The sequence below is a fragment of the Camelus dromedarius genome, chromosome X (assembly GCF_036321535.1).
Source record: "Camelus dromedarius isolate mCamDro1 chromosome X, mCamDro1.pat, whole genome shotgun sequence".
Taxonomy (NCBI): Eukaryota; Metazoa; Chordata; class Mammalia; order Artiodactyla; family Camelidae; genus Camelus; species Camelus dromedarius.
The window spans coordinates 27,111,237-27,687,952 of record NC_087472.1 but is presented as its reverse complement, the minus strand read 5'-3'; the positions used below and the strand labels follow the sequence as shown (position 1 = coordinate 27,687,952).

At 37.0% G+C, this 576,716-nt stretch overlaps 3 protein-coding genes and 1 pseudogene across 3 annotated transcripts in view; 2 read left to right on the top strand and 2 right to left on the bottom strand.

Moving 5' to 3' along the window:
• The window catches only part of SLC6A14 (solute carrier family 6 member 14), a 22,711-nt gene extending 21,709 nt beyond the window's left edge, over nt 1–1,002 (top strand). The window contains exon 14 of the mRNA XM_010985847.3: nt 418–1,002. Within this exon, the coding sequence (XP_010984149.2) occupies nt 418–564 (147 nt within the window). The 3' untranslated portion in view covers nt 565–1,002. The remainder of the gene's footprint in view (nt 1–417) is intronic.
• Nucleotides 1,003–2,982: 1,980 nt separating this feature from the next.
• On the bottom strand, nt 2,983–4,145 carry CT83 (cancer/testis antigen 83). Its single transcript, XM_010985874.3, has 2 exons — nt 4,071–4,145; nt 2,983–3,291 (listed from the first exon to the last, which is right to left on the bottom strand). Exons 1-2 carry the CDS (start codon nt 4,143–4,145, stop codon nt 2,983–2,985), a joined length of 384 nt encoding a protein of 127 aa, XP_010984176.1.
• Nucleotides 4,146–234,629: 230,484 nt separating this feature from the next.
• On the bottom strand, nt 234,630–235,574 carry LOC105093946 (testis-expressed protein 13A-like). Its single transcript, XM_010985875.1, has one exon. It carries the CDS (start codon nt 235,572–235,574, stop codon nt 234,630–234,632), a length of 945 nt encoding a protein of 314 aa, XP_010984177.1.
• Nucleotides 235,575–565,734: 330,160 nt separating this feature from the next.
• LOC105093920 (ADP-ribosylation factor-like protein 5A) lies at nt 565,735–566,241 on the top strand (annotated as a pseudogene).
• Nucleotides 566,242–576,716: the final 10,475 nt, after the last annotated feature.

The following is a 576,716-nucleotide window of genomic DNA, read 5'->3' as shown; positions in this document are numbered from 1 at the left end:
AAGGCAGGCTCAGGAGTCAGATTTTAAATACACTTCCAAGGTATATATTGCTTTAGCGCCTCACCTGATTCTTACTATAAGGCCGGGATAGAAATGTCTGAGAACTCAGTGAAAGTACATTAAAGTGATGCTGTTGCTTGAATGGGGTCACGTACTTTCTTTTGAAATCATTTACATACTCAGCTATTTTGGCTTTGCAGGTAACACGATTCTAGTAACAATTAGTTAAATTTGAGTATCATTTGGTAGACAGTATATTAGGAATTTAGATGATCACTTTTTACTTTTTTATGGTTCTTATATCATTTTGATTAGCAAAGAGACTTAACACTCTAGAATGAAAATATAGTTTGATATTTGCTTGTTTATAGATTGCAGTATTTAAGATCTAAGATAAGCTTTTTCTTTTCTTTTCAGCGCTTTATAAGCTGCTGCAGACCAGCCTCTAACTGGGGGCCATACCTGGAACGACATCGTGGGGAAAGATACAAAGACATGGTAGATCCTAAAAAAGAGACTGACCATGAAATACCTACTGTTAGTGCCAGCGGAAAACCAGAATGAGTTCTCATCTTTAAAAATATGTGGTGACGTAATGTGATTGTTTTAGAATAGAGGGAATTTTTATTTATTTGTATGTCGAATAGAAAAATGTATATACTATGTTTATAATAGTATAATGAGCTTTTTTTCTCCATTTAAGCAGGAATGTAATATAAAAATGTGAAGCTACTACTATTTAGCAATGTGATTATTATATTTGTTTTAAGATTTTCTGTTAACACACACATAGCTGCCTCTATTTCATAATAACATTGTTGTAATTATTACCAGAATATTTTTTCTAATATATTGAAGGCTTTATTTTTGAGCTGGTTTATTTAGAAAATAGTTATATTTTCTATTATACATGTTTTTAACTATTAGTTGCTTACATTTTCTTAGCATACAATCTTTCTTTTCCATAAAGCGGGGAGAATAAATCAATATATTGAAAAGAAAGTGTTAAAATTGAAAGCCTCACTTAATTAGAAATGTCATACATATATGGAAAAAATGGACTGTGTATATAATATAAGGACTGTAGTTTAATACTTTTGATTCAAATGTCTAAACACTTCATCTATTTATTGCTCACTTTTTCTGTGAACTTAGTGGTTATATTCTTTATTTACAAATAGTGAACTAACACAGAAAAATAAGGATTCTATGGCCAGTAAGTGATTAATATAGAAAATGGAACCTGGAAGCGTTGAGTATTTCTTTCCCCACACAATGTCTTCCTTAGGTTATATTTGGAAAAAAACACGACCCATCTAATTTCTACTATTTAACAAAGTTAAGAGTAGTTCATAATACACTCTGAAACCTAGGTTTAATTTCAAATAGAACATGGGAAAAATACTAATGACACAATGGCTTCAATCAAATCTAAGAGCTTATGATTGAAATGTGTAGTCAATAGATCAAGTAGAATGATTTTGTCTTATTTGAATAAGTTACTACTTACAGGTGATAACTTATTTACACACTTAAAGGAGGTAAACTTGTCAAACTTGTCAAGAATGAGGGCAGCCAAATTAGAAAGTCCTATGTCCCAGTTTCCTTACAAATAATAATGAAAACATATTGTATCACCAGTAGATTTATACATTGATTATGTATCATTGACAATTCATTTAACATCACAGCCTAGCACGATGAACATTGCCTAAATATGTAAGAAACTTTTAGGTTATTCTTAAGTTTCTTAACCTGAGCTTCAGAGAATGTATGAAACTGATATTATATGTAATATTTTTCTATGTGTATGTGTGTATGCATTTTTCTAGGGAGAGAGTCCATAGTTTTCATCAGAATATCAAAAGAGATCTGTGACTCAAAAGTTTAAGAACTACATATACTACTGCTGGTTTTTTGTTCTTGGCAAATGAGTAATAAAATAATTTTAAGCCTTAATTTCTTACACATTTTAAATTCTTTTTCCTCTTCCTTTTGATTGAAGATTAAAGGAGTAAGGGATTAAGGTGTTTCTTTAATTTATACTGGTAATTTATTGGGGGGGGCATGAAGACAGGTGTCTAGGTAAGCCTTTAATTGAATAATCTCAGTGAATTATGTATATATATGATGAACCTGTGTTAGATATTTTGAGGGCTTTCTTAGATGGTAGGTCAAATGCTTAGTGAATTTCAAAAGATTGTTAATTCCTCAATTATAATGGATGCTATAAAATATTACTTGAAATAGATGGCTAACTACAGCTTAGAAATACTTCTTCTTAATTTTAATCCATATTACTAAATTACCTGCATTCTACCATTGTATTTTGGTGCTATTTGAGATGTGGATTTTTTACTAAATAGAGAAATGCATGCAATTTTCTACAGGTGACTCACACTTCTAGTGAATAATATCTAGTTGATGGGGGCAGAGGTGGTGCTGGAAAAGAAATCCATTTCAAGAGCTGACTACAAAGAGTAATTAAGAGTTTGTGGGACTGTATTTACAAGTGTGTAACGCACAGATCTTAACAGAGTGCCTGGCACATTTTAAGGTGCTCAGTGATAGAGCTTATTATTATTATCATACAGATTCAACAGTGGTGAGAAAGACTATTCTGCATGATGGAAAGAGTTCCATCAAGTCCCATTTACTTTAATCAAACTTGGAGACATTTACAGTATTGTAAACCATTAGAAAAAACTTTTTCACACGAGTGAAATTAAAACCACTATATCTCAACTATATTCTTTTTACTGTAGCTTATTAAAAAGAAAACAACTTTTGAACTCTTTCTCTGTTGTGCTTTCATTCTTTCCCCAGTAAAATATATATTAGCAATGTAATCAATTCTTTAAATGTGAGTAAGCAAATTGACAAATGTCTGGATTTTTGTATCTGACTTGGCATCCTTGCCCCTTTTAAATAATAATTCATTTGGCATAAACACATAATCAAATGAATCCACTCAGAGTGCCTTTAATGATTGCCTCCACTGTCATTACATTCTGTAAGGTTGTCAATGGATTTCCGGTTAACTAATGCACCATTTAAACCCTTAGTAATTAGGAATTGTTCCATTTCAGCCAGCTTGTATTCCACAATCGCGAGGTTTACCAGTATTCGCTTCTGCATGGCTATTGAGTGCGGGAAATTAATTAAGATATCCCGAGAGAGATGGTTGACTGAAAGACTCTTATCAGTATTGCTCTTAGTTGACCCAGTGGGAGAGGATGATCTTACTAGTGCAAGAGAGGTCGAATTTGATGACATTTCACCAGTATTTCTCTGTAAGGGAAGGAAATTACACATATGCAGTTTACTGACTGAGCTTAGCAATTTCTAAGTACTACCAAATAAACGACGTGCTTAGTCTTGGTTACCAAAATGAACTGATTTTCCTCCCCTAAGGGGATTAAAAATCTGTTGAATGAATACATTGACATGGAAATACGCCTGTCCCAAACAGACTGAGAAAAAACAAAACAAAACAAAAAAAACCCATGAAAGTAGCCTTTCACTGCCAAAATGCCATACCCTTGGCTTATCGTTTCTTAGGCAGTCCAGTAGGTCTATACTTAGACCCTGCCTGACTCTTGCCTAAAGGCACTTCACTTGCAATTTTATCACCAGGAAATCCACATTTTGACCTTAATTATTTGTGAATGCCTCACAAAGCTCTCATAAAGATAGCTTGAAAGGAAAATATAGGAGAGGAAGAGGCAAACAAACAATAGAAGCCAGAGAAGAAAGAAGGTCGAGATTCTTAAAATGGAAGGAGGTGGGAAGTGGCCACTTTCTGCTGTACTTTTCAAGTAGGTGAAAAGCTGACCATAATCACTTGGTAAACTTAGGGCTTTTTATAACATATTGTAGCTGTTGAACCACCGGTCAATATGAGGAAAGTATGGGGGTAAACACCTGGGGCTCTTTCAAAAGAAAAAGGAATAAGGCGACATCCTTTTACTCTTATTTTACTATCTTTCTGCTCTCTTAAACACCTCCCCACTTCCCACCCACGCACTCATCTGGCGTTATCTAATTCCAATCGCCCTTACACAATTTACCTGAAATAGGGTTTTCCAGAAGACAAACATAAAGGCGAACAGAACGCCGCTCACTAGCAGCAAAAGGATGCTCATGATTCTTCTTCGGCCTCTTCTCTCTTCTCGGGCACCAAGGCACTCAGCTGGCAGTTGGGAAGCAGGGGGCTGCTAGCCACCCGCACTCGGCAAGCCCCGGGCCAGGATGCTAAACGTCCCGCACTGCCTGGTGCAACTGGCAGGCGCGGCCACGTCCAGCTTTATATACTGGAGAGAGTGCGCGTGCGAGCGCATGCGCGCACAATTGAGCACGCAAGCGGGGGCGCTACGTCACAACTCGATGACGTCAAAACAGCCCGTAGGAAACCAGGTGGCACTTATTTAACCGCCCACCTGGTTATAGTAAGAGACGGTGGAGGAGTCTGGGATTTTCAGGAAGCTGAGACATGGTAGAAATACAGACTTCAAATCGATTAAATACAAGATTTTAAAAGTGCTCTCCCCTCCTCCCTTTTTGTTGTTAAGATATGTTTGGCTTTGCTGCAACCATTCTATTATTCATTTCAAAAACAAGTTCAAAAACAAAAGTAGAAATGCACTGTAAAAAGTAGTTACCCGCAAACTGTGAGTCTTGGCCAAATATCTCCCTCCTACTCCCACTGCTATCTTAGGATTCCCTCCAACCGTACTCCCATTATCCCAATGTTAATACACATTTGTGTCTCTGTACAGTTTAAAAAGTAGTTCCAGAGACATTTCCCCATTATTCTCATAATAGTTTTGTGCCCATAGGTATTGTTAATACTATGTCTACTTTTGGAAAGATTCAAGTTTTAAGTAAACTCATTTGAAACTAGTAGTAAAAGCAGGACTTGAATCCACAGAGTTGGGTCGTGAGATAATCTCTCCCATTCCCTCACCCCAATCCCCACCCCTAGGACCTCTACCTATTTTTGAATAGCTTTATTAGAAAATCTCCCTTAGAACTTTAATTTGAAAAGATACATGCACCCCAATGTTCACAGCAGCACTATTTACAATAGCCAAGACGTGGAAACAATCTAAATGTCCATCCACAGATGACTGGATAAAGAAGTTGTGGTATATTTATACAATGGAATACTACTCAGCCATAAAAAAGAATAAAATAATGCCATTTGTAGCAACATGGACGGACCTGGAGATGGAGATTGTCATTCTAAGTGAAGTAAGCCAGAAAGAGAAAGAAAAATATCATATATCACTCATGTGAAATCTAAAAAAAGAAAAAAGGCACTAGTGAACTCATCTACAAAACAGAAACAGACTCACACACATAGTAAACAATCTTATGGTTACCTGGGGGAAAAGGGGTGGGAAGGAATAAATTGGGAGTTGGAGATTTGCAAATATTAACTACTGTACATAAAAAGACAAAAACCCAATTTCTCATGTATAGCACAGGGAACTATATTCAATATCGCACAGGGAACTATATTCAATATCTTACAGTAATCTATAATGAAAATGAATATATGTATGTATATGGATGACTGAAACATTATGCTGTACACTAGAAATTGATATAATGTAACTGACTATGTCAATAAAATATAAATAAGTAAAAATGTCAAAATTTGTACATCTTTGTTATTGGCAAGAATGTGCTTATTCAATTATAAAATGCTGTTTCAAATGTCTCTGCTGCAAATTTATTTAATTTAATGGTCAATTTTCTGTATTTCTCTATGACTTCCCTCCTTTCTTAAGGATTTTTTTTATGTTTGCATAAAATACAAATCTACTCTTTTTTTCTCACCAAAATCTTGGTTTGTGCTATGAAAGAATGTTTCTGACAAGTCTGTTTTGTGAACAACTGTACTCAAAGAAAAATTTGCATTTGCCTGGTAGTGTTTTTTCCTGTTTATATAGGCAGGGAAGGTATTATTTTGAATAACAAACAGAAGGGAAAGGTGCTTTCTAGGTCTTTCCATCTTCTAATGAGTATTTCTTCTCTGGGTTTCTAACAACATGAGTTCAACTTAAAGATGCTAAAACATATATATAATTTCACAAGTACTATTCTTTATAAATAAATGTAGTCAATGAAAATTTCATGCTTTTGGTTATTGTTTAAGTATTGTGACTATCACAAAGTTTGTGAAATGTGAAATACTGATTTGACTCCTGAAATGTGAAAGATTATTGATATTTTTGAAATTAATTTCAAAAATATCTCAGAGACAATATTATATTGTAGAGTCTTGGCCAAATATCTCCTCACAATATATTATGGAGTGTGATTGTTGTTGGCAGCTTGATGGCACTGATAGAAGTCCTCTTTACCTATACAATTTCAATAATGGGATATCTGCCTCTTGGAGCAAGAGGGAAGATTAAGGGCAGTGAGAGGAAACAAGTCAAGAGGTAAGAGGTTATAGTTTTGTGTGTGTGTGTGTGTGAGAGAGAGATAAAGTGCACTGAAATTGTCCAGAAGAAAGGAAAGATGGGAAACAAGCAGCAAAATTTGCTCCTTATTGAATTGCCATTAACAAGCTAAACTGTGGCAGTCTTGTAGGCTCTCTTTATTTTGTAAAACTACATGGTCAAGACAGGAATTACAGGACTATCTTATTGTTGGGGGGTGATGAAAAAAGTATGTTTTCATCTTGAATTTCCCATTAGAATCAAGCTTATTTCATATGCTTACAGAATGTGGTTTTCAAGTCCACTTCATTCTTACACAAAAAAAAGACTACCCCCATCCCCACTACTGAATTAAAATTCCTAGGAGGTTGTAAAAGCTTTTGTTCGCTCCACATTTTAGAGATAAGACTTAAAACACTTCCTCCTCCTGAGACTTCAGTTTATACTAAAGTGTACATAATATCAATTTTCTAATAGTTTTTTAAAAAATACCTAGATTACATTTTATCTCGTGGAATTTTGCTGGCAGGAGGAGGTAAAATGAGAAAACAGGTTTAATGGAGGGGAAAAAGGATGCTGAGACATCAAGTATAAATTTTATGACCACTACACAATTTTACCCAAGACTTGAAATATACATCATACAATACTGAATTTGAAAATACCAGATTCCTTAGTCATTTGGATATCATATTCAAATATTTGTGGGCAACTTGGTGAATGTTTTCCAAGGCTAGTGTTTGAATATATGTGACTTTTACATTATAGTTGGATCATTGACAGTGTTTTTATGGTGATGGGAGTTAGGTAAATGCATTTTGTGACATGGTCAATTTATTTATGAATACAGTTTGCTATCTCTAGTAATTTGGACAACAACTGAATGCTTCTACGTTTGTTTATCATTTCATGCTTTTTAAAGCATCTTCATTTACATGATTTCATTTAATCCTCCCAACAACCCTGTGTGGTAGGTGGGGCAGGTATAATTCCCATTTTACAGTGAAGGAAGCTGGTGTAATTTAATTGCTTTGCTTAAGGTCTCAGAGTTAGTTGACTAGAATCTGGTCTCCTCAGTCTGGGTCCTGTCATCATATTGCCTTCATGTTTATTCTTGAATAGAGAATTACAAGTCAGATATTCTATGGTGTTAATTTTCTGTTCCTGTGTTGAAAAGGTAAATAAAGGGAGATACCTTCGCAGCATCTTACATACACATTAAATCTTTCAGTGGGTTCCCCATCAAGCTCATTGACAGATAACTCATGTCTCTAGTGATGAAACTGACAGAGGGAATATCAAATGTCCATGATGCCCATTATGGGCATTCTGCCATTGCTCAGGAATTTCTCTTGGGTATGCTATCATATTTGTCCACATTTATGACAATGTCATATATGCGAGGAAACTCTCCTTAACAAATGAGCCAACATAACAACAGAAGTAAGGCAACTGGTATTCAGAAAGTATTACAATGAGAAGGGTCTCTCAATGATCATCTAAGTCATAATTTTCATTCTGTAGTAATAAAATTTACCCTAATGTTTATACCATATATCTTTAACACACTTGGTTAATAGTCAGTGCAAGTGTATTTGAATAATGCCAAAAAGGTTGTATAAATAGTTGGTATAAAATCACTTATAACATCACAATGCTTGTTGGTGTCATTGTTTTCCTCTTTTGTCCTTTTCACTTTTACAGGTGCATGAAATACAAAGGAAGCTTGGTTGGTTGTTTCATTGGTTACTCATATAATGTTTGAGAGCACTCCAGTCAGTCTTTTTGAAAATTTTTACCGTAACATTTATTCCTTGTTTCATTTAGGTTTAGATTCAGCTGGAGCTGAGATCTAAAATAACAATAACTTAAACAAACAAAAATAGTTGATTAAGAGACAACAGTTCAGTGTGGACAGGGGAGATTCATAAATGTATCGGGAACCCTGATTTTATATACTCTGTTGCTTAGTTATCTTCAACATATATCTTCCATCTCATGATCCAAGATGGTTGCTGTACTGTTCTCAGTTGCCAGGCTGGTGGAAAAGGTGAAGGATGTGGCTCCTCTCTTATAAGAACATTTCCTCGAAGTTGCATATGATACTATCACTTTAATTTTACTGGCCAGAATGTAGCTATATGGGAAAATCTGGCTGCAAAGGAGGCTAAGAAATGTAGTATTTGTTCTGGGTAACAATATGCCCAACCAAAACTTATGGTTATGATACTTAGAAGGAGAGGAAGAAGAGTTATTGAAGGATGTCGATCAATTTCTGTGACACTGTCTAGAAGAGGGGATTTAGATTTTGTCTAGGATACCAACCCATCCTTGTACCCATAAGACACATGAACTCCATCATTTATGAGGACTTGGCTAATATGTGAAGATTAGGGAAAATGAGGGGGAGGACAGCAATCTGGCTTGTTTAGGATTCCAGCCCATCTACCTCTTCCACCCTGCCTTAATTGAAATTATCTAAAAATGGTTCTTCCCTTCCAATTCTTCTCCCAGAAGGAGTTCAGAGTACACTACACTTGTTCAGGTCCCTGTGACTGGGACCACCACATTAACCATTTATATGTTGATACTTTTTCCTATTAACTTACATAATTTTGTGCCGACTGCTATAAAAACAGAAGGACATAAAAATTTATTTTATGAAATTCAGTTAGGGCATATTTTAGAGAAATTAAACAAAAATGAACTAAGAAACATATGTTGAATTTTTTTCTTTCTTGATCACGCATTCTCTAGTCACACATTTCATCAACAGAGGGCATTGTAGCTTTATTTCATTTTTTTTGGTTGCTCTGAATTTTTCAATAATAGCTTCTTTTCATTTGGAATTGCACCATATTATCCAGGGGCAGATAAATAAGTGGTGTGTTGTATTTGTAAAATATAAGCACAGATCATTGATCTATGACACCATAATCCAGACTTCACTACATATAAATTACCATAGAATTTTGCTGAAAACATGCTCTTTAAAATCAATCGTATTTGAGTCAAAATTACTAGACTATATTTTTTCTTTGTTTTAAAAGAAAAAGGATAAAGACTATACATGTTATGATCAAACCTACTCTGAGACATTTTTTTTCCTCTCTATTCCCATATTACCCCTGATGTTGTAATAGAGGCAAAATAAAAAGATTACATAATCTGAGTGATGATGCTTAAATCTGGTATTTTATTTTCAGTGACATTGCTTTACTTTAAGTGACATTTAGAGCTTATTTTCAGTGACCTTTAGATCTGTAATATGTTCTGGAAAGTATTAAGGGACTTGGAAGAAAAACTGCTTTCAGCTTTTCTATTAAGTGAATGAGCTACATATCTATCTCAAATTGAGACTTTCACAATTCATTATGTTTGTCATTGAAACTTTGAAATGCCAACCTGAAATTTTTATTATAATATCATTTGCAGCCTTTTTATAACTTATAATAGTGGAAAATATTGATAATTGTTCTTAATATCAGTGGGAAATTTAAGAACAATACTGATTTTTCTAGTAACAACTATACTTGAGTTGCTAAAATAAATCAGTTTTTTAGGGGTGTGTGTGGGGGTTTGTGTGTGTAAAGTTATGCTTTATAAAGCAAACCACAGGATAAATCGGGGGAAAAAGAAACCTTGGAAACAACTCTACAAAAGGACTGGGGAGACTATTCATTACTTTACATTTATTCAACAAACATTTATTGAATACCAGGCACTGTTCTAGAACAGCAGGGATACAGTAGTGAACAAAACAGGCAAAAATCCTCCTGGAAGCTTATATTCTATTGGGAAGTTATATTCAAATTCCCAGACTGATTACTTATGGGTTTTTTTTTTTTCAGATTTCCATGGAATATGGAATAGCCAGTAATTTAAAAAGTCAGATCCTGGTAAAAGAGGAAAGCCTCTCTAATGCATTTTTTGAAGCTAACATAACCCTGATATAAAATCTTGCCAAATACAGCACAGAGAATTTGAAGACTGATTATCTTGAAATAAAAAAATTCTAGCACAAAGCACTAAGCAAATAAAATATGGACACTAATTAAAAAATAATATCACCAAATATAATTTATTTCAGAATGCTAGAATGACAACAGTAGGAAATCTTAGTGTTTCATTTCCATAGGCCAAAAGAAAACTGTAAGACTATCTCAATAGATGTCCAAAAGAAGCATACGCTAAATTTAAACACCCATTTTTAGATTAACAAAACTAAGCATTAATTTTTTTTAAAAGCCTAGGCATCAAAGGATAGGTCCTTAATAGTATGATACTGAGATGAAAACAATAATCAGCATCACCTATAACAGTGACACACTAGCGATATTACAAACAAGGAACAAGACAAACACGTACCATCACTACAGTCATTTAATAATGGTATAGAAATTCCGATAAATACAGTAAGAAGTATCTGCAGAGAAAATCTAAAAGATTCTACATGAAAAAATCTTAGAACTAATGAGTTTAGTAAAGTGCTTGGATGCAAAATAAACATCTAAAACAGACTAAAGAGCTTTCTTATATACTGATAATAACTCACTTGTTTAGAAAATATAGTAGGAAAATAAGACTACTTACATAATACACAAAATAACCCAGAAACAAAAAATAAAAAATTGGCTGAAGAAAATTACAAAACTTTACTGGGAGAGATACAAGATTTATGTAAATGTAGAAGAATAACATGTTCCTGGATAGGAAGACTAAACAAAATAAACATGCCAAGTTTTCAAAAATTCAGATGTAATTTTACTGTAATTCAGATAAAAATCCCAACAGGATTTTTGAAACTTGAGAAAATGATTTTAACATTCATCTGGAAGTTTTAAAACGTGAGACAGCCAAGACAGTTTTGAAGAACAAAAATAAAGAGAGGATACTTGCTTATGCAAGAACATTATCAAAGAAACACTTTTTAAAACAATGTGGTCTTAGAACAGGAATATGGAGACAAAGAAAAAGACTGGAAAACTCAGGACAAAGATGAATATTCTAATAGAAAATCAGAACATAAAAAGAAGATAAACAGTTGACAAAAAATTACAATAATAATGCTGAACCTAATTAGGAAAGAAATAAAAATTAAAATGAAGTATATGTACTTGACTAATATTTTAAAGATATTAATCATCAGTGATGATGACTGTGGATACTCTTTCTACCAATAAGAATGCAAATTTGCCCAAATATTCTCAAAGGCAATATAGCAAAATATATACCAACAGCCTTAAAATAGTCATATCCTAGTAATTCCATACCAGGAATCTATTCTAAGAAACTATTCAGAGATAGGGCCAAAGATGCACATCAGAAATGGCCATTTTTATTTAAGTAGTGAAAAACTGGAAGGTATTGACATGGCTATATATCAAATGCTGAAATGCTTACTATGTGATGTTACGTAAATAAATTAGTATATAAAACTTCATGACCCCAGTTTACACACACACACACACACACACACACACACACACACTACAGAGGGTAAGAACACGGAGGAGAAACACTGAGAGAGATGTATTACAAGATTAACAATGGTAGACACTGGGTGATGGGATTAGGAGAGATTTTATGTTCCTTTGAATAATCTGGACCCTAAGAATCCACCATTCACTTTAACAGACATAAAGATTTTTGTCATATTTCCTTGAGCCTTTTTAAAAGAATAAAACTTGCACATACGGTGGAAGCCCACTTCTTACCCTGAACCTATCTGAATATGCCCTTGCCTTTCTAGGATAACAACTATCCTAAAGTTAGTGCCCTCCATGTCCCATTTTATGCTAATACAGCAAAATGTTTCCATAAACCTTTTACAGTATATTACTGTGTTGTGTGATTTTTAAAATTTACAAATATTTTACCATTATATATAAATTCTTTTGTAACGTGCTTGATCATTCACTTTGTTTTGACATGTATCCACGTTGACCTTGTTCATTCATTTTACTGTTAAATAGAATTTCATTGTGTGAATAAAATTCTTTCCAAAATTGTTTTAACTATTCTCCAAGCCACAATACTTGAGAGAACCTGTTTCTACATCCTTCCCTAAACTTGTGCTATCAGACTTAAAGTTTTGGCAATGTGTTGGGTGTGAAAGATATTTATTTAAATTTGTATTTCTCTGATTATTTTTGAGATTGAATATCCTTTCATATGTTTGTTTATATTTATTTATTTGTAAATGTTTCCATTGTTAAAATTTATTGTGGTAACATCGATTTACAACATAAGTTTCAGGTGGACTACATTATATTTTTGACTTCTGTATACACTACAGTGTGCTCACAACTAAAAGTGTAGTTTCCACCTGTCACCATACAGTTGGCCACCTTTACCCATTTTGCCCTCCCGCCACACACCTTCTCCTCTAGCAACCATTCCTCTGTTCTCTGTATCTGTGTTTGTTTCGGTTTGATTTGATCTGGTTTGGTTATTTATTTATTTATTTGTTTGTTTGATGTTCCACATGTGAGTGAAATCATATGATATTTGTCTTTCTCTGACTTATTTCACTTAGCATAAAACCCTCAAGGTCCATCCATGTTGTCACAAATGGCAAGATTTCATCCTTTTTTTATGGCTGAATCATATATATGTCCATATATACCCATATATACATATGTATATACACATAAGATTGGGGCTGAAAGTCCCTGTTTTCAATCTGGCTTTCTCTGAGCCACCTAACCAGGGGTGTTGGAGAGCCTTATTGCAGTGTTGTGAGAGTAGATGTGTGGCTTCTCCATTTGGCCTTTGCTTTCATGGGTGGGGGTTAGGCCACATTTGTATGTGGTGTCTGAGTGTAGTAGACTCGTTATTGTCTAAAATTTTTTTGTCTTATTAAGCACCTTCTTTCCTGATCCTCTGGCTAGAGAGAATAAGTTTTATTGAAGCTTTTTTTTTTGTCTGCTCCCTTTGGTATTCATGGGATATATATACACATATACATCCACACTATGGACTTTTGCAACTAAGGAATGATACATAAGTATAACACTCAACCAATGTATCATTCCTTGGTTCCAGAAGTCTATCGTCAATTTGCTTTCTTCTCTACCTTCCAGAGACTTCATATATTTGTTTTATATACAATGTCCAGCATTTTCGGTTGTACTTAGCAGGAGGAATAGGGAAAATACATCTCCATCTTCCTGGAAGTCCCACCTTGTTTTTAAACTCCCCCATAGTGCTCATTGTAGTATAAGTTTTAAAAGCAATGACTAATAAGCTTTACTCATATATATGTCCACTTCTTTGCTTACCATTGCCTTCTGCATTTCCATTCCTTCCTTCCTTCCATTATATATAATCTTTAGTCACACTTTTTAGTTAGCATTTGTGAGTGGTAAACTCCTTCAATGTTTGAAAATGTCTTCCGCTACATTCACTCTTGAATATTTAGCTGGGTATAGACCCCTAAGTGGGCAGTCATTTCCCCTTAGCTGTTGGATGAATGATATCTACTATCTTCTTGTCTCTATTGTCGGTGATATGAAATCTGCTGTTAGTATGCTTATCATTTCACTGGAGGTAACATATCAGATTATTTTATACCTTTTTTCTTTGTATTTGATAGTCTATCAATTTCATTTAATTTCTTGATTGGAGCTTTACTCTTTCAACCTGAGTATTCACGTCTCCCTTAAATTCTAGAAAATCTTCCCTTATTTTCACTATTGTTTCTTTGCATTTTCTATTCTCTTCTTTTGGAATGCTTGTTAGATATCTGTCACTCATACTTCTATGTCTCCTAATCTCTCTGTAATAGTTTCTATCTCAGTTCTGAATCAATTTAGTTTTTAAACTTAGTGACTTTATTTTTAGTTCTAGAAGATTTATCTGATTATTGCACTTGTTTTAAAATTATTTCTTCTTATGGCTTTTCTTCCCTTTAGTGCATTTAATCACTTTAAATATATTTATCTTTAGGGTTTGGTTTACGTTGGGTTTTTTGGCATTGTTCCTTTATTTCCAGAGTACTGGTTGTTGTATCTGAACTTCTTAAGGACAGATTACCTAGTTGTGTGATTTGTGTTGTGTGTTTATTGTATGAGTGTGTGTATACACACATGCATGTTCATTACTGAGGCAATTTTTCCCTCCTGTGGAAGTTCCCGGCACTCTGATTTGTGAAGTTAGCTCTAAAAATAAGTTTTAGATTTGCTTCTGCTAGAGGCAGCAGGGGTTTCACACACTGGGAAGCAGATTTTAATGTTAACTTTTACCTGGCATTCCTGCTCCACGTGTGTGTTATAAATTCAGATACTATAGGAACATTCGTCACAAGCTTAAGGCTTTTATTTCTTAGGGTTTACCCTTCCTGTTTGTTTGCCATTCAGAGTCAGGAGAGAGAGTCTGTTTCTTTGTAGGTTCCCGGTCCATTGGGCAGAGGTATTTTCCCTCTAGTCCTGTATTTAGAGTGCAGTTTATTCATAGCTGTTTCTCTATGCAGGGCTCTCAGTTCCAGCTATCTGCCTTACGCAAGTACAAGGTCATGATTCCTTTTCCTTCAAGAGCCTTAAAAGCCTAACCCAAAGCTGTCAAGGCCCATAACTAGTTCAGATAGCCTTTAGGTCACTATAATACTAGCTAATTCACTTATCACTTTGGTTTTGAGTTCCTTCTACACTTCTGTCAGCTGGCAGATTTGCTTTCAAGATTCACTATGATTATGAAAATGGTTATGTTTTCATCAGCATTTATATGTCCTTAGAGCAGAGTTCATTGTTAGGTTTATTTGTTACATTGGTGGGACTAATATATACATTACTTTTTATACTTTTTATAGTTTAGGAAGTCATGGTTCTCATGTATTTCAGATAACATCGATTCCATGCAACATTCTGAGTGTGTCTGATAGGATTTTCTACTTACTTTAATGATCGTTCTAATTAAAGGTATGTTAGTTTTACCATGCACATTTCTCACAGGAGAAGGAGCCTGCTCTGACTCAGTCTCAAACATACAAACATACAGACGCATGCTCGACTACACAATGCTACAGAGGGAACTTGGGCTTTTAGGGATCTAATGCTCTTGCTAGTATAGGGCATGTCTGACTACACTCTTCATATTATTTTTCTATAGTGAACAAGTGTCACCGTAACATGTGTACCTGTGGTTAAAACAACCTGTGATTTTCTTTGTATCGTTTCCCAAATTTAGATAATTTATTTTCCCATGTGTGGACCTAACTGAGTTAAAATTACGCCTAGTGGATCTCTGAGGTTGTTCACCTCCACTTACTGGCCTAGATATCTAAAATTACTGGAGTGGTGCACCAAGCACACTTGCAAGTTAGAGAAATCAAAGTGAGCAAATGCAATGAGAAACTGGGAAGAATGACCAGAGCAGGTCACAAGCAGAAAAGAAAGGAGACCGATTACAGATAATTAGCTCATCAAAAGACTGGGAATTATAGCTGAGATGAAACTGAAACTGCCCCAAGCAATCTTCAGTTAGGTTCTCACGTGAGGAGCAGAGCTGCTGTTTCTGTTATCTGGAAAGCACAATCTCTACAAGATTGCAGATCACGCTTTAGACAAATTCTACAGATCTAGCACAGTTGATTATTTTTCCACCAACGCCTGCTCTGACCAGGAGAGGTTAAGCTGGATCCAGTGAAGGGATGGCGAAAGCCCTGACCTGAGTCACGTAATAAATTTGAAAGGAACTGCTGTCTCCTAGTCTCCACGTTAACGTCGCCTGGTAACTGCTGGAGGATAGACTGAATGCGAAAAGTGGTTTAAAATATGGGTATTTTTGACTTAGGAGAAAAACTATTTCAACTAAATTGAAGTCATTTCAATTGAAAAAACATCCCTGCTTATGATTATGACTGAATTTCATGTATGTTTTTAAATGCTAGTCCTTACGTTTTGCTTTATTTATTCAGCTTTAAGAAATGACTGTGGCTGACTGTATACAGAGAAATAGGAAATGCACCATAAAATGAGCTGGACTTTTTCCTTCCCATTACATCTTATTTATTTCTTGGTCTCTTTCAGTTCTAAAGCTGATAATGGGGACCATTATTCTGGACTCTATTTTAAGATCCGTCTATAGGCCAGTGGACTTGGAATCCCATTGTCATTATTGTTACTTGAATTTTACTCTGAATTATATTGTAATAATTCAGTAGACTATGTATTAAAATTGTACTCAAAAAAGCGTAGTCGAGCTTTAAAGAAATAAACAGTTAATGAAATTCTACAAATTGATAAGAAAATATGGTGAGGTTGAATGCTGGACAAAAATCTATAAACCTCCAAAAATAGTGGCTACCCATACTAAGTGAAGTGAGTCAGACAGAGAAAGACAAATATTATATGATACCACTTATACGTGGAATCTAAAAAAAATGACACAAACAAAATTATTCACAAAACAGAAACAGACTCGAAGACATAGAAAACAAACTTACATTTACCAAATGGGACAGGGGAAGGGGAGGGATAAATTAGAAGTATGGGATTAATATGTAAAATAAACAACAAGAATTTACCGTATAGCAAATGGAACTATATTCAATATGTTGTAATAATCTATAATGGAAAAGAATCTGAAGCTGTTCGCCTGAAACTAACACAATATTGTAAATCAATATAGTTAAATAAATTTTTAAAAATAGTGGCATATATATATATATTATATACATATATATATACTATCCTTTTAGCAAGTTATCTGTTTAAATTCACCTATGAGTTTTGAATGTTTGTTGCTACGTTTTTTGAATCAACTTTACCAAAGTTTAGAGATTTATTTGAAGACACAGTTTTAATCTTTACTTTTAGTAATATTATGTGCATGTGTGTGCACATTATTAAAAAATGAAATAACAAATGCTGTTTTCCCTCCTTCCAGAATTTAATTGCATTTGCTTGATAGTTAGATTTGTTTAAAAATCTTCACGCCCCCGGAGGATTTTTCAGCCTATCTATGTATGACTCTACATATTTCTCTAGTCACTAGGTAGGCACAATTACATTGTAGAAAGAACATAGTTTTTCTAGTCAGAGAATTAGTATTCAAATCCTCTTTGTTTCCATTGCAATCTTCATGACCTCAGGCCAGTTATTCAAATGACCTGAACTCAGTTTCCACATCCATAAAGTGGAGGAATTTTAACATCTGCCTCCAGAGTCCTCTATTTAGTAGGCTGGGCTGTTTTTATAAGCAAAGCATCTGTCTACTTTGTCACATGATTTGAGGGAGGCAATGATAATTATCCCTAAATATTTCTTCCATGGATATAGCTATAGCATTCAAAATTTCCTTATTATATGTACATATGAGTTACTGAAGGTTCATTTTAAAATGTGCATTTTTCTGAACAAGTTAAAACTTTTGAAGCCATTAAGGTAGTAAAAGTTAAGTTGATTGAAATTTTTTTCTGTTCTCTAAAATCCTGATATTCAGAGTGCTGTCCCCCAACTAGCAGGTGTGGGCATCATCCAAGGAGCTCATTAGAAATGCAGAAATGCAGCACCCCCAGCCCTGCTGAATGAGAATATGCATTTTAACAAGACCCGGGTGAGTCACATGCACATTCAAGTTTAAGCAGCCTTTATCTGAATGAGTTCTGGAGAAATGGGATACCTTTTGCCATGGGACAGTGGTTCAAATCTGGGCAGGGGAGAAGAGGAGTACTGTAGGAGAGGGCCTTGTACATTCAGATGATCTCAGGAAGACAAAGACCAAGGAGAGGAGACAGAAAGAGGGTTCCAGAGGGGACATGCAACCTATCTCACAACCCCCTAGGAGATAAATCCTTCTTGACAGAGAATTGGTAATCTGAAGGAAAAAAAAAACAAAACACAGTGAGAACAACAGAGAGAGTGCTTTAACGCTACGAGGATACTTTTCCTTTTTTATTTAAATCTTTACCGATTCCAAAGAACAATTTCTTCTGGGCTGATAAAATGTCCTAGAGGCCCTGGAACCACGAGCAAGTTTACATGTTAGTTCCCGTTCATCCTACAAAGCATAAAATGCCCGATCACTTCTGGGACATAAATCTAGGACACATTCTACTCTAAAAGCCTTATTCCTGAAAACTCATTAGCTTTGAACCCACTTATGAAAAGATATTTGATTTCATCCAGTCAATGAGACATATGTCTTTGTATAAATCAAAATCTTTTTGAAGTTTTAATAATCATTCCACTAATTGTATAGCAGGCCATTTTTTGCTCTTCTTTGAATTTTAGTTCACAATACGAATTAATTCCTTGGATGAGAACAAGTTAAAAATAACCACACTTTGGAAGTGACCTTTGGAAGGTCTACTTGAAGAATTGCCAAGAATTTTGTGCCCCAATGCTGTTTTCTCAGTGATTCACAGCATGGTGTCATCAGCACTGCTTCTGGAGAAGGCATATCATCTCCTTTGCTATTTGAAAATGGCTGGATTAGAAGTCAGACTGTGAAGTAAAATTGAGTGAATCACAAAAAATAGTATAGATTTTCTATTAATGAAAACAGTGTATATTGAAACCATATGGATTCATATATCTGTATGTCTAATATCTATAGCCATATTTATATTTATGGAAAACATAGATTGCCAATGCATACTTTAATGACTTTTATAGTTAAGGCAGAGATGTTCTGATAGTAGTACATTCACAGGCAATTTAACTCTTGGCAGAAGAGTAAAACTCGTTTCATTTTTTTTCAGCAAATATATCCTGTATCACTTACTTTGCCCAAATAGCTAAGCTAAGCATTATGGTGGGTACAGATTGTCTTAGAAAAAGACTTTATGTGGTTATAGTCTAGCAGGGGAGACAGGACATTCTACTACAATGCATGAGGGCTATGAACGAAATGTTTCTGGAGCCCTCAAGACAGTGGGAAATCAATTCCAGCTTGGGAGAAGTCCCAAAGCCCAATGGAAGGAGTGGCCTTGGAATGAAACCTTCAAAAACAACGTACAATTGTAATTGGCAGACATATGACGCGAGGGCATTCTAAGCAGAGAGAACAGTGCAGTATAGAGAAATAAAGGGGAAAGGCAGATGGTATTTAAGGAATTGCCATAGTCCTGTTTATATGTCGGGCAGCCGAGGGAGATAGGGTTGGAAAGGTATGTTGATCGAAATCTTCTGGAGAGCTTTTGATAATATTAAATTCCTGGGCCCCACCCTAAGAGTTTTTGATTCAAGAGGTCTGGGATGGGGATCCTAGAAAGTTTTCTATTGGAAATGCCTCCAAGGTGATCTGAGGCCCAGTATTTTGAAACCACTGAATTAGGGACAGATTGCAAAAGTAGACACTGAGGTAATTTAAGAAAGATTATTACTCTGGCCTCAATGATTAGAAAGGGTTGAGAATGGAAAGGTATAGGCAGGACCACTAAACCAAACACTGAGGTAATAGTCCAACTGTGAGGCAACAGCTTGTAAGTGTGGGCGGGAACAATGGAAACGTAAAGAAAAGCCCAGGTGTATGAGCTACTGCTCAGAAGAAGGATAGACATAGTGACTGAATGGAGGTAAGAGAAGTCCAGGAAGAAGACTAGATCCAGGATGACTGTGAAATTCAAGTTTAGGTGACTGAATGAACAGGGGTATCATTATCCAACTTAGAATAAAAAAAAAGTTAAGTAAAACTCTTTTGTGTGTCATTACAAAGAGATAACCTAATAATAAGCATTTCTTGACATCTATGACTTTAGGTTAATCTCCCTAGTATACAGTTTCATAGCATCCTGTACCTTTACTTGTAGCATGTCCTAAAGTGTAATTTTATATTAATTTGCATGGCACTTTGATTAATATCTGAGTGCCCTATTAGACCACCAAGTCCACGATGGCAAGGAACCACACTGCCTGGCAAATCATAGGAACTCCTACATTTTTTGTTGGTCCAGTTTTTCTACATGAGTGATTGAGTAGACAAAAACAAATGAATTTTTAAGTAACTCGTTGAGATTACCAGTATATATTACAGGTACAAAAATATTTATATAAGAAAGATTCACTGGTAATCATACATATTTTTATTCCAAGTACTTCGAAATATATAATGGTAAAATTAAGCATCTTCTCTCTAGTTAGTGGGATAAAAAAATTGAGTAAACTAGTTTTGGTGAAAGATTCTCTAGATGAGGTTATATATGCTTACTTGAGAAAGTAAAACTCAAAACATTTTAGAAGCTCTATCGGAATGTTTGCTTATTGTAAGAAAAGTATGTGCATAATATATTTGCTTTTATAATTCAAGATCACAGCATATGATTCTGTGTGAATTTTGGAAATTTCAGGTTGCCTTTTCTTAAAAAATAAAACAAAATTAGATAATGAGCCCACTCTTTGTTAAACCATAAGGATTTGGGTCTGTACACTACTACATCCTGCATGATCTAAAATTAAAACAACCCAGAGGAAATTTACAGAGGTAAAGCTCTTTTTTTGTTCAAGATCTACCTGATCCTCTCTCTTACTGTTGAATAATGCACCATTGTTCTTCCTCATTTTAATCAGAGGTGAAGCTAAAAGTGTTAAAAGACTTGGTGAAAATTCTACATTTAGTTAGTGCCAGAGCTAGACAATTAGAGGGATGGGACAATTAGGGATAATATTGATCAAATGTGTCTTGTATGTGATGATACTTTAAACATATTTCCATTTAAATGTCATGGCTCCCTTATGTGGTAGGTGTTATCCCATTTTTAGACCAAAAATTGAGGCTCAAGATAATGTACTTTTCCTGTGTCATCTAGTAAGTTGTGGAGTGTTGATCTATTTGATTCCAAACCCCATGCTTTTTTTCCCCACAATGCTTTGTTATAATTAAATAGCAAAACTGAAATTAAATAAACCAGGTGCTGCATTGTAGAGCTAATAGTATTTTATAATTACGCTTATTTGGCAAATTAAGGTAACAGACCAAGTAGAATGCCAAAAATAAGCTACCTCTACTTATAATTACATTATTCTCCCTCATCCAGGAATAGCTATATGGAAAACGCCTAAAAGCTAACAAAATTAAAATTTGTACAACTTTTAAAATTGAAATATAGCTGATGTACAATATTATATTAGTTTCAAGTGTACTATATAGTGATTTGACATCTACATACATTATGAAATGATCCCCATGATAAGTCCAGTAACCATCTGTTCTCACACAGTTATTACAATATTATTGACCATATTCTTTATGCTGTATATTATATCCCCGTGGCTTATTATTTTATAACTGGAGGTTGTACCTCTTAATCCCCTTCACCTATTTTACCCCTCCACCACTCTTTCCTCTGGCAACTACCCTTTTGTTCTCTGTATCTATAGTTTGTTTTCATTTTTGCTTTGTTTCTTTTGTTTTTTAGGATCCATATAGAAGTGAGATCATACGGTAATTTTCTTTCTCTGTCTGACATTTCACTTAACATAATAGCCTTTAGATTTATCCATGTTGTTGCAGATGACAAGATTTTATTTTTATGGCTGAATAATATTCCATTGTGGTGTCTATCTATCTATCTATCTATCTATCTACCTACCTACCTATTTATCTATCACAATATAGCCCATCTTCTTTACGCATTCATCTAAACCCCATGCTTCTTTACATGCTGTGTCCTAATTCTCCTGATTTCCACTACAGTGTTCTATACTGATCTTTTGGGGAAAAACAGAACAATTCCAGTAGAAATATTTTCATCCAAAGGGTGAGACTGTTCCCTCACTGTAAAGAGAATGAGAACTTGTATGATTTGAGCGACATGCAGCACTGACTCGGAAAGGCAGGCAAAAAAGAGGCAGAAAAAGGTAGCTCTGGGTAGACAGAGCAGAGCAAGAATCATCAAAAATTGGGGAAAGGTGGACTGGAAGTTGGCAGAGGAGTTGGAAAAGGCCAACTGTGGGTCACCAAAGATAACTCGGTCTTTGCAATTTCTGTCCTCTTCTTTTTCTCCAGATTCCTTTCTTTCTATTGTTGTGAAACATGTAACATGAAACTGTTTCTAAGTGTACAATTCAGTGGTATTTAGTACATTCACAATGTTGTGCAACCATCACTACGATCTAGTTCTAGAACTTCATCATCTTAAAAGAAAGATTCATACCCATTAAGCACAGATTCCTTTCTTTTTAAAGTCAAATTAGAAAGCAGCAGTACAGGCTGGGATAAAAACAGCGATAAAATCGCAAGCTTTCTGCTGGAAAAAAAAAATCAAGACCACCTCCAAGTTTCCCAGTCATTCAATTTCTTTTCTCTGCTGCAATGTTCAGGGTGGAACTATCTCTTGAAATCCAGCCCCGAATCAGAGGCAGCTATCAGAGAAACTACTCTCTCTGGTCAGTCCATAAGCACAGACTGACAGCTGGGATTTAATAAACCAAGTTGGTGAAACACTCATTCTTGTCGTGAACAAACAGACTACCATGCAGAACATGATATAAGACTGTTGGGACAGTGCACTTAAGTCATCAAGACCTTCTTTACCACCCAAGCACACGAAAACCTGACAAAACTTGGTATGTGTAGGTGGAGTGGGGAGGAACCTCTTGTAGTTATTGCTTAAAAGGAAGGAAAAGAAGTTTGCGATCAAATGTGAACACATGGTTTGGTGTTTCTAAACAAAAAGAAATAAGGAAGGCATTGAAAATGTTGAAGAAATACTGCACAGCAGTGTACAAGAGGAACAAAAGAGCAATGGAACGAGGACAGAATTGAATGAGGAAAGCTGAGGCATAATAGCTTAAGTTTTATAAAAAGCTTAATGTAATGGAAGCTACAACATAGTCCACTGGAAGCTTTCTTTAATGGAACAGAGCCATCCCGCCTCCATTAGAAAGAGAAAAAGAACCTAACTGATCATTGACTTTCTCCCCTAACATGCAACGCTCCATTCACAGTAACTGTGCAGGGTATTGTCTGCAGAAACCCACCAGATGGTCTGAGTAGAGAGGGAGAAGAAGCAAGATGATACGATGGAATACAAATCAGTCACTTTTATTACAGCATTGCTTGGAGTCTGATGGCAGTGGCAGACGGCGAAAGTTTTATTTAGTATGCATTCGATCTTGTTCCTTGGGGAATCAATTTATTTTGATATTTTACCTCAAACATCAAAATAATACACAGACCTGAAGGCTCTCAGCAGACTTGCTTAGTTTGTCCCCAGAATGGGGTCAGATCCAATCTCCCAGCCTCTCAGGTTACAATTCATTAGAAGGGAGAACAAGATGACTGACAATGTGAGACAAATGGACCAAAAGTTCTTAAAAAGAATATTCAACCATTCTGTGTACACTTCTTAGAAAATTTCAGTAGGCAGAAGAGAGAGTAATTTTGACTTCAACATGGCTTCAATACGTTTTTTTAATGGACAAAATAATCTTAAATATTCTGCTTTTAGAATACCAGCAAAGAATGTATTTCTATCTTCTCAGAAAGAATCATAATATAGGAACTGATGTAGTCCTCAACCTGAGAAAATGGGTGGGCTGAGAATTCGTAATACATTTTTCTTTAAAGACAACTGACAAGAGTACGTAGCCAGGTGAACTTCCAAGCGCAGAATGTAATGCAAAACTCAGTCTGGGGTCCTGGTTTTAGGTCATGAAGTTAAGGAATGAGAAAAGGGAGGGAAAACAAGAGATTTTCACCCTCTTTCCAGGGGGAATGATCAGTTCAAGGTAAAATTTAAATTTGGCAAGATTGGTCTTTGATTTGGGGCACATGCCAGTGTCCTCAGAGCCACATACACCTCAATGCCCACAGGCTGTCCGAAATAGTCCCTCTGCCCACTACTGTGGGATTCCAGGCAGGCCTGACCTGTTTCTTAAAATGCTGCAGGCTCCAACATTACCTATTTTATTTGCCATACTTTCTCTTTCAGACCATTCAATTTATACCCCAATGTCAAGAAGAAAACAATCTGCTTTAAGTCCCTCTTAATGCATGGATGATCAAGAATCCCTTTTTTGTTGGCATCCTTTAAGAGAATTCTTGTTAATCCAAGGACATCAGCAGTTAACAGACTTCATTTATCTTCATAACATGAGATGACTATATTCAACCAGTGTAGGCAAAATTTTTTTCTGAGCCAAAGGCCACCAAACAGGTTAGTTCTTCCTGAATGGTTATCTCTCTCAGGAGACATTTTCTCCAAGATGTTCCTGATTTTTAGCTTCTTCCTCTTTCGTTATTTTTGTATTTAAAAAAACAAACCTTTTTTACAGTGACATAGTGATTCCTGAGGAGCATTGGTGATAACACTGGTATTGAAGACTCTAGCAGAGCTAAAGCAGGGGCAGGAATAGCAATTCTGATTTGTAAGGCAGGTGTTTTAAAGCAGAGAAACTGAATGTATCCCCTCTCATGATCCAATTCAGTAGACTTCAAAATGAACTGAACATAAGAGCGAGACGTTTGCTCTTGTCTGACTAAATCCCAGTGAATCATCAGCAGTACAAAAACAGTATACACAGCATTTGACAATAATAAACTGTAGGATGGCAGAAAAATTTAACATATATCTTGTGTGAAACAGAAGTGTGTTTCCTCCATGGGGTGATTTTTGCTGGGATGTGCTGGGGAAAGTCATGAATAAGCAACATGAACATTATCACCTGAACACTCAATTGCAAGGGCAACACAGGTTTCATTGCTGGTATGTGCTACTGAGCAACGCAATTTGAAAATTTATCCAAGACTGAAAGATGAGCGATCAATTATAATTTATAGAAAAACATGATTGAAATTCATTTACTTAGCGTCCTAACCCTTGCCAAATCTTTAAATCTGTGGTATCAAATAGAAAGTATAGATGAAGAACAACATTAGGCAAGTAAGTATAAATTTACCACCCTGAGAAGCACCAACCAGGCAAGAGATAGGCCAGAGAAGTATGATAACTCAGAAAGTAAACAGGAATGAAAATATTCCCTCCAAATACCAATGGGTTTATTCGTTGTGAGCTCATCGATTCCTTAAGCATGGCCAGTTTTGGGGAGAATCCTATCCCAAATGGCTGTGCTCTGAGGACAGTTCTAGCTATTGTACACTAGGTGTTTCCCATCCCTTCTCAATGATGCATTTCTGGAGATTCTGAGTATAGGAAAATAATCTGGCTAATGATGGACAAAATATATTATGTTAATTATGTGCTGGGTTTGGTGGTAACTGTTTTATGTACATTATCTCACTTAATTCTCATAACCCAATGAGATAACATTTTAACATCTTTATTTTACAGATGAGAAAAATGAGACATAGTGAGGTGATGTCTTCCTCAGGTCACACAGCTGGTAAGTGGTGGAACAGAGACTGGAACTCAGATCTGCCCAAGCAAATTCATGCTTTAAATCCATGGTCTTAAAAGTGGGTCCATGCCTGCTAGCAAGCATGCAAGAAGATTCACTTGGTGCCAGAAGTTAATAATAAATTGTATATTTAAGAAAAAGCAAAAAACTAAAGTTTACCAACATCTAGCATTATAGGCTGACACAGGCACCCTCACGAGATCTGCATGTCAGATGGTCAAATACTACATGTGGTACATGACTTATTTCAGGGAAGTGCAGTCATTTCACTATGTGGAGGAGAAGGTAGTAGTGGGCACTACTGTCGCTTTTTGCATATTGTCACACATCACAATATGTGTGCTCATTTTAGTGCATTTCTGGATTATATTATACACTTTGGAATGGGCAAACTGCTTATTTAAGACAACTTTGGTGGGGGGAGGGTATAGGTCAGTGGTAGAGTGCATGCCTAGCATGGACAAGGTCCTGAGTTCAATCCCTAATGCCCCCATTAAAAATTAATAAATTTATAAATAATTTATTTAATAAATAAATAATAAATAACAAATAATAATAAATTAGTAAATTATTTAATAAATAAATAAATGCACCTAATTACCTCCCCCCAACAACAAAAAAGAAAACTTTGGTTCTAAGTAATACTAAAATGTAAGCACCAATGAACAAGAAAAGATGGGACTAACAGTTTTAATATCAATTTTTTTTTATCAGTCATGAACAGTAAAAATGATGGTACAAACAAATCTGATTGGACAACGGCCAAGATATATTTTCTGATTTTTCTGGAATCTATGTGAAATGCAGATGTACATCCACTATCATTAACAATGAATCCCACTCTAAATGGATACTGTCTTAAGCTATTAGCTGTTGATAGTATGAAGCCATATTGATTAGCAAGACATTAAACATTAAGCATTTTGAACATGAACATATATCCCTACAAATACTTCAGTGATATTTAAAATGTTTAAAAGTCTCCATGTAATATTTGATAAGATTTCTCTAAACTTAATCCTAACTATTTAGAAGCCTCTTTTGAAGTTTCTTAATATATGTGTCTATGTCTATGACATAAATATGAATATGTATATTAAGTGCACTATTTTTTAAACTGATTTGGGTGCATGATCAAAACTGTTTAGAGATCAGTTTTCTAAATCACTAATATTATGTTGTTTCTCTAGGGAAAATGAGGCTTAAAGTTGTTCTGTGATAGGATGTGTTAGTATTAAGAGAATGAAAACATGGCACATGTTTTCTCAATGGTCTATTTAAAACTTTAAAACTTTTAGCTTCCCCTTCAGTCCCTTTCATTTGTCTTATTCTACATAATCTTTAGTGTTTTTAATACAGACTTATGTGTCAGAACTACTCAAAAAAATACTGGAATTATAGTTTCATTATCCTATTTTCCTGAAGCAGTGCCTTCTGGAGCCTTATTTAACATATAAGTGAACTTGTCTACTATAGCAAGTTTGTAAAATCATATATTTTACCTTATTGTCTTTACTTATTTATTTCTTAGAGGTTGGTTTTCTGGGTTTCCAACTCTGTGAAACACTTATCAGCTGAGTTTCTTCAGCAATTGTGAGATAATTAGATATGACTGCTATATTAATACTTTTGTGTTAACATATAAACTATATTTGAAAGCATAATCTGGGTCATGCATATTGATTTCCCTCTCTCATGCATGACAAAGTCAACTAACTTCTTGAGCCAATTTCACTTAATAGCGTTGACGCTGTCATACACCTGCTGGCAGCTCCTTGAATTGCAGCAAAGATGCTTTGCGCTAGAACTGAGGTACAATTAGCAAGCTGTAAGATGGGCAAAACACACAGAGGATACCCAGATCACCAAGAGTAGATAAATCTACTAGGGCAGGACATATGAGGCAAGGAAGTGCAAACCTGGGGAGAATTAGCATCAAGGAGGTCCAGAGATAGACATCAGACAGATATACTGTCAGGTAAGAACCCATAGGCTCAGAAGAGACTGGCAGAAGGCAATCATGACTCAAAGCTAGAACTTTAGTACCTGGGGGCAAAACCACAAAACCAATAGAAATACATGATGCAAGTACTCTTGAAAATCATGACTGTGACCCAAATTCAAGAATTGGACCACAAAGGGAGAGCCTGAAATTACATAGTAAAGCAAAAACTGAGTTTACTGGAAGTAGGGTACACTTTCGTAATATTGGTAGCACTCGAGCTGGCTTGGTGCTTAGCTGTCAAGATAGGTATCTAACATCATATATTCCTTATGCTTCAGAGTCAGCAGGTGGGTTGGGGTTAATCAGCCCTAAAGTTGGGGCAGATGGGAAGTAGACTCAGGAAAGTATGGTAGGGACTTGCTAATCAGAGGAAGTGTCTTACTAATCATTGTTATGAAGCGGTGGCAAATTTTGTGGTTCCTTTCATTTCTATTTCCAAATTGGATTTCAACTGACAATGTTCAATATAAACGGGTATAACATCAGTCCGCGTGATGAAATCTAAATCTGTCAGTGAAACTGTATGTCCTGATGCACAGGTTGTATTAGTCGGAGTTCTCCAGAGAAACAGAACCAATAGGAGATATATTAAAGAACTGGCTCATATAATTGTAGAAATTGGCAAGTTCAAATCTGCAGGGTAGACTGGCAAGCTACAAAGTCAAGGAAGAGTTGATTTTGCAGCTCAAGTCCTAAGGCACTCTGCTGGCAGAATTTCCTTTTTCTCAGAGGATGGCAGTCTTTTTGTTCTTAAGGTCTTCAACTGATTAGATAAGGCCCTACTTGTCCACACACACTATGGAGAGTAATCTGCTTTACTTAAAATCTACTTATTTAAATGTTATGGTCATGTGTACACCAGAAATTGACACAACACTGTAAACTAATTCAACTTCAATGAAAAAATAAAAATTAAAAAAAAATTTAAATAAATAAGCTCATGTAAAAACTACCTTCACTGTACCATCTAGACTGGTGTTTGACCAAATATCTGGGTACTGTGGCTTAGCCAAGTCGACTTATAAAATTAACCATAATCCAGGAGTTCATATATTAATTTACTTCAACAAAATGTATTGCTTACTCTTTATTTGGCACAATGTGCTATGAATCAATTAGGATAGGTTGAGACTGGGTGTGGTACTACCAGTTATGGGGATATTGCAATATTCCAGGCAACAGGTAAGGACATGAAATAAGGCAGCAAAGGGAATGAGAATGGAGGAAAATGGACAGATAGAATATATTTAGAAGATAGACTTAGTAAGACCTGGTGTATAATTAGATTTGGGAGATGGTAAGGAAGAGGTATATGGACATTTGGATGGATGGAGATGCAATTCATTAGAAGAAGGAGTAAGTTATAGAAGATGAGTTTATTTTTAAATATGAGATGCCCTGGGACAACTAGCTGAAGTTATTCAGCGGGTAAGTGGATATATGTTCATGTGTATCTAGAGTTCTGGATAAGGATATACACTTAACTACTTGGTCAGGTCGAAAAACAAAGAATCATATTTGACCACCTACGCTCATCCAAACTAACAAAAATCCTGTCAGTTCAAACTTCGGAATCTCATCTGAATCTTTTAATTTTTCCCTATCTCACTGCTACCAACCTAGTCACCATCATTTCTTGCCTCAGTTATAACAGCTTCCTAACCGGTCTTTCTGCTTCTCTCTTTGAACCCCCACCATGGTCTATTATGAATTAGTCACTATGACTCTTAAAACATAAGCCATATCAATGAACCTGCAGGACATTATACATTATGAAATAAACCAGATACAGAAAGAAAAAAACCCTGCAGGATCTCACTTATATGTGGAATTGAGGAAAGTCGAATATATAGAAACAGAGAGTGGAACAGTGGTTTGCCAGGGTCGGTAGGTGAGGGAAATGAGCAGATGCTGGTCAGAGAGTACAAAACTGCAGTCATGTAGGAGAAATTGGTCTAGAGAGCTAATGTACAGCATAATGGTTAGAGTTAATAATACTATATTATATACTGGAAATTCGCTGAGAGTATATATTTCAGATGTTCTCGCCATACACAAATACTGATAACTATGGGAAGAGATGTTGTTTATTAGCTTGATGGTAGTAATCATTCTACTCTGTGTATGTCCATCAAATTATCATGTTGTATACCTTCAATATATATAATTTTTACTTGTAAAAAGTTTTTAAAAGAAACACAAACTATATCATATCATGCCCTTGAAGAAAATCATAAAATGGCTTCCCATTTCACTCAGAGTAAAAGGCCAGGTCCTAATAACTGCCTACAAAGTTTTAGATGAATGCCCCACTCCATTGCCTTAACTAATACTCTCCCCTCTCACTCTGCTCCCACCATATTGGTCTTGATGTTTCTCAAACCTGCCAGGCATGTGCCTGCCTCAGGGCCTCTGTGCTGTCTGTTCTCTCTGCCAGGAATATACATCCAGCAGATATCTACATGACCCACTTCCTCATTCCTTTCAGGTCCCAGCCCAATGCTACATTCCTACTGGCAACCTTTAGTGACAATCTTATGTAAAATAGCACCTTGATCCTTTAACTTGCCTTATTTTCTTATAGCATTTATCACCAATTGGTATATGTATCTGTACCTTCACTAACTGGAACATAAACTTAATAAAAGACTTTACTTTGTTTCCATCTTCATCTCCAGCATCAGATTCATTGAATATGAATAGTAATTGCAGTCACAAGAGTGGATGCATCACCTATGAGATCTTATAACATGAGAAGGGGTCCCAGTACTGAAAGAAGTCAACATTTAGGAAATGAATAGGAAAAAAACAATCCACTGAAACTGAAAAGTGACCACAAATGTAGAGAAGAGATGCTTGGATTACCAAAACAGAGGAAGAAGAGAATTTTAAAAAGGAAGGAAAACAAATGAAATGTACATAAGATACAACATAGTTTATATTTGCCATTTTTTCACACTCAATGACTTTTTATTAAAGCTATATGAGTAACTCTGAAAGTAAGTTTGACTAAAATTGCATCAAGACCACAGTTAATATTTACAAATTGTTTAGAATCATTTTATAAACTAGAAATATAGGGAGACTTAGTGTTCAAAAAAAATGGCAAGGTATTGGAAGTGAATACTTAGATTTACTTTATATTACAGTTGGAATCTTTTCAAGGAATACACTAGATTCAAGACTATATTTTAATCTCCGTGAATAAATAGAACTACTGAACTGTGAAATGACTAAGCAAATTGAAAAGTTCCATACAATTTTTTATTAGCTATAATGAGAGATTTTTATTATCTGTGGGATTCATAAAACCTTGCCTGAAAAATCACAGGTCATTTTGAGAGTGATCTCAGCTCAGCTGGGACAGGACCAGAGCATGTGTGTGTGTGTGTATGTATTGGGGGAGGCAGTAGAATTCCTATTGATAAGATTGACAGAGGGAGCAAGAGATACATGTATAGAGAAGGGACAGTTCAGGGGGCTGAGATGCGTCTCAAGAGGCAAGTTCAGGGATATTCCATACTGAGTCTGTGCATGCCACTAAGTTGATGAGTTTCTCTGAATTGGTTGTGATGGTGGTGGTGGTGGTGAGGAGCAAACAGGAAGGACAACATTTCCTCAAATATCCTAGGAGATGAGATACATAGCTTAGGTTCGCCAACAGAAATGAGTACATGAGCAAGAGAGGACAGTGTAAACTCACAGATGAGGCTGAAAGGGAAATCTGGAACAAGAACCAAGTATTAAAAGCTGAAAACACTGAGTAAGGCTTTACAGTAAATTACCTGAGCATAAGTGATGAATGAGATGTTGTATCTGTAATCTGACTATTCCACAGATAGTTTACATCCTGAGATTCCCTTGTCCTCTAGTAAAATATGTCCTAAACATTTATTTAGACATGATGTAAAAGGCACTGTGGTGGGCACTGTGGAGTTTCAACAGAAAAGTTCTTCACTGGGGGCTGTATTGTTTTAATACTTGCAAAATTAGCAAAGGGAAAGCTATGAATCTAAAGGATTTTGTCTTTGGACAAGAACTGGAAAAAAGTGGTTCCTACTCTTCCAATGGTCAAAGCAGAAAAGTACCTTCTATTAATCATTCTTTCTGTGTATAACATATTCTTGAATTTTGTAGGAGATGTAACTGATTTACTGATCTTGATCAGTCTGATCTTAGTGGGTTACAATTATAGAACTTTTGTTCTCTATCATCACTGCTCCTAACTATGCTACTTCTGATATCTCTTCCATAATAGGTGACAGATACCGTAAACCTATCTTGACCAGATGTCAAAGCTCTCTGGTCACTGTCTAATTTTAGGAATTTGAATAAGGCATGTGATTGAAAAAACTCCCAATACTGAATCTCATAGAGGATTCAATGCTATCTTCAGAGTGAAATCAGGAGACCTCTCTCAACACTGACAGGAAAGCCAGCCTCTTCCTTATAGGATTGGGAGACAGAAGGGAGAATAAGAGACATGGTTGGGATCACCTTACATAACAAGTCTTCTGTCAGCTGCTGGTGACTTCTAATATGTCATCATTGATGGAGTAACAGGATTTTCTAGGCTCTATGACAGTAATAAACAACAACCTTGTACCAAAATTAGCCTATGCAACCAACAGTATACAGCAGAACTGATGATATGTCATATCTGAGATTAGGTTCATAAAAGATTGTGGCTTCCATCTTGTGTAATCTCTCCGTCTTGGGTCACTTCCTTGGGGAAAACAAAATCTCAATTGCTTGCAAAAACAAAAGCAAAAATTACAAATAAAATTTTTCATTAATCTTACAAAGTCTTCTGGCGTCTAGGTGACTCTTCAGTTCATATTCCTCCATATGTTGGTTCAGCGTTTCAGGATGCTTCAGTCAACGTGGCATCTCATCAACAAACACTTCTACAATCACCACAGTGGGAAAAAGTAGGCCATGGCACCAAGAACTGGCAACTAAATCCTTCAATATAGAAGTGATACATGCTACTTCTGCCTATTTTGTTGGTCCATGCAGGTCACACCACATGGCCATATCACATAGCTTCAATGGGCAAATGTTCCACGTGTCCAGAGGTAAGAAGGATTTGAATATTAATGAATTATGTTAACGCCTACCACAAACATTTGTTTGTTGGTTGGTTGGTTGGTTTTTTGGAGAGTGGAGCAGTATACAGTGTACAGAGTGATCTCAGTGAGCCTCCTCTTTGGCAGATGGTATCTTAGAATCACACCCCAACCCCTTCTCTGGTTGAAATGTTTTCTCAATTTTTGGCTGCCTAGGTAGCCCCGCTGCATCTGTCTCTCCTGTACCATAAACTGCTTCGTGTGGACTCAAGGGAACTGCTGAAGTCCTTCGCTGTACACCCCAGTGCTATGGAGTACTGGGTAGTGATTTGTGTGAGGGTTCTTCCCTTCTTACCAAGAACCCCACACTACATTCCCTCCTTGCTCTGGCTGTACTAGCAAGCTCCCTGCCTTCAGACATTTCTAGTGCATCTACTTACACCACACAAACTCCAGGAGGTTCATGTCAGGCTCTGCTATGAGCTCCCTCACTTCCCTCCACGGGCGGTGCCACAGGCAGGCCGTAACAAGCATCATGCCCAGGACCGAGATACTCACCTCCTGTACCTGCAGGGGAAGGCGAGAGAAAAGCTGCTGTGACTCGCCTTTACGGTGCTTACTAAATGCTGGCTTACCTTACCTCTCAGCACACTTTTGCTCTTCTAGACTTTGGGAGTGGCCTGGGAGATTCTTTAGGCTAACACAGTCAGTTCAGCAGCTTCTCTATAATAACCAAAGGAGATATCTGGCCCCCATTATTGACTGGGCTTCGGAGGACCCCCTTACAATATGGACAGTTTAACCCTTCTTTGTTCTCAGCTTTGGGCTGCAGATATTAATTCAAAAGCAAAAAGAAAAGGCACCCTCAATATCCTCTTCCGTCAGTAGTTTTGGTGTATATTTTGCTTGCATAATCCTTAAAAGAAAGTTGAAAAAAAAATAGGCACTCTCTCACACATTTTTAAGTTAATATCTAAATTTTTCCCCAAGTTAAAAAAGCTACAAAGGATTCCATTTCTGGGCACACTGTAAATGTTGATTTTAAAATTTCAGAAGAAAAATGTCAAGCCTACATGAACAAGATGATGCACTCCCCATGCCTTGAAGATACTGCCACCTTTGCTTTATCTTTTTTGTTATTATTGTTGTATTGAAGTATTTGAAATAATTTTTATGACCCATATCATAATACACCCCTATGCTGCATTTCCACAAGTATGAAATTTTTATAAGAGAACCATAATGTAATTCTCACAGCGAACAAAACCAGTAATAATTCTGTGATAATCTGTTTCAGTTCTTTATCGTTGTGTGTGGGAGTCAGCCTCCAAGATGACTCCACATGAGCCCCACTTTCTGGTATTCAAACTCTTAGATAGTACCTTCCCACACTGTACCAAACTTGGCCTATGTAACCAAGAGCATACAGCAGAACTGATATGCCACTTCTGAGATTAGGTTAATAAAAGACTGTGGCTTCCATCTTGGGTACACTCTCCCTCTTGGGTCACTCACTCTGGGAAAAAAAAAAAAAAGCTGCCATGCTGTGAGCTGGCCTATGGAGAGGCCCACATAATGAGGAACTGAAGCCTCTGGCTAATAGCCAGAAAGGAGCAGGGGCCTGCCAACAACCATGTGAGTGAGTTTGGAAGCAAATTTTCCAACTCCAGCCAAACTCTGTAATGACTGTAGCTCTGGCCAACAGCTCGACTCCTACCTCATGAGAGACCTTGAGCCAGAAACACTGAGCTAAGCTCCTCTGAGCATCCAGCTTCTCAGAAACTGTGTAATGTAATAAATGTTTGCTGTTTTAAGTTGCTAAATTTTAGAGTAATTTTTAAATAGCAGTAGAAAACCAATACATTGTATAACACTACTCCAAAAACCTTAATGGCTTAAAACAACAAGGTTTTATTTATTATTTTTATGGCTCTGAAGTGACTGGGCTGTTCTTCTGATCTTGCCTAGGCTCATTCATGTGGCTGCATTCAGCTGACAAGCTGTCAGGGGGCTTGACTCATTAGGAACATCTGGGGTGGCTGGACCTTTCTCTTCACATGGACTATAATCCTGGTCTTTTGCAACAGCATGTCAATTTCAGGGCAGAATATTAAGCGACTGAAAGCAGAATTTTCAAGGCTTTCTCTTTAAGTTTAGGCTCTGGAATATATACAATGCTACTTCTATTATATTCTATTGGTCAAAACAATAGGGAATATCAAATTCAGGGAGTGGGGAAAAACCTGCCACCTTTTGGTAGCAGGAGCTATAATGTATTGTGGCCGTGTTTTCCAATCTACCCCAGTTTTCTTCTAGGCCCAATTATTTACATCCCTCCCTTGTATAAAATAGTTTATCTTGTCTCCCAAAATTCAAGTCCCATAATGATATTTGGCTCAGGCTCAAAGTCCTAATCTCATTATCTAAATCGGATCTAATGTAGATCAGACTCATTAGATGTAGTTCATCTAGTACATCTCTGGAGGTGCAGATCTTTTTGATCCTGAGACGTGTCAAGTAACAGACATATTATCTGCCTTCTTCAGATAAACCCAAAGGTGAGTCAAGGATAGGATTACTACACTAAATACTCTCATTCAAAAAAGGGAGGTCCAAAGGTCAACAAAATAGATAAATCTTTAGCTAATCTTACCAAGAAAAAAGAGAGAGGACCCAAATAAGTAAAATAAATGAAAGAGGAGACATTACAACTGATACCACACAAATGCAAAGGATCATAAGAGACAATTATGAACCATTATGTGCCAACAAATTGAATAGCCTAGAAGAAATGGATAAATTCCTAGAAGCTTTTGACCTACGGAGACTAAATCATAAAGAGATAGAAAACCAGAACAGATCAATTACTAGTAAAGAGATCAATTCATTAATCAAAAACCTCCCAACAAACAAAAGTACAGGGCCTGACAGTTTCATTGGTGAATTCTACCAAACATTTAAAGAGGAATTCACACCAATCCCTATAAATTCTTCCCCCAAAATAGAAGAGGACAGAATATTTCCAAACTCATTTTATAAGGCCAGCATTACCTTTATAACAAAACCACATAAAGATACTACAAGAAAAGAAAATTACAGGCCAATATTCCTGATGAACACAACTGCAAAAATCCTTAACAAAATATTGGCAAACTGAATTCAATACACCATGATCAAGTGGGATTTATTCCAGGGATGCAGAGGGCTCAACATCTGCAAATCAATCAATATGATACACCACATTAATAAAATGAAGGATAAAAATCATACGATCATCACAATAGATACAGAAAAAGCATTTGACAATATTCAACATCTATTCATGATAAAGACTCTGAACAAAGTGGGTTATAGAGAGAACATACCTCAGCATAAGAAAGGCCATATATGATGAACCCACAGCTAACATATTCAGTGGTGAAAAGCTGAAAGTTTTTCCTCTAAAATCAGGAACAAGACAAAGATGCTCACTCTTGCCACTTTCATTCAACATAGTACTGGCAATCCTAACCAGAGCAATTAGGCAAGAAAAAGAAATAAAAGGCATCCAAATCAGAAAGGAAGAAGTACAATCATCTCTATTTGCAGATAACATGACATGTATAGCAAACCCTAAGGACACCACCAAACAAACTGCTGGAACTAATCAATGAGTTCATTTTCATTTCCTGTACTTTGTCGTGCGCAGCTAGGAGAAGCCAACTGCCATGTTCAACATTCTGCAGAGACTTGTCCTTAGCCACAGCTTTAAGTTCATTTATGTATACTTCCTATTTTCCAAGTTTACTTGTGTGACATTTTGATATTTCTTCAGCTACTGCAGAACATGAATTCTCTTTTTACCAGATTCAAAGGGCAGCTCTTCACTGCCTTTACAGTCTTCACTAGCTATTTAGCATTCCTCAAGTCTTTACCAACAGATTTCTCACTGTTTTTCTAGCCTCTGAATGCTTTCTGATCCCATAAACAATGTCACATCTTTTAGTGTTTTATTACAACATCACCATGTTTCTACATAAAAATATCTGTATAAGTTATCTATTACTAAGTAATAAGCCACCCTCGTGGCTTAAAACAGCAAGATTTTATTTTACAACACCACATTTAAGACAGAGAACATATCCATTACCCCCAAAAGATACCTTTGTTCCCCTTTTCAGTCCATCCCCATCCTGGCCCCCAGATAACCACTGATCTTTTAGTCTATCACCATGGATAGATGAATATGTATTTCCTCCAGTTTCATGTAAATAGAATCATGTACTGTATACTCTTTTGTGTTTGTAATCTTTTTCTCAGCATGATTTTGATATTTACCCCATTTTTTATGTTCAAGAAACCCTATGAACACAAAGTAAGATAAATACTAGTGAAACTACATCTAGGTGCTATAAAATTGATGAAAATGATGGAGAAACAGCAAATCATAAATGCCTCCAGAGGAAAATAAAGGTAAATTGCCTCCAGAGTAATAACATTAGATGACAGCTGAATTCTCAATAGAAACAATGGAATTTTGAAATTCTTAAGATCATATTATCTGATCACAGTGCTAACGAGCTAGATATATTAAAATTCAAATATATAACTAGGAAATACTCATACATTTAGAATTAAGAAATATAATTATAAATAATCAAATGATAAAATTAAAAACATTTTGAGCTGAATGACAAAGAAATTTGAACATATCAAAATGTGTAAGACAGCCACAGATGTTTTTTAAAAGAAATTAATAGGAGTGACATTAGTGAGAAAGGTGGAATAAAGCCAGCTCAGTATCCACCCCTCCATAAAAATAACAAGAACCCTGGCAAAAAAAATTGTCAAAATAAACTTTCAAAACTCTGGAAATTCACCAAAGGCTTACAACAATCACAAAAGTGCTTAATCAAATAAAATGGTTGAATCTCTGTAAGAACAGTGAGCTTTATAGTATTTTAACTTGCATTATTTCCATCCTCCTCTCCCCAGCTCCATGAGAGTTTTGGAAATAACTGATCCACAATCATGGTGAAAATCAGCAACCTAGTAGTCATTGGCGTGGTCCAAATGGAGTTTAAACTTTTTCAAGGCCTCATTTTTAGCAAATTGTCATTATTTGACTTGAGAAAACCCCACACAAAAGGCTTATATTTATTTGATTGGATATATAGATATCCCAGTGCCATAAGCCTTTACCCTGGGAGTATTTGTCTAAAACAAGAAGTAGCAGTGATTTAAAATCACAGCTGCCTCATATTCTGATAATAGTGGAAGCAAACAACAAGCTCACAAAAAACAAGAAGGAAAAGATGAACATAGGAGGCTTTAAAAATCTTTGACTAATTTCTGGAAATCTAGAAGGCCCCACACACATGTGTGGGGCTGTGTGCATGCTCAGGGTAGTACATGCTCAGGAAAGGCCCTAAACAATCACTTCTGCTAACCGTGAGGCTCTGCACAAACAGGAAGTGAAGACTAAGGCAGAGTTGTCAACTGTCTGAGTGTTGCTGGTATGCTTCAGTACACACAAAGGGCTCCTAAGCAAGGGCATGGAGACTTACTGGTTCTAGGCATTTAACGAAATCTCTGTCTAGCCATTAATTAATCATTAAGATAACAAAGCAGAGACTTCAGAGGCCGTACTCAAAAATTAATACATGCTTTATAGAAATAATTCTGGAAACTCACTAAACAAACAAAACAATAACAATAACAAACAGGAAGGAAGGAGAATCTGACATACAGAATTACCATATTATAATATACAAAATGTGCAGTTTCCAATAAGAAAAATATGCAGCACTCAAAGAAACAAGAAAGTATGGCATGTTCACAGGAAAAAAAGAAATTAATTGAAAATGCCTCAAGGAAATCCAAACATTGGACTTATTAAACAAAGACTTTCAGTTAACTGTCTTAGGTATGCTCAAAAAATTAAAAGAAACCTTAGACATAGTGCTAAGAGACACCAGGCGAACACTGAATGAAGAAATAAATAATATCAATAAAGACAGAAATTATAAACAGGAACCAAAATGAAATTCTAGACCTGAAAAGTAAAACAAATGAAAGGATCATTGTTTTTGGTATCCAATCTGTCTTTAATTGGTGAATTTATTCCATTTATATTTAAAGTGTTTACTGATAATAAAGGGCCCATTTCTGTAATTTTGCTATTTGTTTTCTATATGTGTTATATAGTTTTTGGTTCTCAATGCTTCCAATAATGACTTCTTTCATCTTTAATTTTTTTCTAGTGTGCCATTTTAACTCCCTCTTCATTTTCTTTTCTGTATAGTTATTTTCTTAGTGATTTCAAGTGAATTGAAATTAACATCCTAAAATTTATAACTGTTTTGAATTGATATGAACTTAGCTTTAAAATCATTCATTAACTCTATATTTAAACATCTCTGCTTTCCCTTTATCATCACAAATTACATCTTGTTACATCATTTGACCATTAACATGGATTTATAATTATTGTTTTATGTATCTGTATTTTAAATTGTATAAAAAACCAAAAAGAGGTGTTACTAACCCAAAATATAATAATACTTACTTTCCAATTGTACCAGTCAGTAACCTTCTGCAACCAATTAACAAAAAAAAAATCTAAAAACGGACAGTAAAATTTATTAGAAATGAACAGACCCTGACAAAGCTACATTAGTATATTTTTCATAAGTTCTAGTCATTGATAGATTAAGTATACTGAATATTCATAAGGTTATAAAATTTGAATTATATAATCAATAAATATGATATAACAGATAAATATTTACATTTTATACTAACTTTACAACCAGGTATAAAATTATGAGAATGAAAATTTCTTTTACGATAACAAGACTATATAATTCTTAGAAATAAAAACAGGAAGAAATGTACAGAACTTAACATGGAGGACACTATAACACTTTACTGAGGGACATAAAGGAAGAATCAACTAAATGGAGAGATGTAAAATTACTCTTAGTTAGAAATACTAGCTGTCAAATTTCCCTACATTAATTCATGATTTAATGGAAGTTCAATTAAAATACCAACCTTCTTGGAAATGGAAAAAGATGAAGTTCATTTGGAAGAATATGTGCAGTAGATTAGACATGGACATATTTTTTAAAAGAAAAAATACGAAAGGATGTTCTTGCAGATTTAAAAATATATTATAAGGATACATATTTTGGAACTGGTACTGAAATAGGTGGATAAATCAGAGGAATATACTAGATATTTCATAAAGATACAAATAGGTATGAACATTTGATATTAATTTCTTAATTCAGCGAGTTTGTATTGATCTTTTCATGTTCTCCTATCACTCTTTAGGTACTGGGAAACAGAGGTTGAGTAAGAAGACAAAATCTCTGCCCACATGAAACATATGCTAATAAACCAGACAATAAACAAGTATATAGGTAAATACATAATTTCAGGTAAAATGAATGCTTTGAAGAAAAATAGGGCAGACTAAGGAGAGTGTGGTGGGTTTGAGTGGTATTTTACTTTAGATGGAGTGTTCAGGGAAAGGCTTTATGAATGGGGAACGTTTAAGTGGAGATCAGACCTGAGTAAAGGAGCAAGCCATGCTCACTGTCCAGATAAAGCAAACATTAAGGTCCTTACATGGGAATGAGTCTGGCATGTTCAAAGATAAGAGGAAACGCTGGTGTGGCCAGAGATGAATCTGAGAGATAGGGTGGCATTTTAAGCTGGTAGGACAAGTTTGTATGTTTCAATAAACTCAGTGGGGACACCTGGAAAATCATACCACTATAATTCCACAGGAATGAAACATTTCTTTTAAATTCTAGAAGAGAATACAGGTGGACACAAATTATTATGGGATGGGCCTGGACTTTCTAAGCATTGCATCACAGTCGTAATTCATTAAGACTGATAGATCTGTTTAAATAAAATCTTACAACTTCTCTAAGTCAAACACCACATAAATTGAAAAGTAAATAAATGAGAGAAAATATCTACAAACATAAATGACAAAGAATTCACATCATTAGTATAGAGTAAGGAAGCTCCTACAATTCCATAAGTAACAGACAAGTATACCAACCCAAAACAAAAAGGCAAAGGACACAACTGATGACAATACAAGTGGACATCAAAATGTGAAAAAAGAAAAAGTAATTTCCTTTTTTGACTAGGGATCAGTGTGTACAGACATCATGCATACTGCTAAGCAACAGTGTAAATCAGCACAATATTTTTGGAGAAAAGTTTGGCAGTAGTGTTTACCAAAGACCTTGAGGCTAAAAGGCATATTCCCCCTTTTTAAGAGGTAGTGGGAAAGAAAAACTGTGAATAATCAGAGTTTATAACTTGCCGTATTATATGAATTTGTTATGTGACTTTAAGAAAAGTCACACAATCGCTCTGCTTCCATTTCCTCATCTGTACCTATTCACAAGTATATATGTAAATGTGAAATGAAAAAGAAGTCTTTTTTAAATGCTATACAAATGCCATTTGGTTTTATTATACAGAATGATCTGGGGCCAACACCAGAAATGCTTTAAAAACATTTTTTATATAAATAGTTTTGATCTTTAATGACCAAAAATATTAGTCACGATCAATGTTTTCATATAATGGTTTGGTCTGGGAACTTCTTTCCTTAAAATATTAAAAGTTAAAATTAAAATTTTGACTCCCTTACTACTTGTGCAACGTTTAGGTCTTATTTGACTTTTAGAAATCTGAAGGCTTTATAACAACCTCCTGTGATTAATTTTAAAACACTAAATCTACTGAGCATAACTTAAAACCTTTTTTTCTTTGTCTTTCATAGACTCTGTAATGATGTGTAACTCTTTTTCAACTCATTTAGATTTTTCTGGGATTTGGTACCATCATGAGAGTTAGGCATTTTATCATTCCAGAGCCTGTAAATGATTCTCAAAGAATTAGTCATCTGAGAGTGGTACATTAAACTTCAGAGAATACAAATTTGATTACATTTGGCACTAACCAAATAAAACTCAACAAAGTAGGAGCCCCCAAAAGAGGCCCAGTGCGGCAGAAATATAAGAAAGCGGTGAATTAGCAAAATCCTTACCTTTCTCCTTTTTTACTCTGCAAGAGTCAGCAGCACCGGCCTCTAAAACAGCCAACAGACAAAACCTTTGATAGAGTGGGATCTCCATCTGCTTGGAAAGCAGAGGGATCTCTGGAGTTTTCAACAGAGTGATCTATAGATACTATGTCCCACATTTTCCCTACAATATTTTAAAAACCATACCTGCATTATTTTACAGGGTTGTTTGGTTGAGGATTAACTCCTGAATTGCTGTTGGGAAGGATGTCCCCATCGGCTTTTCAAAGATCTGTGCTTCTGAAAAGAGTTGTGTGGCTGAAGGATGAATCATCCAGCTGGATCTCTTTGTGATTTTCCCAGACAACCGTATGTAAGGGAGGAGGAAGGGGGAGGGAGGAAGTGATGAGTAGATATTGGTTAAGTAGGGAGAAGGATCTGGAGGATTCTCTCAAATCAAAATTAAAAATAGGAGAAACCAGAAATATGACTTTAGACCCCTGAAATGGAAGAGAATTTTGGCGTGAGGAGAGACTTTTTCTGGTGCATGCAGAGGGGTATGAAATAGGGAAGGAGTTTTCAGAAGTGGCAACTGCAATCTCCTGCTAACAGCCAGAAGGAACTGGCAAGAAAGCTCCTGGCTTCTCTTTTTATTCACATCTGTGAGTTCTGTATTAATCTGCAAATTTGCCTTAAAATAGAATTGTTTCTTCAGGCTTATAGGTAAAGGTGCAATCTGCTCTTGTATTTCCTATTCTAAGATTAAGGTATTTCTAACTTCAGTCCTTTCGTATCTATAATTAAAATGCTTCATGGTTGTAATTCTGGCTCTACCAGTAGAGGCAATGTCACCCATTTTATAATTTATGAGTATGCTGAAAGATTTAATTCCATTAAGCAAGATCATAAAAATCTGCTGTCTGAAGATATGATGCAGTAATTTGAAAGGAATTAAATATGCATTCCTGTTATAGCTAATAGAACATGGGTAGCAACAGTTCTTTGCAGGCTATTAGGAATGAGCTTATACATCTTACCTTTAGAATTTTGAAACGCAATGGCATTATTCTACTGACACACTGACTAAATTACCATGATGGCATTTGAGTTTTTTTAAGTCAAACTATTTTGCTCATGTTGGTTAGTGGAAGGGAATAATATTTTTATAAAAACGACAGAATGAATATTGGAAAGGGGGAATAGAATTCCAAGATATGTGGGAAAAAATTTAAACTCTTCTTTCTTCTAAATAAATGTACAGTTCCTGATCCAGAGGCATCACACCCCAGAGTCCTAAGAGATTTTATAGATGAGATTGTTCAACATGTCTGTTCATTATTACGAAGGGAGAAATACACCAAAAGATTAGAACAGGGAAACATCATTCCACTAGTCAATAAGAAAAAGAAATGGATCCTTTACAGAGTGATGGATATGTATTCAAGTTGGTGCATGAATTGAGAAGGAATTATGAAAGTTTGTAAGCTCTTAGAGGAAGGAATGATCCATCGAATTCACCATGAGGTCACCAAGAAAAATCATAACAGATGATTAATTTCCTTGATAAGGGAGACTGGAGAAATTCTATAGGCACAGACTACCCAGACCACAGTATGTCACTTTTCTTCACAGCTATCCTTTAGTGGCATTTGACACAGTTGACTACTCTTTGATTACTTCTTTTTTTTTAATTGATAGACAGTCTTTATTTGATTAATTAAAACTTTGATGATTATGTGGCTTTTATCTTAGGTGAGTTGACTTATTAGATTTTTAATTTATATTTTTAAAATTGGAATATAGTTGGTGTATAGTATTATGTTAGTTTCCAGTGTACTATATAGTGATTTGACACTTACATACACTATGAAATGATCCCCATGATAAGTCTAGTAACCATCTGTCCCCATACAAAGTAATCACAATATTATTGCCCATATTCCTTATGCTGTATATTACATCCCTATGACTTATTTACTATATAACTGGAGGTTTGTACCTTTTAATCCCCTTACCCTATTTCACCCCCCCCATCCACCCTGCCTTCTGACAACCACCTGTTTGTTCTCTGTATCTATGAGTCTGTTTTCATTTTGTTTTGTTTGGTTTGACTTTAGATTCCACTTATAAGTGAGATCATGTGGGATTTGTCTTTCTCTGACTGATTTATTTCACTTAGCATAATACCCTCTAGATCCATACATGTTGTCACAAATGGCAAGATTGCAGTTTTTATGGGTAAGATTCCATTATCTATGCAAACCACATCTTCTTTAGCCATTCATCAATCAATGGACACCTAGGTTGCTTCCATATCTTGGCTATTGCAAATAATGCTGCAATGAACATTGGAGTGCATGTATCTTTTTGAATTAGTGTCTTTGTTTTCTTTTGGTATTTACCCAAAAGTGAAACTGCTAGATCATATGTCAGTTCTATTTTTAACTTTTTGGGGAACTTCCATACTGTTTTCCACAGTGACTGTACCAACTTACAATCCCACCCTTTTCTCCACACCCTCAACAACACTTTTTTGTTGTTGTCTTTTTTGATGATAGCCATTCTGACAGGTGTGAGGTAATATTTCCTTGTGGTTTTGGTTTGCATTTCCCTGATGACTGGTGATGTTGAGCATCTTTTCATGTCTGTTGGCCATCTGTTTGTCTTCTTTGGAAAAATGTCTATTCAGGTCCTCTGTCCATTTTTAAATCAGGCTGTTTGTTTTTTTGAGTTGTATGAGTTCTTTGTATATTTTGGATTTTAACCCCTTATCGGATATATCATTTGTAGATATCTTCTCCCATTCAGGAGGCTGCTTTTTCATTTGTTGATGAGTTCCTTCACTGTGCAAAAGCTTTCTAGTTTGGTGTAGGCCTATTATTCTTATTTTTGCTTTTGTTTCCCTTGCCTGAGGAGGTATCAAAAAAAAAATACTGCTAAGACTGATGCTGAAGAGTGTACTATGTTTTTTTTTTTAATGAGTTCTATGGTTTCAGGTCTTACATCTGAGTCTTTAATCCATTTTGAGTTTATTTTTGTATATGGTTAGAGAAACTAGCCCAGTTTGATTCTCTTACATGTAGATGTACAGTTTTCTCAACACCATCTATTAAAGCAGTTGTCTTTTTCCCATTGTATATTCTTGCCTCCTTTGTTGTAGATTAATTGACCATGTAAGGGTGGTGATTACTTCTTGAAATAACTCTTGTTCCATAAGTCTACAGAATTTTTTCTACCTCTGACTGCTCCTTGCAAACTTTACAGTCTTCTTTTCCATATAACCCATATAAACTATACCCTAAAAGCTAGTATTCCTAAGTACTTGATGATTTGGATGGTTTTACTATTTAAATTCCTACCGATTAGCTAGTGATTCCCAGAGCTATATCTGAGTCCTAGCCCTCTCCTCTTGGTTTTGCACAGGGAGCTCAAGCTCAACACATCCAAAATAAACTCAATTATTTCACCTACATTTGCTCTCCTTCCTGAATTTCTTATCTCTATGAACTGTGCTGCTCAGTTAACAAAGTCAGAAAACTGGATATCATCCTTGACTAGTCTCTTGACAGACTCAATCCAACAAGATATATTTTTAGCAGAGATAACCACAAGATACTGCACTAAGACTCCCAAACCCCAAAAAGCATCCCAACAGTGTAAGTGTACACATTGCAAGTCACACGTGACTGTGCGGTCTTATACAAAAAAACCACTTCAAGTGCTTTTAGCTGATTTTTAAATTTAATATGCATCAGTAGTTTGATGTGGCTGCTGGAGAAGGTAATACTTTGTTAAACCGAATCAACAGAAGAAAATCTAGAGTGAGGAACGGATAAGTTCAGTCTGCTCTTAATGTCACACTTGAGTCATATGGCAGGGAAGTAGGACTTGCTGTGGAAGAGAGCAGTCATGCTCACTCACTATGCAAGAAATGGCAGGACTATTTTACAGGGCATTAAAGATCAAATGACCTCCAATGCTTTTAAAATTTTATTTCCTCTTCCTGCGTTACATTTTAGATTTAAAATAATTACATTTAATAGAAATTCACTTATGTTTTAGATTTTAAAAGTAATCATTGTATTTTGATTTTATGCAGAGGTATATTTGAGTGGTCCAAGTGGCTACTGATAAGACTCTGTGAGTCCATTTGTTTTCTGATTTGGGATCCATGGAAAGACCTCTATATGTGCTATTGAAAGGAAGACAATTACATTCAGAGCCTTCCCTTTTTCCCTTCTTAACCCAGTTTGCCTGAAGGCTGGTTTGAGGTGTAGATCTAATCAATATAGACCACTTCCACGTTGCCTCATTTAAGGAAAGCACAATAAATGGAAGGTATTGGGTTTGGAGACAGTCCTGGCTCATTTGCTCTTTATCCCCTTTTTGTGTCTTAGTTTCCTCATCTGTAGGAATAGGGGTACCTGCCTCAAGGGCTATTAGTCTTCAATGAAATGATACACCTGAAAGGACCTGGCATATAGGTCACATTTAACAAACACTGTTTTCTTTGCTTAATGGCCACAACAGCACTGGGAGGGGTGCGAGACAGTCTCCTAGTAGCAGTAGGAAGCCTGGAACCTGGATTACAACGCATCAGGGTTTCTCTTTGGTGCTTTGCCTCCTTCTGTGTTCCTTTCTCCTCACACTTTCCTTCCACTCAACCTTTATTTTAAAGATAGTGATTTAAAAAATAATGGAAATGCCTCATATATGGTCTCACTGCACATATTTGGACTATTTCTACTATAAGCAGGGCAACCGTTTGACTGTAAGGGGAAGACTGACTGTGAAATTATGAAATATGAGATGAGAAAAGTTGTGATGGGTGGGGTTGAGACGGGGCATAAAATAAAAGAAAATGGGAAGAATGTCAATTGAGTCAATGGATGAGAAGAGTCTGTTATAGGTCATTTAGGATGGGACAAATCTAAAGACAACGACATTTGGTAAGGTTAAGTATAGGAATCGCAAACAAGATTGATTGGAGCAGAAGGAAAGGCACTAGACAGGGAGACCCAACAGAAGGCTGATAGAATAATGTAGGCAGGGGATGGCGACAGCCTGACTGACGACATGTCTGTGGAAATGAAGACTGGAGGACAAGGTACACAGGATAATCTTCCACTGAGGGGGAGATAACAGATGAAGTGAATTATTATTTCAGACACTTGCTTCTGACACACATGACAGACTCTGACATGAAGGAGGCAGCTTTTTGCAGACATGGTCTGGTCTCTCTTGTTTCCTCTTGCTACCCTGAACTCCTTCAGTTTTACCCTTTGTGCTCACTTGAAGGCTTCTAGGAAAGGCAAAGAAGTGACTCCTTTTCCCCCTCTGCCAATTTCAATGGGTTACCCCATGTGTCACCAGTCAGCCTGACGCCATTATTTCCAGCATGTGGAGGGGCACAGAGACCAATCAGCCAATATAGGTCAGTTTGTATTATGTCTGCCTTGGGGCAAAATTGCATTGTCCCTGGTACCCAGGAGCTGAGGTCTGATTAATGGCTTCTATATTCAGTGCAGACCCACGGGGATGAAAAGGATTTGAAGGGCAGGAAGTCCAAAGTCAATTTTAGCTTTGGGATATAGTAAACTTCATTACTTTGTCACTTCACTTTTTTATTTTGGGAATTTTAAAAATATTTTCTTTCTTTAATTTTGTTGTTTTACATAGAAAGGAGATACATATACAGACAGAAGCTCAACACCATGACACGGTATATGATTAGCCTCATTGAAAGCCCACTTATCACAAAGCAGCATCTAAAATGAATGAAACAATTTGGAGGAAATACTTCCACTAGTATTTATACTCGAGAAAATTATTTTCCTGCTTCCAAAGGGATAAACAGGTTATGTTTCACACATAGGCAGACACCTCATTTTGGGTAGCACTCACTATACAGCCAGCATAGCCACTGGATCAGGGCTCATTTTTAATGATGGGGTCCATAAATAAAGCAAAGCACTGATGTAGGCAATAGATTTGAGTGAAGTTGCTTCTCCTCCTCCTCTTTCCTCTCCTTATTCTTCTTGCCATTGTGATTTCAAGGGTTCTCTTGCCTAAGAAGGGAGGAGTTTCTGTTCCCTGTTTTCTCTACAATGTCTGATATGGCCATAAAGTAGAATTTCCAGCTTTGTGGGAACAAAAATACTACACAGGCACGTTTAGGCTTTCACAGAACACCTCATCATAGGATGATTTATATGTAGAAAACAGTCCACAAACTTAAGTGTTCCCCTCAATAAGCCAAAAAGGGAAACAGCCAAAGATCACCGTTAAACACAAGACAATATGAACAGACACCTTATGAAAGGAATTCACCTTGCTGAGATGACAACTGTGACAGCAACTCCTTTGGTTCTACCTTTGAGATACCCTTTGTATGTTATCTTTCATTTTAATTCATATTGTTTCTGTTCCAATGTAGGCCAGGTAGAAAAGTTCTAATTCATTATCTTTTGCAAGGAGCTTCATATTAAAAGTGACAGAAGGCAACTCAAAGTACTGTAAGCCAAAATAAGGAATATTACTATAAGGATCCAAGGTGAAGGGTGCGTTCCAGCCTTATAAAGGATAGGAAGCAAGAAGCAGCATGCTATTAGGTAGTCTTCCTTGTGCTCTTTTTTCAGGCCACTTTCTGTTTGAACCACCTTCTCAAGTTTCATGGGTTCTTTTTAAATTCTTTGTGTCTGTTCCATGTTCTTTTTGCAGACTTAACCTTTTCTCCGTCTTCCTGCATAAGATAGCTTACCTACTGCTTGCAGGTTAGCATATCCTCAGTTCAAGCAATCAATAGGGAAGAGTATCTCTGAATACCAATGTCAAATACTCAGGAGAGAGCAATTTATTCCTATCCCTTGAGTCATGTGTCCAGCCTGGATCCATTGCTATGGTCAGAGGTGGGGGAGCACAGAGTCACAGAGTGTAAACTGCAAAGATTCACCCTCCTCCATATATGGAAGGATAGTTCTTGGGGTATATGCACTGACATCCCCAGAGATGCTTGCTACAAAAAAAAATTGAGATAAGAATCTCATTTCGGTCATTCAGCAAGCTGATGACACAATGAACATGGTGTTGGAGAAACAGAGTGTTGACCTGGGTAAAGGAGGTCTTTTTGGTAGTGTGATTATTGTTTTAACACTAGTTAAAAGTGTTTCAGTTAGTGTTTAAGTGTTTTTAATTTAAAAATTAAAGCACGAAAGAAAATGTAAAATTATATATTATAAAATGTAAAATTCCACACTTTTGGAAATGCATAAAGTAATAAATAAAAATCACTGCTACCCCTCCAATACATTCCCTATGCCAACAGACACACACACACACACACACACACACACAGGTATGCATTACACAGAACACTGGGTAGTAGTTTTATGCATCTGAAGAAGGCAAATAACCCCTGACCGTTGAAAGCGTTGGAAGATGGTATCTCTCCCATCGCTTATATGCCCACTTCTGTCAGGGTAACAACCGCCGTGAATCTTATAAAAGGACAATTTGCCCGCAAATTTATAGAGCCTTCTATTAAGACAAGATGACATTTTTGACTGACTTAGATTTCTTTTTTAGAAACTTTGACTGGCTGTGACCAGACAATAGATTAGAGGAGAAAATGAATTTAGAGTCTCAATATGAGAGGCAGCAGCAGAAGGAATTAGGAAGCGCTTCCTGTGGAACATCTCACATTATGGAAAGAGTTGGACTCCTTCTGTCCAAATATCCACTCGACATCTCTATTTCAGTGTCCCACAGATACCTGAATGCCACCGTGTCCAACACTGAACTCATCATTCCACCAAGACGCCACTCTTCACTCTCCGTGCCCCACTTCATTAGGTGGCACCACGCACTCAGCCCAACTGACCAAACCAGAAACCTGGGAATCATTCTTGACCCCTTCTTCTCCCTTACTGCCCAAACCCCTCCCCAAACATCCAGTTTGTCATCAGGATCTGTAAGGATTAGTCCAGGACATTTATCATCTCTTGCTTGTATCACTGCAATCACCTACTAACCGGACTCCTGGCATAGAATATTAGACCCTCCCCCCATACATCCTTTATACTCTAGCTAGAGTGATAGCTTCAAAAAAATAAAAATAACTGTCACTTAGCTGCTTAAAATCATTTAGTAACATCCTGCTTCTCTCAGGGTAAACCCTCAAGTCCTTAAATGGCTTTCAAAAGCCTGCGCCTGCTACTAACACTTACCTCACCAGCTTTATATTCCCTCCCCCACCCCAGTCCATGCATCCTATACTTTACTCAAATTCCATCATTTTGTATTTTCCCTAACACTAGCCACAGTGTCTGGCACGAATCAGGTTTCAATAAATGATTTTTGACTAAGTTAAGGAACCAAGTATAGTGTACAGTTATCCTGATACTTAGTTCGAGCTCTCTCTCTCTCTTCTTCTTCTTCTTTTTTTTTTTAACTATATTATTCTGCTAGTTATACAGGGCAGACTTCAGATTTTATGTATTTTCCTGCCCTGTGTCCACTTTTCTGCTACCTGATTAGCATATTTCAACACCAAAATAGTCCTACCTTTTAGGTCTTCAGTTCCAGGTTCATCCATCTGCATTTATCACCTCCATTCAAACAACAGTGAAGGGTTAGCCTGGAAACAAGGAATGAAACAAGCTCATCTCTTTGATCAAATCACATTATTATATATTATTTTCTATGTTTCCTGAGTTAGCATTAGTTGAAAGCTGTGCTTTTGGAGCAGAAATAAGATCATTCTGATTTGAACAAGTCCATGACTCCAATTGCCCCAGCCCATTTGTTATCTTGGGAGAATATTGGTGAGAGCTGTCTTCCGAACTTGAGTTCAGAGATTTCTGCATCTAATAACCAACTTCTACTACCTTTTCTTTGAGACTTGCTCCTAAGAAGGCCTGTGAGACTTAATGACTTCTTCCCTTCTCCTGTAGGAGTTTAATGATCTTGCAAATTATTGACTGATGGCGTATTATTAAACTTTTTTTTACAGATTGAAAATGTAAACTGGAAATGACTTTTAAAAGGCAATTCTTTTTCTTGCCTTCACAGCCCACGACCCTGACCAGCAGCCATGAATAAGCGTGGCAGTGCAGGCTGCCCACTGCACTTTGCTGGGCTCTGCCTCCCTTCCCTCCCCACGCAACCTTCTCCTCCCTCCTTCCATGTTTATATGGTGCCTTCATCTCCCCACTGTCACTTCCTGCTGCCTTGCCTTTTCTCCTTGCTGCTGTTTCTTAATATGATGAATGGTGCGTGCCTGTGGTGTTTGTACGTGTTTGGGGAAGAGAAAAAGCAATGATAAAAACAGTATCTTCAACCTATAGGAATTTGCAAGCTAAGACAGAATATATGTTTTTCCTCGTTCTGGCACAGAAAGAAGACATACAATCTAGCATTATGAGAGCTATGAGGAATCTTAGAGCACGTCTGGATTCTCAACGGGGCAGCTGAGGCTCAGAGACGTGAAGTGACTTGCATAAGCCGGAGCACAAACATGCCACATTTTTACATACAGAGGGCACAGCAAATACCTGATGTTAATATGGCAAATGCACCTTTTAAGTCAAGGGATGTTTCTGAGAATGAAGGTAAGATGAATACATGATTAGAGACTGTGTAAATAGTTATGAGAGTTCCATTTCAAAGCTTGGGTTCAGGGTAGGGAGTGCAGTAAAATTCCTCCACTGTTTGTGCCCCTGTTAAAATGCCCATGGCTGCCCTACACTTGCTTTGATACTGTCATGAGCTCTGCAGAAATGGCAACCATCACACTTGGAATTTCCCTGAGAGGACCTTGAGTTTCATAGAAGATGCTACATATATACAAACAATGAAAGAATAAATGTATAAGCAGGGTGACTCTACATCCTGATTTGCCTAGGACTGTCCTAACTTATGCCTGTTGTCTGGGCATCCGTTCTGGTCAGTGTGCTCTTTCACAATTAACAATGTCCCGATTTGAACCCCCCAAATTATATGATCAGTCTATTTATGAGCCACAATGGAATGAGAAACAGAATCCTCAACTTAGTTTCAAGTCCTCTAACGCTTCAGAACAGGTTGCACTTCTAATCAGAGCGCAAAGTGCCAAGAAACAATTTCTTATTAGTTGTCATAATCATAATGCACTTTATGCATATATATAATCCCTTCACTGGAGTCTCTCAGAGTGCTTTATGAAGCCTCACATTTGTGTAACATTTGTGATATTACTCCCAAATTACCGATGACATCTGTAGCAGAGAGGTTAAATGATCCGTGCAAGGTCACACATCAGTTTAGACAGTAGCAAATCTGGAAACATCATGGGCATTATAATTACTTAACACTGTAATAGTCCTTCTCTTTGCAGAGTAATTTCTTACAACTCTACGAGCTGGGTCAGCTTTATTTTAAGTGGGCTATATTTTAAAACAGAACCAGATAAGAGAAGTGTAACAAGTATTGGCAAATATACTCTGTAAAAATAACTGTGGTCTTCAGACTGAGACACAATTTCTTTTGGTGAGGATTAATCATTCTTCGAAGCCCCTAGCTAACACCATTCTTCCGAGGACCCCACCAGACAACCTGCTCCCTGCTAATCCACACATAACCTCACCCCTGCTTTACCTAGATAAGCTAGACCACCAAGTGGAAGTAGGTTCACCTTCTTTCTTGCACAGATACACTCTGATGCATCTTAGTCCATTCTTACCTCCTGGACAACTACATCTCATCCTGAAAGACTCAGCTACAGAAACCACTCATTTGATGACCCCAGGCTGTGTTGTGTGCCCCTACTCCATGCTTTCATTTAAGAGTAGAAATTAAATTTCAAGAAGTATTTTATGTATTATTCTGATATCTGATCCCTAAGAATCCTTCTAGGGCAGGAGAAAGCAAGAATCCTTTCCCATATTACAATTTGGTCTTGGTAAACCACTAATTCACAATATCACTATTAATTATGAATTATTTCTAGGCAGGAGTAAATTTGTATAATTATAATGTATATCTAATCTTATTAGATAAAGATCATTTGCAAATTGTGATGCCATAAAGCTCAGCTCAGGCAAAAATTTAACCAATTTAATATGAGGAAAATGTTTAAATAAATCAGTAGGTATATAAATCCTATCAATATACATTTGTTATCAAACACATGGAGGATGAAAAGGTTATTGTTAAGAATAATGACGACTCTGAGATTTTACCCTACTTGCAAGCTAACAAGTTAGCCTGCTACAATTTCACTGGTACTAACAGAGGACATGAGACTCTCGGATCAGAGACAAAGGACTTTCTTACTCACAGCACAGCAAGCAGCATGAGCAACATGTTCACCTCAGTTCCCCTTGCCCTCCCGACGAGAACCACAAGAGTAACACAGGGTGGCCCACATCATAGATTTACATCACATTGGAGGAATCCCATGCTTAAGAAGCTCTAATCATCTCTAGCTGGCTGCAAGCAAACCTGTCTCAACTTACTCCAGAGGAAGACATTATCTTTGTAATATTGGACAGTAAAGAGACCTGCCATTGGCTCTGGAGGGAGACACTATCTCTATCTTCCAAAGATATCTGCTATACAAACATCTCTGAAAGGATAGTTCAGAACAAAGACAACCGGTTCCTCAGGTCGCAAAACACACAGAAATGCAAAGATCCATGGAGAATTGTCTCCCAGCAGTAATTTATTAATCATATTTTTTCAAGTTACTATTTTAAAACCTGAAACTATAGTCCAGGTAACTTGGTTCTTAGCAGATCTCACCACCTAAGTATTTTTTTTTAAGTCTTTGGGCCCCAGTTGCCTTAGACAAGCTGTTTGTCAGTTACACTTTACATGATGGGTCCCCAGAACATTTAAATACTTGGTTTGCCTTTGGAAGGTCATGTAATTCTCCTAAAGGCACAATATGGCTAATGGCTTATATTAGTGGCTCTGCATGGGCCATTCACTTTCATTCTGACGATGCAGCTGTATCGCTGGTTTCACTGAATGATTTGAAATTGTTAGTCAAATTGCTTCTTTCAAAGGTCATGTTTACACAACAGCTGACATTTTGAGAAGGCATAAATTTGGAGATATGGGTGGAGATGTTAGTTTCTTGTTATAGAAATCCCTTGGTCTAATGCAGATTTTGACAGCTTTTCTTTTAACAGGCTTGGTTCTACTGGATCAAAGGCAGTTTTTGATGCAAAAGTCTTTTGATGGGTTGGCAGTGGGTTTTTGTCTGCTTTGGGCCCTGTGTACTTATTTAAAGGATACAGAGGCACACCTTATTACCGATCATTTAATTACTTACACGTGCCATTTTCTCTCTTGCCTTGTGACTGGCACGTGCTCTTTCTTCTTCTTCCTGGATCTTTCGAGCCCCTCTCCATCTCCTCTCCTTGACTTCAGTTCATCCTACTGGTTTCAATTTTAGAGGCGACTTCCTCCATGAAGTCTACTCTATTCCTCCAAATCTGGAATAAAGTTCCTTCCTCGATAATGTCACAGGCCAACCATGCTAACCTACATAATAGCACTGATCACATTTTCATGTACATTTTTACTTGTCTGAATTACCTGTTGGCCGTTGAGCTCCTTGAGAGCAGGGTACATAACCATTTTACTTCTGTATCCAGAGTAATTAGCACAGTGCCACAGAGTAGATAATGAATCAATTACTGTTGAATTGAAAAGAAATTATGAAGATCAATTTAGATAATGTATACACCTTGAAAGCTTGTTCAGCAATCCTAGTAGGTGTTCAAAAAAGCTTCCTTGAACTGAATTAAATTGAAGTGGTTATGATCAATTTAGATAATCTATGTAAGGTATTGAGAACAATGGCTTGTACAAATATGTATAATGATTTTAATACCTTTGTGGGGCCCAAACACTCTGAATTTAAAAGACTTTTAAAGTAATTTTGCTTTGAAATTATTTGTCTGTAAATAATTCATTTACTTGGGATTAACTGATTTTTCTGCAATCATTATACATACTTGGAAATTCTCCCATTTGAAAGAGAAGATCTAACTCATAAAATTTTTTCAAATGCAATTAAAATTTTATGAATACTAAATTTAACAACTAATGAAGTTGACTTAATACTACATTCTGTGGACATTTAATGAAGCATTTAATAATATTGATTTACAGTTTTGTCTTCTTAATTGGGTGCCAAGAGTTTTGATTTCTAATGCTGTGAACAGATTTTTTTAGGTCCTTGAAAAGCTGATAGTGCCTGGGCACCTTGCCTATAGTGACTGGTAAATAAAATCATCCTGCATGAAAAAGCACTCGGTAAATGTTTACAAATCAGAAGAAGGGAAGGTGGCAGAAACAGGTGTATGATTTTGACTCTAGGCGTTTATGGCTAAAGAAAAAATAGTCTCTATTGACCATACTTGTGGAAGACCTTTGAAATTAGTTATTTCTATATTATAAAAGTCTGTATATAGTTTACCTAGAGAATTGTCTCAGTTTTTCTTAGATAAGTGTTTTTTTCTTTTTCCTAAAGTGCTATGTCTTTTCTTTACCTAGTGAGCCCAGCCACCCAACTTGATGCTTTATGTAATTGTGTCTAGCATAGGTTTTTTCTAATATTGGCAGGTCCCCAAAGACTAGAAAAGCACATTATATGTGTATGTTACACGAAATAATGAATGAATTTTACTGTGAGATTTTGCTACTTTTGCCATATCCTGAAATACATAAATTTGTGCAATGACTTTTAAACCAAAAAGATACATGATGGTACAAAAAGATGCAAGTACTTATACTTTAGGACCCTGTGGATGAATATTAATTAAAAATCACTGGCATGTTATTTTTGGTTGATTTTATAATTTTCTTTTATATGAAACTGAATCATAGTCTCACTGAAATTTATTAACAAAATGGTGCATGTGGAACATGGGAAATAGAATTGTCATCTAACTTCTCATTGTAGATGAATTACTAACACTAACATAGTACAGCCTAATCCTGAACTTGCTGGAATACATTTTTGTGGCTGAAAACATAGAGCTTTGTGTAAAAATCAAGGAAACTCTAGTGAAGGATAAGATACTATCATTGTCTATGGTGACTCTTAACTACAAGTCTATAAACCAAAGGGTTATCTTTTCATAAGAATTTGAAAGAAAGATCAGTCATATTTCTGGTGATTTGAGTGAAGTCTTCTTAGAAGATGTCTATGTGTACTTCTTTACTGTGAATCTGTTTAGGGGAGAGAGTTCACGGACAGATAAATCTCTGCTCCTAAGTCCATTATCCCCATTTAGCTTAGTTATTCTACCCGAAACTCCATCAGTTGGGGATTCATTCAGGTTTCCCACAACTTCTCCTTAAAAGCGAAAATGCTTGTGAGAGGGACAAAGACTATTAGGCTTTCAGACCTTCCAGTACATATCACTGATATGATTGCTTCCACTTAGAACTCAACTGTGCTGCATGAGAGAACTGACAACTTTGGGTGGGAAACAAGTTGGTCATTTTAGAGCTGGAGCACAGTATGAGATAGGGCCAATAAGAGTGGACTGCGGCATGTTTCCCACAAGTATAATGTTAATATGACACTTTAATTTATAAATTATAGATAATTACATTGTAAAATTTTTATGTTGCTTGCTTTTTAAGTGAAGTATCAGTTAGTCCTGCATTTATTTACTACATTTAGTTACTGAGTTCTAAAAGAAACAACTACACCAGAAATGAACACAACATTGTAAACTGACTATACTTCAATTAAAAAATACTAACTAGACAAATATTATATGATGCTACTTATATGTGGAATCTAAAAAGTAATACAAATCAACCTATATACAAAACAGAAACAGATTCAGAGACATAGAAAACAAACTTACGGTTATCAAAGGGGAAAGGGAGACGGGGGGTATAAATTAGGAGTTTGGGATTAAACTACTGTACATAGATTAGCAACAAGGTTTACTGTATAGCACAGGGAACTATATTCAATATCTTGTAATAGCCTATAAAATAAAATAAATTTTAAAAAGAGAAAAAACTAACGAAATAAATGATAAAATAACTGTGTGTGAGAAAAAAGAGTGGAATGCTGCTGTGTATATGTTGGGGTGGGGGTGGGGGAAGGCAGTTTGGGACAACATGAAGAACCTCCTACTGCCTGACGAATGAGTCACTAGGTGGTAATGAGGAAGGGGTATGTAGAAAGAAGTGGAAAGATGACAGTGACAGCTTTTGTCTACTTTGAAATTTGACTTAGTGCCAACCCCTCCTATTGCATAACCCACTTGTATCAAGGAGAGTATCATTGGTGTAATAGTGCAAGTATGTTAAGGATGAAATAGGCTTTGTGGGTTAGCATGGGGGATGCTGGGGTCAGCGACTCAGATCACCTCCTTCTCCGTTTCATGATTGAAATACTCATTTCCCCAGCTTCTGGCAGTGTTCGCCAGCTGACGGCTTCCAGCTGACTCCCTCCTTGGGATCTGGCCTTGAACAAAGATCATTTCATCCAAATCGCTCCATCTCCCTAAAGTCAGCTTGCATGCCATGACTGGTCAGTGTGGACCTATAAAGGCCCTACCCCCTTGTCTCAGTTTGAGAGAATTCTGAGCAGCAGCCCAGCTCCGCTGCTCCCCACGGGGTGAGCGGAGGCCTCTGCTGTGACTGCAGCCCAATTCAGCTTCTCCCTCCGCCCGGTCCTGTCTTCCTCACGCCTCCCCCACAGACGTTCATCCTGCTCCTAAATAAACTTCCAGCAGCACATTTGTGCCTCAAAGGCCATTTCCCCGTGAACCCAACGTTCAACACTTAATTTGAGAACTTTACTACTTATAGCTATATTTTTAAGGTGAAATGAATTTCAGGGTTTGAACATAAAGTACAGATAATCTTTTGACCCGCAATCCATTTGTTTGTATTTTGGAAAGACAAACTCCTGGACCTTAGATCTCTTCCAAGAGTATATAAAACTTTTGTATTAATACATTTGATGAGCATGGCCAAACTGTTTTCAATGTAAAGCTCTGTAAAATTATCCTTATCGGTTTCTAGTAGTTTCTTTTCTATAACCATAGATCTTATTTCTTCTGTTAGCCCCATTTCCTTTGCCTTCTCTAATGCAGGCCATACTATCAGCCCTAATTACATTTATTAATCAGTTTCACACTGATGCAAGATGCGGTGTTCAATGAGCACCTGTCAGTGATCGAATCTTCTCGCCTTCCCTTTTCAAGCCTTTCTGAGCCTTCCCCTCCACGTCTTACCCCACTGCTTCTCACAGAATTAAAATCATAAAAATATTAACAACTAACATCTGTTCCACCTTGGATTAAAACCTGAGGTCTAAATGTAAATGTATATTAGCATTAGGGAACATATAAAGGAAGGAAGGAAGTAGGAGGAAAAGAAAGAAATTTTCCAGAGAGACAACTACTGCAATCCACACACCACACTTACACGAATTTAATAAAATGTGAGACTGTGTACAACAGAAATGTGCATGCTAATTATTTCACCAGTTGGGTTCACAGTAGGAATTCTAGAGATTACAAGGAAGAACAAATACTAAGAGAGCTAGGATGATTTTCTTTTCTCTTTGTGTTATGAGAAGAAACAAAGTCAATAAAATATACCCCATAATTTGTTAAATAGGGTTCTGTGCTGCCTCATTTTTTTTTTCTATTTCTCATGAAGAAAAGGCATGGGATGACATGAGCGAATTGATTTAAACTCATATTAAGTTTCATGTTATTGTACACTCATGTCATCACCTTGTGTCTATTTGTACTACTTTGAGGAATTCAGCATGTTGTAAGAATTAAGCTGATTTGCTTTTGCACACAAGTTTGTTTGGTATTTAATTACTGTTGAGGAGACTGAAATGATGACATGTCACAAGATGATCATTTACTGAAATCTGACATGATCTAGCGTGCAGAGAATGCGGCAAGTTTATTTGTGAGTTTGGAATCATGGTTATCAACAGGCAGGCCAGATGTTTTATGGGCTAAAAAGAGATACCATGGCAGTTTTAGTGAAATTATCTAAGTGAGAACACCCGCACTCCCACACTCCCTAGTTGTAATGGTGAGTGAGGATGCTTTGGTTCCATGTTATTAAGACAGGCACTGAAAAAAAATCCTACTCACATCTTTCATTCATAATATAGCACAGAGGAATAATGTTCAGTCTGAACTCTGGATGCAAAGTAGAGAAGGATAGCTATGCTATGGCATTAACTCAAATGAATGGTAGTTTAAGTGGGGCTGAGCAACATAAAGGCAGGAATATATGCATATTCAAATTACCCATCTGCACCATCTTCTTACACTTGAGGCATTTCAGCTCGCTTATTACCCAGGAACATTTTAATGAGGTGCTCACTCTCAGTACCTGAGCTAATTTGCTTTTCTCCAAAGACTACTTTTGATATGATTCTAAAAGAAAAATAAGAGAGGGCTGAATATTTCATTGGTATATTTCAGGGGAAAAGCCCTCTCTCTTCACGAACCATCTCAATAGGCGTAGATCTGTTATTGGCTAACGTGTAAGATGAATGCATGTGTCATTAAAAAGAGACACTTTAATTAGAAATAAGTAATATAAATAAGATAGGAAAACACATCTTCAAAATATCAGTTTTTATTGTTGGCTTGTTGATGTGGAAAGACTACAAAATGGTGGATGGTAAAAGATAGAGGTATAAATAAAAACAAACATATAAATCATGTCTTCCAAATATTTTATATGTAATACTAAACTTACACATTTTCAGAGCATTCAGTAAACTAATTAAACCATTATGTTTTTCGATTACATATTTTTAGACAGAGACAAGAATTTGAGAATTTTACCCCATAGCCTACCACACTCACCTCATCATAGGGAGAAAGATGACTCTAGTAAGCTACGAGCTTGAATTTTTGTAAAAATTATCAGTTTATATACTGTGGAATAACTGTATATAATAAATACTTTAGAACATCAAAAATGAAAGATTTTGGAACGTAAGTATGATTAATGTCTTTGCATGTTAAATTAAAATGTACAGACTTCTACAGTGCTTATGATCCCCATATGATAAATTATGTTTTCTTAAATGAAAGCTATACTCATTACATGCATGGCTTTTTCTTTCAAAATTTCCATAGATAAGAAGTATTTTCCCACATGATCTCACGTATAATACTAAAGTGTTCTAGACCTCAGTCTCCTCCTGTGTAGAATGGAAAATTTGAAAAATATTTGTTAACCTACTTTCATGTTTAAGACATACACGATTCTGATTCTTTAATCTTGATGTTTTTGCTTTAAGACAAATATTACATAACTAATGGATAAGCCCAGTGTTTTATTAAGATGCCATTGTTATTGTGATCCAGTACTGCTGGGAGAGACCACACAAAAGGATCCCCAAACCATTTTCCAACTTGTATCAATATTAATTCAGCAAAGAGAATGCTTTTGTAGAAGGAGCATTGTTTGTGGCAGTTCAGAGCCATCAGAACCCTTAACTCTGGTCAATTTTTTTTTTTTTTGAGAAAAGTTGTGGACATCTTTATTGCTTTTGGGAGGGTTTATATATAAACATAAATTATATATTTAGAATTATATAATTGTAAAGAGTGCTAGAAGGGAATTTAAGGATGATATAGTACACATTCCTAATTTTATAGACAGGGAATCTGAGGCTCAGAGATATTAAGTGAATTGCTACGAAACCAGTTGATGGCAAATAGGACTAGTTTGGTATTTTTTCAAGACACAAATGCCAGGTCCTTGTGGCTTGAATTTGAGTGCACCCTAAGAAATGTTTCAAATTGTTTGTTTTGCTTACCTTAATTCAGAGGCAACTTATCTACATTGCCAATATCCTTATTTTAAGGTATGCTGACAGTTTATTGGCTTTGGTCACTATATAGCACTTCAAGTTGAGACACCAATGATCTACCAGACAATTGTGTATGCTGCGTATTTTTGCACCAGATCATAAAATATATTCTTCATCCATTCATGTATGCATTAAGTGCACATTTATTTTGAGTGCCTCTTTTGTACAGTAAAAAGGTACATACATTTCAGAAGCAAAGAAATTTCCAGCACTGGGCCCCAAATTATAGTGCTAAACTTTAAAGGAAAGAAAAAAAACACAGTATGTTTCCAATCCCATCTATTTTTATGCTGTGAACACTCTTCTTGTACTATGTCATTAAGACCTTGTGCCTTAAAACTTCAAAAGGAGCTTACTGCAAGCAATATTTTACAACTTTATTTTACATTTCCTCCCGGTTCACCTTCCAAAATACACACATACATCATCACTGTTGGGCACCATCCCATGGGACAGAGGACACACAGGTGTAATGCTTCTTGCCCAACACAGAAAAAGGATGGCAAAAGAGGTCGTGAGGTCATCTCAAGAATGAAACCAGATGAAACAAAACAAACTAACTCTTGTTTTCTTTTAAACAAAGCCTCCTGGGTGTTTTTCTAGCTACAGAGAGAATCCAAAACATTAAATAGTTTAGCACTGTTTTTTAAAAAAAATACTTCTTTCAAAACGTCTCTCCCTAGGAGGTGAAAAGCTAGTCTGACTCCACGTTAGCAAGGAACTTCAGAAGGCAATTATTCAACTCAATCACAGGGTATATCCACATTGGTGACTTTACAATGTAACTTCACAGTTTTTCTTCAGGGCTCCCAGAAACTCAAGAATGAGTAGAAAAACAATCAAGCCAAAGGCACAGACTATTTTAATAACAGAGGAGCTGTCATTTGTTGAATGCCTATGATGTATCAAGCTTTCTGCTGGGCTTTTTCATATATTATCTTCTATCTTTACAACAAAACCACAAAATTGGTATTTTACTCTTATTTTCCAATTGAGAAAACTGAGGCTCAGAAAGTAAAGTTATTTCCTCTAGGCCACAGTGGTATAGCTGAGATCTGAAGCCGTGTTCATGTTACTCCAAAGTTCATTCTTATTCCACTGGGTAACCTTGTGCTAAATGTATATAGCTCTGAATATTTTTTTTTCTTGGCGGGAGGGAATGAGAAAATTTATTCGCTATTTCTCAGCCCTTTAAACTTCTCCATGACCTTAAGCATCTAAACCTGTCTTTCATAGTCCATAAACCATTCTTCCAGGCTGAGAACCAATTTATCTGGGCCTGGAAATTTGAGCTCCCTTCAAAAAGTCAGGTACTCCCTATCTCCTCACTTACCTTAGATTTCAGTTCACTTAAATTATTATGTTTGTTCTACTATTTCTAGTTTGAATAACCTTGAATGAGGTGACCAAAGCACATTACAAGGTTGAACATTTCTGGTTTCTTTCCAATCATGTAGTATTTCCCATCAATGATTTCCTCCTGCCATCCTTGGATGAGGTGCTACAAACACCACTGACTATTGACCTCAAAGACTGGAACAACTGATAAGCATTCTGATTCATCAACCATATTCTTTCCTGGGGAATACATCAGAGATAAGCCAGCTATTTCAGGGCATTTGATTTTTTTTTCAGAACTTTTAGCACAGGTAATGATATTTCTAACACTGGTGGCAGCTTATTGGCCATGGAGTGTTTAGTTTTCAAATAATTCGGATTTTTTTTTTTTACAAAATTATAGGCATATTGACCTGTATGCAATGCATTATATATGCTTGTATTTTAGGTATATGTTTACGAGAAGAAAACCTGAAATTGATTCTCACCAGCAAGTCCTCTCAGGGTCAATCAGTTCACCTTTCCAGAAATATAAACATAAAGCATGTTTAGCACCTAAGAAGTTCAGTTTTCCTTTAGGCTATGCTCTAAATAGGTAGTGATTCTGGCTATTCTAATGTTTAACTCTTCTCCCATCTATCATTGTACTGCCCCTTGGAGAGTAACCCCTTCTAAAATATCACAGTCTGGACTCTTTCATTATATAAAAAAATGTTCTCTCAAGTGTTATTATATTTGATTTCATTACATAAGTCTTTGAAAGTTCTCCTTTGGCCAAATCTTTTCCTCGAGAATGTTAATTTTCTTCCACAGTATAAATCAGTTTGAGAATCACCATGTGCTTGAATAAAGTAAATAGTAGAGCAATCAAAATACCAAAGTTTGTACTTTGGTCAATGAGCAGAAGAAATATTGTCCAGAAGTAAAGTAAGAGAGCCATGGTATGAGGATGTTAGACCTTGGAGAGCATCTCATCTTGCAGACAAGGAAATTAAGGACAAGATAGATGAAATGACTCACTCAAATCACAGGGTGAGTTTATTACTGAGCCATGAAGCAAACACATGTCCTATGAAAGCTGTTTATCCTACTATGTCACTTATTCTTGACACTCACTGTGCACTTAAAAATACAGATGTCTGGGCCTCAGTCCCAAAGACACTGATTCAATTTGTCTGGAGTGAAAGCAAGAAATCTGTATTTTTTAAGCGAAGAATAAGAACTACTAAAAGATATCATGGTGCCTCTCTAAAAATATAAACATAAATCACTGTCTTTGAGGCTATGATGGAAATGTCTGTTCTCCATAATGAGTCTAATGAGACCTTCTCTTGAGTAAGTACGCTGAAGGAATTACTACACAAACGGCATGGTTATAAAAGGATGTTGGGGTGCTGTCCCAGACACTTAAGTGACCAGCCTTTTGTTTATGATGAAAGGCATTCTGGCTTCATGAATCTCCATATTTTGTAGAAAATCATTGGTTATGCTTTATATCATCTTCAGGAAGCCACTGCTGAACCTCCCTTTTCCCAGTCATGCTTAGATGCCCCTCCTGTGTGCTGTCAGAGCACTCTGTGTTCACATGTACCATGGCAGTTACCATATTGCATGGAATTAAGGTTTTTGCCCGTTTCTCCCACTAGACCATGAGAAACTTGAGGGAAGAAATCAGTTATACATGTTTGCATTTCCGGCATTTAGCATATTTTCTAGGAGAGAGTAGATGATCAATACCTCTTGAACTGAACTGAATTTGGAGTCCTAAAAACACAATGATAATGACTTTAGCAAAATAAGATGCTGCCAATTCAGAATAGTTAAAGATGATGGAAAAGAGAGCCTGGTGCTGAAAGGACACAAGTGCAGATGCCTCTTCTATCCTCATGAGGAAAGGGTAAGATGTGTATCATGCCCTTGTACCAGTGAAGTTTACATATATGTCTCGTTACACGCTCACAATAACCTTCTGAAGTAGTTTGTTATCACTTCTAGTTGATGTACAAGGAAACTGATGCTTAGAGAAAGCAGCTAACTAACTTTGATGGGTTAACTAACTTACCCAAAGTCACCCAGATAGTGAATGGAGGCAGATTTTAAATTCAGGGGTTTTGGTTCTGCAACCCTTGTTTTCTTATTGTCTTTAACATTTCATCTTTTATAAAGTTCATTTATCATTCACGCTTCCCAGCATTAAACTCCAAGGAAAAATAATTCATTTAACATCCCCATTGTCAACCAACTTTTTAGCCTGTTTCTTACAATGCTGAATCCCCAGGGCTTTGAGTAGACTGGCATATAATAGGTGCTTAATAAATACGTGTTGAAACAGTAATGAATGAGTAACTAATACTTTGCTCTTAACTGACAGGGATACTTGCTCTTACTAACGCTTACTCCTGTCTATCACATCCCCAAATAGGTACAAATTTCTTACATAGAGTTTGTCACCAATGAGACATATTAAAGTAGTTGAAAATCTCATCCTGTAAATTACAACTTTGCTCTTCAGATCTTCAGATGTTTCTAGTCTTAGACTGTTAAGAGCCAGAGAGGAGTTACTGAACTCTCAATCAGTGCTTCTTTGAAAATAGAATTCTGGTGCCTTATTGTAAGGAACATCAAGGAGATCTTGTTACCCTAGTGTGAACATCTCATTGAGAGCTCATGTTGCTCTGGTTCCCCAGCATATTTAGACCTTCCTCTACAGACTCAAAAGTCAGGTCGGTATCAAAACTGCCTGGCTGAACTCTCCAGCACCAACATCACTAGCCAGGTTAACACCCATCTACCTCTCCCACTGGGCTTTTGTCCAGATTTAGTAGTTGGTCTCTGCTCTGCTGCAGCTATGTGACTCCCTTCTTGACTGACCACTTGTTGCAAAGGACCAAGAACACTTTTCATCCCCAGAAAATGGCCCATCAAGAGCCTGTTAAGATATTAGGCATTGGCCAAGTAGACTGGAATTCCAGGCTATTATTTTTCTTTGAGAGGAAACTGAATAATGAGCTCCTGAGGGAAAAAACTCTTACCATCTCTAAGGAAACTTCTGTAACCCAGGGGCTCCACAGCAGCCAGGAATCATCGGGCACATGGGATTCTGAATTTGGATAGCAGCAGAGAGTTGAGGGTCAGTGCAAGAGGCAACGTGTGAACTTAACAGTTGTCGCAGGATCATGAGAACACAATTTTAAATTCTGACTACATTCCAAGCTCCACAAGATGCAGACTGAGAAATGAAGGACAAACTGGGATAGGGAGCATCACTAGTGTATGACCTGCTTCTGTTGATACTGGCTCAGACACTGAGATGGGATGATTCTGCAGTTATGGTCAATTAGTAGGCAGAGCGCTGGTGGGGAGGTGTGGAGGTTCGAATCAAGAGAAAAGAAAACAGGCACTGACTAAGGCTCCATGCTAGTGTAAACCTAAGAAAGCTCTTGGGTATAAGGGCTTTTCTCCTTGCCTACTGACTCTTTGGGATGCTAAGTCCATATTTTTATGTCCACGATAAGGGGGTGAGTGAGGAAGGGCAAGACAGCAGTTTGGTTTGGCATTTAAATAAGGAATTACAGAGCTTCTATTTCTTCCCAAATAGAAAAATAAACAAATATGTGTGGCTTAGGAATTAGAACTTATCTAGGCTACCTTAAGCCTTTTCTGGAATGATACAGAGAATAATAAACAAAAATATAATTGATCACATTCAAAATCTCTTCTAAGGAAGAAAAGGATGAGAGGAAATTTAAAAGGTTGAACTTTCATATAGTGGGTATGCTAAAGAATATTTATAAAAATGGTTTTTTCACCTGAATATAGAAACAAATCTTTGACAAATAGAATTATTTCAATTTTAAAAATAAACCAAAATCTGAAGTTTTTTCACTACAAAACTACATTAATAAAGACAGTATAGTACTAGCATAAAGATAGATATATAGGTCAATGGAATAAAATTGAAAGTTCTGAAATAAACCCATAGGTTTATGGCCATTTGATTTTTGACAAAGGTACCAAAATATTTCAATGGGGAAAGAAAAGTCTTTTTACCAAATGGTAGGGAGACAACTAGATATCCACAAATAAAAGAATGAAGTTGTACTCTTATCATCCATACACAAAAATTAACTAAAAATGGATTGAAGACCTTAATATAAAGGCTAAAACTATAAAACACTTAGAAGAAAACATAAGTGTAAATATCCATGAATGTGCCTTAAGCAATAGTTTCTTAGATATGTCAGCAAAATTAAAATCAACCAAAGGAAAAAGTAGATAATAAATGGAACCTTATAAAAATTTAAAACAATTGTGTTTCAGAGAACACTCCATAAAGTGAAAATACAACTCACAGAACAGGAGAAAACATTTGCAAATAACGTGTTTGATAATAGTTCAGTATTCCAAATATGTAAAGACATCTTATAACTCAACAATAATAACAAAAATAATCCAATTAAAACATAAGCAAAACCCTTAAATAGATATTTCTCCAAAGATGGTTTTTAAATGGTTAATAAACACATGAAGGAGGCTAAACATCATTAGTGATTAGGTAAATGTAAATAAAAATAAAATGAAATACCACTTTACACGCACTAGGATAGCTAGAATCAAAAAGACAGACAGCAACATGCATTCATGAGGATGTGGAGAAACTGAAACAGTCATACATTGTTGGAGGGAATGTAAAATGTGCAACTGCTTTGGAAAACAGTTTAACAATTGCTGAAAAAGTTAAATATAGTTACCATATGACCCAACAATTCCATTCCCAAGAGAATTGAAAACGTATGTTCATACAATGATTTTTACACGAATGTTCATAACAGCATTTGTTCTTAATACTCAATAAAATGGAAATGACTCAGATGTCCATCAACTGATGGACACATAAAATGTGGCATATCCTTTCAATGAATTATTATTCAGCAATGTCCTTTAGTTGAAGGATAAAAAATGTGATATATTGTTTAGCAATGAAAAGGAATGAAGTACTGATACAGGCAGTGAAAATGAAAAGAACTAAATATGGATACAAGATCCCACATGGATGCACCTTGAAAATACTATAGGTGAAAACTAAGTGAAAGAAGACAGTCACAAAAGACCATTTGTTGTGTAATTCCATCTATATGAAATGTCAGAATAGGCAAATGCATAGAAACAGAAAGTAGATTAGTATTTGACAGGAGCTGGAGTTGCTTTTGCGGGGTGTTTAAAAGATTCTGGATAGTGGTGATTTTTCACACTATGAATATACTAATAAGCACTGAATCATACAGTTTAAAAGGTTAAATTTTATGCAATGTGAATTATATTTCAATAAAGATGTTATTAGAAAATATTGATGGCTCTCTGTAAACCTTGCCAGGAAATATAATGCATTCAGAATGGATCCTTGAATTTTTCAGAAACATTTCTTCATCCAAAACATTTGCAAAGTTTTCTTTTCACCTATCTAGTCCAAAGGAATATACATACATACATATATATGTATGTATCTATGTATGTATGTGTGTGTATATATATATAAATATATAAAACCAAGGGGAAAAAAATCCAGCACTTACAGAAACTTAGATGAAAATGAGAAGTTTTGTGTAAAAACTAGGACTGTCTTGTTATGAGCCACAGAAAAATCAAACTTGTTCATTTAACTTTTCGTGTTTCAAGGTCCCATTTGTGTTAAAGCAGTTGAGTCTGGTAACATAACTTGGCGTAACAGTCACTGGATACTTCAGAGTCCATTTAGAGGAAACTTTTTGTATTTTTAGCCTTTTATCTCAAAATGGAAATTATTTCAATGCTCCCTAAATCGGCTGGCTTTGTGAAGTTTCAGAGATGAAAGCAAAACACAAGAAAGAGAAAGAAAAAAATCATTCTTAGAGATGCAAGGGTCTTTCAGAGCTCTGGAGGCTGAACGGGGCTGTGTGTGTGTGTGTGTGTGTGTATATGTGTGTGTGTATGCACGCATATGCATACATAAGCAAAGGAGTGAATGCTGAAGCTACAAATCTCAGAAAATGGCGACTGAAAAAGATAACTTGGCAGAGCAGCATAAAAATAATGTCAGAGGACCTGAAATATTCATTTCTACCTTTCTGAAGGAACCTGTAAATGTTCCCAAAGAGGTTGATCATTGAGCATCACAGAACCAAGGCACAAAATGTCAGGAAGTTTCATAAATAGCAAGGGCCTATCATTTTCTTTCTGACTTTTTAAAACAAAGATGAACAAGACATAGGACATGTTCTTTCCTTAACAGCTTTATTGAAGTATAATTGATATGTAATAACCTGCAATAGTTGTATTTAAAGTGTTCAAATTGGTAGGTTTTACCATATGTTCACGCCTATAAAACCATTATCAAGACAGTCAAGACAGTAACAAACCAACAAATCCAACATTGCCCTTTTACAATCCCTCCTTAGCCACCCCACCCTACTTTCCATAACTCCCCCTCCTGCTCCCAGCAGCAGCTGCTAATCTGCATTTTGTCACTGTAGGTTACATTGTATTCTCTAGAAATTTATATAAATGGAATCTTGCAGAATCTATTCTTTCCTTTCTGGTTTCTTTTATTTGTATTGAGATTCATATGTATTGTTATGTGTTTCAATAATTCACTTTTTGTTGCCTGTATCACAAATTTTTATCATTTTACCTGCTGATGGACATTTAAGTTGTTTTCAGTTTTGGGCTACTGTAAATAAAGCTGCTATAAACGTTTGTATATAAGTCTGTGTGGACACGTGATTTCACTTGGGGGTTAATTAGTTTTTCAAAACTTACCAACTATTAATATGGCAATCAATTTATTTTGACTCGAAAATAGTATATTACGGGTTGCTTATTTTTTTTAACTTTAGGATGAATTTCTTTTCTATGAAGTTACAAGTTACATAAAAGCTTGTCACAAAATAACAAAACTACTGCTGTCTGAATTAACTCTATGTAATAATCTGTCAAATCATCAGTAGTACAATTATATAGCTGCCTTGTCAACAACTGTAAATTAATGCATTTTATTTTAATATATATTTTATGTTAATGGTAGGTATGTATCACTAAATGGTCAGCGATCTTTTCCCTTTACACTCTTAATTTCCTATCTTTTTCCCTTGAGATATATAATCTGTTAAATAAGGCAAAATTATTTGAAATTAATTTTTTTTGTGTGGAACCACAAAAGACCCCAAATAGACAAAACATTATCTTGAGACAGAAGAACAAAACTGGAGGCATCACACTTCTTGATTTCAAATTATATTACAAAGCTACAGTAATCAAAACATTACAGTACTGGCATAAAAACAACTATCGACCAATGGAACAGAATAGAGAGCCCAGAAATGAACCCATGTGTGTATAGTCAACTACTCTATGATGAGGGCACCAAAAATACACATTACTGGTGCTGGGAAAACTGGATGCATACATGCAGAAGAATGAAATTAGACCCTTAAGGAAAGGGTTTTGGAAAACATTTACTGATTTTTCTATCAGAAACCTATTGAGGCTCATTTCCCATATCTTTTCTTCCTTTTACCATGACAATACTTTATAAGATATAGTCCAATGCAGCCCAAATTAATATATATTGTGAGATCTTTTTGTGCCTTTTCATGAGGGTTTGGGATGCTTGAGACTAAAGATACCTTCACAATGTCTGCTGAATAAAGGAAGGGGGGAATGGTAAGAATTGTGTAGCTCACATCCGTATATTAGTATTAGTACATCTTTAAGCTTTTTTTTTTTTTTGAGGTGGGGGAGGTAACTAAGTCTATTTATTTGTTTGTTTGTTTGTTTGTTTGTTTGTTTGTTTCTTTGATGGTGGTACTGGGGATTGAACCTAGAACCTCATGTATGCTAAGCATGAACTCTACCACTGAGCTATACCCTCCCTCCCAGTATTGGTACATCTTTAAAGGAAGCTCTCAATAGATCTTTAATAATAACATTTTATACTTACTGTCTTGTGAGAAACCTCATGTGTGTTATGTCATACTGTGCTACAGTCCTCTTGAAAATCTCATGGGGTAGGTAATAGTATTATCATCTTTTTACAGAATGCTTAAAGGCTAGAGCAGTTAAATAGTTTGCTCTTAATCACATGGCTTGGAAAAGGCAGAGTAGGAATGGAACCTGGATTTGATAAACTGCATGGGTCATTCTTGAAGGAAGGGGATAATATTTAAACATTTATTATAGGTAAGAAACTCTGTTAGGTGCATCATAAAACTATGTCAAAATTTAATCATCATCATACTCCATGAAGTAAGAACCATTATGACCTCCATTTTGTATTTCTGTATATTTCTATAAGGAAACCAAAGTGCAAAGAGGTTTAGTAATGTATCCAGTGTTACATACACTGGGAGCAAGCAGAAGCCCAGGAAGCTAATCTGGATTTTCTTAGCCCTAGTCTAATGTTCTTTCTTCTGTGCCACATCTTATGATGTTCGAATTATCTTGAGAAGATACGGACAGCAATCCCCTTTGTTGTGCATTTTGGGATCAAGCTGGGCCTTGGCTCTCTGCTTTCTGCCAGAATTAGCAGTGAGATTTCTGGAGTTTGAATTTAGAGAATGGGGAGGGACAAAGTTGACTTATGTTTGTGATGCTATGCAAAGCACGTTGAAGTCATCTGAAATTTTTCTTTATTGGGCTCAAATAGACAGCGTTCTCTCATTTCAGCTTAAAATCATTGTAAGCAGAGAATAAATTCAATGGCTTTGTAACCAAAATCATCTTGAATATTCAGAAACCAAACACTTCTTCCTTTTGCCCACAATTCCAGAACAAACTCATGTGGCAGATTAGTAAAAGACCACAGAATTAAGTAAATCTTCATTTTTTTCTTTTCATATAATAGGCAATAAGGCAATATTATACTTCATAAAAAGGTATACCAGTGCTCAAGAAAATGGAGAAAAATATGAAGCTGAGAAAAATCTAGTAGGAAGGATCAGAGTTTAATTAACAATGATGTATGTGCATAGAATACCAATGTTATGATATTTAGACACCTTTGGTATCTCATGATAGTTGCTACAGTCTTGTTTAAAGAGATCTTCCATAATTTATGGCAATATTAAACTTGTTTAATATTCAAGACTATTAAAGAATTCTCAGAAATTGAAAGTTTTAATTATATTTAAATGTGACATGGAGTCAGTCCCTAAACCATCATTTTTGGAAAAAACAAAAGTTAGATCTAGAGTAAAATTGTTGAAGGAACTGCAGAGTTTAATTACATGAAGTCTATGCACTAAAATGTCCATTAACAGCCTTTTAACCTCAGAGAGATTTATATTATGTTCAGTTAATGATTTAATGGCAAGTCAAAGATCTTAACATTTCTTTTAATTTATCAAATTCTAGTTCTATTTTCTACATGTACAATGTATTGGTCTAATACATGTAATATCATTGAGATAATCATATTCTTATACCTCAGTTTCATCAAATATGGAATAATTATTTCAAATTGTTCAATGTCTGAGATTTGCATTTAAAATGCTATTTATCTCACTTTTAGAATTATACAAGGAATATATAATTATTGTAAAATTTAGAAAGTATAAACATTATGTGAAGAAGAAAAAAATCAAGCATCATCCCACCACTCAGAAATAATCCATTGTTAGTTTTAGTATATATCCTTTTCAGTTTTTCTATGTTTCTTATGTATTATTATAAAATACAGCTCTTTCTCCACACATAAGCTTGCATCTTGGCATTTTTCTTAACATGATACTGAATTTGCCTCTTCTTATTCACACTTAAGTCCACTCTGATCCAACTTTCCACCATTCCAATGAAACGGATGTACCAAATGAGCCCTTTTCTATCTTCATCTTTTCCAGTGACTCAAACTACACTATCTAATATGGCAGCCATTAGCCACATTTGGCTATTAAAATTAAATTAAAAGAAATTCAATTTCTTACTCATGGTAGACATCTTTCAAGTACTTAATAGCCACTCGTTGCTATTGGTGACTGTCTGACAGCATATTTTCATTACTGCAGAAACTTTATTTGGACACTGCTATTTCAGCAGCCTTTGACAAAGTTGTCCACTCCTTCCTTTCCAAGAAAGTTCCCCCTCCTGGCTTCTATGAAAACATACTTTCCTGATTTTCCTCTTACTTTACTGCTGCCTGTTCTTGGTCTCCTTTCCTGGGTCCCCTTATTTTCATCATAAAAATGTTACCATGTTCTAGATAATCCATAGACCTCTGTTCCTCTCACTCTGTACCCTTATCTTAGGTGATCACATCAAGTCCTACGGATACCCTTACTATGTAGAGTTCTAACAAATAAATGAGACAACTACATATATCCCAATAGAAAAATGTTTGAAGGACAAGAACATGAAATTCACAAAAGAAGGAAGACAAAAAGGTAAATCTGTGAAAATAAATTCCATATTATTAAAAATCAAATAAGTTTAAACTAAAAAAACTGTGGTGATATTGCTTCTATAGCTTCTCTATCAAATTGACACGTTTCTTTAAGACTAACTATCCAGTATTGACAAGGAATTGAAATTTTTCATACTTTGCTGCTGAGATTCTAACTTTCCAGAACCTTCAGGTAAGGAAATTAAATAATATGTATGAAAGGTCTTTAAAATACTTGTCAAACATGAAAACTTTGACTCAAAATTCCACTTCTATGAAATTATATTAAAGAAATAATTAGAAACTGGCATAAATTCAATGGAATCCATATGATAATGTGTTTGTTTTCTGTACAGTATTTTTATAGGAAGCATGAATTTATATATCTATACATATAAATAAAGTATTTGCTCAAACAAAGCAAAATCTATCAAGATTTGGCGATTGCCATCAAATAGGGTATCTACATAATACTTGTCCCACTCTTTGTCCACAAGTATGGTGTCCAATCCTCCCTTCAGACATGCCAGGGCTCGTCTCATTTCTGCTTCCCCCCACATACTTTACTTATGAAACTCCACCTCTCCGGATACAATATCTACCGCAGGCTTCCTGAGATGCTGGTAAGTGGAATTCCTGTATAAAGTACAAAAGAGTGGAGAGGGTGGGATAGTAGACTAGTCCTAGTCTTGCCCCAGAATGCAGCTTCCTTGAAGTAGAGAGAAGCCTATTCCATTCTCTGACTAGTCTGATCCTTGAGTTTAAGAGCCAGGGTACATATAAGCACGTAGAGATAAAGCATTCCTACCTTTTTACAGGTTGGCATGCTTAATCTAATTTACTGGTAAGTCAGCACGTGATTTTTCAAGCAAAGTTCCTGGTGATAGATTGTCAGTTAAAGATTTTGTTTTAGCTATTATCTTTTGGGGAGTCCTTATAAATATTTTGGTGGGAGATTGAGAGAGGCTGTACTAGGATTCAGTAGCCAAAAGCCATTATAATTTTAAAATCATGAACAACTGTTGATCTTTTTTTCTTCACTGTGAAAGCAATCTTTTAATATTATGGAAGTAGATATAATGATTATACAATTGTTAGGCATCTTAAATACCTTAGAGAAAATAGACTATAATTTTTAAACAGTTTCACTGAGATACAATTCACATATCATACAATCCACCCATTTAAATCTTACAATGAAATGGTTTTTAGTATATTCAGAGTTGTGCAACCATCACCATTACCCAGTTCCAGAACATCCTCATCACTCCAAGAAAGAAACCCCATACCCACTAACTCCCTATTTATCCCTAACCCCCAACTCAAGTTCTAGGCTACTATTAATCTACTTTCTGTCTCTACGGACTTACCTCTTCTGGACATTACATATAAATCGAATCACACAATATATGGTCTTCTGTGTCTGGCTTCTTTCATTTAGCACAATATTTTCAAGGTTCATCCCTATAGTGGGATGAATCAGTACTTCATTTCTTCTTACTGCTGAATAACATTCTATTGTATGGATATAAAATATTTATCAGTTGGTGCACATTTGGGTTGTTTCCACTTTTTGTCTATCATGAATAACGTTGCTATGAACATTTATATATATATTTTAGATATATGTTTTCATTTCTCTTGGGTATATACCTACGAGTAGAATTGCTATACCATATAGTAACTTTATGTTTAACTTTTTAAGGAACTGCCAAACTGCTTTTCACAGTGGCTTCGCCAATTTACATTCCCACCAGTGATGTAAAAAGGTTCCAATTGCCCCATGTTCTTGCCAAATATTTTTATCTTTCTTTTTTCTTTCTTTCTTTCGTTCTTTCTTTTTTCTTCCTTCCTTCCTTCTTTCTTTCTTTCTTTTTGTTGTTTTTGTTGTGTTTTGATTCTAGCCATGGTAGTGGGTGTGAAGTGGTATCTCACTGTGGTTTTGATTTGCATTTCCCTGATGACTAATGATGCTGACCATCTTTTCATGTGTTTCTTGGCTATTCATATACCTTCTCTGGAGAAATATCTTTTCATGTCAATAGAATATAATTTTAAAATTTTATGATATTTATTGTCAACAGTCACTGGTGAAAAGATATCTGGAACATATTTGAAAAATAAAATGCTTACTGCATTACATTTTCCTGTTTTTATTGCATTCTGCAGTTGTTTGTGTATTTACCAAAGCTTATCAGAAATACTGTGTGAGATTATTAGAAAACGTCCTAGTTTTCATCTTACATTCCTAATTATATCAGTCTGTCATAGTAGGACCACTTTATTTATGTTATTTAAATAAAAAGTAGGATCAATTTCCTTATTTCTAGAATTTTGAATTAGAAGGTACATTAGATATTATTGTGAATTTAAATTACAAAGTAACTTTAAAACTAATTTCTTAAATCAAATTCATTTTTAACCCAGGAGGAGACTGAATCTATATGTACCAGGATACATTTTTCTTTGTTTTTAATGATCCACTATCTTAAAGAGAATAGAGAAATTACTTGAGACAGACCGACATAATTTAATCTTAAATTTACTCAGTGCCTATCTCTATTAGGGAAATACTTTATTTCTACTACTTTCTTATTGTAGCCTATTTGTTCCTTCTCCCTCACTTTGTTGCTGCTAAGTCTAGAGGTCATCTTGATTGGGCCATGTGCTCTTACTACCCCCAAGTGGCTTCTAACCGACCTACAGCTGGACCCACTAATAATAAGGAACTTAACCACATTGAGAAGCAACTCATTTCGTATTTGGACAGCTTTGACCTCAAAGCAGATTATTTTCCTACTTCTCAAGTCATTCTGATTTAACAAAAGAAAATGAGGACAGGTTGTTTGAGAGGAAATTCCATTTTGATTGCAACTGTTCACAGCAAGGCCTAGAATGGAAGTGAAATTCTTTCTGCTCTTCCTTGCATACACATGCCCTTTAAGTGTGCTCTGAGGGCTGGCCAGTTGGCTTCATGGCCCATACTCTCTCCGTCTTCAATTTCTAGCCCCTCTCAGACCCACTTATTTGCCTTCTCAGTCCAGCCACTATCTCTGGCGAATAAGCAATCAGCCAGTAATAGAAGTGCTTACTTAGAGAGGAGAGGCAGTGTCCCCAACACTATTTTTCCAAACACCTTTCTAGCATCTTTCTTTGTTATCTGTTCTATGCAATATAAACTTTTTCACATTAATCAAATGAACTGTATGTGCCCCTCTAGAAATCTCTCTGCTGATTATTAGCCTCAAGTAAGAAATTTAAAATAGGATCCTTTTGATGGTAAATATTAAAGGAGGTGGAGGGAAGTATTTCAAATCACTCTCTGAATTCTTCTTAATATGTGGTTGGTGAACACAGCAGAAATTCAGTGGTTCATTATTCAAACTTGCGTGGGTGTGGCTGTGGGTGTAACTGTCTATGCTCTTCTCAATTAGCATTAAGTGTAGCGCACAAGAACAAATACTTATTAACTGGAATATTAATCTTTCCTTAGTAATAAAAAAAGTTTTAATCATAGCCTGGAGGATGGGGAATCTAGGGTCACAAAAATCATTTAAAACAAAAACTGAACTCATACAGAAGTTTGCTGCAGATATAAACTTCCCCTAGTGTGCTGTTATTCTAAGAAGCCTGCCTTCCTGTTCTGTACCATTCCCTGAAGGTGGCACCCTTTCCACAAACTAATTTCTCTGGACTCCAAAAAGTAGGCACTTCCATCTTGCCAATATACATAATACTGAAAAGGTCAAACCACTACAGAAAACCACCTTATATCACAGAAATCTATTAAGCAAGAAAATCAGATACTTTCTGCTCATCTCAAAGATGACAACAAAAAGAGAAACTGAGAGGAAAAAGTCTCATTGTATAGCTGCGGAATCAAACCTTTAACAAGAACCAGAAGAACAGATAAAGACGATTGTGTCTTAAAGACTCACTTTCATGCTTTCTCAAAAAATAAACTAAAATGCTTCAAAATTTCTGCCTGCTAATTGGACCTGTGAACCAAGAGGGGCGGTCAGGGCACAAAGAAGAGCATCTAAAATGTGAGTTTTTAAGAAGAAATTATCCTATAATTACTCTTGCTGTTCCTTGCTTAAAATGACCCTTTTCAGAGGTTCCACGTCTCCTTAAACAGTTCTGGGCAAAGAATAACATTTTAGTGTTTCATAAATGTCTCAGAAATGCCAAGTAGTGCAATTTGTTCCTGGATTTGCTTGAATTATGTACTTTATAATCAGTGAAAAAAAAATAAAAGCAAATCCAAACCTTATCTACTCTTGGAACTAACTGGGTATAACATGTATTTTGTCTGCTCTGGCCCACACAGGAACAAAATGTCAGAGGCCAGTTTTTAGGATGGGGAGTAGACATTATAACGTCGGGCTGCATAGACACAAACTTGAAAAGCCACCAAAACTGTGACTCAGGATATCAAAAGTTTGAGACCAATTTGTTTTGTAATAGCAATACAAAAGGGAACAAGGGTCTTCTCTGACAAACTCTGTATACCTTAGTCACAAATAATTCCTTAATTCCTGTAAGAGTGCGCAGTTTTAGCTCCACCACGACTGTGCAGAATTCTAAACCCTGACGGAAACCGGACTTCAGACTTCATAGGACCATTCTGGTTTTGAAATGAAGAATGAAGGCTGAGGTAAGCGTAGGCCTGCCTTCATAATGGGCAAAAAAACTCTATTTTCTTTCCATTTCATTCCCTTTACTTATGATTATGTATTTCGACCAGAGTTGGCAAACTACAGCCTGGGCAAAATCTGGCCCACCACCTGTTTATGTAGATAAAGTTTTATTGGAACACAGCCAAGCCATTCATTTATGTATTCCCTATGGCTGTTTTTGTACCACAACCTCATGGTTTAGTAGTTGCAACAGAAATTGCCTGGTCTGCAAAACCAAAAATAATTTCTTTTACAATAAAAGTTTGCCAATCCCATACTAGATTACAATATTCATGCCCTACCCTCAAGAAGGTAAGTTGCATGGCAGCATGGAATATATATATATATATATATATATATATATATATATCTTCCATTATTAGATTCAATAGATAGAAAAAAACTCTGTGAAGTTGCTGTAAAGCCTTAACATCTGTACTCATCTTGGTATGCACTGGGAACCAAAGTTCATGGACCAACACCATTGAGCGGATTCCACTCTGAGGAATGATGTTGTAGGTAGAAGAGATTTCAAACAGAAAGAAAACTAACCTGGTTTCCATTGAACAATAACATGTATTTTGGGCTGGTAGATGAGCTGGTCAATGGGTGCAAAACTCAAAAAAGAACGGATGAGAGGGAAGGGCCTGTTTGGGTTCAAAGAGAGGGAAAAGGGCCCAGGAAAAAGGAGAGCTGGCTGAAGTGTAAAGAGAAGAATAGTAGTTAAGAAATTCCATGGGCTAGGGACAATGTGTGATGACACTTTTAACTTGTTTTCTTTGTTGGGTTGTGCTAATTCCCAGACCTTCAATAGTGCGCTATACACAATAGCTGCATGTTGGTGGTGCTTGGAAACTAAGGCTGGAGAAGCAACTGAAGCAATGGCTTAACATATAAATCACATTTGTTTTCACAGTCCATGCATGTAGATCTGTCTTAGACTCTATGACTATGACAATGATGGTCATCATTTAGGAAGTACTTGGTGTGTATCAGGGACTCTGTATGCATTATCTTATATAATATTTACAGCCCTGTAATGTATGCACTATTATCATCATTCTCATTTCACAACAGAGCAATGAAGACTCAAGGTTTAATAACTTGCTAAAGGGAGATTTGTGGAAGCGGGGTGTGAATCCAGGTAGTGTGATTCCAGAACCTGGTGTAGAAGAAGCAGAATTCATTGTTTAATAGAAATGCCTTCTGTTTTTGTTTTATTGTGTTTTGTTTAGTTTTGTTATGTAACGATGGTCGGAATAGTTGCAGAGATTCTCTGATTTGGTCACAGCGCTACAAACACCAACTTTCCCCTACCCCTCCATCTTTGTGACAAAAAACAAATGAGTATCTCTAAGTACTAAATTCTCCAAAGGGTAAGTGCTGATTCAAGAGAAGATTTTGAGGAGGTGAAAATTAATAACGACAACTGCAGAGATAATGACAAATGCTTCAGAGAATGTGTGGGCATTAGATTTGGTCATCTTTGCTAGAGAAGTTTCAGTGGAAGGGTGAAACCTGATACCTAACAGTGGAAGGTTAAAAGAGAATGAATGTGCCAAAGACATCATGAGAGAAAAAAGAAATCTATAGATCAATATTCCTTATGAAAATAGACATAAAAATCCTTTAAAAAATTCTTGAAAACCAAATTCTGTTCCCTAAGACCAGGAACAAGACAAGGATGCCTGCTCTTCCCACTTCTATTCAATATTGTACTGGAGGTTCCAACCAGGGCATTATGAAAGAAAAAGAAATAAAAAGCATTCAAAATGGAAAGAAAACAGTAAAACTATCTTTATTCACAGATTTCATGAACTTATACCCCCAAAATCATAAGAAATCTGGAAAAAACGATTAGAAGTAATAAACAAATTCAGCAAGTTCTGAGGATACCAGAACAATATACACAAATTGTACCACTATATACAATTGCATTGTAATACAGACAAGATATTGTATTCCAAAGCAATTCCTACACAATGAACAATCTGACAATCAAATTAAAAGAACAATTTCATATAAAACTAAAAAGTGTGAAACACTTAAGAGTAAATTTAACCAAGGAGATGTAAGACTTACAAAAATTATAAAATATCATTGAAATAAATTAAAGACATGTAAATATAAAGAGAGCCCATGTTCAAAGACTGGAAGACTAATATTGTTAAGAGGACAATACTCTCTCCATTTATCTACAGATTCACAGCAAATCCTATTGAAATCTTAGCCATCCTTTCTTGTGGAAATAGACAAACTGATACTAAAGTTCATATGGAAATATGAATGGCAAAGACAATTTTGAAAAAAAAAAACCAAGTTTGAGGACTCACATTTTCCATTATGAAAATTTAAGCTCCTGGAATCAAGATTGTTGGTAGAGGCATAAGGATAGTGCTCTCTCATTCTCATTCTCTCTCTCCCTCTCTCTTCTATTCAACATATACATATACATATATATAAAATTATACACACACATACATAAATTTATATATATATAAAATTATATATATAATTACATACATATAAAATTGAATTCTTATATATGGAATAGAATTGAAAGTAGGAGATAAACCTACACATTATAGTCAATTGATTTTCAACAAGGATGCCAAGACAATCCAAAGGGGAAAGAATAATCTTTTCAAAAAATGATTCTGGGACAACTGGATATTCACATAAAAAAAAATGACTTTGGAACCTTACTACACAATATACAAAATTTGATTCAAATTGTGTCAAAGATGTAAATGTAAGTTAAAACTATGAAATTCTTTAAAGAAAATACAGGCATAAATCTTCATGACTTCGGATTTGGCAACTTTTTTTTGTTAAATATAACACCAAAAGCACAAATAATAACAACAAAAAAAAACCTAGATAAACTGGGATTCATTGAAATTAAAACTTTTGTGCTTTAAAATATAATAGGGAAGAACAAACCTGACTCCATATTAGATGTGCTCCTTTAGCTGTAACCCTGTGCTCTGCTTCCTGTGCTTAGTCTTGCTGGTTCTGCACCTTTTGTGAAAGAACGTTGCCTAGAGCCTGAAACAGGACAGCCCACTCTCAAGGCTCTGACCTTTAAGGGTATAACACTTTTCTATTCATATAGAGATAAAAAGTTGCAGAACAGAGAATATCATTCGTCTTGTTGGAGGTTTACAGGAACATTGTGACCTGGCCTTCATGGACACCTGCAAGAACAAAGGACTCTGACACCAAAAAGTTTGCAACAACCAACCACACCCCCTCCCCTTTTTAGTATAAAAGGAGGATGAATTCTGACTTGGTTTAGATGGTTCTCTAGGACAATAGTCCATCTTCCTGATCTGCTGGCTTTCAGAATAAGGTTGTTATTCCTTGCCCCAACACCTCGTCTCCCCATTTACTGGCCTGTCGTGCAGTGAGCAGAATGAGTTTAGACTCCATAACAAAAAGACAATATTTTTAAAAGTGAAAAGACAACCCATAGAATGAGAGAAAATATTTGCAAGTCATATATCTGATAAGGATCTAATATCAAGAATATATAAAGAACTCTCATAACTCAATAATAAAAGTACAAATAATTTTTAAATGGGCATAAGATTTAAATAGACATTTCTCCAAAGCAAATATACAAATATCTGCTAAGCACATGAAAAGATGCTCAATATCATTAGCCATCAAGGAAATGCAAATCAAAACCACAATGGGATACATGTGCACCTACTAGGTATGCCTATCAAAATGACAGATGATAACAAAAATTGGCAAGGATGTGTAGAAATTGGAACATTCCTACATAACTAATGAGAATGTAAAAATGTGCAGATGTTTTGGAGAACAGTTTGGCTGTCCCTCAAATTTTAAACATAGTTACCATATGACCCAGCAATTCCACTGCTAGGTATATAACCAAGAGAATTTAAAACGCATGTCCACACAAAAACATGTACACAAACATTCATAACAGCATTATTCACAATAGTCAAAATGTTGAAACAACTTCAGTGCAGTTAACTGATAAATGTATAAACAAAATATCGTATACCCATAAATGGAATATTATTCAACCATAAAAAGGAATCAAGTACTGATTTGTGCTATAGCATTGACGAACTTTGAAAATATGCTACGTGAAAGAAGCTAAACACAAAAGACCACATATTATATGATTATATTTCTATAAAATGTCCAGAATAGGTAATTAGTGATTGTGAAGCTTGGGGTGGGAGGGGAGATTGGGTAGTGACTGTTAATGGGTATAGGGTTACCTTTTGGGGTAATGAACACATTCTGGGTTGGACAGTGGTGATGGTTATGAATATATTAAAAACCACTGAATTGTATATTTTAAAGTGGTGACTTTTATATTATGTGAACTACATCTCAATTTTTAAAAAGGAATGGACTGCAAGAAAATGGGGAAAGTGCACATGTATTACAAGTTTAATCATTCTGAGACTACAATGTAGTAGAGAACTAGAGCAATTCCCCAATAGAAGACCAGGGTCAACTAAAAAATTACAAAATGAGGAAGCTTAGATATGTTCCAACAGGAAAAGAGAAGAGAGACCAAAAAAACAAACAAACAAACAAACAAAAAAACCCAAAACTGGATGGAGACAGAGAACGCACTTCTAACTGCTTATCTCTAACTAAAGTAGAGAATATTAGGGATGCATAAATGCATTTGGTTTCCTTTCTATATAACATCAGTAGCTACTGAGCCCAAATGGAGAAGAGTAAAATGATCCAATTAATCTTTCCACGTGTAATATTTTTGATACATGTGCATGACTTAGTTTCTTTATTACAAATGCACACAGAGATTTAACAGTTGCCATTTCATAATAGATATAAAATTGATAGCATCCAAATAAATGAAAATGAGAAGAATGGGTTGAACTGGGTTTATTAATTTTCCAATGTTGAAAGGGAAGGAAAAAGCCCTTGTAAATATTGTATGTTGATGCTGCATATGATAAAGGTAACACATTGTTATGTTTTCAGAATAGCAGTTTTTCTCATGCCACTTCTCAAAGTATAAATCATACATCATTTGTTTGCCTTGTAAAAATTTTTTTCCCCCTGAGAATGTGACATTTTACTGATTTGCCTTAAAGCTCCCTGGGGATGAGATGAGACCCTCTACAACAGAAAACCGAATCCAGAGCTGGAAATAGAACTTACAAAAGGATAGAGGAAAGCACAAGTGTAGCCTCAAAAGGTGCATCCTGGCCTTTTTCTGTACAGTTCCAACACTGCCTTTTCACATTAGTGATTTGACAAGAACCAGAGCCCAGAAATCTGTCCCAGTTCTGTACTAGGGGAAAAATAATCTTCCCTTCTAGGTTCTCCTTCTAGGAGACTGAAACTTCCCTGTAATAAAAAGACAGACTAACAAGAGAAAAACAGAAGTTTAGTAACATGTCTACCTCCAGTGTACATGGGAGAGACCCAGGAAAACTGAGTAGCTCCTGGAAACGGCCCAAGCCACCACCTTAAATTTCATCTCAAGCTAATGACAAAAGAAGATGTTGGTGGAGTGGGGATGGGGGTGGGCAGGGAGCCAGTTACTGGAGGTTATCAGGCAAAGCACAGTAAACAAAGGTATGGTTGTTATGCAGATTTAGGTAATTGCTTTCTCCATTGATAAGAGTTTCTAGAGATTGGGTCATCCTCCTCTTCCTGGTACAGCCAGGAAGACACTTACAATTGGAAATTTCCCTCATAAATGTTAATTTCTCTTACAAATGGGTAACTTTTACTCTGTTTTCCAGAGCTTCTCCTTTATCGGCTGTCTTAAAGAGAAATGGACTGAAATAATCCTTATGCCACAGAGGCATATTTTGGAGTGGCAAATTCTGCTCCTCTTCAGTTGAATGAGATCTGATCATGACAAATGCTTTAAGAAGAACCAGTGATTTTGGATTATCCCAAGGACAAAAGTTAACCAACAGATGTTCTTCATATGTTGAATATTTAAGCAGATGTCCCTTCATGTTCTTTTAAGGCTTCAGGCCATATAGAAATAGAAACAGACCCACTATCTTGTCTTAGATTAATATGTGCTACTATCAACAGGGCATTATGATAAACCAGCACTGATTGTGTAAACAGATTCAACTCTCTTCCCTACTCCCTCACCAATTATAGTCAATTAAAAAAATCTCTATGGTATACCAGGAGAGGAAGGTGGGGTAGTGGGCGGTGGAGAGAGAGAGATGGATTTTGCTTGTCACCGGAGATCAATTTAAATGGTGAACATTCTTGTTCTCTCACCCTATAACAGAGCTGTGTGGCAATGCAAAGCAATCTGTATGTGGGTGTGCTGCTATTATGTTTGTCCCAAAATAAGCCCAAATAGATTTGAAGCCATAGAATTTCAAAATCTTGAGAAGCTCTGAAAACTCAACAGGATTGATTTTTAAGAACTTCTGATTAAGAAGTGAGTTTTGTAAAACAGATTTCTGTCTAGTTTTAAAGACTCTCTGCTGTTTAACTATACTCATTTCAGACTAATCGAGTTTGGCATTTTGCTAATTAAAGTCATTTGGAGCTGAAGCACATTCTCAGAAATCTTAACAGACTGAAAATTCAAGGCATCTATACATTAATATCTTCATCTATTTCCTTAAATTTAGCTCTTTCTGATTATATTCTTGAACAATATATTACTCCACTGGTACTTCACTGATGCTCATTTGCGATGAATAATTTTGGGATTCAGCTAATGCTCCGACTGGCAGTCGGAGTGGGAGGCCAACTGGTTTTGGAGTTTTCAAAATTCTTTATTCAATGCCTTTTATTTATCAACTGGTATCATCCTTCTTCCTTCCCTCATATCTATCTATCTATCTTCATCATCATCATTATTATCTATTATCTAGCTCTCTCTCTATATATATATTATAAGTATATATATAAGTTTCAGGTGTACAGCATTATAATTTGACATCTATATACACTACAAAGTGATGACTACCACAATTCTAGTTGCCATCCATCACTACATACTTGACCTCCTTCACCCACATCTAACCCCCTTCCCCTCTGGTAACCACTAATCTATTCTCTATATCTATGAGCTTGCTTTTGTTTTATTTCATCTGTTTGTTTGTTTTCTTAGATTCCATATGTGAGTGAAATCATATGGTATTTGTCTTTCTCTGTCTGATTTAATTTTATTTAGTATAGTACCTTCAAGGTCCATTCATGATGTCACAAATGACAAGATTTCATTCATTTTCATGGCTGAGTAGTATTCAATTGTGTATATATACCACATCTTCTTATCCCTTCATTTGTTGATGGGCATTTGGGTTCCTTTTATGTCTTGGCTACTGTAAATAATGCTGCAGTGAACAAAAGGGCACATATGTCTTTTCATGGTCCTCAGGTAAATACCCAGATAGTAGAATAGCTGAGTAATGTGGTAGTTCTATTCTTAATTTTTTGCGGAATCTCCATACTGTTTTCTAAAGTGGCTCCACCAATTTACAGTCCTACCAACAGTGTTTGAGGGTTCCCTTTTCTCCACATCCTCTCCAACATTTTTTATTTCTTGTCTTTTCAACAACAGCCTTTCTAAGAGGTATGAACTGATATCTCATTGTGGTTTTAATTTGTGTTTCCTTACTAATTAGTGATGTTAAACATTTTTTCATGTGCCTGTTGGACATCTGTATGTCATCTTCAGAAATATGTTTATTCATATCTTGTGCCCATTTTTAAATTGGATTGCTTGTTTTTTGATGTTGAGTTGTATGAGTTTGTTATATATTTTGGATGTTAACCCTTATCTAATGTATAATTTGCAAATATCTTCTCTCATTCAGTAGGTTGTCTTTTCGTTTTGTTAATGGTTTACTTTGCTGTGCAGGAGCTTTTTAGTTTGATGTAGTCCCATTTGTTTGTTTTTTGTTTTGTTTCTCTGATTTTTGGAGTCAGTTTCACAAAAACATGGCTAAGACTGATGTCAACAAAGTTATCTGCTATGTTTCCTTCAAGGAATTTTATGGTTTCAGATCTTACATTCAAACCTTCAATTCATTTTGAATTAATTTTTTGTGTATAGTGTAAGAAAGTGATTTGATTTTATTCTATTGCATGAGGCTGTCCAGTGTTCCCAACATCATTTATTGAAGAGACTATTCTCCATTGTACGTTTTTTTGCTCCTTTGTCATAAATTAATTGTTCATATATGTGTGGGTTTATTTCTGGGCATTCGATTCTGTTCCATTAATCTGTCTGTTTTTGTGACAGTACCATACTGTTTTGGTGCCAGTATATACTGTTTTGATTACTACAGACTTGTAGTATACTTTGAAATCAGGAGGCATGATACCTCCAGCTTTGTTCTTTCTCAAGATTGTTTTGCCTATTCAGGATCTTTTCTGATTCCATACAAAGTTTAGAATTTTTTGTTCTAGTTCTGTGAAATATGCCATTGGAATTTTGATAGGGATTGCACTGAATCTGTAGATTGCTTTGTGCAGTGTGGACATATTAATAATATTAATTCTTCCAATCCATGAACATGGAATATCTTTCCATTTATGTCCTCTCCAATTTCTTTCATCAGTGACTCATAGTTTTCAGTGTACAGGTCTTTCACTTTCTTGGTTAAATTTTTTCCTGGGTGTTTTTCTTTTGATGCAATTGTAAATTGGACTGTTTTCTTTATTTCTATTTCTGATAGTTCATTATTAGTGCACAGAAATGGCACAGATTTCTGTGTATTGATTTTGCATCCTGCAACTTTACTGAATTCATTTATTAGTTCTAACAGTTTCTCATGGGAATTTTAAGGTTATATATATGTAGTAGCATGTCATCTGCAAATAGCAACAGTTTTACTTCTTCCTTTACTATTTGGAGAACTTTCATTTATTTTTCTTCCTAACTGCTGTGCCTAGGACTTTCGATACTATGTTGAATAGAAGTGGCATTCTTGTCTTGTTCCTGATCTTAGAGGAAGATCTTTCAGCTTTTCATCACTGAGCATGATGTTATTAGCTGTCAGTTTGTCATATATGGCCTTTATTATGTTGAGATACTTTCCTTCTATACACACTGTTGAGAGTTTTTATCATAAACAGATGTTGAATTTTTGTCAAATGATTTTTCTGCATGTATTAAGATGATCATGTTTTTTATCTTTCACTTTTTTAAAGTGATATATCATGTTGATTGATTTGCAGATGTTGAACCATCCCTGCACCCCTGAAATAAACCCCACTTGATCATAGTGTATGATCCTTTTAAAGTATTGATGAATTCAGTGTGCTAATGTTGTGTTAGGGATTCTTGCATCTACATTTGTCAAGGATATTTTCTTTTTTATGGCGTTGTTGTCTGCTTTTGGTATCAGCATAATGCTGGCTTTGTAAGATGTATTTGGAATGTTTTCCTCCTCTTCAATTTTTTGGTAGAGTTTGAGAAGACTAGGTATTAGGTCTTTTGTTGAATGTTTTGTAGAATTCTTTAATGAAATCATCTGGTCCTGGGCTTTTGTTTGTTGGGAGATTTTTGATTACTGTTTCAATTTCCTTACGAGTAATCAGTCTGTTTAAATTTTCTATTTCTTCATGATTCAGTCTTGGAAGACTGTATGTTTCTAGGAATTTACCCATTTTTCCTAGGTTGTCCAATTTGTTGGCATAATTCATAGTAGTCTCTTATGCTCCTCTTCTGCTCCTTTGTATTTCTGTGGTATCAGTTGCAATTTCTCATTTTTCATCTCTGATTTTATTTATTTGAGTGCGCTCTCTTTTTTTCTTGGTTGGTCTAGCTAAATGTTTATTGATTTTATCTTTTCAAAGAACCTGTTCTTAGTTTCACTGATCTTTTCTTTTCTTTTTAGTCTTTTTCATTCTGGTCTTTATTATTTCCTTCTCTTTACCTTTTCTAGTTCTTTAAGGTGTAAACTTAGATTATTTATTTGGGAGTTTTATTCTTTCTTGGCATAGGTGTATATTGCTATGAAATTCCATCTTAGATATGCTTTTGCTGAATGCCATAGACTTTTTGGCATGTCGTATTTCTGTTTTCATTTGTCTCTAGGTATATTTTGATTTCTACTTTTATTTCTTTGATGATCCACTGGTTGTTCAGTAGCATATTGTTTAATCTCCACATTTTTGTAGAGTAACCAGTTCTAAAGTGTCCATTTAGTTTTTTATAGATTCTATTTTTCTGTGTAATTAACTATTAATCTTTTCTTCCCTTTTTCCACCTTTTTCTCCATGTGCTTTATTTTTTTTTCATTTTTATTTTTTTCTGATTTTTTAACTTGGAGTAGAGTCAGTTACAATGTGTCAATTTCTGGTGTACAGCATGTTTCAGTCATACATATACATACATACATTCCTTTTCATATTTTTTATTATAGATTTCTACAAGATATTGAATATAGTTTCCTGTGTTATACAGAAGAAATTTTTTTTTGTAGTTTTTCTTTGTTCCATTCTTCTTCACATAAGACATCCTATGTAAATAGTAGCCTGTTGTAAGTTGATAGCAATTTAAATTTGAACACAGGACAAGTAGAATCTAATGATATGGTTAAAATATGTGTGATTATACTAAAATAGAGAAGAGAGAAGGAATGGGAAATAAACAAATTTGTAGAAATAATAGTCAAAATGTTTCCAAATGTTTCCTTATCCCATAAGATTCATAATACTCAGCAAACTCCAAACAGGATAAATGCAAATAAAAAACTTAGTTTCATCACAGTCAAACTGCTGAAAACTAGAATGAAAATAAAGTCTTCAAAGCATCTGGAGAAAAAGACATGTTATCTTCAAAAGAAGAGCAAAAAGATGGAGAGCTGACATTTCAATAGAAACTATGAAAGCCAAAAGCCAATGAAGTGACATCTTTAAAAATGCAGAAATACTTCTGACATAGAATTCTAAACCTAGGAAAAATATTCTCCAAAAATAAAGGAAAATAAAGGCATTATCAAAGAAGCAGAAGATAAAAGAATTCACTGACAACAAACCTATATTTAAAGAAATACTAAATGAAGTTCTTCAGACTGAGAGAATAATCCCAGAGAGAAGGAAAGAACAGCAGGAAGGAATGGAGAGCATCTGAAAAGGTACATGTGTAGATAAACTATTTTGACCCATTTTGGTACTTTCAAGCCCAATTTAAACTCTAAGGAGTTCCTTAAGTGTGAAGATCTAGAGTATAATAATATTAGGCTAGAAGTGACCTTTGAAACCATTTAGTCCAACTCAGCTTATTGGACAGATATGGTAAATAATTTCACAGATGAGTTAGTAATCTACTTTAATGATTCTAACCTTTCAGTCCCAAATGTTTTCAGCTCCAGGCCATTCACTAATTTTTAGGCCTCTAACGTCTCCTGGGAAAATCTGTTATTATCATATACAGCTTCTCATTACTCAACAGCTCCTATGCTGCCTGTGCCTGCTTAACTATGTAAGATTTTCTGCACTAAGAGGCTTCAAGATACAGACTCTAATCCTTTTGAACTGTATGGAATGTCAATCTGTTGTAATCTTTTGGATCCTGCATGATAGATCTTGTCTAAAGTAAATTCCACCTTTGTAGATGAACAGGTACTAGTGCTAAGGTCTCTTCCTCAGACAAGTTGAAGGTAGGCAGATATAATATTTTCTTGTAAAAGTGTTTGTACTTGGAGATTAAAGTGACGTTCTTATGTATTACTTATGGTAGCTAGGAGGGTATTGAACTATCAAAATCACAGCCCTGACAGGCTGCCCCAACCTGTCCCTCAGGCTGGTGAGTGGTACAATTTGATCAGTCAGTAACTAACATTTAGAATGTTTTATGCCATATAATATTGGACACAAAGGACCTTTTTTCTAATCTAGTGGTTTGAATAAAATAACGTTTTGTAAACCAGATGTTTCATATTTGTTCTTCTTTTGGATATAGTAAGTTTTTGCAAAGTTGACTGATTTTGACCAAATTTCACTCATTAATAAAAGCTATTTAATTTAATGTATTATAAATAAATAAACAAACAAATAAATAAATAAATAAATAAATAAATAAATAAATAAATAAATAAATAAATTTAAAACATCTATTTAATTTACTGTTTTGAAACTAAGTGGTAGCCAATCAACTTTTCATACGGACATATCCTCTATGACTTTACTGTCCGCAGTGCATGGAACCTCTATCCTTTGATAGGGCTGATTACTATCTTGGAAAGGACACACTGTCTGATACACTACCTGCTGCTATAGTTGCCTGCATTTCCCTAGTATATGAAACAGGTATCTAGCAGCCAAGGATCCTCTAATTCTGGAAAAGGTCTTTTTTAATTTGTTTCTTTTTGTGATCTGGACCATCACGGTGGAGGGGGTATCAATTATTCCTTCATTTAATGATTTTTTCCTACATCCTTTATTGAGAAAATGATAACATAATATTAGATATAGAGAGGTCATTTTATTTGTACATAAGGACTATCTGGATTCAAATACTGGTTCTGCTACTTACTAGGTAGTAAGTGAGATGTGGGGCAAACAGCTTTAACACTGTGAGACTTAATTTTCTCTTCCTGAAAATGGAAGTAGCTACTATAAGAACAAATAAACTATTGCCTAGTATTTACATTCCTGGGTAAGGGAGAGATTGAGACAGTATTATATACAAACTTTCAGTCTATGATTCTATGTGTATCATAGCAGGACTATCTTCTTATCCTATCATTTGAATGAAATAAGAAAGCCATAGGATTGGCAGAAACTGAACATCAATATTCATGATGCTTATGCATGGAGACAGAGCATTTATGGTATTTTCTTAAGCTGTTATGTCTGCTTTATAATGAATATCCCAGAATAAGCAATCGGCTAGATTTTTAAGTCTCCAAAGAACTATTCAGCTCTATGAATCTGTCTGAATTTAAATAATGAAGCTCTGCATGCACAAAAAGGAAACTCAAGGAAAAGGGAGTGAAGAAAATAGTGTGCTTATATGGAGACATTTTAAGAGCAATTCTCCTGCTTGTTAAAATCAAAAGTTTGCAAATTCACACAGAGATACATCTATGCCATAAATGATCATCAGAAGTCCAGTGAAATGAAATCCCCCTTATGCCTTCTAGGTCCTCAAAAGGGGCAAAGGTAAAGGTAAGGTGGAATTTTGGGTTCTAACTTCTGGGATGCTTCACCAATGTCTGCAAACAGATCTTTTAGAAATACTAGAGTTATATTTGAAGTCCAGTTGCACATTCTTTATATGCATACGGTCAGAGGGAGGCAGAAAAAAATGCAAGGAAGTGAATATTGTATTCAGCATGAAAATATCCTGGCTCCTTTACTCTTGAAAGGATCTTGGTCTAAGGTAATGTTTAATTGTAAGAGTAGAATTAACTCATAACCAGGATCCTCTCTATACGAGACTTTTTAGAAATACCTTTACGAAATGGACAGTGTTTTCTTAAGGATGTTGAATGTACATTGCATTTTCAACATTTGGAACTGCTGGATTCAAGGGCACAGTCAGCCTATGACAACTTAAAGTTAGCCATAAGTACATGGACAAAGGTTTATCTGCACTTTGAACAGAGAGCCCAATCTGAATGCTGAAGGTGAGTCCAGAGAAACCAAGATTCTGTGGGTCAAGGATCTTAGGTTCTAACAAGAAATCACAAGATAGACATTTCTCAGAGTTCTCTTCACCTTAGATAAATCCTACCTAATAACAAAAGTCTTGATATCTGGCATTCAGAGCAATTTATTTTATTCAAAGAATGCTACCACACACAAAATCTCATTTCCAAGTCTTCATTGCATGTTACGATTTTCAATATAATAAAAATTCAGGACAGTGAAATAACGTACAGCTTTCTTCTACCTGTAGCAGAAACCATTTACAGTAGCCACAGATAAAGAATACTCTCTTAGGTGCATACAACTACTCTTTCTTTTAGGCTGAACACTTCGGCAACGTGAGTAAAATTGTCTAATGGTTGAGTGTATGTGTGTGTGTGTATGTGTGTGTGTGTGTCTGATGTTCATAGCTTCATATTATTTTATTATTTATCACCATTACTTCTTTGGCTAGATTGTTCAAAGCCTTAAGATGCTGTATTTAGTAGTCTTTTGTGGAAATGGCCTAGGGCCGTACATGCCATTTCTAACCACTTAATTATTTTCATATATATGTTTAGCATTCATGTTTTCCCACTTAGGCACTTGACGTATTGTGAAAATTGCCCCTGTTCTCCTCATCTTAACAGGATTCTTGGCTTCTTAGGCCCAATATTTAACTTAACAAACATTACTGAGCCTTATAATTTTCCAGGCACTTAGGCTGTGATGGTTAATAAGACAAGCTTCCTATCCTCAAATAGCTCAAAATCAAACTGGAGAAACAAGCACATAGACATCTAACTAGAACACCAACACATAAAAGCACCAAAACTGTCCCAGTACGTTGAAAGTGCAAAATTAAATAGTAAAGTAGATTATCTTATTGAGTAAATTTTAAGAAATATAAAACTTTCTCTCATCACTTGACTTATCAATTACAGCTTAATACAACTCTGGTATTGTAAATACTCTTTTTTTCTAGTATGCTTCTTTGTATATTTCTGCTATGTTTTTCTTGGAATCAGATTCTTTTGAGAGTGATACAAGCCTTAGGACTCCAGGCTCATCATCTAACAATTCCACTAGGAATTGACTTTTCTCAGGTTCTCTTCAATACTTGCATTAGGAGCCCATAGTCACTATTAAGGTTCTCTTAGGGAACTGTTAGAGGTCATTTAAAATGAAGGTCGTCAATTTTTTTGCTAACTTCAAGATTAGCTCAGTTATTTTCAACATTAACTATATAATGGAATCACCTCAGGAACTTAAAAATGCTGATGCCTGCATGCTTCCACCTCCCCTCTCCCCACACACACACACACACACACACACCCCTTCCCCACTGGGATTCTAATTTCATTGGTCTAGGGTGCTGCCTGGGCACTAGAATTCATGAAAGCTCCCCCAGGTATTTCTAATGTGTACCCAAAGTTGAGAAATATTTTACTAATTCTATACTATTTCCTGTGATTTGCATACATTTTTCTTCCTCTATACATGACTGAAAGATTATAAATATTGAAGGATTGAAGACCTCCACCCGTATGCTCAGAGTACAAATATAGTTCATGATAAATTTCTCTCAAATTATGGGCTTCCTTGCCTTCTAATTTTGTGCAGTTATATAAAAACAAGTCAGCAAATTTTTTTTACACTCCTTCCACCAAGACTGGAAGTCTTTGCGCCTTCCACTTTAATTTAGGTTGACCTTAGTGATATATGCACTACAAATAGAATATAATGGGAATGCATGGTATGACAGAGCCATGAAGTTTCTGCCTGGTTCTCTTTGAGTAATCACACTATAAGCCCTGAGCCATCATATGAGAAGTCTAACCATCCTGAAGCTGCCATTCTTTGAAACAGCCAGATCATTTGGAGAGATTACCTACAGCAGTTTGGTCAGTAGTTCTAGTCTTCAAATCATTCCAGTTAAGATGCAAGACATATAAGTAAAGAAACTTCTAGATGATTCTTCTCTTGCCTACGATTGAGTCACCCAAGCCTGTGAATCTTCCCAGATGAAGTCCCTGATATTGTGGAACAGAGACAAGTCATTGCTGCCATTCCCTGCTCAAATTTCTGACCCACAAAATCATGAAAAGTACAGAATTTGGCACCTGGAAAGAAAATACTGCCAAATCAAATATGTAGCATTGGTTGTGGGACCATGTAATGCATAGAAACTGGAATGGTTCTAAGACTACTGATGGAAGCCTGATGGGCCTCAAGGAGATTGGCAATGTGGGATTAAAGAACAGTGTGGAAAATGTAACTGAAAGCTGGAAGAAGAGTCTTGATGTGTAGTGGCAAAAAGCTGACCAGAACCATCATTTATGGTTGTGTGGAAAATAAAAAATGTACTTATGAACTATTGATCTGGCTAAATATTTCCAGAAAGGATGTCAAAAGCATCAATTGTACTTTTCTTGTTAGCTCAGTATCATAAGACATGTTTAGAAAAGGCAAGCTAAAGGAGAAATTAAGTTTCAAGCAGAATTTATAGTAAAGAATCAATAATGATACATTTGAACATAAACCTAGTTATAACTCTTAGTTTCCTAATAGAAGGTTATCAAAGTAAGAAAGGACTTGCATTAGATAGATAGATAGATTTGTTATAAGGAATTGGCTCACATGATTATAAAGACCAAGTCTCAAGATCTGTGGTCAGCAAGCTGGAAGCCCAGGAGAGCCCATGACATAGTTCCAGTCTGAAGGCCAGGAGGCTTAAGACCAAAGAAGAGCTAATGTTTGAGTCTGGGCCTTAAGTCAGGGTAAAAATTGATGATCCAATTCAAATTCAGTCAGGCAGGAAGAGTTCCTTCTTATTCAGGAAAGGGTCAGCCTTTTTTTTTTTTTCCAGTTAGGCCTTCAACTGATTGGATGAAGCCCATGCACGTTAGGAAAGGCAATTGGCTTTATTCAGTCTATAAATTTAAATGATAAAGTCATCCAAAAGCACCCTCACAGAAACACTTAGAAAAATGTCTAACCAAATACCTGGATACCTTGTGATCCAGTCAAGTTGGTACATAAAATAACCATCACAGGGCTTCACAGCAAAGATCAAGTCCAAGGCACTATCAAGAAAACATCTCCTGATAAAGATGAACCATGTGTGTTACTGTGAAACATTCTTTTCTTAATCTCAGAGGTTTAAGGTAGCACCTTCTAACTCTTTAAAACATACAAAAGGGCTTAAAAGGAGATATAGTTGCAGATATCTTTGGCAAATATAATCTGTCACATGTCTATAACTTTTCTCCTGAGCTTTATGCTACTTTTCTGATCAACATCTTATTTTCCTACAATGGCTTTCCTTTGTATAATCACTTGCATTAATCACTTGTCAGTAACACAAATTGCTCTGCCTTTTTTAAAAGAACATAAACTTTAGAAAATCTTAGCTTCATTTTATAAAATGGTCAATCTTTTCCAGAATAAAGCAGTATAAAAGAGTAAAACCAATCCACAACATTGTTTTCATTTTGAACTCAAGCATATAATTAAAAGAACTAAAGTGTTAAAAATAACTAATTATATAATACTTTGTTAACTATGACATAAACAACATAAAAAGTCAATGTGTAGAACATTTTTCTGCAATTGGAGTTAAGTTGCTATCAGCTTAAAATAGGCTGTTATAACTTTAAGAGATACAATGAAAGCCTCATGGTAAACACAAAGCAAAAAATGTATAATAAATACACAAAACGATAAAGAGAAAAGAATCAAAATATACCATTACAAAAGTCATCAATTCACAAGAAAGACAGCAAGAGAGGAAGAAAAGAACAAAAGAACTACAAATCAGAAAGCAATCAAAAAATGATGATAGTAAATCCTTACTGATCAAAAATCACTCTAAATGTAAATGGTTTTAATTCTCCAATTAAAAGACAGAGCTGCTTGATGAATTAAAATGAATAATTAAAAAAAAAACAAGGCCCAACTATATCCTGCCTACAAGAGACTTACTTAAGGTGTAAGGACATTCACATTCACAGGCTAAAAGGGAGAGAATGGAAAAATATATTCTATGCAAATCAGAAACAAAAGAGAGCAGAGGTTGTAATACTTACATTACACAAAATAGACTTTAAGTCAAAAGCTGTAACAAAAGGCAGAGAAATCTCTTATATAACTATAAATAAGTCAATTCATCAAGAGGATATTATAAGTATAAGTATATATACACATCCAATATCAGAGCATTTAAATATATTAATTTTTAACAAATCTGAGAATAGCAATAGACAGCAAAACAATTAATAGTATAAGATGTGAATACTCCACTTTCAACAAAGGATAGATCATCCTGACAGAAAATTAATAAGAAAATAATGGACTTGAATGCCACTTGAGACCAAATGAACTTAACAGACACACACAGAACTTTCCATCCAACAGAAGCAGAATATACATTTTTTTCTCAAGCACACACAGAATATTCTCCAAGACATATGTTATGTCATGCTAAACTCTTAACAAATTTAAGAAGATTGAAATCATATCAAGTGTCTTTTCTAGTCACAATTTTATGAAATTCAAAATCAATAACAGGAGGAAATCTGGAATATTCACAAATATGAAGAAGTTAAACAACACACTTCTGAACAACCAGTGGGTCAAAGGAGAAATCAAAAAGGAAATCAAAAAAATATCTTGAGACAAATGAAAATGGAAACATGTGACATACCAAAGTGTATGGGATGCAGCAAAAGCAGTTGGAAGAGGGACATAAATGTACCAATAAATGACTACATTAAGAAAGATAATTTTAAACAAACAACTTAAATCTAAAGAAAAAGAGCAGACTAAGCCCAAAGGTAACAGAATAAAGGAAATAATAAAAATTACAGCCCAGAGAGAAAATAGAAAAGATCAATAAAAATAAGAGTTAGTTTACTAGAAAGATAAAGTTGACAAACTAGTTAAAAACTAGACTAAGAAAAAAAGAGATGATTCAAAATAATAAAATTATAAATGAAAGAGGAGACATATAACTGATACCACAGAAATACAAAGGATCATAAAAGACTACTATGAACAATTATATGGCAACAAATTAGATAACTTAGAAGAAATATATAAATTCCTAGAAACATACAACTTACTAAAACTGAATCATGAAGTAACAGAAAATCTGAACAGACCAATACTGAGCAAGGAGATTGAATCATTAATCAAATATCTCCCAACAAATAAAAGCCCAGGACCAGATGGCTTCACTAGCAAATTCCACCAAATATTTAAAGAAGAATTAATACCAATCTTTCTCAAATTCTTCCCCAAAAAATGAAAAAGGAGTGCTTCCAAATTTATTTTATAAGGACAGCATTATCCTGATAATTGAAATCAGACATGAACACTAAAAGAAAAGAAAATTAGAGGCCATTATTCCTAATGAACACAGATAGAAAAATTCTTGGCAAAATACTAGCAAATTTAATTCAAGAGCACATTAAAAGTATTATACACTATGACAAGTAGGATTTATCTCTGAGGTGCAAGGATGTTTTGACATACACAAGTCAATAAATGTGATACACCACATTAACAGAATGAAGGATAAAAATCACATGATCATCTTAATACATGCAGATAAAAGCATTTGACAAAATTCAACATCCTTTCATGATAAAAACCTTCAACTAAATAACTATAGAAGAAATGTGCCTCAAATAATAAAGGCCATATATGACAAGCCTACAGCTAACATGATACTCAACAGTGAAAAGTTAAAAGCCTTTCCTCTAAGATCGGGGATGAGACAAAGATGGCCATTCTTGTCAGTTCTTTTCAACAAAGTACTGGAAATCCTAGCCACATAAATTATAAGAAAAAAAGGATTACAAATTGGAAAGAAAAAAGTAAAATTACCTCTATTTTTAGATAACATGATATTATATATAGAAAAACCTAAAGACTCTTCCAAAAAACTGTTAGAACTAACAAATGAATCCAGCAAAATTACAGGGTACAAAATCAACGTACAAAAATCAGTTGCATTTCTACCCACTAACAACCAACTATCAGAAAGAGATTAAGAAAGCAATCTCATTTACAATAGCACTGAAACAATAAAATACATAGAAATAAACTTAATCAAGGAGGTGAAAGACCTGTACACAGAAAACTGCAAGACACTGATGAAAACATCTGATGAGGACACAAATAAATGGAAAGATAGCCTGTGTTTGTGGATTAGAAGAATTAATACTGTGAACATGTCCATACTACTCAAAATGATCTACAGATTCAATGCAATCCCTATCAAAATTCCAATGACTTTTTTTTTTACAGAAATAGAAAAAAAATCCTAAAATTTGTATAAAACTACAAAAGACCCAAACAGCCAAAGAAACCTTGAGAAAGAAGAAGAAAGCTGGAGGCATCACATTTCCTGATTTCAAGCTATACTACAAAGCTATAGCAATTAAAACAGTACTGTACTGGCATTTTTAAAAAGGCACATAGAGCCTAGAAATTAACTCACACATATATGGTTAACTAAATTTTGACAAGGACGTCAAAAATACACAATGAGGAAAGGAGTCCTTTCAATAAATGGTGTTGAGAAAACTTGAAATTCACATACAAAAGAATGAAACTGGACCCCTGCCTTACATTATTTACAAAAATTAGGTCAAAATGGACTAAAGACTTAAATTTAAGACCTAAAACTATAAAACACCTTGAAGAAAATATAGGAAAAATCTCCTTGATGTTGTTCTTGGCAGTGATTTCTTGGATAGATTTCTTGGATAAGACATCATATGCACAGGCAATAAAAACTAAAATAAACACAATGGACTATATTAAAATAAATTGCTTTTGTACAGCAAAAAAAAGTCAATAAATTGAATAAACAAACTACAGAATGGGAGAAAATATTTGCAAAACATGTATCTAATAAGGGATTAATATTCAAAACATATAAAAAAAAACAACTCATACAACTCAATAGCAAAAAAAGTAAGTAATCCAATTTAAAAATGGGCAAAGGATCTGAATATATATTTTTCCAAAGAAGACATATAAATGACAAATGGGTACATGAAAAGTACTCAACATCACTAATCATCGGGAAATGCAAATCACCTCACATCTGTTAGGATGGCTATTATCAAAACGACAAAAGAAAACAAATGTTGGTGAGGATGTGGAGAACAGGACACCCTGTATACTCTAGGTGGAAATGTAAATTGGTACAGTCAATTTGGAAAACGATAGGGCAATTCCTCAAAAAATTAAAAATAGACCTACCATATAATCCAGCAATCCAACTCCTGGGTATATAACTGAAGGAAATAAAATCAGTATATCAAAGAGATATCTGCACTCTCATGTTCACTGCAGTATTATTCACATAGCCAAGAGTTAGAAACAACCTAAAATGTCCTATGACTGATAAATGGATAGAGAAGATATGAAATATATATATTCAGCCATGACAAAGAAGAAAATCTTGCCATTTATAACAACATGGATAAACCCAGAGGGTATTATGCTATGTGAACTAAGTCAAAGACAAATACTACACAAATACTGTATGGTATCTCTTATATGTGGAATATTTTTTAAAAATCTGATTTCTTGGAAATAGAGAACGGAATAGTGGTTGCTAGAGGCTGAGGGGAGGGAAAAATGAGGAGACGTAGGTCAAAGGGTACACACTTTCAGTTGTGAATAGAATAACATATTTTGAGGATCTCACGTATAGCATGGTGACTATAATTAATAATACGGTATTGTTCGCTTGAAAATTGCTGAAAGCAGATTGGAAAGGATTCTCACACACACACACAAATCACACACACAAATCACACACACAAAGGGTTAACTCTGTGACATGACAGATGTACTAATTATCTTGATCTTGGTAATTATTCATATATATATAAAACCATCAGGTTGAACATTTTGAATATATTCAATTCTATTTGTCAATTATTCTTTAAAATTTTTGGAGTAAAAATAAAGTTTAAAGTAATTCCTCTCCATGATCCAAATCCCATTCTGTATTTTTCATGACCTAGGGCTCTAGAAGTCAAAATGTGACCAAAACTCCTAATTTAAGTGACTAACATATCACTTAAAATTTTAACATTTCAATGGCCTTAGAAAGTCAGTTGTTTTCAGGCCCATACAGACCAAAATGATTTCAACACCCAGAAAACATGAACATATTCTAGGTTAACACTCCTTTGCCCCCATACAACCCTGTGGACCCAAAGTTATATACCTTTCAAAATATGAGTGATTTCTGATAACAATAAAAATATTGTGATAGTATTTGCAAAAGTAATATGAAATTCTAGGAATTATTTAGTAGCGTACAATGTCCAGGATTCAATTTTCTCATTAAAGTGGATTTATGCTAAGAGTGAGGTTGCCTTGTGAAACAGTATCTTTCAAAGTGAGCTAGTTCCTCAGGAAATAGTGAACGTTTGAATAGCTTGGTATAAACTATCATTATTGTGGGCACATAAAGGATCATGTCTCTTTTGCTTGGTTGTAAAGCTGACATATAATCAGATGAGTGTACCTCAAATGCCTTCAATCACTCATTGTTTTAACATACATTTCTTTAGCACCTACCGTGGATTAGATACTGTGTTACATAAACACTAAGCAAAGATGAGTAAAACATGTCCCTTGTGCTGAGATGTTCACCATCTAGTGGGAAAGACAAACACCTTAAACAGATTTTAATATAATGTGTCAAATAACTGTGATGATAGAAAAATGCACACAATGCTATGAGAGATCAAAGGAGAAATATTTGTATCTTATGGAGATCAAAGATTTTTTCTTGGAGGAGATGCTATCTCAATGCAATCATAAAGGATGAATAAATCTAAGTAAAGAGTATTTAGTATTTTAAACATATGAGCTCACAGAAACAAAGACCTAGGCTAAAAGAAAGAAAAAATCATAGATTATGGGAAAATCTATAAGCACTTCATTGTTGCTACATTATAAAGTGCAAAACAGCAAGTGGTGGGTGATGAATCTTGAGTAATGGCTTGGGGCTAAATCATAAGAAGAGCCATATATTATATTATGGAATTTGGACATACGAGAACTCACTGGAAGACAGGAGGATGACATAACTAAACCTGCTTTTTATGTCATATTTCTTATCTTCATGCTTATCGCTTTACTGCTTATTGTAGTTATAGTTTCTTTTATTTTTTTTTGTCTTTTAATCTACATACTGGCTTATTTAAATAATCTTTAATTTTTACTATATAGTTGCTTTTCCTATTGGGATTTCCCCTTTCCTATAGAGTCTTACTTTTTCCATTTAAAGAAGGACCTCCAACACTTCTTTTAGAGTAGGTTTCGTATGGATGAATTCTTTTGGTTTTCGCATATCTGAGAAGTTTTTTGTTTCTCTTTCTATTCTAAATGATAATCTTGCTGGGTAGAATCCTAGGTTGTTTTTCCTTTTTGGCACTTTGAATATATCATACCTCTCCCTTCTGGCCTGCAAAGTTTCTGCAGAGTAATCAACTTACAACCTTATGGGGGGGGGGGGTTCCCTTGTAACTTTTTTTCTTGTTGCCTTTAGAATCCTCTCTTTATCTTTAACTTTTGCCATTTGTATTGTGATGTGTCTTGGTGTGGCCCTGTTTTGGTTCATCTTGTTCGGGACTCTCTGTGCTTCTGGTACCTGGTTATCTGTTTCCTTCTTCAGGCTTGGGATGTTTTCAGCCATTAATTTCTTCAAATACATGTTCAGTCCCCTTCTCTCCCTCTCTTCTCCTTCTGGAGCCCCTATAATCCTAATGTTGGCATGTTTAATGTTATCCCAGAGATCTTGTACATTGTTTTCATTTGATCTTGTAGATTTTTTTTTTCATTTGTCTTTCTTTCATTTTGACTGGGTGATTTCTATCATTCTATCCTCCAGATCACTTATGCATTCTTCTGTATCCCTTAGTCTGCTATTCATTCCTTCTAGTGTTTTTTTTTTTTCCGATACTGAATTATCTATTTTTGATTGATATTTTGATTGATTTTTTAGTTCCTTGTTAAAATTATCAGTGTTTAGATCAATTCCTTTCCCTAATTCAGTTAACATTTTAATTACCAATGATCTGAATTCTTTATCTGGTAAATTGTTTATTTCTGTTTAATTGTTTACTTTTTCAGGGTTTTTCTCTTGTTCTTTTAATTGAGACTAGTTCCTCTGCCTTTTCATTTTACCTAACTTTCTCTGTCTCTGTGAATTTAGGTGGAACAGTTCCCTATTATGGTCTTGAAAGGGTGTTTTTATGTGAGAACATCCTTATGCAGACTATGTGCAACTAATCCCTTTGGTGGGAGGGCTGGATTTGATGTGGATGCCAGTCACATTTTTCTTCAGGTTGTGCTAGCATCTGTCACCTTGGTAGGGGGTGGGACTGGAGATAGAAGAGCTAGACCCTCCCTACACAGGGTGTGAAGCAGAACATCCTCTGTGCTCAGTGGCTGTCACAACCCTGTCAGGGATGGGGTCTGATCCCAACTTGCTGGAGCAGAAGCCCTGAGGGTCAGGCTGGAGCTGGATCTGTTCCCTTTAAGTGTGTGTTTTTCCTTTGCCCCTCACCAGGAACTTTGCCCCAAAGGAGGGGAATGTGGAATCAAGTGGAGCTTGTGCACCTGCAGAGGTCCAATGCTCTGCCTGTGTAGGGGTCTGTAGCTCCAGTCAGATGTAGCCCACGGTTATGTCTTTTTCCCAGTCACGGCTGCCTGAGATCTAGTGCTGTACTGTGGCACGGAGTGACTGGGGCCAGAGCATTCACTCAGCTTGGGCTGAGGCACACAGCCAGGAGGTCACAGGAAACCTGGCAGGTGCACTGTCATCAGAAATTTGGGCTGCTTCTGGGCTGCTGCTTAAGCAATGGCCACTGCCCTACCTGAGCTCTGCCCCAGACCGGGTTACCTCTGCATCCCAAGGTCAAGCCTTTTCTCAGGTCCCAGCTGCCCTAGATTCAATGCTAAATGGTGCGTGGAGTGAGTGGGGTTAGGGCGTTTGCTGGGCTCAGGCTGGGGAGTGCAAAGAGCTGGTCACTGGAAACTCAGCAACTGCTAGGCAGACCTCTCTGCCTGCTTTGGGGGCAAGCTAGCACCCATGAGGGGTTGCAGGCTTCTCCAGCTTTTGTATCTGTCCCATTGGTTCACTGACCAACGAAGCGGGTTGTCTCCTGTGCACAGGACCCCAGGACTAGGACACCTAGTCTGTGACTTGACCTGCTCACACCCCAAGGTGGGTGTCTGCCTATGTGATCACCCTTTTCCTCTGAGTCCCTTCCCAGAGGCACAGGTCCCAACAGGATTGCTTTTCTTCACTTCCTACTGATTACACGTGTATCTTTCTTAGAGCCTTAGTTGGACAGGAGAACTTCTGCCAGTTTCCAGTTAGTTTTCAGTGAGAACTGTTCCACATGTACATGTATTTTTGATGTGTTTGCAGGGGGAGGTAAGCTCCACATCCTCTAACTCCACCATCTTGATCTCTCTACAGGTTCCTATTTTGGTGATCTAATGCCAATCCTATGTTAGGCAAAAAGGTTTCTATTTTTAGATAATCAATGATGACATCCATCTAAAATGATCCTCATTCTCATTCCTCAGCCTTGCAGCAACCCAGCAGTAGCAGTCGGGTCTCCTTTCTAACAAATTCTAAAGGGCAGCCATCTTGCTTCCTTCTAAACTTGCTTTTTAGAAAGATAATTCTGGCACCAGCGTGGACAGTAAATCAGAGAGGATTAAAATGGAGAAGCAGAGGAAATAATTAAGAGGCTTTTGAAGTAATCCAATTGGGGGATAATAGTAGCCTAGACAACAAGCGTGGAAATAAAATGAACAGAAGTAGAAAAACTCAAAATACATTTTGAAAATAGATTTGTAAATCTTTGTTGGTAAATTAGATGTAGAAGGTGAGTGTTAAAAGGGGAAAAGGCAGTAAAGAGTAACTCCTAGGTTTTAGCTTGGGAAAACAGGTGAAAGTGAACACCACTGGGGAGGAAGATACTTTCCTCTACACTTTCTGGTTCTTCTGGCTGGACTAAGAATTAAATCGGTGTGAGACAGATTAATATGAGAAAATCACACAAAAATTTAATAACACGTATACATTGGAGATCTTTACTGCAGAAGAGAAATGTATTTAATCATTTTTATTTCATATGTGCTAGTTGAAACCTTTAGAGCAGACATCGTAACTCAGAAGAGGCCACTAGACTGAGAAAACTATGGCCTAAGAGATCTCAGGGGCATACCAATATTTAAAAGAACAATGACCTGTGGTAAGAAACATAGAAAGAGTGGTCAGAAAAGTGTTAGAAGAAGAGAATAGTGTCTCAGAAACCAAGGAAGAAAAGAATCTCAATTGGGTCAACAGTGCTACACTGCAGGAACAAGAATTAGGAAAAACTGACAAGTGACTATTTTCCTGGGAAATCTATAAAATAGCAGGGAAAGAAGCCAGGATACAAAGACTTAAGGAGATATTTTTTAAACTTATATTTCCAATGATCCCTATTTTTACATATTTGTGCTCCTGCACCTCAGTTAGAAGGTGCATTTGTGAAAAAAAATCCAATAAATATTGGCATTTGAGCTTAGCAAAGGAAAGTGATGTATCAACCTTGTTTGCAATTATGTGTACATTTCTACGCACTCTGAGCCACATTATAAATGTGCTCAAAGCCACCAAGTGGCTAAATAAAATAAATATGCTCAAATGCTTTGGGTTTTGCAATCAAATGAATATTTTAAAAATTTGTACATACTGGCTTGTGTGTTGAAAATATTTATGATTAAATACTCATTGAAAGCTATACACCTAAATTGTAATTGTAGATCATTGTTCCTTTTGCAAATATCATAAAATAAATTTTAAAGTGAAAGAAAAAGATAAGTCACAGTGCCTGGCTTGATATAGCCTTGGTATTCAGTTGTATCTCCAAAATATGCTTTTAACACTAGATTTCCTTATACCAATATGAAGACGTTATCTAACTTATTTCATACTTTCTTAATCACACTCAGCTTCAATAGCTTCATTAGGTAACAAGATTCTCCACTTTACAACTTCTCTGACATGGACAATAATAAGAAAATTCTCTCTTGGTGAACGCTGGCATCCATTCATCACAGGATGTAAGAATGACATAATGGTAGGAATAGGATCCCATCATATCATTTTAAGAAATGTGTCTTCTAAACCAATTTCAAATATCTAGAAAGAAGTTTGTAAGTTTTAAAAACACTCAAAACCAATAATTTCCAATCGATTCAGTTATTTCAGTCTTTGTCCACATCCAGGTCTAACATGGTTAAGTACTACAAGAAAAAACCGAGAATGATGGTCTGCTAGGTAATAATGGCACTGACTATAGTAGGATGTTTCATAAATAATTATTAGTGGAAAAATATGAATTTGGTTCAATTAACGGTTAAAGGCTATATGAAGTTTATACTTGTCAACTTACCTAAAGCAGAAAAATTTCTTGGCGTTGTTCAATATTCACATCCTCAAACACAAATGCATGTTTGTTTGTTTACCCTTTATTTCACCATACACTATTATTACTTCATCCATAGTAACATGATTCAGTGAACAGACATTTGTTTAGGATTTGCCTTATTAGCTGTCAGCATGATGTCTGTATATTTTCATTACTTCTCTTTTCCTCATCTTTTTATATATTCTTTTCTTTCTTTTTTTATCTTCTTTTCCTTAGGGGAGGAGGATATATTAGTTGTTTCACATTTAATAAAATATAGTCCATCATAGCTCAATCCAGACAACTTGGTCCATTCTGAATTATTACTATCTCCACAAATACAGAAAGCAGAAAATGAATAAATACAATAGGCTTGTCTTCTGCTCTTCAGCTTCCTAAATTATGTTAGTTGAAGTAAAAATTACAACACAATCTAATGTGGTTCTAAATGTATGTAGTGGAAGTATTTAAAACAATTATAACAGAGGGAGGGTAAAGAGACATGAAGATGAGGCTTCTACACATCACTCAAACTGGAAAAATGATGGCACAAGTAAATTGTGATAAGGTATGGCTATAACATGTAATACCTAGAGATGATACTAAAAAAGCTATACAAAGATAAAATAATAGATACTTTGATATCGAATTCTAAAAATGTTGAGGTAACCCACAGGAAGGCAGGGAAATGAAAATAGAGGAATAAAAACAAAGAGAAAAAACAGAAAACAAAATAAAATGGCAGATATCAACTGTATCAATAATTACATAAAATGTAAAGATTAAAGATACTAATTAAAAGACAGAGATTGGCAAAGTGGATTTTAAAAAAAGAACCAAATTTTACACTGTTTACAAGAAACTCACTTCAAATGCAATGATATGTGTGGGTTAAAATTTAAAGAATGGAAAAAGATTTACCTTACAAATGTTAATCAAAGAAGCAAGATTGGTTATAATAATATCAACATAAAGTGGATTTGAGAGTGAAGAGGATTATCAGGGTGGTTTCCAGGAGCAGAAGGTAGGGGATGGGGGTGAAAATGAGTCAAGGAGGTCAAAGGGTACAGATATCCAGTTAGAAGATGAACAAGTTCTGGGACTGTAATGTGCAGCATGGTGACTATAGCTAACAATACTAAATTGTGTATTTTAAAGTTGCTAAGAGAGTAGATGTTTAAAGTTCTCACTGCAAAAAAAGATTGTAAATATGTGAGGCAATGAATGTGTTAACTAATCTTATTGTGGTAGTCATTGTGCAATATATGCATATATCAACTTAGTACATTGTACACCTTAAACTTATACAATGTAATATGCCAATTTTATCTCAAAAAAGATATGAAATAAATAAATAAATAAACATTGGTTCTCTTAGAAAATAAGTAAGTTAAAATGACTCCAAATGTACCTAAATGTTGTATTTAGCAGAAAAAATTCTAATTAAGGTATTATTAATATCTTCCTAGCAGCTATAAAATTAATACTGTACCTAAAATACACTAAACAAAATTTGATAGAACTTGAAGGATTAGAGACAGAGATTTTAACATCTATCTCTCAATAATTTATAGAATAAAGTAGGCATAAATCAGTAAAGATATCGAAGGCCTGAACATTACAATCAACCAATAGGATCTGATGTCTATAAATCACTTCCCCCAACAACAAAAAAATATACATGCTTTTCAAGTGTACATGGAACATTTTCCAAGACAGATCATATTCTAAGCCATAAAACAAATATAAAAAATTTTAAACAATTGGAATCACACAAAATTAGTTCTATGACCACAAATGAATTAAAATAGAAGCAAATGACGGAGGGAACTGGAAGATCTGTAAATATTTGTAAAGAAATGAACATAATTCTAAAGAACCCAGGGATCAAAGAAGCAATGAAAAACTATCAATGTTCGTGGGATAGAGTTAATGCTAACCATAAGATAAAATTTGTAATTTAAAATATTTATAATAAAAGTTGAAAGTTTTCAAGTCAGGGATCTAAACTTCTACCTTAGGAAGCTAGAGGACAACACTGCAAATTAAACTCAAAATATGTGGAAGGAACTAAGCGATAAAGATGTTGTATTGGTTTGCTAGGGCTGCCAGATCAAGGTATCATAAACTGCGTGGCTTAAACAACAGAAATTAATTTTGTCACAGTTCTGGAAGCCAGGAATTTGAGAACAAGGTGTCAGCAAGACTCGTACCTTGTGAGGGCTGTGAAAGAAGGATCTGTGCCAGGCCTATCTCCTTGGCTTGTAGATGGACAACTTCTCCTTTTATCTTCACATTGCCTTTCTGTTGTACATGTCTGTATCTAAATTTTCTCTTCTTATAAAGACGCCAGTCATACTGGATTAATTCCCACTTCATTTGAACTTAATTACCTCTGAAAAGTCCCTCTCTCCAAATATGGCCACATTCTGAGGTACTAGGAGTTATGACCTCAACATATGAATTTTGGAGGCTGTGAAAGGAAAATCAAAATGCAGTCGGTATTGCTAAGAGAGCTTGCTAAAACGGAGCCAGGAGGGCACTGAGGAAGTATGACTTACGCACATCTCAGCCCAGATGACCTCTGGGCTATTTATTATCTTAATGCAGGCATCTGGAACGTCTACCCAAGGTTCCAGAACCTTAAAGATACTTATTGGAAGTCTACCCTAAGACAACTAACTAATGACAGCCAACACTTAATGACAAGTATTTCCTTTCTTTTTTTTTTTTTTTTAACATTTTTTATTGATTTATAATCATTTTACAATGTTGTGTCAAATTCCAGTGTTCAGCACAATTTTTCAGTCATTCATGGACATATACACACTCATTGTCACATTTTTTTCTCTGTGAGTTACCATAACATTTTGTGTATATTTCCCTGTGCTATACAGTGTAATCTTGTTATTTCCTTTCTTATGTTAGAGTAACAGCCTCATGGCTTTTGACTTTATAAACCCCTGACTCTTTCTCTTCTCCAGGACACTCTTCTGGTTTTTCTCTTCTGGTTTACTCTTCTGTATCTCCCGGACTGCAATTCTTAAGACTTCAAATAAACTCTTATTTGCAGTCTTCTGTGGTTTGGTTTGGTTTTGTTGGTTTACAAGGGGGAGTACGCAATTCAGTCCATAACAGATGGATAATAACAAAATAAAAATGAATGAGTGTGAGGCAATAAGAAAGGCAGAGTGCGACTGTGCCCTACTCCAGAGCTTTGTCCCTCCAAAACAACGACTAAAATGCTAGTAAAAACTATCAACTTTTGCAGAATCTGGAATCTAGTCAAGAATTTACAATCATCAAGGGACACTTTAGGGAAAAAAGAAGCTGCTGCCCTATGGTAAGAGAGTGCTGTGGCATTTTAAGTGACCTACCTTCCATCTCCCACTCCCCAGATCAGCTCTGGCTGTAAAGCGGGGAGCCTACATGCCTGGGGCCAGTGGTTTGTGCAGAGAGGCAATGGGGACCATATTCTCAAAGAATTGTGGTTGGGTTGCTCTGTCTCGAGGCTCTCTGAGGAACTAGCACAAGGACTTGCCTTTTTCTTTTTTCTTCTCTGTTTTTTTTTTTTTTTAAACAAATAAAGAGGATTCCCAGGACTAAGGTGGCTTCCCAGGTGGTTTTGGCTGCCAGGCAGTGTTTGCTGAAAGCATTTAAAGCAAAAGTATTGGCCACAGCAACCTGGTGCAAGGGAATAAAAGCCAGGATAAGCAACAGACAGAGTAGAAAGCCTGAGGGAGAAGAGGCTGAGAAAGGAGCTACGAGGGGTGGGGGGGTACGGCTGTTAAAAGCTCTCTCATAGACTGGGCAGTAGAGAAGGCCAGCAGCTTGCCCGGGGCTGGATGCCTGCAGAGAAAAGGCCTGAGAAGACCCTGAGCTTTCACTTCTGCTGACCTCTAGGATCCTTGGAGCATAAAGTGAAGGTCAAGGCCGAGTTGTAAATGGCCTGGCTAAGCACTGAAGGAGTGCCTCCTAAACAGAGCCAACCTTGCAATATCTGGGGAAAATACTCTTTTTGTTTTGTTTCTCTTTTTTCCTTTATGTTTCTTTTCATTTTTTTTCGCTCCAGGAATTTAAGAAAACTTTGTCAGCATGCTAGCTGACCAAGAGCTGATAGGACAGAGGCTCTACTGGCACAGAGGACAGACAATAAAGATTTTACAAAACTGGTTTAGAAAAGTCACTAGGCAAACAAATAACAAAAGTCCCCGACAAACATACGGAATTGCAAGTGACCACAAATAACCAAAACAATCTTGAAGAAGAAGCAGGGCTCACAGTTCGGTATTTCAAAACTTACTACAAACCTACTGTATAGTACTAGCATAAAGATAGACATATAGACCAATGGAATAGAATTAAGTCCAAAAATAAACTCATACATCTACGGCCAACTGATTTTTGACAATGGTACTAAATCCAATCAGTGGGGAAAGCATGGGCTCTTTGACAATAATGCTGAATACTCACATGCAAAAGTATGAGGTTGGACCACATCATACATGAATTCTAAACAGTGTCATTTAATTTTGCCTGGTGTTCAACTTTATAAAGATGGAATTATGTTACATGTAATCTATGTCCTTTCCTCTTTTTGCTGAAGTTTATGTTTATAAGATTCATCCTCTGGCATGGGCTGAAATCAAGCTTTTTCTTAAATCTTTAGAGATAATACTGATTTATTTTACATTTATGATTATTCCATCTCTTGCTCTTTCAGTCTAGTCTCTTTTCTCTTTTCCTTATTGGCCTTATACTCTGTTTTTAACTACTTTTCACTCTGCACCATAACCCAACATTTTCCCATCAGTATCCAGAAATAGGGAAGTCCCGGAGTCTTTTCTGAACAACTAACTGGGAATTAAAATGTATATCTAGCCTTGACATTTATGTAGGGAAAAGATATCTCAGGCAACTAAGACAATGGCTTTTTTCTCTGTCCTCCATGATTGCAAGACCCTTATTAGATTGTAAAATTTCTATCAGTTAATTGTAGCCTTATTGGTCCCATTTCATGATATAACCATGCAGCCATTAGTGTGACTATTTCAAATATTTTAACTCAGAAAGGTAGTAAACCAGAAATCAAAACAATTGAAGAACATGTTAATTTAAATAGATTTGGTTATTCATCCAAATTAAAGAAATGTACCAAAGCTATAAAAGAGTTAGTTTACTGGCTTAATATAAATGTCGTAAAATAAAATTCAGGAATATAATGTCAAGTAGGGAAAACTGCCCTTTGAAATAAGAACAATGCTTCCTTTATCTCCCCATCCCCACAAAAAAAGTTAAGGGTATTTCATGCGTTGAAAGCATATGTGCACCTACATGCACTCTCCACTGAGCAATCCCATTCCACTAACGGATACAAACACCGACACTGACAATGAAGGAATAAAGACAACTTACATTTTATTGTTACTGAATTAGAAATGAGGCTCCACTCTTGGGGCCCTAGCTGAACCCAAAGCCCCCTGTCTGGTCAGTGAGTTTTTTCCCGCTCAGGTTTGTGCTGCCAATAATGAAACTGAGTTTGGTGCGAGCAAGGCAGGCTTTTATTCAATGGCCAGAGAATGGAGAAGGGAAGCTCATGCTCAAAAGGCTCATTCTCCCTGACCAGAGGTCAGGGGGAAGTTTTCATAGGGAAGAGGCAAAGGAGAGGGATGGGGCGGAGTCCAAAGTCATCTTAATTCTCGGAAAAGGCAGAGTTCCAAGAATCAGGTCCACACTTTCTTTCTATCCTTGTACAGGGGAGGAGATCTTGGTAAGGTAATGTATTATAATGTGTGTATAATAAGAAAAATGATGAACTTTAGCTGACTTTGTCAGCCATTTTGGATCTAGCCGGTTTGGTCTGGCTTTTTTTGGCTTCTTGTTTTCCTGCTGATAAAGCACATCTAGCCTATAACATTAAAGACAGTTTCTGCACCCAGGCTTGGGGCTGCATAGCATGGGTGACATCGTGAATTTGGATGCTTTAGAAAAAAATTGGCAAATTCACAAATGTCAGGATGTGTATTTTCAAATGGTTGTTGAAATGAAGATGCAGTTGGGACTAGCTAATCAATCCATCTGTCAAGCAATTGACTTGATTGATTTTTGTTTACTTTGGGATGTGTGTGTATGTATGTGCATGCTTAGATTATTTTTTTAATGACTGAATGAACTGATTATTATGATGTTATGCTAGACATATATATATTTCCATGATTAAAAACAAAATAAAACACTATACTTGTATTATGCAACAGAAGGTAAGTTAGTCAATAAAAGCATTTATTGAATAGCATTTCACTTGATTAATAATGGATGTTTACGGATCAATCGTTTTCCTTTTTATGTTGTCTTCTTGAAATGATCTAAAACAAGCAGACTATGATATACTCCCTCAGAGATTCTTTGCTCTCCAGCTAAAGACTGCCAAGGAACACATCTGTAGCTGAACAGGTTGGATTGACGACTCACTGTAGTGAGGAAGGAAGCACACCCAGGGGAACCATGGAGCATTTCAGTAAGAGGGTGTTAGAAAGAACTTGTTATGGGATTCTGGTTTTGATTAGGTGATTTCGGAGATGGGATATTGCCAAAAACTGGGGCAATCCTATGATTCGGTGTCACAATAAATCTTCTTTAAAGGGAGGACATACTAGGGCAAGGGTGAAACAACATTCAGTAAAGAAATAACATTTTGTCCAAGAGAGCATGTATACCGCATTTTGTAGGTGGCACAGTGACCTTGTTTTGGTCTGTGTTTAGACAATATTGTAAGTGGCCTTGTTTTGTCTCACTGTGCTGTGGTCTCAGAGCCACCTTGTCTGATGCTGGTGTTCAATGAGATAGTTTATGACACACAGAAGAACAACGCGGACAAGCTGTGAGTGCCAGGCCAGCTTCTAAAAAACCCCGAGGCCTAGTTTTGTCAGACCAGTACCCAGATGTCAGGGGCTATTTTTTTCTTTCTCATACTTTTGGATAAAAAAATACAGAATTGAAGATCCTGCTCTTAAAATAATTTTTAAGGATATATGATAAGAATAAAGACTCAGAGAAAGGAGTAAGCCGGCAGCACGAAGAATTAAACATGATGCTGCATACTGGTTGTAATAGTTTTTCATATGAGCCCTGGAGAGCCCCACCTCCAAACATCATACACATGTAAAGGCAGAAAAATTTTCTCTTCTTCCCTTCTAGTTGCTTTGACTGATCTAATAATTAAATTGATATAAGACAGATTAACAGAAGAAAAACAAACAGAAATTAATAATATGTATACCTCCTAATTTATTCCTCTCCAGTCCTTTCCCCTTTGGTAACCATAGCTTCTTTCCTATGTCCGTGAGTCTGTTTTTGGTTTGGTTGGGATTAACAGATACATACTACTATATATAAAATAAACAATAAGGACCTACTGTATAGCACAGAGAGCTATTCAATATCTTGTAATAACCCATAATGGAAAAGAATCTGAAATATGTATGTGTGTGTGTGTGTGTGTGTGTGTGTATATATATTTATGTATATGTATAATTGCTGTACACCTAAAACTAACATTGTAAATCAACTACACTTCAATAAAAAATAAATTAAAAAATGAGGTAACTCCTGATAAGGAAAAAAAGCAACATGTATATCTCCTGTAGACATTGGGAGACCCAGGAACACTCCCAAATAACCTAAACTGTCACCTTAAATACTGTCTTCAGCTAAACTGAAAAGAAGATGTCAGGAGTGGAGAGTCAGTTATGGGTGGTTTCTAGGAAAAACACAGTAAAGAAGGGTGTGGTTGTTATGCAGATTTAAATCATCACCTTTTCCATTGATAAGAGTTTCTAGAGATTTAGAGTCATCTTCTCTTACTGGTACAGTAAGGGAGACATTTATAAATGGAGATTTACCTTATAAATGTAAATGTGTCTTACCAGAGTAACTTCTACTCAGTTGTCAGAATCTTTTTAATGTCCGTTGTTTTTTTTTAAACATCTTATTAAAAAACAAAACAAAACACACACACACAGCTTAAATAATCAGTATGCCTAAGGCATATTTTGAGGTGGCATAATCCAGTCCCCTTCACATATACAGTCTCTCCAGCACTTTTTGTGCCAAAATATGTATTAGTTAGGGTTTTCCAGACAAACAGAACCAATAGGATACACACACACACATAACTGTATATATAATTGATAATATAATAAACAGAAACCTAAATTAAATACATGAGAGACCAGGAGGGGGCGCTCTCACGTTCTGTAAAGACAATTGATTCCTACAGGAAGAAGAAAGTCTTCTTTTCTTTCCTGCCAAAGACTCAGCCAATGAAAAGCCATGGACTCTTTGTTTACTACAGCCCTCCCAGCTTCCTTTTCCTCTCCACAGAAGTGTTCTTCCCTTGCTGTGCAGGGACTTGCAAGCAGCTCACCATGGTACAGACCCTGAATTGCAATTCTCTGCGGATTCCAAATAAACCCATCTTTGCTAGAGAAATATCTGGTAGTCTCTGTAATTTAGGTCAACAATATATAAAGAGATTTATTATATTTATTATAAGGAATTGGCTCATGGGATTATAGGGGCTAGTGAATATGCAATCTGCAGTGTGGGCCAGCTGGCTGGAGACCCAGGAGAGCTGATAATGCAGGGAATCTGAAGGCAGTCTGCTGGATAATTCACAAATTGGAAAGATTAAGCTTGCTGATAGTAGTAGATTCTTTTATGGTTATATTTAGCCTGAGAGAAGAAGAGAGACTAACATGGAGCAGACTAGGGAAAAAAAGAGAAAGTAAGATTTCAAGTGAAAAATAATTATTAGTGAACTCTATCTCTATCATTCAGAATCTATTTAAGCTTCTTTGAGCATCATGGTTTCCTCCTCTGGTAAGATCTCACAGGTCTGTGAAAGTGAGCAAAAATATACTATCCCCAAATATTCCTCTTTGGAATAAGGATTATATTGAGCTGGTTATTTTTAAGAAACAGCAGACACAGGAGAAGCTCTGAAAACTAAATAGAAGTTACTTTTTTGTAAGAGACATTTATATTCATAAGGGAAATCTCTCTTTGTAAAGATGTCCCTCCCTGTGTATCAGGAAGAGAAGGACTAAATCTCAAGAAACTTTTATCAATGGGAAAGGCGAAAACTTAAATCTATATAACAATCATATCAGTGTTTACTGTATTTTTCCTAGTAATCCCCCACAAATGACCCTGCCCTAACCCCCAAATCTTTTGTCTTTACTGGAGATGGTATTTAAGGTGATACTAGGGCTATTTCAGAGAGTTACTCAGTTTTCCAGGGTACCTCCCATGTATACAGGAGGTAGACATGTGTTTACTGAAAGAAAAAAGCACAACTTAAGAGCTGTGTGTTGAGTTTTATCCAGGATCTCCCTGAGGACTATAGCCAGGGAGAGAGACTCTCAGTTGCTCTGAGAAATGCTCTGCGGAGGTAGGGGAGAAGCCCGTTTATGAATGATTTTGGCTAGGGAATCTGTGCAGTCGAGCACACATCTCAGTAAGAGATTAGTCACGAGGATCAGATACGTCTGTGCTTTTCTATGTATGGGAAGCTGCAAGAATCTGGGTTCACTGAAATGTTTCCTGAGCTAGAGATATAGCTAACTATCTAAGGGGGTCTGCTTTTCCAAAGCACCGAGTGCCCCATCATGTTTTTTTCACCCTGAATTCCATTCAGGGTGCACTGTCAATCAGTGGCTGCAGTGACTAATGACTTAATCCTTGTAGAACTGGATGGTGAACAACATTTTTTTGTTTCACATATGTTGTTAAATTTATGTTCGTTTTTCTCCTGCTAATGTCTTCTGTTACAAAGGGGATCTCAGCTAAGAGGGTAGAAGGAAATTTATTTTTCCTCCTTTACATAGGAATGGCACAAAACTGCCCAAGGTCTTAAGACTTGCCTTAAGGGTCCTCACCGACAAACTCAGAAAGATGAATGTGAATGTGCAGTATTATGGGTCCTCTCCAAATTCCTAAATTTACACTCTCAGATTTTACCAAGTCACTCTCCTCTTTGCACACCTAATCTGGAGCCAAACAGACCAAGTTTCAAATTCCAGTCTTATACCAGAATAGGCAAATTACTCATCCACAATGAGCTTCGGCTCTCTTATTTAAAAAATTGGAATATATGATGGAGAAAAGGCAGTCTCTCCCATAAGTGGTGCTGGGAAAACTGGACAGCTGTATGTAAATGAAATTAGAACATTCTCTAACACCATATACAAAAATAAACTCAAAATGAATCAAAGACCTAAATGTAAGCCCAGATACTATAAAACTCCTCAAGAAAAACATAGACAAAACACTCTTTGACATAAATCGCAGCGATATTTTTTTGGATCCATCTCCTACAGTAATGGAAATAAAAACAAAAATAAACAAATGGGACCTAATTAAGCTTAAAAGCTTTTGCACAGCAAAGGAAACCATAAACAAAACAAAAAGACAACCTACAGAATGGGAGAAAATATTTGCAAACGATGTGACGAACAAGGGATTAATTTCCAAAACATACAAGCAGCTCACACAACTCAATACGAAAAAAACAAACAACCTAATCAGAAAATGGGTAGAAGATCTGAACAGATATTTCTGCAAAGAAGATATACAGATGGCCAAGAGGCACATGAAAAGATGCTCAACATCACTAATCATTCAAGAAATGTAAATCAAAACTACAGTGAGGTATCACCTCACATCAGTCAGAATGATCATCACCAAAAAGTCGACAAATCATAAATGCTGGAGAGAGTGTGGAGAAAAAGAAGCCCTCTTACACTGTTGGTGGGAATGCACCACCTGTCCATGAAGGTGAGCCAATGAAATATTGGCATATAGGAATAATGTTTTCTATACAGTATCATTCTGGATAATTTTTCTTACACAAAAATAAATAAAATATTAAGACTACCAACACTTTATAATAGTTTATGGCTAAGATGATTTAGTCTTTGAAAAACAGACAAATAGTAGCCTAAATGGTGGTTCATTAAGATGATAAAAACTATCTAAATAATGCTACAATAAACATCTGCTTTTGAACAATTTGTTTTTGTAACTCATCTGTATGATCTGGGTGCAAAATGCATCTTTAATGATAACGTAGTAATCTGGTACCTTTGATTAAAAGAAAAATTTATCACACCAATGGCATCACTTGACCTTTTTGTTTGTTTTGTTTTGGTATAGGAATAAAGCAAATTTAAAAAATAATTTGGTTTTGGAAATTTTATGATACTCCCCCTCACTCCCTAACCCCTGCATCTCTCTCTCCACTCACCCACCACTCTTGAGAATACCAGACAGCAACATACTAATCTTGCATGAAATCACAGTTTGCACTTGGCATTCTATGCAAATTTCTGCTTGCAACACAAGAGTGAACTTTCAGAAGTAGAGAAAGTTCAAGAGAGGGCAATTCAATCAGGATGGCAACAGACTTCTTCAAAGCAGCACTCTCTGGAAGCAAGGTCTTCAATATTTTGACAAAAAGTATTTCCAACCTGTAATTCTTTATCAACTAATTGAAAATATAGAATTTTCAAACGTACAAGATCTCAAATAATTTGCCTTCATTTTATTCCTTTTAAGTGAGCAAGGGAGGGACTCCACCAAAATATAGGAGGAAAGCAAGAAATAGAAATAAATGGGATCCAGAAAGGGGATCAATGAGAGAGACCAAGGCTTAGATAATAAATGGTCCAAACTGAAATAGAATGATGGAGGGCTCTAGGAAAGCTATCTCCAAGAAAGAGATAAAAGTAATAGATTGCCATAGATTGCCAATGATATTTGTATGTATTGAGAGGAAATTTACACTTTTGGAGAATGTCATAAGTATACACATTTTAAAAAGGGGGAACAAAAGGAATTTAGGGAAATGAAAATTGTAACAAGAAAAATGTGAAATTATTCTCAGTTCATGGATTAGTTGTGAATCTAATTTAATCATTATATGCATACCCCGAATGTGATCTAACTGTGCCAACAGATAACATTGGTGGACAATTTCATAATTAGCCTTGTGGAAGCATTTACATTTAATTATGACTTTAATAATTAATAAAAAAAAAGTAAAATACCACCCAAAGAGTTTAGCTCAGAATTTCTGGGTTTCCACTGACAAGAGTCAAATACATTTACAATAGAGGTCAAAGTCACAGAATCTTCTGGTCAGTCTGGCTCATGGTGATTTTGCCTTTTTAACTAAATACATTCCATATTATTTCTATATGATAAACAGATTTATTTGTGCTTTTATTTGCTTAAGAAAACAGAAATGAACTTTAGGATAGTTACTGTCTTCCTCCAGGGCCACTTGGCTTTGCCTTTGTTCTGTTCTTTTCTATATGTTTGATACAATTTCATGTAGAGGGGTTTATGTGATTTTTTTTGACTTTTGAATTCCAGAAAGCATCAATGGAACTGTTAAAGCATATGTAAATAGGAAGTTCATTTGCATACTTAAGCACCACAGAGCCAGGATATAAAAACACGAATTTCTTTTGTCAATATCAACTTGCATAAAATCAGAGACACAGATAAGCTGATTATTTAGAAGCACGACTGGTAATCCTGGGGACACTCTGTGTGCTTGTCCTTTGGTACAAGTAAAGAAATTACTAAAAATGTCCACACTTGAGGTTTTATGATTTTATACTGAAATATGAAAGCTTAGCCATGGATGAATTTCATATTCTAGGATTAGCACAGGAGGCAAAGAACAAAGAAAAATTTTGTTATTTGCATGATGGAACAAGTCACAACTCCAAATTTGCATGAGCAGGCTAGCCTCAAAGGTAGATATAGTCAATAATTAATCACCCACATGGTGTGTTGCACATAATTCATCCAAAACAGTCTCCATCTAGCAGTGCAGGGAAAAATAAATCCACACTAGCAATTCAATATTGAATATTATCTGTCACTTACATAAAAATCTTTCTAAAAATGAAAGGAGTTCCATAATTATTCCTAATTGTGAATGCTTTAATAAGATTTACTTCCTCTTTGACATGAAATATCGGTTGGGCATATGAGAGTACTAGAATACAGACTATGATATGTAGGGCGGGGTAAGGTGACAGGCAAAATGGGTGAAAGAAAAGTAAGAGTAGGGCATTAATAATATATTTTCCCTAATTTCATGATTTTATTTCCAGTTATGTTAAAAAAAATTCCAAAATGAAATGACAGTATAAATCATCCCAAGATAGATCATAGGGCTGGTTACATTATGATACAGACTTACATTAAAAAAAAAAAAAGCCATCTAAAGTCTAGATAGTTGTAAAGTGGCTGCAAATAGTGTCAACCATCAGGAAAATTCTTAGTTGGGTTGTATTTTCTAACCACATTCCTCTAGTCTACCTTCCCTCCTAACAGGAACCCTGCAAACATTTTCTGAGTTCTGTTTCCCACACCCTGAAGTTACTACTCTGCTGGACTAAACTAACCCCTTAAAGTGGATTTTTTTTTTTCTTCCTTTTCTTCCTCATTCAAATTCTACATATTCTTTGAAATTCGGGTCAGGTCAAAGTTTACTCCAGAGAATTAAGCACTGTCTTGCATTGTACACTGCTAATCTCATTTATGTTAATTCTGTAAGGGAGCAATATTTGCCTCAATTCTTATACATTCTTTTAGGCAGTTAGGAGGAAGGTCAGAGGTTCTTCCTGAGTCTTTTGGACCTTGATCATTTTCAGTTCAAAATAATCTGTATGCCAAAGAGACATATTTTGGGGTGGCAAATTTTGCTCCCCTATACAAACAAGTATTGTAACTTGAGTTTCATACTTAAAACAAAACTCTAAGGTGGTGAAATTAACTTATTAACTTACTAAAATGTGGCTATTGATATAAATCAAAAGGGATAACTGACAGGTACAAAATGGGTATAATCTTTAGTTTTTCAACTAAAATATCAGATGTATGTATATTTTTAACTTGAAGGTACTATTCTAAGTTAGGATTTATATAATTAAAGTTAGAAAGATGGTTAATTGAAGTATTAATAATAACACAATTCACTTCCCATTGCAGTTTGCAAAGTTCAAAAGAACAGTTTAATTAAAACTAAATTTAATTTATTTTCAAGAAAATTCCATTATGACCACTTCAGTGCTGTTTAACAGATGAGACAAAATTATATTAATGTGTTTAAGAAACTAATTCTATTTGAATAATTATGCTTTAATAAGTGAATAAGTACTATCTATGTGCCTGAAAAAACCTGGTCAAAATTTGTGTCATTCTGAAGGTCCTAGAAATATGGCTCAATAGCTCTCTGTGCTTCTCCTTATAGACACATTCTATTGGAAACTCCAATTCATAAGAAAAAAACATCCCCTACATCCTCCTGAATTTCATAGAATTTTTTCAAAAATCTTTGTCCTGGGGGGAGGGTATAGCTCAGTGGCAGAGTACCTGCCTGGCATGCATGAGGTCCTGTGTTCAATCCCAAGTACCTACATTAAAATAACTAATAAATAAACCTAATTACCCCCCCCCAAAGAAAACCCCAAAAAGAAAACAAAAAACCCATAAATAAAAAAATCTCTGTCCTAGCTTGGGATCCCCCAGAAGGTATCTCATGGATCAGTGTGTCAGTAGTTTATTGGAGAAGTGATCCCAAAAAGTAACAGTAAAGGAGAAGAGACGTGAAACAGAGGAAGGGAGAAAGTCAATACAGTGTTTTACTCAGCAGGTCCTGGTGTGAGTAACTGGTGCTCAGGCTTGCTTGGGACCCCTGGGAACAACCCATTTCTGTTGTTTCATTCAAGAGAGAGGAAGCTGGGGTATTCATCTTCCAATTCCTGTCCATTACTGGCTTAGGGCTGTATTAGTTTTCCATACCTAATTTAACAAGTTACAACTAATTTAGTGGCTTAAAACAACACCAACTTATAACTGTTGTTGTTGTTACTACTATTATTATTGTTATTAATCATCTTACAACTCTGTAGGTCAGAAGTCCAAAATGGCTCTCAGTGAGCCAAAAACAAAATGTCAGCCTGGCTGAATTTCCTTCTGGAGGCTCCAGAGGAGAACATTTCCATTCATTTCCTTTCATTTTGTTAGAGCAGGCAGATAGCTAGATATGAGCAGAGAAAGGGAGGCCAAATGGCGGAAAACCATACATCTTGTAAACAGTGGGGGTCCTTGGGCAGAAAGAGAAAATCAGAAACCTCAGGAATGATAAATCACATATTTTGGGGTGACAAGTGGCCTGGAGGCACGCACAAAATGGTGAGAAAAGGCAGGAATCCCTGGCATCCAAATGTAACCTTTTGCTCATTATGCCCTCATTACAATAAAATTAGCCTTGCAGATTAGAAGTACCCATCATGCACCGACACCATGACACTTCTGATCAAATAAGGACAAAAATCCCTCCTCTCCTTGGGAAGGTGGAGCTGGAATGGAAATCAGGGAATACAACCTCAAACCTTTCTCTCCCCAATGAATAGTCCACTCATTCATTTTTACACTCTATGTAACCAACTTGTCAAAGAAACTCAGGGCAGCTGCTCACCTGAGCCTGTCCGCTCTCCCCTTGAGAGTGGACTATCTATCCCTCACTTTTCTTTCTTGAGCTGTGTCTTGTCTGAATTCTCTCTGTGACAAGACAAGAACCTCATCTCTGGAAACAATTTTCCAGTTCTAAAGGTTTTCCTTGGCTCAGAGTGCACTTCCTCCACCTTTAAAGTCAGCAATGCTGGGCTACGTCCTTTTCACGCAGCCATCTCTGGTTCTCTCTCTTCTGCCTCTCTCTTCCACTTATAAGAACTCTTACGTGATTACATTATCCAGATAATCCAGGATACTCTTCCCAGCTCAAGGTTAGCTGATTAGAAACCTATTTTTTCCTTATTTGTGTTACCGAACATATTCACAGGTTCCTAGAATTAAGAATTGGGCAACTGTGGTGGGGAGAGGGGCATTATTCTACCTACCTAAAGGTTTGTTCCTCAGTCATTAAATCCCTATGCTCCTGGTCACCAAAATTCCTAAGGCAGTGAGTTATAGCTACTTGCAGCAGAATTCTCTTGGCATATAAGGGAATGATGGGTACCAAATGGATATGGATGGGGCACCAACCTTTTCTAATACAAATTCCTTAACTGAAACCCAGATCTTTTCAAAGAACACTATTTTACTTGTGCCCTTTTCCAACAGGTGTTATTAATCCCATCGCCCACAGGCTTCATGTCTTATATTTTAGTAACCCATTTGGTCCACTCTCTGTCCCTCTTTGTCCAGGTACCATGGTATGGTAGTAAAGAACACAGAGAACCTTAAATGCACATTACTAAGTGAAGGAAGCCAACTTGAAAAGGCTACAAACTGTATGCTTCCAAACACATGCCATTCTGGAAAAGGCAAAACTATGGAGACAGTAAAAAGATCAGTGATTACCAGGAGTTGGGGAGGGGGAGGAAGGGGTAAATATTTCTAGGGAAGCAAAACTACTCTGTATGACACTATAATGGTAAATACATGTCATTATACATTTGTTCAAACTCATAGAATTTACAACACCAAGAGCGAACCCTAATATAAATTCTGGACTGTGGGTGATAAGGACTTGTAAAAGTAGATCACTGGCTCGTATTTCCAGGTTGAAAGTAAATACGGCAGAAGTTCAGCTCCCTGCTGAAGTGGGATTCAACTTGCACATCATGTTGCCTCAGAGTGAAGGAGTAAGCTCAGCTTCCCACTGGACCTTGCTGAAAACAGGGGCTGTGGCGTTGTGGGGAGGGAGTGGGGGCAGAGTTTCAACTCCACTGCCTAGCACCATGTCTGACCTGCTGATGTCTGGTAGGTGTGGAGCTCCTCACTGGGCTTAGCTGACATGGGAATGGCAGGGGGTGAGGGGTAAAGCAGAACTGGAATCCCTACTAGCCTCTATTCACAGTCTTTTTTAGTCTTACTGAATCCAGTTGGAGATGGAGGCTTAGCTTGCTCTGGGCCCTGCTGATACAACGGGGAGGAGGTGAAGGAGAGTGGTGACTATCCCACCTTGCGTTACCTCATTAAGTCTCCATTGTCCATCAGGAGTGGAGGCTCTGCTCACTGCTGGACCCTGTTGAAACTGTGTGGCTTGGAAATTAGAGCACCACTATCTTCTGCCAGCTGGGAGATGGAATGACCCTGCAGTCCCACCTGGCTGGAGAATGAGAATTCTGCTATCTACTTCTGTCAGGCTTGGGAATAGGGTGGAAGATCAACTACCACCCACTCAGCCCTGCTGACACCACGGGGAGTAGTATGTGATTTTTCTGTTGGTGTCTGACTGGAGTACTGTAAGCATCCCCTAGACTTTCCCGTCATTAGGCCGTATTTTTTCTGGTCCTTTCACTAAGAGGAATAGGTGTTTCTTGGAACATTTTTTGCCTGTGTCTGGTGGCAGGTCCAGGTTGGAGGATTCTATAGCACCTTGTCCTTGATATATGGGAGGCAACAAGGAAACACAGAGAACTAATAACCATGTCATTCCTCAAATCCCAATGTCCCTAAGCAGCCCGTCTACTTTTTCCATCTTTCAGATCTCCCTATGCTTGTTTATTGTGCTACATCCAGAGTTTTTTTTTAATAGTAAGATGGAGGACATGGGAGGAATAGGGATACTCCATTTTAGCAGAAACAGAAGTTCTATTATATATTGTTTTAATTAACAAACTTCTCTACTTAGTGACTACTGAATGCAAAGCATCATGCTAGGTAAAATGAAGAAATTCAAGAATGCTAAGTCATGCTGTACACTGAAATTGACACAACATTGTAAACTGACTATATTTCAATTACAGTATATTTCAAAAAAGAATGCTAAGTCATATCCAATCCCTCTAGAAGTTTACAGTGTGTTTAGTGAGACTGAACATAGTGGCATAAAATGGAATACAAGGTTTATATAAGCACAACTATATGATGTAAAGTATTAAAACTATCAAAGTAGAAAGAGTTCAGTGTGGTCTGATGTAGACAGGAGGGAAAGTGCAACTTAAGCTAAGGATCATTATATTAAAAAGCAGTTTCATAACAAAAAGTTACTGATGCTTTGAAAGGGAATGATAGTTTACCACTATCCATTCATTGTGCTGTTGGATTACTTGTTTGGCTGTTTGTTGAATGGCAGAAGTGGCACAAGGTGGAGACAAAACAAGTCAAGGGAAGTGAAATAAATGCACCTTCAATTTATACTTTTATTTGGAGGACGTTCATATTATAAAAAAGCATTCTCTCTCCATGGAGTGATACCTGCCATTTCCTTGCATAGCCTCCCTACCTGCATTCCTCCTTCTCTTCCTGCCTCCCTTTCCTTTTCCTTCTTTCCTTTCTTCCTTCTTTCTATATTCATTCAACATTTGCTGAGCTCCTTTTATTGTGCCAGACACTATTGTAGGTGTACTGTATGAGATCCTTCTCTCTTGCAGTTTGTCAACTAGTAGAGAGATTAGCAAAGTCCACAATTAGCTACGATACCAAACAATATATATATAATTTTTAACTTTTTTTATTGAGTTATAGTCATTTTACAATGTTGTGTCAAATTCCAGTGTAGACCACAATTTTTCAGTTATACATGAACATACATATATTCATTGTCACATTTTTTTTCACTGTGAGCTACCACAAGATCTTGTATATAATTCCCTGTGCTGTACAGTATAATCTTGTTCATCTATTCTACATATGCCTGTTAGTATCTACAAGTTTTGAACTCCCAGTCTGTCCCTTCACACCCCTCTCCCCCTTGACAACCACAAGTTTGTATTCTATGTCTATGAGTGTTTCTGTTTACCAAACAATATATATTTTTAAATGCCATGTAGGTGGTCTAAAAAGTACATGCAGCAGGAATATGGGGGACAAGTACGATTTTCTATTATGCTTTCTGAAAAAGCGAGTATTTTACCCAGAATATATTCCACTCTCGTCTTCTCCCTGCCATCCCTCCTAACCTCTTGGCCCCAACTGTCATATCCATACTTAAATCTGCATTCCAAATGGAGATTAGTAATCAAGCGAGACCCAAAAATTTAACCCCACATTCCAGTAGCCAAGCTAAACATTTTTGGGAACACTACAGACTGAGGACCATGGAATACTGAAGGCAAGGTGATTAAAGCTTTTTTCCAGGAAAAGATGGGAGAAATGAAGTGACACATTTTAGCATCATCCCAAATTAATTTAGAATTTCTCATTTTATAGTCCAATCTCTCAAGTATTAAAAAAATCCTTCTATAAGAATTTGGTATGAAATGTTCCGTTCAGCCCAGGAGTGAAATTTTCCCTGCATTTGAGAAAAAGTGAAAAGAAAAACAACAGATGTTGAATTATAGGAATAAGAATTTCAGATGGTTTATTTTCTTTGGAATTCATGTAACTTTAGGACAGATTCATTTATTTCAATTACATTTTACAGATGGGTTGTCTGAGAAGAGATTCCTCCTGGGAATGGAGCAAAATGAAAAAAAAATCTGAGTTCTCTTCTGCTATGACTCTTCATGTCTTTGGGCAAGATCTTCCTTATGAATAGACTGTTTACTTTAGCCCACACTTCTACCAAACACAGGAGGGCCTCACCTCCATTCTGAAAGCACACAGCCTCTTAAATACCCAGCAGAATCAAATCCTTTCTACTCTTGGCAATCAAGTTTCCTTCTAGGCAGGTTCATGCACTGTCATTTTCTGTATGAGCTGCTCTTTCCATGAGAGTCAAGTTCATTTTAGGAAGAAAACATCTTGTGTGCCTTCTAAAACCAAGTAAACCATCTTCTCTTACCTATTCTTTTTTTTTTTTTTTTAAATAAAGAATTTTGTGAATAATCCTATTTTCAGGATGGAATTTGCTGGAGGCAGCTGTATAAATTCCAAAGATAGTTCCTTATGACTGTTCCCTCCAACTCCTATTTTTCTTGTGTGTTCTGGTATTCTTATTTGTCTTCTTTGGCTTGTCTCTCTTGCTGTCCTCTGTCTCTCTGCTTCTCTCTGTCTGCTTCTCTCTCTCTCTCTCTTTCTCTCTCTCTCTTAATTCTACTTTCTGATTCTTATTCCCTTCTACCAAATTATTTCTCTCTGTGGTAATTAGTCTTATGTGTGATATATACTTTCATTTAATTACTGAGATTTTTAAATTCAACATCCGAAAGATTGTTTTGGTCTTTTTCTACAATTTGAGAGGACTGGTGAATGAACCCCTTTCAGGAATCTCTGACCCTAGCAATAAGACTATATTTTAACCAATCTGTTCCTGTCTTTAAAAGCTCATTCAGTCTCATGGATTTGCTTATCTTCTCTACATAGTTTATCCTTAAGTTATATTTCTAACTAGTATTTATTCCTTAATTTCATTCCTCTTTTTTTCCCCTTTAAGTCCATTACATGTTTATTGTAAAATATTAAAAATTTTCATTAAAATATGATAGACAGATATACAAATGGGCAATAGCCAGACCATATATGAAAACAGAACTCTGACCCACAGTCTGCAGCAACCAGCCCAGGAGACCAACCCATTATCTACAGTCCTACAGTCATCAGCCCCGAAACCCTCTTGCTGTCTAAAAGTCAGGCTTGTAGGAAGTCAGACTACTATCTCTAACAACCAGTGCAGGAAGCCAAATGGTAATTCCTGTAACAATTTGTCCCAAGCAGCCAGGATTTGATTAGTAACTGATAGCTCCCCTAATTTTTGTCTCTACTTCTAACATAGAACCAACCAGAGAAAGACAAATACGCATTCCTGAGCAATCACACAGGATGTCCTGCTTCTAGTTAGCCTGCCTCCAGCTTCCCCATGCCAACAGCCTCCAATCACGGCATAACTGAAACTTCCCCTTTTGTCTGCTATGAAGCTGTCGCACTCCTCTGCCCGACTTTGAGTCTCTACCAAAAAACAAATGATGGTAGCTGACATTGCTATAACAAGATTTGAACAAACAGCTTTTACTCGTTCTCATTTGGTTAGTCTTCATTTACTTCTACAAAGTAATGGCCTGAAGGTCATCCAGAGGTGAGGACTCAGGGTCTTCTCAGCTCTTTTTAAGGCAGGTGTCCAATCTTACACAGGTCTCTGTCATAATACTTTATTCTACATTTTCTAGAATTTTATATAAATTTAACTGTATAGTATGTACTCTTCATGGCTTTTATTTTTTCACTCAGCATAATTATTTTGAGATTTACTCATGTTGTATTACTTGTTCATTCCTTTGTATCACTTAGTAGTATTCCATTATGTGACTGTACCATGGACTGTTTATTGACTCACCAATTGATGAACATTTGGATTATTTCAAATTTGGGGTTATTATAAATGAAGTATTATGAACATTTATGTATCAGTTTTTGTATTGACATATGCCTTTACTTCTCTTGGGCAAGTCAGTCCCCTGAGATCTTCTGAGTTTCCTCTCTGTGCAGCTCTCTCCACTCTGGTACCCCATCCTGTCTAGCTGCTTTGGTCTTCCCACACTCTCAGCTCCATCTCATCATCTCAGAGAATCCTCTGGGCTCTATCTGGGTTCTGAAATGGCATATGGAGGTCGAAGGTCTAAACATAGGGAGTCAGAACAGAATGATTTCTCTTTAGGGTCGCCGGGGGAGACAACAAGAACTTTCAAAGAAATTCAATTATGGGCAGGGGGTTAGTTAGCAGTGCTCTGCAGGTGAGAATCAGGGCACAACACTCTAAGGTAACTGTTGCAAAGTTTGCCACTTGATGACTACAGACTTTTTAGCACAATGGTTTCCTTATTCTTTCTCCTTGATTCATAGTCACAATAAATATGTGCCTTGAATCAATGTGCCAGAGTGCAAGTGAGCAGATTGTCGTTTTGAACAACCTACTGCAGAAAACAAAATGCCTCTGACAAAGACATATTGCTCCCTGAACTGAATGTCAGAATTTTATATTATGATTTTGATTACATACAGGCTCAATATTTATTTCTGTCAGGACTCATCTCTGAAATTATGATGGAAGTCCAAGGAATCCATTCAGTGGACAAAATATTTGTTTTCCATACACCTCATTCAAAGGGAATATTCAAATGTGTAAAAAGCTGACAAATTGTATTCTGGTTTGGAGGGGACATGAGTGATTCAGGTGTAATAAATGCATCTGCTCAGTAATTCCCTGTTGTCAGATAAAGGAGTATTAAAAACTTACTCATGGTCTAGAGAATCTAATCCAAATAACTGAAATAGTATCATCATTTGAGTAAATCTTAAAGCTTAGTACTAGGGAAGTAGAAGTCTTAGGAGAAACAGGATGCTTGCTTTCATATACTGAACGGCTGCCATGTGAAAGAGAGATTAAAATTATTTTATTTGGCTCAGGAGAGCACAGTTCATACCAATGGTTCAGAATTTCAAAGTGCTAAATTTGGTGTAGTTGGAGAAAGAATTTTCTAACAAGATTCTTCCATCTTGTAATAAGTTTCTTCATGTAATAATGATCACTTCTTTCACTCACAGATACTTTACATTTTCAAAGCATTTTTTCATTTTGATTCGTAAAACAATCCAGTGAAGTAGGTTAGGGAAATGGTGCCAGTGTACTGATTTACACCAGCTTGCAGGAGCCAATTTTGTGCATCTTTTCCTAAATCCATGCTCAATGTCTGTTAATAGCTTGAAATTGGCTATAATGGGAGTATTAACACCATGCAAATGGACAAAAGGTACAAATACTTACCTGTCCCCACCTCCCAGCCAGTTGCTAAATATTTACTAACACATCATTGGGTGAAGACAAATGAGGAGCCTAAGGCTTAGATCAGTTCAGTGACTTCTCCAACATCTAACAGCAAACAGAGTGACTGAATCAGCTATACCTTAGGGCAGGGGTCAGAAAGTTAATGACTGTGAGCATACATCCTGTGTTTGTGTGACTCTCAAACTAAGAAATGTTTTTTTTATATTTTAAAAGATTGAAAAAAAAGAGTATGCAACAGAGGATATATGTCATAGGCAACAGACTAAAATATTCATTATTCAAGCCACTACAGAAGATGTTTGCTGATACAGAACCTCAGCTCTATCATATTCCCTGTGGCAAAGACTGCGCCTTGTCCATCAAATTCCATTTTCCACGTCTTCTATAGTAATTGAGCTGTAGCTGGACCCTTGATTGCCTAGGTAAGCTATATTACTCAGCATCCCTCATGGCTAGGTGTGACTAAATGACTAAGCTCTCCCCAAAGGGATGGGCATGGAAGTGATCTGTGCAATTTGAGTGTCACTTTTTAAAAAATGAAGATTGCTCTTGGGATTACTATCCCTTTTCCTTCCTGCTGACTGGAAAATTTGAAGGTTGGAGTAATAATGTTAAAAAATACTTTTTGAGGATGGCAAAACTTACCTGCCAATGTAGGCTACTAGAATCAATTTGTGAAGCAGTCTATTCAGCCACCCAGGATTTTTTTATGGGAAAAATTTGTTACGTGAGAAAGAAAGAAATTTCTATTTTGTGTTAGCCATTATATTTTTCTATCTCTTTGTTATAGCAGTTTCACCTTTATTTTATGGCACATCCCTTTTCCCTGCCCAAGGCTCTCGGTTGTGGCCCTCCCCTGCAAAGTCCTCCCCGTTTCCCCTAATCTCTATTCAATGATTATTTAAGCTTAATTACTTTGGCTTAAGGCTATCAAATGCTGAAGCTAACACTTGAAACCAAATTGTGTAACTTCATTCTGATATCAAATAAGTATATGTGCACTGGAACTTAAATAAAAGGCTTAATATTTTCCTGGAGAAGAAAACATGGAAAATAACTTCAGCTAGTCTCTGATACGGTGCTTTCTTGATATCCATGTTGATGAGTAGAAAGGACATGCTCATACATTGTTCTTCCTTTCTGCTATACTGGACTTCCTCTGAGAAAAAGTGTAACTAAACTAGTTCCTGTTGTTAAAGCAGCCAGATAGTTAGATATGAGCAGAGAAAGGGGGACACAGGCAGGAACTGGGCAAAAAGGAGGGGCACAGGCCAAATGCAGGAAACCCTACATCATGCTGGGCAGACAAAGAAAAGCAGGAACCTAGGGACTGACAAGAAATCACACATTTTGAGGTAACAAGTGCCTTGGAGGCCAACAAAGAAAGGTGGGAAAAGGCAGGAATCTCCAGTGCCCGAATGTAACCTCTTGCTCATTATGCCTTCACTACAATAAAATTAGCCTTGCAGATGAGAAGTACCCATCATGCACTGACACCATGACACTTCCGATCCAGACTAAATAAGGACAAAATCCCTCCTCCCCTCGGGAAGGTGGAGTTGGGATGAAAATCAGAGAATATGACCCCAAACCTTTCCCTCCCCAATGAATATTCTGCCTATTCATTTTTACCCTCTATGTAACCAACTTGCCAAAGAAACCCAGTGCAGCTGCTCACCTGAGCCTGCCCGCTCTCCCCTTGAGAGTGGACTATCTACCCCTTACTAAATTCTCACTTTACTTTCTTAACCTCCCTGTCTCGTCTCCAAATCCTTTCTGTGATGGAAAGTCACCACTGGCAACAGTGTTATCTTAAAAGAGAAACCAATTCACTATACAAGGATTCCCTTTTCCCCACAACCTTGCCAGCATTTGTTACCCCTTGTCTTTTTGATAACAGCCACTCTGACAGGTATGAGGTGATATCTCATGCGGTTTTGATTTGCATTGCCCTGATGATTAGTGATGTTGCACACCTCTTCATGTACGTTGGCCATTTGCACACCTTCTTTGGAACAGTGTGTATTTGAGTCCTTTCCCCTTTTAAATTGGGTTATTTGGAGGGTTTTTTTTGCTTGCTTTTTGCTATTGAGTTGTATGAGTCCCTTGTATATTTTGGATATTAACCCTTTATTGGATATATGGCTTGCAAATATTTTCTCCCATTCCACAGGCTGCCTTGTACACTGTTGGTGAGAATGTAAACTGGTACAGCCACTATGGAAAATAGTGGCTCCTCAAAAAATTAGAAAGAGAACTGCCATATTATCCACCAGTTCCCCTTCTGGGTATATATCCAAAGGAAATAAAACCATTATCTCAAAGAGGTATCTGGACTCTCATGTTAATTGTAGCATTATTTACAATAGCCAAGGTATAGAAACAGTGTATAAGTGTCTGTCAACGAAAAAAATGGATCAAGAAAATGTGAATCAAGAATATATACATATATATATATATATATATATATATATATAGAGAGAGAGAGAGAGAGAGAGAGAGAGAGAGAGATTGGGAGAAATACACACCATACACTGGAATATTATTCAGCCTTTAAAAAGAAGGAAAATCCTGCCATTTCCAACAACATGGATAAACCTGGAGGGAATTATGTTAAGTGAAATAAGCCAGATACAGAAAGGCCAGTACTGCATGGTATTACTTATATGTGGAATCTAAAAAATTTTTTTTATTTTTTAATTTTTTTCAAACAATGAAATGGAGAGTAGAAAAGTGGTTTCCAGGGGCTAGAGGATAGGGGAAACAGGGAGAGGTTAGTAAAATAACACAAACTTTCAGCTGTAAAATGAATAAGGTCTGAAGATCTGATGTATAACAATGGTGACTACAACTGATAACAGTGTCTTGTTTAATTGTAATTTGCTGAGAGTAGAACTTAAATGTTCTTACCAAAAAAATGGGGGGATAAATACGTGAGGTGATGGATATGCTAAATAATGGTTGGGGGGATCCTTTCACAGTATATACATATATCAAATCATCATGTTGTATACTTTAAATATCTGCTTACAATTTTATTTGTCAATTATACTTCAGTAAAGCTGGGGAAAAAAGAGAAGCCAATTCAGGAGGCACTCCGAATTGCTTCTCTAATGATGAATATGAAAAAAAAAGGATCTTTGGTCCCAAATGAAACTTCAAATGCCTTAAAAGAGCTCACCATTCCAATTTTGCTCTCTGAGACCAATCTGTAAATTACATTACACCAACCTATAATGGATAAAACGTATTTAAAGTAAAGTCATGCTTGTTTAGACAAATGGAAAAAGACTTTTTGAAATGAGAAATGCAATTTCAATCTAATTTATTGAGACACTAAATCAATAGATTGTCCAAGTTGAACATGCACTTAGGCCAAACTTATGAATTCAAATTCTAATACTTCTAAGCCCTGTTCTGTTATCTTCTCTCTGGTTCTCGAAAATTGTCTTTGCTTTGCTCCCTAGTCTCTAGTTTGGTAGAGCTTGTCTCTCTCCTACTTGTTTTGTTTAGTTGTTTAATAGCACAGAGGATAGAATCAATAACTCTCTCTTTCTCTCTCTCTCTTTCTCTCTCTCTCTCTCTCTCTCACACACACACACACACACACACACACACACACTTTTTATGACTCTCTCACAAATACACACACACTTTTTTAAAAGGGCTTTGACTGGTCACTAAGGCATTAGAAACCTTTTTTACCTCTTATGCTCCTCCTACAAACTGGTTATTAAAAGGTACAATTTCTGTGATCTGGTGGAATATTACCTTATTTAAACCTGGAGCAGGGCTGTTATCAGTAGATTAGATAAGGGTACAAGACCAACTCCATGGAATTGGTCCTCTGGGGTAGCCATCATCAAGTAAGGCTTATCTGGACAGCAAAGAGCTAAACATCAGGCTTGCTTTAAACCAAGATCACTAGGAAAAGCAGGGATGAAATACTCATTTATCCCTTTATTCATTAAAAAATATTTATCTAGGGCTTACCCAGTGACATAGATTGAGCCAGCACCAGGAAGACAGCAGTGAAATAAGTAGGCATGGTTCCTGCCCTCATAGGACTTATCTACTGCCGAAAATAGCCTTGAACAAATAACAAGTGAGTTGAGTGTTATGAAAAGCAAAGCACAGGGAGCAGTGGGGTGCATAGCAGAAATATCTTCCTTTCTTTACATAACCTCTTTAAAAGCGAAAACATCTCTGGGATAGAGGTTGCAAATTATTCAGTCCTTAATTTACATTACTAGAATCAACTGTATTTTCTCGAGTGTAGGGATCAGGAGAGAATGAGCTCACAGTCTTTTGGGGTCAAGGAAACTGAAAATGAGGAAAATACTATATATGCTTACTTACTGGGGATTATGATCATCAGCTCAAATGCCAACGGTGAAGAAATTGATACAGTAGGTGAAGGAAGCTGGCTGAAGGTAAGACAATATGGTGCAGGAGTATGTGTGGTCAATATTACTAGATCTTTCAACTTGAAGAGAAGTCAGAAGTCCAGATTGCTGCGTAAAAATTCCCAATTATAAAATGTTGGCAGTTAATTCCGAACATGTTTAACCATTTAAAAAATTTTGTACTAAGCAACATATATCTGTCACCAGGATGTGACCCACGGTCACCACTTTGCAACTTCTGTTCTATATTATCATTAAGAGATTTGTGAAACGAAAGAGGTAAGGAATGGGAACGAAAGAACGGTTTTGAAGACAGCAAGGAAAGAAAAGTGATGTTAGCAATGGTTTACAAAGCTTCCAAGGTAAAACAGGAGAAAACTAACTGAACAGATTTCTTAAGCCAACAGCTCTCAGGAAATGCAGATTTGCTAGAGGTGCTAAAGGAAACATTCCCTCCCATACTCACTACTATTCTTACTTGTGTGTTTACAGTTTCATTGCTTCTTATTATAGTGTTACGTGTAGATGTATCAGGAAAACAGGAGCAACCACACATTATGGTTGTTATTGGCTAAAATGTAATAAAACAGATTTCTGTTGTTTAAGTCACCCAGTCTGTGGTATTTTGTTATGGCAGCCCTAGCCAACTAATACAACCGCAAAAAGCCATTTATTATAGTAATCAGATCTTACCTCCACCTGAACCACTAATGCGGGTGGACAAGTCAGAAAATGTGGGAAAATTTGAGAAATTGAGCACATGTGGTTGCTAGGGTTGTACCATGACAGATTTGATGGCGAGTTCTGTGGGAAATGCCATCTCTGCAAAAGCTTTTCCCTTCAGTGGACACTGCTACTTCTATAAGACCACAGCCCAGCACTTGGTGACAGGCTTGAGGCTGCTGTTGATGGCTAAGGTCATTGGTTGGGAAGATGAACTAGGAATGGAACAGAAGAGCAGGGAGAAGGCAGAGCCCTCTAAACTTTGCTCTATCCATCCATCACTATATCACTTCGACAAACTTCCAAGTATATTGGCTTCTGTTTCACTTCTGTCTTCCAAATATCATACTGCCAACTCAAACACAGAATCATATAAGGAAGAGGATTCTTGAAGACACAGCTCCCAGCTTCATTTGGGAGGAGTGGTGCCAAGTGTCTAACACACTTGCTTTCCCAGAACATATCATTAACGACATATTAGTTCATTTCATTTTTTGAACTTAGTAACATACTGTATGCACTCATCTATGACTTGGTCTCTTCACTCAACATTAGGCATCTGAAATCATCCATGTTTGTGCGTGCTACCAGAGTTGCTTTCTTTTTATTCATACAAAGTATGACATAACTTGTCCATTCTCCTGCTAATGTATATTTGGGTGGTTTTTCATCTCTGGCTACCGCAAAGAGTAGTTAAACAAACAATCCTTTACCTGCCTCCTGGCACTCATGTTTAAGAATTTTTCTGTGGTATAGACATAGAAGTGGGAGTCCTAGGTGTGTGCATTTTTGAATTTGCAAGATAATGCCAAATTAATTTTCTAAAGTAGTTTTTCAATTTTGAATCCCAATAGAAGTATATAAGAGTCCCAATTACTTCATTATCTTGAAAAAGACTTGGAACACTTGGGCTTTAAATTTTTGAAATATTTGAAATATAGAAGGCATAAAACTGTATTTCATGTGGCGTTAATTTTCAATTCCTTGATTACTAATGAAAATTAGTATTTATTAATATGATTTTTCAGCTTTGTTCTATATGAAATTCCAATCATATAGTTAGTGCATTTTTCTATTGTGTCATTTCGTGTTTTTCTCTATATTAAATCATAGGGATTATTTATTATGTCTATCCATCCTTTTGCAGTTACATGTGTTGCAATAGCTTCCTTAAATGTTTGACTTCTCTTTAAACATTTTGTGTTTTTGACGAACTGATAGCTTAAGTTTAATGCGATCAAATGTATCAGTCTTTTTCTTTATTGAATTTGCATTTTGTGTAAAGAAATCCATTTTTACCTAAGATCATAAAGACAGTTTTCCATCCATCCTCCCAAGAAAGAAGAAGGTTCTTTCAATTTAGGCCTAACATCTGATCCTCAGAACACCACCATTATTAGGTTTTTGTTTTATAGCAGCATCCCATGTTCATGTTACAAATATCTTCCAGTTAGTATGGCTGTGTGACAAATAAGCTCAACATTTATGATGTAAAATAATCACTTATTATGACTCATGGATTTCATGGGTCAGAAATTCACACAGGGGGAAAGTGGGGATGTCTCTTTTCTTCTCCACGGTACTTGAGGCCTCGGCTGGAAGATAACACCACTGGATGTAGAATTTTCTACACGCTACTCAAAATGACATTAGTCACTCCTATTGCCCTGGTAATATTTCTGCATCATGGAGGTGGCATTATGCTTGTGATGGGAACAGCTCCAGATTAAAACACCATAAGCCACCACTGTTCTTATCAAAGTTCAGCAAATTGTCTTGAGTAAACAATTTTTCTAATTGTTTAATGCTTTTGGCCAATTTCCAGAGTCTTCGAGTTTTTTAAAAATTAATTTTGACCATTTTCATCACTTTTTATGGACAGCACTGGCCAAGCTCCTCACTTAGCCATTCTGGAAGTCCCTTCCCCCTCTACTTTTCTTCACCTTCATTTCTGAAAGGTATTTTTGCTGAGTAAATAATCTGTGCTCTGCTATGTTATGCTTGTATTATTTTCAGTAAGAAATCTACTGTATTCTTATCTTTGTTTAGGCATAGATAATAAGATTTGTCTGTTCTCTAAATGCTTTTAAGATTTTCTATTTATCGGTGGTTTTAAGTAACTTTATAACATACCTTAGAGTCATTTTCTTCATTTTTCTTGTGCTTAGAGTTCGCTGATCTTCTTGAAACTATGAGTGAATTATTTTCATCAAATTTTGAAAATTTTAACCATTGTTTCCTCAAATATTCTTTCTATTCCCTCACTTTTCCCTCCCCTTCAAGGACTCCAATTCCACATGTATTAGGCAGCTTAATTTTTTTTATAATGTATTTGTGCCCTACTCATTTTTTCTCTCCTTGCTTCATTTCAGATAGTTTCTATTTTAACATTCACAAATCATTTATTTTGCAATGTCTACTCTGCTGTTAAATACCATTCAGTGTATTTTTTATCTTAGATACTGGGATTTTTATCTCTAGGAATTCTATTAGGGCCTATTTATGTCTCCCATGTCTCTATATAATACAGTATATTCATTTTTTTATCTAGCTTCTTGAAAATATGAAATAGTATAATAATAACTTTTAATGTCCTTGTCTACTAAATCTATAATATCTCAGCAGTTCAAGATCACTTATGACTGATAAATGTTTCTTGTCATTATGTTACTGTGTTCTTTATTCTTTCATGCCTCTTAATTTGGATTAGATAACAGACATTGTGAATTTTATCTCGTTTGGTGATGGAGATATTTTTGCATTATTAAAATGTTTGCATTATTAAAAATATTTTTGAGCTTTGCTCTGAGACTTATTAAGTTACATGGGGAAAGTTTGATCCTTTTGGATATTACTTTTATTTTTGTTAGGCGATGCTAAAGCAGTGTTTAATCTCGTGTTAATGTTTCCTGCTACTGAGGTAAAAACAATTTCTGAGTATGCTGTCTAATGCTCTGAATTATGAGATTATTCACTTTGTGTGGTGGGAACAGGCCTTGTGCCCAGCCTTATATAAGTTCTGGGGATTGTTTCATTAATTCTTCTGTGTGATTCTTTCCATCATTTCAGGTAGACACCTCACACATATGCACTGGTCAGTACTCAGCTAAATACTCCAGGATATTGCTTTGCAGAGCTCAAGTTCTCTCTTTGCTACTACATTTCACTTGGAACTCCAGTGACCTTGGCCTCCCCAGACTTCTAGCTCCATCCCCTCAACTCAAGGAGACCACGATATTCCACCTGAGACCCCTCATCCAATATAGCCTGGGAATTTACTCCAGGCAGTACTTGGGCAATATTATAGAACAAATTATTTGTTCCCTGATCCTTGGGAATTACTGTTCACCAATGCCCAATGTCCAGTGTTTTGAGAACTAATGTTAACATACTTTGGGTGGTTTATTTGTTGTTGCAGGTGGTAAGTTAACGATAAAAGTAACTCATATATTTACCTATGTATTCTTCATGTTTATTGCTCTATATTCTTTTATGGAGTTCTAAATTTTGATCTGATGTAATATCTCCTTCAATCTGAAGAATTTCCCTTAACTGTTTTGTATAATGTACAAACACTAACATTATGTTAAATAAGCATAAAATTATCTCTACTTTGGTTTGACTGGTTTTGGGGGGTTTTGTTTGGCTTTTATTTTGCCTTCTTTTTTGAGAGTATTTTCACTGGTATAGAATTCTAGGGTAACATATTTTTTCTTTCAGCACTTACACTGAAAGTCTCACTGTCTTTGGTGTGTATTTTTTTCCTACTCAAATACCTGCAGTCTTTTAAAAATTTCTCTTTCTGTATTCTGCATCTTTGGTTGATTAAATGATTTTCTGTTTGCTACTGGTTTTCAGCTATTTGATCATGGTATATTTTGGTGTTTTAGTTTTCTTTCTGCATGGTATTTGCTGAGATTCTTGGATCTGTGTTTGTACTTTTCATCAAACTTGGAAAATTTCAGCCATTATTTTCTAATTTTTGTTTTACTTTCTATTACTTGTGGTATTCCAGTTATATATATGTTAGCCAGATTCCCTGATGTTCTGCTAATTTTGTTCATTATTTTCTCTCACTGTAGCTAAGTTTGGATAGTTTCTATTTCTGGGTATTAATGAGTCTTCCTTTATTCCTCAGTATATAGCTTGCTTCTTTTCTCAATCAGTGACTTTTTCATTCTAAATAGTATACTGTTCAGCTCTAGAAAATCCATTTATAGCACTGACTTCTCTCATTATTTTCATGTGTCTCTTTTACTCCTTGGACATATTTATAACATCCATTTAAAATGTTTGTAAATTTCACTCTCTCTCTACTCTCTGGGTCTTTTCCTATTGACTTATGTCCATTCAAGTTATAGGTTACATTTTCCTGCTTCTTCAAATGTCTATTAACGTGAGTAGGATGCTTAAACAATGTGAAATCTTTTTTCTTTTTAACCAAAACATTTGTTGTGTGACTGACTAGAACTTTGCCAAGTACTAGAATTTGTTACCTTGCTTTGGCCAGTGTTGGACTGTTGTGACTGGCATTAAATGTCTTCTGGGATCAGCTTGATTTTTTTGAAGACTGTTTCAGGCTTTGTGGCATGGGTCTAAAGTGGCATCTAGTCTAGGGCTAGTTTAGTAGGATTACTAAAGCTTGACTCCGGTGGGATTCTCTACTGCACTACCTAGGTGCACGACAACAACCCCTTGGCCTGGCCAGCCCTGGGAAAGCGCTGGGAATCGTTCCTCTTAGAGCCATCTTATTCTCCTTTACCATGGATTTTCACCTTCTTCATGGATGTCTTGAGATTCTGCAACAGACTCAAGGGGTCACCCAGGAATAGTCTAGAACCTTTTCTTTTGAATAGCTTTCTCTTGTTCCCAAATTTTAGGTACCTCAGCCTTTCCACATGCCAGTATCTATCTTCTCCAATCAATAAGATCCCTGTTCTCTGCTTGGTTTTCCTTCCTTGCACTTTGGTCCAGAACGTGTGTCCAGGAAGGAAGCCAAGGTCAGCCTAGAGCTCATCTCATTGTCTTCCCTTCTCTGTAAAATCACAGTCATTCACTTTCTGTTGTCTAATGTCGGTGAACAGTTTTAAAATATTTTGCCCAGTTTTCTAGTTGTTTAGGAAGCACTACTCCGTGTTATTTCATCATGCTAAAAGCAGAAACCAGAACTTAATTTAAGTTTCTCATATGAATTGTTTCATTTTAAGTTGTTTCTTCTAATTTTTTGATGTTGGTATATAAAAATTTAATGTTTTCATATTACACCCAGCAACCTTACTTTCCTAAAATAATTCTGACAATTTATCTGTGGTTACTTCTTCAGTTTTCTACATAGACCATTTTATCACATGTAAATAAGTAAACAAAAGTCTAGGATGAGATGGCTTCACTGGGGAATTCTATCAAACATACAAAGAGCTCATACCAATTCTTCTCAAACTCTTCCAAAAGACTAAAGAGGAGGGAATACTCCCAAACTCATTCTATGAAGCCACCAGTACCCTGATACCAAAGCCAGACAAAGACACTACCAGAAAAGAAAACTATAGGCCAATATCGTTGATGAACACAGATGCAAAAATCCTCAACAAAATATTAGCAAACAGAATCCAACAACACATAAAAAAGATTATACACCAAGAGCAAGTTGGGTTCATCCCAGGGACACAAGGATGGTTCAACATATGCAAATCAATCAATGTGATACACCACATCAACAAGAGAAAGGACAAAAACCACATGATCATTTCAATAGATGCAGAAAGCATCTGATAAAATTCACCTGTTTATGATAAGAACTCAAATCAAAGTAGGTATAGAGGAAACATATCTCAACATAATAAAAGCTATTTATGAGAAAGCTACAGCCAGCACAGTACTCAACGGTGAAAAGCTGAAAGCCTTCCTGCTAAAATCCGGAACAAGCCCCGGAACAAGTCCCGGAACAAGCCAAGGATGCCCACTCTGACCATTTCTATTCAATACAGAATTGGAAGTCCTAGCCACAGCAATTAGACAAAAAGAAAAGAAAGAAATAAAAGGGATCTAAACTGGAAGAGAAGAGGTAAAATTGTCGCTATATGCGGATGACATGATAGTATATATATAAAACCCTAAAAGCACCACACAAAAACTACTAGAGCTGATAAAAGAATTCGGCAAGGTAGCAAGATACAAGATTAACACACAGAAATCAGCCACAGTTCTTTCCACTAACAATGAACTATCAGAAAAGGAAAGTAAGCTTTCTAAAACTTATACTTTGTGTTTCTTTTCATTGTTCCCTACTGCTAGGATCTCTGACCTATGATTAACAGAAATACTGACAGTGAGTTATACTATCCTGTTCTTAATTTTAAAGCAAATACTACTACCATTTCACCATAATGTGTGACCTGTTGTATAGATTCTTCTTAAATACTCTATATTAGATTGAGGAAATTCACTTCTATTCCTTTGTATTCCTCAAGTGTGAATAATATGGCTCCTCAGATCACCAGGGGTCAGAAATAGCTAAAGACCAATTGATCGGCAGGTAAGGACTTACAGTTAACCAAGGCAAGAAAGATTCAAGAATCGATAAATTAAAGCAGACAGACCTAACAACAGTGTTCTGGAAGTCATCACTGGGCTTGAGCCTGACACTGAATTCAGTTCCCCGCAGAGTTGTTTATGTACCCCCAGCTTAGGTGGGAGCTAGTACCAGGATAGACTTGGAGGGAATGTTTCTGGGCTCCCTCATTTACACTAGCTAGGAGGCTGCCCATTTCAACCTACAAAAGGACCAGTCTGTCCAGACTCCTATCGGCACTGGAGAATGTCCTTATTTCCTCTAAGGATATGTTTAATGTTGGAGCCAGACTGCTGTGTTCAAATCATGGCTTAGTCAGTTACTAACTGTGACCTTGCAAGTTACTTAGCTTCCTTGTACTCTACTTTCCTCATTTTTAATATAAAGATAAAAATAGCAGTTGTTGTATAATCCAGGGAACAAGATTAAATGAGATAATACATGCAGAGCATTTAGAACAGTGCTTGTCACAGATTAAGTGCTCAATAAGTGTCAATCATTGTTACAGGCAGAAATAATAAGGATCAGTGGTCTCCCATGAATGAAAGGTATATGAATGAGTGTCTATCAATTGCCTAGTCCCACTAAGAGACTTGTACGACAATGAGGAACCCATAATCTTTACCTGTAATACAGTGATTCTAGCAAGTGGTTCTAATTATGTGGGTTGTCCTGGTTTTTCTGGCTGTACATACTGACCAAATTGTTGACAATATCAATTCCTTTTAAGTTAAGGAGACTGTACGATAAGACATGGATACCAGTGCTTCAAAGCAGTCATATCTGGTTTCACATTTAAAGGTGGGTGCTTATTAAGGGTTGATTGGCATTCAGTGGAAAATAATGGCTGAAGAGAAGGTAAAAATCTACATGTTTCAAATCCGTGAAAGGGTTTAATTCTAACTGCTCTACCTTTAGGTCCTTCTCCCACGTTACATTAAAACTACAAATCCAAGGAAAGAAAAAAATAATAAAAGCAACTTGGTAACTTGAAAGTCTTGAGTGATATGATATTTCTATTTTATAATACTCAGGAGTACAAAGAATCATAAAATCTCCATCCACTGATACTGGTTTATTCAAAATAGCACACCACTCAAGACAACTGATAATCCCAAGCCTCCTGGATATCCCACTACATTTTTTAAAGAAACTGCCAACAATACAGCCAATTCAAAGTCTTTTTCTCTAAGTCTCTAGAGAGGGATTCACATCTCAGTAAGACAGCAAAAGAACGAGTCATTAGGAAAGAACTTAGGAAAGATCTTTTGCAGTTCTCCCAAGCATATATTGAATGTACTCCTTTTGCTGCCAAGAGGATCTATCCTTGTTATCCAAGTTATGTGTGCAAGTTTATGGATGGCTATACACAATGATGGCCAAGAAACAAGAAAATAATTGAACGGGAGCAAAGTAGAGGGGAAAAAATATAATAGGAATCAGATGTGTTGGACAAAACCAGTGAGTCAGGAAATGGTGGGAAACCCAGGATAAAGTGAGTTAAGTCTTCCTCAAAGCCTATTTGAAAAGAGGCATAAATAAGAAAATAACACCAATTAAGGCTGGAAACGAGAGGAAGCTGGTTTGACAGCTGAGAGAGCTGGGGGCCTAACAGTAGTTACTTTAAGGAGATTTCTATGAGGATAGAGGAAATCACTGTTCTGTTGTCAAGAGCCTGACTGGGGCATGACCTGGAGTATCCAACCAAAATAAACTTATTTCTTCAGGATTCAGAGACTAAGCATAAATGTGGACAATAATAGTTACTGTCATGAAATTTTAAAACTGGTAGGAAACTTAGAAATGCTTCAGTACTACCTCACTTTGTGGATAAGAGAATGGATGCTCAGAGGGTGGAAAAGACTTGCTCCAGGATCACATGGTGAGATAGTGTCAGAATCAAGTCTCCTAACTTCTACTTTATGCTCTTCCTTATCACAGAACCATCTTCAGAAGCAAGGATTTGAACAGACAATATCATTACACTATAGCCAACTTCCTCTCTGTCGTCTATTTAGCATGTCTTTATTTTAGGCTTGTACTTTTTATGTAGAAATGCAGTTGACTAAATGCCTTTCTACAAGCTATACAGATCATCATTCCCAAGGAATATTTTCAGAACTCAACCAGAAGAGTAAATGTCTTATTTTTCTTTAATCATTTAATGTTTCCAGAGGATATTTCATGGACACTATTAGGGGAAAAAAAAGTTTATCTTCAGAACATTCCAGTTTCAATCATCTCTGTCAAGGAAAATACTCACAGGGAAATGTCCCCAGCCTCCTTAAAGGATTGCCCTACTGCCAAAAATTATTATATCATTTTGGGTTAAGGCACTGAAAGATGTTGATAAAACACAAATAGGTTCTCTGAGAGGAATATATTGGCAACAGTGCACTTGGAAAATCTTTGAGGAAAAGCAAATCGCAAGAGATGTCAGTTTGGGGAAAAGGGGGCTGAAATCAGAGGAGATCAAAGAAAACAAAAATCTCAGATGTGGGAGAAGTGTGACAGAGTGCAGAGGAGTTGTTAATTTTACACCTTTGTTTCTGGGGAAAGAGAAAAGCATTCCTCACTGGCTCTGAATTGCCTTTGTTTTAAGGCCGTTGTATCTAGGACTTGATTAATGAATCCAAGACAAATATTTTTAAATCAATTTTTTCCATAAACAATTGTCAATATTTTGGGGAAAAAAGCTCAGTATTTCCAAGAAACAGTAAAAAAAAAAAAAACCACAGTTTGTATTATAGAGATAACTGACATCGTTCCTCCTTTCAATGCCTTGAAAAACCTATCATTATTTTTCATGAAGAAAGCTGAGAAGATGCCATGCTAAAAAGCACCATGAATATATTAGCAGAAAATTCCAAGCCAACAACACAGTGTTTTATTGACCTACTTGTGTTCCAGATCATTAAATGCATCTACTGACTATCACAAATGGGAGTGCTTTCAATTCTTGTGAGCGTTCACTAGCTTCTTTCAAATGAAAGCAGTTTTATGGAAGATGCTCTGACCCTCCCAAATAAGGACATAACTGAAAAAATGGCAGAGCAAAGCATGGAAAAGAATCTCTGACAAAAAGGAAACTAACCACCTAGGTTGCCTTCTTGTAAATGTTTAAAGGAGACAGAAGTTTGTGCATATTTTTCTAGAGTTGGACCAAATTGATGGTGGTCTCAGGGGCAGACCTTTGTGATTAGCTCTTCTTTGAGTGTTTATAAAAAGGTGTGACACTAGAGTCACAAGGCCTACTATCTGACTCGTTGCATAATACTAAGAGGTTGTTAAGGACTGTGCACAAGCCAAGCACACATGTGCCTTTTACATGCATCATCTCATTTCATCAGCCCTACAGTTAAGTGATATAGCTGCGTGATACTTTGCACTGGTCTCTGTTACTGATGAAGAAACTAAAGTGAAGTAATTTGTTCAAGGTCACACAACAAAACGGTGTCAGGGCAGAGATTCATACCCAGGAAGTCTGATTCCAGAGTGTATTCTCTGGGCCTCTGGTATCACTAGAGTAAAATACGTAACAAAATAAGTCAATCTGTTTTATTGGATTTGAATGTATATATCATTTTTGAGAGATATAAAATTTATAAGTTTAGAAGCACAGAACTTAGAAATGATTGAGCCCACCTCCGCTCTTGTTAACAAGTAGGGAAACTGAGGCACAGAGAGGAAAAGAGGCTTAATTCAAGCTGTAAAAGTTTTGATGGTTGCTATCATCTGAATGTTTGTTTCCCCCAGAGTTCATATGTTGAAATTCTAATGCTCAATATGATAGTATTAGAAAATCAGGCATTTGGGAGGTGCCTGAGTTAAGAAGGTGGAGCCTTCATGCATAGAATTTGTGCTCTTATAAAAGATGCCCTACAAAGCTCCCTAGTCAGTTCTACCATGTGACAATACAATTAGGAGTTGGTGACCTAGAAGGGGGTTCTCACCCAAACATGCTGGTATCCCAGTCTCAGACTTGCAGCCTCCAGAACCGTGAGAAATAAATTTCTGGTGTCCGTAAGTTACCCAGTCTGTGCTGTTTTGTTGCTGCAGCCCCAACAGACTAAGACAACAGTAGAGTCAGGATCAGATCAGAGACTTAGGACTCCTGAAGACCTGTTTTCTACCAGAATTTCTTTCTTCTTCCCTTCCTTAATTTCTTCCTTCTTTCCTCTCTTCAGTCTTCCTTTCCGCCTTTATTCCTTTGGTCCTTATTTCATGTGCTTTTTTAATGTGTATAAAGCTGCAGCATGCCTAAATGGCTGTGCTGTGTATGGTAAAATTTATTTTCTAAACATTGTCATTGTTTCAAATTGTCTAGTTCTAGGTAAAGGCATGTGATCCAAAGTGAATGGAGGAGCAGGCATAAGTAGTGTCCCTCAAAGGGCAGAAAATACGTAGACGATTCTTATTAATGGGAAAAGTCACAGTATCACAGAACAATAAAATACTGTTACATTTTTCAGTTTTAGGAAATCACCTTTCTCTTAATCAGCATTATTAAGGGATTATTTATTTACAAATTATATATCCATTTCAAGATTACAGTTTGAAGTGCTTTCATATATATGAAAACCTCCACACTCAAGATACACTATTTCCCTAATCACAGAAGATTCCCTTGTGGCCCTTCCCAGTCAATACCCTTCTCCGACACCCAGCCCATATAATCACTGTTTTTTGTTTGTGAATGTAGATTAAATCTGGACTTATCTAGTGTTTTATATAAAATAGAATCATAGAATATATATTAATTTTATATGGTTCCTTTAACATAATGTTTTCAACATCCACTTATATTATTTTGTGTATCAGTCACTCTTTTTTCTTTTCCCTCAGTAGTATTCCATTGTCGTCTAGATCACAACTTGCCTATCCATTCACCAGTTGATAGATGTTTGGCTGGTTCACAGATTTTTGGCTAGGATGAACAAAGATTCCATGATCATTCATGTTCAGGTCTTTGGGTGAATATAGTGTTCATTGCTTTTGGGTGGCTTCCTGAAGAGTGGAATTGCTGGGATGCTGGTATTCATTTAACTTTAAAGGAGCTGTCAAACTGGTTTCAAAAGTGGTTGTATATTATGCTCCCACTATTAATGCATGAGAGTTCCATTTGCTCCACGTTCTTCAACACTTGACACTGCCATTCTTTTTTAGTTTTAGCTGTGATCATGAGTTTATCTCATTATTGAGCTAAAAGAGTTCTTTACATATGCTAGATACAGGTCTTCTGTCAGATAAAAGTATTGTGAATAGTTTCAGGGCTTACCTTTTCAATAGTATGAGTGTTTTTTAAGAAGCAATTTTGATGAAGTGCAATTTATCAACTTATCTTTCAGAGTTCATGTATTCTGTATCCTGTTTCAGAAAACTTTGTGTATCCTAATAAGATTTTCTCCTAAGTTTTTGTCCAGAAGTTTTATAATTTGAGCTTTTCCATTAAGGTCTATGATACATTTGAGACAACTTTAGCATATGGTATTAGGTAATTATTTAAGTTATTTTATTTCCATATGGATAGCCAATTGTTTCAGCACCATTTATTAAAAAGACTTTCCTTTCCCTATTGATTTACCTTGGCACCTTTGTTGAAAGTAAATTGACCATAAATGTATGTTTTATTTCTGAACTTCTAGTCTACTCATTTATCTATATTTCTCTTCTTATGCCAGTATCATTACTGTAACTGTTAGTAAATGTTGAAATTAGGTAGTGTAAGTCTTCCAACTTTGCTTTTGATTCATCTCTTTATTCCTTTTCTATTTTCAGCCTTGATTTGGAATAAATAACTTATGTAGGATTCTAGTCATCTTCACATTTGGCTTATTAACTAACCATCTGTGTTTTACTCTTTTAGTCATTATTCTAAGTTTTACAATATACCTTTACCTTACCATTGTCTAACTTCAAATAATACTGTATTACTTCATGTCAAATATGAGCCTTTCAAAAGCAGGCTTCCATTTGCACTCTTCCTTTCTTTGCACTAATTTGCTATTGCTGTCATACAGCTCATTTCTATATTTGTGATAAACTCCTCAATGCATTATTATTTTTTAAACAACTATCTCTTAAAGAAGTTAAAAATAAAGAAATGCCTTTCATATTTACTCACATATTTCTTTTTTATGCTTTTCATCTCCTTATGTTTATCTGTGCTTCCATCTGGTATCCTTTTCCTTCTATGTGTAAAACTTCCTTTAGCATATCTTATACTGCCAGTCCACTGAGGCCAAATTTTCTTCCCCTTTGTTTTTGTTTCACACTTGAAGTCTGTTTTCTGTATATAGAATTTTAGATGGCCTTTTTTTCTGCATATCATTTTAAAGATGTGATTCTATTGTTTTCTGTCTTGCAGAGTTTCTGAAAAGAAGTTCAAAATCTGATCATGTCCTTCTGTATGAAACATGCTTCATGTCTCTGGCTGATTATAAGATTTTCTCTTTAATACTGGCTTTCAGCAATTTGAATATGATACACTTTTGACTGTTTTCCTTTATGTTTAATATTCTTAGGAGATATTTATTGATGTTAGTAGATTTGTGAGTTCCTATTTCTCAAAAATTTGGAAAATTTTCAACTATTATTTCTTCAAATATATTTCTACTCCAATCCTTCTGGCAATCCAATTATGCATCTGTTAGAGTGTTCAATGTTGTGTCATTTTCACTGATGTTGCTTTTCTTTATAATTCTTTTTTCTTACTGTGCTTCATGTTGAATAATTTCTATTGTTAAATCTTCAAGTTCTTGGATCTATTTTTCTACAGTGTCTAATCTGCTGTCAGTCTTGTTTAGTAAAGTATTAACTAACCTTCAACACTGCATTTTCACCTGTAGATATCTTCTTTTTATAATTTGCTGTTCTCTCATTTTGTTCAATTTTTCTTTAAATCTTTGGTCATATTAAGCATATGGCAAGAATTTCAGTTACTTTGCAGTAACCTTGTTCCTTTCTGTGATTGTTCTGTAGCTTTGTTATGGTGGGTCTAGAGTAGCCTTTATACTAGGGCTAATTTAGCCCCACTACTAAGGCATAATCATTCTAGGGTTTATACTGAATGGTCTGCATAGTCAATAAGGTCTCTTCACTCTGGCCAAGGAACTCAAATGATCCCTTGCCCTATGTGAGCTCTGGGATGACTTGGTTTACAAATCCTGTAGTCATTTTTTTTTTCCTCTGGAAGTTGTACTTTGCCAGGCATAAGGGATTTCAGCTTATATATACACAAATAGACATTCAACCACTCATGTAGATTACTGGGTCTATTTTTCTATATAGCTCCCTCTTTTTCAGTATCCGGCTCCTCAAATTCTAGCTGCCTCAGCCTCTTAAAACTTATTTATCACTTAACTCAGCAAGAATACCAAGCTCTGTTTGAGTATACCCTGCTCTATAGTCCAGAAATTTTCTCCAGACAGAAACTCAGGTAATTATAAGGCTCAGCTAAGTCCTTTTTCTTTTCTCAAGGATCATAATCCTTTGTTGCCCATTGTCCATTAACTGAAAACTGACATTTCATATATTTGGCCCAGCTTTATATTTTTTATATGACTGGAAGTTAATTCTATACACCATTAGTCTCTTATGGCCAGAAGCAGAACCTGACATCATCTTTTGGGGAAATAAATGAAACACTTCAATATAGGAAGTATGTACTGGTTTTAAAAGATGCCTTCTGGAAACTGATGGAGTAGGAAACTTCAGGATTCCATCTCTCCACAAAAGCAGCTAATATGCTGGCAAAAATTGTCAGGATCAACTTTTACAGAACACTGGACTCTAGTTAAAACTTTACAGCAGCCAGAAGGCATGATGAAGTAAGAAGCTGCTGCTTTGCTGTAAGAGATTAATGTGGCATTTTAAATTGACTGCCTACCATCCCCAAACCCCTAGACTGGGAGTGGCCAGAAGGTAATTAATGGTGTAGGGTTGCTAGTGTCAGAGGGAGCAACATGGATCTCAGTCTTAAAGAAATGTGGCTGTCTATTTCGAACTGCCTGATGGTTCATGAGAAACAAGCACATGAACTTGCCCTTGTTTTGCTTGATGAGGAAAGTTCCCAGAGTGGGGGTTGATTTCTGGTGGCATTTTCCAAAAGCATTTAAAGGCACAAGCTTTATCCATAGCAGACTGTGGCAAGGGACAAGAGTTGGAACAAGGAATAGGCATACCAGAGAACCTAGGAAGGAAGAGATTAGGATAGAATGTGTGAAGAGTAGTAAGGGATTCTAAAAGGGATTCAAGAAGGCCATGCGACTGCCCAGGACTGCCCACACACTCAGAAAAGTCCAGAGAAAACCTAAACCTCACCTCCAGCTGACGTAAAGACTTAATGCAAGCAGGGAGTAAAGGCAAAGGCGGAGTTGTAAACGGCCTGGCTAAATACTGAAAAAGAGCTAACACAGATCCAGTCTGCAAACACTGGGAGACTCTTTCTCCCTTTCTTTTTCTTTCCTTTTTTCCCTCTGGGTATTTTTTTTCAACTGTTAAAACAATAGCGAACCATTTAACTAATGGAAGACAGACTTCAGTGAACACTTATGACAAAGAACATAGACTTTACAAAACCAGTGTAGAAAAGTTATTAAACAAGCAAATAACAACAAACCAGAAGAAACAGTAAAACAAACCCCAGCTATGGGGGAGAATATGATTCCAACAGTTGCCACATTATAATATTCAAAATGGTCAGTTTTCAACAAAAATGATAGGACATGCAAAGAAATGAGAAAGTGTGGCTCATTCCCAAGAAAAAAAGAATAATGCAATACAAACTGTCAATGAGAAAGCCCTGACACTGGATATCTCAGAAAAAATTAAATCAACTGATTTAAATATACCCAAAGAGCTAAAGGAAACCATGGACAAAGAACTAAAAGAAACCTCAGGAGAATGATGTCTTACCAAATAGAGAATAAAATATAGAGATAGAAGTTATTAAAAATAACCAAATAGAAATTCTGGAGCTGAGAGGTAAAGTAACTGAACTTAAACATTCACTATTGGGGTTCAATAGTATATCTGAGCAGGCCAAAGCAAGAATCAGAAAACCTGAAGATAGGTACATTGAGATTATCTGCTGAGGAGCAGAAAGTAACAAAAAAAGAAGAAAAATGAACAAATCCTAAGAGACTTGTAAAATACCATCAAGCACATGAACATCCACATAATGGGAGTCTCAAAGGGACAGGAGAGAGAGAAAGGGGCAGAAATAATATTTGAAGAAATAATGGCTAAAAACCTCCCAGATTTGGAGGGAAGGGTAAGATGGCTGCATATGAAGACTGTGAGCTCACTTCCTCAACATAAATGCCAAATCTTCATCTATGGGAGCAATTCCTCCTAAAGGAGACCTAAGGACTGACTAAACAGCTACTGCACACAGAAGGACCACAGAGAAATGGGTAGGAGAGATGGAGACCCAGTGTTCATGGGAACCCATCCCCAGTGCAGTGACCTGAAGAAGAGAGGGACATTGCTGACGGGCCTGAGTGCACACTCACCCACCCCCAGACACAGTGAAAAAAACAGCAGTTTAAAGGACACCTAAGTTTGGTGCAAGTCATTATGGAAAAAGATATGGGTATTCCTCAACAAACTAAAAATAGATTTATCATATGGTCCAGCAATCCCACTCTTGGGTATACATCTGGAAGGAACTCTAATTCAGAAAGATACATGCACCCCTATGTTCACAGCAGCACTATATACAATAGCCAAGACATGGAAGCAATCTAAATGTCCATCGACAGATGACTGGATAAAGAAGTCGTCGTATATTTATACAATGGAATACTATTCAGCCATAAAAAAGAATAAAATAATGTTATTTGCAGCAACATGGATGGACCTAGAGATCATCATTCTAAGTGAAGTAAGCCAGAAAGAGAAAGAAAAATACCATATGAGATCACTCATATGTGGAATCTAAAAAACAAGAAAAAAAAAGGATACTCTGAACTCATCTACAAAACAGAAATAGACTCACAGACATAGTACATAATCTTATGGTTATCAGGGAAAGGGGGTGGGAAGGGATAAATCTGGGAGTTTGAGATTTGCAAATGTTAGCTACTATACATAAAAATAGATTAAAAAAATAAGTTTCTTCTGTATAGCATAGGGAACTATATTCAGTATCTTGTAAAAGCCTTTAATGAAAAAGAATATGAGAATGAATATATGTATGTATATGCATGACTGGGACATTATGCTGTACACCAGAAATTAACACATTGTAACTGACTGTACTTCAATCAATCAATCAATCAATCAATCAAAATAAAGGACACCTAGTCTCTATGGGTAGAAAATCCATTTATTAACCTTAGAGCTTCTGACAAGGAACAGGCAACTGCTGAAGCCCTCTCTGGGGTCGGAGGCACTAACAAGGGCCATTGGGTCCCTGTGGGATCCCCTCAGCCCAGGCCCACTCCAGCTCTAGCCCTAGCCGTCCAACCAAGGCAGCCTTGGGTGCAGCACTGTCCGGGTACCGCCTCTGACCTGGACCCACTCCAGCCTCAACAGTCCTTTCCAGGTGGCCTGGGCAGCAGCTCCACCCGGAAACTGCTCTCTGCCCTGACTGATCCAGATTCAGCTACCCGGCCAAGCTGTTCCACTCACCTTTAATATCTCTACAACTGAGGGGATAAGTACTTCGTTCTTATTGTTAATGATGAGGCACCATGGGATCAATAGTAGTGTAAACATTTTTAAACTCGTATTTTCCTGCTGCCTCAACATCTCCACAGTCTGTGAACACCTTGCCCAGGCAAGGTGCATGCACCAGTGTGATAATGCTGGTTCCTGTCATGAGTTACCAGTCTTGCCCTCCCTGACTGTGGCATTCAAAGGTACCAATGAAATCTTCTCACTTCTTTTGCTTGTGTACTCTGCCCTGACCCTCAATAAAGGCCCTTGCTCATGGGTCTATACTCTCTCTTGGCTCCCCACCTGCTGGGCTGAGCCTGCTCCCTGGGAGTTTCTCTCATTTGGCCATTTGCTTGGCATACCATGTCTCTCTCTTTGAAGGGTTGTGAGTACAAGAAATCCCTTCCACTTTCATACACCTCTCTGTGGGGTTATTCTGTGTCTGCCTCTGAGTGATCATGAACAATTCCTATTTTAAGTTACAAAAGCAAAAATAAGCAAGAAATGGACCAATTCTTAGAAAGACAGGAGCTCCTGAAACTCACTCAAGAAGATATAGGATGCTGCTTCAACCTGTATCTACTAGAATGAGCTACATCCTATAATAAAGGTTTGTTTTCTTTTTTTCTTTTACGTATTTATTTTGGGAGGGAGTAATTAGGTTTTTTACTTACTTTAATGGAAGTACTGGGGATTGAATGCAGGACCTAGTGCATGCTAGGCATGCACTCTACCACTGAGCTATACCCTCCACCCTTCTTTTATTTTATTTTTTCAAAGGTTTAAACAAATTTAAAAAGGGTAACTAATCTCAGCTGAGAGAATTGGGGTGGGTTTAATAAATGCAGAGTTGAGGTGAACTGTAATGAACAAAATGAGTTTTGTTAAATGGAAAATGTATTTCAGGCAGTGGAAGTAGCCATGAGTAAAGACACGGAGATATGTGCGTACACTGCTGGCTTGTTAAACTCTGAGGGCAGTGTGTAGCGGGCTCCAGTTGGAGATGAGATTTTTTAAAAAGTACATTGGAACTAGTGGATTAGGGATGTATATGCTGTCTTCGGAATCTAATCTGAATGATATGGTTAACAAACCACATTTATTTTTTTGCTCAGGGGAATGAAATATGATTTATATTTGTAGACGAATCCCTCTGTATGTAGTGTAGAGGATGGATTTAGGGGTTAAGACTTATTAAGAGATATTAAATTAGTATCAGTGAGGAACAATGGGAACCTGACACAAGATAATTGCAGTAAGAACAAAAATGATCATTTTTTTTATTTTTTCTAGTTTTCCTTCATACAATAATGCTTGATGAATTGCTTTCTCTGAGGATAAAACTGTCTCTATGTCATCTACAGTGATTGTGCCCAATGAGTTTGGCTTTATATATTACAAGTATCTGGAGGAAGTCTTATTCCCATCTACTCAGAGTTTAGCTTGTAAGAAACAATAAGAGAATGGTCATCCATTCATATATTGCTCTTTTCAGCTTCAGGACCTCAATTATGATGTTTTTGAATATGACTAAAAGATTTTAAAAAGCCCTATTAATACCTTGCAGGTAGAGCCTTGTATTTTATACCAAGAGTTTAATACAAAGCTTGTCCAATAATAGGGGTATGGTAATGATTTTTTCTAATGAATGATTAAAAATTATTCACTTCTCAAATGGCTGTAGATAGTTTACAATTATGGTAACTGTATGTCAGATTTTCTGGAGCAGTTCCAGGTGAGACAGCCAAAGTTCAAAACAACCTTGCAATTGTTGTTCAGGACTCCTAAATATCTGAGCCTTCCTTCTCATTTTTGTTCTTTGTCAATTACACTTCTGAGCACAGAATCAGAGCAGGAATAATTCTTCTCCCCCATTGTGGACAAAGGACCAACAGGCACATCTAAAACTGATCAACATATATAAGTTAATTTAATGTGTTACAAGTATTTGACCTCTACTAGGTGAACAAACATGTGCCCTAAATCACCAGAACTAGCCACTTAAGCCCAATAGAACTCAATGATGAGAAATCGAATTTAGATTCAATAAATCTCAAGAAAGAGGAACATGGAAATACCTAGAGATTTGTTGGGAAATCATTGTTTTATTGTTTTTTTTGTTTTGTTTTGTTTTAAACTCCACAAATGATCGTTACTGAAGAAAGTAATAGGACATCATAAGTACTAAATGTTCATTTTCCTTCAGCCGTATATTTGACTTTTTTTTAATTGAAATCAACTGAAGCAAGAAAATGAATGCCTCTACTTTGGTCCTGAATAGCTTTATTGTTTTTTAAAGCATAACAGTAGCATCTATAGGCAGCCCTAAATTAAAAAGGGAAAACAGATTTTGACTGGTATATATGCTGAAGGTTTGTGTTTGGAGCTGTGTGGAAGAAAGTGTTATATGAATAGGAGAGGAAGATGAGAGTTCAAGAGGTATCCTCCGATGACATTTAACTAATAGCAGTTATTTCTGAAACAACAGGATAAGGGGATATGTTTCAGATGTGCAGAACAGAATGAAAAACCTTCTGAAATGTCTAACTCCTGCATTTCCAGAAAGAAGTGCAAGAACTAACTCGATGAAGAGTTCACCCTTCTGAATACTGAGACCTCTCATTTTCTGCTGCTCAGGCTGACAGATTTCACATTTTTACTCAACTGGTATATTAATAAACAATGCACTGTGTGGTCTTACTTTCATGAGCTTTTCACTGACATGTTGACATGAATTTTCATTATTCTTTTTATCATGCAACCCAAACACACCTTTGATTCTTTTCCTTGAGTTCAAGCTGACAAGAAAGACTTCAACTGTCTGAATGTAGAGTCCCAGAAAAAAACCTTTGTCAATAGAGGTTATGAAGGTAAATTTAACCTTAATGTGTAATTGGAGGGGAGAGGGGGTGAAGCTGCTCTTATAGGTGAAAAATGAGAGGAACTCAGAAGGAAAGAGAGGCAGAAAACAGAGACAGAGAGGGAGAAAGAAAGGGGGGGGGGGGGAATAAAAAGAAGAAACTAAAAAAGAAAAAAGAAAGAAAAGAGAACTGTTAGAACCGCCAGGGGGAAAAGGAGAAGGCACCGACTCCAGAACTTGAGGGCTTTGTCAGGAGTAGAGAGCAGTCAATGAGGAGGATTTCTCCACAGGAGGCAAATTGCTTGTGGATTCTGAAAATTACACAGTACTTATAAAACACTGAACATATCCCTGGTTACAAGTACTTAAGGATGCAATTTTGTACTTCTTAGGGAAAGTTTTGCATTACATAAATTCGTGTTTCAGAGTCTTCTCTCATTCTGGGTGCAGGCTGAATAGCCGAGTGGGAGGTGACATCGCTTTTATATCAATCATTATGCAAATCTGCCTTTGGCTTTGCCTCGGGTTTAAAATATTCTCAAGTCTCTAAAAATTATCATAGTCGGGGAAGTAATGTTTTGCCTAAATAAATACTCTTCCTCTCAAATCAACCTGCATTCTTCATTAATGACATGCTTTCTGTGAAAGTCAAAGGAGACAAAACGGGTGAGCGGTGATTTAAATGACAGATTCTATGTATATTTCCTTTAATATCAGAGCGAGAAGAAACCCGAGTCCTACTAAGGTATAGAGCTTGAGGCAACTTCTCTAAGAGCTCACATAAAATTAGTGACAGAGATGAGACTAGATCCCAGGTCTTAATGCTTCCAGGCCATCACGTTATACAACAGCTGCCTCTGCAAAACTTCAAAGAAAGGAGACCTTTAACTGCTTTCATTCAAACAGCACACTTTCTCTCCCTCCAATTTATCTGTTTTCCTCCCTTAAAAGAGCACCCCCACCTCCTGCCACTAGATCTCTCCTGTCCTAAACAGAAATGTACCACTTTTGGGAAACCTTACTCCATTCTCCAGCTCCCACCAATCACAGATTCACACCTCTGCCTCTCAGCACAACATTCAAGTTTTAATTTTTCTGTGTGTTTATGTCCTTAATCATGTACTACTTTGGAATTATTCTTGATGATTTCATGGGGGTTGATTTGTCCTTTCAATCTAATTGCCAGCTCTTTAAGGACAAGGGCTGTGTTTCCTGCTTGCTTAAAAACAACTCCCAACCCTGTGCCAACCACCCACTCACAACCTTAAACAGAACAGACAATTGATGTATTCTGTTGTTATAACTAGAGTTTTAAGTGAATCACAGGCATTTTCAAACACATTTTTAAAAATGTGTTGTTTCCTTCTTTGTACATTTCTCTATTTTTCAAAGTCTGTACAATGACTCTGCATTACCTTTTAAGTAGAAAATTATATGCCATTAAAAAATTGAGAGAGGCTTGCATTTTGTTTTCTTTAATGATTCTTTGCCTCACAGCTTCAGCTCATACCTTTATTCTGATGCCTCCTAAAGTTATAAACTCTCCCTGGACTTTCCACTCAAGCTGTATACATGTATACTTTACTGCTAATGACCTATAAGTCTTTCTTCAAATTTTGAGTCTTAAATCTATCCCACTGTAGTTTTCTCAGTCAGCCAACAAACATGTATTAGGCATTGGTCAGTGCCAGGGACAGCTTAAGGTCTTGGGTATACATATAAGTGAAACAGATAACGTTATCCAGTGAGGCTTAGCAGGCAAAGATGCACAACAAACAGATAAACAAATCAACAGATCTGTAATTTCTAGCTGAGAAAAGTAAATTACACATTTAGACTTAGAGTCCAAGAGCTGGAAGGGATGTGAATAAATTTCAGATCTTTCTTTCTATTTTCTATTTCTATTTTTAAGGTACAGAGAAGATAAGTTACTTTCCCAACATTATACAGCTGAACCTATACTAGTATGAAGGCCTTGGCTCTCAGACTAGTGCTATTTTGCTTCTACATTATCCCATTTAGATGGCAGCTCATCACCTCAAATACGACATCTCTTAACAAGTATTAATTAAGAAACCAGATGTTCCATGAAAACACGATCAACAACATCCCAAGCAACAAACGCAAATCTCTCCCATCATGGAATTTATCCTAGAGAATTTGAATCCTGATAGAATTGTTTCTGGTTTATTAGACTTTGCAGAGGACCAGCTTTTTTGATTTTGTTCATTCTCTCACTATGTTACCATTTTTGGGTTAAATTCTTTTCTTCTATCTATTTTGTAATTATTATTTCCTTTTTCCAGTTCTTTGCACTGACTCTGTTGTACTTTTTCCACCTTCTTAATTTGGTTGCTAAAGTAATTTTTATCCTTAAAATTCTAAATTGGAAAAGATTTTGAGAATATACATTTTCTTTTATGTGCCATTTTAGCTTCATCTCCAATTTGAAATACAGTGTTTTTATTATTGTTAGTTAGAAATGTTTTCTTATTTCTACTGACTTCTTTGAACCATAAATTTTTGTGGATTTTTTTTTTTGTTTTTCATTTTCTAAATATATGGAGGTTACTCTCATTTTTATCGATTTTTAATTTTATCACATTGTCATCAGCAGAGGTGGGTTATATACCCTATTTTTCGACTTGCTTTGTGACCTACACATGGTCAGAATCTGTGTTATGTGAATGTGTAATATCTAAATGATCTAAATGAGCAGATATATCTTCTCTAGATAAAACTAAATTGTGTTTTTCATATCTTTTATATCCTTATATATGTTTTGTCTCTGTAATCTTATCAATTTCTAGGGGAAAAAAATCTATGCTAAAATTTCCTGGTATAATTATGGATGTGTTTGTTTTCCTTTGAGATTCTATTTTCTTCTATATTTTAAGCCTAAATGACTACAGCAGCCTGTTACATCCTCCTGCATCTTGCCTTTCCTCATACAACCTCTGATTCCCTGAAATGCAAATGTGAGCACCTTGTTCTTCTGCACAAAACTCACTAATGGAGCATTTGTCAATCCATTAATCTTGAATACTTCTGCATGATTTCCATGTTTGGGATCTATCCTGTGTCCCCATTCTTATTTCCACCAATTCTTCATCATAAAATTTCTGCATGAATTGTTCTTCTCTTACATAAACCTCATTTCCACTTCCATGTTGCTCCCAAATCTAAGAATAGCCTCCCTCTCATCCTTTATTTATCTAATTCCTACCTATTCCTTAAGGACATTTCCTCCACAAAGCCTCCATTTTCACCAGAACTTGTACTTATCACTCTTTTCTCAGACTTCCAGAGAACTCTGGGTCTAAAGGGCATGTGATAGTTTTGGGTTTTTAACTAGACTGGAAAATCTTTGAGTGAGAAGCTGAATCTTATACATTATAAGGTATAGTAAGTGTATTGTAGGAATTTAATCCATTTATGCTGCTTAAGATTTTTAATGATGCTGATTTGCTAGGTTAAGTGGAACTCAAGACAAACTATGTTGAAAGTACTGGTATGGTAGCTTAGTTTGGTCTAACCATGAAAACCTTGTTACTCTTATTTTCAGGGAATAAAATTTTTTCTTATTATTGGTGTATTAATTCCTATTTTAAGGCCAACAAAATAAAAGGTTTTACCCTTCTAATAAAAGAAACTGAAAAGAGAATAGAAAGACAATCCTGGTTACTAAACCATAGGTGAAACACATTTATGGATGTTAGATATCACATTCTTATTTACAATTCCCGCTTATATTTGACCTACATCCAAACCAAGAATAAAAGGCTAAGAAATAAGTCTTTTCACCTTCTTCTTTATGAAAAAGATCAAATAAATTTAGGAGGAATTTTCAAAAGGTTAGTTGCTGGTTCAATTTGTTTCCTGACAGTTTATTACATGCTTCAGTACACAGGATGTTTTCTGCAGAGTGATCACTAATCAATGTCTTATTAAGAAATGGTATTTCTTGTAAATCACAGAAAGAGCATCTGTCTCAATACCCTAATTTCTTTTCTCATAGTTTGATTTTGGGGAGCTCAATCATATGGCATAGAGTTTCATCCATAACAAAGACCACAATGAGGGCTGTGACATTATCTGACAGTAGATCTTCCACAAAATCTTACTTTCAATTTCTTAGAAGATTCTAGATGGTGTAAATACGGTTTGAAGATTTTTTTTACATTCATGTCTTCTTATCGAACTTGGAACTCTTGGGAAATGAAGTCTCTAATTCAATGTGAACAATAGGTGGTTCTTACCTGTCTATTCATTCCAAGAATTGAATGATTTTTTTAGAGGCAGGTGGTTACTTATTCATCACTCCACTTGTTCTATATGAAGGTCTTTCCCTAAAGTAATTCCCCTGGCTTTTTTCCTCACCAGAGGAGGAGCGGCTTAACTGACTGGAGAGCCTAGGAGAATAAACTGTGCAAACATGGCTAAACCCTTTCTCTCTCCCTCAGCACTGGATTTACTGTCCAGCTGAGAACATGTGTTTCCATGTCACCTCTATATCATGAGGTAAAGGGTATCCCCCTGCACAGTGAGGCCTGAGGTTCACCAGATGTGCTGATGACTTCAGTGCTCATGCTCTTAACTATTTGTACTGTTCATAGACTCTGATGTTAACTTAGATTAAGAAAATTGCTCAAAGTCACAAAGACGTTTAGGATTAAAATTGGAATTCTCACATAGGTCTTTCTGACTCTAAAGATGATTTTTAAAAAATCATTATACTATATTTGTCCAGATTAATGTTAAATTCAAGTAATGGAGAATTCTACTTCTGACTAATATATGGTAAGAAGGCCCAGACTCCCTCCTGAAACAAAAACAAACAAAACAGACAAAATGTAAGAAGCAATAGTTTTCGAAACACTGGCTATCAAGTAATGAAGGAAACTGACCCAAGAGAGAAGGGAAAACAAATCTGCTGAGCGCTGTGAATGCCCCAGATCATCCACCTGAGGATCCAGACTGCTATGCAGAGCAGGATAAGCCAAGTAGAGTACCCTTGGTGTCCCTGAGGTAAGGAAATGGAGCTGAAAGTTCAGGGAGAACAAGGTGACTAGAGTTCACAGGACAGAGTACCCCAAAGAAGAGAGTTGTACAAAGTAAGAACCCTAGAAATCTTTATAGGATGCCCTTTAGTATTTTGCTGAAAACTGATACGCACAAATGCATGAAAAAAATCACTTGGGGCTAGGGGAAAAATATAGTCCAAAAGGATTAGAAAAGAGTGAGCATTGTTCATATAGGGCCACTAATAATATCTACTTCCACCAGCCAAACAGGAAAAACATGTAATTCATATGGCAGTGGGTGAAGGATTTAGGAAGGTCTAGCCTCAGTAGACAGGAATAAATGGCCCTAGACTGAACACTGCTCTGGTCCTTCCTAATAAATTATAGAAGACTCAAAATGATCAAACTGATTCCAATTATTTTAACTACATTCCAAGATAAATCTCAAGAATATTTACAGGAATACAAAAATATCCAGCACCCAATAAAGTAAAAATATTAATGTCTGACATCTAATCAAAGATTACCAGGCATACGAAGAAATAGAAAAACATACCATAATGAGAATAATCAATCAATCAAAACTGACTCAGAAATGATACAGATGTTAGAATTAGCAGGTAGAACATTAAATGTTATTGTAGCTATATTACATATGCTCAAAAAGTTAAGACTAAAATGGAACATCTGGAGATGAAAATTAAAATATATAAGATGAAAAATATACTGAATGAGATTGATAATAAATTAGACATTCCGGAAGGTAAAGTTATGCTATGAACATAAAACAACAGAAACTATCCAAAATTAAACACACGAAGGAAAAATAATCCAATGAAATTAGAAGAGCATCTGCAATCTACGGGACTACTTTAAGTAACCTAATATACACACAACTAGAAGCCTTAATGGAGATGATGGTGACACAAAATATATTTGAATAAATAAGTCAATAATTTTCCCAGGTTTATGAAAATGATCAATCTGGAGAAGCTCAACAAACCTCATGTGTAAGAACATGAAGAAATCTATACTAAGTCACATCATAATCAAATTACTCTAAGCCAGTGATAAAAAGAAAAAATTTAAAGCATCTAGAAAATTTGTGGCATGCTGCTAAAGCAGTATTAGTGAGTTGTATAGCACTAATAGCCTATGTTAAAGAAGAAAAACGTTCTTCTACACTAAAAAAATGTAAAAGGAAGAGCAGATTATGTCCCAAATAAGCAGAAAATGGAAATAATAAAAGTTTAAAGGAGGATTCAATAAAATAAAAACCAGAAAAACAACAGAACTAAAAACTAGTTCTTTGAGATTAATAAAATTTATAAACCTCTAGCCAGACATCATGAAGAAAAAGAAAAGACACAATTTACTAATATTATAAATGAGAGAGGTTACATCATTACATAGTCTTAAAAATAAAATGATAATAAATGAATATTATGAATAAATTTATGCCTACAAACTCAACAACTTAGGTGAAATGGACAAAATCCTTGAAAGACATGAACTACCAAATTTCAATAAAAAAAATACAATTTATCTGTTAAAGAGAATAACTTTTTACTTTAAAATCTTTCCACAAAGAAATATGAAGGCCCAAATGGCTTCACTGGTGAACTGTACCAAACATTTATGGAAGAAATAATGTGATTTCCACACATGCATATACACATACACGTACTCTTCCAGAAGACTCAAGTACAGGGATAGGAGACTTCCCAGTTGTTTGATGAAACCAGCATTAATCTAATAACAACAGGCAACAAAAACATTAAAGATAACTATAGACCAATATACCTCACAAAATTTGATGCAAAAACAAAAGATGTAAATAAATTTTAGCAAATTGGATCCACTAGCATAGAAAAAGATAACAGACCATGACCATGGAGTAGCTTATGCCAGGAATGCAGAGATGGAATCAATGTAATTCACCATACTAACAAACTAAAAAAAAAAAAAAAAAGATCATCTCAATAGACACAGGAAAAGAATTTGACAAAATCCAACATCCATTCATGATGAAAAATAAAACCCTCTCAGCACAAAACAAATGAGACGATGAATGCTGTATCATTTCACTTATATGTGGAATCTAAAAGAGCCAAACTCATAGAAACAGAGACTAGAATGAGTATTACCAGTGACTGGGGGGAGGGGGAAAAGGGGAGGTGTTAGTCAAAGAGTACAAACTTCCAGCTATGATATGAATACTTTCTGGGGTTCCAATGTATAGCATAATAATTATAGTTAATAATACTGTATTACATACTTGAAAGTTGCTAAGAGTAGATCTTAAGTGTTCTCAACACAGAAATGAAATGGTAATTATGTGACATGATGGAAGTGTTAACTAATGCTATAGTGGTAATCATTTTGCAGCATATGTGTATCAAATCATGTTGTATACCTTAAACTTGCACAATGCTATATGTCAATTCTATCTCAATAAAGCTGTGGGAAAACTCTAAGCAAATTAGGAACAGAAGGGAACTTTCTCAACTTGATAAAGAACATCTACAAAAACCTACAACCATCATCTTATTTAATGGTGCAAACCTAAGTGCTTTCCTCCTAAGATCAGAAACAAGACAGAAATGTTCACACTCTATTCCAAATTGTACCAGAGGTTCTGGGCAATGACACTAAACAAGAAAAGGCATAAAAGACATCTTGATTGGGAAGGAAGAAGTAAAACTTTTTATTCACAGATGACATGATTTTCTATGTAGAAAATCCAAAGGAATCTACAAAAAAGTTCCTAGAATAAGTGAGCTTAGAACATTTGAAGGATACCTTACAAACTTATGCATCAAAGACAATTCCATGGAGATAGGATTGTCTTTTCAATAAATGGTGCTGGAAAAATGAGATATTTGTATGCAAAAACCATGAACTTAGACCCAGAGCTTATATCATATATTAAAATTAATTCAAAATGGATCACTTAGCTATTTAAAACCTAAAATTATAAAACTTCCACAAGACAACGTAAGATTCAGGAGAGAATTTTTGTGACTTTGGATTAAGCAATGTTTTCTTAGTTACAGATCAAAAAGTATAATCCATAAAAGAACAAATTGATAAATTGGACTTAACCAAAATATCCACTCTTCTACACTGCTAAGAGAATGAAAAGATAAGCTGCAGCCTGGGAGCAAGTATTCGCAAATCACACATTTTGTAAAAGACTCATATCCAGAATAGATAAAGAACTCTCAAAACTCAATAATATGAAAACAAATAACCCAATTAAAAACTGGGCAAAGGATTTGAATAGGCACTTCACTGAAGAAGATACACAGATGGCTAGGAAGCACATGAAAAGATGCTACCCTTACTGTCATTAGGGGAAAGCAAATTAAAACCACAATGAAATACTACTGTCCATCTAGTAGAAGAGTTAAAAAATACAAATGTCTGTCCATACCAAGTTTTGGAGAAGATGTGCAGGAACTGTGACTGTCATACACTGTCAGTGGGAATGTAAAATGGTTCAACAACTTTGGAAAACTAGCAGTTCCTTACAAAGTTAAGCATATACCTACCATACGATCCAGTCATTCCATTTCCAACTATTTACCCAAAAGAAACAAAATCCCATCTTCACGCAAATATTTCAAAAAAGTGTTCAAAGTCGTTTTATTCATAATCACCAAAAGCTGTAAACAACCAATATGTCCTTAAACACGTGAATGGATGAACTTAGTTTATTTATACAATAAAGTATATTTAACACAGTAATAAAAAGGAACCACTGATACACACAATATGGATGAATCTCAAAGTTATTATGCTAAAGCCAGACACAAAAGAGTCCATACTGTTTGATTTAATTTATATAAAACTCCATATAGTACAAAATAATCTATATAACAGAAAGTAAATCAGTGGTTTCCTTGGAGGGTGGGAAGGGGTATACGAGGAGCAGAAAGGAGTACAAAGGCTCATGAGGAAACTTTGGGAGGTAAGACAACTTAATTGTGATGGTTTTACAGGTGTATTTGTATGTCAAATCTTATCAAAAGGTACAACTTAATTAAGTGCAGTTTATGTCACATCACTTATACTTCCAAACTATTAAAAAATTCATATAATGGATCAGTCTCATGAAACAAAATGGCAACTAATAAAAGCATTAGAATAAGTCATTTTGCATCCTTGAACAGTATTTGTATACTCTGACCCAATCTTGCTTCATACTTGTGCTAGTTTTCCAGTAGCGGAGTATGATGTCATTAACCTAGAATCAGGAAGCATCACAAATAATAGAACATCTTATAATATTTGTTCATAATGATCATGGGAACATTTTTTATTGAAAAGTATTGTTTTTATTCTTTTACACCAATAGATGGCACTTGACCTAGTCCATGAAAGAAAGCACTTGCTCTCTGTGTGGTCACGTGGTCTTTTCTCTGTGCAGGCAAGTGGAGAGACAGAGTGTTCTGGTGCCTCCTCCTCTTCTTGTAAGGACTCCAGTCCTATAGGATTAGGGCTTCACTGTTATGACTTCATTTAACCCTAATCACCTCCTTAAAGGTCCTATCTCCTAAAGACATTATCTCCAAATAGGAGATGTTGACAGTCACATTGGTAGTTATGGCTTCAACATATTAATTGGGTAGGGGGGTTGATATAATTCAGCTTATAAGAATCACTATGTCCTTAACCATTACAACAGCTCACATTTACTACTGATGGCCTATAAGCTAGGCACTCTGCTAAATGCATTACATACTAAATCATTTAATTCTATTAACAACCCTATGAGGTAAGCACTATTAGGACCCCATTTCATAAATGAGGAAAATGAAGCTCAGGGAAGTTCCATCACAGAATTTCTTGAAACTTACACACAACTAAATTATATGCAATGAAAATGTAAGCAATTATTTTACGAAAAAATGCAATCTATTAGAATGTAAACTTTATAAGGCAAACACATTTATTTGGTTTATACTTTTTCACTGAGATATTTCTAAGTTTTTAGACAACTGTGCCTGGCACATAGAAGGTGGTTGATGAGTGTTGAACTGAATTAAACTGATCTGAATTCAACTTGTCCCTAATCAAACAGCATATCACACAGCTAGGGTTTGAACAAAGGTGCCTTATTTGAGTACAAATTCCTAATCAGTATTTTATACTTATTTTATTAAATAGAAGAGTAAGATCTTTGGCAGAGTTTGTTTTTTTAATTGAAGTATCGTCAGTTTACAATGTTGTGTCAATTTCTGGTGTACAGCATAGTGCTTCAGTCTTACGTACACACACATTTATTTGTTTTCATTACAGGTTACTATAAGATATTGAATATAGTTCCCTGTGCTATTACTTAGGCAGAGTTTGAACATTTAGCAAAGCACAAAAAGAATTCTTTTCAGACAGTATTTTTGGTAAAAGATAGGTAAAAAGAGAGTTAAACTTGACATCATTAATCTCTCCACTAAATATAGTCTGCTGCAGCTGATTCTCCTTTCTTCTGGCACTTAACATTTTGTACCACATAGAGTAACCTTGTATACTTGCCTTATCTTCCTAAATAGGTTGAAAACACCTGAATAGCAAGGACTAATTTTTTATATAATTTTGTCTAATGTAAATCTTTGCACCAATAAATGTTTGAATTTTAAAATATTTATTTATTTATTTAATTTAAGGCTTGCATGACAGTTGACCTGAGCTCCTGTCCCAATACTGCCTCTAAATTAGTTTGTGACTTTAGATAGTCACTATGATTTCTTTTAACTCTAATATTCTGAGACTAAATCTAAAAGTCCAGTCTCTGAGGTTTAGCAAACCAGACTTGGAGCTAAACATTTGAGATAGAGACAATTCAGCTCCCTTGAAAGACATTCATCAAAACAAACAGATCAGTAGGATAAAAGATAGGATAAAAGACTCATGTCAGGAATAAGTTCCATCAAAATTATATTTTCTCAAATATCATGGCCGTAAAGGTCATCCCATAGTTCCTTGTTTTGTAAACTTAATAAACAGAAGACTCCTACACTTTTTTTTCCTAAGTAATAAAATGATCAAATATTGACAGAACTCCGATAAGTTCCTTTCAGACATGTCCACAAGCTGGAAAAAAAAAGTGAATCAAACTTACTCAATTATAAAGAAACAAAGCCACATAAAATTCTACTCTTTGATTTATGAGACATACTCTTCCTACCATATCAGCAGTCCGGCCCAGAGTAACAAAATACATTATGGAGAGAGCTCTGACATGCAGAGTGCTTACAAACCATCACTCCCATCTTTACAACAAGAGAAAAAAGCTGGGCAAACCGAAAACCAAAGAGACCCAGAAAAGAAAAAAACTTAGCTTGCAGGACAACCACTCCATGAATAATGGATAGACAGGCAATCCAGAGAGCCATCGCTGGCATCTGCTTTTCTCGAGCAGAAACTGCCAGAGCCATAAATCAGTAAGAACACTTAAATGGTAATTCTGTTGGATTGTTGGAAGCTGAATGTCGAGGAGCATGAAAGTGGGAAACAACCGGGGTCCGTGGTCTTAGCAGGACTCTCACTTTCATGAGTTTTACTTTCAAGAATCCTATCAGTTTATCTTATTAAAGAGCCAAGAAAAACCCCTTCATGTCTCCGGCACAAGCTGGGGAGAAAGTAATCATTTTGAAATATGCTCAGTGTATTCTCTGTAAGATAGTCCCACTCTCCAGGGGAAAAGATTTTACCAGAGCCTTATCCCACCTGAGGGAGTGACACTTCTACCATTTCTACTGCTCTAACTCCCTCTGGACTTCAGAAACACTTGAGAAGGTCAGAGGCCAAAGGCATAATCCCACTAAAAGACTAATATTTAATAAGAAGATTATAGAAATCTCTGCCTTCCCTATACATTACAACGATACCAACAAGCCTGTAGTATGCTAACAGTGGATTACAGCTGACAGAGGTACAGGACAGGAAATCTCCCTGAAAAGTATGTATAGAACCCGACCTCAAGGAGACAAAAAGAAAGACACTCTAAGAATTTGATGCCTTTAATATCTATAGCTATAAAACATAGTGCAATTCTTAGAAAAATTTATCTATATCCTCACCCTATAGGCCTATTTATCTCAGTTCCTGTTACCAATGCATACTGTCTGCTTGTTGACAACAACAAAAAAATATAAGGTGTGCTAAAAATAATGAAGAAAAAACGTAGTCCGAAGAGACAAAGCAAGCATCAGAATAAGACTAAGGAATGACGCAGATTTTGGAATTATCAGATGTGGAATTTTAAACAACTATGTTTAACATGCTAAGGGTTCTAATAAAAAAGTAAATATTCAAGAAATGACGGGCAATGTAAGCAGAGGAAAATTTCTAAGAAAAAAGTCAGAAGGAAATGCTAGACGTAAAAAAACCTCTGTAACAGATATAAAGAAATAGTTCAATAAAAAATAAACATTATTAAAAATCCAAAAAAAAAAAAAAAAGAAAGCTTTTCTTTGGTTTATCAGTAGACTAGACATAGCCAAGGAAAGAATTAGTGAGCTTGAAGAAAGAGCAATAGAAACTTCCCAGTTGAAATGTAAATGAAAAAAAAAAAAACCCCACCAGAACATCCAAGAACTTCTGGACAACTTCAAAGGGAATAATTGGAACACCAGAAGGAAAAGACAGAAGAAATAGAGGAGACATGTTTGAAGTAATAATGTCTGAAAATTTTCCAAAATTAATGATGGACACCAAACCATAGATCCAGGAAGCTCAAAGAATACCAAATGGGGTAAATACTAAAAACAACAACAAAAACTATACCTAGGAATATCCTATTTAAATTGCAGAAAAACAAAGACAAAGAAATATCTTGAAAACAGCCAAGAGTGGGGACAGCTTGTCTGTAGAAGGAAAAGAATAAAAATTACAGAGGACTTCTCATCAAATACAAAAAGCTAGAAGAGTGGCATGAAATATTTAAAGTGCTAAAAGAAAAAAAAAACACAATCCAGTGAAATTATTCTTCAAATATGAAGGAGAAATAAAGCCTTTTGTAGACCCTCCCCCCCACCAAAAGGGAATTCATCACCAGGGGGCTGCCCTCCAAGAAATATTTAAAGAAAATCTTCAGGGAGAAGGAAAATGTTTTAGGTCATAAACTCAGGTCTGCATAAAGAAAGGAGAAACATCAGAAAAGAAATAAATACAAGTAAAATAGAATCTATTTTTCATATTCTTAACTTATCTAAAAGATACCTATTTGTTTAAAGTAATAATATTCACAGTGTATTGAATTTATTCTTATGCTGTAATTTATTTATATATATTGAATTTATTCTTATGCTATAATTTATTTATCTTATGCTATGAATTTATTTATTCTTATGCTATAAGCATAAGAATATAAGAAAAAATGAATGAATGGCAGCATACGCATAAGAATAAATGAATGAATGGCAGCAATATCATAAGACTAAATGAATGAATGGCAGCAATATCATAAGAGCCAAAGAGAAGAATTAAGAATATTTTGTTTTAAGATACATGCACTACACAAGAAATGGCATTATGTTGCTGTGAAGTGGACTTAGATTAGTACAGACAGATGTATACTGCAATCACTAAAATATTTTCAAAAGAGAATAATTGATAAACTAAGGGAGGATATAAAATAGAATAATATAAAATGCCCAGTTAAAACTAAAGAAAGTGGAAAAAGAAGCCTGTGGCAATAAATAGAAGACAGTTACAAACACAGATAATATTAATCCAAATATATCAATAACTACTTTAAATATTAATGGCCTTAACACACCATTCCAGATGATTTCACCATTAAATTCTACCCAAATTTTAAGGAGGAAATGATACTAATTCTCCACAATCTCTTAAAAAAAATAAAAGCAGACAATAAAAATAAAATAAAAAAATAAAAGGAGAATGAGTAGTTCCTAACTCATTCTCTGAGGCCAGCATTGCTCTAATGCCAAAATCAGATAAAGAGATTACAAAAAGAAAAGTGACAGATCAATATCTCTTATCAACATAGCTGTAAAAATCATTACAAAAATGTTAGCAAAATGAATCAATGTCTAAAAAAATATATACACCACGACTAAATGTTCAGTGAAGATGGTCCAACATTAAGAAATCAGTTAATCACTTAATGTAATCTACACATCAACAGACTAGAGAATAAAAATCATATAATGATATTAATTAATGCAGAAAAAGTAGTTGCCAAATTCACCACCCATCGTAGTAATAATAACTCTCAGCAAACTAGGAATAGAGAGGAAAATTCTCAAATTGATTATATTTACAAAAAGCTTAGAGGTAATAACATGATTAATCATGAGAAACTGGATGTTTTTCCCCTAAGGTCACAAACAAGGCAAATTGTCTTTTTTTCACCACTTCTATTCAACATCATAATGAAAGTCCCAGCTACTGCAACAAGACAAATAAGGACATGAAAGGTACACAGATTGGAAAGAAAGAAACAAAACTATCTCTATGCATAGACAACAGTATTGACTATGTAGAAAATCCTCCCAAAAAAGGACAAAACATTTTCTGGAATACTGAGTAAAACAAGGTTGCAGTATGCAAGCTTAATATACTGAAGTCAATTTCTTTCTTATGTACCAACAATGAACAACTGGAATTTTAAGCCTGACAGGATAATATGATTTAAAATAGCATCTCCCCCAAAATGAAATAGTTTGGTATATATCTAACAAAATGTGTACAGGAACTATACGCAGAAAACTACAAAACACTGATTTTAAAAAAATCAAAGAAGCTCTAATTAATGGAGAGATATTGTGTTCGTGAATTGAAAAACTCAGTATTGTTAAAATGTAAATTCTCCTCAATCTGATCTATAGATTCAACACAATCTGATTTAAAATCCCAGTAAGCGATTTTTAAATTATTGACAAACTAATTCTATAGCTTAAGTGGTAAGACAATGGATCTACAAAAGCCAACAGAATATTGTAGAAGAACAGAGTTAGAGGACTCACACTATGTGATTACAAGACTTACTATAAGGCTACAGTAATCAAGGCAGCATAATATCAGGTAGAAGAATAGATACATAGATCAATGGAATAGAAATAGCCCAGAAACAGACCCATACAAACATAGTCAACTGATCTTTGACAAAAGTGGAAAGGCAATTCCATGGAGAAAGGATAGCCTTTTCAATAAATGGTGCTAGAGCAATTAGACACCCATATGCAAAAACAAACAAACAAAAAACAAACACAAAATCTCTAGATACAGATCTCTTACCTTACATAAAAGGGAACTTAAAATGAATCTTAGGCCTACATGAAAACCTATCATATTTCTAGAAGAAAACTTAGGAGAAAATCTATGTGACCTTGGGCTTGGTGATGAGTTTTTACATAGAATACACAAAACATGAGCCATCAAAGAAATAATTGACCAATTAGACTTTATCAAAACTCATAATGTGCCCTGCAAAGGACACTGTTACTGTTGAGAGAATGAAAAGTCAAGCCACAGCCTGGGAGAAAATATTTGCAAAACACATATCTGATAAAGGGCTTCTATCTAAAATATACAGGGAACATTGAAAACTCAATAATAAGAAAACAAACAACTTATTAAATAATGGGCAAAAAATGTATCAGGGAAAGAATAAATAAATTTCCCATGCAGAAGAATTCCAATACTTTATGTAGATACTCTTCCTTCAAGGAGATGGAGCAAAACATCCCACTCCTTAAGTGTGAGCTACTCATTGTGACTTTCTTCCAAAGAGAACAGTATGGAAAGGGAGGGTAACTTTACAGTGGAGAAACCTAACACTACCTCAGCCAAGTGATCAAGGTTAACATCAAGAGTGTCGACAGTCCGTATTCTTGACATGATGTGATGAATATGGGACTTTGACCCTGTGATCTTCCTCCCTAAAACTCAAAACCCCAATCCTATCATGGGGAAAGCATCAGACAAATTCCAATAAAGGGGCCTCCCGCAATATTCCTGACTAGTACTCCTTAAACTCTCAAGATCATCAAAAACAAAGAAAAGTCTGAGAAACTGTCACAGCTAAAAGGAGCCTAAGGAGACATGACATTTAAATGTCATGTGGTATCTTTAATAGGATTGTGAGATAGAGAAATAACAGTAATTTTAAAAAGTGAGGAAATATGAGTAAAGTATGGACTTAAATTAGTAATATATCAATGTTGGTTCACTAATGTTAACAAATGTACCATACTAACATAAGATGTTAAAAAAAAAAAAAGGAGGGGAGAAACTGTAGTATATGAGAACTCTCTGTACTATCCATTCGATTTTTCTGTAAATCTAAAACTGCTCAAAAAATAGTCAATTTTAGAAAATTAACACAAGTAAGAATTTGTCCTGAACTGAGAGTTTCTCCCATCCACACAAAAAAATTCCACAGAGTCCACCTCTCTAAAATAATACCACCAAAGGAAAAAAAAACCCTTAGACAGTAGAAACTCCTCAAGAGAATATGCCCTCAAGCATCTGGTAGTTCATAACGCTGAATTTTTGCTCTATCTGCAAGACATATTTTGAGTGTATACAATTCTTCTCTAATCTTTTACCTTTTTTAGATCAGTGGAACTTTATTCCAAATCCTTCTTTTTGTTTGTTTGTTTCATTTTTTGAACACATTTCCAAAGTTTATTTTTTCAAAAAAAGACCTAACTTCAAATCTAAGTTCTTCCACTTTTAATGGTTCTGTGGCCATTGAAAATTGATTTAACCTCTCCAACCTCCTGTTTCCTCTTCTACAAAATGGTAATAACAATAATCCTTAACTTGGAGTATTATCATGGACACTAAGCAAGTTTTATGTGTGATAAAAAACAATCATCCCTTATTGTCATCTAATTTCTAAAGAGAATCAATTCCCTTTAACTAACCAGTTCAAATTTAGGATAATGAATGAGAAAAAGAACAGTAAAGCCAGAGAGGTTCATGAGATACACAGTGGAGTTGGGGAGGAGAGACTTTGGAGAACAGTTGCTATTTATATGGCCATATTATGAATAAAATCATTGACAGTTTCTCAAAAGGCTACAGTAAAATTTTTAATTGCTTTTTATTTACATTTAGATTCCTGATTGATATTTCTTTGAATGCAAATATGAGGCAGCTTATCTTCTTGTAGGTTCTTATGCCTAAAATATAATCAGTACTCAGAAAAGTATTTCTTTAAGAAAAGAAAAAAGAACAGGGCCAAGTTGAATAAGAAAGCTGGCAACACAGTGGGAGAAGAGCTATTGTTATCATGGAGAAAACCAAAATTATTGAGTGATTAATTAAAAGGCACCTGCTAGGAATTGAAATTGATCCAGCAGTAGTCAGCACAGCAACTCTAGTTTCCAAGCCAGAAAAACTTCACTGTTTGATCTTTCCACTCTAATGCGTTTAAGTTCTTGGAAATCATGTGCCCTCAATGAATATAGGAGTTTTGTGAAGCTTTTTAGCCTTGATAGAATATTTATCATTTTATTTGGGTCACATATGTGCATTTCTTCTGTTAACTGAAGTTGAGAGGTCCACCTTTTCCTTGACTTCAGGTTTCCCTGTGGCAGGACATTAATTATCATGCTTCTGCCGCCTGTACAGAAGGAGTGATTGACCTGGTTAGTGAGTTTAGGAGAAATAACGTGGATACTTTTTGACTTCAAAATTTCTCTTTGGGAGATCTGTCTGACTACAGAGAAGGAACACTGCTTTGCTCTCAACCATGCAGGAAGTAAATGGTCCAATCTCTACACCTGTCGGGGGTGATCTGGAGGTGTTTAAGCTGTACCTGTGATCCTTCTAGGGTGCAATGACAGGAAGTTGGTTGTTGCTAGGCAATCTAACACATGCTCTCCAGTATCTCTTTATCAAATGATAACTGACATTTTGCTAATCATCTGCCTGGCTACCTTGTCCTATGTCTCAATTGATTTAGACTTTAGGAAATTAAAGGATGTGTCATTTATTGCTCCTATTCCCTGCACTTCTCCCCCAAATTACATCTTTATAAAAAGTACCCCTGTACTGAGAGTGCTACCTAGGAACTGGGGCATGACTCTGCATTTCCATTTAGCAACTATTTCCAGGATCACTGGTGGGGGGTATTATGCTATAGAAGGTGACATTTCTTATCAGTGCCTTAAAGGCTGTCATGGGAAAGGTGTGCCAGATACAAGTGATGCCTAATATCCAACTATAGGTGATTATCTATCAAACTACAGGTACCATAAATACAATCCTTGTCGTTCAAACTCAGCACAACATATAAAATATACTATTATGAGCAATGCAATGACAGTGACAATGAAATATTGTACTGACAAAAGTCCGAGAAGCTGCCAACAAGACACATTACTGACCTATTTAGAATTTACTATTACATATCATTCCTCAGTCTGTAACAAAGTGCCAGGCACCAGATATTCTCTTCAAAAACACGTCAAATTGGATTGTTTTCCTTCTATTAATGCACAATGATTTTACTTATACTATTTCTGAAGTAGTGTGACCCAATTCTTTTCTTTTTAGAAGTAAATAATTTTTCCACAAAAAGCCAAAGACATGCAACATCCTGTTGTGTACATCTGAATAATCATGGTCTCTTACTGTCTTTTCCCATCCTCTTCTTCATGTTAAATGCCTACTTCTCTCTCAAAGCCATGCTCAGACATCACTTTCCCCATGTAGCCTTTCTCTTTTTTATCTTGCTCAATGAATTATTTTCCCTACTACCTTATGTCACTATTATGTCAATATACTATCCATATATTATCATATAATCCCCACAGTGTTGCAATGAATTGTTTATATGTGTGCCTTCCACACTGGGTTATGAATTCTTCAGCGGCAAGAATCATTTCTTCTTTGTTGTGTGTCCCCAGTGCTTCTCGGGTGGTCTGTTTCAGAAATGGCAGTCAATAAATGCTCGTTGAATTACAAACGTCTAGGCTTAAGAGATCTGACCATTTTCCAGCCGTGTAAAAGCAAGCAACACATTTTTCTTTGATTTAGAAGTTACATGATTGGTGGCGATATCTGATTGCTAGGTGTCGTAAATTCAGACAAAGCTCATCAAATTTGTATCAACAGAACTCAGGCTTTTGTGAATATAAAAAATTCACCTTCAGTTAAACTGAATTCATGGATTCCTGTAAGATTGATTTTAATGATCAAACCACACTATCCTGACTAGTCTTCCTGGTGAGGAGGGGGTTGTTTGCAGTGCACCTTGTGACACAGAAATAGGATGAGGCAAAGATAATATGTGTCACAGATGGTCAAATCTTTGACTAGGTCCTGATTACCTCAAAGCTTTTCCTCAAGGGCCACCAACCAAATGACTAGTATCTATCAGAAGAAATGCTTACTACTTACTTTCTTTTCCTTATTTCATTATCTTCAAAATAAGGATAATAACCCATTTCATAAAACTATTGAGAAGACTAAATGACATTACACATGTACATACAATAGTACTTACATGTGGTTTAATTTTTTTAATACTATTTTCAATACTGAGCAATTCTTGAAGTTGGTGACAATGTCTCTGCCTCCTTTTATAAACTGAGGATTTTCAGCAAGGAGGATAAACTCCAGAAAGAGCACATACCCACACCCCTCTCCTCACAAAATTTGCAGTCTTATGTCTGATCCACACTTTCAGGACTTAGCTCAATATGCACTCATAACTCCAAATAACTGCAAAGATTTAGGTTCGGGTCCAGTAATCTAACCAAATACTTTTCCTGAGCACAAAGTTTAGCCAATTATTATATGCTTGACCTAAGGAAATTTAATGCTTGACAACTTATTTAGGAAAGAACGCAGGGACATTGAATTTAATTAATTGAATTAATTAAGAATAGAAGAAGATAGGGACATTAAATTAATTTAATATTGATGGAATCAACCATAAAGTTGCTTATTTGCATATTCAAATAGAATATGAGAATCTTGGAAGCATGTCAGTTGCTGCCTGGTAAATGAGTTATGCAATGTGACTTGATTAAAATGTCTGAATCAAGACATTAATTAGACATATTCCAAGATAGCACAAACCTCTCCCTGTTTCAGGGAGGATACTGGCATTATCAAAATAAATATATTCTTTTCTTTAAGCTTAGTTCTTCACAGAGTATATTTTACATACTTATCAAATATACCCCAATAAAATGGGATAAGTACCCTGATTCCTATGCTACTATGAACAAAATTAACTCAGTATGACTTAAGCATATGGATCTGAAATAAGTTAATGCCAATTTACTTTAATATATTGCCTTCAGTACACCCATTCTGGCTGATGTTAATTTCTCCTGAAGCCTTGAAAATTATCTAGAGGTGTGATATTAATGGTGACATTTTGTTTACTACAGAAGCCCACTAAAACATTGTTGGTCATTTGAAATAAAATAGAAGAGAGTGGGGAAGGAGAACAGTTAGAGAGATACACTAATTAGTAGCTTTATTAGAAAGGCTTTAGATACTAAACTTGATAAATTTCTAGAAAGATCAGTTATCTTAACTCTGCAAATGCAGCTGGGAATTTGAAAAATAGGAATAGCCAGTTTACTAAATGGATAACCTATAAAGCATTGGACAAAGAATATTTTGGTCCTGTATAAGTGTTTGATTATGCAAGGGAATAAGGCTAACAGATTATTACCACATATTCAAAATTTCAGTGATAATTAGGTTTTTGTTTTACCCTATGATTACTAAATCCTTATTAAAAGGGTTAGCTTAAATAGGTGTTTTGCAATAGAGCAATAACTAGTTTTAAATCATTATAGAAGCAGTTTAATTTAATATTGTTTTACAAATATGCTGGGGTTATTTGCATGCATATTTTGCTCAAGCACAAGATAAAACCCCAAACTCCTAGCAACAACATAATGATGTTGTGGTGACAGTAGCAAACAGATAATTACGTATACTGTTTATTGCTTAACCACTCAATCACTAAAAATAAAAATTTTAAACGTCTCAGTAAAGCATTGCTGTTACACATAAAGTATATATATATATTTTTTTTTTGTCCATGTTTTCCAGGCTTTTTATAGTCCTAAATGACCACACAGTCACTTGTTTCATTTATTCAACATTTTTTGAGAATTTACTATATGCCAAGACATATTTTTTGTTGAAGATTATATGAAGTTAAATATGAAATTCCAGCTTTTTATGATCTCAGTCTAGTTTCCATAACAACAAAAAAATTGTTAGCTAAGTCTGGTCAAAATGAGTTAGTAACTTTATTATCTAGTGCTCCAATTGTACTTTAAATATTTAGCGATGATAGGTGCAGTATAAAAAGATAAAAAGAGAAAGACTAATGGATATAGCTAAGAACCAGAAATATAACAAGAATAAAATGGAATGAGTGGAGCTGAAATCTGCTGGTCTGTGGAGCACGTAGTAGCTGCCGGGAGTTTGGCTACTGAAGTGTATTAAAGACTAAGCATGTTCCACTTCAGATGGCATCAATGCCAGTCTCTCATTATAAAGCCAGGGGCAGGGGATGTAGTACACTATTGACTAAATGCAGGGGAGACCTTCAAGCACCCTCACCAAACATATTTAAATACACAAATATACTCTGTTAAATGAGTTAGCATGACAGATCAGTAAGAAAAGAGAATATTTTTAAAATGCAGCTGAAAACATGTTATCTGTTTTCCTTTTTAAAATGCTTTTCCTTTTTTTTAATAGAAGTATAGTCAGTTTATAATGTGTCAATTTCTGGTGTACAGCATAATGTTTCAGTCATACATATACATACATATATTCCTTTTCATATTCTTTTTCATTATAGGTTACTACAAGATATTGAATACAGTTCACTGTGCTATACAGTATGAATGTGCTGTTTATCTATTTCATATATAGTAGTTAGTATCCGGAAATTTGGAACTCCCAATTTATCCCTTCCCACCCCTTTTACCCCCTGGTAACCAGAAGTTTGCTTTCTATGTCTGTGAGTCTGTTTCTGTTTTGTAAATAAGTTCATTTGTGTCTTTTTTTTTGTTTTTTTTTTAGATTCCACATATAAATGATATCATATGGTATTTTTCTTTCTCTTTCTGGCTTACTTCACTTAGAATAACAATCTCCAGGTCCTTCCATGTCACTGCAAATGGCATTATTTTATTATTTTTTATGAGTGAGTAATATTCCATTGTATAAATACACCACAACTTCTTTATCCAGTCATTTGTCAATGGACATTTAGGTTGTTTCCACATCTTAGCTATTGTTAATAATGCTGTTATGGACATTGTGGTGCATGTATCTTTTCGAATTAGAGTTCCCTCTGGCTATATGCCCAGGAGTGGGACTGCTGAATCATATGGTAAGTCTATATTTAGTTTTTTGAGGAATCTCCATATTGCTTTCCATAATGGCTGCACCAAACTACATTCCCACCAACAATGTAGGAGGGTTTCCTTTTCTCCACACCTCCCCCCCTAGCATTTATCATCTGTGGACTTTTGAATATGGCCATTCTGACTGGTGTGAGGTGATCACCTCATTGTACTTTGATTTGCATTTCTCTGATAATTAGTGATATTGAGCATTTTTTTCATATGCTTATTGCCCATTTGTATTTCTTCATTGGAGAATTGCTTGTTTAGGTCTTCTGTCCATTTTTAGATTGGGCTGTTTGGGGTTTTTTTGTTGTTGTTATTAAGTGGTATCAGCTGTTTATATATTCTAGCAATTAAGCCCTCCCTTGTCAGCCACATTATTTGCCAATATTTCCTCCCATTCTGTGGATTATCTTTTGTTTTGTTTATGGTTTCCTTTGCTGTGCAAAAGCTACAGGGCTACAGTAATCAAAACAGCATGGTATTGGCACAAAAACAGGCATATGGATCAATGGAACAGAATGGAAAGCCCAGAAATAAATCCACAGACCCATGGTCAATTAATCTTCAACAAAGGAGGCAAGAATATGCAATGGAGATAAGATAGTCTCTTCAGCAAGTGGTGCTGGGAAAGCTGGACAGCCACATGTAAATCAGTGAAGTTAGAATACTTCCTTACTCCATACACAAAAATAAACTCAAAACGGCTTAAAGGTTTAAACTTAAGACAAGACACTATAAACCTCGTAGAAGAAAACATAGGCAAAACATTTTCTGGCATCAATCTTAGCAATGTTCTCCTAGGGCAGTCTACCCAGGCAACAGAAATAAAAGCAAAAATAAATAAATAGTACATAATTAAACATGTAAGCTTTTGTTATCTATTTTCAAAAAATTAAGCCATATGGCTATGCCTCATCATAGAGTAAAATAAACTTCAACAGGATTAAGAATTTAAAAGTCCAAGGCACAACTTTAAAGAATAAAATATAGGTGACTATCTTTCTAACATTGAGGATAAGGGAGGCTTTCTAAAACAAGTCACAATTAACACCAGAATTAAACAGTTTGAGAAATCTGACCACATTAAAAGGAGGAACTTCTGTCCATTAGAAAACAATCTAGAAACAGACAAGGTATTACAGCACAAAGAGCTGGCAAAGGATTATTTGAAAATACACCAAGAATTATAAATTTAAAAGAAAACACGAAAAAAGAGAAAACATACCAAATCATGAACAAATATTTTATAGAAGAGAAATGGCTGTGAGGAATAAAAATATGTTTACCTTAACAAGTAAGGGAACATTAATCAAGACCACAACATAATAGCAGTATGTACCCATTCTGATCAGCACAGAGTCAGAAGTGGTGAAAAGGATGCAGTGTTGAATCAATGGGATCTCTTACGTGCTATTGAGAGTATAAACTGGTACAACTACTTAGGAAAACAATTAGGCATTTTGGTAGAGATGAATATTCACATACTCTACAAAACAGTAATAACATGCAAACTCTGGCACACATTTATAAGAATGTTCACAGCAGCAGTGTTACATGTAAAAAAAAAGTAAAACAAAAAATGAAATATCCAAATAGTGACTGAAGAATGACTAAATTACAGTATATTCATATAATATTCTAGAGCTACATGCAACAAAATGGGTGACCGTTAGTAACATAATATTGAGTGATAAAGCAATATTGTATATAGTATTATACCTTTTAAAATGTACAAAAAAACCAAACGTATAAACGACACAAGTTTAAGCATACAGGTACATACAATGAAACAAAAAAAGATGACACTCAGGCTAGTAGCTACCTTGGTGGGGCTGGGATGAGACAGAGAAGTAGTACACAGTGTACATTATTACTGACAAATGAACAGGTAATAACAAAACAACTTATTGTTTCCATATCAGAAAATAAAGGGAAAGGAGTTCACACAGAACATTTTCAATCTAAGCTAGGCAAGAATGGAGAATAAAATGATGAAAAAAAATTTTTAACGTTAAAATATAATTCAAAATATATCTACATTGAAAATAAATGCAGAAGGATTAAATTTGTCTATTGGAAACAAAGATTAATTGAGTCAACATTTTTAAAGCCAGAAATCTGTTGCTATAAAGAGACATACCAAGATAAACTGTCACAGGAAGATTAAAATTAGGGATGGCAAAAAATGTTATACTAAGCAAATACTGACCAAAAAAGATTGCACAAAAATATTAACACTAACATATATAAAATTTGTGTAAAAAAGTATTAATAGTGATAAAGAGGTTTACCATATGATAATAAAAAATAAAATCCAACAAAAGGATATGATAGTATGAACTTGTATGCATCTAATGTCATTTTTGTGTGTGTAATTAAAGAATTGGCAGCACAAGTTGATAAATCTATAATTATAGTGGAAGATATTTAACTCACTTTTATAAAAAAAGATCAAGCAAACAAGATTTAATTAAAGATATAGAGATTTTGAGCAACAGCATAAATAATCTTGATCTAAGATAAAATATACTATCTTCCCAGTACACATTTAACATTGCTAAAAGAAAAAAGCAATATATTGCATTTAAGTAAATTTGGGAGACATATCAAAGAATCAATATCACACAAATAGTACTCTGAACACGTCTCATTAAATGAGAAATGAACTATCTAAATATAGAAAAACAGATTTAGTGAGTTTAAAAGCCACTTCTAAACAAATTATGAGTTAAAGAAACAAAATATCTAGAATATATAGCAATGAAAGTTCTACATATCAAAACTGAAGTGGTACTTAGAAGAAATATAGAATATTAAGCATACATATTTAAAAACAAGAAATACTGAAAATAATTGAGTAGACTATTGAAGTAAATAAGTTAGGAAAAGAACCAAAGGCATGGGCCAGAGTACAAAAGAAGTAATAAAGAAAAACTTTAACTACTAGAAACAACACCAAAATCCTCTTGAGAATATCAATAAAGCCAAGGGTGACATTTCAAAAAGATTAATAAAGTAAACAAAGTTTCCAAACATGATTTGAAAAAAATTCTTGTAAGCTGAAAACAGAAGTATCTGATTAGAAAAGACACTCAGGTAACCCCTCAACTCTTGAGAATAACCTTTACCCCCAGAACTAATGAGAACTGAGTCCATAGTTTTCAAAAAATGTTCACTATTCTAATAAAGCCATCATATTGCCACTTCACACCTCCAATATATCTAGAACCTTTAACATTTCACATAGATGATCTCATTTCTAGAAATTAAAGATAACAGGATGTGCACCTGTCATGGGTGTGAAAATGCTCACAGGGTACTTAAAAGAGAGTTAGACTCAGACAACATGTTCTTGCTGCCTTCCTGAAGAAAAGGGCAACAATATAGTATTCATAAATTGCTTCCCCTTGATGAAAATACAGTAACATGATTAGATATACTACTGCTATTAAGATGTCAAAAAAAAAAAGAGAATTCTTAAATTATATAAGCTCAACATTATTGAGCTATGCTATATTCAGAAGCTCATTTTTTAAATCTTAAAATTCATCATAAAAACAATTAACAGGAAGAGCTCTGCTTACCTCCTGCACTAAAACTTAAGATCATTTTACTTGCTCATTTGGAAAAATTTAAGGATAAAATTCAAGGTAATAACGTGTTATAGAAACTACCCATACATAGCAAACTAGCTATGGGATGAACTTATTATAAGGCATGGCTTTTGTTTTTAACAATATATTTTACTTTGTCATATTCATTTTCTTTTCCTTAAAAGTGACTTTGCAATCATGAAGAATCCTTGATAACATATGGGAATGAAATCACTGCTTATATTTTAATCTTCTACATGAAATATATTTCCATAAAAATGAAGAAAACATTTTAACATAAACTAAAGGAAAAGGGTTCTGTCAAAGAAATAATAAAAGACTGTTTCTAGTCAATGAGTGTTTACAGGTTTAATTATTTTTTGACCATAAAAAGAGGATGCTCTTGTTCTTCTATATTCTTGGCACAAAAAAAGCAAAAAAGCTGGCTTTTAAAAATGGTATCTGGCTAGCAGCTGCTGTTACAGACTCTTCTCATGTCTTCTAGAATACCTGAATATATATTCTTTTAAAAAGTAAAATATACAACTCCTCAGAAAACTAAGATTTACAGATTTTTTTTACCAAAATTAAGGAATTCCCATTCTCTCTAATGTAATGGAGCTTGATTAAACACACACACACACACACACACAAGCTGTGGTCTCCTTCATGAAACAAGAGTAGTTATATCCATGTGAAAAAAGGTAAGAACACATTATTTTTCTTAGACTCAGAGAAGTACATGGAGAAGATACACAAAAATGTGAACAATGTTTTATTTTCTTACTTGTACTTTTAGTGTTGGTCAATATTTTAACAATAACTGTACAATAAACATGTGGTTAAAGCAAAAAAATAAATCATATATATAAAGCATATATTTTTAAATAACATTCACAAAAAAAGAAGTCACTAGAACACACATATCTAATGCCCTGTTATGATCACAGTAACAAAAACCAACTGAAATAATCAAATGTATCTCTTTAAAAAGAGGATACACATTCACATACTATACAATTTGAAGAATTTCCACTAGCTATTTTAAAAATGGAACAAGATTAATTGACAGCCCTGAAAAATCTCAAAATATCATTTCATAGTGTGTGAATTACTGGAGCAGTCCCTGACTAACAGAAGCTGCACAGAACCTCCTGATTTGAAAGATGTGGGCTGGAAGTTGGGTAAAAATGGGGAGAAATGTGCAACAGACACTTTGACCAAATTCATTACTGTAGATCCACACTACTTGGAATCAGCTGCAGGTTGACCACAAGGTCAAATCTGGCCAATCTAACAGAAAACCTGAAAGTGATGTGATTTCCCTTCTGACTTCCACCTTAGCCAGGTGTAATTGACATAACACTAAGAAAAAGCCCTGACACAGCCACGTGCTGTAACTGGAGTAGAGTTTAGACAGAGCAGAGAGAAAGAGATATAAAATTTTAAATCACTGAAAAGCAGTTCCCCAAACAGTGAAGAGGTCATGTGCAGAGGCAAACTCTTCCTGAAAGGCAGGCCCAAAACTCCAAATTCTCCCCCACTCAGGCTTCAGTACCACTAATTTGGTGATACAAATATACATCAACTCACGCCTCCTGCAAAAATTCTGAGTCATTAAATCTAACAGTATTCAGACACAGTGAGGGAATCCAGTTCAGTACAGACCTGCCCCAATTAAAAGAGAAACACTTATTTTGTAAAACCAGCATGTAACCTACGAAATATTTCTGTGAAATAAAAGAAAAAGATGAATATGAGATTTAAGTAGAAGTAGAGAACAAAGGAAACAATCAACAGAGTGAAAAGGCAAGAAACAAAATAACTCAAAAAATGCACAACAGACGTGAATATTTTTCAAAAAAATCTTATAAATGGCCAACGGGTCTACGAAAAGATGCTCAACATCATTAATCATTAGAGAAATGTAAATCAAAACCAAACTGAAATATCACTTCATATCTGTTAGGATGGCATTAAGAAAAAAAATAAGTGTGAGGATGTGGAGAAATTGGAACGTTTGTGCACTGTTGGTGGGAATGTAGAGTGATACAACTACTATGAAAAACAGTACGGAGGTTCCTCAAAAAATGTAAAACGGAACCACCATATGATCCAGCAATCCCACTCCTAGGTATATATCCAAAAAGAAATAAAATCAGTATCTCAAAGAGATCTGCACTCCCATGTTCACTGCAGCATTATTCACAACCAAGAGGTGGAAGCAATCTAAATGTCCATCAAAGGATGATGGGTAAAGAAAATGTGGTATATGATACAAAGAAATATTATTAAGCTGTAAAAAGAAGGAAATTCTGTCATATGCAGAAACATGGATGAAGCTTGAGGCCTTAGGCTAAGTGATACAAGATAGTCACAGAAGGACGAATACTTCATGATTCCATTTATACAAATGAAATATCTAGCGAGTCAAACTCATTGAAGCAGAAATGAAAATGGTGGTTGCTAGGGACTGGGAAGAAAAGAAAAAGTAGAGTTGCTGGTGAATGGGTATAAAATTTCAATTATACAAGATTTAAAAGTTGTACAGGTGTATTGTACATTGTGTTCACAGTTAACAATACTGTATTGTATACTTCAAAATTGTTTTGAGGGTAGATCTTATGTTATAGGTTAGAGGCTTTTAGCCTCATATGGTTGTAATTGCCTTTAAAAAAAAAAAGTCTGCTACTGAAATCTGTATTTTGCAAGAGTATATTCCTCAGAATACTGTTAAATCCCAGACGTGGCTATTTATATTTGTCAATGGCAAACGTGTGAAATATGTAAAAACACTGTAAAGGCAGCTTCTACAGGTTTTTTTATTATTTGAAAATGATTTGATGAAATTAATAAATTCTCATCTTATTTTTTAATCTGAAAAAATAAAGACAAAAGAGAACACTTTTAAAGCTATTTACTAGGGTAAGCAGAAGCAATTTTTAGGAAACATCTGCTTCCTGCTTCCAATAAAATTTAAATAAACAGTGAATCCATAAAAGAAATTTTGAGCAGTGTGCTCAGTGGTCCGGCGGATCTGTCTCTTGCTTCAACAGTGTCTGGACAGAACAGACCCCGGGACACCCCTTCTTCCACCCTCCGATCACCTTCCAACTTTTTTCTAGTCGCAACCTTCAGAACTAGCCACTCTGCTACCCTCCGCCTCCACGACTAGCCAACACCATTTTTTGAGCTTAGCTCCTTATTGCCCATCAACCATGAGCTCCCAAATTCCTCAGAATTACTTCACTGAGGTGGAGGCCTCCGAAAACCGCCCCGTCAACATGCATCACAAGTCTCCTTCACCTACCTCTCTCTCGGCTTCCATTTCTACCGCGCTGATGTGGTTCTGGAGGACGCGGGCCATTTTTCCAGCGAATTCGCCGAGGAGAAGCGGGAGGGCGCCCAGCATGTCTTGAAAATAAAAACACCAGCGGGGCAGTGGCAACCTCTTCCAAGACATGCAGAAGCCGTCCAGAGGTAAGCAGGGTAACACCGAGGATGCTGCCGAAGCCGCCCTGCGCATAAAAAACCTGAATCAGGCTTGCGTGCCTTGAGTTCTACCGCGCAGGCCCACATCTCTGACTTCCGGGAACGCCGCTTCCGGAGCGAGCAGGTGAAACTCATCCAGAAGACGGCGACCACGCGGCTAACCTCGGCCGGCGGGCTGGCTGGTCCCTGGGCGGTGCTGGGCGAGTAGCTCCCGAAAAGGCTCACTCGCTGGAAAGACTAGGAGCCTCTGGAACCCAGCAGCCTTTGAGGAGCCTCTCTGGAGTCAGAGCTTCTCCCTGAAGCCTCTCTGCAGCCACTAGGCAGCTTTTTAACCACCCTGGAGCCCTCACCCAAGCCCTGGACCAAATGGATACAATAAAACCTTTTGCAACAAAGAAAAGAAAAAGAAAGAAAATTTGAATGCTGAAGAAATAACAACGGATTCATATGGAAATGGAGGTAGGAATGTTCCTGAATGAACATAATTAAATAAGTAATAACATGACACGGAGTTCAGTGTTACTAGAAACAACTGAACTGCAGAATCAACTATATAAAAATTTCAATCAGTAAGAAAATATAAAAATATTGTTTAAAAAAGTATCATGTAAAAAAAAATACAACCCAAATAATATCCATTAAAATAGGAGAGATTGTGGGAAAGGAAGTAAAATACATTAAATTTTTCATGAAGCCTACCCTTTCTGTGTTGTTTAAAATTGTAAACCATTCCCCACTTGACACCCCTAGCCTCATTGTTCTGCTCTATTTCCCCCATAACACCAACAGCCATCTAACCTACCGTAAAAATGATTTTACATAATATAAAAATTACTTACGTGTTCTCTCAACTAGAACATAAGCGTAATGAGGGCAAAGATTAATTTTTTTATTCACTGATTTATCACAAGTACCTGGAAGAGGACTGGTACATGTAAAAGACTCTGAATATTTTATATACGAAGGAATGAAAGACTAAGGAAAGAATTACTCTAACCCCAAATAATACAAGCGTGTAATTTAAGGATGAAAATGAAGTAATACATATGAACATAAAATACGATTTTTTCTTTGTTTGAACCTCAGGGAAAGAGGTTTGAATTATTGTAATCTTATTTCTTAATTCATAACTCATTATCATTATTGGTCAGAGAAGGTCTTCTTAGTTATTAATTTTTCCTTTTATAAACTTCATACACTGCTTCCATTCCCTTCTACCCCATAGGCAAATATTTTTTTGAATGTTAAATGTCTATCTGCATATTTGAGTGTTTTGCAAAACGTGTGTTATTTTGTGCATATTTTTCTAATTTGTGTAAATGGTACTGTCTTACTTCATTCTGTTTTTAATTTTATTTTAACCAAGTATTGTGTTTTTAAGAATCATCCATGTCACTATATGTACATCTGAAGCATGCTTCTGTTGTGTAATAATCCAAGTATACCATGACCACATTTAACCAGTGGTTGAAATTAGGTTATCTGTTATTCTCTACCATAACAATATACTTAAATAAGTATCTTTGAATATATCCCTTTATAGAGCTTTATTATAATTATTTAGGTATATATACCTGGGAAAGGCGTGAGTGGGCCATAGGGTGCATATATATATAATTTACCTATATGAATATTGCCAGGTTTCTTTCTAGAAGGACTGCACAATTGCATTCCTACCAGCAGTACATGATGGTGAGTGTCTTCACTAAAGTTCCCCCAAAAGAATGAGACAAGGATTTATGTACAGATAGTTTATTTGGGAGGTGATCTCAGAAAGCAAAATAAGCCACTGGGGAGACAGACGAAGAAGGAAGGAAAGCCAGTAATACGTACATTAATGGCTTAGTCACTGATAGGAGGCAAAGAGGACTTCTGCTAGGAACATCTGAAAGTACACAGAATAATCTGTGGATATACTTGACAAAAAGACCAAAGGCAGAAGCATTTGTCGGTTTATGCAACTAGTGGTCAGTGTTTTCCTGGTGGTGGTAACCCCACCTCTCCTTTGGCTCCTGCACTTCTGAGCTTTGCAACCCACTTTGCTCCCTGCACTTCTGATCCGTGCATGCCCTGGGGACTAATGAGCTTCTATAGCTGTCCAAACATCAAAAGAGCCTCAGCATAAAAGTAAAGACACATGATATGTGCGTGAGACTTCTGTAAATCTTGACAGAACTGTGCAGCAGGACTAAAATCGAAGGTGAGACCAAAAGGCACCAGAGCATTTGGTATCATTCCCAAAGCCCTTTTTCCTTACCGACACATGATTTATCCAGTCTCCTAATTTTTGCTAGTCTGTTAGATTTAAAGTGATAGCTCATCATTATTTTAATTTGTACTTCTCTCGTTTCCAATAAGTGTTGGTGTCTCTTCAGACACTTGCTAGCTTTTGAGGTCTCCGTTTCTGTTAACTGCTTGTTTGTATTCATTGACCATTTTTCTATTGAGGCTCTTGTCTTTGCCTTATTGATTTACAGAGACTAATCATTTGTTCGGTTTTAAACACTGAATATATTTCTATTCTGTCACTATCCCTTATTTTTTGTCTGTTGCGTCTTTTGTTGAATGTAAATCTTGAATTTTAATATAATTGGGGTTTTTTTTTTTTGCTTTATGAATTATACTGGCAAAATTTCATTTTAACAGTCCTTTCTTTGCCTGCCCTCGGTCACACAAATATCTCCTACATTCCCGTCTACTAATATGATAGTTTTATCTTTCATGTTTATGTCAGTAATTCATCCAGAGTTCAAATTTTTATGTTTTGTTAGCAAATTTCATCTTTCTCCAGTTTTCCCAAGATTATCAATTAACTGTGTTTCCTTTCTTCATTGATTTGTGGTTTAACCATTACATATATGGACTTTTGGGCTCTCTTCTGCCTCACTGGTCACCTTTTTCACCAATACCATACTGGTGTTACTGCTGTGATTTTATTATGTCAGTGACTGGTATGGCAGTTCTCTCATTTTTCTTTTAAGAGATTGATTCAACTCCTTGTGTTCATATGAGTTTTGGAGTTATTCAGTAAGTTCCTGAAAAAATCAAATTGAAATTTTTATTTTGAATGCATTGAATTTAATGGTTACTTTAAGAAAGAATGAACATGTTTATAAATACTAAGCCATTTCATCAAAGACCATGGACTGTCTCTCCATTTGTTCAAATGATCATATGTGTTTTTTCCAGCCTCACTGAGGTGTAATTGACAAATAAATAGTTTTATATATTTAAGATGTACAACACGATGTTTTGATGTGTGTATATATATATATACACACATTGTGAAATGATTACCACAATCAAGTAATTTAACATTTCCATTATCTCACATACTAACCATTTTTTGTGATAAAAACATTTAAGATCTACTCTTAGAAAATTTCAAATATACAAAAGAGTATTATTAAACACAGTCACCATGTTGTACATTAGATCTCCAGAACTTATTTATCCTGCATAACTGAAACTTTGTACTCTTTGAGCAACATTTCTCTATTTATCCCCACCCCTCACTACTCTTATTCTATGAACTCAACATTTTAAATTCCACATATAAGTGAGATCATGCAGTATTTGTCTTTCTGTGTCTGGCTTATTTCACTTATCCATATTTTGGCAATAGGCAGATTTTTCTTCTTTTCAAGGCTGTATAATATTCTATTATATATATATGCACACACACACGCACCAGATTTTCATTACTCTTCTGTTAATAGAAATTTGGATCGTTTCTACCTCTTAGCTATTGTGAATAATGCTGCAATGAACATGAGAGTGCAGATATCTCTTTGAGATACTGATTTCATTTCCTTTCAATATATACCCAGAAATGAGATTACTGAATCACATGGTAGTTCTGTTTTTAATTTTTGAGGAATCTTCAGATTATTTTCCATAGTGGCTGTACCAATTGACACTCCCACCAACAGCACACGAGTGTTCCCTTTTCTCCACATCCTCGTCAACACTTGTACTCCCTTGTCTTTTTCCTTCAAGTTTTATTAAGATATAATTGATACAGAACATTGTATTTGTTTAAGGTGTACAACATAGTGATTTGATATATGTACATTTTGTGATATGATTACCACAATACATTTAGTTAACATTCATCACCACACATAGTTATAATTATTTTATTGTGATGAGAACTTTTAAGATTTATTCTACAGTATTCTTAAATGTAGGCCCCAATAGGTACATTACATCCCCCCAAATTATTTATCTTATAACTGGAAGTTTTTAACTTTTGACCACCCTTACCCATTTTCCCCTACCCTACCCCGCCTCTTACAACCACAACCTGTTCTCTGTTTCTATGAGTTCAGGTATTTTAGATTCTACATATAAGTGAGATCATATATGTGTTTACACACACACACACACACACACACACACACACACACACACACATATACATATTTAGCATTTGTCTCTTTGCTTGACTTATTTCACTTAGCATAATGTCCTCAAGTTCCATTCATGTTGTTGCAAATGGCAAGCTGAATAATATTTCATTGTGTATATATGTACCACAACTTCTTTATCCATTAATCCACTGGTGGACACTTACATTGTTGGTTATTATTATTGCTTCAGAAGACATGCGGGTGCAGATAGCTCTTTGAGACACTGGTTTTGTTTCCTCTGGATATACACCCAAAAGTGAAATTGATAGATCATATGGTAGTTCTGTTTTTTAATTTTTTGAAGAAACTCTACTGTTTTCCATAGTGGCTGCACCAATTTACATTCCCACTCACAGTCTACAAGTGTTTCCTTTTCTTCACATCCTTGCCAACACTTTTTATATTTTGTCTTTTGATGATAGCCATTCTAAGAGGTGTGAGTTATATCTCACTGTGGTTTTGATTTGCATTTCCATATGATTAGTGATGTTGAGCACATTTCAAAGTACTTGTTGGCCATTTGTATATCTTTTGGAAATGTTTATTCAGTTTCTTTGCTCATTTTTTAATTGAATTTTTCATATTGGTTTTGCTATTAAGCTATATGAGTTCTTAATATATTTTGGACATTAACCCCTTATCAGATATATGATTTGCAAATATTTTCTCCCATTCTGTAGGTTGCCTTTTCATCTTGATGATTGTTTCTTTTGCTGTGAAGAAGGTTTTTAGTTTGATGTAGTACTACTTGTTGATTTTTGCTTTTGTTTTTGGTGATTTTGGAGTCATCTCCAAAAAAGTGTTGCCAAGACCAATGTCAAGAAGTTTACTTCCTATGTTTTATTCTAGGAGTTCTATGGGTTCAGGTCTTATGTTCAAGTCTTTAATCTGTTTTAAGTTAATTATTGTGACTGGTGTAAGATAATGGTCTGGTTTCATTCTTCTGCATGTGGTTGTCCAGTTTTCCCAGCAGCATTTATTAAGGAGACTTACCCTTTCCCCATTGAGTATTCTTGGCTTCTTTGTCAAGTATTAGTTGACTGTATATGTGGGGTTCAATTTCGGGGGTTTCTATTCAGTTGGACTGGTTTATGTGTTTATTTTTATGCTAGTACCATACTGTTTTCATTACTATAGCTTTGTAAAACAGTTTAAAATCAGAAAATGTGATGCCTCCAATTTTGTTCGTCTTTCTGAGAATTGCTTTGGTTTTCAGTATCTTTTATAGTTCCTTACAAATTTTAGGATTTTTGTTGTATTTTTGTGAAAAATTCCATTGAAATTTTGATAGGGATTGCATTAAATCTATAGATGGCTTGAAGGAGTATGGACAGTTTAACAATATCCCATGACCAAAGGATATTTTTTCATTTGTGTCTTCATCAATTTCTTAAATCAAAGTCTTAAAGTTTTCAGTGTAGAGGTCTTTTACCTCCTTGGTTAAATTTATTTGTAAGAATCTTATTACTTTTGATGTTGTTGGGACTTCTAGCTAAAGTACTCTATAATATTGTTGCCTCGGTATCCATTTTGTGTGGTCAAGAACCCTGCAGGGACCTTGAATTGACATTAGCCCCTTGTGCAAGTGCATGCCCTCCATAACAGCTTATAGAGTCACAGGTAAATATAAACTACTACCATGACTTCCGCAGTGGCCATTGTGATCATAGTCTCACCCACCTTCCATGATCTTCCCTTAGAAAAGACCCTCCCACAAAGGATACATTTTTGGGTACTTGATAGTTTTATATTTGTAGTCCTTTGCTCTGGGGTGCAGTTATATTACTTGAAAGCAGTTAGATCATTTTGTGTCTTGCTTTTAAAATTTGTTAGGTGGGACCCAAGCAGTCTGTAGTTTAAAGATAATTATTTCCCGTTACTGAGGTGAGAGCCTTCCGTTTCCTCTACTCAGTGCCTTGCAAATATGGAGATTTTCCTGCCTAGCCGGTGGGAATCGTCACTATGCCTGGGCCTGTGTGAATCTGGGGAATTCATACCTCCAATCTTCTGGAGGTTGTTTCCAAGGCTGTGAGTAGTTTTGTCACAGGTATACACTAATGCTCAGTTGAACACCTTAGTGTGGTACTCTTTTCTCCAGTACTATGTTCTGTAAATTCTAGTTGCTTTGATTTATCTAGACTCTCAGCTTTTTATCTTCATTGTAGAGAGTCCCCTGGGTTCTGCCTGGGGTCCCTCTCCCTTTGGTCTGGAAACTTGCTCAGCGCAGTAAGCTAAGACAACCATGGGACTCACTTTGTTTTCCCTCTCTCAAGGATCACTTTCTTTCATTGCCAGATATCCAGCATCTTGAAAACCATCTTTTTGTATATCTTGTTCTTTTATTGTTTCAGAAGGAAGGAGAAATCTGGTCTTAATTACTCCATTTTCTTTGGAAGCAAATGTCCTATGCGTAGTGTAAAAGTAATCCACAATGGGAAAATCTTTAGCATCTCGGAATGTCAGAACTCATTCAGTAGTTTGCCACTAAAAGGCAGAATTTGATCCCAGAATCAATAGTCTATGTATTCACTGAACACCCCCTTTTATTGTGTAAATAGACCTCATGTCATCAGTATAGCTAATCTACCATAGATATAGAATTTGCTGACATGCCTTTATGCAACTTCAACAAAGGCCAGGTTTTAAACTTCAGGGGTTTTCAAAGCAAGAAACATTCCAGAAAATGTTTGCTGCTCTTTACCATCTGTCTTTTCACACAATATCTTCCATTCACAGGGTGGGAGAGTTTCCAGTTTTTCTCTTGACATCTGGTCACATAATTTAGGTCTACAAATGGAAATCAAAATGCAGAATTGAGCCTATTATCTAAATTATTCTGCCTTCAGAGTCTCTGCACCCCCAGACCTAAATAACAGAGAAAGATGTGTGAAATATTCATAAATACAAAGCAGAAGTATTTGATAAGCTTTCATCAAAATAGTTAAAATAATTGCCCTTCAATTCCTACTAAAAGCTTTTTTCCCTCAGTGTATAGTACTGTTCCAAGTGGATTGAATGTATAAAAAGTAGCTCATGAAGACTGGCAAAATATCTCAGGGGAATACTACAGATTTAGTGCTAAAGGAATGTTGATTAAGGGATCTCCTGGGGATGCTAAGAATTGGGCACAGAATAAAGTCAGTGAAATAGAATTTCATAATGGCTGATGATTATAATCTTGTTCTTAACCAAATTGATGTAAATTGATTGAGAAAAATAGAGAACATTCCAAACAGTGGCAATGGCATTAACAAAGGCTTGGTGGCAGGAGGGAGCAAGACAGATTAATGATAGTGATTTAACTGAAGAGATAGGCAATATTTTGAGGAATGAAAAATACATTTATGGAGATAATATGAATGATAGAATAAATTTATGGAGAACTTTACATGTTAGGCTAAGGATTTAAGGATGTATAACTTCCATTTCTAGAGGTAAAGAGAAATAGGAAGCCTTACCGACCTCTCTCTCTGAAAACAACCAACCCAGAAATCTGGCTTTAAAATAAAACAAAACAGCCTTCTGGTTTGGGACAACGTGGCATAGATTCATCTCTCCCAGCTCCTCTCTACTAAGTACAAGTAAAAACCCTGGAAATAATAAAAGAGTCATAGGAGAACCCTAAAGAGTGAAAAAGACAAACCAGAGTGCCTAGGGGATCCCAGGACTTGAAGAAAAACACAATGACCAGTATCTGACCACTCATCCAGGGAAAGAAGCAAATCCAGGCCCAAAGCCTCCAGACTCTCCAAGATACAGAAAGCACGCCAGGCTCAGTGTCTTAATAGAGGGGTGGCCCCGCTGGCACTGTACAGCCAAAAGAATGGGACCTGGGAAGCCCTCTCTCTTCCACAGGTCCAGCTACTCCAAGTCAGGACCTGGAGGCACCGAGTGGCCCAGTGAAGCACATCCTGACCCTTCAGGTGACACCCGGAAGAATCAAAAAGGAGCCCCACCATTACCAGCAGTTCCATGTGTCCCCTCAGGACCCGTGTCCCCTGCCTCCACTTAGGGGCATCGTGCCTGGGGAAACACATTTAAAGAAGAATTAGTACCCCCTTTTACACATTCTCTTTCAGAAAATAAAAGTGGATAGAACACATCCTAACGTATTTTATGAGGTCAATGTTACGCTGATACCAAAACCAGACAATGACAGTACAAAAAAAGAAAACTTCATACCAATAGCTGTCATGAATTTGGACTCAAAGTACCTCAACAAACGATTAGTAAGATATTGTGTTAAAGTGGTGTTCATTCTTCTTAAACTGTTTGTTGGAATTCTCTAGTGAAACCATCTGGACCTGGAGATTTCTTTTTCAGGAGCTTTTTAATTGCACATTCAATTTCTTTAATGGTTATAGGACTATTCAGATTGTCTGTTTATCTTGTTGATTTTGGTAGTTTGTGATTTTTAAGGAATTGGTTCATTTCTTCTAAATTGTTGAAATTATGATCCTAAAGTTGTTGATAGAATTTCTTACCTTTTTAATGGCTGCAGGATCTGTAGTGATATCTCCTCTATTTTATTTCTGATATTGGCGATTTGTGTCTTTTTATCTTTTTTCAATCTTGCTAAAGTTTTACCAGTACTGTTAATTTTTTCATAAAAGTGGCTTTCTTTTGATTTCTTCTATTATTTTTCTATTTTTATTTCATTAGTTTCTGTCCTTATCTTTGTTTCCTTCCTCCTCCTTGCTTTGGTTTGACTTTATTCTTGAGTAGGAACTCAGATTATTGATTTGAGGCCTTATGTCCCATAATCTCATAACATTATTTTTTAATCCACAAATCAGCAAAACAAAAAATACAAATATTAAGGGATGATATTTCCAATGGGAGGTAAATGGACCAGTCCAGGTGAGCAATATGAAGTGGTTATCAGATTATTTGTACAGATTATTCAGATCAATAAAATCTCCTTTTACAAGAATGTGTTGCAAAAATGAATATTCCTTTGAATTATCTTAATGATTTTCTCAATTCTCCAATTTATATTGACAGCAAAGAATTTAAAGTAATGTAGAACTTTAAATAATATAAAAGGCAGATACCCTTTAAGCTATGTTGTAAAAAAGGACAGCTGAGACAAGTGAATAGAGGACACAAAAGAATATCTCATGGTGTTTGCACCCAAAGCAGTAGAAATGTTTTCAGGGCAAAAAGAATGACCAGAAATGCAAAAATCAACAAGCCTAAGCAGGAATAGGACTCATAAGGAGATATAGGAGCACAAAATGTAAGATAGGAAGTAAGATTCAGTTTACATAAGAGAAGATAATAAGAAAACATTTGATGAAGATGAGTTAAGAAGAATTATAAAGATGAGGAAATTTACTTAAGAATGATGGTAAGTCAGTTCGGTCTAGGAGTTAATAATGCTTACCAGGACTAGACTCATGACAACACCATTTACTGGGTGTGAAAACTGGGACAAATTACTTCTCTGAGATTTGTTTCCTCATCTCTAAAGTGACAAATGTTTATCATTAAACTTAATTGTTAAAACTTAACAGGGCGGTTGTGAGGATTAAATGAGGTAACGTATGGTCATTTAACATGATGCTTATACATAGTAAGTGAGAAACGTTAGCTAGTAGTATAACCCTGGCCACGTCTTTATATATCCTCAGTACTTACATTGAGTACCTACTAAGTTATCTTTACAGTTCTCCAAATGTTTTGATTGTTTTGAGGTCATCGTCTAATACTTCTCCACCACAATCTCTTTTCCTGATCATAACCTTATATCTCCTCGTTTGCTTGTTCAACTGTTTCTACTATGGCCATTTTATAGGCAAAGAAACTGAGGCCCAGGGAAACTCATACAGATAACACAGGGTGAAACTGTATAGGTACTTACTACCTGATGAGAAAATAAATGGAGGAAAGTACAGAATTAGAATTTGTTACAGCTTTAAGAGCTTAACTATGTTAAGACAAATGGAAAAAGCAGCACATCCATAAGGAGGTAAATGTCAAACTTGACTTAGAAAAAACTATTGGCTGTTTCCTTAATAGCCTCTGTAGCTCTGAGTTTCTTTAGGATTTGATTAGCTATCGTTGTGAAATGCCTTGACTGTTAGTAAGTTAGGAAAATTGTGAATTTATAAGAAAATAGATAGCATCTCTTAAGACTAAAAAAGTATTGGCTAGTTGAATTAGTTGACCTAGGATGGTATCAGTGCAATGATTTTTTTCCATTAGGGGATGGGGTACTATGGATGGGCTTACCAGTATTAACTAAGGAGTTATTTTTTTCAAATTATGCATATCAAAGGATTTGAACATGTAGCAGTTTAAAATACCTTTCAATATGTGACTTAGATGTGTAAAAAGACCTTTCTGTTTCTATATTTGATGTTCGTTTCCAACTTGAGCCTTTGTTTTGCCCCATAGGGGTATACTTAATCTTGTGAATGCAGGGTAAACTCAGATCATCCAGAGTTTTCTCATCTATTTCAGGGTAATTCGTTATACTAATGGTTTGTCTCCCTTTTTCTCTAAAATGCATTCTATTAGCCTGATTTCCTTGGACTTTTTGTCTTTTAAAAATCAAAAGCCAGAAATTTTGAGTTTCACAAACATGTTCTTGTAAGTTGCTACTCTCTCATGAACTTCAAAGCCTATTTTGAAATCTATTTTGAAACTCAAAAGCTGAGAATTGATTCTTTCCCTTTGAATTCCTGTCATAACTGGACCCTGAAGGCGATAGTATAGGATAATACCCTTGCCATTGTATTGGTGGAATAGGGTAGGAAGAGCAGAAAATAACAAAAAGGATATTATGTCATATTTTACAAAATTTACCCAATAAAATTAAAATATTTATTTCAAGTCCTGCCAATCAATGAGATGTTCTAGATGTAAACCTGAGCTTCAGATTCCCCTGCCTTTATAAAGAAATGGACTTAGAATCCCAAGCAGGGATGAATCTCAGCAAGATTTAGCATTAAGGAGCAAGGCAAATCAGAGAATAAATCTGAGCAGAAATGTACAAATACTGAGAAAATGGTAGTTTTTCTTATTATCCTAGGGACCCATGATTGTGCCTGAGTTCCAGAATAGGACCTGAGTCTGGAAAGAGCCAAGAACACAGACTGTCTACCCCTTACTGATGAGATCTCTACTGATGTACTTTTAAATTCCCTTGTTTCCTTACAGATCAACAATAAAGAATAAAAAATGTTTAGGACAAAAACACGCACTGTTTCTGTCATGTGGCCATCACATGCCAAAATCTTGTAGTGCAAAATTACCCTGGGTGGGCAGCTCCTCTTATCTCCGTCTTCATAAGTAACCACCCCTAACGCCAGAGCTTCCGAGCTCTCTATCTTCTCTGTGGCTCTGTTATTTCCTTGCCCGTGATGGAAGCAACTGCCTCCCTTTCCCAGATCCCTTTCCCAGGCCCTCTGTAAATGGCCCTTGCTCCATATTTAGCAAGCAATCCTAGACTCAGAACACATGTGAGCATTACACCTATATTCTTATCTTACCTGAATCCTAGCTCTGCCCTGAGACCACTTTTCTCCAGTCCTCTAAAGTGATGTTTATTTTCTCACACACCATGCAGTTGCGTTGACAAGAGTTGTGTCCTCTTTGATCTTCATTGCCACTCTCCATCATTGCTCTTGCAACTTCTTTTAAACAAAACAGGCAAAAAACCGGCAACCACAAATTCCTGTTTTGTTGCTAATTAGGCCATTCTGTTATAGCATCCTCTCCCCTCCTAGTCACTGTCACCTCCAACCCCTCTGCCACTCCCCTTTCTTAATTAAACACTTTTGCCATCAAGCTCATAGTTTTAATTTTTTTTTCTTTTAGGATCTCTGCCTTCATCCAGGTGATTCTCATACCTACATGGAACATCCATTTAATACCAAGATCTCTCAGTTCTTCAACTAACCCCAGTGACCTTTTCCTATACTCCACGTGAGTCAATCACTTCCACAGTTCTGGCTGGGACCTCACCATCATTCATAACTGTTATAACAAAAAGAAATCACTAAAGTCTTTCCTTCTCTGACTTGAACCTCCTCTCCTTCCAGTTTGCTTGTTCAACTGCTTTCCTTGTGGTCATAGCTCAGTGTCAGGGACACTTCCAGTCTGTTGAGTGCTCTACTTTTCCCCATTCACTCAGCTCCTTCTTTTCATCACTAGCCTCCTTATCCAACGTAGACTTCATGGCTCGTGCCCAGCCAATGTCCCCAGTGTAAGATGACACTCAAACTGACTTTATGTAGGACTTCAGCACTACTCAGTATCCCCACCATGTTTCTCGAAGTCACTATCTCAAAACTTCTCTACCATCCTCAAATCTCTGACTCCCTCTCCCATTCCGTGCCTATGCAGAAAGAGGGAGGAGGGGTCAGAAATTTGAGAATAGATGACAGAAAGAAGCTTCCAGAAGGAAGTGTTCCCATCTCCTCAATATAAAATCCACATGTTTGCTTAAACCTTCAAACAGCCTTTCCTCCTTCTCTCCAATAAGGAGAAAGAGGTTGCCCTTTATTCTACCTGTAAGTCTAATTTCTCCACACTGTTTATACTCACTGTCTACATTTCTTTACCTTCCACTCACCCTCTTCAATATAACTTTCTGCCCCATCCCTCCATAAAAACGCATCTGGTTGATGTCATCAGTGTCACTAAATAAAGCAGACTTTACAGTTCACATTTTATTTGACCTCTCATCAGCAATATTCACTGTTAAACTACACAACCCTTCTTGAAACATTCTTTTTCGTTACCATCTACAACACAGTACTTTACTGTTACTTGCTTTTCTACCTCTCTGCCCATTCCTTCTCTGCTCCTTTGCAGGCTCATCCTGCTCTACCTAGCCAATCCATGGTACGTGTTAGAATTAATCATGGTTTGTTCATAAACTCCACTGGCTTCTCATTTTATAATCTTTCCCCCAATGTCAACTAGCACATATACCCAAGTGAGTAAAAAAAAAAAAAAAAAGTAACATGTAATAGACAGAGAGACAGAAAAGTAACAGCAGTTAAGTATTGTGCATATATTGTGTTAAGTATGGTGTGTGTATACGTGTATCACACACCTGACATCTGTGATCCAAAGCAGTGTATTCAACCCATGGTACTTGTTCTACGTCCTTCCTTAGGTGTTTTAAAATTACCTCATCCAACACTGAACACATCACACACACACACACACTCACACACATCTACCCAACCAAATACAGTCCTCTTCCAGGCTCCCCTTAGCAAATGGATCTTTGACACCACCTCACTCACGCCTACTCCATTGCTAATCCGGCACTGTTTTGTGGATTTTACACCCCAAATCTGCTTTATTTATCCAGTTTTCTGCATCTCCGCTGTCAACACCCTAATGGAAGGCAGTGTGTCCTGATTTTGTCTTAGCATATCCATTATCACCCCTTTCCTACCTGCTTGCAACTGCTGCCAAACTTTTTAATGCAAATCTTATCAGTGGTTCCTCTCCCAATTTAAAATCTTTCAGTGTTTTCCCATTTTTCTTAGGATACAGTTAAAATTCCTGAACATTTTCAACAACCCTCTGTGTGGTCTGGCCTTTGCCTACCTTTCAAGGCTTATTTGCCATGTTCCCTCAGAGCACGAGTCCTTTGCATATCTATCTCTTGTTTCCTGGAACATTTTATCCCAGACCCCTCCAAGTCATCCAGCAGAACTCAAGTCTAATCCCTTTCTGGTACCCTTTCCTTCTTCCTAGCATCAATCTTATTTTGTAGTTGTTTATTTGTATGGTTATTATTGCCTCTATTTTCCCTCCAGAGTCTGGACTCTAAGCTCTATAAGGGCATATCTATGTTTGTCTACCTTATATTCCCAGTGAATAATTGTTGAACAAATGAATGGACACTTTACCAGCACAATAGTGACATTTATCAAGTAAGAGTTTAGTTCTTTTGGCCACTCCTTTCCACATCTTATTTTCCCCGCACTGATACAATGTCGTCACCTTCCTTGGACACTCGGTGTTCTCAAAACCATTCTCTTACATTCTTCCCTAGTTCAGAAATTTCAGTTTTCAAGAAGTGAGGTGATAAGCTCATTGAGGCTTCGGAGGGACAGGCTGGTAAGGCTCAATAATTTTCTCCTCTTAACTGAGTTTGCCTTTGGAAAATGGATTATACCTTAGAATTAAAGCAATGAGGTTCTATTGTGAGGTTTCTTCTGTCAGTCAGCTAAGTGCAAGAAGGCTCTGAACTGATACTAGAAGTCCTACTGAAGAGATAGTCTTTTCCTTATTCAATTATTGTGAGTCCATTTCTTGTTCATGGTATAATTTGAGCTTATTTTGGATTCTTCTAGAAAATCGTTGATACCAATTTGTTAGTGAGGTTTAGCCAAATACCTAATTTGGTTTATAGTGTCTCAGAGCTGAGCATGACTTAAGTGTCATATCCATATAATGGAATACATTTATTTTCATTTCCTAACTACCTTGAGTAGTACTTATTATTGAAGTGGTTATTGTCAAAACAGTACAAAATTATGTCAACTGCCGTATAGATATTCAGATAGATAGAGATATACGTAATTGACTTTATCATACCGGTATTGTTGGTTAGAACAAGTGATCATGACATGCCACTTTCCCTGCTATCCCACGGACGAGTAGCTTCCCTTGAGAGCCATAAGCTTAGCACTGGAGCTGACAGATTTGTCCTGGCTTTTGTGACTTGTAGGAAGCTCTACATTCTGTTTGTTGGGAAATTTAATCTCTGCATTAACCTTGCTGAGAAAAGAAATCCACAAGTAGCTGAGAATCTGATTGATATGCAGCTGCATTAAAGTGAGAGAAAATGTAGTGCTGTTTGCCTATGGTTTCCTTCAGTCACCACAGGGTAATAAAAGCAACATATTTTTTAATTACCATTTCTTACTAGAATGTGGAAATATTAGCCTCCAGATACCCATTTAAAAGCTTGAAACCAGATGGTGGAAAATATCCAACGGAATCGAAGTAGAGGGGTGAACAATCTGAGTAAAGCGATTTGGAGACATCTGATACATGGAAAGGGGGCATATAAATCCTCCAGGAGAAAGGAAGGGAAGGCAGAACTCAACTACTAAAGCCTCTGAAAATGTCAGACATATTTGAGAAAATCATATCAAGTCAATAATGGCCAAATTCACATCTTATTTCAGGGAATGGCTGGAAATCATAGGCTGTAATTTCTGGCATCAGATGTGAAATTGCTCCTTTAAGTGAAAGTAATTTTGATACCTTAAATTTCCATGATGTCTTTCTTTTCAAAGAAAGTTTTCTCAGGCAGGGACTGACAAGTACATGGAGTTAGTTGTTAGCGGAAACTTGCAAAGAAAAAAACTGCAGCAAGCCATGTTGTACTTTTTCTTTTTTCTTCCAGCTCAACTTCACATTCTTCACCACACATCCCCCAAACCCCACCACCATATGCCCAAAGGAAAACACAAAATATATGTGACTATACACATGAACACTTCCTTTGGAGTAGAGAAAAGTTATTCCCCAAATCAACTCTTTCTTCTTGAGGATCCTACTTATATCCATTCATTTATTGAGTAAAAAAATGTATGGAGTGACCATGTTTTGCCACTCAGAAGGCCCTACAGGATAAAAACATGAGAAAGGTATACAGTCAGTCCTCTGTAGCCATAGATGCCACATTCATAGATTCAACAACCAACCACAGATTGAAAAAAATTCTAGAAAGTTCCAAAAATCAAAACTTGAATTTGCCACTCTCTGGTAACTATTTACATAGCATTTACACTGTAGTAAGTATTACAAGTAATCTAGAGATGATTTAAAATATATGTGCAGGAGGATGTTCATTAGGTTATATACAAATACTGTGCTGGCCATTTTATATAAAGGACTTGAGCATCCACAAATTTGGGTGTCTGTAGGGGTCCTGGAACCACTCCCCCATACCAAGGGATGACTCTACAAGATTCTTACCCTTACAGAGCTCCCTACTGATAGGGGACAAATAAAAGTAAACCAAAATCATAATATTGTTTGAAAAGTGCTGATAGAATACAGACTGTTACAGGTAAGATTTACATCTGTTGGCAGAACAAAATTACTGATATGCAGCTGCATTAAAGTGAGAGAAAATGTAGTGCTGTTTGCCTATTTCATTTTCAGAAATGTCCTTGTTTAGATGTTGTTATATGACCACCCTTGCTATAGTCTTGGAGGAGACACATCTAACCCAGTCTGGGGGCTCGGCGTCACCCTCCCAGAGGAAGCCATGGTTAACAAGCCAAAACCTGAGGGATATGAGCTGGACAAAAATGCACTGAGAGGAATGGTGCTCATGGCAAAGAGTACACACATGAAAAAACCCAGAGAGAGGATTTACTGACACATTGAACAAAAAGCAAGTACGGCCAAAGTCTTTCAAGAGTGAGAGTCTGCAAGATGAGACAGTAGATTAGACAGGAATCAAAACCACCTTCCTGTGCCTTGAGTCCACCAGGCCAGCTCCAACCTCAGTGCCTTTGTAGCCTTTTTTCCCCCCTCAACATGCACCTCCTCCAGACATCCACGTGGCACTCTCTCCCTCACTTCACTGTAGCCTATGCTCAAATGTCGCCTATTCAGAAAGACCTTCCTGAACCTCCCAATAGGAGATAACTTCCTTTCCGGTCATTTTCTGTCTCTTGATTTGCTTCGCTTTTCTTCATTGCACTTATCACTACCTGATATATTATTTATCATCTCTCTTCCCTCAGTAGAATCTGAGTGACTTGAGAGGCCCTTTATTTGTTCTTTTCATTGCTGTATCCCCAGGACCTGGAAGTATTCCTGGCACATTGTAGTTCTCCCATAAATATCTGATAAGTGAAAACATGAAAAGCACTTAGAAAAGTACCTGACAGATAATAAGTGCTCAGAAATGTTAGCTATTTTTATTATGAAGTATAGATAAGGTAGAGGAGATAATGAAAAGAGAAAATAAAAACTTATGTATTTCATTATCACAATATCACTGACAGGAAACTTGGGTTCGAGTCTTTGCTTGAAACCTCCCATAAAAGGAGGGACTTTGCCACCTCCTGCGGCAGCTCTACCACGAGTAGACCAAACATTTAATCAATTAATTTATTCATTTAAAGGCTTTCTTTTAGGTTAGCTGAAATATGCCTTTGTAACTTCTTCCTGCTCTTACTACCTCCTTGAAAAACACAAAGCACATCCCTTCTGGAGAGTTAAAGTCTGCTATTATATGTTTCTTTACTTTTAATCAGAACAAGAAGATTCAATTCCTTGAACTGTACTTCATGAATTTCTGTGAGCCTTTTAAAATAATAGTCAGACATATGACCTGACCAATAGGCTTCATTGGTCCCTGGGTATCGTTATTAATGCAATTCATGATTCTATAAGCATTTTGATAACTGCATTTACTGAAGAATTTATGTAATTGTACATAAGCATGGATTCATTTGTAAGTATTTTTTTAAAATGACATATGCTTTTGCTGATTTAAGTTGTTAGTTTAGCTGGTTAATGCACGATTCTATTTTTTATACTTGAAACAAGAGAAAAACTAATCTCTTAATCCAGTGCTTCCCCATAAGCTAAGTAGAATAAATCCTTGGCATTTGAGGATTTAAAATTCAAAGTTTCAAATATACACAGAAACCCAAATATTAATGGCATGTAATAATCTGTAATTTTCCTGAGGCACGAGTTTTTGTGAGGCATGAACAGCACCCCCTGCAAGGGCAGTATGTGGCAGTGAGTCTCTTAGCTTATGAGTGAGCCAAGCTAGCTCCCAAGCTTATGTGTCTTAACATGACTCTGTTATTCTCTGCTCAAACTTGCGTATATATTTTATGGGATTGAAATATATGTTACAGTAAGGAGCTATATATAGATAGGTAGCTAGGCACTATCCAGAGGTTTAATAGGTTTTTCTTAGTGACTACTGTTAAGTCTCATATCCAGTTCTTACATGGGTGGTCATAATACTCTACTGCCACCTGGTGACATCATGTTGTCCACTCAACATAAATTTATGCTCCAGTCCCCTCCATCCTACTGTATGTAAGATTCCTTTGCCAGTTTGGAAGAGCTCTTGATCAATATCTATGTGCTATACACTCTCAAACTAGAGTGAGGAGACCAGGTTACATATGAATGGTTATAAGTGAAAAAAAAAATCAGAGGATACTCATACTGCTGGACCAGAGTAAAGTATAAATAAATAAACAATAAAAGTAAAAAAAAAAAATTCTTTAGGCAAATTCAATTGATTAAGCCATGACTAAATAATTATTTTTGGAACATAAGATTTTTCCAATTGAAATTATTATGACATTTAAATATGTATCTGGTTAAAACTAAAGTTTAACTGAACATAGTGCTTTAGAGAAACTTCTACTTTTCTTAGAATCCATCTATTTTAAAAATTTGTGTTTTATTTTCTTAACTTTTTATTTTGAAATTAGAGTAGACTCATAGGATGTTACCAAGATAGTCAACAGAGATCCTGGGTACCCATCACCCAGTTCCCTGAGATGGTTTACATCTTAGGTAATTATATTATGATATCAAAACCAGAAATGACATTGATAATTTTATTACATGTAATCACCACCAGAATCATGATGCAGAACTATTTCATTGCCACAAAGATCCTTTGTGCCACACTCCTTTATGGTTACATGCTTCCCGCCACACCACCCGCTACCATAGCTACCCCTTCCCAACTACTCATCTGTTCTCCATCTCTGTATTTTGTCAGTTCAAGAATATTAGATAAATGAAATCATACAGGGTATGACATTTTAAGATTGGCTTTTCTACACTGAGCCTAATGTATTTGAGATCCATCCAAGTTATTCTATGCTGTAAATAGCTTGTGCCTTTTTATTGCTGAGTAGAAATTCATGGCATGGATGCACCACAGTTTGTTTACCACCCCCCCCAATAGGGTATTTTGTTTGTTTCCAGTTTGGGTCTATTACCAATAAATCTTCTGTGAACATGTGCATACAAGTTTTTGTGTGTCTGAAGGTTCTCAGAGACAGGGTTCCTCTGTCTCTCCTTTGCCATTCCATGATGGTTTTACACAAAGAAAAAAGTATAAAAGACAGCATCCACTAGTAACTGTTAATAGTAAAGTCCCAAATCAAAGTCGCAGTTGAAGATTTTAGTTGTAGAAAATAATCTGTAAGAAGTGGACCATCACTAGTATCACCACAATCCTGCCACGATATATGTAAGTGCCTCTATCATTTGGGCCTTTTATTTAGTGTTTTTAAAATGTCTTAGATGGAAACATCAACTAGGAGATGTTAGCAACTATTAAATAAGTAGTGTATATGCCTTGGTAAATCCTACACAAGGAAAATGTGTCCAGTGATCCTATGTTGACCAAATCCAATAGGAATTAAAGATCATGTGTTGAATGAATATGCATGAGAGTGGAATTTAGTGGACAAAAAGAAAAATAAACATTTTAAAATATTCCCTTTTATGAATTTATTGAATGTCAGAGGATTTAGAAATTGACCAATAGGGAACTATCTCCTGTCTATAACATAAAGAATAAAAAATCAAGAATAGTGCATAATAAAGGGAGAGATGTTTTTGGCTGAGGGCTTTCTAATTACCTCAGCAACATCTGCCAAGGCCTGATCCTGCTCTGTGATCCCTCCTCCAAGATAAATAAATGTGAAGGTTGATCACGCAATAGACCAGCCATTTAAGATAGGTTTAAAAAGAGTTTATCTGTCACATTCAGTATTTCTCCACCAACATATCGCCAAGTAGGTTAAAGCTCCACTTTCAAGAAGTCTCTTACCGATCAATGGTTGGCAGAGGTGGAGGATGAGGGAAATGGATGAAGATGGTCAAAAGGTACAAACTTCCACTTCAAAGATAAATAAGTTCTAGGGATGTAATGTACAACATGGTGATGATAGCTAACAATACTGTGTTATATATTTGGAAGTTGCTAAGAGAGTAAATCTTAAAAGTTCTTATCACAAGAAAAACATTGTAACTATGTGAGGTCATGGATGTTAACTTATTATGCTAATCATTTCTCAATATTATGTATGCCTAATTATTATGTTATATATCTGAAGTTAATACAATATTACTTGTCAATTGTATCTCAGTAAAACTGGAGGAAAAAAGAAGTCTCTTGTCTCTCAAAGAAGTCAGCATTTTTTGCCCTGCATATTCAGCTATAGACAGATCAGACTGTTACTGGTGACTAAGTTCTGGTCCTGTCGCAGAAAGGATTCGGAGACGAGACACGGAGGTTAAGAAAGTAAAGTTAGGATTTATTAAGAGATAGTCCACTCTCAAGGGGAGAGCGGACAGGCTCAGGTGAGCAGCTGCCCTGAGTTTCTTTGGCAAGTTGGTTACATAGAGGGTAAAAATGAATAGGCAGAATATTCATTGGGGAGGGAAGGATTTGGGGTCATATTCCCTGATTTTCATCCCAACTCCACCTTCCCAAAAGGAGGAGGGATTTTGTCCTTATTTAGTCTGGATCAGAAGTGTCAGGGTGTTGGTGCATAATGGGTACTTCTAATCTGCAAAGCTAATTTTATGATAATGAGGGCATAATGTGCAGAAGGTCACATTCAGACACTGGAGAGTCTTGCCTTTTCCCACCTTTCTTTGTTGGCCTCCAGGGTACTTGTCACCCCAAAATGTGTGACCACTTCTCCTCCCAGAGGTTTCTACTTTTTTACTCTGCCCAGGGATCCTGTTGTTTACATGATGTATGGTTTCCTGCATTTAGCCTGTGCCCCTCCTTTCTGCCCAATTCCTGCCATGTGGCCTGTGTCCCCCTTTCTCTGCTCATATCTAGCTGTCGGCCTGCTCTAACAAAACAAGTTTAAACATCATACCGGCATACCCCCTAATTTCTCCTTACGGGAAATGAGGTTCATAAAACCTTTTTCTTGTTCATAGATTTTATTGTGAAGGTAAATAAAGAATGAGAGTGTCATGGAGGAAGAAATTTTCCTCTGCCCTTCTAGGTTCTTCTGGCTGGTCTAAGAATTAAATTGAATTGAGAAAGATTAACAGGACAAAATCAAACAAAATTTTAATAACATGTACACGTGGGAAAGACCCAGGAAAACTGAGTAACTCACCAAAGTGGCCAAAACCCCAGCCTTAAATACTATCTTCAGCTAAAGACAAAAGAAGATGTTGAGGGTAGGGGTTTGAGATTTCAAAGGGGAAGAAGGCAGTTGACATGGAGATGGGAAAGCAAATGTTTGGCAAACAAATGTTTGCTGGGCCAGGCAGAGACAATGGGACACAGAGAATTCTAACAAGCAGACTTTCTAGGTTCCTCCCTGTCTACACACCTAGTTCTTACTGTAGTATCTATGGTGATAGCCCCCTTCCTGGAACAGGTCCTCTGTCTACATTCTTTTAGGCAGCTAGGGGAAAGGTCACAGTTTCTTCCTGAGCCTTTTGGGCTTTAAAAATAATCAGCCTAAATTAATCCTCTTGCCAAAGAGACATATTTTGGGGTGACAAATTTTGCTCACTTACAACAGAGACATGTTTTGAGCTCTTTATTAGAAATATGCAATAAATTAAAAAAAACTGAATTTTTTTTTTTTGGTGCAGTTGTTCCAAAAGTGGACAGGCTGTTCAGTTCAAGAGGTGAGAAGTCACTGCCCCCAAAATGCTGTGACAGATAATCTTTGGGTTGAGTCCTAAGCTTATTAAACTGTCAGAGCTGAATTATCAGTAAATCAAGAAGGATGTTAATGAGCATCTGTGCTTCAGCTTTCATTGCCATTTGGCAAACAGTAGCACAAAAAGAAAATGGTAATTAGCAATAAAGGTGTGTTTATTGGTTTGTGCAGTTGACAGAGGCTGTATGTCTCTTCTGCACAGTATGTGTCCTTTATAAAACTGCCAGACAATGGGTGCAAAACCTGTTCTCTTTTCCTTTAGGCTAGAGCTCATGACCTTGAAGTGCCACTAGAGGAAAATCAATTAATGTGGGAATGAGAATTTACTGTTTTCATTGAAAAATAAAACAAAGAGCTCTAGCGAATTTGAGTAACCCTCAATCCCTCCCCTCCCACAAAGGCCTTTCCTAAAGCCTGCCTTCCCACCCCAGTCCATCCTCTATACTACCTCCTGTGATCATTTTAAAAGGAAAATTGATTATGACATTCGCTTGATGAAAACCCTTCAGTGAGTTCTCAGAATAGGATGCGGTTCCCTAGTATGTTCTGTAAGTCACCTCAGGGAGCTAGCCCTTGCCTGCTCTCCAAGCTTCTTCTCAGACCGCTATTACCCCATCCCCTCCTAATCTACACTCTGATAAAGGAAGTGTTGTCAAGAGAGGGAAACAGGATGTTTCTACTCTTCTGGAGAAAGTGTACATTGGCACAGTCAGGCCTGAGAGCAATGTGGTACCCTGTAATCAAGCAGAAAACGTTCATTCTCTGCTGTCCTGTCATTCCACTACCGGGTACACCATTGAAAACTTTCATACATGCACTGGGAAGTGCTAACTGGTATCTTCACTGCAGTACTTCTGGTAACAGTGAAAAGTGGTATAAGAACAACAAAAAAACCCCACATAAATAGGAGAATGAATAAATACATTGTGGTCTCCTCACAGAATGGAATCATATATAGGGACTAACAGTTAAAGAGATGGTGGTATACGACATGGACAAATGTCCAAAACCTAACATTGAATTAGAAAATATATTACCAAATGACAAATACATTGTAATGCAGTTTATGTAAAGTTTTTAAGTCAATAAAAAATTATGTATAGTTTATGGACACATACATATGTGCTTATACATAAAAGGAAAAGATACACAGCAAGTTCAGGAGAGAGGTTTATTCTGAGGAGACAGGTGGGGGAGAATGTGTAGAAGAGGATTACAAAAGGGCTTCACTTTTAATTGAAGTATTTTATGCGATATCTATATGTATAATTGTGATTTATGATAATATATATTTGATCTCCATTTCTGTCACAGAGCTCCTAAAACTCTTGGAATTTCCTAAGTGATGAGAGCAATAAAGTTATTTTTGTTATGTTAATGAGGTGACTTTGGAAAGCACCAAAGGATGAGGGTTGGTTGCCTGTGGAGCCAACCTTGTGATTAAAGGGTTGGAACTTTCAGTCCCGCCTCACTGACCTCTAGAGTGGGGAGAAGGGCTGGAGATTGAATTCAATCACCATCAGCCAGTGATTTAATCAAGCGTGCTTATTTAGCAAAGTCTCCATAAGCACTCCAAAGGACAGGGTTCAGAGAGCTTCTGGGTTGGTGAACAAGTGGAGATGTGGGGAGAGCAGTGCCTCAGGGGAGTATATGGAGCTCATGCCCTTCCCCACACCTTGCCCGATGCCTCTCTTCCACCTGGTTGCCACACTCATAGTCTACTAAGTAAAATGTTTCTCTGAGCTCTGTAAGCCTCTCTACCAAATCAGTCAAGCCCAAGGAAGGAGTTGTTGGAACCTTCAATCTATAGCCAGCAGGTCAGAAGCATAGGTGACAACCTGGACTTGAAATTGACATCCGAAGTGACGAGGAGCAGCCTTGTAGGACTGAACCATTAACCTGTGGGATCTAATCCTATCTCTGGGTAGATGGCTTCAGAATTGAGTTGAATTATAGGAACCTCCCCATCCAAGTTGGAATTGGTAATAGAATCATTTTACTATAGGTCTGTCTGTCTGTCTGTCTATCTATCTATCCTTAAGAAAATAAGAGTGAGTTAGGGGGTGAGAGTATAGCTCAGCAGCGAAGTGCATGCCCAGCATGCACGAGGTCCTGGGTTCAATCCCCAGTACCTCCATTAAAAATAAATAAAGGGGGAAGGATATAGCTCAGTGGTAGAGTGCCTGCTTAGCATGCGTGAGGTACTGGGTTTATTACCCAGTACCTCCATTAAAATAAATAAACCTAATTATCCCCCGCCAAAAAATTTTTTAAAAGTTTAGAAATAAGTAAATAAATAAGTAAATAAACCTAGTTACTCCCATTCCCAAGAAAAAAAGCACAAAAAAAGAAAATATGCAAAATGTTAACATTTATTAAATATGGGTGATGAATACACAGGTGTTCAATCTGTTGGGTTTTTTTGTAGTTTAGTTTGTTTGAAATTTTTAATTAAAAATCATCATTTACACACGCAAATTTTTTGTCACAAATGAAAAACAGACAAATAAAACTCAAGCCGTGGAGCAGATGGAGCAGGATGGCATGATAGTGTGTCGACTTTGTCCTCAGTCATCTACCTTTTCTTTTTTTTCTTTTCAGGGTTATAGTGCATAACATAAATCATGACTTTTCATGGTCTTTTATACTATGTAATTTTCTGAATGATGGAGTATTTCCTGGAGCTGTAGCCATGTGCTAGAAAGCTAGAAAGACAATGGACTTAGATATCTAAATGAGTGGGGATTGTGGTCCACTTTGTTGATAATTGTGGCTATTGAGTAGTATGATTACCACTAGTTGCATTTGTTTTCAACAGAGACTCACCTGAACTTAGTCTTGACACTGTAATGGAGTATAAGTCAGTACAAGCACTGTGGAAAACAATTTGGCATTACCTTATAAAGTAGTACCTATGCTTAACATACGACCCAGCAATTACACTTCTATTATAGATTCTAAGAAACTATTAGAAATGTGCACTGGGAAACATATTCATAGAAGCTGTTGTAATAGCTAAAAAACAGTCAATCAAACAAGCAAACAGAAATATCACATCCAAACACTGGAGAATAAATAAAGCGTGGAAGTCACATGATGGAATTCTCTAAAGCAGAGAGAATGAATGAGACAGAACTACAACAGGTCATAGAAGAATACACACAAGATGATTCTGTTTATATAAAACAAAGACATGAAAAAATTATACTATATATATTTTAAGAAGTACATATATGTGGAAAAACTTATGAAGGAAAGCTTTGGAACGATAAGTACATAATACATAATTCAGGATATTGGTTTCCTTTTGTTTCCTCTCTGATCTTCGCTAAAAAGAGACTTCCATGGTGCATGATTTCCAGAGCTGTCTTTTATTTATTTTTTTTTTATGGAATGTTTTATTTTTTTATTTGACTTTGTTCTTTTTTTTTTTTTTAACATTTTTTATTGATTTATAATCATTTTACAATGTGTCAAATTCCAGTGTTCAGCACAATTTTTCAGTCATTCATGGACATATACACACTCATTGTCACATTTTTTTCTCTGTGAGTTATCATAACATTTTGTGTATATTTCCCTGTGCTATACAGTGTAATCTTGTTTATCTATTCTACAATTTTGAAATCCCAGGCTATCCCTTCCCACCCTCCACCCCCCGGTAACCACAAGTCTGTATTCTCTGTCTGTGAGTCTATTTCTGTCCTGTATTTATGCTTTGTTTTTGTTTTTGTTTTTTAGATTCCACATATGAGCGATCTCATATAGTATTTTTCTTTCTCTTTCTGGCTTACTTCACTTAGAATGACATTCTCCAGGAGCATCCATGTTGCTGCAAATGGCATTATGTTGTCAGTTTTTATGGCTGAGTAGTATTCCATTGTATAAATATACCACCTCTTCTTTATCCAGTCACCTGTTGATGGACATTTAGGCTGTTTCCATGTCTTGGCTATTGTAAATAGTGCTGCTATGAACATTGGGGTGCAGGTGTCATCCTGAAGTAGGGTTCCTTCTGGATACAAGCCCAGGAGTGGGATTCCTGGGTCATATGGTAAGTCTATTCCTAGTCTTTTGAGGAATCTCCACACTGTTTTCCATAGTGGCTGCACCAAACTGCATTCCCACCAGCAGTGTAGGAGGGTTCCCCTTTCTCCACAGCCTCTCCAGCATTTGTCATTTGTGGATTTTTGAATGACGGCCATTCTGACTGGTGTGAGGTGATACCTCATTGTAGTTTTGATTTGCATTTCTCTGATAATTAGTGATACTGAGCATTTTTTCATGTGCTTTTTGATCATTTGTGTGTCTTCCTTGGAGAATTGCTTGTTTAGGTCTTCTGCCCATTTTTGGATTGGGTTGTTTATTTTTTTCTTATTGAGTCGTATGAGCTGCTTATATATTCTGGAGATCAAGCCTTTGTCGGTTTCACTTGCAAAAATTTTCTCCCATTCCGTAGGTTTTCTTCTTGTTTTACTTCTGGTTTCCTTTGCTGTGCAGAAGCTTGTAAGTTTCATTAGGTCCCATTTGTTTATTCTTGCTTTTATTTCTTCTAGGAGAAAATTTTTGAGATGTATGTCAGATAATGTTTTGCCTATGTTTTCCTCTAGGAGGTTTATTGTATCTTGTCTTATGTTTAAGTCTTTAATCCATTTTGAGTTGATTTTTGTATATGGTGTAAGGGAGTGTTCTAGCTTCATTGTTTTACATGCTGCTGTCCAGTTTTCCCAACACCATTTGCTGAAGAGACTGTCTTTATTCCATGGTATATTCTTGCCTCCTTTGTCGAAGATGAGTTGACCAAAAGTTTGTGGGTTCATTTCTGAGCTCTCTGTTCTGTTCCATTGGTCTATATGTCTGTTTTGGTACCAATACCATGCTGTCTTGATGACTGTAGCTCTATAGTATTGTCTGAAGTCTGGGAGAGTTATTCCTCCAGCCTCTTTCTTTCTCTTCAGTAATGCTTTGGCAATTCTAGGTCTTTGATGGTTCCATATAAATTTTATTATGACTTGTTCTAGTTCTGTGAAATATGTCCTGGGTAATTGGATAGGGATTGCATTAAATCTGTAGATTGCCTTGGGCAGTGTGACCATTTTAACAATATTGATTCTTCCAATCCAAGAGCATGGGATATCTTTCCATTTTTTAAAGTCTTCTTTAATTTCCTTCATCAATGGTTTATAGTTTTCTGTGTATAATTCTTTCACCTCCTTGGTTAGATTTAGTCCCAGATATTTTATTACTTTGGGTGCTATTTTAAAGGGGATTGTTTCTTTACTTTCTTCTTCTGTTGATTTCTCGTTAGTGTAAAGAAATGCAACTGATTTTTGAACGTTAATTTTGTAACCTGCTACCTTGCTGAATTCTTCAATCAGCTCTAGTAGCTTTTGTGTGGACCTTTTAGGGTTTTCTATATATAGTAACATGTCATCAGCATATAATGACACTTTTACCTCTTCTTTTCCAATTTGGATCCCTTTTATTTCTTTCTCTTGCCTGACTGCTGTGGCTAGGACTTCCAGGACTATGTTGAATAGGAGTGGTGATAGTGGGCATCCTTGTCTTGTCCCAGATTTTAGTGGGAAGCTTTTGAGTTTTTCACCGTTGAGTACTATGCTGGCTGTAGGTTTGTCATATATAGCTTTTATTATGTTGAGATATGTTCCCTCTGTACCCACTTTGGCGAGAGTTTTTATCATAAATGGGTGTTGAATTTTATCAAATGCTTTTTCTACATCGATTGAGATGATCATGTGGTTTTTGTCCTTTCTCTTGTTGATGTGATGTATTACATTGATTGATTTGCGTATGTTGAACCAGCCTTGTGTCCCTGGGATGAACCCACTTGGTCATGATGTATAATCTTTTTTATGTGTTGTTGGATTTTATTTGCTAAAATTTTGGTGAGGATTTTGGCGTCTATGTTCATCAGTGATATTGGCCTATAATTCTCTTTTTTTGTAGTGTCTTTGCCTGGTTTTGGTATCAGGGTGATGGTGGCTTCATAGAATGAGTTTGGGAGTATTCCCTCCTTTTCAATCATCTGGAAGAGTTTGAGAAGGACTGGTATGAGTTCTTCTTTGTATGTTTGGTAGAATTCCCCGGTGAAGCCGTCCGGTCCTGGACTTTTATTTGTAGGGAGGTTTTTAATTGCTATTTCTATTTCCTTTCTAGTGATCAGATTGTTCAAGTGTTCAGATTCTTCTTGATTCAGTTTTGGTAGACAGTATGTTTCCAGAAACTTGTCAATCTCCTCTAGGTTATCCAGTTTGGTTCCATATAGTTTTTCATAATATTCTCGTATGATATTCTGTATTTCTATTTTGTTTGTTGTAATTTCTCCATTTTCCTTTCTTATTTTGCTAATTTGTGCTCTCTCTTTTTTCTTCTTTGTGAGTTTGGCCAGAGGTTTGTCGATTTTATTTACTTTTTCAAAAAACCAGCTTTTGGTTTGGTTGACTTTTTCTATGGTCTTGTTAATCTCTATCGTATTTAATTCCTCTCTGATCTTTATTATTTCCTTCCTTCTGCTGCTTTTTGGGGCTTTTTGTTCTTCTTTTTCTAATTCATTCAGGTGGTGGGTTAAATTGTTTATTTGAGATTGTTCTTCTTTTTTGAGGAAGGCCTGTATCACTATAAACTTCCCTCTTAGCACTGCCTTTGCTGTGTCCCATAGGTTTTGAGTGGTTGTGCTTTCATTATCATTTGTCTCAAGGTATTTTTTAATTTCAGCTTTGATTTCCTCATTGATCCATTGTTTTTTCAATGACATATTGTTTAATCTCCATGCTTTCCTTTTTTTCTCCTTTGTTTCTCTGTTGTTGATTTCCAGTTTCATGGCATTGTGGTCAGTAAAGATGCTTGAGATAATTTCTATCTTCTTAAAATTGTTGAGGTTTCTTTTGTGCCCAAGTACATGATCGATCCTGGAAAATGTTCCATGTGCACTTGAAAAGAATGTATATCCTATTTTTTGGGGGTGTAATGCTCTGAAAATATCCACCCAATCTAGTTTTTCTATTGTAGCATTTAATTTCTCTGTTGCCTTGTTTATTTTCTGTCTGGAAGATCTGTCTAGTGATGTTAATGCAGTGTTAAAATCTCCAACTATGATTGTATTCCCATCAATATCCCCCTTTATCTCTGTTAGTAATTCTTGTTATGTACTTAGGTGCTCCTATATTGGGTGCATATATATTAACGAGTGTAATATCCTCATCTTGTATCACTCCTTTAATCATTATAAAATGTCCTTCTTTATCTTTCTTTATGGCCTTTGTTTTAAAGTCTATTTTGTCTGAAATCAGTACTGCAACACCTGCTTTTTTGGCTTTTCCATTTGCATGGAATATCCTTTTCCATCCTTTCACTCTCAATCTATATGTGTCCTTCTCCCTAAAGTGGGTCTCTTGTATGCAGCATATTGAAGGTTCTTGCTTTATTATCCAGTCTGCCACTCTATGTCTTTTGACTGGAGCATTTAGTCCATTAACATTTACAGTAATTAATGATAGATGTGTGTTTATTGCCATTTTGAACTTATCTTTGCAGTTGAATTGGTATATCCTCTTTGTTCCTTTCTTCTTCCTTTTGTGGTTTGGTAATTTTCCTTTGTATTTTCATGGATTTTATTTAATTTTTGTGACTCCTTTGTAAGTTTTTGGCTTGTGGTTACCCTTTTTTGTAAATCTATTAACCCATTACTATAACTGTTTTTATTAAACTGATAGTAACATGATCTCAAACCCATCCTACTGTTAAAAAAATTTAAAAAAGAAAGAAAAAGATATTCTATATTTCCCTGCCTCCCTCTCCCACTCTCAGTGATTTGTATGTCTTCTTTTATAATTTCATGTTTACTTTATTTGTAATTCATGAGTTATCACCTTTCCAGTTGTGAGTTTCTCATTTCTGTAGCATCCTGCTGCTTTTCTATTTAGAATAGCCCTTTCAATATTTCTTTTAGCATGGGTTTAGTGTTGCTAAACTCCTGCAGCTTTTTTGTCTGTGAAACTCTTTATTTCTCCTTCTATCCTAAAGGATAGCCTTGCTGGATAAAGGATCCTAGGCTGCATCTTTTTTTCATCCAGGGCTTTGAATGTATCTTGCCACTCCCTTCTGGCCTGTAGTGTTTGTGTAGAGAAATCAGCTGAGAGCCTTATGGGGGTTCCCTTGTAACTTACTCTTTGCTTTTCTTTTGCTGCCTTTAGAATCCTTTCTTTATCCGTGACTCTGGCCATCTTGATTATGATATGTCTTGGTGTGGGTCTATTTGGGTTCTTCCTGTTTGGGACCCTCTGAGCTTCCTGTACTTGGATATCTGATTCCTTCTTTAAGTTTGGGAAGTTTTCAGTCATGATTTCTTCAAAAACCTTTTCAATCCCCTTTGATCTTTCTTCTCCTTCTGGGACCCCTATTATGCGAAGATTGGGACGCTTTATATTATCCCATAGGTCCCTTATGCTATTTTCATTATTTTTTATTTGCTTCTCTTGTAGTTCTTCTGAATGGGTGCTTTCTATTGCCCTGTCTTCTAGATCACTAATTCGTTCCTCTGCATTATCTAGTCGGCTTTGCACAGCTATTAGATCATTCCTCATCTCTGTCAATGAGTTTACCCATTCTACTTGGCTCTTCTTTATAGCTTCAATTTCATTTTTGACATATTTTATATCTCTAAACACTATCTCTTTTAATTCCTTCAGCAATATGATCACTCCTTTTTTGAAATCTTGATCTAGTAGGCTATCGATGTCTATTTCATTGATCTTTCTTTCAGGGGATTTCTCTTGTTCTTTTAATTGGGAAAGGTTTTTCTGCTTCTTCATCTTGCTCATACCTCTTTGGCACTGTGGTTTATGGAATATCAGTTGTTTATTTTGGTCCTTAAGGATTTTATCTATCTGATGCCTATTTAGGAATAGAACTTAGGAAAAAAAGAAAAAAAAATAAGAGAGAAAGAATTTTAAAAGAAGGGAGAAAGAGGGTTTGAAAACAGTGTATAATGAATAATAGAAGAGCGAGTTGAAGCAGAGTATTAATCGGGTTGAGACGTCCTTTTGAAACCTTTACAAAAAAGGGGGGGGGGAGATGAATAGATGTATTTGAAACCTGTGTCTAATCAATAGCAGGACATCAAAACCCAAGAGAAATAGAAATGAATTAAGAAGTAAAGATTAAGAGAGTAATAGAAAATAGAACAGGTAAAAACAGATTTAAAAAAAAAAGAGGGGGGTTGTCGGTGTTCTCCTGGAGTCTGTGTGCTTTTACTGTGAAGTCTTTCTGTCTTCGTCCTGTTTTGGAAGCTCAGCTTGCTGTTTTCAGAGGCCCTCTGTTGGCGCCCTCTTCTGTGCTGCTCTCAGCACCTGTCGGCAAGCAGATCATGCCTCCTCCTAACACTGGGTCAGGTGCAGCTCTCTGCTGTGGGCAGGCGGGTCGCTGCCCCTCCGGATGCCGCAGTCAGATGTTGCAGACTGGCCAGGTAGGAGGGCGGGTCGTGCCCCCTCCCAGCACCTCGGTCAGGGGCTGTGTTCCTGCCCGAAAGGCGGGGGGCCGCTCTCGCTCTACCTGCGCCGCCGCCGCCGGTAGCTCCGCTGCTCTGTGCGGCTGCGCGCTCCACCCTGGTCGGCGCTCCGTGGGTGGGCTCGGGGAAGACCAAGGGACAGCCTTGTCCCTGCTCCGAGCCAGAACCCAGCTCCTTGTTTGTCTTTGTGGAGCAAGTTCTCTGAGGGACAATGTTGGAGGATCCTATCTGCCCCAGGCTGCAGGCCAGTCTCAGTCTGGCCTTTGAGGCTGCTAATCCCTTCCGTGCGGATGCAGGTTTCGCCCCCGCCCCCGCCTGGGTGCTCAGTGCCGGGGGATATGGCGGCTGTGCCTGCGCCCCGCCTCTCTTCCCCCGAAAAGTTTCCGCGGGTTTTCAGAGATGGGGGTGTGCACCCTTCCCCCGAGAGCACATCAACCTTGCTGTTTTATGGAGGGCCCAGGTTGTTCTGCCCTGTGCACCCACAGCCACCGCGCGCCGCGCCTTGCGTTCCCCCGGGGCTGCCTCCGTGCAGCCGCCCCCGTCCTCCGCCCGGCTCGTGCAGCCTGGCCCTGCCCGCCGCTGCTGGCTGCGTCTCAGGCTGGGTGTCGAGGGGATGCTCTGTGCCTGTTTAACTTAGTTCTGTTAGTCAAGGGCTGCTCTGTACAGATCCGAGCCTCGGAGGCTCCCCCTCCGTCCCGCTGGCCTCTCAGTTGGAGAGGGGAGACCCAGCGAGCGAGCGCCAGTCCTCCTTTGCCGCTCCCTCCCCGCGGGACCCGTCCCGCGCTGCTTTGCCTTTTGTTCTTTCTTTTTTCCTTTTCTCCTACCAGATTTTTGGCGTCTTTATCTTTTGAAGAGGGCGATGTTCTGTCGGAGTTCCGCAGGTGCTCTGGTTGGCTGAGTGGGTCTGTAGATGTGGGTCTTGGTGTATTTGTGGGAGAGGGTGACCTGCGAGCGTCCTTCTACTCCGCCATCTTCCTATTTCCTCTCTCCAGAGCTGTCTTTTAAATTAAAATTGTCTTATTTTTATAATGAAACACAGCATATATACAAAAATATATATGCATCTATTTAAAATCATAAAAATAAAAGAGACATACATATAACTAACCACCAACAATCCTAAACAATGAAACATTATCAGTTTCTTTGCTGTCCCCTTAAGCCCCTGCCTAATAGTTTTCCCTTCGTTTTCAGCAAAAATCAGAGATCCACTGGGCCAGGTCATGGCCTTGCTGAAATCATGGTCTGGCAACCTCCTTTTACTTGTGGGTCTTTGAACACCGGCTTAAGTGTTTTGTCAGAGGGTCGAAAGCTGCTGGGCCGTTGTACTGCGATTCGTGCTGCCCCATCTGTAATTACCTCATCTGCTGATGCATGGATTTCTCCTACTAAATATGTGTTCTATCTTTGGAGGATTTTCTTGCCCCTACAGTTTTTTTCAAAATGCAAACCTACCTAAAAGAAATGTCACATAAGGCTCTGTTTCCTGAGTATGAATGAAACTATCACTGGCCTACTTAGGAAAGGAGAAATATGTGCAGGCTGTGGACACCAGGTGCCTGCGTTTGAACCAAGACAGAAAGGAATGGGGTCTAGAATGAGAAGTGGGGGACTGTCGCCAAGAACCTCCGTGGACTTCACCATGTTGCCTGTTTGTGGCATAATGAGAATTGGTAGGATATGTCCATCCTTATTCCCTGAACTGGGTATTTCTTGGCCTTCAGGTATTAATGGAGGAAATCGGTTTTCGAAGAGCCTGTCTGTGGTATGTACACTGTTCAACCAAGAGCAGTGAGGTGCTGGCCTAATCTGGGAAACTGGTCCGGGATCAATGGCTAAAGGAAACCAGTTAGAATGCCCAGTGAGTTGGAGTCAGGGTTGGGGGCAAAAATCATAGGGTGGCTGAAGTCTAGAAATCCCAAATTGGAGAAGACAAGCAGCGAGTGGGGACCCTGGAAGTGATGACAACAAACATCAGGAATGTGTAGGGTTTGTACTCTCCGGAAGCTTACCGCCTACCACAAGCACCTAAGGGAGGGCAGGCAAGCAGTACGCCTTCCCGCATCTATTTTTGCTCGCTCCGGCATGCCCACATGAGCATACAGACAAAAATCTGGCTTTATTTATTCAATAGTAAAGTTAACTCAAGAGCGTTAGACAGAAAGCCCAGGATTCAGCAATTTCTGAGGAAGGAAAGGCTGGAGCTAGTAGCTTCAGTTCTGGCACACAAGCTAGCATGAAAATCAGTCCTCATCTAAGGGCCAAGTTTGACAAAATCAACTTCAGTTGTTTTAATTGTCATGCAGCTGGGCTCAAATTGCTTGCTTGTTATGATGCCATTAGCCTTTCAACTAAATATGTACATTCATAATTGTTTGACAAAGGTATAAAGTCAGGAAAATACACTACTGAAATATTAAATCTGACTCATTTAAATTTTAAAGTGCAGTTCCTGGCACACAGTAGGTGCTCCATAAATGTTTGTTGAATGAGTTGAAATCAGGAAATTAGAAGAGATTGTTCAGCTTTCCAACAGTGTATTAAATTGAGTACACCATTTCTCAAGCTGAAAGGAAGCTAAATGAAAGGAAATGGGTTTATTTGATAGTCTCACATACATAATGACATGAAGTAATAAGGAAATTATTCAGATTATTCATCCCAAATTTTGCCTGACGTAGACAGATAATTAAGGCTTTTGTTTTTATAAATCTGCCTTATTTAGAGAGCTCCCTTTCCTGCTCCCCTTCCCTTTAGAAATGAGAGACAAAGTGCTCCAAACCAAGTCCTGGATTTGTAAACATAGCGTGCTGTCTATTTGGCTGTATCTTCTCAGAGGAAGTAAGTATAAAGTCATTGCAAAAGACTGAGGATGGAGATATGACAAGCTAAGTGGCGTCCTGATGTCCCAGCACCTGCTTTCCTGTCTGTTTCTGATTTAGCCAGTGATACCCTAGAGACTCCTTACAAAAAAAACCCCCAAAAACCCCAAAAAATCAGGACCTGTATTCTTCCCAGCCACAGTATTGCATTCCGGTGGCCCAAGAGCTAGTTTTTATTAAAATAAAACCTTGACCTTAGAAAATATCACTTCTAGGGTGATAAGTGGGCATGCCTCAAAGTTGATTATTTGAGAAAAGAGGAAAGATAACCAGGTGCAACATCTTAGGGCCATCTGGAATCCAGTGACCACTTCAACCTCTCAGAGGACACTTTCCCTAAATCAGCTCAGTCCACAAGCAGCTTGAAGGAGTACATGGGAATGACTGAATGCCCCAGATAATCAAATGCCTCTAACCAGATGCTTTCCTTAGAAAAGTGTTACTGAAGGTCTATTTCTGTTCTGACCTGAAATCACATAGCTTCCTTCTGTCTTCATTTGACGATCAGCCATGTGCTTTCTTATAAGTTGATCAGTGTCAGGTCAGAATCTGAATAGCTTTACCTGGGTAGGTAGAGTGCCTATGTATTGGTATATAAGCAAACTCATGCACAGAACTCTCACACTACACCCATTAGGATGGTTATTAGGAAAAAAAAACAAACACAAAAAACAGGTGTCAGATAAAATGTGGAGAAATTGGACTGCTGTGCATTGCTGATGAGAATGTAAAATGATGCAGCTATGGGAAATAGTATAGTAGTTACTCAAAAAATTAAACATAGAATTACTATATGATGTAGAAATTGCACTTTTGGGTTTATATACAAAATAATTTAAAGCAGGCACTTGAAAAGATATTTGTATATCCATGTTTGTACCAACACTACTCATAAAGGTGGAAACAATCCAAATATCTGTTGACCGATGAATAGATAAACAAATTGTGGTAAGTGCATACAATGGAATATTATTCAAATAGCCTTTAAAAAGAGTGAAATTCTGACACATGCTGCAACATGGATGAACCTTGGAAACATACTAAATGAAATAAGCCAGACACAAAAGGACAAATACTCTAATACTCCACTTATATTTGGTACCCAGAATAGTCAGATTCATAGAGAAATAAAGTAGAACAGTGGTGACCAGGTGCTGGGGACAGTGGTGAATGAGAAGTTACTGTTTAAAGGGTGAAGATTTTCAATATGGGATGATGAGAATGTTCTGGAGATGAATGGTGATAATGGTTGCACCGCAATGTGAATGTACTTAATACCACTGAACTCAACCTTTTAAAATGATTAAAATCATAAATTTTATGTTATGTATCTTTTACCACAATAAAGGAAAGTGATAAATAGATCACTCCAAATTTGGAACCTGTAAAAAGTAGTCCATTCTGTAATTGAGGTCAAAGTGGGAGTGACTCTCAGCATGTTAGCCTTTATTGAGAGCCAGCCATCTATGCTTTTTGCTCCTTGCTGACAAATGATGGAAGTTTTTCTGGCTTCCCAGAGTCATTATGGTTCCCTTGATAAATAGGGAAAAGAAGAGCTGTCCCTATGTTCGTCCATTGGTTAAATATCCTAAGCTGTCCCCACTAGAAGGATTGCCAGGTATTTCAAACCTCTTGATTTCTCCATGGATGGATAAAGCTAAGACAGCCCTTAATGCTATTTCCTTTAGTTATCAGAGCAGCAGAGATAGGGCCCACTGCCGACATCCCCTTCCCTAACACCATTACACAAGACTCACCCACCACCCAATTCTTGGCTAAAATTCTGGAAACTTTCACCTCATCTCCACTTCGATCCTGTCCCTGTTCTTGAGTTCCCCTGGAATACTGAGCTCTATTTCTCACCCTTTCGCAACCTGTTTTTCCTTTTGGCCCATTTAGTTTCTCCAGTTTGACTTTCCCACTCTCCAGCAGTACCTTCTGGAAAACCTTCATTTTCTGTGTCAAGCTGGGCCCTTGAACCCCGTAACACTCTTGCACTGCTCTTCACCTTAGCAACCCTCTTTTGATTATGTAATAATGCTGAGTGTGCCCTGCTTTGGGGCACTTCTGCATGCTGTTTGTACTGCCTCAGATGTTTTAACCCAGTCTTTGCCCAGAAGAACCCCTCCTCATCAGTCAGATCTTAGTTCAAATGTCACTTTTGCAGAAAAGTTTCCCCCGACCCTCTCCTCCTCCCACGGTTTGCATGCATGTACTTGTGTGATTCTTTTATTATTATCTAGAAGATAAGCTTTGTAGGGCATGGGGCCACGTCTGCCTTGTTTATAATTTTACAGCAATACCCAGCACAAGGCCCAGCACAAGCTTCGTTTCAATAAATGAACAAATAAGTGAATGAACGTGGGTTTCAGCCAATTTAGTTGGCATTTTCCCACCACCTGAGGAGATGTGGACAGCCCTTCTGTCTCCTGAATGTCCTAAGTGCCATACACTAGGGTCCAAATACTGCCAGAACTGAACCAGGGGCCCAGAAAAAGGAGATGGTAAGGGGGAAAATAGGTAATTCCCACTAGCTATTGCTAAAAATGCCAAAAGGCTGATACATACACCCTCATCCAATATAACCTTGCTCTCAACATCATTATTAAGATAAAATGGTAGGACTGGCCTCTCTCTATCCATAGTGTCTCAACCATTCCACATTATGTCCTTTTCTGACTTTAACCGCAAATCTGTTATTGATGCTCATTTTAATCTGATTTCATTGATTTCCAATGTATGTTTTGTTAGGGGTGGGTGCTAGTGTTGGTGGTGGATATATAGTTTGTGTGGACACCCCTCTGCAAGAAATACCTTGATATCATTCCTTTCTTTCCACCTACCAGAGAAGGAGCAGCCAAGCTGAGATCTTATGAGTCCCATTTCATTTAAACCTGGGGCACATTCATCCAAAGAAAATTTTGCTGCTGTTTTAAACTGTAGTGTCCTGGGAAATATACTTATAATGAACCATCATTCTGCTCATTTTATATATTAATTCATCTTTGGTAAATATGTTGTCCCTAATAAGCAGCAGTCTCTGTCTTTTGGGTCAGTATGTAGTTGTTCACCTGAGACAGTATAGTGGGGCTTCACTTATGTGAGTAAGTTGTGTTGATTGCCAAGTTCTAAGCTACCATCCTCTGAGACATTTGAACCAGGCAAACTGTAATTTGCTGCTGCATCATTTCCAGCATAGAATTACAGAATATTGGATCTGGAAGGGACTGCAAATGGCCACTAGTCCAGTCCCCTCATTTTACAGTTGAAGAGACCGAGGCCAATATGACACACTTCCTCTGAGCCAAGTAATACTAAGATCCTCCCATCCCAGAAGATTACTTCCCATGGCTGTTGTGTTCACTACTTTATAAATGTTCATCTCCCCCATATAACTCAACAAATGTCCACCTGTTTCTTTCAATTCTGTCTTCCCTACCCTCTCCCCAACGATCCTTATCTCCTACTCTTTCCTGTCTTTGACCCCTTTCAGCAAGCCAGAGTAGCATTGTCTTCACCGTTCCCCAAAGCTGAATACACTTGCTCAGGAGCAATGGGCTATGAACAAAGACAGTCCCTTCCAGCACCAGGCCAGAGCTCCTAAGCTAGTTCTGTAGAAGTCCCGTAGCCAACCAAAACCCTCCCCTAACATCTGACCACTTTGGTCTTTGCACAAACACAGAATGTCAGTAGCTTTTTCATACCAATGTTGGATACTCCTTTTTATGACAACCACTTTATGGACATTGTAAAAAAGTACCAACTCCTAGTCTTCCAAAGCCTCATTTGACATTTGCTTTAAAACAATTCTATGCACAGATGTAGAATGGGATCCACTACTGTCAGAAAATAACTTAGCTAGGAGTGACTTGAGCCTGAGGGTAATTATAAGGCCATTGGGACTTTATAGAGAATACTGACTTGGTTCATCCAGGACAGCACAGGTTTAAAAGATACTTAGAAAAATCATCTCTTTTTTTCCCCTGAAACTCAAGACCCACTTGTAAGGCAGTGAATTCATGATTGCACAAGTGATCACATGGTAGTGTTAAATTTTTGATTTTTGTCATCACTGTAGAGACCAACTCACCTTTTAACCATACATTTCATTTCAAAAAAAAAAAAAAAGGCATTAGGAGTCCTTACTGCTGTTGATCCATCTATTCATCTAATAGGCCAAGAACATTCACTGATTATCTACTATGTGATATGCCAGGTATTGTGTGAGGTTCTGGGGACATAACAGTCATGTAGGTTACACCTTGTCTCCTGGAGCTTCTTCTACTGGAAACAAGGCTGTTAATTAAATAGAGATATTGGGTCCCCATGTTCATGTAATAAGGTCATCTATCCTGACCAGGGAAATCAGACTTGATGGATCTAAGTATGCACAGCAACACTGTTCATGTCTGGAAAGAGGACAATAGAGAGGCAGAGGGACAATTTGGGAGGAGAACTTAAACTTTACCTATTTCTCAACGTTGTCAAGGCCTGCCTGTGACTAAAAGATACCCCTTGTAGTAATAGCTCTCCTTCTGAAAATGTTACCATGTTACTCTCCTGCTCATAAGCTTCTGCTCCCTGTTGCTATCAGGGTTAGTTTAAATTTTAAGTCCTTATTCCAACATCATAACAGGCTCATTACAATTTAGAGCAAATCTCTATTTTTATATTCTGTCCTATGTATCTGCCCAATGAAACATCACACCATTCCATTCGTCTGCGCTTTTAGACGTGCTGTTTCCTAGAAGACTGCCCTCTCTCAACTTCTTCCTACCTAGCAAACTCTTTTTAATCTGTTACAGTTCAATTCAAATGTAAACTCTTGAGTAAAGCCTTTATTGGCAGTCCCAGTCCCCCTCCCCTGTCCCATCCCACCTAAAGAACTCTGTTCCCCTAATTTTTTTTTAGCAATAATAAGCTATAAGCTTAGTAATAAGGCATCTTTTGAGTACTCATTATGTGTCCAATAATATACTGAACATTTTCACATGGACTCTCTAACTTTATACTTAAAAATATCCTGTGAGGTAGGTACTTTTATCCCCATTAATAGATGAGGAAAATAATTTGAGAAAATTAAGTTAACTTGTGCAAAGGCATACAGGAGTGAATAGTAGATTTGAGATTCAGCCTCAGGGTGTTTGATTCCTGAGACCATACCCTTAGCCATTTATTTGTTCATTTATTCTGTTTATACATTCGTCTTTATGTTTGTCAGGCACTAAGTATATAAGATAGAAACAAATGTTATAGCATGCAGAGCTTTCACTGCCTCCTGGAAAGCAAGCATGCAGAGAAATGGGTGCAGAATCAAACTGAGAGACCCCCACCCCAAGATATTTACTACTATTTGTACAACTAAGCATAGGATTTTATTCATACTTCCTTTTGCAAAGATAGGTTTGGCAAAGAGTAAGACGAAATAAAATACAAACTTCTTGTCATGGCCTCAAAACTCTGCATCGATTGGCAATGTCTACCTCTGAAACCATGTCTTCTGGCACTCTACCCCTCTTTAATAGCATTCTAGTCACCCTGCTACCTTTGTGATCCTTGCAAAGCTCTTTTCCATCTCAGAACCTTTATTATTATTATCACAATTTTAATAAAAAGTTAAGTATCACACTTGAATGGATACTTGTATTTACTTCAGACTTCTTTAAAGAAATAAAACTTGACAAAGCTGAATTCCTGTATGCTCTGCTCTGCTGTCCAAAATCCCTTCCCCAGCAGCAATCACCATCATGAATTTGCTTTCTCTGCGGTCCATGTTTTCTTACTTTTTTCAACATATGCACGTATGCATTCATTTCTAAATTTCATACTGTATATGAAGTTCTGGAACTTGATTTTCTCACTTATCATTATGTTCATGATGTTCATCCATGTTGACATGTGTAGATTCAGTTCATTCATTTTAACTGCTGTATTGTATTCCATTGGATTAATATACCAAAGTGAATGAATTCATTCTCTGGATTATGGCCATCTGGTTTTTTTCACAATTAAATACAATGTTTCAGTGAGCATTCTTGGACAATTATTCAGGGCATTATGCTAAGTGATATGTCAGATATGACATCTTTTATATGTGGAATCTAAAAAGGCCAAGCTCACAGAGACAGAGACTAGAACAGTAGTTACCAGGTACTGGAGAGTGGGGAAAATGGGGAGATGTTGATCAAAGGGTACAAACTTCCAGTTATAAGATGAATGAATTCTGGGGATTTAATGTACAATATGGTGATTATAGTTAATAATACTGCATTATATTCTTGAAAGTTGCTAAGAGAGAAAATCTTAAATGTTTTCACTGCAAAAAAAGAAACATGGTAAGGTAATTACCTTAAAATTTCATTGCTATTTTGAATGAGATCTTTTTGTCTTATTACATTTCCTAGTTGGTTATTAGTACTGCATAAGGGCAATATTGATTTTGATCTTTTTTTGATCTTTGATGTCCTCCAAGTTTATCTGAAAATAATAGCATAATTAGGATACAAGTGTATAAGGAGAAGAGTAAACTGAGCATTCATTCTGAATCGTTCTACATTTTTTGATTTGACTATTCACTTGTTTATTGCCTATTTGTTTTAATAATAATTTTAAAAATCACCAAACTTTCCAGTACTTCTGTTTGGTTCTATCCAACTAACCAGGTACTGAAAATGATCATGATCAAATAAAGTGAATATGAAAATGAATATATGTATGTATATGCATGACTGGGACATTGTGCTGTATACCAGAAATTGACACATTGTAACTGACTATACTTCAATTAAAAAAAAGTACCATAGGACTACCAAACCAGAAGATATGAGAGCATCAATGGTCATCAAATATCATGCATTTATTTATTCATGCAACAAATATTTAAGCAATTACTGTATGTACTGAACACATACTGTGTGACTGACACTGTGCTAGAAGTAACCAAGAAATCCAAGGTCTTTGCCCTTTTACAGAGCTTATCATCTAGTGAAAGAATCAATCAAGAAACTTTTTGTGTTGGTTAATTTTATGTGTCAACTTGGATAGGCTATAGTAGTCAGTTATTTAATCAAACATTAATCCAGGTGTTGCTTTGAAGGTATTTTGTAAATGTGGTTAACATCTACAATTAGTTGACTAAATAAAGTAACTAACCTTTGACAACGTGGGTGGGCCTCATTTAATCAGTTGAGGGCTTGAGCAAAACTGAGGTTCCTGGAGAAGAAATTCCACCTCAGAACTACAGCATCAGCTCCTACCTGTTTTCCAGCCTGCTGGCTTGCCCTAAAGATTTCAGACTTGCCAGCCTCCCACAGTGATGTGAGCCAATGCCTTAAAATAAATTTCTCTAAATAGATACATACATACACATGTATGTGTACATTCATATATACATATATGTGTATATATGTATATATATACACAGTAAGAGATATACACACACACAATCTTCTATTGGTTCTTTCTCTTGAGTCTAGAATCTTGACTGATACATCAGTAAAAACATAAATAAATATATAATTATAAATTGCAATATATATGCTATGAAGGGAAGAATTGGCAGGGATGGTATGGAGTGTGGGTCAAAGGAGAATCTACTTATGTGATCAAGAATAGTCTAATGAATTACCTTCTAGGCTGAGATCTGAAGCAAAAGAAGGAGCCAGCCGGGTGAAGAGTCTTCAGAAAATCTGGGTCAAATTATACTCCCACAAGGAGTATATGCAAATACCTAACATCCTTGCCAATACTCTCATTTTATTGTTAACTCTATGTTAATTTGATAGGCAAAAAAGTGGTATTATGTTATTTTTTCAACTAGTTTTTCTGTAATTATTTGTGAGGCTAATTTTTTTTTTTCATATCATACATCATTTGAGTGCTCTTTCCTTCCACAGTTTTGACCAGGACACTTTAGCAATAGCTCCAAGAACAGTCTCTCATATAGGTAGCACCATATGATTAGCAGAGGTGGAAGAAACCAAAGAGATCTCCAGCTCAACCTGTGCCCAATGCAAGAATTCCTCTAATAACGTACATAACAAGTTTCAGCTTCTGCTTGGTTCAGTTCAATTGCAGAGGACTAACTAGAGAACCATAGATTATTCTGGAAAGAATGGGCTTTACATATCATTATTAGACCCATTCACAAATTTATTCACTCATGTCAACAAATATTCATTGAGTTTTATAATGAGGAATGGTCTAGCCTCTTCATTTTAAAGATGAGTAACAGAGGCTGACAGAGTTTAAATGGCTTTCTCTAGTTTCTCAGAGGTGGGAGAGCAACAAATCAGGGACAGGAATCAGGTTGCTGTAATACAAGTCACCATCCTTTTCACTCTAAGGTGATCATTTCCCCCAGAGTACTGAGGGGAAAGAAAAACACCCATCCATATCAGAGTAGACCTAAAAGCACTTTCTTGTAGCTTTATAGCTAAGGTCCTCATAAATTTCAGTGTTATCTTCTTAAGGTTCCCTCAGGAGGTAAAATAAGAAAAGTTAATAGGCTGCATTCTTATGTGACAAACTAGGAGGCAACTACCAGCACAGTTAGCCAATGTACACACTTAGATTTAGTAGCATTTTTGTTTTCTGGATTCTAGTCCTTGAATCATAAACATGACAAATAATATTTAAGAACTTGGTAATAAAAGTCACATGAAAAAATAATTAGGTGGTTTTGTCTGTGCTGTAGAATGTGGCTCTTAACAATTTGGCCTCTTAGCATCTAACATGCCTATCGAAATAATTAAGCACATGCTCCTAGCTTACAGTACTGGCTTTCACATGATTATTTTGCTTTGGGAAAAAGAAATTAAGAACTCAAGGAAAGAGCTTAAAATTTGCATAAGGACAATATCCACCAACCCTCCACAATGTATTTAGTTATTCTACTCAGTCAATATTTGAGGTGCATGGACAGTGAATGGTGCTGTTTTTAGCACTACAGGGTGATGGCTGAGCTTTAGAATCAAAAGCAAAAACATAAATACTTGCCTGATAGGAAGCAAAAGGAGATAGAGATGACCATATTATGTCAGTCATTCTGATGATCTGCCCACATCTGAGAAGCAGGTGGTCAGGGAGCTAAGGGAAAATATGCAGCTATAACTTTATGATCCATTTGATGCAATTGTATCATCAAAAGTACAGAATATTGTTTCATCAATCAACATCATTCCATGGGTAAAACCCTAACTTTTTGTTGTGCTGCACTGACCTTAAAAATGCATCTGAAATGCTATCGGTAATTATTATGCTGTACAATGTTAATGAATTGACATTGAATCCTATTAGACATATGGATTTACTGTATTCATCCTAAGCGTTATTGAATTCCAAGCCAGGTTCTCTTGGTATTCTAGTTTATTGCTTATTAAATGCCATCTTTTCAAACAATACTATTTTCATACTTGAAATAGAAGGCTTCCAGTCAACATAAGTGAGATCATCAGAAGACATACTTTTAATAGCCAACTGCAGCCCAGTTGATTGAGGTATGATGGATGTTTAATAGTTCAAGGACTCAGTGTTAAACTGTGTTCATGACGTCAAGGATCTCCACCATCAATTAAGATCACCTTTGATTCGTGCCCAGCAGAACCCAGAGCAAATGGAAGCAGATTCCTGCGCTGACCTCATGCCCCCTGTGGGGCTGTTAGGTGAAGTTATTTAAGCTAGTATGAAGTATAATCAAAGAAAAGGATGAATTCACAACCAAACTATCCCTTGAGCCACCTGAATCAGTCAGTATATACTCGAATCTGCCTGAAATTGCTGCAGCTCTGAGTAACCATGTAGGCATAATAAGGTATTTCATTAGGTAGTCCTGTTGTGCCATTAATTGTTATCATCTGGGCGTTCAGTAGTCCTCTTTTCCCCAGTTCAACAGTTATCCTCTGTTGTACACTTTGGTACAAAGTTCCATTAAATGCATTCTTTATTTTACTCATTTGTCAAACATCTCACTGAATGTATACATATGCCAGGGAGTCTTTTATGCATTGCAGAAGTGGAGATAAAGAGAATATTTATCCTTCCTTCAAGGATAAAAACAGTCATGCAAACAGTTACTCTATTTTAACATGTTATGCGCTTGGATAAAGGTAAGTACCGGGTACTGTAGGAATTCAGTAGAGGGAAATCTACTAGATTTAGCCAAGAGAGGTAGTCACGGAAGGCTTCTTGTTGGTGCCTTCACGGAATCTTCAAATACTATTAGGAGCTGTTCAGTTAAAATAGGTAAAAGCTCTGCAGATGGAATAAAAAGACTAGAGGTCAAAAACTGTATGAAGTATGCAAGCTTATATAATTGTGGCGTGACATGTACTGCAGAGGTAGCCAGGACACAAATGAATGACACTGCAATTTATGCTAGGAACTCTCAGACTTTATACTCCCTGTAAGTGAAGGGGTGTTAGTGATATCAAGCAAGAGAATTACATGGTGTATTTATGTATTTATGTATGTGTGTATTTATTTATTAACTGGCATATTTTTTCTAGTTTACTGAGGTATAATTGACAAATAAATATTGTATATATTTAAGATGTACAACTTAATGACGATATACATACACATGGTGAAATAATCACCACAATTAAGCTAATTAACATATCCATAACCTCACATAGCTACTGTATATTATGAAGGGAAAATCAACTAAGCTAGATGATTGATTAAATCTAGGACTGAGGTACATGGAGAAAGGAAAAATTCTTATGAATGTTGATGCCATTAATTTAAATAGGGAATACCGGAGAAAGCAGATCATGGGGCCTTGGGATGAAGGGGAAAGTGAGAAAAGATAAATTCTTGCTTAAGGAGCCATCTGCTCCCTTAGATAGGGCCAATGCCATTTCATTCAGCCTTCTTGTGGGATGAAAACCCGTTCTGAACCAAGGGAATTGGTATTGGACCAGGATAAGTTTGAAATTTGATACTCAGAGACAAAGGCTAGCCTCCTTCTGAGGTCTGTTTTGACGTATACAACTGGGGTTCAAACAGAAGCTAAAGCAAAGAATCCAGAATATTATCAAAGGCTAAATTCAGTTGGTAAAGAGACAAATAAATCTGCTCATTTTGTGGAGAGCAGGAACTCTGTCCAAAACTGCTGTGCCGTTTGGTAAATTACTCATCTAACATTTCCTTGCTGCTGAGCTCAGATAGCCTGTCACAAGTTTGGACCCTAATTTCAGCAACACAGGTAATAAGGGCAAAAATTCTTTATTTTAACACATCAAACATGTAATAAGATATTACTTAAGTAATAGAGATAAAAGAAAACTGAGGGATGCAATTAGAGAACTGAGCAGAAAAGGATGAACTCAGACAACAGATAAAGGAGTAGCTGATTTTTCAATCTATAGGGCTTAAGGCCAGGTCTTGCAAACAGAGATATGTTCATCTAAAATGTAGCCAGTCCCGAGAAAAATCATGTCTTCTACTTCTTGGTTAAATGTAGCTTTGGCATACAGACTAGTACTAGAAAAAAATCCAGCATTCAATTTTATGTAGAGTCACAGGTTATAGGGACAAATACCCCCTTCTAACAGTCAGTAGGATGTTGCCACCTTCTGTGATCTCAAACACAACTGTCTGAAACCTTTGAAGGCCTCAAACCATAATCTCCTCCATATGGGCCCTTTTGGCTCATAGAGTGATACTGCCCCTCTCCTTGTCCCTATTTTTCATAATTCTGAGCCATGCCTCACTCCAAATACTAGTAAGTTAGTTAGTTACCTAGTCCAATACTTCATGCTTTCTCTCACAAACCACACCTCACCTTTCACTGTATGGTAGGCAGAATAATGACTCACCAAAGATGTTCACGTCCTAATCCCTGGGACCTGTTACATGGCAAAAGGGAATTTGCAGATGCAATTGAAGTGCAGAGATTATCCTGGATTGCCTGGCTGGTTTCAGTCTAATCACCTGAGTCCTTAAAAGCTGAGACTAGGGCCAGATCACGAAGGCCCTAAGTGACCGATTAAGGAACTTGGACATTGTCCTGAGAGCAATAGGGCATCATTAAGGGCTTTTGATCAGAGAATGGGCATGCTCAAGTTTGTTTGTTTGTTTGTTTTTAGATTTTATAACATTTAATTACTTTATTCTTTTTTTATTGAAGCATAGTCAGTTTACGATGTGTCAATTTCTGGTGTACAGCATAATGTTTCAGACATACATATACATCGTACATTCCTTTTCATATTCTTTTTCATTATAGGTTACTACAAGATATTGAGTATAGTTCTCTGTGCTATATGGCAGCACCTTGTCTATTTTATATATAATAGTTAGTATCTGCAAATCTCAAATTTGTTTTAGACTGATTCGTTTGGCTGCAAAGTGGACAGTATATTCTGAGGGGAGTGTCAGTGGGTGGGTAGGAGAAACTAGAGACCTGAGATGACCCAGGAAGCTATTTCAGCACACCTTGCTAGAGAGAACAAGGGTCTGAACTAGGCTAGAGGCAATGGGAATGGGAAAGAAGAGCCATGAGAGAATCACCATCAGTAATTTGTAACTGATTGGATATGGGGGTGTGAGAGAGGAAATAATCAAAAAGGACTCCCAAGTGTTCAAATTAATCAAAGGAACAACTTAAAGGTGAAAGGGTTAGTGAATGCAGTCTGGGACAAGTTATGGTCCATCTCGTTTAATATACAGGCCTGGAGATACACCTACAGACACAGAATTTAGGATACAAATGGGAGAAAGGGGATGAAACCATTCCCAGAGAAAGTACAGAGTGAGAAGAGAAGTCTGAAAAACCCAGAGAATGGAAATATTTAGGAGAAGAGGAATCAGAGGGAGAGACAGCAAGTGAGCTGGCAGAGTGCAGGAGAACCTGGCAAGAGAAGCAGGTTCACAGCCAAGAGGAGGGAGTTCCAAGAAGGAAGAAGGGTGATGCCTCTCAGCCATACCTTGTAATGAAATAAATGTTTGATCAGACCCCACATCCCTGGATCCTGTCACAGAATATTCCCTAAGGACATATACACACCAAAATGGAAACATTAGCCAAATGTACATTCTTAATACTAATTAGACCAAGAAATAACCTAGTCTGTTTCCCACCTTCATCTGTACTCGGTTATCTAACCTAGCTCACCAAAGAAATGGTTATAAAATCTGATTAATATAGCAGAGAAAAGCTGCAAACACTGTAAATAACAGAAAACACCCAACACTTATCATCTCTCTATAAAATTGATAACTATAGAGTCCAATGGATTTCTAGTCTTTTCTTCCCACATATAAATTAAGCTTCTGACAAGGCACATCTCTAGTGCCTTGCTCCCACAGCATGAGAGAAGTGTCCTGTTTATGTACAAAGCACCTCCCCCATCTTTTGAAATGTTCTTATTCTGCTCAGGCCCAGGAGGAAGAATACCTGGTTAGAAACTGTGCCATTTATGTCTTTAGCAACAGCGGCAACAGCTGCAGAGCAGCAACCTGGAATACGTTTCATGAAAGCTGATGGAAGTCCTTTGGCACTTCCTGGGCTGTGGGAACATGGGCACTCTTACAAGACGTTGCTTTGGGGAATGCAAAATGATTCAAGGCCTAGAGAGGGGAACTTAGCAACAGCTACCAAAATTACAAATGTTTTGCCTGTTGATCCAGGAATCTCATTTCAGGGAATTTATCCTATAGCTATGCCTACACAAATAAGAAATGCCATATGGATAAGGCTATTCTTTGAAGCGTTATTTGTAATACCCACATACTGAGAACAATTAGTATTCATCAGTAGGTGGGGTATAACCACATGATGGAATATTATGCAGGTTAAAAAGTAAGGCAGATTTCTATGTATGGATATTAAATGATTCCCATTACTTGTTAAATAACAAAACTAAGCATTTTAGACTGTACAGATGCTACCTTTTGTGTAAGAAACAGTGGAATTGGAATACATATTTGTATGTGAGTGTATTTGCATGAAGGAACACTGAATGGATTCATAAAACAGATGTATCTATCTAGAGTGTCTGCAGGGTCCAATAGGAAAGGCATAGATAGGGGCAGGGTGATAGGGAGACTTCTTAATGTGGCCTCTCTATATACTTTTGCTCCTTGAAACTTATTAATAAAAAACTATTCAGAAGAACATAATTTAAATGAAAAATTACACTATTATAATACACGATGGTAAGCTTCCAAATTTATTTTATGCAGCTAACATAGCCTTAACAGCATTACATCATAAAGGTAGTCTAAAGAATGTAGAACTGACTTTTTTAAACAGGTGCAAAAATAATAAACAAAATGTTAAAAATCAAAGCTATGAGTGCATCAAAGAATATATCATGACCAAAGATTTGTTTCTAGAATGCAAAAACTGGTCCACTTGTCTAAATGCTTTAATTACTAGGACACAAAAATATCCCAACACTGGCCCCATACCTGCAGAGTTATAGATAAATCACAAAACACATGAGGCCATGTGGATTCACAATAACTGGTTTATTTATGCTAGCTATGATCACACCAGCTAGATAAGTATCAGACAGATAGCATACTCAAAGACACTCTTGAGTATGCAAGCTCAGTATGTGGTCACAAAACTGGAAACAACCTAGCATCCTCCTCCTTATGTGTATCGTCATATATTTCACTGACCAAGAAATCTTATTAAATCCACTAACGTAAAATATTTTGTTTTTAGTAATATAACATACAAAATACTTTGAAGCTTTTACAAACTCTCTAATCCAATAGAATCTCAAATTTGAAAACTAAATTCTAATTTTTTTCTGAAGAGTATTACTCCTACTTGTTGTATATATCTTTCTAGATCTCCTTACAAAACAAAGCTCGCCTTTGCATTCCTCTACATCTTTCTCTCTCCGAGTTAAAATGAATACTTTTTACATATTAATGAGTCATCTAGTCGATACATCTCCACCGCTTGTATTAACTTCGTTGACAAAAAAGTTGAGTGTAGGAGTTGCATAAATTGGATTCATCAATATATAGCATTTTTACAGACAAAATATTAGACATTCTTGTGTGCCTTACAAGCATCTTTTAGCATGCTTCACATTATCTACACTTTTGTATTGTTATATATTTATCACTTTTTAAATGGACTTAACTGTTCCAATTGACTGTAACTCTTGCTTGTTTTCTTTGTTTGGTGCTCAATTTTCACTCTTTGCCCAGTGAGAGGCTTCTTCAGGCAAGCCTCTTTTTTGATGCTCAATATGTCACTCTGCCTGATGTCACTCTTCAGGTCTCTTTGTCCTTTGTACCCCCAGTCAGCATTCTCACTTTCTGTAAATGGCAAGATGTTCCAGGCTCATCTTGCTTTCCCCTGCCCCAAGATTTGGTGCCAGCTACCCTCCAAGGAGCCCTGGTTCCTTTCAGTGGAGAATAGTTTAAGGAGCCAAAATCTGGGCGCTAGGGTCCAGCACAGATTTTTCCAGTGCTACTGGTAATGGGTAAGGCCGTTTTAGAGACCACTTAGGCGATGGCAGTGACAGAGCAAGAGACTTCGAGGGCAAGAGCATGTATTTCCAATTTATTTCTAGTTTTTCCAAATCTCTTTTTGCCAATTATGATTGTCATAGCATGCTATATATTGTCATACCCAACTCATGCATTCAGATTTCATTGTTGACAAATGTTTAGAAGCTTCTGTTTCCTTTTTCTTCTTTTTGGCTCTTCATCCATGGATGCTGGAATTTGATACAAACTGGAAAGGTCCAAATCCTCCTCTCTGCAAGAATAATCTGTACTGTTTTTACTTGAAAAGGGAAGTAAATGCAAGTTTTTCTCCAGGTAATGTAGTCAGATTTAGCAAATAAAAATACTTGCAACATTTGGTACATACTTTTACTAAAACAAAATCTGTTGTTTATCTGAATTCAAATTTAACTGGAAATCCTGTATTTTACCTAGAAATCCTACCTCCAAGGGAAGAGTAGGGAATCTAGAAGCATAGGTCATCTAATATCACAGGTAGAGTCCCTTAATGCTCTTTAATATGAATGAATTAAAAAGAAAATGTGACAACTACTGGCTTTCAAGTTTCTTTTAAAAATGGCTGTCATTTTCATTTTCATGGGCCAAAATACAAACCTGTGTTGCTTTATTTAAGTCCCTAATGTTGAAAATGGGTCTTTCCCCCATTATAACTGTTTTATTAATGCTATTCTATTTGAATTACTGCCACCAAATATAGTTTTGAGTAGTGAACATTAATGTTTCAGTGACTCTTAGATATATACAGACTTGTTGTATATATCTTTCTAGATCTCCTTACGAAACAAAGCTTGCCTTCGCATTCCTCTACATCTTTCTCTCTCCAAGTTAAAATGAATACCAGAGTGTTTCATTATCTTGAAATCTCTCAAAGCAACCTAACATATCAGAAAACACAATGACATTCATATCAAGAATCAATAGAAAAAAAATTTTTAACATTACAACTTTTAAACTTCCGAAGTGATAAGTGCATGTGGATTCATTTCTACAGGTTCTTATAAATTTTCACAACATACATGTCTTAAAATGCCCAAATTGGTTTACGGTATATTCTTGTATTATTACACATTTGCCTTACATTAAATACTCCCAAAAAACAATTTAAACATTTAAACAACAATTAGAACATTTTTTATGTATTTCAAAAGGTTTTGTTCCATATTAAAATAAACACAGAGGACTCAAAGTTATCACTATAGAAACATGTTGTGCAAATGTCCGAATCTTTGCATGGATTACAATACACCATGCTTGTTCTCCCAATTTTGCCATCTGTAGTAATTGCACAGTCACCACAGAGTTGAAATCTAGTCATAAAATATGGTTAAGAAAATTTACCAAGTAAAACTGCCCCCTCTCAATTTTTACCATTTTAATTAGGAGCATCAGATTAGAATCCCAGAGTAGGGAAAAAAATATATATTATGTACACACACTTAAACATATATATATACATATATAAGTATATGCACATATATATGCATGTGTGTATATACACAGACATACACTTTTTATGGTATTGAGACCAAAAGACCAGTTGCAGAAATTTCTCATCTTTAAACATTGCACAAAAAGGAATGAAAATAAATGAACTGAGCATAAAAAAAAAACTTTGAATGCCAACAAAAATAACAAGAAATCCTCAAGAAAGTAGAAGGAATGGTAGAATGAAAGAATTTGATAGTACATAAGTGATAAATAAAATCAGGAGCAGGTTCTTTGAATGGACCAAAAAAAAGAAAAAACTGAAACGACAAAAAGTAATCTCCAGCAAATGCGCTTAAAGAATAATAAATAATACAAATAATATTATAAAAATAATATTAAAAAGTATAAAAAATAATATATTAAAAAAAGATTGGGATAATGTTAAGCTAAACCTTTCTCTCTCTCTCCATATACGCATATTATTTTTAAATTTCTATATATATTCTACATATATAAAATTATATATAAAAATTTAAAATAATGTATAAGTATTTAGCTTAACATCAACATTTTATTAATGTTAAATTATACAAAATTTTAAAAATAATACATATTTAGATAAAAATAATGGTTTTTTGAATAATGAGATTATCCATAAAACGTATTTTCTTGTTTTTGCTTCTCTACTATTTCTAATCTTCAGTTTTTTACTTTAGAAATAAGAAAAAAGAGTTAATTTTAATAATAACACGTGTGTGTGTGGGTATACACCCACACACACACACACAAAACTAAAAAGGGTTGAAAATATATGCAGCTAAATATTGGAAGATATTGTCTCCAGGTGGTTTGATTAGCATTTTATATATATAAGTCTGTGTCCTTGAATTTTCCAAATTTAAATGAATTTTTAAAAGTAAATTTCCGAAATATATGTACAGTTTGATCTCATTTTAGAAATAAAAGTAGCGTGTTTCTGCATGCATCTACATATGTGTTTGTGTGTACGTCTGTCTGAATAACAACAGCGGACCTGCAAAATTGAGCTCTATAGATCATTTCTAGGGGAGGGCATTTTGTGTGATTTTTAGTCTCTTATTTGTACCTTTTTCCTGTATTTTCCAAATTTTAGAAAATCGAGAAAAGAACATTTTAAAGCAAACCATAAATTTAATTTTCAAAATGATTCAATTTTCATAAGAAAGCTATTTAATAAAACTATTATAACTCATAAATGTAGTTATGCCCAGAGCTGGAAGTCAATGGGTAAAATGTTAACTGTTTCTGAGTGGCAAAGTTAACGAAGATCTTTATATCTTATTCCTTTTTGCCTGTCTGTTTTTACGTACTATCTAATCAAGAACACGCTCTTGTTCTGTTTCTAATCAGAAGAGGATGTCAGGAAATGAATTTGTTAGAATTCAGTGAGATCCCTAATTGGAGGCAAAGCCTCTACTTTCTCATGTGTGCTGGGATTTTTTTACATTTAAAACACATCTTTCGCCATGAGAAATTCATCAAATGACACTGGTCGCAGTCCCAGTCCCCCGATTTGCGCCTGATGGTAGTAGGGCTTGGGGAGTGAGAGAGGCCAGGGTATTGCTTAAACCTTTCTGGCAAGAACTTCGTAGTAGGGAGATGCTTACCCAACCCCCTAGCTGTGGAATTCTTCTCAGGAAGAGCTGCCCCAGTTTCAGCTGCTGCTCCAGGGAGACAAAATGTAGGTAGGAATGAATAAGAGTATTGAGAGAGATTAAGTGGTAGCAACTGACCAGCCTGGGCACTGGCACCCAGGACCTGAGGGCAAGATAAAACAGCCATCCCCTTGTCATCCCCCAGGAGAGAAAGCACTTTGCCCTGCGTCACCTCTCCCCCCACAGCAGTAGTCACAGGAGCAGCAGCAGTCTCCTGGCCTGACCCCCTCAGGGTCTCCCCCCTTGTCCAGTAACTTGCTGTGTTGTGAGCAAAAGCAAGCATACCTACAGTCTGTGCCCCGTTTCCCTTCTCTTCCTGGACTCCTGCCTGCTGCTGAGACTGAGCGCTTACCACCCTGAGAAGCTCACCCCTGAATAAATCTCGCTCTTCCTCGACTCCATGAAGGGTTGCGAGGCTTTGCTGGAGCTGGGACTGGGCTTGCTCCCTTTCCCTCTCTTGTGTACACCTGAGTTTACTCACCATCCCTACCAAGGCATTGGAGAATAGCTTCTGCTCCTCCAGCTGTTCCTGGAGCTTTTTTACCTTCTTTCTATCCTCCTGCTTCTGCCTCTCAGCAAACCGCACTGCCACAGCCAGGGTGCTCCAGGCACAGGCCTCCTTGATGCCTTCTGAGATTGCTGAGTTAGTCAGAATGTCTCTCAGCTTTTTCTCCGAATCACGCCAGGACTCACACGTGTTCATCGTATAGAAGTATGGACTAACTCCATTTTGAAGTATTTGCTTATTTATAAAATCTACAACCTCCCTCTGACAGAAGCCACAGGCCGGGTCACTAAAGTTAACAGACATTCTGAGTAAAGCACTTCCTGGTTTCTTTCACCTCAGAAAGCACACGGTAACAGGAAGTGACTTTTGACCTTGACCTTTCCACCCAGTAGTCATCTCTTTATAGAAGCTTGAATGCCCCCTTGTGGTGTGAGGGTCTAGCCCATAGTCAGTAGAGTTCTATCAGAGTTCTGTTAGCGTACAGCCTGAGAGAGTCAGTGTATGTAACCATTAGGAAATGGATACAAAGATTATAAAACAAAGCAAAACAACACTGTGTTTATCTCAGGCTGCTCAATCTTGCAGTGAATGCAGACACGTACTTAATACTTACTAAATTGACCTGGGCAAGAGTAATTTGATATGTTGTGTCACGTCACGCTGCAAATAGTTCTCAAAATATTCGAGAGGTGGGACCTTTTACCATCGGCACGTATTACAGCGGGAACACAATAACTATTTTTGATTGATGTATATCATAGTTTATGTAAATTTGCTCACACTGTACAAATGCATATTTTGCCAATTGAGATTTCATTCATGTAGAATAAAATTTGAACTTTATAATATCTAATAATAATAAAACATTTATGAACTATCTTTTTAGAGCCAGGCATTGTGCTAGGTGATCAAATATCAGTAAGACGTAATCCCCAAACTATAGGGGCTGATTTTTCTAGTGTCATTTTGAACACTCGAGTTCAGATAAGCCTGTTGCAAATAAAATCTAGAAATGAGGAAACAGTTCCTCAGCATTATTATTATTATTAAAAATGAATATTTATCTCATTCTTGACAGATCTGCTTCATACACGAGATACACCCATTGCTTATCCTATTACATAAATGCAATGGAGAATTCCCTATGCAATGAGGTACTTTATTTTGGGGGGAGGAAGTAATTAGGTTTGTTTAGTTATTTATTTTTAATGGAGATACTGGAAATTGAACCCAGGACCTCATGCATGCTAGATGTGTGTTCTACCACTGAGCTATACCCTACCGAGCAATGAGGTACTTTAAATAAAGTGAAGAACTGAACCAGACTTCAAAACAAAAAATACTTCCTACCAGCATTGTTTCTCCCTGGGAAAATAAAAGAAAACAGTAACTTGTTTACATATAAATCCAGTTTTTAACTACAGAAATTTCACTGCCTTGTCGTGGGTGGCGTTAGGCAGAAGTAGTTGCTGAGATGGAGTTGGGAATGTAAGATGTTTAAAGGGGCAGGACTGAGCAGGGGGAGAAGCCAAACTTCAACACGGCCCAATGCAGGCACATCAAACCCTGGGCAACCAACTCAGCTTCTTGGAAGTGAGTGTTGCCTGTCAGAATCATCGCCCAGCAAGCTGAAATGGTCAGACTCCTTACCCCTTTATTTCTCACAGTCACTAAATGCAAAGAGCCTTGGAAATGGTGTACCTCAGATGAGGCGACTCTCTGAATCTTGAGGAGCTGACAGCTGGAAGCTGACTTCTGCTCCCATTCTCCCCAGCTGTGCAGCAAGTCATGCCTTAAAGGAGGAACTGGGCAATACATTTCTGTGTTTATCAGAAAGTGCACTTCTTAGATATGCTTTTCCATACATATTCAGGGTACAACTCCTCTAGGATTTTGGTGGGCCTCTTTTCCTAAGCAGATCATTTAGAAGGGGGAAGGTTAGTGGGCTGAAATACAGCTCCTGCTGTAATCAATTCTTATTTCCTGCCTTCCTAGATTCTTCTCACCCTCACCTCTGCTGAAATTGATGGCTTACTGACAGCAGGACTCAGGCCACCAGAGCTCCATATATATCCCTCCCTGCTCATTGTGTAACAGCAGTGCCACTTCAACCTGATATCAGGGTCAATTTCCCCAAGACGGTGACTCTTTTGCTTCCCTGCTGGACTCTGGACACAGAGTTCCTAGGTGGCAGTCATAGCTTATAGTTCAGTGGGATTTTTGCTGTCTCTTGGTAAAAGTATGCCCACTTTGGAAATCAGGACCTCTAGCCCTTTAGATTCCAGAGTTGTGAGAACTGAATCACAAAGTCCTCCAGTGAGTTATTGTGAGTGATGATGAGTGGAATCACTGCTGCTTCCACATGTTGGCTCCTGGACCCGTGTATTCTTCCCACTGGGGACACAGTACCATGTAAATGCCTTTGATTCAATACAAACACTAAGTCCTGAAGGATGACACTCCCATCCTTACAGAATATTGCCTCAGAATTGGTGCTTTAGCTACATCTTCAGTTGGCCATCCCAACGTTTTCTAAAGCTAGCAGCTCCTGTGTAGAGTATTATGTGATATGACCAATGGATCCTGTGGTCCTGGACCATTCCCATACTTCTGTTACTGTGAAATGGGTCCCCTGGTATGATATAATATATCGGATCCCATACTGGTGGGTTAAACATTTTATGAGCCCCTGGATAGTGGTGTTGCTAGGGACTAGGTTCTTGTCCCATAACAGAAAGAATTCAGAGACGAGACACGGAGGTCAAGAAAGGTAAAGTGAGGATTTATTAAGGGATAAGTAGTACGCTCTTAAGGAGAGAGCGGGGAGGCTCAGGTGAGCAGCTGCCCTGACTTTCTTAGGCAAGTTGGTTGCATGAAGTGTAAAAATGAATGGGCGGAATATTCATTAGGGAGAGAAAGGTTTGGGTTCATATTCCCTGATTTTCATCCCAGCTCCACCTTCCCAAAGGAAGGAGGAATTTTTGTTCTTATTTAGTCTGGATCGGAAGTGTCATGGTGTCGGTGCATGATGAGTACTTCTAATCTGCAAGGCTAATTTTATTGTAATGAGGGCATAATGAGCAAAAGGTTACATTCGGACACTGGAGATTCCTTCCTTTTCCCACCTTTCTTTGCCTGCCTCCAGGGCACTTGTCACCCCAAGATGTGTAATTTCTTATCAGTCCAGAGGTTCCTACTTTTCTCTGCCCAAGGACCCCCTGTTATTTACATGATGTATGGTTTCCTACATTTGGCCTGTGCACCTCCCTTTTTGCCCAATTCCTGCCATTTGGCCTGTGTCCCCCTTTCTCTGCTCATATCTAGCTCTCTGCCTGCTCTAACAGTGGTGTTAGCTGAGGTCCTGTAGGTAGGAAAAACAATCCATGCCTGGAATACAAACTGTTGACCTTTCCAGGATGAAAAGAGTTCAATGTAGTCAATTTACCACAAAGTGGCCAGTTGGGTTCCTCAGGGAATGGTGCCATATCAGAGGTTCAACTTTGATTTCCACTGCAGAAAGATTGGACATTCACCAGCGGTAGTAGATAGATCAGTCTTAGGAAGCTGCTGGGCTCATGGGTAGCCTCCATCTCTGTTACCATGACTACTTTGCTCATGTGCCCATGGTGACAGCACTGAGTGGCTGATGACAGGGGCTGACTGATGTTAACTGGCAATGTTTTTTTTCTCTACTTGGTTGTTTAGCGCTCTCTGGTGGACGTAAATAGGTGATACTAAAATCTTAATACTTCTTACCCACCCATCTGTATATCCACATGCAGAGATGTCAAACATTCTAATCTCCAGCTTTTTCCCTTTTCCTTTCAGCCTACTGATCATTTGAATACATTTGAACCTCAGACCACTTCTGTTTCCACACAAAATGAATGGCCAGGTGCAATGCCCAAAGCCTTACCAGTTGGGAGAATTTTTCCTCACCACTGTCTTTCAAGGCCACCCTGATTGAAGCTGTAATATAACAGTCATCGATTTGGGGTTTGAACACATGTAAGGACTGCTTTGTTTGTAAACCAGTCTCAGGCCTTTTCTTCCTCCTACAGCTAGTCACATGGGACTCCCACATGGTCATAGCTGGGAGCTGAGGGAGAGGCACCGTGTAACAGTGCTTATGTGCTTTGGAGGTGTGAAGTGCCCGGCCATGCAGTGTGCTTGTGCATGCTGGTCCTCTGTGTTTCATCCCACATGTACTGCTTCTGTCTTATAATGTATTATTGCTGGGCCCACCCCATTTGATTTAGAAGGTCTAAGAGATCCATCTTCTCGTGGGCCTGTTCTGTCCACATGGTCAAGTATTTCCATTTCCCAGTAGAACACTGGGGCCTGGTAGAACACTAGGAGTTGCTTTTCCAAAAGTTCTGCCCTTGCTTCGGAACCTCAGAGACCTTAGTTGTGATTATCCCACTAAGAATTGCCACAAATACCACATGGCATCTTTCCTCACTAAAATACTTCAAATATCATAGGGTCTACTTGATATGGTCCAAGTAGAAAGGCATTTGGCCCCAGAGCCTAGACCAGCTACAGAGCCTTTTCCTGCTCTGGGCCCCACTCAAAGCTGGCAGCGTTTCACACCACTCAGCGTAAGGCCAGAGTACTATTTCAAGGTATAGAATATGCTACCTCCAGAACTCAGAGACGCGTTATGTGTGTTAGGAGGTACAAGTTGCATGAGTATGTCTTTTACTTTGGCGGGGATATGGTGGCACACTGCTGACCACTGAGCCTCCCAAAATTGTGTGGGTGTGGCAGGTCCCTAAATTTTTGTAGGTTTATCTCTCACCATCTAGAGCACATATGTCTTATCAAGGCCTCTAATATGCTAGCCTCGTCTTGTTCCTCCAGCCTGAGCATCATAATAGCATCAATGTAATGGATCTATATAATGTGCTTATGGGATATCCAAACTATCCAAAACTCTTCAAAAACTATGTATGACTATACATGTAGATGTACTATGATTAAATATATAAAGGTGCATTGTTTCCATTCAAGGAGAACATGGACAGTTTGTAATTGAGATAGAAAAGAATGCATCCCCCCAAATCATACCATGTAAATGAGGTACTGTCAGTCTGCTCTAGTGGAGTACCACATGCCACGTGGCAGCTATGATTAAAACTATTTCTTGGGTGACCTCTGGTTGTTTACTGCCATTATCAAGGACCTATTCAGTCTTGAGAAGGAATTGAAAAAGATAAGCTGGAGACATCTAATTGTGCCAGACCAGGAAACTATCAAGGTCTAATGGGGTCATGTGAAAGAATACATAGGGCCAATTAAAGGGGGCTCCGCTAGCTAAAGATGGAGAAATTTGAGCATCAAAAATGTCTGAAATTGATTAAAACAGATCATTTTTTTAAAGTGTGCTTAGAATGACATTTAAAAAGCAAAAACCTCATTGGTCAACAATGTATGTTGCTACATCAACTCATTATTTTGAACACTGATAAAGTTCGAAAAATCTATCACTTAGCCTGTCTTTTTGAGTAAACTGTATTTTAGAGTAATCAAATAGTCAAAAAGGGGAAATTTTTCCTCATATAGGGATTCCAGCTATTAAATGCAGAAGGAATGATAAGATTAGAAAATCACCCATTTGCAACCTCTAATGAAATACCAGATTTTGGCAACATTACCCAATATATGCTAGAACCATTAGGTGAAATTTGGATGAGGGAGATTTATACTGGGGAGACCAGATTGACAGCATCTGAACACACTGATCAAATTCCACATCATTAAAAATGGGACATACAGATGTTACTTACTTCATAATATCATGTAATAAGAAGCCCACAACAGTACCTCTAAGTGTTGTGCCACAGAAAATTACATTTAATCTAATCTGTATTTTAGATAACTAGCAGATTACAGGAAACAGGAGGATGAAGTTAAGTACTAAGACGAGGAAGCAATCAGTCATATGCTGAATGTACATTATTTCATAGGTAAACTGCCTAGTTTTCCCAACAAATCAATAGCATAAAAATAAAATTGAGAAGAGTGACTTTGACAAATAACAGACAAATGCATATGTGGACCTTGACCTCATTTGAATCCTAATCTGAATAAATATAAAGTAAGAAGAAATTTTGAGATAATCTGGAGATTTAAATACATAGGATTCAATACACAGGATTGAATATGAATTCAGTATTAGATGATATTAAAGATTTTTTTAACATAGCAACAATGCTGTTATTTATTCATCTATAATGTTGCTATGTTTTAAAAATGTTTAAAAATGCTATGATGTCTGGAATTTGCTTTAAAATACTCATCTTCCCCAAATTTCGGGGATATAGTTAAAAAAGAATTGGCCAACTATTGATAATTGTGGATACTATGTGGCAAGTACATGTATGTTCATTTAGGTTCATTTACATTTTTAAAATTAGATCCCTACCTTACACTCACACCTGACACAGAGATGAATGTCAAAAATCAAACTCTGAAAGGTATCAAAGAAAACAGAGGATAATATAATTGTAATACTGGGTAAGAACTCCTTAAACAAGAAACAAAAAGCAAGATCCATGAAAGAAAAGTTTCATAAAATTTACCAGGTCATATGTTTTAAAAATCTGTATAAAAAACAACAAAACAAGCTAGAGATTAGAAAATGATATTTGCAACCAGTGTAACTTACAACAAATTAGTATTCCAAATATATAATGTATCCTTACAAGTTTATAAGGAAAAGGCATTCACAAATAATAACACAGCAATAGGAAATAAAAGTCTTTATAAATGACCAAAAAGCATTTGAGAAGATGCTCAACTTGAGTAGTATTCAGGGAATGATAACATGCCACCATTTCAAAGGAAGTAGATTGACAATGATGAAAGAGTCTGACTATATCAAATATTGGTAATGATCAGAGGAAAAGAAAATGTTCATATGTTGCTAGAAGTAGTATAAACTGGTAGGACATTTAGGATAAGTTATTTAGCTATAAGTAGTACAATTGTAAATGTGCATACCACTTCTAGATAAATCAACTATTTACCCAAAAGTATTCTCATCTGTGCAAAATGAAAGAAGCACCTATAGGTTTATTTCAGCATTTTTTGTTATAGAGAAAATTGGAAACAATCTAAATACATGCCAATAGAAGACATGTATAATAATATGATATATATATATATACATATATATATATACATACCATGAAATACTGAAGAACAATAAAAGGTAAATTAACTTGATATAAATCAACATAGATCTCAAATAGTGTAATTGGGAGAGAAATCAAGGACTTTCAGAGCTTCAGATCATGATACCATGTATATCAAATTAAATAAAATACATACTTAATTGTGTGTGTGTGTGTATATATATATATATATATATATATATATATATATATATATATAGTAAAAATACAAACTACTGTATGAAAGTTTTTTTTTCCACGTGTCATCGCTTTAATACTGTGTAATACTTTCTTTTAAAATACAGCCTCTTCTGAGGCAGACAGACCAAACTGCAAAGCATCATCAGACAGGAGATAAATACGTCCATGTACAACATGCAGCAAAATGAGGTGGAAATGGTTACAGCTGGAGGAGAGGACCCCACTCCCAGTCTGGGTACAGGAAGGAAAGGGCCAGCTTGCAGAGTCTGCCCTCCCCACACCCCTACCCCTGGACTCTTTGGTATGCCCCCCAACATTGCCAGAGCTGGACCTGCCCTTCCCCCACCTGCCCTGGTAGCTATGAGGTAGGTGCTAGTAGACTGGGGGCTGTTTGTGCAAAGCTCCCCGAGGCCAGTAGAGGAGGTGGTGGGGGCCCTGGGACCCGGTCAGTGAGCTCTTCCCCCAACCCTGAGAGCTGCCTGCCTCCTGAAGGGAAGGCTGGGATCCCAACCCCACCTCCCCAACGCCCTCCACCCACCCCCCATATACATACAAACCTGAGAGACCCTGCTGCTCCCTGCTCCCCCTGGGGGCCTTTCACAGCCAAGACCCTACACCCAGTTTCAGAGGCACCAAAGCCCTGCAATCAGCCAGCTCCAAAGAGAGGAAGGCCAGGGACCAAGGGGAAGAGAGGAAGAACAGAGCAGCTTTCCTGTTAGTACTCCTAGGCCAGAACAGGCCCTCAGCACCTTGGCACCTGAAATGTTCCCCACAGGCATCCATTCCAGCTGGGAGTGGGAGGTGGTACAGAGACTGGAGGAGCCACAGGGTGGCAGGGGAACAGGAGGGAGGCTGGGGTGGGACAGTGAAGAGGTGGGGTGACAGCCTGTAGCCTCCCTCTTTGGACCAAAGGTCAGAGTTGTGAAATGGGCTCCCTGAGGGGGAGGGGTAAACTGCCTAAGCCCCATCAAGGGAAAAAGTATTTTTAAATAGGTGTGAAGGATACATAATAAATTCCTGATAATTTCTTCTTCTGTGTAGGAAGGAGGGAATTAGAACTGGAGGTGGGCAAGGGGGATCTCTGCTCTATGTTCTGTCATTAAAATCGTAAGTTGAAATAAATATGAAAATATGTGATAATTATCACTTCTTGATGATGAGCACATGGATGTTTTGATATTCTTTGTAGAGCTTTGTGTTTTTTCATTTCTAAAAATTAATAGAAGAAAAGAAAAGATGACTGAAAGGCTTCATAACCTATGGGAAATTGAATAATAAAATTAATAGGCTAAACTTTAAAAAGCATACTAAACTTTGCATATTACCACTGAGAATACATATTCAGTTCAAATGCAAATATGGTATTTTTAACTGTATTTTTAAAGTAGATAACAAATAAATTCCCTAGTGTAGCTGAAATTATAATAGTTGACTGCTTATGAATATAGTACAAAAAAATGGAAATTAATGAATGGTAAAGAACGCAAAAACAAACAACTTTGAAAAAAGTGTGAATTGATCTTTAGAAAATATGGAGTCAAAAAGCAAATCAAACCTGCAAATATATGTTATTAGAAAATAATGACAATTTTGTGATGCAACAAAACTATTCAGGTTTGAGTATAATTAAATGCCTTTGTTATAAAACAAGTAAACGTAAATAAATTAAGCTTTAAACTAAATAAACTAGAAAAATAGCAAAATAAAGCTAAGGGAAATATTAAAAGATTAATTTAGTCACCAAAGAAGAAATCCATGAATCAAAATAAAGAAAAATAGTAGAATTAATGAATAAATGGAAACTGAGGCTAAGGTTTTCAACGATCTTTAAAAATATGTTGATATGTTCTCCAACATGGATGAACCTCAAAAACATGTTAAGTGAAAGAAGCCAATCACAAAAGCCATATATTGTTTGATTCCATTTATATGAACTGTTTATATCAGAAAGGAGATCAGTGTTTGCCTGGGGTTGGAACTGTGAACAGGGATTGACTACAAATAGCACAAGGGCTCTTACTGGGATGATGAGAAAGCTCTAAAACTGGATTTTAGTGGTGGTTAAACAACTCAGTAGATCTACTAAAAAGTATTGAATTATACACTGAAAATGGGTAAATTTTGTGATATGTAAATCGTATCTCAGTAAAGATTTTTTTAAGTCTAACTTTTCAGTCTTGAAAGATTAACTTTATTTAAGAATGAAGAATATCGCTACTGGAATCAAATAGTTCCCATATTTTATCAATATTAATAAAGGTTAAATAGTTAACTCAGGGCAGCTCTGTGAAGGAAGAGTATTCATTACAGAGAAGAAGAAATGGAAATGCTCTTAGTCGGGTATGTGCCCATCATGTTCAGAAACTTTACGGATCAAAGGGCACAACCTTAATATAATACTATTAAATAAACTACAGACTTCTTTCAGATTTCATTGCTTTTCCACCAATATCCTTTTTGTGTTCCAGGATCCAATCCTGGATACCACTCTGCATTGAGTCATCATATTCCTCTAGGCTCCCTGATCTGTGCAAGCTCTTCAGCCTCTCCTTGTCTTTCACATCGTAATACTTTTGAAGTGTACTGGTCAGTTATTTTCTAGAATGCCCCTCAACTTGGGTTTCTCTGATGTTTTCTCATGATGAGACAAGTTGTGCGTTTTTTGGAAGACTACTACAGAGGTGATGTTACACCCTTCTCAGAGAGTGCATCATATCGGGAAATGCACAATGTGTGTCTGTGTTATTACCAGTGGTATAACCTTGATTACTTGGTGAAGGTAGTGTCTGCCAGCTTTCTCTACTGCAAGGTTACTATTACTCTCTTTATAAGCAATAAATATCTTGGAGAAGGTACTTTGAGACTGTACAAATATGCTGTTTCTCCACAAAACTTTGCCCACTAATGTTGGCATCCTTCAGATCTTTCTGACGACAATTATTACTGGGATTTTTTCATGGTAATTTTTCTATTATTCTCTTTCTTTCTACATTTGTTAAAGTATATCTTTTCTGTAAGGAAGAGTTGTTTCTTATTCAGTTATTTATTTGTATCGGTAGGAGCTCATGGAGATTTATTCTGTGTGTTCGAATTCAGTGTTACTGTTATTTATTTTATTGTGCAACTTACTCCATTTGTAATGTAAGGCCTAAAATTCAGGTCTAAGATTATGTGCTGCCTTGACACCTGATGAGAGCAGGAGAGCCTCAAATGTCCTAATCACAAGTCCCCCTCCTCATTCTGCTCCTACAGATAAGTCCCCTAGCCCAACAAGTCTCCTTATCAAGGGGACCAGGCCCAACGCCTGCCTATCCCTGAGTAGCGGGTTTCAGTTCCTTGCCAAATGGTGGAATTATTCAAACAAGCCAATCCCATCGTCCCACAGAACTAGGGGGAATCCCACCCTCTTACACCACAAAGCCTGCCTCCCACAACCCCTGCTTGCTCACTGTGTCCCCAAGTACAACACCCTATGTCCTTATGTGGCATGTGGTGCCCTGCTCCCCTGGGCTGTGAGTGTATGTGACTAATAAACTTTTGTCTATGTCATCTGCCTAGTGTTGGATGTCACGTGTTTGGCCAGTTCCATAATCATAGAGTGGGAATCCTTCCCTCACTAATCTGGTGAAGAGGAGGAGATTAATACAGCATCTCAAGCCACTGGGAGTTTTCTTCAGGTTCTTCCTGTACTATTTTGACTTGCAGAAGTGGTTGATTCTTTGCCTGGGCAGAGAAAATACAAGATAAACCTGGAGCATCTTGTGGTGCCAGTAAGAAGGTGCTCCTTTGCATTTTGTAAAAGAGAAATACGAAGTATTTTTTTCCCCACACAGTGTTGCAGTTTCCAAAGTTGTAGCCCTAGTAATTCTCTGTCCACCCTAATCATTTTCATATTCCTTAGTCTACGTATAATTCTCAAAATACTTCTGTAACCGTAACACTAAGTCCTAGCTTCCAAGAACGTACCAGACTTTTTCATTGCATGGAGTCTACTAACAATTGTGTTTACCACGCAACATTAGGAATTTCCTGTGTGCGTTCCATTAAATTGCCAGATCCTCTACATATGTTGTCTCCCCATGGAGAGCCCTGTTATGCTTCTTGGTGAGTCACATGAAGTCATATAGAGTAATCCTCATTTAACGAGCTGCAGACTTCTCAAGCAGCAGTCACTCCTGAGAAGCTGGGACTCATAGCAGGAAACAAAAGATAGCCCGAACATTGCTACTTCAAAGATGCAAGTCTGAAACTTTCAAACTAAAGAAGCTACACGAAGCACTTTGAGCAACTTTGCATTTCTTAATTCCATCCAAAAGGGCAAAAAATCATGGATAGCCTTTCCAGACTAAAACAAACGTATTTATTTTATTGCATTTCATTTTATTTCATTTTTGGTTTGTCTTTTTTATCTGGGGCTTCAGATGACTGAGAAGTAAACCTCAAAATAAAATTCCACCTTATAAGTGAATAAAGTACATAATGAGAAGTGACCATTATGTAACAAAACATAACATAAACCATGAATTTTGGTAAGATAGTGGGGTGACAGGCATTATTTTTCTCTATTTAACTAGTTTTAATAATGGGTTTATAAGTTTTGAAATAAATTGAAAAACACAAACATAAAAACAAAAAAAGTGTACTTTAAATGAAAGTTGTTCCCTTAAAGCTGTCATCTTAGAAAAATACACACTTTCCAACAATTATGCTATAACTCCAAGACCCTTTTAGAATTCCGTTCTGAAAAATGTCTTTGGAGTGAATTTATAAACCATATAAGAAAAATGTGATCACTATTTTAATAGTCACAACCTATTTGTTTAAATCAAAATCATGTTCCCTAATCACCGACTTTATTCACAGTGTTGGCTCTAAATTCTGGCTGCTTCTAAAAAAATTGAAGTTTAAAAAAATTGTATTACCACTCAGTCTATTCAAATAATCTGGAGCAGACTCTGTAAGTAATTTCAGTTAAGTTTCCTTTATCATCTGGTACCTAAAAATTTGCATATCATTGTCCCCTTAATCATCACTTCCAAGATTAGACCACTTTCCTTCCTAATGTGAAAAGGTAACAAAGAAGCCCACATTCACTTTCCCAGAATATGAATTCATTAAAACTGAGATAGTAATTGATTTCCTTACAAGTTATCAATCTTTCCTCAACCCTTAGCACAGTGCTTGACACATAGTATCTGTTGATTAAATGTCTATCTAAAAGGCAATAATTGTGTGAATAAATGGTAATTCCCCCCCCAGATGCTGATTTCCACCATTATCAAGAGCTCAAATTGTCAAAATAAGTCCTCTATTTTGTTATCCCACTGGTCTAAGGGCCACTTACCCAAACTAAATGAAAGTTCTTATTATGTTTTACAATATAAAATTTTGTTTGCATTATTTACTTTTATTTTCCTCGCAGCCTTCTCAAGTAGTTACTTTTGCTACTCTGTACGAAAAAGAATGAAACTAAAATAAGGGATGATCATATAAAGCTCATTGTTGGTAAGGCGTAGAAATGGGCTTCAATCAAGTGCCACTGTGTGTATATGAAAGAGAATTCTGCTACTCCAACGGCCCGAGACAATGAGCAATCACCTACCAAGCAAACTGACTGCCCTCTGTTAGCTGGATAGATTTCAATTTGTTAGAGCAGGCAGATAGCTAGATACGAGCAGAGAAAAGGGGGCACAGGCCAAATACATCTTCTGAACAGCAGGGATCTCTGGGCAGACAGAGAAAAGCAGGAACCTCAGGACTGATAAGAGATCACACATTTTGGGGTAACAAGTGGCCTGGAGGCAGGCAGAGAAAGGTGGGAAAAGGAATCTCCAGTGTCCAAATGTAACCTTTTGCTCATTATGCCCTCGTTTCAATATAATTAGCTTGCAGATTAGAAGTATCCATCATGCACCAATGCCATGACCCTTCCAATCCAGACTAAATAAATACAAAAATCCCTCCTCCCCTCAGGAAGGTGGAGCTGGGATGAAAATTGAGCATATGACCCCCAAACCCCTCCCTCCCCAATGAATATTCTGCCCATTCATTTTTACTCTGTATGTAACCAACCTGCCAAAGAGTCTCAGGGCAGCTGCTCACCTGAGCCTGCCCACTCTCCCCTTGAGAGTGGACTATCCATCCCTTAATAAATTCTCACTTTACTTTCTTGACCTCTGTGGCTTGTCTGAATTCTTCTGTGACAAGAATGTAATCGCTGGCAACAAATTCGTGGTCCTGAATCCAAAATAGCAGTAAGGCCCCTTCCTCACTAGTTTTCTTTGGGAAATGTTAGAGTAGAAGGATCTCTTTATTTTAGGTCCTCCTTTCCTCTTCTGCTTTCATCCCTGAAAGGCACTGTGAGGACACAATTCATATAAATAATATTCACATTCAGTTTACGTTTTATTAACTTTGCTATGTTTAGGGGAGTTACGGTGCCATTTCTAAGAACATGTGCTTTGGAGTTAGACGACCTGGTTTGGGATCCTGCTCTGCAACTTACCTTTGTAAAACTAGGGAAAAGGCTCTGTCTTTAAGTCTCCATTTCCTCATCCTTTTTTTTTTTTTCCTTAATTTCCTCATCCTTAAAAATGGAGATACTTATATCCCTTTTGAGTATGAGAAATAAGTGAAGTACTGTTTGTAAAACACTTAGTAGAACATCTGTCAAGTGTTATGGGGCTAAAAATGTATTTCATTAATTTATTTCAAAAGTTTTCTATGTGCTGGGCAAAATTCATGACCTCTTGAAGCTTAAATTTTGGTGAGTACAATTTCTCTTATACTGGTCTTGTATTTGAAAATGGATTTCTGTAAAATGGCCTTTTCACAAACTAAGATAATTCCAAATTGCAAAAAAAAAAAAAAATTCACATTCAAATGTTTGCCCTTGTTCTTGTTGATATTAGAGATAAGGAAGCAAGAAGATGCACTATTGAGTATCTGCTAGGATGACCGACCACCTGGGACTGAGGGCTCTCTCAGAACATGGGACTTTCAGTGTTAAAACTCGGACAGTCTCAGGCAATCTGGGATGGTTGATAACCACCATCCATATACAAATCCAGGAAGGTGAGAAATCAAAACCAGATTGTAAATGCCTCAAAGGCTGGCTGCCACCATGTCATGTAGGCCTACATACTGTTTGATACACTCCATACATACTGTTTGATCAAGAGATTAAAAAGTTTAAAAGGTTTTGGAAGACAGAAGCTATCCAATTGTCAATAGAAAATTTATGCAATCTAAGTGATTTCCAGGGAGGATGGGTCTGAAAATAAATAGGCCATAGATGATACTCCTCAGATTCTGTCTCCTTACAGCTCTTGGATTCATTAAGGACCACAAAGACCTATCCAACATTGACCATACATGCACTGAATATTTATTATATATTAAATCTCTGGTAACCAAAGGAGGAGAAGTCTCTGTCCTTGAGGAACTTGCAGTCTGTTATGGAAGGCATATAAGTAAACAATTTCCAGTGCATCGTCATAAATGCAGCAATAGAAATATGTACAAGTAGCAGTGGTGGCACAGGGAAATATTTCTCCATGAGATTGGAGGAAATCTCAGAAAGGGTGAAAAGCTATTGGATCATGGTAGATGAAGTAAGAGTCATCCAGGCAGAATAGTACAGAAATGGCACTCCAGGGAAGGAACAGAGTGTGCAAAGGTTTAGAAGCATACTATTAAAAAAGTATGTGCAGGAAATTAGAAGCATTCTGATAATTATGGAGCATAAAATACATGAGTGAGAACAGTCTCAGAGAAAAAGCTGGAGATATTTGTGGGATCAGATCACAAAGTACCTGCTAAAACTATTGCGTTCTTTCCTATAGGTAATAGGAGTCATTGACGGTTTTCAAGTAGGGGAGAGACGTGCTCAGATTTACCTTAAAAAGAGTCAGTGTGGAGAATGGAACTGTGGAAAGGGTCAGGCTAAGACAAGTGAGGGGGATCAGGACAGAGCTGAATTCATGACTGAGAGAACAGAAGGTTCTACAGTTTTCACATTATAACATCACCTTTCATGTCACATGGACTTGAGAAATAACTGGGTCCCAGTCCCAAAGTCCCCCTTCCCACTTTTGTTCCAGTTCTTCCTAAGTGCACATCAGACTCAAATCCAGCGCTCTGCTTCTCCACACTCAGGCATCTAGTGTGCTGCCTTGTGCTATTTGCCACGGACGGCGTTACCCTTGCTCAGTTTCCACCCATGCCCCAAGCTCAGCAGGCAGAAACCAAGCAAACCCAGGCCCCATTTGGTTAGTCAGGATTGCAATACAATGAATGCAATACAGAAGTGGTATTTTACTTCACTGGCTCTACTGGAGTCTCCTAATGCAGCGGTTCCCAGAAAATCTGCTGAGGCTTAACATCACTTTGGGAAACAAATAATGCAGGGATGAGAAAATATGAAGCTCTCAGAATTTAATCCCAGGTGTCTTCAGCCTTATGGCTGCTACAGCATTCACCTTGAATTTCGCAGGTTCCGAAGGGCTTTGTTACCTAACAGGAGTTGGTGGCCTCCTTTCACCCCTGTCTGGACCCCACCATCATGCCACCACCAAGTCGAAATGGCACCAAGACTGATTTTCCTGGGCACAGACACCACTGCAGGATCCATAAGAGTTAGCAGACAGGAAACCTCATCTTTTGTTTTATAAGCTAGAAATCCTTAGCCTTGCTCTTTGTGTTTGTGTGACTTGAACTGCCTCAGGGATTTATTGGTTTATACATCAGTCTTGGTTCACATCCATATCTACCCCCTTTCTAATTTCACCCCCACCCTACACACACACCTACACACACACACACACACACACACACACACACACACACACACACACACACACACACACACACTTATTTCCCACCCAACCCCCCTTGTAAACATATCCTCTCTGCTCTGGTCACCCTGGTCATCCAACAAGGCTACAAACTGGTCCAATCTTGTCTATAAACAACTCCTGGCCAATCCAGACCACTTCAATTTCAACTACTCCTATAGGATATTCCATTCACTGTATACTGAGCCTGCTAGCATCCCACTATGTTCCAATAGTTGCACTAAGCTATTGAAAACATTTGCTGCCATTTAATCCTCAAAACCACCTTGAAGATGCTATTATGGTACTAATTTTCCAGTTGAAGAAATTTTTATCTTCTTTTAACAAAGGGAGAAATTAGACAGCCACTAATTTGACTTCATATCTGCTATGATATGAATTGTGAGTGTGTGCATGTGTGTGTGAATGCATGTGTGTGTGTGTATACATGTGTGTACCACTTGTTCTGTGTTTCTTTTTTCCTCTTTCTACCTGATCTGGGTTTAATTCAGCATTTGTATGATTCTATTTTATCTCCACTGATTGTGTACTACTCATACCTCTTTTTGTAATGTTTTTAGTAATAAGACAAGGACTACTATATGCATTTTTAAGTCCTGTTTCTCCCTACAGGAGATACCTGTTTTTTCTAGATGTTTAGTTACTTGTCTGGCCTGCAGACTTAGTTCTCTGGAAGGTTCAAGAAAGTTCATTCATCTGCTGTTTGTCTAAAATTTTTTCTTGTTTTTAAGGTGGGAGCAATGCTTATTCAAACTCTCTACATCTCTGAGCTAAAAACAGAAACTCCAATACATTTTTTAAAATAAATATGTTTTTGGTTGGCAGAAAGAGAAAAATGTATTTTATCCTTAAATATACATTTGTAAATAACATAATCAAAAATATTTGACAAATATGAACTCTAGTTTTAAAAAAAAACTCTTAAACTGGAAAAATGTACACATCTTCATGTTTCACTGTTAAAATTGATGTCTAATTTATGAAGATACGTAATAAAAGTTTATTTAATTTAAAAATTTTGCTCCATACTTTGAAAAAAATTGCCAAGTTACCAAGTTATTGTTAATTATACCCTTCATTATATGCATACACACTATAAATATTACAAACAACATAAATAAAATTCTCCTTAATAAACTGCCTGAATGCCAATCTCTGGAGACAGTGGAGAATTCACCAAGTTAATTGTCAATTTATAAAACCTATTTAGACAGCCAACCAGGCTCTTCCTGCTGACTCCTGGCTTACCTTTTTAAAAATTCTAAACTTCCTTCATAGAATGCCCTTTCTATTTCCTCCTGTAAAGACCAGTGCCAATGTTCACTTCTCTGTAAAGCTTTCCCACAGTCTCATCTCAAAGAAATTGCTCCCTCCTTTGTATGCTTAAAACACTTTTTCTGGATTCTTATAATTCATCTGTAAATCCTCAAAGATCCTGAAAAGAAAGCAACCAAATTACTTAAATAATTTCAATGAGCAATAAATATATGTTATTCATATATATTCATTTCTGTAGAATACTAGGAGGGGCTGGTGCGGCATATAAAATACTTCCTCTGCAAATCTCAATCGCAGGTGAGATAGTGCTTAAGGAATTAAAAACCTTGTTTACAGCCACAAATAATAAATTGGGCAAATAAATTTTAAAACTTCAACACTACAGTACACCTTGCGTTCATTACATACAATGATATATGTACGATGATACGGTGATATGCATTCTTAGTAATTGGCATAGAAACTTGTCTATTATTTATTATTTTCCACAGTGGCTGCACCAATTTGCATTCCCACCAACAGTGCACAACAGTCCACATTGTCACCAACCCTTGTTATCCCTTGTCTCTTGAGGACAGCTATTCTGATGGGTGTGAGGTGATATTGTGGTTTTGATTTGCATTTCCCTGAAAATTAGTGACACTAAGCATCATTTCATGTACCTGATGGCCATCTGTATGTCTTCTGTGGGAAAATGTCTATTCAGGTCCTCTGCCCAGTTTTAAAATTGGAATGTTGGTTTTTTTGCTAATAAGTTGTATGCATTCTTTATAGAGTTGACTTAACACAGGTTTGAACTACACAGGTCCACTTATACACGAATCTTTTTCAATGAATACATACTGCAGTACTACATGATCTGCAGCTAGTTGAATCTGAGGATGCAGAAGTACAGATATAGACGGTTCACGATAAAGTTATATGTGGGTTTTCTACTGTGTGGAAAGTTAGTGCCCCTAACCCCTACATTGTTCAAGGATCAACTGTATATTTGGATATTAACCCCTTATCAGATATATGATTTGCAAATATTTTCTCCCATTTAGTAGGTTGCCTTTTCATTTTGTTGATAGCTTCCTTTGCTGTGCAGAAGCTTTTTAGTTTGACATAGTCCTACTTGTTTGATTTTGCTTTTGTTGCCTTTGTTTGCTTTTTAAATCCCAGTTGATCATGATGTATGATCCTTTTAATGTATTGTTGAATTTAGTTTGCTATATTTTGTTGAGGATTTTTGCATCTATGTTCACTAGGGATACTGGCCTATAATTTTTTTATGTGGTTTCCTTGTCTGGTTTTGGTATCAGGGCAATTCTGGCCTTGTTATGTGAGTTTGCAAGTGTTCCCTCCTCTTCTAATTTTTGGAGCATTTCAGAGAGATTGGTATTAACTTTTTTTTTTTTTTTGGTAGAATTCATCAGTGAAGCCATCTGATTCTGGACTTTCAGTTGTTGGGAAATTTTTGATTACTCATTCAATCTTCTTACAAGTAATTGGTCTATTCAGATTTTCTATTTCTTTCTGATTCAGTTTTAGTTTGTTGTATATTTCTAGGAATTATTCTGTTTCTTCTAGATTGTCAAATTTGTTGGCATATAATTGTTTTAGTAGTCTCTTATGATAATCTTTATTTCTGTGATATCAGTTGTAACATCTCTTTTATTTCTAATTTTGTCTGTTTGTGTCCAATCTTTTTTTTTTTCTTGGTGAGGTTAGCTAAAAGTTTGTCAATTTTGTTTATCTTTTCTAAGAACCAGATCTTAGTTTCATTGATCTTTTCTTTTTGTGTTGTTTTAGTCTCTATTTCATTTATTTCTGCTCTGATCTTTGTTACCTCGTTTATTCTGCTACCTTTGGGCTTTGTTTGTTCTTCTTTTTATAGTTCCCTGAGGTGTAAAGTTAGGTTGTTTATCTGAGATTTTTCTTATTTCTTGATGTAAGCACTTACTGCTATGAACTTCCCTCTGAAAACTGTTCTTGCTGCATCCCATAAGTTTTCGCATATTGTATTTCCATTTTCATTTGTCTCAAGGTATTTTATTTATTTCTCTTTTGATTTCTTCTTTGACCCATTGGTTGTTCAGTAGCATGTTGTTTAATCTCTGCATATTTATAAATTTTCCAGTTTTCTTATAATTGATTTCTAGTTTCATACCATTGTGGTTGGAAAAGGTACTTGATATGGTCTTAGTCTCCTTAAATTTATTAACACTTGTTTTGTGGCCTGACATATAATCAATGCTGGAGAATGTTCTATGCACACTTGAAAGAATATGTATTCTGCAGTTTTTGGATGGAATGGTCTATATATATTTGTTAAGTCCACCTAATCCAACAGGTCATTTAAGGCTAATGCTTTCTTTTTTTAGTTGTTTTATTATTATTTTTATTGAAATATAGTTGATTTACAATATCATGTTAGTTTCAGATATAGAGCAAAGTGATTCAAATATTTTTTTGTTTGTTTTCCATTATAGGTTATTACAAGATATTGAATATTGTTCCCTGTGTTATATAGTAAATCTTTGTTGCTTATCTATTTTATATATAGTAGTGTGTATCTGTTAAGGCTAACAGATTTATTACTGATTTTTTGTCTGGGTGATCTATACATTGATGCAGGTGGGATATTAAAGTTCCCTATTATTATATTGCTGTTTATTTCTCCCTTTAGGTCTGTTTAGTGGTGATTAACTCCTTCATTTTTGCTTATCTGGAAAACTTCATCTCTGCTTCAATTCTGAATGAAAACTACCAGGTAGAATATTCTTGGTTGGAATTTTTTTTCTTTTAGCACTTTCAGTATATCATGCCACTTTCTTCTGGCCTGCAAAGTTTCTGCTGAAAAATCTGCTGATAGTTTTAGGGGGGTTCCCTTGTACATAACAAATTGCTTTTCTCTTACTGCTTTCTCTTCCTACTTGTCTTTAACTTTTGACATTTTAATTATAATTGTCTTGATGTGGGTTTCTTTGGAACTTTCTGATCTTCCTGGGTCTGAATATCTGTTTCCTTCCCCAGTTAAGAAAGTCTTTAGCCATTATTTCTTCAACTATGTCTTCTGCCCCTCTTCTCCTTCTGAGACCCCTATAATACAAATGTTAGTCTGTTTGATGTTGTCCCATAAGTCCCTTAAGATATCTTCACTTTTCATTCTTTTCTCTTCTTGCTCTTCTCATTGGGTGAGTTCCAATGCCCATCTTTGAGTTCACTGATCTTTTCATTACTTTATCTAATCTGCTGCTGAACCCCTCTAGTGTATTTTTTCAGTTCAATTATTGCATTCTTCAGCTCTGCCTTCTATTTGGTACTTTCTTATATTTTCCATTTATTTGGTGACGTTCTCACTGTATTTATCCATTCTACTTCTGAGTTCAGTGAGAATCTTTGTGACTATCACTTTATATATATTTTTTTGTCTATTAAAATCTGATTTATAAACTGAGGAATGCTTTAGAATAAGTATCTGAGAAACAAGCCCACTCCACATCCTCCATATTATTGTTTCTGTGAAGGGCTATTTCATTTCTTCAGACAAATTTAAGCCTCTTCTTTCCATCCCATTTATTCTTGACTGTCGATGTGAATTGTCCCATTTCAAGTTCCTTCCAGAATGTAGCCACACTCCACCAAGAAAACGTTGGGTAGCTGGTTCTTTCCTGCAAGACTCACCTGGCTCTTCCAGACCTCTGAGCAAAAGATTGAGTTGCTGCCTGGCACCACTTGCCCCTAGATATTCCTGTCTGTCAGAACTTCTGAGGGGTAAGCTATTTATTTACTTTATTTTGTTGTTGTTGTTAATTGGAGTATTGTGATTATCACTTTAAACTCTGTGTCAAGTAGATACTTATCTCTGTTTCATTAAGGTTTTTCTCTGAGGTTTCACATTGTTCTTTCATTTGGAACATATTCTTCTGTCTCTTTGTTTTGCTTGACTTTCTAGATTTTTTTTTTTTTTGGTGTTTTCTTGTTTGTTTGTTTGTTTTAATGCAACAGTTAAAGCAGCTACCTTTCCCAGTCTTGAAGGAATAGCCTCGTGTAGGAGGTAAAACTTATTGTTCCACCCTGCCCTAGCTCTTGTTTGTCCCTCTCAAACCTTTATGATTGTCCAAGCAACCTATTTTATTTTTAATAGCTCCCTGAAGTTGAGAGTATGCCAGGACTTTTCAGTGTCCCAAAGTGGAGACTCTCAGTCAGTACCTAGATTCAGGCTGTTTGGAAGGCAGACCCTCAGGCAGCAGGTTTTAAAGTATGCAAATATATATAGTCTTGTGGAATAGCAAGTGTAAGACTCAGCAGAGCCAGGCAATCTGGATGTGTCCCTGAGCAGCAGTCACAAAATTCGGGGCTCTAGATGAGTGTATAAACACCTTTCTGGGATCTATCAGTGAGCAGTAGTGAGGCAGACAGAGAGTTCAGAGATGGCGTCCACCAGCCTTTGTTCCCTGAGAGCACCTCTATAGGCCTCTATTGTATGTGTGCAAAATCTGAAGCCTGCCCCTCAGGCCAAGGCTCCAGGACAAGCAAATAAGCCTCTTTCACAGAAAGACTTGGGTGGGGGTGGGGCTATTTCAGTCTGCTGTCTGTGCAGTGCCCTGGGGATGAAGCAAGCCAAGAACTGTCTCTGATTGTCGCAGTCCCAAGGGACCCTGGTTTACAAGTCCCCCCCTGGCCTCCAGATTCAGTTGATCAGGAACATCCTTTGGGTGGCAGCCACAAAAACTGGGGCACCAGAATTGAGTAGAAGCTACCCTCCAGGAAATACTGTCAATCTGGAGTGCGGCAGAGGGAGAGCACAAAGGTGGTGGCTGCCAGCTAGAGTGAAGCAGAGTGAGAGTATAAAGATGGTGTAAACCAGGGAAGAAAAAAAAAAAAGGTACCCACTGGGTGAAGCAAAGCAAAAGGAGAATGTGAAGATGACATCCACCAACCTCCAGCCCCAGATAGTATCCCAGAAAGCCCTTAGATATATGTTCAATTAGATGCCTGCTCCACGGGCCAACCCTTTAAGGTTAGCAAATGAGCCTCTTTCACATAAAGTCTGGGTGCTTCTCATTTGGCTCCCTCTGCACTGGGCCCCAGGGTGGGTAACCCTAAGCACACAAGTTCTTTAAGAGCCATTTCTCGGTTTGCTATAGCCTGTGGGTCTCATGGATGCAAACCCCATTGGTTTTCAAAGCTAGATATTTGGGGCACTCATATCCAAGGTGCAAGCCTTAAAGTTGGGGTGTCCAGTGTTGGGTTCAAACCCTTCACTTCTCAGGGAGAAGCTCCAGATTTTGAGCTCCCTTCTGGTTGTGGGTGGCCCTGCCAGGACTGGGGTTTATGGAATAATTGTGGCTTAGCCTCTTCTACCCACTTCCATGTGGTTTTTATTTCTTATTTGCCCAATGTGTAGGAGTCACTCAGCTAGTTTTTAGGTTTTCTTTTCAGAGGGAACTCTTCCACATATGTTTATAGGTTCATTGTGTCCGTGCGAGGAGGTGAATTCAGGATCTTCCTACATTGCCATCTTTGGTGCATTTTTACTTTTGCTTAAAACCCTTGCATCTAGGAACTGTAATATCTTGCTTGTAAGTCTGTCTTTTATAGCCAAGATTGCAAGATCCCCAGGGCCAGATGCTATCTTCTCTGTGTACTCTTTTCTTTCTCCTTAGAATCTGGATTACTTCCAGGATTTTATGGGCCCTCTGCAAATGCTAATCATTTCAGGGCAGCCTCCATTCAACTCAGCTCAGAGGCACAAAAATATACAGACATGGAATGTAGCTAGGAAGTGATATAGGCAGGAATCCAGGTTCATGTCACTGTAGACTTAGAATCTTGACACTGGAATGCAGTATACCTCCATTTTTATGGCTTTATCTTTTTTCTGTATCCAAGATAGTAAGATTATTTTTCATACAGTGATGAAAGATTATAAAACTTCTTAAATTGGTTAACTGGTAGTTGGATATTTTCATATTTAACTAATGAGGTACCAGTAGCCTGTTTCTGAAAATGTCTGATAGCCCAAATAGTTAAGTTTATCTTGTACACTCCTACAGAAGGAAGATGTGACACACAAACAAACAGCTGAGAAAATATACCTGTCATTCTAACCTTTGGAAGCTTTTAGAAATAATTTCACATAAGTTCAAGAAATCATTTGGTAAATTGTCACCTAAATGAATATTGTATTTGCTTGCATATCTTGTTCCTAAAATAGTTTCTTCTTTCCATTTAGAGAAGGAGGAGGAGGAGGAGGTGGTGGGGAGGAGGAGGAGGTGGTGGGGAGGAGGAGGACAAGAATGAGGAGAGGAGAAGAAAATGTATGAGCCTTATAATTTTTCTCCCCACCTATTTTTCTTGCTTTAAATATCAACTAATACCGCAGTGGAGATTTCTCTAAGCAGAATTAATTTTGTCTTTGAAGATCTGGAAAATTAAAGGTTTACCAATGTTTGCAATTGTGTAGAGGAGTGAATGGAGTGAGGAGGTGGAGTTGGATAACACTAGCTGTATCTCACCTCTCTTACTTAAAAAAAAAAAAAAAAAAACCCTCTATTTCTATCTTCCTTATCTTCCTTGTAAGAAAAGAAAAGCCATCCTTTCTTCCTGCCCTTGCAATACTCTATATTGAAAATTATTAACATGTCTTTATCAGTACAATATCCCCACCTTCAGTGACCCAGAACACTGAAAGGTATCTGAAGGGGGTGATGATATAGAGGAAAATAAAAAGGTTACAAAAGGAATGCAAAGAAGGAGGATATTCATCTTTTGACTTTCAAAATCTGATTGTGCACACATTTAAAATTACTAACTGATACATTTTATCCCTGCCTTGCCCAAGGGTCAGTAGCAGATTCTAGGTGTCCCTAGGAATAAGCATAGCACTATGAGAGACCAACAACAAGTTAACTCTATCTTATACAGATTGTTTATGATTTCAATGACCTTTTTGTTATTTCATTTCCAAAATAATAATAGTTAAATAAGAGAGCATAGTCTATATAGTTGATTTTCTAAAACATTTTCAAACTTGCTTTAAGACTTAGAGATTGTTTTACTTTCACATAAATGTTTCTTGTATGCTTGGGGAGGAAACGGATTCTATAATTGCCAGAACTGGGTAATATACAAATATATGACTTACAAACCAATTTGCCAGTTAAGTTTATCAAAACTTTCAAAACTTTATAATTTTGTTCACTTCACCTATCAATTCGTGAAATAGATTTGTTAGAGGAATTTTATCATATTGGATTTGTTTCTTCTATGCATGTAATCTGTCAATTCTTTACTTACTGAGGATAATTTATTAATGTTCACCCAGGTTTTATAGTTTCATATCATCCTGGTGAATTTAAGTGTTTTCACCATGCTGTTACTATTTTCCCCTAATTCTATTTTATATAATCTTACTATCAGTACATTTTTTTAAGCTGTTTATGTCCTGGTGTATTTTTCCTAACCTTTTATTTTCAATATTTCTGTGTTTTTTGTTGTTGTTGTTGATTTTTTTATAAAATTATATAGCTGATCTTTAAAAAGTAAATATGAGAATATCTGTTTTTTTAATTGGTGATTTAGGTAACTACATTTATTGTGATTTCTTATTTATTTGAATAACCCCTTCTGTCTTATTTTCTGCTTTCTATTTATCCCTATTTTTTCTCTACTTCCTTTTACCCTTTTTTCCCTGCATTCTTTTTGACTGCCAGATGTTTTTCCATTATTGTTTTGGAAGTTACATATTTAGTACTTGTTCTTTTTTTTTTAATGCAAGCTTTAAAAAAGAAAAAGTTAATCAAAATTTCAAAAAAAAATCTTATTGTGCAAGCAAATAAGCCTTGTAATCCAAGCAATTTTCTTGTAAATTCCTTCTTTTCCTCCTTTAGTATATTAAGGACCAGGCTAGGACAGAGTTGTACAGAGGGCATATGCATATATCAAGAAGAAGGGAAGATTTGCATTTTTCTGGCCCCAGAGGATTATGACAAGGAGAGCCCATGTTATTTACTAAGTAAATGACAACCAAACTGTGGGTCCTAATTAGTGTATTAAAATAGTAAGGGTAACCCTGAGAGCAGAGGGGTTCTTCCTCCTCTTTCCTCCCTTAGGATTCTGGAAAGTAATACCCTCCCAGGTTGTCCCGACATTATCCTGGGGGTACTTCCATATTAGTTTAGCTGTGCAAACTGAACTCCTAGGGTTTGACTTTAATGAGTTACCTTATTCTTGTCTGGATCAGATATTAGATTAAGAGTCAGTGGCACTGCCTATGGACCCTCGAAGGTGGAAAAAGGTGACCCAAAAGCACAGGCTGGAGCTGGACTGTTGGGCCAGTTGGCTCAATGGAGGACATGGAGAGAATGAGGAGTAAACAGCTAGTGCGAACTGAGCTGCCTTTGACTTAGTCAAGAATGGCACTAGCTCTGAAAAAACCAAGACAGATAGAGATCACGAGTTATGCTAGCCATGTCTTTGACCCTGAATGACAGCAGTATGCCCCCAGGCAAGCAAGGGATATCACCAGAGAGACCAGAGGAGGTCAGGGACCTAACATGTCAGGGTCCTCACATTCCCTCTGCCAGAGGCCATTAAGCCCTATCCCTCTCCCCCATGCAACTACACTGCAACCTAGGAGAGACGCAAGGAGGAGGAGGAAGCTGTCTTAAAGATTAAGTTATTTTACCAAGAGAAACTGAACACTCCCTAAAGAGACTCTTTAATTTATGAGATCAGACTAAGATTCAGACTGGATTGGACCGTAAATTAATTTTTACCCCCACCAGCCAGGGGGTGGAGAACTCAATAGGAAGCCCAAATTAGTTATAGACAAAATAAATAAATTACATTTTCTCAGCACAATGAAGTTTTAGTGTGAGGTAAATTTTTTAATATTGCTTTTGAAACCTGAAAAGGTTTGAAACTGTAGATGTAAATCATGCCTCTCAGTGATTTTCAGATGGTTATTTTTGCTTCTAAGCAGAAAGAAACTGCTGAAAGAGGGGGAAAATGATAGGGGATTTAAATTCCAGTTACACTGACCCCTGATTCCTATATAAATCTGAGTGAATCACTAATTCTTAACAAATGGTGTAGAGAACACACAATTTAACAAAAATTTGCAGAGATGCATCAAGACCCAGCTTCTTATACAGTCTTCCCTTCCTATTTGAAGTGATAATAAAGGGAAGGGAACACAAACCAGACAAATGTATATAGTACATCAGTATCATCACCTATGAAGTAAAAGAGAGAAGGCAAAGAACTATTTTGATCCTTGAAAGAGTATAACTAGGTTGCAGACATATTGTTGCTAGAGAATAGGTTCTTACCTCACGCAGGAGAGAATTCAAGAACAAAGCATAGAAAAGTGAAAACAAGTTTATTTAGATACTCCATAGACAGAGTGCAGTCCGTCTCACTCAGAAGGGAGAGAGACTTCAGAGAGATACACACTCCATAGGAAGAGTGTGGGCCATCTCAAAAGGCGAGAGGGAGAGAGACCGAGAGGTGTGGGGGTGTTTAGTTTAAAGTAAAAGCGGACACACACTCCATAGACAGAGTGTGAGCCATCTCAGAAGGCAGGACAGAGAGCACCGTGAGGTACAGGGTTGTTAGTTTTTATGGGCTTGATAATTTCATATGCTAGTGAGTAGAAGGATTATTCCAACCACTTTGAGGAAGGGGCAGGGATTTCCAGGAATTGGGCCCTACTCACTTTTTGACCTTTAATGGTCAGCCTAGGAACTGTCATGGCGCCTATGGGAGTGCCATGAGGCTCAAGGTCTACTGGAAGTTGAATCTTTCGCCATCTTGGTTCTAACCAGTTCCTTCTGTCCTTAGTTGCTGAGTCCTTCCTTCAGTGGTTGTGCCCTGCCCTCTTCCCTCCTGTCTCAATAGTAACACTGAGATGGAAGTTTTAATAATAGATTGCATGCATGTTACAAATCATTCTATTTATTTAATACAGACTATTTCAAGAAATAATTTTAAGAATATAATGCAGATTAAAAAGTAAAAAGATACTCAATTTGAAAAAATGTTACTGTTGTTAGTAATCTACCTATATATCATATTTTATAGTTTACAAAGCTCTATCACATTCATTTAGAAGTCATATGATTGATTTTAAAAATACAAATGAATAAAACTTATTAACTGAAACACTTCAAGTGAATTTATTATAAAATATATTAAAAAGATATGTCCAATATTTAAATGTTACATAAATCAATTTATATTTCTAGATTTAATTGATTTAAGTGAAATTGATTATGAATTTTTTACTCCTATATATGATACTATCTTTTTTTATATATTAATTCTTCTAGGAAAAATGAAGTGCAGAGATTTTTTTTCTCACATATTTCTCATTTTATTTATATCAAAAAATATATTTGTAGCAAAAAAAAATGTTGTATTCTCTGTAAGTTAATTTGAGCTTTTGGGTTGCTGACATGATTAGGTATATAACCTTGAACAAGACAGTTACTAAAATCAAGGTTAAGTTTCCTCATTGCAAATTGAGAAGGCTGGATTAGATGCCTTCTAACTCTCAAACAATAAGATTGTTTCTAACTCTGACATCCTGCATTCTATGAAATATTTGACATAGTATTTATACCATAAGTACATCCAGAACTTTCCATCACCTAACTGTATTCCTCCATTTTTTTTTTAATTAAAGTATAGTTGACTTACTATGTTGTGTTAGTTTCTGGTGTATAGCATAGTGATTCAGTCATATATATATGTATACATACACATACATATTCTTTTTCACATTTTTTTCATTATAGGTTATTACAATATGTTGAATACAGTTCCCTGTGCTATACCATAGGACCTTGTTGTTTATCTGTTTTATATATAGTAGTTTGTATCTGCTAATCCCAAACTCCTAATTTATCTCTTCCCCCCATTCCCCTTTGGTAACCATAAGTTTGTTTTCTATGTCTGTGAGTATATTTCTGTTTTGTAAATAAGTTCACTTGTCTCAGTTTTTTAGATTCTACACATAAGTGATATGTGATAATTGTTGTTCTCTGTCTGACTTACTTCACTTAGTATGATAATCTCCAGGTCTACCCATGTTGCTGCAAATGGCATTATTATATCCTTTTCTATGGCTGGGTAGTATTCCATTGTATATGTATAACACAATTTCTTTATCCAGTCATCCGTCAGTGGACATTTAGGTTGTTTCCACATCTTGGGTACTGTAAATAGTACTGCTGTGAACATTAGGGGTTATGCATCTTTTTGAATTAGAGTTTTCTTCTTTTCCAGATATATGCCCAGGAGTGGGATTGCTGGATCATGTTGTAACTCCATTTTTAGTTTTTTAAGAAACTTTCATACTGTTCTCCATAGTGGCTGCACCAAATTACATTCCCACCAACAATGTAGGAGGGTTCCCTTTTCTCCACACCCTCTCCGGCATTTATTTGTGGGCTTTTTAATGATGGCCATTCTTACCAGTGTGAGGTGATACCTCATTGCAGTTTTGATTTGCATTTCTCTGATAATTAGCAACATTGAACATCTTTTCATGTGTCTGTTGGCTATCTGTATGTCTTCATTGGAGATATGTCTTTTTACATCTTCTCATTTTTTGATTGGCCTGTTTGAGTTTTTTTTGTTATTGAGTTGTATGAGCTGTTTGTATATTTTGGAAGTTAAGCCCTTGTCAGTCTGATCTTTTGCAAATATTTTCTCCCATTCTGTAGGTTGTCTTTTTGTTTTGTTTATGGTTTCCTTTGCTGTGCAAAAGCTTTTAAGTTTGATTAGGTCCCATTTGTTTATTTTTGCTTTTATTTCTATTGCCTTGGGAGACCGACCTAAGAAAACATTGCCGATTTATGTCAGAGAATGTTTTGCCTGTGTTCTCTTCTAGGACATTAATGGTGTCCTGTCTTATGTTTAATCCATTCCTCCTTCTTTATCAGCTCTCACTATCTAGGAGACCTTATCCACATGCTCAGTGAGTACACTTTCAACCAAATGGGAAATAAAACGACAAAGGCTGGAAATACTCTCCGAATTCTAATTTTTCACTTTTTATCTGTGTTCTAAACATGATTTCATCCAAGAGTCACTGAGCATCAAAGACCATTTGTCTTTCAAACAGAAACCGAAACGATTCTGCTATAAAAGTTGCAGAAGGCATGGTTGGTGCAGTGGATTGAGAATGGAGTACCTGATGTACTCTTTCTGGTTTTTCAACTTGATTACTGAGAGAAATGGATTGCTTCATCTATCCTCTGGTTTTTCCATTCAAATAATAAAACCCTATATCTGGACCTGGTCCTTCTAGTGGCTTGCTTGTGCCCATTCCTGAGGCAGCTTTTTTTTTTTTTTTTCCTTTCTTGTGATTTCACGGCATAGGACTTAAAATGGCTCCTAAGCAGAAGATTGATTGCTCTCTTCCAAGCTTGTAATAAATGAAAACAGTAGAATTATCTGGCCACCTCAGATGCCACACCCCATTAAAGATAGGACCAGAGTGGCCCACAGGAACTACTAGAACCATATTCTGTGAAACACAGTGTTTGTAGCTTAAGAAAAGTTAAAGCTTCTTGGATGAAATTGATGCATCTGCTAAGGCATGTTCTTCCTTGAGTCACAGCTGCTAATGAGAATGATATCATTTTTTGAGTGCTTACTGTATCAAGAATTATACATATATTATGGAATCTGATGCTCAAGACTTTAATAACTAGATGCTAGCATTATTCTTATTTTGAAGATGAGGAAAATTATCTTAAGTATGGAAAGCAATTTATTTGAGGAATTAAAGTTAAAAATTGGAAGGGCATGGATATACAGCCAGATATGTCTGACTCCAAAACTTATGAGGAAAAATTGTTATAGAACCTTTCGATTTTGGAGTTTTCAGTGAGCCATGTTTGTATCTCTGAAGTATAGCATTCAATTTTAAAACTAAGCAGATTTTACAAAGGTTATTGAATACGATAAGAAACCAGTGCTAATATAAGAAAACTGCATTCTTTATGGAATTTTCAATTGTTCTGAACTTTAGAAATTAAGTAGCTGTCAACTTTAATCTAAAATGGCTATAAATAAATACTCTGAGACAGGGTATAAAAATAGCAGTGGCTGAATAAGACTATTATTACTGATAAAAAATTTAATACAATTTTTTTACTTGGAAAAAGCTGAGTTATGTATTCAGATTTGATTCTTTTTAATGTACAATAGTAGAAGTTAAAAACAAAAACTGAGGCTGTAGTTTCCTTTCTTATGTTACGTGTCATGTAATTTATGTTTTTGCATTTAAAAATTATGCATTTTTTAAATTGAGAGAGATGATAATGACCACCTGGTCCAACACACAAATTTACAGATTAGGAAATACAAGGTTACATGGCTTGCCCAGAGTCACACAGGGATTAGTATCAGAGCCAGGACTAAAATCTTGGTCTCTGATTCCTTGACCGTTCCTCCTTAAAGTGTACATTCTATACTAAATGTTTATTGTAAGAAACTTTGGAAGTCTAACAAGTAGATGCTTTTAAAAATCACTTTTGTATTAGGACTGAAGGCTGATAATTTTAACTTATTGGTTTTAAAACAAAAATAGTTGAGTGGCTTCATAATAAAAGCTATTGAATTTATCCCATATCTTTAACTAGAAAACCAGTGCATTTTTAAAGGAAAATATAATTCTGGAAAAACCTCTCTTTGGTCATATCATTACTATTGCTTATGGGTGAGTCAAAGTTTGATACACTGATTAAGAAGCACATTTCTTCCCAAATACTTGAAACTGAACAAATAGAGAAAGAAATTAGCTTTTGATAAGGAAGCAATTGATGAGGCTAAATAAAACTATAAGGTCTTTTCCCCTACCCCCAGCTTAATTGAGATATAACTGACATAGAACATTTTGTAAGTTTAAGGTGTACGATGTGATGATTTGACATCTGTTGTGAAATGATTACCACAATAATGTTAGTTAACACATCCATCATTGCACGTAGTTACTTTTATGTGTATGTGTATGATGACAACTTTTAAGATCTACTCTCTTAGCAACTTTCAAGTATACAATACAGTATTGTTAACTATAGTCACATGTTATGCAATAGATCCCCAGACATTCATCTTATAGCTGAAAGTTTGTACCCTTTAACAACATCTCCCCATTCCCCTATCCTTCACCCCCTGGCAACCACTGTTCTACTCCCTGTTTCTGAGTTTGGTTTTTTGGAGTCCACATATAAGTGAGATCACGCAGTATTTTTCTTTCTCTCTCTAACTTATCTTACTTAGCGTAAGTTTCATCTATATTATCACAAATAGCTTGATATTCTTTCTCTTTCTCATGACAAAATAATATTCCTCTGTGTGTGTGTGTGTGTATTTATCACTTCTTTCTTTATCCATTTATCCATTAACAGACATTTATGTTGTTTCCATATTTTGGCTATTGTGTATAATGCTGCTATGAACATGAAAGGGCAGATATCTCTTAAAGATCCTGATTTCATTTCCTCTAGATATATAACCAGAAGTGGGATTGCTGAATCATATGGTAGTTTTATTTTTAAATTTTTGAAGAACTTCAAAACTATTTTCCATAGTGGTTGAACCAATGAACATTTCCACCAGCAGTTCCCTTTTCTCGACATCATCGCCAACACTTGTTGTCTTATGTCTTTTTGATAATAGCTGTCCTAACAGGTGTGAGGTGATATTGTGGTTTTGATTTGCATTTTCCTGATAATTAGTGATGTTGAACACCTTTTCATGTACCTTTTAGCTATTTCATTTACCTTTTGGTATATCTTCTTTGTAAAAATATCTTTTGAATCCTTTGCCCATTTTTAAATCAAATTGTTTTTTTGCTATTAAGTTATATGAATTCCTTATATATTTTGGATATTAACCCCTTATCAGATAGTAGTATGCAAATATTTTCTATCATTTTATAGGTTGCCTTTTCATTTTGTTGAATATTTCTTTCGCTGTGCAGAAGCTTTTTAGTTGACACAGTCCCATTTGTTTACTTTTGCTTTTGTTGCCTGTGCTTTTGATGTCATATCCAAAAAATCATTGGTAAGACTAATATCTCTTCCTATGTTTTCCTCCAGGAGTTTTATGGTTTTAGTTCTTACATTTAAGTCTTTACTCCATTTTGAGTTAATTTTTGTGAGTTCTATAAGACCCAGTGTCCAGTTTCATTCATTTGCATATGAACATCCAGTTTTCCCAACACTATTTATTGAAGAGACTGTATTTTTCCCCTTGAGTATTCTTGGCTCCTTTGTCAAATATTGGTTGACTATATATGTATAGGTTTATTTCTGACCTCTCGATTCTGTTCCATTTGTCTTATGTGTCTGTTTTTATGCCTGTACCATACTGTTTTGATTATTATAGCTTTGTTTTATAGTTTGAGATAAGAAGTATTGTATCTCCAGTTTTGTTCTTCTTTCTCAAGACCTGCCTTGGCTATTTGGGGTCTTTTATCACTCTATATGAATTTTAAGGGTTTTTTTTTTTTCTCTTACCACAAAAAATGCCACTGGAATCTTCATATGGATTACATTTAATCTATAAATGGTATAAATGGCTTTGAGTACTATGGACATTTTAACAATATTAATTCTTCCAACCCGTGAACACAAGATATCTTTCCAAACCATAGGCTTTGACTTCTCATATTCAAGTAGTTATATACCAGTCATAGGCTATTATCATTCTTCTTTGACTCCATTCTTTTTCACTTGGTTTATTTTTAAATTTAATTCAACATGGAGACATGATTAACTGCATGTGGTTTGCTAACATAAGTGTGGTCATTTCAGCAAGAAATCATACATGATTGAAGGAAACAATGAATATGCTGTAGCTATGGCCACAGGACCTTGAAATACTTAGGAAAATAATTTTTTAATATATAAGGAATTTATGCTAGGTAAAAGTTGTTTTATATTATTTTATAGAATTTCCAGTTGGAAGAGATCTTGGAAGCTATCTGTTCCAATATCCTAGTCAGCATAAATATCTTCTGTACCATTCTTGACACCTGTCAGGTACTCATTCAGCTTGAACACCTTTAATTTTGGGCATCTTATTGCTTATCAAGGTAGTCTGTTTAAGTATTGGACAGATTTCCTTGTTAGAAAGGCCTTCCTTATTTTGAGCTGAAATCTAATTCCTTATCATTCCAGTTCATTAGTTCAAATTTAATCCTCTCAAGCAGTATTCAGAGCTGATGTTCAGCCAGTTATTCCCCAGTAGAGCCATACTAGATGTTTATGGCTGGCATTCATTCAGATTGGTCAGGTATTTGTTCTACTTATTTAGGTGTCCCTTCTGACTGATTGGTGCCTGCCTGTTCCTTACTGATTGTTGATTATTTTGAATAGTACCTGTAGGTATATACATTGGCAGTGGAGTATGAGTAGGGTAAAAAGAGCACTATACTGAGAGCAAAGGGTTTAGTTATGACTCTTCTTCTTTAGGCAAATCACTTCCCTGCTTTGAGGTCCCAGTTTCCTCATCAGTCAGATGAGAATGTTCCATCAGATCAGTGATTGCTAAACTTTGTAATATGTCAAAATCACCTGGAGAGCTTGTTGAAACACATTTTCCTGGATTCTACCCCAAATGTACTGGTTCGGAGTCTTGGCAAGAAAGGAAGATCAAAGTGTGTGGCCAGAGTATATAATACAGAATGGGAAGTGGTGGGGACTGAGTTCAAGTGTGGGATTTAGCCCTTACTTTGAGAGTAAAATACTTCCAAACCATCTCATTTGGCCCAAATTAATTTTGTGCTCACTATGCAGTCCCCAGAATGTTTAATCCAAGTGGATCCAGAACAGGTATTGTAAACAAGTTGGGAAGAAGATCTCATGCACAGATGGTCTTGATTTTCCATTAAGAAAAGTCTCTTCAATATTGCTGAGCCAGCAGTTCAGGCAGGGAAAACTCTGGAATACCAGTCTCAAAGATAGTCTGGACCATAGAGAGGCAAACTAAACTTAGCATATTTTAAATTGAGGGAAAATGTATGATAATTATAGGTAGTGTGATTTTCGTTTCTAAAAGGGCCAGCATTCCCCAAATCTTTTTCTTTTCTACCATTTAGTTCCTGGAATTTCATCTTCAAAGCATAATGGCTTGAATTAAGGCCTTGATTCCTATTAAACTTATTGGCAAATATAAACACATATTTTAATGGATAGTATGGAGTAGGTAGCAGGTGTTGACTGAAAAAAAATGCACAAACTAAAAGTTGAGAATTACGTTTTATTTAGGGGCATTACTGAGAATGTCCAGGAGACAGCCTCTCAGATAGTTGGAGGAACTGCTCCAAAGAGGTCAGGAAGGAGCCAGGATATATAGCAGTTTTTGCTGGAAAAAAAAAAAAAACAAAACACTTAGCCAAACATCAAAAGATTACCACTAATCATAAAAACTGGGCATCTCAAGTCAATGACTTTAGTGCTTTTCTGTATACGAGAAGATGCGAGAGTCTGGGCTTATTGAAATTATTCCTTTACTATGCATCTTAACCATCTAGGGCCACTATCCTGTTTTTGTCCATCCTGAATCCCCTCAGGGTGCACAGTCAGGGGCAGCTACCATGGCTGATGGCTTGATGGGGGCAACATTTGTTGTTTACTGAAATAGCAAGCAATATTCTTTCTTTACTGAAATGGCAGGCAACAGCTTTTTGTCCACACAGGGTTTTCTCCTTTCAAAAATGATTTCTTTTTTGTTGTACAGGTGCGAAGTACAGTTATTCTGGGAACTTTGGAGAGAGAAGGTACATAAACAATCAATTATACTTACTAGGGCAGGGGAGTGAAAAGGCGGTCAAGACTCTCTCCAAAGTCTAATTGAAATAAAATAGCAGCGAACTCTGAATTAGTTGGGCTTATTTGCTGAGTCAGCCTAGAGAAGTAACCTAGGCAATGTTCACCACACAAGGGTGGTAACTTATTAGGCAATGGCTGGCCATCAGCCCATCTTTCCTAGCCTCCTCCTTCGAGCTGAGCAAGTCAGCAAATGAAACTAGAGACCAGAGAGATGAGAAAGAGAGCAAATTGCTTTAAAAACCCAGAAAATGATAAAGAAACAGCATTATATATTTTTTAAATTAATTAATTTATTTTTGAAAATCTTTTTTTAACACCCTTATTGTGGTATGGTTCCTGTACAGTAAACTACATGTATTTCAGATGTACACTTTGATAAATTTTGATAGATGTATACACCAATGAAACCACCACCACAATCAAGATAGCTAACACTTCCATCACTCCTCTAAGAGGTGCAATTTTCAAATTCCCAGTTTATCCCTTCCTACCCCCTTTTGCCCATGGTAACCATAAGTTTGTTCTCTGTGTCTGTGAGTCGGAACAGCATTATATTTAATGAACAGTAATTCAGAGTAGGAAGCAATGTGCTGTGAGAAAAGAATAAAAAACTGTGAGGAGAATTTAAAGTAATTAGTTCTTTCCAACTGGGAGACTCAAAGAAGACTGCATAGAATAAATGGTACATGAACTAGACCTAGAAAGATGGGTGGAAATAAGTATTTGAAGATAGGGAAGTGAATGGAAGGCATGTGAAGTGGGACTAATGTGGTATGTAAAGGCATGGGAAAGCATACAGCATATTTCCAGAGATCTGTCCATTCTGTCTAGAGTTTGAGGTGATGAATGAATGAATGAGAGAGAGATGTAGGTGATAAGACTGTAGTAATAGTTTAAGGCTAGATTGTAGTGAGTTTTGGAGGTAAGACACAGGATTAAAGTTGCAGTGGAGAGCTAGTGAGAGTATATGAGCAGGAAAATGACACGACTTCACCAGCAGTAGCTTATAGAGTGAAAACAGATTAGCGGGAGAGATCACAGAAACAGCACAACCAGGAGTACGAAGTCACAGTTGCCTGGTGGGCGGGGAGAAGGGAACAAGAAATATGCCATTCTGTCCTGAATAGAAGTCTTTCTCCCAACCTACCAACTATTCTCTTCTCTGATTTTACCTTTTTTTCCCCCACTGGATGGTAATTTCTCTAATGGTACTTTCATGCTGGTGCATTCCGTAGGGAAATGGAACCAATACCCTATCCATTATGCTGTCTCATATCTAGAGGATTTCACAGACCTCTTCTTCTTCCACATTCTTCAGACTTACGCTTTCTGAAATTTGCAACTACTGCAGCAGTTCACTGTGTAACAAGGAGCTAAAGGTTAGAAGCTAAAAGGATACTTAGAAGTGGCTTGGTAAATCTTTGTATGCTAAGATGCATTGATGCAGTGAAACTGATTAATCTCAAAGAAGAAGAAAATGTATGTCCTACTTTCCAGCCTGTGCCTGTCATGTAATAGTAGAATAAGATTTTTACAAAACATCAAAGGGCTCTTCATTCTCCTAAACCACCTACTTGCCTCTTAAAGAAGAAAAGAGCTGCTCTGAAAACATCTGCACAAAGCCCATTACTATGTGGGAAATCATTGCGATTGTGTTGTTTATAGGAAAGTTGTGACATAATTTTTGAGTAAATTCTTTTTCTCCTCCTTTCTTGCATACATCCATATCAGCAATATAGTTTGATTTCCTGCAAGGAAGGGATGGAAAACCATTTGCTCGGTGAGGTAAGTTCAAAGAAGACATTGCACACATGTGTTAGAATGGCAAAAACAAACAAACAAATAAAACAAAAAACCCTGACAATACCAATTGCTGGCAAGGATGCAGAGCAACAAGAACCATTATCTGCTCATTGATGGTGGGAACGCAAAATGGTACAGCCACTTTGGAAGATAGTTTGGCAGTTTCTTACAAAGCTGAACGTAGTCTTACTATACAGTCTGGCAATTGTGCTCCCAGATTTTTACCCAACTGATTTATAAACTTATACCCACACAAAATCTGTGCAAAATGTTTATAGCAGATTTATTAATAATCACCAAAAACTAGAGGCGACCAAGACATTCTTCAGTAGATAAATGAATAAACAAATTGGAATCTATCCATGCAATGGAATACATTCAGGAAGAAAAAAAAAATGAGCTCTGAAGTCATACAAAGACATAGATGAACAAGTTTATACTGTATAGCACAGGGACTTATATTCAATATCTTGTAGAAGCTCAAGAGTATGAAAATGAATATATGTATATTCACATGACTGAAGAATTGTGCTGTACACCAGAAATTGACACAACATTGTAAACTGACTATAACTAAATAAAAAAAGACATAGATGAATCTTACATGCATATTCTTGAGTGACATGAAGCAGTCTAAAAAGGCTACATACTATATAATTCCATTTATATGACATTTTGCCTTTGGAAAAGGCAGAACTATGTAGACAGCAAACATATCAGTGATTGCCAGTGGGGAAGGTGTTAAACAGGTGAAGCAGAGGGGATTTTTAAGGCACTGAAACTATTCCATAAGACAAAGTAATGGTGGGTACATGACATTATGCATTTGCCAAAACCCATAATACTTGACAGGACAAAAAGTAAACCTTAATGTATGCAAATTTTTTAATGCTTATTAGAAAGTTAGGGGATCCCGCAATGAAATACAGAATGTAACACAAGAATCTAATTATATTTAAAATGAATGAAATAACCTCACTTAAGTGTTAGAGGAATAAGATGCTGACCTAAATAACTTTGGGAATGAGTGGACTCTTTACTCAAAAGGAACTGTACATAAGCACTGTACTCTACTTGCTAAACATATTTCCCATAAGGGTTAACAGTTTGGAAACCACTATAGCTGTATACTGGAAATGAACAATTAAGTAAATGGATGGCAGATGGTTTCTTGTTGGAGTGTGAGGTTACAGATAAACAAGGCTAGAATAAAAACATGTGTCTGTGAATTTATACTAATATAAACAAATGATTGAATAAAGAAATAAATGGGGGAGAATAGACAAATCTCCTTGTGGAAGATTTATCTAGATATTCTGCTGTTGTAATGGAGTATTAGAGCTGGAGATCTTAGTATGAACTCATTTGCCTTAATATAGGTAAAGATAGATACATGTAGAAATATTTATAGATATGTGTATTAACATGGGTTAGTATATACACATAATTTTTCTTGCTTTGTCAGCTGAGAGGGCCTAAAACAAATGCTTCCCCAGTAGCAATGGGCATACCTAGCACCCAGATCTTTGTTTCTGATGCCATTCTCCAATAAAAGGAACCACAGATTTTTGGAGAAATGACTGATTCTTGGACTGGGGCAGGAAATACACATCTTTTAGTGCCAGAGCATCTTCTAGTGTCAGAAAGCAAAGCAGATATCAAACAAAACAAAACCACAATGATGGAGATATGTCAAAGGGGCAGAGAAGCCAACTGAAACAATTTGTGCAGTGAAATAAAGTAGTATCAGATTATAACACAAATGATAAAAACATGAGTCTGTGAATTTATACTAATATAAACAAATGATTGAGTAAAGAAATACATGGGGGAGAATAGACAAATCTCCTTGTGGAAGATTTATCTAGATATTCTGCTCTCAAGGAGGTGGAGCAAAATGGGGGTTGTGCATAGTGATTTCCTTCCAAAGTATGGAGTACGGAAAGTGGGGGAAACAGTAAATTTACAGTGGAGAAATCTGACAAACACTACCTCAGCCAGGTGATCCAAATTAACATCATCAGTCATGAGACAGGTGGAGAGCATGTACCCTTGATATGATGTGATGAGGATGGTTTACCTCTGTGATCTTCCTCCCTAAAACTCACAACCTCAGTTGAATCAGGAGAAAAACATCAGAAAAACACCAACTAAGGGACATTCTACAAAACGCCTGATCAAAAAGGTCAAGGTCTTCAAAAACAAGGAAAGTCTGAGGAACTGTCACTGCCAAGAGAGCGTTAAGGAGACAGGTCAGCTAAATGCAATGCAGTGTCCTGACAGAATCTGGAACACACAAAGAACAGTAGGTAAAAACTAAGGAAATCTTTGTAAAGTATGAACTTTAGTTAATAATAATGTAGCAATATTGGTTCATTAATTGTGGCAGGTATACCCTATTGTAAGATGTTAAAATGGGTGAAACTGTGGAGGGGGTACTAAATAACTTTGTGATTGCTCTAATAATTCTACAAATCTAGAACTGTTCTAATAGAAGAAATTTGACTAAAAAGGGACATAGCAGCAGTTTGAGGTTATTAAACTCAATCTATTCTTAATCATTAATAAGGTGTTCAACTAAGGCTCAGAATTTGTTGACTTCCCTCTCTGCCTATATTTCCCCCTTCCTTCTAGATCCCCTTCATCTGAGTTATTTTCTTAGTCTTTTTTTAGGCTATTTAGGGAGGATGTGCTCGAGCTAAGAATCAAAAATGCTCAGTTGTGAATAGCAACCCTTTGCTGCAAGAAACCACCCGTAAGGGCTGATTGTCACTTCTGTATGGCGCTTGCATTCAGCCTGAGCAGGGAAATTAAACCACTGCAAACCCCAGATGAGGAAGGAAGGAGGCAAAGGAAGCCGGATGTTTTGGTTTTCTTTGAGCATCTGTCATTCTGAAGCCAATGTCAGACCTTAGCCAGTTGATGAGCATTGTACTCGGTCATCTCAGGTGCTCCTTGGAGTGACATCATAGGAAACTTAGATGAATTCTCCAACTGTGGGAAAATGTTATCTGGCTTATTTTAAAGGATGACGATGTAAAAGCTTTCAGTGCACATTGGGTTCACGTGCTCTCTGAAGTCTCACCTAAAGGGAACACCCAAATGTTGTAACTTCTGCAAGGACACTAATGGTACCCCTGCACGGGTGCTAGAGAGCACAGAATGGTGCTCACCTTGTCAGAGAGAGGTTTCTGTCTCAGGTAAAGAATAGGTCTAGCCTCTTCAAAGAAAAGTTCACTAAGTCTATGAATTCGTTAAATCACCAGAAGGTGCAACATTACAGGACTCTTTGAACCAATATCAAAGTCAATGGCAGAGAGAAATGTAGTGTTGGGAGAAGCAACAACCACTAAAGAATATGGAGGCATCTCCCTCCTTTGATTCATGAAACAAGTCTCTGCACAAAAGAAGTCCAAAGGACTGTAGCATTTAACAAGTGAGAAAACTAGTACTTATTTGAGAGGAGAAAATGTATCCTGCTAAATGGAACTTTGATAAAGAAAAATCAGGACTTTAAAATATTTCAAACTCAGAACTTGATAAAATATATTGCATACTGTGCTGATAATTTAAAGCATGTATTTTCCTTTATCCTAAGGCTCTTTAAATCCCCAGCAGCACTCCTTAACCTCCTGCCATTACCTGTTTTAATACTTGATGAGTTACAAGCATTGTCCTTTCCTTTTTCTTTCTGGATTGCTGATTCTGCTGGTTATTTACCTCTTTCATGTTCCCCTAGTCTCTTCTCTGTTCTGCCCAGTGTTTATATTTAGAACTAAGCTAGTACCATCTACAAAGTGGTAGGAAACCTGACTCCAAAATCCACATGCATTGACCCTCGGAGCTTGAGAAAGGAGAGTTTGTTGATACGATTTGGGTACATTTTTGTCTAGTGGATTTAATGAAGCTGTTGGGATTTTGTTTCATATCTCTAGAAATTCTAAAGTATTTTGTTGACTATGAATATATTTAAGCGCCATAGTTTGAGTATTAGCATTTTGTCAGAAAATTAGCATTTTTCTTTAAATATACCATTTCAAATTATATAGAATGTCGCTCTTTACCCTTCTTTGTGATCCTTGTATTTTGTTTTCATTTTATCTTTTCCAGGGAGTATATCTCTTAGGTTATAATGAAAGTCAAGGCAAAATGTGATTCAAAATACATACATTCAATTGCAGGAAATATAATGTGAATAACTCTGTCCTGCCCACACTACAGAAGAACTAGCAAAGTCTATTATGCCAGTGTATTGACTTTCTCCTCTACAAGCTCTGCAGTTCAATTCCAAGATCTAGAGATTTAGAGCTACACCATGTCTGTGCTCATACAGCAGAAATACAGCAGCATGACTGAGTCAGTGTTTTAGATAACCAGTGCTTTATATGGACAAGTATTGCTAACATAACTAAAACCATAACATTAACAACCAATTGCTGTAAATGGCTCAGTTAAATAATGGAGATTATGGGGCCATGTCTTTTAGGGAGTAATAGTGGTTAATGGAAAAGGATTCTCAGAATCTTCTGTTGGATATTATTCACTTCCCTGATTCTGGACAGACACTAGATTCATTCCCTTTCCTTTCCTGCTTCTTCTGCCGCCTTCTTTCCCTTCTATTCCATATAGAAATATATACCATACTCCTCCCGTGGGATATATATATGTATATTTATATATATATTTCTTTTTAGTATACTAAATGTATATATTTATATAAATATATATATTATATATAAATATACCATACTACTCCTTTGGGGGTATGGAGATAGGTATGGATATGAATATGGATATAGATATGGGTATAGATGTGGATATAGATACAGATCTCCCAAGGGAGAGGTGCAGTTGAGGTTGGTGGTAGGGAGGAAGGGAGGGAGAGAGGAATGGAATTCTCCTCTTAGGCCATTTGCAAATGGCGGGGAGAAACGATAAGCTTTTCTTGATCAAAGCCTTAATCCATTTTATAGACTTACCTATATTGCCAGGACTATAGATCAAACTTTTTTTTTTTTTTGCACTTTTCAAAGCGTTTTATGGGGTAAGAGGTGATAGGCACTAGTAGTTGCGCCAAAATTATTTTTATAAGGAAACAGCTTGGTTTCTTTCTCTCTTATGATACTTTATACATTCTGGGTGATTGCACACTAACCCGGCTAAATGCTGTACCTCTCCTAATGCTTTAAGCTCCTAGATGGTGGTGACAGTGTTTGATTCCCGTTTTATCCCTTGTGGTATGTAACACAGTACCTGGCACAAAGCGAGTACTCTGTAGATGCTTCTTGAGTAAATGAATCCTAGAGAGTGGAGAACTGTAAGACAACTTTTTAATTTTGTACCAGACTGTAGTCCTTGAGGTGTGTTACCTGGGTTCTGTATACATTTCAAAATGAGTCAAAAAGGTGAAAACTTACCCTCATTAGTCATAAAGGTTTATGTTGGCACCACTTAGTTCCTATGGTTACATCTCTAAGAAATTATAAAATAGGCACTTCAAGGGTTTGGGAACAGGAACAAATTGGCTGTTATAGAATTCATGAATGCTAATAACTCATTTACTTATAATGCTTACAATTAATTGGTTTAAAATCATCTACTGCAGTCTTAAAATGAATAGGATATTTAAAGGTCACCATTGCTCTTGGCTCTCATTTAAAACTCTAATCAAACAAAAATACATTGTGGATATCAATTAAAACATTTGAAATTATTCTCTAGCTAAACTTGGCATAGAATAGTAAATGATGTATTCACTTGTTGTCGTTTAAGTGTTGTGATCTATACTCTGTGATTAAGTTATTATAAAACAGTAATTTCCAAGGTTTTGGATGATGAGGGATATGCCCATCATTTATGAAATGAAGTAGAATGAATTACGTACACACTAAGGTAATTTCTTGTTGAAAGTTTAGCAACTAATCTTCACTTTTTTTCTTTCCCTGGAAATGCCAATTGCTATCATGTGCTAAACCATGTTTAACGCTAAAGATATGAGATTCAATTAGAAAGTCCTTTTATCAATGGCAGATGCAGCATCCAACAATAAATCTGTTTTGTAGCAATAATAACTTGAACATTGAGTACCATATTCAATATAATCTTTAGTAGTAATACTAATGCTTTCATCATCATAATAAACCACTCACAGCCTCTTTGACCTTCAGCTTTTACATTGTAAAATTGTGATGATCTTTTGAGTTTACAGAAGGAATAAGAGAAACAGATAAATATTTTCACAGGTTCCAAATCTCAAGTTCTGTGGTAGACAAGCTGTGTGCTCACTGTCCACAGTATTTCCAGGAACATAATTTAGGGCTGCTAAGTCAGTAGGAACACATGGTTCAACTGTTCTTGAATTATTTAAATAAAAGAAAATATTAGAAATCTGGCACATGTTTATTATTTACTGCCCACAAAAACCTGACCGTGATTCAGTGATTCAAAAGAAGTTGAGTAGTCTTAGAGACCTATATCTAGACTGGAAAAGACCCATGAATATTTAAAAGTAATCAGAGGTCAACTTGAGGACAATGACTGGGAAACTTCTTACAGGATGATGTTCCCTTACATGAGGTAAAACTGAGAAGACACAGCAAGTTGATTTCCTGAAGCTAGGAGTCCAGTGAACTTCATTCCTCATAAAGAGCCACTTAATTGGCTTGGATGCCAATGTTCTTCCTGAGAAGGGGAGGGGACACCTCGTAGTCATCCATTAGCCAATTTGAAAAAGGTCATGTAAAAGAAATGCTGATAATATGCACTTGAAATAGGGAAACATATATGTCTGGGGAAATGTTTTATGCTCTAAAAAGGAGTCTAGGAGTGTGAAATATTAACTCCCTCTCTCTGGTCAAGTCATGAACTTTAAACTTTGTTTCTCTAAATAATAACATGTAATGATGTCTTAATATAGAGGCTAATTTCCTCTTTTTTTAAATTGAAGTATAGTTGATCAACAGTGTTCTGTTAGTTTCTGATATACAGCATATTCAGTTATATATATATATTCTATTTCATATTTTTTTCATTATAGTTTACTATAAGGTATGGAATATAGTTCCCTGTGCTATACAGGAGGACCTTGTTGTTTATCTGTTCTGTATATAGTATTGTGTATCTGCTAATCACAAACCCCAAACTCCCAATTTATCCCTCCCCACCCTTTTCCCCTTTGGTAACTGTAACTTTGTTTTCTATGTCTGTGAGTCTGTTTCTATTTTGTAAACAAATTCATTTGTGTCATTTCTTTTTAGATTCCACATAAAAGTGATATCATCTGATATTTGTCTTTCTCTGTCTGATTTACTTTACTTTGTATGATAATCTCTTAAGTCCATCCATGTTACTGCAAATGGCATTATTTCATTCTTTTTTATGGCCAAGTAGTATTCTATTATATAACTAATTTTCTCTTTATCATCTAACCAGTGAATGATTAGACTTTATCATCTTAATTTAAACTCACGTAATACTACCTAGCATTTATTTATCCCTTACCAAACACCTAGCACATGTATTAATTCTTTTAATCCTCACAGCAGCTCTGTGGGATAGGTGCTATTATTATCATCCCCATTTTACAGATGAGGAAACTGAGGATCATAAAGTTTACCTTCCCCAAGACTACAGAGTCAGTAATTGATAGAGTCTGGATTCCAATTCAGTCAGTGTGGCTGGAGCCAATGCTGTTCAACACCATGCTAGATTCCCTCCTTTGAACATTTGCTTAAATATAATGCTAACCAAAGGTGATACTGAGTTAAAGCTTTGGCTTTTGAAGATCACTGACTCTGACCTTGGATAGGTTACTTAATTGTTCTGACCCTCGGTCTCTGCAACTGTGTGATGAGGTAATGATACAGTTCCTATGCTTACAGTGCAGTTTGGAGGATTATAGGAAATATATGTAAAGTACCTAGCATTGCACTCAATACCTACTGCTGCTGCTGATGGTGATAGTGGTACCTCCTTCCTCCAGGACCTCCTACTCAAAGCTTAACATGATCACACACAGAGACATACAAGGACAGATAAGTGACTCAGTAGGCTTTGGATGATATATTTGAAGGGGTCAAGCCTGAGGTAAGACAGGCTTGAGGCGGAGGTGATTCCCTTGGGCTATCTATCTGCCTTGCAGCATCAGAAAGAGGCAGATAGGGTAAGGAAGAGGCCTAACAAAGTTTATTAATCCCAGGTCTACCAGTGTGCTGAGAACTTTGTCTTTCTAAGGTTTATGCCAGAGCAAGGGAGAAATTGGCAGTAAGATTATTGGATGTGTCTTTGAACCTATAAATCTGAAGTTATGATTTCAAGAGTAAGCATTTTCTTGGGAAAGCTCATTTGTATTTTAAAATGTGCTGAAAATTCATAGAAATATATTAGAAATGATTTAAGAGACTAAAATTATAAACAGTAACAGAAAATAATTATGATAATGATATTCCCAAAGTCTTTAGGTAATCTTTTGCTTTAGAAATGATTTTTGAGTATTTATAGTATTCTGTAGAAAAATGATATTTTTAAAAAGCACTTTAGTTAAATAACTAGGCCATTATAGCAATCTTACATCTTAGTACTTTATGATGACTAGGTTAATATGTTGATAAAACATCTGTATGAAAAAACCCAGATGTAAAATACCCATATATTTAGCAACACCCAGATAATCTGCTAAATTTGGTATTTGTTTTGTGGTTTATATGTCACAGCAGGCTTTATACTTCACACAAACTGATTTCTAGTGATTGTTTTCTTCTAGATAAGTTAAGAATTTGGAAAACTAAATATATCTACATCCCCCAACCACTAAAACCACTATTTTAAAAAGCCTTTTCAATTATTTCAAAAAAGAAAAACTACTAAATATATTTTATTTATTTTATTCCTCTTGAATGAATTTCTTAAAAGACCTTTTGTTGACTATAAATAGAAACAAATGAAAATCTCAATAATAATATTTGGTAAAACATTTAGCTGTATCGGTCAATTGGTCAATGAAATTTATTGAATTCGCTTTGTAGCACCAAAGACAGAAATAAACTCTGAGAAGAGACGCAAAAGAAGCCGAAGGTATAGAATTATGTTTTGAGCTGTAGTTCTTACACTTTACCATTTATAAGGATAACTTAGGAAGCTTGTTTAAAATAGAAATTCTTGAATCCTCCCTCCTAGAAATGTAGATGTATTAGGTTTTGAGTAAAGCCCAGCAATCTGCATTTCCAATAATCTTCCCAAGATGATTCTGATGCAGGTGATCCTTGATAAACTACTTTTAACTCAAGAGATAGACAGTATTCATGCATAGTGGTTTTCAATATCAGCAGTGCACTGGAATCTTCTGGGGAGATTTAAAAATGCAGATGCCAAATTATATGGGAGGAACACTGGCCTAGTATGTGCTAAGACTGCTCCTATCCCCTCTGTTAAATCTCTTGTTCACCTCTTACTGAATTTACTCCCAATGCTAGATTAGATAAGATCTTTGAAAATTTAAACTCAGCTCCATTTCATGCAAAGCACATGCCCTTTACTGCTTTACCAGTTTTTCTCAAAGTGTAAACCATGGTCCAACTGTATCAGAATTATCTGGGTAGCTTCTTGAAAAGGCTCTATCCCCAGAGATTTTGATTCAGTAGATTTTGGATGGAGCCAAATATACACTTGTAAAAGGTACGCTTAGATATTTAACATCCAAGTGGATCATTAGCTATACTGAGAAATAATGATTTTTAACCCCCAGAAAATGCCTCTGTCACCTCTACTGTAACATCTCCAGTAATTATAAAACTTGTGAATTCCTCAGGTAGCAAATTCCTCTTCTGAATAGTTCTGGTTTCAAAATTCTTCCTTAAAATCTACCTCCTAGAGATTTCAACCTGTTGAGCTCTTTTCTCCTCCCCAGAGCTACTTCTCCAGTGCCCACCATCCCCACCCTCCACTCCTAATACATTTTTTCTTCTGCAAACTAAACATCCCTTATCTTCATGTGAGGTGGACTAGAGGTTGATATTATTCGTCAAGGTGCATTTTATCCACCATCTACACCACAGTCATGTGGAAGGACTTACTAAGATTCAACTTCTGGGCTCTACTCTAAACCTCTTGAATTAGACTCTCTGGTGTAGAGTCCTAGGTACCTACTATTTCAGTAAGCCCCCTAAGTGATTCTGATGACAGTAGGTCATGGACCACCCCTTGAGAACCAGTGCTATGGAGGTTATATGTATGGTATTTCAATGGAGATGGAACTGAGTTAAAATCCTAGCTCTGCCATTTACTTCCTGTATCAGGCCCTGAACAGACCTCATGTGTCAGGGTCCTTCAATCTGTACCCCAGTCCATTCTGCTCTGTTAGAATATTCTTTCCTGTGCATACTCAGGGCATTCTTCTCTGACCCTGGGCAGGGAAAACATCCTCAGTATGTATTACTATTCCCATGATTCTGTTTCTGTCCGTATCCATTTGTCCAGTTGTTTTATTTACTCTTCCCTCTAGTCTCCTGTCTTGTAATGGTTGCCAGTTCTCCTCCTGAGTCATGTTTGCTGAATGACTTGGATTCATTGTTCTAAATAATCTGAGACCCAAGTATTGATGGCTTTGTTTTAGGGTTACCCCATTTACAATGCTTTCAGAACAGCCACAACTGCAGTGTATGAGACTCACTGGCAAATATCTTTGCAGACATTATAACTCTCCAGCCCTGTATCCATTGCTTCTTTGTGCTCCAGAATTGCCAGCTCCTCATACCCAACCCCATAGCCACAGAAGACATCATAGTTCTTGCAAATAGAGGATGTGAGATCAGGGAAGACTTCGTAGAGAAGGTTGTATTTGAGCTGTGCTATGAAGAATGGTCAGGATCCCCTGTCACTGATGGAGGGGAAGGACAGACCAGAAAGAAGCAACAATATGAATAAAAGCATGAATACTGTACGGCAATGGTTCTTAAAATGTAATCTCCAGACTAGTAGCATCAACATCATCTGAAAACTGATTGAAAATGCAGAGTCTCAGGCCCCACCACAGCCTTAATTAATCAGAAACCCTGGGGGTAGGTTCCATGAATCTGTGTTTAACAGGCCTCCAAGTGATTCTAATGTACACTGAAGTTTGAAAGCCATTGCTACAGGGTATGAGATCTGAGACTTGGTATAGCTGGGTTCAAATCCTGGATGCCGTCATTTGGTAGCTCTCCTTACGGAATCTACCCCTCTTGCCTGCTCCTGTTCTTACCCCCTTCACACATCTTCTCCCTTGCTACCAATGGTAGTGGTCTACTGGGCAGCCATTTTTTCTCTTTTTTCCTACCAGCCCTCTGTCTTAAAATGACTGCCAATATGCCTTGTCAAACAGAGTTCCTTAATGATTGGAATTCACTGCTCTGACCAGTTAGAGGGTTGGTATTGGTTCCACTGTTACAGATTTAATTAATTGATAGCCTGTGCATGCACAGGTTCAAATTTCTATTTTAAGGAAAAGCTTGGCTATTTCATTTTCTTTTGCTATGCACTACCACTCTTTAGTACAGTGGTACTTGTACATTACTGTGCATCAAGACCACTCAGGAAACTAGTTTGAAATCACCCAGATTCCTTGCTCTAACCCACACTCCCCACCCAAGATTCTGAATCAGTGGGTTTGAGGTGGGGCCCAGGAATGTGTATTTTTGACAAGAACACCAGGCCACATTGATGCAGAAGTCTATGGATCACAATCTGAGAAACACAGATCTAGGAGCTTATAATGTAATGAAGGCAGCAACATAAAGCCAACCATGGGACTCGTGGTGTTGCAGAACCATCAGCACGTACACAACTATTTTTACCTTGCAGGATAGACCTATTTACGCACAGTGCTTTTCAGTTTTTATTGTGTCTCAGAATCCTCTGTGGAAATTTTTTAAATATACAGAAATTCTATTTAGGAATGTAGAAATTCTGATTCAGTTGGGACCTGGTGTCTTGCAAAGCTCTTCAGGTGAATTCAAGGTATAGCTTGAATTGAAAGCCCTGGATTTGGTTAGGGCACAGGTCAGGCATCGAAGGGGGAAGAGTCTGAATAATCTGTTACCAATAAAGTAGTGATTAGAGACACTGCAAGCCAGCTCTGTTAGTGTCAGAGAAAAAGAGGTGAATATTTGTGAAAGTAAACAACATCACTGAGTGAACTTTAACCATTGTTTTTATATAGAATAAAATTGTTTATTAAATATTTATTCAACAAAATTTGTTGAGTGCCTGCTATGAGCCAAGCAAAGTGCCAGGCTCTGGAGATACAGACTTGAAGACAACATACAGGGTCCTCGCCTTCATGAGACAGTTTGACATAGTTTTTTTAAGTTCAAAAATAATTACACAAGTAACTAATTACAAATATTATGCATGCTATGAAAAATATATCAAGAGTATTGAGCTTAGTCTGGAAGGTCAAGGGAAGCCTTTCATAAAGAGGATTGTTGACGTTTACACTTGACATATGACTACGGTAAAGGTCTGAATGTGTTTGAGGGCTCGGAGGCAAGAAAGAGTGTTATCTTAGTGGTTCCCAAAGTGTGCTCCTCAAACCAGCAACATCAGCATCATCTTCGAACTTGTTAAAGATGCAAATTATCAGGCTCCACCCTAGACCTACTTAATGAGAAGCTTTGGGGGTGGAGCCCAGTGCTCTGTGTTTTCACAAGCCCTCCAGATGATTCGGATCTAATCTGTGAGAGCTACTGGCCTAATCTGGGCACCTCAAAGATGGCCAAAGTGGTAGAGCATAGTGAGCAAAGGGAGAAATGGCAAAAGACGAAGTTGGAGAGGTAAGTAGGAAGGAGATTTTGCAGGACTCTGTAAGCCCTATTTAAAGATTTTGAATTATTTAATAATAACAAATCACTTTTACTGAATGTGTGTTACGTATAAGATTTACAATAACCTTGTGAGGTAGGTTACTCTGTTTCTGTTTTGTAAGTGAGTAAACTGAGTTTCAGAGAGGTTACTCTCCAAGGTTCTACAGCTAGTAAGTGGTGGAGTTGGATTAAAATTCAGCCAGTTTTTCTCTAGAGCCCAATTATTTTATTATTCATCTGTACTTATTATTATAGTCAATGGGGAGTTACTGAAGGGTCTTAAATGGGGGAGGGAGACTGTCAGCCGAGGAGGGCTGGAGAGGGGTTCGAGGAGGTGAGCTGCCCAACTGGAAAAACGCGCGAGAAGCCGACATGGAGCGAAGCAGCACTTCACTGCTGTACGAGCGGGCGGTGCGCGCGGCGGGCGGCAGCGGCGGCGCTCAGCACTTTGTTCTAGTTCAACAAGAGGGCGCCGCCCGCGTGGCGCCTTTGTCCTGCTTTTATCTGTTTTGCCCGCATATGAGCATTGTTCATGTCTTTGTTCATACTGCTTAAATAATGCTACTAGCGCATGCGTACCTTTACTTCTTTGTTCCTAAGGCTTACGTAACTGGCGCATGCGTAGTGTTTATGCTACTGGCGCATGCTTACATTTACCTCTTACCAGGTGTTAGCTATTGTGAACTTTGGCCTGGGCCCCATGGCCTACGCACTTACGGCTGCCGACAGAGCTGATCATAATGAACTTCTCAAAATATCCTCTTTGCTGTGTGAGAGTGATTTGGAGGAGTCAAGTCAAACAGTAAAAAGAACTGTTAAGATTCTATTGTAGAAATTCCTGTGAAAGATGATGATGGCTTGGATGAGGGTACAAATGAAAAGAGGGGATGAACTCAAAGCATGTTTTAGAGGTAGAATTGGTAGATAGAAAAATATCTTCCCTTTTTATCTTTTTATGAATTATAAGATTACTCTGGCTGCTGTGTGAAGAATGGATTGAAGTTGGGTAAGAGTGGAAGCAGAGAGATTGGTAATAATCCAGGAATGGGGAGATGTAGAAGAGTTATAGGAAATGAAGCCAGAGAGGTAGTCCAGGGCTAAATTACACAGGCTCTTGAAGACCACGATACAAAATGTGGTTTCTATCCTAAATTCAAGTAGAAGCCACTGGAAGGTTTTAAGCAAGTAATGAACTCAGTCTAATTAAACTTTTAAAAGATCACCTTGGAAGCTGTGAGAAGAATTGATATGGGATACAGAAGATGAAAGAGGGATGACCGCTCAGGAGACTAATGTAGTGGTCTAGGCAGGATATGAAGGAAGAATGGCAATAGTGTGGATGGAGAGATGGGAGTATATATGAAATAATAGGTTGTAAAACTGATAGGACTTTGGAGGTTTCTGCAATGAGAGACTGGGTGCCATTGACTGAAACAAGGATGGTGGGGAAAATGAAAACCAAAGCCAGGGGGTGGTGATAGCTCAGTGGTAGAGTGCATGCTTAGTAAGCACAAAGTCCTGGGTTCAGTCCCCAGTACCTCCATTGAAAAGAAAAAAGAAAAGAAAAGCCAGATTGAGGTGGCAGAGATGTGTGCATGTAGGATCAGGTAATCAGTTCTTATAATTCTCACAACAAATGTTGTGAGTACTGTAGAGATGAATGAAATAACTTGCTCAATTTCACATTTGGTAAGTAGCAGAAATGGATTGAAACCTAGGTCTGGCTGATTCTTTTAACTTATACCACACGGCATTTTCAAGATAGAGAGTCTTTAGTATCATGTGTAAGGCAAGACGTAATATGGTGCGGGAGAGAGGAAGTAAAGAGAGCTCTTCATTTGGGCCCCTCCTGGCCTGATGGCTAACGTGGAGGTAACAGGGAGGAGTCCAGGTTTAGGAAAAGGAGGTCACAGTGAAGAACTGAGTGAAAAATGTTCAGAAAAATAAGGGATGGTAAGTCATGGAGTGTAGAATTTAGGCACAGGACCTAAAAGTTCACTTATAAGCAAAACTATTGTCTAGATTTGACATTCTGTAGGGGTGCTATATTACAGGCTCGAGAATAGAGGAGTTACATGATCTGAAAATCACATAGGGAATATATTTGCCTGCACGCAGATGCAGACTTGGCAGTGATGGGGCTAAGGGCAGGCTGCCCCAAGATATGCCACTCTGGCATGCAGATTATTTTGAGCTCAAAACAATCAAGGCACCAAAAACTCAAAAAGAGTCTCCCCCTTACTGTCTAATAAAAGAGTTTAAGATAGGAGGCCTGTCCCAGGAAGAAGTTTTCACCGTAGATAATGATAGTATGATAGGGAGGTATTAAGTGTGGTAGCCCAGGAGGAACCTAGCAAAAGCCCATTGGATCAAAGTCCTCTCTATGTCCCATTGCCATTGGATGGCCCAGAAAATACTTGTTTACCAAACATTAACTCTTCATCTTCCTGTGAATTACTTTACTTCCCCGTAAAGCCTCAGACTCCTACCTCCTCCTTAATCCAGAATATATATTTACCTGACCTGTCTCGGGAAGGCTTCATACTTATGTGAATTCCCCATGCACCCATAATAAATTTGATTTTCTCCTGTTAATCTGCCTTACGCCATTTTCATTGCCAGCCAAAAGAACTAAGAGGGGAAAGAGGGAAAATCTCCCCTTCCCCGGACAGTGGCCATAAGGAGGCCAGCAGTCATACAGCTGGTTGCAATTTGATTTGGGGTAGGGAGAGGAAGAGACACACCTGAGACCTCTAAATTTTAGGAGCTCCTTGGAACTCTGGAGGGTTATTTCTTGTGATCTTTAAAGATTTTCAAATCCATGCATACCACTATAGCATATAATATCCCCATAAAATGTAATGAAGTATGACTGAAAATTTTAAAGGAACCCTTCGGGTCTTTAACAATCCTATAAATACATTCTAAAATAATTCATAAAGCTCTTAAATTCTACCAGGATTCTAAGCTCTTAGATTGCTTCACTTTCATCACCATGGCTCGCAAATTGGCATTCTTTGTACAGCCTTTTTACAAGCGTTACTTCACTGCACCCTATTCCTAAAAATTGCTATGTCATCCCTTTCCAATAGAGAACAAAGCTATGTTGAGAAGCAAGCACTTAAAGAAAAAGAAAGTGATGTCTCTGGTGGCTGATCAGGTAGTTCACTTCCTAGCTAAGTAACTCACCTCTGCACACCAGCCACAGCGAGGACGTGGTACAATTTCATGCCCCAGAACACTGACAAATGACTATGTGTCATGAACCTTCAGAATCACTTGAGAATAATTGGAAATGAGTTTCTAACCTAGGAATGCTTAGTAAAGGTTGACGATACATTAATCCTTGTGTCACTTAAGGTAAGACTGTTGGCCCATGGCCTTACCTACCCAGTAATCATAATCACTCATTTGGGGCCCTGCTTAAAAGGATCAAGTCGTATGTCAAAAGGGGGCTGCATATTAGCATGAAAGTGTTCTCTCTTTTACATGGCACTGCTCTATTATATCTGTGAAAACTCGATGTCAGTGATTTTGCCTCCCAGGCAACATTCGTAAGACTTTGGTTGCTACAACTTGGTGAGTTGTGTTACTGGCGTCTAGTGGGTAGAAGGCAGGGACACTGCTAAATATCCCACGATGCACACGACAGCCCCCTGCAACACAGAAAGATGCAGCCCAAGATGTCTGTAGTGTTAAGGCTAAGATACCCTGTCCTATGTCAAGGGATCATCTAATGAGGAAAAGGCCACTTTTAATTTTTCCCACTAAAAGCTGTGCTTCGTTCCCAGTTCTTTTTTCGTCTTGGTTCTCTCAGTTGTATGATTAGAGACTCTACAGTCCCTAGAGTAAAGGATACAAAATTTTTCTATCTGCAAACTCACTTCTCTTGAGTAAGTCACTGACCTTAGTGATTTATACATCTGTGAATGAAAAAATATTGCCTGCCATATCAGTAAACAAATCAGTAAATGACTTGATGCTGCAGCCATCAAGTCATCAGCCACTACGCCACCCTGGGGGACCAGAGGGAACTCAGGATGGGAGAGAATAAGATATTGGCCCTAGATAGCTAGGTGCATATCAAAGGAATGATTTCAATGAGCCCCGATTTTTCACCTTCCCATACATAGAAAAGCACTAAATTCCTTAACTTGAGATACCTGCTTTATTTTTTATTTGTTTATTTATTGATTGACTGAATGATTAGAGCAGAGAAAAGTTTATTGCAGGGCAAAGCAAGGAGGATGGGGTGGCTCATGCCCAAGAAAATCCCGAACTCCCCGAAGGATTTCAGCAAAGCTTATTTAAAGGCCAGGTAAGGGAGGTTGGGGGCGAGGGTTGCAGGGTACGTGATCAGCTCGTGAACAATTCTGATTGCTTAATGTTGAGGTAACAGGGCAGTCAACACTATCAACCCCTAGGCACCAGAAGGTCTGGAGGCCAGGTGCTCTTGATCAAGTAGTTGATTTCTTCCATTTGGTGGTGGTTTTAAGCATCTGGGCTTCCAGGAAACTGCACACCCAGGGCCTGTCTCTCCCTCTTCCCTAACACAGTTCTCCCCAGGGGCGAAGGTGCCACCTCTTGGTTTTCTTTAATTAACAGTAATCTTTTGATGTTTTGACTACCTAGTCTTTGTTGCAAAAACTCCTATATATCCTGGCTCCTCCCCTATCTCTTTGGAGCAATCTCTTAGAGTGATTTGAGAGGCTGTCTCCCAGGCTTAAAGTTCTTTGAAAGTCTGCCGAATAAAACAACTCTCAACTGTTAGGTTGTGCTTTTTTTTTTTTCTTCTTCAGTTGACAGACCTATCCCATGTATAAATATTGCTATGGACTAAATGTTTGTGCCCCCCCAAAATTCACGTGTTGAAACCCTAATCCTAGTGTAATGGTATTAAGCAGTAGGGCCTTTGGGAGGCAATTAGCTCATGAGAATAGAATCCTCATCAGTTGGATCAGTGTCCTTTTAAGAAGCCAGAGAGCTAGCTCACTTCTCTCCCACCATGTGAGGATACAAGGAGTCAAGCTTATGCCACATGGAAGATGGCTCTCACCAAGAACCTGACCCCACTGACACCCTGACCTCAGACTTCCAACCTCCAGAAGTGTGAAAAATAAATGTTTGTTTCTTAAGCCATCAAGTTTATGGTATTGTGTTATAGCAGCTCGAGCTAAGACAAATGTTTTGCATTTGTTATCCTAGTTTTGACTTATAATGGAGAATAAGACGGACGAGCACTCTTTCCTTATAGTCCATTGCATTTGCATTTTAGTGAGGGATACGGACAAGCGGCATTACAATGCTGAATGGTAGGTGCTGTGATGGCAGAAGTTGAGGTTCTCTGGGAACTTGATATGGATTTGTTAAGACCAGGCATTTGGGGACAACTTGTTGAGCAAGTGGGATCCTACAGGGCCTTCTCGGGACAGACCCTTCTCCCATATCCTCTGCTTTAGCTCCTCCCGAAGTACCCAGATAATAGTATCAGATGCACATTTCCTGAGCTGTTTTGCAGATGCTAAAACTCCCACCAAATGGAAGAAATTAACTACTTGATGATCATGAGCACACAGCCCCCAGAAAAACTGGTGCTTAAGGGTTGATAGTTAACCCTGTGACACCACCCTGTTACCGCACCATCAACCAATCAGAATTGTGCATGAGCTGATCACATTCCCTGGGACACCCCTCCCTCACCTGGCCTTTAAAAAGTCCTTTGCTGAAACCCATGGGAAGTTTCGGTGTTTTGAGCATTAGCTGTCCCAAACTCTTTGTATATCCTTGTATAGTGCCCTGTAATAAATGCTGCACTTTCCTTCACCACAACCCAGTGTCAGTAGGTTGGCATTACTGTGCACAGGAGAGCAGGCCCAATTTGGTTTGGTCACAGACTCACCTTAGAAGTGTAACTCTTCTGATAATTCCTTGAACTTGCTGTTTTCCCTTTTCACTGGGCATTTCACTGGGCCAACTGACAACCTGCCCACCCTGGTCCTTGATTCAGCCCTGCCTTGCAGGGGAACGGAAGAAGATGGTGAGGAGTGGAATGTGGGGCCACCTTTCTGGAGAAAGTGACAGCTAAGCAGAAACAACAGGACAAGAAGAAATTAACCACATGCAAACAGGGGATGGAGGAGAAGGGTATTCTAGGCTGAAAGGAAAACACATGTGAGAGCCTGGACTCTTTGAGAAACTGAATTGGTCCTCCGCAGCCTAAGCGATTTTGAGTTTGTATTGGTGGATAAGAAGAATAGAAGATTCAAGGGCAAGGCTTATGAGGATCACACTGGTCTCATCTCCAGTCCTGAAATCATTTTCCTTTTCTTTATTCTTGCATATATGTTACAAAAATCAGCCTCGTTCATTGTTAAATTTTTCAAAGTGTATGAAATGAGAGGTGAAAGTCCCCATCAACACCTGTCAACTTCCTTTTCCAAAGGTGGTCAACATAGTTATAAATATCCTGCTGGCCTTATCTTCACTGTTTGAATGCCTTTACGTTCACATGCCATTTATAGTCTTGAGTTTTAAAGCATACATTGTATCATGATACAGATACAGGTATGAACCTCTTCCCCTTCTCACTTAATTTTTTAAATTTTATTTTATTATTTTTGGGGGGATGAGGTAATTAGGTTCATTCATTTATTTTATGATTATGATTATTTTTTGATGGAGGTACTGGGGATTGAACCCAGGACCTTGTGCATGTTAAGCAAGTGCTTTACCACTAAGCTATACCCTTCCCCCACTTTTCACTTTTGAGGTATTTTCTGAGAATTTTTTAATATCAGCACATATGGGTCTCCCTTATTCTTTTAATATTGCTTAGTGTTCCATTATATGGATGTACCATGATTTATTGGGGGCTCTTAAACTTCACCAAAATTTCCCCAATTATAGATTCCTCTTCTGTGAAGTGGACAGGGCAGTGGACTGCCCACTGAGGAAGCAGTGGGCTGTATGTAGGATGATGGGGAAAATAATGAGAACTCCTTAGCTGAGGATCACATACAGACCATCTACACCTGAAACCTCCTCCCCTCAACCAGCATCCCCTGCCGAAAGCATTTTTCCTTTCCAGTTTCTACACAGGCCTTTTAGGCTGCAAGTTTTTTGTCTGCCCTGTCCCTCAAGAATGCCTTTGATGTTCACCTTAATGTGATTTCATTTGGATAAATGTACCTAAGGAGGGGAAAGGAAGGGAGCTCCTGGTGGGATTTGCCCCAGAACCTGCCCACACCCCTTTTCCAGCTATGCTTCAGAGGGAACACAATCAGTTGCTTTTAGATGTAATTTAAATGATAATCGGGCTTTTAGAAATAAGGCAAGGAAAGGAATTTGGGAAATTCTCAAAAACAAGCAAAATGCAGTGAACAGGAAGCAAAGAGTGGAGGCACCTGGCTGTACAGCTGACAGTAAAATGACAGATGTTTGAAAGGCCCCAGGCTCAGAGGGATTTATTTGAATTGTTAACATTGTTAACTATACACTGGTTTGTTTTTTTTTTTAATTCCTGTCTTCACAGGTTTTATTGGTATATGTTTACAGGATCAAGAGAACAGGCAGTCTGAATTACTATTTAAAAAAATACCTGAAACAACATCTTTTACTTTATAGTTTTTATAAAAGATGGAGTCATCATCATCCCTCCAGATGATCACATAGCAGAAATGGTTATTGGCTTTTGTTTTCAATCCAAAATGGTGTGGATGAAGGCAGGTGTGAAAATTGGAGAGGTAAATGGTTCAAAGTTGGATTGACAGAGACGAGAACTTGAGGAGCTGGGCTAAGGCCATTGCTGAGAGAGCACAGGAGAAGGAAAAAGGGAAGTGGGTGAAGGGAGGCAGAGCTAGAGCAGAAAACAGGCCAAAAACTGAGAGAGGGCTCAATCAAGCTGGTCAGGGACAAGAATACAGAAGCCTAAGGACCACTCAAATAGATTGTCAGTGTTACCAAACCAAACTTGAGTCCACTTGCCCATGCGCAGTAACGCCAATCTACTGACACCTGGGTTGTGATGAAACAAAGTAGAATGTTTATTGTAAGGTGCCAGAGTCCAGGGCAGCTAGTGCTCAAAAAAACCTAAACTCCACATGGGTTTAAGCAAAGGACTTTAAAGGCCAGATGAGGGAGGGGAGTTGCAGCTCATGATCGATTCTCTGGTTGATGGTGAGGTAACAGGGCAGTGTCACGGTGTTGCCTGTAATTAGGTTCTTGTCCCATCACAGAAAGAATTCAGAGATGAGACATGGAGGTTAAGAAAGTAAAGTGAGGATTTATTAAGGGATGGATAGTCCACTCTCAAGGGGAGAGCGGGCAGGCTCAGGTGAGCAGCTGCCCTGAGTTTCTTTAGAAGTTGTTACATAGAGTGTAAAAATGAATGGGCAGAATATTCATTGGGGAGGGAAGGGTTTGGGGTCATATTCCCTGATTTTCATCCCAACTCCACCTTCCTGAGGGGAGGAGGGATTTTTGTCCTTATTTAGTCTGGGTTGGAAGTGTCATGGCGTCAGTGCATGATGGATACTTCTCATCTGCAAGGCTAATTTTATGGTAATGAGGGCATAATAAGCAAAAGGTTACATTCAGACACTGGCGAGTTCTGCCTTTTCCCACCTTTCTTTGTGAGCCTCCAGGCCACTTGTCACCCCAAAATGTGTAATTTCTTATCAGTCCAGAAGTTCCTGCTTTTCTCTCTCTGCCAAAAGACCCTTGTTTATGTGATGAATGGTTTCCTGCAGCTAGCCCGTGCCCCCCTTTTTTTGCCCAATTCCTACCATTTGGCCTGCATCACCCTTTCTCTGCTTTTATCTAGCTATCTGCCTGCTCTAACAACAGAAGTTAACATTATCAGTCCTCAGGCTCTAGTAGGCCTGGGGACAATGTACTGACGGTCATCAAGTAGTTAATGTCTTCCATTTGGTGGGGGTTTTAGCATCTGCAAAAGAGTACCGGAAATGTGAATTAGATACTGTTATGTATGTACTTCAAAGAGAAGCTAAAGATTCTGTGACTGCCATATGGGTGATCTACTGTTTAAATTGTTATCAGTTCTCCCGACCCAACTGGTATTTTTGTCACTACATGTTCACATCGTTTCAATCATTAATTCTTGAGCCAGGCTTTTGTGACCCAGGAGAAGCCTGGGAGACTACAGCTTTTCTACAAACAACAGGCAGGCAGAGGCAATGCAGGGAAGGGTTCTGTCTCTGGAAGGCCCCATACGGTCCTGCTCAGTTATACCAGTGGACCAAATTGTGTGCCCAGGGAACAGGATGGCCAAGAAAGAACTGCTACTGAGAAGTTACATTACTGAAATGAGTTGTACCAAAATTGCTGGATCTTAGATTGGCAGAACTCAGAATCCTACCAGAGTGAGGTGGGAAGAGTGTGATTTTAGTGGGGCAGATTAAAGGACACTGGGTGAAACAAGACAATGGGTGGTCAATTCTCAGATATAAACACACTTTGGTCCCCATTCTTCCAAGTCTCCTGGATATTTAGCCATCCTTATGTAGAACTGGGGATCCAGGGCAATCTGTACTTCATATCCTTCTGAGCCATTTACTGCTTCGAAAGGGAGTAGTTACAGTAGCAGTAGAACAGAGTCAGGTTTAGTTGGCGTGAACAGAGAGAGAAGGGTCATGAATATGGACAGTACCTATAGCAATAAAGTTGTGAGGCTAAATTAAAGTTCCTTAACAGTAGGGGAGAGCACTGTGAAAATGTCCTCCAGTTCCTTGAAGAGATGGGTTGATGTGGAAACATAGGTGCCTATCCTTTTCAGGCATCTCTTTTGTAAAGGCCCCTCACTGCGGCGCCATGTGTTTGCAGATGCTTTGTTACTGACTTCCTCCCACTAAACTTTGCGGACAGATGAGAGTTTACTTAGTACAGCGGTTACTAGATTTTATTTTATTTTATTTCTTTTTCCTTTTTTATTAAGGTAATATTGATTTATAACATTATATAAGTTTTTTGTGTAGAACATTACATTTCCACCAAAAGTTGAGTTTCCATCCCTCACCATTCAGTCAGCCCTCTTTACCCATTTTGCCCTCCCACCTCCACCCCAAACCTTCCCCCTCTGGTGATCACTACTCTGTTCTCTGTATGTACGTGTTTGTTTTTATTTGATTTGTCCATTTATTGGAGGGTTTGTTTGTTGTATTCCACATGAGCAAAATCATGCAGTATTTGTCTTTCTCTGCCTGACTTACTTCACTTAGCATAATACCATCCAAGTTCATCCATGTTGATACAAATGGCAAAATTTCATTCTTTTTCGGCTGAGTAGTATTCTAAATTTTATTTTTAACAGGACCTTTTATTTTTATCAAATGGAATCCTACAGGGAGTTATAATATGTAAACATATGTTAGACTATTTTAAGTTCAAATTTATATCACTTACTTAGGGTGATATCAGTAAATAAATGAAGTTTTGAGAAATACAAACCTTTGAAATAGGAGGCTCTCAGTGACAGGTGTATTCTTATGTTCAGCTTCAATATCTAATTTATTTTTTCTGTAAGGATTTGGTTGCACTGTGTGGAGGCCTTCCTAATTCACACAGATAAATTGCAAATAGAAACTGTTTTGGATAGTGCAACTTGCAGTCTCAGGGGACTCTTGAATTAAATAGAAATGGTAGAAGTAGCTATCAGTCAAGGTCTGTACCCAAAACTAATTTACATGGTAGCACAAATTAACACTGTAGTGGTTTCCAATGTATTACAATTTGTTATTTATTCCATTTGAGTATGTTATTTTACTATATTTTGAAAGATATTTAAAAATGTAATTATTGTAATTCAAATGGAATGCTTTCAGAAACACTATAACCTCTTTGAGGAATCTTCAAGGTCTTAGAATCACAGTGGTAAAACCTCTGACCTAGGGAGGTATCTGCTCTAGAAACAGCATTATGAGAGGTGAGTTAGGGAATTGAATCAGAGGAAAACTGTAACTTACTTAAAAAAAAAAAATTCTGAACCAAGCCAGATGATCATGTAAGCAAATTCTGTGACTCACAAGAGGCATACTCAGTCATTCTGTGGATGATGCAACAATGAAAACAATGGCTTCCTGACTCTCAGTGTTTGGGACATGCTGTGGGTAGAATGATCAGCGAAGTAGGTAGGCCATTGCCTGGACTGGACTGAAGTCTCTTTGTTGCCTTTCTTTTCTCTTTGCATATTTAGCTCCTACCACAATACTTGGCAAATGGTAGATTTTCAATAAATATTAATTGAACGAGTGAAGAGGGCTATGAATGGAGACCTGGCTGAGGACTTCAGAGAGACAAGATAGCCTCTGAGAGTGTACAGCTGGCCCTGAACAATGTGGTTAAAGGTGCCAACCTCCCCCGCCTCCAAAGTCGAAATTCCACATATAACTTTTGATTCCCCTAAAACTTAACTACTGATAGTCTCCTGTTGGCCTGAATCTTACTGATAACATAAATCGTCAATACATATATTGCATGTTATATACTGTATTCTTACAATAAAGTAAGCTAGAGAAAAGAAAATGTTACTAAGAATATCGTAAAGAAGAGACAATACATTTACAATACTATAGTATATTTATTGAACCGTAAGTTTATATCATTTGTTTACAAGATGAACCATCTGTCGGTACCTACATCAATATTGTTTATATGGTACAAAATACTGTAGATGGTATACGTATTACCAACACTAGACATCAAAACTAAAAAGATAATGTAAAAAAAGAAATTCATAATTATTTACAGGTATAATGACTCATGCGCTGATAATGAAGAAGCAGCAATATGATTGCATCATGGTAGGCTAGCCCATACGCTAATGAAAGAGTTGTTATAACATTTTTATGGCTTACAGTATTACAGTCATATTCATAATACTGTATTGGAAACGTTACATTTTAAAAATACTACTTACATGTGATGATAGGCTGATAGGCAGTTTCTCCAATTATGAGAGAGAGGCATAGTGTATGGTAATGAAATTCTTTGAAAGCAAAGTTATAAAACAGTAAGAAAACTAACACATTATCAATTTTATATTGAATGTCACTTACCTTATGCCTATGTAAGAATAGACTAGAATCTACATATATTTTATGCACTCATGACATACTGAAATTTTTCTTAGTTTTTTTGATATTTCCAGGCTACAAAGTTTGCGAGTTTTTCAAATTATTGCAAATCTCCAAAAAATTTCCCCATAAATTTACTGAAAAATATCCACATAAGTGTACCCATACAGTTCAACACCATGACATTCAAGGTTCTACTGTATTGCTATCCTCAGATGCCATAAGGATGCCTTGCACATAATAGATGCTCCGTTAGTGTTGATTGAATGAGTGCAGACCTCCAGCCTTGGGAGCTGGGGCCTGTGTGTGTTTTGCCCAGCCTCCTGCCCTGACTTTTGTCTTCTTCAGCCTGCCTCACCTCTGATAGTGGGTCTTCTACAAGGAATGTGGCTCAGGCTATGACTCTGGCTAACATGGCACTAACCAACTGATTCCCCCTTCCTGTCATTTCTAGGCCTCCCAGAAAAATGCCCCAACAAGTTCTCTTTTGTGCTCATCTGCCTGGAAACAGACCCAGCCTCAGTTGCTTCTGGTAAAATAATACCCCCTTATCCATGGGGGATACTTTCCAAGACCCCCAGTGGATGTCTGAAACCGCAGATAGTACTGAACCCTATAGATGCTGGGTTTTCCTATACAAACATACCTATGATAAAGTTTAATTTATAAATTAGAAACAATATGAGAAATACCCAAATTGCCAACATCACTACTCTTGGACTTTGGGCCCATTATGAAGTAAAATAAAGGTTACTTGAACACAAGTACCGCGATACCACAACAGTCAATCTGATAACGGAGATGGCTACTAAGTAACCAATGGGCAGGATCCAGTGGACAGAGGGATGATTCATGTCCTGGGGGAGAGTGGGTGGGAGGGCATAAGATTTCTTCATGCTGCTCAAAACAGCCAGCAATTTAAAACTTAGGAATTGTTTATTTGTATGGTTTTCCATTTAATACTTTTAGATTGCAGTTGACCGCAGGTAACGGGAACGGTGGGAAGTGAAACCACTGATAAAGGGGGACAACTGTGTTGCCTTTTCCCTTCCTTAGGTTTTCTCTTGCCTGGCTTTGTTAACTCACACATCCCAATAGCTCCTAGGATGCCTTTCTCTGTATTATTCCCTTTCTTCATCTCCCTCTATTTCCCATGATGCATCCGGGCTAAACTATAACAACAGGTCACGTTTATTTAGCATGTACTGTGTGTCAAGCACTGAACTAAGTATTTCATATGCTTTACCCCAGTCTTCGCAAAAACCCCATGAGGTAGGTACTGTGTTTTCCACCATTTTACTGTAGAGAAAAGTGAAGTTGGTCAAGGAATAATTAACTTGCCCAAAGTCATACAACTTGTTAGTGTGACAGCATGATCCGATTCCAAACCCTGGCCTCTGGGTTATATCTTATACTCTCCTCTCACAAAACAGCTTGTTAGAAGGAAGCATATTATTAGCAAATAAGTCATTGTTTGGGATTCAGGCTGGAGTCCAGCTTATACACAGGCCTATGAAATGAAGAGCGGGACACTGCTTTTTGATGTCTCTGCCACTGCTCCTGAAGGCAAGCACTGATATAATTCCTTGTGTTCTTTTACTAGATTTGGGATTCAAGGGTGTTTTTCCCCATTTTAGGAATCGTGAATATAAGCAGCACTGAGAGAGCAAGAAGGCTGTCTCAGAGTCACAGATCAAAGCCGTGGCAGATGCAGGAACAGAACCTGTGAGTTGTCAATCCTGGCCGCCTACATACCCAGGCTACGCCTAAATGAGAGACAGGGAATTTCCAAACCTGTCGGAGAATTCCACATGATTCTAAAAAATATCTTCAGTGAGCCCTCTTCCTTTCCTTCCAATGCCACTCCCCTAAATTCTTCCCCCAGCAAAAATTGTGAAACCACAGCCTGTTCATTCCTAATTGCCATGGAATTTTGAGGAGAGTTCCATCCTCTTCTCCAAATGGATTATCTCCTGACTGCCTTTGTCTTTTCTTACTTAGTCTGGGCTGTTTGAGGCTAATATTCCTAATGCTTAGTGAGCACCATAAGGTGCTTCTCCCTTCCCCAGATGCAAGTGGGAGAATCACCAGGTTTGGGGCCTGTGTATTTGGAATGTAATATTGTCGTGTGAATGTGGTGCCTGCTCAGGGCCCTTAGAGGTTGTGGGGTTACGCCCCTATGGGAGCCTAGAGAAGTTCAGTGTCAGGGCTGTGGGTGTTAATAAAACAATATAGAGACCGGCTAGAAACTATGATTGGGAAAACAAGGAGTATGCAGAAGTCTAGGTCAGCAACTAAGTATTTCAGTGATTTTTTTTTAATTGAAGTATAGTTGATTTACAATGTTGTGTTTCAGATGTACAGCAAAGTACATCTTTTCCACATTCTTTTCCATTATAGGTTATTACAAGAAATTGAATATAGTTCCCTGTGCTATACAGTAGGTCCTTGTTGTTTATCTGTTTTACGTATAGCAGTGTGAATCTACTAATCCCAAACTCCCAATTTATTCCTCCTCCCATTTCCCCCTTTGGTAACCATGAGTTTGTTTTCTGTCTATGAGTCTATTGTTGTTTGTAAGTAAGTTCATTTGTGTCATTTTTTTTAGATTCCACATATAAGTGATATCATATGGTATTTGTCTTTCTCTGACTTATTTCATTCAGTATGATAATCTCTAAGTCCATCCATGTTGCTGCATTATTTCATTCTTTTTTTATGGCTGAGTAGTATGGCTGAGAAAATGTGATATATATATATATATTTTTCTTCCCCTTTATCCAGGACATTTAGATTATTTCCATGTCTTGGCTATTGTAAATAGTGCTGCTATGAGCATTGGGGTGCATGTATCTTTTCCAATTAGAGTTTTCTTCTTTTCCAGTTATATGCTCAGAAGTGGGATTGCTGGATCATATGGTAGCACTATTTTTAGCTTTTTAAGGGATCTCCATACTGTTCTCCATAATGGCTGCACCAATTTACATTCCCACCAACAGTGTAGGAGAGTTACCTTTTCTCCAGTACCTCTCCAGCGTTTATTATGTGCAGAATTTTTGATGATGGCTATTCAAACTGGTGTGAGGTGATACCTCATTGTGGTTTTGAATCGCATTTCTCTAATAATTAGCAATGTTGAGCATCTTTTCATGTGTCTGTTGGCCATCTGTATGTCTTCTTTGGAAAAAGGTCTATTTAGCTCTTCTGCCCTTTTTTTTCATTGAGTTGTTTGCTTTTTTACTTTGAGTTGTATGAGCTGTTTGTATAGTTTGAAAGTTAATCCCTTGTTGGTTGCATCATTTGCAGATATTTTCTCCCATTCCAAAGGTTGTCTTTTCCTTTTGTTTATGGTTTCCTTTGCTGTGCAAAAGCTTTTAAGTTTAATTAGGTCCCATTTGTTTATTTTTGCTTTTATTTCCATTATGCTAGGAGACAGATCCAAAAAATATAGCCGTGATTTACGTCACAGTGTTCTGCCTATGTTTTCCTCTAGGAGTTTTATAATATCTGATCTTACATTTAGATCTTTAATCCATTTTGACTTTATTTTTGTATATGGTGTTAGAGAATGTTCTAATTTCATTCTTTTACATGTAGCTGTCCAATTTTACCAGCACCACTTATTGATAAGTCTTTTCTCCATTGTATATTCTTGCCTCTTTTGTCAAAGGTTAATTGACCATAGATATGTGGGTTTATTTCTGGGCTCTCTATTCTGTTCTATTGATTTGTATGTCTGTTTTTTGTGCCAATACCATACTATTTTGATTACTGTAGCTCTGCAGTATTGTCTGAAGTCTGGGAGGGTTATTCCTCCAGCTTCATTCTTTTTCCTCAATATTGGTGTGTCAATTCTGGGTCTTCTGTGATTCCATATAAATTTTAGGATTATTTGTTCTAGTTCTGTGAAAAATGTCATGGGTAATTTGATAGGAATCACATTAAATCTGTAGATTGTTTTGGGTAGCATGGCCACTTTAACAGTATTAATTCTTCCAATCCAAGAGCATGGGGTATCTTTCCATTTCTTTGAATCATCTTCAATTTCTTTATCAATGTATTATAGTTCTCAATGTACAAGTCTTTCACCTCCTTGGTCAGGTTTATTCCTAGGTTTTTTTTTTTTTTTTTTTTGACACAATTTCAAAAGGGATTTTTTTTAACTTTCTCTTTGATGTTTCATTCTTAGTGTAAAGAAATGCAACAGTTGTTAATCTTGTATCCTGCTATCTTGCTGAATTCATTTATCAGCTCCAGTAGTTTCTGTGTGGAGTCTTCAGGGTTTTCTATGAGTATCATGTCATCTACATATAATGGAAATTTTACCTCTTCCCTTCCAATTTAAATATTTTTAATTTCTTTTTGTTGTCTGATTGCAGTGGCTGGAACTTCCAATACTGTATTAAATACAAGTGAGAGTGGGCATCCTTGGCTTGTTCCAGATTTTAGTAGAAAGGCTTTCAGCTTTTCACCATTGAGTATTACGTTGACTGTGGGTTTGTCATAAACAGCTTTTATTATGTTGATATATGTTCCCTCTATACCCACTTTGGTGAGTGTTTTTTATTATGAATGGTTGTTGAACTTTATCCGATGCTTTTTCTGCATCTATTGAGACTATCATGTGGTTTTTGTCTTTTCTTTTGTTGATGTGGCGTATCGCATCGATTGATTTGCATATGTTGAACCATCCTTGTGAACCTCAGATGAATCCTGGTTGATCATGGTCTATGATCCTTTTGTGTGTTGTTGGGTTCAAGTTTGCTAATATTTTGTTGAGGATTTTTGCATCTATATTCATCAAAGATATTGGCCTGTAATTTTCTTTTTTGGGTAGTGTCTTTGTCTGCTTTCGTTATCAGGGTGATGGTGGCTTCATAGAATAACTTTGGGAGTGTTCCCTCCTGTTTAATCTTTTGTTAAGAGTTTGGGAAAAATCAGTACATGTTCTTATTTGTATGTTTGGTAGAATTCCCCAGTGAAGCCATCCAGTCTTGGACTTTTGTTTGCAAGGAATTTTTTAATTACAGATTCTATTTCTCTTCTAGTGATCAATCTATTCAAGTTATCTATTTCTTCTTGGTTTGGTTTTGGTGGACTGTATGTTTCTAGAAACTTGTACATTTCTTCTAGGTTGTCAAATTTATTGACATATAGTTGTTCATAGTATTCTCTTCACAGTTTTTTGTATTTCTGTTGTATTGGTTATTATTTCCCGTCTTTCATTTCTTATTTTGTTTATTCGGTCCTCTGTCTTTTATTCTTGGTGAGCCTAGCCAGAGGTTTGTCAATTTTGTTTATCCTTTCAAAAAATCAGCTCTTGGTTTTATTAATTTTTTTTCTGTTGTTTTTAATACCTACTTTATTTCTTCTCTGATTTTTATTATTTTCTTCCTTCTGCTGACTTTAGGTTTTGTTTGTTCTTTTTCTAGTTCTTTTAGGAGGTCAGTTAGGTTGTTTATTTGAGATTTTTCCTGTTTTTTTAAGAAGGCCTGTATTGCTGTGAACTTCCCTCTTAGGACTGCTTTTGCTGCATCCCATAGATTTTGTATGGTTGTGTTTTCATTGTCATTTGTCTTGAGGAAAAATTTAATTGCTGACACACTGGTTTTTTAGTAGCATGTTGTTTAGTCTCTGTGTAATCTTTTTTTTTTTTTTTCTTGTTTCTCTTTCTGTGGTTGATTTTGAGTGTCATGCTGTTATGGTAAGAAAAGATACTTGAAATAATTTCTATCCTCTTAAATTTTTTGAGGCTTTTTGTTTGTTTGTTTCCTAGTATGTGGTCTATCCTAGAGAATGTTCCATGTGCACTTGAAAAGAATGTGTATTCTTTTTTTTTTTTTTTTTTCTGATGTAATGTCCTGAAGATACCAATTAAGTCTAACCATTCTGTTGTGTCATTTAGGGTTTCTGTTGCCTTACTGATTTTCTGTCTGGAATATCTGTCTATTGATGTCAGTGGGGTGTTAAAGACTCCTACTATTATTGTATTCCCATCAGTTTCTCCCTTTACGTCTGTTACTATTTTGTATTTAGGCACTCAATGATCGTTGTTTGCCTGTGTGAAGAAGGGTAAGTTTCCCCCTTTCCCCTTTTAGTACTTTTACTGGCAATGAAAATGACATAAGGCACATTAGTAGTAGAAAATCAAATATATTACATGTGTACAGGGAATTCATATCAGTATGAAAAATTCCAAAGATAGCAAGGCAAGGTCAGGTGTATGTGTGTGTATACATACACACACATACACACACATACACACACACACACATTCTGGATCAATGAGAAGGAGGTAGGGGTCTGAGGTTTCAAAGGGAAGTAAGATAACTCCCTGACAGGCACTAGCTGCCCTTGAAAGGGGCTGTTTGAAGCCAAGAAACACTTGGAGCTATGGTCCATATTCAGTGTCACTTGGGAGTGAGTTGCTCCAGCTTGCGTAGGCTGGGAATTCCCTCCACTCCATCTCTGCTCATTCCCTTGCAGAAAGTGAGCCACTTTGGGTTCATTGTGAGCCATTCTGTGTTTGTTGTCTTTCAAGAGATGGGAAGTGGAATATTTAGACTGCACCACTCTGGTTTTCTGCCTGTGTGACCAAACCTTATTTGTTGTTTATGTTTTGGGGTGTATTGTTTTCGGGTGAGCCACTCTGCCTTGCACAGGATGGGAAAATTCTACCTGCTTCATCTGGGTTCACTTCCCTTGCAGGGAGTGAGCCATTCTGGGCTCATTGTGAGCCACTCTGAGTCATCCATCTAATATGGAGGTGAAATTTTTGATCTACACCTCATCTGAGACAAGCTGATGAACTCCAGGACCAGGTTAAGTCTACCAGAGTACACCTGGAAAGTTTTCCTTTGTGGCCAATTAATTCTGATTTGCATCCACCATTGAGGATCTTCTGTGAGGACCAGGTACTATTTGGACCACGGTGCTATCTGGGCCAGTTGGCTCTGATGTGCATCTGCCATTGAAAGTTCTTCATGTTTTAAGGGAATGTCTGTTTAAGATCTGGACTAGTCATTTGGATTTGTCTTTTGCATCTTGTCAGAAATATAAAAGAAACTTGCCAGAATGAGTTTCAGGTACACGTAATCTGGGAAATACTTACATCTGAATCAGTATTTGGTATTGAAGCTAGCTTAAGTTTGTTGGTTTTATTAATATAGCCATGTCTTTAGAGTCACCAATGTTAAGTATAATACTTCCGTTGTACCTACATTTATTAGAGATCAAAAAAGACCTTGTTTTATCTGTTGCAAATTTGTCAGCAAGAAAAATAACTCAATATGATGAAACTTTTAAGGAAAGTAAATGTAAGTAAGATATGGAATTTAGGTAAACTCTATACAAATAATTATGTTTGGAAAAGGTCTATCTAAAATATCTTTCCAGATTTTGGTAACTTGAAACTAAGTTGAATGGTGAGAATTCATTGACTATCTTGATCATTTCAAATGGGATAAAATATTGGAACATTAATTGCTGGGTGGGTCTGAGTTTACCTACCTTTGCCTTCTTAGCAGAGGAAGACTAAAGCATAAGTTTTAGAATCAGGAAATGCTGGTGTGACAAACAGCTCACAATTACTCACTTCTCGGTTTTTGCCCAATTTTAAGATTTTTAAGAGTTAAAATTATATGTAATTAAAGCCACTAAAATAAGAGAAACATTTCAGTATGCTAGGAAAGCAAGATGTGTTTTCAGTAAAACAAGGTGTGAGGAATGAAAATGCATTTTGTTAAAGGGAAAAAAGATTAGTTTTGTCCTAGAGCTGTTTGCTTCTGAATCACGAAGAAAATAAGGGACAAAATAATGGATATGGAAAGTTGTAGGAGGTTTGTGGAAAAGGAACCCAGAGGCATTATCTAGTGGAGTTATCATATTATCTAGTGAGTTATCATAGAATGTTAACTACTCACGAGATCACTGCTTGCTTTAGGTCTACTGCTAAAAGCACATGTACAATACTTGTGTAACAATTTGGTACAAGTAATAAAATGTATAGCCTATAAAATGTTTCCCCATTAGCATTCTCTGAGCTTTTTAAAATATCTGATCAGTTTTCCCCCAACATGATAACTAGGCAAACATGAAAGAGGCCTAGCACTGAGAGACGTGATCTAGACCCAGGACAGGCAGGTGACAGCCACCCTGACTTCAAGGGGCATATTTTGGTCTATTAAAGATTTACAACCAAAAGGAGAAATGATGAAAAAATCTGTACATACTGAGGTATGGGGAAGTCATTCTGGCTTAAATGTGGTTTAACAAACTTCACTGACAAAAGCAGCCTGTTTTGTGGCCTTTTGGACATGCATTGTACATCTGCTTTGGCCATTGAGGAGGGAAATGCATTTGAAAGTCGAAATGGAGCAGCTGTGGTTCAGACATCCTAGGTAAAAACTAGGTGGCTAATGTGGATGTGACTTCACACATGCTCCTGTATTGCTGAGAACTTGAGTTTTCTGAAATGTGTCAGAAAACAAAGCAGTGTCTGCTGGCGGCTGGCAGCTGCAACTTAATGATTTCAAGGTCTCCTTTTGTAATTATTAAATTTTTTAGACAATGGGATTACTTTAGATCAGATGTTAGGAAGAAAGGGAGGCATGTGTAGCTCCTGTTATGTATAATACCAAATCAGAAGTTAAGACCTACCTAGGTCAAATTAGACAACTGGCTCCTTGGCTATAAGTCTCCTTAAAATGCCAGGTCCAGACTGAGTTTCAGGCTTATTCTCTTGAATTCCTCAGGGGATGATGTCTATTTTGTCTGTTAACAACCGGGTTGTCACTCCTTTTATTCAGTCTGTTGCACCAAAATGGTGGACCAAGGGATTGAGATCTTAATCATATAAGCCTGGATCCAAGACTTGGAACTCAGGAGTATTTCCAATTCAGTGTCCATTCCCCAAATAAGGCAAGACGATGCTCCATTTCAGCAGAAAGTAGCCAGAATGGTTACCGCCCTGTTCCCTGAAAGATTTGGGGAAGGCTGAAATGCAATAGGAGTGGGGACTGAAACCAAGTCCTTAAAACTGAGTTCATCTGCCAAGTTTGATTAACCTCTCTATCATACATTATTCCTTTTCTTGTCTAATACCTGTTCTTCTCAAGATTGAGAAGAATCAAAGAAAAGGAGGGATTGACACAGAACAAGACCCTGTGGGATCCTCCCTGATACAAATCCTTTCCATGTCCTGCCTTTATTGTTTATAGGAAATAGGCTTCATTCAGCCTCCTTAACCTTCACTGAGTTCCAAAGGGCAGATTCAAACAGTTGCTGATTAGGAAAGGGAAAGAATGCAGAAAGAAAGGAGGAGCAGTCAAGAAATAGTAGTGCAGCCTTGGGGCAGTGTCCCAGTTTCTCCTCAAGGATTATACATAACAATATCTTTGAGTTGTTCTACAGGAACTAAGCCCCCCCACCCCCATGGAGGATGGTAACTTCAGGCTGAGCACAAGATTCCTGGAGCACCGCCCTGTTACCTCACCACCAACCAATCAGAAGACACTCATACATCCTGCTGCCATCACCCCAAATTTTGCATATGAAAACTTTTTCCCAAAAACCATCACGGAGTTGGGTTTTTCTGGTTTCTTTTTCTTTCTTTCTTTTCTTTCTTTTCTTTCTTTTCTTTCTTTCCTTTCTTTCCTTTCTTTCCTTTCCTTTCTTTTCTTTCTTTTCTTTTTTAGCACAAGCTACCCATTCTCCTTGCTTGGCCCTGCAGTAAACCTTTCTCTGCTCCAAACTGCCTCATTTCAGTTTGTTTGGCCTCACTGTGTGTTGGGCACATGAGTTTGCATTTGGTAAGAGGAAAGAGTTTTTATAGGCAAAATTTGGGGGAGGGCTGCAGGGTGTATGACCTTTCCCCGATTGGTTAGTGGTGAGGTAACAGGATGGTGTTCCAGGAATCTCAGTCATCAGCCTTCTAGTTCCAGCCAGTCTGGGGTCCACATGCTTGTGTTCAGCCAGAAGTTACCATCCTCCACCTGGGGCCTTAGTTCCTATAGAAGAACTCAGAGTTACGTATCAGGTTGTTACGTGTATCCCGTTCAGCGAGAACTAGGACTCTGCTTTATCACTGCACCATTGTTTCTCGCTGCATTCCCTCACTCTCCTTATTAGGAATTGTTTGAAACTGCCCTTTGAAACTCAGGGACTGTCTAGGAGGCTGAGAGCCTTTTTCCTATAAATAAGAAACAAAGGACATGGAAAGGTTTTTATGCCTAGGAAGGCTGCACAAAGTCTTGCCTGGTTTCAGTCCCCCCCTTTTCTTCAATTCTCCTCAATCTTGAGGGGAGCCAGTATTGGGCAAGAGAGGGAATAACATTTTGGATAGAGAGGCTAATCATAAACTCGGCAGAGGAACTCAGTTTCAGGGGGACTCAGTTTCAAGCACAGGCTGACTTTTTTCGTGAAAAGCCTGGTTTCTTTGACCATGGAAAGTTGAATTTCTTAAGACACAAGTTCTCCAAGAAGGGATTTTATTTTGGACTTAGTAATGTTTGAGCTCATTCCTATGGATCTTCCAAAATACCCTCAGAGCAGTTTGTTCCCATGGTAAACTCAGTTGTAGTTTAACTTTGTTTACTTATTTCTGGCCCGGAGGTCTTGGCCCCATTCAGTGAAGAGTATGAGGAAGGAATTTGTGTTCCAAATAAAGCCAAAGTTCAGCAACTCTCTCACTCTCCCCCTCCCCCCTTTCTTGTCCTGCAATTGTTACATGTATCCTCAAAGAAATGCTTTCTTTATGGCTAACCTGATCATTTAGGATAAATACTCAGTATTTACAGGAATGCAGCATATAAGTATAACAAGGACAGAAAGAACAAGCTTTGCCTTGTTTTGTTTATGACTTCAATGGCTGAATTCATGAGATAAGGTAGAAACAGGTTAAGAGGATGCAAAAAGTTATGCATCTTTTGTTTCATGAGAGAGAGAGAAATTGAGGGAGGCTGGGGAGGGAGTGTGTACCAGACAGAAAGAGGAACATGCCATACAGGATAGTCTGGAAAGATCATCCAAGATATACAGCTTCTTGGCCTCTGTGGGATGAGAAAGAAAGGAAAAATGGAAACAATGGCAACTATAAATGAAAAGTGGAGTTCGTGAATCAAAACTTAAGAAGGATTTATGAGCCACATAAAGACAGAAATTCCATACTGGATACTTGTGACTTTTTCCAATCAGTCTTGAAAATTAAGAAAAGATGTATGAAAACTTGAGGCCATGTAAATATAAGAATTAAAGAAATGACTGAGTTTAAATTGGAACTCAAAGAAGCAGAAAAAATTATTTTAACAGAAGTTTGGAATAGCCTTTCCTGAGGTTCCCTTTCTTCCCCTTGGGTGTGTGTATAGAGGCAGGGACTCTGACCTGCCAAAGATCTAAATCCCAAAAGGCACTGGTACAGCCTTTGTAATGTGGTTCCAGGGAATAGCAGGGGTGGGGTGCAGAGCGGGACACAAGTGGGTTTAGGTAAAAAGAGGCTATACAGAAAGCTATACAGGACTGTCTAGGAGGAGAAATTTTCCTCTACCCTTCTAGGTTCCTCTGGCTAGTCTAAGAATTAAATTGACATGAAACAGATGAACAGAAGAAAATCAAACAAAAGTTTAATAACGTGTACATGGGAGAGACCCAGGAAAACTGAGTAATTTGAGAAAAAAGCTGAAGCCCTCACCTTAAATACTATCTTCAGCTAAATACAAAAGAGAATGTTGGGGGTAAGGGGTTGGGACTTCAGAAGGGAGGAAGGCAATTCACATGGAGAGGGAAAGGCAAGTGTTTGGTAAACAAGTGTTTGCTGCACCAGGCGAAGACAATGGGACCCAGAGAGGAATTTGAATAAACAGACTTTTCCAGGTTTCTCCCTGTCTACACACCTCGTTCTTACTGTAGTATCTATGGTGATAGCCCCCTTCCTGGAACAGGTCCTCTGCCTACATTCTTTTAGGCAGCTAGGGGGAAGGTCAAAGTTTCTTCCTGAGTCTTTTGGGTCTTAAAAATAATCAGCCTAAATTGATTCTCATGCCTAAGAGGTAAAATTAGGGGTGGCAAATTTTGCTCCCCTACAAAACAAACAGGGACGTGCCTTCCAGATAGGCCAGAAACTATACTGAATCTTGTAAGAGCTCTTTTTCAGTTCTACTGTTGTCAAAGCCAGATTTGCAAAGTGCAAAGAAGGGCCACGAGGCAGTTTTGGAAAATAAGTGGACAGTCAGGGTGCTGGGGAAGTAGAATAAAACACACACACTCTCGCTCTCGCTCTTGCTCTCTCGCTCTCTTGCTCTCTCTCTCTCATGAATGCCAATGGTGGTGTTGCTGAAACAGGGCCTCCGTACCCTGCTTAGTGAATTGAGACTCAAGGACAGAGTTTTGGATGAAGTAGAAAAGGCAGCTTTATTTCTTTGCCAGGCAAAGGAGGTCACAGTGGGCTAATGCTTCTAAGACTGTGAGCCTGCTACGGAGAGAAGACAGGGGTTTTATACTAAAAGTTCAAGAGTTCAAGGGGTGGAGCTAGTTTCCATAGAGATCACATACAGGGTAACAAATTGCTGGGAAGATGTTCTTGTTTTTGCAGATGCAGGGTCCCCTTCCCTCTGCTAGGTATGAAGTTCGCCTCCAGCTTTGGGACTCTTTTAATATTCTTGTACCTAGAACAGAGGATGCATGGGAGTGGGCTCCATTGAAAAGAGCTCTAGAGAAAAACTTGTGCAGTTTACGGTCAGGTTGATAAATGCTTCTAGCAATTTAGACAGGCTGAGTCTTGGGACCTCTTGCTGCAGGCTGAGACCTGTACCTCTAACAACAGGATACAAGGAAACCACAAGGGAATAAAAATAACCACAGACATGCCCAGTTAGGGTGAGTTATGGAGAACAAGATGCACAAAACACCCAGCTGCTGATTCTGAGGTGTCAGGGTCAAGAAGAGAGCACTGGGGTCAAGAGCAGGGCACTGAGCACGGTCCCCTCACACAGCACCATGAGCGGGTTAGGCAGACCGCCCAAGTATCCCTCTCCAGCCTAATCCTGGCCAGCAAAAGCGTGAGTAAAACCCTTTAAACCATTATACAGTTAAGCAGTTACAAACACCATTGCAGATATCAGATGGCCACCGATGATGACAATAGGGTCCAGCTCGGTTACAGTGCAGTCCTACAAGGAGCTCAACCAGTGTGAGCTGGGTAGAGAAAAATTTTCCCTCGCCCTGACCCTCAGAATGTGAACCCAGGGTTCACTGGCAGGCTGTGTTGTTGTGAGTAGCTCTTTAGAAAGGAGATACTCTCGGATTCTTTCAGGGTTGGGAGAAAGAAACGTGTACACTGAGTGCACAAAGCAAAGGGAGTCAGGCAGAATCTCTCTTCTGTGCCTTCTGTTGTCAAGTACACTCTCAAAAAGTCTCAAGTGGATATTGTGTGAAACAGGAGACAAACTTCTCTGACCTCGTAATTTTGCTGAAAATAATGAAAAGAATGAGTGGCTCCTTTCTCTATTTCCAGTAGCACCAACTGGATGATGGGAATGGAAAGTCCACTGTCTGTAAAATACAGGACTGGAGAACAAAAGGTCTAAGAGTCTAATCCTGTGTCAATAACTAGTTGATCTCCCTATACTGAGGAACTCTTTCTAGATCTGATGATTTAATCCCTTCAGAGTGCCATGTAGTTTATATAATATACCCCAGATAAGAAGTACATTTTCTTGCCAATGCTTAAAATGCAAAGATATTCAACCCTGAACAAATTAAAAGTAACGTAAAGTCAATGACCTTTAGTCATTAGGTCATGCTCACCTCTGGCTGGGTAAAGAACATCTTTTTTCACCTAAATTTTAAATGACAGAGTACCCTGGATCAAAATCATAATGACATTTATCCTGTTATCGGATGCTTTTAAGAGGTTGAAGGGATACATAAATATAGTTGTCTGCATGTTTCAGACACCATTTTTCACTCTTTTTGACAGTTATTAAATATATTAATTTTCTGATGGTAATTTAAATGTAATAACCATATGAAAAATGTAAGTCTTGTTTTCCCATCAGAAAAGAAGAAACTGGGAAGTATCTTGAGAGCCATAAATTAGAGTATGAAAGACCCTTAAACTGCCATTCAGGAAGTGGAGTGGAATTCTGTGTGTCAGAATTGAATTCGAAAAATATAATGTGGTTACAGTTAAAGGGGCTATTCTATGTAGTATTTCCCTAACCCCATTAGAAAGATAAAACAGCCTTACCAGAGTAATTAGTAAGCCAGAAACACAGGCGAAAGACAAGCTCTTGAATTTTTGGTTAATTCTACTGAAATAAACGCATAAATAATGTAAGGGAAAGGGTTTGTTGAAGCAGATAGCTTGAAAATCAAATAACTTGGGAGTAAACATTGGCTCTTATTGGTACAATACTCTGCCAAGGACCTGGATTTATTTCCCTGAGGTGAGGCTCGTTGGCTCAGCTCTGTTCCATGGCTCTAGGCGGTACCCTGTAGCCTTAGCCAGGTCTTCGGCAAAGGCACACTGTTGGCCCCAAGGGAACGAGACCGGAGACCAGGCAAAATGCCTACATATATGTAACATTAGAAAAACAATCCGAAGGGCATTCCTCTCATAAATGAAAGATAGCACATTATTAGTAATGAAAATGACACTTTTATTCAGAAACATCTATTTTAGGATATGGATGGTTCTTAATATCTTTCATTGTTAAAAGCCCCAAAAGAGCCCCAGAAACTGGTGGGAAGCAAGCATGATGGAATTTAAGGTTGGCTGGTGGTATCATCCCTATCATTGCTTTTGAGGCAGAACAGGCTGATTTCTTGTTTATTATAAAGACCTTTCTTTCAGACACACCCAGACTATCATATTCACATCCTGCTTCTTTGGCAACTCATTTCATTTTGCGTCTTACATTTTTCTTCCTTTTTATTTTTAATGTTACCAAGGTAATATATGTGTGTAGTTTAAAAATAAAGTTTAAATTGAAGAAAGGCAGTCCCTTTATTCGTATTTCTTCACTCCCCAGTCCCACTTGAACCTTTCAGCTGTATCTTCTAGTATTTCCCTCTGTATTTCTAAGTGATATGCTTATGTTGCCATTTCTTGATTTATCAGCATTATACATTGTTAACTTCTTACTATGGAAAATGAGAAATTTAAACTCTCTCCCGTTCTCTCACACACATTTACTTACATTATTAATTCAAATACCAGTAAATTATATATATACAAAAAAACCCCAAATACCAGGAAATAATATTCACTGTTGAACTCAGTGTTCTATCATGATTCCATTTTTTGGCTCATACAACATTTTGTCACTCATTTTCTGTTTTGTTCTCATTTGCCTTGTTTTCTGTTTACCCAACATTCACTCCCCACCCCCACCAGGTCCCTCCAGAATTGCCAAATACCCATCATTTTTTTTTTCACAAGCACTCAGATACTTAGGAAAAATAGCAAAAATTCTACTAGTTCCATTTTTCCCTGTAAACCTCTTTTTTTACCACCCTGTGTGCTCCTGTTTTAATCTAGAACAGCTGCTCCTCTTATAACCAGCTTTCATCATCCTGTATTGGATCACCTACTTCCCAGATCCTATTATCAGTCTCCATTTACTCCCTCACTTTGACAAAGCATATGCAACCTGAGAAAAGATACATGAAAAGTAAAGCTTTGAGTCCTTGTAACCTGTCTTCTCTTAAGGGTTTCGCTCAAGCTGGAGACTTGCTTGGCAATTCTTGGCTATATAACAGGGATACATGATAAAAGCGATGAGAGGCTCTGTGTGGATGTGAGGTGAGGGGTTGAGACTTGCTGTCTGGTGGGTTTGCTGGAATGGTGATCAGACAGCAGCTGGCCTCTTCAGCAGGAACACTCCAAATATCAGAGTTCTTTTTCTCTAAGGATCTTAGTTTCTCTACTTCATTATTGTGAGCAGAGCAGGAATGGTATTATAAACCCGGATGTGTCTAAGAATGTTAGAGCAGGCAGATAGCTAGATATGAGCAAAGAAAGGAGGCCATGGGCCAAATGGCAGGAAACCATACAACTTGTGAACAACAGGGGTCCTTGGGCAGACAGAGAAAAGCAGGAACTTCTGGACTGACAGGAAACCACACATTTTGGGGTGACAAGGATCCTAGAGGCAAAGAAAGGTGGGGAAAGGCAGGAATCTCCAGTGTCCAAATGTAACCTTTTGCTCATTATGCCCTCATTACAATAAAATTAGCCTTGCAGATTAGAAGTGCCCATCATGCACCAATGCCATGACACTTCCGATCTAGACTAAATAAGGACAAAAATCCCTCCTCCCCTCAAGAGGACAGAACAGGGATAAAAATCAGGAAATACAACCCCTCCCCACACACACACGGTAAGTTCTTGATTTACTTCACCAAGGTTACACAAATTGAGCAGAAGTGAAGTGCCTATCAGAGCAGGCGCAAAGCAGCATTATTCCTGGAGCCCTTTTGAGTCCCTAATGTGAGGCCCACAGTAGCAGGTAATACTGCTTGAGTAAGGCAGAGTCTTTCTGGGTGTAAGTAATCTGATTTTGTGCTACACTGTGTCCTTTTTCTATGTGTGGTTTATACACACACCACTGTTCAGGAAGAATTAAATAACATTTGCACTTATGTTTAAGGGAATATTAATAAACATCAGGTTCTCCTGCTTCTTCAATTGAACTCAGCATCGTGAAGCTACATGTCACCCAGGGTGAAAAAGCAGAGTCAGTGTGTCCCCAGGTGCCTCTGAGAAGTATTTCTTTCTTGAGTGTTCCAGAAAACCCATTTCTCTGTGGGTATTTACATAAGTGAATTTGATCACTGTACACAGAAGGTAAGAAGTGATAAGAGGAATATGTATGTACACACAGAAACACATATGGACATGTGGCTTTAGATATTCACAAACAAACGTTGCTAAGATGATTAGTGTATTCTCTTATGCAAACAGATACAAGGCAGCTTTTAGGATAATACTGGGCTTCAAAGGGTCAGAGAGGAGAAATTAACCACGTAGAAAAGAAAATCTCTTGATTAGGAAAAAAAAAGACAGTGACAGAAACTGCAAATGTTGGATCATGTTTATAATTTTGTTTCTCTCTTCTTGGTTGGCTTGCAACAAGGGTTGGATACAGTGACAGGGAAAGACTAGAGAACTTTAAGTCCTGGCCAATCTAGAATAAGGGAAATCAGGGTTAGATTAAATAGTGATAAATGGCTGAGTTTAGAGTTGCGACTACAATCATTAAATTCAACAGTGATTATTTTGGCACCTACTGTGCGCTCAGTAGGTTCTGTGAGAATGCAGAGATAAGCAAGACTCAGTTCTTGGCATCAAGTAATTTTCAGTCTAGCGTTTGGGTATGAATACTCACACAACTCTAATGCAAGGCCAAATACAGGAGCTGTTAGACAGAAGCACAGGGCCATGTTATTCAAAAAGAGAGAGATCAGACTCATAGGGATGGGGGGTGTGGTGGAAGAAAAGAGAAAAGCCTCAGTGAGGGAGGAGGTACTCAGATGGAGCTGGAAAGAAGAGTAGAAGTTCAATAAGAAAAAGGGACTGAAGGGCAGCGTGAACAAACAGCCTAGCACTGGCAAAGTATGGACTGTTGGGAAAGCAAAATTTGTTCATTCACTCATTCATCTAGGTCTCTGCTCTATGAGATTGGTTCTATTCTGACTGAGGGTACCATGGAAGAAAGGAGTATTTGATTTAAGCACATCTCTAGTTATTTATTTGTTTGTTTGTTTGTTTATTTGTTGAAATATAGTTGACTTACAATGTTGTGTTAGTTTCTGGTGTGATTCAGTTTTATATTTTTTTCGTATTTTTTCTTTTTAAAAATTTTTTATTGAAATGTTGATTTACAATGTTAGTTTCAGGTATACAGCGAAGTGATTTAGTTATACATACACATACATATATATTTTTTCTTTTCAGATTCTTTTTCATTAGAGATTATTACAAGCTATTGAATGTAGTTCCCTATGCTCTACAGTAGAACATTGTTGCTTATCTATTTTGTATATAGTAGTTTGTATCTGCTAATCCCAAACTTATAATTTATCCCTCTTCCCTTCTCCTTTGGTAACCATAAGTTTATTTTCTTTGTGAGTCTGTTTCTGTTTTGTAAATAAGTTCATTTGTCCTATTTTTTAAGATTCCACATGTAAGCAATATCATATGCTATTTGTCTTTCCCTGTCTGACTTACTTCACTTAGTATGATGATCTCTAGGTCCATCCATGTTGTTGCAAATGACGTTATTTTTTTTTTAATGGCTGAGTAGTAGTATTCCAAAGTATATATACAACTTCTTTATCCAGTCATCTATCGATGGACATTAGGTTGCTTCCATGCCTCAGCTATTGTAAATAAGCACATGTGTAGTTTTGATAGCAGAGATGGCACTTCTATCTATATCTTCCCCCACTGGTCAAGACACAGCCTTCTGAACTGAATGAAATAGAGCAAACACATGAATTTGAAGAGTGCACTGAAATAATTCTGATATGAAGGTATGGTTACTGCTTTGCTGGTGAATATCTTGCTTTCTGGGTGACTGTGAGCAATGCTCTTTTATATAACAAAGGAATTGTCTACACTGTGACAGGCACTTTGGGGGTAGAGCAGTGAAATAAGACTGAGACCCTGCCCTCAGTGAGCTCAGAGTCTCTGAGGGACTAGGATGGCATTACACACAGAGTGCAAGTCACTTAACTTTTTGGAGCCTCACTTTCCTTATCTCTGAAAATGGAGCTTGGAATGGCTTTCCTACATGGGGACGTGTTGAGTCTTAAATTACTGTATGGGAAAGACCTGTTACAAAGTCTGAAGGGCATCAGAAATATTCAGTGATAGATTGTGTGAAGTTGGCTGTTCTCTCCGCTCTGAGTTCCTCGTCATCTTAGAGAGGAGTCTCCTGGGCCAGACTGAACCAGGGTAAGAGTCCTCTTATCTGCTGCAGTGATGAGTCAGATGAATGCCTCGACTCCAACACATTAGCCTGGCTCTCTGACACTCTGTTTCTAGAATAAGCATATTTCTACTGGATTGGCCCATTGGGAAAATGGATTCTTAGCTGGGCGTAGTCAGGCGTCTCAACACTGGGTCTGGGCTCTTCCTGCTGGGATGCTGTGAGCAGTCTGTATCTCACCAGACTGCGGCTGCTCCCCAAAGTAAACCTTGTTAGGCTCTTCGGCTGACATCTTTTCTTCCAAGTGGGATGTGCAACAGCAAACTGAGAGCTTTCAGAAATCTATACATGGATAACTTTTACTGAAAATATTGCTATTAATGCAACTGCATTCACCTAAGAGTAATGGAACAAGAGAAGGGGGAGTGGGCTTTTAAAATTGATTGCTTGGGTGAACACAGTGTGTACTAAGTTTGTTCTTCAATTGGACTTGTGACAGCTTTCAGCTATGTTTGAAACACCCGAGAAATTTCTCTTTTGTCCCTTGACGGGAAGTGGCTAAATCGATTTGGGTTATTTGTCTGGAAAACTGTCTTACTCTCTGGAAAACTGTCTCTCTGGATGCATAGAACAGCCTCTTTTATAAAGACGAGGCCCTGGGTCATTGGCTACCTTCTATAATTACAAAGTACACAACGTCTATGAGCAATACAGAATGTATAGTTTCTCTTTGCAAATGTTCTGGCTGAATTGCAGCTGTTTTTCATTATTTCTAAATAAAAAGTCCTGAATGGGTTGTGACAACTGCCAGACAGGTGTTATTTAAATAAATAAATAAACAAAACATTGGAAGAATTCTGATGACATTTTTCAAAGATATGTCATCTCAGGTAGTTAGAATAATAAGCATGAGCATGGGTCTCCCCCAGTGGAGTCTGCACCTGGGGAAGTTGAGTGACAGCGCTGGCAGGGAGGCAGGGTACCTAGTTAAAGAATCGCTGCCCCAGGAGTATATGGCAGATGAAAGGAGCACAAAGGTTGGATGGCCCCCTGGTAACTTGCCTATTTCTATCTGGTACCTAATGAGTAAATTGGAGGAAATTTGATGTGCCTCTTGATGTGACTAGAGACTAGTACCTTAAGAAGCAATACCGAATCCAAACAGAGAGAGCGTTTTTTGAAGATGGAAGCTGCATCATGGGAAGTAGCTTGGTTTTTCCAATCTATGAAATAGATAAGATGATACTGTCTTTCTGTTTACCTCTACAGGCTCTCTATGTAGATTAAGTTAAATGAGGCAGTGCGTGCAAAACAGTATAATGCCTACCTGTCACGGGGTGGGAACTTTATAAAGAGTTATTTGAAAAACTAGTGGATACATGAACAGAGGAAATTGGGAAGCTGCAATTGGGAGTTTCCCTTTGAGAGGAAACAGAGGCTGCTCCTGAGTAAATCTCTGAGGATCTTAAATGGAAATAAGTGAGGAGTCTGTAAGAGGGAGAAAGTTCTAGGCAACAGGTAGACAGCATGGCCAACCACATGGCCTTCTCTGGTCCTATCAGAGAAGAAGCTACAAAGAGTCCTCTTTTACTTCTTACAATTCCTTCATCCTCTTAATCCTACAAATTTAGTTTGCCAACTGAGTATCTATACCGCCTTCTCTTTTGTTAAGCATGGATCATTATGCTATTATAGTACTATTTCCAGTATGAGGTTCTCTTTTTTATTAATAGTAATAACATTAACAATAGGTACAATTTTCGGAATGCTTATTATATGCTAGGCACTTGGAGAAGCACCTTTGCATGCCTTACCTCATTTAATACTTAGTATCCTTTAACATATAGGTATTATTATCTTCATTTTAAAGATGAAGAAACTGAGGCGCAATGAGGTTGAATAATTTTTATAAAATCATATAGCCAGAAGAATGTGACTACATGTCAGAAAAATATTAAGAATTACTAAATATTTTAAAATAGTGTATTGGAGGAAAGGAACAAAGGAAATGGAATTGCTTTGTCAGTCTAGGTGAAGTCTGAGGAGTGAATTCTTAATCATCTTCAAGTTTATGGAGGAATACTGTAAGAGAGATATAGCCTAATTGTCCTTGATTTCTCTAGGGATAGTAGCAAGAAGAAATGGGCTAATGTGAATGAAAAGACATAAAGAAGGTACCATATCCTGTGGTCAAGTCTCTGAAATAAGTGACCCATGGATGACGGCCAATTCCACAGTTAGCCAGGAGGCTTGATTGATTTGTTGAAATACTTTCTCTGTAACAAGGGTCAAATGAGCTAACCTTCTGAAACACAAGGCTCAAGGTATAAGAACATGTTTCTGCTTCCAGATCTATTTTGCTTTCTGTCCATTGCTTTAGAGAGATACATTTTATTACGCTATTTTCATGTTTTAAAGCCAACAACTTGGTGGTTCAATTAACGTTTTTATACAGTGTGGAAAACATTGTTTTTTTACATTTTCAAATAAAATATTCTCCTCTAAAATCCTAAATTCATATTGATTCTGAAATACCAATTAATATCATTCCTGAGGACAATCTTGAAATCTCAGGATCAGGGATCTAGGCTGCATGTTCTTTGAGTACACACCTAAGATGATCTTTAGCCCTTGGGAAAAATAAGTTAAATAATTGCTGAAATTATGACCAGAAAGGATATAGGAGTTTGATCTGTAATCTCAGAATAGGTTGTATGTATATAGCAGGATATATAGTAAGTATCAAGATCCAAAATCTCTTTAATATGTATGACTTGATAATTTCATAGTGAAGTGAATCCATAGCACCTTCCTCAGGTACAGTGATGCTACATATCAAACAAGCACCAAGGAAATCAAATGCTTTCTCAGTTTAATTATCATTCCTATAATGTGCAAAGTTATTTCTCGATCTTTCATGAATTTCTCTTGTGCTTACAACTGTAGTACCTAGGCACTTAATGAATCAATTAACAGTGAAATCAGTATACCATCCACCTTTCTAGCAGCAACCAGAGATCACTTACAGGGTTATGTTTACATTAGTTCCCTAGAGTACTTAGAACAATGTAGGTATTAAATGATGATTAATAACAATACAGGTGGTCTATGCATTAAAGAGGATTAGATTATAACTTTGTTGTTTGTTTGTTTGTTTTTGTAATGGAGGTACTAGTGATTGATCTCAGGATTTCATGCATGCTAAGCACACGCTCTAGCACTGAACTATACCCCCCCAAGATTATAACTTTGAATCAGTTTTTTGAAATGCTTTCACTTGAAACAGGCCTGAAATTGATCTAAGGGAACAGCCATGAACTGCAAATACATTTTTTTTCTTTCGACTGGAATATGGACAAAATGTGTATTTAATCATTACTACTGCCTTATTATGCTCACGGGGTCTAGGCCTATCTGTTTTTTGTTTGTTTGTTTGTTTGTTTAATCTAGATACTTTCCTGAAGTCCCTACCTTTGGACTTAATAGCAGATGAAGTATTACTAGTTTCCCCACCCAATCTCTTTGAAGGATTTATGAGCAATTGTATTAGCCTCAGGGATCTCCTTCATGGACTTGTTCTCAGCTCTGGTGTTTGACAGGACAAACCTCCTAAACACCAGAACTTAAGTCTTTCCTACCTAAACTGGTTGTTGAGTCCTATCTCTTTGATTTCAAAGAGGGAATCTTGGAGTTCCTGATACTTGACCCTGACCCGAACAAATTTTGCTCTGACCATTGACTACAGGAGGGGTCCTATAGACTAGTATTTGCTATCTGACTGAGTTCACAAAGTCCTTAAAAATCTTATGAAACTTATGGACAGTTGCCCCAGAAAAATTTTTCATAACAATCCTAGCTTATTTACAGATCCCTAGATGCTCATCGGTGAGCCCCAGGTTAAGAATCACTGCTTTAAACTGTCACAGGAGCTTTTTGGTACTCTGGAGCTAGACTCAAAGATTACAGGAAAGTGGTATATTCCAAAAGTTCTTTTGGGAAAAGGTAATTTCCACTCTAAGCAAATTTGTGTAATTTATCTCCTAGTTTGACATCGTCCAGAAACTCAAGTTGTATTGAAACTGGCAGGAGGTAATATTTTAATACAAAACTGTAAGTGGAAAATAATATAGCAGTTTTATTTATGTTGCTAAGATTAAGGTCAGAGTATTTTCTTTTGGAATTGTGCATCTCCTGGGTTGGCCAGAATATTAAAGTTCGTCTTATCCAACAACATTTCTGATGCTTGAGTCCCCTCTATGTTGATCAGTTTTCTTTTTGCTTCTGAGTTATCGCTCACATTTTTAATGTGTGAGGAAGGAACAATGATTTTTAAATCAATTAGTCTGAGAATTTAAATATACTTTCTTTTTACATAAGGATAGTTTAGTCTATTGTGACCTCAGGTATTTTTCTCAAAATTGTAAAGAATAAAGCAAATGGATTCATGCAGGAAAAGAATATCACAGAATCCTTTTTTTTTTTTTTTTCTGACCTGTTTCTATCTAGATTCTAATGTTTGGCTTCTGCAGGTGTTGACATGCATTATTATTTTTTTATGATGAGAGATGGTATCGCTTTTTGAATGAGAAAAAGAAGATCATTGGAGCAGATAAAGAAAAATTGAGTCACTTATTTACAAAATGCTTTTCTCTCTGTGACATTCACTACCTAAATTAATAGCATATTTTAGAAATCAGCCTTTTATACGATGGATATTCTAACTCAACAACTTGGATAGAAATGTAATGAAGAGAACAAAGTATTTCTGAATGAATGTCAGTTCCAGGAATTCTAGTTATACTTTCCATCTGTTTTCATCAAACCCCTGGATTCCAAATGTCTTTACCCTTTCACAAATTCTTCCTCCTTCTTTTACTTTCATGCTGAAGTGTGTGAAAACCTTTGTTTTATGTATGAGAAAGGACTGAAAAGTAATGAGACCAACTTCATCAACAAGATAAATGCTAATGAACAGTGACCTTCAAAGTAGACAACTTGGGAACATGCACAATTATCCTAGATGTCCTTGCTAAAAGTAGTTTAAAATTTTATTTCAGAGCTACTTTATGAGCCACATATGCCATTCCACTGGCCAGTGGGGCTAGATCTGTGGTTATCAACCTTGTTTCACACTGGGATCACCTATGAAGCTTTAAAAATATGGAGTCCGGACCTACCTGTAGACATTCAGTTTAATTGGTATGGAGTGTGGCTGGGCATAAGGTTTTTTGGACTTACCCAGTTGGTTCTAATGTGCAGACAGGATTGAGAACCATTGGGTTAAAGATTTAACTAGGTTGTAAAGGTACCTAATACCTTATCTGCCACCTTAAGAATACTTTAAAACCAAATTTCACAGCTTAAAGATATTCAAAGTGAAGTAATAGAGTAGCCTGTCAGGTAATTTACCATGGCTCTCTAAGTCGCCATGATTTCTCCAGTCCAATGGTAATTCAGCACTATGTTTTATAAGTGTGTTGCCCAGAAAGCCATTGAATCATCTTTCATAAAGGAAATCTAAAAAGGAGCATACTCACAAGCAGGGCAGTCTTATTAATTTGACTTTCAGTTGAGTAGGTTTCGATTTATATTTAGTTTGTTAAAGAGGATTGTCTTTGTTCTATACTCTTTTGTATAAGTGGGTACTGAATTAATTTTTTTTAAACCATATAACACAATAAAGAAATTTGTTTACTTTTTTCAGCAAAGGGAGAGAAACAGCTGGAAATACTCTTTTTATCCCATGGTCTTAGCTTATGTGGATTTGAGATTTTGTTCAAACTTCATGGAACTTGCTCTTTCTACCAACAATTTCACCATAATACTGATTTCTTATTAACTATATCTTACAAAATGAGATACTATCTAATACTTCCAAAGTTCCAAATGATTTTACAGAAATACTTGATGTGGCAGAAACATTTTTAGCTCTCCTTCAAATTAATGAGGTTTGACTTTTACTATGTGGATAAACATATTTATTTGATCAATATATTTGATGGAATTAGATTTAGGAGCAGAACTCATTCACTTAGTGATGATAAAACAGAAAATGAAAGCACAATAACTTACAGATAAGATGAATGATAAAAATGTAGTTACAGAAAGAACAGGAGGAAAGTTGAAATTATGGCCTATGTGTTATCCATGGAAAGAGAAACTTTTGAGTAACAAAGAAGCAAACAAAACTCTTCAGTGTGGAAAAGCTCCATATCTATTGATGGTCAACCAAAGAGAGTTCTCAAGTCCACTAATGAGGCTATTACCTTTATGTTCTGGATAATGCTGCAGACCTTGTTCTCTATTAATGCAAATCCAAACATTAAAGGGGTGTTACTGAATTTCATGATAGTTGTTTAGAACTACCTATGAGGAACTGATAGAATCCCAATTAATAAGCAAGGCTGGGGGGATCTGAAAGAAAATACTTAAATGCAGGCATCTGCCTATTCCCACAAAACCTAGGTTTTTCAAAAATTGCATGGAATTCTACTGCCCATGTAAAATTTCAGAAATGATTCTTATATGAGATGAGGAACTTTTTCTTATTTACTGGGGTGGTAAAGACCTTTAAAAAAATTCAGATGTGTTTCATGCATGTACTTCATAGACTAATGTTTTGTCCCCTTTCATTCTTTAAAAATACCATAATAACCACAGTTTATTGAGCTTATGCTAGATGCCAGGTACAGTGCTCTGTTACATTGAAATATAAAATTGCTGCATTTGACCATTGTTGATCTACGTAAACAGCAGTTGCATATAGTTCAACCTAATACATTATTTCAGTTTATTCTTAAAACTACACTATGAGGTGGTTACTATAATCTTCATTTCATAGATGAGGAAGCTAAGGTTCAGAGAACTCATTTATCTTGAGTCCAGAACAAGGTAATGGCAGAGGGATGATTCAAACCCCAAATGACCCAACTCCAAAGTAAGTTTCTAGTACAGTAGTATTATTTCTGGCATTTTCCAATTTATTTAAATGATGTAAGCAGAAGGCACATCTATGATAAAGGTTCAACTTTCCATTGTGCAAGAATAGAGCTGTATTGATGGATATAAGTTATTTTAGTTACACTAAATTGGAAGTTACAAATTAAGAAGGCATGACAAAATACAAAAGTATGAATGCCAAAGACAAATGCAAATTTTACCCTAGCTGGCATAGATCTAAATGTTATCTTATGTGGTTGCTAAAAATTAACAACTATACATACTTAACCATGTGGGTGTGAAACCATGCAGTAATTTACTCTGTGACTTTGAGCAATTAACTTTCCAGTCAGAGCTTTAGCTTACCCATATGTAGGATGAAGAGTTAGGCTTAACTCATCTTTAAGATAATTTCCACATGGAGTAGTCTGTGATTGGGATGCTATACATTTTAGCACTTAGATTCTTTCATATAGTATTCACTCAATATGTCCTATGGAATAAATGGATTTTTAAAAATCAGCAAAATAAAAGGCAGACATTTTAGTTTTTGCCTGTTCATTCAAACATATTTGAACATCTATGTACTCACCATCTTGCCTCCTTGCCTAGGGCTGGTTAGGGGGAGGGGGCTAGAGGTCGGGGGAGGGGAATGGAGGTGTTCAGGGTCAGTAGGGAGACAATGAAGAGGTATCATGCCAGGAGTGAAAAGAGCAGGTGTGCATACTAGAATATACAGAATATAGAATATAGGAGGATGATATGGCCATGCCCTGAGATAGGAAACATTGAAGGAGAGATTGAGTTGATGAGAAGTGTTCAGTTTGGGATATGTTAGGTATATCTTACTGTCTGTGAGACATTCAAAGTCAAGATGTCCTATTGGACTTTGAGGACTGGAGCTCAGAAGGGAGAAGGTGGCTGGAGATCCATGCTGGGGAGTGTTTGTTTATTCGTAAATAAATGTTATTTCTTTATTTGTTCTGTGTGTGGTTTAGCTACACATTAGGAGCTGTTTATAGAAGACAGACACAATGAATACACTGAGAAGCAATGTCAAGAAAAGGGAGGGAAAGGGATTTCAAGAAAAGATGCTGAGAATCTAGTAAGGACTTTCCAAAGCCGTACTGTGGGAAGAAAGCTGAGATTGGAAGCTGGGGTACACAGTTATGAAATGGATCATAGGAATGTGAATTGGGTTTCAGGAAAGTTCTGTGAGGTCTTCCAAATCCCTTCTTCCTCATTTAATGCAATCTCTGTTTGGTTGCCTATACATATACAGTAGCCTTTGCCACTTAAAGGTCCTACTTAATCTCAGACATCACTGTAGCAGCTGATAGGAAGGGTACTTGGAGACTGAGCAAAAAAATGGCAGACCACCCTTCAGAAAATCAAGTAACTGGTAATGAGGGACACTGAGGAGATGGTTTGAAGAAGGAAAGGCATATATTATCACTGCTAATATAAGTAAACCTTTAGTGTTTCCTTCTAGATAATGGAATGAGAAGTGAGAGTCTAGAAGGACAAAAATCAATAAGCCCTTTTCTCTCGTTCAATCCTGTGTGTCACATGGCTGCATTCAAATTTCTGTTTAGATCACTCTTTGTGGAAAGTTCATTGTCTCTTAAGTCCATTAGACTTAAGGAGTGAGGAGTGAGCTATAGATTGGACAATCAAACTAGAGAAGTTGCTGCAGTAGAAGGATCATAAATGGTGAGTGCAGAGGGGGTGCCCAATCTTGGCTTTAATTAGTACTCAACATTAAGTTGATGGTAGAGGACTTTTATCATGTCATTTATCACGAACAGACACTAAAGAACCAGAAGTATATTAACCAAATTGGTTGTTTCCCTTGAAGTGTTTTATTATTTTGTCTATGGTTATTAGTTTGGAGCATTTATTTAGAGAGTTCTTGCTTCTGCCCATTCTCACAGAAGGTGATAAGGGCGTATCTATAGATTTAGACATGATTTTGAAGTTCTGACTTTTCTATTGGACTTACTGTTCCCCCTGGAAATATGTCAAAAGCATGAAGTCAATGAATCCCAGGCAGGAAATACTGTTATCCCTAATTGATAGAACAGAAACAAAAATAATGCCAGGCAAGGTGATACTTTATAGAAGATTTAATTTGCAGAGACAGTGTCAGGATAGCTGGAGCCACATATGAGCTTTAATAGAGCACAGAACAGAGACATAAGCAAATATCTCGTCTTTGCCAATATTCTGAGAAAAATCAGGCCAAGTATTTTTACACTCTGCCAGAGCGAAAACTATGTGGTGTCTGTGCTGTCATAGCCAATGTCTTTTCCTAGGCCTTGGTTGGAGAAAATGGAATTGTCGATGTGAAGGAATGAGGGCAGACACTAAGGAAAACCCCACAGAGGCAACGCAGCACATTGAGTAGTCAGAGAAGAGAAACCCAAGTGAAAGAAATTTTGACTTCCTCTTAAACTCCTGAAAGAGTAACTATTACAGATACCAGAGGGAGAATAAAAATAATTAGATGATTTTATTTTAAAATACTATATCCTTTTGACCTCCATCTCTTCTACTGTTTTACCTGTGTTTCCTCTTGCAGGAGCAACTTGTCAATTCCTTTTACATATTGAGTCATGCAAACCCAATAACTCTGAAATGTTCATGTGTTGCAGTTGTCACTATGATTATGTCTGTTATTTTTGTTGTTATTATTGACCGTCTTTCCCAGATAGTAAATAAACATGAAAATTACTTTAGATACAGGTAAATGGATTTGGCTAAAACAACGTTCTGGCATTCAGATGAGAGCCCTACATGCTTATGATATTGGATGCACTCATTCATTCATTCATTCATTCATACAGAATTATTTATTGAGTTCCTCTATTTTCCTGGCTTTCTCAAGGTACTGAGAGATCGTGGTTATATAAATCCTGCTCTCAAAGCGCTAGCCATCTGTTCAGAATAATTTTGCTTCTCAGAGTCTATGTAAGTTCCATCAGACAATCTCAATCTTTCATATTATTCTCCTTTCTATCACAGTTGACTTTTCTTTTTGAAATGTGAGGACATTGGCGAGAGTTCACCTTGAAATTGCAAATGATAGATGTCAAATGCACTCTGACACCTAATTGTAAACAATATCAATATTCAGGGATTCATTTTGGGTTCTGACTTACCACCTTCTCTTTTAAAATAATAGTGAGGTTACATCAGGAAAAAACTTCTCTGTATCTCAGATTTGAAAACCCTCAAAGTCACATACTCTACCTCTGCCCGACCCAGTTATCAAGGCAGTTCTACTGTCCCCAAATTAGGGATGGAGAACAACAAAATATTTACAAGAATATTTCTTTAGGAAAAAGTATTCTAACTACTGTCTGAACTACAGTGGCACCCAGAAGTTTTCGTGAGGTTAATTCAAATTTGTAAAATACTGCCTCAGTCATCATTCGGAGTCTGGAATCTTTGGCTAAGAATTGCATTCAGGTGAGCTCGATGTTTGTGATTGTCCCTCTGGTAAACCTGAGTATTGCAATGATTTTTGTCCAAGCCACTTATATCAGCAGTGTCCAGTCATAAACCCAGGCTTGGCCATGTGGCCAGAGAAACCAGAAGTCGTGTGATTCAAGATGACCAGTGACGGACAGGGAAAGTGGGTCCTTTCCTGCTCCTTCATATTGACAGAGTTAAAATAGTTGGTCAAAATGTTCTCCCCATTAAAAATATTAACTTTTTGTGTTTTTATCCATTTTTCCCCTCCTCTTCTTGGCAAATCTTTAACTTCACTGTCCACAAATCTAGTTGGGAGCTGACATCATTAGCTGTCATTTTGATTCTAAACCAGGACATGGGTGCCCAACGGAAGATTCAATAATCAGAAAATACTTTCTGTGGAAAGCTATTTACATCTTTGTAGGGTCGATCCCTGTTAGAGACTAACCACTCCTTGGTATTTCATTGATGCCGTTTGGGTTAAATCCTCCATCTCACGTCCATCTAAGCTCCTGGGGCTATTTTGATGCTGCATTAAGAAACTAAATCAACCAATTTATCAATAGGCTACTCACACAGAGAACCGGAGCCAAGACTGCCACAAAAATTAGAATTTTCTTCGTTGGGTTCTATTTTTTCCTTACTTTGATAACAAGAGAGACCAATAATTCTTCGTCAGCTAAAGGATTTTCACGCCATGATCCTTGCCAAATGATGTAAACCAGCAAGTTTTTACAAATCTCATCCATACCCTGCCTCATACAGTTATTCTGTTTAACATGAAGCCAGCTTAATATGTAGTAGTATGCAGTTAGCTTCCTTTTGCCCTGTCAGCCTGGGAGACAAATCACCCCTTCCAATGAGCAAACATCTTTTCCTCGATCAACCTTGCAGTGTGACCTTGGCATGACTCCTCTCTCTTTGGAAGTAATGATACCCGGGTCCCATTAATCTTCCCAGTGATGTTGTCTGGCCTCATGTAATGGTTACCAACCCTTGAGTTGCTCTAAGGAAATGAAGCATTATGCAAATTTGCACTCATTCCACGGAGGTCAACCTTTTCAGTATTTCCCCCAAAAGAATAATGCTTCATTCATGCTAACTCCTGCTTTATGAATGGAGCCTCTTAGGAGCTGTGCTGCCCTTACTCGTTTGCTCTGTAGCCTATATGACCTTCCCTGAGAGAAGGACTCCTTTGCACTGTAATTATGATGACAGACCCGGTGTTGTAAGCTGGCGTCTTGCATCAGCGTAGGCATTTAGGGGTACTAATGGGATTAAGTATTTAGGATATTTGCTTGGCTCTCAGCTCTGTGAAGGGCAAGCCTGCACCCAGTTACAATAGAGAGAAGCAGTTTTCCTCACACTTCTCACTTCCACAACGGTTAAATTATTGTAAAGTGTTAAAGGGACAGTGGAAACTTCCTTTCTGGGCGACTTTCATCTAGTTCTGCGGTGCCAGGATGAGCAAAATGAGTGTGTTCCAGAATATTGTTTTTCAACCTTTTATAATTAGTCAAAAATATTATAAAGCTATGCTCAGCTTTAAGAACAGTATCTGACAAGTAACAAGTCATTATTTGCACTTCAAAAAGCCTTCTTCGCTTGACTAAGGGGTTACAGAAAGTTTCTTGAATGCCATTGTGCATCTCTGCGTTTATTTACAATTGTCACATATTTGACAGAAAGGCTGATGGATAGAAAAATTGAAAGTGCAAGTGTTAGGAACCACTACTAACTGAGGACTAGAAAATATAACACATAAGAGTTAAAATGAAGTCAATGGAAGATTATACTCAATTTAAAAATACTGATGTGTATACAACTTTTGAGAAACTCAACTTCTATGTTACAGAGCCCGTATCAGGGTTAAATGTTTTGGCACTGCCAAGCCCTACTGCCAGCTGCCAGCTGCCAGCTTGGAATAAGGATTAAACATCTTTAGGAATTGCACAGACCAATCTCGTGGTATAGATTTGGGTAGAAGAAAAGACTTGAAAAGCGTAGATGGTTTTGAAACCCAGATTTCCACTTAACTAGCTGTCTAAACTGGGGCAAATTATTTCACCTCTAAGTTTCCTCATCTGTAATTTGGGACAGTAATAATAATAATAATAATACTTTTGGCTGCCATGATGATTAAATTGTCTAATTCCTTTAAAGTGCTTAGCATGGCGCCTGGAGATAGAAACTATTTAATAAGGACTATCAGATATTATTTTCATCATCATCATCACCTTCAGATCCATTGCCTTATCTTCACAGTACTTTCTAAGGCAATAAGGCAATAATTCTCAAACTTTAGCCAGCCGCAGAATCACCTAGAGGCTTTGCTAAACCACAGCTTGCTAGGCCCCACTCCAAGGGCTTTTTTTTTTTTCTTCCAGTTTTATTGAGATACAATTGACATTCAGTGCTGTATAACTTCTAGGTGTACAGAATAATGATGTGACTTACAAACATCATGAAATGATGACCACAGTAAGTTTAGTGAGCTTCCATCATCTCATATAGATACAAGATTAAAGACATAGAAAAAAATTTTTTTCCCTTGTGATGAGAATTCCTTGGATTTACCACTCTCAAGTTTTCTGATTTAGAAAGTATGTGGTGAGGCCCATATATTAACATTTCTACAAGTTCCCAGGTGCAGCTGATGCTACTGGTCTGGGGACCACACTTGAGAGCCATTGTTGTCCTAAGGTATTCAGGGCAGGTTTTAATGTACTTCTTTTTATAAATGGGATAAATCAATATAAGTGGTGTATTGAACAGTCAAAACTCATGTCATATAATCTGAAAGCATCTTAATTTTGCTTCCCACTGTTGCTTTAGTATTTATTCACTGCTGAAAGATCTTCTCTTTGTCACAGATGAAAATCTAGCAGATGTAGACTTTCAGAACACTCTCGATGGGGCAGTTTGTCAAATATTAAGGCTTCTAAGCCAATGATTTGGGACTGATAAGAGAGTTACCTACATAGGAAAATTTTAAGTGGGCCCAGTCATCCATTCCAAATAAAAACATAAATAACAGAAGTTTGAAGGGTCTATGAAAAGGAATGGCTGAAGAAACTTTTCAGTTATGAAATATGTAATGCAGACCTGGTGTCACCCTTTCTCTGCCTTCTGTCTTGTAGAAAGAAGGAAAACATCTCTGAAAGAAGAGAGCTGAAATGGGGGGGGGGGGTAGTATCAGACACACTCTGTAAATAAGGGCAGTTACACAAATTGTTTCTGAAGCTAAAGTTCTTATACCTGGTGGTTGAGAGAAACTTCAAGGCCTTTTGCATTAGACCAATCTGAAATGACAGAATGATAATACTCACCCAGTGTTTCACTATATGATAATAATCTAGGGCAATTAGAAAAGAAATTTTTACCCAAAGGCTGGAGATAAAACCAGGGTTAGAGAAAGCTTTGATTGATAATGCTTAAGAGGTAGAGGGAAAAGTACCTGCTCTGGCTTACAGTTGATTGAAATTCATCTGGAGTTCAGGCCTAAAACAAGTCTCTATCTTTCAAATTTTAGGGAATAAAATAAATATAATATAGGAAAAAATAACAATGTTAAGAACTGAAACTGGAAATCTAAATTTATGAAGGTAAAACAAAATGACTTAGAAATAAAAATCTCCAGGTATTTTCATGTAAAAGGTCAGAAATTAGAAGCAGGGGGAGGAACTAGGAAATGAAGTTTCATGTCCTTGGTCAACAAACACACTTTGAACAAACTTCTGCTTTCCTGTAAGTCTACATTTTATGTTGTATTAAAGTTATAGCACCTCAGTTAATGTTAAGCCCTGACACTAGACTATACAAAAATATACAAATATAAATATTAAAATATATAAAAATAATATAAGTGATCCCATAGTCTGTTTGGCATAATACAATATTTTTCACTCATGTTTCTGCCTATTTAGATATTGGTGGGTGGCTTTCCATAGAGTTCTCCTCCAAGCAGTGACTCAAGACCACAGACCCTGCATATTTAGTAATTCCCCATTCGATAAGTCTTCCTCAGAACTCTGTGCTAGATCCTCTGCTTTCCATTAGCCAACAAGCCAAGAGAGAGAACACGAAGGATCACATGGGATGCTTCATGGCCAGGCCTGGACGTGGTATACATCATTCCTGTCCATATTGCATTGGCCACAACCCAGTCAGTTGCTACCACCTAATTTCAAAGGAGGCTGAGAAATATTCTTTCTGTAGAGTCACGTAAAGGAAATTAGATTGGTTAACATCTAGCTAGTCTCTGCCACAATATGAAATAGATATTTTACACATAAGGAAATCAGGGCTTAATGGACTTCAGGGAGCCAGGAGTTGGTGTTGGATCCAAGATGTGAAGCCAAGTGTATATGATTTTTTTTAAAGTACGTATTTTCCAACACTGCCTTTTCAGCCAACAACTGAAAAATATTCTTACAATGTTCTAGGTCTTTCTGAATGTATATTTGGCAAAGAGAGTGGGGTACAGCATATGATGAGGAGGATAGGGAACAGCCATTGATTTGAGATATACTGAAGTTTCTGTTACTAACCCTCTTGAATTGTGTGAAGAAAAGACTTAAGTTGGTGAAGGCGTGAGGAGGTTAGATTCATGGAAGCCTGTCCTCAATATTTATTGCTGCCTTAATCCACCCAGAAAACTGTCTGGAATAACAATTAGAGGACGTGTCTCTGGCTGCTTTGTTATACTTGCTATCTTCCTCCCAACAGTTGTTTGACAGTATTCGTTTTTATTGCTTTTCATTCTTCCTTCTGTTATTACACTGCCACTGGATGGATATTCAGCAATATTTAGCAAGTGCCAAAGCATCTCTGCTGGATGCAAATCAAGGTTGCCAAAGGCAGCCAAAGCACCACAGGCAGATATATAGCTTAATAACTACTACTCAGTATTGTGCCATATGTTTTTTCCAGAAGTCAGGTATTTGTCGCCAGTTCTCTTTTATCTGGGCTAGTATGACAGAGATGGGGAGTCTAGGAATTGGCAGACTGTGAGAGCCACATGATCAAATTTGTACCTTAGGCAAAGCAGGAAGGAGGCAGCATTCGTCCCCTGCCTTTCTCTTTCCTTTCCTTCATTCACTTCCAGCTCTGTTTTCTTCATCCAAAACCCCATCTTTTCACTTTCGAGTGCTGTTATTCCTCTTCAGATGACCTCTAATTAGTTCCTGATACCTTAGTATAAATTAGTTTAGTGCTTCTGTATCTTCTGGAAACATTTGTGTTTTAAAACTTGATCAGTCTCATTTCTTACAGTGCTATGGATCAGCAGTTCTGAAACTACTTTAAGTGTATACTAGGGATGAATAAATAAAGAAATGTATTGTAGATAATAAAATCTGGATTTCTCATTGTCGGTAAAATAAATTAGAAATAAGCAAACGGGGAATGCTAGAATGAACCCTGTGCTGCTGGATTGGAGATAGATAGATAGATAGATAGATAGATAGATAGATAGATAGATAGATAATGTATATCTAATTTCCTAGCTACATGCACTGAGAGGGCTTAGAAAGAGGGACATCACAGTAGCAATAGGTATACTGAACACATGTATCATGGTTTCTAAATACAACTCTCCAATGAAAAGGACCAGGGATCCTTGGAGAAATGGTTGATTCTACAGCTAGGTTAGGAAAAATACAAGATGATCCTTGTATCGGGAATTTAGAAGGTGCTCTTTAAAAAAAAATGGTTGTATGTTAAAAGGACACAGTAGTCAACCCAAAAGAGTGTCCAATAGCCAAAGTTGGACAATTTAAACAGAAAATAAATGATGATAATATTATATCCGAAGAATAAAACAAATATCCATGTGTCTATAATGATATAAATAAGTGGTTGGTCTGTACCCTGATTGTGGTGGTAGTTATACAAATCTATGCATATGATAAAATTTCATAGAACTACACACACATAAGAGAGACAGAGAGAGAGAATGTAACACCTAATGAAATCCAATAAATTTCATAGTTTAGTTAATAGTATATTTTGTATCAATGGCAATTTCCTGGTTTTGGTAATACACTATGCTTATAGAAGATATTTTCTTTGAGGGAAGGGTATATGAAAACTCACTGTACTATTTTTGTAACTGCCTGTGAGTCTAAAATCATTTCAAATAACTGATTGTTTAAAAAATAATTGAATAAATAAATAGGGGCGAAGGACAAATCTCTCTTACAGAAGAATTCCAAGTAATAAATGTAGAAGTAATGATGGAAATAAGCACCATTAGAATAGTATACTAATAATTGCGATAGGCAAAAGTTTAAGAAGAAATAAAATATTCACATAGCCTGAAACTATCTCCCCCCAAATATAAATTCATTACAAAGAAAAAATAGTAAATTCATAGTGGCAGACACCACCTTAACTAAGTGATCAAGGTTAACATTATGTACCTCTTGATATGATAAACTGAGAAGAGCACAGTGCTTCTATGGTGTACTTTTTAAAAACTCATAAACTCAGTCTAATCACAAGAAAACATCAGATAAACCTAAACTGAGGACTTGCCTGACCAACACTTTGTAAAATACCTGACCAATACTTTTCAAAATAGCAGGACCATTAAAAAAAAAGACTGTCACCGATTGTAGGAGGCTAAGGAGACGTCATGACTGAATGCAACGTGGGATCCTGGCTTGGATCTTGGAACAGAAAAAGGATATTAGTGGGGAAAGTGGTGAAATTTGACTAAAGTCTGTAGTTTAGTTAATAGTATTGCACCAATATTAATTTCTTAGTTTTGATAAAAATGTCATGGTTATGCAAGATGGAATCTAGGTGAAGGGTGTATGAGGATTCTGTGTACCGTTTTTGCAACTTTTCTGTAAGTGATGTATAAGAATATTTTAATGATATATACAAATGAACTGTACCCTATGATGGAAATGGCTTTTAACCTCTCCCTCACCAACTGCTTTTTTTGGGAGTGATAGTATGTCTAGAATCCTTGATCTAGGAAGGAGCAGAAGAAAATATCATTGAGTAAGAGGAATGTGAAATCTGTATGGGTTAGTTTCTAGTTCTGCAGAGAGAATCAGATTTTGTCAGGTTATATATTTTAAGAATGATTGTTTTCTCTATGACAAAGAAAATACATATTAATTAAAGAATACCAAAGAAAGCACAACTAACATTATAAGAATCACTCATAATCCTAGCCTCCAAAGATTATCACCAATAATCTTTTCTATGTGATATGTACACACACATATACATTAATGTGCACACACATAGACACATGCTATCATGACGGCCTAGCATTGGACTTGTCACATGGTGGTTGCTCAATAAACATTTAATGAATTTAAAAATGGGACTATACCTACTCATTTAAATCTTTACATTGTAGGACACCATGTAGCAGGGCCTTTGGTATAAGAAAGACTTAGATTTAAGGCCTGATTCCCTCTCTCCTTCCCTCCCTCTCTCTCTCCCTTCCTCCTTCCCTCCTTCTTCTTTCCTTCCTTCCTCTTTTCCACTGATTTTTCCTCCTTCCTTCCATCCCTCCTTTCTCCCTTTCTCCCTCCCTTCTTCCCCTGGTGCTATAGCCCTTGTGATATAATCAGAAAGGAAAAAAAGACATGGTCCCTGTCTTTCCTTACAGTCTATGGACAAAGTAATATAAATACACAAATAAAATGTAAAATTACAGTTTGCTAAACTCTGTGAAGGAGAGTCACAGTGAGTTGAAAGCCTATAACAGAGAAGTCAGGGATAATGTTTTTTGAGACAGTGATACTTGAACTGAGATACGAATCATGAATTAAATTAATCAGGTGGAGAGAGGAGGTAACAACACGTGTGAAGGCCCTAGTGTGGGTTGGTGGGTTTAGTAATCATTAAACTATTATGGCTGGAGTACAGAGTGATGAAGAGAAAGGGATATGATACTGGAGAGATAAATAGGGACCAGAATATGCAAGGTTTTGTTGGTCATGGTAAGGATATTTTATTTTTTCTTAATCTATCAAGAAATAGTAAGCCACCAAATAATTTTTGATAGTAGAACTATATGATTGAATTTACTTTTTTGAAAGGTTACCCTGGCTGCATAATGGAGAAATATTAGAGATAGGCAGAGCATAGACCACCTGAACTCACAGCCCAGCTCTGCTACTTACTAGTTGTGTGTACTTGAGCAAGCTCCTAAATCTCTCTGTGTCTCAGTTTCCTCATATGTAAAATGAGGATGATGATAATTTTTATTTCATAGGGTTGTTATGAAGAATAAATGAGTTCATATTTGTATAGCGTTTAGGAGAGTATGTGTCTCATGGCAAGTGCTATTTAGTTAAATAAAGAGAAACAGTAAGTGCAAGAAATCGGTTTGGAAGACATTCCTAGGAGAGAGATAGAGATTTGGTGATGCCCTGACATGGTAAGGTAGGGAAGAGATTGTTAAAAATGATAACTTCTAGATTTCTAGCTTATATGACTGGATAGATGGTGGTGTCGCTGACCAAAACAGGAAATAGAATGAAGGAACACTACATACTACCTATGTGCTGCTGTACATTCAGTTTCCTCTTCCTCTTTTGTAAAATAAGAACAAAATATAATTTTTCTGAGCTCTTATTAATTCTCTCTATATAATCCTATCAGATGAAATTGATGACTGTTTTCTCTTTTCCAGTCCTTATATCTTTCATTTCTTTTTCTTGCCTTACTGTGCTGGCTGGTGACTCTAGCAACATGTTGAATAGAAGCAGTTGTAGCAGGCACCCTTCTCTTGTTCCTGATTTTCAGAAGGTATGCTTGTAAACTTTCACCATTAATTGTGAAATTTATTGTAAATTTTTGGTTGATACATTATCAGTATGTAGGAAAATCTTTCTGTTCCTCATCATAAGAAAAAAAAGAAAAAAATTTTTTGTAATTATGAATGATGATGGATGGTAACTAGACTTATTGTGGCAGTCATTTCACAATGTATACAAATATGGAATCATTATGTTGTTTACCTGAAACTAATATAATGTTATATGTCAGTTATACCTCAATTACAAAAAACAAGTCTTCCTGTTTAAGGGCTTAAACTAAGCTCTTTAATCATGAATGGGTTTTCGAATGCTATTTATTTCACCATTCATTGATATGATTATGTAAATTTTCTCTTTTCATCCATGAATTTATAAATTAATGAACTTTTTAATACAAAACCAACCTTGCCGTCGTGCAAATAACCTAAGTTGGTAGCAATCATCTTTACAAGTGTTTGAGTCTTGTGCCTTTTATGTGAAATGATTTTTAATTAATGATTTGATGTTTAAAATGACTTTGGGTTTATTTGAGTTTTCTGTTTCTTCCTGAATCAGTTTTGATACAGGAAATTCTTTAGCTTATTTAAATATTTAAATTTATTGGCATAAAGATTTCCATAGAATTATCTTGGGAGATTTAAAAATTCATCACTGTATATATAGTTATGCCCCTTTTAATTCCTAAGAATATTTATTTGTGCCTTCTCTTTTGTTCAATCTTGACAGAAGTTTGTCAATTTCATTTAGCCTTCTTCTTAGAACCCACTTTTGACTTTATTGATTCTTTCTATTGTATCTTAATTTTTTATTTCATTATTTTCTGTGCTTATCCTTATTTTTTCCCTTCAATTGTTTTGAGTTTAACCCACTTTTATTTTTTTAATTTCTTAAACTGGATGATTTGTTCACAAATACTCAACATTTCTTCATATCTAAATTGAGGGATGTTTCTGTGTAAATACCACTTTAGCTGTGTCTCACAAGCTTGGATATGTAATAAGATATTTTAATTTTCACTCCTTTATAGTTATTTTTAATTCCCATTTTAATTCCTTTTTTGAACTCTAAATTAATTTAGAAAAATGTTTTAGATTTCCAAATGGAGAGAATTTTTTTAAATTTATTTTTTATATTGCTTTCTAGATTAATTGCTTAGGACAAAGAACATGGTCTGTTTAACATAGATTCTCTGAGTCAGTTGAGCCATACTTTTTGGCCAAGTAGAGTTGACTCTTGAACAAGGGAGAAGTTAGGAGCACCAACCCTGGAGCACAGTCAAAAATCTGCATAGTGTTATGTCTGCCTCAAAAACAGAAGAATTAATAAATGACTCACCCAAGGACATGAAGCTGAAACAGTTTGGATAGAATCAGGGCTCAAACCCTAGTTCTTTTGATCCCACATATTGTGATCTCTAATCGAACACAATTTTCCCCATAATTAGTTAATTTAAAGATCGGTAAAGTGAAAATAAAAGTACTAGATTTATTGAAAAGAATCTGCTTGTAAGTGGACCTCAGCAGTTCAAACTCATGTTGTTCAAGGGTCAACTATACATGGTCAAAGTTCATAGATATTCAGTGTGTACTTATAAAACAATTTGTCCCTAACAAATAGAGGATGTACATTTTGTACAAACATACATTGAACATTTAAAAAATATGTGTGTATACCCTGTGTCTCAAACAATAGACAGGATATTTTTTTACAAGCACACATTGAACACTTATGAAAAATGGCATGTACTTGGAGCGTGTGTGTGTGTGTCTATGAAATCTCCATCCATTAAATCACAACTGAGCTGTTTAAATTTGTTTTATTATTTTGGGGTCTTCTTAATATTCTAAATACTAAGAGAGGTGCAGAAAAGGCTCTCACTGTGATGATGGTTTTTTAAAATTTTTGTGATTTTGTCCATTCTGTTTTGCATATTTTTTGTATATATTCATTTTTATTGTAGTATAGTCAGTTTACAGTGTTGTGTCAATTTCTGGTGTACAGCACAATGTATCAGTCATACATGAATATACATATATTCGTTTTCATATTCTTTTTCACTGTAAGTTACAAGATACTGAATATGGTTCCCTGTGCTATACAGTATTAACTTTTTATTTATGTATTTTATATATATTAGTTAGTATCTGCAAATCTTGAACTCCCAATTTACCCCTTCCCCCCCGGTAACTGTAAGTTTGTTTTCTATGTTGATTTGCATATTTTAAGGCTATGCCACTAGATACACACAAGTTTAGAATTGGTATATCTTCCTCCACAGTGTATCTTTAATCTCTTGACTCTCCTTATTCATAACTGGTTTTTACTTAAAGTGATTGATCTGATTAATACACCTATATTTGCTTTTTAAATTTATTTTCTTGATATAGATTTTTCTATCCTTTTACTCTTAACCTTTCTGCAGTCTTGTATCTTATTTGTGTCTCTTGTCAGCAGCATACAACTGAATTGCTTATTGTCATCCAATCAAATTCTCTTATTTATTTATTGAAGCATAGTCAGTTTACAATGTTGTGTCAGTTTTTGGTGTACAGCATAATCGTTCAAATTCTCTTTTAACTGCAAAGTTCGGCCAATTTACATTTATTGTGATTACTGTTATATTTGTATGTATTTCTGACTTTCCTGTACTTTTCTATTTACCCTGAATTTTCTATACGTCTTCTCTCTTCTTTCCCACTTCCTTTTGGATCCATTGAAGTTATTGTTTTAGTTCTCCACAGGTTTAATTTTGAAATTATATATTTCTAATCTTTTTTTGGTTGCCCTTAAAGTCTTAACACACATTCTTAACTTGACAGATTCTGAAGTTAATCAGTATCTTTAACCTCTTCTTGAAAATTATGAGGACTTCAGACCACTTTAAATTTGATCTCTCTGCCCTTCTTACATTTTATTTTTATCCAGAATTTTATTTCAGTTATTTTACCTTAGATTTCATCCCAAGTTAATCATTATTATTTTAAATATTTAGTCACTATTTCTTTTGCTATATCCACATATTTACTACTTCCTTTGTCTTCCATTCTCTTCTGTATCTCGGTGTTTGACTCTAGAGTCTTTTTCCTTCTTTCTATAATATATCTTTTAAAAGTTCCTTTAGTTAGGATCTGTTGGTAACAAACTTTCCCCATTTTGATTTTCTGAAAATGTGTCTTTTTAACCTTCACTCTCAATTGATAATTTCTAGATAGATAGTTATTTTCCCCATTCCTGTGGAGTTATTTTCTGGCTGTCATCTGCCTTCTTCCAGGACAACTGAGAATTCAACTTTTGTTCCATTGAAGAAAGTCTTTTTCTCTTTGCATAGTTTAAAAGTCTTTGTCTTTGGTGTTATACAGTCTTATATTTATCTTGCTTGAAAATTTTTATCTTCCAGAATCCAAAGATCCATATCTTTTCTCCATTCTGGAAAATTCTCAGCCATTCTCACTTTATGCCCCTCCCTCGCAACACACAAATTTCTGTACTTTTCTTCTACATTTCACTTATATGTATATTGGGTTTCTCAGTCTATCATCCATGTCTCTTCACCTCTCTTTCAATTTTCCATATCTCTGTGTTTCTCTCCTGCCCTCTCTGCTTCTCTGTTCACTTGACTCCAGTGTGCTGTTTTGTCATTTCTTTACATCTTATTTTTAATGATTGTATGTCTTATTTCTTAAAGTTTTATTTGTCCCTTATTCAGATTTCTTGCTTTTTTTTTTTGAGTCTCTTGTTCTTGATCATATATATTCTTTATTTTCTTTAAAATTTAAGACACTTATCTTTACATTCTGTATTTTATAGTTTCAATATCTGATATATTTGAAGAGGCCTAATTCCTCCTTTGCTGTTTAGTTCTATTTCTTATTATTTTGATGATATCCTGCTTCCTTTGTGTGTCGAAATTTGGTTTATGTGTTACTGCTTGGCGTGCCTTTATAATGGGCATACCCTGAGGGCGGGTGGAAGATGTGTCTGTGTTGATGATTTGTGCTCACTCTCCCCGTCATTCTCTAGTGCTACAATCCTAAGACCACTTGCTGTCAACTTCCTGGTTTGTGATTTTTCAATCCTATAATTTGCGAAAGGAGGACTTCTCAGGGAAGAGTTTTTTGTTTGTTTGCTCTTCCTAAATCAGAGCCAAAGCTAAGATGGACACACTTTTAATAGAGTCCCTTTGCCAGCGGGTAGATTATTTTCTAAACTGCTCTTTTACTGAAGAAACAGCCCTTAAAAGATCCCAACTTAATGCCAGGATTTCATATCCAATTTCTATTTCACCAAGGCCGAAGCCTTGTCTCCAGTTCTCACAGAGGCTAAAACGCAAGCTTTTTAGTTGCAGACGTCTTCAAATATTTCCAAGGCATCCATAGAGCCTTTGGCAGCTTATCATTAAGGTTTTCAGCTTTCTCTTTTTGACTTTGTAGATTCTTTATACTTTCTTGTGAGATCAGCAACACATCTAAAAAAAAATGTTTATTATATTCCTCAAGCATTTCTCAATCTTTTGCTTACAGAAGCTTTTAAGATATCAAGACTGCCATATTACTTTAATTGGAAATCTATAATGGTTCTTTATATTTCTACTAGTTAATGCTATGTCTATGTAGTATAACTTGACTGAATATAGTACTTGCAATATTTATCTATTATAATTATCTGTGGTTCATTTATGTCCAGAAGTCAATCTAGGACTTTTGTACCTCCTATTCTTCCATAGCCCAGTCTTCACTTTTTTTCTTTTGACTCGATTACTTATGTACTTTTATTTTTATTCATTTCTTTTATGGAAGTGTAGTCAGTTTACAATGTGTCAGTTTCTGGCGTACAGCACAATGCTTCAGTCATATAGGAACAGTCTTCATTTTTTATGTAGAGTCATATTCAACTAACATTCACTGAATGCCTACTACATGTCGGGCTCTTTTACATATGCGCTCACAGTTAGGACTTTTCGAGACCTTGTGAAAGAGGCATTGCTAACCTCAGTGTGGACTCCCTCTAGTTACAAGAAGGCCATCACTGACTTTAAATAAATTGAGCAGAAAGTGAAGACTCAGGGAAGTTAAGACTCTTTCCTACAGTCACCAAATGTGCCCAGGATCACACATACAACAGATGAAACTATTAAATACATCATTTTGCTCTATGCATTCCCACTCAGAAATAAAAGAATGATAATGCCTGTATGTCAATTAAATTGACACTGACTAATGGCACTTTTCTTTCTTCAATAAGGTGTGAAAATCTTAACATTAATGACCTAACTATGGAATAGAAATGTTGACTAGCTGAAAAGAAAGATAGCTGACAGCCAGAAGATGGCAAAGAAACCCTCGCATTCCCATAAGGCTCACATACAGACATGCAACTGAGTACATTTGAAACTCCTTTATAGAGATTTTATGCTTTACAGATGCTGAAAGGACATACTAAATCTAAGCTTTCAAGACACATTTTACCCCAAAATTCTAAGAAAAAAAGTATTTTAAAGTTTTTATGGCAATTCTTTCTGTTAGAAAGCAGGTTTATCTGGTTGATTTTTCAGTGTTGTTAACTTTATTATTAGTTTACTAAGACATATTTTACATGACTTAGGACGTGTAACTACTACCAGATTTTTGGTCTGTGTCTCTTAGAAGCTGAAATGTGATTAATTATGAACACAGTCATTTAATAAAAGAGGCAATATTACCAATTTTCTTTTTTAGAAAAAGAGCTACACTGCTGTTATTTGTTTAATGGAACAGACTGTGAGTATGTTTTCAGTTATTTGACAAACTGTATTTTGAGGAACATGGGATAATGATATAGACATCAAAATGTCATTTAGAGCTGTAATCTCTTTCAGTATTATCTGCTTTCCGAACATGATAAAATGCAAGAATTGTATATGCATCAAGTTCCCTTTTCAACAAACAATTTGAAATCTACCCCTCCAGTATCTTTTTTTTTTTTTAACTGCAACTCTTTGAGAAAATGCGGATGCACATATGGTTTCATAGAGTGCCTGCAGTAATTCTGTGACACCCCCCCCCAAGGGATCTCCTGCTCATAGTTTGGGACCATTGCCATACTAGAGTTCATATATGTTTCATCTACTGTATCTGAGTATGCTCAGTGTTGCCAGCAGAAGACTGTATAGTCATTTGGCAGTCTGGGTCATGAATCATTAAGTAGAAAGAAAAATAATAATAGCTGACATTGATTCAGTGCTTGTTATGGACTAGATATTTCGCATGCATTAACTCATTTAACCCTCACAACAATGCTATGAGGTAAGTTCCCTTAGTAGCATCTTCACCTTTTTTCCAATAGGGAATCTGAGGTACAAAGAAATTAAGTAATTGTCACATAGCTAATAAGTGGAAAATGTTGAGATTGGAACTGGCAATATAGCCCACATCTTCTTCACTGTGCAATTCTGCCTCTGAGAAGGATGGGTGGTCAGATGCCAGATGACAGGGAAAAGATAAAGATGTGTTCTAGTTGCATTTAAGCCACTTCAAACCCGTTTTGAAGGGAGGCGATACGGAAGAGTCCAGGAGCCCCAGGTAGTATCTGAGACATCTGCAAAGCTGTATTAGGAACTAAAGGTGAAGAAGCCATGCAAGGCAACATGTAGAAGTCTGTGATTGTAGCAATCCAAAAAGATTGTTAATTGTAGCAAATCCAAAGAGATTATTAACAATTGTTAATTGTTGCTCCAACATTTACTGGAATGCTTCTGATGCCTTCAAAAATCAAGTGCTGACTATATGCCTGACTCTTTACATACTTAATTAATCCTCACAACTGCCGTAGGAGGCTGATACTATTTTGACCTATTTTACAGTTGACAAATCTGAGATGATAAAGAGTAACTAATTTACGCAAGATTACACAGCTAAGGAAGTTACATAACTGGGTTGTCAGCCTACTTTTTTTAGACTTCAAAACCTATGTACTACCATACTGTACTGCTTTTTTAGGTCGAAACATTTCAGATCTCCCTCCTTAGTGCTTTTGTATTTGAAGGACCCTCACTAGTTTTTGACCAGGTTCGCTCTCTTTCAGTAGCCTCTTAAGGAATATCTTCTTAACAAGATGGGGGAAATCCTAAGGAGTGTTAACCCTCTAGGGACTTGGATGGGAAGGCCTCAGGCCTAACCATTGTTATTCCAAAGTGGGTAAGAAGGATCTGGTCCCCAGGAGCAGGAGCCCTTATACCTTGAGTATCTGGTCTTTTATTGCGCCTGAGTGGATCATGTCCCCCAGATTATCCTGATTTTCTTTACTATCTCATTAACCAAAAACGCATTCCGAACATAGGCACATGTCTATGTTTAGCCTATACTACCTTTCTAAGTCATTATTTCCAAAAGCGCACTTACTCCCTGTTGTGTGATAACAGTAATAACTCACTGAGCTGGCAACGCTGGGGGAAAGTCTGTTCTTGATCTGCTGAAAACAAACGCCTTCCTATCTATCTTCATTCTAGTGAGCTCTGGGTTTGTTTCTGTTTTCAAACTCCAAATTTTATAAAACGCTAATATCTGATTTCAAAGAAGTCAAGTAAAGGTCCAGTAGTGTTTTAAAATGCAGAGAACCTTTGTATAGAGCCATTATTCTTCATCCTGATCTGACTATAATCAGGCTCTTAATCAAAAGGCCTGGCGTTTTTAAATGCCTGTGCTCCATCTGCTCATAATATGGGCAGTAAAATAGACTTTTGATGCTTGTTACTCTAGGTTGCCTTGTGCACCAGTAAATATGAGCTTAATGAAATATACAACCAAGTTTTTGAATCAAATCCAAACTGTTAATAATTTGCCAGACTAGCATTATGCCCATTAAGGAAATTAGAAAATTCAGTCTGTACTTTGACTCGGAAATCAACATTGCAAAGCCATTCTCTAATTTCCTGTTATTTAGTTTTAACCATTCAGCAGTTGAAGGGTGGGATCAGATGACCTTCTTCGTGGTGAGGTGAAAGATTAGGTTAAATAGTGAATACTTGATGGGAAAAATCCATTACCCTCCCCTATTCCCTTCCCTTCAGTGAAGTTTAGGGATCTTATAGTCCTGGGTTTGTGCATTAGTTCCACAGGATGATGAAATAAAGAGACCATCCTTTCTCAAGTTGGTAACAATCAGGCATGTTGATAATCTGTTGAAACTTTTCAAAGCAGAGGCAGTAAAAGTGAATGTAGTGGTGTAAGCAGAGAAGGAGAGGGTTCTTTTTGTCCCCTCCCTGTGCACTGCAACTAAAGACTGAACCTGGGCACACCTCTCTGAGAGGCAAAACGGTCTACTCGTGAAGAGCACATGCTGTAGCGTTAAGTGATCAAATCACAGCTCCGTCACTCCCCAGGTTTGCTCTCTGTGGCAAGTTATGGAACCCCTTCCAAGTCATAGTTTCATAATCTGTAAAATGGAAAGATAATAAGACCTATATCACACGATTGTTTTGAGGATTAAGTAAGATAACCCAAGCGAGGAGGGTGGAGCTCAGTGACATTGTGCATGCTTAGCGGGCACAAGGTCCTAGGTTCCATCCCTAGTACCTCCAGTAAATAAATTAAATTAAATTAATCCCCCCACCAAAAAATAAGATAACCCATGTAAAATATCACAATGTCTGACATATTGTATGTGAATAATAAATAGTAATTACTATTATAAATGTTAACTACTATTATCATTGAAGAAGGAAGAGAAAGAGAAAGGGGTATTAAGCCAAGGACATCGTTTCCCTGCCCTTTCATTTCCGTATTTCCCCCCATGAAAGAGAGGAACAGAGGTACCCATCTCACAGAACAGCATGGCAGAAGCATTGTTGAATGTTGAAAGTAGGTATTCTTTTTTTTTTTTAATTGAAGTATAGTCAGTTTACAACATTGTATACATTTTTGGTGTACAGCATCTTGTTTCAGTCATGCATATACATATTTTTCCTTTTCATATTTTTTCCATTATAGGTTACTACAAGATACTGAATATTGTTGCCTGAAATTAGGCATTCTTGACAATGTGTGGCCACGCACCAAGGTACCAAGGCCACGTGTAAAATAAGAGTGCAGACCCTGGCACACATGAACTTGCAGTCACACATGCAGTCAGTCCTCTTTCTAAAGTATAAACCTGACTCCTACTTGAAACCATATAATGGATTCTCATTACCCTTAGGATAGAGGTGAGACCGTTTCCTGAGGCTCATAGATGATCTGTCGTTTGTCTGCCTCTTCAGCCGCATATTGTTCTTGTCTTTCCTCTCTGTGCTCCAGCTGCCTTAAAGTTATTTCATTTCTTTGAAGGTGCCATTGTCAGTAACCTATGTACACGTTGCTGCCTCTTTAACTACTCTCTCCCTAGCCTTGGCCAAACTACTCATTACTTATGGTTCAAGCTCAGCTTAAATGACTTCTTCAGGATATGCTTCCTTGACCTCCTAGACTAAGGTATCACACTCAGAGATATGCCACAGCACAGTAATGTACACCTCTAGGTTTTTGAAGCATATACCAAGACTTGTTATTTGGGAGAACAGTGTTCTCTCAAAATTCATATGTTGAAGCCCTAACCTTCCATGTAACTGAAGAGAAGTCCATCAAGAAGGTAACTAAGGTTAAATAAGGTCATAAGGGTAGGTGGGGACTAGTATCCTTAGAAGAAGAAAAGACACAAGAGGACTCTCTCCCTCCCCCTCCCTCCCTCCCTCGGGCCCTCTCTCTTCCTCTTGTGCACAGAAGAGGAAAGGCCACAGGAGGGCACAACAAGAAAGCAACCATCTGTAAGCTAAGGAGAGAAGCCTCACCAGAAACCTGTCCTTCTGGCATCTTGATCTTGGACTTCTGGTCTCCAGAACTGTGAGAAGTAAGTTTCTGTTGTTTAAGCCACCCAGTCTGTGGTACAGGCATACCTCGGAGATATCTCAGGTTCTAGACCACTGAAATAAAGCAAACATGGCAATAAAGTGAGTCACACACATTTTTTGGTTTCCCTGTCCATATCAAAGTTATGTTTCCACTTTACTGTAGTCTATTAAGTGTGTAATAACATTATGTCTAAAAAATAATGTACATACTTTAATTAAAACATACTTTATTGCTAAAAAAAAAATACTAACCATCATCTGACAATGCAGGGTTGCCACAAACCTTCAATTTGTAAAAAGCCGCAACATCTGTGAAGCACAATAAAACAAGCTTTGCCTACAGGTATTTTATTCTGGCAGCCCAAGCTGACTCATACAAAATTATAGTATTGCAACTGTTTAATTATTTAATGTCTGGTTTTTCTGATTGCTTTAGGTTTCTTATGAGCCAGGGCCAGTGTCTCCTTTGTTACTCTGTATCCCTCCAGGGCCCATCAGAGCACTTGGCACATAGTAGGTTTTCAATAAAAAATTATTCAATAATTGGCACATAGATTTTCAGTTAAAATTATTCAATAAATGAGATGCTGATTCTCCTTTTTTTCCTTCAAAAACCAGAGTCATTAGAGAACACGTCTCTCTTGTTCATTGCTCTATGCCAAGCAGACCTAACAAAGGACAATTCATCCACTTGCACATTTATCAAATACGTGTTAAGAGCAAAATGCAAAACTGTGATGACCAGAAAAGAAAACTAGAGAATCAGTTCCTTTGCTTCTTTTCTGACACAAAACCCAAACAAAGGACACAAACAAAAAGACATTTTCATATTTTCATTATTCTTTTACATGATGATCACGTAAGTTCCCAGAGGTTAAATACTGTGGAAATGTTATATTCCAAAATTGCCAGCATTAATGTTAATTTTGAAAAGGCTTTTAATATGGGTGAATGATATTTACTTACAGATATTTCTAACAGGCTAGGATTTAGATTTAAATTTAGATAGTTTGGCTAGAAAATCAGCTTCTAATTATTTGATGTCTTCTCATCTCTTACTCCTAATTTGCACAAATAATATCATGTCTTTCCTGGAAATAGTGTGTGGGTCCTTGGTAATGATGCCCTTCCCCCCTATCCTTCTCGTACTAGCTCTTGCCACCATCAAGAGGAAAATAAATAAATCACCTTATTAAGAGTAATGATTATCTTCAACGGCTTCCCGGCTCTGTTGGTAATGAGGAGATGCTCTCTGTAGCAGAGAATAAAATGCAACCTGTGAATTTGTGACTACCTACTGCATTTTACATGATTTAGTGATGCATGCAATAAGCATTTTCACTATGGCGTCTTCCAAAACTCCCTGTATATATGTTTTTTAGATTTAAAAACAAATCTACTTTTGGACAATTTCAACTTCAGCACGCTCAAATCTTTTCATACCATTTATCAGGAACAATGGAATGTTTGCACCATCACTTTTCCTTGATGATTTTGGATCCTTTTTGTCTTTTCTTGTAATGCAGATTTGGAAGATAAGGAGCATCCAAAGGCCAAATGTCTACTCAAAGTGGCTAGACCTCTATTAATGATGATGATGCATTCCAGTGATAGATTTTGTTGTCAGAGACTTTCCTAACAGTGGTAACAATATTTAAGAGACCTAGGATACACCATTTTAGCCCCATGTTGCCTTGGTAGTACTGCTTCCTATTTCTTGGGACTCACTGACCCACCCCAGGGACTTCTGTCTCTTGAAATAATTTGCTAATCGCTATGAACACACAATTACGATTCCTTTCATTCTGGGCCCAGGTACATGGTCCTCTATTCTGCTGGGTTCAGGTCTTGTACTTCACAGGAGCTTACTCCTTCCTCATAAATTATTATCACCTCTGAACTCTTTGCTGGAGAGATTGAAATTTATCTCTGTCCATCTGAGCCACAGTGATTTTTTTTAATAATGAAATTTGGCCTCTGAAGATTTGTTAGATGAAGTATCATCGTATATGGCTAGAATCTTTAAACTTGGAAAACGTTAGCAGACATTGTCTTTTCTTTGAAAAATATTCCATTAGAAACATTCTGTTTCTTGATTTTTCCATGGTCTAGTACAAGGAGCAGCAGGATCAAAATGGCAGATCACAGGGTATTTCATATTCCTTTCATTTCTCAATCTACAGGAAAAAAAAGAGGAACATAAAAGCCAGAGAGTTCCTGTTTTCTGACATCGGGAAGGGCACTTCTTATCAGTTATTTTGAGGGCCAAGCCAGTCTGTCTTGGGTGATAATCCCATACCATTACTACTCTGATGGGTTGTATGTGGTGATAGTATTGGAGATGGCACCAAAATCTAAGACCCTTGTGTAACAGGATTTTTCAGTTGAAGACATAATTATTCAGTGCATCTTCTGCTACTTGTAAAATGTCACAAAGGTAAAACTATAGGGTAACAATGTGAGGGAAGAAATGGGGGCATGCATATGGGTTCTGGAGTCAGGCAGAACTGAGATTGAATCCTAATTCCTCCTCTTACTAGTTGTGTGACCTTCAACAAAATACTTAGTTTCTCTGAACCTTAGTTTCCTTAAGGGTTATTTGCTTTTCCTCCATTTCCAAAGTCTGTGGTCCAATGAAGGTCCTTTATATTCCTGCCTTCAAGCCCTGTCTCGATTACTTTTCATGGAGGTGCAGTGAGTTTCCTAACTGCTTTGTGTGGAAGAGGAGCAGGGTGTGTATAACATGACTTAATCCTCTTTTCCTTTCTCTTGAGAGACAGGCTGGCTACAAGGAACACATATTCTGCTCTGCTCCTCCATGCTGTAGGGGGGTCCACGTGGTAAGAAAAGCCTGCAGTGATCCAGTGATGCCCAGGACTGGTTGCACTTCTCATAATGCCCAGTTTATGTGTTTGAGTCTGTCCAATTCTCCTGTTCAGTATTACGAAGCTTATTTGTCCATATATGTAAGCCATACTCTCTAATTGATTTCTGATTGTTTTATTAGTAAAGGTAAAATGTTGTTCTCCTATGCTGATCTCTGTAATCTCAGTTAGATCAGAACTAAGGCATGGAAAAGAGATGCTGTTTCCTGGGTGGCTTCATTTTCCCCAACAGGTTGTCATGAGATTTAGATTAGATAGTGTAAGTAAAATGCTAGTAAAGTGTCCTGCACATAGTAGGTGACCAGTAAATGCTCCCTCTTGATCATTTAGGTAATTATAGGTATGCAGTATTCTTTCATGTAACTTAATGTGACTGTTGCAACATTCCCTTGGATCAAGCATCACTGAAATGGAATGTATCATTCTATTAATTCAGGTTGATTTGAGTCCATAAATGTTTTGAGAAAACCATAGGACACATTTGAGGGAAAAGTAGGATATGTTGTTACAAGGACTTCATCTTTATACCTGCATGCCTTAAAGATTATAACCTTTTTTCAACTGGAAAGAGTTGAATCATCTGGTCTAATTCCTCATTTTACAAAAGCAGAAAGTGAGGCTAAGGTAGTTTAAGAGATTTCCTTAAAGTTATACAGATACTAGCAGATAGGAATCATAATTCAGATCTTTCCATTGTATTATGCAGATAAGAAAGGGACCATAAATCAGCTATTAGAAAAGTTTAGTTTTACACTTCCTGGCACTGGTTGCCTTAGAACAAGTTTGAAAATACTGATCTCAATGACCACTCATTTCTGAAATAAGAACTACCACCCTTTCTGGATCAGGGGATCTATGGTGGTAAATATCATTTGAACACATCCTGGTAATGGTAATCAGCCATATTTTTATAGTCTTTGGATCTGAAGAGCCTGAGTGTTGACCCATGATCTCCCTTAATACGTAGGACATTCATAATTACTAAAAAGTCATATAGTGAGAATTATGCCTCTGAGTTTTCCACCGGGATCGCGGCCCAGCTTCCCTGCTGGCTTAGCTGACTTCAGCCTCGTGACCTTTAATCATGTATGTAAAAGCCTCAGGAAACCCCTACTCTGCTCAACTAAACTAATTCTCTAAAAAATGAAAACAAAACTAAAACTGAAAAAACAAAACAAAACACAAAACTAAAACTAAAAAAAAAACAAAAAACAGAACGAAAACGAAAACTAAAAACAAAAGCAAAAAAACAAAAACAAAACTAAAACAAAAAAAAAAACCTAAAAACAAAACTAAAAAACAAAAACAAAACTCAAAAGAATAAAAACAACTCTCTACTCCTTATGTTTATCATCATCACTGGGCAAATGCACTTGTCACCCAAGGAGAGGATGATGAAGATTACCATTGCAAGCCAAAATCTAACATGGGTCAAGAGGCAAAGCGAAATGACATGAAAAGTGGTTAACCTGACATTTAAAAACTCTGATATTTTTGAAAACTGCTCTCCTGCCATTTATGTCTCAGCAGACAGAAGCACAGAGCCATCATTGTGCTTTTAAATACATATTTGAGAGAACATAGCTGCTTATTTATATTTAGTTTGTTTTTTCTTCAGATTGGAGACCAGAAATGTTTTTCTTTCCAAACTGATTATTTGCAGTACAAATGGATCTAAATCTGTAGGCATTAACACCCACCGCTCATTACAAATCACACCATCTCCCTGAGTGGGAGAAGACTATGTTAACACTGTATTCTTTGTTCATTATGGCTTAGTACCAGAAGCTGGTGGACTGTTGAGCTATGAAACTTGGCAAAATTTGCTGTATGTTAGAAACAAAATACCTAAATATTTAAACATTTCCAGACCGACAAGACTCTAGACATGGAGAAAAACTTATTCCTTATGAAGCCAAGTCAAGCCACAAGGTAGGTTAGCCTTATTCCTAGAGGAGAGCAGTAAGAAAAATCAAAATATTAAATGTCATGCTTATTACTTGTGTGTAATTGTTACATCCTGTCTTTAGCAGAAAGCAAAGCGATTGGATCCTATTTCAATGACCCGCGTGCTAACATCCAGTTTTATATTGTAAGGCTATTTCTACATCTAGGCAGATAGCCCAGAGCCATACTGCTTTGCTGAATTAGAAACAAAGAATTCTATATAAAAGATACATTCATAAGCCTCTGCTTTTAGTAAGGAATCTACACTTAGAGTCTCATAGAACCTTAAAGCTGAAAAGGATCTGAGAAAACATCTAGTCCACCCTGCTCATTTTTCTACCTTAGGAAACTGAAGCCCAAATAGGGGAAGAGACTTGCCCATGGTTACATGGCTAGTCAGCGGCAGGACTGGGATTAAAAGCTAGGTCTTTTGATTCTTAGTCCTGGAGTCTTTTTCATTAAATATATGTTGCTTCTCTTCTACTTAGAAAGGAAATCCACCATGGTTGTTACAAACATAGACTTGAGGGTCAAAATACATGAGTTCTGCCTGTTTGCTGATGTGTGATTTAGGGCAAATCACCTAAACTTTGCTTTTAATTTTTCTCATTGTAAAATGGGGATGATAATAGTGCTTATTTCATAGGATTCTTGTTAGGATTAAATGCCTCAAATAATGTAAAGCACTTAGGGAGGTGCCAGGCACATAGTAAGCTGTCAAGAGTGATAATATTTTCTTACTACACTATTAAGGTAATTGATTTAATGAAGATAGCCTTTTTTGACAAGATATTTAAGAACAATACGTGATATTTGGGAAGAGCTGAGAAAGAAGCAGTCAATGGAAATGTCAACAGCACAGCTAAGAAAAGCAGCAGTGGATTAGCAGAAATCCATTATGTAAAGTCTAAAATCTTCATGGCTACCTCTGGTCTCTCAAGACATACCTGATGTCAGAAAAGGAACGTTACTGCTTCTGCACAGTTCTCATACTAATTATGCTGGTTAATATTTCTCATAAAGTCTGAAATAATGCATTTTTACTGCCACAGATCTATCCACATTGTGCATATGCCAATATCACTTGAAACTGAGAGACCTAGACCAGTGCTATTGGTCTCTGAGCTGTTACTGGTCCACAATGAGATGTGGAGCTTACACCAATGTATGAATCAACTGTGTCACTAAACACATATACACACAGACACAGGAAAAATATGTTCTATATAAAGGTATATATATATATAGACACACACACACTTGCAATTGCAGCAAGACTTTCTTGATGTTGGAAGTAGTGCATTGATTCACATTCTGGCATAACATCTCTAGGTGGACTGGTGAAATGTTTGTAGATACCAGTCTGTTGATTAGCATTGGTCCCCAGACCACACTTTGACCAGCACTGACTTAGACCATGATCTTTAGTGTACTCTAGCAACAAACTCCTTCTTTAATTTTATTGGCTCCATCTAAAAGACGTGGCACTCACCTAGCCTTCCAGAACTGCACCTGTGGGTAAACAGTGTGTTGTAATATAGAAAAGCTGGTGACTTGCCTGACTGGTCCATTCCAATCTGATGTGTGGGACATCACTAATATAATTCACTGTTTCTGGAAAATTCCATTGGTTTACCTTCTCATCTAATAATGGCAGCATAGCTCTTCTACCAAAGGAATTTATAAAATTTTTACTTATGACTGTATTAAAATGCCAAATATTAATCACTAGCAATTGTCTTTCAGTATCTGGCCAATATTAAATGACACTTTAACATGAAATAGCAATAAATGGAAGTAAAATGGAGAGCATGTGACAAGGAGAAAAGAGATAGCTTTGTTTCTAATTCTGCATAGGTTTGTGTATCACCTAGTTTTATCTTCTGCCTTTTTGTCAAAGAACTGTGGTGATACTTTCTGTAATAATGAATTTTGAAATCACTGCTTCATAGGGATGTTTCAAACATCCAGAAGAAGACCTGTAGTTTTACCTGCACCCAATTAATTAAGATAATCTGCCCTTCTTCGCTTTCTGCTTTCTCTGGGAGGAGCACACATCTAGTTTTAAAACCCTGATTTTACAGACCTCCTTAGGAAGGGTCAAGATCCTAAGCCACCTATAGCTGCATAAGGAGTTTGGTTATAACTGCTTTTCCTTCGGTTCAGAAAATCTCCCTGCCTTTATGTCACATCTTTGCCTCCAACTTCCTTAGCTTTGTTTGAAACTGACCTGTCTCATTGTTAAACCAATAGAATTGGTTTTACCCCTCACACTACAGATAGCTTTGTGGACAGAAATCCATTCTAGCTCAGAGCGTTTCCAAGTCCAGCAGGAGGAAGCATTACTACCAACCTTCAGCACGTAGCCTTGTTCTTTCCAGACAACTAACAACACTCGCCAAAACCATTTATTTATCATTGCTTTACAAATATTTTGCCTTTTGTTAGGTGTATTTAATTGTTAAGGTTAAACCCAGTGAAAGCAGAAGGACCATTAATCCTTCAGGAGCTAAGATTCTGGAACCTGCAAAAAACAAACAAGCACACAAAATCCCCACATGGTAATCATTAATGTTTTCCAACTGCTACAGTTCTCTTCTCCCTCTAGATTCATGGTCGAGTTGTACTTTCTGAACCTTTATGGTTGGGTAGGGCTGTGTGACCAGTTCTGGCCAATGAATTCCAAGAAGCAGTGACATGTATCACTTCTGGCTGAGCACGTAATTCATTTATCAGTTAGAGCTCTCTTTCCCTCTGCTATGACAACAAGCAATGCTCCAGAGAGTGGCTATTCCATCCTCCATCCTGGGTCCTAGGAAAAGACAACATGGGAGATTTGGGAGTTTGTTGCTGCTACGTAACTTAAACCATCCTGACTGATATAGCTTCCTTCATGGAGCCCTTCTGGAAACTTCCCTACTACCTCTCTTTGCTTTCAAATTTGAGTGGAACTGAATGTCTGTTTTCCATAAACAATTTAGAATAGCCTATAGGTAAAAGGTAGCCCTGGGATTTGATTTTTTCAAAGTTTGGATGTGATGTGGAAATTTTGTTATTCTCTGTAGCTTATTAAATGACATTCTACCTACGTGATTTTCACTTAGAAATATATCTGATAAGATGTGTATTGTAAGTTCTAAAGCAACTGACACACACAAATAAAAATGATGGTAGACTTAAAACCATATCAATAATTAATTTAAATATAAATTAATTAGGCACTCCATATAAGAGGCAGGGATTGGCCAGATTGGATTAAAAAACAAGGTCCAATTAGATGCTATCTACAAGAGATATGCTTTAAATTCAAAGACATAGGTAAGCTGAAAGTGAAAGGATGGAAAAGATACACCACAGAAAAAATAAGCTTCATAAATGTATCTGAGAAAAAAACAGAAATCTACCCTGGCAAATAAATATTCTAGGATATTAAATGACAGAAAAAGAGAAAAAAAAAAATTCAAGCGAAGCACAGGCTTAATTTGTTTTCAAATATTAAAGCATTCTCTTGTATAGTTGTTATTTAAGTGCAGGTGTTTTGCATCTTGAAAGGAGAAAATATCTGAAGCATTTTGAGAGAAAATGATCATGCAGAAGAGCCTCATAAAATAATAATATTTGGAGCTCAAAGAGGACTTGAAAAATCACCTAATCCAAGGTTTCCAAGTCAAATAGAAATACCACCTATGGTATATAAAATGCTTTTGGCTGGTACTTTAAAACATTTTAATAGCTATGAATTTAATAAGATTCATTAGGAAATACTATAACTAGTACATCGCACTCATGATTTCACTAACATTATTAGCTACTAAAGACAAATCTTACACAAACAAGTCATGTTTTAATTTAAAGGTAGTTATTAGGTAAATGATTATATACAGACATGGTATATAAATATGGCAAAAATCATGGAGGTGATATGAAAATGACTGACATTTTGGAAACACTGATTGAACCCAATTCTTCTTAGGAAGAACGGAGGCCTAGGGAGGGGAAATAATTTGCTTAGTGTCACATGGTAAGTCAATGGCAAACCTGAGTCTAGAACCTAATTCTTCCAATATTCACTGCAGTGCTTTTTCTCCTACTTTACTATTTAAGAAGAAGCATAATTACCTGGATATTTTAGAACATCTTGCATTCAATGAAAAAATAAATAAGCTGCCTTTAGGGATCTATTGAACAGTATAACATGCCAGGACTGAATGAGCTCATTGAAGGTTCAGCCCAATTTCCTTATCTGTCTGCACCATCTTTCTTACTTAGAGATGGTTGATGTTAACTCTGAAGTTCTAAAGTCCTGAATCATCAAAAGGCAATTCTTTGGCTGGTAATCAAGGTTTTCCACTAGTAAACATTTCTTTATGTTTATCATCTCCCACCTCCATTAGAATACAAGCTACACGAGGCAGGGATTTTGTCCATTTTGCTCACTACTCTGTCCTCAGCACTTAGAATGGGCCTTGCCTATAGTGGGTGTTCATTTATTATTTGTTGGTTGAATGGCTCTGAGAGATGAAGAGGATACTGTAACCCCAGAAATGAAAGTTATCTATCTTGGTATATGCTCATGTGTCATTAGTTCAACAGAAGTATTCATTCATTCATTTTTTAATTTAACAAACACTTGTGCAGAATCTATCATGTGGCAGACACTGTCCTGGCATAAGAGATATAATAGTGGATGAGACAAACGTGATCTCCCCTCACAGAACTCATTTTCTATGAGGAACAAGTACAAACAGGCTGGCAAATATGATCAAGTATGTTAAGTGCTACATTAGGTATAACTATTAAAGTGCTATAGGAGGCAAATTGGGAGAAACTTCACCCAGACTTGAGGGTAAGGAAAATCTAAACTGAACCTGAAGGATGAATGGCAGTTAATTAGAGCAAAATAGTTTATGCTTAATCACAATGGCAGTAAAGCCCTGAGCCAGCCCTAAGCAAAAAGGTCGTATAGATAAAATGCCTTCCCTGCCCCTATCTTTTTCCTGTGAGTGTGTCTGAGAGATTTCTATCTGGTGTTCTATTTTCAAAGGACCTTGCTCCCAACTGAGCCTCACCGTGGTAGTAGCTGATAAAAGTTCAAGGCATTTCTCTTCCCCCAGATATTCTAAACAAGTCTACAATTATCCAATCTTTGTATCCTTCCCTGAACTATAAAAAGGAAAATAGGATGCTTTAATAATAACTTATCCTGATATCATTATTTAGAGAAGAGGTCAGCAAACTACCACCTGCTGACCAGCAATGTTTTTATGGATAAAGTTCTATTGGCACACAGCCATACTTAGTTATTTAAATATTGTCTGTGGCTGCTTTTGCTCTACAATGGCAGAGTTGAGTAGTTGCAACAGAAGCTGTGTGCTCCTCAAACCTGAATTATTTTCTAGCTGGCCTTTGACTGAAGAAAATTGCCCACCCTCTAGTTTAGAATGGTAATTTTATCCTTAAAAATAATCGTTCATTTTTACAGTGGAAAATTAAACTTACTGATTATTTAATGAATTTCTGTACATACCACTGTTTTCAGAAATAACACCTTCCCTCTGTGTTTACTTTTCTTCTTTCTAAAATCCATATTTCAATAATTTTTAGGAGAATCTGTGATAACCTTTCTTAATCTTTACAAGTCTGAAAATGCCTTTATTTTGCCCTTGCTTATAAAGGATAATTTAATTGAGTATAAAATTCCAGGTTCATAGTCTCCTCCCACCTGAAGTACTTTGAAGGTAGAGGCAGACCTCATTTTATTGTGCTTCACATATACTGTGGTTTTTAAAAATGGAAGGTTTGTTGCAACCCTGTGTTAACAGATGACAATTAGCACTTTTTAGCAATAAGGTATTTTTAATTAAGGTATATACATTGTTTTTTAGACCTAATGCTATTCCACACTTAATAGAATATGATATACTATAAACATAACTTTTATATGGACTAGGAAACCAAAAAAATTGTGGCAGTTGCTTTATTGCAATGTTTGCTTTGTTGTGGTATTCTGGAAGTGAACCTGCAGTATCTCTGAGGTATGTCTGTATTGTTTCATTGTCTACGGACTCTTTTTTTTTTAAATTAAGAAATCAGTTTAGTCTTTTTGTATGTCATTGGTCTTTTATTTCTGATATCTTTTGAGATTCTCTTTTTAACCTTGATGCTCTGCAGTCCTACATACGTGCCTTGATATAAATTTATGTTTATTTAGCCTGATGGTATTTGGAGTGCACTTTCAATCTGAGGAATTTTGTCTTTAGTTCTGGAAATTTCTCAGCCATTATATCCTCAAATAGTTCTTGTTGCCACTCCATCCATTCCCATCTCCTGGATTTTTATGAGACAAATATCGGAAACTCTTTGGCTCTCCATGTCTCTTTAATTTATCCTTCATATATTTCTAAGTCTTTGTCCCTTAGTGCCATGTCTTGGGTTGATTTTTCTCAGAAATATTTTCCAATTCATTAATTTTTTATTCATCTCAAGTTGAGAACATCTTTTATTTCAATGACTAATGAAAAAGGATGAGATTCCTCCAAGCTCCCTGACTCAAGCCTGGACCAGGGTGCACATCTTGCGAGAAGTACCTTTAGTTGCTTTACCCCACAGCAGCTGGACTTCCAGCTGCCTCTGCCTGCTTCTGAACAGAGAATCTGGAAGTGACTTCAGACTCACACACCATTTTATGCTTTTGTCCTATTTCTGGTCCTCAGTAATAGCCATATTAGTTTTGATTCTGACTATGTCTTTTTGGTTTTTCTCTCTTTAAATTTTGTAAACCATAACTTTGTGTTTGGAACAGAGAGGTCATTAAAATATGAACTTGCAATACCATTTCAACCATAAGAAGCACTTATACTTAATAGAGATTATTTAAGAATAAATGCCTTCAAACTCAATAAAAAAAGTTAAAAAAAAGAAAAAAGAAAAATTTGACACAACATTGTAAAATGACTATAACTCAATGAAAAAATATTGAAAAAAAAGAATAAATACCTTCAAGAATATAAAATGAATTCATAACAGTAGCTCTTGAGGCAGATGGTTTGTGGTTAGGGATTTAGGGGAAGGGTTTGTGTAGGCTTCCTTAAACCATCTCATATAAACAGCAACCTCCTTTAAGGGTGGACACTGCAGTGACATATGTAACCCCCATCAACTGGGTTCTTCCATTGATATAAGATTCACTTGAACTATATTCTGTACCATTTTGAAGTTCAAATACCTTCTGAAGCTTTCTATGAATTTTAGGTGGATTACATTCCAATGTTTACCTTTACTTCTGGACTTTTATTCCTATGTGTGCTGTCCGTCTTCTATACTTTTCTGATTCAGACCAGAAAAAAATCTTTCACATTTATAGGGAAGGAAAATTTTTTCCTCTGTCCTTCTTGGTTCTTTGTCTTGTCTAATCATCATATTAACATAGGACAGATTAACAGGAGAAAAACTAATTTAATTACACACATACCGGGGCCCCACAAGAATTGAGACCCACAGGCAGTCAGGCAATTGTGGTTTATATGCCATTCTGAGCTAAGGAGAAGTGGATAGGGACCTGGGACTTCCAAAGGAAGAAAGACCCTTTACAGGAAGATATGAAAAGCAAAAGCTGAGTAAACAAACATTTGCCATGCCGAATAGAGAAAATGGGGCACAGAGAGGACTTTGAACAAGCAGGTCTCCCTACGTTCTCCCCAGTCTACCACACCTAGCTCACAGTCTTTGTAGTTTCCTCTGGTGATAGTTTCCTTCCTAGACCAGACCCTCTATCTAAATTATTTTAGGCAGTTATGGAGTGGGGGTAAGGGTGGGGGGTTAGATAAAAAAGAAAAATTGCTTGAGTGTTCTGTTTCTTAAAAATATTCAACCTAAAATAATCCTCATATCAAAGAGACACATTTTGAGGTGTCAAAATTTTGTTCCCCTATGCTTTATTTACTCAGTCAATCAAGCATAACAAAAACCTATGGGTATAAAAAAAATCTACGGAGACTTGACAAGAAGGTTTACAGTGAAAAAAAACAAACAATTTTCGAATTGAATGTTTTTAAAACTCTTTCACAGGCATCCAAATGAATACAAGGAAAACTGGAGAAATCTGAATCAGATCAATGTCAATATCTTGGGTGTGATATTATACTATAGTTGCAAAATTTACCATTGTGGTAAACTGGGCGAAATGCCTAAGGGATCTCTCTGTATTATGTTTTACAACTGCATGTGAACCTACAATTATCTCCATTTTTGAAAAGTAAGGGAAAAAGCCAAGACAGCTTTGCCAATGTTGGGGAGGAAGAAATTTTCTTATACCCTTCTAGGTTCTTCTAGCTGGTCTAAGAATTAAATTACACTGGAATTTGACACAACATTGTAAAATGACTATAACTCAATTAAAAAATGTAAAAAAAAAAGAATTAAATTGATGTGAGACAGATTAACAGGAGAACAGCAAACAGAAGTTTACCAATGTGAATACATAAGAAAGACCCAGGAAAACTGAGCAACTCACCAAAATGGTTGAAATTCTCACCTTAAATACCCTCTTCAGCTAAAGACAAAAGAAGATCTATGGATTTGGGACTTCAGAGGGGAAGAAGGCATTGACATGGAGATGGAAAATCAAAAGTTTGGTAAATAAATGTTTGCTGGCCTATGCAGAGGCAATGGGTCACAGAGTAGACTCTGACCTTTAGACGTTGCCTAGAGTTCCCCCACCACACCTAGGCCGTATTTATTGCAGAGAGCTCTGGTGATAGCTCTATTCCTGGAACAGATCTTCCATCTAAATTATTTTTAGGCATTTGGGGGAAGGTCAGAATTTCTTCTTAGGCTTTTGGGCCTTGATTATTTTCAGCTTGAAATAATCTGCATGTCAAAAAGGCATTTTGGGGTGGTAAGTTTTGCTCCCCTGCACCACTGAGGGGTTTCCTTTCTGGTCCTTCACCCAACATGGTACCCAATCTTCCACCACATTGGTGGCATGTCACTTCTTCCTTCTCTTCCTTTCTCTTGAGCTCCTATTCTGAATCCAAAAAAAAAGAGAGAGAGAAAGAAAAGAAAAATGATAGATAGGAAAACCAAAAACATTTTTTTTCTTTTTACGGTATAGAAAAGAAAAATAATTGGCCATTGTCTTTCATTGTCTTGGCTCTGTATCTCACCCTCCATTCCTAGAGTCTTGCAAATTATTTTTACTAAGAAAGTTTTATCTCTAAGAATTCTGATGCCAGTTGCTGATATAATATGGGTTTTACCTCCCAGAATAAGAATATTTACTACTCCCCTGGAAGGTCTTGAAAAAGAACCTACGTTTTGAGCAGGATATTGACTGGGTTGCAATTTATTGATTTCACAGGTATGATTTGTGGCTGAGTGGTAATATTAGTGTTTCTGCCATCACGGTACTTACATGACTAAGGAAGACAGGTGGCGCCATGTGGGAAGGTTCAAATCATTCCTTGGCATCCTATCCAGTTATGGGTATACTTAGAAACAGCTGGATTTTGAGTTCAAGATGTAAATATTAACTACTATATGTAGAATAGATAAATGATAAGTTTCTTCTGTATAGCACAGAGAACCGTATTCAATATCTTATAGTAACCTATAATGAAAAAGAATATGAGAAGGAATACATGTATGTATATGTATGGCTGAGGCATGATGATGCACACCAGAAATTGACACATTATAAACTGATTATCTAATTTAATCCTTGTGACAATCCCATGGGGTAAGTACTACTGTTATCCCAATATTTGTATTAGGAAACAGAGGCACAGGATGGTTAGGCAACTTGACTAAAGTCACACAGCCAGTCAGTGTTAGGCAATCAGCCTCTAGAATATATATTTTTAATACTTTCTTCTTGTTCTGGATTTTAGTCCCAGTTCTGCTACTTACTAGTTGTGAGTCTTTAGGTGACTCACTTAACTTGTTTGAATCAGTTTCTTTAATAGCAAAATACATCGTTACAAGGGTTAAATAAGATACTACTTCTTCCTTCTCTTCCTTTCTCTTGAGCTCCTATTCTGAACCCCCCAAAAAGAGAGAAAGAAAAGAAAAAAGATAGATAGGAAAACCAAAAACATTTTTTTTCTTTTTATGGTATAGAAAGTTTTATTTAAAACTTTATAAGATGCTATAAAAATCTTTTAAAAGGTGTATTTTTCAAGACCAGTATGAAAAGGATCAATTTTGCCCATTCGTTAAGAAATGCAAAATAAAGCAACAACCAGGACCATTTCCCCCTACCATATTGAGCAGATTAAAACACTGACAGTTCCCTATTGTAAGCATATTCATTCACTGTGCAACCTCTTCAGTGAACAATTTAACAGTATCTATCTATCAATATTTTTAATGCACATCCCCTTTAACCTGGCTATTCCATTTCCAAAAAAAGCCTCTTACAGCAGTGCTTACTCAGTTGAGCAAAGATGCACGTACAAGGCTGTTTGCAGCATTGTTTGTATTTGCAAAAAACTGGAAACAGCTTAAATGTCCACTAAGCCCTCACAACTGCAATGAATATGTGCAGTGCTTTCCTAACAGGTATCCTTACAGCTAAATTTCTCTACTTTTGTAAGTAAAAAAAAAAAAAAAAAAAAAATGCTTTCTATTCAATGGACTTGTCTATTGCTTTTTGAATAAATTGCTGAGTAATTTCAGTGCTTCTATTGTTGTTTTCATAAACCCGAGAAGAGTTACCAGAGGTGTTATGATACCATATAAATGTCAAGAGGTGATTGAAAGGAACCATTTTTAGTGTTTAATCATTGTTCACTCTCATTTCTAGGCTATTTTCCCTACCCTGAGGGTTTAGCAGAATTATGTCGTCTTTTCCAAACAGATTTTTCTCTCTAAAGTTTCTTGTGTTTCTCTCAAACTCTGACTGTCCTTCATCTTCTACCTGAAGGGCTTAGTCATTGTCAGACTTCTCCACTATTAAAAAAAAAAAGAGAGAGAGAAAGAAAGAAAAGAAAAGAAAGAACAGTGGGGACTTCAGAGTGGTGGAGTTATACTTCTCTGTGAAAATGGTGACACCTCACCAAACACCACCCAGGCAATTAACATACAAGAATAAAGAGAGACGGCCAATGAAAGAGTAGATAATATTAAAATAAAAATCCAGCATGGTCCTCTAGGGAAGATATAAAAAGGAATGTTTTATATAGCCCTCTTAATGCTCAGTTAAGTTTATTTAGCAACTTTTTCCTAATTATGGCATAACCATTCAGAGTAGACTTAACATTGCTTTATCCTGGATATTTACAATTGTGTCTGAGAGCCCATTTGTCCTTGAGAGTCTAGCAATCAGCAAAGCAGATGATGAAGCTATAAATCTATGGAATCGCTTTGCCAAATATCAGTGTCTCATCATTACGGTAGTGAAATGAGTTTTTTTCCAGAACACTATTGAATGCGTCTCACAATCACCATTTTTCAGTGGCTTAATCTACACTGTGAGTTGACTTGAATTTTTTTTCCCCGAAGCTTTGGCTATAAATAACACATGATAATAGGACAAAGCTGAAGAATGAAAAAGGTTGGAATGGATTTTATTTTAAATCTTTCAAATTGTGTGTTTCTAAAGCAAGCTTATGTATTTGCAATCATTTCTAGCCACTATTTGTGCATCTGTGCTCGAGAGAGAGAAAAGAAGACTATGACCGTATTTAACTCAGGAAAACAATAAAAAGCAGCTCTTTGTTCCACCATCAACTCTCTTTGTTTTAGGCATTAGAACATAAATATGTCCTGCATTGCTTCCATGACTGAGAACAGGATCCCAACAATTTACTTAAGCACTTCAATGGGACAGTGTAACTTTCTGCACCTAAAACATGTTGGATAATCAGGAGGCAGATTTTAAATACCTGTAAAACTAGGCCCTCTCGGGAAAGACTTACATAGAGAAAGTGAGGAAGCAAAGAAAGGAAATTATTGCTTGGCTATAGCTGACATTCTAGCTGGCTGTTTGTGGTTGGTTGTCCGTAGCATTTTGATTTCCTAACCTTGAGGCATTTATAGTCTTAGATTCTGGTCTGGTTATATAGGCCGCCAGGGCATTAGAGCCACTTCAGTCTAATGGTCTCCTTGTTTGATTAATTTAGCACACCTTTGATTTAAGCTTTAACATTCCAGACCTTTTCCATTAAATCAAACCCGTGCTAATGGAGCCAGATATCCTGAATCACTTAAAACTACAGCAGCATTCACCTTTTTACCAGATAGCCAGCAGTCTTGCATCTTGCTGGAAATTACAAAAGTGTGAAGTGGCCAGTTTCAAACTGGTGGAAAATTTGAAATTTAGTGAGTCATTTGACATCACACCTCATCTCCTTACCAAGTAGACGTGGAGGAAGCAAAAAGTTGGTCTATACATCAGATGTTCCATGTGCCTTTTATTATTGTATTTAATTATGGGCCCCATCTCCAGCAGGAACATCCAGAGCAGGAAATTGGCACTTAATCACACTTAATAAGAAGAGGCTGAGGTTCTGGAAATTTCCTGTGTGGCTACTTTTCTGGCCACCATGTAACTCCTATAATGATTCATTTTGAGCTTAGAAAATGAGATTTTGTTTCTATATTCTTACTCAGTGAAACATTTCTTAATTACATTAACAATAATTATGTGGGAATTGAATTTCCTATTTGTCTCTTATTGCTCATTATAAGTTACAGTCTATTAATTTGAAAAAATGGACTCAATACTTGGAGGCATTGATCCATAGCACCACAGCATTTTTTTTTTAAACAAGTGAATAATAATTGAAAGAACAGTAGGGTCAGGATGAGGGAAAGTAAATGCAATTTTACCTGGATATTTTACTCACTTTTTAAAAGTGGTGTTTTGTTTTAATCAGTGACATATTTGGAAAGATTGCTAAGGTACTTTTTTCTTTTCAAAAAAAATTATGATTTATTTAGGGGAGATAATTAAGTTTATTTATTTATTTATTTATTTTTGGTGGAGATACTCGGGATTGAACCCAGGACCTCATGCATGCTAAGCAGGCACTCTACCACTGAGCTCTACCCACCCCCTCATTTTTTTCTTTAGTATTATCCTAGTGCCCATGGAAATCAGTGATTTGCAGCAGAGTTCAGCATCAAACAGGACTTTTTAAAGACCTAAAAATCACAGAGAAAAATGAATCTGTTCTTTTTAATCCTTCTGAAAACTTGAATGCATAGTAATAGCACTTTTGAAAATGTTCCTTTGCAAATAGGAACTGATGACTGTTTAGCTGTGTTTTAGTTTAAGTGTCTTTGTGTGCGAGTATGTATACATGGGGGGTGGCTTTAAGGATAGATAGTTTGCAAATACTTTGCCATTAGCACAGCAATATCGGTACCATGAATTATTAAGATCAGCTTGCAACTGAAGTGAGCATAGGAATTGGGTCCTGAATGAAGGCGAGTAGAATTTGCCACCCCAGAATAGGCCTCTTAGGCCTAAGGATTATTTTAAACTGGTTATTTTTAAGAAACAGGAGACATAGGAGAAGCTCTGAAAACTAGGTGGAAGTTACTCTTTTGTAAGAGAAGTTTACATTTATTGAAGAAATCTCTATTTGTAAGACATCTCTGTATGTCCCTCTCTGTACAGAAAGAGGAGGACACAAATCTTTAGCAACTTACCAGTAGAGAAGGCAAGGACTTAAATATGCGTAACTTCTTTACTGTGCTTTGCCTGGTCACTTCTCACGACATCTTTTGTCTTTAGCTGGAGATGAATTTAAAGTGGTGGCTTGGGTCATTTAGGGGAGTTACTCAATTCTCCTGGGTATCTCCCTTGTATACAGGAGGCATACATTATTATTATTATTATTATTATTATTATTATTATTATTATTATTATTATTATATTATTAAACTTCTGTTTTTCTCCCATTAATGTCTCTTTTATTATGAGGGAGGGTCTCAGTCAAGACCTTAGAAGGGTAGAGGGAATGTTATTTTCCTCCCACAGGCCATAGAATCAAAATCATAAAATGAGGTGAATTGGGAGTAATGTGAGATTCAGGACTACTCTAGTCAAAATAACAAAAGCCTTTATATCAGTGCTCTAGTAAGCAGGCATTACAGATCTTAGTTACACCTTGACGGGGAAATTTTAAAATCCTGCCAGCAGTGGACCTCTCTGTATGAATAGAGAGGAGAGAACGCAATTCAGTACTGCATGAGCATCATCACACTCACATGCATGTAAGGTAGCACAGCAGTCTGGATGGATTTACAAAGTCTGGACAGACTTTCACAGAAATTTATACTCTAAACTAGAAGAAAGAATGATGAAAACTTCTCTTATCTCCTTGAGAGACAAATAGATGCACTTGCGGTTGTCTCTTGCATAACTCCCAAGAGACTTAATTTCAGAAGGGTTTATTTATAGTTCCAAGAGTTAGAAGATCTGTGAACTGAATTATGAAATTGGAAGGGTTGGCCTCTACTTCAGCCAGTTAGACTTTCAAGAGGCAGCCTAAGGAGGGGAAGGTCTTTGAAGAAAGCTTCACCATTTTAACCTTGCAATCTACATTTCTAATTTATAATTGGTTTTATCTGAGTGAATATATTCATATGTGTTTACTATTTATATACTTTATCTGTTAAAGTATATGTAGTTCTGGTGAGGATTTAGTTCATCTCAACTGATATTTATTTACATGACTCAGAAGATCTAATTCCTGTGTTCCCCTTTCAGGCATTCATTCATAAGCATACATCAAGGGGATGAGAATGGAGGCAGGAAAACCTGTGCAAATATTTGATTGATTGAAAGGAAACATTTCTCTCAAAGCATGAACACAGCCCACCATGGCATGAGCTTCAAGTCGTATTTGTTCAATAAGAGAATATAAGATAAAGGCAGCCTATTCTTGCTGGACTCTTGAGACAAATATCAGAAACCAGCAAAACATTAGACAAATGTATTGTTGACTTAAGGAAAAATGCACAATGTAAGAGTTATTGCTTACAGTTTTATTCAGAGATCTTACTGAGGACTATAGCCTGGAAAACAGCCTCTCGTTGACTCTGAGGGAACTCTTCCACAGAGGTAAGGGAGAAGCCAGTATGTGTATGTGTGTGTGTGTGTGTGTATGATTTTTGGCTAGAGAATACATGTAGTTAAGCATATATCTTGGTAAAATATTCCTGCTAGTCACAAGGAGCAAATATCTTAATAATTTCAGTGCTTTTCTATATATAGGAAGATGCAAAAATCTAGGTTCATTAATATTCCTTCTACGATATAAATATAACTAAATAAGGGGCCTGTTTTTCCAAACCTCATCCTGTTTCTTATCCTGAATTCCTCTCAGGGTGCACTGTTGGTCAATGACTTAATCTTTGTAGAACTATAATCCCTGTAGCAACATTCTTTGTTTTACAGTATTGATTATGAAAGTAACATTCCAATCATTAGACTGAATCAGCTGTGAACCCAGAGAAAAAAAAGACTAAACTATTAGATTTTTCTGAACAGCAACGAGATATTCCAGGTAGTTTCTGAATCGGCCCATATCAGTAAGATTATTTTGGCACACATAATTTTAAATCTCAATTTCTTTTTCCTTGAAAGAGAAGGAAAATGGATGAGAGAAGGAGAGAGAAAGGGAGAGACCTGTCTAATGCTCTTCTCTTCCCATGTGGAGTTAAGAGAAGATTCTGAGTCCCTTTAAAAGAATAGTTACAAAAACTGTTAGATCAAGGGGTATACAAGTATAAAATATAAGGATTATATCAGGATATAATGTATCAGACATGATAGTTGTGTGCCTCATAGTCTCTTTGTGGGGAAGAAAAACAGCTGGGTAAGAGTATTGGGAATATCTGGAGGTGGTTGGGTTACTATATCCTAAGAGGATGGGTGTCAAACTGAAGGAAGGTATTCTGCTGAAGGGCCCTGAACTTGATAATTCTATTTAACATCTTTATCAGCAATTTGAAGTCACATAGGGAAGGGACACATTACATTTGCAGATGACATGAAATTTAAGATGCTAGGTAACAGAACTAAGATTCAAAAGGTTCTGGATAGTTCATAATCACGGGCTAAAATTAATCAGATGAAATTCAGTAAGAATATACTTGATACCAAATAAAAACAAATCCTGACTTAGAAGAGACTTTATTCAAAAAGATGACAGCAAAGGGTGGAGAAAGGACTATTGCAATAGGGGACGAGGACCATCATAATAAAGCACTATGACCATCAGTTCTGCAAAGCATCTCAAGAGTTAGGTAATTTTTTTCTTTCACAGAGAGGAGTAAACAGGGCTGGAAAGAAACTTGTGTAGAGAAATGGATTGAAAAGGTGGCATGATTAGATATTAAACTGGATAATGTTTTAGCTAGAGGCCAGCCTATTTTACAGGAGAGGCTGTTAAGTTGTTCTATGCTGGCTCATACTGACCATGGGCCAGATTTAAGGGGCCTGGAGCAAGGACAGAATCTTAACCGAAGTTTGGTTAACAAGTATCTTTTTTTTAAATATCAGTGGGGACAAGCATTTCATCTAATAATTTATGAGGCAAAGAATAGGACTTTGGAGGATCTGGGTCTGGCCTTGCCGTAGATAAACCAGGGGCTATATGTGAGTATTATCTAAGTCATATGAGAAATGATAATTTTTTTTGCAATAGGCTGTTTTGCAGCACACAAAAGCTTGGGAGTTTCCTTTAACCTCTTTTCCAGGAGCATAGGGGTCAGGTAAAATTCAGCATTGTCTGTAATGTGCTTCATGAAAGGTCAAGGAACTCAGTATCAAGGACAGGATGGGGAGGGGGGTGCTTTTGGCTTAACAGTAGGTTATATGTAAAACACCAGATTTCAGTTGGTCTGTGCCATCAGTGTGACATGTGGTATGTGGGGGGGGGGGGCAATTTTAGGCCATATTAATAGAAAGTGGAAAACTATCAAAGGGGAAGGTTCATCTATTGTGGACTGTACTCATCAAAATATGTCTAGAGCAACATGTTCAGTTCTGAATATGTATGTGGCAGTGTTTTATATAGATTATAAATTTAATTCTTATATTATCTCTTTAAGGTAAATAGGTCTATCTTCAAATATTTGAAGAACTTTCATGTGAAAGTGGAGTTACATGTGTATCTTTTGTAGCTTCTGTAGGTAGAGGTAAAGTCAATGAATAGAAGTTATGGAAGGCAGAGTCCTGCTCAAGCAAAGGAAGACTATTCTCTCACATTTTCCTTCTCCAAAGGACTTCCAATCACTAGAAGTATTCAAACAGAAACCAAATGCTCACCGGGCCCAGATGTTATAGTGGGAGTTCTGCATTGGATGAGAAATTTGGTCTAATTTCTTTGGTCCCTTCCCAGTTTTATGATCCTGTGACTCTCCTAATTGATCATTCAACCTGATTCTGATTCATCTTTCTTTGAGAAGCTTTGTCCCTTCAACTCTGCAGAGACTCCTCCTCAGGAGTACCAAGCACTTATGACAGGACAGTGTTAACTTTGGGAAAGCACATTTCACCCGAGCTAGTAAGTGTTCAAAGGACAGGGACGTTAGAGACTGTCTCCTAGCTGCTAGTACATGTCTTTGTATGTTTTAGGTCCTCTGGTCCTCGACAACCTATAAAAACTGGGTTGTTCCTTTGTCACCCTGATTCCTTTCTTTTCAGCCTGGTTGAAACATCTGTGTTTATCTCCATAGTGACTGTCTCCTGTTGTTGGTCATTAGTATGCACACATAGGCTAAAACTGGGCTATAGATAGTTGTTTCTGATTAAAACGTTTTATCTGCTGTGCAAGGTGGAGGGTTCTTACATGAGCCTCATAACCAAAGGTAGGTCTCTAGGTCATATTTTCTCCTGGGAGCCTTGGGGAAGCACACAGACAATCCTCAGTAACACTTCTATGTATATTGTAGGGGAGGGAGAAATAATCTTCCCTCTACCCTTCTAAGTTCTCAGATGGGGCCTCTGTAACACAAGACAGATTGAACAGTGAAAAAAGTTTATTAACACATATATCTCATCTATACATGGGTGACACCCGGGGAAAAAAGGTGGCTTAAAATTTGGGCTTAAATATCATCTTCATTGAAAAACATCATATATTAAAAGGAAACTTCAACAAAGCAATGCAGGTATGAACAACTGAATAGAAAAGTGGGCCAATATTGCAAACAGATAATTCACAGAAAATGAAAAGAAATAGCCAAGAAACAGATAAAAAGATGTCCGGGCTCATTAACACTGAAAGAACACATGCCTCACTCGTCGAATGGAAATAGAATAGTCAGGAGTATAGGTGGGCTGGCTGGAACAGCATTTTGGCTTTATATCAAAAAGAGGCACCTCTGCCTTTGAAGGAATCATCATCTTCAACTCCACTGCCTTCATGAAGCAATGCTACTGCCTCAGGCCCTAGATTCACAGATGTTCTAAATGTCTAGCTCTTAATTAAATTAAAATGCCATGTTGTCCATTGGGCCACTACTGATGTTGAGGCTTAGTGCCAGCTATTTGTAAACAAAAGTGGATATGGTTATGCCATTCAATAGGCAGAACTCAAGCCAGTCTTACTAGCCCTGGCCAGTGCTACCCTTGATGAATATTTTTACCATTTTACTAACACTTGGGATGTTGCCAATGTCCCAAGTGTCTGGCCTACCACTTAGAAGACTACAGAGTGGTAGATTAAATGCACTCCTCTTTGGAGCTAGGAACTGTGGAATCAAATCTCAGCTGGCAATCAGATAGACTGAGTCACTCATGTACATGTCAATACTAAGTGCCTGTTCTCTGATAAGACCAACTGGAATCAAGCTGCTAATCAAGCCTGTGCAGGGGACCACCATTACGACCTAAGTTCATCACCACACTGAACGTGGCAACACATCCACTTTTGTAAATAGGGCAAAAAGGACTGTATGTTTCAGCAGCAATTACCACTTCATGCCAAACTTGCAACTCTTGTCAAAAGTTGACCCATTGGACTCACATGGGAAGACACATTGGAGCAACCATTGCTACTGTCTTCTGTCAAACTGACTACATGGATTCTTTGACGCCCCCCCCCCCCTTAAAGGCTATCTTTGGTGCTTCATGACTATCAACACTTTTTCTGCTCATCACGTTGCTGTTCCAGTCTGCTCAGATAACTCTGGCTACCCAATATGACCCTTAAATCAAAACTGTACCATATTTTGCTTTCAAAACCATCTACATTCTGATACTTGCTTGCCTTTTGTCATAAAGGCCACAGAAAAATGGACTGATGATCATGGTATTTGATGGGCATCCATGTCCCTAATCATCTTCAGGTTGCTGACATCAGTGAGAAGTGAAATGCATTTTTTAAAATATCTAAAAATTACTTGACTCTTCCTACCTTATCCATTCTTGGTCTACATGCTTTAGTAAGACAATTTGGTCAATGAATGTGGCCATTTGCAGTGTTAAAAAACAAAATTCAACTGCATAACTTGAAGATCTAATTTGCTTTATTAAATAAAAACAGGGAAGCATCCCATCTAGCAAGTAGAAAGGTGCTCTAAGGAGTTGTACAAAATGGAAGGTTTTTATAGGCAGAATAGTGTGGGAAAAGGAAGTCATAAACAAAAGAAAGAATTTTATCAGGCAGGATCACCTTCCTTTGGAGGAAGGCCAGAAATCTGTCATGCAGATTATTTCACTAATGTTGATAGAATATTCCAAACTAATTGGCTTAAAATTCCACTCCTGGGAGAGGCTGAATTTATAATGAAGTTAGGTATTAAGTTTTGGTTTGGTGATGTGGGGCTTAGAACAAGCGATTCCATTTTGGGTCTGTTAGTTTTTCTTTTTTCTTTTTTTCTTAACAATTCCCCCCTTTTGATCAACTCTTAGCTAACTGAGAGATGTGATCAAAATCTAATGTGTTAGTACCACTCTCAACTATCACTGACAGCTTTTGATGTTCCTTTGTGTAGTATCCATAGGTCATGACATTTTTTGCATAATCCATATGACATTCACAGGTCATGACTCTGGGTTTACAATCCTTAGGTTGGTCATTGTCTTCATTTCTTTTCTGATGTTCCGGTATTACAGAGATCATTTGCTTGGTGGTCAGAGGCCGTGAACATGCATTTAAAGCTTTTGAGAGAACACAGTGCACCAGGAGGATTACTCTGATTGGCATAAGTAGCATCATTCCCAAAGTTTGGAGGGCACTTGGGAGCCATGATCCCCAAGGCCCAAATCAATCGAAATCCAATAAATGAAAGACACCATTGAAGGAGTCACCTTTCTAAGCCAAATGGCTTGCTCAGTGATCTTTTAAAACTGAGTTTTGACTTCCCCAGAAATGTTAATCCAGGTACAGTAGGTGATGTTGGCCACAGCACAGACAGTTCCTTGATCAGCTAAAAGATAATCAAGGGCAATCCTATTGTAAAGAACAACTTTGGCCAGAGACTCTAGGATTTTCTATTTGGCAGCTATTGCCTCAATAGTGGATTCTGCAATATTTTCAAGAGTTAAGGAAAAGTTCTTGATCATAACCTCATTTACATTCACTCCTAACCAGGGAAGTAAGTGGTCTACCAAAGAAAGCTAATTTTTTAATTATAAATGCCTCCTGGTAGGTCCTTTCTAACTCTACAATGTAAATCCAGGGAAGTTGACCAGTGAGGTATCTCTGTTTGTGAACCAAGGAGAATGATAACCATCACAAAGATAAATCCTATTGGGGTACAAACTACTTACACTAAGGTGGCACTGTCAATGGACAGGTTGAAATTTTTTTTTTTTTTTTTATGGCAGATTCAGCAGTCTTCAAGGTTACCTGTCTTAGCAATGGCTTGGGAGATACAGTTAATGATAAAAGTAAAGAGAAAGAGTAAAAGAAAGAGAAGAATAAAGGGACTCTTGTTTAGTTGAGTATGAAGTGTTGATCCAGCATCATTGATGTCAGCTACTTTTCTTCCTCATCAGTTTGATTCAGAAGTCTCCAGTGTCTGCACAGGACCAGATGTCAGGTGCAGCCTTCTTCAGCTGTGAGATGTATATCTAAGGTTCAAGTCCCTGAAGTTTGGCTGCCATCTAGGTAGTGAGGAGGACCTGGGATAGGCCCTTCCATGGAGATTCAAGGGAAGTCTTTGTTCTCAGAGATTCCAAATCAGAAGAGTGAGAGAAAATTGGGAATATTTGTTTGGAGAGTCATACTCAAATATATGACAAGACTAGAAGAATCCAGAATGCAGTCTAGTTTACAGGTATATAACATAACCTCAAAGACAATTAACAGGAGTAGAATCTAGTATCTACAAAGGGGCAAACATAATTCTTCTGTCTGCAATTACTCCCATTTTTTAATCACGTATAATCACTGTAAGACTAATTTATTTGCATTACTTGGCCTGATTATTTACAAAGTGCAGCAAGAATAGTGATTGACCATGTAAGTTCTCTTTAAGACTGTTCTGCTGAAACTTTGTAAGCAAGGTTACCAAGTCGATTTTTCCAAAGGGCTTTAATTGACTCTGTAAAGTCAACCTTAGTTCCCTAAAACTATCCGCTCATATCTGAGTCTATGTACACCTCTCTCAAATATGACATTCTAATCAAAACTTTGGTAGTATAAACAATGTTTCTAGTTGTGTCCTGTTACAAAGAGAACAGGTTCTTACTGAACTTATGTAAATGGCTAAAATATTGCCAGAATCTGGAGGGATCAGGTAGGGAGAAAAAGTAAATGTTTTCATCCTTGTTTACAAAGATATACTTGATCAAATTGCTATAAGTCACAGATAGCGTAAGAAAATGCCTGCCTTAAATCTAGAAAAACAAATCATTAAGGAACCTGCAATGTTTCAAACAGAAAGTCATAAAGAAATTTTAATCATCCTCCTCAGTTCATGCAGTCCCATTAATACTTGTTCTGCTAGAATTCATTTTTTCCATTAGTTCAGAAAATTTTCACCCAGTTCAGTTTTATGATCTTACGGTTGTCAAAAACCTATACTTGTCAAAAATATTTTCCTTGAATCTCCTTGAAGATGAAGTACTTTTGCAGGAACGTGTTTGCAAAAGCATCTTGAGTAAAACAATAACTGTAAATGACAAAAGATTTTAAAATGCCCATGGTTAAAGATCTGATGAGAGTTCATTATAATGGAATTGATAAGGAAATTTGCTTATTTCTGTGACACACAGCATTTAAATAACTGGAATTATGACTGATAACATTATACTAGGACATATCAAATTCCTAAGAATTTCACACAGTTTTTGGAATGCTTATAACATCTACCTACATAAATGCAACATAAAGAAGACTTACTATTACTTCTTACTTGACTATGCTTCCCATGTAATTTAACATATCAAATTAGCCTCATTAGTTCTTTTTATAAGAACAGAGAACAAATATTTGAGATGTTCTAGAGACCCTATGGAAAATCTCAAAGTTACTTGCAGGTCAAAAAGACTTTATTTAGAATTTTACTTTGGGGAAGTTTGTCAGAAATATCAAAAGGTTTGGACACTTGACTAAATAGGACCACAGATTATGAAATAATACTTAGTTATCTATTTAACCAAGTTGGTAAAGATTTTTAAGGCAAATACTGAAGGTTACATAGTTGTGAGCAAAACTTAGTTCTTTTAAGAGAAGATTCAGTTTTCTTAAGTAATCAAAGACTTAAGTAAGACAACATGAAGCCCAAGAAATTATTTTGATAAAACACAAAATTTTGCTTTCTAACCAGATTACTTAAAAGGTAAAAAAAAAAAAAAAAAAAAAAATCATAAAAACCTTTTACAATCTCTTATCAAGAACAGGCCAATAGTTCAAAAAAATTTTGTCCTTTTAACAGAGAGGAGACCAAATTCTAATTGTGCAATGACATACTTTTGATATTAGAATTCATTTAACCCAATTAAACTAATCTAATTTTAACCAGCTTGCCAACACATTAAAATTTTTTTCCAAAAATTCCTTTTCTACAAACCATCTATGACTTTCTTTTTTATATTCAGATTTTATCTTATGTCTTCCCTCTTTCCCATTATGATAACCAGCCTCATTTTAGAACAAAATTACTTTGTTTCCCTCAACAAAAATGTATCTCCATTCCTCATACTTTATTTTACTGAAAACACACATCCTACTTTCCTTGCAAATGGAGATGTTTCCATTATTATTTCTAGTAGTTTAATAATATACTGAAAATTTTAATGCTTAAAAACCTTCATTTTTAGTGAAAATAAAGAAGTAAACAATTGTTAACTATCTTTTACTTTCACATACTATGGCTTGGCAAATTTATAAATACATTTTATCATTTCTAGAAACATATACCCTTTTAAATAGTATAATTTTTCAGTGTGGAACAAAGTATGTTTACTAGTAAACTCTAGTATCTTTTAGTTTCTCTGTAAAAAGAAGCCAAAAGTAGGTAAACCTGTGTTAAGAATTAATGCTTCAGTATTTTGTCTTATTTGGAAATGATCTGGGTATTTAACAAATTTAACTTAGCAACATTTTAAGGTTTGCAGGTTACCAAAAAGATTTGGGGAAACTATTTTAAAAGTTCACCTAAAAGCTTCTTATCCTTCTTCCATCTAGCTACTTGTTCTTATCAGTTATGTGTAGACTACCCACAAGACTTCGTAAGACATTAGACAGAGTCAGCCATCATCCCAAGCTATTTTTCTTGCTGACACATTTTGTTGGAAATAACATGAACGTATTTGACCCTTAGTAAGCCCAGTTAGGATAAAAGTTGTATGTCTGCATTATTTTTAATGTTGATAACTCTGAAGTCGTATCTATTTTAATTAAAGCAATAAACTTAAACTAGTTTTTATTACCTCAGATTACATAAACCTGAAAAGCATTTGGGTTAGTTTTTATGACATTTTTAAGAATTTTATGAGTATGTAATTCATACAAGTGCTTAATTTTCTTTAGGCCAATTAAATAGAGCTCTTTTAAAAAATAATTTTGGCATTACCATCCAGAGGTAGAAAAATACCACATATCTACAACACACACACACGCACGCACGCACGCACGCACGCAGACATTTGCAAACAGAGAACTTACAGCTTCTCTTTTAAAACTGCTGCCATGAATCAAGTAAAATAATACAAAACTCACTATTTATAAAAGGAGTTTGACCTAAGTTGTTTTTCTGGTAGCTGAAACCAGTTAAGGTTACCTGCTTACATGACTGAAGACACTCAAGATTTTCATTCACCTCAATTTCAGATGACCTTTCCCCCATTTGATAGGAATTACCTCCCCTGCATTTGCATTTCAAAGAGATGAAGTAGTTAAGAGTTCTCAGAGAAGATCAGGTAGAACATTTACATCTCAAAGGCACATGGACAAGCCTTTTGAGATAAGTAGGGTAGATTTGAGAATTGGTAAAAAAAAAAAAGAATGGGTGGACTTTGAATTGTTTCTGGAGCCCCACCTCTGGTCCTATAAAGGCTATATTTGTAAAATGAGGCAGCTGTTTTTAATTGCTAAAAGAATTAGTTTACCACTTAAATGAAATCAAAGGAATGACAATGCCCATCCAACTATGTTGGAATGTTTTTCTTTCTCTCTAGGTGCCTTAGGTTGAAGGAGAAGGTCAAAAAAAAAAAAAAGAAAGAAAGAAAGAAAGAAAGAAATCCAATCAGGCTCTGAATATCAGCTTCCAGTTTGGCTGAATTTTGGATCATACACTTAAATACTTTCAAATATCTTGTCAGATTTCAGTTGGGACGCTGAACATTTCTGGCAGTGATAATAACTGTTTGAATTGCCTTTCCAGTCTGAAGAGACTGAGAATTACTAGGAGTACTCAAAGGACAGAGAGGAGCAGTAGGAGTCCCATCAATCCTACAGTCTTTTATTTTAGTATCTTTTATATCTTTAATTTTTTCATTAGCCCTTTGCAACAAATCTTTTAACTGAAGCTATTTTGGAATTTTGAAGCCTTTCGGAGTCTTCTGCATACCAGTTGAAATAAGTATCTCATTCTATTTGATTTGGGCGCCCTTGCTTTCAAGTGCACTTCTTAAATGATCTTATCTAATTGGAATGCTTCTCAGAATGGCCATTGTAATTTCTCAGGACACAAAATTCTAGGTTATATTTAGTAGGATTTTGGCCATTTTGTAGATATTTATAGCTTTGGGGACCACAATTCTTAAGCAGGTGTGCCAGAAAGTGGTGTGCTTAACTCTCTGGACTTTAAGGATATCATTTTATTATTATTTATTTTGTGGCTAAGCCTTTGGGTCTCTCATAGCAAAATTAATATTTAAAGAGGATATGCCACTGGGTTGGAGATCATATGCTTACAGTGTACCTCACTGCATAGAAATTTTCTTGAGATTGGCAAGTGATCTTGTGTCAAACTAAGCCATCTGTGACCAACTTATCCTTACATGGGAGCCTTTGGGTTAGGTGGCTATTACTCTAACAGCTTTTAGATGCTCTATCTGTGCCCACCAATTTGTGTCTTTTTGAATTCCTAGGTTCCCATGAGCAATTAGCTGTAATCTACAAAAAACAAGATAAACATGTATACCTTAATATTGTCAGTAACCAATAAACTAGGGACTGGGGAAAGGATTGAATCAGCGGAACCCAAAGAATGGGGACTGCAGACTGATTCCAAACAAATGGAGAACTCCAGCTGCTACCAACAGTTCCCAAAGTGGAATCTGGGGAAAGATTCCAAATAAATGGGAAACTGCAGATTAAACCACCAACATTTCCTAACGTGAAATCTGGTTTTCCACTCAAAAACTTGGGAATTGGAGTCTGAAAGGCTAGGGGCTTGGCTTCAGGCAGAACCATCTGCCAGCTCAGTAGGGTTCCAGGCAGAATCATCTACCAGCTCAAGCTGAGCTTCCATATAAAGGAAAGACAATTAGATCAGGAGTTCAACACAAAGAGAGTGGAGCTCAGAACCAAGAGGTACATACCCACAGCCCTCAGAGACTGTGAGAAAGACAGTGAACTCAAAGTTTGTAGGGCACCATACCTGAGTTTCTCATTGTCCCCAAATGTAGTCAGAAGTTCACTTCATATCCCACCACAGCCACCAAATCTGTTTTTAAAAGAAATTAACTGAGTAAATTTAAAGATCTAATTGGATTTATTAACCGATTCATGAAGGGGGTAGCATCCTATCTACCAAGTAGAAAGTCACTCTGAGAAGCTATACAAAATGGAAGGTTTCATAGGAAGAAGAGAGTAGGACAAGGAAGTCATAAACAAGAGAAAGGATTATTTGAAGTAGGATCAACTTCCTTTGGGGGAAGGACAGGGGTTATCATGCAGATTACCTAACTAGTGTTGATGAGAAAATTCCAGACTGGTTATTTTAAAATTCTACTGTGAAGGAAAAGCTGGGCTGGTCTAACAAGATAACTCACAAATCTAAGTATTGGAATACTGATCTGAGTTCTGCTAGACTAATTGTAAATCTAGGTTAATTAGTGTTGGTTTGCTGTTCATGTCTTTTGCTAGCCAGCTGGGTTTTCAAAGATACATATCTGGCTTTGGAATGTTGGTTTGCTGCCTCCCCACCTCCACTTTTGTGATGATAATGCTGCTAAAGCTGTTCCATGCCTATTGGCCTAATACCCCAAGCTTGTACTTTACCCTATAAAACCTCATGTGCACATCTTGGCGGTGCTCAGAGCTTCGGAGCAGAAGCCCCTCTGAGCCCGCCGGCATAATACATCTGAGTACTCCAACCCTCCGAGTGGTGCTTGTTTCTTGACTGGCCTGTCGTTTCCGTAACACTACCTCCAGGAGAAGTTGAAACTGCAATAAGGTTAGGTATTAAATTTTAGTTTGCTGATGTGGAGCTTAGCACAAGTGACTCCATTTTGGGCCTACTGTTTCCTTTCTTTTTTTTTTTTTTTTTTAACACCAGAGTGGATTGATCTCCTCTTGTCTTCCTCCTTGGTAATAATTAGAGGAAAGGGAAGAAGTGTGTAAAAGTATTTTGAAAATTCAGGATTCTTCCCTGGCCATTCCTGAGCAGAATGTGTCTCTTTCTCCTACCAGTAACCTCAAGTAAGCCTAATAGATACACCTTCTGAGTGGCAGCCTGGCCAGCAGGGAAGTTGGGAGATTAAAAGGTAATTCTGCTTCAGCTGCCTGGATTCTAGTAACATGAATGTCTGTGCAGGAATCCATCAGTGCCCTCTGAATCACCCAAAGAACACGGGGGCAAGGGAATGAGGCATCTGTTGATGCTGTAGGGAAACAGAATTTGCCACCCCAAAATATGTCCTTTTGGCATATTAATTATTTTTAGCTGGTTATTTACTAACAAACAGCAGACATGGTGAGGGGAAACCCTCTAGAAACCAAGTAGGAGTTGCCTTTTTGTAAGAAGTATTTACATTTATAAGGGAAATCTCTATTTGTCAGGGTGTCTCCCTTACTGTACCAGGAAAAAGAGGATGACCAAATTTCTAGAAATTCTTATCAATGGGGAAGGCAATCATTGAAATCTGCCTAACAACCTCTCATGTCAATTTAATTCTTACACCAGTCAGAAGAACCTAGAAGGGTAGAGGAAAAAGTCTTCTCCCTGATAATGCTCACATACTGCTTGTTGTATTGTAAGTAACAAAGTCCTATACCTCTGGGGAAAAAAATAACCTTCAACTAAAACAAAGAGGGGTGTGTGGGAGGCCTGTTACAGGAAGGTGACCCAAAAAACTAAACAAAGATAAGGTTTGTGATGCAGATTTAAGTTGGGCCTTCTCCATTGATAAGATTCTCTTGTGATTTGGAGTCATCCTTCTTTTTCTGGGACAGAGAAGGAGACACTCTAACAAATGGAGATTTCCTTTATAAATGTAGATTTCCCTTTCAAAAAGGTAGCTGCTTCTCTTTTCAAAGCTTCTCCCAGGTCTGCTGTTTCTCAAAATAATCAGCTCAAAATAATCCTTATGCCAAAGAGACATATTTGGGGTGGGCATATTCTGGTCTCCTACAGTTACATTTTGGGGTAGCATATACTGGTCTCCTACAACATAAATATTCGTAATCATCCCTAAGTAATTTTTATATGCATGAAGAGATTAGAGTCAGTAATAGTTAAGAGCTGGGGAAAAAAGTACTTAGGAAAGTGTTGGAATCACCTTCATTGCTAGATTTAATTACTGGGAGACATTCCAAAAACTCATCTGTACTGCTTAGAATTCTGGGTTTGGGTTAATTGACCCCTGAGGCTGTTTTAGCGTTCATTCTTTAATATGATATTGCACATACCAAGGGAATAAATCACTTTTATATGGATAGGAATGGACAGTAAAGTAATAAAAATGCTAATGCTCTGGAGACAAATCCAGAGCTTTCTAGTGGTCAGGTTGCTTTTGGACCTCAGTGGGAGATGCTCAGCCATCGTGCAGGAACCATGATTTTCTGTCTGTCAGTTGCCTGACTCTACAGTGAAGCTAGATTCTGGAAAACATTTAATTTACTTATTTTTAGTAGAATCAGTTTTATTCATAGCCAGGAAGAACCATCAAATGAGATTCTTTCTCTCTTGTACCTTGATTCACAACTATTTCATACACAGGGAGTTTTCCTATTTAAAAATGTCCAAGGAAGATTTCCAATACTTTTTCCAGGAAGGTGCAATAATTTGGAAGTGTTTTTCTCACACCAAGCCCTAACTCCTTATGCTGCAGTTTAAAGCCTTTTTTTAACTTGTTCCTTTCTCAGTAAAAGCTGGAGGATAAATCATGAGAGCTGATAAAAGATAAACTGAGGCATATTAATATTTTAAGAATTTATTTGAGCAAAACTCAATTTTAATTGGGCCATGCCAAACCAAAATGTTTGGAAATGCTCTGCTGAAAGGAGCTTGGGAAAAAATTTTTATAGAGAAAAAGCAAAAGTGAAGTAAGGAAATTACTGATTGGCTATAGCTGAAAACCTAGTTGATTGTAATTCATTATCCTTTGGTTTCAATTTCATAACTTGGAGGCATTTACAGGCTTAGATTTTGGTTTGCTTATATAGGCTGCCATGGCATTAGAGCCACCCCAGTCTAACGGTCTTCTTGTTTGATTAGTTGAACAAATCCAACACTTTTGTTACACAAACAGGAAACTGAGGCCCAGAGGGGTTAACTCAGGGCATTACCCTAGGTCACCCAGCTAACAGTATTGAAAAGGCCAAAGTTAGAATCTTTAACTCTGTGCTTTTTCTCCTGCTTCAAGCTGTCACTGTAGAATTGTGTTAGGCCCTGTAGCTTTGCCTTTCAATTCGCTGTCCATAATAGCATGCTACACAAATCTTCTCATTTATGATTTTACCTTTTCCATCTTCAATCGATTAATTTCAATAGATGAAAATACAAATATTTTATGGAGTACTTAACAGGATGATTCATCCAAGTGACCTTGGATGTGGGGCACCTGGCACTTGATGAAAATCTGGAGTGGCAGCAGGGCAAACAAACAAGCCTCTGAGTTGCATTTAACTCATTTTCTTCTTTGTGTTTTTTTTAGAGATAACTCAGTTTGATCTCTCACATTAATAACAGAGGTCTTAGATAAAACAGATCTCTGTCAAAAACAACTTGGCTTTAATACATCCCTCAGAGTTCCCCTTAGCCAGCTATAGGGCCCTGTATCACCTGGAAATGTAAGGCCTCTGATAATGACTGAAGCATATTTTGGCAATATGAATCAGAGAAAATTCAAATAAATCATTGGCATTGTCTGTTATAATCTTCCTCATCAGGGGATGATGGTTGGAGGAATGCTGTTGTTAATTGCATCCTCCTGAAATGTGCCAGCACTGGACTGTTACTGCTGAAAGTGGGCGTGGTCCCTGGTGATGATGCTAATGGAGGAACACTGGGTTCCAGAAGAGGAAGACAGGAACTTCCCTCCCTCTATAAAATCATATACTGCATCTTCACTATCTCAGACAAAGAAGTATCTTTCCTCATGGCCCAAACATACCAGTTCACTTAGATTTTTGATGCCATTACTTCTCTCCTGCTCTGGAAGCTTTCTCCATCATTACCTCTGTTCTCTTGCATATTCAGTGCCATCTTTTTGCATGGTTTTTTACCCTCAGCTTGCAAGCTTTTCCACATCTCTCCATTTAAAAATAATAAAGGGGAGCAGAATATGCCACCCCAAAATGTCTCTTTGACATAAGGATTAATTTTGTCTACAAAAATTAAATCTGTCAATCTAAGAAAGAAATGGAAAATTTTATTCGAGCCAAATTTGAGGATTATAACTCAGGAAGAGCATCTCAGAAAGCTCTTACGGTACAGTTACAAGTTTTTGAGACAGGACTATACCTCAGATGACGTATTATCGACAGTTTACATTATCCAGATGTAAGTATCATCCTGGTGGGTCCTGTGACCCCTTACAAGATCAAGAAGGAATGTTATCATTTAAGGAGTTGTCTTGGTGATGCTGGGAGAATGTTGCTCTTTATGGTTGAACAGGTATTCTTGCCAATGGGGGAGGTTTGGTCGATGCATAACACAGACACATAATGCACAGTGCGGGGGAGAGGAGGCCAAAGGGCAGAGAAGAATTTTTTTTATGTTAAAATTTTTCTTGTCCTGCCATCAAAATATGAATTTTATATCACAGTTTTGAGCTGGTTATTTTTAAGAAACAGCAGAGATGGGGAAAAAATGAAAAACCAAGCAGGAGTGAACCTTTTGCAAGAAACATGTGCATTTATTAGGGAAATCTTTTGTAAGGGTTTCTCCCTCTTTGTACCAGGAAGAGGAGGCTGAATCTCTAGAAACTCTGATCAATGGACAAGGCAGGGACTTAATTTGCATAACAACCTTACCCTTGTTTACTGTTTTTCCTGATCACTTCCCACAGCTGGTCCTCCCACTCTCCCAAATTTCTTTTGTCTTTAGCTGAGGATGGTATTTAAAGCCATGGTTTAGGCCACTGGAACTCAGTTTTCCTGAGTATCTGCCATGTATACAGAAGGTGTACATGTTATTAGACTTACTTGTTTTTCTCCTGTTAATGTTTCTTTTATTACAGTGGGGGGCGTCTCAACCAAGAACCTAGAGTGGTAGAGGGAAAATCATTTTTCCTCTCATATAAGAGAAAAGAAAAGAAAAGCTTCTTAATCCCAATGTCTCCTGTAAGGGCAGACACAAAATTAAAAATAAGAGGCTTAATTCTCCCTGTTGAAAATAGGAGAACAGACTCTGCCATTCCCTTTTGTTTGGAATTTCCTTCTCTGTCCTTTTCAAATGTATATAAATCTTTATAATGACTAAATAAGCCTCTCAGCAGTCTCAGAGCTCAGGACTGTTTCCTCAAGGACCTGAAAGCCATCTTTTTGAGATGCAAACATCCAAGGGAGATAGCACCCCTACCTCCCCACCCCCTGCCCCCCCAACCTTGCTGTAATTTGTAAAACTACCTCCCGTCATTAAGATATGAAAAGCTTCTTTGCCCTACCAACTTAAAAAAAGCCAATCAACTACTATAAATGGTTTCCCCGATTTTCAAGATAAAGTTAGGATGAATTAGGTATGACAAAAGTTGCTTTCAAGTTCTCTTATGTAAGGACTAGTGATTTTTTTTTTAAACATGTACATAACAAATTTGACCTGTTTAGCTGCTATATAAAAGGATGAAATTTCTGTTTTTGTGCTCTCACAGTGGATTGCCTGTGATGCGCATCACATTCTAAGTTTAATTCTTATTCAATAATAAACCTATTTTCTGTCTCCACTAACTTTGTGAAGAGGTTTTCTGGGTTGGCAGAAGACTTTGTTTCTTTTAATTATATTTCCCCAACACTCCTAACTTGTCTAGTTTAATGCCCTCCTTTTTAGGAACACATTGTTTGAAGCCGTAATTTACACTGATTTCTGCTTCCTTTTGGCCTACTTACTCATTAGCCCAGTGGTTCCCAAATTTTGCAGTGAATCACCTGGGGAATCTTTGGAAAAACTACTGATACCAAATATCCTAGTTTAATTGGTATGGGTGTTATGACTTGGGCATCAAAAATTTTTAAAGTTTGCCAGTTTGTTTCTAATGTGCAGCAGAGTTTGGGAACCACTGGCTTCTATTTACTCTGACTGAAACTCTGTTCTGAGGTTGAAAAGTAGACAAATCTAGAACCAGACAGAGCTGAGATTAAACTTCTGCTCTACCACTTACCTTCAGCAAGAAAGTTAATACCTGAGCCTGACAAAGACTCCCCTTAACCAAACTTTAGACAGACAGCTCTGAGCCTGCTTTTTTGACTAGGCCTGGTTTTTACCGCTTGTCTGTGACCTGCCTAGTCCCTTTGAAGCAAGAATCTCCCACTGTTGATATCTGACTACTACTCTTGGTGATCAAATTCCTCATCCCTACCCTTGACATCTGAGCACCTGACCTGCTGTCCCCAACGATCTGATTACGTCGATTTAGCAAGAATCCCCCTCTGCTTGATGTTTCCTCCACTCACTCACCACCACCTGCCTTGGCTCTCAATTCTCACTTGTCCCTGCTGTATCCAGCACTGAGCCCAGTTCTCTACTGAGATATTGTTTCCCCACTGCAACAGTTCCGCCATAACTACTCACCCTGGATTTCTTCAGTAAGCCTCAGTTTCCTCAATCTGTAGAGATAATGTCCCTTTTTACAGTGAGGATAAAATGACATCATGCATGTAAAACACTTAGTATTCAATAAATTAATAGTTAATAAATTGCTAATTATTATTCATAGTTAATAGTTAATAATTAAATATTAAATGATAGTTATATAGTTAATAATATATAGGTATATATAACTATATATAAATAGTAAATAAATATTTAATAATAAATAGTTAATAGTTATATATAATATATGCTCTGTATAACTAACATATAACTATATATAACAATATAATTATATAAATAGTAAATAAATTAGTTAATAATTAATTAGTTAGAATTTATTATTAATAGTTAATAAGTTATCTATTATGATGACACATTATTTTCCAGAGAATCCGATACTCTTTTCTTTTTTTTTTTCCCCAGTTCCTAACCCCTTCCTTGCTGTTTGTCATCCCTGCCTTGAAATTCTCTCTTCCTTTGGCTTCCATTGAACTGCATTCTCCTGCTGCTTCTGTTACCTTTTTGATGTTTCCTTCTCCCACTTTCCTTTTCCCATATCCTAAGTGTAAGAGGAACAAGCATGTGGCTTTGGCTCCTCTTCTTGCCTCACACTCACCCTTTACTGCCTCATCCAGTGTTAAGTCTGCAAGTCTCTTTTCTGTGCAAAACCATCCCACAGCAGAGAACAGAATCTGGCATCTAATAACCAGTCAGTAGACTTCTGTGGAAAGAACGCGTTCTGTATCTCTGACCCTCACTTCTCCCCCGTTTTGCAAAGGCCTGCTGAACCTGGTATTTCTGTCTGGATGTTCTGCCCTGTCTCTACACCTTCAGCCTTTTTTCTGTTTCCTGTCTTGTTTCACAGTGCAAACAGCTCTCAACCACACAGATGTAAAAACTTGAAATAATCTTTGACTCCTCACACCCCCTTGCCTAAATAGCCAATCATTTGTCAGATTGGGTCAATTCTAACTCCAGGTAATTTGTAGGAAATTACCCATTAACTAGTCTTGCAGCTTTTAGTTTCCTGGAAGCCAACTATTAAAGCAATTACTCCTCCCACCCTCTCTTTTAAACCAACACTTGCAAAGGTTTTTCAAAAGACCAGTAAAATGGTTTTAAATCGGTCACAACTGTCAATTTGTACTTTAGGAGCAGGTGCAGGCAACAGAAGGGCTATAGTTAATAGTAATGTACGGATATTGGTTTATTCATTATGGAAAATATAGCAAAGTGATGTAAGATGTTAGTATGAGGGGAAACTGGGTATGAGATATATTAGAACTCTGTAGTATCTTCACTTTTTTGTAAATCCAAAACTATTCTAAAATTCAAAGTTCATTCAAAAAATGTTAAAGGATAAATTTAGAGTTAAATTCTAGGCTTTGTTACTATGTTTAGGACCTAATTGCATGGTTTGTGGAGAAAGAATGATTTCTAAACAAGAGTTTTTTGTGTGTGTTTAGAAATGTACTCACTAATGTTTCAATTAAAGAAGGGCAGTTTCTTTCCAAAGTATGATTGTTCAGAGTCACAGAGACTAAAACAGACAAAAGAAATTGTAGATATTATGATGGTAGGGGAGCCTAAAGACACCTTTGATTTAGCTTAGACATTTAGAATGTGCAAGAAGCAGTGTAGAACGTTCCTTTCTCTGTTTATCTTAGAAAATTGGAGAGAGAAGATGCTCCCTTGAGAGGCACTATAGATACTGTATTAAAAATGTAATTCCGGGTGTTTTTTCAATATGTGTAGTCAACAATTCTCAGGGCTCTATGTGATGAGATGGGAGGGAAAAAATTGCCTCAGATCGGAGTATGTTGGGACAGAGTACCCTGGGACTCATGAGATAGCAGTAGTCAGAAATTATTTTGGCTTCTGAAGGAATATGGTGGCCATTTGAAAAGGTTCAAATTCCGTTTGAAAAGATCTCTCTCAAATTTCCGGGGTGGGCACTTCAGGCATGCTGTATGGTTTTCTGGCAAATGAGATGATTTCTTAAGGAAAGTGATACAAATACTCAGTGTCATTTGATCGGGGGAGCCATTTAACTTGAACCTCATTTGATTTAGACTGCTTAACACAGAGTGAAAGCAGAAGCAAAGCAGAAGCAAAGCAGAAGAGTGGACTTTCCTCACTGGCTGCTTAAAAGTCCTTCAACAGGTACTTCTCTGACAAGGGCTTAATTTAAACGTATAGCAACAATGATTTAAAGCAGTTTCATTGTTGGAAGAGAGAGAGTAAGGAGATTGGAGAAAGGAAAGCTAAGTGTACAGAGATCTCCTGAAGCTGCGCAGTCTTCCCATAGCCTGGGAACAATCCCAGTTTAGCATAAAATCCTAGGCTGTTTATAATGTAGGTCTGTTTTCATGTAATCTGGTTTGAGGCTAGGCTACTTACACAACATTTAACGGGGATTCCTTAAGCTGCGTAGTAATCAAAAGGTGGCATCTGTTGGTTCCTTTCTTCACATTATAGTGGTGATGAGAATGTGTTGGGAGAGAAGAGAGATTGCAAAGAGAAATTTTCTGGAGTGATCATTGCAACATCTCCTTGTCTTCCTGGAGCAATCAAATCTGCTACTTTCTTAACTAATGTTTGCATCCAAGAGTTTTGTTTTTTTTTTTAAAGTTTGCCTTACAACTCCATGTAAACTGTAGGGATGATTCATACGGCATATTAAACACTTCTATTGAAATTTACAGGTCTGTAAAGACTACAAGTTTTCTTGGATTTTTTTTTTTTAAATTTCTACAAATCCTGTAGATATGTTTGTAAATTCCTGTTTATTTCTAGGAGATGTGGGTGGGAGTGGGGAAAGAGGAAAGTCCTTATCTCCAACGTTTTCAAGTCCATATCAAGCAATTTAATATTTCCCACTGTTCTGCTTGCAGTGTTTTCATTCCTCATGCATTCTACATAATTAAAAATGATTCCTTACAAATCTGTCTAATGAGTAATGACTTTACCACCAAATCCCTAGACTCCCACAGAGTTAAATTATAGAGAGGCAGTTAAATTTGCCTGAAAAGCAATGGAAATAACGTTTGTATCAGAGAAGTGAGACTAAGAAATCTAGTCCAGCATGGTCTCTTAGGCTCTTGGGATTTACATGTGTGCATCCACAAGTGTACACGTGCAACGTAAGACAGAGTCCTTGTCTGTCTCTATTAACGAGGAGAGATGTTAGGGGGTTGTGTTGATTAGGAAATGATCCTATTTACCCTGACAGTCCTACTTCTAATCAGATGATTATATTAGTATCCCAAATATTTCTAAAAGCATTTGTAAAAACTTTTTTAAAATGGTAATATCATTTGATAGATACTTAAGGGAACTTGGTATATCATACCACGATTTTTCCTTTCTGAAAAGAATTAGCAAAGACATGCTCCTTTTTTAAATTGGAATATAATTTATATATGACATTGTGTATGTTTAAGGTATATGTATTGATTTGATACATTTACATATTACAGTATGATTATACTTAAGCCTTAGCTAAGATCTGTCACATCCATACTTATAATTCCTTTTTTATTGTTAGAACATTTAAAACCTAGTCTCTTAGCAATTTTGAAGTATGTAATACAGTATTATTGATTATAATCACTATGCTCTGCATGAGATCTCCAGAACTTATTTATCTTCTAGTTGTTAAGTTTGCACCCTGTAACAGCATCTCCCCAATTCCCTCACCTCTTCGCCCTGGCAGCCACCATTCATTCTACTCTCTGTTTCTATGAGCGTGGCTTTTTTAGATTGCACTTATAAATGATATCATACAATGTTTGTCTTTCTCTGTCTGGCTTATCTCACTAAACATAATGCCCTCAAGGTCCATCCATGTTGTCACAAATGGCAGGATTTCCTTCTTTCTCTTGGCTGAATTATATATATCTATATATCTCACATTTCTTTTTGTTGTTGTTGTTGGGGGTAGGTAATCAACTATACCCTCCCTCCATATCCTCCATATCTCACATTTTTTTATCCATTCATCCATTGATGGACACTAAATTTGTTTCCATATCTTGGTTATTGTGAATAATGCTTTAATGAACATGGGAGTGCAGATACCTTTTTTATACCCTGTTTTCACTTCATCTTACTTGGATATATACCCAGAAGTAAGATTGCTGGGTCATATAGTAGTTATATTTCTAATTTTTTGAGAAACTTCCATATAGTTTTCCATAGTGACTGCATCAATTTACATTCCCACCAACAATGTACAAGGGTTCCCTTTTCTCCACATTCTCACCAGCCCTTGTTATCTCTGTTATTCTTATAGTCATTCTAACGTGTGAAGTGATATATCATTGTGGTTTTGATTTGTAGTTCCCTGATGATTCGTGATATTGACCATCTTTTCATGTACCTATTAGTCATCTGAATGTCATCTTAGGAAAAAATCTATTCAATTCCTTTTTCCATTTTTTAATTGGATTGTTTGTTGCTTTCTTGTTGTTGTTGTTGTTGTTGTTGTTGTTATTGAGTTATATGACTTCTTTGTATGTTTTGGATACTAACCCCTTATCTGATACATGATTTTCAATTATTTTCTCCTATTCCATAGGTTTCCTTTTCATTTTGCTGATTATTTCTTTTCCTATGCAGAAACTTTTAGTTTGATGGAGTCCCACTTGTTGATTTTTGCTTTTCTTGCTTCTTCTTATGGTGTCATATCCAAAAATCATTACCAAGACCAATGTCAAAAAGCTTCTTTCCTATGTTTTCCTCTGGGAGTTTTAGAGTATCAGATTTTATGTTTAAGCCTTTAATCTATTTTGAGTTAAGTTTTGTTAGTGGTGTAAGGTAGGAATCCGGTTTCATTTTTCTGCATGTGGTTATCCAGTTTTCCAATCACCATTTGTTGAAGAGACTATTCTTTCTTCATTGAGCTTTCTCAGCTCACTTGTCAAATGTTAGATGACCATATATGTGATGGTTTATTTCTCAACTTTCTATTTTGTTCTGTTTATTTGTCTATTTTTATGCTAGCAGCATACAGGTTTAATAACTATAACTTTGTAATATAGTTTGAAATCAGGATGTGTGATACCTCTGGCTTTATTATTCTTCCTCAGGATTGCATTGGCTATTTGGGGTCCTTTGTGGTTCCCATTCAAATTTTAGAATTGTTGTTTTTATTTCTGTGAAGAATGCTATTGATATTTTGATAGGGATTACACTGAATATATAGATGACTTTGGGTAATATGAACATTTTAACAATATTAATTCTTCTATTCCATGAACATAGGATATCTTTCCATTTGTTTGTGTCTTCTTTATTTTATCAAACTCTTAACAGTTTTTATTGTACAGCTCTTTCACTTCCTTGGTTACATTTATTCCTAAGTATTTTATTGTTTTTGATGCTATTGTGAATGGGATAGTTTTCCTTATTTGTTTTTCAGTTATTTTGTTGTTAGTGTATAGAAATTCAACTGATTCCTGTATGTTGATTTCATATCTTGCAACTTTACTGAATTTGTTGATTTGTTCCAACAATTTTTTGCTTGCATCTTTAGAATTTTCTATATATAAGATTATATCATCTGCAATCATGATAATTTTACTTTTTCCTTTCCAATTGGGGTGCATTTTATTTCTTTGTCTTGTCTAATTGCTCTAGTTAGGATTTAGGTACTGTGTTGACTAATAGTGGTGAGAGTGTGCACCCTTGTTTTGTTCTTGATCTTAGAAGAAAAGTTTTAACTCTTTTCACTGTTAGGTATGATGTTAGCTGTGAGTTTACTATGGCATTTATTATGTTGTGGTATGTTTCTTCTATACCCAATATGTTGAGGGGTTTTTTTTTATCATAAAATAATATTGTATTTTGTCAAATGCTTTTTCTGCATCTATTGAGATAATCGTATGATCTTTATATTTCATTGTACTAATGTGTTGTATCACATTACTGATATACATATGTTGAAACTTCCTTGTATCCCAGGGATAAATCCTACTTGGTCATGATGTATGGTCCTTTTAATGTGTTGTTGAATTCAATTTGCTAATAGTTGATAATATTTTCTTTAGGGCTGTTGTTCTATAGTTTTCTTGTGGTGTCCTTACTGGCTTTGTTATCAAGATAATTCTGGTCTTGTAAAATGAGTTTGAAAATGTTTCCTCTTCTCTAAGTTTCTGGATGAATTTGAGAATGATTAGCATTAATTCTTTAAATATTGAGTAGAATTTACTAGGATAGCCATCTGGTTTCTGTGTTTGAAGGTTTTTGATCACTCATGCCATCTTCTTACTTATTATTAGTCTGTTCAGATTTTCTGTTTCTTGATGATTCAGTCTGGGTAGGTTATATTTCTAGGAATTTATCCATTTCTTCTGGTTATCCAATTTATTGGCAAATAATTGTTCGTACTAGTCTTCTATGATCGTACATATTTGTGTAGTGTCAGGTGTAATGTCACCTCTTTCATTTCTGATTTTATTTATTTGATTCTTCTCTCCTTTTTCTTAGTCTAGCTAAAACTTTGTTAATTATGTTTATCTTTTTGAAAAAGCAGCACTTGGGTAGCCAGGCACTCATTCACTGCACTCCATTTCCCGCAACCAGAGAGGTCACTGATGGCTAGTTCAGTCCCCCGCTATGCTGCCTTGAGGTTGGAGTATTGCTGGCAAAGTTTCTCTTACCCCCTCCAATAAATGAAAATTCACCTTTTTTTTTTTTTTTCGGTCCAGGACATTGCTGGAATCTCTCCCCAGAAAGGCTGGACTTTTACAAAGACTCTTCTGTGTGCGTCAGCTCAAGTCAGCACTCCCTTGATTTTCTCTGACCATGGCTAGGAGAAGCGGTGGCCATTTTTCTGGCTCCTGCTGATCCTGCAACCCATACCAAGGTCAGTCTACCTACTACCTGATGCACAGGTTGTTAAGACTCGTCCTAGGTCCCTTGACCTGTGGTGTTGGATCTCACAACTCCCGTAGAGGTATTTTTGTTCATGCATGGGTGCCAAATTAGTTGGTAAAAAGAGGACACAAAAAAGAGGGACATCTTATGCTGCCATGATGCTGACGTCACTCTAATTTCTCATTGTTTATATTGCTGTGTAGAATTCCGTGTTCTGTGTATAACACAGTTTTTTAACTGTTCACCCATCGGAGGTCATCTCAGTTTCCATTTTTTAGGCTATTACAAACAGATCTGCTATTAACATTCATGTACAAGTTTTCATGTGAACATAAGTTTTCATTTCTATGGCATAAATGCTGAAGAGTGCAATTGCTTGTCTCTCTGGTAGTTACAATTTTACTTTTATTACTGAACCGGGTTTGTTTACCTGACACATAGCAAGCCAGATGCTGCGATGCCAAGATCTGCAGCAGAGAAAAGATTTATTCACAGGGAAGTCAAGTGAGGAGATGGGAGAACAAATCTCAAATCTACCTCCCCATGGGGGCTAAGAAAGTCCATAGGGCAGGCACTTAGAAAGGGGGTCATTGGGTAGTATATAAAGTGAGAGCAATAACCAGAGCCACAGTAAAGCGAGAACAAGAGTATCCAGATCCTGCTGGTTCTGCGTCTCTGGTTCAACTCTGACTGATACACTCCTTCATTCTAAAGATCCATTGGTATTTTATATTTTGGACATGATATAATTCCATGAAGTAAATGCTCTAGATGAGGACTGTCTAAATTTGATATTTGTTATCTCACCTGACTCATTTCCTTTGATTAATTGGTTATTTTTTTATTGTGAATTAATTTAATTGATATTAGTCTCCCAAAACACTAAGGTTCTAAACTGAAGATTCTTTCTTTTATAGGAAATTTGACTTTTTTTTTTTTCCTGCAAGTAGTCTCAGGAACACTGCTGACTTGGGACCACGAGGGATTTCAGCCCTCTTCCACTCTTCAAGTTAATCTGTCACTCAGCCTTAACAACTACTTTATATCTAGGCCAAACTTTAAATTCCATATCATAGTGTTGAAATATATTTTCTCTCAGGGCAATCTACCCTTCTAACATACCTACTCCTTATAATTACCATTTCAGCACTCATTACAATACAATTTTCCTTTAAAATGTCCTTTTTTCTTTTAAATAACTTTTCTCATTTTCTACAATACCAGTAATAGAGCAGAAATTATCCTTTAAGAAAGACTTTGTTATTGTGTAATAGGTGGGCTTCCAGTCCCACCAGACAACCAGAGGTGGAATATTAAGTATGACAGCATAATAGTAAGTTTGTATTCTGTAGGGTAAATCCTCCTTACTTGTTCTTTTTATCCCCAAGATTTGTCTTTGTTCTTTTTATGTTTATTCTGCCATGTGGATTTTCTAATCACTTTGTACTAAAACCCCATTGGGAATGAAAGTACATTGGGTTGCTTAATTTGGGGTTATCTCACATCTTTACAGAATTGAGTCTTCCCATTCATGACCACTAGGTTTCTCTGTTAAGTCTTTTATGTTCTTCAGTGCTGTTTCATAATTCTCTTCTTGAAGGCTGTCCAGAGATTTTGCTTGTTTTAGTCAAAGGTAGCAAAGTGAATTATTAATATTATAAATATATTTTGATGGTATTCTGAATAGGTTTATTTCTTCCTTTACACTTTCTAATTTGTTATGACTGCTATTTATTCTTATATATAGACACTACTCAAAAACACTTGCTAAATTTGTTTATTATCTCTAATAACTTATTTTAAGAATTTCTCTTCTTTTCTAATCCTCATGTCTTATGTATTTATTTTTGTCTCATTGTATTAGCTAGGACTTCTAGCTCAGTGTTGAATAATCTTAGTGGCAGCAAGAATACTTGTCCTGTTTTCTTACTGTAATAAACATTCTTTCTTAGGTTCATTCTTAAGATTCATCTAAGTATGATGTTTGACTAATAAATGTCATAAAGTTCTCTTCCTAGTTTGCTAATAATAATATGCACATACATTTTAAAAACTAAATTGATTTAAATGTTTTTTTCTTCATACTGTGAAATGATAATATATTTTCTTATCTAATCTAATATTATAATCACTATCCCCAAAAGAATTTCTGATGTTGGACAATTTTTGCATTCTTGGGATCAATTCTAGTTGGCCATGATGTATTATATTACTATTTTTAAAGTATTGCTAAATTCAGTTGATCAAACATTTATTAAGGAATTTTGAAGCTACATGATATATATATATATATATATATATATATATATGTAAAACTAATCTATAATTGTATTTTCTAATTTTTTATTGTACATTTTTAATATCAAGGTTATAAAAAGTAGCTTTTAAAATTATGTTAGCAGAGATAAAGCAATACATGAATGAATGGAAGACAAAGCTGAGGAACTTGCCCACAAAACCAAACTGGATTAAAAAAAGCTATAAGGACAGAAAATACAAGAAAATTAGAGGATCACCCTAAGAAGTGAAATATTTGAATAATAGGGATTCCATAAGGAGAGAAAAAAATGTGAAATGGGGAGGAATTAATTCAAAAGAGTGATTCAAGATAATTTGCATTTCCCAGAACTAACTCCAGATTGAATGGGCCCACTGAGAACAATATGTGCAAAAAGACCCACAAAAGGCACATCATGGTGAAATTTCAGAACAATGCGGCCAGAGATACAGTTGTAAATGCTTCTGGGTAGAAGAAAGTAGGTTACTTAGGTAGGGGAACAAAACTTGACACCCCAAAATGTCTTTATGGCATGTGGATTATTTTGAGTTGAAAACAATCAAGGCCCGAGACTCAGAAAGAATCTTTGACCTTCCCCCTAACTGCCTAAAAGAATACAGAGGACCTATCCCTGGAATAGTTATCACCAGAGCTCTCTGTAATGAATATGGGCTAAGTGTAGCGGGGGGAACTCTAGGCTGGTCTAAAGATCAGAGTTTACTCTGGGTCCCATTGTGTCTGCCTGGCCCAGCAAACATTTGTTGACTGAACACTTGCTTTTTCATCTCCATGTGAATTGTCTTCCTCCACTTTGAAGTCTCAAATCACGACCCCCAACATCTTCTTTTGTATTTAGCTGAAGATGGTATTTAAGGTGAGGGTTTCAGCATTTTTGGTGAGTTACTTGGTTTTCCTGGGTCTCTTCCATGTATACATGTTATTAAACTATTGTTTGGTGTTCTCCTGTTAATCTGCCTCATGTTGATTTAATTCTTAGACCAGCCAGAAGAACCTAGAAGAGTAGAGGAAAATTTCTTCCTCCCTGACACTTATGGAGGATCAGGAATCAAAATGACATCTGACTTCTCAATAGCAACACTGAAGCTTCAAGATCATGTAGCAGATTTCTTTGAAATTCTGAGCAAAAATTTTTTCCCATTTATAATTCTATACCCAGTCAAAAAATATTGATCAAGCAAGAGAATAGAATAAACATGTATTTGAATATGTCAGAAAATTAACATCCATGCACCTTTTTGTCAGAATCTACTGAACGATATGTTCTACCAAAATAAGGAGTACCAGTAAAAGAAAGCAAAATCTTATTTAAATATGGGGAGTAGGTTGACATCAGCAAGATGGCAGTGTAGAAAGTTCTAGACCCTTCTTCCCCCAGCAAACATACTGATTCAACACCAATTCACAGGCACGTCCCACATCTAAGGAATCACAAACTGATTGAAAATCTCTTGTACCCCAGCGGAGCATGAACCAGACTCAGTGAAGCTGGTAGGAGATTCCAGATACTCTTACATGGGAGACCCCTGCCCATAAATGCAGCATCGTTAGATCAGGAAGAGACTCCCTAGCTCCTAACCTTGCCTAGTAGCCAGCTATTCCAAGGGGTTTCCCTGAGAGCTAGCTTCTGTCTTGCTAGTCTTGGAGCTCTAAAGAGTCCAGCACGGACTAGCTGCCCAGGGAAGAACGAAGGTGGTCGCTTAGGTAGGTGCCATTCAGCCTCATCCCTTCTCAGCACAGAGTGAACAGATGAAAACTCCTAGCTCTCAGCTTCCCCCTGTGGAGGGAAAAAGTTGATCTATGTGTGTAGTGTCCCAGTTTCTCAGGGGCTGCCCAAAGAACTAGTGTTTGTCTTACCAATCTTGAAGCTGTGATGAGTCCAGCACAGTGTAGCCACCCAGGCTAGAACAGAGACAGTGGCTTGAGCTAGTAGATGCCATAACCACCCACTCACCCCATGCTCCCTTCCTAGAATCTCCAGTCCTTTAGAGCTTGTTATCATTATTATTAATACTACTACTATTATTAATAATTTAACCCTATTCTGGCTAATATTTGTTGCCTTTCACAGATGGCATACCATGGGCTATAGGGATTTACATTGAGAAAATTATCAAACAGTGTTCATGGAATTCATTGAAAATCCATCTTCTCTAGTCTTAAAGGGCCCTCATTATGTTTAAGAATCCTTGTATTCTTAGAGAGTCCCTATGCCAAGATCGGATTACCACTGCAGACTTTTTAGATTATGCCTCATACTTAATTTCTTAATTTATACATTTTATGCTCCCTCAGGATCTATTTCTCCATTTCAAAATCTCTCTCTTTCTCTTCTTTGCTTAGCTTCTCTCCTTGTTCTAGATGAGAGAAAAAAGTTTCCTTTTCATTTCCAAGGCAAATATCTCCTGTCTTGGCCTTTACTCTTCTTCTGGGACCATATTCCATTAATTATAACCTTTTCAAGTATTTTTAAGCCCTTCTTTTCCTATTTTTTCTTTGCTTCTGCTTATACCTGAAAGCCAATAGAACATAGTGTTTACAAATAGACTCTAGACTTGAATCCCTGTTCCACTACGTAAGTGCTATGTGAGTTTGAATAAGTCACCTAGCCTTTCTGAGCTTTGTTTTCCTATCTGTGAACAACAGGATTGTTTCAAAGCATGAAGTGAGATAATCTACAAAGAGTGTTTAGCAGAATGCCTGTCATATGGTAAGAACTAAATTGTTAGAGACTATGCTAAAAACGATGATGTTGACCAGAAGCTCAGTTTTCTCCTACTGTAGAACAACTCCCCTTCATGCCTGATATCCCCCTTTAATCACAACCTTGGTTGAAAGATTGCTACCTGTTCCCACCAACCCATCCTTGTTTAAAACCACAGACTTCTATTCTCACTGTGACTAAAACTGCTCTCATGATAAAGGGAACCCTCTTACACTGTCAGTTGGAATGTAGTTTGGTGCAGCCACTTTGGAAAACAGTATGGAGATTCCTCAAAAACACTAAAAATAGAGTTACCCTATGATCCAGCAATCCCACTCCTGGGCATATATCCAGAGAAAACTCCAATTCAAAAAGATATGTGCACCCCAATGTTCATAGCAGCACTGTTTACAATAGGCAAGACATGGAAGCAACCTAAATGTCCATCGACAGATGACTGAATAAAGAAGTTGTGGCGTATATATATATTCAATAGAATACTATTCAGCCATAAAGAAGAATGAAATAATGCCATTTATGCATGGGTAGACCTAGAGATGATCATACTAAGAGAATTAAGTCAAAGACAAATGTATGATTTCACTTATATGTGAAATCTAAAAAATGATACAAATGAACATATTTACAAAACAGAAACAGACTCACAGGCGTAGAAAACAGACTTATAGTTACCAAAGGGAAAGGTGGGGGGAGGGATAAATTAGGAGTTATGTATAAAACAGATAAACAACAAGGACCTACTGTATAGCACTGGGAACTATAGTCAATATCTTATAATAACCTATAATGAAAATGAATATATATAACTGAATCACTGTGCTGTACAGAAACTAACACAACATTGTAAATCAACTACACTTCAATTAAAAAAAAAAAAACTGCTCTCATGATGAGGTAAAATCTTTCTTGTCCTAATCCAGTGCTCAATCACCTACACCAAAATACCTCCTGTCAAGTATGTTGGCTGATTCCACTGGTATTTTTTTTCAATTATACATGATCTATCTGGATCTAAAAAATGGGCCTTACAGTTGTCATTATGTAGGTTATCAGGAAAGACAAGACAGGCCTTCAATGGAAAAAGTGACATTAAATTTCTCAAGTGTCGTTTCTCGAAGTACTATAATCCAATGCTTCTGACCTGATTTCAAATCATTCTCATTCACTCCCCCAGTCTTGTCAGTCTTATCACCCTTCATCTACATTATGCTTTCCTAAAAAGTTTTTTCAATAAAATGTTTCATAAGGCTCTACAAAACATGGAGGATTCTTGAATTAAGAATCATTATACTATGACTTTTTTTGTGGTTAGGTCTGCATTTGACACCACTGAACTGCATCAAACTCAGGTCATATGGCCCCTTCTTTGAAAATCGAGCTGCAGCTCTGTATCCAGCTTCCTTGAGAAGGTGCCGAAGTCATTCCGCCATTTCAGCAAAGTAGAAGGCCCTGCTTCAGGCAGCGGAGAAATCTAATTTTAAAGTCTAATAAGGAAATCTGGGCAGATGAATACCAAGGAGAAGGTGATGTTGATCTAGTTGAGTGCACTGCAGAATTAAAACTTGATGGGAAATCATTGCATTTCAGGGAACAGGACCAGCCAAGGCTTAGAGCACACTATGAGGATCAATATTGGAAGAATAAAATAATTGAATTAGCAAATCCTCAGGACAGATCGGCTGAAGGGACCAACAGCAGTACAGCTCCAACTGACTTAATGAAAGTTAACAGGAATTAGGAACGGGAATGGGCCCCGATCTTTTGGAGTCTGCCCTGCTAACTCTATGGCGGATTACAGAATGTGCCTCCCTCTGTAAGTGAAATTGCCACTGCTGTTGCCTCAGTCACCTGAGGCTGCTGATCTCAGATCCAAGATGGTCAGCAATCCCAGCTCAGTCTCTTGTATGAAAAGAACAAAGTGATCGTTGCAGTTTCTGTCTTAGCCACTTACTAGCTATGTGACTTGGGCAATGTATAACTCAGGTCCCCATCTGTAAAATGGGAATAAGAAGAATTCTGAATTCCTATGCTTCTAGGGGTATTGTACTGCTAAAATGAGATGATATATCAAGTCAAGGCCTAGCACCGTGCCCAGCACACAGTTGGAGCTCAATAAATGTTAAATTTCCCTTATTTTTTCCTATTGCCTCCCAGTATTTTTATTTAGGATCACCACCCTCAGATTGTGGGGAAAAGAAATAAAAATGATAGAAACTGACAGCAATTTTTTTGTTTCCTTGTAGCAAAAATCAAGCAACTCATTGAAGAAGTTGAAATTATTGGCCAGTACAAATTTAAGAATTACCAGTGATTCTATTATGCATACTTATATCATTTTATTTAAAATATTATGTGATTATACATTGCACAGTTATAAACTAAGGTGGTTGAATGTTGGCTGGCTATTCTCAGTGTGTTGAAACAGTTCTCATTAAAGGTCCATCAAAAAGTGTGATTGGGGGGAGGGTAATAGCTTAGTGGTAGAGTGTATGCTTAGCATGCACGAGGTCCTGGGTTCAATCCCCAGTACCTCCATTAAAACACAAAACAAAACCGAGCAGAGTCTGTGACCTGTCGGACAATATCAAATGGTCTAACATGTTTAATTGGGTAACAGAAGGTAACGGAATTTTTTACTTCAGAAATTTAAAAAAAGTGTGATTAAAAATAAAACTACCTACCACCTCAGTTAACTTGGAGACCAAAAGATCAATACAATTTATAAGAGTAAAGACTTTTCTATGAAGCATCTACTATTGGCCCTAACTAGGTGCATTAGGTGTCTCTAATCTTCACCAAAATTCCTAAGTGGCAGATATTATTATTCATATTTTATGGATGAGGAATCTGAGATTCAGCGACATAATGCAAGCTAATAGCCAGGACTCCAACTGAGATCTTTGTGGCCCCAAATCATATGCCTTTCTCCCAGTGCTATCTTGCCAGGCTAACCAAACAGCAGTTAGTTGGCTGTTGGCCTCCCTCCAGTTATTGAGTTCAACTGAGACCAATCTCATTCTGTGTTTTAATGGTACCACACTTTTGAAGGGAGAGTGTCAGGTACATTTTTTAGGCTAAGATAGGTATTCCTTATTAGCAAATCCAATCTTTTACAGGAAGACATTTCAGTAGAAGGATTTCAGAAATACATTATTTACTGAGGTTGAAGTGAGGGTTTTTTTAATGCATCATGGTGTGAATCTTGCCTTTTGTGGCAGGGATTTGTGGCAAAATAAATGTATGTGTGTTGGCTGAATTTATCAGCCAAGCCTGCAATCTGTGTTTATCTAATTGCCAACTCTCATTGGCTCTCAAAGAGAAATAATAATCACTGCTCTTTATTAGCTCTTAGAAGTGTTCAGTATTGTTTTGGATGCATAAAGTATATTATTTATTTCTAATTAACAACCCTGTGAAGTTTATGGAGAGGCACAGAGAGATTATTTAACTTGCCCCAAACCAGACAGTTTGTAAGTGGAAGAGTTAGGCTTCAAACTTGCTCTAACTCTCGTGCCTAGACTCTAACCAGTCTGCTCTGCAGACACCACAAAAGTACAGTGGCTTGGCCAAGACCACTTGAATATTAAGTGTCAAGACCTATATTTTCTACATAAATGTGTCAATTCTTACCACTAGAAAGTGAACAGGTGGCACCAAACTTAATAGAACAGCTCAAAACGGAAAAATCTGTGGACTTTTTACTTTAAAATAAAGAGTAATTGTTGGGGAGAGGGTACAGCTCAATGGTAGAGTGCATGCTTAGCATGCATGAGGTCCTGGGTTCAATCCTCAGTACCTCAGTCAAAAGAAAGAAAGAGAGAGAGACAGAGAGAAAGAAAGAGAAAGAAAGAAAGAAAGATCTAATTACCTCCCCCCCAAATAAAAAAAAAATACAAATTTTTTTTAAAGTAATTGTGGTTTTGTTAATAACAGAAATTTTTAAACAGGATTAATTACACTGACTATCCTTTCTTATCCCCTAATTCATATTCATCCTCAACCAAACAAACCTGTCCACTCTTTTTTGGCGGGGGTAGTAATTAGGTTTATTTATTTATTTATTTTGATGGAGGCACTGGGGATTGAACCCAGGACTTCATGCATGCTAAGCACACACTTTACCGCTGAGCTACGTGCCCTCACCCCCAAACCTCTCCATTCTTAACTTTGGTTTTCTTAGTCCCATATTTGACTTTCTAATTTTCATCACCACCCCCACCCCTGGAATTTACTCCCCTCTCAAATCTTTAAAAATGCTCTTCAGCATCTCAACTGCACTATCAGACTGACTCCAAAATCTTCCTGCCAGGGTCCCTGACTCGCCCAGCTCCTCTGATCACCCCACAAGATGAAATACTCCCCAAAGATTATGTATATTGAGTCCCTGATTATCCATGATGCTTGGTTGTGGTATAACATGTATGAGTTTTCTGAGTTTAAAATTTCAAATTAACCAGAAAAGTTTGTTTAAAATTGTAGAATGTTTTTTGTTTCAATTCTTATTGAAAATTATTTTAGAATGTTTAGGATGACTTTTTCTTCTTAGTAAAAATGATAGGCTGGGTCAAATGGAAATCTTTTTGATGACTAAGGGTCTTTTTACTGATGTGAGGAGGATTACCAGAGTCTTGATTTCTTCATCTGTAATATGTGAGTTATAAAAGTACTTATTTCACTGGCTGATATAAGGATTAAATGAGATAGTATATATGAATAGTACTTTGCCAATAGTATAATGATCTGTAAATACACTTTATTGTTCTCAATAACTTATGCAGGACTGTTAATTTAATAAAAGAAGTAAGTCTCCTTTGACTCTTGAATATATCTAATAGATATTATTATTGAAATTTTCTGCATTGGCTTCTTTTGTCATTGTCTTTTGCTTAAATTTAGAATGTGGAGATAAAAACCTGAATATTATGAAATTCGATTAGTTAATTGAGGTGTTACTGTACATAGCTGTGTCCACTTTCTGCTGATTATAAATGAATCCACTTTTTATTGTTGTCTATAATTTGAGTATTTCTCTAAGTATTTTGTCTTGTCTTTGAATCTCTATTGTATATAACCTTGAAGAGAGGGGCTTTGTCTCTGATTTCTTGGTACCTTCCATTACTACCTAGTCAGAATCTCTGCAAAGAGCTAGGGCGCCGCCCTCTCCCCTTCCGCCAGTCACATACACTTTGACGCACACATTCAAACATACAAAGTTCATCAAACTGAGGGAAATGTCCTGACACTGATAAAAACTAAGGTTCTAGCACAGAACTTCTAAAACCCTTGGGATTTCCTAAGTGATGAGAGAGATCAAGATGTCTTTTGTTATGTTAATGAGATAACTTTTGGACTAAGGATGGGGGCTGGTTGCCAGGAGAGCCAACCTTGTGATTAGAGGGCTGTAACTTTCAGTTCCACCCCCAGACCTCTGGAGTGACAGGAGGGACTGGAGGTCAGTAGATCACCAGTGGCCAGTGATTTAATCAATCATGCCTATGTGATTAAGCCTCCATTAAAAATCCAAAAGGGGGGCCTGGGGAGCTTCTGGGTTGGTGAACACGTGGGGATTTGGAGAGAACTGTGCACCTGGAGAAAGCTTGAAAGCTCAGTGCCCCTTCCCACACATCTTGCCTGGTGCTTCTCTTCCATCTGGGTATTCATCTGTATCCTTTATCATATCCTTTAAAAAACTGGTAAATATAAGTGTTTCCCTGAGTTCTGTGAGCCAAGAATCCAGGGAGGGGGTCACTGGAACCTCTGATCTATAGCCAGTCTGTCAGAAAGCACAGGTGACAACCTGGATTCAGTCCTGGCAGCTGAAGTGTGTGTGAGGGGGTGGAGGGCAGTCTTGTAGGACTGAACGCTTAACCTGTGGAATCTGATGCTGTCTCCTGGTAGATAGGGTCAGAATTGCGTTGAATTGTAGGACACCCAGCTGGTGTCCAGAATATTGCTTGTTGGTGGTTTGGGGGATCTCCCTCCACACACCAATCAGAATTGAGTGCCGTACCTAAAGACACATCTTCATGTGCTTTAGTTTTCTCTTCCCTACCTGGACTCTAAGCTACCTGGGAACAGGAGTAATGTCATCCCCTTTCCTATAGCATTTTGTACAGGTCCAGGATTACACCATTTGCTCAGTGAATACTGGTCAAGTATTAAATTGGCTCAAAATTTTGTTGAGATGTAGTGGTGGTTTTTCTTTACTGCAGCCTCATTTTCCCACTTTCCTGTTTGAAATATCTCGGAGGGAGAGTTTATTTTCTTTTATTTACTTATATGGAGGTACTGGGAAATTGAACCCAGGACCTCACTCTAACACTGAGCTATTTGCCTCCCCACTCAGAGGGAGAGTTTAAAACTTGTGTGCTTTAAATATAGGCCCATAGCTTCCTGCTACAAGGAGAATAGCCAGAAATTGACCCCATTTCATAGCTTTGGGGCCAAAGGTCTGCAAATCATTCCTGAAAGACACTCAGTTCCCCTTTGCTTTATGGACTGATTGTAGCACATGAGCAGTCTTGTAGACCTGCTATCTGCCAGGGGAGGAAGAGGCAGACTGATGGGAGAAGGGGAGGGGGCGGAGTAGAGGCTGGGTTGCTTAAGGATCGATTTGGCCAGTAAGTAACATCCATGCAGAGCTGTTGGTATGTGCATTCCCTGGCACACAGAATCCACTAAGTGGCTACCTCAGCTTCATTCCGAGGACTGCACTAAAGCCTATGCTAAGGGAAAAAAAAAGACCACAGGTGGCTGGGCTTATATGTATGCCTACAGCCCACAGGCAAAATGACTCAGTGGTCTGTGTGGCCTGTGGTCCCCAGAGTAGTAAGGAACCCCACAGAGGGGCCAGAGCTGGGGCCTGAGAGTCTGCCTCAGGTGTAATGCCAAAGATGAACGAGGCTGTTAGGTCTCGGGAGTCCCCACTTTCATTGCTTCCTGCCTTCAGCGAACTCTAGCCAAGGGTTTCTTCCCTCTGTCGGGCATCAGATCCGTCAGGGTGAGAGGGAGAGGCTTGCTTTGAATGCAGATTCTTGGTCCTACCCCAGATTTCCTGAATCAGAATCATTAGAATGGGGACCAGGAATCTGGTTTTTTGGAGATGCTCCAGATTGCTTAAGTTTGAGAGCCTCTGTTGGCTATCCAGAGACTCTGCAGTGGCTGAATTCATTATTCTTCTTTGTTGCTTTCATGCATTTGTGTATTCTCTTGTTTATGTTTAGAATTCCTTCTCCCTTTTCCATCATTCTTGAAGGTATGGGGCAAATGTCACTGGGCTTTCAGAAAGTAGCATTTTTTGATAACTATGAATAAAAGTGAGATGAAAAATAGGCACTGAAATTAGATTCTGTTGTAGAATTACAAATATGTAATGAAAATTCATCCCCCTCCACTAACCAAGAAAAATGCGAGAGCTACTTTATTACTTTGCTGATTTTTTTTTTTACACCTGTGCCCCCTCACTAGAATTGGAGCTCCTTCAGAATAATCCCTGGAACAGTGCTAGTCCCATTAAGTGCTTCATATGCTCTTTAAATGAGTGATTAACCAGCAATGTTGGACAAGAAATGGGGATTCGGACTCCCTGACACGGTAGCATGTGTGAACCTGGCTAGGGAAGACAATACAGCAGAATGGATAAGCCCACGGGGCTTTAGAGTCAGAGAGGCTGGAATTCAGTTCAAACTCTGTTGCTTCTTTTTTTATTTTAATTGAAGTATAGTTGATTTACAATGTTGCGTTAGTTTCTGGTATACAGCGTAGTGATTCAGTTATACATATATATATTCTTTTTCATTATGTTATTACAGCCTATTGAATATAGTTCCCTGTGCTATACAGTAGGACCTTGTTGTTTATTTTATATATAGTAGTGTGTATCTGCTAATCCCAAACTCAGAGAGAGAAAGACAAATATCATATGATATCAAATTCTGTTGCTTATGATCAGTGTGACCTTTTACAATCACTTAATCTCTCTGTTTTTTCGTCTATAACACTGGGATAATAATAGTACCAATCTCATAAGATTGTTATGAGGTTGAAGTGAAATGGTGTGTATGAAGCCCTTGGTATAGTACTGATCTACATAATACATGTTCAGTCAATAGGACCTGTTATTATGTCTATAATTACTGCTCAGACTTGTAATGTCTAACATCCCCAGGGTCCATTAAGCTTATAGGGCTGTTTGTCCCTGCAGCAAATGGCTCTCAGCAATGTGTGTGTGTGTGTGTGTGTGTGTGTGTGTGTGTGTGTTTAAATAATTTTACTCACTCCTATTTCTTTTTTTTTTTAATTGAAGTATAGTCAGTTTACAGTGTGTCAATTTCTGGCATACAGCATAATGTATCAGTCATACATTTACATACGTACATTCCTTTTCATATTCTTTTTCATTATAGGTTACTATAAGATATTGAATATAGTTGCCTGTGCTATATACAGTATAAACTTTTTGTTTTCTCCTATTTCTTTTATTACAGACTTCTACAGCTTTTTCAATCTGTCCCCTTTTAATTTGATGCTTATAATCTTTTTTTTATATGTGTATTTTTTTATTGAAGTATAGTCAGTTTACAATGTGTCAATTTCTGGTATACAGCATAATGCTTCAGTCATACATGAACATACATATATTTGTTTTCATATTCTTTTTCACCATAAATTACTACAAGATATTGAATATAGTTCCCTGTGCTATGAAATATAAATGCTGCTTATAATCTGTGGTGAGATAGCACGCTACATAACCAGTTTTTGAGTTTACGCCTTCACTCATTTAGTAAAGATATTTGTTCAAAAATTCCAGATAACAGATCTGAATACCAGATAAGTGAAGTGCTTAATTTTTTCCTACCCCACATTTTATTATTTATTATTCTTTATTGAATTTATCTGCCATTTAAAAATTGGTTAATAAGTTTGCTGCAAGGCTGTAGCAAGAGGTTTATGCTTTGTGCCATTTTCTCTCTCCATATTTTGGTATTTTTTTAATAAAAATTTTTCCTCAGATTTGAAAATTACACTTGTAGATTTATTTTTCTCTTGTGAGAGCAATTCTTTTCATCAGAGTACTTATTATTTTACGTAGGACATGAAAGGTCAACATAATCTGCAATCTTTTCAGAAACACTCTATATTTCCAAGAGAACAGAATAGTCGAATTGTGTCTTACAAAATTACAAGTGACAAAAACATCTAACAAATTTCATCTTCCCCAGAGACACAGAAATATGGACTTGGCTGGGATCACCTCTATAAATCAAGTCGAAAAATGATTCTTTACAAAATGTTGATGACTGAACTGCACTTTAGCCAGGCTGAAAGGGCATTGTGACCCACTTTTCCTATCAACAAATCTGCGTGGGAATCTACAACATCCTGCCTTTCCGTGGCTTGGTAAATAGAAGCATACCTTTAATAAGCAGGCAGCCTCCATTCGGAGACCATACCTCATTTTTATCACAGTAGATATCTTATGACCAGTTGTCTGTCGACTCACGGACAGTGAAGACAAACTATTCCCCTTTCTTGTTTTATCATTTACAAATGAGGATTTTAAGACTGTAAGAGTTTAAGTATGTTCTTGCCCAAGATCATACATTTATTTCCACTGAATTTTTTTTAACGTTTATTGACTATTTATGTTTTTTTTAATGGCTGTCTCTTTATGTGCCTTGCCCTGTTTCCATTGGGCATTGATATTTATATTTCTCTAAATCACTTTTTAGTACACTTATTTCCCAAGTGATAATAGTTGACAGTGATAAAAATCAAGTTGTGAAAAATAATCACCTATGTTTTTTTCTGACTTTATCATGTATTTGTTGTTTTACATTTTATTTTTTAGTCTACCTATTATTTAGGTTAGTACTATGAAATCAGATTGAATTCTAACAATATTATTTTCCAAATAATGAGTTGTATCAGGAAATTAATTGAAGAATTCATTATTTTACTCTTATTTGAAATACTTACTTGATTCTACATTATTTTATATTAAAGGTTTCTTTTCTAGTCTGTTCTATTTATCAGATATTCTCCTCTTCATTTTCTTAGATTTATGACGTATGTTTACCTGATAGGACAAATCTTTCCTCATTACTCTTTTCCCAGATTTTCCATAGATATTTTCACCCTTTTATTCATCATTACGAATATTAGTATCTATTTGTCAATTCAAAATAATTGAATTTACTGAATGTATATACAAAGCAGAAACAGACTCAGATATAGAAAACAAACTTGTGGTTACCAAAGGGGAGAGGGAAGAGGGGAGGGACAAATTAGAGGTGAGAGATTAATAGATACAAACTACTATATATAAAATAGATAAGCAACAAGGATATATTGTATAGCACAGGGAATTAATAGCCATTATCTTATAATAATTTTAATGGAGTATGACCTGCAAAAGTATTGAATCACTATGCTGTACACCTGAAACAAACACACTATTGTAAATCTACAGTACATCAATAAAAATAATAATTGAATTTAGTATTCAATCAATCAATTTATATATATTAATTAGTTTGGCAAGAATTAACAAATTTACAATTTTGAGTACATAAAATATGTCTCAATGTATTTGTCTGCTGTTCTTTTCTGGTGTACAATTATGTCTTTCTTTAAAAATATCTGGTCAACTTAACTGAACTCTCTGTTGCATTTGAAATGCATTTCCTTGGATTTTTGGGTGTATAATCCTGTCATTCACAAATAATGATAATTTTGCATCTTTTTTTCTATATATCATTTCTATTCATGATCTCAATTCCTTCATCTGTAAAATGAAGATCAAATAGTACTTATTTTCATTAAGGTTGTTATGAAAATTAAAGGGAAAAAGTCACATAAAACAAATGGCCCCATTGTCTTCCATATGGTAAATCCTCTGTCAGTGTTCTCTTGCTTGTCTTGTTACTGATGTCACATTTTTTGGCAACTGGAAGAAAAATATTGAAAATATTGGCATAATCTCTTTTAGGTGGTGTTTACAATAGATAAATTACATCATCTTGGATACCTAGTTTATTTGGATATTTCAAAATCAGTAATAAGCCTTTAACTTTATCAGATACTTTGCTTTTCTATCTTTGGTGATATCTGTTTTTTCTCCTTTGGGTTTTTAATTTGATGGATTATATTAATAGATTTCCTAATGTTGAAAAATCCTTAGGGTCTGTATTTCCCTGGGATTGTCACGGTATGTTTTGCTTTTAATATACCAATAAATTGTTTCATCATTATTTTAATTAGGACTCATATCTACATTATCAGTGAGATTTATCTCTAGCTTTCTTGCTTTGAGCTATCTTTGTCAGATTTTAGTATCAGGGTATTGTTCACTTCAAAAAATTATATGGGAAGCTGTTCATATTTTTCTGGGCTTTGAAGCAGTTTATGTACATTGCAAAATATTTGTGTGTTGTTTTAAAAAACGGCAATATATTTCGACAGAGCAATTACACTTTTCCTTTTGAAAAGTAAACCAGATTCTTTCGCTTCTCAGCTGAAGGCTTAACTGCTCTTGGAATAAACCCGCAAACAGTTGCCGAGGCCAGAAGAGCCCAGGTGATGAGGCTGCTCCTGCCAATCATGTCTCAACCACACTTTCCCAGGCTCACTCTGAAAGAAGCTAGGGAGGCTGAAGCTTCGCTCTCCTAACGTGCCATGCGCCTTCCCACCTCAGGGTTTCTGCGCATGTCATAACCCTCACCCATAGCCCACTCTGCCCTCTCACTCTCTGCTCTTCACATCTTCATCCTTCAGGTTTTTCAGCTTCAATGAAACATCCTGGGAAAGTTACTCCCTGAAAGTAGGTCACCCAGTTATTCTCAATCACAACATCCTATTTCTTTCCTTTGCAGTATTAATAGCTTTTATAATGACTTCTTGTGTTTATTTATGTATTTCCTTATTCATGTGCTCAGTCATTGCCTTATGAATTGCCCATCTACCCCTATTAGAATTTAAGATCTAGTTTTTTGGTATGCAATTATGTTTTTCTCGTCAGAGATCTCTTATAAGTTTTTATATTTGCATACAAATGTTACAATCATATTTACATTCTTTTGGGGGGTGCTCCATGATTTATTCAATTCACTAAGCAATGACAGTCCTCCTAAGGTAGGAATAGCCTTTGCTTGACTTATCCATCTAGCTTCAATGCTAGGTGGGCTGGGATAACATGTCACCAAGTTTGTTTGTTTGTTTGCTTGTTTTAAGAAAGGCTTTTGGCTGGTGCATTTTTCAGGCTCTTTTGTATCTGATATGAATAAATGACAACTTGGCTAAGTATATAACTTTTGGTGCAGAATGTTTCTTCCTCAGAACTCTGTATATATTGCACAATTATTAACATGTACTTTTGAGTATATCAAGGAAGACGTGTGAAATGTGAAATGGCTGATTTTTAATTTTTATATCTAAAACCTTGCCCCTACCCATGCATGCCTCAAAATTGGTAGGGTACTTTAAAGTATTGTTAATAAATTCAAATCAAATATTTGTGAGAATGTGTGGAGCAGTAGGTCTTTTTATTTTTTAAAAAAAGTCTTTTTTGCTGGTATTCAGGAAATCCTGAGAATTTTGGATTCTGGTGTATATTCAGCTCAGAAACGTTTTCAATTATTATAGTTTTTGTTATTTTATCTGTTCTATTTATTCTAGTCTTTTGCTTAGGAATACCAGTTATCTGTGATTGAACTTCTTTTTATTTTTGTTTTTTTTTTTTCTGTATTCTCCTCACTGCTCTTATTTCTCAGTTTTCCTTCTATTTCATGGGTTTTCCTTGGTGTCAATTCTGTTGTTTTTTGCTTAGAGAGTGTGTTTTATTCACGGTTTGCTATGTTAGTTTCTTCAGAATCTTCCTACACAGCTCCTTTTCAGTTTATCTAGATGATTTTGCAAAGCATTCTCTTATTCATTTTTCTCTGTTCTTATTTCACAGAGACCACATCTTGTTGAATTCTATTTAGAATGCTAAGAAGTTTAATTTTTTTCTCTGTTTTCTGGAACAAATAATTGTCAGAATCTGCTTCTCCACTAAGTCTTCAGAAACATCACCTTTCCTCTGTTCTGCAGTATCCTTTCATAGACCCCAAGCTAATCACTCATTCTCCTTCTCCTGGAGAAAGGCGAGCTCTAAGTGGGTCCCAATGTTGTGATGTATGAGAGGCATCCCTTGTTCTCTCATCTTTTCCAATTTATATATAGATAAATCTTTTTGTCAAGTTAGATTGATATTTCTACTTCTTGGTCCAATTTACAATTTGGACCAAGGCATTTATCTGATCCAGGGTTTCTCAGTTTGGGCACTATTGAGCCTTCGGGCCAGATTGTTCGTGTGTGTGTGTGTGTGTGTGTGTGTGTGTGTGTGTGTGTGTGTGTGTAGCTGTCCTGTATATTATAGGATGTTGTGGGAAGCTCTCCTGTACGTTGTAGGATGTTTGGCAGCATCTAGTGGGGCCTGTACCCACTAGATGCCGGTGTGATCACCAAAGATGGTGTCCTCCCCTAGTGTAAGCACCAGAGATGTCTCCAAACATTGACTAATGTCCTTTGAGGACCTACATTGCCCCTGAGTAGAGAATCATTTATCTAAGCAGATTTTGTTAGTTGGATGTGGGATCCCCACTTCTGTTCTAGTTTCCTCTCCCTGCTCATTTCTCTGATACTGAACTAGAGAAGAGAATAGAATGTCTAAGCTCCAGCACCCGCCAGTGCCGGTTACTCTTCTTCCATCACTTCCTCCAACTACAGCGTTTTACTTCCTGGGACTCTTCAGAGCTGCTGAGTACAGTCGAGCAGGTTATGCTCTACAAAGGGTCATCTGACTTAGCGGGGGAGGTAATCCAACATGTACTTCATTCTCCAAGATGTGCGTGTGGAAAGCTGAATCCGCCAAGAGTGAGCGTCTTTTCCTAAGTCAAACAAAGCTAATGAACTTAGGTCTGTTCCTTGCAGAATGCAGTATAGCACTGCCAGTTCCTAGTACACTTCACATTTTCTACCACATTGTTTTCTTGAGTTACAGGCACTGAATGAATTAGAAAGGAAAGAACTGATAGGAGAGTTCAGTGGACACCTGGTCACCTAAAAAAAAGTACCTGCCATGCATTGGTTGGGCTGCCTGTTTTTCTGAATGGTACCTACCCTGGGGCCAAGCAGTGTGGGAGGGATGACACCTCTCTCCAGTGCTATCAGCATGTCGGCCGTGGGGTCCAGGTCACAGTTCACAGTAACTTGCATGTGTATGAGGTAAGAAGTAAATGTACGCATGCGCTAGTAGCATGAGTAAGCATTATGAAAGGACAAATGCGTACACCGGAGCCCGCACGCCACCCGCTTGTCCTGCAATAAAGTGCTGTTTTGCTCTGTGTCAGCTCCTCGCACCTTCTTCCAGTTGGGCAGCTCGCCTCCTCAGAGCCCTCTCCAGCCTCCCGTGGCTGACACAGCACAACAGGTGTTCTTCATTTCTGCTTGCAAACCATATGCCAACTTCCAGTTGCGATTGCCAATTTCATTCTGTATGTCCTATAATTAGAGAAAAACCGTTCCAAGTTCTGGCAATTACTTGCTTGTCAGTCTTTTCCTTTTTTTCTGGTTTTTTTTTTTTTTTTTTTTTTTTTTGTCTTTTTTCCTGTCTTCACAGGTATTATTGTTGGAAAAGTAGGTACGTGTGAAACAGAAACTGCTAGCCAGCATCATTTTAAACCTGAAGTTCTGGATCCACTTTTTGACTTGGAAGACAAACTTTCAATCAAACACATAACTTTTATAGCATCTACTCTGTAGTGAGAAAGATAAAAAGATGAGGACATGATCCCTGCCCTTGAAGAGTTTATAATCTCATAGGGACAAGGTAAGTCTACAAGAGAAAGGGAAAAGGCAAAGTAAGGTAAATGTAAAGATAAAAGAATTACAGGCAGAATAGTTTGGGGGTTTAAAGGAGGAGCAATCTTTTCCATCTCAATCAGGAAATGTTTCCTAGAAGCTATGACATTTGACCTGATTTTTGAAAGATGAGAAGCGGCACCTGAATAGGAACAGATGCATTACAGGCAGGGCTAACAGCATGGAAATGAGCAGAGCATGTCAGCCCCTGCTTCTCCCATCCCTGTTTAGCTGTAAGCACCGAATGCTTTCAGCCTCCAAGCTTAGACCTGTGTATTTTTTTAAACCAAACGTGACAAGTCAGTCAGGAGTTTATGATCATATTCATTATCCAGGTGTCTATTATTGGCCATGAACCACTATGACATCTCAGGGTGCCTGAGCTGCAGCCTCTTCCCAATATTCTTATATTTGTGATCAGTATCATGTGATGTCTGTCTTGATTCCCTAATTTGTATACCAGGTTCCTTCTGAACTCCTAGACTAATTAAGAGGGTCCTAGATTCCCTGACTATCTCCTGATATCTCCATTTTGTTTGAGGCTGAGTCATGATGCCCTTGTCACCTTACACTAGCTAGGACTGTTCTCCTATTGAATAAAAATGGAACTAAGATGATACTACCCATCTGATTCTGAGCATCATTTCAGGTTATGAAGTCCTGCTGCTATGATAAACAGGTCTTCTTGGCTAGTTCGATGAACCTATATCAAGCCCAATTTTACCCACCTTTTTACCCTGGACTTCATACGGCAGACCACTTCACTTACTTCCTTTTTCCCTTGGATCTAGTTCATTAGTAGGGTGAACCCTCTTAGCTTCATCATGACCCTTCTTAAACTTGCTGGTAGAAGTTATCCTGATGGAATATAGGAAGAAGACACTAAAGGATTTTTTTAAACACCTTTATTGTGTATGGTTCCTGTACAATAAACTACACATATTTCAGATGTACACTTTGATGAATTTTGACAGATGTATACACCAATGAAACCACCACCACAATCAAGATAGCTAACATTTCCATCACTCCCCCAAGAGGTACAATTTTTGAATTCCCAGTTTATCCCTTCCTACTCTCTTTAACCCCTGGTAACCATAAATTTGTTCTCTATGTCTGTTTCTATTTTGCAGATCAGTTTGTGTCCTTTTTTTAGATTCCACATATAAGTGATATCATATGGTATTTTTCTTTCTCTTTCTGGCTTACCTCAGTTACAATGACGATCTCCAGGTCTACCCATAGTGTTGCAAATGGCATTATTTTATTCTTTTTTATGGCTGAATAGTATTCCATTGTGTGTATGTGTGTGTGTGTATAAATACTACATCTTCTTTAGTCATCTGTCAATAGACATTTGGGTTGTTTTCAAGGATTTTTTCAACCTCTCCTTAAGTGTAGACTGAGGAAGAAAAATCAACTTTTTTTTTCTTAAAGACTGTGGTGTGTAGAATAGATCCATCTGCCAGTCTCTCTTTTTAATGAGATTCAGGCAGGAGACACTAAAATGGTTACAATGCAAGGTTTGTAATGAAATATTAAACCAAATTTTATTTACTTATTTATAAACCTCAGACTGAAATTTTGTGAATATTTTATTACTAAAATTTTCAAACATACACAAAAGTAGAGAGAAATGTAACACACCCTCATATATCCACCGTTCAGCTTCCACAGTTATCAATTCATAACTGATCTTTCATCTACATCCCAGCTACAGACTTAAGATTATTTTAAAGCAAACTTTAGACATAGTATTATTTTATTTGAAAAATATTTGGAGGAATATCTCTAAAAATGAAGGGCCTTTTAAAAATTATTCCTAAAAATAAAAGAATAATTATTTACTATCACTAAATAGGCATTCCTCAATAGTTATCTTTTTATAGTTTGTTTGAATAGGAATCGAAATAACGTCTATATATTGCAATTGATGGATATATTGCTTTAGTCTCTTTTCATCTCTAGGTTCTCAGATAACTGGTTTTGCTTTGCAATTTTTTTTTTTTTTTTTGAGAAAATAAATTTTTGTCTGTGGAAGTTCTGGCAGTTTGATTTTGCTGCCTGCATCCCCATGGTATCATTAATGTATTTTTCTGTCCTTTGTATTTCCTGTGAATTGATCATTAGATCTCCAGGCTTGATCAGATACGTATTCAATTTAAGGGGGCAAAGCTACATCATAGATGGTGTGGTGTGCTTCCCGCAGGAGTGCTTGCTACCTGGTTGTTCTTCTTTGTGATGTTGTCAGTCATTGATGACTATTGCCCAGAACCATCAGTTCAGTCAGGATTACCAAGTGGTGATATTCTCCTTCAATTATATTTTCTTCATTTATTAGTTGGGATACTTCTATAAAGAGAAATTTTCCCTAATCTACTCTTTAGTAATGGTGAGGTGCAGGTCATATAGGAAAAGCAAGACAAATGATTATTTCTTCTTATCTACCAGTTTTCCAAATAATGTATTTCTTTCCTGGCATCCTTCAAAAGTGCACCATGATTTTTTTTTTAGTATCATTATAAAGTTATGGATATCAACATATTTAAAGTATGTAAGTTTATTTGAACGTATTGTAGTTCGTATCCTTATTGGTGCTCATATAATCCCATCTTAAGCCATTCAGATTGTTCTTGAGTCCTTTTGACATGACTCCAGAAGTTTTTAATGGTTTTTTTGCTTTATGGCATTAACACATGTTCCAGGCTTATTTTCTATGTATCCTGAACCATTGCTGAAATCAACCATTTACCCAAAGAGCTGTGGTTCCTTTTGAGTAGAAAGTTGTATTTTGAAACCATAATTTAGGTACTAAGGATGCTTACTGCTAGTGGAACGGTCATCGTTCCTAGTCCCTTTTAGTGTTCAGAACTAGGGGATATGTATTATTTTCATTTATTTTTAGGGTAAAATATATTACAAATTCATAATAATACTTTCTATTCCTACTCTACTTAACCTTACTGATTTTACATAAGTATCTCCTTTTAACCACGCTGAAAATCATGTTTCTCAATGACCTCTGTATAAATGCACATTTGATTTAACTGCAAAATAACAAAGCCAGTATTACTCACATGATGTGATTACTGACAAAAATCTGTAAGATATTTTCTGCAGTCATTTTATCCATAAGACATATACCAGTAAGTCAGTACCACCAAATTATTATGATTTAAAGTTGCTTGGAATTGTTCCTCTCTTTGTGACCATGTCATCAGTTGGATAGGTGGTTAGGTTCATTTGTTTCACATTGCTTTTTTTTAAAATTAAGTTTATTTATTTTTAACAGAGGTACTGGGGATTGAACCTAGGACCTTGTGCATGCTAGGCATGTGCTCTGCCACTGTGCTATATACTCCCCTCCCCACATTACTTTTTGATTGCTTTTCTAAATGGAATTTTCTTTTATAATTATGTAAAATATTTGCATGGTTTTGAAGTCAAAGCTACAAAATAAGGTATATTGAAAAACAAAGTATATTCTACTAAACAAATCTAGAAAACAAGAAGCCCCACTTCTGTCACTGTTCATTTCTCCTTACTCCTTCTCTTCTCCTATTAATAACCATTATTTTGTTATTCTGTGATTTATCCTTTTGTTCTTTTTAATAAAGCAAACATTTTTGATAAATAGTAGATGAATGCTAGAATATTATACAGCTTTTTCTCCCCCTTGCTACTTTTTATTTAAAAATATATCCTATTACTTGACAATAGGAGGTACAGATATTTTCCATCCCCGTTCAAAACTGCATAATACTCCATTTTGTAGATGTACTGTAGTCTGTTCATTCAGACTTCTCTTGGTGAAGGTTTGGTGATTTTCCAGTCTTGGGCTGTTACAAATACTGCTGCAGTAAATAGTACTGTGCTCACGTCTTTCCATATTTTTGCCAGCATATCATTGAGAGCAGTTCCTACAAGGGAGATTGCTGCGTCAAAAGCTAAATACATGTGTAATTTTCCTAGATATTGCCAAATTCCCCTCCATTGAAATTACAGTATTTTGCATTCTCAGCAGCAATGATTTAGATGTCTCTTTCCCCATGGCCTCGCCCCCAAAAGGTATATTGTTAAATTTGGAGATTTTTTTCAATCAAGTAGGTGAAAATGGTATCTTAGTGCAGTTTTAATTTGAATGTTGAGGCTAAGATTTAAAATCCAACTTTATTTCAGACATTTGATGGGTACCTATTTGGTGCCAGATATACTTCTGGACGTAAAGATTCAGATGAACAAGACCCAGTTCTTGCTTTCAAGAAATCCATAGTCCAGTGGGAAAAAACAAGAAAACCAACTCTATCGGTACAGCATGATAAATGCTGCAATGAAAGCATGCACAGAGTATTATGGGAATATAAAAAAAGGAAATAGAGAGAGAGGGAAAACCAAGCTAGGTGAGTGAGGACATGTGTTTAGGAAACTGAGGTTGAAGAGATGCCCAAACTTACGTGGATCTATGAAGCAGTAAAAGTTAGAAACATAAACAAATACTCTAGGAAACCTGAGTTCTAGTCCCACATTTCTCATGACTATTAACTGCGATTTTTGATAAGTAATTGCTTTTCTTTTTCTTGATATTTAGTTTCCATATATGTAAAATGAGGGCATAGACCAGGTAATTTCTTTCATTCTTTTTTTATTGAAGTACAGTTGATTTACAATGTTGTGTTGGTTTTAGTTGTACAGCATAGTGATTCATTTATGCATGTACATATATCTATTCTTTTTCAGATTCTTTTCCATTATAGGTTATTACAAGCTATTGAGTATAGTTCCCTATGCTATATAGTAGGACCTTGTTGTTTATCTATTTTATATAGAGTAGTTTGTATCTGCTAATCCCAAACTCCCAGTTTAGCTCTCCCCCCCTTTCCCCTTTGGTAACCATAAGTTTGTTTTCTCTGTCTGTGAGTCTGTTTCTTTGACCAGATAATTTCTAAGGCCTCTTTCATCCTTTCTGATTTATGAATGTTTCTGCTGCTTTCTCTCTGTGAGTTGGCTTTACTCTCCACACTTGCCAAGTTGAGGGACAAATTAAATCATTCACACAATGTAGTTAATCCACTTGTCATGGTTTCAGTTGTCAAGAAAGGATCATGGAAGTAAAACTTGGGCCACGTGAATAAATGTTAGAGATATGGGGGAAAGGTAATCAGTTTAAAAGTGGCCAAAATGGATTGGCAGATGATGGGAGATCAGATAGATGTGGTTGGTCAGTAAAAAATTGAGTCAAGATTGAAAATCTTTTTACTTGGGAAGCTGAAGAGTTAAGATACATTCTTAGAGGTCAGTTATCCAAGTTGCAAAAGAAAATCCTGTTAAAAGCAGATCAGTTGCAATGAAGTTTCAGTAATGGTAAAATTCTGGAACACAAAATGACACTTGCAAAAGGTTTCCCATAGTTAGCAGGTCATCACACCTTTTTTTAGGTGACACACCTCTAAGGACAATGAAGTCTACTAAATGCGCTTCATCTTCAGAGAGAGACATTTGAACTTATCATTTACTGAAACAGCCCCAATACATTAAACAGAACTCTATTCCAATAATGAGAGGATGTAATTAGCGAGATGGTGTGTTCATTTTCCAGCTGGAATAGCTTTCTATAGTTGGGGTAAATGTAAAGCTTCTTTGAAATGTGTTCTTTGCAAACAAAATCCCCAAAAAACCTTTTAGGGACCCTCACTTATACAGATACAAAATAATCTCTTTAAAGTAGATGACCCATTTTTTTCCCCCAGGCAATGTTCATAACCAAACACATAATACTTGACTAAAGTTGAGTGGGCAAAGTTTTGCTGGATTCTGCACAGAAGACCAGAGCAGACATTAGCTTAAATATTCACAAAGAAATGTCAGCTTGTAGATCAGATGCACCCTGGGAATTATGTGGAAGTAAAATCGCCATACATCATTTATGGGGATGGGGAGAGATGCAGAATTCTACCTTGACAATTCTCACTAATATTTGTTTCATAACAAGATCCATATTTTTTCTCTAATGGAAAAATAAATGAAGAATGATGGCTATTCTGAGCTCTAGTTTTTGTTGTCGTGTAACTTGGAAGGTGATTGCTGCTTTATTTCCCCCCTCTAGTTACAAGTGGGACTGGAAATGATTAGAGAGCATACTCAGCAGATAAAGCTTCTTTGTGTTGCACAAGTATCTGACTTGTACACAAAAGTCAATCAGCTTTTATTTTGGACATTGTGTTTAAGACAGACAGAACAAATAGCATTAAACACAACCCGTTGGGAAGAAAGCACATTGGCAATTCTGCTTCCTTGCTACGTTTCTGTCTGACCTGCTTTGCACAGTGGCATCTTTTGACAGCCTTCACCTCTAGGTTCAGGCTTAACATAGTGCCTGAGATGTTGATCAAAGCATAAAGAATTATAAAAGCTTCTGCAGGCAGGGTGGGGTGAGGAGAACTCAGTTTTGAGCAGAGCTTGAAATGATCACATCTCGTGATCTGACATTTAGTGGTCTGTAATGATCACTGTTCTGCTTGTACCTTTCTTCCACTTCCCTGAGTCTCTATCATTGCCAGCAGGATCCAGCACTGAAAGTAACTGTCTGTGAGACCTTGGGCCAGTCACTGAATTTTTTTTTTAATTTGCAGGTAATCATGATTTTTCACATAACAGCTTTATTGAGATGAAATTCATACACCATACCATTCACCTATGTAAAGTGTAATTCAGTGGCTTTCAGTATATTTGTTGAATTGCAGTCACCTAATTTCAACCTCAATGACCTCCTCTGTCCCTGGGTTTAATAAAACCTGAAGCTCCTATGTCACAGGTTTTTGGGAGAACAGAATGGGATGATACAAGTAAAGGAACCCGGGAAGGTTAAAGTACCTCTGGAAATAGGAGTTGGTATTGTTATTATTAATGAGATGCTAGTTGTGAGCAGAGCCTTGAAGAGGATCTCAAATAAACTGAAGGGAACTTGGCAGTGATAATAGTCCCTCACATTGACATAACAATTTAGACTTTCAAGGTGCTTTCATTTATGAGCTCTCATTTGAGACATTATTGGTGATGATCTTGGAGTGTCACATAGCCACTCCTGTTCCCCAGAACAGGAGGAGGGGGCCCACTGACTTTAAAGTTTAGAAAGATTCTTCTGTAAATAAGGGAAAATATCTGGCCAGTAGTGCCTTTTCGTCCCCAAATTTGTCTAGCATTAAATACTTCTGAAAAATGGGCTCACCTCTTTGCAATTCTTGTTAGAGCCCCTCTTGTCCGGGACCTTGTAGTGGGCTGTGTAAACGCCAGTGCTAACAGGACCGTCTGAACGCCTGTTCTCCCAGCCAGCTGGCTAATGGTGCACAGCACTCAGAATTTTTAATGTTAATCACCATACTCTATGAAATGGATGCTATTAAAGATAAACAGGATGCTTATAGAGTATTCTGTTGAACATGGCTGCCATTAAAGCATATTCTAGTTTGGCCTATGAAGGCTTAGTGATCATTTTAATGTAACCATTAACAAATGTTCGATAAAGGAAAAATTAAATCTAGCCACGTGAGTATTGCCAGAAACTTCTTAATATGACAACTGGCTGTGTTCCTATATTCCTTTTCTATTGCTGCTGTGAGAAAAAAAATTACCACAAACTTACTGGCTTAAAACAACACAAATGTATTAGATTTCTGTAAGTTCAAAATCTCACAGGGGTCTCCCTGGGCTAACATCAAGGCGTCACCATGGCTGTGTTCTAGAAGGCTTCTGAAGGCTCTAGAAGGCTTCTACAAGTCATCTCCATCCCTATCACGGCCTTCTTCCTCCATCTTCAAAGCCAGCAATGTTGCATCTCTCTGATTCTGCTTTCATCATCACGTCTTTCTGTAAACATGGCAGGGGGTGGGGGGTCGGGGGAGGTTCTCTGCTTTGAAGGACTCATGTGATTAGATTGGTCACACTTGAATAATCCAGGATCATCTCCCCATCTGGATGTCTATAACCTTAATCCCATCTGCAAAGTTCCTTTTGCCATGTGAGGTAACCGTTTATATTCACAGGTGTGGGGATTAGGGCATGGACATCTGGGGGGGGGGGTGTGGATTATTCGTCCTACCAGAGCTCTACAGAGTATTTGCTTCCCATGGATATTTTCTTCAAAACTAAAATATCTGCAAGGTTTTGATTGGTGATTTGTGGGTCACATATAAGGATACTGCCTGGCATGGTTTTCATACTTCATTATCATTAATGTCAGCTAGTTCTGATTTAACTCACTGGAGAAGGGGTGGAAAATGTCTGTACAGGATGGATGTATTTATTCATTCATTTATTCAACAAATATTTAGTGAGCTTCTCCTCTGTGCCAGGCACTGTGATTGGCATTATACATATGGAAATGAATAAGAGTGCCCTCAGCACTCATAGTCTAGGAGAGGAGATGGACAGTCAGAGTACGATACAGTTGTACAGTGAGTGTGATTACATGTAAGAATATAGGCACTGAATTCCTTTTAATTTCAACTACTGATAGTGGGAAACACATAACCACTAGAGTGGTAAAGATTTCAGGGAGCAAAGTCCTCCAAACAGGACTTAAGCTGGAAGATGTCCTTTTCCTTCCCTATGGTCAGAGAAGTTAGAAAATTTATCTCACTGCAGCTCCAAAAGCTATTTTGTAGAAGCCATTAGCAGAGACCACTGTTATTCCGAGGTCATGGTACTCCCTGCATTTCAGCCCTGACCACGTTGAGCAGTAGTAAATAGGAAAGGAAACAGCTGGAGCAACAGATACACAGCAGGTTTTCTTGATAGTACAAGACAAGGTTTTAAATTTTCAAAGCTGAACTTTGAGCAAGTGTGAATCCAAAGATTCGTATTAGCCACTAATATCAAGTCATAGATACTGACTGATGAGAGAAGTGGCGTGTATGAGGCAAACTCATCGGATCTAGATTAGCAGATTGTGGACACAGAAATGCCAATCAGGATAAACAACATACTGTATAGCACAGGGAAATATATACAAGATCTTGTGGTAGCTCACAGAGAAAAAAATGTGACAATATATACATGTTCATGTATAACTGAAAAATTGTGCTCTACACTGGAATTTGACACAACATTGTAAAATGACTATAACTCAATAAAAAAAAGTTCAAAAAAAAAGAAATGCCAGTCAGGTCTGTGGGAGAAGACGATCCAGATGCGAACTGGGACAGACACTACCCCAGCCACTTCAGACCAAGTGCTTTCACGAATAGCCTGTAGAGGAGAGTTGGCAGCCAGAACGGAGGTTGCACATTGGTCCACGATGGACCACACTTGACTTACACATGTTGGGTGATTTCAAAATTGGGAAATTCAAATAGAAATCCAAATTCCAGCTTCTTTGGAAAACTCCAAAGATCTGCACACCCGGCTGTGCGTTCCCACATGGCAACAACCTGTATTAGATGAGTCATAAAAGTCACTGCCCTATGTAGAAGGAACATGTATTCCCTAATTTTCCAGTTTCTACCACTGTTTCCTTACAGCGGGCCCACTTGTGTTAACTTCCTGGGCTTCATAGCTTCATAGGTGAAGTATGCTATATAAAGTTCTATCAAGATAGTATTTAGAATTTATTCTGTATGTTTATGATCCACCACAGGCATATGCTTATGGAAACTCTTTAACATCCTATATATAGTTTATTCCACAAGGTGGGTTCCGTTTTATCTTTGTAATGTCTTGAGTTTCTGCCCTCTGCAGGCATTGCTAAGGAGACAGTGCTGTTTTGTTGCCCAGATGAAGCAGATACAGTAGCAACTGGCACCTCTTAAACAGAATAAGTTGAACAAAGTCAATTCCTGTTTGGGTGGCCATCTTTTACAAAAACGGCTTGCTTCCTGTAAAGCCACTATTACCTATGGTCCCACACTCCCCCAAAAGAAAATAATAGCAGGCCAGAGAAAATCAGCTTTTTTTTTTTTTCCCCAATCACGATACAACATTCTTTCAACTTTAAAAGTCTATCATTACTTGTTATTTGTAGAGCTAGCTTTATACACAGGCGGGCAGCTGCTTACCTGGTATGATTAATTGAAACACTAGAAAGGAAGACCTCTTCATCATTGGAATATACCTTTCTCACCTCCAGAAGCCCGAAATTCATTCAACAGGGACAATGTTCTTATCTGAACTCTTAAATGTGAGAATCATCCAGAAGCGAAACAATCATTTAAAAGTATTTCAAGTATCTCTCAGAATGGGAACATACTTAAATTCATTAAAAAATATATAATTATTGGTAACAGGTTAACTACTATTCTAAATTATAAAACAAAGGGATTTTTTTTTCTGCTACACACGCAGATAAAATATTGACACACGTAGTTTTTTGTTTGTTGTGGTTGTTCTAGTAAATGGTTCACTAAAGCAAAAGACATTTCCTTACATTACATTTTTCTTCTCTTTCACAAAGATAAACTAAGAAGTTAGACAAGGTCAAGTTTATCTTGGTGCAGTGCCTGAGATCTCTGAATGCAGATTTTGGAGTTTTTTTTCCTGGGGGACTAGTGAAAGGTGGGAGAGAAAAAATGTACTGTATCTGCAAGTCAATATTTCCTTCAGTATTTTCAAATCTAGGGTATTAGTCTCTTGACATACCCATGAATGTTCTATTTTGGGGGCATTTTTATTCCTGGACTGAGAAATGAGTGTTTTCTACCTTCAGCCATACTCTTGACAGGGTTTCTAATGAAAGTTCTGCTTCCCACTGGAAAATTCTTAAGGGAATGAGGCCTGGAATAAAAAGGGCTAATGAAATCCAACAGTTCTTCCTCGCCTGATGCTACCTTGGGCTGTACCTCACATGAAAACTCCTGCTTCCTACTTTCATAGTTTCAGATGCAAGTATCCTAGCTAAGTTGACTGTAGCCATTTTGTAGCAAGGCATCAATAATTAAAAAATGGTCTAAAGGTCATGTCTACATGTTATCAAGAAACTTCTGTTATTTGCCAAATGTATGAATTGCCCAATCCGTGTCTCCCAAAGTATGTTCTGTGCAGCTGAAGTACTGGATTATGTTTAGAGAGTCTGGAATAGTGTTTTTGATCAAATATATTTAGCAAAATCTGGATTTAAAAGTTTAACAGACTACTGCAGAATTTCTCAGGCCTTCAGTATATGTCCTAGATGATCAAGAAAAAGGATAAGCAGTGCTTTCCAAACATTTTTTTTACCATAGAATTCTTTTCTTGAGGAGAATTTTTCATAATATACCTTAGGAACATATTTGAGAAATGCTCATTCATGTCAAATTGCCTTATTTTTTGTGTCTATTTTCTGTTTGCCCTTTGTTAGCCTTTATTAGTAGATGATCCTAGAATTCGATTCTATGACAAAATCCAGTAAGGGAAGCTTTGCCATTTTTCTAAGGATCAGTAGGATGAAAAGGCCCAATTTCAAGAATGGATATGAATCAAAATCAGAAGCATTGGATTCATTTAAATTGTCATATTTCTAAAGGCAGGACATTTGCCATTAACTTCTAAATTGATTCTTGTCTCCATTTTAAAGTACATAGTGCTATGTTGATAGATTAAGGACATAAAAACCATAGAAAGCAGAAGCAATTTGGTTTTAGACAACTGATGTAAGTTTTTTATGAAATCATTTTTTGCAATCCACTCTTTTTTTTTTAACACTATATTATATATTCATAAAGTTGTACAGCCATCACCACTAATTCCAGAACATTTGATCACTCCCAAAAGAAACTCTGTACCCATTAACGGTCACTCCTTATTCCCCTTTCCTCCCAACCCTCTAGAATCACAAATCTACTTTCTGACTTTATGGGCTTGTCTAATACAGAAATTTCTTATAGGTGGATTCATACAATATGTGGTCTTTTTGTCTCTGGCTTATTTTACTTAGCATAATGTTTTCAAGTTTCATCTGTGTTGTTACATGAATCTGTACTTCATTCTTTTTATAGAGGTGAAAAGATTCCATTCTATGTGTATATCACCATTTGTTTATGCATTAATTGATGGATATTTGGGTTGTTTCCACTGTCTGTATTATTATGAAAAATGATGCTATAAAGATTTTTGTACAAATTTTTTTGTGGACATATGCTTTCACTTCTGTTGGATATATGCATATGAGTGGAATTGCTAGGCGATATGGTAATTCTGTGTCTAACCTGTTGAGGAACTGCCAAACTGTTTTCAAAAGTGGCTACACCATTTTAACATGATTAATATTGTTAAAAATGTCCGTATTACCCAAAGTGATCTACAGATTCAATGCAATCCGTATCAAAATCCCAATGGCATTCTTTACAGTTGTAAATGTTGACAGTATAATCAATTGAAGTGTTCTTGGATATACTATCCCATGTTACTGTGATGAGAAATCATTTTAATTTAGAGGAAGGTGTTTTAAGCAGACTAAAAGCTGAGTGTGAATAGCAAGTCGGCTTCAGTACAGTATATCTAAACTCTCCTCCTAAAAACAAATCATTGGCTTTTCCCCCTGTTTTGTGTGAGTCCGTGTGCACATGTTCACCCACAGCCCCCACAGCCGTGTTGGCGCTAATTGGCATCCTGGTAGTCAGTTTCACCCAGGGGTCAAGGACTGACAGGTGGAGAGTACTGTGCCTTGTGGTGTGCTTTTGGTGAGGGCAGAGGTACGTAGGCAGAAGGCAGAGTGGAGAGCTCACCCTCCACTGCTCTGTCTGCTGTTTGGAGAAACAAGATAGCCATTTTAGGCTCCAGCTTGATATCTTTACAAAATCAGAACTATCATTATGAGAAAGAACTTAGGAAACCAACGTGGGTACTAGTCCTCAGTCCTGAGACAGTTTCTCCTGAAGGCTTTTAAGAATGCTGTGTAGGATATGTAGGCTTTTCATTTGTTTAAATGCTGAAACAGGGGGATAAAAAGGCAACCTCCCCTTATAAGGGTTTGGCTTGTGAAATAGCCCAGTGTATTTAAGAACTAAAACACAGTAGCTAATTGATAGGTAACTTAGAAAGTGTCCAATGATGTGGTCAATAAATCTGCGGATAACATTTTTCAAATAATTTCAGATAAATAGAAGCATTTTGCAGTGCATATGGCTGGGTGAATTTGTAAATCAACATCTTAAAAGGCTGATTTATATTTTAATGGCTTGGACAGGCATCTGTAATAGAAAAAAGGCGAGCTGAATAATTTTAACTACAGGTGACCTTTGCTCTTGCGAAAGTTAACAATGTGAAAATGCAATCATACAAGATACTTATTTGTAGTACTAATAATATGCATACAAATTTTATAATGCTTATTGTAAAATGAATAAGTAAGATGTAAGAACTGAAAGATGAAATGATAATTATTATAATTTGCTTTATAATACTATTTTTGGTTTTAAACACAGATTTTCCCTGGGATTTCTTCAAGTATGTTTTCCAATTCATTTTCAGTATGATTGGATTTGTTAGAAAGTTGTATTATATGCAAAAATGTTCAAGATTTTTAAACATAATATATGCATTATTGTACTATATTCAAATTGTATTACACGTGCGTAGCTGCATTATATTCAAATTGTAGGTTGATGTGTTTTTTAGGAAAACATGTTTTCTCATTATAAAATTAATCAGTGCTTTGAGCAGAACCTAAAAACTATAAAGAAACAACAGCTGTTTTTAAGAATGTCAGTTTTCTCAAATTCTTATCAACAGTGGATGTTATTTAAAACATTACCAATCTAGTAGACAAACCTACATTTTTTAGCATTCTTTTTAATATTCCTTCCTATCTTAAAATCATTTTTCATTTGTCATTCCCATTTGTGTTTCTTTACAAACTGCACATGCCAGGGTCTGCCTATTTCTCTACTGAAGTGCTCAAATTTTTTGATTTTCACTCCTTTTTATATGAAAGATTTTCACTCTTTCTCTATGATCTCTGTGGCAAATGTTTTCAGTCATGAATTTCTAACTTTGTATAATGCTTAAATTGGCCTTCCAAACCTAGAGATCAGATAAATCCAGCCAATATTTTTGGTTTAAGTTTGTTTCTTTGTCCTTATTTAATGATTCAGGAACAACACTGATACCATCAATATGACGTTTTATGCTTTCACATGCATTTCAAGTAATTGTCTAAATAAACCCTTACAAGAGTTCTGCTAGGTAGGCACCTTCATTATCTTATATCTCATGCCTCAGAAAGACAATTATTCATTAGGCTATGGAGCCCAACCATATCCTGACTCCATATTTTATGCTTTCCTTTCATTCATATGACTTTTACTGATTTGGGGTCTTCCTAAAGATCACATAAAGATTCTATTAGTAACTGTTGGAAATTCCACCAATAAAAAATAATAATAATTAAGAAGATATGGCTTAATAATACTAAAGAATGAAATGGTTTGGTACAGAATTGTTTTTAAAGAGTCATTTTTAAGAGTACTACATGTTTATCTTATAAAATCTAGGGAAACATCAAAATACAGATGGTGGAAAATTTTAAAGTATCCCCCATAATCTCTCCACTCAAAGATAAAAACACTGAGAGCATTTTTGTATGTAGTCTTCCCATTTTTTGCTTATTTCTCTATTTGTATATTTATATATGCATTTGGGGATCATATCATATAATATATGTGGTATTGGTACCGAACAGAACTTGGGTCCACTCGCCTGCCATGCAGCAAAGCCAATTCACTGATGCTGAGTTATAGTGAAGGAAAGAAAGCATGATGTTTATTGCAGGCACCAAGCAAAGAGTAAGGGCAGCTCATGCTCAAAAGACCCAAACTCTCCAATGGCTTTCAGGGAAGGGTTTTTAAAGGCAACATTTGGGGGTGAGGGCTGCAGGGTGCATGATTTTCTTCTGATTGGTTGGTGGTGAGGTAACAGGGCGGTGTTTCACCCACCTTCTGGTTCCAGCCAGCCTGGGGGTCTTCGTGCTTGTGCTCAGCATGTAGTCACCGTCCTCCACCTGGGCAGGGAGCCTTAGCTCCTGAAGAACAACTCAAAGATACCCATCAGATTGTTATGTATACTCCTTGAGGAGAAACTAGAACTATTTTATCGCTAAACTATTGTCATTATTTTTCTTTTTTAACTGCTTTTCCTTTATTTCTGCATTCCCCTACTTTTCCCTAATTAGTAACTGCCTGTATCTGCTTTTTGGAACTCAGGGAAGGCCTAGGAGACTAAATAAAGCCTTATTCTACAAACAAGAAATGGGACATGGGGTTTTTGTACCTGGGAGGACCCTGCAGGGTCCTGCTTGGTTTCAGTCCCCCTTTTCTTTGATACTCCTCAATCTTGAGGGGAACAGGTACAGGAAAAGAGAGGGATTAAAGTTTTGGATAGAGAAGTTAACCATAAACTCGGCAAAGGAACTTGATTTTGGGGGGGACTCGGTTTTAGTATTACATCTTGTTTCTGCCATTTAATATATTATAAAAATGTCTCCATACAGTTAAATATTACTAGTTTATATGATTTAATAGCTACATAACATAGCCAGTCCTCTATTGTTCAACATTTATATTTTTTAACCACAAAAAAAATGCTTTACTGAAAATCCTTTTCTTATTATTTGTTATAAAGTGCAGTTTGTGGGTTAAAGGCCATTCACCTTTAAGGTTATGTGATGCAAATTTTCTACATGCCTTCCAGAAAGTATATTTACTTGTCCTTAGACTGTGATCTTCAAATGCGTAGACCCAACACGTAACCTGATACCTGTCACACAATAGATGCTTAATAAATACTAGTTGAATGATCAAGTGGTGAGATAATGAGAGAAGAAAATAAGAAGAGTAGAAAAAGAAAACAAAGGAGAGGGAAGAATGCATGCAGGACCTTGAGACGATGCTGAGTGTTGGCCCCCAGACCACCTCTATGGCATCTTTACCTACTAGTGTATGAAAGAATAGGGATGCTTCATTTAGTAGATCCTCTTTGGTCGGGGGTGGAGACACACAAACAAGAAACTTCTTTCTCTGGATTTGATTTCTTCCTACAATCATTGTACAATCCTACAATGTCTTATTCTTTCTCGTGGATGCCACTCCAAACCTCCAAATTCCTCTTCCATTTTAACTCTCAAGTTTTATCCCTGACGAGACCTACTTTTGTATAAACAAAAGACCTGATAATGAGCATTTTCAAACAAGAGCTATTTACTTCAGGACTGTATCTTTTTTTTTAAAATTGAAGTCTAGTCAGTTTACAATGTTGTGTCAATTTCTGGTGTACAGCATCATGTTTTAGTCATCCATATACATACATATATTCCTTTTCATATTCTTTTTCATTATAAGTTACTACAAGATATTGAATATAGTTCCCTGTGCTATACAGAAGAAACTTGTTGTTTATCTATTTTATATATAGTAGTTAGTATCTGCAAATCTCAAACTTCCAATTAATCCCTTCCCATCCCCTCCCCTGCTTCCCCCTGTGGTAACCATAAGTTTGTTTTCTATGTCTCTGAGCCTCAGGACTTATCTTTAGCAGCTCAAAGAACAAATGGAAATTTGAAATGAATTTTTTTTTCTTTCACCAGAACTAGATAAATTTTCAGGTATGACTTTGTAGCCCAAGGCTAGAGTAAACCTTAGGAATATTGTTTTCTTTTCCTTCCACTTACACAAAAAAACACCCACCACTTTATTAAACATGCAAAGCAGAGCAAGGTACATTTATCTTTGCAGTCAGCCATGTCAAAAATTCCCTGCAATTTCTATGTGTCCCACCTAAAAGGGGTAAATAGGAATAATTATCTGTTTATCATCTCTAGGCGTCTCTTCCTGCATCCCTTTCTCTGCCCAGTGTCCTCCTGTTCTTTTCTCCTCCTCTCTCCTCTTGGACCAAGGACAGTTTCAGGGATGATACTGACCCTTGATGATTTGACTGACTGATTACTATTTCAGTTCTTTCGCTGCCTCAATCAGGCATTCAAATTTTCAGTCATTTTGCTCCACTTGTGGCCTATCAAGTTTTTCCCATTAAAGGACCTTCAGGCCTCAGCAAGCAGGTGAAGAGATGTGTTTTGGATAACCAGGGCCCCATAGTCTCATGAGGCCTACCCCTTAGGCTGGCTCTTAATGAGTCCTCTTAGAGAACTAGTGCAGGGGAAAGAATTCAGAAGGATAACCTATGATCTCTCTCAATATGCAGCCCCACGGAGAGAATGAGCTCCTTGTCAGCCCAGCCTAGACTCTTCTCCCTGGTAGGTGCTGGCATCAGAGGAGCTCATAGCCGTTTGTCCTTGGCTTTCAGACTAGTAGCCTGCCTGAGAGTATTTCTGTCTGGCGGCATCTGAATGTAAACTGGTCATCCCTTATTGCCTTCTTCTCTAAAACTTCCAGATACGTATTTCACACTTTCTGGCATTTTAATATTTAGTAAGTATTTAATAAGAGATTTATTCTACAACATCCTGTTTGATATCCTCAAAAGAAACCCTCACTTCCTATGTTATATCCACCTCTGAGAATGCAGTTTCTGATAAGTCAAGCAAAATCTTTCTAATTAGATTTATGGCTGTAGTTTTGATCTTTAAATGGTGGGATGAGTGGATGCAGTTCCAGTGGATTCCTGGAGATAGCTGGGCACCGAGAAATAGTAAAAAGCAGGGCTTAGGCCTTTTTATTAGGTTCTTTTCTGGAATCTACAACCTTGGCCTAATAAAAAATTTACTATTATTAGGTGGTGGGGATTATGTATTATGCTGAGTAGCAAAACATAGTAGATTCTTAAAAAAATAATGTTGAGTGGCTGCAGAGTAAGTTTCCAAGGTCATACACAATGGTCCTTTCAACCAGATTATTTTATTTGTTGAGTGGTCCAGAAAGCTGCAGGTTTAGTTCACAACCTGGAGTCGAGTATGAGGTGGGAGAGGTGGCCGGAGGAGTCACCCATGCGGTTTTTCAAGAAAAAACAATCCTAACAATGTCTTTGAAATGTTTCCTGTGCTGCTTTGTATTCTTTTCTTCACACTAGATTATCATAAAGGGATCAATGGAAGCATTTTATCCCCTCCACTGCATGCATTTTTTTTTTAACCTGTAGGAATAAAGGTAAAATCTAAAAAGTTCGGTTGTCTTCTATATGCTTCTGGTCTGAGTACTAGGACTGGGGTGTGGGAAGGTAGGCCCAACAGTAACACTTCAAACATATCTGTTTCTCAGAAATGTATTTCAGTGTCCTCTGAAATTCAGATTAGAAGGCCACTGAGCTAAACATTAGAGAACCTACTAAAGGTAAAATTATGCTCCTCACTACAATAGTATTAAGATATACAATGTTGACCAAATATCTTAGTGGACTGCCCCACCAACAGAGTAATTACTATCTTTGTTGATTCATTCAGCAAATGAATTGAACACCCACTATATGCCAGGCACTGTACTTGGCATTCAAAGTGAGAGTAGGACAAATTACTACAAATTTAGTGACTTCAAACAACATGGATTTCTTTTTTATTTGTGTGTGTGTGTCTGTGTGTATATATATAAAAAGACATATAGTCAGTTTACAATGCTGTGTCAATTTCTGGTGTACAGCATAATGCTTCAGTCATACATGAACATACATATATTCGTTTCCATATTTTTTTCACCATAAGTTACTACAAGGTATAGAATATAGTTCCCTGCACTATACAACATGAACTTGTTGTTTATCTATTATATATATATATGTTAGTATCTGCAAATTTCTAACTCCCAATTTATCCCCTCCCATCCCCCTCCCTACCTGGTAACCACAAGTTTGTTCTCTATGTCTGAGAGTCTGTTTCTGTTTTACAAATAAGTTTGTTTGTTTGTTTGTTTTTAGATTCCACATATGAGTCATATCATATGGTATTTTGCTTTCTCTTTCTGGCTTATTTTGCTTAGAATGACAATCTCTGGGTCCATCCATGTTGCTGCAAATGGCATTATTTTATTTTTTATGGCTGAGTAGTATTCCGTTGTATACATATACCACAACTTCTTTATCCAGTCATCTGTCGATGGACATTTAGGTTGTTTCCATGTCTTGGCTATTGTATACAGTGCTTCTATGAACATTGGGGTGCATGTATCTTTTTGAACTAAGTTTCCCTCTGGATACATGCCCAGGAGTGGGATTGCAGGATCATATGGTAAGTCTATTTTTAAACATGGACTTGTTATCTTACAGTTCTGGGGATCAGAAGGCCTAAAAAAATCAAGATGGTGGCAGGGCTGTGTCCCTTCTGGAGGCTCTTGGAGGAAATCTGTTTTCTTGCCTTTCCCAGCTTCTAGAGGCCACCTATAGTCCTTGGCTCATGGCCCCTTCCTCCATCTTTAGAGATAGCAGCATAGCATCTTCTTTCTATCTGACCTCTGCTTCTATACTTCCATCTTCTTCCTATAGGTATCTGACCCTCTTGTCTCCTTCTTGTAAGGATGCTTCCAATTAGATTGGTCCCACTTGGCTAATTCAGAATAATCTCTCCATCTCAAAGCCTATAACCTTAAGCATATCTACAAAGTCCCTTTTGCCATGTAAAGTAACCATGTAAGGTAACATATTCAAGGGTTCTGGGGAATAGCACATGGACATCTTTGGGTGAGGGGACATCATTCATCCTACCACAATGCTCGTGCCCTTGAGTTAGTTTATAATATACCATAAGATGATAGACATTAAACAGATTTTAAAAATTAAATATGATAAATTATAAGATAACCTTTGCACAAGTTACTATGGGAACACAGAAGAGAAAACATCGGACTGCCCTGAGGAAGTGCTTTATACAGGAGATGTTTATATTGAGCCTTAAACGAAGATGAAGGAGGAAAGAGTCTGGGAGATGGAGAAAGAACCAGACTTGAAAGAGCATGACTTTCTCAGGCAGCAAACACCAGTTCATTGTGACTGAGGTATGGGAGGCACATGATGCAGTAACAGAGGATGAGGCCAGAAAGGAGACGTGGGACCAGCTGAAGAAGAAGTTTGCAGCCATCTTCCATAATAACTGATTTGTATGTTACTTTCCTTTAGACAGCGGGGAGCCATGGGAATAATAAGTATTTCAGAAAGACCACCCCTAATGTGGTATGGATAATGCTTGGCTGGAGGAGGAGAGGAATAACTGAAGGCACAGAGGTCACTGTTCTTGAAGTAAGATATCTGTGAACAAATGGAACATATTCAGTATAAACATGGCTAAATCAACAAACTGCCTTATTTGACTATTTTTCTATCTGTGGTAGGTTGACTAATGATCCCCAAAGTTATGAGGTCCTAATACCTAGAACCTATGAATGTTATGTGAGTTGGAACAAGGATCCTGCCAAATGTGATTGAATGAAGGCTCTTGAGATGGAGAGATTTTCCTGAGTGAGCCCTAAATGAAACTACATGTATCCTTTGTAAGAGGAAAGTGGAGGGAGATGACAGATGGAAGAGAAGGAGACAGTACGACCATGGAGGCAGAGACAGAAGTGATTTGGCCACAAGTCAAGGAATGCTAGCAGTCACTGGAAGCTGGAGGAAGCAAGGAACAGAGTCTACCCTAGATGATACAGAGAGAGCATGACCCTGCTGATACTTTGATTTGGGCTCAGTGAAATTGATTTTGGACTTCTGTTCTTCAGAGTTGTCATGGAATACATTTCTGTTTGTATTTTTTAGCTACCAAATTTATGGTAATTTTTTTCCAGCAGCCATAGGAAAATAATACCCTCCTAATACCCTAGTTTACTCTGAATGGACATGTCCTGTGATGCCCTAAACATTCTTAGGGCACTATCATGCTCAGAAGTTGATCCCACCTTTAGTTTAAATGATGCATCTCTCCCCAGTAGCTACCCTTTTAGTCTTCATAGCTAAGAGGTTAATGGAAGATAGATGTTTCTATTTTATACAATTAGGGAAATGATTTTTTTAATTGAAGTATAGTCAGTTTACAATGTTATGTCAATTTCTGTACAGCATAATGTCCCAGTCATACATATACATACATATATTCATTTTCATATTCTTGAGAAATGATTTTTTTTAGCTCTTAGTACAAGCCGTGTTATGCTCTATTTAAATATGTATTTTTAGAGTTTTTAGCTCAAGAACTTGAGATGATGTGTAAAGCAAAAACAAACAAACAAGCAAAAGTACTAGCTGGGGTTGATGGATCAGCAAGCCTTCCCTGAAGGGTGGCACCATTCTGAGCTGACACTTCATTAGGAGAATATTTGAAAAAGAGCTTGAGCTCTCACAGTCCTTTGAAGAAGCTGCCGTTCCCACAGGGGCAGCTATAGTGCCATTCAGAAGAGAATCTTTCATGTGCGTGTAAAGTTTTCATGTATGCAAATCAGATTCCTGCCATGTTTTATTTAATGGGTTGTAAAATTTTTTTTCTGTATTAAAGAAGCACTGAGTGGTGTTAACCTATGAATGAGAGGCAGGGAAGTAGATTATAAGGAGCAAGGACCCTCAAGTCAAACAGAAGTTTTGCCAATATCAGGACTACTATTAAGTCAAGCACCTCAACATATTCGTCTGTGAAATGGGGTTAATAACAGCACCTGCATCATTAGGTTGCTGCCTCAATTAGATGAAATGAAACATACACAGCACCTGGCATAGCTTTTGACACATACAAAACACTCAACAAATATTTGAGGTTATTAAAATTAGAGTCATAATGATGGTGATAACATTATTTTTGTCATCGGGTACTGCTACATGGTGAGATGCCCATTAAGAGCATCATCTTGCAGAAAATTCTGGAAAAGTACAGATACTGTGTTAGTAACTCAGTTTTGAAGGTGGTATTAAGCCCTGAGCCAATAGCCCTTGTGACAGTACTTCTGCTGTGGTTCCAGAGGGATGCAGAGCAGTCAGTAAGAATGCCTCTTATCACAGAAAGCACATTAGAAGAAGTAAGCCTGGCCTTTAATGGGTAAGCTAACTTTACCTTGGAGGTGGTAAAAGCCAGTCAGGAAGGACTTGGTATGTTCACAGCCAGTGTAACAGGTATGACTATGAACAATACAAGAGGGTGGTTCATGAAGTGCTAAATGATAAATATATTGATCAGAGAAGGCCTGGAGTACTCAAAGGAAACCTGAAAAAGCAAAAAAAAAAAAAAAGAAAGAAAGAAAGAAAGAAAAGAAAATTAAGCTGGTTTTTGAAGAAAGGGGAGGAGTTGAGTGGAACAGGGAGTTTAGAAGGAAGGGGAACACTTCAGCCAGGGGCAATGATATGAGTAAAAGTAAAGCATCACAATGGTCCTAACACCACCAGCTTATCCAGGTACTCTACTAACTCGTTCCATCCCGATTCCCTTGTAGCCAAAATAAACTAATCATTAGTCTGAATTCACCCAGCAAAGCTTTCCTGCCTCTATATGTTTTCCGAGACTGCTCTGAAAGCCTATCCATCTCAAAGTCTGTCTTCAGTTCTGCTGCTTTTGTGAAGCCTTTCCTTATCACAAGATGATGTATTCTTACTACCCTTATTATAAGGTCCCCATAGCATCTTGGGTGGTCCTGTCTAATGCTACTAATAACATATGGCTTCAAACTAGAGTTCTTTGTACAATTGTTTATAAATTCCTTGAGGGCAGAGATCGGGACTTGTTCATCTCCATACACCATGAAACTGTGCAGAGAGCTTGGGCATATTGCTGCTGTCAATTTTTTATATTAAACTGAATGATATTGATCTCCATGTTCCTTGAGAACTCCCCAAACTAAAGCAGAAATAATGCTCACTCTGTATTTCCACATAATGTTGAAACTGGAGAGTCCTGTGGTTTATCCAAATATTTTACGTCTTCTACCCTGCTTCCTGGTTTGCTTGTTTATGAGGACGTGTAGCTCGTTGCTGGGTGTATAGTGGATGCTTACATAATATAATGAGAAAAATGGTAATTCTCAAATAATTTGCAAATTGCTATCAAACTTAACTTGTACAGCACAGATAAAAATCATTTATTCAGTGATTCAAATTGGGATGGCAATTAGAACTCTGTACTAAAAAAAAATCAGTTTTTGTATTAAGCTCTAAATCATCCTGTCTTTACACTTAAGCAGGTGCTGATTGGAAATTTACAGATCTTGTTTTAAACCAGGCTACTTTCTCCATGTGGGCAGTAATATATACATTTACATATTTCTGGCATGATTATTTTTGTTTGTTTTTAATGGAGACATTTATTATTATTGGGGGGGTAACTAGGTTTTTAATTAATTAGTTAACTTATTTATTTTAATGGAGGTAGTGGAGATTGAACCCCGGACCTCTTGCATGCTAAGCACCACTTAGCTGTACCTTCCCCCTAGGCATGATTGTTTTTATTTGCTTGTCTTTCTCATTGATTGTGAAAGCCATCAGGGCAAAGATTCCATCCTCCATTTTTGTATAACCACCTATACTGAGCTGTACAGCAATCTATCTGTTCATTCTCAGCACTTGATAAATACTAACTTACTTAAAAGACAGTGACCTCAAGAGGGTTAAGAGTGACAGAAATATTTGGTGAGAATTCTCAGGCAGTATAGACTGATTCTTTTGGAGAGAGAGTAAAGAGTGGAGACAGTATTAGAGGATTCATTCTGAAGCCTAGTTTTCCATGTTATAGATAAACTGGCAATTTTCTGTTAACCTCATTAGATTCTATTAAATAAAAATATATTTCTCACAGTTATTTGTGTTTGATAATGATGGTTAAGTAGAATCATCTCCATTCCCTCTTCCCTGATTTCTGCTGCTTGCAGGCTATATAAATCGTGTATTGATTACTTGTCTATGGTTTGGTCCACAATTAGGGAATTTTTTTTCTTGCATAGTAACTCTAGAAAAGGACCTTCGTTTTCATTCTGCCTTGGATTCAAAATGACAAAGCAGATTACCCCCCAGTGGTAGTTATTTCACATACTAGACTCCATTATTTTTTAAGAATCTACTATGTTTTGCTACTCAGCATAATACATAATCCCCACCACCTAATAAAAAATTTAATGGGTAAAGTACAAATCCTACTTTATCATTGGAGACTTCTAACACTGAATATATGAAACTTAAGAGAAAGGTCAGTAAGAAAATATCTATCTCAAAAAAAAAAAAGACAATTGCTGTGTCTATATAGAAAAGCTTCATATGAACCAATTTCACTGCAAAGTAAGCTATTTAATAAGCCAGGAAATTTATCCTCAGTAAAAGATAACACACACGTACTCACAGCTTTCATTGTCATCAGTTCTTAAACTGGAGTATCATCTGTGACTCTCCATGTTTTATGGATTAGTTAGATAATAAAAAAAAGTCCTGCTGATCTCTTCCCAAGTATTTCTTTTTAGTTATATCCCTAACTGTGGTTAAACTAAATGAAAATAATACACTTGAAACTGTAAAGAGTTTTTATTAATTGATTTTTAATAAGGGTGATTTCTGGATGATACCAAATGGCCAAGCCTAAATCTCATCTCATCTGTCTCTCTCACCCCTCCTCCCTCCCTGCGTGTCTCTCTCTCTCACACACACACATGCACAGACAGCCTGAGTCTATATATTTTGTCTAGCCAAGACTAACCACCAGATTCTCTAACTGGATTTTTCAGCTAACAACTGAAATCTGAATTATGTAGAACCAGCATTTGCCAGTTAACTGTATTCATTTTTACTTTTCAACTGATAGACCCCTGGGGTGAGCTTTGAGGCATATTTAGAAGAGCATCCTAGTCTTCACTACACTTCCTGCCTCTCAGCATTTTTTACTATAGTTTTTAAGGGCTCCAAGTTTCAAAATGGCCAAAGAAGGCCAGAATCCGCCTAGGACACTGGTTCAATTGTTACGATTTGTGGATCAGAGCTCTGATGAGAGGGTCAACACTCTGGACTGTGCTTCCAGAGTTTTGTCAGTGACTACAGAACTTCCAACTCTCAACCAAACAGAAATTGTCCTTTCTTTCCACAGGGACTCTGAGCTCCTGAATTGCCACCCTGGTCTTCTCTTTTGGAAGATAACATACTAGGCTTATTAAGAAATAATCACATCTGTCTGGTAGCAGAAGAAGCTGTCATTACTCACTAGGCTAATGAAAATTATGATGACACCAAGACAGACTTCCTGGAAAACCTAATTATGCAACAGCACTATAGCAGAAAGCAATTTGAAGGATAATGTTTATTGTCAAGCATCAGGCAATAAACAGCTTCAGCAGGTGATTGAATGCTCCCAAAGAACTGGAAACATTCGATCACCATAAAGGCACCTTATTATAAATATTCTCAACCCTAAATGGTATTACATCCCATGACACAAAAAAGAGTACACAATAAAATACATTAAACCTTTCCTTCAATCCATTCATGATCCAAGGTTGAGTTCTGTTTTCTCCACCCTGGCTCACCTGTCACTTACTAGCTATAAAAACTTGGGCAACTTGGTTTGAGTCTCAGTTTCATTATCTATAAAATGAAGATAATAACAACTGCTCTACCTAGCTGGTAGGTTTTATTTTTAGCATCAAATAAAAGAATTGATATAAAGTTACTTCGTAATAATACCATAATGGAATTAGTTTCTTTATAGGTGAGCCTCGTATCTTTGACTGTCAGCCCTTTATGGAGGAGGTGAGTGAAAAGAGGCTTATTCCCCCTCTCCCCTGATATCTCCATGTTCCAGTTCATGGTCCAGCCCATGCAAAGGAACAGGATGAGAATACCTTGCAAAATCTGATTCTCATTATCAGCAAATCAAGAAACATTGATTCCACACTTAATGTGAGATAGCTCTATGGAAATAAAGAACGATAATAAGATACAGTCTCTATTCTTAAGAAGTCTGTATGGGGGCAGGGTATAGCTCAGTGGTAGGGAGCGTGCTTAGTGTGCATGAGGTCCTGGGTTCAATCCCCAGTACCTCAATTAATAGACAAACAAACAAACCTAATTCCCCACCCCTACCCTCCAAAAAAGGATCGGTAGTCTCTACGGTGTCGCAGAAAGAGGAGACACCAAACTAGTGGTTCTTAAAGTGTGGTATGGGGACTCCCGGGGACAGCCAAGAACCTTTTAGGTGATCTAAAAGGTCCATATGATTTGCCTTATAATATTAGGATATTGCTTTTTTCACTCTTGATCTTTCACGAGCACAGAGTGGAGTTTTCCAGAGGCTACCTGATGTGCAATACAGATTGCATGAAGAAATATATACAAATTCCAGCTATGTTCTATTAAGCCAGATGTCAGAGACTTTTTTAAAATGGAAACAATGCCACTCTTCTCATTAATTCTCTTTATTTTGGAAAATGTTTTCATTAAAAAATACGGTATTTATGTTAACATGTTATGGATTTATTATTATTTGAAATGAAATAAACATTTAAAAAAATTATAGTTTTAATTCCAAATATGGTAAATATCCAGATTTAACCCACATAAACGAAGCTTTTTTGGGGGGGATGCTCTATAATTTTAAGAATTCTGAGGGGTCCTAAGACTAAAACTTTTGAGCACTACTGTACTAAGCAGTACAATCTAAGTGCTAATCTATGTGCAGCTGACCAAGGGAGTTCCTTAAGACATTGCTATTCAAAGTATGGTCCGTGGACCACAGTGTTAGCCTCACCCGGGAGCTTCTTAGAATAGAGAATTTCAAGTTATCTGCCTTTTAACAAGAGCCACCATTCTCCCAGTGATTCATATGGACATTTAAAGTTTGAGAAGTATTGGGTTAGATGATACAGGGAAAGTTTCAAAGAAGTCTTTGCAGAAAAATTAGCAAAGGATCCAATCAACAAATCCAAGCACACTAGCTGATATTCTAGACCACTGGTCTCTACTCCTGTCTGATCATTAGAATCACTTGGGGGATTTTATAGAAATCTACAAATTCTTAATGAGAATTGGCACATTTTTTTGTGGAGGGATATTTGGCAATGTGCAGTAAAATAAAAAAAGTTCACATACCTTTGGATCAGAAAATTCTATTTCTAGGAATTTATACTGTGTAGACACTTGCACATGTGCGAAAAATCATAAGTAGAATATTCATTGTAGCATTGTTTTGTAATAGCAAAACATGGGGAAGACAATCTGAATCTCCAGCAGTAGGAGACTGTTCAAATATATTGTTGCTTATCCGAACGATGGAATGCTGTGAAACTATAAAAAAAAATGACATTCCTTTATGTAATAATATGGAATAATTTCAAAACATTATGGGAAGTGGATAAAACAAGATGCAAAACAGTGTGTATAGCTTGTTACTCTTTGTGATAAAATGATATATATGCACACATTTGCTTGAATATGCAGTTGTTTTCATAAAATACTCAAGAAACTGGTAACATTATATTCACTAAACTGGTAACAGTGGTGTCCTCAGGATAGTGGAACTAGAGGAGAGGAGTGAACAAGATTACTTTTTATTGTCCATCAACAATTGTAGGGGAGTGGGGTTATAGCTCAGTTGGTGGAGCACATGCTGAGCATGCACGAGGTACTTGATTTGATCCCCAGTACCTCCATTAAAAAAATTGTATTTGTACCTTCTGAATTTAGAACCATAGTTATGCATTGCCTATTACAAATAAATAAGCAAATCCCTAGGTAATTGAGTATTCTGATTCAGCAGGTAGAGGTGGGGCTCGTAAATGTGTATTTGGGGGGAATATACAAACTCCCTGAGTGATGCTGAGGGGCAGTCAAGTTTGGGAAGTCTTGAACTTAGTGATCGTCACTCAGAACTCTTCCCCAGGAGCACATGGCTGCAGGAAATAAAAGGAAATGTGAATGCTCTTCCCTCCTCTCCCTGCTGATGGTATGGCCCATGGCTCCCAGAAAATAAGAATTTTAGCCCGACCAGCATTGAAAACAGGGACTGGCAGAGGGTAGAAAGTAATCAATCACCAGATGTGTTCTGTTTGAATTTGTACAGCCTTTTATTGCAATTTTTTTTAGCCCCTATCTTTGGGTGTAAAACAAAATACACTACTTTGTAAAAGTTGTTTTCTAATTTTAAAAAATTAATGTTTATTATATTTAGAGATGTAAAGATTCAGGAGAAAAGAGTTGATTTTTTTTTTCTAGTTGTCATTGTACAAAACATTTTTTAAGATGTTTTTCCCTCTCCCAGCTCTTACATTTTTCATTTCACCCACTTAGGAAGGAGGATACCAATGCTCCTTTTTTTTTTTTCACACTTTCTAAGACTTAATATATCTGTTTGCCAAAAGACAAAGGTTTAAAAAAAGGGGATACTTTTATTGAGACAGAGAATGAACGTATGGGGAATGGACTTAAGTGTATGCCCCTATGGGTTTTTATGTGTATATACAGGTACACACATCAAAGTTAACAACTTTCAACTCAGATGTAGCTTTATTTCCATAATTATTTCCCTTCTTTCTCTGGAAGCCCATTCCCATAACTCTAAAAAGAATTGGAATCAAGTCTGGTATATTGGTTTCCCCCTCAAACAGCAGGAGTCTAGATGCAAATTTGCTCAGTTTAGCAAAGCTTCCCCATTATTCCCTAAGATTCGGTCACGTTATAGCTCATCTGGTTTTCTATTTTCATTAAGCTGAGCTGCTACCAATAGACTGTACTTTCTTATCACTTTAAAATGCTTCTCACTGTTCTTCCAGTTTATAAGTAGGATCTATTGAATCTGGGAGTATTTGTCTGATCTATTGATTCTTGACAAATGAGAGAAATGCAAATGGGGAGGATGTTCAGCAGATTGTTAACAAGGTGCTTTGAGTGCACAAGGAGATAAGTGCCCCCCCTCAGCACTACCTATCAAGATTGAGGTCATAATGGAAGGCCATAAATCCTCCTTATTACCTCTCTGGTTGCTATAGTGATAGGAAGGTGCTGACCTTGAAGGGGGTTGTGCACTCTTATAATGAGAATATAAAGTTTTCTCTAATATAAGCCTTTTAAAGAAAAAATCTTATTGAAGTATAGTTGATTTACAATGTGTTAGTTTCTGGTATACAGCATAGTGATTCAGTTATACATATACATACATATATATTTTTTTCAGATTCTTTTCTATTACAGCTCATTACAAGAAATTGAATATAGTTCCCTGTACTATACAGTAGGACCTTGTTATTTATCTATTTTATATATAGTAGTTTGTATCTGCTAATCCCAAACTCCTAATTTATCCCTCCCCCATTTCCTCCCACCCCCTGGTAACCATAAGTTTGTTTTCCATGTCTGTAAGTCTGTTTCCGTTTTGTAAATAAGTTCATTTGTATCTTTTTTTTTTAAGATTCCACACAGAAGTGATATCATATGGCATCTGTGTTTCTCTTTCAACTTACTGCACTTAGTATGATAATCTCTAGGTCCATCCATGTTGCTGCAAACAGCATTATTTTATTCTTTTTTATGTCTGAGTAGTATTCCATTGTGTGTGTGTGTGTGTGTGTGTGTGTGTGTGTGTGTGTGTGTGTGTATGTATGTATATACACCACATTTTTATCCAGCCACCTGTTGATGGACATTTAGGTTGCTTCCATGTCTTGGCTATGGTAAATAGTGCTGCTATGAACACTGAGGTACAGGAGTCTTTTCCAGCTAGAGTTTTCTCCTGATATATGCCAAGGAGTGGGATTGTTGGATCATATATAAGACTTTGGAGCTAGGCAGGGGACTATCTTACTCCTATAGCAAGACAGGAAGAATATCAATTAAGAACTTTTCTGAACAAACAAGTAACAACAAAGGAGGTGGGAAGAAACTTTGGGAGGTGAGGGGTATGTTTAAAGACTTGATGGTGGTGGTAGTTTCATGGGTGTGTACCTATCCTAGACTCATTGAGATGTATATGTTAAATACATACAGCTTTATATCTCTCTATTTATGAGCTCTTCTAATCCTGCCAGCCAAACTGGTGTCTGGCTTCACAGGGGTATCACAGAACCAGTAAGGGACAATGGCTGCAGAGTATGTGACCCTGCACTGGTAAAAGATAAGATCATGAGACTGACTCAGTTGCAGCATTTCTTATCTTTAAACCCCCTGTTTTATTACTTGTTCAGCATTAGTGATAATGTATATTTGGAGGGGTGTGAAATCCTAATGTTTTATAATTTTACAAAATAGGAAAGCAGAAGACACGTTCCTTAATTTTTAGACTTTTTTTTTTTTTTTTTTTTTTTTTTTTACTGTGTAGGTTACTTTGCTTTATGTCACATATCTAATTATTTTTGATTGGAAGTTACAAGTTTATTTCATTGCAATTGAGGAAAAAAACCCATTACTCCAAGTCACTTTCTTTTTCACAAAGTTGTTTATTGTAAGACCAGCTTCACCTTAAACAGCAGCTTTATAAAATCACAGATATGACTCCATATGCCATTTGGATGGGAGGGAGAAATTATTAATATATTTAGGTAAATTTTATTTATGATTAGTCAAGATAAATAATATTTTAATGTCTGAAATGTATTCTGTCACCTATTAGCTTTGCTGGCTACTGGGAAATGCATGCTAGCCCACTTTTAAGATTTTGGAAAGAAATAAACCCAACTCTGGAGGAGGGGAGGGTATAGCTCAGTGGTATAGTGTGTGCTTTGCATGCACGAGGTCCTGGGTTCAATCCCCAGCAGCTCCGTTAAAAAATAAATAAACCTAATTACCCTCCCCCGCATAAAAAGATATGAACCCAACTCTGGTAAGGAGATATCGACTGTTCTCATTCTATGGGAGATGAAGATTATGTATAGTTCTATATTGAATATATAGATATCTATATGTATAGGCACATCCCCATTCTAAGTTTTGAGCCGTGTCTGCATCAAAGCCCAAAGCATCATTATAACCATGAGAAGGTGTGCCATGCCCCAAATCATGAGAGGCAGCAATAAGTATGCTTTTCACCCTAGTGTCAGATATGAAGGCCAGAGATCCCACTAGTACTTATTTAATATGCTGTACAGAGTCTCTGGATCCCATTTTACATAGTATATGTGCTGTGCTAATGTCTGGAGAAGTCCCAGGAGCAAGCAATTTACACTATAAATGGTTCTGATCAATAAAAGTTAGAGGCTTCTAGAATTTGGAGCTGTGGAGTCCCCAAGCCCTAATAGGGTATTATATATGATGAGGTATTAGAAGTTAACTGCAAGACTGTGTTAAATCTGATGTTTTCACATTGCAGAATAAGGCACAAAAGGCGTCACGACAAATTGGATTGTGTTAAGAGGAAGAGCTATGATGGTGAATGGGATCAGTGAATCCATGTCACAGGAAAATCACTTGAAGGCCTTCGACAGGTTTAGCATCTAAAATTGAAATCCTGGAGTGGAGGCGTGGGTGGAAGAAGGTGAAGGTGAGAGGATGCCTATTTCCCCATGTTTGGAGGCTTTACACAAGGAAGAGGTATTAAATTTGCCATTTGTGTTTATGCAAATTAAAATTGGGCACAGTGGGAGAGCCCAATTTAGAAAGTAGTGAATTCTCATCTACTTCTGGATATTTTAGGGGGATAATTAAGCTTGAGAAGGGTAGTTGGACTAGATGATTTCATTTTGACATCCTTTGTTTACTAATATTTTATAAAACCACAACTAGAATTAAGGTAAGAAATTGAAAGTAGGCTTTCTTAGAGAAAATTAAAGTTACCTTCAAGGTTAAAAAATCACCAGCAACCTAGAAAAAATTACAATACGTCAGAGATAAGAGCTAAACTCTATTATGCAAAAGCTTCCTTAATTTAATTTAATAGACAACAAAGGAAAGATAGGCAAAGAATATGGATGATAAATTATACTGAAAAGAATATAAATAATAGATGATATTTATATAGCACTTATACTGGGCACTAGCATAAGTGCTAAATTCACCTAATCCTCAAAACATTTGAAGTTGGTACTATTATTTTCTCCATTGTACAGATGAATACAAATTGAGGCACAGAGAATTAAGTATATTATCCAATGTCAAATAAATAGCAAATGGTGGAGCAGGTATATGAATCCAGGATGTCTTGGCTCTGAAATCTCTACTTTTAATCATGACCCTATACCAGAGTTTCATAAAACTTTTTTTGTAAGGACCAGACAGTAAATATTTTAGGTCTTTCTGGCCACACAGTGCCTGTCAACACTATTCAACTTAAACATAGAAATCTGAATTTCATATAATTTTCATGTGTCATGAAATAGTCTTCTTCTTGGGATGTCTTTACCAACCATTCCAAAATGTAAAAGCTGTTCTCAGCCTACAGGCCATACAATAATAAAGGGTTTTAGGCCAGATTTGGCACACCGGCAGATTCTGGCCTATAGCCTAGAACTGGCTGACCCCTCCTCTTTACTGGCACTCAGTATAGTGCATATCAGTGATCACTGAACACATAGAAATATGACCAGTTCGTTAGAAATAAAAGGAGTGCCAACAAAAAACAAGATGTCATGAAACACTCATCAAATTGGAACAGATTAAGAGAAGAGAAGTAATTAGTGTAAGCTTTCTGGTGGGATCAGGGAGCAGAATGACAGTATAATAAGAAATGTGAATGTGCCTGCACTTTGACCCAACAGTTCCACTTGTAAGCATTATTCCAAAGAAGGAGTCAGTCGGGTGCATAAAGATGTGTGTAAAAATATGTTTTATGGATCTTTGTTTATAATACAGAAAAATCAGAACAGGATACATCCTAAATATTCCTTAATAGGAGATTAGTTAAATAAATGATGGTACATCCTTACAGTGGAATAATATTTATTTTAAATGATCAATATTTACTGATATAGAAAAAAATTTCCATATTATATATATGATGGAAGGAAATATCAGGTTACAAAAGAACAAGTATAGGGTAATCTTTTTCTGTTAATGGCTGTTTATACATGCCTCTGGAGATGTTGGCAAGTGTATTCATTGAAGTGTTTATAGTGATACTCTCTAGGCAGTTAAGTTTGGGGTGATTTTGGCTTTTGCAGGGGGCAGGGTTAATTTTTTTCTGGAAACTATTTTGTGTTGCTTAAGCTTTTAACCATAATATCAATTATCTTTATATTTAGAGAAAAATAAAGGTAAATGTATTTTTATTTGGAAAAAAAGGAGTAAGTTTGACATGAAACATCTACTGTCCTTTCTTTGATCCATAACTTACAAGCTATTGTCACATCATGCATCTCAATTCTGCCTTCAAGCCTTAGTGCCTCTCAGTTCTCCATCATTTGTTTCACTGCTTTATAAGAAATCTTAAAGCCATGTTGTGTTTTCCCATCCATCTTCATTGCCTCACCACTCAGGCTCATGTACTGATTTCTTGGCTCTTTCTACTGGCCTTGTAGAAATCCCTCCCCTTGCCAGATCCCTGGTGTTGGGGCAAGATTCGAGAGTTTTTCTTATAGGCAATAGGGAATAAAAGAGAGAATCTGAGCATCATTGCTCCCCAATGCTACTTCTGGAATCCCCTCTATCTGCTTTTCTATTCTTTTCAAGTCATTAAGCAGCTATCTTTTGGCCCCCAGGAATGCTTATATCCTCCCCAAAGTCTTCTGCATTTGGCTCAGATATTCCTCCTCTATTCTGAAACACAGGTTCACCTTTGATGCCCTGAAAATCTGTGTGATAATTCCTAAAGATTGTTAATTCCCTAAACATTGCCATGGCTTTGCATCCTCCCCAAGTAGCAGGTACAGATGAGTTTTCTATTGGCCCAGGATACTCTAAGGTCAGGCTAGATCTATTCCAGAGTGAACCTCAATACTCTCCCCTCAGGGGCATTCTGCATTTGAACTAGCCCTTCACCCTAGGATCCTTGGGCTCCAGTAGTGACTTGGTATATCCTGGATTTCTGCTAGCTTCTGCAGATCATAGGGAGCTACTACTTTCTGTTATGGCTCAAACCTGATTAGTGTCTGAAGGAAGATGATAAAAGATAGGTGAGGAGTGTGGTGGTGAGAGAACTTGCCCTGCACTTGACCCTATTTGATTCGCCACAAAATGTGCCAACTGTGAGATTTGGTTTCCAACTCCATCTTGTCTTAACTTTCCCTACATTGTCCCTCCTCTTATTTAGCTTTGTCTTTGATGAGCTCAAAATCCATTTCAGTGAAGTATCAGGGATTTGTCTGTGCTTATTGTTGATCCTCTCCATGTTGGCTTCTGTCAAGATATGTATATAACAAAACCAAACCAGAAAGACTCGCTGCTGTGGAAGGCCTACTGTAAAATAATATAGCATCACTGTAGAAAAGGTTTCATGGAAAACACAGTTGGAAAATTGCTGAGAGCCATAAAAGCTAATGACTCCAACACAATTTGCTTTCCTTACATGAAATGGTGATGCACAAGAATTGGTAATCCATGCCAAAAGGGATTGGGTAAAGCAGTGAGGAAATGACAGTGACTACCTAGCACTGTTATTTGGTGACCTGCTGGCTTCTAACAGCTGTTAATGACCATTCAAAAAGAGAGATGAGATTGGACCAGTGCAGTCTGGCTTGCAAGATTGAGACAAGAGGGAAGGGGGCAGGACACCACCCAAGAATAACATAGCTGTTGAGGATAGAACATAAATTGGTTAGAACCAACCAGGCCCAAGATGGTAGAAGATTCAACTTCCAATAGACCTTGAGCCTCGTTATAGGCTCACTGTAATACATTACCATGCTAAATGACACACCCACAGGCCCCATGGCAGTTCTGAGGCTGAGCATAAAAGGCAAAAAATTGGGCGGTGGCCCAATTCCTGGAAATCCCCGCCCCTTCCCCCAAATAGTTGGGATAATCCTCCCATTCCTTAGCACATGAGATAACCCAGCCCATAAAAACTAAACATCCCCGATACACTAGGGCCACTCTCCCTTCTGAGACAGACCACATTCTGTCTATGGAATGTGTATCTCCCTGAATAAATCTACTTTCTCTTTACTATGACTCACTCTTGTATTCTTTCCTGAGCAAAGCCAAGGAACCTCACTTGGCGGGGCTCATCCCAGGGACTCACCTGAGACCTGTAACATGACCATCCTCTCTCCCCCTATTTTCCTGTAACAAGATCACCAGGACTTTGTCACAAGCACAGGAGGAAGCATTGGGAAGATCCTGGGCACTGAGCCATTTGAAAGAGATTATACATGCTTATCATATCCTACCTGCTAGAACTGAGAAGGAATGTGTAATATGACAAAGGAGCCTGTTTTCTCCTGTGGGTTTACGTTTACACCTAAGGAGAATAATTATGCATATTAATGCTATCATATGATAGGACTCTGAGGATCAGAATCTTTCTGACTGGTACCTAGAATTCCAATAATGATCCATTGCTTTGTTTTAAACACCATCATCTCCATGGAGAGTTCATTTTAAATAAAATCGTTTTTGGGAAGGGAAACACACAAAATCATAAATACCTATTTTGAATTCATTAATTAATGCATCCAAACATTTATCCCTTAAAAATGGGGAAAGAATTAGAGGCTTGCTATATGGTAGACATGGTTAATTACCTGGGGTAGAATGATTACCCGATCTGTGACCTCAGGGAACACAGTCCTGTGTGGAGAGAATGAAAGAGAAAGAGAGAATGACTAATTCAGCCTAGGGTGTTAGGGAAGATTTCACAAGCAAGGGAAGTAACTTTTAAACAGGCACTTAAAGATGAGTGACACAGACAGATAAAGAAGGCCAGAAAGACACTCCAGGCAAAGGAAACTTGTGTGCAATTGTAAATAGACTGAGGTGTGCAATTTTACGGTTGTCAGCGGATGGCAGGTAGGTCTGAGTACTGGGCGGTCATGAGAGTGGAAATACAGGCAATGTCCAAATTGTAAAGGGCTTTGGTGTTTGGGATTTACACTGTAGGCCAATGGTTTTCAATAATATGGATGCCAACCAGAATTCTAATTTAATTCATTTGGATCAGAGACTCTATACTGGTATTTGTTTTAAAGTTCCCCTCGTGACTTAATATGCAGCCAGGGTTAAAAACCACTGTGATAAGCAATGTGAATCAAAGGCATCACTTAAACAGAACTGTGTGAGTGAGTTTATCGGCTTCCTTCTACCTGACAGTAGAGGGTAGCAGGAGTGCACTGGACCCTGGAGTTAGATGGCAGAGGAAGGGGCCCACGTGTCTGGGGAGGGGAGCAGTATGACAGAGTGGCTGAGCCCAGGAACTGGACTCAGATACATGGAGGCTGAAACCTGATTCCCCAGCTTCTAGCAATTTCACATTAGATAATTAGTAATGTTTTAAAGTGTCAATGTACACATCAATAAAATAGTTAGAAATGATACATTTCTCTTAAGGTTTTTGGAAAGAGTCAATGAGATAAAACACGTAAAAGCATTTAATAAGGGGCCTGGTACTAGTAAGAGATCAGTATGGGTGCACAGTTATTTTTACTGAAAGTAATATTAATAAGTAAAGATAATTTTTGCCTTATTCCGTTTTGCTCATTGCTGGCTTCCCCAATGGCTTCATAACAGGCATCTGTTCCCTGACTGCAGACTCATTTGTAGCCATGTGATGCTTTCCTGCTCATTAATAACTAAACTGATTTTCTCATTTGCCTGGATTTATAAAAAGAGACTTTGTAGACACTGAGACTTGGAAGGGATTTCAGGGGTCACTTAGTAAAATTTATAATTTCATGCAAGTATTCCATTTAAGACATCCTCAAAAAGCACCTTTGCTTAAATAATTTTAGTGATTAGAAACCCACTACCTCAAAACAAAAACAAAAACCTCACAACCCAGCTTTATTTTTTAGATAAGGACAGATTAATTTTTTAGAAACTTATAAAATATCACCATTACCTGTAAATACCAATTTAATTCATTTATATAATCTGGAAGCAAAAAAATAATAATAAATGGGCAGGATACAGTTTAAAATTCCCATCTCAAACCTTTCTTATAGGCAAAGAACATAATAAAAGTATTTTCCATTAGATTATTTGAAAACTAAAAGAACTCAAATCTGGTATCCTGAGTTGAAATAATAATGTTCTAGTGTGGGCATATGTACATACTTAAATATAAAAGGATTTGAAACGCATCACTATTTGTCTCTTAATAGTGTCTTCTTGTGTTACATCTTCAGGGCTCCAAAGTTATAAACAGCTATTTTTAAATGATCTACTGTGCATCAGGTAAATAATGGGTTTGGAGGACAGTCTGATTTTCACCATGAAATTTAGAAGATGGGAAACTGAAAGCACCGTGATTTCTTTGAAATGCTCTGTGGAATCTCTTAACACTTGAGCAAGGTAACCACTCCAAAAGCAAACAAAACCCATTTTAACTAATCCTAATAAAAAATAAAAGTGTTTATCTCTTGCAGATGTACAAAGCTTTATATTCAGTTTCACGAGGATTTTTTACAATGGCTCAATTATGTAATTATATGTTATAGCTGATTACATGCACTTACACTAATTATGTAATAAAGCATAATTACACTAATTACATAAACAGATGATCAACTAAAAATCAATTTTATCCTAGAACCCAAGGAATATTCTCAGATAACAAAGGTAAGAGACTGTTTTTGTGAACCTACCAATTCAGAATAGTCTTTAATATTCTTTGAGCATTTACATTATAGGAACTTAGTGTGTGTAACTTTTTCTGGCCTTTACAAACCTATGCATCCTATTCTAACTTTTAAAATTCTAGATCTTTTATTAACAGCCAAGAAGATGCTCTACATACAGATATGTGTTCAAAGTAAAATGAGCAGAGAATTTGCCTTAAATCTTGCTGTGGAGAATGGTTCTAAGTTAGGAAAAGAATTCCAGACATATTCAGATTTATGAAATAACTACGTTCCTGAAAAGTCACATAGAAATGTATTTTCCTTAAGGACAAAATAACTTTGGAATAATAGTGCTGGTTGATTTTCAATTGGCAATGCTGCCTGTACTCTTAGCTGTTCCATGGGAGGACATTACTGAGGGTAAGGCAATACATTTCAACTTAAAATGTCTCTAAAGAAATAGATAAATATACTGAACTGTACTTGATATTTAAGAAAATCTGCGGCAAAGTTTTTCATAAAGTGATTAATCCTTCAGTGATATCAGCCTTTCTTAGCATAAGGACACATGTAAAAGGTTAAAACCAGAGGTTCATGTTCATGTGACAAAAATAAGTAGTTATCTACAAAATAGAAACAGACTCACAGACACAGTAAACAAACTTATGGTTACCAGAGGGGAAGGGAGTAGGAAGAGATAAATTGGGAGTTGGAGATTTGCAAATATTAACTACTATATATAAAATAGATCAACAACAAGTTTCTACTGTATAGCACAGGGAACTATATTCGATATCTTGTAGTAACCTATAATGAAAAAGAATATGAAAAGGAATATATGTATGTATACGTATGACTGAAACATTATGCTGTACACCAGAAGTTGACACAATGGAACTGACTATACTTCAATTAAAAAAATTAGAAATGGTAAAGTCCTTGCCAGGTTAGACCTCTTTTCCAGCATGACCGCTGGAGCCTGAAGAGGAAAAAACACTTTCAGGCTTCAGGTTCATCAATCATGCTACCAAAATTGCCAGATCTGTCATAGATCTTGTTAATAATAATAATTTTTCCCCTATATTTAGCAAGTCTCTCTAGGGTAGATTCCTTGAAACAAAATTACAAGGTTAAAGACATTTTAAGGCTCTTGATCCATATTGCAAATTGTTCTCCAAAGGGGCTGGATCAATTTCTGCTGTCATTAGCAAAAATGAGATGTTCAGGGAGGCACTCCCCCAACTCTCAACACTTTTCCAAACACATCTCCTTCCTTCTTTCCCTTTAGTCTCTCAAGAACCAAGTGACCCTTCTTCTGTTGGCATCATAACCTGACTCCACCTGTATTCATGTGCTCTTCCCTTTCAATCTATATATTTTTTTTAAGCCATCCCCAGCAGAGGGGTTAGACACTTTGGACTTGCCAATAATTCTTCCTTCATTAACTCACTTTGCCTCCGAGAGTTGACCATACTCAAAAAGCCCAGTAAGTGTGTGGTCCTCTAAATAAGACAAAGAAGAAAGAACCTTTGTTGGCTTAGTCGTTAGTCTCTGGGTTACTCTTGAAGTTGACCTTGTGGGGATGGCTGTTTAATGTAGAATTCTGCTGTGGCACCTAATTTTAGGCTTATAACTTAGATCATAGTTTCGTTGATTTTGATATACTTGGATTAAATCGGACTGACAGTTGGTTATACCTTCATTTGCATTATTTATCCTCTTCTCATGCCCAAATCCAGAATTCTTTCTAATGTTCCATGTTACGCTATGAAGTCATATGATACAGTAGGAAGGCAGACTGAGTTCTAAACTATGTTCCATACAAATTAACTGTATGGCTTTAGGTGAATTATAACTTTACATGGCTTCATCTGAAAGTAGATATAATACTACTTGTCTTGTTTTTGTGAGGAGAAAGTGACAATGTGATTATGAAAATGACAATAAGCACAGTAACAATAATATTAAGAGTTGTCATTTATTGTGCACTGACTCTGGCTTGCTTTAACCTACATTTCCACATTCAAATTACATTTTACTTAAGAAGTTCAAAGAAGTTAAGTGATTCCCCCCAAATTACAAACTAGTAAGTGGTAGAGACAGAATTTTAACTTCAGAGCCCACGATAAGAACTATATCAAAAATAACTAAAATATGAAGTAGCACATGACATGATTGAGTGCAGAGAGTAAATATGTGATAGGGTATGAAATCCGTTAGGAAGCTCCATATGTTGGGCAGTGTGGTATGCCTTAAAATGGACCTTCAAAACTTCAGAAGTAGGAGCGATGGAAGGGAGCTGAGCCAAGAAAGCAGAAGAAAGCCAGATGGTGATGCTTCATCTGAATGGTGAGTCAGATTATGGTGAATGAGGAGGCCCGTGCAGGGCTCTGATACTGAATGCAGGAGCCAGGCAAGCTAGAACTATCATGCTTACCTCCCAGGATGGTGGTGAGGAGAGACTAAGAAGGAAGATCAAGAAGATCCTAATAACAAGGACTTCAATGAGTGGATACTTACTAGGAAACAGGCACTGTGCTGAAGGCTTAGCGTATGTGAATACTGCTTAAACTGAAGATTGTGACTCAGAAAGTCTGGGATGTGGCTTGAGAGTCTCATTTCTTTTCTTTTTTTTTTTAATTTTTAAAAATTAAAAAAAATTTTTTTTGGAGGGGGAGATAATTAGGCTTATTTATTTATTTTTAGAGGAGGTACTGGGGATTGAACCCAGGACCTCCTGCATGCTAAGTGAATACTCTAACACTTTGAGCTATACCCTACCCCTGAGAGTCTGCACTTCTAACATACTCCTAAGTAATACTGATGTTCCTGGTCTGTGGACCACACTTTAGAAAAGTGAGGGCATGCATGACCTCACTTAGTCCTCAAAACAAACACATTGTACAGAGGAGGAAATTGAGTTAGGGAAAGGTCAACTTGCCCCATTGTCATACCGTGGCAGAATGAAGATTCAAACCCTATCTCATCCTCATAACCAGAACTGCTCTACTGCTTCTCATTTCTACTTGCAAGAAAACAATCCCTTTACACTTGCATGGCAGTTTTCCATACTCCTCTAAATGGTCATTTCTACAGATGAATTATCACTGAACCCACCAAGTGATCTCCCTCCAGGAGGGGCCACCATGAACGTCTGGGAAGGATTTGGTTGGTCTCTGTGTTGGCCCGTCATGGACATGACTCGTCAGAAAACTTCATCTGTAATTAATTAATAATCCAGACTGAGAAGTCAGGGAAGTGGTGGAGGTAAGTTTTCCTCTCAACTCGGGTATTGGCCTTTGGCAGAACCTCCACTTGGAACTGTGGCCTTGGGCAAAGTCCAGCTGGGCTGATTCTCTGTCAGGGGGAGTAAAGGCCCACTGGGTTTACCACACTTGAAAGGCCAGCAAATGAATGCTGCCTGTATGGAAACCTGGCATGGTCTAGTTATTCACTTTAAAGTAACTTCAGATTTTCCTTCAACCTAAAGGAATTATGGCATCGCTTAGATTTAAGAAAAAAATAGGCTAAAACAGAGATTTGAAAGGGGAGAAAATCATCTATATTGGCTAAATGTCTCATAAGATAAGGAGAGAAAAAAGTGTTAGTGCTGCAAGAGAACTTAGAGATCAACTGCTTCAAATTTTTTTTTTTTTTTGAACCAAAGAAAAAGAAGGCTAACTGGTTGCCTAAGTTCTCACACATAGAGCTAATTAAAGTAGAGCCCACACTACCACTCAGGATTCCTGACACCAAATCCAGGGCTCTTTTTTAGAGCTCTATGCAAAACTGGGATAGCAACTCTGCTACTTTGAAATCAGCTGGCTGTATTATTTTTTAAATATTTTGGCATATTTCCTACAATTTTGAATTGCGTGAACATGTCTTTCTTTATTCATTAAATATATTATTTTTGTTTATACTTTTGGTAATTTGATATTTTCCCATTTTTTATGTCCTTCCTAGTCCCAAAAAGGATATGAGGTACCTTGTAACAACATAATAAATAATACTTGTAATTTGTATTTTTCTTATGTGTTATATACTAAAGTCAAAACCAGAACTCAGATTTATTCACTTTCTTACCACACCAAAAAGTGTGGTCCAAGGAACATCAGCCTCAGCCTCACATAGGAGCTTGTTATAAATGCAGAATCTTAGGCCCTGCCCCAGAACTGCTGTATCAAAATCTACGTTTTGACAGTTTCCCCCAAGTGATTTGAAAGTTTGAGATGCACTGCTTTATAGCATGCCATAGTTTGTTGCTTAATGTGTCTCTAAATTTCCCCATAGCACACATGTGCCACTATTTCTATATTTCCAATTATGTAGGCTGTTCTGAGATATAACAGGAGTGCATAGGGAAGGGATGGTTTTGTGTAGAGCATACCTTAACTGCTTTTGCAGTCTTGAAGTAAGAAGACTAAAACTGCTGCAACAACTATAACTAAGTGCCAATGAGGTTTATTGACCCCCTTTTACTTCTGTTTCATTATTAAGCCAAAGAAGATGCATTTTCCCCTCAAATTTGCAAGATTGAAAGGCAGTTTAGTTAAGGGGACTCTGTACTCGTAAGTATCTAATTACAAAAACAATTTTCCCTCTTGTATTTAAGAAACTAGAATAATATGCCAGTTTATTCCTTTAGGTGGTACCCGTCAAATAGTGATCCCCCAAAATATATGTAGCTTTCTTAATGTCAGTTCTCAGCTTTGCAGTAGCCAATTACTGGGTAAATGGGTTTGCTTCTCTGTTAGCTCTTTTATCAGAAGATAACCATGTGAAGAAACCTAAGGATCTGGTCAAATGTTTGTTAGGAAAGGTTGAAACCCTGTACAAATAAAGAATGTTTTCTTTCACCCATGCTCCATCCTTGCAAGAATAACAGGCTTGACTCTAGCATCACAGAGTAAGTGTTGGATTAATTAACTCAGACCATCATGCAATGGAGGCTAGCATTGTGGGTTCTATTCCCATTAGACCAATTAAGATTATGCCTTTTCCTGATGTCCTATTTATCATGAAGAGACTGGACCTGGAAGTATGGATGAACAAGTATAGTAAAATCATCACATTACTACATTAACAAGCTTTGTTGGTGTTGCATTGGTGACATCATTTAAATATATAGAGGATAGTATTTAGCAGGTGTGTGTGGGTGAGATCGTTCACAAGACAGTCCCATCAGGCACTTTGCTATGCTTTTTGGATTATATTTAATATTCCAAATACATTAATATCTTCTCTTTTTGATCTAGTGTAGAGACAAAGAGATAAGGCTTACTATCAGAGTTTGGAAGAGTCAGGTCACATAAGAACACTGAATAATAACTGCCACAAATGTGAACCATTGTACAACTTCTGGGTGGTGGAGTAAAGACCTCCATAGATGTGCCCCTTCATAAAAACAACAAAAACACTGGCAAAATAATCAAAATTAACTTTTTCAGAACTCTGGAAATTAACCAAAGGTTTGCAACAGTCTGATGATCATTTATTTTAAGAAAAACTGCTGAATGTTGGTAAGAAAAGCAGGGTTTATGGTCTTATTGCTTGATCTACTCCCCATCTCCCTCTTTGCAGCTCTGCAGTAGTCTTGAAAACCAGAGGCCTCACAATTATTGGTCAACATGAAAATCAGCAGGCTGGCAGATACAGGGAGAAGATTCCTCAAAAAGTCTCTCATTCCCAGAGCATTCCCATATCTAGAGCTTTGACACCATCTAACCTGTCTCACAGCTCCCTGGATAAGTTCCACTTCAGGAACTTGTCTTGTCATTATTAGGACCTGACTCAGCACTTTGCTTTGCAAGAACAACCCTATCCCCAGGGCGTTTGTCAAAAATAATCAGTGGCAATTGTTTAAAATCTCAGTTGCTTGAAGCAGCAATAACAGTTGGGGCCAAGAAGAGGCTGATCAAAAAACTTCTTAAAATGATGTGGGGAAAAAAAGGAGTTTATAGGGGAATTTGAAAAGCTCTGAAATATTCCCAGGCAGTCTAAAAGGCCTCATGCATGTACAGAGTTGTGTGTATGCTCAGGGAATACCTGAGAGGAAGCCAGTCTTTCATCTCTGGCTCACCTTGAGGTCTTGTACAAGCAGGGTATGCAGACCTATAAAATACCTGGCTGAGTGTTGAAGACGTGCACCAATACACACAGTCTTTTGGCAAAGACTGGATGACTTACTGGATCCAAGTATTTAAGGAACTCTTAGCCCAGTCATTAGCTGACCAGTAACCTAACAAAGCAGAACTTACGTTATCCACACACTCACATACAACAAAGAATATAGACTTTATAGGATTTGCCCAGGAAAGTCATTAAACAAAAGCATCAAAACCAAACAACAACAACAAAAAGAGAAGTAACAAAAAACTCTAAGAGAGTAAGGTCTGATTTCAAGAGTTGTGACATTGTCTGAAAGGTCCAGTTTCCAATAAAAAAAAAATTATGAGACATATAGAAACAGGAAAATAGGCTCCATACACAGGGAAAAAAAGCAGTTAATAGAAACTATCCCTGAGAGGACCCAGATGTTGGTCTTTCTATATAAAGACATTAAATCATGTATTAGGAATATATTCAAAGAACCAAAAGAAATCATGTCTGAATAATTAAACCAAGTAAGACAATGATGTTTCAACAAAGGGGTATAATTAACAGAGAGAAATTATTTTAAAAAGGAACCAAATAGAAATTCCAGAGATGAAAAGTACAGTATTTGAAATAAGAAATGTGCTAGAGGGACCACACTCTCACCAACACTTGTTATCTTTTGTCTTTTTGATAATAGTCATTCTAACAGGTATGAGGTACTATCTCATTGTGGTTTTGATTTGCATTTCCCTGATAATTAAGCAACATTGAAAACCTTTTCATATACCTGTTGGCCATGTGTATGTACTCTTTGGAAAAATGTCTATTCAGCTTATTTGTATTCTGGTGTTGAATTGTATTAGTTTCTTGTATATTTTGGACATTAACCCCTTATTAAATCTATGAGTTACCCAGTACCAAATCCATATAAAAAACATCATAAGAAAAATCGAGCCCAACATCTCCTGTGATTATAGAAGTAAAAACCCTTGACAAAATACCAGCAAACTAAATTCAGCAGCATATTACAGCATGAAAAAGTGAGATTTATCCCAGGGATCACAATAGTTAAAAAGTGGAAATAACCCCATCAACTGTTAAATGAACAAAATATGATATATCCATACTATGGAATATTATTCAATCATAAAAAAGAACTGATACATGCAATAATATGGATGGACCTCAGAAACATTAGGCTAAGTGAATGGAACCAGATACAAAAAGTCACATATTATATGATTCTGTTTGTCTGAAATGTCCAGGATAGATAGATTCTTAGGCAACAGAAAGTGGACTGAAAGTTTCTGGGAGTGGGCGGGAGGGGATGATGTGGTATGACTGCTTAATGTGTGGGGGTTTTCTATTAGAGTGATGAATTATTGGGGAGGTAGATGGAGGTCGTGGTGGTACAACATTTTGAATGTACTAAGTGCCACTGAATGGTACATTTGTGAATGATTAATTTTATGTGATGAAAATTTTAACCATAATAAAAAAAATTAATGAAACAGCCACCATCCCTGTGGTATGCACCATAGATGAAAGGCAAACTCATTCTACTCCCTATTCGCTAACTGGCTTGGGATTGTCCTGGTCATCCTTCAGGTGACTGATATTTTCATTTGTTTGCTCTCAGCAATGCATCCTTTCACTGTTTACCAGGGACATAGGTGTAAAGGGTTTGAAACCATCAAGGCCTGGTGGTATAAACAGCCATATCATCTCACTCTCCTGCAGCTTTATTACAGCAAGTCAGTTGGTGAAGGGGTCAGGAGAGGCAGAAATGGCCCTGGAAGAAGGCCTGGGACATAATGCTTGAATACAGAGGTACCAAGGATGTGGCAGATTCTTTCTTTATAAATGTTCGCTTAAAATTTTTGGTATATGGCAGGGAAAGGATAGCTCAGTGGTAGAGTGCATGCTTAGCCTGCACGAGGTCCTGGGTTCAATCCCCACTACCTCCGTTAAAAAATAAATAAACAAATAAGCCTAATTACCCCCCCCCCAAATTTTTTTAAATAAAAAATTTTTGGTATACATTTTTATAAATTATGCTAGGATAAATTAAACCCATTGTAAGCTATTTAAAAGGCACTGGCTCTGAGCCCTCTGGCAAAACAAAAACTACCCTGTTAGTTGCTTTGTAAGTTGTATTTATGGACAGAAAACTGGACTGATTATTTGGTGGCCTGATTGTAACAGGGAAAAGGTGCATTTCAGAAATTGAAAACTAAATTTAGTTTTGAACTTAAACTATTCAAAGAGCTAAGATTGAAAATTTTGGACTTCAACTCTACCTCCGAGCCTTTAAATTCCTTTATATTTTTAACAGTTGAGAAAATGTTCTCTATTGTACCCATCTGAGACAAATATTCTGTTATTTTATAAATTAGCTTAGCAGGCACCTGAGTTCACCCAGCAAGTCAAACCTGGAATTAGACATTTATCCTCAAGAGAGAACATGAGCTAATGTAAGGGACAACCAATCCCGCCTTGAAGGCTAACCACAGATAACTCACTCCGCTTCCCTGGACGTATTTTCCCCGAGTATATGATACAGGAGTTAGACTCCAAAGGACCCTTGAAGATCTTTCATTATGTTTTATTCCACTGGGTAGCACTTTGAAAGATGTTCCCCTAATCGCAACCACATTCCTCATGCTTGTGAAGGATCCACTGGAAACAACCTCTATCCAAAAACATTTTTTTTCCTTCTTGAGCTTATCCTAATTAAAGTTAGGGTAACAAGACACTAAATATGGGTTCAGTATCAGAATTGTCATGTAAAATTAAATCCAGCAAATGGCAAGATCTGGGTCCTCATTGGCGTAGCCGCCAAATCCAACCACTATTATTCAAATGGCTTTAAAGGAGATTACGGCTTAATTGAGGAATTAGTGAAATTTTTTTAAAAGATGTTACAAAATATTTAATTTTTCTGATTTTTCGTGGATAATTTGTGAAGTTCAAGCATATTTTGTTTTGAAAATACTTTCAAAATAATTGTATTTCTCTTAAATTCTATTTTAATCTGCTTAAAATTTCATAAGAGAAATCATTTTCTTAGGTACAAATATTCAAAAGATAAATTTAGAAGTATGACAGTCAAGTCAGAATATATATAATGTTATTTAAAGTTTAGAATTCTAAACATCACATTTTAAAACCCAATCTGTTCCCTGAATTTTGTAATATGATTTATAACAGGGTTATCCTCATTTATACTTTGACTGCAATTTTTAAATGTAAAAAAAAGATTTTAAATTTTAATTTAATTTAGTTTTAATTTCATTTAAAAATTTTTAAAAATTTAACTACTAAGCAAATTCTGCTTGTGTGTGTATATTGGAGATGATCTAATAAGTGAAAATAGAGACAAATTCTGATTTTTAATCATACATATTCATATAAAATTTTATGCATAACTTTTTTCCAGGTCTCTGATCACAATTTATAATAATAATGCCATAAAAATATTTTTTATTTGACAAGTTTTTTTGCAACAAATACAGCAATATCTTGAAACACGTGCAATTCTGCTACTCAGACAAACTTGGCATTTGAGTTGGCTTCACTCACATGCTAGCACCAAAACATTGCTTGACATGGTTGATCTTACTGCCTTTGGAGGAATTATTACAATGCTTTAAATCAGTAGCACCTGTAGCCACTAAAAGCTTTGTATGGTCTATTTTGTCATTGATCTGAGACGGAAAATTTCTTCAAGTAGTTCTTACATCACAGACTTTCCACTGTGGTAAAGATCGGAATCTTTTTCACACATTGGAATTTGGAACTATTTGGAGGAACCAGCTAGGCAGAGAATTTATATCCTTTTCCCAACATAAATCCTTCTTGCAGAACTGTTTGGTTTTTGCCTGTGTGGGAAAAAGGTCCCAAACTTCTGGGACCAGTTTCTTCCAGTTGAAGAGTAAGTGATGAGGTGATTAACAGGATTGAACTATACTTCCCCAGCTCATAGAAAATTCATGAACCACCCAGTGGTATCTCAGGTCCGGAGATGAGTTGGATATTGGTGGCTTAATCCAGTGTCATTCAGTCTTTGATTTATGTAACAAATACTTGAGCAATATGTTTGGTTTTGAGAGGATTTCAAAGACTTTCTGTCAGCCTTTAAGGAGTTTAGAATCTAATTAAAGAGAAAGAATAGGTATTGCTTGGTATGATTCTTTGCCTTTTCACATGGATAGACTGGCACCAAATGAAAGAATGAGCAGGATTTACATTGGCAGGAGGAAAACGGAAAACTTGTGACATACTTCATGACAGTGAGAAACAAGTGTGTTTAAACTGCTCTTCTAGGAAATGGGGGATAATCAGAAGTCTTTGAGCAGGTTTGTGTTTTAGCAAATCTTATCTGGGGCGGTGTACAAGAATGGTGGGAAAGAGTGAAGTAAGAATAAAAGGGGCAGTTAGGAGCTTATTGTAATAATCCAGCCATAAAATGATGGGCATCAAAACTGTCATCTTTAGAAGTAAAGCCAAAAGGAAAGACATACAAAAGAAATAGTTGAAAAATAGAATAAGGAAGTTGGGGAAGAATTCTTGAAATATAGGACTAATGGCTTAAAGAAGATGTCTGAGATTTTCAGCTTGGATTTTGGGGAGAAGAGTTTTTTCTTTGAGCTAAAAATTGCTAAGCCCCTTTAAAAGCTCTAGGACTTCATGCTTTAGGGGCCAATTCGTTAAAAAAGCAGACTTCTTCCAGCCCCGGCTGTCCCTAGTGTTGCTTTCAAATTTTCTCAGAGTTGCTTTGGGTTCTATTCTGCTTTGGGTTGAATTCTTGGGGGTACCCTAAGTGAGTGAATTTATGACAAAGGTCTTGGGTTCTTTTGGTAAAATAGAGGAGATAAGAGGTGAATTTAAAGACCGAACTGGGGTCCCAGCCGCACCTGAATGAAACAGCATTTGGGTTGTCCTAGGGCAGTGGTGCTTATATTGCAAGTGGGGCTGCTGTCACCTAGGCTCCATGGGCCTCACCCCAGGGCATCTGGATCTTCCTGATCCAGAATATTAGTAATGTAGATATCAGTACGTAGATATCCAGACTTGGGTATCTTTTGACAAGCACACCAGGATATTCTAATGCAAGTAGTTCAAGGACTTCACTGAGAAGTACCATCTTTTCTAAAAAAAAATTTTGCAGGGGAAGTAATTAGGTGTATTTATTTATTTAATGGGGGTACTGCGGATTGAACCCTGGTCCTTGTGCATGCTAAGCACTGGCTCTAATGCTGAGCTATACCCACCCTACCCCACCCGACCCCCCTGTGGCAGAAACATCATCTTATACTGATTACAGATTCCTTAGCTTAATCTATCCCTATGGTTGAGATTTTTAAATTTTTTGCAAGCACAGTGTTTGGTTTTGTAGTCCACTGGTATGTGTATGTGTGTGTGCGCATGTGTACGTGTACACACTCACATGTGCACAGTAATGGGAATAAGCAAACAGCAGGAGAATTGCTATTCCTTTGAGATGCACTGTGCTCCAGCCTGCTCTTAGAATCACTAGGATGTTACTACTGAGCAGAGGACTTGAAATGAATAAAATAGAGACTTCAAAATGAAATGAAAAGCTTAATGTTAAAGAAGAAATCTTTCTTTGGCTTTCCATCTGTATTTTCTTTGCCTTCAAAATCACTTTCCACCTCCTCTGTATTTTGGCCAAAGCCTCAAACAGTCCTACTTGTAAGATCCACGAGCACTGAGCTTTGTTATACACAGTGGAATTCAATAAATACAAACCTCGGAAAGAAAACCTTTACCTTCGAACTTCCCAGATGATAGAATTAGCAACTGTCTATCATAGAAAGAAGATGGGGAATCATTTGGTAACCTTGAAAGATGCCTCAGTGACATTCTTTAAAGAGAAATGCCATATGGTCCTGGTTTTCAATCTTAAGGAAACAGCTGACTTCTCCACCACTGTGAAAAGGTGTATGACATGCCTTTTCAGTGTTGACAGCACCCTGGCTGGAACCCCCTTCTTATGGTGACACCTGCCAGGGAACCCCGCGTCAGGCAAACATCTGGGAGTTCTCTGATGTAAGGCAGACTGTGATTGTTTCCAGACCTGCTTGGCGTGTTCTCTCACTGAGCGAGCATGGTTTCAAGATGATTCGCAGACGTCTAGAATGGATACTGGAGTCTCTGTATTTCAGAAGCTTGAACTATTCTCAGTGTAATGCCAGCTAATTTGGGAGCAGCTCAAACGTATAGCTAGGTCCCCACAATTTTAATATAGAGAGCACTGATTTTTATTCTTGTGCCAATTTAGTGTACAACTTCGTCCTAATCTGTCTCCTTAAGGCTAGCCCTATCTGCCATCAAGGAAGGGGATGAGTCAGGCACTAACATGGCTGTTTTGGTTGACATGATGTCTAAACTGCTTTCAGACTGTTTTTGATGGTAGCAATGGTTTTGAGGCATGAATGAATACTATTTTAGTTGCTCAAGAGACCGCTAATGCCTTTTGGAGGACACTGTCGGGAAGTGTCCATTAAACAATCTTGCTTCGGCTCAGAATTTCCTCCTTGGAAACACTGCATACAGAAATCTTTCAAGTGATTGCTTGCTAAGATAGCACACGCAGCTGGGGAAAAGGGGACACATCTGCTATTTCTAATTATTCTTTTATAGATGGCACTGGTGAGGGAAAATAATTTTTGACAAATGAATATAGTCATATAATTCTGCAATAAAAATAAGCTGTGGGCTCACAAGGAACATCTTACATGATCTGGGGCTTGTGCAACAAGATAGTCACCTGCATTTGAATGACACCCCCCCCCCCCCGGTGCACGTGGCAAGGATGCAGCCTCTTCCCCCGCATTCTCACTTATGCCGCAAAATTATCTTGTGGTATACTCCGTCCCAAGTAGTGCGATGAGTCACAAGAGATGTTCTTCTCCAAAAAAGTACATGGAGAGTTTTATTTTCTAAGGAAAAGAATGACTCAAGCCAAGCAGTTCTTTTGTATTTTTTCCTATGTTATCAGTTCCCCAGCAACTTTACCCACATCTTCCTGTTACTTAACTGCGACCCTGTTGTGTGCTATTTTTCAAACTATGAGAGAGTCATTTCTTGGAGACCATAGGAGTCTAGATGATATCAGAAGGCAAAAATCAGGTAATAGGTAAATTTACCTCAGTTTATGGAAGGCAGAAGAAGTCGCCAAGAATTCCTGATGAAGCTGAGACAAATCAGTTCGATGAAGTTTTAGAGAAAGATAAAATGCAATAATGCCACAGAAGTAAGTATACAGGACTGAGAAAAGTGATTTCTCAAATTACAATATTATGGCTTTGGTCACAACATGGTATTTTCCTTTATTTTGTATGCTAACAGTTAATAGACATCTAAATAATTTAATACACATAGATTATACAGATAATGAATGTGCATCTTTAGTGTGGTATGGCATATTGAAAGAGTATCTGGTTGGTGTCATTGTCTAGGTACAATTGCAAAGCTGATGTGGAGACCAGGAGACCTTTCTGCATCACTTACAGATCCTTAAAATTAAGCACAAGGAGAAACTATTTTGACCTATTTCAACAAACAGCACCCAAACAGAAGCCTGTTAGAAAGAAATTAGGAGACCATTCCAAGTAGCAAATAATAACCTTAAGTGCTGGTTGGAAATTACAGTTTTAAATAAAATTAGGCCTCGAGGACAGAAAAAGTGAGTCTTGTAGCAAAAATTATAGTTGGAATATACAATCATGGTCTAAATTTGCATTTATGATATTTCTTTTGCTGTTGGTGTTTATTTGTTAAAAAGCTTGAGGTGGGGGGACCCATAGAAAGCCAATCTCTTTTTGAGGCTCTGAGTCTATAAGAGGAGTATCGTGACCAAAAGATCTTCATCTTGGGGTTAGAGCAGCACTTGAACTGAAGAGTGGGGCAGGAGGCTTGAGCACCCATATATGTTTGTTTAGGTCCACAGTCCCTCACTGTCTGAAGCAATGTCAGTGAAGGGTTTAGGCCTTCCCTTTATAGAAGAGTGATGGAACTCAGTGAGTGCTATGGACTGAATGTTTGTGTCCCTCCAGAATTTATATGTTGAACCCCTAACCCCCAATATGGCGGTATTTGGAAATGAATCTTTGGGAGGTAATTAGGCTTAGCTGAGATCATAAGGGTGGGGCTCTTATGATAGGATTAGTGTCCTCATAAGTAGAGAACAGAGTGCTCTCCCACCATGTCTCCCTCTCTCTCTCCCTCTTTCTCTCCCTCTGTCCCTCTCTGACACCTCCACCTCCAGCCCCCACCATGTGAGGATACAGAAAGAAGTCTGCTGTCTGCAAACCAGGAAGAGGGCTCTCATCTGGAACGGAATCAGTCAGCACCTTGACCTTGGACTTCCCAGCCTCCAGAACCAGGAGAAAAATGTTTCTATGATATTTTCTTATCATAGCCAAAGCTAAGCCCGTGATGTTAGATGAAAAGAGAGCTAACAATTTAAGTTGGGTAAGGAAGCTGATTTTGCCTCAGGTTCTGTTTCTATCAATATCTAAATTTGATAATTCTTAAAGTAGATGGCATGATTATAATAATGCTTGATTCACAAAACTTATGGGGGAAAGTATTACATATGTACATTTTTTACTCCATTTTCCATGCCTATAGAGAACCCCACTTTTGACCATATGAACATGACCTGGTATCACCCTTTACTGGCTGTGAATTTTAAGCAGTGAGGTCCGGAAGAAATGAAAGACCCTTAAAAAGTGAATCTTGCAAACCCAGACCTAAGAAATGACTGCAGCTATCCCTGGACTGATGACTGCCTCATGAATTATTTTAGTATTCCTAATCAGCTTGAAGGTAGCTATGGTATGCCCTCTGACCTTTTACATTTCCTTTACCTGACCACTTAAGCCAAAGTATAAAGGGACCCTGTGATTTAGTGGTATAATTATGCTGTTGTATACACCTTACGATTGTTTTAAACTTAAAAAATAACAACAACAGAAAAAAGTAGATTTTAAAGCGTCTGGTGACAGTTGCATTAAATAAGTAAAAGTTTGAATGGATTCAGTTGTGGGGCATTCTGGGACCTTTGAAGTGGGCACAAGAAGGGGAATTTTTTGTGAGGAACTTGTCACAATCTAAGAGGGAGAGGCAGGACCACGCCCATTGTAGATATCAATACCTACAGTTAAGTGGGGTTCGGTTAAGCAGACACAAATATGAAATAAATATTTCTCAGCCTTAGCAAGCACCACTTATCCAGGGTAAGACATAAAACTTTCCTTTTAAGGTTTTCGCAGTATCAAAGTAGTTTATCAGAACATAATCTAGGCTGGGGATGAAGACAGAGACTGTTTTCATTAGTTTTCTTTTAACACTATCAAAAAATTTCTTAGGTATTTATAACAGGGGAATGAACATGTATGTCAGGGGAGGGGTCGAGGAAGAGTGGGGAACGTGAGCATTGTGGACTGGGATGGGGGAATGTAGTCACAATGCATATGATGATAACAGAGTCACTGAGCACAGGGACCATCTTCCTTTGTTTCCTCCGGTGGCTCAAGCACCCATTACTTCCCAGCTTTGGCCCCTCTGGTGCCCACATCCAGCCTGTCTGTGACCATCTATTGCTACATAGACTAGCTCTCAGAATTCTGGCTGCTCTACCCAGAAGCAGCCTCGGCTCTCTGACTCCAGGTGGTTTCCCTCACCCTGTGTGTGGTTAGTTTCTTAAGACAGGAGCCTCTGCATTCCCAGGCCAGGTCCTGAGGCTTGACTTGTGTGCTTAGTCCCCCATCAAGCACTGTCTCCTTCTTCCACTTCCCTGCAAGACTGCAGATTCCTATCTGCCAGAACAAGGGTCACGTGATGCCACAGGATTTTTCCAGGGACTCTGGCTTCATTGTCCCGCTGCATCACACAGCCTCCAGTGCCTGCACCATCTCTGGTATCTCCTCCCTCCTCCGCTTCCCAGTGATTTTTTGCCATGTGTCTCCAGAGCCCTTTTTCCTGATCCTGGCTGCCCTGAAAGTTGGAAACATAAGACTTGGCCCAAAGTTTCCAAATCATCTTGCTCCTTAGTCCCAGCCTCTGCCTCCTGTAGCCAAGAGCCATTACTGTACATTTTCTCCCCAAGCTCACTCAGAGGCCATCAGCACTCTAATCTCTCATGTGATCTAATGTGTGCCTAATGTACCAGAGGCAGCTCATCACTATTCATGATTATCTGTCTGCTTAAGAGTAGATGCCAACCGAACCCCTAAATGCATAACTTGAATTTAAGATAAGAAAAAGAAACTGAAGCGAAACTAAAACAAATAATGACTGAGTTTCAGATAAATATTTCTTTAGCACAAGAGGTGCTAATTTCCAAAAGATCTCTCAGTGGTTATGAAAAAGATTATTAAGAAAAATAATTAGGAAGCAGAGGAAGTCATGGTATTCTTTCCTAACATCCCCTTTCATTCTCTCTTTCGTAGTAACTCTCTGCTGCGAAAAAGTGAGAAAATTAACACCCTAACACATCCTTCTGTCTGCCTTGAAATTTTAATTATTTTTACTTTTTTTAAGGTTTACAACATCGTGTTCTAAAGCCATAATACCCACGTTTGTTTAGTCTTCGGTCTATATTCAGATGGATTCAGCCCTTCCCTCAAGGACTTTTTCAAGAGCTTCTGTAAGTTTTTTTTAAAGTTCACCATGTGATTTGGATGCACAGCGAGTGTTCAGAACTGCTGCTGCTTTAGGGTCACTGAGTGAGGACTTTAAACATAAAATAACAAACCGGGATCTCATTAAATGCTAGAATTCAGAAGACTGCTCTGGAGTTGTGCAATTTCTTTAGGGAAGAGCTCTTCAAGTTTTATATGAGAGGGGGAAGCCTGGCTGTCTGGAGTTTCAAGTGAGAGAGAATTAGGGGCAGAAGCATCTCATATATACAGACTTTTAATTAAACTATTGAGATCAGATCCTCTGCAGAGTTTTGGAGAGTGCGGTAGTTTCCTCTTAAGCAGAACATAGCAATCGTTCTCAAAGTATGGTCCAGGGACCAGCAGCATCAGCATCACCTGGAAATTAGTGATAAATGTAAATTTGGGGACCCCACCCCTGACCTACAGAATCAGAAACGTTGGGAGTGAAACCTAGCAATCTGAGTTTTAACAAGCCCGCCCCCACCGCCCTGCCACCCCAGGGGATTCTGATGCACCCTGAAGTTTGAGAACCACCGGGTTAAAAAAAATTCAAGTCTAGTCTGTGGACCCGCAGTATCCAACCTCACCTGTTAGCACGTTAGAAATGCAGATTCACAGGCCCCACCCAAGACCTACTGCCGCAGAATCTGCATTTTAACACGATCCCCAGGTGTTTCATATGCATGTTAACAGATTTTTGAAAACACATTTGAAAAGCACTGCTTTGTCTAGGCCACTGGTTCTCACCTTAGCTGGACTTGGAGAATCACCCAGGCAGCTTTAAAAAAAATCCAGATGTCAAGGCCTCACCCTGGACCAATTAAATTAGAATCTGGTAGGGGGTTGGGGGGAGGAAAGGAGTGGGCATTATAGCTGTGAAAGCTCACCATGGACTTTCTCCAAGTGATGCAGGAAAACAGAAGTGGGGCGTGAGGAGGGCTGTGTCCCAGGTCTCGGTTGAGCCCCTGGGACGCGCCCCGCCATGTAAGGGTCCCTGGCTTCACGCAGGAAAGAATTCAAGAGCGAGCCACAGTTGAGTGAAGGTAGATTTACTCAGAGAGATACGTTGAAAGGCAAGAGAAAGGCCATGAGGTGTGAGGGTTGGGTGCTCAGCTTAAAAGTAGGTACACCCTCCATAGACAGAGTGTGGGCCGTCTCCGAAGAGGGGGAGAGAGGGCAGCCGTGAGGCCCCGTGTTGCTGGTTTTTATGGGCTTGGTGGCTTCATAGCTCATAAGTGGAAGGACCATTCTAAGTAGCCTGGGGAACAGGCTGGGATTCCCAGGAAGTTGGCCATTTCCCACTCTTTGACCTTTTGTGGCTAGCCTTGGGACTGCCATGGTGCCTGTGGGCATGTTATTCACCATGCTAATATGTTACAATGAGCGTATAATAAAGCTCGAGATCTGCTAGAAATTAAATCTCTCATCATCCTGAGCCTCAAGGCCTTCTGGGGGTTGAATCTTCCACCATTTTGATGTTAATTGCTGTGGCATTCCTTGAATGGCTGTGCCCTGCCCCCTTCCTGTCTCAAGAGCTGTGGTTTACGTACTTCTTTACTAATTATCAGTCCTCTAGTTCCAGGAACTTATCCATAGTGCTCACCTGGTGATGCCACTCATTCATTCACTAGTATTCTAGTAACTCTTTTGTGTCTGTGTTATTCATTGTCATTTTTAATGGTTCTCTGTCTCTGGAGAACCCCGACTAACATAACAAATACACCCTCCTTCCCCAGTGTCTAGTACAGTCCCATCTCTTGAGATTGTCGACTGAAATAAATGCACAGCCTAGAAGTTGAGAGTTACTTTTATTGGGCGGACATTTTTGAGGACCTGAAACCCTTCGAGCCCAGGATGACAACCTCTCAGATCGCTCTGAGGGACTGCTCTGAAGAGGTAGGGGAGGAGCCAGGATATATAGGAGCTTTACAACAAAGACCAGGTAGTTGGAACATTACAAGATTACTTGTTGACTAAAGAAAACCAGGCACCTCAAGTTAAAGAATTTAGTGCTTTTCTATGTATGGGAGGGAGCAAACATTTGGGCTCATTGAATTCATCCCTTTGACAAGCACCTAGCTGTCTAGGGCCAGTATCCTGTCCTTTCTTATTCTGAGTCCCCTCAGGGTGCACCACTGTGAGTGGCTGCAGAGGCCAGGCTGCAGGCTTGTCTTCACTGGGGGGTGGCGGCAGCCACTGATGACTTGATGGCTTCAGCATCCTTTGTTTACTAATATGGTTTGCAGTATTTTTCCGTTCACAAGAGGTATGTAACGTTTGTTGAATCCTAGCATTCAAGATTCATTAAGGCATTAAAAAAGAGTACAGTAATATGATTTTCCTCATTCTCTTAAGGTTATTTATTTATATTTTACATGAAATATTTTGTTATGTGAAGTTCAGTGTGGAAAAAGAAGCTTTCTCGTAGTTATTTTACTTGATTTATCCACGTCCAAAGCAGGTGGCAAAAGATCGTATAAAATGAAAGGTCCTTCTCACTGAGCTTTGCTCAAGTCTCCTCAAACAAAATATACCAAAAATAACAATAAAAATGTAGTACGCCCTTTGCTTATTTTTATTAAATTGCTGTTTAGTGAGTGACTCCTGTGTCCCCGACATTGTCTGAAACTGTTCAAAGACTGTAGAAGCTACTTTATTTAATGGGTTCCACTTAAAAATTGTACTCAGTTCCTGTGGTCTGTGTGTGTTTGTGTGCATGTGTGTGTGTGTGTTTTCCTTTCTGAAGGTGAAGTTGAAGAGGACACTGTGTTGGCATAAAGTCCGTCTCAGCATGTCATAGTAGCATAGGCTTACAACTGATAACTGTGCTTCAGTACCTTGCTTTTATAAAACAAAATCTATTTGGACTTAAGAGCGTGCTTTTACATGATGACGTCGTTAATGGTGCCTCCTGCACAAAATGCTTTTCTATGAAACTAAAGTTTAGACTAGTTTTAGGTAAAGTGGGATATAGCTATCAAATACAGTAGTGTCTGGCTTGCCATTAAATATTCCTTATTGTATTAAATTCCATTAAAAGCAAATGATAGGCCATTTCCTATTACACTGAGTGAGCTATGGCAATAGGAATGCCAGCTTTTTGTTGACAAAGGAATATCGAACTGCTTTCCCACAATAAAATATGAGTGGGGATATTTGATAATATAGGACAGCAATCCAACAAAGATGAGCTCACTTCAAATTGGAAGAATGATTCACTCTCAACTTGGTCAGGAAAGGAATTACAATTGCTCTGAAAGTTTAAGTAAGTATTTCATGTACCTGCTTGCGTTTATCCTAGATGGTGATGGCAAAAATTTGAGTGCATCTTCTGTAACCACCGTTGTCACTCCCTGGATTTTCTTTTTTCTTTTTTAAGGTCAGTGTTCCCAAAGCGGAACATCAGATTTACGCAGAATGCTTGTTAAGAAGAGGCTCCAGATCCCACCCCAGATGACCTGAATCAGAATCTCCTGGGGAATGGTCTAGGTGTCTGTATTTTTAGCAAGTCTCCCCTGGTGATTCTCATGCTCAGTCAAATTTGGGAAACACTGTTTCAGACTATCTATGTTTACACCCTATAATAGACTGAGAGAGCAGGAGTGGACATGCGCATAAGTCACAGTGTGCTGGTTTGGATGCAGTGGTGTGTGGGCTTATTGGGTAATTATATAAAGATCATCCTCTATTGTATCTGAAATTCTGCCATTTGAGATCAATATTTCCCTCTCCCCATAGCTCTTTTTTTAAATTGAAGTATAGTCAGTTTACAATGCTGTGTCAATTTCTGGTGTACAGCATCATGTTTCAGTCATGCATATACGTACATACATTTGTTTTCATATTCTTTTTCATTTTCATTATAGGTTACTATAAGATATTGAATATAGTTACCTGTGCTATACAGAAGAAACCATAGCTCTTTTTTTATATGTTAAATATTCTGGAAATATTTGCATTATAAGATATTAAAATGTTTTACCGCATGACAGGAGGAACTGGGCATAATGAAAGTTCTGGGCCTGGATGGAGGATGGGAGCAGTGTGGACACACATGGTGTCTATTCGCAAACTTCCACAGGAAGTCAGCTCCATGGCAGATACAGTTCAGAAAAACATCATACATTTGAGCAAGGAGTCAATCTTCTTACTGAAATACTAGACCTCTGATTTATTTTTCCCTTCTGAGAAATGTCAAATGGGAAAATACAGGGAAAAGTCAGAGAAAATATTATTCATATTAGACTATAATCTAGTGGAATAATTTAGTAACCTATAACTTTGGCATGGAATTATATGCCCATGCTATGCATATACACACACACACACACACACACACACATATCCAAACACACACATATACACATATATGTATATTCATATATATATCTAAGCATACAAAAGAAAACCTTTGTTTTTCCTAGAATCATAAAATGCTTTCCAATGCTCTGAAAAGCTTTGTCATATAGGAAAGTTGCTTATACAAAGCAAAATCTCTCTTGCTGTGGGGATGTTTGCTCAGGTCTTCCATTTATAATGATAGATGAATAGTTAAGGTAACGACTATAGGTGTTCATTGAGCTTTTAGAAACTCCCTGTCCAGGGACACTCAGGACTCATTCCAGTGCTGGCCTCCTCCTAATTTGGTCATACCATTTAGTGATAAAGAATATGAGCTTTGGTGTTAGGCTAGACCAGAATTTGAGTACTGTCTGTATTACTTACAAGTTAAGTCAGTTAATATTTCTGAGTCTCAGTTTCCACATGTGTAAAATGGTGCTAATAATATTATAATGGAAATAACTCTTGGGATTAGTAGAAGGATGAAATGAGGTTTTACATGTAAAGAGAATATTTAACTTTTATTATAATTATTGGGAGAAGCCTTCTAGGATACTTCCGTATCTTAGCAAAGGGCCACTGGCCTGACACATAGTCCATTCCTCTCATTTCCATAGGGATAAGGGGAATTCTGGTTCTCCCTAACAAGGTGGTGGAGAAGAATGAATTAAGCTGGTTCCCAGCGATGGTTTGGTGTCTGCCTTCAAGGAGAGAGGTGCTTGGAGTAGACTTATTTGGTTACAGTGGCTCCTTATTACAGAGTTGGGATGAGAACCCTTCATTTTGGCCCCAAAGGTTGCCCAGAAGTCTTGGAGGAATCGAGAGTGAGATGAATAGCAGAAACATACAAACACACCAACATGACATGACTGATGAGAGCGCAGGTGTATTTCAATGAAATGACAATTTAGCATCTGAGATGGAGGCTCTACAATGGTGAGGGTAAACCAGGCTGAAACTTGGAGACCAAAAAAGATCTGATGAAGTTATAAAAATCAAAATTACTTATTTCTTTTTTAACAGCATTATAAGGGAGTATAGGTCTCATCTAACAAGGTAGAAATATTAACAGTTATGTGGTAGAGATTTTTTAGCATGGTCCATTCTCATGGAAGTCATTTTTAGCCCATTCTAAATTATATGTGTTAAAAGGAAACATGAATTCATTAAATTATTTTTAACTCAGCTCATTATTACACTCAGCTTGACATCTCAGACAGTTGCTAATTTTTAACCAATTTAACAGAACGTCCTTTGTTAAGAAATAAGTAGCAATGCTTCCAACTTATTATAGTTGAAGTGAAAGAAAGCCTTTTAAAGAGGAGATACATGTTTCAAAGGTATATTGGGTATAGAACCATAGAGAATCAGAACGAGAAAGGACCTAGAAATGATTTGGTTCAACCTCTCATTGGAGAGACAAGGTAACAGACTCGTTCCCTGATACTCACATTAAGGTGTTAAACAGCAAATAAGCCATGAACCTATCACATGTTTAGAGACTGTCTAATGTATTCAAGGTGCTATGGGGTGAAAGATAAGAAACTGTGTAAGACATGCTCTCTTCTTACAAAAAGCTTAAGGTCTAACCAGAGGATCAGACATGTGATCATGTAACAGTGCATAGTATGACATAGCTTACTATAAGTGGTACAAAATGCTACATGAATTAAGAAGTTGGAAAGATCTCTTTGGAGAGTCTTATACTGAGGGAAGCTTCTTGGGCAGGGTGATACTTTAATCTACTCTGATCTTTGCCCCTACTATGATTGTATATCAGTTCACTTAGTAATAATGCTTATGCTAATAGGGAAAAATGCATGGTTCAAATTATGCATAGGGACTAAGGGGTTTTCTTAAGATAGAGCCTTGATGCTTATGTTGTGATGCTTATAAATGTGGATGTTCATTCATTTGTTCAACCCATATTTATTGAATGTCGACTATGTACTAGCCGCTGGGGGTAAATTGATGAATGAAACAAAGTATCTATGTTCGTGTTGCAATCTAGAAAGGGAGAATGACAATAAACAAATACACACAAAGTCATTGAATATTTCACATTGTGGTGAATCCTATGGAGAAGCAGGTTCAGGAGCTAGAGAAGCGTGATGGATGGGGTGATGTGCTGCTATTTGAATACAGAGTGGTAAGGGAAGGGTTTTCTCTGTTGAGCAGAGACTTGAAGAAAGTAGGGGAGCGAGCCATGCAAATAGCTGGGGGAATGAGCATCTTACACTGAAGAAACAAGTAAAGTTTATTCATATTGTTTACTGAGATAGCACGAAAGACGTTAATTCATCAAGCCTGTTTTTCTTCCCAATCACAAGCCAGGGGAAGGACTTTCACTTACAATGGAAAGGCATTAATGAACTTACCACCTTATCAATACCAACTCCGATCTTCTGTTGAAAGGAAGAGGAAAAATAGAGATGGTGGATGGAAAGAAAAAGAAGGGAAGGGCAGGATGGAGCTGAGTGAGGGGAAGGAAGGAGCAGGGGACAGAGGAAAAGAGAAGAAAGACAGATGAGACATAGGAAAGTCATGGAGTGAAATCTCCACCTCAGCCTGTCCAAACGAAAGCCGAATTTATCTCCTGCATCCTAAGCAGCATCTGCTACATTATTTGTTCCTGAAATTGCCTAGGCTAGCAACACCTTTTTGTAGGGCACAAGGTTCTCATTTTTAAGCCACTTTATTCAATAATAAGGTCGCTTTGAATACCTGGTGTATGACCAGACCTGGGATAAGGAAGAGTCATAAGGATGATAAGGCTCTGCCTTATAGGCAGAAATAAATATTTATATGTTCATAATATCTTCACTTACAGTGTATATTTGGATTTCTCTTGTATGCCCCCTACACACACACACACACACACACACACAGGTTGTTCTCAAGCTTTTATTTCACCTGACACATAACACATTTGAGAGACCTAATAAACCCCTGTGATTACCAGTGACTCACTAAGGCAAAGATGATCATAGTATCAGAGCATGAATATAATTCTGATCTGACCCCTTTGGCATTGAAAAAGCCTTCCTAACCTTTTTCACATCAGTGCATACGTAGAAACTGATAGTAAAAACATACCATAGCTACATGAAAGTGATGCGAAGGATGTCCTCGATCCCACTCTGCTGTCCCACGGGCTGAGGAAAACAATCTCTGGGCACATTAGTGACCCATTTAAGGAAGATCATTTGGAAGCTCTGGTTTAAGAGATGAGACACAAGATTTTTATTTTTATTTTTTTCCCTGCTGCCACTCCTCCCGCCATCAAGGTACCTTTTGTAGGCTAAATCAACTTGAAGATGCTGAAGTATTATAAACCCAGACATACATACAAGGCCATTCCTTTAGTATTGTGACTTTTTTCTCTACTTGAGGTCCCATGCTAACTGAAAGATCACCATCTAATGTCCATAAATAATAGCTAACAGAAAATGCATGAATGAGGGTCCCGTCGCCTTGTGGCTCATGATTATTTATCTGCTTAAGACTTGGGCCTTTCTGAGAACCACAGCCCGTGGCATAATATTGCATGTGAACGGAGCACAATGGATTCGCCTTGGAAAATGCAAGATACACGATTCACAACTTGTCAGATTTAAGCTTATTATTAAACATTACCCCCTCTCAGATATAAAAATCACTCCCGTTGAAACAAAAGATTACAATTCATGACAAGTGTAGATAGGATGCTAATTAACGAAGGTGCTTACAGCTGTGCCCTTTTGAGTTGTCTCGAGCCTCAACCTGCTGTGAAAGGTTTCAGTTTGCAAGTGTGGTCGTATTTCCAACTAGTGCTTGCAAATAACAAGTTAAGACAATTTCTGTTATTTATATGGCAGAGCATCATACTGATGCCAATATTTATGCTGTCTGGAGTAGTTTTCAGAGGAAAAAAACTCTGTCTTTTAAGACTAAACTTCTTTTCTTCTTGCTGGCATTATACTATTTATTACATGTCTAAAGATAGTGATTAATTAATAGTGAGGAGTTAGGGAACAGTGATCTTCAGCTGTAATGGAGGAACTTGCCGACAGAATGGAGTTCTGAACATAATGAAGGCTTGAAAATGAAGTCTACCTTATCTGGAGAAAAGCTTTCCCAGCCGCTGAAGATATAAATAGGGAAAAATCAATTAGCACAGACAAGAATTGAAAATCATGTGCTTTATTAGATAATGAAATTGTTTGGGGGGAAGGGAATGCAAACGAATCCGTGACCAAGGATGATAACACTAATATCCTTCTCTGGAGGGACCGTGTAAAAATGAATGCTGGCAAAGTGACACCCGTCTTTCCCTATTAATTTAACTTCCTACTGGGATGGGGGTAAATATGTGATTTTCATGCCCAGATGATAATAGGAGGATTAGGTTAAAACCTGTTCCAGATGGGAAGGGAGAAGAAATGGACAATCTAACGATTTAGCTCAAGGCAAGTGTTTTAAAGAAGTGGGAGCTAACAAAGTAAGAAGGAAGGAAAAGCCTTTATTTAATGCTCTCTTAGGTCACATATACCTTGAGGTTTTGATGAGCCAATATGCCTTTCCACATTATACTTTCACGGGACGGGTGATGTGTAGAGTGGTTACTTACCAATCATAATGAGGGCTATTGACATGTGGATGGAAAGGATGTTGTGGCCATCAAGCCAGGCCCAGACTGTGTACCCTGAGGGGATTCAGGATGGAGAAAAGCAGGATCCTGGCCCTAGATGGTTAAAGTGCCTATCAAAGGAATGATTTCAGTGAGCCCAGACTCTTGCATCTTCCCATACATAGAAAAGCGTGCGAAGTTCATTAACGTGAGATGCCTGGTGTTCTTTAACAGTAATCTTTTGATGTTCTGACTACCTGATTTTTGTTGTAAAAACTATGTATCCTGGCTCCTCCCTTACCTCTTCGGAGCAATCCCTTAGAGCTATCCTCCTAGGCTTGAGTCTTCAGAAAGTCCACCCAATAAAACATAATTCTCACATTTTAGGTTGTGCATTTTATTCAGTTGACAGACAACATGAGAGTAGCTGAATACTTGAGAGAGAGTCTTGCAGGCTACACCCCTACCCGGAGATCTGTTATCAAATATATAGGCTATCAAACATATTCAGCAGATGGACCCCTTTTCAGAGGGAATAAAACACCAGACTCCCAGAGCAGGAAGGGTGCTGAGAAATCATCTAGTTTAATTCTTTCATTTCACAGATGGGGAAAACTGAGGCCAACTGAGGCCAACTGAGGAAAGGGACTCTTCCCAAATCACTTATGAAGTTAATAAAGCTCTTCATCTTTCTTGACTCTGCACCTTTCTATGAAACCATGCTGTTTTTCTAAGATGAAATTAGTGAAGGAACAAATTAGAGATGCTCCTTCATTCTCTAACTTGCTCATTCAACTATGTTTGCAAGGTTTAGCAAATAAATTAACAATTTTAAAATATAAATCGGTCCCAAATATTTCATGGAGCATACTTAGACTAAAATGTATTCATTGTTTATCAGAAATTCAAACGTAACTGGGTGTCTTATATTTTATGTGGCAATCCTCCACTCAATGCATATCTTTCATCCCCTTTCTATGCCAGGTATTTCATTATTGTCCAGGCCCATAAAAGGAAGAGGATGGACAAAATAATTTGCAATATAGGCTGAACTCAGTGAGGCTTGAGAGAATCATTGCAGTTCCTTCTGCTGGCTGGAGCCCCACTAAATCACACGTGCTTCATGCATTCAAAGCATTCCCTTCTGCATGAGATCACTTATTTGGAGCTTCTCTCTCTTGTTTCTAACAGGTATGTTTTGAAGCTGGGCAATAACCAAGGATGGATAGTCAGAGAGATTTGTGAGTTGAAGACTACTGTATAAACACTGCCTCTGTTCACAGACTCTTCAACGCATCATTTCAGTAGCTAAGGCCTAAAAGATGAAACAATTAGTGTTAGACTACCAGAGAATTAGTTCTAGAGGAGAGAAGGCCCCTAAGAACTCTAGCCCAGTGTTTCTCAAGCATGGCTGAGTATCATAATCACTTGGGAAGTTTCTTAAACTGCAGGTGCTTGGGTCTCACTCTCAAAGGATCTAATTTCGTAGATCTGGAATGTAATTCAGCATCCTAATGGCGCTCATGCAGGTGAGCCAGGGACTACACATTGCAAAACGCTGGCCTAGGATATGTTCAGACAGCACTTAGCTTCCCTCCAGTGCCAACCTCGTTCCTCTTTCCTGTCCTCTTGTTCAACCATAGGTAAGTCCCCTTCAGTATTTTACCACCCCCTGATTTAGTGCACCTTTGTAGCAGTCTATTGACAGCCACTATTTTTTTTTTGAAGTATAGTTGATTTACAATATTGTGTTAGTTTCAGGTGTACAGCAAGGTAATGCAGTTATATATACATATATTTTTAAATATTCTTTTCCTTTTTATAATTTTCTCCTTTTAAACATAAATTGCAAATTATGTAGTAGCTTCCAATCTCCTTCCCAAAATCATGTTGCTAGATTGTTGGAATCCATGTCTCTGTATAAATCAAAGGCTTGTCCAGGTTACTTTGCTTTGACTCTGCCTACAGCCAAGTGCACAAACTCCAGTGGGAAATTTTAGTGTAAAACTTAGAGCTTTTCCTCCACCCCTGTCCCAGATGTCATATCCCAGTGCCTTCCTGTATCCTAGGAGTGACAACTACCTTTTCTGTCACAATGGGAGAGACCCTACCAAGAAAGGCACCACAACAGTGATTGAATGTGAACTGTTCCCTGAGGTGTGAGCTAGATTTCAACATACAGAGATAGAGGGGGAAATAGTCTAGAAAGAGACACCGTCACTAACAGTGTAATGTTTCTAAAACCTGAGTTATCATCAGAATCACCTGGAGAGTTGGGGTGCAGGTTAAAAATCAGTCTCAGATTTAAAGCCTTTTTAGCAAACGCCTCAATTATGAAGTATAATTAGGTGTAAGAACTACTCGGGCTGAAGTATGAGCACCTGGGGAAAAAAAAAAAGAAGTAAAGGACCCTGGGTAGACGAATCTGGGGGGAGGGGAGGTGGTCCAGGAATAATCAGGTGGTGACTTGCTACATGCTATAACTCTCCTTGATTTCTGCCACCTTGCTGTTAGGATGTCAGATATAGTTTAAGGGAGTGCAAAAACATGGGTGATGATTAATTTTATGGGTCAACTTGGCTGGGCTTTTGGTGCCCAGATGTTTGGTCAAACATAAATCTAGATGTTGCTGTGAAGCTGTTTTTTTAAATGGTAATATTTAAATTAATAGACTTGGAGTAAAGCAGATTATGCTCCATAATGTGGGTGGGCCTCATCCAATCAGTTGAAGACCTTACGAGAAAAGACCACGGTCCCTTGAGGAGAAAGGAATTTGCCCCCAGACTGCCTTCAGAATTGACCTGCAACACCAACTCTTCCCTGGATCGGCCAGCCTACTCTGGAAATTTTGGACTTAACAGCAGTCCCCACAGTCAGTGAGCCAGTTCCTTTCCTTGAAAGAAATCTATGTATCTGCAAAAACAAAACAAAACAAAAAACAACCCAACAAATAAATATTTGCAGGTGATGATTAGTGCTAAGGAAAAAACTGCTAAAAGAAATAAGATGGGTTTACGGGGGATGGAGAGTGGGTACCTGGTTTTAGAAAGGGTACTCAGGGAAGGACTACATGAGAGTGGGATTTGCCCAGAGCCCAGAGATGAGCCCAGAGATTTTCCGGAGATGAGGCAGAGGGAGTGATGGAGACTCCACTCGCCATTCCAAGGCCAGAAGAATCACAGCCTCACATCACTCTCAGTACCACAAGAGACATCTGCCCAAAGCTCCCCTTTGTCACAAGGTACCCAGGCCACAGGAAAGAGACAGACATTGTTATTGGAGTCAAGGACCACTAACCCCAGAGGAAGGCAGTTTTCACAGAGAAAACTCTTGAGAGCTGGCTCAAGTTACTAAGGCTAGTCCTGCATATTGGTTCCGTATTTTATGACATATTTGTAACTTCCAGCTACTAAAAAATCTGAAAGGCCATTGTGGCCACCTACAGACTGTGTGCTCCTGCCTCTGCCCCCCTCCTGGCCTGCAGAATATCAGCAGTCCACAGCACCTTCCTGTGAGTGAGTCTGCAGTCTGTTTCCGTAACACAAGTCATTCATATGTATATCTTTCCGAAGAGCATCCCAAGGAAAGGGAACAGAAAGTAGAAAGATGTGAGGGTGGGGGGGAGGGTATAGCTCGGTGATAGAGCGTGTGTTTAGCTTGCACGAGGTCCTGGGTTCAATTCCCAGTACCTCCAGTAAATAAATAAATAAATCTAATTATATCACTGCCCCCCCAATAAACAAAAAAATGGTTAAAAAATATTTTTTAAAAAAGATGTGAGGCAGGAGCACGTTGGTGAGTTTGCCTTGTGGGCTAGTGTGGCTGGAGTGGAGCAAGGAAGGCAAAAGTGGGAGGACACAGGTCAGAGGTCACAGAGTCCAGGTCATGCCAGGCCACCCAGCTGGGGCATGGGAGACTCGGGATTGGACCCAGATCTCTCCGACTTGAAAATCAGCCTTCTTTCTGCTACACTTCAGAAAATAGAAGCTACCAGAGAGAATGCCCTCATCCTCTCACCACCAAATCTCCCCTCTAACCTGCATCAGTATTTTTTTTTTTTTAGAATGAAATGCCCTGCTCCATCTAAAGGGCAAACTCCTCCGTGGGTTTCAGATCCCAGTCTTCTTAGTTCCTAAAAGACATTGTTCCTGCAATTCTCTCCTCTCTTTCCTGAATCATCAGTTTCTTCTGCTTCACCTTTCCTGTTAGCCTACCAATATGCTGTAGCGTCTCCGATCCTTAAAACAACAAGAAAGCTCCACAGTCCCTCGAGCAATCATCCCACCTGTCTTTAAAAGAAAGGCAAATTCATGTCTTGACGTCTTTCCTTATTTCTGGAAGCCACTCCCTCATCTCCACTGAGGTGACCCTGACCAAGTTCACCAGTGACCTCCCTGATGCCAGATCCTTCCACTACTTTAACATTTTCGTCTGACTTTACCTCGCTGTAGATCTGACAAAATTAGCTACTTGATTGCAACACTTTCTCAGTTCATTTTCAAAGACCTCACAGTCTTCCTCCACCGGCTCCTTTTCCTTAGGCTCTTTTGCTGTACACCTTCTCTTTCCAATCTCTCTATGAATTATTGTCTCGGTTCAAGTTCTGTTTGCTTTTTTCTCTGTAATTCCTCTCTTTCTAGGTAATCTCATCCAGTTCCTGGTGTGAACTGCCATTATACCCACAGTCTTTATCCCCATCCTGCACCTCTTATCTGAGCTCCATACCTCAGTCTTCTACCTACTTCATACGTCCATTTTAAAGTCAAATGGATATCTCGAATCTCCTACGTCTTGATTTTCTTCCTTAAACCTGTTTTCCCCTGGTCTTCCTTAGCTCAAAATAAGGCATCCTCCTCTTCCCAGGGCTTCAAGTCAGAAATCTAGGAGTCCTCCTGATTTCTCTCTCTCCCTCTCCTGCATTCTTAACAAGCCATTAGTTCTGCTTTGCAAACATATTGCAAATGCATTGTCAGCCGAGGGGGGCTGAAGGGAGATTCGAGGAGGTGAGCTGCCCAACTGGAAAAATGCGCGAGGAGCCGAATGGAGCGAAGCAGCACTCTATTGCAGTACAAGCGGGTGGCGCGCAGGGCGGGCGGCAGCGGAAGCTGCGGCGGCGCTCGGCACTTTCTTTTAGTTCTACAAGGTGGCACCCGCTTGTCGCACTTGTCCTGCTTTTATCTGTTCTGCCTGCACGTGCGCGTTGTTCATGTCTTTGCTCGTACTGCTGACAGAATGCTACTAGCGCATGCGTGCCTTTACTTCTTTGTTCATAAGGCTTACATAACTGGCGCATGCGTACATTTACCTCTTACCAGGTGCAAGCTGTTGTGAACCTTGGCCTGGGCCCCAGAGCCTTCTCACTGAAGGCTGCCGGCATGCATCTACTTTTCTTCACCTCCATGAGTACCAGCTGATTTCTGGGCACCGTCACGGAGTGCCTGTCTACTACAGTGTTGTCCCAATAAGTCTCCCTGCTTGTAGGCTTGTCTCCCCCACCCCCAATTTTTTTCCCCCCACAAAACAGCCAATTATTTTAAAAAGCTCTTTCTGCTGGTGGTGCTTTGAGGGGGTGGTATGAGCTTCTCTAGGCTGAGCCACCTGGTGCCTCGAGGTGGGGGGAGGAAATCTCTGGCTCAGTGGGAAGACGCCGGTTTTCCAGGCAAGTGCTTGATGGGGTGGGATACTTCTTGTCTGGAGATGAAGAGAGGTCCCCAGGTCCATGGCTTGTGGCTGGACTTGTCTTGTGGAGGCTGACCTAGTGTCTCTGGGTAGGGGAGGGGAGTCTCAGGCCACTTCTGATCTGGGTGCTTACTGTGGTGAAATACCCTTTGCCGGCCCCTCATCATCCCTCTAGGTGGGGGAGGGGAGTTCCCACATCTATGAATTTCCAAATGTCTATCTCCCTCCTGCATCTCGTATATTCTAACATTTACTTAATATGTCCATTTTAATTTCTAGTGGAGAGCTCATATCTCATAGATCTTGATCTCTTTTATTATTATCAACATTGACTTGTTTATTCTCTGTCCTAGGGTAGGTTCGCCTGGAATCATTCCTTAAGACCCAGCTGAGCTTAGTGGGTAAGGAGGTTTACTAAGAAGTGTTATTAGTGGCAACCCTGGTGGGAGGGACAGGAAGAAAGCAGGACTGGGCAAAGGGAAAAGTCCAACTGGGATGCATACCCAACCAGAGCCTACCAGGAGCTCGGCAACCAAAAGAAGCCTTCATGATTGGACCAAGTTTGGCTAAGATTACTGGGCCTTTATATTCCTAGTGAATCAGACATTGGATGCGGGCCACCTGGAAAGGGGCGTGGCCTTGAGCGAGGCAGCTATTAGGGGAGCTGCGGCCAAAGGCCATCTTCAAATAGCGCTGGCAGCGGCCGGTGCCAGGCCTTCACTGAAGTGGGATCTGAGCGGTCCCCGCGGATGGAACCGTACCCCTGACCCCGTGGCCCTCGTTCATCCCAACGCAGTGGAATCGCCTCGGCCAGCAAACGGTGAGTGTTCCCAGTCCTGGAGGCTGGCCAGCCAAGAGTTCTTCCGTCAGCCCTGCAATCTCCTAAAAGTTCTCCTGGTCCCAGCGGTACTCCCTGGGTGCCCCTCAGAGAAAGTAGACCCTGGTCGTGGCAGAATGCTAGCTGAGAGTTTCCCCCATCCCCATCGGGTGCACCCATTCGTGTTGGTCCACACAGGCCAGGCCAAGATTTGCTCCCTAGCCTGCTCGCCAGGTGAGAGTTCTCTGCCTGGATCACGGTGCACTCGCTGCGCGGGATTCCCCCACCAGCCGTCCCCCTACGAGATGGGGTAACTTTTGCACCTGGAGTCTCTGCTAGCTGCCCGTATACCCAGTAAAGAGCCCTCCCTTTTAATATAGTAATGATTGTAGATTTCCTTTTCCGTGTGGTGTGTGGAGAGAACAATGATGAATAATGATGTTTTGCTTGTTTTCATGTGTGCTTATCGGCCATTTGTACATAATCTTTTGCAAGTTTGGAGTTCAGTTTTTTGGCTCAGTTTGGAGGAATGTTGTTTGCGTTATTATTGACTTGTATGGGATTTTTGACTTTGTATGGAATTTAATGTACATATACATGTGAGGCAGAGAGAGAGGTGAGGCTGTGAGAGCGTGAGACTTACTTATTCCTGGGCAAGCATATCTTCTCTTTTGAGTGAAGATTACCAGTGGCAAAGCTCATTAGCCTGCTGCTGTCTCTAGGCAAGAATTCATTTTGAGTGACTTACTTAAAAGGGCACAGCTGTTAACAATCTGACCACCAACAACTCTGGTCTTTTGATGTGAAGCTTCTGCCTAGAACTGCCAAACACAAACACTGCCCCTCTGATAATTTCAAAACAGCATAATTTTTGAGGTTGCTCTGTGTCCTTTCTCTGCAGACATAGTTCCTCCCTGAAAACATCCACCACCATTCTACTTGATATTCCCAGCTTAAGTGCATGCCTGAGAATTTAATTCACAAAATGAGACCGCAACTCTCAACCCACACCCAAATGCACCACTTGAAATCCTGATCTCAAATGAATATGCGGTGTCACTCCTCCTTAAACAGCAATCATCTCTAAAAGGAAGGTGCACACGGCAGTTATAAACTGGGTGCTGCTTTAACACAGAACAGAGGCTGAGACTACAGTTTTTGTGTTGAGAGATTTAGAGGTGCCAGATGCAGAGAAAGGGAACAATCCAATCGAACAGGAATTAACATCGATTTGTTCCGTTGCTGTCTGCCCTCTCTTGTACACAATATCCAAGCAAAGCCCTGGAGTGATTTTTGCCTCTCTGCTATCGGGACCCAAGCAATGGACCCCTATCCTCCCCACACCTGGGGTCATGTTCTGGAAGATAGTATATACGGGAGTTGGAGCTGAATCGCAACAACTGAAGCAGACCAGGCTTGAAAGTTATATAACCTAACCCCTCACTTCACAAAAGGTGAAAGCACTTGGAGGGGAAAAGGAAACTTCCAAAAGTCGATTGAATTAGTCTCTGATTTAGGTAACCAGAGGATTCGTCAGAGAGAGTTTCCCCTACACTACTTACTTAAATCAAGTTGCTTTTGGCAGTGCAGTCTGGTTTGTGTGAGCCATGAGTTCTGAATCTTGTTCCTAGGGCTGTCCTTCTGCAGTGGAAACGGACATTGCTGGTTTCTCGCTGCCTTCCAAGTCAGTTTCCTGTCGCTTCTATTTTGTCCTCTTGTGGTGGGATCATTTTCTGTTCTCTGGGGCCCATTCTGGTTTTTGTTTTTGTTTTTAATTTTTATCCCTATTTGAGATTCTGTTGCTAATGTCTACCACTGGACTATATATCCTTGAAGAGCATTCCTTTGCCACTTCAGAGAAACAAGCCTGCTAATGAGAGGTGTTTTACAAAATGATGTACAGGATCTGAAGAGGAGGCTGGATTTTCAGAGCCATCTATAATTTAAAAGCATATAACGGCATGGTTTTGGTTTCTGTAGACTTTTCCCACTATGTGCACTTAGAAGAAAAATAAAATAACAAATGGAAGCCCTCTTTTGACAGTTTTATGGCAGGGGAAATCTATTTCTGGAGTGTGTGACATAATTGTTAATATCATAGCCATGTCTGTGTGTCAACAATGCACAGTTGTAAGCAGGCACAGGCTAGTTCATTTGGACATGGGGTTGGATTTCTCTACTAAAAGATGCTGTGAAAATCAAACTACTCTGTTATGGTAGCAACTTCCAGTTGATATAACAATGGTTCTCATAGCCGGGCAAGAATTCTCAATATTTGGTAATGAGTCATAGGATTGTATATTAAAAAAGTATCCTTGGTGCTTCTCACATGCAAATAGTTGCAAGGCCCTGAAACTCAAGATTATATTGCTGGTTTGTCAAACTTTTAAATTACATGAGGTTTCCTTTGTTTGATTAATGAGGTATGATTTCCATACAAAAAAGTGCACTGATTTTAAGTGTACAGTTCAATTAATCTTAACAAATTTAATACCTATGTGACTTCCCTATCTCAAACTCTGATCTGTTTTCTTTCACCCGACATTCATTTTGCTTGTCCTCACACTTCCTATAAAGATAATCATATAGCCTGTACTTTTTTATGTGGCTCTGTCACTCAGCAGAATGTTAGGGGAATTCATCCATGTTGCTGTATGTCTAGATTGTTCCTTTTTGAATAGTATTCCATTGTAGAAATATACCACAATCTGTTTATCCACGTTCCTGTTGATGGATATTTGGGTGCTAGGAACATTGTTGTGCACATGTTTTGGTGGCCAAATGTTTTCATCTCTGTTGAGTAAATACCTAAAACTTGGGAAGGTGTATGTATGCTTAATTTATAAGAAACTGCCAAACACATATACACTGTGATGATTAGATACATGTATATATTGCTAAATGATTACCACAATAAGCTTAATTAATGGTTCTGTTCCTTCTCATAATGACCCCGTGTGTGTGCGCGGTAATAACATTTAAGATTTACTCTAAACAACTTTCAAGTATTGTTAATTATAGTCACCATGATGTACATTAGATCCCCAGAAATTATTCATCTTGTAGCTGGGAGTTAGTACCCTTTGACCAACATCTTACCATTTCCCCTACCCCCTGGTGACCACCATTCTACTCTATTTTCAGGAGTTTGGCTTTTTTAGTATATGTGCTGCTGAAGCGAGCACATGAGTTTGGCTTTTTTAGATTCTCCATATAAGTGAGTACATACAATAATTATCTTTCTCTGCCTGACTTGTTTCACTTATGATAATGCTCTCATGGTCCATCCATGTTGTAGCAAAAGGCGGGATTTCCTTTTTCTGGATGAATACTATTCCACTATATTTATATCTTCTTTATCCATATATCTGTTAATGGTTACTTAGGTAGTTTCTATGCCTTGGATATTGTGAATAATGTTGTGATAAACATGGAGATGCCGATATCTCTTTGAGATAGTGTTTCATTTCCTTCAGATATATACAGAAAGTGGGATTGCTGGATCATATGGTAGCTTTTAATTTCCTTAGGAACTTCCATACTGTTTCTGTAGTGACTGTTCCAATTTCCATTCCCACCAACAGGTCACAAGGGTCCCTTACTCCACATCCTCGACACTTGTCTCATCTTTTTGATAATAGCCATTCTAACAGGTGTGAGGTGATGTCTCATTGTGCTTTTGATTTGTGTTGCCCTGATCAGTGATGTTGAACATCTTTTTCACATATCTGTTGACCATTTGTATGACCTTTTAATAAAAATGTCTATTCAAGCCCTTTGCCCATTTTCAAATGAATTTTGACTTTTTGCTGTAAAGTTCGATGAGTTCTTTATTTTGGATATTAAGCCCTTATCAGATATTTAGTTTGCAAATATTTTCTCCTATTCCATAGGTTGCCCTTTCATTTTGTTGACTGTTTCTTTTGCTGTCCAGAAGCTCCTTAGTTTGATGTAGTGACTCTTGTTTATTTTTGCTTTTGTTGCTAGGTTTTTGGTGTCATATCCAAAAAGTCTTTGCCAAGACCAGTGTCAAAGAGCTTTTCCCCTATGTTTTCTTATGGTAGTCATACAGTTTGGGGGTCTTATATTTATGTCCTTAATCCATTTTGAGTTAATTTTTGTGAGTGGTGTAAGATAGAGATCCAATTTCATTGTTCTGCAATCATCTCACATAGATACAATAAAAAGAAGAAAAAATGTTTTCTCCTTGTGATGAGAACTCTTAGGATCTACTCTCTTAACAACTTTCCTACATATCATGTACTAGTGTTAACTGTAGTCGTCATGTTGTACCTCATCCTTAGCACTTACTGTGCTTCTTCCATGTGTATTTAATGTGTTCATTGATATGACTCATTTTCATTCTATCATTTGCTGGTTGTATTTTAGTTGTTTTATGTGCGTTCATTCATCTGTTCCTCTCTTCTTGCTTTCTTTGGGGGTTAATCAAATCTTTTAAGCATATCGTTTCCTTTTCTCTCTTGTCTCGGTCATGCTCTGCTTGGCCTCCACCTCTCCAAGCTGAGGTCAGAACCGTACACTAATAGAGAGCCTAGAGTGAGCATGCTGCTCATCTAATCCGTTGCTTTTATTTCAAGTATCGTATTCTGTATTGTCTTTTGTCCAATGCCTGAAAACAATTGCTTCGTATACTTTGTAATGGTTTATAACTGTTTACATAGAGGGCAAGTCTGGGACCACTTACATCAACATAGCGGCAAATGGAATTCTGAGGCTTGCCTTTTAGATTCTCCCAGTCTTTTTTGGTCCGTTTCTACATCATGTCCCTCTCCCTCCTTTTCCCATCCCACTTTCAGATACCTTGCTTCTAGTATCTTATGCTCAGAAATTATGAATAAATAACTTTCATAAGTTTTCATCTGATAAAAGCTTAGAGTGTGATATTTTCCTGAGTCATTTTCATGATCATTGGGATGCTAGAAGATTTCATAGCCTCTAAGATTCATAGGACTTCATCTCTGCAGTGGGATGTATACAAGTAAGCAATATTTATTGGATATGTATTGAATATCTACCACGTAGTAGCTATTGTGATAATATCCATCAGAACGCTAACCTATACATTTCTGTCTACTTTCTCTGCTTTTATATAAGCAAGACTGCAGGAAGGAGAATGGGATTTGATGGGTAAACGAACACCTTGAAGTGCCAGCACAAACCCTTTGTGGGCCAAAAGAGGAAAGCTGGGGAAAGGATAAAGTGAGAGTTGAGGTTTCCACCTAAGAAAGGAACTCAAGAGACAAAACAGGAAAGGCAAGGCATTTGGAAATACATCCCCCACATTCATAGCTGAAGCTTCTCTAGTCTTCATCATCTGTTACTGGGTTGAGCAAAACATTGTTTTTACTTCTGCCTGCCTCTTATCTCTTCTGTTTTCTTGGCTTTTCCCTGTGTAATCCATCTTGATGGGTGCATCAGTATTTTATTTTATTTTATTTTTTTAGTTTGGCATTCTGTAGATTTACTAGTCTACCAGAAATTGATTTGGGTATTGTCTTAGGCCCTTCCATCATCTGGGACTCTCACTTATTCTGATAACTTAGAACTTCCTTTCTAAATAGCTCATTTAATAAATACATTAAAGACATTTATAAATACAATAAATACATTTATAAAGACATTTCATATGGACTCTGCTTATGACCTATAATAAACTAAGAAGAACACTAAATCATGCATCAAGAAATGGAAATTCTGGTCCTGGTTCTATCGTTAAGTGTGTGACCTGTGGGACGTCGCTTAATGTGGAAACTAAGCTAGATGGTCCTGTTCCAGATATAAGATTCCATATGCAAGTAAGATTCCTTTATTTCTTCTCTCATTTTGGGAGATGAAGAATACATTTCTCTTTTATGACTCCTTGGTATTACTTACACATGAGAACAGAATATGTCCCAGTGGACAAACTGGTAAGTCCAACACAAACTTAACTCCCTGTCCTCTGCCTTGCCTTAATCCTTCTGTCTCCTTTAGCCCTAGTATCCTCCAGTATCTTTCCAGATGATTCTGCTATGAATGACCACCATAAAAAAGAAAGGGAAAAAAGAAGGGTGTCGCACTGAAATGTTTGTTTTTTTCATTGTCTTTAGGCAAGACTTCAGCCTATTTTTAAAAAAAATTTTTTTCCTAGTTTTGAGAGCATCCTGTAAATCAGAACTTGAATTTTTGTATATCAATGATTCCAAGTAACTTGGTTACCAACAAAATAACTGCACTGATTCCCAGTCTTCAGAAAGTAGCCTCAGAGAGCAATTCTCTCAACTAAGACTGCACTGCCAGGGTAGGATAAAGAAAAATGTTTATCACCCTCTCCCTAGAAGCCAAAAGGACTCTGCTTCAATCCTGAAGGGGCAGACTTTGTCCTTAATTAAACAAAAGGGAATAATAAAAGTTTAGCATAGCCAAGTGGGCTGTGTGTGTGTATGTGTGTTTACAAAAGTAGAAGGACTTTTGAAACTATGTTATGTTCTTCGTGCTGATGGGTGTGCTTTAATAAAAGAAAGATTTTGCAATAAGTACAAGGAGTTAAGAATGTTTTCCAGTGACATAGGTAAAATTACTATTATAATTACTTGACATTTAGAGTTTTTACCTCTCAGAAAATCCAGTTCTACTTAAACTTTAAGTTCTTAAAATGATAGTAAGCTTGACAAATTAAGGCTCTATTCAGAACATGCCGAAGGATCCAGTTCATTCTATCAAAAATTCAGCCTATGAAATGGCTGGTTTGATTTTAGAATTATAAATCTCCCTATTTGAATGAGTATCTGACAGATTATTTTGGCAAAGCCTCCTTTGTGGCAGCATGAAAAGGAGGAGAGTGGAATTTTTAGGCCAACTTGATAGCACAGCAACTTGAAATTGGCAGCAATCTTAGACATCTGTTTATACACCTTTTAGTTACATATGAGAAAATCTAGGTTCTTAAAAATGTTTAAATAATACTCTAACTGGTGAAAGAAGTGCCTTTGGGGTAGAATTTAATTAGAATAGTTAATAACTTTGAGCATTTAATCTGGGATATTTAGTATTTTTTGAGATTTAATCTGTGATATACTTTCTAATCAATACTTGGCATATATTAGGTCATTTAATTCTAAAAACAACCATTTAGTTAGGTACTATTATCATCCCTGTTTTAGGGCCACAGAAACTGACTTGCCCAATGTTATATAGTTAGCAAGTGGTAGACTTGATTCAAATCCAGATAGTCTGATTGGATTTAATCGTGCTCTTCAACCTCCCAATTATTAGCAATGGCTAGATTCTTACATTTGTAAATGGCAAGCAAAAATGTAAACTGTTGTGAGCCTGGTCCCCAGAAAAGCACGCCTTCACCCTAAATCTTATCAGGTACTCTCAGCAATAGACTCTTTTCCTCCAGATCTCTTGTTCCTAGGGTTTTACTTTATGTATGAAATTTTACTTTACGTATCAGGATTTATCTTAGTATAAGCTACTGATTTATCACTAGTTGCAGATAATCTAGTGACTAATAACCTGTTTAATACAGAATCTAGCTGTATTCATGAGGTATTTTACATTACGGTTTGCAGTGTGGCAGTCTAGTGCAACAGGCTCAGAAAGACATAGGTTCAAATCCTAGCTCTGCCCTTGTTATTAGTTTTCTCATTCTAAACAGTCATCATGTTTTAGCCTTTGAATTTTTCTCCAGGTTTCTCTTTCTCTCTTTGCCTCTTACCTATGTTTTAACCACACTAAATTTCATGCTCTTTTCACCCAAAGAACACACTGTTCCTTCTGCTAGGAATCCTCTATTCCATTTACTTGGTTAAATCTTACTCATACTTCAAATTCAAAATTAGATGCTCATTGGAGTCGAACTTCCCTTGGTGGTTATCATGCTATATTGTAATTTCATGTTTCACTTGTTCCTTTCCCACTAGATCATAAACTGCATAAGGGCAGATACTGTGTGTTATTCATACTGTTTTTTGAGTTCCTAGGACAGTAATGTACTAAATAAGTACTTTTTGAAATGAATTAGAGTGAACAAAACTGAAAGTTTAGTTGAGGTTCATTTAACAAATGAAGAGTCCAGGATCCAGAGAAAATGACTTCCTCTTTTCATATAATAAGTCCAAAAAGAGATCTGAATAACTGGTCTCTTCTGGTCCTACCTTCAGTGATATCCAGGCTGGGCACTCTTCAATAACACAAGATAAATTGCTGTGACAAATGACCTTGTCAGCTAATAGAATTCTGAAACCTGTAGTTCTCTGCAAATAAATCCTGTAGTCCTAAGGCTCCTGATTCCTTGGTTTGACCAAATAAATTAGCCAGACTGTATAGAACAAATGTTCCTTTATACCTAGTGGTATCCAACCACATGATCCAAACAAGAGGACCTCCAAAAATGGTTTCATAAGATAGTAAGCTGAAAAACTTATTTTGTGAATAATAATTTGTATTTGGAAAAACCAAGAAACAATTCATTTTCACTCAGTCTTATTTTAATATCCTCAAGTGTTATCATTAAGCTCTTGTTACTTAAAATATCTAGGGTGGTTAAAGAGGATTGGACTGAATTGATAAAATGATAATTACATCTCTGTGCTATTTGCATTTGATTAGGAATATGCTGAATTTTCTTGTAACAGTAGGAAATTAAAGAGATGAGATTCTAATTGGAAATAGATGTATGAGAATTTAAGTGAGAATTTCCAAAGAAATTCACATGAGAGTCAACTTTAGAAAATAGAGGTTATGATGAGGGATTAGGAATCATTAAACTTTATGTTTAAGGTTGAAGAAATCATGAAAGCACACCCAGTTGTTCATCCCTAGTACCCATTCCCACTCAGAGTCTTAGAATGATCGATACATTCTTGTTACTCAGTGGGAACATTGATCAGCATCATCCCCTTTCAGCATCTCACAAGGCTACAGTTAAGATATCAGCCAGATCTGGGGTCCGATCTGCGGCAAGGAGTCCTCTTCCAGGCTCACATGGTTGCTGACAGACTTTATTGGCTTGTAGCTGTAGAAATCATAGAAGCTTACTTCTTCAAGGCCAGTGTGAGAGTCTCTACCTTTCACCTTTGTCCTCTAGATTCTCTTTTAGTAGGCTCTCCTGATTAGGTCAGGGTCACCCGGGATAATCTCCCTTTCCTTAAGCCAAAATCAACTGGTTTGGGACCTTAATTACATGAGTAAATTCCCTTCACCTTTGCCATATAACATAACCTAATCATGGGTGTGCCATCCCATCATATTCTGAGGCCCTACCCACACTCCAGTGGAGCAGATTTTACAGAGCATATACACTAGGGGTCAGGAATCTTGGAAGCCGTCTCAGAATTCTGCTTACTATAGCAACTCAATTAAGAGTCTGCAGTTTAACGAGATACCCAGGTGATTCACATACATACTAAAATGTGGAGTATTGTGATCTGTTGCCTTCTACATATAAGAACACAAAAGCAGCCACTGGTTAAGTAATTTATATTACTGTCATGGTTTAATGATGGAACCACGTAAACCCAAGTCATCAGTTCTTGATGAACACAAAGTATGTTCTGTGTTGGACAGAACCCAGACAATTGGAGAGGAAAATCAAGTCTCAGGGGATCTGGAGTTTCTGAGAAGACAGTATAAAAGAGAAGCAGGCAGTATTTATTGACCATTGCTATGTACAGTACACTGTGATTGGCACTTCCTCTTTAATTCTCGTGGTAACTCTACCAGTTGGATGGTAGCATTATTATCTTACTGGTGAAGAAACTGAGGATCAAAGAGATGAAGTAAGATCTTACACCTAGTATATGGACCTGGGACTCAAGGCAAGCGTGCCTGACCTGATTTTCCTACCACATCATGCTGTCTCCAAAGTGAAAAAGGGGCTGCCCAAAGAGAGAGCCCCTGAAGACACAGCTCACAAATTTTGTCAAACCCAATATATAAGGGATTTGAAGATACCTTCCTTCTGCCTACCTTGAGATAAACTGGGAACTCCTGAGTTCCCTAGAGCTTTCAGAAACCAGTCTGTGGCATGTAACCAGTGGAGAGCACAGCTCTCTCCCAGCAGCCCCTGCTCCATTTGCTGAGATTTCCTAGAAGAAGACCGTTACCTGAGTATGCTGTCTGTGCTCTGAGAAAACCGACTTAAGGTCCCAACCTAATGAAGAGGAAGACTCTGGTGAGACCATTTAAATTCTTGAAAGCCACAGTGAAGGTAGAATGATTGCCAACTAAATAATCAGAAAATGTGTTTTTTTCTTTTTTTTTTTCTTTTTTTCTGGCAAATGTTGACTAATTAAAAGATTCTCCAGATAGCTTTTAAGATAGGATTGGTCTCTTTAAAACCAGAAAACTTTTAGGATTTTATGCAAAAGAAAACTGTTTTTTAGAGACAAAGTAGATTAGTGGTTGTCTAAGGCTGGGGTTGTTAGTGGGCTGATAGCTAAAGGGTGTGACTTTGTTTCTTTTGGGGGTAATGTCAATGTTCTAAAATTGATTTTGGTGATAGATGCACAACTCTGAAAATAGTAAGTAGCTGTTGAATTATAGACTTTAAATGAGTGAATTTGTTTGTATGCAAACTAAATCTCAGCTTTTTTGTTTTTTTGATGCTTTGTATCAAGTTTTAGTGGGGGAGAACAGGCCTCAGGTTGAAATTGAATACAGTGTTTTAATCTAAAAAAAAAAAAAAGACATGAACTTATTTACAGAACAGAAACAGACTCACAGATACAGAAAACAAACTTGTAGGTACCAAGCGGAAAGGGATAAATTGGGAGTTTGAGATTTGCAGATACTAACTACTAAATATAAAATAAACAACAAGGTTCTACTGTATAGCACAGGGAACTATATTCAGTATGTTGTAGTAAGCTATAATGAAAAGGGAATATATGTCTGTATATGTATGACTGAAACGTTATGCTGTACACCAGAAACTAACACAACATTGTAAACTGACTGTACTTCAATAAAAAAAAAAAAACAAACCTGTATTCCAAACAATGACCACATTTGCAGTGTAAGTTTTAAATTAATTTTATAGGAGGATGGTCAGGAACCTAATGTATAAATTTTTCTCTTCACTTTCTTCCTTCTATGAGAAAAAAAGTATAGTTTGCTCCCTAAGAAATATTGCTTCGGCCCAACCCCTGAATGAGTGGAATTACTTTTGGCAGAGCTGAGAAAGTAACTGCCGAGGAGTGTGATGTAAACTATTGTTGGATCATCTCCTTGCCCTCGTGGGCCCTAAAGCTCAGAAGGATTTTGTAAAGTGGAAGAGCAGTTTTTATTTTAATCCACAGCATGGCGTATATTTGGTCAAAATTAATTGGTACATGAGCGGGGATTACCTGGCTCCTCCTTCCATGCCCCCATCTCTCTTCCCACCCAGTCTCTAACTTCTTAAGGTTCTTAAGTGCCTCTGGGGAGCAGGGCTCACTTGTCTAACTTCCTCCCACAGATACACCATGCTTTTTATGAGGCACCAGGCACAGTGGAAAGAACACTGGCTTTGGAATAAGAGCTGTGGTTGACTGCTCACTCTCACTCTGCTACCTTGGGAAAAAATAATTTTTCACTTCTCTAGACTTCACTCATTTCATTTCTCAACTGGGGACACCATTCTCATAGAGTAGGTATGAGGCTCACCTGGTGCTCAGTAATAAATGGTAGCTATTACTATACATACTGTTCACTGAATATTGATCTGAACATTTGGAATTTCCCAGTTTGTCAACAGTTTTAAGGCTTCTAGGTTCTGTGCTTGTAAGTTGAGATGCTGCTATCACATTTTATATCCTTGCGGCCCAATAACAGATAACTTAGGCCAGCCAGTAGGACATCAGGAGGTCTTTTCTAGAAATGCTTAGTGTACCCATTTGCTGAGTGGAGGATGTAATTACAAATGTGACTCACTGGTCCTGTGTTCTTGATGAGGGAAGGGAGGGATGGGGCAGTCCGTGCTAAGATAGTCAGCAGAGACAGACTCACAGACATAGTAAACAAACTTATGGCTACCTGGGGAAAGGGGGTGGGAAGGGGTGAATTGGAAGTTTGAGATTTGTAGATACTAACTAATATATATGAAATAGATTAAAAAACCAAATTCCTTCTGTCTAGCACAGGGAACTGTATTCAATATCTTGTAGTAACCTATAATGAAAAAGAATATGAAAACAAATGTATGCCTGAAACACGATGCTGTACACCAGAAAATAATTAAAAGACAAAAATACAGCAAAACAAAATGTTTGGAATACTGAAGAATGTTAAAAATGTGTATTATGTATATGTGTGTGTATATATTTTCTGTCTTGGGTTTAAATGGTATGCTCTATCTCACAGAATCTACAAGGTGGTGAAGATTGAGGTCCAGCTTTCTCATTCCATTCAAATTTGTCCCCAAACCTCATGAACATGGGGCCATAATCCTACAGTGGGGGTGTGTGTTATGTAGCCAGCACTTTGGGTGTACATTAGTGTCTTTCATCCCTCCTAGTTTCTCAGTCACTTAAAGCCGAAGTCCTGCCCTTTTCTGTCTGGCCATGTGGTGGAAATTGTCAGGAAGTTTGTGTGCTTTGTTCAGTTCAGCTACTGGGTGGAGAACTAGGAGCTTTGGATCTTTGAGGTGCGGGGATGGGACAAAAGGAAGCCCTCACTGAGATCTGTGCTTCAGGTGAATTCTTGAAAAAACAAAACCAGGCCTTTTATGCTAGGAAAAGCGGCCTTCCCTTAGTATTGTCTCCTACACTTCATCATGTTTTTGGGGAAAAAACCAAAAACCCTGTATCTTCTTTTCAGCCTCCAGTTATGTCACAAAAGTTCCCTTTCATAGCCTCCTGCTTTCATAATCTCTAGGAAGACAGTTGTGAGGAGGGAAAAAAAAAAATCCATGTTGCCGTGCAAAAAAAAAAAAAAAAAAAATTAAAAATAGAAAATTCAGGAGGCCTGTTTCATATATGCCTGTAGTTTTATTTCCTCCTTTTAAATATAATGTGTTCTGAACATTTTTCCATGGAGATATGTGTCATTTTTAATGTTTTCATAGTATTTTATACACTTACTATAATTTATAGATATAACTGTTCTCCAATTGTTTGGAGCTTGGGCTTTGCAGTAAATATATCTCGTCATAGACTGCTTTGCTAAGTCCCTATGCACAGATCTAATAAAATAAAGACAAGTGGAAAGAATTTGGTGTGGGGTTCCCAGGGCCACTTTCTACCCTCTAATATACTTTATTTTATTGTAAATCCTTAGTGTGGCCATTTTTGTTGACATCACAATGATTTCTGGATTTTTATGATGAAAAGAAAGAATGGACATAAAGAAAAACTGGAGTGCTGACAGAAGCAGAATCATTAGTGGTCTGCCTTCATCATCCAACATGAAACCAAGGAACATGAAGGAAAATCCACTGGGCAGTTTTTACCAGAAGTCGGCACATCTGTCAGCACAGAGCCAGCACTTTAAACGGATCTGTGTAAAGTGACTTAGCAAAGCAGTTTATGACTATATATTAGGTTTAAAGCCCAAATGAGAAGTTGTCACCTTTGTGACTTTCCAATGTGGATTTCATATAAAACACTGTGATCAAAGACCATGGGGGAGAAAGTAGAGGAAGACTGTAGCATAATCAAATTCTAACTGTGATTTCTTAGAGTTGACATCATGGTAGGATGAATTTGTTCTCAGAATGTCTTTATGAAGTTGCAACGAGTAATACATCGCTTTATCAAAATATAGATACAATGGACAGTTGAAAGAATCAACTGGTCCTTGCTTGTGAAAATGGTCATGAATGTTCATTTTTGTGGTTGAAGTATATCTGAGGGTTAAGAAATGCATCACTCATCACACAGATACTCAGCAGGTGTGGACCCAAACAATTGATCAGTTCCATCCAAGTGCACCCTGTGGATAATGTCTGATAAATTTGTACTTCCCATGTGGAACCCAGGCTAACGCTCTCATCAGAGGCTTTTATGCTACAGGTAAAGTGGATTTAATTCAGATTACCCATGATGTTTAGCTGCTTACTACATAAAAGGCCCAGTCCAAGACTCTTCTCAGGGGTGACACAGAGAAGAATGTGTCACTCAAGCATCTTGCTGTTATGCAAGCATCTTATAACCGACCTGGAAGCGGTGTGGGGAGAAAGAGATGGGGGTCAGTAATGACAAGGATGTAGTGAGGAAGATTGTGATTAGTGCCATAGAAAAACAGATATGACCTGTTATGTAATTTCAGAAGAGGAAAGAAGGAAGGGAGGAGTTGGGGCCAGGAAGGGAAATGTAGCCAATAACAGTTAAATGCCAGCCAAGTGTGAGGTACTGTGAAAAGTAGTTGGAGGGGGGCACTAGAAGGGTGAATGAAAACACCGTACCTGGCTTCACACTATACCTCCCCTGTCTAGTGGGAGAAGTAGACCGAAGTGTGGCATGTGTGTGTGAGCAAACACATACAGGCCATGGTCAAAGTCAGAGTGTGGTGAGCAGAAACTCACATCCGTCCCAAGTCCTCCTGTGGGCCAGGCGCTGTACCTGAACTTCCTCTGTTCTCAAAACAACCCTGAAGCTTAAGTTTATTTTTGTTTTAATTGAAGTATAGTCGATTTACAGTATTGTGTTAATTTCTGTTGTACAGCATAATGTTTCAGTCATACATATACATACATATATTCCTTTTCATATTCTTTTTCATTATAGGTTATTACAAGATATTGAATATAGTTCCCTGTGCTATACAGTAGAATTTTGCTGTTTATCTATTTTATATATAGTCATAAGTATCTGCAAATCTTGAACTCCAAATTTATCCCTCTGTCCCTCTTTTCCCCGCTAGTAACCACAAGTTTGTTTTCTATGTAAGTTTTTCTATGTCTGTAAATAAGTTCATTTGTCTCATTTTTTTTAGATTCCACATGTAAGCAATATCATACGGCTCAGTTTTTATCATTTTTATTCTACATAGGAGGAAACTGACTATCAAGATTAAGAATCTAGCTCAAGATTATATAATTAATAAGTAGAAAAGCAAGTAATTTAAACCCACAGTCAATAGCACTTTAATAGCTGTCATTTATTGAGTGCCTGCTAGATGCTTAGTACTATTGGATGTTCGCTATGAGTTATGTTGATGTTTGACGACAATTCTGTGAAGTATGTATTAAAACCATCATCTTACAGATCAGGAAACTGAATGAGAGAAGTTTAGTAACTTACCAAGGTCATAGTTATTATTGGAACAATTGAGATTCAAATCTGGGTCAAGCTGCTGCTAAGGCCCATGTTTTTTACAATGCATTTGCTCATTGGATGGGTAGAAGAGATTAATGATGAAGATCTTGCGTGGGCAGCTTTTGGAAAGGGTAACATTTGACACAGGCTTTTAAGATGGCTAGAACTTAGATAGAATTGGAGTCAAAAACTAAGTTGGGAAGAGAAACACAGAGACAGCAAATAGTACAAGGCATATTTTGAAAAATGGGTTGAAGTGGTGTGACGTGGCTAGATGGGTGGGCACCTCAGACAAAAAGAAGGTAGTAAAAATAGCCAGAAAATGGAATAACTACAGTTTCATAAAAAGATGAGTTTTTTTCTGTTTTTAATGAGGAAATACTGAAAGTTTTGAGCTTAGAAGGGACATAAGCAGATCTTTGCCTTTGCTTATTATTCTGTCTCCCACCAGTAGATTGAAAACTCTAAGAGAGCAGGGGTTCTTTTCTGTTTAGTTCACTACTGTGCCCCTAGTCACTAGAGCAGTGTCTAGAATATCATTAGAGCTGCTGTCTACAGCCCTGAGGTTTATAACCTGCATAATTTCAGTGGATGGCATTCATCCACACTACAATACAAATAATGCCCCCCAAAGTTGTGCAGTTTTATAATGGGCACAATGGGCTCTCACTAAATACTCTGTATGAATGAATGATGAATTAATTTGCCTTCATGAGTCTGGATGGGGTTTATAGGATGTATTGCAGGAGGGAGAGAATCAGGGAACAGGGAATGTTGGGACAATTTTTAAGTAGTCTAAGCAAGAGAGAATGGTCTGACCTACCTAACCGGAAGTAGAAAGGGCAGGATAGAGACAAGACATGCTTCTATGGTAGAATTCATATTTTATTTTACTGATCAGATATTGGAAAGTTAAAGATAACTCAAGGATTTTTAGCCTGAGTGCCCAGAGGATGATAATAGCACTACATTAGGAAAGGAAAATAAGGAAGAGAAGCAAGTTTGGTGGATGGGGGTAGTGCGGAGAAAACAGATTCGAAGATGTATAGCTTGAGTTTGAGAAGCCTATGGGATACATACATAGACCTGTCTATTTACTGGCACTGGAATATACTGGTCTGAAACTTAGAGAGATCAGGGGTAAGAAGATAAGATTATGGCAATTTTGAAGCCATGGGAGGAAGATGTAGAATGAAAAGAGGAGGCAGCAAAAGGTAGCCCCTTAAGAAATGCCTATAATTAAATACTGGACGTTAAAAGCAAAAATACGAGGGCACTGAAAAGATACAGTCGGGATGCAGAATAGGAACATTAAGTGTCCCAGAAGCAGGAACGATGGAGGGACCCATCTCTGTTGACAGCTGTCGAGAGGTCAAGCAAAAAAGGACAGAAGAGGATTTATTAATTAGAAGGTCATTTCTGTAGAGAGTAAATCTGCTAAACTAGTGAGGTTAGAAGCTAGCTTGCAGGTTACTAGAGTGAATGTGCAGGGAGGAAAATGGAGACAGCAAAGGAAGAGTTGAAGCAGTTAGAAAGAACTGTAACTTGAAGAAGCGGGGATAAAGAAGAGTTTTATAGGATAAAGGAAGATTTGCATATGTCTGTGACCACAGGGAAGGAACCAGTGGAGATACTGAAGATGGAGATGATTGGTGGGAACACGGGCACAGCAAAAAATTAGTCTTATGATGTAGGAAGGACACTTCTTTCAAGCTAGGAGGGAAGAGGAAAGGATAGGTAGAGATAGAAAATATAAAATGGAAACAGGCAATTTTTAGGAGTTCATGGTATTTGGCCTCAATCTTCTCTGTAAAGTAGGGGGCAACTCTGCTCAGCTATGGGCTCTTTCTTAGATTAAAAGGCTTAAGGTATTAAAATACAAATACCCTTATGGTTATTTGCATTTTGACAGCGTGTGGTGAACTTTCACTATATTTAATTCACAACCTTACTAAATTCTGCTTAAAGGTGTTTTTAAAAGTTTTGTTCTAGAAAGCCTAGTTTGGCAACTCTAAGCCCTTTATCAGAAAGCAGTCATATCAGAAAGCAGTTTTCTATCTAATCCTATGTGTGATGGTTGCTATGGAAACAATCGAATGCAAACTTTATTTTATAAAACACCCAGCTAAGCTATTGATCAGGTGGGAGGGAGAGAGCTTCAAACCATTTCACTCAAGGAGAAGAAAAAAGAAACATTAGAGAGGTGGTTGGGGCAAAGAAACCTTTCGGTTGGGAAAAACACGATTAAGGTTTTCATGTATACAAATGCAGAACACAGACAGTCGGGCTTTATCTTCTTTTTGCTTTTAACAAACAAAAGATGTTGGAATCTTAAGTGTTCAGAGTCAAGTGGGGAAGATGACAGGAGACCAGTAATAAATAAAATTAGGCTCACAGCAGTGAAGGAAGGAAGAGGACTGGATCATTAAGTCCCAGTGAAATTAGAGCAGAACCAATGCCCAGGCTTCAAAATCAAATAGAGCAACTAAGTAGAAAAGAGCCAGAGAAGGTCGCAAAGCTGGAAAAAAAAATCTTGTTTAACTGGAACACAGTTAATGTAAATCACACACGTCAGTGACGTTTTTTTATACTCTCATGTTATAAGAAGAGATCAGGTGAAAATGTTATTACCATTGGGTGTTATACAAGACTACAGTTTGGGTCTATACGAAGGCAGCAAAATCCCCTCTACTTATTCCATCTCTGTCCCAGATGATGTTAGGGTGTTAATGGAACATAATCGGCTATAGTTAAGTAATTGTACCTCCATCTCTCCATGTCCTGAGATAGAAATTCTCCAAGACCAGAAAGAAATGGATGTAAACTCAATACATTAGCATAGCTCAATAAAAAAAAAATGTCACTCATAAAGGGGACTGATAAGCCATATCAGCATAGAAGCAAACTCACAACGATAAATGTCCAAGGAAGTCACAGTCGTCTGACTCTTATAAATAATTCCCCTGGTTCTAAGTCCATGCTCACCATGCAGACTTTTGGGGTTAATGTTATAATTTAATTGTTTATACTGTTTGTATATGACTTTTTATAAAGCATAGAGAATAAAATGAAAATTGTCTATAGTGCCACCACCTTGGAATGAACATTGTTAACATTTTGGTGTATTCTCTTCTCATTTTACACTTTTAGAGCTATATAACTTGATATGGAGATACATTTCCCTAGATATACAGAAGTAGATGTTTAATATATATACAAGTATGACAAAATTGGAACATCATATAAATCTATATTGTGGTATTTTATGTAACATGCTGTAAAGAAAATTTCCCCCTAAAATCCTTAAGTATCTTTTGAGAACATGATTTTTAAAGGTTCCTTAGGAGCATGTAGCATGAAACAGTTATTTAACCAATTCCTTATTGTTCAAAAACTGGCTTTTTAAAAATATATTTAGGATTTGGTACCCTTACTTCCAGTTTTTTGTTTTTGTGTGTGTGTTTTTTGCATTTAGAAACCTTTAACACCTTTGTCTATAAATTGTAGTGTATATTTATATAAGCAGAATTTTTAGGTCGATGTTTATATACATAGTTAAGGCTTTTGATAACTATTGCCAGACTTCTTTAAAGGATAAATTTTCAGAAGTAGATTTTAGATTGGAGACTATGCAAATGTTGAGGCTTTTGATTAATAGTGACAAATTTCTCTCCAGAAAGATTTTAATGTGAAGCCTATTTGTCCCCTACTTACATCAACGCTGGATACCGACATACTTTCACTTATTTGTAAGATTCATAGGTGAAAAAATTTGGTGTCTTGATTTAACTTATATTTTACATAAGTTTGGACACTTTAACACGTTTATTTACCTTTTGTATTTGTGAATGTTCTACTTATGTCCAGATTTCTTTTGTAGTGTTCATTTTTGACTTATTGTTTGCCAGAAATCTGTTTATATGCATAATGTTAATCCTTTATGTGTAATGCATGTAACAAATATATTTTTCCAGGCTCTCATTTGCCTTTCAATTTGTGGAGTTTTAATGCACAAAAGTTTATCACTTTTAATATAGTGAAGTATATAAATGATTCCCTTTATGGCTTTTTTCAGTGCTTTATATTTAAATTTTTTTTTCTTATGTTGAGTCTGATATATTTTTGCCTTTTATTTTACTTTTTATGATTTTATTATATTAAATTTTAATACATCTGCTGTATTGGCAAGGACTGTTTAACTATAAAATTTGGGGGGCTTTTTTGGTTCTTGAATCTCATCCCCTAGTCCTTTACTGGAGTTTAATATTGATTTAAATGCAATTCAGAGGCCATATTACTAAATAAAATGCGATGTTTTGTTATCAATCATGTAAATTTTTTGATGATTAGAAATCAGTGTTTTAAGTATTTTACATGATAGTTTTACTGTGTTGTAGTTTTGTTTTAGGAAACTAGTTAAGAATTTTAGGAAAAGTAGATTGCACTGTAATTTATTCCCATTTAAATAATTGGAAATATTGTAGTTCTTGGTTAGTGTTTTTACACAGAATATCTGATTTTCAGATATGGACCACTGATGTTAAATGGAAGGTGCCTGTATCTCTTCAACTTCTTACTCCTGTACACATCCAAATGTAACAATTTTGGGGAACTCAGTTCTTTTATATTCATTGTCTGAATAATGTGTCACTGTAACACATTTTAATAATTGTTTTTTTAAAATATATTTAGGATTTAGTACCCTTTTCTTCCAAACTTTTTTTAATAGTTCTACAATTTATCCTTACAAATGCATTGCTTCTTAAAGTAAAGAAAAAATTCAGTTATACTTTGTAATTGAATAAATGTATATGTTAAATTTTGGAAACTTTTCAGTTCTGCCTACATTTATTCTTCCTATTGAGGAACGTTTATTGAAGTAAACTTGTATCTCCTTTAGGAAAATTTTGAAGATTTTCTCGTGTAGCCATTGTACTTGTTAATTTTATGCATTAACTTTATTTACATATATGTATATACATATGTATATATAATGAATTATGTAGATAGTGGTATTTGATACATATGAAAAACATTAATATTCATGTTATAAGGAATGGAATTTTCCTTACCATATCTTCTGACTATTTCTAGCATCTAAAGTAGCTCTTGGTACATCTCATATTTATTCAGATGATTCTCTAGTTTTGTAAGTAATCATTATCTATAAATAGTGATAATTTATTTCCTTTCCAATAACTTTGCATTTGCTTTTTGCAAATTATTATTCAGAACTTTCAGAACTTTTTTTTGAAGTTGAGAATGGGTGTTGAATTTTATCAAATGCCTTTTGAGCAGCTATAGAAACTTTTATGTGGCTTTTTCTGCTATATCTTAATGATACTGTGACTTGTTAATATATGCCTAATAATAAATCACCTACATTCATTGGATAAATACAAGTCAGATATTATTTGCTAGTACTTTATAGTATTTTTCATATATTTTCATAAGTATGACTCTTGTAATTTCTATTTTTTCCAATATTAAGTTTTGGTATCAAAGCTTCTAAATTTCATGAAATCAGTTGAGAAAATTCCATTTTCATCTGTGGTCTAAAATAATTCTATGCTTTGGAAATTATATGCTGCTTAAAATTTATGGATCTAGCTGGGCTTGGAAACCTCTGTGATAGCTGTTTCAGAACATTTCCATTTTTTCCCTATGGTTTGATCTTCTCAAGTATTTTGTTCTACTAATTATGTTAATCCATTTTTTTAAGAAAATTATTAATTTATTTTTTTCACATTTATATTTGTGTTCTTACTAGAGATTGTATTTTTAAAGCAGTTTTAGGTTCACAGTAAAATAGAAGGGAAGGGATAGATATCCCATATTCTGTCCTATTCCACACATGCACAGCTTTCCCCATTATCAACATCCCCTAACAGAGAGGTATACTTGTTGGAATTAATGAGTCTGTATTGACACATTGTAATCACCCAGAAGTCCATAGTTTACATTAGAATTCAGTTTTTCCCCTGGTTTTATTGAGATACAATTGACATACAGTACTGTGTAAGTTGAAGGTATACAGCATAATGATTTTTTTGTTTGATTTATTTTTCCCATTTTTTAACTTTTTTTTGAGTTATAGTCATATTACAATGTTGTGTTAAATTCCACTGTATAGCACAATTTTTCAGTTATACATGAACATATATTGTCACATTTTCTTTTTGCTGTATTTTTCCCATTTTTAATTGATGTATAATTGATTTACAATATTATATTAGTCTCAGGTATACAACATAGTGATTCAATATTCTTATAGACTATACTCCATTTAAAATTATTACAAAATAATATCTACATTTCCCTGTGCTTTACAGTATATCCTTGTTGCATATTTATTTTATATGCTCCCTCTGTACCCACTTTGAGAGTTTTTTATCATGAATGGCTGTTGAATTTGGTCAGCTACTTTTTCTGTGTCTATTGAGATGATCATGTAATTTTTATCCTTTCTTTGTTAATGTGGTTTATCACATTCCTTGATTTGTGAATATTGGACCATCCTTGCACCCCTGGAATAAATCCCACTTGACCATGGTATATGATCCTTTTTATATATAGTTGAATTCTATATGCTAATATTTTGTTGAGGATTTTTGCATCTATATTCATTAGAGATAATGGACTGTAATTTTTGTGTGTGTTATCATTGTTTGGCTTTTGTATCTGGGTAATGGTGGCTTCATAGAATGAATTTGAGTGTTCCAGCCTCTTCAATTTTGGGGGAATAGTTTGAGAAAGATGGGTATTAGCTCTTTATACATTTAATAGAATTTGCCTGTGAAGCTGTCCAGTTCTAGACCTTTGTTGCTAGAATTTTTCTTATTACAAATTCAATTTCACTACTAGTGATCAGTCTGTTCTGATAGAGTGTCTGTTTCTTCCTGATTCAGTCTTGGAAAGTTCTATGTTTCCAGAAATTTGTCCATTCCTTCTACATTGTCCCATTTATTGGCATATAATTACAGATTATGTAAGTTTAAGGTACATAATGTCATATTTAGGTACACATATGTATTGTAAAGTAATTGCCACCAAAAGGTTAGTTAATGCATCAATCATCTCATATAATTACCTTTTTTTTAATGGGAGAACATTTGATATCTACTCTCTTAGAAACTTTGAAGTCTGTAATACAGTATTGTTAACTATATTCACCATGCTTTACATTAGCTCCCTAGACTTTGTTCATTTTTTAACTGGAAGTTTTTACCCCTTGACCAACATCTCTCCATTTCCCCACCACTTCCTAGCCCCTGGCAACCACCATTCTACTGTCTGTTTATATGAGTTTGGTTTATTTTGATTCCACACATAAGTGAAATCACATAGTATTTGTCCTTCTCTGACTTATTTCACTTAGTATAACATCCATAAGGTCCATTCATGTTGTTGCAAATGGCAAGATTTCATTCTTTTTTATGACTGAATATTATTCCATTGTGTGTGTATATATGTGTGTATATGTATATATGTATGTGTGTGTATATGTGTATATATATATAGCATCTTTTTTATCCATTCATTCATTGATTGACACTTAGATTGTTTCCATGTCTTGGCTATTGTGAAATATACTGCAGTGAATATGGGGGTGCAGATATCTCTGTGGATCTAGATTTCATTTCCTTTGGACATATACCCAGGAGTAGTATTACTGGACTATATGTTAGTTCTATTTTCAAGATGGAAATACAACTTCTTTTTGAGGAAGTGCCATACTATTTTCTATAATGGCTGTACAAATTTATATTCCCACCACAGTGCACAGAGATTACCTTTTCTTAACACCAACACCTGTTATCTCTTGTCTTTTTTATAATAGCAATTCTAACAGGTGTGAGGTAATATGGCATTGTTTTAATTTGCATTTCCCTGATAAGTGATGTTGAGTATCTTTTCATGTACCTGTTGGTCATTTTATGTCTTTTTTTGAAAGGTATTTATTCAGGTCTTCTATCCATTTCTAATTATTATTATTATTTTTGCTATTGAATTGTATGAGTTTTTTTTGTATCTTGTATATTGACTCCTTATCAGATAAATGGTTTTCAAATATTTTTCCCATTCTGTAGTTTGCCTTTTCATTTTGTTGATTGTTTCATTTGCTGTGCAGAAGCTTTTTAGTTGGATATAATCCCACTCATTGATTCTTGTTTTTGTTGTCTTTTTTTGTGTCATATGTGAAATATTGTTGCCAAGACCAATGCCAAGGAGTTTTTTCCCTAAGTTTTCTTCTAGGAGTTTTATGGTTTTATGTCTTACATTTAAGTCCTTAATCCATTTTGAGTTAATTTTTGTGAGTGGTATAAAATAGGAGTTCAGTTTTGTTGTATGTGGATTTCCAGTTTTCTGAGCACCATTTATTGAAGAGACTATCCTTTCCCCATTGAGTAATCTTGGTTCTCTTGTCAAATATTAGTTGACTGTATATGTATGATTTTGTTTCTGGGCTCTAGATTCTGTTCCATTGGTCTATGTGTCTTTTTATGCCAGTACCATGTTGTTTTGATTACTATAACTTTGTGATGAGAGTTTGAAATCAGAAAAGTGTGATTCCTCCAGCTTTGTTCTTCTTTCACAAGATTGGTGTGTCTATTGATAGTCTTTTGTGGTTCCATATGAATTTTTTTTTCTATTTCTGTGAAAAATGTCATTGAATTTTGATAGGGATTGCACTGAATATACAGGTGACTTGGGTAGTGTGGACATTTTAAGGATATTAATTACTCCAATCCATGAACATGGGATATGTTCTCACATGTGTGTTGTCTTTCATTTCTTTTATCAGTGTCTTATAGTTTTCTGTGTATAGTTCTTCCACTTCCTTGGTTAAATAATTTTGTTTTTGATACTGTTGTAAATGGGGTTGTTTTTCTTTTTAAATTGAGATATAATTGACATATAACATTGTATTAGTTTTAGGTGTATAACATAATGATTTTATATATTTATATACTGCAAAATGATTACTACAATAAGTTTACTTAACATCTATCACCATGCCTAGTTACATATTTTTTTCCTGTGATGAGGATTAAGACCTACTCTCTTAACAACTTTCAAATATAATACAGTATTATTAACTATGGTCACCATGTTGTACATGATTACATCCACAGGGCTTATTTATCTCCTAAGTGGAAATTAGAACCTTTTGACCACCTTCACTCATTTCATCACCCTTCCTTCCCCCAGCCTCCTGCCACTGGCAGTCACCAATCTGTTCTCTGTATCTATCAGTTCGGATTCAGTTTTCTTATATTCCACCTATAAGTGAGATCACATAGTAGGATTATTTTATTTCTTTTTCAGGTAGTTCATTGTTAGTATATAGAAATACAACTGATTTTTGTGCGTTGATATTCTATCCAGAAATTTGACTAAATTCATTGATTAATTCCAACAGTTTTTTGGTGGAGTCTTAGGATTTTTTATATGTAAAATCATATCATCTACAAAAAGAATCAATTTTACTTTATTTACAATTTGTATATCCTTTTATTTCTTTTTCTTGCCTAATTTCTCTGGCTAGAAATTCCAATATTATATTGAATAGGGTTGGTGAGAGTGGGTAACCTTGCCTTGTTCCTAATCTTAGAGGGAAAGCTTTTAACCTTTTACTTGAATATGATGAATCCCAAAACTCCCCTTTTACTCTATTCCCAATATTTTTTTCTAATGTCGTAATTTAAATTTTTTATATTGTGTTTCCATTAAGAAATTATTCTAAATTTGACTATTGCCTTTACCTATTGTGTTTTCTGTTTTCATGTTCTCATGTTACTAATTAGTGATTTTTGTTTCAGCTTTAAGAGGTGCTTTCAGCATTTCTTTGATGGTAGGTCAAGTGGTGATGAACTCAAATTTTTCTTTGTCTAGGAAAGTCTATCTCTCCATTTTTGAAGGATAAGTTTGCTGGGTAATGTATTCCTGGTTAGCAGGTTTTTTGTTTTAGTTTTTTTCCTTCTCTTTCAGCATTTTGAATATATCATTCTACTCTCTCATGACCTGCAAGGTTTCTGCTGAGAAATTTGCTCTTAGCCTTATAGGAGTTCCCTTGTATTTGAGGAATTTTTTTCTCTTGCTGCTTTTAAAATTCTGTCTTTGCTTTTAGGCAGTTTTATTATAATGTGTCTTGGAGAAGATCTTTTCAAGGTGAACTTTTGAGGGGACCTATGATCTTCATGAACATGGATGTCCAAATCTCTCCCCAGATTAGGGAAGTTCTCAGCCATTATGTCTTTTAAAAAAATTTTCTGTCCCTTTTCCCTCTCTTCTTCTGGGCCTCCAATAATGCACAGACCGTTTTTCTTAATGGCATATCATACTTTACATAGGCTTTCTTCATTCTTTTTCATTCGTTTCCTTTTTTTCTCCTCTGACTGGATAATTTCAAATGACCTATCTTCTATTTCACAGATGGTCACTACTGCTTGATCTAGTCTGCTGTTGATGTAACCTATTTCATTTCTCATTTCATTCATTGTATTCTTCACCTCCAGGATTTCTGTTTGGTTCTTTTCCATGATTTCTATCTCTCTGTACAACTTACTGTTTTGTGTGTGTGTGTTAGTTTCCTGTTTTCATTGAATTGTCTTTTCATGTTTCCTTGCACTTCAGTGAGCTTTCTTAGGACAGCTAGTTTGAATGCTTTATTGGACAAATTTCAGGTCTCCATTTCTTTGTAGTGGACTTAGAAAATTATGTTCCTTTTGGTAGTGTCATATTTCTTTGATTTTTTTTTCCCCTGTTCCTTGAAGTCTTGCAATGCTGTGTTCACATTTGAAGAAGAAGTCACCATCTCCAGTCATTGCCAGCCTTTACTGACTGGCTGTGGGAGAGAAATACCTTCCACCAGCCCTGTCGGGGATTCTGAAGCTTTCCAAGAACGGTACATATGGATGTACCTGCTCCAGACTTCTTGTTCTCTATTGTGGCGGAACTCAAGACTGTAGGCCTTGTCTCAATCTTGCAAAGCCAGGCTGGGTACTGACAGCCTCTATTTGCTTTCCCTGAGTTGTTGCAGAGTACACAACTTTGTGTGCTTTCTCCCAGTCCCACAGGGTCAGACTGGCTTTCTATACACACTCATGAGACATTTCCAGACTCTCTAACCACCCTTGGGGGCAGTCACAAGGAGCTAGCCATGGGTAAGGTGGATGGACTGTGTGAGTCGGACACATGGATTGTTAGGAGTGCCTGTGGGCCAGTTGGGGGGATTCACAGGTGAGGTGTCCCCAGCAGCTCATAGGTGGGATTCCTGATAGAATCTGAGATGTGGTTAACTGAATCCACGCCTCTTTGATGCCTTTCAGGGGCTGTGGGTGCTATTCTCTCAGCTGCTCCCCACCCCACAGTCATGAAGAACATCTTAGTATTCTGCATGGGGTGAGAAGCAGGTGGGTCTCTTTGTCAATGTTCTTCTGTACAGCTGGAGAAGCTAGGCACTCACTCACCTACTCTCACTTTTCCCCAAGCTAGAAATCATAGCCTGGGAAGTGCTTTCGTGGGGAAGGGGCTATGTGGGTGAAGTGAAACTTTTCCTCTTACCCTGTCTAATGCAGCCAGTATTGAAATTTTTTTTTTTTTCTGCAATGGTTTGCTGGTACTTCTCAACTGGACTCCTGGATTCTTCTGTAGGTGATTTTCAAAATCGGTATTCCTTGAGGGGAAAATGGTAAAAAAATAAAATAAAAAATAAAAACCCCCCAAAAAACTCCATTTTACCTTTTCTTATGATATCACTACATTTATGTTTTCGAATTTTAAATTAGAATGTATACCTGTTAATCTCTGGTTATATCACCTTTTACTTTATCAGTTTTAATTGTGTGTACTTTTCTTTTTTCTTGATCAAAATCTTACAGAAGTATATTTATAGTTTTATTCTTGCTTTGTAAAAGCCACGTGGTTTTGTATCCTGATGAGAATAGTAAGTAACTAATAATTTTTTGTTCTCTCTATTAAATAATCTTTAGAAGTGTTTTTTTTTTTTAACTAACAATAAGGTTCACTTTTTCTGGTGCTATAGTAGTGTTATAGTCTGTGTATAAGATTAGGGTACTTTTTATTTGGTTTGGCTCTGCTGGAATAACTTACCATTAAACATAGCGAGATCTCTTTAGAGCCATTGTTTGCCAGTGCATAATCATGTGGCTTGTCCTTTCCCCCTCCCAACATCCATTTGGGTAACATTGCCAGATGATTTCAAAATAAACTGTACAGTTGACCTTTTGAACAACGTGGGTTTGAACTCCAGGGGTCCACTTTTATGCAGATTTTTTTCAAAAAATACTCCAGTACTACACCATCTGCATTTGGTTGAATCTGTAGATGCAGAACCACGGATGTGGAGGGCCGACTATAAAGTTATACTTGGATTTTCAGCTGCCCAGGGGCTTGGCACCCCTAACTGCTGCATAATTTGAGGGTCAACTTTATATAGTAAGGGTCACACACCTGTTAACCGCATAGCAAATTAGCATAGTATCACATGGTAAAAGCCTTTAGGGGAGGTGCTTGTGCACAGATCCCTTCAGAGTACTTCTTTATATCTAGGATAGGAAAACTGAAATTCCAGACTTGCTTGTTTAAAAAAAACAGCTAGAATTAGCTGTGAATGTCCATAGACTCTTCTTTTCAGATCTGCCCTTGAGAATAGGTTGTTGTGGATAACTAATCTCCAGTTGTTAGCATAGCTTTTTGTTTGTTTTGGTATGGCTTTGCTCAACTGAAGTTCAGGTTTGTGTTTTCCGTAGACAAATGCCTACACCGTGGTGCCCTGGCAATCATGCATGTTTCTACATAGGCCACGCAGGCCAAGGCTTATACCAAAGCTTATCCAAATCTTGGTTAACATCTCATATCCTTCTTAAAATGTGAGAGGATAAGAGGCCTGTGAGTAGCTGCCACTCACCTACCTACCTTCCCCGAAAGGCTGCCATGAGAGTTTCTCATCACCTCCCATGTTCTGATGAGGTATGAGATGTTCAGTCCTGTGTTTCTCAGAATAGAGCTTTGGACTGTAAAGCCTCTTAGCTGCAGTCTAGAACTGGCTCCTCAGCAGCATTGTAGTCATCTACCCCTTCTGTTTTGGTATCCTTCTTTTAGGTGTGCAGACCAAGGATGATGGGGGTCTGGCACCTTTGACTATTCCTCCTTTTGCTCTCTACATAGGTAATAAAATGTCTGAATCTAATGGTGGCTCCTTGTATCTTTACTGGCCAAATCAGTCAGGCATTGTCCTTAACCTTGGCCTGGCTGTCTTGGGTGATTGACACCTCCATAACCACTTTCTTTGACACTCTGAACTAAAGAATTCAATAGTACAATACCTAATATTTCTGCAGTAGAGAAATGGCTCACAGTTTTTCAGTTGGTATAAACCTTGGATCTCTAGTTAGGGTCAAGGCAATAGGGAAAGTACCATGAGTTTCATTATTGCCCATCAGAATATTGGGTTTTCTGTCTCTCAGGTGACAGTACTGAAGTCAGCATCTAGTGAAGTTATGATTTCCATTGTAAAATAATAGGTTTTGTAATTAGTGAAAATATCTTCAAGGATATGACAATATGTGGGCTGTTGATTTTGGTTTCCAGAGTGGTTACCAGCTTCTGTTGAATCTCCATGGAAAGCTGAGCCCCAAGTTTACAGCATCAGATTTTAACTCAAACAAAAGCCTTACCAAGCAATATTTTTATTATAGTAATAATAGTAAGACTTACTGAGGAATTACTATGTGCCAGGCATTGGGCTGAGAGATTCACAGTCATTCTCTCCTTTAGTCCTCTCCAGAACATTGTGAGAGGGAGTTACCATTTTTGTTCCCACTTTAAATATGAGGAAACTGAGATTTTAGTGAGGCTACGTGACTTACCTAAAGGTACACACCTAGTTAGTCAGGATTTGAGAGCAATGGCCTTATTAGTGCAAACATTCTGGACCTTTTGACCATTTTACTTTTAAAATAATGCGTGTGAGCAGGGGGGAGAGAATTTCCCTCTACCTTTCTGAGTTATTGCCTGAGATCCCTATAATAAAAGATCAATAAGAGCAAAACAAGCATAAACTTATTAACATGTATACCTCAAGTTTACATGCGAGATACTCAGAAAAATTAGTAACTCAAAGGAATGGCTTAGAACTCTGGATTAAATACTATCTTCAGCTAAAGGCAAAAGAGGAAAGGTGGGAGTGGTGGTTGAGGGGAGTGGCTCTAGGCCAGTTATAGGGTGATTACCAGAAAAAGCATGGTAAACAAGGGTAAAATTTGTTATGCAGATTTAAGTTAGTGTCTTCTCCGTTGATTTTTTTTTTTTTTTAAACTCATGAGTTAGTCATTCTTCTCTTCCAGAGGAGAGGGAGACAACCTTAAAACTGGAGATTTCCTTTACAAAAAGGTAGCTTCTACTCCTTTCAGAACTTCTCCTGTATCTACCATTGCTCAAAATAATCAGCTCAAAACAATCCTTATGCCAGTGGCAAATTTTGGGGTGGCAAATTCTGCTACCCTTCAATAAAAATTAATACTTTGTTCAGGTTATATAAGCCAATGTCTATGATATTAATAGTCCAACCTTGAGAGTTGTACTTTTACCTGTAATTTAATAAAATCATTTTTTCAAGCCTGGCAGTATGAGAATAAACCCTGAACTGTGATGAACTTAGAGTGACGCCTCTCAGTGAGGACCTCTCTGGGAAACTAGATGGCATTCCCTGGCATCATCCCAGTCTCTTCATTGTTTGGGCAGCTTTTCAGGGGAACATCTATAAACAGTTATCAGTGTTTATGACCTTCATGTGTGTGCCCTAAAATATCCTTAGTTGGAAGACAAAGATTGTTTTATTTATCATATCATCCTTTGCAAAGAAGTACAATGAATATTCTAGAATTAATACTGTAACAGACTGAAGACAGACAGGTTATCTGATCAGCCTTCAGTTATTGGAGAAGACTCCATTGATAAGAACAACCTCATTTGATTTAAAGAGGATTTATTGAAATACCTCTTGAACATAGAGTTGGAGGGACACATGTACCATACAGCTGGGAAGCTTAGAAGCTTCTGTCCTTTAGTGGTTGACCCAAAGATTTCTGTTAGTCATCTTCCACACAAGTAAGTGCAAGGGAGCAACTCCAGGCTCATATCTGCTCTCCAAACAGGGCTCAGAAAGGAATTTTTGCCCAAACTTGCATTTTACCCTTCTCACAGCTGTTCAGGACACGAGAGTGTGTTTGATAAATTCTCAGGCACCTCCATCCATTGCTTTGAAGTTGAAACTTTAATTTTGATGTAAACTTCAGACAAGTTGAATTAGCACATTTATTTCCTCCCTATCAAGTTTTGCCCTTCACTTGTTCACCCTGCCCAGACAAGCAGAAATTATTTACAAAAGATAATAACCTGGCAGGGCCAACTCACTTGCTATCCTGGGTCCCTGATGTGTCAGTGATGCATTGTGCTAATCTTCTCAGTGTTCATTGCCCTTTATACGAGACTCTTGGAGAGAGATTGCTTATCCCAGTGGAATGTATCTCCAAAGCACTCTTGCAGTGTGGTAAGAACATAGAATTTGGTACCATAGAGATGTATGTTTTAATCTCTGCTATGCCACTAACAGATACGTGCCTTGCACAAGTCCTCATCCTCCTAAATCCTGCTTCCTTATCTGTCAAGTGGGGATAAAGATTCTATTTCATGTGCTATTAAGAGACTGTCATAGTTCTTGGTAAGTAGTAAGTAGTTAAAAATTGTTAGATATTAGTACTGTTAATAACACTTTTGCTCTCCAACACAACTAAGGATACAGCATTCATTCATAAGTAGCAGACGCTCAGTTAGTGCAGTGATTCTCAATACAGGGGAATGAGACGAAGTCTTGGAGGCAGTTTGAAAAAAAAAAAAAACAAACTCTTAGGAGATTCTGAAATGTTCCCCAAAGGAAGCGTGCTGCCACCGAGGAAAAACTCATTACTCCAATGGTAAAATTTCAGGCCTTGTGGTACAGAGTAAACATCTTGGGACAGCTGTGGAATTGCAGGTCAGCCCTGAGATCAGGGATATGTCATCGTTTCTCAGAACACGGTCTCTTTCATCAGACTTGCCTAAGGAACTGGTTAAAAAATGCAGATTCCTAAGACCCCTCCTCACCCCAAACTCACTACTGTAACAGAATTTCTGTAGGGTAGGACCCAGTGTTATGTATTTTTGAAAACCTTCCTAGGTAGATTCTGCTGCACTAAGGTCTGAGAACCATTGAATGGTTCAGCTGTGTAGCCTAGAACCTTGGGGAAAGTGATTATCTTTGATTGTAATCAGTATAGCAATCATGTATGTTTTGCAGAGTTCCTTAATGTAGACTTGGGGGGAAGGAGGAATCCCTGGAGAAATTGTAATAGAACATTCTGCTCATTTGTATCCAGGAAAGCCCCAACCTAATGCAGATAATTCCTTCTCGGTTGTGAGCTCAGTCTGACCCTTTATTCCACCAAAGACTGTACCTGGCTCATCTCTTTCCAGAAAAAATCTTCAGAGAATGTTCGGTCAACTCCAAACTCCACTTACCATCTCTCTCGCTGTTTGATCTTTTTAGCTACTCTGCCTCCTCCTGAAAGTATTTTTTTTTTAATTGAAGTATAGTCAGTTTACAATGTTGTGTCAATTTCTGGTGTACAGCATAATGCTTCAGTCATATATGAACATACATATATTTGTTTTCATATTCTTTTCCACTGTGAGCTACTATAAGATATTGAATATAGTTCCCTGTGCTGTACAGTATGAACTTGTTTATCTATTATATATGTATATATATTATATATATATATATATATATTTTAATATCTGCAAATCTTGAACTCCCAGTTTATTCCTTCACACCCTCTTCCATCCTGGTAACCATAAGTTTGTTTTGTATGTCTATGAGCTCCTGAAAGTATTTTGACCTTCCCTTGTTGGGCCACAAGTTAGGCAGAAAACAAACCCACCACTATGTGTAGGACACTCCTGAGGTCTTATTTCTTTTTTCTCCTTTTTTTTTCCCATCATTGTCACCATAGACAACATTCCTGGCTGCTGCCACACTTGCTCTCTCTCCAAGAGATAAGATTCCTAATCAATGACATAGATTTACTTTTTTTGATTCATGATCAAAGCCAACTTAAGGCAATAATTCTAAAGATACTATCTTATCACTACCTATGATTGTTGCTACTACTATGATGACAACTACTATTCCTACCACCACCTGTGCTAAGACTGGTTAACATCTATTGATTGACTGCTGACATCATGCCAGATGCTATTCCAAGTGCTTTACCGATGGTATAGCATTTAATCCTAACAACAGCAATGTGAGTTAGGTTTTATGATTAGCACCCATAAAATGAGGGAACTGAAGTATAGAGGAATTAAATGGTTTGTCAAAATTCATAGAGCTAGTAAGTAGTTAAGCTAGGTTTGGAATCCAAGCAGTGTGCCCAGATTTCTACCCTCAATTAATCCAATCTACCAGCAAGAAGGAAACCTCTTTTGCCCTCTAAGTAGTCTTGGCCCATGTATACAGCCTTTCAGGGAATATTCAGCATCTGATACCTTGCGTCCATAGCCTCCCTTAAGTGGTGAGCAGTTTTATATCATTGATTTCATTTGGTTTAGAAGATTCTTGGCTATACTTTTTCTTCGTAAGGAAAACAATCTAGGGTTTTTTAATCAACATTTTTATATTTTGACAAGTGAGGCTTGGAGAGATTAACCGAGCCTTTAGTAGTGTACTCTCAGACTAGAGGTAGCAGGAAATGGAAGATGCAACAGGGCCTTACTGTAGGAAATACAAATTCCCAGCCATGGGTCTATTTTCTCTCTAGTCACTCAGCAGACACAAATACATCACAATACAAATTTATGTTGCAATAGCAATTAACTTCCTTTCATGAACTATTAACTATATTTACATGATAAATAGAACTTTAAGACTTTTGAAGATGTAATTTATAAGACATTGATCTGTGCCTTAACAGCCCAAACACATTGCTTTGTATTGAACATTGTTTTGTGTAGCCAAATTGTGACTTATATTGTATCCAAGTCAACTACTCAGGACAAAAATTATTGGGAAGAATGCATGAAAAGGTGAGCACCCCAGCTGAAAATTCAGATCTGTGTATAAATTCAAAATAAAATGAAAATGATGGAAACAGCCAAGTTTGGAAACCTTGAAATGTCTTGTAAAAGCTGTACTTTGTAGGAGACAAAATTGAATTTAACCTGTAAAAGTAACTTCCTGATATGAAGATGCATGCTTCAAATCAATATGATTTACCTTGGAATATTATTTGGCTGAGTGGTACTGGTAGAAAGACACATAAAAATGTATGAATTAAAAAGTCAGAAAATTCACAGATTGTGTTATATTCTGAATGTGAGAACATGACGAGGGAGATGGCAGAATTGCCTCGTGACTTTGGCCTTGGGAAAGAATGCAATCTAATGTTTTCATCACACATGGAGGCATATAGAAATGAGATGTTATTTTGAAAGTAGATTGGCAGAGGATAGAACTGAAGAACCAAGAAGGGTTTTTTTTTCTCATTTGCTTTCCTTTATGATACACATTATTATTATTTTTTATGATACATATGATTGAAGATATTGCACTTTAGAGTCCAGAGGAGTTGGTGAAAAGCCTATGTATCAAGCTAACTCAAGAGTTATATATTAAGAATACCACGTACTAAATTATAGCCGTTGAATTATACAAAATCGATCAATCAGAAACACTCAGTTGGCAAAGAGAGTACACTGCTTGCCTGAAAATTACAGAACTTAAATAGAATTTCTGGAAGCCAAAGCCTGGATATGCCATGATAATGGAGAGACAGCTGAGAAATGTAATCATGATTATGATTAAGTGGTATAATTAAGAATGAATACAGAACTATTGAGTGGATGACATGGAGAAACAATTTGACATTCTATTGATAAAATTAGAATTATTGTATGAATTACTGTAGGTTATTGTATTGCATCGAATAGTGCCCCCCACAAAATTCATGTTCACTTGGAAACTGTGAATGTGACCTATTTTGGAAGTAGGGTCTTTCCAGATGCAATCAAGTTAAGATGAAGTCCTACTAGAGTAGGGTAGCCCCTAATCCAATGACTGGTGCCCTTATAAGAAGAAGGAAATCTGGACACACACACAGAGGGAAGGTGGTCATGTGCGGATGGAGGCGGAGATTTGAATTATGCTGCCATAAGCCAAAGAATGCCAAGGATTGCCAGCAATCACCAGAAGCTAGAACCGAGGCAAGGACGTCTTCTTCCCTAGAGACTTCAGAGGGAACATGGCCATGGTGACACTTTATTTTGGACTTGTAGCCTGCAGAACTGAGTGCATAAATTTCTGTTTTATGCCATTGAGTTTGTGATACTTTGTTATGGCAGCCGTAAGGAACTAACAGTTATGTTCCTTGAATTCTAGATACAATGTGATGATATACATTAAAGTGCTAGATTAAGTTAGCTTTTTAGAGTTCCTGCAAGGAGAAAGTCTTTAAAATTTTGATGGCAATAATGATGGATGGCGGACATAAGTAAAGAAATGAGTGTGTTCTCGAATGTTGCGTGAAGGGGGCTGATAAGACCATACAGGAGAGAGAAGATCAGAACATAAAGATTCCGGGAGGCTAACGTCCCAACTTATCTGAGGCCTGCAATAATTGCTAAGAACATAAATAAGGATTTTTAAAGCTAGAGTGACCAACCATCCCAGTTTTCCCAGAACTGAAGGGTTTCCCAGGACACAATACTTCCAGTGCTTAAGCCTGGGACAGTCCCAAGCAAACCAGGATAAATTGATCACCCGATTAAAGCTACATGCAGAACAATACAGTCAAGAAAGAGATGTTTTGCTGCCTGAGGTATATTAGATAATGTTTATAAGTGCCGAAAGAAATCACAATTATTCAACTCTTACTTAACATCTATTCTCTGTCAATGAGAATTATTTTACATGGAAAAAGAGCAAAAATGGCTGTGAGGAATTTGAACTTGATGGAAAGAGAGCCTATCACTTCATCAGATTAGTTCATATTTCATTCATTCAGCATTCAGTGCACCAGACACCAATTAAGTCCTGGGGAGACAAGGTGAATGGTATTTCTCACTGTCTACTTGGCACCTTGTAACCAAGAACGGTGGGAGAGTCTAAAACCTGTCATTGGCACTGTACCCCTCCCTCCCAGACCATCCTACAGAACCTCTGCAGCTCTGCTTCGCTGCAGGGCTCCCACCCTGCCATAATTCATGAGTGTCAGGATTCGCAGCTCTAGAAGTACCTGATTATTTGCTGGCTCCACCCTTCAAAATACCACTTTCTCCCTCTTCTGAATTTCACTCCTGGTTAGAGCCCCCACCTGCACTGCGGTCTTTGAATCTGAGTCCCTCCCTTACTTTGAAACCTGCTCAAAACTAACATCCATCTGTGTACTGGAAATTTGCTAAGAGTGTTTTTCAGGTGCTCTCACCATACACACACACACACACACACACACACACACACACACACAAACCACACAGTTAATTATGTGAAGGTGTGAAGGGATGTATACATTAGTTTAACTGTAGTAACCATTTTACTATGTGTATCAAAACATCATGTTGTACACCTTAAACAAATACAATTTTTATCTAAAAAAAACTCTTCCTCCAAAAAATTTTTCTTGATCAAGCTCACTCTAATCACTCATTATTTCATGTCCCCGAGTTCTTATATACTTTACTCAGTAAGTATGTTAATTGTAACTGCTATGACTAAAATTGTAATTGTGAGTTTGGTCCACAGTCTATGTGATGTACACCAGTTCTAGGGTTGTATATCTGATAGGAATCAAAGTATGGGTTGCCATAAGGGAGGGTGATTATCTCTGCTCACTTGTGTTTTACCTTGTACATGCTCTTAATTACTTCCCCCTAAGAGAGGAGGTAGGACATATAATCTGTCAGAGTACAGCAAAAATGAGCACTCCGTATCCTGTCCTGTGTTGTTGATGATTGGCTAATTCTCAGGGCTGATCTTTTGACCCAGTTAGAATTTGCTGACCTGAGAATGCTCTGCTACGCAGGAAGAATTAATTCTAGGAGCCCCTCATGTGACTTGCATTCCAGTCCCCAGACTCAAGTGAATGACGTCTCTACGTCACTGGCAGATATTGCATCACTTAACAGCCCTGAAAGTTACCATTGGTTTTTACGAGCATGTTTCATAGAACTAAATGTTTCAGTATCCCCCTCATTACAAACTGGGTGATGGAAAACTAGAAATAGATTAAAAGCATCTCAATTTTTAAGAAACAACAGTGAGCCTGACATTGTCCTGAACCAAATTCTAGAATGATTTATCACATAGTTTGTGAGCCACGAGAAAAAATGATCACTAGGGTCCAATTTGAGCTGACTAAAAATAAGTCAAAGCAGTATAACGTAATACCCTTTGATATCAGGGAAATTCACCAAACAAGTGAATCTGAAATTCATCAATGAGATTTGATTTGATATTTGGCTAGGTATGGAATGAGATATATGTGGAAAAAATAGAGAAATGTCTCTTAGTACAATTGGGAATCATTACCTGCCTGAATGGCCACACTCAAAGAAAATGATTAACAGACTGTTACTCTGAAGAGAGATTTCCAGTGAGGGATCTGTTCACAGCCTGATCCTTCTAGCAATTTATTAAAGGCTTGCATGTTGTATCAAAGGCATATTTAGAAAATCTGTGTGTGTCAAGATAGTAAACACACTATATGGCAGGATCAAGATATGATGTGATCTAAATATACCAGAGTGATCAAATCTAATAAGATACAACTTAACATGGATAAATACAAGTTACATACTTACACACAGAAAACCAATTGTATATGTATCCATTGGGGGAAATACAGCAGCCTTTATGAATAAGAGACTAAAATGTTTTCACTGATCAGTATTAGTCAGTACTGCTGAGAAAGCTAGTGCAATCCTAAGCTACAATAGAAATGCAGCATCTGGAAGGAGTGAGATGATAGTTCCATATCTCATAGTCTTTTGTGCTTAACAGGCCACATCTGGAGTCTTGTGTTGAGTTCTGAACCCTACTCTTTAAGTGAATTTTCCCTTCTCGTTTCTCTTCTCATCCTTAAGGTAACAGTTTCAATTCACCTAGAAATCAATGATTCCCAAATCTGTATCTCCAGCCAGAACCTTTCTCTGGTTCTCACATCTACATTTCTTTATTTCCAACTGCTTAACCAGACATCTCTAATTGGTTGTGCCCTTGGCATCTCAAATTCAAGACATCAAAAGTCAGAGTCATCATTCCCACCCATGTGTCGCCATCTATTACCACACCAATGCCCATGCAATAAAACCTGTTCTTCCATGAGTATCTTTAACCTCTGATAATGGCATCCACCTGCTTTAACACATTGATCGTCCACAGTGAATCAGGTGTTTCCTGCAGGGCCCAAAGTCACACTTCACTGCAGTGTGACGCACTAACAGTATATGTGGTTATAATTAATCTATTTGTTTTTCCAGTATAATTGGAATTGTTTTTTTAAAAAACAATTTCTTGTTTTTAATTTTTAACCTCTTTACAGTTTTATTTCTTCTTGGAGTATCATTATTCTACATGGAATAAATTCTGCATAATTGGATGAGGGAAAGCATCACCCATATCTGGGTGATGGGGCCCCTGAGGAAACATAACTGTCACCCAAATCTGGGCGATCAATATATTAACCTGAAGCCTGGGAACTATCCTTGATTCCTGTTACCTCACTCCCCATACCCAGTGTTAATCACCATTTCCTATCATTTCTACTGTTGCATCTCTCTCCAATCCCTTTATCTTCTTCATCTTAACTTGTCACTGCCTGAATTTCAGACGTTAGTTCATTATTTCTCAGATTACCTGCATTTCCTTGAACCCCAAATTTCCCTTATGTCTCTGTGCTTTTGAATTTACTAGTATTTATACTTATAATACACATATTGGACATTGGGCTATGTGCTAGAGAGAAAAACATGTATTTGCCCTCAGTTTGCTCATGGTTTAGTGGAAGGAAAAACCATATAAATTATTATAATGTTAAGCATCAAGATCGAGGTCTTATGGAGGTGCAGGGGGAAAACCTACCTAAGTCAAGGCTGGGGTGGGAAATTTTCTTGAAGGAGATGAGACCTGAATTCAGAGGGCAAAGGAATTAGCCAATTCTGGAATTCCTGGTAGAAGGTATAGAGCATGAAGAAAGTTATGAAGATATGAAACAGACAAGTATACATGGAAAAACAGAACTTTTGGTATTGATACGTGATAGAACAAGAGACAGAAGGCTGGCTGTAGATGAAACCGAAGATGCAGGTAGAGCCCCGATCATAATGACAAGAGAAGGAACGTGAGCTTGATTCTATGAGTAGCAGTGAGGTCGTGAAAGAATTTTATTAAGAAAAAATTGAAATGATCTCATTAGTATTTATAATTTTAGTGATCTTTGATAACACTGTTTCACATTTTAGCGTTAACTATTTTTAATAGCTTTATTGAGAGATAATTCAAATACCATACAATTCACCCATTTAAAATATACAATATAGTGTTTTTTCAGTATATTCATAATTATGTGTAATAGCACCACAATTTTAGAATATCTTCATCACTTCAAAAATAAACCCTTGACCCTCTAGATACCACAAGCCTATCATACCATCCTCCTCTCCCTGCCCTAAGCAAACACTTAATCTCCTTTCTAGCGCTATAGATTTTTCCTATTCTTTTATATGAATGGAATCATATAATATATCATATATGGTCTTTTGTGACTAGCTTCTTTCATTTATGTTGTGACATGTATCAGTACTTTGTTCCTTTATATGGCCAAATATTCCATTTCACTTACATATATATATATATACAATTTTGTTCATCAGTGGATGGGTATTTGGGTTACTTCAATCTTTTGGCTAATTACAGTATTATTTCTATGCATATTCATGTTCAAATTTTTGTGTGGGCATACTTTTTCATTTTTCTTAAGTATATACCTAGAATATAGGTATATAGGAATTTCTGGATCATATTGTACCTCTGTGTTTAATGTTTTGAGAAACTGCTAGAATGTTTCCCAAGTGGCTGTATGTAGCATTTTACATTCCCTCCAGGAACATGAGGGTTCCAATTTCTCTACATCTTGCCAACACTTGCTAATTTTTATTATTATTGTTATTGTCATTGTTATTATAGTTATCCTAGTGAAGTAGTATCTCATGGCTTTTATTTGCATTTCCCTCAGGACTGATGATATTGAGAATTTTTTCATGTACTTATTGGCCATTTGTACATGTCTCTTGGAGAAATGCTTAGTCAGATCCTTTGCCCATATTAATTGGGTTATTTTTCTTTTTTATTATTGAATTGTAATGTTACCAGTCAGAGCCAGGACCAAACTCAGGTTCAGCTGCTCATCACTCAGAAGTTAAAGTTCAAGAGACTAGGGTTGGTGGAAAAAGAAAGATACTTTATTCAGGAAGCCGACAACCTGGGAAGATGGCAGACTAGTGCCCCCAAAACTATCTCTCCATTGCTGATCACAGGGCAAGAGCTTTTAAAAGAAAGCTTCAAGTGTGTGCAGGCATGGAGCTATGTGCAGAACAGCATAGTGAACTCCGACAATCATCTTGAAACTAGTCATGCGGTGGTCTGGTCAGCGTCATCTTCATTGTTTTAAGCACAGTTAATCTTTTAACTCCAGGGTCAGTTTGTTCTCATTCCTTGAGGCCAGTTTCTGGAATTGTGCAAGATGGAGCAGCTTATGTCATGGCTACAGTCTGGTCATCATGCAGTTAGCTTTTTCCCTCCGGTAAGTGGTTTTAGTATTTCAAAACAACTCAAGAATATGTATCAGACACTGTTATCTATGTCCTTCAGGGAGGAACTAAAGATTCTGTGATGGCCATATGGCTGATTTACTGTTTAGATTGTTACCAGTTCTCCTGGCCCAACTGCTACTTTTGTCACTACATGTTCACATCCTTTCAATCATTAATTCTTGATTGTGACTTGGGGCTTTTGTGACTTGGGGGAGGCCTAGGAGATTACTGCTTTTCTACAAACAAGAGGAAGGCAGAGGGCATAGAGAAGGGTGGCTGTTCTGGGAAGACCCCATAGGGTCCTGCTCAGTTACAGTAAGAGCTCTCTATATATTCTAGATACAGCCCCGATCAGATACATGAGTTGAAAATATTTTCTCCTATTATGTCTTTCAACTTTCTTAATGTTTTCCTTTGAAGCACAGAAGTTTTTAATGTTGATGAAGTCCAGTTTATTTTTTTTTTCCTTTTGATGCTTGTGCTTTTGGTGTCATATCTAAAAATCCTTTGCCAAATCCAAGGTCATCAAGTTTTACCCCTGTTTTCTTCTGAGTTTTATAGTTTTGGCTCTTACATTTATGTCATTGACTCATAGTATGTTTATTTTTATATATGGTATGAGGTTAGGGTCAAATTTTATTATTTTTCATGTGCCTATCCAGTAGTCCCAACACCATTTGTTAAAAAGACTGTTAGATGGTCTTAACCACCCTTGCTAAAAATAAGTTGACTAGGTATATATGGGTTTATTCCTGTATTCTCAATTCAATTCCATTGGTCTATATGTCTGTCCTTTTTACAGTACCACACTTGATTTATAACATTTTCTTTTATTAAGTTTTGAAGTTGTGAAGTATGTTTTTCACACTTTGTTTTTCATTTTCAAGATTGTTGGGCTATTATGGGTCCCTTGCAATTCCATGAGAATTTCAGAATCAGCTTGCAATTTCTACTAAGATATAAGCTGAGAATCTCGTGGGAGTTACATTCAATCAGTAGATAAATTCTGGGAGTACTGTCATCTTCACAATGTTAAGTCTTCCAGTCTGTGAACATGGGACATTTTCTCAGTTATTGAGATGTCTCTAATTTCTTGCAGCAATGTTTTGTAGTCTTCAGAGTATACCTCTATTACTTCTTTTGTTAAATTAATTCCCAAGGATTTTACTCATTTTTTGTTGCTATTGTAAATGGAAGTGTATTCTTAATTTCATTTTTGGACTGTTTATTAAAAATTCATAGAAATACAGTTGATTTCTGTATGTTAATCTTGTATCCTGCAACTCTTTTGAACTTTGTTAGTTCTAATAGTTTTTAAGTAGATTCCTGAGAATTTTCTATATATAAGATCATGTCATCTGGAAATAGAGATAGATTTTCAGCTTCCTTTCCAATATGGTTGCTTTTTCTTTTTCTAGCCCAATCATCCTGGCTAAAATCTCCAGTATAGTAATAAATAGAAGTGGTAAGAGCATACATTCTTGTCTTGTTCCTGATCTTAGGAGGAAAGCATCTAGCCTTTCACTAGTAAGTGTGAAGTTGGCTGTGTGGTTTTTGTAGATGCCCTTTATCAGGTTGAGGAAGTTCCACTCCATTTCTCAATTGTCGGTTTTTCTCATGCAATGGTATTAGATTTTGTCAAATGTTTTTCTGCATCTAAGATGATCATGTGATTTTTTTTCTTTTTAATTCTATTGATTTGATATGTTAATGGATTATCAAATGTTGAATCAGTTTTGCATTGCTGGGATACATCTCATTTGGTCATGGTATAAGATTCTTATATGTTGCTGGACTTCGTTTCTTAGTGTTGAGAACTTTTGCATCCACATACATAAAAAATATTGGTTTGTAGTTTTGTCTGTGTGTGATGAATTGGGAAGTCTTTCTTCCTCTTCTGCTATTTGGAAGGGTTTGAAAATTTGGTATTTAAATGCTTGGTAGAATTTGATGAAGCCGTCTGGGTCTGGGTTTTTCTTTGTAGGTAGCTTTTTGATTATTAATTCAATCTCTTTACTTGTTTTAGGTGTATTCAGATTTCCTATTTCTTCTTAAAGCAGTTTTAGCAGTTTGTGTCTTCCTAAGAATTTGTCCATTTCAACTGAATTATGTAATTTTTGGCATACAGTTATTCATAGTATTTGCTTATAATCCTTTTAATTTATTAGGGTCAGTAGTAATATTCCCTCTTTAATTTTTGATTCTATTAATTTGAATTTTCTCTTTTTCTTGGTCAATCTAGCTAAATGTATGTCAATTTTGTTGACCTTTGCAAAAAAGTAGCTTTTGGTTTAATTTATTTTCTGTTTTCTCTTCTGTATTTCATTAATTTCTGCTCAATCCTTATTTCTTTCCTTCTGCTTGCTTTAGGTTTAGTTTCCTCTTTTTCTCATGTCTTTATGTGAAATCTTAGGTTAATGATTTGAGATCTTTCTTATAGGCATTGACAGATATAAATTCCCTCTCAGCACTAAAGCTTTAGCTGCCTTCATATTGTAAAGACTGCTTTTCTGGATATAGGATTCTTGGTTGACAGTGTTTTTCCTTTGAGCACTTTGACTGTTACTCCACTACCTTCTAAACTCAATTGTTTCTGCTGAGAATTCAGCTGTTAATCTTATTGGGACTCGTAAGTAATGAGTCATTTTTTCTCTTGCTACTTCGAAGACTCTCTTTCAATTTTTAGCATTTTTACTGTTTCTGTTTGTGAATCTCCTTGTGTTTATCCTACTGGAGTTCATTGTGCTACCCCAATGTGTAGGTTATTGTTTTTCAATAAATTTGGGAAGCTTTCTTGGAATGTTTTTCTCTGCTACTTTCTCTCCTTTCTTTCTGGTGCTCCCATTATGTGTATGTTGGTACATTTTAGGGTGTCCCACATTTCTCTGAGGCTCTATTTTTCTCGAGTTTCTATAAAATAAGGATGTTAAAATATAGGTTGAATTTAGCCGTTTCTCTGTCCCCTTGTTAAAATGGAAAATTCTTGTGAAACTTTCAAGACTCTGCTCAGGCATCACATGCTAAGCCTTCTCTGAATCTTCCCCCTGTTACCCATTCTCCCCTCTCCCTTCCAGATAGACTTAAACACTCCTCCTCCATGTTCTTAAAAAATACTATTCATAATTTTATTAAAGCACTTGTCACAGAGCTTTGTAAATGTTTGTCATTTTCCCCCAATAGACTACGTATCCTGAGGGGTGGGGAATTTTATACTGTTCATTATAGTGTCATTTCACTTAGCACAGTGCTTGACACATAGAAGGTACAAAAACCAATATTTTGCAGTGCATGAGATGACTTGAAACAATTTTTTATAAAGGACAGTTGAAGGAACTCAAAATATTTATCAAAGAGAAAAAAACCTCAAGAGTGGTCCACTGTCTTTAGATATTTGAAGGGCTGACATATATATGGAAGAGGGACTTAACTTGTTTTTGGTGACCATTAAGACTAGAATGAATGGAAGAAATGTCAAGAAAAGAGAATTTGCTTAATTTGAGAAATGGTTTACTAAATGATCAATGCAGGTGTCAAATGAACTGTCTTTTAGGTAGTGACAAGTTCCTCCAACTGAAAGTATCCAGTTATAAAATGGATGAGTGCTTGTGGAGGATATTGTAGATAGCATTCACACATCAAATGTGTGGCTGAATTTGGTGATCTTAAAAATATTCTTATCCATCTTGAAGATTTTTATAATCATGTTTCAAAATTCCATGTATTGTCAGCAAGGCACATGTTTCAAAGTCAGCAAACCATGGCCTTGGGGTCTTGGTCTCAGAAAAATATAAAATATAATCAATGTTGTCAGAGTGAGCAGATAAAAATACAGGAAGCTCAGTTTAGTTTGAATTTCAGATAAAAAAGAGAAATGTTTTAATATATGTTTACCCCATGTAATATTTGGGATATACATACTTATACTGAAAAAATTCATTGTTTATCTGAAATTCAAACTTAACTGATTATCCTGAACTTTATCTGGCAACACTTGTGATATCATGTACAAAAAATTCAATTGCCATTGTTGATAATATAGGGGGTGGGTTTTTAATGTTTCACAAGAAATGTCATAATTCTCATGTGTTGCTGTGTGAAGAGGGGGTTCCATTTGCAGCTCCTATTCTAAGGGAAAGTGACTTTTCTCACTAAAAGTTGCCTATAGTGCACCACCAACACCACAGTGGCAGAAGAATATTCAGTGTGTAGAGACTAAACACACATTGTATGTAGATTAAAGAGACACAGAAGTGTAGCATTATGCAGCAATAGACATCTCCTTTTGAGCATGTGTAGAAGCAAAGCTTCCCTTAGAAATAAGTAGAGGAAAAACTGAACACTAAATATTTGTATTTTGAGCAAGTGTATACACAAAAGCAAGAGTTAGTAACAAAAGCCTTGAAGTAAGAAATGGATAGCCAGGTGCATACCAGATACTCATATGCAAAGAGTTAATTACCCCAACATATAAAGAACATCCCTAAATGAATAAGAAAAGGCTAACAGAAAAGTAGACAAAGGATATGAACAAGATAGTTTGTAGAAAAGTAAATACATATGGCCCTTAATTGTATTTAATTTAATCTTACTCACTTATAAGAGACGTGCTAATTAAAGTTATATTGAGATGCCACTTATCACCTTTCAGGTTGAAATAAATCCAAAGGCTAGTGAGGCTGTGACACAGGGAAATAGCTACTCTCACATATTGCTGATGGAAGTGCAAAATGGCACCATCTGTATGGAGTCCAATCTGGTGATATCTCTCAATATTCAAATGCATTCACTTCTAAGAAATCTACAGATAAACTCTCATAATGTGCAAAATGAAATGTATATTGATATATGTATCTGTTTACTAATTGCAGCATTGTTTATAATACTAAAAGCAATGTAATATCTACCAGTAGGGGCAGACTAAATGAATTATGATATATCCATACAATGGACTGTTAATGTAGATATAAAAAAATGAATAAGGAAGCTCTCTGTTTAGTGATTAAGAAAGATTTCCAAGATAATACAGTTAAATGGGGGAGGGGGATGCAGAAAATTGTGTTCAGTGGGCTGCCATTTTAATAAAGAGGAGAGAGCAATAAGAATAATTATTTCTGTGCCTAAAAACCTCCAGATAGCTAATACACAGGAAACTAAAAAGAGTATTTACCTGTTTGGAAGTGGGATTAGAAATTGGGCAAATATGGAAAAAGGTATGAGAGGGAGACTTTTCACTTTATACTTTTTTATACTTAATTTTTGCATCATGTGAGTGATTCTTCTTTTAAATGTTGAATAAAGAATTCTGTGATCATTATCTTTAGGTGAGTAATACATTTTTTTTGTAGGAAACTCTTTTTACCAAAACCCCAAGGGACCCATCTGTCTAGAAATGGGGACACTATATTGGTCTGGATTGTTACACTGTCAGTGGCATTTATCAACATTGAGAAGGACTCTTTTAATCTACCATGTCTTAATATCCAAAACATTAATGTATTAATGTGAAGCTTTAAGTTATTCCTCTGTGGACATGTTTGTATGAATTTGTAGACTTGCTCTAATTCCTTTGCTCTGTGATATCATCTCTTCTCCTTATGTAGGTCCCTGTTCACCTGATTCCATTGCCTTTATTTTTCAATAACCATCATTTAAAAATGTCTGGTAGTTCCACCTCACTTCCCCTTGCCTCTTCCTGCCCCATCTCCCTGCCCTTTCATTTGCACATACTATTGCTATTAGCCTGTCATTTTCAGTTTGAGTTTGTGCATACATTTGCAAGCATGCACATCTGCATGGGACTGTGCATCCGTATTTCCGGGTTCTCCCGTGAATCTATGTTGGTGGCATCAGCCTAATCCCACTTCCGTTTTCTCTTTTGTTTTTCCAAATCCCTTCCACTTGAAAAAACATCAATAAACAGATCACATTTAGAAGTTCCTACATACATGAAATGCTAGCCTGGTGGCTTGGAAAAACAGTATGTGCTGTTGAAAAGAGGACAGTTTTGTCTTTCTTAGGCTCTGTGGGATGAGGGTAGGAGCAGGTAGATACTGATGATATAAATCTTGAGTCTACTGGGATTGGCTCAGGAATTGGGACAGGCTTGAGTTTACAGATGGGCTCATCAGATAAAGAGAGTATTGAGAGAGACCAAATGGGCTGAAAATATGTGATAGATGGTAGATTGATATTAGCTCTGCCGTGGGCTTTTGCCTGAACCAAGGATTGTTTTTTTTTTTTTTTTATTTAAACATTTTTTTTATTGAGTTATAGTCATTTTACAATGTTGTGTCAAATTCCAGTGTAGAGCACAATTTTTCAGCTATAAATGAACATACATACATTCATTGTCACGTTCTCTTTCGCTGTGAGCCACCACAAGATCCTGTATATATTTCCCTGTGCTACACAGTACAATATTATTTATTTATTCTACATTTTGAAATCCCAGTCTGTCCTTTCCCACCGCCTGTACCCCTGGCAACTACAAGTTTGTATTCTATGTCTATGAGTCTGTTTCTGTTTTGTATTTATGTTTTTTTTTTTTTAAGACTCCGCATATGAGCGATCTCATATGGTATTTTTCTTTCTCTTTCTGGTTTCACTTAGAATGACATTCTCCAGGAACATCCATGTTGCTGCAAATGGCATTATGTTGTCCGTTTTTATGGCTGAATAGTATTCCACTGTATAAATATACCAGATCTTCTTTATCCAGTCATCTGTTGATGGACATCTAGGCTGTTTCCATGTCTTGGCTATTGTAAATAGTGCTGCTATGAACATTGGGGTGCAGGTGTCATTTTGAAGTAGGGTTCAAGGATTGTGTTCTTAAATTAGGGACAGTTTTAACTGTGGACTTTCTGGGATCAGCCTGTGGGTAGGGAACTTTTTTTTTTAATTGAAGTACAGTCAGTTACAACGTGTCAATTTCTGGTGCACAGCACAATGTCCCAGTCATGCATATACATACATATATTTGTTTTCATATTCTTTTTCATTATAAGTTACTACAGGATATTGAATAGCGTTCCCTGTGCTATACAGAAGAAACTTGTTTAGAGAACATATTTTTTGAGGGTAGGGAAAGAGTTGGATTTTTTTTTTAGTGCTTCTGATATTCACCAAGTTGGTGTCTCTGTGAAAGGTCAGCCTTACTGACCTCACCTTTCTTACCTCTGCTGACACAAGAAAATAAAAAAAGGAAACCCCCATGGTGGCCATTGGCCTATCATTTATTGGCATGACTCAGGATTAGTAGAGGCAGTATTTCAAGAGGTAGTGAGAGGAGGGGGTTGAGATCTTGTTCCAGGGCATAGGTGAGTGTCCAGTCAGGGCTGATGGAGCTGAGGGTGTAGGGTACAGGGTGAAGGCATGGCCTACCAGGTCACAGCACAGGCTAAAGATGGTTCCAATGTTTCAATCAGGTGGCGAGAATCCAGTCAATCCAAAACTGGGTAGGACGTGTAGAAGATAAGTAGGTGGTGGTAGTCCTCATCTGGGAGATGTGTGCATAAGGAGAGACTATAGCTGACTAGGAAAAACAGAACACGAGCTAACTTCCTCCTCACAACTCCCCGTGTGGTCTCCAGGCTGGGGTGAAGCTCATGGAGAGCTCTTGACCCATAGGGGAATACTGGGTCAGCAAACGGGATAGCTGAGTGAATAAGGATATTAGTAACAATGGGGAACATTTGAGCATGTCCTTGCTATGCTGAGACACTGTTAAGTGCGTTAAATGTACCATCTCATTTACTCTTCCCAGTGACCCTCTGCAGCATGTATGATTATCCTAATTTTACAGTTTTGAAAATTGAAATTCAAAGAAATTGAGTTATTTATACAAAGTCTCATAGCATTTTAATGATAGTTAGGCTATGAACCATGAAATCTGATTCTAGATCTCAAACTCTTAAAGGACTGAAATGAAAACTATGGACTCAGTCTGGAATGGCAGTGGCAAGGGACAGCTGCAATTTGGGGGACAAGCCAGGCCCCTGTGTGTCTCTTGGCACAAAATCACATGTTGACATCAGCCATGTCAAACTGGGAAACAATTTAGGGGCCCCTAACTTGTGACTGGGATCTAGCCTGGGGTTGGTAGCTTACTTCTAAGCCCCGCTAACTGTTGGGTTGAGATTACAGTTCAACTATCTCAGTCAGGAGCTGGGACATACTGTTAGAGTGGGCAGATAGCTAGATATGAGCAGAGAAAGGGAAACACAGACCAAATGGCAGGAATTGGGCAGAAAGGAGGGGCACAGGCCAAACGCAGGAAACCACACATCATGTAAGCAGCAGGGATCCTGGGGCAGAGAAAGAAAAGCAGGAGCCTTGGGGCTGATAAGGGATCATGTTTTTTGGGGTGACAAGTGGCCTGGAGAGGAACAAAAAAGGTGAGAAAAGGCAGGAATTTCTAGTGTCCGAATGTAACCTTTTGCTTATTATGTCCTCATTTCAATAAAATTAGCCTTGCAGATCAGAAGTACCCATCATGCACCGACGCCATGACACTTCTCTTCCAGACTAAATAAAGACAAAAATCCCTCCTCCCTTTGGGTAGGTGGAGTTGGGATGATAATCAGGGAATACGACCCCAAACCCTTCCCTCCCCAATGAATATTCCGCCCATTCATTTTTACACCCTGTGTAACTCACTTGCCAAAGAAACTCAGGGCAGCCGCTCACCTGAGCCTGCCTGCTCTCCCCTGAGAGTGGACTATCCATCCTTTAATAAATCCTCACTTTACCTTTTTTTAACCTCTAAGTCTTGTTTCTGAATTCTTTCTGGGACGGGACAAGAACCTGGAACACCGGTTGCATCTATTGGTAACAATACCTGGACCTAATAAAAATTTCAGCTGTGAGGAACAGAGGGAAGCGGAAGCAACATTATGGGGTGAAAAGCCCTGCTTCCCAGCCAAGGCGAGTCCTTTTCACATGGGAAGGAGGCCTGAAGTGACGTCACACATGGGGGAGGGGAGGGGTTTGCTGCCTTTTCTTTTGTCTGGTGGTCCTGTGTTTCTGTTCTTGTCATTCAGTCCAGATAATCCTCCTTCGGATTTAGACATTCCTGCTTGAGAATGACTAGATCTTTCAGGTCATCATGGTAGCCTTCAGTCAGCGACTTAAATTTGTTGAACAGGACCCTTGATGACCTGAAAGGCTAATAAACACGGCATTTTGAAAGTGAATACTACTCAGAAGCTACCAGGGACACACAAACCCCTCTGAGATGAAGGTACTCCTTAACAGCAGATCAGGGGCCATCTAGCTTTCACCAAATGGGAGCGGCTGCTGAAGGGGGACTGTGGCCTTCTCTTACTGTGAATCACTGAAGGCCACAGACATTTCAGGAAGGGATTTTGAATTATGTAGTGGCACACGGATGCATGTCAATCTAACTATGAACCCTCTGTGCTTCCTCCTTAAGCATCAGCACCTCTTTGAACCTTCCAACAGTGGCAAAGAAGCAGGAGGCATGAGTCTGCACATTTGCTTTTTCTACGTTTGGATAAGCACGGAATATAAAAATAAAAGTTAATAGATGACCTGAGTCATCACGTGCCTTTTTTTAGGTCGAGTACTATAGCGCAAAGGCAGGCTGACATCAGCACAGTTCCCAAACCCATAGGAGTTCTATGTTATCACTTGATCAGCAATCGGCTAAGGGGCAGACCTTGCACAATAATTTGCTCACTAAGGACATTTGCAATTCTCACAGAACACCAGGTCCTGCAAGATGAGAGGCAAAAATGAGACAGTCACTATAGCAGGGGACTTCAAGTATCTTTCCTCCTTAGGAACTTTTCCATATTCTCATAGTTTGTCTTATTTGAAAGTTGCCTTGAGAGGAAACACTACTGACAGGTGATCAAGTCAGTTACCAAGGAAGGAACTTAGCAGCCATCTCTCACTCCTTTTGCAGAGCTCTCTTGATAGATACAGAAATCATGTGCATTGTGGAGGTTATCGGTCAGCTGGCTGTTCTTAAGGGATAGGAAATAAGAAGGCACACTGATGGATGAATCAAGAAAGACCTCCTCACAGATCACTCACTGCCTGTGGGCCGCCAAGAAAAGCTGTTGCATACAATGACCTAAAATCTCAACAAACATAAATCTGAAGGACTTTGTCAATTGTTTTACAAAACAAAACAAACAAAAAAGCCCACAGTGCTTTATTAAAATATAAAAATTCCAGATGAAGTCCTTCCTGAAATAATCTCTTCCTTAAAGATAAATCTCTGATCAGATCCCAGTGCTCACCTCCCAGAGTAGAGGGTTGGAATGCAGGTTTGAGTGGGAGTATAGTGGTGCTATAGCTGTCAGTTTGGATTCAATCTAGAGTCAAATCCCAGCACGCAATTTACTAGTTTAGCAGTGGCAGTGCCTTTACCGCAGCCTTCCCCTGCCCATAATTACCAGTAAACCACTAATTGGAGCCACTATCATTACCTAAGATGATTTACTCTGCTAACAAAACCTCAAGTCAAGTTCCTTTGCTTTCCCCTTTGTTTACCATTCTTAAACCCCTCCTTTACAGAAATTTTCTAATGTTATTCTTTGACATTGGTCAAGGTACTTAAACTTTCATTTTGAAAAAGGTAATAATAACTTACTAAACTATAGTTCAATGTGAGGAGATTGAATCAAATAATGTATGTAAAGAGAGAACTTACCGTAACTGTTGAGATAGATTCACCACCAAATAAATTCTATCTTATTTTAAAGTTAATAGCACTAATATTTTAATAACAATAAAAATAACAATATTCTGTTTTTATTATTGGTTGTACTTGGCTTGACTCAAGGGATTCCCTTTTTCCTGTCACTGTGTTAATCTTGATTTTTCCTTTTTTGGTTCAAATGATATTTATACTACACAGGGGGGACATCCATACCTGAAACTGAGCAATTAAGACTTATTTCATGCACTTTTTTTTTAATGCTTCACATTAAAAATCACCATTTGCATAACCACTTCAAATGTGTATTTATCCCTATTATGTGCAAGGCTGTAAGTCAAGCAGTGTTTAGATCAGGCTTGATATTTTTAATGGCATTAAGGTGAAAAGTACTGAGGGGATCAGGACCAGGGAACTAGATGTCTCTCTTGGATTGGAGTAGACTCTGTGAGGCAAACTCAAATGTAGGTCCTAGAAAGAAGTCCAGGTCAATAAACAAAATATGATAATAAGGAGACCACACGCATGTAGTTCACTATCACAGTCAACATCAAGGAATCCATTCAGGGAGCAATGAACTAAGTGGACCAAGGACAGCAAGCAGTGAGCAATCCTGGGTCAGCAGAAAGCCGACAATTGAGGCAGAGAGTTGGAATAAGGCATGTCTGCAATATGACCATGTAACAGACCATGTCTGGTTGCCCGATCCTATTCGCTAGCTTAGAGTATACTATGGAGAGCTAGCCCCTGATGTTCAGCATAGAGAATAATAGGAGAGACATGGATTTTGAAGCCAGATGAATCTAGTTAAAACTCTAGGTCTTTTACTTATTTGCTGGATGAGTTTAGACACATTATATAATCTCCCTGAGTTTTAATTTTCTTATCTCTAAAATAGAAGTGATATATATATAATCAATGATTCAGAACTGTACCGAGAATTAAAGCAGCTAGACTGTGTCTGGCATTTAGTGGGACTGCTCCTTTATTATTTATGTTTACTAAAGTTGTGATCAGGTTGTAGGAGCTTCAGTTTTGAGCTTTGGTTTTGAAAGTCTTTAGTCCCTGGGAAGGAAATTGGCAAGGGCAAAGCAGGACTTGAGTCTTTTGTAACCAGCCGAGGACCATAGTTCTAAGATAGGGAACTACTCTGGCACAGGGGAAAAATACAAATAGAAATCTACAAGGATAAAGGTGGCCACTCTGTCATAAAAACAAGTTATGAGCAAGAGAAAATACTGAGTCTTGTGACCCTGGTTAGAGTTCCTAAAACCCCTCCCAATTTACATGATTATGGTTTGTTCCATAAATAAGACTAAGTTTATAGATGTGCAGAGTGGGAGAAGTGGCTTTAAAAAAGGAATTGAAGAGATTCAGGAACTGGGAACTAAAAAGGACCAAAAATCTACATAAAAGACAATGGCTTTATATTCTAGGTCACTGTTTCCGGCAGAACTTTCAGCAATTATTGAAATTTTCTGTATCTGCCATGTCCAATATCACAGCCATTAGCTACATGTGGCTATTGAGCATTTGAAATGTGGCTTTGTAACTGGGGATTTATTTTTTAATTGTATTTAGTTTATTCTACTTGGAGTTTGAGCTTCCTGGATGTGTAGATTAATATTTTTTTTCCATGAAATTTGGGATATTTGGGGCCATTCTTTCCTCATTCATTCTTACCCCTTCTTTCTTCTCCTTCTGATACTCCCACTGTGTGTATCTTAATATGCTTGTCAATGTCCCACAGGTCTCAAAGCTCAATTCATTTTTCTTCATTTTTTTCTTTCTACTCTTCATATTGCATAATTTTTATCAATCTATTTTCAAATTCATGGATTCTTTCTTCTGATTGCTCAAATTTGCTGTTGAGCCCTTCTAGTAAATTTTTCACTCCAGTTATACTTTTCAACTCTAGAATTTCTACTTGGTTCTTCTTAAAAATAATTTCTGTCTCCTTATTGAAGTTCTCTATTTAGTAAGACATTGCTTTCATACTTTCCTTTAGTTCTTTGACCATATTTAAAATAGCTGATTTAAAGTCTCTATCTAGTAAGTCCAATGTCTGAGCTTCCAAAGGGACAGTATTGATTGATTTTACTATGTATGGGCAATACTTTCTTGTTTTTCTGCATGTCTCACAATTTTTTGGTTGAAAATTGGACATTTTAAATAACATGGCAGCTCTGGAAATCAGATTCTCCCTTCTCTCCAGGGTTTGTTGTTAGTGTTTGTTGTTTGGTGGTATTTTTGAACTAATTCTGTAAAGTCTGTATTCTTTTGTGATGTGTAGTCACTGAAGTCTCTGGTTAGTTTAGTGATCAGCTAACCAATTGGTTAATTTAAAATAAATTAATTTATTTAAATCTAAATAATTTGTGACTATTCAATTGAAGAATGCAGCTCTAGGTTCTTAAAATTATTTGAACAGTATTTACATACATGAAAAGTTACTAATTCATCCATATAAAATAGTGGTCAACTTTTCAGAGTAAACACATGAAAAAAAGAAAGTCTGTCTCAAAGAAGTAAGACTTGATTTTGGGCCTTGAGGGATTTTTACAGTTCAGAATGAGGAAAAGGAGTAGAGATTTTAAGTGGTCAGGCAAATATGAGAAAAGCCACAACTAAAAGGTATGTTTCAGAGACCATGCTTAGATTAATGTCTTTAACACAGTGCTCAAAAATATGATTGATCAATAACAACTTTGAAAATTTAGGTTGAGGACAGATCATGGAGAGCCTCAAATGCTAGACTGAGATATTTTACAGTTATGCAGAGTTGGGCAGCCAGTGGAATTTTAAAAATAAGATTTAGTGTTTTTCTTTTTCTGGTTGGAGAAGTAAATACATTTATGTTGATTTGCTATTGGTTTTCAAGAGACGAAGACTGCTACTTTCTCCTATTTATTTATAACACTTATCAATTCTAAAAACAACACATGTATATTTTAGAATTTGGAAAACACAGAAAAGTATGAAGAACAAAATAAAGATTGCACATGATCCCAGAGCAATCCAGGTTTTCTGACAAGATTAAAAGAGTGTTTATGGTAAATTAATTTGGTGATAGTGTGCAGGATAGATTGAAGAGGGTGAGAGTTGTTTAGTCTCTTCCAAAGCAGAGACGTTGGTGAAATTTAGAACATCTTGGATTATGTCTCTAAGAAATCTAGAGGAGTAGTCGCCACTTGGGACCCATGTTTAGGTTAAAAAAAAAAATTATAAAGGGGGAAGGGTGTTCTTCCAAGTAGGTCACTCAAATCTTAACTCTTACTAGAACATCTCTTCTTTGCTACATGTTCAAAAACAAACAAAATCTTACTATTTGGCAATATATCTAAACTAAAAATGTGTATGTATTTGACCGAACAATTGTACTCGTAAGAATTTATCTTAACAATATTACAGTTACCCAAAAGTCATATATGCCAGATATTTATTGAATATTTTTAAGAGCAGGAAAATTGGAAAGATTGTTAATAGGCATCAAAAAAGCAGTTTTTAAATAAGTACAGTGGAATAATATAAAACTGTTTAAAAAAGGAAACAGTCCCTCTTTTATGTACTGATATGAGAAGATTCAGAGCCAGTATGATTAACATGATCTGATTCATTCATTCTGTAAACACTTAGTGAACCTGGCATTGTGCTAGACACTGAAAATCCAACAGTGTTAAAGACACAGTCACTGCCCACATGAAGTTTACATTACAGAAGAAGTGTTTTAAAAGTCACATGATAAGAAAGCACTTTATCAATTTATAAAATAATAAACTTTGTAATAATGGAATTTTAGGTTTTATGAGATACATTAAATAGATAAATGAAATAATCATACACTGTAATTTTAATAAAGACCAAATAAAAGTGAAAAAAATGTACCCAAGAGAATGAACAGTAGAAACAGGAAGGACATCTTTAGAAAAGGAAGACATCCCTGAGGAGGTCACACTGAAGCTAAGTCCTAAAGAATGAGAAAGGGCCGGGTATGAGAATAATTCTAGACCATCATGACTTTTTGTATGACTTGACTTTTTTTTAAAAATCATGGCCTATATTGTTTGTATAAAGTGTCATTAACCAATAGTTATTAAAAAACATAGCCCCATCATACTTGCTATTTTATATTTAGTATTTATTATTCTAAGACATAATAATGATGACACTTTGTAATGTCGTGGATAAACCTAAGGGCCCATCCAAATGTCAGATTGCTTGTGGGCTCAGAATATGTTGGTCCCAGAGTTGCAGGGGAACTTGAAAAAGCTGCTTCTTACGGCTTTTTATGTTCGATTTAGGATACCTGGCAGTGCAATTCATCAATAGCATGTGCTGTTTGATGAAGCTGAGCAGCTTATTTTTTTAATGCCTGGCATGTAGTTGGGGTAGAGGGGGTGTATCTTGAGGGGTATAATCAAACCTTTTTCTTTTTTTTCTAAATGCCCCTTAGCTCCCAAAGGAGACATGCAAATTTGGAAAATAAGTTTCACTGTCTTTATCTTCTGCTTTGTTTTTATTTTACCCAAAGGGTGAGATGATGATCAGGGATTGGGGAGACGGCAATACTTACTTTATTGTATCTCAGCACTGAAAGGAATCCTTGGGGATGTGCATGCTGCATTCTCAGTCTGATCCAGTTTGCAGTTGTTCGTGTATGGTTGCTGTCCACCAGACAGGGAGTTAGACTGATTTGCAAGGATATTAGGCATGGCTTGAAAACATTTCTAGTGAAGTTGATTACTCAGTTTGGGAAGTAGTACCACAAACTTTGAGCTGTCTATTTGGGTCAGGATATAGCATCCTTTTGGGAAAATCAGTTGTGGCATAAATGATTCCATCGCTTCTCCGAGTGACTTCAGGTTGCTAAGTGACTCAGTTTTGTTCCTGTCCTGCTATTTCTTCCCAGTCTATTGTTAGAGTCACATTACCATAGTAGCTCAGTCCATTGCTAGAGCCAGATTATTTATCAGCAGAGGATTGGGGAAGGGTGAGTAAAGGAAAAAAAAAAAAACAAAAACAAAAATCAGAAGTGAAGGATAAGTGATTAAATTAGGTATACATACAGTCATCCCTTGGTATCTGCAGGGAATTGGTTCCTGGACTCCTGTGGATACCAAATTCCACAGATGCTCAAGTCCCTTATATAAAAAGGTGTAGTATAGTTGGCCCTAGCCATTGGTTTTGCATCTGTGGGAAGTCAATCCCCTGTTGGTTAAATCCCTGGATGTGGAACACAGGGCTCTGGAGATCCGATTGTATAGGAGAATATTTTTGTGTACTAAGCAAGCCATTAGCTGGAAACATCTTGGCTGTTTCTAGACATTTGGGACCTTTCCCTGTACAGCCGTTACCCCACCTTAGGAATCATATGGGGAAATTAGGTTTCCAAATATCTTTACTTACAGACAGTGGTATGCTGGTAAATATTTAACAGCTGGCTGGAAGGGGGCAAGAGTGAGAGAGGCTGATTATAGCATTTGCTGATTTCTGTGGTATAAAATGCTCCCACCATGGCTGATTTCAGGCTACCAACATACCATCCCTGAACACATACTTGGGAAGAGATGTACACAGGCATTTTTTGAGATCGCTGTTAATTCTACTAAAACATGGTGGGAGGTGGCCCTGAAATTGCCACTGGTATTTAATTCCAAATGTTGATAGAAATAATCAATAAGCAGTCTATAATAGGAATAGAAAAGAGTTTTATTCAAGCCAAACTGAGGACTATAACCTGGGAGACACAGATTTAAGAAGCACTTGAATTGTGTTCCACTGCAAAGTGGAGGCAGCTTATACAGGCCAAAACTGCAAAGTTACATAAGTTGTCTGTCAAGAATTATAATTAGAGCCGGCAAGAAGTAAGGGTGCTTGTTAAGTAAGGATTGCTTGGGGTTTGGAATAGTTGCATCATTATAAGGGAAGACCTTGAGATTGTAAGTTTGCAGCTGGCAGCTGCTAGCAGATATTATTTTGAGAATGGTTGGTGGTGTCCTTGAGTCTGATTCAGTTCAGGAAATTCAAGTTCTCAGTGAAGCAGGAATGTGTCTGAAACCACATCCACAGTGGTCATCAGCTCCATTTTGCATGCCTGAATCACAGTTACTCCATTTTGAGTTTTTAAATGCATTCTTTTCTTTAATGGTTAAAGCAGATGTGCAATGCATGTTTGATGGGCCATAAGATAGGCTGTTCTAGTTAGCATAAAGTTCAAACCAAATCATATATAAGCTAGTATGACTTCCCCATACCTCAATATGTGAACATTTCTTCCATTACAGATAACCCCTACCTCGGGCTCTGCTTGTGGGAAATGTAACATAATAGAGCCCCTCCCAATACTTTGTGCCCTCATCATTTAGATAATTGCTAAAACTAATTGATAATATTGAGCTCTTATTTTTTTTCAATTCTTCCCAAAATTTGTTTATTGATTTAATGCAGTCTCAATCAAAATTTCAGCAAAATTTTATTTATTTTATTTTTTTTAATTACCTAAAGTCACTTTGCGGTTTTTTTTTTTTTGAGCTCTTATGATGAACCAAAAACTCTGCTGTATGCTATTTGTATTTATATTATTTCACATAATTTTCCCAGCAACTTACATTAGGGTTATTATTATCATCATTTTACAGATGAGAAAATGAAAGCTTAGAGAGGTGAGCTATTTTGCCTAGGGGCAGAGTTTTCAGGTGGTAGAGCTGGGATTCAGGAGCACAGTTCTGGCTGGTTTCAGTGCTCCTGTATTGCATAAAGTGTTCAGGAAGCTTATGGGTCTGCATTTTCTGGGTTAGTGCTTCAATTCTTGCCTTTCCTTCATCCCTTTGCAGGCACAATCAGCCTGGGGGCCTGTAAGTTATCTCATTAGCTATCTAACTGAGCTTTCCAAGTTTTCTCTTCACACACAATATGTTAGTCCTGCCCACATGCCTTGACCTGCCTGACTGTCCTGGCTCTCTCCATTAAAGAAGGCAAATACAATTAGACTTTTCATCACACAATTGCCATCTGCTCACAAATGCCTTTTTATCTATTTGGGATCCAAGGGCACTTTGAAAACCAACATTCAGCTACCAGGGAGATGTGTGAGCACCGTGATGCTCTGTACTAATGCCATGATGTCTGCATATGCAAATTAGGAAGGCTGGAGTCTATCATACCCTCATTAGGTGGCCATGAGAGGTATTTCCTGCTTTATTGTCCAGAAGAAAAACAACTTCAGATAGAAGCTGCTTTTCTTTCTAGTTCCCTAACAAACCTTTTGGGCTTTTTCCCGCCCTCCTTTGCCCTCAGACCTATTTTAAGCTTATAAAAAACTCAATTTTCTGACCAAGAGCTCCGCGTTTCACCAAGAATGATCTTGTCGCTGGTGATTTATCAAAGGGTGGCTGGTTTGACCTTCAAGCATGAGTGAAAATCATTTAGTTTAAGAACATGTCAATAAGCAATACACCCAGGCCTTGTACATTTAATAGCATCTATCAAACATTTTCCCTTAAGAATTTGCTGACCTTCCTGTAAGGAGGTGTTCTCTGAAACACACAGATTCTGTTCATCACATTGATCAAGAAAATTGATGTCTACTCCTTTTGCTAACTGATAAATTATGTCAACAATTAGTAGAAACAGTGGTAAAGTTTCTAAGTTCATTCTTTTGTATTTGCATTAAGCATAGTGTCTCAAGTCACCTTTGAAACCTAGAGTATTATATTTGCATACCTCCCTTGTGTTGGCATGCCTTCCTTTGGTATCACCAAAGTGAAAAGTATCTGTGACACCATCTTGAGGTTATCTTTGTGGTATCAAAGGTCAGTAAATAAATGTCAGTTCTGCAATATTGAACAGTTAATAATAACATACATTTTAATGAGTTGGTCATAAAATTATTTTGTAGTTGTCATATGGAAAAAGATGTCATGGGAATTTTACAACTTGCAATTCTTAATTTAATAAGAGATTGTGAGAATGGATTTTTCTTAAGAATCTAGACTTTTCTCCAATACAGATTAATTTCAAACCCTTGGGGGAATTTTTAACTTCAGGGAAAAAAGTACTCTTTTCTCTGAGGGAAAGAAAAGAGATTCCAAATACTGACATGAACATTTAAAATTGAAACTAGAAAAGCTTCCTGAATACGTAATGAACTATTATATGTAATGATGAAATTCATTCAATAAATTCTGGCATCTAAAATTAGAAAAGGAATCTGGCCCCAAATAGAAGCACAAGATCAATCCATATTTGGGATTTTTTGATTAATAGTGTATAAACTTTGAGATTCACAGTGCTGTCTGTAAAGTGTGTACCCATAATTTCAGCTAGAATAGCTGATGAAGAAAAGTTACGTCCTTGATTTCTGAATCAAGACAAATAACATCAACAAGGTCTGTGTTGGCTGCGAAAATATTGTTTTATTGACTAAAATTTCCACATTTTAAGGAACAAGCATCATGAGACTTTTCAGTAGTAGTATACTTTTGAAATATTTCAGTCTTTTAAAAATATTCTAAAGCTGTACAGCTCTCCTATCTCTCTGTCACTAAGATGGAATTTGCAGATGCACCGAAAGACTGAACAGATGGTGTGCTGGAGGAGTTTGAATATTGAAGGGCCTTACAGAATAAAAAGCATTTTTATGAGTCCACTATGAATTAGCTGAAAGGGCAATTAATTTTCATTTATCTCAAATTCTATGTAAATATAGTGAATTTCTATTTAATGCCATTTTGCCAGAGGTCCTTCCAAAACAAATGGGGAATATGCAATGTAAATGTTCCTACTCACATCAAAGCCTGAGCATTAAGTTAAGTTACATCAAATTCTCTATCCAAAACTAGTCTTTCAAATGTTCTCACCATCCCATTAGGCTACTTTTCATCTCCTTTTGCAGTAGTCTGCCAAACTCCCTTATTTCCCAGCTGCATATAAAGTTGTCTTTCTCAAAAATGTCTTGAAAAAACCAGGAAAATATTAGAGCAGACATCTTTTTCTTCGAAATGATGGGAGCCAATTGATATGTTGCCACCATAACCAAAATCATGAGTCATTACATCTAAGAGTGTGCAAAATGTTATTACTTTGATCTTATAGAATCTGTAATACAGACTCCTGCAGTACATCAGAATCACCTGAGAGATGTCCTTATAGTGTCGATTCCTGGACTCCACTTCCAGGGCCGCCTTTTACATTAGCGCTAGGGTTGAGCTCAGAAAATTTGATATTTAAAAACCAATACCGGGGAGGTGGAGAGATAAATTGCGTTTGGGATTTGCAGATACTAACTGCTATATATAAGATAGATAAACAGCAAGGCCCTACTGTATAGCACAGAGAATTATATTCAAAACCTTGTAATAGCCTATAATGAAAAAGACTATGAAAAAAAATATATAGCTGAATCACTATGCTGTACACCAGAAATTAACACAACATTGTGAACTGACTATACTTTAATAAAAATTTTTAAAAGCAAATTACTCAATAAAGTTAGCTACTATTAAAAAAATTAAATAAATAAAAACCACTACATTTTGAGAAACACAAAGATGTTATTTTTAAAACACTTAGCACTGTATTTTTCATCACACAACTATCCGTTCTTTTTGCTCTTCTTGGTGCCTGCTCTTTAGGACTCAGCTTAAATGCAGCCTCCTCTATGAAGTCTTTCACAAATTCTGCCCTCAGACTCAAAGCTGTGATCTCTAGTGTTGTGATGTAATGGAATCGGGGTTTTGGGAGTGAGGTGGTCATGAGGACACAGAGGAGGGTTGGATATTGTGATGTGATATCTTAGATGGATCTGGAGTATTTTATGCTGAGATTTTGTACATTGCTTGTGCAGTAGTGTTGAGGTTGTTAATAAGTGTTGTAACCTGGATCAACAAATAACAAATACTGTCTCTGAGTGTTGGGAGCAGTGAAATCCAACCACAAAGTTTCCATGTCTGGGGAAGAGGTTTAGCAGTCATTTTATGGGAGTATATGAAGGAAACAAAGTGACTATACATTAGGCAACTGGGCATGTGCAATGAAGAGGGGGCAAGTAGCATGTAGTGAGGTGGCTTAGACAGAATATACCTAGCCAGACAATAGGCAGTCTTCTGTATTCCTAATAATATCTAGGCTATATGCATGCATGTTTTCCAGTCAGAAGCAAACTGCCTCTCACTAGGATATTGCCCTCCGCACCTCCTAAAGTTTCTTTCTTTTTTTTTTTATTGCCATATAGTCAGTTTACAATGCTGTGTCAATTTCTGGTGCACAGCATATTTCAGTCATACAGATATATACATATATTTGTTTTCATACTTTTTCATTGTAAGTTACTACAAGATATTGAAACTACTTCCTTGTGTATTTTCAGTATAGGTTTTAAAAAATAAAAGCAGAAGTATTTTTAAAAATACCCAATTACAGCAGGGAGGGTATAGCTCAGTGGTAGAGTGTGTGCTTAGCATGCACGAGGTCCTGGGTTCAATCCCCAGAACCTCTGTTAAAATAAACCTAATGACCTCTCTCCCTTCCAGAAAACAAAACAAAATGTTCAGTTACATAGTGCATTTCTCCTAGTTTGCTAATTTGTCATGCGTAAAAGAACTACATCCATAATAGTCTGTGTGACTGAGACCAATGAGTGATAACTGTACATTAGGATGCCAGGGCTCAAAAACCTTGAGATCATATGTGAAAAAAGAGAAAGAGACAAATGAACTTATTTATAGAACAGAAACAGACTCACAGACATAGAAAACAAACTTATGGTTACCAGAGGGGAAGGGGATGGAAAGGGATAAATTGGGAATTCGAGATTTGCAGATACTGACTGGTATACATAAAATAGATAAACAAAGTTATACTGTATAGCACTGGGAACTATATTCGTTATCTTGTAGCTTACGGTGAAAAAGAATACGATAAACGAATATATATATACTCATGTATGACTGAAGCATCATGCTACATACCAGAAATTGACACAACATTGTAAACTGACTATACTTCAATAATAATAATAAAAAAAAAACTTGAGAAAATCATTAATTCCTCAAAAAGGGAAATAAATGAAATATTTCCTGGAATAATAACAGTAACAACAATTATTATCTAATACTTCTTTTTTTCCTGATAGAAGCTAGTTCTAGACATTGGCTATAAAGTACATATATTTAGACTGCAGATTAGGGGCTGTGTAATGCTCTTCTCAGTGTAGCCAATCCACCTAGGGACCTAGTCACTGAAATATTTGTAGGAAACTTCCAAGTATAGATGATATTATAACATTTAAGAAGGAATGGAGGTGGGAAGGGATAAATTGGGAGTTCGATATTTGCAGACACTACTATATATAAAATAGCTAAACAAGTTTATACTGTAAAGCACAGGGAACTATATTCAGTATCTTGTAGTAACTTATGATGAAAAAATATGAAAATGAATATATGTATGTTTCTATATGACTGAAGTATTGTGCTGTAGACCAGAAATTGACACAGCATTGTAAACTGACTATACTTCAATAAAAAATATATTTTAAAAAAAAGCATCGTACGGAAAAAAATGATGCCGATCTATGAGCTCAAGTAGATACATTTGCATATCTTTGACTTTATTTAGTGCCAGTATTTGCCAAGAAGCCTTTTTCTGGACTTAGGAATTATCATCATCATCATCATCAATCTGCTGATGGCCATTATTCTCCTGGTATCATTATAATAGTTTTCTTTGGCATGTTAAGTTGTGGTATGTTGTTAGTTATAAAGTCTCAGTGTTGTTAGGGATTACCAAATTTCTTCCTTTAGCTAAATTCTGTAGATACTTGTTTTGTAAGGAATTTCTAACAACAAATCTTACAATGTTAATTCTTGTCAAGAGAGAAATGGAAAACAGTAAATTCCTAATATATTTTCCATTCCAAATTGAATTCTGTACTCATCTTTTGCACCCAGGCCTCATCTACAGTTCTTGCAGGTTACATTTGTCATATCAGTTTATTTTCTGCTTCCCTCTTTTAGACTGTTAAGGAATAAACACAGATTACAGGAGAGTTCTAGCTCTGAGCTGCTCATTGGTATGGCTGTAATTTGATCCCTTGAGGCTGATGTTTTTCTCAGCTGAACTCGATGGTTAGTCCTATTACTGTCCCCACATCCTTTCTTAGAGTAACTGGTTATGCTTCAAGCTTAGCTGTTTGTTTACCTTCTTGCATCATTCTGGCTAACTCAGGGAAGGACAAATTAAAGAAGATAATTATTTCTCTTTCTGACTTACTTCACTTAGAATGACAATCTCCAGGTCTGTGCATGTTGCTGCAAATGGCAGAGAAAGAAAAATACCAGGTGGTATCAGTTATATGTGGAATCTAAAAAAAAAAAAAGACACAAATGAACTTATTTACAAAACAGAAACAGACTCATAGACATAGAACACTAACTTATGGTTACAGGGGAAGGGGGTGGGAAGGGATAATTGGGAGTTCGAGATTTGCAGATACTAACTAGTATATATAAACTAGATAAACAATGAAGTTTCTTCTGTATAGCACAGGGAACTGTATTCAATATCTTGTAGTAACATATAATGAAAAAGAATATGAAAAGGAATATATGTATGTATATGTATGACTGAAACATTATGCTGTACACCAGAAATTGACACAGCATTACAAACTGACGATACTTCAATTAAAAAAAAAAACTTATAGGATGCAAGAGAAAACACAAACGTGAAGGGGAAAAAAAGCAAAAGGAAACAGAAAAAACAAACAAAAAAAACAAAACAAAAAGATAATTATGATGTGCAAAAATAAGATGTGTTTAGTTCCCTCTCCTGTTTCCTCTTACATCTTTTTGGAGATGTCTCTTTCTAACCCTGTCTTCCTACCAGGTACCTATTCTGGTTTTCATTACCAGCTAATTCCTCCTCATTCTATTTAATTCATACTTACGTATATGCATATCACATCTCCTTTCCTAAGGTGATAAGGTCTTGAAAGCAGGGATCAGATCATATTTATTTTTGAAACCTCTTAAAGTACACTGTGCGTAGGAGAAACTCAATATTTATTTTAAAAAGTGAATGGATTAATGAATAAAAAAAAAAAATTGGGGGCTGTGTCCGTACACAAGAACACTGCTATTTTAATACAAAACTTGAGCAGAGCAGAAAACTCAGGCCCAAAGGCACAAACTTTTTGGCCGTAGCCCTGCGTGGGGCCTCTTCGGCATACCATAGAGGCAGCACCTACTCATTAGGCTGCCTCTGGTGATCACTGTATAGATTAGCACAATCAATAGCTCAATTTCACAAATGGCTTCTCACAGTGTTCCGGGGATTTACAATCTATGAAATCAAAGATGCTTTGTCAAGTATTCATGCTTAATGACTGAACACATCCATTTCAAAGCTATTTGACATTCCCGAATGGAAGCAAGATTTCTGTGATTTCAAAGACAGCAATGTTGGCCCTTCCCCAGTGGACAGTCTTAAGTATTTAAATTTGTAGGAATTATACAATTATATTTGAGAGTCACCTCACTTGAATTTAAATGAACCGATGTTCTCAAGCCAAAACATAAAGCATGCTTCTCTTGGATCCAGCATTTTCTCCCTCTCTTCCTCTTTGAAAAATGTCTTCACTGTAGAACACCTGCATGCTTTGTAGTAATGGATTATTATTTCCGAGGGTTGAGCATTCTGTGCACAAGCAAATCAATCACCCTGTATCTCATTGTCAAGTCATTGCTTATTATTTTCATCTAAGATGCAGTGTGTGGGGTAAGTGTGAGGCCTAACTCACTGTATTTACCTATTTAGTACAATTTGCTTGTTTGTTCAAACAAGTACAATTGAATAGCTGGGTGTGAAGTATCTTAGTGTGACTTGAAAACCTTTTTTTTTTCCCCTGAAAGTGTCTCCCACAGACAAAGCCTTATAAAAAGTTTGTTGGCAAGAGATTTCCAGAGATAGAGAACCTGAGTTCTCATGGTCATATTAGATCAAAGAAACTTCACCTTGGAAACATCTAAGTGAGATGGACTTTCAGATGGGCAGATCAAAGGAAATAAATTCAGCAAGCTTGTGTGCGTGGCATAGCAAGGATCTAACCTAATGCTTCTTTTGGGTGGCTGGATTGAAGAGCTCATGGATTAAGTGTTCTTCTATGAGACGTAATTGTTATATTTAAGACATTTCGTCAGATGAACAACCACATGGAAAAGACCAGTTTGTTACCTTTCCACTAGCCAATTATTCATGGCTTTCTCACCTACATGCCGCTAGTAAGGGAACAACAATTGAAAAAAAAAAAAAACTGAATAAAAAAAAAAACCAAACAAAATGTCTCCAAGAGTTCATTCATCTGTCAAATATATCTTGTCACAAAGGAAATAGAAAACTATATTCACATACCAAGAAAATCTTGGTTTAGAATTTTGAATAGCTGGCTTGACAGGGAAATTATGCACCCAAATATTTTCACATAAAAGACGATTGGAAATCTGTTAGATGTGGTTTGTCACACAGGTTTCTGCTATTTCTTCCATTCTGCCAACATTAATTTGAACTCTTACTCAGATCCTGTGCTGGTAGTCCCATTTTCTTTAATTTATTTCCTTTCTTCTCTATGATCAGATACCCTTTCTCCACCGCATTGGCTGTTACATCACTGGCAAAGAGTTCTGTTTCGTACTTACCAATGAGATCTTGTTATTTCCCTGTGAAAAATGAAGAGATACATCCTGTCCCTCTTTCCTGCTCAGCTATGAGAATCTTGTCCATTTGAAGGAATCATTTTGTGGTATTCATTTGCTTAGCAATCAAAACAAAAAAGACTTTTAGGTCACATTAGTGCTTTTGTGGGTAGCCCTCTCTGCACAACGGAAATAGTTGATTCAGTCAACTGGAACCCCGGAGACTGCCATTAACTTGCTGAAAGAGGCTGGCTAGTCAACCTATATTTGGAGAAGGGTGGATCCTTCTGGGCCTCCCATCTCCATCCCAACCCTGTCACGGTGGGCCCAGGAGCCAGATATATCTGATCTATCAATTAGATTCAACCACAGGCAGACCACCTTAACAGAAGCCTGAGCTACAGGGAAATACCTCAGCTGGTTTTCTCTGCCATACCGAGACCGAGGTCCTCCTGCTGGAATGAAAATTCTCTGCCTTCTCTCTTTCCCCTCCTCCTTCCTCCCTTGCCCTCACTCTCCCATGTCCCTCCTTCTCTGTGTTGCTCCTCCTCCTATGCGGTCACTTACACATAGGCACAGTAACAGTAGAGCTAGTCATGGGGAATGTTGAAATCCAACGGTTTGAAAATCTCATTGCCCGCTGAATCAACGGTGTTGCAGGGGCTGGCTGTTGTGTTTTTGTTTTTTTCTTTAAATTGTCAAGACAGAGTTTGCTACAAAACAGATACACTTCCTTCTATTTTGCTTCTTCAGTGAGAATTGAGGCGATTTTCCAAGAGGTATTATTAATATCTTTCATTTTTCTAATCCTCTTTTGGTCAAAAAAATGTAGTCTTCTAACTGAACTATTATTTGCTGGCAAAGAGGTAGCCAACAGTGATTACAGACCGTAGCAAGAGGATCGTAGCTGCATCTCAGTCTGCCTAGGCCCTAGGGATCCAGGCAGCCCTATGCCTCCTAGTCCACTGCCACTGTAATTGTATTACACAGGTACAACCTCATTCTTTCTCTGTCATGAAATATTTTGACAACCATTTTCTCTGCCCTTTGGAAAAGGTTACAGATACTCCAGTTGGCCTTAGCTTGGGCTCCACGTTGCTAGGCTTCTGGATAAAGACTGAAAAATTCAGTCAATTATCTAGATTTTTCTAAACAAGTAGGTATGTAGTATCATAGAGTCTGCCTTTCTCTGTATAAAGTTAAGGGGAATTAAGGGTTAGGTTTCATGTCACTCGGGCCAAGATACACTTTAAATGTTCAGATAATTATAATAAAGGTGTGAAACTTCTGGAATCATTTAAAAAACCACCTCATATCTTCATTTTGTATGTTTAGAGACGGCCTTTGCCAATATCAGTGCCAGCTGCTAGAATGCTTTACATATTTGGCTTTTTTCCCCTCTGCATTGAATTCAAGCTCTTTGATGCAAAAATTTGTTTCCATTTGAGAACAGCAATTTCACTTGCTAAAAAAGGAATGTAATGTTTCATCAAAGTTAGAGAAGATGTTTTAAACTATCTAGATTATAAAAAAGCAAAAACTTTTTGAAAGAAAAAAAAAATTTGGCATCATAGGTAACCCACACAGAAGTGTTAGATGAATAAGTAAATCTGATCAGCTCTGCTTTAGGACAGCTGTCCATAGAAATCCCTCCCCTCCAGCCAAGCCTGCCATCTAAGCCGAGTACCCTTTCTCAGAAGCCCCCTGCAGGGTATTCTGACAGACCGAATCAGGGCAGTGCGGATCCACTGAAGGTCATCTCCCGCAAGACTTCAGAGACTCAATATTAGGTGGGATGAACCTCTTGTCTGACTCCATGTGACATTTATTGAGGTGCTCTTGTACCCTAAGACACAAACTGAAGGTCTCCACCCACCTGTCATATGAAACACCTAACAAACTACTCTGCAGGTTCCAGTTACTGTCTTAGTCAGTGTCACCCAGTATGTCCCAAATCTGCTTGGTCTACCCTCTATACAATTGTATTGGTATTTCCTACCGTCACCAGAAATGTTGATCATTAAATATTAATCTGGTGGCGTTTTTGCCATCATGGGTTGATGGGCAAATATGGGCTTGAGACAAAAGTAGGAATTGTTTGTCATGGAGTTGGCTTCTATAATAAATATCCTTTCTTTAAGGGTCATGATGGATTTGAGTCTAGTCAGAAATAGAGGACTTGAGCTGGAATTAAAATACAATGCATTAAGAGTTTCTCTAGTATGTTAATTGCCTACATGGCAAACCAAGCTTTGGAGATCCGGATGGAGATGTCTGTGCAAGAACCAGATCTGCTAATAACACTCAGTGGTAATGAGTGGAATTGAAGGAAATGTTGGCCACATCACTATTAAGTGCAGAGACTGGATAGTAATGAGCTCACTAAAATAAATAAATTAAATAAATAAATAAATTAATTAAATAAGCACAAAGTTAGGCAACAAAGAAGGGAAGGATGTAAACAAAAGGAAATATATGTGTTGGTGGAGATAAATCACTAATTTCTATTTATTCATTTCATGTATATATTGTCTATTTTGTGCCAGGTGTTGTCATTAATCTTGGGGGCATAGTTATGAATAAGACAGCTCAGGAGACCTCCATACTCACTCAGAGAAATTGCTGGAAGCATATGTGTACACAGAACCTTGAGAAAGGCCTGGTGGAGTTTGTCTCAGTGCCTGAGTCACACTGAGTCAGAATTGATGGAGGAGCAAGTTAGGGAAAGGGGTTGTGTGAGAACTTACTTGGACTTAAAACTCAAGAACTAGTTCGAAATAGAAGCCAGATTTGCTAAGGCTACAGGTAACAATGGAAGGCAGGGAATCTTAGAAATGAAGACATAAGCAAATAGACAGTGAACACACAGGCTTGGCCTTGAAAGACAAATAAAACAATGGGGAAGAAAATGGTTCTGGACACACACACACACACACACACAAACTCACAGCTCACCCTCTCCCACAAATACACCAAGAATTACATCTACAAACCCATTGAATCGCACAGAACACCTACTGAACTCTAGTAGAGTCTCTCTCGCTTCGAAATACAGTAAGATTTTCACAAAATCCGATAAACAAGTTCATATTGTATAACACAGGGAGCTATGTTCAATGTCTTGTAACTTTGGTGAAAAAGAATATGAAAACGAATATATGTTCATGGATGACTGAAGCATTGTGCTGTACACCAGAAATTGACACAGCATTGTAAACTGACTATACTTCAATAAAATATATATATATATATATATGTATATATATATATATACATATATATATATATATATATATCTCCCCCCAAAATCATGAGAAACTTAAAAAAAAAAAAAACTGGTAATTGAGGGTTGCCACCAGCCAGGACCATGTTTGGAAAGGCCATGACCCAGAAGGATAACCCCATCTTCCACTTCTGTACTTACCACGCACCAGGCAGAATTGTAAGAACATTGCCCATATTACCTCATCTAATCCTCAGAATAACTAATGAGGAGGGTTCTAGTTCCATTTTAGAGAGGTAGAAATTGAGGCAAAGAGAAGCTATATACATTTCCTGGGTCATACAGGTAATAGGTGGCAGATTTGAGATTGAAACCCAAGAATTCTGGCTTCAGAATCACTTTTATAACCGCTTTCCCTCCCTCACAGTAAAAACAATAATTACCCAAGAAATCCCGCCACCCCATTTTGTAATAGATTCATCTTAATTCCTTCTGAGAAGATGGAAATCCAGACCTCTTAGAGGTAACTCATAGGAGGGAATCAAAGATATTTCTTATAGTGGGATAACCTTATAAAAACATGGTTTTTACTCAAACTTACAATTAAGGTCCTTTTTTCCCTTCCTAACTATCTCTGGATGTGTGGATGTATCCTTAAGTGACATCTGCATACACAGGGGTTTAAACCATTCATGATCAGGTCAATCAAAATCCAGTTCTGGCCCCAAAGCAGTCAATCTTTGGTCTAATGACTAAATTAGACCAATTTTTTTTTTCGTCTGATGAACAACCAAAGGTGAACTAACTGTGCTTACGATAGCAACCTCTGGTGAGGGTGTTCGATGTTAACTTTAGACACACTCTTAAGGGGAAAGTATTGAAATACTAAATTTGGGGGGGAAAGGACTGTTGCAGAATACTGAATCCTCACTGGAGATGAGCTTCGTGCAGTGGTTTCATGTAGTGTTCTCTGGCCTTTTATTAGAGTTGCAGCCGAATAGCAGATTGAATTGGATTAAAATAATTAGCTTTCTCTTGTCAAAACACTTCCCCACGCTGCTTCTCCTCCATTCGAGTTTGCTCTATCATGACCATGCCTAATATTCAACAAGTCATTTCCCTTTATTAAAGGGACACTGCATTTTATTTTTTCGAGAATGCTTTTATTCCTATCTGAATGTGATTAAGTTGAATTTTCCTCACTTTCATGAAAATTAATGGAAACCAATTTCATGACCAATTTGGCATTAAATATGTATTAATCAAAGAAGTATAAACAGAATAGTTCCAAGTGGGTCTTCTGTGTGGTTAGAACAGAGCAGTGTTCAATGTTTAGTATGCTCGTAAATGATGGGTAGGGAAATCCTGTCATCCAGGTAGTCACGATTTCTGCATTTGTAGGAGAAAGTCGCAGTGTTTTTCAAAATATAGACCTAGAACACCTGCATCGGAATTACCTGGGTTGTCTGTTAAAGGTGCAGATTCACTGGCCTCACCCCAGAGCTGGTGAATCCGAAGTTTTCATACTGTGTAGCCTGAGACTTGATATTTAACAAATTCCCCAAGTGATTCATGAGGGGAGTGAAGCTTGAGAACCACTGCCTTACAAACATGTACTCATATCTGATCCACAAATGCCTAGACTTTGCCAGGCTGCTCCTGCAACAGAAATCAGGATGTTTCTACCTGGAAGAGCCCTTAGAAGTTACCCGTGTCATCCTGTCCTGAACTTTGCATTTTACCACAGGGTTGCTAGACTTAGCAAATAAAAATATGGAACTCCCAGTTAAATACGAATTTCAGATAAACAATGAGTAATTTTTTAGCATAGTTATACCCTGTGCAATATTTGGAACATATCTATACTAAAAAATTATTTATTGAAAATTCCATTTTAACTGGGAGTTCTGTTTTTTACCTGGCAACTGCGATGAGTCCCAGAGAGGCGGAATGACGTTCTATAATCCTATACTGTCCCTAGGATTTCAGGGATTTCTTTAGTTTCTATCTTTGCTATAAATCATAGATTTTTGCTCTACCGAAGGCTTTCTTGTTTGACAAGTAAATACTATTTTAAAAATACATAACTATAGTATCAACTTTCAAATGCCTAAAGACCTAGGCTATTTATTTTAGAACAGAGGAATTACTATACATCAAAGTGTCTTCTTTTCATAAATCATTCAGTGCTACTTAGTTTGCTATAAGAAAAAGATACAAATATGCTTCTACATAATTATGGTTTTATATACACTTCCCCTTCTTACTTGGAACTTTCTGAAAGTCCTTTTTATCCATCTATCTACCTACCTACTTACCTACCTATCTCACAAAGAGTCATCAGCTGACCAAGAGAGCATGGATGGAATTCTGAGATCTCAATTCTGCTAATTTCCCAAATTATGAGGTTTTAGGAACTAAGGCAGGTCAGTCTGAAAACAGGATTCTAGAATGTGGGTGGTTTGAGCATGGAAAGGAAAGCTCGACTTTATGCTTAAAAAAAAAAAAAAGGTGTTTGGAGACAGCCAAGAAGTGGGTGGGAGAAAAGAGCCCTGCCCCCACCCCCCATGCTTCCGTCTTAATAATAGGAGTGTCTAGACAACCCATGAAAAATGTTTTCCCCAGAGATTGAATGTTTAAAGGTGATTGGTTCATTTCATTTATGGACTGTATCTTTGGGTCCTAGAGGGTGATAATTTATTAAAAAACAAAAACCAATACAGTTTGATGTACTTGATTTTTAAATGAATGGATTCCCAGAGCATTTGATCTAGTTTCATACACTTATCCAAACTGAATCCTCCTCCATAGAATTCATAGATTTGGAAGCAGTCATCTCTGTGTACAGATAAGGATGTTCCTTAAATACAAGGACGAATTCTACTCTGTAACATGTTTCATGTACAAGTCAACTTCGAATACAGTACTCTATTTTGCCCATAGAAAAACCTCCCAAGGAGTGGTGAGAACACACCTGGCTTCTTCTCTAAGCCCAATTCAGGTCCATATAAATGCCATGGAAGGGGTTAAGAAGAAGCTTCATGCCAAGTAACACTTATCTTTATTGCATCTTTGTCTAACACGTGACTGCTTTTTGTAGTAATAATCTTTTAGACGTCTATTAAATTTAGTAGGTATCAAAGTGATTTTACATTTAATTCTTACAACACTCCTGGGAGTATGCATACCAATTATTACCATCAGATTCTAGGTTTGCCCATGAGAAAACAGGCAGGCTCAAAGTGATGAAGTAACTTGCTTGAGGTTACACAGGCACTGTGGCAGAAACCCATATTCTTCACCCCCATTCTACAGCCACCACTACTAGTTCTGCTGCTTTTCCTCCTCTGTTTTCTTTTCCTACATCTCACTCTTGTTCCTCCACCATCTTTCCCTCCTCCTCCTCTCCCTCCTCTTCCACCGATAGGATTTGTTGGTGCTGGGAATGATGCTTCGTGCTTTAAATCCATCTTTTCATTTAATTTGTACAATTAGGATAGTCCTCATTACAGAGATGTGAAAACTGAGTCTAAAAGAGTAAAATGTCACACAGTTAATATGGGATGAGCCAAAGTTAGAACATAGGCCTTCTAAGAGCTGATTCATTGTTCTCTGACACGTGTATCAGATCCACTAAAGCACACTAAGTATAATAATGCATATTCTTTCACTGAAACCAGATGAAAAAAGATGTGATGTAGAGTAAGCTTGTCTCTGGAACTTTCATTTCCTCTGCTTTGACTCTTGATTTCTTCTTCGGTTGAACATATCTAATGCTGTGTGTGTGTGTGTGTGTGTGTGTGTGTGTAATGGTTTACGTAAGGCCTTGAACATAAGGGATAAAGGCAGTACCCTGCTATTTAGTGAAAAGAGGAGGCAGGTCATTGTGACTGGTAGTATGTCTGACTTGATACAGAACCTCAGAACTTTGGATCTATGAGTGCCGTTCTTACACTTAACTCATCTAGAAGGTAGGTTTTGCCCTTGAGCTGCAAGCCAGGCTGAACCTGCAGATGGAAGTGAAGTGGCTTTTGCCGAAGCTCCTGACAGTGGAGGCAGTAAGCCAGGCTTGTCATTACAGCCTGTGGATAAAGTACTGCTTTCATGCTTTGAGAGGTGAGAAAATGCTAACCTGCTATCGACTCAGAGAGTTTGCAAGTGTCTTCACTCCCCAGTGCATGGCAGATGTGCCTACAGAGTTTTAATAGCCTGTTAGAGCTGTCTCTAGTTTGCTTTGGATGAACTCTGCATGCCAAACTTCCATATAAGTAATCAGTATTTCCTACATATTCTTAATTATCCTCAGGTTGTGCTTTCCGATACCTTACAACTTTCTATTTTAAATTAAGCTTGGAAAGATACAACAACAAACCACTTCCAGGCAGGCACTTTTTTCTTGGGTTGTGGATGGTAATTATACATGCTGGAGTGTAGGGATTTGAAACCACATGTAATATTATTAATGGGTGGCTGGGACATACATTCTTCATCTCAATGTAAGTAAGGGTTTCAGAATATCTTGGGGGGGGTTTCATTACGGAAAAAAAAAGAAAGATAGCTAGTTTATTTTTGTGAGACATGATCAATATTTGAGCTGCTTGGACATTAATTATACTCCATACATGCCATCTTGTCCCATTTTCTCTAAGTGCTGTTTCAAACCAGTGGTTGAAAGTCACATGCTGAATATCATTCTTGCCATCTTTTGTCTTAGGGAAAAGATATATGACGCATAGGAAGACCACAAGAAGTGGTTGCCCAGTATGAACAGTATTTCTCTTGGGAGCATTTGTTAAAAGCAACTGGAAGCAATTGCTGAACATTGTGGCTGCCTGAGGGGGTGGATAATAACTGGGATATACAATAAACTAACAAAAATTAAGAGAATTTGTTGCTATCAAATTTGCCCTATAAGAAATACCAAAGGAAGTCCTTCAGGCTGAAATGAAGGAATATAGACAATAACTTAAACCTCAAGAATAAGTAAAGAAACACCTAAGAAAGCAACATAAAAGGAAACATAATTGATAGTATAAATGTATTTTTATAAGTTTTTAATCTATATTTCTATAAGTTTTACCTGATTCAAAGCAATAACAAAACTCTTTGCTGATAGGCATACAATGTGTGAAGATGCTTAATATCATTACTCAGTAGGGAAATGCAAATCAAAACCACAATGAGACAGCACTCACTAGGGTGGCTATAATCAAAAACATAGTTAATAATAATTGTTGGCAAGAATGTAGAGGAAATGGAACCCATATATTGATGTGGGAATATAAAAAGTGCAGCCTTGGAAAACAGTTTGGGTTCCTTAACATGTTAAACATAGTTACCACATAACCCAGTAATTCCACTCCTAGGTATATACCCAAGAGAATCTAAAACATATGTCCACACACTTGTACATGAAAGTTTATAGCAGCATTATTCATAATAGCCAAAAAGTGGAAACAACTGACATGCCCATTAGTTGATGAATGGATAAACAAAATGCGGTATGTCAATACAATGGAATATTATTCAGTCATAAAAAGGAATGAAGTACTGATCTGTACTATAAAATGGATAAACCTAGAAAACATGATGCTAAGTGAGAGAAGCCAGACACAAAAGGCAACATATTGTATGCTTACATTTATATGAAATGTCCAGAGCAGACAAGTCTATAGAGAAGGAAAGTAAATCTACTTCAAAGTACCACTTGACCCAACTGCCTGCTTCTCCAGATCTCATCTAGCACCCTTTCTCATGCACCTGCAGGTAAGATCACCATCGTCCTTTCATTATCAGACTCCTTCCCTTCTTGGGTCTTTGCCCTTGTGGTTTCTTTGCCCCAACAATTCCTCCCTCAGTCACATGGCCAGCTCCCATTCAGGTCACAATTCAAATTGTTACCTCAAGTGATTCTTCTCAGACTTCACTATATTACATCCATCCATTTTTCTCTTCCAGTTTTTATTGACATATAATTGAGATACAGCACTGCATAAGTTTAAGGGGTAAAGCATGATTGGATTTGCATACATCATGAAATGATTACTATAATAAGTTTAGTGAACCTCCATCATCTCATATAGATACAAAACCAAAGAAATAGAGGAAATGCATATGTTTTCCTTGTGATGGGAACTCTTAGGATTTACTCTCTTAACAACTTTTATGTATAACACATAGCAGTATTAATTGTATTTCTCATGTTGTATATTACATCCCTAGTATTTATTTATCTTATAACTGGAAGTTTGTACCTTTTGAATGCCTTCATCCAGTTCCTTCTCCTGGTAGCCACAAATCTGATCTTTTTTTCTATGAGTTTATTTTTTTGTTTGTTTTTGAAGTATAATTGACCTACAACACTGTTAGTTCCTGGTACACAACATAATGATTCAATATTTCTGTACATCTCAAAACGATCATTATGATAAATCTAGTTACCATCTGTCATTGTACAGAGACTTGTGCCGACTGGCTGGTGGTGCCGACTGGCTGGTGGTGCCAGCACTAATAAGCTAAAGGGAGGATTCCAAAATGGCACTTGCCAGCACTAATGTCCTTGAAGTAGGATGAGCTCCCCTAAATGGCTGCTGCCAGCATCTATGTCCCCAGGATGAGTCCCAGTTGCCTCCTACCTCTCCAGGAGGCTCTTCAAGATCAACAAGTGGGTCTGACCCAAGCTCCATTCAAATTACTGCTTCTACCTTGGGTGTTGGAGAATGTGAGATTTTATGTGCCCTTTAAGAGTGGAGTCTCTTATTTCCCACAGTCTTCTGGCGCTCCTGAAAGTAAGCCCTGCTGGCCTTCAAAGTCTGATGTTCTGGGTGCTCATCTTCCCAGTGCACGACTCCCAGGCTGGGAAGCCCAATGTGGTGCTTAGACCCTTTGCTACTTGGGGGAGAACCTTTGCAGTTTTAATTATTCTCCCTCTGTGGGTCACCTCCCTGGGGGTATAGGTCTTGATTATACCATGTCTTTACTCTTCCTACCTGTCTCCTTGTGGTTCCTTCTTTACATCTTTAGTTGCAGAAGATCTTTTCTGCTAGTCTTCAGGTAATTCTCATCAATAGTTGCTCTGTAAACAGTTGTCATCTTTGTTGTGCCCATGGTAAAAGGTGAGCTCAGAGTCTTCCTACTCTGCCATCTTGGCCACTCCTCCTACTTCATTTTATTTTAATGTTCTTTTTATATTTTTTTTTTGTTGAGTTGACTTATTAAGTGGCCATGGAGAAAGACAGCTCAGGAGCAAGGAGTAATTCTCACTCTTCAGGGGCAGATTGACCTCTCACGATAGACCCAAACTTGGTCAAATCTAAGAGAAGTGTCTTGAAAACAGCTGATTTTCTGAGTTTAAGCTGCCATTATTACCACTGCCATGTGCAGTACCTCAGTCTCTGAGGTGAGGAAAAATAGTAAAGGACTGAGAATTGTAGCCAGTCTCTCCCACATGGAAGCAAAATAGTTGTGACAGTTTCTCAAACTTGCCTTACTTTTGCCAACCTTGACAGCTTTGAGGATCACTGACAGGTATTTTGTAGAAAGTCTGTCAATCAGGATTTTTCCAGTGTTTTCCTCATGATTAGACTGGGGTTATGGGTTTTGGAGGAAGACCACAGAAGTAAAGTGCCAGTTCCATCGTACCAAGGGGCCACTTACCAGTTATCACTGATGTTAACCTTGACCTGAGGCAGCTTTTGTCAGGTTTCTCCACTGTAAGTTTACTGTTTCACCCCCCTACCATACTCTATACTTTGGAAGGAAATCACCATGTACAACCCCCACTATGCCCCACCTCCTTGACAGCAGAATGTCTAGATAAATCTTACACAAGGAGATTTGTCTATTCTCCTCCATGTATTTCCTTATTCAGTCATTTATGTCAGTATAGACTTGTGGTTATATATTTTATACTTTGGGCTATAATTTAATATGACTTTATTTTGTTACTCTTTTAAATTGTTCTAGCTTTGGCCATTGAAAGCTCTTCCAATTGGCTCCCATGTCCCTTTCACATACTCCCATCATTTTGATTCTTTGAGCATTTCCTTAATTTGTGGCACTAAAAGATGCTCCAGGCTTCTCTTGTATGTTACCTGCCACAGTCCTTGAATCAGCCTTTCTCCAAGAAGAAGCCCTGGTTCCTTTCTTAGTGGAGAATAGTAGAAACCAAGATCTGGGTGTCGGGTGTGCTCATTGCCACTGGGGTGTCACTGCTTCTAGGTCCTTGCACCTGACAGAGCAAAGAAATACATGTGTGTATACCAATCTATGTAATATACAAATCTATAAAATTTCTATATGCATCTATCTGTATTCAACTACACATGACTTCAGGCTGATGTTTTCTACTCTAATCCTTTACCACATGATCTTTCAAGCCTGCTCCCTCCCGTTGCTTGTAACTTCCCACTCCAACAGCAAGAGACCTGGCACTACCATTTGCCATCCATTTACTTAATTGTTCAATTCTAGTATACATGTATAGTGGACTCAGAATTGTTAACCTGGATTTCCATAGGAAATAATTTTATCAACTAGAGTACAGTGTTTATATACTATTCCTTTTGCCTTTAATCTTACCATCTCCACTCATTTCCAAAATTACTTTGGTCAGTCTTCCTCCCCCCACTTTCTTCAGTGAGACTGTTGCACCCATTTGTAATAGAGTTATATACTTTTATCACAGTCTGCATTCCATCCTAAATTATTTACTTTAAATTTATAGACATTAAGGTTCACTCCTTCTGCTGTAAAGTTCTGTGGGTTTTGCAAATGCATAGTGTCGTATATCTACAGATACAGCTATTTTGCATTTGGTCATATTAACACACAAGAGGCCAGGATACAGTGTTTGTAGAGGAGATTTTCCAAAACTGGTGCCTTCAGTGAACACAGGACTTTAAAACATTTTTGAAAGAATTTATTTTCCTGTTATTTCAAATCCTTTATTCTCACAAGATAGTTTTCTTCTTAAAGGTGAGTTAGTTAATTCTTAATCTTTTCATCAAATGGTGCCTTATGAGACTGTAAACATTTTATCTTTTTATCTCAAGTGTGTTCTTTCCATTTTAATATCCCTCTGTGGTACATTGCTATATGGAACATAGCAATCTACTCTGCAATATCACATCTTATCAAGTGAGGTTTTGTTTGTTTGCTCTGTCCTTGTTTTCATTCTCCTTTTTCTGCAGCAATAGAAATATGTAGTAGTAGGTTCAGAAAGGAATTGCAAGGCAGCCTAATATCAGCAGCTATTTAATGGACTGAAAGTCAGTATTTTACAAAGCCAATCAAGATCTGGGGGGTTTCCTTTGCCTCATGTATGAGTGGCTACCTGATTCCAGCACAGCAGAATCTAAGTTATAAGAAAAACTGAAAGCCAGTTTGCACTCAGCCAAACATCATGGCAACACTGCTGACACAGGGATATCACTGATACAGTATATCACATATATTGGTATGTGGCCCCAGGAAACTTCTTGAAAATACACATTCTTGTACCCTCCCCTTTACTTGTTAAATCAGAAATGGGGAATTGCTGGGTTCAGTAATCTGTGTTTTAACAATTTCTCCAGGTTATGCTCAATGTTCAGAATCACTGAGCTAGTGGTAATGATCGCATTACCAGTAGGACATTGTCTCTATTTCAGTTTATTTCACCTTATACCTTTTCCTTAATTTTCAGTGGAATTACTTGTCAATGAAACCACTTGAATACCTACCTCTAGATATCATTATCTGTTCATAGGTGGATAAAAGACTTTATTAAAATAGTATAGGTTGGGACTTTATGTATCCTTTTGGAATGGGGGAACTATAGGAGAATGCATGTGGTCCCAATAGTAGGTCACTGCATGACTAGATGCCATGGATCACTCTCTTCTCTCTACAATCTCCATTCTTCACTGGTCATTATGCCTTAATAGCAAATCTATTTGGCCTAACGTGATTTTAGTCTCCTTGAGGAACATAAAGATGACTGGAGAGTTGTGGGATAACCATCTTATGCCAGATGGAGAGAGAAGCTATGAAAGAAAAATGAAAACAACAAATAGAAGCAACAAGGAAAGGCCATGCGTTCACAAGAAAAGACAAAGACAAACACACAGGATGAATAGTTTTCAGATGACTTTCCAATTCATGTTGCTACTGTCTCCTGAGGCCTGACTGTATTTCTGCCCTTAGAGTCTGGGAGAAAGAAGGGCCTTTTTATAATAAACCCTCCCCATTGCTTATGCTGGTGTGAGTTTCCATTGCACACCAACCAACCTCTCTGACTCCCAGCACTTACATTCTTTTTGTATCTAAATCTGCCCCCACCTTCTTACACTGCTACGGCTTTTGCTTATTTTGAAGATGCTATAATAACAGCTGGGAAATGTCTTGGAGTTAACAGTGACTACTACATTGCAATAAAAATTAGGAAGTAATTTCTTGTAATTGTGACATTATGTGTCTATCAAAGCTAATAAAGAAGAAATGCATTTTCTCCCCTAAATATTAATAGGTTTAAAGATGATATTCTTATATAACTTGAAAGGTTCTCAGAAAATAAAAGAATCTTTCACAACTGAAGTGACATTGCTATTAATCATTCAAAATCCCAAATTAAAGTTCTTACTTCTGATCAAATGCTTTCTCTAAAATACAAAATGAAGTCCTTGGTTGTTTCATGAGAAACACTCATCATTAGAGTTTTGTGTCAATGTTCCATGAGATGAAAAATATATAATTACAGTCATACTTAGCCTTATGTTATAATTTCATTTAGGAAATTGAATTTTAAATTAAAGATGAAGAAAACAATGTTCCAAATTACTTAATAAAGAGTAAGAAGTAAGTTGTGGTGAAATATCAGAGGCCACCCTGCATTACTTTGCTTCTTCCACCCCTGGGGCTAAAATGAGCCCCAAGTCTCCTCTCTTAATAGCCTTACAAACACAGCCTCGCCCCGCCCCATGCCATGACTGTCTGTTACATGTCCTCGTCAGTACTAAGTCAACAGCAATAGTTAAGAGTATAAGAAATTAATCTCACAGAGTGAGTCATATTGGGCTATAAGTAGATACATTTCCAGGTCAGTTAATTTACTGTACCTAAGATCCTTTTGGGTGCAGCTTACCTTCACTTCAGGATTTTACATCTTTTTTAAAAAATTGAAGTATAGTTGGTATACAATGTTGTATTAGTTCTGGTGTACAGCACAATGATTCAGTTATACATTTATATATATATATATAATTTTTTTCTGTTCTCTTCTGCCTCACTTTTTTAGAAATTGAAGTATATTCAGTTTACAATGTGTCAATTTCAGTGTGTACAGCATAATGTTTTAGTCATACATATACATACATGTATTCATTTGCATATTCTTTTTCATTATAGGTTACAAAGTATTGAATATAGCTCCCTGTGCTATATACAGTAGAAACTTGTTGCTTATCTATTTTATCTATAGTAATTAGTATGTACAGATCTCAAATTCCCAATTTATCCCTTCCCACCTTCTTTCCCCTCGGTAACCATTAAGTTTGTTTTCTATGTCTATGAGTCTGTTTCTGTTTTATAAATAAGTTCATTTGCATCATTTTTTTAGATGCCACATATAAGTGATATCATATGGTATTTTTCTTTCCCTTTATGGCTGGCTTAGTAGAATGACGATCTCCAGGTCCATCCATGTTGCAGCAAATGGCATTATTTTATTTATTTTTTATGACTGAGCAGTATTCCATTGTATAAATGTACCACAACTTCTTTATCCAGTTATCTGTAGATGGTATTCTTTTCCATTACAGGTTACTACAAGGTACTGAATATAGTTCCGTGTGCTATACAGTAGGACCTTGTTGTACATGGTACAATTCTGTAGATAGTAGTTTGTATCTGCCCATCCCAAACTGCCAATTTATTCCTCCCTCCCCCCCAGGATTTTGTATCTTTAGTAAGAGAAAACTTCACACACACAAAAAGAGAAACATGAGTGAGAATGGGATTTTATATCTTAATTCTATCTGTTTCTTTACCCCTAGGCCAGGTAGATCTCATTCAGTATCTCTAAAAAATTAAGGTTCTTTCTATCTCATCATCTAGTCAATCTGAATTTGTAGTAGATTGCAGAGATCAGGTCATATTCAGCACCATATTTTTAGGGCCTCCATTAGCTCCTATTTCACTACTGTGTAAACTGAAAAAAGGACTTCTTCTGTGGCAAATTTATGCCCTTAGGTTCCAGGATTGGCAAGAGGATCATGGGCTGGATTTTAACCCCTTTTCCCCTCGGTTGGGTGTAACTTTGCCTAGCAACTGTGTGTAACTTGTACAGAAGCTTGCACCAGGCAGGCAGTGGATACACGTGCACAGACGAAATGAAAGGAACACCTAAATTTAACTAAATTGCAGGCCATGCCTACACAATTCAGAATAATATCCCCCGTCCTTTGGTCTTTAAACCCAGAGGTCTCTCATGGTGAAAGAGAACGAGTCAGATGTGCTTTGATTTGAACACCCACTGATACCTAATAGCTGTGCTACCTCTGTAACTTGGCAGCATTTGAACCTTGGATAAGTTCCTCCATGAAAGCGTCCTCATTTGTAAAGCAGGGTTGCTATTTACTTAGCCTGCTGTGAAGGTTAAAGAAAATTATGTACGTCAAGCACCTAAGAGGGTTTGGCATTGTAGAAGAGCAGTACGTGCTACTTTCACTGGCTCTCCCCTCCAGCCTACTTTGTCCACTTACTTGGATAGCTGTTTTCCTCTGGGAAGTATAGAGCCTAAAACTCCGTTAAATTCTGTTCTCCTCTGTCAGGTATTAATTATCATTATAATAGTTAAGATTCATTAAGTGCTTACTGCATCTAGGTACTATTCCAAACCCTTCCACATATTATCTCATTTAATGCTTATCACAGCTTTATGATATGGTCATCAGTTTACATTTGATGAAGCAAGTGTAAGGGAGGATATGTCCCTTAACCCAAGTTACACAAATTAACTATTGGTGGAGTGGGATTAGAATTTAGGCTCTTTTACTCTAGAGTCCTCATTCTTAACTACTCAAATTACACATCTCCCAGGGAGTCTCTCATTCATTACAAGTTAGTGTTTGTCCTTGTTAACATTTACATCTGTCATCTGAAATTTTTGTTCTGTGATCAAAGAAAACGTAACACTCCATACGAAGAATGCAGTCCCAGAGTTGAACGTGGGTTCTTAGTGCTAGTGTTCTGGTGTGGTTGAGACAGTACATTCTGGATTCCAAGTGCCTGAGTTTGAATATTCTTGCTGTGCGACTTTGGGCACGTTGATTCACCTCTACTGCCTTCCACGCCTGTTTCTTCATGTGTTAAATGGGAGTAAAAAAAAAAAAAAAAAAAAACTTAATTTGCTTTTTTGGGGTGAGGATTAAATACTGTAATACATGTAAAAAGAAAAGCCCTTTGAATAGTGCCTGACATACATTAATAACTCAGCAGAGTTTACATATTTGCATATTTTCATTTATGACCTAGCTACCCTATTTCAGGTTATAGTATGCACCCTTAAGGGGATCTATATAAGGACATTTATATAAAGGATATTTATATATATAAATTATATACATACATAAGAAAATTAAATTGAACAAAACTAAAAACTGGAGGTGATTACATTTTACTAAATTACCCTTTATTTTCAGAAGAATATAACACCTCTGAATATTTTTAAATAGAGATCTTACTCCTCTCATACATGTAAAATGGAATGCTTTATAAAACCTAAACATAACTTTTCAGAAAAAAATATTTATTGCTACATAGCCAAGTTCCCCCCAAACTTAGTGTTTTAAAAGAGCAAACATTTATTATCTGCCAGGTTCTGTGGGTCAGGAGTCTGGAGGAGACTCTGCTGGAAGATCTCTGACAGAGCTTAAAACAGGGAGGACTTGCCTTCAAGCTCACTCGTGGCATTTGGCAGACTTTAATAAAACATTCACTTCCCAGCTCACTGGCTCAGTGTTAAGCTGGCTGAAGTTTCTCTCTGGCTATGGTTAGTGATACCGGTTCCTGACTACCTGGGCAAAGAATTACTCAGAATATGATAGTTGGATTCCTCCAGAGCAATGGCCAAGAGAGAGAATATGAATGGGACAGGGTGAGAGATGGCAAGTAAAATGGAAGCCAGAGTCTTTTGGTAAACTAAGCTTGAGAGGTGACTTTTTTTTTTTCCATGAACTGATATTTAAAAAAAATTATTTTAATTGAAATATAGTCAGTTTACAATGTGTCAATTTCTGGTGCACAGCATAATAGTTAAGTCATACATATACATGTATTTGTTTTCATAGTCTTTTTCATTATAGGTTACTACAAGATTTTGAATATACTTCCCTGTGCTCTACAGAAGAAATTTGTTTTTTTAATCTATTCTATATATAGTAGTTAGTATTTGCAAATCTCAAACCCCTAATTTATCCCTTCCCACCCCCATAGGTTTGCTTTCTATGTCTCTGAGTCTGTGTGTGTTTTGTAGATAAGTTCATTAGTGTCTTTTTTATTTTTTTATTTTCAAATTCCACATATGAGTGGTATCATATGGTATTTTTCTTTCTCTTTCTGGCTTACTTCACTTAGAATTATGATCTCCAGATCCATCCACATTACTACAAATGGCATTATTTTATTTTTTGATGGCTGAGTAGTAGTCCACTATGTATATAAAATTATAATGGAATTTTATATACATAAAAATGGAATTATAATTTTATGTATGTGTATCTTTATCCAGTCGTCTGTTGATGGACATTTAGGTTGTTTCCATGTCTTGGCTATTGTATATAGTGCTTCTATGAACAATGGGGTGCATGTATCTTTTTGAATTTGAGTTCCCTCCAAATATATGCCCAGGAGAAGTGACTTTGTATTACATCACTTACGCCGTATGTGGTTTGAAGCAAGTCACTAGTTCTACTCCACATTCGAGGGGGAATTACACTAGGGCATTCATCTCAGAAGGTGGGGACCTTTGGGGCCATTTTAGGGACGGACTGCTTACCTTAACTGAAATGGAGTAAAGCAAGAGATACCCATTCATCCATTTTGCTAAACCCAAATTATTAGCTACAGATCAGTTTTGGAAACGTGAATGATTTAGAAGCCTCTTAGAGGATTTTTCTTCTCCCTGCTTAAGTGTAATTTGCACAACTATGCCTTCTTTAAAGTCATTCTGCTTTCAATATGTAGTATAACTACCCTGGATACCCACCTTTTCCTCCTCTTCTATCAGGTTTCCACCTATGCTTCCCACCGAAAATGTTCAGGAAAAAGACAGACTGCATTAAATCAAGAGCATAGTTATTTCTATTGCCCCAGATGTGATGCATATGGTTGGGGAACTGAGTCCTTTCTTTGAGCTGGATTTAATTAAAAGACCATGAAATCAGAATTAAGATGGGGTTACGTTTTAACAGTACTATGAGACTGTAGGTTAGAACAAGAGAAATCACAACCAGAAATGACTTTCTGGATGTCAGCTGAGTAGCCCCCAGGATTCTTGAAGCTCTTCTAGGATGCTATTTCTTGGCCTGCTTATATGCATTGAAAAAATGGTCAAAACGTGTCAAAAACATTTATACCTGCTCTCCGTTTTGCACACGAACAGTGGTAAAGTTGGAAGCTGGCAGAGTTTGAACATTAATATACAGTTCTGTGAGTTTCAGGTGCTATATATGAGTTTTCCTCACCTTTGTACATGACTCTGTGGCAAATAATTGTCAGTCCATCATGGAAAGGGGAAGATTTACTGGCCTTATAATTTGTTGTATCGTCTACGTTTCTGTTCCAGTGTTCAAACAGAGCTCTTATCACTGGTATCTGGTCTGGGAATGTCAAGAACATTCTGGGCCCTGTTATATATGTATTTAACTAACCTGGCTTTGTGTCTTTTTTTAATTCTTATTTTTTATTGAAGTGTAGTCAATTTACAATGTTAGTTTCAGGTGTATAGCAAAGTGGTTCAGCTATACATATACATACATATACGTATATTTTCAGATTCTTTTCCATTATAGCTCATTACAAGAAACTGAATATACCTATAGAGTAGGTCCTTGCTGCTGATCTATTTTATGCAGTGGTGTGTATCTATTAATCCCAAACTCCTAATCTATCCCTCCCCGCTTACCCCACCCTGCCCCTCACCCCCGGTAACCAGTTAGTTTTCTCTGTCCATGAGTCTATTTCTGGTTTGTAAATGAAATTTGTACCTTTTTTTAGATTCCACATATAAGTGACATCATATATTTGTCCTTCTCTGTCTGACTTACTTCACTTAGTATAATGTTCTCTAGGTTCATCCATGTTGCTGCAAATGGTATTATTTTATTTTTTATGGCTGAGTAGTATTCTATTGTATCTAGATACCACAACTTCTCTAGTCCTTTGTCAATGGACATTTAGGTTGTTCCCATGTCTTGGCTATTATAAATAGGGTTGCTATGAACGTTGAGGGTGCATGGGTCATCAAATTAAGAGTTTCCTCGGAATTTGGCTTTGTGTCTTAATCTGGCTCTGCAGATAGAGTAACTCAGGGATGGCCTCATCCTTAGCTTATGTACCAACCCCATTAAAATTATTAACAACTGACTCTACTCCTTTGATTCTGGAAGTGGCAAAAATATAATGCTGAGGCTAGTATTTTCTTTAAACAAATATAGGCCCATTTTGTAGTCCACCCCTTTTTCAGAAGCCCTCACTTTAGCATATGTATATGCTTTCAGGATGGTTCTACACATTCACAAACAGCTATGTCTAACCAACTGTCTAACCAACCCATTGGGTCTCATGTATCTTATTTATGTGGCCACCTGGCATCATAATATGCATTTTGTATTATAAATTATTTTATTTGCTTAGTAATATCTGAAGTAACTTTTTATGGCAGTGTATATAGCTATTATGTTATAACCCACTTTACTAGCTGTGTGGCATTCTATTTAATAGCTGTATAGTGTAACTGAACTGTGCTTAATCCAACCCATCTGATACTGATGAACACTTATATTGTCACCAACTTTTCCTTACTAAACAATGCTACTGAAAATTCTATCTATCTATCTTTGCCTGCTTATGAAGTTTTAGTATGACAAATTCCTTTGGAGTCAAATGATACATGTGTTATAAATTTTTATAGGGATTGTCAAATTGTCAGTGAGCTACAAGAGGACAAAAGATAGATAATGATATCAAGAAAACAATGAATGAATGAAGCAAGAATTTTAACAATGAGATAGAAATCAAAAAAGAACCAAACAAATTGTGGGCCTGAAGAATACAATAGAAATTAAAAATTAAATAGAAAGCTTCAGCAGCAGACTTAATTAATGAATTTTAAGACAAGTCACTTGAGCTAGAGGAGGATGGTGGTCCATGAGGCTCATTGCAGACAACATGGTGGTCACGTTGGCAATCCAGAAGAGTGCCCCAGCACATCTTTCGCCTCCCCTTCAGCCTGAAATGGGGGTGTCCAGGTCACCCAGTTGGCTGCAGAGAGGGGTCAGCTGCCCAAGAATGGGAATTCTCTTCAACAGGATATAGAGACTGTCACCAGGAGCACAAAGTTATTGGGGCAGATGACGCAGGGAAAACGGTACCATCTTTTACCAATTTTCTGTGCCTAAAATTGTACATACATCCCCTACCCCCTACAATAGGGAGTAATGTAGAAATGATAGTGATTAATAATACATGTTTCCTAATGTGGGATACTGGTGGTCAAGAATCCTTTCATTCTTCTGGGAACATTTACTATTCTAACACAGAGTTGCTAATAGTTGTTGTGGACAGTACAGACCAAGAATTTCTGTAATTAGAGAACCCTGTAATGTGTTAGCACATGGAAAGCTGGAGTGCTAATTTTTGCTAATAAGATGTATGACTGTAGAAGAAATCTGCCAGTTTGGGGAATTAACTTTTATTAGAGATCACCAGTGACATAAACAGGCATGTTGCACTCTTACTGGTGAGAGACTATGCTAAGGACCTGACTGGGTGATTTCACAATTGAAGATCAGATGATCTCTACTGACCTCTTCTCATAGACTGTGTAAATGAAGTGTTTGACTTTACCTGAAAGATGTAAAAATTAATGGTTTAGATATAGATATAATAAACTAATTTTTCTTCTTATACAAAAAAGTTATAGACCACCTATTTGAAAACAAACATGAACTCTCACCTTCCAATCTGCTTTCTCATCAGCTCCTTCCAAAGCAAGGTCCTAAAGCTGATTGATCTTTTTCTCATCATCAGTCCTCTCAGGACATTATGTAGCCTATGCTTGGAAGAGAGAGGAAGACATTTTTAACTTTAACTTTAAGAGCTTAATTATCAGTATAACCCTCCCTAGTTCAATGTTGCCCTCATCCTGTTCCATTTAATCAAAAGACAAATCAGCACAGATATTCAGTTTCTGATATTTTAAAATGATATTACTTAGAAAAAGTATATTGTGTAAGGTTGTGTATGTAGTGTGTATATACCTCAAGTTCAAGTTAATGGCTTTGATTTATGTTCTAAAGAAAAGCAAATTATACAAGTTAACACTATTCTTAGTGATAACCATAATTAGATGAGTATGGGTATTGATTTTAAGTGCCATTTTGTACTTTTCCCCTCTGAGCTTCTATTAAAATAATAAAGAAAAAAAAATCTTGACATTGTATACCTATTGCTTTGTTGATTAAATCACATGCAAATATGTAATCCGCCTACTTGGACTATCTATCAAGTTCTTAGCTTAGTATTACTAATGGGCAGAACTGCACTTTGAGCAATTATCAAACTGTTACCTTTATTGGACTTTATGCCATCTAAATTACTAAATAGGCTGACTGACTAATGGATTAAGTTTATCGTTAATTGTATTAAAATTATCATTTTTTTAGCATTAATTAAAAGCTATTGTGTGAAACATGTCTACCCAGAGAAGTATTACCCTATAAATACCATCCAATAATTTAGCTAGAGTCTTCTTAGGTATTAAATTACATGTCAACCGTTTAAAGTGACTTTGAGATTAAAAGTAAAACATTTGCTAAGCAACAGATACTTTAATTTGAAAACTTCTTATTTCCTAGGAGTTGGAAGAGTTTGGCAATTATAAAATACAATTTTTAATGCTTTTAAGAATTTGGCTTAAAAGCTGATCAACATGATGTATCATTTTTAGTTAGAAGTAATGTGTCCCAAAATACCTTTCATGTTTGCTTAGGGTATTTTCTGTCCAAGTTGAAGGTGTTTCTATTGCAACTGTAAACAAACATCCTAAATGTGTTAAACAGAGTACCCAAGAATATCTTTTCTCTCTCATTCCCCGAAAATCTGAAAGTTAATCAAACTGGCATGTTGTAGAATATTGAGGAAAAAAACTACTTTAAATACCAGTGTTTTTAGATTTCATGAAGATTTTGATGAGGAATAATAGTACATACTATAAGCATTGACAGACCTTTGAAAGTTCCTTTCTATGAAATATAAACTACCAATATCAAAATCCAAGGCAACCATGGGAGATCAATGTTTAACACTGAATGTTTTGTGTTTTATACTTATGATTGTCAAAATGCAAGTATAACAATTTAATACTTGTCAACACTTTTACAGAAGTAAATCTTAAATTACTAAGCTTTAAAGAGAAGTCATTTGAAATTACACAGTCAGAAGAACAAAAAGGAAAAATAATGAAAAAGAGGAAAAGTACTGACAAGATTTATGGGACACTATCAAAAGAAAGAAAAAAAAAACCCATGAATTATGGGAGTCCCAGCAGAGGAGAGAGAAAAAGACAGAAAACTTATTTAAAGAAATAATGACTAAAAACTTCCCAAGACTTGGGAGGGAAATGGACATCAAGTAACATGAAGCTCTAAGGATTACAAAGAGGGTCAGTCCAAAGAAGAGTACACTCAGATGCAATGTTCAAGGACTAACAATTATTAAAGCAGCAAAGTAAAGTGGGGTTGCATCTAACTAAAAGCTTTTGCTCAGCAAAAGAAACAATCAATGTAGTGAAAAGGCAACTTAGAGAATGGGAGAAAATGTCTGTATACCATATATCAATCAGATAAGGGATTACTATCCAAAATATATAAGGAACTTATACAACTCAGCAGCAAAAATCCAAATAACCTGATTTTTAAAATGAACAAATGACCTGCATGGACATTTCTCCAAAGCAGACTTACAAATGGCCAAGAGGTAAATGAAAAGATGCTCAGCATCACTAACCAGGGAAATGCAAATCAAAACTGCCATGTGATATCACCTCACACCTGTGAGTACATCTTTTATCAAAAAGCCAAAAGATGACAAGTGTTGGCAAGAATATGGAGAAAAGGGTAGGATATGGAGAAAAGGGTACTTTCGTACACTCTTGGTGGGGCTATAAATTGGTACAGCCATTATAGAAAACAGAATAGAGATTCCTCAAAAAATTAAAAACAACTATAGTACGATCTAGCAATTCTACTACTGAGTATATGTCCAAACTAAATGAAGTCAGTATGTCAAAGAGATTTGCACTCTCATGTTCATTGCAGCAGTATTCACAGGAGCCAGGATATGGAAACAACCTTAAGTGTCCACTTATGGATGAATGGGTAAAGAAAATGTGAGATAGATACACACGAAACACAATCTTACTTAAAACTCCTAAACAGAGTAGAATGTTGGTCACCTGGGGTTGGGTGAAGAAGGAAATGGAGAGATATTGGTCCAGGGTTACAAAGTTTCAGTTATACAACATAAGTTCTGGAGATCTAGCATACAGCAGTGTGTGACCGGTTAACAAGACTGTATTTTATACTTGAAATTTGCTGAGAGTAGATCTGTGTTCTTGCCACAAATTAAGAGAAGAAAATGGTGACTGTGAAGTTGCAGATGTGTTAATTAGCTTGACTGTGATCATTTCACAATTAAAACATCAACTTGTGCACTTTAAATACATTCAACTTTTGTTAATTATACCTCAAAGCTGGAAAAAGATTAAAGAGAGGCAGTGGTGTATAGTGGTTAGGGGCACCAGCAGTTTTACAACTGGTGTCAGGCAGCACCTTGTTCACATGCTAGCCCCTCTACTAACTAGCTCTGTAAATTTGTGCAAGTTAATAAATTTCCGTGAGCCTCACTTTCCTCTGCTTATGTAATGGCGGCAGTAATAATACCACCTATATTGCATAAGGATTCTTAAAATATTTAGCAGTGTCTGGTCCACATTAAGTATTTATTACTTTTATTATAGAGCCTTAACTGAATGACAAATGAAATGAACTGCTTGAGTTTTTAATCATGGTCTGGTAGGAGTCTGCTTTATTGATCCAAGTATGTAAAGTCGGTGTTTTATGAACCTGACCCTAGCCATGCCCCTTACTGTATTGGATACCTCTCCAATATATATCTTATATCTATATTCTGACTCTTGACCCTATTGTCTTGTCTACGCTTTAAAGTCATTTCACATTCTCAAAGAGCAGTAATTTAACAAATGTAGATGGATTTTTTTTTTTACTTTGCTGATCTGTTTTATTATGGCTTATTGACACATAAATGTTTAATAACCAGCTACCTAGAAAAATGCATGCATCTATGTACATGATTATATATTTTACTAACAAAAAGTATGTATAGCAGACAATTTAAAAATACTAAAATATACCCTTTATCATGAATTCCATATAATGAATTGATTTGCACTGAATGCTATCATTGTTTTTGGTAAATTTCTGTATTCATAGCCAACCTGTGATGGTAACTAACAAAAATATCAGTCAACACTTGTGCCAGAACTATACTCATTTGCTTCTATTGATTAATAAGATGAAAGTGAAAGGGGTCAGAACATAGCATGTTTGTCAGTGATGTATGTGAGTGACTCTTCTGCTGAGGCACATAATAGTTTTCGAATACTGAAATAATAGTCCTTTGGGTTTTTTTGTGCTGTTCACAGGGTAATGATCTCAGATCTATTTTTAAAGTTTAATCAGCATTACGATTTTCTCATGTTTTTCCCTAGACAATCAATAACAACAAAAATGAATAAATCAAGCCCTTATTTGTAGCACTTACCAATTTCTGTCGTGTAAATACTCCCTTCATGTTCAATTTCTAGTGACCAACATGGTATCACTGAAAAGAGAATTGAGAAGAGATGTGTAGCAGTAAACATACCTGTGTGGTGGAAATATTAATTATAATGATCAATATAAATAATCTCATGTATAGAAAATAGTACACTATAGTTAAATAAGAAGTGGTGAGTTTTTTCCTTTGATTTGAATATAATTTACCTAAATTTACATAACTTATTTTCTTAATGGCTGGGTTTAACAGTAGTTTGCAGAATTTTTGAACATGTAACAATTGACTCTTAATAGCCATCTCAAGCATAACACTGTTACAAATGTTGTAATATTTCTCTTCAGTTTTTATAAAAGCCTTCCAACTCCTCTTCTCCCTCTGGCCACTTCCAACTATAGCTCTGTTTTCTATTTTTCTTAGCCAAAAATCTTTAAAAATGTCTTATTCACTGTCCCCATTGACCCATTACAATTGCGCTTTCTGCCCCATTCCTCTGTAAAGACAGATCTGGCTACAATTACCAGTGTCTCTAAATTAAATAGACTTTACTATTCTCATTTTGTTTGACCTCTTAGCAGCAATGGTTACTGTTGACAAACTACCTGATCCTTCTTGAAACTGTCTTTTCCCTTAGGTTCTGCAATACTTTTCTTTGTATTTCATCTTCGTCTACCCAACTGTTATATGTTGTAGTTAATAACATTGTTCCTATACCCACTGGCTTCTTATTCTATAAACCTTCCCATGATTTTAATTACCACACATACTCAGATGACTAAATACATACTGTTTTGTATATGTATACATCGCCCCAATCAAGATAATGAACATATCCGTTAACCCCTAAAGTTTCCTGGTATCCACTGGCAATCTCTCCTTCTAGTCCACCCCACCACTCTCCCCCAACCACTAATCTGCTTCCTGTCACTGGAGATTACTTTGCATTTTAATCAAGCTTTATATATAAATAGGATTCTACAGCATATAGTCTTTATTTTCTGGCTTTTTTCACTTAGCTTAATTATTTTAAGATTCATCTATGTTGTTGCTTATATTAAGAATTTATTTTCATTGCAGAGTAGTATTCCATTATATGGATACATTAAACTGGAAACAACCCAACTATCTTACTGATATAAGGGGATGAATGAACAAATTTAAGATCATTACCAGTAGAGCTGCTATGACATTTATGTACAAATCTTTGTGTGGACATATGTTTTCATTTCTGTTGAGTAAATACCTAGGAAAGCAAAGGCTGATTTATACAGCAGGCAGGTATATTTTGAACATTATAATAAATTGCTGTTTTCAAAGTGGTTGTATAACTTTGTATTCTACCAGCAGTGTATTTGATTTCTGCAGCCTTACTAATGCTTGGGTATTTTCTTTCTCTCTCTCTTTTTTTTTTTTACTTTTAGCCTTTCCAGTGGGTATGTAGCAGTATCTTATTATGGTTTTAATAGGTAGTTTATCAATGGCTAATGATACTGAGCATAATTATTTGTTATCTGAGTTTCTTTTGTTACCATTTCAAATATTTTGCCCATCTTAAACTCAGTGGTTTCCATTCTAACGATTAAGTTGTAGAAGTAAGTGTTTTTAGATATTTTAGATAGAAGTTCTTTGTTAGATATTTGCTTTACAAATATTTTCTCTCAGTCCATGGCTCATCTTTTCATATCTGTATCATTGCCTTTTTAAGACATGCTTTTGATGAACTGTAATTTACTGAGTATCTTCTTTATTAATTTGTTCTTCTCTGTTATTTTTAAGAAATCTTTGTTCAAACCAAGGTTGCTAAGATTATCTCCTGTTTACCTGTTTACTTATAAAAGTTGGATAATTTTCATTTCTCTAGTTGGGTTGTGATACATTTTCTGTTTATTCTTGTATATGGAGTGATTCAGGTTGAGATTGTTTTTCTTTTCTTGCATGTCTAATTTTTCCAGCACCATTTGCTCAAAAGATCATCTTTTTACCAGGAATTACCTTGGCAAACCTGTCAAAAATCAATTGACTATATATGAATGAATCTACACGTGGAATCTCTTCTATTCCACTGATCTATACATCCATAAACTCTATACTCCCCTGATTATTGTATCTTTATTTTTTTCAGCTTTACTGAGATAATTTTACAGATAACATTGTGTAAGTTTAGGGTGTTCAATGTGTCGGTTTGATACTTGCATATTGCAAAATGATTACTACTGTAGCATTAGCTAATGCCTCTATCACATCACAGAATTACTGTTTCTTTTTTGTGGTGAGAACATTTAAGCTCTAGAATGTCATAAAGTCAGGGAGTAAGTCCTCCAGCTTTCTTCTTTTTTTCCCAAATTGTGTATATATTATATATTAATATGTGAGTAAAGGGGCACACTCAAGCAATTATCAAAATAATTCTGATATCCTCAATGGATTTCATTTTCTACTTTATTTTCCAAATGTAGAGATGGAGAGTGAAAGTTATGTAAGCCCAAAAAATGGCACATAAAAGCCTCCTTCTGGAGGTACTCAATTTTAATTGCACTTGGCCAAGATTGATGAAGTTTAGCCAGGGCATTTATCTGCCAAGAAGATTTTGTGACATAAATTCATGGCTTGAAAGGGCTACCTAGAGGAAATCCCTCAGCTTCCCTGCCACTATATGATTCTATTTTATTAATTTGAGGAGATGAATATCTATGTTGCACAATACCCTTAACATTCAAGTTGCTTCCATATTGAGAATAGTTATGTCCATACAAACATAAAAGCAACCAGCTACAATTTGAATAATTCATTCAATCAAGTAACTGGATTTTTTTTTTTATGACATCAAATGACCAGTTTGACTTTCACTGAATGGACTGGTTGGTTGACACTTTGAGGAGCATTAACTTGTCATCATCATCATTACCATGAAATAGCATTTATTAAGCATCCACAGTTCCAAAGGATATAAAGTTAGCCAAATAATCGTAGACTCTGCCCTTTAGGAGTTTATGATCTGGAAACTCAACACATCCAGATGAGCTGCATGCCATTTAGCAGAGTGCTGCTGTAGGACGTTGAGAAATGCTACTAAGTGGCTATGAAAGATCAGTTTTCTTCACAAAGTGCCACATTGTGGACTACAAAGTAGAGTAGTGCACATGTTAGGTGGGTGTAAGTGATCTTCTCACTTGAGATGGTGTTATTTGGGCCAAATTTGAACTAGAGATATCCTCTCCCTTCAAAAGATTGAAGCAGCACTTTAGAGAGACAAAATGCCATGTCTGAGCTTATCAAAAGCACATTAGTCCTTCAGGACTCTGGAAGCGAGTAATGATGGTGGGGGATGCAGCAGGGAAAATGGTATTTTTGGCATCAGAATAACTTTACTCTATTCCAGCTTAGTGCCTCATGGGTGGCCACTGGGCAATTTATTTAACTTTTCTGCATCATAGTTTAGTTACTCACCTGTAAAATAAGAAAGCTGTAATCATGTTTATGCCTTCATGATATTTGAAAATTGTGCAGAGATGCTGCAATGAAAAGTGAACCCAAAATGAATTTATACAAGAACAGTCACAATAATGTTTTTTTCTAACTAGGCTGAGAGGTCTGTACTTCTGAAGAAAATTAAGTATTTGTATGAAATGCAGTTCTAATTGCTGCAGAGTGTTTATGGGTTGCAATCATTGTACCTCTTAAAAATTACTTTTTTATAATCCAGTTATTTTGTAACATGGTTCGTTTAGAGCTTATTTTTTTTCTGTTACAAATATAGCTAATCAACAGTTCATCTATTAGAATTCCCCCTTTTTGGAAGAATCACAGAATGTATGATTCAGGAAGCCTATTAGAAAATATGTTTTCATATAAAGAATAGGATCGCATTATGAACCTTTGAGTGTGAACTACTTGCCCAAGGCTGGTAGGAAAGCCAGTGCTAGGATCCAGGTTTCCCGACTCTTTATTTCAGTACTTTTGTTAAGTATTCCTGTCTTACCATCTTTCATTTCTAGAAAGTGTGGCAAAATGGACGCCCACGATAGTAAGCAAATTTTATGAACTCAGAAAGGACAGCTAATATTTGTAGGTGGGCACTAACGTGTGCCAAGCATAGTGATAAGGTTGGGCACATGCTATTTCATACAGTCCTCACAATCCTTGAGGAGGGTGTTAGCCACAGATGAGGAAACAGCATGAGAAAATGTAAGTAACTTAACTTAAAGTCACACTACGAGAAGTAGCTGAGGGAAAGTTCACACTCTAGTCTGTCCAACACAGAAGCCCATCATCTTTCCTCTACATCGAACACTCGCTGGGAAAAGTACCATTACCCTCTTGAAAATTCTTCAGAGCCCAACTATTTGAGTCAGCAGCACTAATCAGAGATGACATTGGGAAGTTCATCTCAGGGTTCTCTATTTCCTCTTCCCATGCTCTTCTTCCATATTTCAGTGATCATGTCAGTTCCTAGACATTAAGCTCTCCTCAAGCTGTTCTTAGTATCCTTTTGGGGCCTGGCATCCTTCGACAATATTTAAAATTACCTTTTTTCATGCTTATTCCCTGTGTCTCTATTGCATTATCTTTGCTCATATTTTTCTCCATTTAAACTCGTCATTGCCTAATTAACTTCAATATTTATTTGAAATAATAATGATTTTACACTATGCGGAAGTGATAGGGGCTTACTGTATGTTTTTCTTCCAGGCATTATTCCATTTGATGTGTCACCTTTTCCATATCTATAAGAAAGAACTGGGCCCTCTTAGTCTAGTTTCAGTGCTTCAAATTCAAACTATGACTAAAAAGGAAAAAAAAAAAACCAACACAAGCTGAATGAATTTAGGAACAAACAGCCTAAGAGCAATCTATTTATTTGATGTTCACAAGGGAAAATTATGGGTAGTTTGCAATGCCTATTATTTAAACTCTTGGTAATGTTGTTTACATTAAATAATGAATATAAAATGCTTAGCACTTATATAAATGGTCAAAAAGGGTTAGTTATTATCATATATTGCCTTGGATACTACAGAAAGGTGCAGAAACTAAAGAGCATATGATTTAGTTTGGAGTGAGGAAAGGTCCACTTAGGTTTTAGAGTTGTTTTCTAAGTTAATAGCTATTTAGAGATTGACTCTGTGTGTGAGGGAGGGGAGGAGACCACCTAATTATGCAGATACACTATAGAAGTTCTAGATTGACTTATATAATAAACTGGTATGATCTCAATTTTTCCTTTCTATTTGGGAGAAGTTGGTAAAAAGTATTCTTACTAATGATATAATAACTAAATCCTGAGGTCCTTAATTGTCAAAGATCAATTTTTTTTCCAGGTAGATATGTATGAAAAAAAAAAATCATTGCTTGTCTCCAATGAAACATGTTTAAATGTAAGGAGGAAACCTGCACATTTGCATGCTCTGATTACTCATAATAGGAGAGAATCCTGTATATTTTAATATATAATTATTTTCAGTAAATAACACAGCAAATAAAAATGGATTGTTCATTCTCATTCTGATGAAAAACATATCCAGGATTGAATCTACCTTGAGACATGTAATGAAAGCTTTTATTTGGCCTTAAAATCATTGATATGATTTGGCTGTCAGGCAGGTATGTGAATATAGGCTATGTTTCTGGCCAGGGCAGTGTCTGCTTTGCCTGAACAGACTCCTCTGCTGTCACTGTGTATTTATAGAAATAATAATGCAGAACAGAGTAGGCATATCTGCAGGGCAAAACGTTGTTTTATCTCAATTGTAGGGTTGGATGTGAACCTGGGAGTAGCAAGCTACCTTTTCCCATCATCTACTTTTGAAAAATTACTCTTTGCATTTGTTTTAACTGTTATAAATCTATCGCTTCTATTCCTTTCTTGAAAGGTACTACCATGTTATCTCATATTTAGCTGAGTAAGTTACTTGTTCCACCCCTTGAGGGAGTTTCACTACTTACAAAGCTCAGAATTTAATGAAATTAGACTTCAGAGAAGGGATAATACAAAATGTTAGCTTTCTTTTTGTAAATACTTGATGTATTACCCGAGAGAAAACTAGAAAAACATAGGAGGTCTCTGAGAAAATTTGGCATTGTATGTAGCCATTTTTATACAGTGACTCTGACAAATAGGCATGTCCCACTCTTAAATGCTAAATATATATTACTAAACATAGCGATCAGACAAAACAGTGATTTGGGAAAGCTCCTGATTAAATTTTCAGAGAGTTATGTTATTCAGTGATTCAAATTAGTGGTGTACTCTGAAAATCTTTTGGGGGGAATAAAATTGCAGATAATCTAACTATCTTCAGCTAATCAGATCCTTTAGCATGATTTTGAGACATGTTTGATGATGTGTTAATCTATATGAAAATGATGAGCTAGTAACTTGAAACAGGGTCTGGGGAGTCCATAGAATTCAAAATATG

Bases quoted from the DNA above. Each gene is read 5' to 3' on its own strand.
- CT83 (XM_010985874.3), bottom strand. From the start codon at position 4,145: ATGAGCATCCTTTTGCTGCTAGTGAGCGGCGTTCTGTTCGCCTTTATG. The intron at 3,292-4,070 runs GTAAATTGTGTA...CTTCCCTTACAG, and splicing joins TCTGGAAAACCCTATTTCAG to AGAAATACTGGTGAAATGTC.
- LOC105093946 (XM_010985875.1), bottom strand. From the start codon at position 235,574: ATGAACACGTGTGAGTCCTGGCGTGATTCGGAGAAAAAGCTGAGAGAC.